This window comes from Bos indicus x Bos taurus, chromosome 10, assembly GCF_003369695.1.
Source record: "Bos indicus x Bos taurus breed Angus x Brahman F1 hybrid chromosome 10, Bos_hybrid_MaternalHap_v2.0, whole genome shotgun sequence".
Lineage (NCBI taxonomy): Eukaryota > Metazoa > Chordata > Mammalia > Artiodactyla > Bovidae > Bos > Bos indicus x Bos taurus.
The window spans coordinates 99971480-100548195 of NC_040085.1; the positions used below are offsets into that span (position 1 = coordinate 99971480).

The 576716-nt window shown below is 42.5% G+C and overlaps 5 protein-coding genes and 1 long non-coding RNA gene across 28 annotated transcripts; 3 read left to right on the forward strand and 3 right to left on the reverse strand.

Annotated features, from left to right (window-relative positions):
- Positions 1-41736: 41736 nt before the first annotated feature.
- Positions 41737-77587, forward strand: SPATA7 (spermatogenesis associated 7). The gene is given in 13 exon segments (XM_027552667.1): positions 41737-41900; positions 47651-47725; positions 49793-49888; positions 52835-52882; positions 56225-56352; positions 66579-67048; positions 69475-69541; positions 71211-71326; positions 73360-73413; positions 75512-75589; positions 76590-76647; positions 76889-77078; positions 77081-77587. Coding segments are annotated over 13 exon segments (1767 nt in total). The 5' UTR covers positions 41737-41881; the 3' UTR covers positions 77449-77587.
- Positions 77588-90749: 13162 nt separating this feature from the next.
- On the reverse strand, positions 90750-169594 carry PTPN21 (protein tyrosine phosphatase, non-receptor type 21). Of its 5 annotated transcripts, XM_027552668.1 has the most exons (19): positions 169489-169594; positions 164661-165038; positions 133598-133767; positions 127704-127801; positions 126183-126250; positions 125100-125170; positions 123060-123147; positions 122571-122659; positions 120220-120307; positions 118997-119076; positions 109799-109859; positions 109104-109188; positions 103722-105025; positions 98311-98448; positions 96971-97192; positions 94651-94779; positions 93999-94233; positions 93448-93608; positions 93005-93221 (listed from the first exon to the last, which is right to left on the reverse strand). In XM_027552668.1, exons 2-19 carry the CDS (start codon positions 164838-164840, stop codon positions 93093-93095), a joined length of 3396 nt encoding a protein of 1131 aa, XP_027408469.1. In that variant the 5' UTR covers positions 164841-165038; positions 169489-169594; the 3' UTR covers positions 93005-93092. The 5 variants fall into 5 exon arrangements, with proteins under 5 accessions (XP_027408471.1, XP_027408470.1, XP_027408469.1 ...); XM_027552670.1 differs by lacking the exon at positions 93999-94233 and having other exon boundaries at positions 90750-93221; XM_027552669.1 differs by lacking the exon at positions 169489-169594 and having other exon boundaries at positions 90750-93221; positions 164661-164840.
- A 10675-nt stretch (positions 169595-180269) lies between these two features.
- On the forward strand, positions 180270-221952 carry ZC3H14 (zinc finger CCCH-type containing 14). Of its 10 annotated transcripts, none has more exons than XM_027552683.1 (17): positions 180270-180463; positions 180842-180884; positions 186082-186196; positions 188373-188413; positions 189124-189319; positions 189671-190100; positions 190817-190977; positions 191448-191548; positions 192896-193051; positions 207330-207404; positions 213556-213715; positions 214458-214690; positions 218847-218967; positions 219605-219741; positions 220004-220092; positions 221080-221186; positions 221675-221952. In XM_027552683.1, the coding sequence occupies exons 1-17, from the start codon at positions 180428-180430 to the stop codon at positions 221679-221681; spliced, it is 2208 nt and encodes a 735-aa protein (XP_027408484.1). In that variant the 5' UTR covers positions 180270-180427; the 3' UTR covers positions 221682-221952. The 10 variants fall into 10 exon arrangements, with proteins under 10 accessions (XP_027408484.1, XP_027408492.1, XP_027408493.1 ...); XM_027552685.1 differs by having other exon boundaries at positions 180318-180452; XM_027552684.1 differs by lacking the exon at positions 207330-207404 and having other exon boundaries at positions 180312-180463.
- Positions 221953-222335: 383 nt separating this feature from the next.
- On the reverse strand, positions 222336-382400 carry EML5 (EMAP like 5). Of its 10 annotated transcripts, none has more exons than XM_027552676.1 (44): positions 381962-382400; positions 358114-358273; positions 346171-346269; positions 344327-344395; positions 343241-343426; positions 337774-337909; positions 335856-336057; positions 323574-323711; positions 317914-318170; positions 316582-316794; positions 306825-306992; positions 306049-306155; positions 305427-305545; positions 303254-303440; positions 298000-298105; positions 295651-295744; positions 294598-294698; positions 289670-289872; positions 288955-289066; positions 287537-287664; positions 283697-283838; positions 271947-272099; positions 271119-271250; positions 268878-268966; positions 267905-268081; positions 265341-265542; positions 264507-264633; positions 261266-261280; positions 259571-259579; positions 257686-257764; positions 256271-256400; positions 252926-253024; positions 249359-249379; positions 240550-240723; positions 238914-239117; positions 233839-233977; positions 232259-232373; positions 229930-230118; positions 229598-229770; positions 227730-227892; positions 227330-227433; positions 226441-226594; positions 225877-225977; positions 222336-225602 (listed from the first exon to the last, which is right to left on the reverse strand). In XM_027552676.1, the coding sequence occupies exons 1-44, from the start codon at positions 382156-382158 to the stop codon at positions 225566-225568; spliced, it is 5910 nt and encodes a 1969-aa protein (XP_027408477.1). In that variant the 5' UTR covers positions 382159-382400; the 3' UTR covers positions 222336-225565. The 10 variants fall into 10 exon arrangements, with proteins under 10 accessions (XP_027408477.1, XP_027408482.1, XP_027408480.1 ...); XM_027552681.1 differs by having other exon boundaries at positions 230044-230118; positions 233839-233996; positions 238909-239117; XM_027552679.1 differs by having other exon boundaries at positions 227730-227802; positions 233839-233996; positions 238909-239117.
- A 554-nt stretch (positions 382401-382954) lies between these two features.
- On the forward strand, positions 382955-483766 carry TTC8 (tetratricopeptide repeat domain 8). The gene is made up of 19 exons (XM_027552887.1): positions 382955-383081; positions 416884-417051; positions 418040-418087; positions 423929-423996; positions 424228-424713; positions 434149-434178; positions 441479-441599; positions 442907-442970; positions 443091-443250; positions 443469-443558; positions 446030-446074; positions 451102-451187; positions 462582-462669; positions 465298-465408; positions 475775-475914; positions 477549-477723; positions 478039-478161; positions 480858-480941; positions 483139-483766. The coding sequence occupies exons 1-19, from the start codon at positions 382955-382957 to the stop codon at positions 483253-483255; spliced, it is 2331 nt and encodes a 776-aa protein (XP_027408688.1). The 3' UTR covers positions 483256-483766.
- Positions 483767-487773: 4007 nt separating this feature from the next.
- On the reverse strand, positions 487774-493458 carry LOC113899253. Its single transcript, XR_003512880.1, has 2 exons — positions 492639-493458; positions 487774-488230 (listed from the first exon to the last, which is right to left on the reverse strand). It is a non-coding gene; the product is annotated as an uncharacterized LOC113899253 (long non-coding RNA).
- Positions 493459-576716: the final 83258 nt, after the last annotated feature.

Consider the following 576716-nt stretch of genomic DNA (forward strand, 5'->3'; position numbering starts at 1 on the left):
GGCAGGGGCAGAAGATGAGATGGTTCGACAGCAACATCGACTCAGTGAACATGAACTTGAGCAAACTCAAGGAGAGCATAAAGGACGGGGAGCCTGGCACGCTGCAGTCCAGAGAGCTGCAAAGACTCGGACCCGACTGAGTGACTAGGCAGCAACAGGATTTCCAAATTTAGCTAGTGATAGAGATTCCAAATTCTGTATTGATAGGCTTCCCCCAAACTTGCCAACTTGGGGGAAGTCAAATCTTTTCTCGCTTCCAATCTAAATCTCTTCCTTCCTAAGTTTTCCAGTACTTAAGTGAAGATCAGCAAGACCCTCACAATAACTTTTATCTATTAGAGATTAAATTGTGCAACAACCTTGTCTTCATGTCAAGTGATTCTCTTTACCCCTTTACCAAGATGTTCAAGCATTAGGCCAGCTCATACTTTTCTTGAAAACATCTTTTTTCCCACAAGTGTCAGAAAAAAAAAATCAAAATCTCTCTAAGCCTTACTGAGTATCTCCATCTACAGAATAGGGATAAGTAATAAGTATTAATACAAACTATTTGGCCAACCGACACCAATCTTCTTCAATAGGAAGCACAACCAAGCAAGTGAACTGTGCCAAGTTTCATTCAGTCTCTTCATCTGTAAAATGGGACACTAAACATAGTTCCACCTGCTGCTGCTGCTAAGTCGCTTCAGTCGTGTCTGACCCTGCGACCCCACAGACGGCAGCCCACCAGGCTCCCCCATCCCTGGGATTCTCCAGGCAAGAACACTGGAGTGGGGTGCCATTTCCTTCTCCAGTGCATGAAAGTGAAAAGTGAAAGGGAAGTCGCTCAGTCGTGTCGGACTCTTAGCGACCCCATGGGCTGCAGCCTACCAGGTTCCTCTGTCCATGGGATTTTCCAGGCAGGAGTACTGGAGTGGGGTGCCATTGCCTTCTCCACCTACAGGGTGGCTAAAGGGGAAAATAGATAATAACAGTGCTTTGTGAAATGTGCAAGAATTCACAGACGTAAGGGATCATTATTACGATTACTGGATCCACAAAGTTTTTCTAACTCTATGCCAGGCACATAGCAAACACTTTTAAAGATCACTCCATTTATTTCTCATAACAATCCTAGAAAATCCTATTATCATCATGATTTCATTTAAAACAATGCCTGACATGCATTAGGTGCTTAAATAGTTGTCAAGGAGGAAGTTGGAGCTTGGAAAGGCTAGTGGCTTGTCCAAGTAAACGTGCCTTGTTAGAGATTGTAGAAATTGAACTAGGCTTCCACCCATCTCTAAGTCAAAGTATCATTCCTTATGCGGAACTAATTACATAAAGTTACTTTGATCTCCGGAGTCCAGTCGATTCTACTTGAAATCGCAGCTGAAACTGTCTCTACATGTTCCCGTCTCCTTGACATCTATCACCTTCTGGGTCTCTTACATTCTTCGCCCTACCAAAGCGTGCTCTCTTTCCTCTCTGAAAGAACTGATGGATGTTCTTCCCACCCCAGAAGTGTTTGCATTTCAACAGTAGGTGAACCTTCAAGCCAAAATAGTGAATATGAATCTTAGACCATTCAGTTCAGTTCAGTCGCCCAGTCATGTCCAACTCTTTGCAACCCCATGAATCGCAGCACACCAGGCCTCCCTGTCCATCACCAACTCCCGGAGTTTACCCAAACTCATGTCCATCGAGTCAGTGATGCCATCCAACCATCTCATCCTCTGTCATCCCCTTCTCCTCCTGCCCCCAATCCCTCCCAGCATCAGGGTCTTTTCCAATGAGTCAACTCTTTGCATGAGGTGGCCAAAGTACTGGAGTTTCAGCTTTAGCATCCGTTCTTCCAAAGAAATCCCAGGAATGATCTTCTTTAGGATGGACTGGTTGGATCTCCTTGCAGTCCAAGGGACTCTCAAGAGTCTTCTCCAACACCACAGTTCAAAAGCATCAGTTCTTTGGCGCTCAGCTTTCTTCACAGTCCAACTCTCACATCCATACTTGACCACTGGAAAAACCATAGCCTTGACTAAACCAACCTTTGTTGGCAAAGTAATGTCTCTGCTTTTGAATATGCTATCTAGGTTGGTCATAACTTTCCTTCCAAGGAGTAAGAGTCTTTTAATTTCATGGCTGCAATCACCATCTGCAGTGATTTTGGAGCCCAAAAAAATAAAGTCTGACACTGATTCCCCATCTATTTGCCATGAAGTGATGGGACCAGATGCCATGATCTTCGTTTTCTGAATGTTGAGCTTTAAGCCAACTTTTTCACTCTCCACTTTCACTTTCATCAAGAGGCTTTTGAGTTCCTCTTCACTTTCTGCCATAAGGGTGGTGTCATCTGCATGTCTGAGGTTATTGATATTTTTCCTGGCAATCTTGATTCCAGCTTGTGCTTCTTCCAGTCCAGCGTTTCTCATGATGTACTCTGCATAGAAGTTAAATAAGCAGGGTGACAATATACAGCCTTGATGTACTCCTTTTCCTACTTGGAACCAGTCTCTTGTCCCATGTCCAGTTCTAACTGTTGCTTCCTGACCTGCATATAAGTTTCTCAAGAGGCAGATCAGGTGGTCTGGTATTCCCATCTCTTTCAGAATTTTCCACAGTTTATTGTGATCCACACAGTCAAAGGTTTTGGCATAGTCAATAAAGCAGAAATAGATGTTTTTCTGGAACTCTCTTGCTTTTTCGATGATCCAGTGGATGTTGGCAATTTGATCTCTGGTCCTCTGCCTTTTCTAAAACCAGCTGGAACATCTGGAAGTTCACGGTTCACATATTGCTGAAGCCTGGCTTGGAGAATTTTGAGCATTACTTTACTAGCGTGTGAGATGAGTGGAATTGTGCGGTAGTTTGAGCATTCTTTGGCATTGCCTTTCTTTGGGATTGGAATGAAAACTGACCTTTTCCAGTCCTGTGGCCACTGCTGAGTTTTCCAAATTTGCTGGCATATTGAGTGCAGCACTTTCACAGCATCATCTTTCAGGATTTGTAATAGCTCAACTGGAATTCCATCACCTCCACTAGCTTTGTTCATAGTGATGCTTTCTAAGGCCCACTTGACTTCACATTCCAGGATGTCTGGCTCTAGGTCAGTGATCACACCATTGTGATTATCTGGGTCATGAAGATCTTTTTTGTACAGTTCTTCTGTGTATTCTTGCCACCTCTTCTTAATATCTTCTGCTTCTGTTAGGTCCATACCATTTCTGTCCTTTATCGAGCCAATCTTTGCATGAAATATTCTCTTGGTATCTCTAATTTTCTTGAAGAGATCTCTAGTCTTTCCCATTCTGTTGTTTTCCTCTATTTCTTTGCATTGATCGCTGAAGAAGGCTTTTTTATCTCTCCTTGCTATTCTTTGGAACTCTGCATTCAGACGCTTATATCTTGCCTTTTCTCCTTTGCCTTTCACTTCTCTTCTTTTCACAGCTATTTGTAAGGCCTCAGACAGCCATTTTGCTTTTTTGCATTTCTTTTCCATGGGCATGGTCTTGATCCCTGTCTCCTGTACAATGTCACGAACCTCCGTCCATCAGGCACTCTATCTATCAGATCTAGGCCCTTAAATCTATTTCTCACTTCCACTGTAATTTAATCATAAAGGATTTTATTTAGATCATACCTGAATGGTCTAGTGGTTTTCCCCAGTTTCTTCAATTTAAGTCTGAATTTGGCAATAAGGAGTTCATGATCTGAGCCACAGTCAGCTCCCAGTCTTGTTTTTGCTGACTATATAGAACTTCTCCATCTTTGGCTGCAAAGAATATAATCAGTCTGATTTCAGTGTTGACCATCTGGTGATGTCCATGTGTAGAGTCTTCTCTTGTGTTGTTGGAAGAGGGTGTTTGCTATGACCAGTGTGTTCTCTTGGCAAAGTTATGACCAACCTAGACAGCATATTCAAAAGCAGAGACATTACTTTGCCAACTATGGTCCATCTAGTCAAGACTATGGTTTTTCCTGTGGTCATGTATGGATGTGAGAGTTGGACTGTGAAGAAGGCTGAGCGCCGAAGAAGTGATGCTTTTGAACTGCGGTGTTGGAGAAGACTCTTGAGAGTCCCTTGGACTGTAAGGAGATCCAACAGTCCATTCTGAAGGAGATCAGTCCTGGGATTTCTTTGGAAGGAATGATGCTAAAGCTGAAACTCCAGTACTTTGGCCACCTCATGCGAAGAGTTGACTCATTGGAAAAGACTCTGATGCTGGGAGGGATTGGGGGCAGGAGGAGAAGGGAACAACAGAGGATGAGATGGCTGGATGGCATCACTGACTCAATGGATGTGAGTCTGAGTGAACTCTGGGAGTTGGTGATGGTCAGGGAGTCCTGGCATGCTGCAATTCATGGGGTCGCAAAGAGTCAGACACGACTGAGCAACTGAACTGAACTGAACTGAACTCTCTTGGCAAAACTCTATTAGCATTTGCCCTGCTGCATTCCATATTCCAAGACCAAATTTGCCTGTTACCCCAGGTGTTTCTTGACTTCCTACTTTTGCATTCCAGTCCCCTATAATGAAAAGGACATCTTTTGGGGGTGTTAGTTCTAAAAGGTCTTGTAGGTCTTCATAGAACCATTCAACTTCAGCTTCTTCAGCATTACTGGTTGGGGCATAGACATGGATTACTGTGATATTGAATGGTTTGCCTCAGAAACGATCAGAGATCATTCTATTGTTTTTGAGATTACATCCAAGTACTGCATTTCAGACTCTTTTGTCGACCATGATGGCTACTCCATTTCTTCTAAGGGATTCCTGCCCGCAGTAGTAGATATAATGGTCATCTGAGTTAAATTCACCCATTCCAGTCCGTTTTAGTTTGCTGATTCCTAGAATGTCTATATTCGCTCTTGCCATCTCCTGTTTGACCACTTCCAATTTGCCTTGATTCACGGACCTGACATTCCAGGTTCCTATGCAATATTGCTCTTTACAGCATCGGACCTTGCTTCTATCACCAGTCACATCCACAGCTGGGTATTGTTTTTGCTTTGGCTCCATCCCTTCTTTCTTTCTGGAGTTATTTCTCCACTGATCTCCAGTAGCATATTGGGCACCTACTGACCTGGGGAGTTCCTCTTTCAGTATCCTATCATTTTGCCTTTTCATACTATTAGGCCATTAGCATCATAAAATAAATGAACTGTTGGGGAAGAGGTGAACAAGGAAAGTGAAAGTAGCAGTCGCTCAGTCGTGTCCGACTCTGCGACCCCGTGGACTGTAGCCCACCAGGCTCCTCTGTCCATGGGATTCTCCAGGCAAGAGTCCTGGAGTGGGTTGCCATTTCCTTCTCCAGGGGATCTTCCCAACCCAGGATCAAACCTGGGTCTCCTGCATTGTCTGAGCCACCAGGGAAGCCAGTGAGCAGGGAAGGAGGTGGCTGCTGCTGCTGCTGCTAAGTCGCTTCAGTCGTGTCTGACTTGTGCCACCCCATAGAAGGCAGCCCACCAGGCTCCCCCGTCCCTGGGATTCTCCAGGCAAGAACACTGGAGTGGGTTGCCATTTCCTTCTCCAATGCATGAAAGTGAAAAGTGAAAGTGAAGTCACTCAGTCGTGTCCGACTCATATCGACCCCATGGACTGCAGCCCACCAAACTCCTCCATCCGTGGGATTTTCCAGGCAAGAGTACTGGAGTGGGGTGCCATTGCCTTCTCCAGAAGGAGATGGGAAAGTGTTTATTTTCACTCTGAAACCACACCCAATCACAGCAGGTACATGTCCATCTTGAAGAATTCAGTCAGATAAGCAGTCTTGTTGGTATCACTTTGACTTTGCTAGGTCTTACCCAGTTCTCCACGACCACATGATATTGCTGGGCCATTCTTCTCTTCCAGTGGTCGATTAATAATGCTGGTTATAGAAAGAGGATCTCTTTCCAGTTCATGCCGTACTCCTATATTTAGATTCTGATGATATGCTGTTTAAAATAGCCGTCTAATGTTACTGACACAAGTTGAAATATGGACCCACTTGGATCTGTGAAATAATTAATGATCTACACCACTCTCTTCATCAGGAATCAAAGTTAAGCTGACAACTATTTCTAGAAGTCTTATTGTATCTTTTATGGAAGATCATTCTTTTTCATTTCTCTCCAAATATGGGGTATCATTTTTTCAGTAAGGGAGTCCAGACAGCTGTATTACCAGGTTTCAAAATGTTGATCATAACCTTTAGTTAGAATTCAGCATTTTTAGAAAACCTCCATCAATTATTACCCCATTATTCATCATAACAGGCTTCCCAGGTAGCTCAGTGGTAAAGAATCTGCCAGCCAATGCAGGAGACACAAGAGATGTGGGTTCAGTCTCTGAGTCAGGAAGATCCCCTGGAGTAGGAAATAGCAACCTGCTCCAGTATTCTTGCCTGGAAAATTCCGTGAATAGAGGAGCCTGGCGGGCTACAGTTCACACGATTGCAAAAAGTTGAACATGACTGAGTGACTGAGGACTGAGCACCACTAACCAGGCTTCCCTGTCCTTCACCATCTCCTGGAGTTTGCCCAAACTCATGAGTCGGTGATGCCAACCAAGCATCTCATCTTCTGTTGTCCCCTTCTCCTCCTGCCCTCAGTCTTTCCCAGCATCAGGGTCTTTTCTAGTGAGTTGACTCTTCACATCAGGTGGCCAAAGTACTGGAGTTTCAGCTTCAACATCAGTGCTTCCAATGAATATTCAGGATTGATTTCCTTTAGGATGGACAGGTTGGATCTCCTTGCAGTCCAAGGGACTCTCAAGAGTCTTCTCCAACACCACAATTCAAAAGCATTCATTCTTCAGTGCTCAGCTTTCTTTATGGTCCAGCTCTCCCATCCATACTTGACATTAGAAAAACCATAGCCTTGACTAGACGGACCTTTGTCAACAAAGTAATGTCTCTGTTTTTCAATATGCTGTCTAGGTCTGTCATAGCTCTTCTTCCAAGGAGCAAGCCTCTTGAATTTCATGGCTGCAGTCACCATCTGCAGTGATATGGCAACTAAAGGGAAGTTACTCCCTCCAGTGGAAAAAGCACCATGTCACAGGCTTGATTTGCAGACAGTGCCTTTGTTCAAGCCAGAAGGCACTCCCTGGGGTGGAGGGTGGAGGCTGGGGAGGACTCACCGGCACCAGGAGCCCAGTACGTCCAGAACCTGGAATAGGTTTCCATCCCCACTCGCCCACCAGCCGGGTGCCCACGTGCGGTGCACAAACCACACAACCGCACGCTCCTGCTCTTTACAGAAGATAAAAGACGGATAAATGAGCAGGAGTAGGTGATGGGTTCTGCTGATTCCAGATCTGTTCGGGGGAAATTAAGTACTTTGTCATTTATGAATTAAAATTAGTTTTAGATTTGTTTTGTAGGATAAAATGTATTATTATGTTTGTCGTTGAACATTTCCCACTTCTCTCGTTTCCCTTGTTTTTCTCAGAGAAAGACCAAAACATCATGGCTTTGCAACATCACAACCATGTTCTTCCTTGAAATCGATAAAATTAAGTTTGAACTTAATATTACAGTGATGCCTCCGCTGCTTTTGAGCCATGAGTGACGGAAATAATAAATTTAATTCTAAAATATTAGGAAGAAAAATCCATGCTCCACCTCTGACCAGCTGGGTGACTTATTCTTTTATTGGGAAAGCTCCTGGGATGATATGAAGCTCATACGTTTACAGGGATGTTTTGTTTTCCTCTACTCTGCTCTCTCCTTAGAAGATAGCATCATCTATTATTTTCCTCTTTGGTGCCAGGACTTTTATTTGTAATACAAACACATTGACTATTTTTCTGGCAAATAGAATTTTAAAAGCTGACATCAGAGAGCTCATCTATTAAATTTTACATTTAAGAGAGTAACCTGGAGTTAGTGCATTTATCCATTCTCCAGCTCTTTTTCCATGGAAAGCTACAGATCCTTGTCTTGTATATGATATTTACAGTAACTCCCAGTCCATCAAACAGAGATGCAGTTGCTTTAGAAATTTTGAGCTTATTCCCATGAGAAAGCTGAATTGTAGAATGTAATCAGTAGTAGAAGGATTTTATAGAGATCATATGGTGAAAGCCTCCCAACTTTCCAGATGACATGAAGCAGACTCCAAGGACCAACTGCTGCTTCTTGAGACCTTGTTTCAGTAGGCCTAAGGCCACGGGATTTCTTTCTTTACTAAGAGCCCCTGGTGATTCTTTCATGAAAAGTCTGGGAATCTTTGATGTCCTGGAACCCTTTGTTTTACAGACATGGTGATCAGGCCCCGAGAGGTGAGGTGAATCTCCAGATGCCGAACAGCTGGTCCATGACAGAGTCAGGACAGGATCAGAAACATCCTGAGCGGGCCTCAAGGGGCCCATGAAACGGACTAACAGATCTGAGAAACACTTCAACCCGGGGGAGGCTGGACACTGTGGGAAAACAAACACACGGTCACGTGTCAGAAATGTCGGTTATCCGAAGCTCCTCATTTCAGAAGCGTTCTGGTTAATCCAGCACTCGTGAGACCTGCTGAACACCTTCAGCAAACCTTCTCTCCGACTGGCCCCAGATGCTTGCGTGTGGTCAGCCGGGCTTCCTTCATACAGCTAACTGGAGCTATCATTACCTGTCTCCTTCGTGCCTTTGGTCAGTTGTCTTTTCTCCTTAAAACATATCAAACCAGGCGTGTGTCTCCTGACTCACAGTTCCTCCCCATACCATTCACTTTATCATCCTTTCATGTATTTACTGCCCAATTTCTCTACTTTTCCGTGTCTAACTCTAGCACATGCTCCTTTACATAAACACTGTTTTCTGTATGAGACAGCAGTCACAGAGTGGAAGGGCCATCGTGACAGAGAACAGAACCCCTGATGTGTACTCCCAGCTCCATCACTAGTGAATTGCATGACCCTGAGCAAGTCACTAGCCTTTCTGAGCTTCTGTTGTTCAATGAAAGTACTGAACTCTGAGCTTTCTTTCTATATGTACTCGCCCTCTCTTTAATAAAGGAGGGAACCATCTTTTCTCATTTTATTTTTCTGCCTACACGGAGCCTATTTCATGAAGCTACCTAGAGTACTCAGTCATTCAATAGATACTGACCCTTCCCCTCTTGGTCTGGCTTGACTTTCCCCCTCCCATCACAGATGTACATGAGCCATATATCTGACCACGGCTGACCTTTGTTTAGGGTAAAGATTAGATTTTTTTTTAAAAGTGCAAACTGAGTGTCTTTCCAGTATCACCATTCCTTCCCATGAAATGGCTCATCCTGTAGATTGGCCCTTCATATTTGCCATGAGAACATTATTTCCATGTGTCTCTTGTATCTTACAGATTTTTGAGATAAGTATAGCATTTCTGATTTTTTAATGCATTTTGTCGTACTATGTATATTATATACTATATAATATAATTATACTATATTATATATACATATTGTATTCATAATCTTGATGATCTGATCTGATCACCTCTTTCTTTAGAATTTCCATTTGCAATTAGGTCTCTAAGGGATTGACTGATGGTTCAGCAGGTAAAGAACCTACCTGCCAATGAAGGAGACACGGGTTCAATCCCTGGGTTGGGAAGATCCCCTGGAGGAGGGCATGGCCTCCCACTCCAGTATCCTTGCCTGCAGAATCCCATGGACTAAGGGCCTGGTATGCTACAGTCCAAATGGTCACAAAGAGTCACTGTGGTTTGGATCATATTGGTTGATGGTTTTGGGGGCGGGTTTTCTGGACTTTATTTATTTTTAGCCAAGCCACGCAGCAGGCAGAATCTTGGTTCCCTGACCAGGAATCGAACCTATGCCCCCCTGAAGTGGAAACACAGAGTCTTAGCAACTGGACTGCCAGGGAAGTTCCTCATTTATGCTTTCGGGTTTGTCTAGAAGTTACTTGGTCTCACAGTCACAACCATAAGCATGTTGGTTTGCTCTGATGATTTGTCTATTTATTTTTAGAAGAGCAGCTTTGAAAACATACGGCATTCTATAGCATATAAAAATGCTCTGTTCAGTCCATTGACCCACATTCAAATGCACTAACTTTAAACATACATGGGAGAGGATATGGTGTTGTTTTTCAGTCGCTAAGTTGTGTCCGACTCTTCGTGATCCCATGCACTGCACCATGCCAGGCTTCCCTGTCCTTCACCATCTCCTGGAACTTGCTCAAAGAGAGCATAACAATAAGGAAATGATGTCTGGTCACTTGGAGTTCAAAATAACAAACAAGATTGTAGAAAAAAAACATGTAAGATTTCAGGACCTTGGACAGTCAGAAGTACTGTTGCTGTAATGCCTGGTGCGTGTGTACGGACGAAGTCGTTTCAGTTGTGTCCAACTCTGTGCAACCCTATGGACTGTAGCCCACCAGGCTCCTCTGTCCATGGGATTCCCCAGGCAAAAATACTGGAGTGGGTTGCCATGCCCTCCTCCAGGGATCTTCCCAACCCAGGTATCAAACCCACGTCTCCTGTGTCTCCTGCACTGCAGGTGGATTCTTTACCCCTGAGCCACTGGGGAAGCTGTAATGCCTGGTATCACCCCATAAACAAGCTTGTGGTACATTTGAACATTTAGAGGGCCCTATCAGACAAGGTGCCTTGAAATACTGAGCTCGTCCTTGTTTCAGAGATGCAACAGCAAAGAGCCTGTACAAAAATAATGCAGAGAATGGGTGGCAATGTCAGATACTGTTTCCCTATGCTTTCCTCTGACTTTTTCTCTAAAATTAACATAACAGGGAAAATAACTATTGGATATTCTGATGCATAAAGTTATTTGAACTCCAATCTGAAACCTAAGGGTGATCAAAACCCCAGACACTGACAAGTGTAAATTACTGGACCACAGTCTGAAACTTAGATACTAAATGTGAACTTCCCTCTTTATTTCCCCATATGTATTTCAGAAAATACAAGCAACAAGCTTTAAAACTGATCATGGGTGATTTTCTATGACTCATATCTTACAAAAAGAAAATAAAGACTCCTCTGATGAGAGCTATAAAGTCTAGGCTCTATTCTCAGATAATACAAAAGAGTGAACATTCTTATCAAGACATTGATAGAACTCTAACCACGGCATGATAATAGAGCTGTTACAGTGCATGCTGAAAGACTGACACAACTCTTCCTTAGAAAATTTGCCTTTTCTGTTTAAAACATAAGCAAACACTTTGAACTGCACAATTATGAAGAACTATAGGTAAGGAGTATCAGAAGCAAAAAAGCTCAACTTCACTGCCATCCAAGAAATGTAAATTGAAACAATGGTATGCTGTTTTCCATCCCTCAGGTTGGCAGAGATTAAAAAGATTTCGAAGGATGTGGGGAAATGAGCACATTCATTTCAGTTCAGTTCAGTCACTCAGTCATGTCCGACTCTTTGCAACCCCATGAACTGCAGCACGCCAGGCCTCCCTGTTCATCACCAACTCCTGGAGTTTTCCCAAACTCATGTCCATTGAGTCAGTGACACCATCCAACTATCTCATCCTCTGTCATCCCCTTCTCCTCCCGCCCTCAATCTTTCCCAGCATCAGGGTCTTTTCCAATGAGTCAGCTCTTCGCATCAGGTGGCCAAAGTACTGGAGTTTCATCTTCAACATCAGTCCTTCCAATGAACACCCAGGACTGATCTCCTTTAGGAGGGACTGGTTGGATCTCCTTGCAGCCCAGGGCCTCTCAGGAGCACATTCATTGTTGGTAAATTGGTACCAGTCTTGATAGAGTGATTTGGAAATATGGATCAAAAGCCTAAAAATGATGACGAAGCTGTGTACTTAATAATAGTAAAACTGATTCTCAATTCATTTTTATCTAGGAAAAGCAGGTTACCAAGTTACATAAGCATTTATTATATATAAGCGTGGCATCCAGTCCCATCACTTTGTGTCAAATAGATGGGAAAACAATGGAAACAGTGAGAGCCTTTATTTTGGGTGGCTCCAAAATCACTGCAGATGGTGAACGCAGTCATGAAATTAAAAGACGCATGCTCCTTGGAAGAAAAGCTATGACCATCCTAGGCAGCATATTAAAAAGCCAAGACATTATCTTGCCAACAAAGGTCCACGTAGTTAAAGCTATGGTTTTTCCAGTGGTCATGTATTGATGTGAGAGTTGGACCACAAAGAAGGCTGAGCACCAAAGAAGTTATAATTTTGAACTGTGGTGTTGGAGAAGACTCCTGAGAGTCTCCTGGATGCTAGGAGATCAAACCAGTCCATCCTAAAGGAAATCAATCCTGAATATTCTTTGGAAAGACTGATGCTGAAGCTTAAGTTCCAATACTTTGGCCACCTGATGTGAAGAGCCAACTCATTGGAAAAGACCCTGATGCTGGGAAAGACTGAGGGCAGGAGGAGGAGGGGACGACAGAGGATGAGATGGTTGGATGGCATCACTGACTTGATGGACATGAGTCTGAGCAAGCTCTGGGAGATGGTGAAGGTCAGGGCAGCCTGGCGTGCTGCCATCCACAGGTCACAAAGAGCCAGACGTGACTGAGCAACTGAACAACAGAAGCACATATTGAATAATGACATGCTGGCTTGTGTCCTCTCCTTTTTCTAAAAGGACACAACCAACATGTCATAATTCCATACAATAAGGTAGTTGGGAAGATAGGGAGAGAGTTTGAAAGTGAAAGAGGAGAGTGAAAAACTTGGCTTAAAGCTCAACATTCAGAAAACGAAGATCATGGCATCCTGTCCCAACACTTCATGGGAAATAGATGGGGAAACAGTGTCAGACTTTTTTGGGGGGCTCCAAAATCACTGCAGATGGTGACTGCAGCCATGAAATTAAAAGACGCTTACTCCTTGAAAGGAAAGTTATGACCAACCTAGATAGCATATTCAAAAGCAGAGACATTACTTTGCCAACAAAGGTCTGTCTACTCAAGGCTATGGTTTTTCCTGTGGTCATGTATGGATGTGAGAGTTGGACTGTGAAGAAGGCTGAGTGCCGAAGAATTGATGCTTTTGAGCTGTGGTGTTGGAGAAGACTCTTGAGAGTCCCTTGGACTGCAAGGAGATCCAACCAGTCCATTCTGAAGATCAGCCCTGGGATTTCTTTGGAAGGAATGATGCTAAATCTGAAACCCCAATACTTTGGCCACCTCATGCGAAGAGTTGACTCATTGGAGAAGACCCTGATGTTGGGAGGGATTGGGGGCAGGAGGAGAAGGGGATGACAGAGGATGAGATGGCTGGATGGCATCACTGACTCGATGGACGTGAGTCTCAGTGAACTTCGGGAGTTGGTGATGGACAGGGAGGCCTGGCGTGCTGCGATTCATGGGGTCGCAAAGAGTTGGACACAACTGAGCGACTGAAATGAACTGAATGTTGTTGTTCAGTCGCTCAGTTGTGTCTGACGCTTTGTAACCCCATGGACTGCAGCACACCAGACTTGGCCTTCACTACTTCCCGGAGCTTGCTCAAACTCGTATCCATTGAGTCGGAGATGCCATCCAACCATCTCATCCTCTGTTGTCCCCTTCTCCTCCTTCCCTCAATCTTTCCCAGCATCAGAGTTTTTTCCAATGAGTCAGTTCTTCTCATCACGTGGCCAAAGTATTTTGGAGCTTCAGCTTCAGCGTCAGTCCTTGCAATGAATATTCAGGATTGATTTCCTTTAGGATGGACTGGTTTGGTCTCTTTGCAGTCCAAAGGACTCTCAAGAGTCTTCCTGCTGGAGAAGACTCAGTTCAAAGGCATCAATTTTTCGGTGCTCAGCCTTTTATAATGTAACTATATTCAAAATCAGTTACTGCTTCTTTGTGTGTGGGAGCAGGGGCATGGGGCGGTGGCGGGGTGGCGGGGGCGGGGGGGGGGTGGGGGGGTGGGCGGTGGGCGTGGGGCAAAAGAGTGAATGGCCCCAGGCAAGTGTAGACAAACGATTGGGGTCTGAATTACTCCCAGCTTTGAAGCCTGGGTGAAGACTTTGGATTTTACCCTGAAAGCAAAGGACCACTTTTCAGAGACAGAGCAAAGAAGGGGCAATGATTAGATTTGTGAAGTTTTTGTTTTCTTTTGTTGTAATTACTCTGGTTTCTCTGTAAAGAATGAAATGAGTCAAGATTAGAAACCTTGAAGATCAGAAAGGAGACTGCTGTAGAATAGATGAGATTAAGTCATTGAGAGTTGCTGTAAACAAACAGAAAGATTTGATTTACATTCTGGAAGTAGATCAGCAAGACTTACCAGTGTGGTAAGGTAGAAGGGAAGAAATCAAGGGTGTCTCATACATTTGAAATTAGGAATAACTCTGACAGTTATTCTTTAATATCAAATTTAGAAAGACTAAATCGCCTTTTTTGGTTATTAGTTTTCAAACGTTTGTATTGAAGTATGTCACCGAAGTGGGTTGAATGGTGACTCCTAAAAAGATATGCTCACGTCCCAATATTAGGAATTGTGAATGCTACCTTGTTTGGGAAAAGGGTATTTGCCAATGTAATTAAATTAAGGATCTTGAGATGTCATCATCCAAGGTTATCTGGGAGGGTCCTAAATCCAAAGACAATTGTCCTTTTAAGAGTGAGGCAGAGAGAATTCCATGGACAGAGAAGCCTGATGGCTGTAGTCTCTGGAGTCACAGAGAGTCGGATGTGACTGAGCGAATCACACACAGAGGGAGATGACAGACAGAGGGGAAGACAGCATGACAGTGCCCGCAGACACCGGAGTGATGCAGCCACCGAGTGAGCACGGCTGTGCCTGTCAGTCCCCCAGTCATGTCCAGCTCTTTGCGACCGCATGGACTGTAGCCCACCAGGCTCCTCTGTCCATGGGATTCTCCAGGCAAGAATCCTGGAGTGGGTTGCCATTTCCTTCTCCAGGGGATCTTCCTGACCCAGAGATCGAACCCAGGTCTCCTGCATTGCAAGTGGATTCTCTGCCATATGAACCACTAGGGAAGCAAGGCTACCAGCTGCCAGAAGCTGGACAAAGGATAGATTCTCCACTAGCGTTGCCGGAGAGAGCTCAGCCCTGCAGGATTTCAGACTTCTGGACTCCAGAACTGTGAGAAGACGTTTCTCTTGCTGCAACCCAGCTTGTGGTAATTCGTTAGGAGAGCAACAAGAAACTAATTTTAAAAACACAGATAGAAATCATAAGCATACTGTTTCATCAATTAGGTCAGTGTTCATTCAGTTCAGTTCAGTTCAGTCGCTCAGTCATGTCTGACTCTTTGCAACCCCATTAATCTCAGCACGCCAGGCCTCCCTGTCCATCACCAACTCCCGAAGTTCACTGAGACTCACGTCCATCGAGTCAGTGATGCCATCCAGCCATCTCATCCTCTGTCATCCCCTTCTCCTCCTGCCCCCAATCCCTCCCAGCATCAGGGTCTTCAATGAGTCAACTCTTTGCATGAGGTGGCCAAAGTACTGGAGTTTCAGATTTAGCATCATTCCTTCCAAAGAACACCCAGGGCTGATCTCCTTTAGAATGGACTGGTTGGATCTCCTTGCAGTCCAAGGGACTCTCAAGAGTCTTCTCCAACACCACAGTTCAAAAGCATCAATTCTTCGGCACTCAGCCTTCTTCACAGTCCAACTCTCACATCCATACATGACCACAGGAAAAACCATAGCCTTGAGTAGACAGACCTTTGTTGGCAAAGTAATGTCTCTGCTTTTGAATATGCTATCTAGGTTGGTCATAACTTTCCTTCCAAGGAGTAAGCGTCTTTTAATTTCATGGCTGCAGTCACCATCTGCAGTGATTTTGGAGCCCCCCAAAATAAAGTCTGACACTGTTTCCACTGTTTCCCCATCTATTTGCCATGAAGTGATGGGACCAAATGCCATGATCTTCGTTTTCTGAATGTTGAGCTTTAAGCCAACTTTTTCACTTTCACTTTCATCAAGAGGCTTTTGAGTTCCTCTTCACTTTCTGCCATAAGGGTGGTGTCATCTGCATATCTGAGGTTATTGATATTTCTCCTGGCAATCTTGATTCCAGCTTGTGTTTCTTCCAGCCCAGTGTTTCTCATGATGTACTCTGCATAGAAGTTAAATAAGCAGGGTGACAATATACAGCGTTGACGTACTCCTTTTCCTATTTGGAACCAGTCTGTTGTTCCATGTCCAGTTCTAACTGTTGCTTCCTGAGCTGCATACAGATTTCTCAAGAGGCAGATCAGGTGATCTGGTATTCCCATCTCTTGAAGAATTTTCCACAGTTTCTTGTGATCCACACAGTCAAAGGCTTTGGCATAGTCAACAAAACAGAAATAGATGTTTTTCTGGAACTCTCTTGCTTTTTCCATGATCCAATGGATTACTCTTCCCCATTTAGAAAAAACGTTTAATCATGGAAATGTTCAAAGATAACACAAAAGCAGGGAGAGTAATGCAATGCAACTTCACGTTCCCCAAACCCATTTCAATACTCGTCAACACACGGCCAATCCAGTTTCACATGTACTTGCACACACCCCTCTGCAGCGGAACTGTTTGGAAGCAAATCCCAGTCATTGTATTATTCCAACTAAAAATACTTCCTGGGGCTTCCCTGGTGAACCAGTGGTTAAGAAGAGTCTGCGTTGCAATTCATGGGTCAGGGTTTCAGTCCCTGATCTGGGAAGATCCCACGAGCGGAGGAGTAGCTAGGCCTGGCGCCGCAACCACTGAGCATGCGCTCCGGAGCGCACAAGCCACTCGACCACTGATCCCAGTGCAGCAAAGAAAGCCTGCTCGCCCATAGAGCGTGCGGTCAACAAGAAAAGCCACGCAGTGAGACGCCTCTGGGCCACAACTCGAGAAAACCCACACAAAGCAACATAGACTCAGCACACCCAGAAATAGTTAACTAATTAAACAAAATTATTTTTAAAATTAAAATAAACATACTTCCTAATAAACCTCTCAGATAAGGCAATGGCACCCCACTCCAGTACTCTTGCCTGGAAAATCCCATGGATGGAGGAGCCTGGAAGACTGCAGTCCATGGGGTCGCTAAGAGTCGGGCACGACAGAGCGACTTCACTTTCACTTTTCACTTTCATGCACTGGAGAAAGAAATGGCAACCCACTCCAGTGTTCTTGCCTGGAGAATCCCAGGGACGGGGGGAGCCTGGTGGGCTGCCATCTATGGGGTCGCACAGAGTCGGACACAACTGAAGTGACTTAGCAGCAGCAGCTGAAACTATTATATAAAAAAGATAATTTCCTCATAAAGTATTTAATTACCTTCAGGTATGGAGACTTCCACGGACAGAGGAGGTTGGTGGGCTCAATGGGGTCACAAAGAGTTGGAGTGACTAACGCTTTCAGACCTTCAGATGGTCCAAGCAGGAGAGGACCTCCTCCGAAAAAAATGTTCAATATTTTCTCTTTATGAACCAGTTTTCAGAATAAGGAATTGCTCTCTATCATACTCCAAGATAACTAATGAAGTTTGTTTTGTTTTGTCTTCTGTCATTAAAAGTGATGAATTTTGTTTTAGTTATTGTTTTATTTCTTTTGTGTGTGGGGGAGGGGGGAAGAGGCTGGGGGAAGAGGCTAGCGGAAGATACAAGTGTACTGTTTCCTTGTCTATGTCTCCTGGGAGCCAGTGTCTATGAGTGAATCCTAGACCCATTCACTCCTAAATCTATAGATTCATCACTGATTTCAGCGCCCTTTATAATAAGGGAGGAGACAGAGGGCCAGAGCGGCCTGGCATTTGCCAGAATAACTCACTTGGCTAGTAGCAGGCTCCAGGTGAGATTCCAAGTCCATGCTACAAATGCACATTTTGGGACTCCACCCCTCGAGTAAGGCTACTTCTTCTAGCCAAGTGTCATTAGAAGATTTTCAGGTCTTAATAAACATCAGTCTAAGATTCATAGTAAATAGAATACCTGAAAACAAAGAAATCCCTAGCATAAATATGAACACTAAAAAATCAGATTGTACTAAAGAAAATCAAGAAATCATCCAGTAGATGTAAGGAACTCCTACAAATAAATAAGAAAAGATAGACATCCAACTGGAAATTGGGCAAAAGCCCTGGACTGACATTTCACAAAAGCAGCTATCAAGATGACCCATACACATGTGAAAGAGTGCTCAACACGGTAGTCATCAAGTAAACGCAGATTCAAAGCATAATGTGATACCACTACTCACACACCAGAAGTAACAAGTAACAAAAATAGCAAGACAGCCACCAGGATTCTCATCAGTTACTGTTCAGAAGATCCCCCGAGAAGGGCATGGCAACCCACTCCAGTATTCTTGCCTGGAGAATCCCATGGACAGAAGAGCCTGGCAGGCTGCTGTCAGTGGGGTCACAAAGAGTCAGACAAGACTGAAATGGCTTAACACATACACACACACAACTGAGAGTGTAAACTGGTACAACCATTTGGAAAACTAGTTAGCAGTACCTATTATGTGCTTGTCCTCAGTTCAGCTCAGTCACTCAGTCGTGTCCGATTCTTTGTGACCCCATGAATTGCAGCACACCAGGCCGACCTGTCCATTACCAACTCCTGGAGTTCACTCAGACTCACGTCCATCGAGTCAGTGATGCCATCCAGCCATCTCATCCTCTGTCATCCCCTTCTCCTCCTGCCCCCAATCCCTCCCAGCATTAGAGTCTTTTCCAATGAGTCAACTCTTCGCATGAGGTGGCCAAAGTACTGGAGTTTCAGCTTTAGCATCATTCCTTCCAAAGAAATCCCAGGACTGATCTCCTTCAGAATGGACTGGTTGGATCTCCTTGCAGTCCAAGGGACTCTTAAGAGTCTTCTCCAACACCACAGTTCAAAAGCATCAATTCTTCGGTGCTCAGCTTTCTTCACAGTCCAACTCTCGCATCCATACACCACCACTGGAAAAACCATAGCCTTGACTAGATGGACCTTTGTTGGCAAAGTAATGTCTCTGCTTTTGAATATGTTATCTAGGTTGGTCATAACTTTCCTTCCAAGGAGTAAGTGTCTTTTAATTTCATGGCTGCAGTCACCATCTGCAGTGATTTTGGAGCCCCCCAAAATAAAGTCTGACACTGTTTCCACTGTTTCCCCACCTATTTGCCATGAAGTGATGGGACCAGATACCATGATCTTAGTTTTCTGAATGTTGAGCCTTAAGCCAAGTTTTTCACTCTCCTCTTTCACTTTCCTCAAGAGGCTTTTGAGTTCCTCTTCACTTTCTGCCATAAGGGTGGTGTCATCTGCATATCTGAGGTTATTGATATTTCTCCCGGCAATCTTGATTCCAGCTTGTGCTTCTTCCAGTCCAGCGTTTCTCATGATGTACTCTGCATAGAAGTTAAATAAGCAGGGTGACAATATACAGCCTTGACGTACTCCTTTCCTATGACATAGCAATTTCACTCTTAAATGAATACTCAAAAGATGTGGTCAAGAATGTTCATTAGGGGCTTCCCTGGTGGCTCAGTGGTAAATAATTCACCTGAAAATCTAGGAGACATGGGTTTGATCTGGGAGATCCCACAGGCATTGGAGCAAGTAAGCCTGTGCAGCACATGGGACCCACAGCTCTTGAAACCCAGGCGCCCGAGGGCCTGCGTTCCACAGCAAGAGAAGCCAGCACAGTGAGAAGCCTGCGCACTGCAACTGGAGAAGAGCCCTTGCTTGCCACAACTAGAGAAAAAGCTCTAGCAGCAGTGAAGATCCGGCATGCTGCTGCTGCTGCTGAGTCACTTCAGTCGTGTCCGACTCTGTGGGACCCCATGGACTGCAGCCTACCAGGCTTCTCCGTCCATGGGATTCTCCAGGCAAGAACACTGGAGTGGGTTGCCATTTCCTTCTCCAGAAGATCTGGCATAGTCAAAAATAAATACATAAAATTACATATCTATATAAAAGGAATGTTCATTAGAAGCAGGGTTGATAGTAGTCAAAACCCAAAAATGATCAAAATGCCCACCAACAATGGGATGGATCAACACATTGTACAGCTTCACTATTTAGTACTCTATAGCGGAGTGAACACGGACTGAGTGTCAGAAACATAAAGTTAAATGAAAGACCCCAGCCACAAAAGAGCGCACGTTGTATCATTTCATTTACAGACAAGTCAAGACCACCCTAAACTAATCTACGTTAGAAGACAAGATAACAGCTTTTTCAAATTCTAAAAAATGAGGCTGTTAAAGACCTGGAAGAAAGGCAGTGACTTGAAGAGTTGGGGGTTTTCAGGACTATTCTGTTTCCTTCTGAGTAGTAGTTACACAAGCATGTTCCGTTTGTGAACATGCAGCTAGGTGACATTTATGTGCGTTTCTCTGGATACATGTTACACCTTAAAGGTTAAAAATTAAAAAGTGAAAGTCAGCTAAGTCTCCAGCCTGTCATTTCCAGCCTATTTCCTTCCATTACCAATCCCCTTGATGTTTTATAAGTCGACTTTCAGTGTTAAAATACTTGCTCTGTTTTTCCAAGTGGTGGGTGGTTGATGTGGTTTCTCTATAAATAGTTTGTAGAGTGGTTTTGGAAATACAGTGCAAATGTTAGTTTTAAGCACAATGTATTTTTCTCGTAGAGATCACACTATAAATCACAGTGCTTTTACTCAGCTTTACTTCATCTCTGTAGCCGAGCACCTGGAAGCACCCAGGCTTTCAGCTGCAGATCATGCCACAGTTGATTCCCAGGCAGATTACAGCTATTAAGAGACATTAGGGCAAGAATCAGGTAAAGTCTTCGTTGTTGACCCTGAAATCTTGTCTGAAATACTGAAATTCTGAGATCTGCTGTCCTTTTTCATACTATTTCCCAGTCGTGGTCTATGTTTAGTTGAAATGGGATAAAAATCATTTTTATCAGGTTTTAATACAAATCATTCTGGAGTCCAAACTCCACCTTCTTCCACAGGAGCCCTCAAGTCTTTCCTCCGACCAGCATTGCAACTTCCTCTCTAAATAAAAGCAAAAGAGTTCTGCATAAATACAGACAGAGGTTGGATTAACACTGAGAATAATCACATTACCCCTAAAAGCTGCATTCTGTTGTTCAGAATAATGGAGTTGGTGGGTATGCAAAGCCATAAAAAAATCTAAAAGAATATAAAAACTTTTAAATTATGAAACGATGAGTTAATGGCTAGATATTTACCCATCAAAATAAACACACACATAGCAAAGGGAATGCATCAAGCAGCTGATCGCTTTATTGTAAGTTAAGAATTGCACTTGTTTCGCATTCAGTAAGCTTATGCTCAAAATCCTTCAGGTTAGGCTTCAGCAGTATGTGAACAGATAACTTCCAGATGTACAGCTGGGTTTAGAAAAGGCAGAGGAACCAGAGGTCAAATTACCAACAGTCACTGGATCATAGAGAAAGCAAGGGAATTCCACAAAAACATCTACTGTGAGCCAGACATCTTGGAGTGCAAAGTCAGGTCCATCTTAGGAAGAATCACTGTGAACAAAGCTGTTGGAGGTGATGGAATTCCAGCTAAGCTATTTCAAATCCTAAAAAATGATGCTGTTAAAATACTGCACTCAATATGCCAGCAAATTTGGAAAACTCAGCAGTGGCCACAGGACTGGAAGAGGTCAGTTTTCATTCCAATCCCAAAGAAAGGCAATGCCAAACAATGCTCAAACTACCACAAAATTGCACTCATTTCTCAAGTTAGTAATGTTCAAAATTCTCCAAGCCAGGCTTCAGCAGTACATGAACCATGAACTTTCCGATGTTCAAGCTGGATGTAGAAAAGGCAGAGGACCCAGAGATCAAATCACCAACATCCAGTTGGATCACAGAAAAAGCAAGAGAATTCCAGAAGAACATCTACTTCTGCTTCATTGACTATGCTAAAGCCTTTGACTGTGTGGATCACATCTAACTGTAGAAAATTCTTAGAGATGGCAATATCAGACCACCTTACCTGTCTCCTGAGAAACCTGTATGCAAGACAAGAAGCAACAGTTAGAACCAGACACGAAACAACTGATGGTTGAAAATTGGGAAAAGAGTATGACAAGGATGCATATTGTCATCCTGCTTATCTAACTTATATACAGAGTATATCATGGGAAATGCTGGACTAGATGAAGCGATGAATCACAAACTAGAATCAAGATTGCTGGGAGAAATATTCAACAACCTCAAGTATGCAGACGATACCATTCTAATGGCAGAAAGTGAAGAAGAACTAAAGAGCCTCTTGACGAGGGTAAAAGAGGAGAGTGAAAAAGCTGGCCTGAAACAACATTAAAAAACTAAGATCATGGCATCCAGTCCCATCACTTCCTGGCAAATAGATGGGGGGAAATGGAAGCAGTGACAGATTTTCTTTCCTTGGGTTCAAAAATGACTGCAGATGGTGAGTGCAGTCATGGAATTGATAAGACACTAGCTCCTTGTACTCTTGCCTGGAGAATCCCATGGACAGAAGAGCCTGGTGGGCTGCAGTCCTTGGAGTCGCTGGGAGTCGGACACGACTGAGCGACTTCACTTTGACTTTTCACTTTCATGCATTGGAGAAGGAAATGGCAACCCACTCCAGTGTTCTTGCCTGGAGAATCCCAGGGACAGGGGAGCCTGGTGGGCTGCCGTCTCTGGGGTCACACAGAGTCGGACACGACTGAAGCGAGTTAGCAGCAGCAGCACCAGCTCCTTGGAAGGAAAGCTATGACAAACCTAGACAACGTATTAAAAAGCATAGACATCAATTTGCTGATAAAAGTCCGTATAATCAAAGCTATGGCTTTTCCAGTAGTCATATACAGATGTGAGAGTTGGTTCATAAAGAAGGCTGAGCATCAAAGAATTGATGCTTTCAAATTGTGGTGCTGGAGAAGACTCTTGAGAGCCCCTTGGATTGCAAGGAGTTCAAGTCAGTCCATCTTAAAGGAAATCAACCGTGAATATTCATTGAAAGGGCCGATGCTGAAGCTGAAACTCCAATACTCTGGCCACCTGATGCAAAGAGCTGACTCACTGGAAAAGACCCTCACGCTGGGAAAGATTGAAGGCAAAAGGAGAAGGGAGTAGCAGAGGATGAGATGGTTGGATGGCGTCACCAACTCAGTGGCCATGAATCTGAGCAAACTCTGGGAAACAGACAAGGACTGGGGAGTCTGGCACGCCGCAGTCCACAGGGCCGCAGGGCTGGACATGACCTGGAGACTGAGCAGCAACAAAATAACAAATAAACCTTGGGGAGAGGACTCACATCCGTGTCCCCGAAGGTCAAGTATCAGGAAAATCAAGACCATGGTGCTTATAACCCATAATACTAAAACTCATAATTCCTGCCTTTTGGAAGTTGCTAGGCTTTGTTTTTGTTGATGTAGGATGGAGAGTATAACCTTCTAAAAATTTATGACATTATTTTTTGAGATTTCTCAGAACCTTAGCCTGACTTTTAAAACTGAATAAGATATGAAAGTTTATCTTTAATATATCTTTGATATGCAGATCAGTGGTTCTCAAATGGTGCTCTAGGAAGCCCTAGGGGCCTGGGGCTGCTACTTAATATGTAAAGGGCAGGACCAGCATTAACAAGTAACAACTAACCCCACTTCCCTGGTTTTCACAATCAGCTTCCACATGGGTTTTATTTAAAGAAACCATAAAGTTATTATTTAAAAAGAAAAAAAATTTTAAGTAGACAACTCATCTGACTGAAGTATCCTCAAAAGGAGAGAGTTGACGGTTAAGGAAACTGAGGCCCAGGCAGATTAAATGACTGATTTGCCCCAAATTCCAGAGCCAGCCAGGGGCAGGATTGGAACAGGAACTTCTGTTTTCTGATTCTGATCTGGATGGACTTTCCAAACTACCAGGTGCCCATAAAGAGCCTCTGCGGTTTCCAAAAAGAGGGGTTGGAACTCTTGAGTTGAAATTAGTACATGCCTTTATAGATCCCTTTAATTTCAGTGTTAAAACCCTTGATACATTTTTTAATAACACATAGCATGCTACATGAAATTATATGGGTAACAGAACCAAGGATGAACTATTAAGGCTCCACTGCCTGTTTGCTCCCAAGTGCTATTTGCAAACAGAAAAAGAAATTAGTTGCTAAAAATGTTTAATTGGTTACAGTCTAGAATCCTTCAAGAGTAAAAGTGTCATGGGAACCGATTAGCTCATTTTTAAGCTTAAAACAGGCCTTTTAAGTAAAGGTTTTTTTTTTTTTTTAATATCAGAGTGTTAGTTCAAAAATACTACATATTTAAACGTTGGCCTTCTCTCTGTCATGCCAGCTTTATTTTCTGAAGAAAATTCAATTTATTTCTTTTTTCCAGTTTGGTAGCCAAAGGGTTAAAGATGGGGACCACTTTTTTAGCCTTTACTATAGTCGGGCTCCCATTCAATCTAAATATAGCCACCCCTTTGCACCATTTTTAACCCTACAAAGCTAAGATTCCTGTCTACCCAAATTAAGGATAAGCTTAAATAGCCTACCCTCAGTTGAAACCATGGCAACCAGTACACAGCACACATCCCGCATCTTACCCGGTAGTCCTGAAAATTCTTTAATCACAAGACAGGAAATCTGTTTTGTTTGGTTGTCACTTGACAGATTTACACTATAGGAGGGTCAACCATCTGCTTTTATTTAGGGGGATAAAAGGATTTATGATAGGATAAGCTTTAAAATTAGGGAGAGACAGAGTGGTTTTTATTTACTCATTTATTTACTTACTGCCTTATTTCAAAAAAAAGGATCTACGGGAAGTCCCAGAACTTCCAGAATGGGACATGGAGAAACTGAGAGGAAAGATTGGAGTGTGGGCTTTCTACACTTTTGGCCATGTAAACGAGTGGTCTGGCAGTTAGCTAAATAATAAAAACAAAATTCCTTTCTGTCCAGTGGCACTACCAAGCAGCATGATTAACTTGTGCAACATGAAGGTATGTTTGTTTATTTTTCTGACTTTCGTTTCAAACTGAAAATAGCTTTATGATTTTTCTCTGATTGCAAAGTCAAAACACATGCTCAAGTAGACAATCCACGCATTTTAGAAAGGAAGAAAGTAAAAAGTAGCCCAAATCTCCCAGAGGGAACTGTTTAAAACTGTGCTGACCCTCCCCAACACCCCTCTGTGCCCGGATACGTGCATGCCTTAATAAATGTATGTAAATAAAGAGCATCCTGATGATGTTTTGTGACCTGCTTCCCCACTCAATTCATCATGAAGATCTCTCCATTCCGATTAGTATAGATTTGTTACATATTCTACCACATAGATATACCCAGATTAATTTAACTAATACCCTAGTTAGGAGTATTTAGTGTGTCCAGCATTTCTCTATTATGAGCAACACTACAATGAAAACTTTTTACATAAATCTTTGTGCTACTGATCAATTGTCTCCACAGGATAAATTTCTAGATGTGAAATTGCTAAGTCAAAGGGTATATGTACATGTTTAAATATTTGGTCCATATCATGGGGACTGCACCCTGGAAATTGTGTACGTAAACAAAGCATGTGTGTAAAGCTTCTCTACACCCTCACCAATATTGGATATCTCATTCTTTATCTTTTTCTATCTAGTAGGCGAGATGTTATTACATTTTGATAACAGCTCTTCTCTTGTCAATTCATAAATCAAAGAAAAGGAAAAATATAATTAAAATCTAGATGCCTAGATGATTTTGAAAGGTTCTTCCAGTTTAAACACCCTATAATTCTACAGAATGTCTTCAATTGATTTCTCTATTAAGAATCTATTATAAGCAAGAACCCAGGGGAAGAGAAGCTAACCGTGAGGGCCTAATGTCTATGAAAACAACCCTTTGAGATGCTTGTTTCAGTGCTCATTTTATAGAGTAAAAACATGGAGGTTCAGAAAAAGTTAAATAACGTAGAATCAGAGCAAGTAATCTGACTAGAAAGCTGAAGGTTTTATCATGCTGTGTATTATTGGGGTTCCTGTCCTTCAGGAATATACAGTCTATGCTGAGGCAGGGGTGGGAAGTGTAGGAGAGACCATTTTCTCATAAAAAGAATTTTAAGTCACATCTCCTGATAACTCAGGTCAAGCCCTTTTCCTCCTCCACCCATCCCGATCACCACCTTGCATCATTCCCTTAGGACTCAAAGTGGTGCTTTATGGATCACAGATGCTCAACAAATAAAGTCCCTGCCCCTCCTCATTTGCCTGCCTATTTGTCCAGGAGGGTTAAAGCGTTCTCACTGTAGACAGGGAGGTTCTACCATATGACAGTTGCCTGACAGCTTCAGTTGTGTCCGACTCTGTGCGACCCCACAGACGGCAGCCCACCAGGCTCCCCCGTCCCTGGGATTCTCCAGGCAAGAACACTGGAGTGGGTTGCCATTTCCTTCTCCAATGCATGAAAGTGAAAAGTGAAAGTGAAGTCACTCAGTCGTGCCCGACTCCTAGCGACCCCATGGACTGCAGCTTACCAGGCTCCTCCATCCATGGGATTCTCCAGGCAAAAGTACTGGAGTGGGGTGCCATCGCCTTCTCTGATAATTACCACCAGCCATGGGTAACTCACATTTTCTGTCACATTTTCTACAGCTCAATGTTAATTTAGAATGGCACATCTCAGCCACCATTACTCTAGCTTAGTTACTAGTTCTGAGAGCTAACAAAGAATATGAGCAACAGCTGAGGACCAAAAAATTACTGAATTCTGACTGCTTACGTTCACTTGTGGTCAACAGGTCCAAAAGTCAGTGACTGATACACTCATGATGGTCTGGGATCTTGACTCTTCATAACCATTCTTGCACAGAAATAATATTTCACATAGTGCAAAATAGCTTTTCAATTTGTGTAAATATAGGACAAGCTGCAATTCAACTGTTTCTTCAGATTAAATATCCTCAAGCAACAGCTGGAAAGAGATATACATTTCCATTGCAAAGTTCACAGAAACCTCACCTAGTGTATAAAGCTGGGCTATATTTCCAGACAGTGACTAAGTGTTCCATGTGCCTTGGATAAGCTGCAGAAATGTTGATTTTAATCAATTCCTATGGTTTTTCTAGGTTCTTGGAGATGACACGTTTCGTTGGTGAGTGGTCTACCCCCTCTAAGACTAGCCTTTCTATGTGAGCGAGAGCACCACGGCCTAAGGATACACAGTGATAGCCGATCCCAGGAAAAAAAGTAGGCCTATATTTGCTGCAATAGACACATGCTCTCCTTTCTAATTTGCCATCTTTTTGCCCCAAACAAAAGTGTTATTATTCAACAACAAAGGGTCTGACAAAATGCCACAGAACTCATACTGCAGAGCGACATAAAAGCCGGAGATGATGGGGTATTAGAGATGTGTCTTGACAGCTGGGATTTGTCGGAACATGGGTGGCTTTGTTCTCTTTTATGTCTGCTTATGCCCACGTGTTTGTTGTCAGTCACCGCTCGGGGGGAGGGCAAAGCGAAAGATGACACAAGAGGGCAGCGGCTGCGGTGAGACCTCCTCTGTGGCTCGTGCGGAGGAGGGCGGACTGGCTGCCCAACGTCCTGTTTTTAGTAGTTGCTGCTATGATCATTTCAGCCAGTCCAACCTGTCCCTACAAATGACTTCCTGTTTGGGCACTGATATGCAAGTGTAGGTCTTCCCTGGTGGTCCAAAAGTTAAGAATCCCTCTGCTAATGCAGGGGATACAGGTTTGATCCCCAGTTCAGGAAGAGTCCACGTGCCTCGGGGCAACCGAGCCCGAGCGCCACAACTACTGAAGCACATACGCCCTGAAGCCCATGTTCCGCAACAGGAGAAGCCACCTTAACGGAAGCTGGCTCACCGCAATTAGAGAAAGCCCAGGTGCAGCAGCAAAGACCCAGCGCAACCCAAAGAAGTAAATATTAAAAAATATATATCCAAGTGTACACCCAAACCCATAACTCTTCCTCCTGTACACAGAGGTAGACTCAGCTTCTTAGCCTCCCTTGAGAACCGGATGGAATGTGAACGGAAGCGATGAGGGCCACTTCCGGTCCTGGCCCATAAAATGTTCCATGGATAATCCTCCTCTCTCTTCTCTCATCTGCCAGCTGGAGAGCCATGCCCAAGTGACCATGAAGTCATGTGGGAAAAATGGTGACACCCCCCTCCAGAAGCCAGAGCCTTGAATGATTGTTTGAAGATCAGCTGGCTAACACCAAGACCCCTGTCAACTGGAATTTACAAAAAGGAAATATAAACATGTATAATATCAGTTCAGTTCAGTCACTCAGTCATGTCCGACTCTGTGACCCCATGGACTGCAGCATGCCAGGCCTCCCTGTCCATCTCCAAATCCTGGAGTTTACCCAAACTCATGTCCATCGAATCAGTGATGCCATCCAACCATCTCATCCTCTGTCGTCCCCTTCTCCCACCTTCAATCTTTCAGGTTTCAATTATCAGGGTCTTTTCAAATGAGTCGGTTCTTCACATCAGGTGGCCAAAGTATTGGAGTTTCAGCTTCAACATCAGTCCTTCCAATGAATATTCAGGACTGATTTCTTTTAGGGTGGACTGGTTGGATCTCCATGCAGTCCAAGGGACTCTCAAGAGTCTTCTCCAACACCACAGTTCAAAAACATCAATTCATAGGCACTCAGTTTTCTTCACAGTCCAACTCTCGAATCCATACATGACCACTGGAAAAACCATAGCCTTGACTAGACGGACCTTTGTTGAAAAAGTAATGCCTCTGCTTTTTAACATGCTGTCTAGGTTGGTCATAACTTTCCTTCCAAGAGGCAAGCATCTTTGAATTTCATGGCTACAGTCACCATGTGCAGTAATTTGGGAGCCCCAAAAATAAAGTCTGCCACTGTTTCCACTGTTTCTCCACCTATTTGCCAGGGCTCCTGAAATGTGGTGGGAAGGGGATGATGGTTTTTTTTTTATAGTAGTTATCCTACCCTGACTACTACAGCATGGAGGAGCCCAGAGAAAGAGTAAGTCATGCTCACTCTGAATGGGCCTGTTCTGACCTCCTTTCTGGTCATCTTTTCTTTGACCTCCCTGTCTGTTTGCTTTCTAATAACTGACCCTGAGCATGATGGGGAGAAACATCGGAAAAGACATTATGAAGATGGAGAAGAACACGCATTGTTGCGAAAAGAAATGCTATCCTAACCAACAAATGAATGTTGGACATGTTCCCTAAAGGAGTCATTCTGCCAGGTGCTGGGAATACAAAGGCATCAAACCTCGTCTCTACCTTGGAATTAAGACAAATGTAAAAGGTACAGTCTTGTCCCTCAATAGGCTTACAAATTATTTGGGAAAACACAACTTCAAAGATAAATTGCCTAATGAGAGAAGAATGCATTTGAGTCGAGCAGAACTGATTTGCCATGCCAGAGATGCCCATTATTTGATTTATTAGAAAATGAATAATCTGTGCCTCAGATCTTCATCTTCAAACTCAGAAGATACCTGAGAAACATGGTTAAGGGTTTTTTGTTTTTTTTTTTTTGGCCACACTGCATAGCCTGCAGGACGTTCGTTTCCTGACCAGGGATCAACTGAACCCAGGCCCCTGCAGTGGAAGCTTAGAGTCCTAACCGCCAGTGAAACCCCTTAATTTTTTTTAATTGGAGTAGAGTTGCTTTACAATGTTGTGTTAATTCCTGCTGTACAGCAAAGTGAATCAGCTATATGTTTATACATGTTCCCTCTTTTTCGGATTCCCTTCCCATTTAGGTCACTACAGAGTGCTGAGTATTAGACACAGTAGGTTCTCATTAGTTAACTATTTTATACTTAGTAGTGTATATATGTCAATTCCAGTCGCCCAACTCATCCAGTCCCCACCATGTATTTTTAAAAAGTAGCTTTTTCCTAGCGTTTTAACAAAGACCAGTGTCTAAAATTTTGGAGCTTTTTATCAACGTCCAAGCTCAACCCTAATTGAATTAAATTAGAATTGCTATGAGGGAGGCCTAGGTATTAGTATTTTTCAAAAGCTCCCCAGGAGATTGTTAATGAGCAGCCAGGTTTGGCCTCCAACACCTAAAGCTCATGACTTACCGACTGGTACTTTCTTTCTTTTTTTTTTTTCAACTGGTACTTTCGAATTGTGGTGCTGGAGAAGACTTGAGAGTCCCTTGGGCTGCAAGGAGATCAAACCAAGTAATCCTAAAGGAAATTAACCCTGAATATTCATTGGAAGGACTGACGCTGAAGCTCCAATACTTTGGCCGCCAGATGTGAAGAACTGATTCACTGGAAAAGACCCTGATGCTGAGAAAGACTGAAGGCAAAAGAAGAGGGTGGCAGAGGTTGAGATGATTAGATACTATCACCGACTCAATGGACATGAATTTGAGCAAACTCTGGGAGACTGTGAAGGACAGAAGAGTCTGGCACTGTGCACCCCAAGGATTTCCATCTCATAAATCTTCAACCTATAATATTTTCATGCTATCGTAAGCGAAATTTTTAGAATTGTTAGAACAGTTATTCGGCATAATGCCAAGAACAGACAGTACAGTGGGGAAAGGCAAACTTTACATAAAATTTGAATATGAGTTTGATTTATTTCAAGTTAGTTCTCAAGTTGCTTTTATTATAAATAATGAAAATACCCATATAGAACAGTAAAAATAAAATCTATTGTAATTTCTAATTTGGGGAGACATTTTGAATTGTCTATTTCAAGTGGCCAAAAAAGTTACTTTCTAGAAGAATCCATTTCCATAGTGTAGTTTGAAGTCTACAAAAATTCTAACTATGTTGGGTTAGGATTATGTATAATAGTGAGGAATAGAAAATGCAGGCACTTCCCTGGCAGCCAATTGCATGCTTCCAGTGCAAGGACCACAAGTTGAATCCCTGGAACTAAGACCCCACATGCTACACAGCATAGCCAAAAAAAAAAAAAATTTGCAAAAGTTTAGTTTTTACTTTTATGAAAGTCTGACCCCAGGGTTGGACTCTACTAGGGTTGGACTCTACTCCAGGTTTGAGATGAAGCTCCACAGTGTCAAGGTCTCAGGCTCCTTCTAACATGTTACTATGCTGAGCACTGCCTTCATCCCCAGGGCCACTTCACGGTCTGAGATGGCTGCTCCATGTCCTGCCATCACATCCACTTTCCAGCCCGGAGGAAGGAGGAAAGAGAAAAAGAAAGACATAGTTCTAGCTTTAAGGACACATCCCTAGTGTTGCATACCTCTCTTCTCTTTTACACTTTAACCAAAATTTTGTCATATGCATTGCACTTCCCAGGTGGCTCAGCAGTAAAGAATCCACTTGACAATGCAGGAGACACAGGAGACATGGGTTAGATCCCTGGGTGGGGAAGATCCCCTGGGAGAGGAAATGGAAACCCACTCCAGTATTCTTGCTGGAACATTCCATGGACAGAGGAGCCTGGTGGGCTCCAGTCCAAGGGGTCACAAAGAGTCAGACATGGCTGAACACACACACACACACACACACACACACACACACACACACACCTTGTTGCAGAGCATCAGGCTTCAGGGGTTGTGGCGCATGGGCTTAGTCACCTCCCAGCACGTGTGACCTTCCAAGACCAGCGATTGAACCCATGTCCCCTGCATTGGTAGATGGATTCCTAACCACTGGATCACCAGGGAAGTCCAGAGAAGCTGCTCCTTCTGAGGGGTTAATTCTCCAATGAAAAATGCTCCAAAACTCAATGTGAATGACAGATCATCTCTGGATTATGGTATAGTGATCATCTCTCAGTTCAGTTCAGTTTAGCAGCTCAGTCGTGTCCAAACCTTGCAACCCCATGGACTGCAGCATCCCAGGCCTCCCTGTCCATCACCAAATCCCCGAGCTTACTCAAGCTCATGTCCATCGAGTCGGTGATGCCATCCAACCATCTTATCCTCTCTTGTCCCCTTCTCCTCCTGCCTTCAATCTTTCCCAGCATCTGGGTCTTTTTAAATGAGTCAGTTCTTTGCATCAGGTGGCCAAAGTATTGGAGTTTCAGCTTCAGCATCAGTCTTTCTAATGAATATTCAGGACTCATTTCCTTTAGGATTGACTGGTTGGGTCTCCTTGCTGTCCAACAGACTTGCAAGAGTCTTCTCCAACACCACAGTTCAAAAGCATCCATTCTTTGGAGCTCAGCTTTCCTTATAGTCCAACTCTCACATCCATACATGACTACTGGAAAAACCATAGCCTTGACTAGATGGACCTTTGTTGACAAAGTAATGTCTCTGCTTTTTAATATGTTGTTTAGGTTGGTCATAGCTTTTCTTCCAAGGAGCAAAAATCTTTGAATTTCATGGCTGCAGTCACCATCTGCAGTGATTTTGGAGCCCAAGAAAATAAAGTCTATCACTGTTTCCATTTTTTTCCCCATCTATTTGCCATGAAGTGATGGGACCAGATGCCATGATCTTAGTTTTCTGAATGTTGAGTTTTAAGCCACCTTTTTCAGTCTCTCTTTCATTTTCATCATAAAGATCTTTAGTTCTTCTTCACTTTCTGCCATAAGGGTGGTATCATCTGAGTATCTGGGGTTATTGGTATTTCTCCCAGCAATCTTGATTCCAGCTTGTGCTTCATCCAGCCCGGCATTTCTCATGATGTACTCTGCATAGAAGTTAAATAAGCAGGGTGACAATATACAGCCTTGACGTACTCCTTTCTGGATTTGGAACCAGTCTGTTGTTCCATGTCCAGTTCTAACTGTTGCTTCTTGACTGAATATAGATTTCTCAAGAGGCAGGTCAGGTGGCCTGGTATTCCCAACTCTTTCAGAATTCCTACAGTGTGTTGTGATTCACATAGTCAAAGGCTTTGGTGTAGTCAATAAAGCAGAAAGTAGATGCTTTTCTGGAACTCTCTTGCTTTTTCGATAATCCAACACATGTTGGCAGTTTGATCCCTGGTTCCTCTGCCTTTTCTAAATCCAGCTTGAACATCTGGAAGTTCATGGTTTAGGTATTACTGAAGTCTGGCTTGGAGAATTTTGAGCATTACTTTGCTAGTGTGTGAGATGAGTGCAATTGTGCGGTAGTTTGAACATTCTTTTGCATTACTCTTCTTTGGGATTGGAATGAAAACTGACCTTTTCCAGTCCTGTGGTCACTGTTGAGTTTTCCAAACTTGCTGGCATATTGAGTGCAGCACTTTCACAGTATCATCTTTTAGGATTTGAAATAGCTCAACTGGAATTCCTTCACTTCCACTAGCTTTGTTCACAGTGATGCTTCCTAAGACCCACTTGACTTCACGTTCCGGGACGTCTGGCTCTAGGTGAGCGATCACACCTTGGTGGTTATCTGGGTTGTGAAGATCTTTTTTGTACAGTTCTTCTGTGTATTCTTGCCACCTCTTCTTAATATCTTCTGCTTCCGTTAGGTCCATACCATTTCTGTCCTTTATTAAGCCTATCTTTGCATGAAATGTTCCCTTGGTATCTCTAATTTTCTTGAAGAGATCTCTAGTCTTTCCCATTCTATTATTTTCCTCTATTTCTTTGCATTGATCACTAAGGAAGGTTTTCTTATCTCTCCTTGCTATTCTTTGGAACTCTGCATTCAAATGGGTATATCTTTCCTTTTCTCCTTTGCCTTTCACTTCTCTTCTTTTCACAGCTATCTGTAAGGTCTCCTCAGACAACAGTTTTGCCTTTTTGCATTCCTTTTTCTTGGGGATGGTTTTGATCACTGCCTCTTGTAAAGTATCACGAACTTCTGTCCATAGTTCTTCAGGCACTCTATCAGATCTAATCCCTTGAATCTATTTGCCACTTCCATAAGGGATTTGATTTAGGTCATATCTGAATTTGCCACTTCCATATTTGCCACTTCCATAAGGGATTTGATTTAGGTCATACCTGAATGGTCTCGTGATTTTCCCCACTTTATTCAATTGAAGTCTGAATTTGGCAATAAGGAGCTCATGATCTGAGCCACAGCCAGCTCCTGGTCTTGTTTTTGCTGACTGTATAGAGCTTCTCCATCTTTGGCTGCAAAGAATGTAATCAATCTGATTTTGGTATTGACCATCTGGTGATGTCTATGTGTAGAGTCTTCTCTTGTGTTGTTGGAAGAGGGTGTTTGCTACGACCAGTGCATTCTCTTGGCAAAACTCTGTTAGCCTTTGCCCTGCTTCATTTGGTACTCCAAGGCCAAATTTGCCTGTTACTCCAGGTATCTCTTGACTTCCTACTTTTGCATTCCAGTCCCCTATAATGAAAAGGATATCTTTTTTGTGTGCTAGTTCTAGGAGGTCTTGTAAGTCTTCATAGAACCATTCAACTTCAGCTTCTTCAGCATTACTGGTTGGGGCAGAGACTCGGATTACCATGATATTGAATGGTTTGCCTTGGCAACAAACAGAGATCATTCTGTTATTTTTGAGATTGCAACCAAGTACTGCATTTCGGACTCTTTTGTTGACCATGATGGCCACTCCATTTCTTCTGAGGGATTCCTGCCCACAGCAGTAGATATAATGGTCATCTGAGTTAAATTCACCCACTCCAGTCCATTTGAGTTCACTGATTCCTAAAATGTTGATGTTCACGCTTGCCATCTCCTATTTGACCACGTCCAAATGGCAACTCACTCCAGTACTCTAGCCTGGAAAATACCATGGACGGAGGACCCTAGGAGGCTGCAGTCCCTGGGGTCGCAAAGAGTCGGACATGACTGAGCGACTTCACTTTAACTTGCCTTGATTCATGGACCTAACATTCCAGGTTCCTATGCAATATTGCTCTTTACAGCATTGGACTTTGCTTCCATCACCAGTCACATCCACAACTGGGTGTTGTTTTTGCTTTGGCTCCATCTCTTCATTCTTTCTGGAGTTATTTCTCCACTGATCTCCCATAGCATATTGGGCACCTACCGACCTGGGGAGTTCATCTTTCAGTGTTCTATCTTTTGCCTTTTCATGCTCATCTCTAGGGCAGGAGAAAAACTGGGCTCAACCGGGCTTGCTCTCATTTTGAAAGAATCATATAACTTGGTCTTTTAGAAAAATGTATGACTTTATACATATTTCATTTCTCTCAGAGAGCTTAAATGCAGGTTTGCCTATGACAAAGGACTTAAGCAAATTCTCATTTACCTTTTCCATTTTATGTGTCCATGATTGCACAATAAAATAAAATTTCTGCTTTTGGGGGGTGGTACATGCATAAGACACTAAACATACATAATGAAATGTCACTGAGATTATTGTCTCACTGCCTGTTTCCTGACTTAGTGGAACGAGCACTAAATCAGGAGTCAGAAAGCTGAGTTGTGTGGGCTGAGGGTGTGCTCTGGGCTCCAGCAGTCTTTTCTGCAAGATGAAGGTTTTGGCTTGGTGATTACTGGCATCCTTCTAGCCCCTACATTTTCTGATGTACAAGGGAAAGTATTTGTTTACTGTTACCCTTGTTTAGAAAGTAAATTAATAAGGCTCAGAGCGTCACTGTTTTTTTAGCTTATTTGTCCAGTTATCTTATATAAGGATCTACTCTGCATGTTATAAATGACACAGAGGAAATCATTCTGTGCCCAGACCATGACCACAGTTTCTAGACTGTGCCTCCACTGTAGGCTGTGTCTCCTGTACACATTTTTAAACTCACAATGCTTTTTTTTAATTTGAAGTTTCCTATGGGTACACATTTCAGTGGACACTTAATATTAGGTAACAAGAGCTGTTTTCATTATGTGTTTTCATACTGTTGGAAATGTTAGATTTAAAAAAAAACCATGAAATAGTGAACACTGAAAAATTGTTGCAGACAAGGAAATGAAAGGACTCAGAGAAGGTTCAGTTCAGTTCAGTTCAGTTCAGTCGCTCAGTCGTGTCCAACTCTTTGCAACCCCATGAATCACAGCACGCCAGGCTGACCTGTCCATCACCAACTCCCGGAGTTCACTCGACTCACATCCATCAAGTCAGTGATGCCATCCAGCCATCTCATCCTCTGTCGTCCCCTTCTCCTCCTGCCCCCAATCCCTCCCAGCATCAGTCTTTTCCAATGGGTCAACTCTTCTCATGAGGTGGCCAAAGTACTGGAGTTTCAGATTTAGCATCATTCCTTCCAAAGAAATCCCAGGGCTGATCTCCTTCAGAATGGACTGGTTGGATCTCCTTGCAGTCCAAGGGACTCTCAAGAGTCTTCTCCAACACCACAGTTCAAAAGCATCAATTCTTCGGCGCTCAGCCTTCTTCACAGTCCAACTCTCACATCCATACATGACCACTGGAAAAACCATAGCCTTGACTAGATGAACCTTTGTTGGCAAAGTAATGTCTCTGCTTTTGAATATGCTATCTAGGTTGGTCATGACTTTCCTTCCAAGGAGTAAGTGTCTTTTAATTTCATGGCTGCAGTCACCATCTGCAGAGAAGGTTAGAGAAACCCATATTTCAGTCAATAAAGGCAGAGACTGACTGTGTCTGAGGGAGTCAGTAACCCAGTCTCATCTCCAGCATCTGAGCTTCGTCGTTGCTCAGTCGCTAAGTCGTTGTCTGACGCTGCGACGCTGTGGACTGCAGCATACTAGGTTCCTCTGTCCTCTGCTGTCTCCCAGAGGTTTGCTTACTTGCTCAAATAGTATAAAGAAGTAATTAATGCATCTAAATTTAAATAGTCCTGAATGTCCTTCATTTCTGTCCTTAATTTTGTTTAGAGTGGAGATTAGATCCCTTAGGGCATTGAAAAGGGATGGTTGTCACTGGTGGCTTACAAACTCAGGGTTTTTTACTTGATTGCATGTGGCTATTCAGGATTCCTAGGTACACCTAGAGGAGCTTTATTGCAACTTCCCAGAAATCCACTAATCATTGAAACTTCAGACTCTATTTTTTAAGTGAAAAAAATAATATCAGGGTAAAGTAACACATCAGTTATGCTTTTTGCTTTGCTTTCTTTTTAATGGTGAAGACACTTAGAGAATGTATTAAGTGGAGATAACCAAACCTTTAGGTCAAGCATCACCTTTGATGTATTGTGGCAACTGATTGGCAGTGGAAAAAGAGATAAAATGCTCTTCTTAAGCTATAGGGACAAGCTACCTAGTAACCACAGAATGATTCAGTTCTGTTCATGGAGACTTCCTCTCTTAATTGGATGAAAAGATTTAAGGAACACACCTGGGGAGCCATGGAGACGTATGATAGTTACTAGTGGGCTTAATACATGCAATTCTACAAGTGATTCTTTTCTTAGTAGCAAGAAATCAGCTAAGCTCCCCCCAGAGTCATAATCCTGTGCTCTTTTACACTGTAGGAAGGGACTTCCTTGGTGTCCAGTGGTTAAGAATCCACCCGCCAGTGCAGGTTCAACCCCTGGTTTAGGAAGATCCCACATGCCACATCCCACATCCCACACAGCAACTAAGTCCATGCCCTGAACTACTGAGTCCAAGTTCTCGAGCCCATGAGCTGCAACTGCTGAAGCCCACACGCCTAGAGCCCATTTGCTGCGACAAGAGAAGGCACCGCAAGGAGACGTCAGCGCACCGCAGCCAGAGAGCAGCCCCCCTGCCCCCCACCACTAGAGAAAGGCTGCCCGCGGCAAGAAAGACCTAGTACACCCAGCAATAAAATAAATAAATCATCTTAAAAAAAACCTTTTTAAAAATAAATAAACTGTAAGAAAAAAAACCTAAAGTGTGGAATGGAGCATAATAAAAAGTGCAGTGACCTCTGTGTAGTGTTACACAATTGAGAATAATTTTCTATGGACAAGATGATATTTGTGTTCGGATATCAGAGTTCTTTTTCCCATGGGAACTCAAAATGGTCTTTTGGGATCAGCTTATCCTATTATCACCCTTTCTTGTCTTTTTTTTTTCCCTGTTAGGATCATGTTGCTTTATTGAGAATTATGGTCATCACTGTTCTCTCTAGCTTTAACAATTAAATTAAGAAAAATCAAGTTATAGGTTGACAATGATGACATTTTTTATTCATGAAGGGCCTTTAGATAATCCAATGACTTCTTTCTGTGCTCAGGAACGAATTCGGTATACATGCCACTACTGTTGGAGAAGTTCTACCTCGGAGTCACGTTTCAAAATGCTTTTCACCCCTTACACTCCTTGAGTAAGATTTGTAGGTTAATATTGTCTCCTGTGGGTTGGCTGTCTTCCTCACAGAGACACAGTTTAAAACTTTCCTAAAGCCCCCTCTAGTGACAAACAGCAAATTAATCCATTACTTCATAATATTTAATACCACCAAGCTCTAAAGTTCCATTTTCTCATCTATTTATTAGATAAATGAATAAGCTACAGTATTTTGATTGGAGAATGGTTAAGATATAGTCAATAGCTCGAATTTCCAAGGTTCCCACCAAAACCTAGGGGATTTTCTTTTGAAATAAAAACCAACATCATTTAATTCCATTTCTTTTCTCTGCCCTGAAGCGTACACCTTAAAAAAATCCCCTAAAAAATGTCCTTCATTTTTATCCTTCAGGAACATTAAAGATGAAAACATGTTTATAATGAGCCACTGAATGGGAAAAGATTATCTTAGCCTTTAGCTCTTGGTGTCTCCATTACATTCACTGCATAATTTTCATTCATAAAGCTAAGCATGGCCAAACAGAGAAACATAAATTCTCTAAATTATGAAATCAATGGTAATCTATAAAGATATAGATTAAATGTAAATGTAATAATACAATGTTTTAAAATAATAAGTAATAAAATACAATAAACTATACAGTATATGTATTGAGCTATATATTATGGTGTGTAATAAATATTATGGTATGTAATAATATATTATGGTATGTAATGATACATAGCTTATTTCATTTGTATCTCTTTTTCCAAAGAGCTTCAAACTCATCTAATTAAAAATAGGCTTGATTAAACCATTAAATAAGAGAAGAATAAAAGCCTTGAGTCGTATCTGACTCTCTGTGACCCTATGGACTGTAGCACACCAGGCTCCTCTGTCCAGGGGACTCTCCAGGCAAGAGGTCTAGAGTTGGTTGCCATTTCCTTCTCCAGGGGATCTTCCTGACCCAGAGATCGAACCCGCATCTCTTATGTCTCCTGCATTGGCAGGTGGGTTCTGTAACTGCTAGCTCCACCTGGGAAGCCCATATAGAGTATATGTATTAGGCTATATATTATGGTATATAATAATATATAGCTTATTTCATTTGTGTATTTCCAAAGAGCTTCAAACTCATCTAGTTAAAAACAGGCTTGATTAAACCATTAAATAAAAGTAGAAGAATAAAAGCCACCTGCATAATATAGGGAATTAAAGAGATGAATAGAAAAATAGGCTATGAATAGTTATTGCAGCAAAGCATAAGTCTTAGTTTTGAGCTGACAAGCTAAGACAAAAAGAAGAAAGTCAGAAAAGTAAACATACCAGTGCATTAAGAGAGCAAAGTGCTTTCCTTCTGAAATACAGATAGACAAGCCTCTAGATAGCAGTAACGAAAATGTATCATTGGAATCATTCCTTAACAATGAGAAATTCATGTTTTAATATTCAACAAAAAGTCTCAGGAACGTCTGTGCTCCAAGGACATTGCAGTTGGTGGTGACTCCCCATTGGAAGCGTGTTCCTGGGAGCGAACTCGACAATAAACCCAGGCCAGCTGCACACATTTACCCATGATCAGGGTTATCTCTGGGGATAGCAACCAGAAAGGATCTTCTCTCTCTTTTTTATACAGAGTGAAGACAAAGGATAATTAAATTAACTATCATAAAGGGACTTATGATAATATGTTCTCTGCTATGGTTGGAAAGAAGAGGACTCTCTCATGCACTTCTTGAAAGAACTGGAACAAAATACTTAGAAATCATGAAATGAGGATGGTTTCAGTTGAAGTTGGCTACCAAGCAATGTAGTCTTCACAAGCCTCATTTTGTTGTCTTTCAATCGTGGAGCCCCTTTCCTTTTGGAAGCCAAAATTTACTTTTGATACCCAAAGGCTACTTTCACAAGAGAAACTGGCATCACCCTTGAGTGAGTCAGGTCACTGTGTTGCCTCTCCCAGGGGTGTTTGCCCTTTATGCTTCAGTTCTAATCCAATTTAACAAATGCTTACTGGAGGTCTAGTATATGCAAGATATTTTCCAGATGCTAGTAATGGAATAAAGGGCTTCCTGTTCTTAGCGATTTCAAGCATTAATGAGTAGGTAGGCAAGAGTGTCATTGTTCTCTAGGTAACACCTGACTCTCTGCCCCTCACTTCAGTCGCTCAGTCGTGTCCGACTCTGCGACTGCAGCGAAGCCCATGGACTGCAGCACGCCCTGTAGCCCTGGGTGTCCTGCCCCTGTACCCTTCTAAATGACTTTTCGTTGTTGGGGCCACAGAACCGTCACACACTTCCACATTTCTCAATTCTGAATCTAATTTTCTCCTTTCCCTGGAGTCGTAGAAAATCAGGAGTCCAGGTGAATTTCTGGCTATAGATACACCTTTCCTTTTCATAATGTTCCTAATTTACTCCTCTGTGCCTGAATTCCCCTTCTGAGACAAAAGTCTTAAAAGAGAGAAAACTGTTATTTGCTGAACACCTCGTTCTGCCAGGCACTGCATGTGTTAATCCTTACAACTACAAAGTTGGTACCATCTCTTACATCTTAGACAAGGGGCTTCAGGCTTGGAGAGGTTTACAAAGCAACTCAAGAGATGTAGGAACTCATTGCAGCAGAAAACTCACCATCAGACGTTCCACATGTCTGCCTTCAAAGACAGTACTTTTGCCATTACAGAAGAGATGGTGGGGGGTGGGGTGCAATTTTGCGTCTCAGAGGACCTTTGGCAACAGCTGGGGACCTTTCCTGGCACAACCAGGAGTGGAATGGGTGGGCTGCTACTGCCATGCAGTGTGCAGAGGTCAAGGCTCGCTGCTGAACACCCCGCACTGCACAGGACAGCCCAACAATCATGCATCCAGCCCGGAATGTCCGTAGACCTGCTGCGGACAAGGACACGTTACAGAACGCTGCCCGGCCCCAGTCTGTCCTCACGTCCAAGGATTCAAAAGTAACTCCTTCGAAATTAAACAAATTGTGGAAAGCCACGGATAATTCAACACCTTGTTTACGCTACAACTCGCTTCCATCATAAAGGAAAACTGATGACTTAAGATTTTATTATTATTTTTAATATAAATTTATTTATTTTCATTGGAGGCTAATTACTTTACAATATTGTATTGGTTTTGCCATACATCGACATGAATCCGCCACGGGTGTACACAAAAAGGCGGAAGGTGGTGGTGAAAGAGGAGGGGGTGGGGGGAAGCTCAGGAAGCAGAAAGGAAATGTAAAGTGATTACTGGGATTAAGAATTAAGATAATATGTAGATGCTTTTCATCCCCAGGATTTTCACCAATCCAAATGTTCAAGTACTGCTGCTGCTTGTAAATTTATTTTGGGCTTCCTTGGTGGCTCAGATGGTAAAGCGTCTGCCTGCAATGCGGGAGACCCGAGTTCGATCATTGCGTCGAGAAGAAATGCAAACTGATTATTGGGGTTAAGACTTAAAATAATACGTAGATGCTTTTCATACCCAGGATGTTCACTTATCCAAATGTTCAAGTACTGCTTGGAAATCTAATTATCTAGACCGGTTAAATGTGACCCTTAGCTCAACCAACAATTCTTTCCGGGACCCAGGGGACACACGGACGCCCGATGAGGCCGGCATGTCTTCCCGCTCGTCCCGCAGCGACAAGGCCTGCCGGGTGCTGGGGGCGGAGTCCCGACGGGCAGCAGAGCCGCAGGGCCGCCGGCCGGCGCTGCACCCCAGCGTCCCAACTTCCTCCGCTCCCCTCTCGAGACCGGGGGGACAGGGCCGCGGGGGCGCGTCCCTGCGCGGTGACGTCACAATCCGGCGCCTCGGGGCCCTCCCTCAGCCGCCCGCCGCGCGTCAGTCTCCGGCCGCCTCCGCCACTGCGCCGCGCCGCCCCGCCCTCCGGCTGCCTCTCGCCGAACCTCTGCCGCGGGGAGCCGGCCCGGCCCCTGGAAGGGCCGAAGGGGACGCCGCAAGTCCCCGCGGTGTGGCCGCAGGAGAGCCCGAGCATGGACGCCAGCCGGAGAGGTAAAGGGCCGCCGTCGCGGGCGCCCGCCGGCTGCCCGGCCCCCTCAGGTGTGGGGTCGGCGTCGCTGCCGCGCGCGCGCGCTCCCGGGCCCCTGCTTGGTCGTCAGCGTTGCCTCCGAGCCCTCCACAAGCTGTCTAGGCCTCTCGCCGCTGAGGAAGCCTTGCGTGCGGGCTCCCCAGGTGCGCTTGTTGGCTCAGAGTTTGTTACTCCGGCCTCGGGAGGCCCTGTCCCCCTGAAGTCGGGCGGAGGCAGACCTCCCTGAGCCCCGAATCAAGTCCTCCCCTCGCCCCCTGCACTTAGGGGTGAGCTTCGGTCTCTTCATCTCGATCGTGGTTGTAAAAACACCCATGTCTTGGAGCTCTTGAGGATTAAATGCAGATAATACCTACAAAGCTCTTGGCACACTGTTAACAGTGTGTACTTAAGCAATACAAAATCCTCCGTACGGTAACCCCGCCCCCAGCCCCGCCCCCAAACTACACGGTAACCCAGGAATTCTCCAACCTCACAGTGAATATTGATTGCCTAGGAATCGTGTTAAAAATGCAGGTCTTGACGGAGGGGCTGAGATTACTCATTCCGAATAAGCTTCCAAATGATGTAGTGTTACTGACTACAGTTTCAGTAGCAAAGAACTAAGCCATTTTCACTATGTGTACTTGCACTTGACTGAATGCTCTGGGTTAAAATGGGCATCACTGGAACAGTTGGAACCATGTAACTAACTCTCGAGGAGTCAGCCGGACCCACATAGTTTCCATCTTCACACTTCGTGAGCAGGGCAGATAAGGCAGTCTTCAGGCTTCTCCCAATTCAGTGTTCGCATCTATTTTAAATTATACCTTTAAACCAAGCTGCCAGATGGTTCCTAGCAATGTCTTGCTTTGCATACAAGTGTACCTTTATTATGTAGTCATCGATCAAAATAAGTGCTGTTCTGAATGTAGGAGATAATTATTCATTGATCAGCAAGCTGTATTTTCTGACAGTTTACCATCTAAGTTCCAGAAAAAGCAAACAAAAATACGTTTATGGCTTTCAAAAGTTTTACCACAGAAGCTAACATGACTCTTGCTGTATACTGGAAACTATTCCGAAATTATCTCGAGTTTTAATGCACAAAACATCTTGTACATTGATTTCATGGTGAATAAATGAAAAAAATCATAAATAACTTCCCAAGGTCCCAGTAAGTGACACAACAGACTTTCAATCCAGGTATGATAAAGCAAAACCTTAGAGCAACTTAACTATCTCACGGTAGAAATGGGAGCATGGGAAAGGATATATGTAAAAAGTAGAGTATCATAGACTTAGTAAGTCTATTTGTTAATTAGGTTGTTTTTAAAATGAGGTTCATGTAAAAAAAGTAAAAAGGTTTCTGTTTTTATAACTTACCCAATTTAACTAGCTCCATTTTTAGGACATTATATAATGTTTGATACATATAGTATCAAACATTGCTTTTTATTGAGCTTTTAAGAAAAATGTAATACTCAACAGAGATCTGAGGTAATTGTTAATAGAAAACCATAAATAAATTTAGCTAGAGCTAAAATACCTAAGAAGACATCGAACAATGGACTGGCTTAAAATTGAAAAGGAGTGTGACAAGGCTGTATATTGTCACCCTGCTTATTTAACTTATATGCAGGGTTTTTGAAGTCCAAACCCCTTCCCTCGGAATAGGACCCTTAAAGAGCTAATTAAGTTAAAATGAGGTGGTTAGAGTTGCCCTAATCCCACCTGGGGGCTTCCCAGGCAGTGCTGAAAGTGAGAGTGTTAGTCACTCAGTCTTGTCCGACTCTTTGGAGCCCCATGGACTATAGCCCACCAGGGTCCTCTGACCATGAAGTACATACAGAGTACATTATGTGAAATGCCAGGCTGGATGAATCACAAGCTGGAATCAAGATTGCTGGGAGAAATATCAACAACCTCAGATATGCAGATGATACCACTCTAATGGCAGAAACTGAAGAGAAACTAAAGACTTGCCTCTTGATTAGGGTGAAAGAGGAGAGTGAAAACTCAAGATTCAAAAAACTAATATCATGGCATCTGGTCCCTTCACTTCAGAACAAAAAGAAAGGCAGGAAAGTAGAAGCAGTGACAGGTTTTCTTTTCTTGGGCTCCAAAATCACTGTGAACAGTGACTGCAGCCATGAAGTTAAAAGATGCTTGCTCTTTGGAAGAAAAGTCATGACAAACCTAGACGGTACATTAAAAAGCAGAGACATCATTTTGTCGACAAAGGTACATATAGTCAAAGCTATGTAGTCATGTATGGATGTGAGAATTGGACCATAAAGATGGTTGAGTGCTGAAGAATTCATGCTTTCAAACTGTGGTGCTGGAGAAGACTTGAGAGTTCGGTGGTCTGCAAGGAGATCAAACCAGTCAATCCTAAAGGAAATCAACCCTGAATATTATTGGAAGGACTGATGCTGAAGTTCTAATACTTTGGCCACCTGATGCAAAGAGCCAGCTCAGTGGAAAAGACCCTGATGCTGGGAAGGAAGGAAAGCAAAAGGAGAAGCGGGCAACAGAGGATGAGATGGTTGGATGGCATCACCGACTCCATGGACATGCGTTTGAGCAAGCTCCAGGAGATGGTGAGGGACAGGGAAGCCTAACGTGCTGCAGTCCTTGGGGATCACAAAGAGTTGGACATAATTTAGCGACTGAACAACAAAATGCACCTTTTAAATTGATTAGATTTCATTACCTCTGATGATTTTAAGAGCACAGGGTACTAAGACATCTAAAGTTATTTCTCTTTTATTGTTTATGGCCTCTGACATTGTGCTCTCTCACTTCTCTGTATATACCTGCTTTTTCTTTTTCTGTCAACTGTAGGGAAACACATCCATTAGGAAGGAACTTGGAAGGAACAAACTGCATACTTCTTAGCCTGTTTCATATGGCATAGTAGTAGCATGGAGCATGGTGTGAGTGCTAGGCAATTCATATTGATCAGGACAGTGTGATGGTTAAGACTCAGGGGCCAGACTGCTGAGGTCTTGCTGCTGAGGTCTTGGGCAAATGACATGTCTTACCTCTTTGTGCTTCACCTATACAGTGTGAGTAATGATAGTACCAATCTCATAGGATTGTTTTAAGGATTAAGTGAGTTTCTAGCTACAAAGTGGTTAAAAGGTTGCCAGGTACACTTAACAGTATTCAGTAAGTGAATACAAGTGAAGAAATTCAACTCAAATTGGTTTAAGCAAAAGTGGGAATTTTTGAGTTCCTGTGGAGAAGAGTCTAGGGAGGGTAGAGCTTCACACATGGTTATATCTCAGTGCTCAAGCAGTGCTATCAGTGATCTTCTTTGGTCCTGGTTCCACTTACCTCTGTGTAAGTTTCCTTCTCAGGTTCCCATTGCATGGGGCAAGATGGCCACCAGTAGTGTCAGGCCTGTTTACGTTCTAGGGATTTCCTAATAGTTCCAGTAAAAGTCCCAGGACTGTGTCTCATTGTCTGGACTAGGGTCACATAGTCTTTGCTGATTTAGTCACCATAACTGGCCAGTTTGGGATGATACGCGCACCTCCGACAGTGGGATCCTCTTGAACCAGCTAGGCTAAGCGAAGGGAGGAGTGGTTCCTCAAGCAGGTTGAGGTCGTGTTTTCCTCAAAGGGGCACTGGATTCTGGGTAGGCAAAAAGTCAGCAATTTTTTCCTCTGGAGAAATAAGATTTGTTTGAGAGTTTGGTGGTTAGTTTTCTCCTTTTATATTTCTATATGCTCCTTCATGACTGTCTTTACTACCAACTCAAGTGTTACCACCTTGACTTCTCTTGTCCTAAGTAAGTTAATGCTTTTCCTTCTTGCTCTCTGACTTACAGTGTAGATGGAGCTTCTTGGATATTCTTATCTCAGGTGGTTTTTTTGTTTGTTTCACTGTCTTCCAGCAGGATTTGTTCTCTCATCCTGGATTTTAGTTCTGCTGACTTGATACCTCTTTTTCTGTTTTCAAACATCCATATTTCTTTCAGACTTTGACTGTGTCTTCCCCACACCTTTATAGCTTATAAAGCAGAATGACCATTTACCCATTTAAAACATGGCTTGGAATACACTATATTTGCTTGTTGAATTCCATTAAACTCTGTGACTCAGCTTTCCTATCTTGGAGGTTACCCTTCAAAACACAATCACTTTTGGGGGACAGAAGTTGTTTTGTGATGAAGTATATATCTAGTTTTCTGATAGCCCATCTTGTCTGAAAGGTGAGACACTGATGTTAGGGGAGATACTAGTTTTCTGTACCCCAGTGTTCATTACAGCACTATTTGCAATAGCTAGGACATGGAAGCCACCTAGATGTCCATTGACAGATGAATGGATAAAGAAGCTGTGGTACATATATATACAATGGAATATTATTCGGCCATAAAAAGAAACACATTTGAGTCAGTTCTAATGAGGTGGATGAAACTAGAGCTTGTTACACAGAGTGCAGGAAATCAGAGAAACAAATTTTGTGTACTGACGCATATGTATGGAATCTAGAAAGATGGTGCTGATGAAATTATGTGCAGGGCAGCAGTGGAGACGCAGACACAGAGAACAGGCTTGGCATGGCTGGTGGGGGAGGAGGGGAGAGCAGGGTGTGTGGAGAGTGACGTGGAGACACGCATTACCATAGGTGAGATAGACAGCCAACGGGAGTTTGCTGTATGACGCAGGGAACTCATCCAGAGCTCTGTAACAACCTGCTGCTGCTGCTGAGTCGCTTCAGTCGTGTCCGACTCTGTGCGACCCCATAGACGGCAGCCCACCAGGCTCCCCCGACCCTGGGATTCTCCAGGCAAGAACACTGGAGTGGGTTGCCATTTCCTTCTCCAATTCGTGAAAGTGAAAGTGAAGTTGCTCAGTCGTGTCCGACTCTTCTCGACCCCATGGACTGCAGCCCACCAGGCTGCTCCGTCCATGGGATTTTCCAGGCAAGAGTCCTGGAGTGGGTCGCCATTGCCTTCTCCACTGTAACAACCTAGAGGGGTGGAATGGGGAGGTTCACAAGTGTATGCCTGTGGCTGATTCATGTTAATGTTTGGCAGTTTACAATTGCATAAAACAATTGTATGATTCATGTTAATGTTTAACAATTTATAATTCTGTACAGCAATTATCCTTCAATTTAAAAATATAAATAAAACATATAAATATATATAAAAAATTAAATATAGGATGTTTAGATAGAATCCAAGCAGGAGGGTAAGTGGATTGGACTAGATGAAGCTTAAGACATCTTTAATCATTAAGTTCTGATATTTTTATGTACTTTTATATAATAATTTTATAAGTTACTAAATTATTCTGTGAGAAGATCACTTTTTTTAAGGACAGACCAGCCTATGATTAACTAAAATAGTTAATATATATATATTAACTCAAAATCTTATTGATTGTATCTCAAAATCATTTAAAAACCAACAGGTCAGTGATTTACGGAATAAAGTCAGTACATTCTCAAGTAACATAATTGATGTGTTTGTTATTTTATCGAGTGAAACTTAAGTCTCAAGGGAGAACTTTTTAAAAAATATTTTCTTAAAAAGAAAGCCTTTTATCTATGGCAGCAGGATTTTTATGTGATATATTATTGCTGGTTAGTAATTGAATTGATTGAATAAATTTTAAACAATTTTGGTAAAGATAAGCTTATGATTTTTTATGTGTTCAGTAGTGTCTTTGTCAAAGTTGTGTTTCATTTGTCCTAATTCATGTTTTTTTGTTAAAAGTCAGAGCAACCTCTGTCCTTCCCACATTTGATGCATCATGCCTATTTAAAGGACACTTGAGCACCAAAAGTAATGGTAAGTGAGGTACTTAAAATGGTAAAAGATGGTTAAAAGATTACCAGTTGTGTTTCCTTTATTTGTAAATTATATAGCATGATGAAAAAATACTTCATTTAATCCGTATTTGAACTTCATACTACTGCTGTGCTGCGCCCAGTCGTGTGCTGCTCCGTACGACCCCATGGACTGTAGCCCGCCAGGCTCCTCTGTCTGTGGGATTTTGCAGGCAAGAGTACTGGAGTGGGCTGCCATTTCCTCCTCCTCCATACTACTACTTAGAATTAAATATTGCAAGAATTCCTGAGACTAGAGAGTGTAGGAGTTCATCCTGCCCTGGATGTGGCCCTGGTCGCCTCCTGCCCACTGTGGCAGCTCCAGCCCAGCTCTTCTGTTGCTGGCAGACTGCCCTGGCTGAAGGTTTGCCTTCCTTGTTAAAATGGTGATTAGCAGGTGGTTAAAGACACAGCACTGAAGAGGAAAAGCCAGGCAGAGAAAAAGAGCACTTGAAAAGTCCATTTTGTATCAGGAACAAACACTTGTCCAGTTGGGGCTCTTTATGCAGTTGGAATTTCTAGATCCTCTAAAAGGAAAATCAACATTCTCTAAGATGTTCTCTAAATCTATATTCTGTAAGATCAAACATCTTAATGTTTTCACATTTTAAGGACTTTAAATTTTAATGTACATTTTAAATATTTTATAATTGTAGCTTAAAATTTTTAAGCCTGGGTTTTTGGTCAAAATAATTGAAAGTCTTTTTTTCCTTATTTACATGAAAAATCTTTGCTGCCGCTCCTCCAAATGTAAAAGAAGAATCATTTTCAATTACTCACTTATTTCTTGGTAATAAAGCACATATATACACATGGAACTAGAATCATAAACTTCGAAAAATAATTTTTAAATAAAAATTTTGAACTAGTTTTAAAAGATACATAGAAAAACAGACTGAAGAGCAGTATGTCATTTACTAAGTTTTTTTTTAAGAATATGTTGCAGAGCTGGTATAGAAACAGTGATTGTAAGTATGAGATTGCTTTGGTTCGCATCCAAACTATGTCCTTTATCAGCTGTGTGACCTTGAAGACGTCACATTCCTGTGCCTCAGTTTTCACATCTATTAAATGGTGATGATAATGACTAAATAAGTCACTGCATGTAAAGAGCTTCGAACAATACATGCATAGTGCCTTTTCAGTAAATGTTTTTAGTAGTAGTTGTAGTATCAGTGTCAAGGGTATCATTATTGCATATACTTTTATTATGCATAGAATTTCCGTAGAAGGATACACTAAAAAAGTAGCAAAGTTTACTTCTGGGAGAGAACACTTAGGGTCAGGGCAGGAAGTTCACTGCTTTTCAGTGTATATGCCGTTTTAGCTGCATTTTGTTTAACTACGTGTATGTATTATTCTCAAAAACTGTTTGATATTTTTAAAAGTTATGCCTGTGTTTATGTTTATATATGTTTATACTTGTATATGCATGCTTAATTCTAAGATTTCTTTTAACAGTTCAGATGAGGTCAAGAAGTTTAATGTCATCTAATTTCTTTGTGATTGTGCTTGTCTTAAGGTTGTCCTAATACTTCCAAAAGAATGCAGTGAACCGATTCGTAGGTCTTGTTTTCAGGTATAAAATTAGAAATTTTCGTCTCAGAATAGAATCTTCATCTGTAGGACTTGTTTGATTTCCCAGACCAGTGTATTCAAATGTTAAGCATGATAACAGTATTTTATCATCAGGCAAGCAGCTAAATATTTTTAGTTACGAGATTGAGAGCTGTCAATAAGAAATAGTTTTGTAAATGTAATGGTAGATATCTTCCAAAATCTCGTCCCAAAACTCTCAGGCTTGTAAAACTTAGAAAGGTTTGATTGAACCCAGAGTAGTCAGTAGCTCGTCAGTTGTCATTGCAGGATGACAGCCAGGACACAGGATCACAGATACAATGCCAGTGTCTCCATGGTAAAGTTCAGAACATTTGATAAAAATGTACTTAATGCTGAGTAACTTGTTTATCTCATGATGGATTTTAATTAACTTTAAATATATAATGATTAAGTGTGTTTTAATTTTTAGCTTTGTGCACTGACTCCTCCTCTCTCAGACTAAGTACCCTCCAACTGGTCAAGAATCACATGGCTGTTCACTATAATAAAATCCTTTCAGCCAAAGGTAAACATGTGCAAATGTTACTTTCTGTACCCAGTTTAAACCCTTCTCAGCTTCACTTCTAATTTGTGTTAATCAAAATTTGTGTTAATTCAAAAATGAATACATTATATACCTGTGGGTTTGTGCTTGGTGTAGTAAAGTACCAGCTACAGATTCTATGCACCTAGCAAATTCAGAATGCCATTTATTAATTGTTTGAATCTAATGTCTCTGTTTCATTTTACCTGTTATTCCTAATATATTTTTGTGATTGGATGCTGATCTTAATACTGTGATTAGACAGTAATTTATAATCTGTTCTTTTTAACACATTCATTCTTTTACATATTGTCTATGGTGGCTTTTATACTAAAAGGCAGAGTTGACTGGTTGTGATGAGGTTCTGTGATCCTGCAAAGCCTGAGAAATGTACTGTCTGTTTTTTCACAGAGCGTGTTCACTGACTTCTGGTACAGACCATTTCAGCATTTCAGCAAAAACTTCTCCCTAGTCCTTTGCAGTCACTCTCTTCCCTCCAGTTCCTGGCAACCACTGATCTTTCTTCACTATAGTTTTGCCTTTTCTAGAATTTCATATAAGTGCAATTATACAATATATATCATTTTGGATCTAACTTATTTCAATTAGTTAACACTCCTGAAACTAATCCATGGTCAGCATTTCTTTCTTTTTTTTGCTAAGTATTTAGCAAAAATATTTAGTGAATATACCATAGTTTGTTTATCGACGTTCACCAGTTGGTGGACATTTGGGTTATCTTGACTCATTTTTGGCTATTAGGAATAAACCTGCTGTAAACGTTCATTTAGAATATTTGACCGTATGCTTCCATTTCACCTGGATAAATTTATTTACTAGGAGTGGAACTGTGGGGTAATATAGTAAGTGTATGTTTCAGTTTATAAGAAACTGCCAGACTGTTTTCCAAAGTGGCTGTCGTTTTCGTTGCCGTCACTTCCACATCCTCACCAGCACTTCCCATTGGCGGTCCTTTTTTAGCCACTCTCTGGATATGTAATGGTATCTCATAGCATTTTAGTTTGTATTTCCCTCATGCCTGATGATAAGAAGCTCTTTTTTCCTTTTTTTTAAATTGAAGTATAGCTGACATACAGTATTACGTTAGTTTCAGATGTACTACATGGTCATTTGACATTTGCTTATGCTCTGAGATGATCGGAAAGGTGAGTCTACTAACCATCTGTCCCCATAAAAAGTTAATTCCTGTGTTTTTGATTCTTTCCCTTAGGCCATGTATTACTTATTTGTGGCTTATTTCATAAAAGGAGGCTTGTACCTTTTAATCCCCGTCATTTTATTTTGCCCCACATTCTCAGCTTCCTCTTTTTTGCCAACAGCATTTACTCTCTGTATCTGAATCTTTTCATTTTGTTTGTTTTGTTTTTCAGATTCCATATATAAATGAGATCATACTGTATTTGTCTTTTTTGTCCAACTTATTTCACTTCCAATAATACCCTCTAGATCCGGTAATATTATAGCAAAACACAAGATTTCATTTTTTGTAGCCAAGTAATGTTCCACTGTGTATATATATCACGCCTTGTTTTTCTATTCATCTATCAAAAGATACTTAGATTGCTTCTATATCTTGGCTATTGCAAACAATGCTGCAGTGAACATACAGCATATAGCTTTTCAAATTAGTGTTTAATTTCCTTCAGGTAAATTCGCAGAAGTGGAATTACTGACCCATACGGTAGTTCTATTTGTAACTCTTTGAGGAGCCTCCATACTGTTTTCCATACTGATTGTACCAGTTTAGAATCCCACCAGCAGTGCATGAGGGGGTGCCTTTTCGTTGAGCAACTTTTCTTATTCTTATTTTCCATCTATGTATCTTCTTTGGTGAAATATCTATTTAAATCTTTTGCCCATTTTTTAGAAAATGGGTTGTTTGTCTTCTTAGTGTTAAGTTGTGAGAGTCCTCTTTATATAAATACAGTCCTATGTCAGATACATGTTTTGCAAATATTTTCTCCCAGTCTGTGATTTGTCAATTCATTTTCTTTATTTAAGTTTTTATTATGAAATAACTTTAAACTTAACAGAAAAGTTGCAAAAATAGTACAGAATGTCACAGAAACCCTGCATCTAGCTTTCTCTGATATTAAGATTTTATATAGCTATAGTACAATTATTAAAACCAGAAAATTAATATTGACAGTATACTATTAACTACAGACCTTGTTTGAATCTCAGCAGTTTTTCACCAATGTCTTTTACAAAATTTTTTATTTTACCATTTGAATAAAGTTTTTAAAATTTTGGTTAAGTTTTAGCTTCTACACTGTTTCTAATCCATTTTGAATTAGTTTCTGCATAGGGTGTTACATAAGGATCAATTTTTTTGCCTAAAAATGTCCCAAGTACCATTTGTTGAAGAGATTGTCCTTTCCTCATGGAACCGCCTTGGCACTTTTTAAAAGATAATTGACTATATGCAAGGGTCTGATTCTAAACTTACTCTTCAGTTCTGTTGATCATATGTCTGTTACGACATCACACTGCCACAATCACTGTAGCATTACAGTGAGTTTTGAAATCAGATAATGTCACTGCTCTCATTTTTTTCTTTTTTCTCAACTTGTTTTGGGACTCCAGTTACTATATTGAGTGAGTGACACAGGTAGGTTAAGTCAGTGACACTCAGTACATTCGTTTTCCAGTGTTCACTGTTTCACTTTGAATAGTTTGCATTGCTGTGTTCAGATCCACCTGTGTTTCCTTCTGCAGTATCCAGTGAGCTGTTAATTCTAACCAGTGTGTTTTTTATCAAGGATATTTTTCATCTCTAGAAGTAGCATACATATCAAAACAAGGAACTTCCAAGTTCTGGAACCTCTTGTGATTTTGACTTTTGATAGTTATTGTCGTTTATAAATATTAAGAATAGTATTAAAGCAAGTGATTATTCTCTTTCAGCTGCAGTAGACTGCTCAGTTCCACTAAGCATGAGTGCCAGCATCAAATGTAAGTAATTTTTAACATACTGCCTTTTTAAAAAAAAATACGGTAAACTGCACACACAACTTAAAATGTACCTTCTTCACCATTTTTAAGTCTACAATTCAGTGACATTAAGCACATTCTTCTTGTGGTGCAGCCATAACCACTGTCCATTTCCAGAATTCTTTTCATCTTGGCAGAACTGAAACTCTGCCGGGTTTGTTGGGATCAGTGTATCCAGGGCAACAGGAAGAAGAGCTGCATAGCTGGTGTGAAATGAACCAGCTGAAGAGTGACAGGTGCTGAGGTCATTGAGAAAGGTCAGAGAGGTGCAGACCACGCGGGGTTTGGCCACGTGCAGGCACTGGGGCTTTCACTCTAAATGACACTGGAAGACATTAGAAGGCCTTGAGTAGAGGAAGAGGAATAGCCAGTTTCACTTTAAAAGTGTTTCTCCCGCTGCTAAGTTGAGAATAGTCTACAAGGGGCAATGGTAAAAGCAGAGTGACTAGTTGGGAAACTAATTCAAGTGAGAAATACTGGTGGCTTGGATCAGAGTGCTTGTGAGTAGAGGGTGTGTGTGTGCACATGCTCAGTCACTCAGTCCTGTCGAACTTTTTGCGACCCCCATGGTCTGTAACCCACTAGGCTTCTCTGTCCATAGGATACTAATTGTGCTTGTAAGCAGAGAGAGTATGAAATGGATTGATTCTGAAAACTTTTCAGATGTCTGTCAACAGTATTTCCTGATGAACTGGATGTAGATAGAATATGAGAGAAAAAGAGGAGTGAGTCAAAGATGACTCCCAATGCTAAAAAGACAAGAGTTATAATTCACTGACGTTGGAAATATAATAGGAAGGTATTTAGGGGAGGAAGTGAATCAAGTGAATCGAGAATTCAATCTTGGTCATTATAAGTTAAAAATAAATACCTATTAGAAATCCAAGTGGAGATGCTGAGGAGGCAGTTGGAATGCAAAGCCTGGAGCTCAGGAGGAGGCTCCAGGCTGGAGATAAACACTCAGGAGTTGGCAGCATACATGGTATACTTACAGAGGTTTTGTTTTTAGAATTGAGACTTAGTGCTTATTTATCCCATGATACTTTCTGCCTGCAGTCAGTTGAGACAGTTTTCTTTATGATCACGTAAATGAAAAAAATTGTGATGTCTAGAAGAACCGCAAAGATTGTCATCACCACATTGAAGTATAGTTGATAATCATTCCTTTGTGTGTAACATAGCTGATGTGCATTCTCATCAGTACAAACTGACTTAGAAATAGGCTTTATAGTAGACGTATTTTCAGAAAGAAATGTCTCTGGTCTTGAGTCATGTCTGTTTTTATAGTCTTCTGTCAAAGCAGACAACTGAATTGATAGTTTCAGTCGGTGTCTGAATTAGGATGTCTCTATACTTTGTTGAATTGTTTAAGTAATTCCATATTCTAATGCATTAGAAAGGCTTTCCTTTTTATGTGTTTAGTTTTTGGCTGTGCGTGGGCTTTCTCCAGGTGCGGTGAGCAGGCGCTGCTCTCAGCGGGGCGCTCGGGCTTCCCTTTGCTGTGGAGCACAGGCTCCGTCGTTGTGGCACGTGGGCTGAGTTGCCCTGCTGCATGTGGAATCTTCCTGGCCGGAGACTGAACCCGTGTCGTCTGTCTTGGCGGCAGATTCTTAACCATTGGGCCACCAGGGAAGTTCCAAGAAAGGCTTTACCTTTTATGGCAGTTTTATTGACAAAGAATTTTCACACCATAGAATTTATGGATTTTTACTAAGTTTACAAAATTGTGCAGTCATCACTACAAACCAGTTTTAGAATATTTTCATCATCTTAAGAAGATCCCCAAAATGGTAGCTTTGCAGCTGCTTCCTCATCCCACTCCGAGACTTGAAAGCTGTTAATCTGTTTTCTTTCCCTGTACATCTGTTTATCAGTCGATTGACACTTTCGCTGTTTGTTCTTTGACCATAATAAATAGTGCTTCTGTGAACATGCATGTACAAGTCTTGTGTATGAATGTAAAGTTTCATTCCTCTTGAGTATACACCTGAGAATGGCCTTAAAAGTACAGTTAACTTTTTAAGAGACTCCCGAACTGTTTTCTGAAGTGACCATAACCATTTTACATTCTTGCCCCCGACATATTAGGATTTCAGTTACTCCGTATCCTTGCTAACACATTATTGACTCCTTTTTTGATTAATAACCATTTTAGAGTATGAAGTACTGTCTCGTGATTTTAATTTGCATTTTCCTCATGATTAATGATGTAGAACATTTTTATATGCTTATTGGCCATTTGTATTAAATGTATCTTTAGTAAAGGTCTTTTCAAATGTTTTGTCCCATTTTCCCCCCAAATCAGGGTGATTTGAAACTTGAAATTATCTTGTCTATCAAGTTGAGATACATTCCAATTAAAAAGCATATGTTAAATTTAAAATTTTACATGAAAATACAAGTCATTTAATTTATGGTTAGACTCTTTAAATCTTTTATTTTTGGCTGTACTGGGTCCTCATTGCTTTGTGCAGACGTTAGTTGCCGCGAACAGAGGCTACTCTTCGTTGCTGAGCGCAGGCTTCTCCTTGCGACGGCTTCTCTTGTAGAGCCTAGGCTCTACGCCCTTGGGCTTCAGTGGGTGTTGCTCACGGGCTCAGTAGGTACAGCTCGCGGGCTCTAGATACAGGCTCAGTAGCCGTGATGCACAGGCTTAGTTGTTCTGTGATGGAATCCTCCCGGACCAGCTCGAACCCATGTCCCCTGTATTGGCAGGCTGATCGTTAGCCACGGGGCCACCAAGAAAGTCCCTCACCTTCTTTTAAACTCTGAAACTGGACTAGCTTTCATTTTGCTGTTTTTCAGTCTTTGAAAATGACTCAGTACCTGACTTAAAGCTCACTACAATGTGAAACCACTTTTTTGGTTTGTATTTGCAAATGAATAGCAGTTAAGAAAAATGGAAGTCAGTTATCCTAATTAAAAATAATATTTTAAAATTTAATGTCATTTTTGGTCATATAAAACTTAAATTTTTATAACATGATGATATTGTCAATAGTATTTCATTTGTAGGGGAGTATATGAATGAATTCAAGCTCTGCATTTCTAACCTTTGTGTATCTATATCTGCTAGCAGTTGTTCCCTTGAGCCCTTAGGCTTAATCAGTTTGTCATATCTTGTTTGTGCTCTTTGAATAGTTAATCCATTTGAAGTTTCAGAAAACCATATGGATTTTTATTTACATATCAGTAGTGTAAACATTTTTAGCAAGAAAAAAAGTACTCTTTCTTGGTCTTCAATCATCAAAAAATTATTTTTTCTATTTTACTCTGTACTTCAAAAGAATTTTTTCCCCTCAGATGCAGACCAACAGCGAAGAGAGAAACTCAAAAAGGAATTAGCAAGGTGTGGGAGGGGGCTGAAATTTACTAAGACTACAGTGCATCCTAAAAGTCATTCCAGGTCATTACTTAACGCTCTACAAAAGGTAAGACAGCATTTTTACCTTTTCACAGTAAATGTTTCTAAGGTACTTCATTGATGATGCAACCTGTTTTTGATAGTGTTTGCTATAGGTCAGAATTGGTAGCCTTTCCTGTAAACAGTCAAATGGTAAATGTTTTAGGCTTTCCAGGCCACGCAGCATCTGTTGCAACTGTGGCGCCACTGGAAAGTGCTGCAGACAGTATTTAGATGAATGGGCATCGCTTTGTCCCAGTCAGCCATTATTAACAGAAAAAGGGGGTGGGCCAGATTTGATCTGTAGGGGGTATAGTTTGCTGTCCACTGCTTTAGGTTTTTTGTGATACCCTTTATCATCTGATTAAGCAAGCTCTTTTCAATTCCTCATTGCTTAGAGAATTTTCTTCCTTTTTCATGAATATATGTTAATTTTATCAGCTGCTTTTTCTGCATTTTTTGAAATGGTGGTGCAGTTTTTCTTTTTAATCTATTTCAAATATAGTGAATTCAAATTGAGTTTCTAATGTTAAATCAATTTTGCATCCCTAGTATAAATATAGCTTTGTCATGATATATTACCTTTTTTTTACACATTACTAAATACAGTTGCTAACATGTTGTTTAGGATTTTAGCATCTGTGTCCATGATTGATATTGACCTGTCATTTTCCCTTTTTCTACTACGTCAGGTTTTGCTAGCCTCCTAAAATAAACTGGGTGCTACTTCCTCTTTTTCCATGCTCTAGAGTGGTTTATGTAAGTTTGTAACTATTTGTTCCTTGAATTTGATGGATTTCAACATTAAAATTATTTGAGCCTAGAGTTTTCTTTGTGAGATTTTTGACTGATTCAATTTTTGAAATCGTTATAGAACTATTTTCATAATTTGTACATATGTAGAAAGTTGTCCATTTCATCTAAATTTTCAAATTCTTGGTATAGACTTGCTCATAATCTCTTAAATCATATCATAATCTCTCTTGAATATGTATTATTTCTTCTTCTTATTTTAATATTGCTTATTTTTGCCTTCTTTCTTCTTTTCTTTATTATTCTCACCAGAGATTTGTCAGTATTATTCATCTTTTTAAGGACATATTTTTACTCTGTTGATCCTTTGATAATTTGCTTTCTAGTTCAGTAATGTTTATGCTTATCTTTACTCTCCTCTTTTGGCTTTCATTGAGTTTGTGTTGCAGTATTTTTTCTGCATTTGTTTAGCTTATTTTCAGCCTCACTTCTTTTGCATGAACATTTAAGGCTGTGTATTTTTCTCCAGGTACTACTTTAGCTGCATTCCTCAAGTTTTGATATGTGGTATTTTTATTGCAGTTTAATTCAAAGTATTTTATAGTTTCCATTATAATTTTTTCTTTAACTCATTGTCTTTTAGAAGTGTTCCTTAATCTCTATGTCTGTTTTTTCTCCTGGTTTTCTGTTTGCTACAGATTGCTAGCCTAATTGTATTTTGATCAGGGCACATCTTTTTGATACTCATTTCTTGAAATCTGTTGAGATTTGTTTTATGTCCCAGCAGGTGGACAATTTTTTTAATGCACTGGCGTTATGTGTTTGAAAAGCAAATATGTTTTATAGCTCTGTGCAGCGTTGAATAGATAGTGTATCCATTAGATTAAGGTTTATATACTTTAGATGTTCAAATCCTATTGTTTTTTTGTCTGATTAGTCTGTCGTAATTACATATTTAGGTATTTCTCAAAAAATTAGCACTATCAATTTTTGTTTTATATATTTCAGTCTGTATAATTACATACAGACAGACTTGTTCTTATTTAGTTGCTGCCATGTCAGACTCTCTTGCAACACCATGGACTGTAGCCCAGCAGGCTCATTCTGTCCTTAGGATTTCCCAGGCAAGAATACTAGAGCAGGTTGCCATTTCCCTATCCAGGGGATCTTCCCAACCCAGGGATCAAACCCACATATTCTGCATTGGCAGGCAGGTTCTGGACCACTGAGCCACCAGGACCACTGAGCCCGCATAGACCTAGACTTGGAGATGATATATTTTCTTGGTGAATCAGACCTGTTGTCACTGTGCTTTGAATTTCTTTACCTTGATGCTTTTAATGTTAATATTGAAGTGTTTTCTGATAGTAATATGGTTAAATTAGCCTTCATTTCGTTGGTATTCCTTTGGTATATCTTCCTCCATTTTTTAATCCTAGTAGTTTAGGTGGGTCAGATTATTCACTGATAATTTTTATTCTTTAAAGTGAAGCGCCTTGTATATTTTTATTTCTTCCTTCTTGTGTACTTTCTGTTTGACCCACGGTAGTAGGCAGACTTCTGAGCCCCACAGTGACGCCTGTGTTTAAACAATCCCCTCCTCTTGCATGTAGGCAGGACCTGTAACTTGCTTCTAACCCATGGCGTGTGGCAGAGGTGATGGGATATCACTTCCATAGTTGTTAATGGCAAAGTGGAGGGAACTTCCCCCTGTGACTGAGAGAAAGAGAAACAGGTCAGGGAGTAATTTCTGTAGTGGTTGCTGTTCCCCTCTCCTAGCCATGTCAAAGAAACAAGAGGAAGGGGCTCTTTGTGCTCCTCCCCGAGAGCTTTTGGTGTGGTTTCTAGAGGAAAAGGCTTGCAAGCAGGTCCAGACTCCCCAGGTCTCAGGCTTCGTGCACCTGCACTGGTCTGCACTCAGTCTCAGCAGTTAGCTGAAGCCGCCTAGCGCAGTCTTCTTACCAGCGTGTGTGCCCTTCAGCAGCTTCCGTCGCGGACACGCACGTGCTCTGGCCCTGTTTCCCCCTGCAGAGGCCTGTCTCACTGTGGATTTCAGATTAGTTGTTTGCTCTGTGACCCTTTTTCTTGTTGAAACTGAGAGCTATGTTTTTACCGTTTCTTAGCTGAAACTGCAAGTCTTTGTGCGTATGGGATGGTCTCTTTAAACTTTTTAATTTTGAAGATTTTTAGCATCTGTAAAGACAGCGGTATAATGAACCCACATGTTCTTGTCCCCCAAGTGCAGCCATGATCAGTTCAGGGCCAGACTTACTTCACATATAGCCTCATTCACTGCCTCCTTCCCAGATTATTTTGATGCAAATACCAGATATATATTTTTTATCTGTAAATATTTCTAAATGTATCTGAAAAACCACCATACCATTATTGTGCCTTTAATTAATAATTCCTTGATATCATCAAATATCTACTGTTCAGATTTCCCCATTGTCTCTTTCTTTTTAGTTTGTTAGAATTGGCATCTAAATAATTTCAACTAATTGATAAATTTCTTTTAATCTCTCTTCCTCTCGTCTTTTTATCCCACTGCAATTTAGGTGTTGGGAAAAACCGAGTCATTTGTCTTGGTTTAGGGTTTCTGTGGACCATCTGGGTAATGCAGATTTAGACTGCAATCTTGTATGGAAGCAGCATATGATTTCAGATTCTCAAAGGCCAGTGTTCCCTCACTGCCGGTGCTAAGAGAAGCAGGTTTCCTTGCAGGTCACTCCCTGGGGTGTAGCTGTGGAGAGGACCCAGATTTGTGAGCATAGTCCCCTAGGCTGTCTGGATGAGGCCCTGGGCTTTGTTTCCTGGCCCTAGCAATAACATCGCCTGTTGCTAAAAGCCGCTGCCACAGCTGCCCTTCCTAGGCACCGAGCAGCGTCTTTTAACTCCAGCTCTTGAAGGCATTGTGCATGAGGGTGTGACATGTCAGCAGGCAGGGGGCGTGAGTAAGAGCATTTGTAAGTTAGCAGTGAACCTGGGTCCTTTTTATGTGAGGAGTGTGGGGGAATCAGAGACCACCTCTTAGTTGGGAAGTTATGTCGTCATATTGACTCATTATGTGACAGTTTACAGTATGGGGAGGGCTTCCCTAGTGGCTCAAATAGTAAAGAATCTGCCTGCAACGCAGGAAACCCAGGTTCAGTCCCTGGGTTGGGAAGATTGCCTGGAGAATCCCATGGATAGAGGAGTCTGGAGGGCTGCAAAGAGTTGGACATGACTGCGACTTTCACTCACTGCAGTGTGGGGAAGAGATGATTAAGACATGGTACATAAGACAGCAGAAGGAGCCCAAGGAATGTAAAGTAGAATCCCCAGGACTTGGTGACTGACTCAATGAAAAGCAAGAGGCAGGAATTACAGAATTCTCAGGTTTCTGGTTGGGGCAACGAAGAGGATGGTGCTCATTCACTGAAAGAATAACAGGACGAAGTGCAGGGTTTTTTTTTTTGGGGGGGGGGGGTTGGGGGAGGCAGATAATATAAAGTATGAGTTTACTTGTTTGGACCTGCTTGATTTGAGATACCTTTGGAACATTTAATATATTCGGTAGAGAGTTGGATAGAAGTATCTGTGTCATGAAAGAGGTGTGGGCTGAAAATAGATTTGGGAGTCATCAGGAGAGCTGTAACTACGTTGAAGAGCCCCCAAGGCTGTCACACTGATTAAAAAGGACTAGAAAAAGAGCCTCTTCCTTTAGAGTAAACCGACTGTACACTGCACCATCTGGGAATATGTTCATCAACATTTGACTCATGTATGTATTTTCATATTTAGTGACTGTATTTTTAAACTGAAAATTTTAAATCCATTTCTATTATCTAGCATTTTGAATATCAATTAATAATTATATTTTGAGGTAAGAGTGGGACTTGTTGAAAACAAAACATATAATTAAGTCTATAAATATAGGACTTTTTCATTAATTTTTCCTTTAGTCATTGTAACCCTGTAACTTTTTTTCTCTAAAAAGTTAGTTCATTATTCTTTTATATAGGTATATTTTTTTACTCCATTTAGACTTCATAGTAATTTGCAATTCACTTACATTTTTATAAAACTTGATAAATATTTCAGTTCAGTTCAGTTCAGTTGCTCAGTTGTATCCGAGTCTTTGCGACCCCATGAATCGCAGCACGCCAGGCCTCCCTGTCCATCACCAACTCCCGGAGTTCACCCAAACCCACGTCCATCGAGTCGGTGATGCCATCCAGCCATGTCATCCTCTGTTATCCCCTTCTCCTCCTGCCCCCAATCCCTCCCAGCATCAGAGTCTTTTCCAATGAGTCAACTCTTCGCATGAGGTGGCCAAAGTACTGGAGTTTCAGCTTCAGCATCATTCCTTCCAAAGAACACCCAGGGCTGATCTCCTTCAGAATGGACTGGTTGGATCTCCTTGCAGCCCAAGGGACTCTCAAGAGTCTCCTCCAACACCACAGTTCAAAAGCATCAATTCTTCGGCACTCAGCTTTCTTCACAGTCCAACTCTCACATCCATACATGACCACAGGAAAAACCATAGCCTTGACTAGACGGACCTTTGTTGGCAAAGTAATGTCTCTGCTTTTGAATATGCTATCTATGTTGGTCATAACTTTCCTTCCAAGGAGCAAGCGTCTTTTAATTTCATGGCTGCAATCACAATCTGCAGTGATTTTGATAAATATTTAGGTGCATTTAAATTAAAATTATCATCTGAGGCATAATATTTTTTAGATGGGTTTTATGGGTAATAGATGCCTGTGGTTATAATCTGCATTTACTGAAAAGTTTGCTACAATTAAAAAGAAAGTGGTAACTTTAGCCTGTGGACATACTAGCTATTTATATACATGAGATCAAGTAATCAAAAACCTTTTCTTTAATTTCCCACACTCTTAATATGGGTAACTTTTTTTCTCGCACATGTTGACTCAAATGCTGTCACCTCAGATACTTAAGTCTGCACCCTGTGCTCCACACACAGATGTTCACATTCACTCACACCACTGGTGTAGCACGTACTGTGTGCTCTTAAGATTAGTTGAATATATGAATGTGATTATGTTCTTAAATAAATGTACTTTAAAAGCACTGTAAAACAACAAAAATGAGCTGTTGGTTTGTCTTATAAAATACAATTTGAAGCTTTTTGCAAAACAAGTGTAATCAAATTTTTAAATTGCACCCATCCTGTTCCACACTTGAATTGGTTCCTTAACTGTTTTAAAACCTGACAGTTGGCAAATGTCTGTGTACTGTTTTTTCTGACATTATCCCTGAAAAAGATTGATTTAATACTCAGTTGTTCTGTGATTATAAAATTGACATAAAAACGTGTTTCTGTAAACTTTCAATAATTATCACTTTGTATAAATTCTTAAATCACAGAAACAGTTTATAACAAATTGCACTAAACTAGAAAGTGACAGTGGTCAGATTATCACCAGAATTTTTTCCCATTGACATATAATTGATGAGTCCTTTTCTGATTTTAGAACTTTACAGTGATTTGCTATTTTAATTTCGGTGAATTTACCAGTGTGTTACACATTTTCTGTGAAAATTGTATCCAAGCTTTCTGATATTCACAGCTAAAAATTATATAATCTGAAAAAAAGTAGATGGATATAGTTGATTTTACACTGTGTTCTACTGGTTTCCAAGAAAAGACAAGCTAGGATACATGGTAGAGATTATAAGATATACAGATACAGAAAAGTTTCATGCCTTCAGCTGATTCAAGAGCAATTTTCCCAGCCCATTTCAGGCACATGAGAGTATATTCCTGTCTTTAAAGACTTCAGTGCTTCATTTTGTTTATTAAATAGCCATTACTGATAAGAATTTTCTTACAGGCTGTCTGATGCTTTATGCATCTCTGCCTGCTATGATCTCAGTTTGTACTGTTCCCCAAGTACATAATAATTCCTGTGATTATTATTTAATAGCCCTAGAAGACTTTTCAGATCGAACTAGAAATTGCTTTCCAGGGATTCAGACTCCTCTGATATGTAAGCTGCAGTGTGAACCTAGTTTGGTAACACTTTTTACAACTAACATATTGAAGTCATTAACTAAGTAGTACCCTAGTAACTCACAGTTTAATGCCAGAATACTTAGTTGCTTTGAGTCATTTTGCCTTATGTTTGGACAGAGTTAGAAAGCACTTGGAAAGGGAATAGGTAGATTTGCCCTATTTTAGGTGTAATCACAATATCCAGTTATCTGCAGTTTCCTTACGAGGCAGATCAGTACTTGAGTTAGCTGACTTGTTCACTACTACGAAAGGAGTGGAAATCCGTTTAAGGTCCCTGGAGGTATAAAAAATGAATAATTTGCAAACGAGTCTGTAAAATAGCATGACACAGTGGGACGAGTTCAAAGCTGTGAGACCCTGCACCTTGGTTTCTTCATCTGTGAAGCAGAGGAATGATTGTGCCATCACCCAGAAGTTGATGCAGTGATTAAATGAGCTGTGTGTGTACATGAACTGGAACAGAACCTTGCACAGGGTATTTACTCCATGCCTAGTAGTGAAGTGACGGAAGTTACTACTCCTCGTACTTCTGCTCACGGGCAGTAACAGTGTCTTTTGTGCATTGAAAGCACTCAGCTCCTCCTCATTCACCGTATCTTCCTCTTATTTTCCTCCTCATGAGCTTGTAGGACAGATACAACTGGCTAAATCCTAGTCTTTTTCACCTCAGTTTAACTTGCATGTAACTTCCCCTGTACCATTTAATGAAGTGTCTCAGTGTTCTGTTAAGGGTACACAGGTGTCCATAAAGTCTGGAATTATTGACAAGATTTCTTGGGCATCTTGTCTGTAAAAGAATAAAATATTACCAATACTCTTAAGCCTTATGAATCCACAGTAGAACTAGTTCTTCCAAAGTTAAAGCATACATATATACAACATAATATGACTGAGCCTTAAAAAATGAAATAATGCCATTTGCAGCAACAAAGATGCAGTGAGAAGTAAGTCAGAAAGAGAAAGACAAATACCATCAGTTCAGTTCAGTCACTCAGTCATGTCCAACTCTTTGCAACCCCATGGACTGTAGCACGCCAGGCTTCCCTGTCCGTCACCAACTCCCAGAGCTTGCTCGAACTCATGTCCATCGAATCGGTGATGCCATCCAGCCATCTCATCCTCTGTCGTCCCCTTCTCCCACCTTCAATCTTTCCCAGCATCAGGGTCTTTTCCAATGAGTCAGTTCTTTGCATCAGGTGGTCAAAGTACTGGAGTTTCAGCTTCAGCATCAGTCCTTCCAGTGAACACCCAGGACTGATCTCCTTTAGGATGGACTGGTTGGATCTCCTTGCAGTCCAAGGGACTCTCAAGAATCTTCTCCAACACCACCGTTCAAAAGCATCAATTCTTATGCTCTTAGCTTTCTTTATAATCCAACTCTCACATCCATACATAACTACTGGAAAAACCACAGCCTTGACTAGACAGACCTTTGTTGGCAAAGTAATGTCTCTGCTTTTTAATATGCTGTCTAGGTTGGTCATAGCTTTTCTTCCAAGGAACAGGCGTTTTTTTAATTTCATGGCTGTAGTCACCATCTGCAGTGATTTTGGAGCCCAAGAAAAGAAAGTCGCTCACTGTTTCCATTGTTTTCCTGTCTATTTGCCATGAAGTGATGGGACCAGATGTCATGATCTTAGTTGTTGAGTTTTTAAGCGAACTTCTTCACTCTCCTCTTTCACTTTCATCAAGAGGCTCTTTAATTCTTCTTCGCTTTTCTGCCATAAGGTTGGTGTCATCCGAGTATCTGAGGTTATTGATATTTCTCCTGGCAGTCATGATTCCACCTTGTGCTTCATCCAGCCCAGCCTGGCATTTCTCATGATGTACTCTGCATGTAGGTTAAATAAGCAGGGTGACAATATACAGTACATCAGCCTTGATGTACTCCTTTCCCTTTTTGGAACCAGTCTGTTGTTCCATGTCCAGTTCTAACTGTTGCTTCTTGACCTGCATACAGATTTCTCAGGAGGCAGGTCAGGTGGTCTGGTATTCCCATCTCTTTAAGAATTTCCCACAGTCTGCTGTGATCCACACAAAGGCTTTGACGTAATCAGTAAAGCAGAAGTAGATGCTTTTCTGGAACTCCCTTGCTTTTTTGATGATCCAACAGATGTTGGCAATTTGATCTCTGGTTCCTCTGCCTTTTCTGAGTCCAGCTTGAACATCTGGAAGTTCTCGATTCGCATACTGTTAAAGCCTGGCTTGGAGTAATTTTGAATTACTTTGGTAGCGTGTGAGATGAGAGCAATTGTGTGGTAGTCTGAATGTTCTTTGGCATTGCCTTTGTTTGGGATTGGAATGAAAACTGACCTTTTCCAGTCCAGTGGCCACTGCTGAGTTGTCCAAATGTGCTGGCATGTTGAGCGCAGCACTTTGACAGCATCCTCTTTTAGGATTTAAACCCCACATGATATCACTCACACGTGGGATCTAAAATATGGCACAAATGAACCCATCCACGAAACAGAAACGAGACTCACAGACAGAGCGCAGACAGGTGGTCCCCAGGCGGAGGGCGGGTTGGGGGGATGAACTTGGACTTTGGGGTGAGCAGATGGGAACTGTTCCATACGGAATGAATAAACAAAAGGGTCTGCTGTATCGGGGGAGGGAAGTATACTCACTATCCTGTGATAAACTGTCATGGAAAAGAATATTAAAAAATGTGTGTGTATAGCCGAGCCACTTGCTGTACGTCAGAAATTAACACAACATTGTGAGTCAACTCTACTTCAGTTAAAAAATTTTTTGTTAAACCAGAAAAATAAAGCAGGTCAAATGCCTCCCCTTTCAAAGCTTTCCCCCCTCATGGGAAGTTGAGAAAGAAACACATATGAACTTTTTCTGGCATAAATCTTTCTTAATTGTGTTTAAAATATCAATCACTTAACTAGAGCTCCATACATCGTGAGAAGTACCTTTTCATTCCTTCAAAGCTTTTAAGTCACAGTGGAACTGCTGGCACTGAAGCTGACCATGACGACAAGGCAGGGAGGGGCAGATGCTGCGGTTGAGAGGGCCAGTGCTCAGAGTTGATTTAGAAACTCAGATAAAACTGAGGAGAGGGCAGCAGAGGCTGAGACAGTTGGATCAACCCAATGGACATGAGTTTAAGTGAAGGACGGGAGCCAGGCGTGCTGCAGTCCATGGGGTCACAAAGAGTCGGACACAACTTAGTAACTGAACAACCACCTCAGGAAACCAGTTCAAGAGCACAAATATTGGTATGTGTTATTAATCACTTTTGGTTTCAGAAAGAAAAATGATTGCTATCACTTAGGTTTAGAATGATATTTTTATATATAAATAATTAAAAAATGAGTATAACTTCATATACGAGTTTCCAGGAACATAGATGTTATATTTGCAGGAGGTAGCCCTAAGGCTCTACATTTTTTAATGTGTAATCAGGAGATCCCCAATTATCTGAATTTGCAAGTATGATTGATCACTGTTAAACCAAATGTTCTTAGCCTTCAGGAGAACCACAGGATGAAAACAGTTTATTAATCGAAGAAGTGAATGAATTTCCATCTTTTACACAGTCACCAGTAATTTCTTCTGAGAGACTAAGTCTACCTAAGTCTCAGAACGTCCTCACGAATTGTACTGAGAAGAACTCCAGCTGCTCCATGTCCAGCATGGATTACACTGCCTCTGGGTCCAAGAAACCATCCTCTGGAACCTCCTACGGCAGAGGGCCCAGGGGCACATTCCCCGGTTCCCAGAAGTTTCAGTTAGTTATTTCAAAAGCACCCAGTGGGGACCTTTTGGACAAACATTCTGAACACTTTTCTAACAGACATTTGCCATTCACCCCACGCACTTTAAAAACAGAAGCCAAATCTTTCCTGTCACAGTATCGATATTATACACCTGCCAAAAGAAAAAAGAATTTTACAAATCGGCGGATAGAAGCTGAAACTCAGACTGAATTAAGCAGGTATCACACTAACTTACAGTAGATGCTTTAAGATGCGGTAGAAATTAGGTGCTGTCCCTTGCGTTTCACCGTGTGCCTGCTGTGCCAGGCTCCACGTCTGCTGGTGTCCTTTGATTGCAGTGAGACTAACGTAACTTCTCCTTCTGCATGAATCATTATTAGAACTATCAGAGTAATTGTTAAAAAAGAGAAATAGCTATTAAACTTGTCAAGCTCTTTATAAACATGAATGTTATATATTTTAATTTATTGTTTCAGACGTGGTACTAGAACTTTTGTGTGGTTTTAAATATACTTCCAGAAAATCCTTAAAATACGTTATCAAACAGCATTTGTATAAATATGTTCATTGATTTATGTTAGAAATGGCAAAACAGTGGACTGTGTGCAGGGAGAAAAAGCAGTTGTCTAACTACCCCTGTGCTCCCTTGCCTGCCGGTACTCAGCAACAAGTCCTCAGGTGTAATGTAGACAATTGGGATAATTTCTGGAAATTAAATATAATTTGCCTCAGTAATATTTTCATATACAGTAGTACCTGGCACACAATATTCATTAAAGGTTGCCAAATGATTAAAGAAAGAAGCAAATCTTGTTAAGTATTGAGTGTCAGCAGATTTGTAATTGTTTTTCCTAGTGTTATATAAATGAATACTTATTTGGTACTAGGTTTTAATTATTTTTAAAAGTAAAAAACAGTTTGTGACTAGTATCTTTTTCTCTGGTTAAATATAAGAAGTATAACAACATCAGTCTGTATACATTTAAAGAATTAAGAAATTAAACCTAATGGTAGGATCTTCAAGTGAAGAGGAGATGATGAAAGCAAATGTTAGGTTGCTGCCAAAGTAATTGAGGTTTCACACCTTGAATTTTAAATCATTATAACTCGGCTCACACACATCTTTATTCATCAAAATAGAAACCATTACAGTCAACACGTTTTTGCCAATGAAAATTAGTTTGTTTATTCCTATAGCCTAAAAATCCATGCCTCAGGATTCAGTGACCTCTTGGAACACATTTTCTGCCTCGGGCTGGCTGTGGAAGATTTTTCCTTGCGAAAAGTCGTCGGGTTGCTTAAAGAAGTGGTAGTTGGCGAGAGGTTAGGTGAACATGGCAACCGAGGCAGAACTTTGTGGCCTGATCTGTTCAACTGTTGAAGCGTGGGCTACGCAGCGTGCAGTTGGGCGCTGTCGTGGACTGCAGGCGCTGCGGTCTTCGTGCAGCTCGTTGATTTGCTGAGCATACTTCTTGGATGAAATGTTTTTGCCGGGACTCAGAAAGCTGTAGTGGATCAGACCGGCAGCAGACCACCAAACGGTGACCATGATGTTTTTTTGGTGCAAATTTGGCTTTGGGAAATGCTTTGGAGCTTCTTCTCTGTCCAACCACTGAGCTGGTCATCGCTGGTTGTTATATAAAATCGACTTTTCATCGTACGTCACAGTCCGATTGAGAAATGGCTCGCTGCTGTTGTGTAGAATAAGAGAAGACGACGTGTCAAAATGATGTTTTTGATTTGCAGTCAGTTCATGAGGCACCCACTTATCAAGCTTTTTCATCTTTCTAATTTGCTTCAAATGCTGAACAGCCATAGAATGGTCAACATTGAGTTCTTCGGCAACTTCTCAAGTAGTTGTAAGAGGGTCATATTCGATGATGGCTCCCAGTTGGTCATTGTTAACTTCCGATGGCCGCCACTACGCTCCTCATCCTCAAGGCTCGGTCTCCTTTGCAGAACTTCCTGAGCCACCACTGCACTTTACAGCCGTTAGCAGTTCCTGGGCCAAGTGCGTTGTTGATGTTGTGAGCTATCTCCACTGCTTTACAACCCATTTTGAACTCGAATAAGAAAATCACTCAAATTTGCTTTTTTGTCCAACATCATTTCCATAGAGTACGTATAAAATAAATAGCAAGTAAAAGTCATAGGCAAAAAAACATAAAGCAAGGTGTGCACACTAAAAGGATGTGTAACATAGCCACATTTATTTAAGAATGCATTCCAGTATCAAATGGCAAATCTCAACAATGCAAAAACTGAAATTACTTTTGTACCAACCTACTATATTGGGTAGCTAATATATTGGGTTGGCCAAAAGGTTCATTCAAGTTTTCCATACTGTCTTACAGAAAAACCTGAACGAACTTCTTGGCCAACCCAATAACATACTTTTCTGATTATGTTTTTGACAGCTCTTTCAACATAATAGTTCCCATTTCCCTAGCCCCATTCTATCCAACTGAAATCTAGCTGCTATTTGAAAAAGGAACAAGAAGCATATGTGATCCAAACCATATCTATTTCCCAGTTGTATCATTAGAAATCTCTCAAGTTTTTTTTTTCCCCTAGATAGTAAAGCTTGTTTTCACAGTGTTTGTGTCTTGAAGGTTTAACAATAATTTCTTTTAAAATATTACAGCTTTAAATCTGATTTTGAGACAGTTGAGATCAAGAACGCCACAGATTCAGAAATGAACGTAACGCAGGTAATAAAAATGAGACCTCTTTGTGTTACACGTTAGGATTATAGCTGCCTTAATTGAATATGTGTAGCTCTTTGAACTGTGAAGAATAATCTCTTGGTGACATTTTTTGCATGTGATATAACCAGTATACAGAAGTATTGCCTATTTACAAATGGTTATAGCTCTCCATGAGTGGCCAGATGGATCCTGCCCAATCTGCTAAGTCATTTGTTGTTAATGTGTTTTCTAGATGGTTGCCTGGCTGAATGGATGGATGGATGAATAAAATATCTTAAATTCTTTTTTTTTAATACCTTAAATTCTTTTCAAAGATGGAGACTCAAATCACTAAAGGAGCCAGAAAAAATTATACAGAAGTTTAGTTTCTATGCCTATTTTCTTTTTTTTTTTTTAAGAGTTGCCACTGATATATATAAAAATAGATGGATATTATTCTCCTGTGCTTGCTCTTTTTACTAGATCGTAAAAATCTTTTTTAGTGTTTGTATTTTGAATATTTAGCAATCATTTCTTTTAAACTGTTACAGCTTTAAGTCTGACTTTGAGATAAACTTTTTATTAATCATGCACTTGCTAATCATACAATTTTCAAGTTATTGTTGAAATTTTCAACAATATCCTAATTTTCAAGTTGTTTGTGAAAATGCTTTGTCTATTAAAATCACAAACAGACTCAGGGATAGAAGAATAAAATATAAGCACACTCAGCTTTTCTCCTTCCTTCTGAAAGTGGGTAGAGGATTGTGGGTTTGCATCTCGGCCATTAATAGCTGTGTGACATCGGGTTCTGCCACTTAAGGCCCAAGGACAGATGAGTTCCTCTGAGAGCTGAGTTACCACATCTAGAAAATTGTGCTTTTAATGCTCAGGATCATTGGAAGGAACAGGTGTTGGAGGTAAAACACCTAGTCTGACCTGGGCTCAGTGAGTGACGGCTGTGCTAGCTTGAGATGCAGGAAGAGGGCTACCTCCACAGGTGACTAAGTAGACTAAGCAGAAGGCCATTTTTATGACCTTGTACTCCGAAGGTGTATCTGTAACCCTGTAAGAAAATGGCATGTCCCTTCCTCTATAGTCAGTACCACCAGCATCTACTTGAGTATCAGCTGCAGTAGACAGACCAACATTCAAAAGCACTTTTAACACTGTCAAGCACTACACATAAATTAGCATTATCAAGGTTAAATCTGATCATTATATGCTCGGCACAGTACGTGGTCCCCAGTCAGGGTTCTGTAAAAGTAGAAGTTTGTTAGTGTTGTTCAGAGTGCCAGAGCTGCCACCGCTTTTACACGTTCGGTAACATTGGAAACAGATGGCTGTTTTGAGTTTCTGAATAACAGGATATTTACTCTCAAGTTAACTTAAAACTTGCATTTCATTTTCTCTTTATATATATGTATGGTACTTAATACCATTTAAAATATTCCTCATTAAAGTATAAGAAATTGATTTATCTTTAAATAAATTTAAGAAAAAAGTCTTGATTGTATGAAAAATGAATTCTAAAATATCCTTTGTCCTAAAGGCATCAGTCACTTTTTTCTGCTGGATATCTCTACTCTCTTTCATCAAATATTTTTGGAAATTTGATGTTTTGCTTTAGCTCTTCTTTCATCGTATATGTTTGAAGCAAAATAAAGACTTATTCTTCTCGTTGTGTCTCCAGGCATCTGGTTGTGTGTCATATGGTACCAAAGGAAGAACAACCCCTTCACCTTCACCAGGGCGTGAGTTACCGTGGGGCAAGGTTAGAGACAGTGCCCTCCAGTGCTCCTCGGCAAGGTACCCACCTGTCTGCATCTAACCACTTTCCCGTGCAGCAGACGTAGGGCAGCGTGAGTCCTGGTTCATCTACATGCACTCCAGTCTAGTTTGGTATTATGCAATTCAGTTTACTAAGGAAATATTACAAAGTAGGTAGTCACTAGAAAAGTGTAGATGGATTCATTCTGCTAATTCCTCACTAAAGGGAGAGGGGACCCTGGCTTGAACTCTTTCCCGTCACTATTCATCCAGGAAAGAATTTTCCCCAAGACAGATCCTGCAGCGCTGGTGCTCGCCAGTTCACATGGCGTAGATAGGGCTGGAGGACCTTACCACTCGAGGACTTGTCATGTGTGATCTGAACACTCATCATATGCTTTGTAGAGGAGGCACTGTTTTTTCAAATGATTCATCGTGTTTAACAATTACGAAACACTGCCTGTAAATAAAAATGATAGGTGGTTGGTCGTATAGAGCCTAAAAAATGCCTCTGATAGCTTTAACTGTCAAATGCATTTCCAGTGTCAGAGTTTGGATATGAGATGAAGGTGGTAGAAGGGAAAAAAGGACTCACAGATCAAGAATGACCTCCTAGAGGAGGTCTCCTTCCCTCGTGGAGCATTGGTAAAGAACGTGCCTGCCAGTGCAGGAGACACGGGTTCCACCCCTGGTCCGGGAGGACCCCACTGCCAGGGAGCAGCTAGGCCCGAGTGGAACAACCATTGAGCCTGTGCTCTGGAGCCGGGAGCCACAGCTCCTGAGGCCCGCAGGCCCAGACCCACACTCCGCAGCAGGAGAGGCCACCGCTGCGAGAGGCCTGCACACTGCAGCTGGGGTAGCCCTCACTCTAGGCAACTAGAGACAAGCCAGAAACTAGGAAGATAATAAATAAAAAGTAAATGGTTTAAGAAAAAAAGAATCAAAGACATCCTACAGCAAACTGGAAGCAAGCACATGCAATCCCTCGGGCCCGGGTCTTTCCTTAGGCCTTTCCTTGGGGAGAGCTCACCTGTCAAGGCTTTGTGGGGATTTGGGGGGAGAGGAAAGGGGTTATTGCTAACTGCTCTGTCTAGAAATTGCTGATGCTTTAGCTCTCATCAGTTGAGCCCAGTCTGCAGTGAATATAAAGAATGACTTCAAGAAAGCGATAGTCATCTTTCCTAGTCAGTCAGTTTAGTCACTCAGTCGTGTTCGACTCTTTGCAACCCCATGGACTGCAGCATACCAGGCCTCCCTATCCATTACCAACTCCTGGAATTTACTCAGACTCACATCCATTGAGTCAGTGATGCCATCCAGCCATTTCATCCTCTGTCGTCCCCTTCTCCTCCCGCCTCAGTCTTTCCCAGCATCAGGGTCTTTCCCAGTGAGTCAGTTCTTTGCATCAGGTGGCTGAAGTATTGAAGTTTCAGCTTTAGCATCAGTCCTTCCAATGAACACCCAGGACTGATCTCCTTTAGGATAGACTGGTTGGATCTTGCAGTCCAAGGGACTCTCAAGAGTCTTCTCCAACACCACAGTTCAAAAGCATCAATTCTTTGGCTCTTAGCTTTCTTTAAAAGAAGTAAAATATTATAATTGAATATACCTGTGAATAGAAAGCTTGGAATTAACTAATGATGATATAACTGAATAACACACGGAATTTATCATAATGGCCAGCTTACAGTTTTTTTCCATAGGAAAATATGTTTCCAAATGTTTCCAACATCATTTATATTTTACCCTTATTCAAATTGATTATCCTTTTTACATGATAAGTTTCGTAGTACAATTTTTAAAAGGATTACGAATTTGTAATTAGAAGACTAGTTTAAAAAATCTGTCTTTGCTACTTACTAACACATGACCTTAGCAGGTTACTTAGCCTTTCTGCCCTTTGGTGATTTGTTTAGAACAGTAATATCTTCCCAATATACTTGACAGGGTTATCCTAAAGATTAGATAATGAATGTGACAAGTGCTTTGAAATTCTGAAACCTGTTTATTACTAATGTATTACTGTATGCCAATCATTGCTTTGTTCAGATATTCTAATTTTCTTTTTCCAGGGCAGTATGTCAATATTCACTGCAGCCTCCTTCAGGGAGAAAAATATATTCTGAGTAAGAGCTCTTTGACTGCCTCATTTTGCTTAGTGGAAATGAAGAATTAAGGCTCACAAATTTTTATTAAATAAGTCAAGATTGAACATGAATTTTTCTTTACAACCAGCTTTGGGGTTTGGTCGTACGCTATGCTATGCTAAGTCACTTCAGTCGTGTCCGACTCTGTGCGACCCTATAAACGGCAGCCCACCAGGCTCCCCGTCCCTGGGATTCTCCAGGCAAGAACACTGGAGTGGCTTGCCATTTCCTTCTCCAGTGCATGAAAGTGAAAAGTGAAAGTGAAGTCGCTCTGTCATGTCCAACTCCTAGCGACCCCATGGACTGCAGCCTACCAGGCTCCTGCGTCCATGGGATTTTCCAGGCAAGAGTACTGGAGTGGGGTGCCATTGCATATAGTACACACTAAATTTTAGAGACGGAGAAGGTGATGGCACCCCACTCCAGTACTCTTGCCTGGAAAATCCCATGGACGGAGGAGCCTGGTAGGCTGCAGTCCATGGGGTCACGAAGGGTTGGTTGGACACGACTGAGTGACTTCACTTTCATTTTTCACTTTCATGCATTGGAGAAGGAAATGGCAACCCACTCCAGTATTCTTGCCTGGAGAATCCCAGGGATGGGGGAGCCTGGTGGGCTGCCGTCTATGGGGTCGCACAGAGTCAGACATGACTGAAGCGACTTAGCAGCAAATTTGAGAGAATTATTAATGATTCTTGTTAATATTATTGATAATATTATCCTGAAATATCTGAAATAATTATTAATCACTTCATTTTTATGTCTAATGAAAATTGGCCCCTAGATTAATAATACTTGCTAATTTTTTATAATCAGTACCCATAATTTTTATAAGTAATAATAAGATGAGATTTAGAGAAGTGCAGCCTTTTGGTAGCTCAGGATACCGTTCTTGGGCTTTTTTTAACCTCACCAGTTTTTTTTTTTTTACAGATAATATACTTCTGAGCTTGAAAGTTGTTTTAGTTGGGACTGCATTTTTTTCAGGGAAAGCAATCTATTTTTATAGCGTTTCATTTGTTCTCAAAATTTGCTGCCTGTGAATTGGTTTCAAAGCATAATTTTTATGCAGTACTCTTCTGCTTGGTGTGCTAGTTAACTCTTCCCCTTAACGTTGACTTATTCCGTAACTGAAGTGATTTTAGGCATCCCTGGGGGCTCAGCGGTAAAGAACCCAGCTGCCAATGCAGGGACGTGGGTTCCATCCCTGGGACGGGAAGATCCCCTAGAAAAGGAAATGGCAACCCACTCCAGGATTCCTGCCTGGAGAATCCCATGGACAGAGGATCCTGGTGGGCTACTTGCTATTTACATTTTCTGTCAATTCACTGATTTTTAGCTAATTAAGATCAAACTTGTAATAGTACCCTACTTTTTGTGTAATAGCTACTAAAATATATAACTCATAAGAGTATAACAGAGAAATGTACCCAAGTAATTAAAAATTACCACTATATGTATGTACACAGATTTTTTCTACTCAAATATTTTTCCTTATCTACAGATTTGTCAAGAAAAAAAAATATTTTTTTCTGCTCAATAAATTTCTCCACCTTGAAACCAGATGCTCTCCTCGGAGCAGGAGAGGATTTTGTCGTTGAGGTTCCTGCTTCTCTGGATGACCTTCCTCTTTCCCTTCTGCCTCACAGAGGGACTCACGCCTCTGTGGCCCGACCTGGCCAGGAGCCTGAGGACATTTAAAATGCTTGTCAGGAACATGGCCAGCCCCCACAGGGTCACCCCTAAGTCGCCCTCTTGCCCCTTTGCCTGGTTGCTTTGTTTTACTTAATCCCTGCTGCTTTTTTATTGCCTGATCAGCGTTGCAGACATCTATGAAATATTACTCTATCAGGGAATACTTTCTCATCTTTAGTAAATATCCTTGCATAATTTGAGAAAGTAAACATATATTTGTTTTATAATGTTCCTCTTGATAATGTGAGATGGAAGTGCGTTTGTAATAGTACAGATATTTCAGTATAGGTAGTTACGCATCCTCTAATTTTCAGCATAAATAAGCAGTAATTTTTTTTAATAAGCAGTAACTTTTATGCTGTATATCACTTTGCCTTCACAGTGAAGAAGAACTGTTGTATCTGAGTTTCATTGAAGATGTAACAGATGAAATTTTGAAACTAGGTTTATTTTCAAACAGGTTAGATTTTTTTAATTGTATTGTGATCATTGAACTGTACATTAAAAACTCTTTGGTGTTAATTTTATTTATTTTCACATATTAGGAAATGAAAATTATATTGCTTTCTTAGGGGACCGTATTCTTATAATTGATATAAATTATAAAGAACATTTAATTCATACTCTTCCAGGGGATCCCTGGTGGCTCAGATGGTAAAGAATCCACCTGCACTGCAGGAGACCTGGGTCTGATCCCTGAGTTGAAAAGATCCCCTGGAGGAGGGCATGGCAACCCACTCCAGTCTTCTGGCCTGGAGAATCCCATGGACAGAGGAGCCTGGTGGGCTACAGTCCACGGGGTCACAGAGAGTCGGACACGACTGAGGCGGCTGAGTACACATCTGTTGGTCGTGATTAGAGATATAATGATTATCACGTGTCCAGCACAAACGGACCGAACCCGGGTCTCCCGCATTGTAGACAGACGCTTTACCATCTGAGCCACCATGGAAGTCCACAGTAAGTGGTAACTTTAACTTACTATGTCAGTTTGCCCTGAGTGGAATATCTTTTCAAGTATAATTTAGGAAACATTGTAAAGTAACGCTTTATAAGAGAATTTTCTTTAGAGTTTGCTTTTGGAGGATGAGTGTATGTGACAGAGAAAGGGAGGAGGGAAGGCTTTTGGTGTTTGTGAGAGAAAAAGGATACAGAGCTCTTTAGTGGGGGGGGCGTTACAACCTCATGTCAAACAGTTTATTTCACAGAAATGTAAGCAGCGTGCAGTCTCTCAGAAGAGACATTGGCATCTGTTAACTTAAACATAGTAGAAGTCATACTAGCTTCCACACTGGAGAGCCTGATAGAACAGACAGGATTATAGCGTGTATCTTTGGAAAGAAAAAGGGTCATCTAAAACAGACTTTCCAGCCTTCAGTACTTTAGTTATGGCATGACTCTCTGTATTTAGTTGGTTTTCTGATTTTGAGACCATTAACATTTTTATTTATCATTTGTAGGTTTCTGGAACGACTGTTTGAGAGACATATAAAACAAAATAAACATCATTTGGAGGAGGTTTGTCTTAACTTTAGAACAAAAGTCCTAATGTAGAAAGAATTTGCAAGTTTACCTTTCTCTCAAAGAATGCATTAAAAGCAGACACTTTTTTTCTCTTGCCCTTTCTGTGTATGTGGGGAGAGGGGAGATACAGGCAGAATGAGGAGGAAGCAGTATTAACCCCACGGAGGTGAGCAGCGCTGCAGCAGCCTTGAGTCGCCTAATTAATATAATTACTCTTGTATTTTTTTAATTCCAGGAAAAAATGCGCCAGCTGCTACATGTCTTAAAGGTGGACTTAGGCTGCATGTCCAAGGAAAACTCAGGAAAGCTAGACAGCGTGGATACATTGCATTTATGTGATGTTGAAAAGGCTGAGAATTTAGAACAAAATGAAAATAAAAGTGAACAAGATTTAATCATTCAACAGGAACGTCAGGAATACCAAAAGCTTTGAATATGTTATTGACTATACCAAAGGAAGAGAATGAGATAGTCTCTTCAAATGAATTTTTCCTCCCCATCCATAAATCAAAGTATTCAGAAGAGGTTATCATTCAACAGGTGAATGAGGAAACAAATCTTGAAACTTCAGTTTGGGATGAGAAAAATGGAAGCGTGTCAGACAGTTTGCTAGACCAGGAGACCTCCGTGAGCGTCATTGAGGGCGACAGTGACACGGAGAGGGCGGAGGCCTCCACGGAGCTGTGTTGCCTCAGCACGGCGCTCGTGCCTGCTGTTCAGCTGTGCAGAGTCAAAGACAGTCAGGAGGTGGAAGGACCAACGCTGAGAATCATGGAAATGAGCATTGAGGACTGATCTTGGATGTCTGATCTTCACCAATAAATATCCCAAATGGCCAATCATTCAATATTCTTTTTTTTTTACTTTTATATGTTAAGAGTTCTGTATTTGTCTATGTTGTATAATAAATTACTATGAATTTAGCAGCTTAAAACAACACACATGTATTATTTATCGCACAGTTTCTGTGGATCAAGAGTCCAGGCACACCTTAGGCGGGTCCTCTCTGCCTTTGGTCTCACACACCTACCAGCCAGGGCTCGGCTGGGGCCATGGGGGTAGCTTCTGCTTCCAGACTCTCCCAGGTGGTTGGCAGGGCGTCTTTCCTTGAAGCTTTCGGTTTGAAGGCTTCCGTTTTCTGCTGACCGTGCCCACTGGAGGCTGTTCCCATTCCCTGCCGCGTGGCCCTCTCCACAGACCACTCACAGCATGGCTGCCTGCCTCTCTAAGGCTCAGGGGAGAATGAGGGAGGCGCTTCTAGCCAGACGGAGTCTCAGAAAACATAATCCTGACGTGGTGCGTCACAGGAGTGACCTCCATCCCCTTTGCCATATTCTTTTGTTTAAAAACAAGTCACAGAGGAGCGCACATGTGTATTACACAGTACTCTATTTTCTCACTTGATAATATAATGATGAGAATCAGAAAAGTAAAAATTATCTGAATCAGGGTTTTCTAAATTAACAGGAGAAAGGATCTATTTTTAATTCTTCTGAAATGAATGCCTTTTTTGCTGATGCTAAATATACATAGATATTTGTAAAGCTAAATTTGCTATTGGAAAAAATGATTCACGCTTACCTGTTTGAACTGAAGCTAAATGCAATGCTTACCTTTATAGATAGAGTTAAAAGAAAAAAGCGAGACCTTTTTTGTTTTGGCAATTAGGCAGTTTACATTTATTTGGAACAGAGGCTAACCACAGTCTGTAATATATTCTTTGTCATAAAAAAATAGTGCTTTAAATAGAAAATATTCTTTACCCTTGGGATCAGCTTATTCCCCATGTCACTTCTTAATTAAACCTTTCTGTCTGCCACTGGAGGAGTTTGGTATGACAAGCAAAATCATATCTGTCCATAGAATTCCTTAAAATTTTCTACCTCTTTTCCTGTATTTTGTGATTATTAAAAAAAAAATGGGAGCATTGTAAAATCAGAAATTTATGATTGGGTATTACTGATGCTATAAAATAAAGATGTTCTAAAAAAAAAAAAAAAAGTCACAGGTCTTGCCCACATTAAGAGGCAGGATACAAGGGTGTGAATGCGAGAAAGTGAGAATCACCCAGCTCCCCTTAGGGCCTGTGAACCACAATTTCTGAAGTCCCTTTATAGGGGAACAGATTTTACCTAGACATAAGTGATTTTGCAGGCACTGGGGGAAGGGCCTATAATCTGGAGTAGCTTCTAAAACATTAAGCATCGTCTGCTGTCATCTTGGGGCTTCCCTGGTGGCTCAGATAGTAAAGAATCTGCCTGCCAAGGCAGGAGACCTGGGTTCAATCCCTGGGGTGGGAAGATACCCTGGAGGAGGAAACAGCAACCCACTCCAGGATTCTTGCCTGGAGAATCCCATGGACAGAGGAGCCTGGCGGGCTAGTCCATGGGGTCACAAGAGAGTCGGACACAACTTAGTGACTAAACAACAGTATCTTTAATTTCTTTCCTCTCTTTCCTACAGTATCTAAAGCGTCAAGGCCTTTCTAGTAATCAGTGAGCTTGGATGGCCTATTGACTGAAACGCCATCCCTTGTGCAGATGAACATTCTACCAGGCCCAGTCTGATCCTTAACTGAACTCAGATATGTCTCGGAAGACTCATCTCTCCTGAGGTCTTTTCAACCACTCACAGTAATGGAAATATGTGAGTAACTTAGATAACGGTTTCATGCCTGGGCACCATGGAGGATAAAAAGATGAATCAGAATGTGGGTGATAACCCAAACGTTCTAGAAATTCAGCAATTCCCTCCAAGTATCTCATTCTGTAATTCAGGCTTTTAGCATTCTTTTGCCCACACAAGCGTTTCCCAAAAGGTGGTGCGTATCACTGGAGGTATTAGAACTGGTTTCTGGTGGTAGGTGGATGACAGTCTCAAGTACGGGAAACTGTTCAGAACCCAGGCTCGGGGACACCCTGCAGTACGGTCGGGCTGGGTGCCCAGTGTCAGGCCCCAGATCATCCTGCACATTCTTTCCTTGGCCCTGCCAACCCCTGGCTCTCACCGTGGAGTTGTCATCTTACCCCCAACAGCAAAAGATGCAAAGTACACATTAGGCAACTGTGGAAAATCTAAACTGCCAAGATCTGTCAAAAGTCCAAAATAGGGATTTACTTGGCTTTCGGACTTCTAAATATACTGTTTTATCCAAGAAATTAGCCATTTTCTAAATTGTGTAGAGAATAAATTTCAATATTACAAGTCTAAAAGACTGCATTTGCATAATTATTAATATCTATTGAAATAATTACGTAAAAGCCATTCTTTGAAATACTTATAAATATATGTTACGCAAAGTAGGCATATGGGCTTCCCTGGTGGCTCCGCTGGTAAAGAATCCGCCGCGCAATGTGGGAGACCCCGGTTCGATCCCTGGGTCGGGAAGATCCCCTGCAGAAGGGATAGGCTGCCCAGCATGGTGTTCTGGCCTGGAGAACTCCATGGACGGCGTAGTCCGTGGGGTCGCAAAGAGTGGGACACGACTGAGCGCCTTTCACTCCGCTCCGCACCCCGCAGTCCTCTCTCACCCTCTGTGACCTTTCCTGGCGCCCGCCCGGGTCTCCCGTCACTCAGACGTGCCCCGCTCCGTCCCGTCTGGGGCTCCCCCGCTCCTCCAGCCCCCAGGGCTCCTGCCTTCCGCCCCAGCCTCACCACCACGAAGCCCGCACCCCCTTTCCCCCTCCGCTGGAGCTTACCGCCTTCCTGCTGCGCCTCCCCACCTGGAGCCCTGCCCCAGACTCCCTGCCTGCTCCGACAAGTCCGTCTTCTCTGCCTTCCAACTCTGGGTACAGCCTCTTGTCTCTGAGCCCATGACCCATCCTGACTATATGTTTTAGGGTATTCTGTTGTTGTTATCCTCAGGATTCCCTGTAAAATGTAAAGAGATGAGCTGGTTTAAAGAAATTTTTTTTTTTTTTTTTTTGGTTTAAAGAAACATTAAAAGTGGTTCTCAGATGCCCAAGGTTCTGTAAAGGTGAAGTAAATGGTTAAGTCTGGGAAACACTGGCTTAGTCTCAGATCAGATATTAATTTCTTTCCCTCCGCTTCTCCTACAGCTCATTCTCTGACTTGCAGAGTCATTGATGAGTGTTTTGAGCCCAGTCGCTCAGGTTTGATCCTTATGAGCTGTGACTTTAAGCTGGTTACTAACCTTCCTCCTGCTTTTCATGTGTTGAACCGGGTAGTTACAGAGCCTTCATTGCAGGGTTGTAAGAAGTTAAACAGGTTCTTAGAGAAAGACTCACAGGCTGCTACTGTTATTGTCAAACAGACCAATAGACCATGTCACACTCCCTTCTTTAAAACACAAGCCAAACTGAGTTTCCTCTTGCTAACCAGAAAAGGTACAGGCGCCTTTGCATTTGTTTATAAAGTCATGCTTTCCTCCCAATTCATCTCTCGCCAGGCTCGCCCAAGCATCCTCGGCGTCTTAATTGCTTCTTCCCAAATAGGTCCCTCCCCTCTCTGCCCCTGCACCTGCCCTCCGCTCCAAACACCATCTCCCCTCTGGGGCCCCTGGGGCCTGCACTGACAGCCCAGAGGGAAAGTAACACGGGGACCCTGAGCGGCTGTTCCGACAGATGTCCCCTGCTCTGGGTGAGACCTTCCACATCTGCCGTGCGAATTATCATACTGTTTAGAATGCACTTGGGTCTCCCGTCCTGGCGCTGGGCTTCTCAAGAGAAAGAACCTGTTTCTCTTTGGATCCTCAAAGAACGGATGCATTTGTTCATGCACTGAGACAGTTTGACCTGGAGGGGATGTTTAGCTCTAGACAAGGTTATAGGGAAACAGGACAGATATTTCCTCCTCTCTTTACACTCAGAGGGCAAATTCCCCATTTAGAAGGAGCAATGTAGCAAATTGCTCAATTACATGAAAATGTCATTTGCTCACATTTCAAATGGTTTAAAATATAAATTAGCATTCTCCTAAGAAGCTTTAAAAAGTCACATTTTTTTCCCCCAGTGAAAACAATTAGAAAAGATCAGAATAGCTTTTATGGGGCAAGATGACAATTCCTCAAGTGGTTGAATTAGCTGTGTGGTCACCAACAAATTACTTTATTCTGGGCCTTTGTTTAAAAAGAGTTCAGATTACATGATCCAAAGATTTCTCTTAGTTTTAATATGCCAAAGTTAACATTAGTTTAATTCTTAGGCTCTTTAGAAATTACAAGTTAAATAATCTACACCTAGAAGTGGGGACCCCTCATCACCCTTCATGTGCTAGTATAGTCTTGGAAAGCCGTCTGCTAAACTCACACTCTGGTGATAGGAGATGCTCACAAGCATGATGCCTTGCCCAGACTCTTAAAAGCAGCAGGGGCATCCGGTAATGGCACATCCCCACCAAAACAAAGCCGTGTGTTGAATTCCAAGGCCAGGGAGAAGACACTTTGAATTGGGGTAAAGAAAGCTTTGCTCCAAAAGCCACCCTTATTCCCTTGAGAACTGTCCTGTACCAACATTCAAGTTTTGAGGCAAAAATGCCTAGCAGTCCTGGATGCTAGGGTTCCACACTCACCTTCCAAGATTTTAGAACAGGTGGGTTGAGGTGGGCCAAGATGGCAAAGTAGAAAGACCCCGAGCTCACCTTCTCTCATGGGCATACCAAAATTACAACTATTTACAGAACACCTATGAAAAATATGAGCACCTACAAAAAAAGATCTTCTCCACCTAAAGGTATAAAGAGTATAAAGAAGGACTCACAGATGGGTAGGAGGGGGGAGCTGCATATAATCAAATCGCATACCCCCCAGGTGGGCAACCTACCAATGAGAGTTACAATTTCAGAGGCTCTCCCCGAGGAGCAAGGGGTCTGAGCCTCACACTGGGTTCCCCAGCCCAGGGGTCCTGCACCTGGAAGATGGATGCCCAGAATGTCTGGGCTTTGAAGGCCAGCATAGCTGGCTCCCAGGAGTCTCAAACTCAGTCCTAAATAGAACCCCATTCTTAAAGGGCTCACACAAAATCTCATATTCCAGAACCTAGGGTGGAAGCAATAATCGGAATGAAGTCTGGGTTGGACATTCCTGTCAGTCTGGAGAGTCTCCTGGAGAGGCAGGGGGCCGCGGGAGCCTGCCCTGGTGACTCAGGCATTGGCAGCAGCATGCGGGGAGCTTGTTCTACCACGTGGGCGCTGGTGCCGGCCAGCACCATTTTGGAATCCACCCTCTAGCTTATTTGGAGGCGGGCATGGCAACCCACTCCAGTGTTCGTGCCTGGGGAATCCCGTGGACAGAGGAGCCTGGCGGGCTAGTCCATGCAGCCTCAAAGAGTCGGAAACGACTGAGCGACTTTATCTATCTATCTGTCTCTAGCTTATTAGCCTTAGGACCCAACTCTGCCCCTGCCCACAAGCCTGTAGGCACCAATACTGGGGCACTTCAGCCAAACGGCCAGCAGGGCAGGGGCACAGCCCCACTGACCTGCAGACTGTTGTCTGGTCGCTGAGTCCTGTCCGACTCTTTGTGAGCCCATGGACTGTAGCCCACCAGGCTCCAGTGTCCAGGGGATTCTCCGGCAAGAATCCTGGAGTGGGTAGCCATGCCCTCCTCAGGGGACCTTAGACAGGCTGCCTAAAGATCCCCCTGAGCCCACAGCTGCCCTGGAGCCCAGTGCTGCCCCGCAGTGGGCCCAGTCCTGGCCCCTCACCCCAGCGCACAGCAGTGGACTGGAGCCCCACGCCTTCAGCCAGAGGACACGGGACTGAGCCCCTGCCACCAGCCGGGGCCCCGCCCCCGCCCCCAGGCTTCTGCTCAGGCCCCAGGGCCGGCCTCACCCGTCAGCGGGCACCAAGGGACAGCCACTGTGCGAGCTCTTTGAGTCCCACGGACCAACACGTGGATGGCCTGACACCAGCCTCTGGACCCAGCCCCTGGAACAGACCAGCATCTCACATCTGTCGCAATGGCCGTCTTCTCAAAGACCACAGATGACATGTGCTGGCAAGAATGTGGAGAAAAGGGAATCCTCGAACACTTGGCAGGAGTGGGAATTGGCACAGTCACTGCGGAGAACAGTACGGAGGCTCTGGAGGACGAAAAGCAGAACCACCACAGGACACAGCAGGTCCACTGCGGACGGTATATCCAAAGAAAAGGAGTCACGCAGTGAAAGATACATGTGCGCCAACGTTCGTAGGGTCATTTACATGCGTGAAAGATACATGTACGCCAACGTTCGTAGGGTCATTTACATGCGTGAAAGATACATGTGCGCCAACGTTCATAGCGTCATTTACAATAGCTGAGACGCGGAATGGACGAAGAGTCCATCAACAGATGCATGGATAAAGCAGATGTGTTGTGAGTATATATATGTAATATGTCTTTGTGTGTGTGTGTGTGTGTGTGTGTGATGGAATACTGCTGCTGCTGCTGCTGCTGCTGCTAAGTCCCTTCAGTCGTGTCTGACCCTGTGCGACCCCATAGACGGGAGCCCACCAGGCTGCCCCGTCCCTGGGATTCTCCAGGCAAGAACACTGGAGTGGGTTGCCATTTCCTTCTCCAATGCGTGAAGTGAAAAGTGAAAGTGAAGTCGCTCAGTCGTGTCCGACTCTTATCGACCCCATGGACTGCAGCCTAGCAGGCTCCTCCGTCCATGGGGTTTTCCAGGCAAGAGTACTGGAGTGGGGTGCCACTGCCTTCTCTGGATGGAATACGACTGTCATAAAAAAGAATGAAAAATTTCCATTTCATCAACATAGATAGACTTGGAGGTTTTATGCTTAGTGAAATAAATCAGAGAAAGCCCATACTGTGTTATCACTTACACTTGGAATCTAAAAAATACAACAGACTAGGGAATATAACAAAAAAGAAACATATATAAAAAGCTAGTGCTTACCAGCCAGGAGAGGGGTGGGGGAGGGTTACGCAGGTGCAGGGGGCTAAGAGGCACGAAGTGCTGGGTGTGAAATAGATGAGCAACGAGGGTTTATTATACAGCACAGGGACACAGCCGGTGTTTCCTAGTAACCATAACTGGAGTGTAACCTTTAAAATTGGGAATCACTGTGTTATACACCTAAACACATATACTGTAAGTCAAGTATACCTCAAGTTTTTAAAAAATGGAAACAATTTTTTAAAAGGTGAGTTGTCCATTGTTTTTCCTGTGAAGAATATTATTTTATAAGTTTTCTGTTGCTGCTGTAACAAGTTCCACCGATGCAATGGCTTAAAATAAAACCTCCCAACTGACAGTTCTGGAAGCAGAAGTCATAAAGCCAAGGTGTTGGCCAGGGCTGCGTTCTTCTTGGAGGCTCTGGGGATGTGTTTTTCGCCTTTTCCAGTTTTCAGCGGCTGCCTGCATCCGTTCACCTGTGGCCCGTGCCTCCATCGTCAAGGCCAGCAGCGTGGCATCCTCAAATCTCTCACCTCTGCTTCTCTCATCACGCCTCTGCTCACTGTGACCCTCCCGCCTCCCTCTGAGAAAGACCCCGTGGTTCCTCTGGGCCCACCTGGATAATCCCGGACAATCTCATCTCAAAAACCTTGATGTAATCGCATTTGCAGAGTCCCTTTTGCCATGTAAAACATCCATAACTTCAGGGGACTAGATCACGGATATCTTTGGGGGCGCATCAGTAGACCATGATTGTAAATATCATTAACCTAATAAAAATGGTCTAAATAAAGACATAGTCAACCTATTGACTGTAGCTTGGCTATGTCATGAATCCCAAGTTGTGGTCTATATTGAACATTTATGACTTTTTCATACTGTTTCTGATTCAGAATTTTTAGACATGGGATATACTTCCAGAATCTGGATTTCAACACATTTTCAATGTTGCTGTTGCTGATCCAAAAACAAGCCCGTTAATAAGTGAAGTGGACATTCAGCTAATGACACATCGCACTACCTTGTCAATCCTAATGGGAATCAGCCCTGAATGTTCACTGGAAGGGCTGACGATGAAGCTGAGGCTCCAGTGCTTTAGCCACCTGATGTGAAGAGCTGACTCATTGGAAAAGACCCTGATGCTGGGAGGGATTGGGGGCAGGAGGAGAAAGAGACGACAGAGGATGAGATGGCTGGATGGCATCACCCACTCGATGGACGTGAGTTTGAGTGAACTCTGGGAGTTGGTGATGGACAGGGAGCCTGGCGTGCTGCGATTCATGGGGTCACAAAGAGTCGGACACGACTGAGCAACTGAACAACAAAATAAGTGAAGTGGACACTCAACTAACAACAAGTTGCACTACAGGCATGATTGTGTGAGGAGCTCTGCCAACCTGCAGGGAAGTACATAAATATTTATTCTTCAAATATATTAATTGTTCCACGAATGTGCTGATTAACAAAGTTGGCTATTTTGACGAGGCATTCTAACTCATAAGTGATTGATGATGGTGGAAATGTGTGATGCCTGTAAACGACTAAAAGAAACATCTATTGTCTGGCACATAATTTAAAATAACCCATTGGAGAACTGGGACTAATTACATACCTTTGCAATAAGAACTAAAATGAAAAAAAAATAGACAAAACAGCTGTAATTGTACTATTCACACACAAATAATATCTTGCTACAATATTTATTTTATGGCAAAAAATAGACTATAATATATTCACTTCACATATATCACATTCATTCAAACTCTTTTGCCTATTAAATGTACACACTTTTACAAACCAATGGCAGCTCAGATTTAAGCTCTTCTGATTATACATTATATACTGTTTTTACATTGTTGATCACCAGACAGTACCACATAAAATTGCTTTTTAAACTAGAAAATACGCAACAACTACATATACCATGTGATTTTGAAAAGGCAGAATTCCCAATGCATTGCTTGAATTATAGGGAACTTTCTGAGAAAATGTATTTCATAAAAATTGTCTCTAAATATTTAAGTTTCTGTGGACATTTGAGTCATATTAACAGCAGCTGGAATTTTTAAATACATTATTATCCAGATATTCATTTTTAAACTATGCTTTGCTTAATTTGCTATGGGTGGGGTTTGGACTGCTTCAGTTTGTAACAAAGAAATATACAACAACATCCTGTCTCGTTGCAGCAATCTTCACCTGAACCAAGTAGGACTGTTGGAACATCCCCCTCGAGCACAGCCAAGGGAGACACTGACGTGGCTTCACAGGAAAACATTTAATGTCCGCGTGATAAAAGCTGTTTTATATTTTAATGTAAAAAATTACTTGAGAATACAGTAAAAAGCAGCAAATATATTCTAAAGGCCCAGTGCCAACCTTCGGAGTAAGGTTTAACTGTTCAAGTTTTTTAAGGCTTAATACTTTAAAAAATATTTTTATTTTCTCCCCTCATTTTCAATGTGTTTAGAAATTGAATACACTGATAACTGTGTAATAGCTCAATTCTACAATAAGAAATTAAGCTGCTTACTTTTAATACAGAATTGAAAAAAAATCTAATATGGAAAGCCTAAACGCACACTAACAGAAAAATCTTCAAAAACGTTAAGAATCATCTCTGTACAACTACTTCTACTTCTCTATTGAGCCACAAAACCAAACTATGCAAATAAAACCCACCAAAGCACTACTAATCTACAAGTTTCACAAGTTATAGCATTTTTTTCCTTGTTTTTTCTTTCACCTTTTTGTTTTGTGGGCTTAAGATTTTGGTTTCTTTTTAATATCGTTTTTATTAAGCCTGTTCTGAAAATGTTCGTCACCTGTAGAGAACATTTACTTTTTTTCAGGCATTTGTTAGGCTAACAGCACAGTGTGTGCGTGTCCAGTGGTGTCCGATTCTCGCGACCACAGGGACTGCAGCCCGCCAGGCTCCTCTGTCCATGGGATTCTCCAGGCAAGAATCCTGGAGTGGGTTGCCATTTCCTTCTCCAGGGAATCCTTCCGAACCCAGGGATGGAACCTGCTCTTTTTCGAATCTCCTGCATTGACAGATGGATTCCACTACCTGGGATTCCTAGACTGGGAAGACTGAACTTAGATTCCAGTCTGGTCCAGACTGAGCCAGTATGGTAATTATTCCAGTAAAAGTACAAGCCCATTAGATCCCTTCAGGACAGTTAACTCTAAGATTAAATCCCTTGTCAATAAATATTTCTCATTCAATGGCCCATTAATTTCATGTGATTTCTAATAAATTTCTAGAAAAAGATGTTTGGAGACTCTCGTAGCATCTATGACAGAGCAGTTGGACCTGTGATATTTGCAACTCTTATGAAAGATGAGTGACCTCGTTTATTTGTTCAGTTCTCCTCAGCTGATAAAGGAGCGTATGGAGATGGAAGGCCATCACCATTACATCAGTCTACCCCAAAACGTGAGGGCCAACAGACACACGTCCGGGATAACCCAGATAATCCAACCGTCTGAACTTCCCTGGTCGGTAAAGACCTGCTCCTGAGAATGAATACATCTTTTCTTCACTAAGCTTTCAGAGCTTGAATTTAAAATACACATGAGCACTCAAAATGTTGGTGGTGACAACCGAAATAAAGGACTGGGCTTTATATAGTTTTAAAACCCCTACCAGTCAGTTTAAAATTGCAGATTCATTACACTGGCATCATGAACAGCTATAGCCAGTGTGGGGGCACTATAGATTCAAAGCCAAGGCATCTTTGAGATTTTTAAATGGTCCTTTTATATGACACACCACAAAGTCATGTTTAATGGACAGAATCATGTTCAAAAGATCCACCTAGTAAGTAATTTTTGAAACCTTCCCAACAGCACGTTAGCCACACTGTTAGGTCCATGCACATGCTTGTGTGCTAAGTTGCTTCAGTCATTTCTGACTCTGCGACCCCATGGACTGTGGCCCATCAGGATCTCTGTTCATGGGATTCTCCAGGCAAGAACACTGGACTGGGTTGCCATGTCCTAATCCAGCGGACCTTCTCAAGCCAGGGATCGAACCTGCATCTCTTATGTCTACAGGTAGTCCAATTATTCCCTTGTCACTCATTTGTATTTATTTGTGTTATTAAAAGCATAATTTAAAATAAGTATATGGTTACTCATTGGAAAGGACCCTGATGCTGGGAAAGACTGAAGGCGGGAGCAGAAGAGGACGACAGAGGATGAGATGGTTGGATGGCATCACCGACTCGATGGACTGGAGTTTGGTGGACTCCGGGAGTTGGTGGTGGACAGGGAGGCCTGGTGTGCTGCAGTCCATGGGGTCGCAGAGTCAGACACGACTAAGCAACTGAACAATAGCAACATATGCTTACTATCTCTTTGTGAGCCCAGCAACATATTGGATAAAGTTCAGATTTACTCCAGTTTTTAGAAAATGAGTATTTTACATATTTCTAGAAATACGCCACCAACCAGGCCCACTTCACACACGTGTGACCTAGAGACACTCCAGCTGTGGGGACACTCGCCGTGGGACTCCCGTGTCCTCAGCTGGGGGCCGCGGACCTCCCGCCACCTCCCTGGCCCAGGACCAGGGTCCCCTCCTCCTCCAGGCCAGGACCACCCAAAGGCAGACACGCAGCAGAAGCAGACAAGGCGGGGACATGCTGCCAGCTCACCCGCCTCCGCCCAGCGCCCTCACGGGGTTCTCAGCACCCCGCTCACCCACCCCTGTCCCTGACCTTCACACGCCACTCGAGTTTCTCAGACAAACGATGGGACACTCGTGACGTGGAACTCCCTCACGAAACACTCATCAATCTGACTTCAGTCGCGTGCTGAGGCCCAGGCCCCACTGCCGGGCAAACCAGAACTGGTCCTGTGCTCTGGCCTGCAGGGTGCAGCGGGGAGGAGGTTGCCCTGCGTGAGTACTGATGATGAGGGTGTGACTACCTTTTCAGACCCCTGTAGTTTCTACAAGCTTTGGGAGAACAAACCAGAGTTAGGGCCCACCTACAGTAATATTTCCCTTTGTAGACAATACTGTCAATACTTTCACATACATCGGAACTTTTAGAGCATAATTTTTATTTGGGAACTACCTGTACTATGCCAGTTTAACCACCCAAGGACCCTTTCAATTATTTTCTAAAATCCTCTGTCCACACACCCTAACACATGAAAACCTTAAACCACCAAACTTTCTGATTTTTTTTTTTAATTATAGATATTTAGGGTAAATGAAGCTCTTATTGCAGGACTTTGAAAAACTCATGTTCTTTCAAGAATTGTTTTCCCAAATTCCTAATGGACCTAGCCCTCTTTTTGAAGTGTCTGTCCCTCAGTTAAAAAAAAGGGTCCCCTCTAATTTAGACCATTTAAAAAAACTTTAAACTGGAAAGAGATAGTTTAGCTTCTTCTACCTGAAATGCTGATATAAAGCAAATTCCCTAAATGTCTATCCAAAAGAATTCCCTTTAAAAGTGTGATTTTTTAAATGATTTACAATAAACTGTAGTTCTTTATATTTTAATAAGACCACTGGAGTGGGTTCGACCCTGGGTCTCCTGCATTGCAGGCAGATTCTTTACCATCTGAGCCACCAAGGAAGCCCAATATAGTTTTATATTACATGTAGTGAGAACATTTATATTCCCTTAATATTGTGAACAGTAAGTTACCGACCCACTTGAAAGGACTATTGTCTTTTCCCGACGAAGCAGCAGAAAGGCTGCCCGTGCCGTGCTGCCGTCAGCCCATCCTCACTCCTCCTTGGGGCTTCGGTCCTGGCCTTGGTCTTCCTGGGAGCTTCAGGGCAAGCACAGCTGCTGTCTCAATCCTGCCAACATGGTTTGAAGGCTACATTCTAGGGTTTTCTGAATGTTTCACAATGGATGTTCCAGAAGAAAATAAGTAATGAAGATTGCAATTCCAAATGAGGTTCTAAAACAAACACTTTCCGTGTTCAAAACTATCCACTAGCGCGTTTCATCTGAAGAGCCCACTGCTCAGGAGAGCTGATGCCAGAGAGGCAGCACTCGTCAGCGGAAACACTGGCTTGTAAGCTACTCTGTGCGAAAATGCACGTTTTGCTAATTTTGATATGAAACTAAGAATATCAACAAACAAACAAAAGACACTAAAATACTGAAGCACTGTGTAAGTTTGGCAGACAGAAAATCCTCAACTCAGACATGCTGAGCCGATGAAACCACGATGTTCTACAGTTTGACCTTGAAAATCATATTACTCCAGAAGTCCAGAAATGTAGATTTATTTTTATTCAGAAATACTTTCATATTCTCTAACTGTTCATCGAAAGTTTAAAAATTCAAAAGGGACACAAAAAAATTACATGGGTCTTAGAAGCTATGTCAAACATGCGAGTTTTAAGACTGACATTTTATGCAGTGTAATTTAGCCCTCATAATTTTCTTAAAATCAAATTATAACAGGAACACAAACATACCATATATTACTCTTTAAAATTTTTGTTTTACAATATGTTCTTGTCAATGGGACACTTCAAAATGTTTAAACCTGATAGAAAAGCATTAAAAAAAAAAAGTACCAATGGAAGAAAAAAGTGTCAGAAACACACCTGTCCATTACCTGGTGTGAAGATGGGAACCACTGCAATAAAAAAACTCTGAATCCATTCTCCTGGGGAGCACGCTCTGAACATCCACACTTGGGTCTATTGTTCTTTAAAATCATTTCAGACTTAAAATCAATTCTTTGTTACCAAGTGAGAAAGAGGCCCACTTTCAATATTCACTTTCATTGATGCCATCTGCATTTCCTCTTAAGCGGCTGGTTTCTGGGACAGAGTCAGGCAGGGACACGATGTTTGAAGGAAACCCAGTCTCCCAGCTAACCACAGACTCAGTGGCGACAACAGTGAGCAGAACCGCTTTAGGAGTGAACCCGGGCATCGGAACCGTCCCTCGGATACTGTTCACTGGGGGAAGTAACCCTGGGTTTGAGGTTTGGGAAGCTTGACGTGTTGGAGAAGCGGCCTCCGGAAGCTAAGAGAGGGCTCCTCAGCTGAACGTGCGGGCAGTCCTCCATCATCTCCTCGGCCCTGAGGGACGAGCCCTTCGCAATCCCCCTGCCCATGGGGAGGGGCCTAAAAGGGGTCTGGGGGGCTCGGAGGAGGGGGAACCCGAGACGCCTGCAGGGGTGAAGCTAGAGGAGTGAGGCGAGGGAACCCCGGGACATCCTGGACACCACGGTCATCTCCCATGGCCCCACAGGTCTGGGCTGTGGTTTGGGAAGAAGAGGTGAGACTATTAACAAACTTTTCCCTTCTTTCAGCCAAAAGAAAACAAAGCCTCTTCACAGCTTCTTTTAATAATAATATAAACCTGATTTGTTTTTTTTTTTTAAAGAAAGAGTTGTAGGTGGAAGAACTTCAAGGAAACAGAGGGAGCTGTTACCCGTGACAGGCCCTGAGTTTCCCGGGGGGTGTCTACGGTGGGGGGGGGTCACCCACTCTTCCCGAACCCCGCTCCGCCCGGCAGCTCAGTCTGAGTGCAGGTGACACTGCGTGCTTTGTAAAGAGCAAGGCAACTTGCATTTACCGTCCTGTGCTTCCTCTGCATGTGATCTCCTCCTACTCATCCTCTGTACTCTTACCCCCGATCCCTTCCAAAACACTTTCAATATGTCTGCTGTTATGTACTGTTTCATCTATAAAGCAACATATATATTAAAAACAGATTTGTTTGCAACCAAAAAAAGTGCTTAAAACCATCTTATGCAACTGTTTTCACTTCATTTTCAACCAAAAAAAAAAAAATCAAACACATTTGGGTTTATGAATAATACTGAAAAAAAAACAGTGAATCTGATTATTCTCATACATGTATTAAAAAAATGTGCCTTTATGCCCCATGTTAACTTACAGTAACTGACTCATTTCCGTACCTTAATGAGTTGAACTCTTGCTTGGAAAATACAGAAAGTACAAATATATAGAACTTTTAGGATTAAAAAATTTTCTGAATATAAAAATGCTTTCTATATTTCAAAAATAACACTTTTGGATTCTTGTTGTAGTTTTGGGTTTGGTAACTTAACTGTTAAGTACCCAAGGGTTTTTTTGAAAAATAACATGGTTTTAAATACAAAGTTTTCCAAGAACCACTCACATCTGTGGATCAGCCCCATGAAAAGTTTAGTTTCTCAACAAGAAAACCCCAAATATTCTCGTCATAAAATAAAATTCCATTATCAAAAACTAGCTTAAGATAGAAAACTATACGCCTTAGTGATTGCCAGAATTGCCCAGCACAGCTTTAGTAAAATAGAGAGAACTGATCGAGAAAATACAATCTCCACATGTGTGCAAGTGCTGCAAGTCACACAGGGGCGCCGGGAAGCCGCGGCCTTGCCCTCGGGCACCGTCCGCCCCGGCGCGGCCCCTCCACCTCGGCCGGCCCGGCTCCTCCTGCGGCTCATCCGACGCAGCGCCCCGCGCTCCTCCCGCCACCTACGCCCGACGCGGCACCTGTGAAAGCGAAAGCGCGAGTCGGCCAGCACGTCTCCGTCCCTTCCGAGCTGTGAACGCCTCCGTGACCATCCCGGCGAGCGCAGGGCCTAGATGAGCCGGGAGCTCCTGAGGAACTGGATGAGCACGCGGTACACGAACGTGTACTGGCACAGCGTCTGCACCATCAGCATCCGCTGCCGCCGCAGCATGTCCAGCACCCGCGGGACGTCCAGCGCCTGGCGAGGGAAGTGGGGTGAGGGCGCGGCTCCCCGAGACCCCGGGGCGGGGGCGGTCCTGGGGGCCCTGGCTGCAGGCAGGCAGCCTCTTGGCTACTCGGAGTCTCCCGCAGAGAAGCCCGAGGACGTTTGTGCAGAAAGCCCTGGCAGGCCACGGGGGGCGGGGGTCCCTCTCTGCCCGCCCTGCGCCCGGCCCCCCTCCCCGCGCCCACAGAGGAGCAAGCACCTCGTTGTGCTCCAGGCAGGCGATCATGATCTCCGACAGAATGACGACGCCTGTGCGTCCCACGCCGGCACTGCAGTGGACCAGCAGCGGGGGGTTGGGGCTTTGGGGTTCACTCGCGCTGTTCGTATGGCGTCGAACAGACTGGATCTCTTCGAGGTATGCTGTGAAACACGGATGACACACACAGACACAATGCACTGAGGCCGATCAGGCCGACTGAGAAGGCGGCCCCACGCGCAGGGCAGCGGGAGCCGGTGCACCAGCCCAGCTACTGGCCGACAGTGCGGTCTCGGCGAGCCCCTGCCTCTACCGGGGCTCTCGTTTATTCTCACCCGCAAAATGCAAAACTCTTCAGGGACCAGGAACTGCCTGCTGCTGACCATCCAAGTTATACTCTAAAACCTCTGCACTAAGCTTTCCCCTGAACGCTTGCAATTTTCAGTTTATAATAAGCCCAGCCTCGCATGCAACAATACAGAGGCAGGAAAGGAGAGGCTCTGTAGGTCTGCCTCTGTGGCGGCCTTCGCGGCGCCGGGAGCGCAGACGCTTACACAGAAAGCCCTTGAGGTCCTCGGGACAGCCGTGCTCGGGCCAGTCGGTGTACTGCAGGTGCCAGATGGTCCGCTCCTGCCCGCTCAGCAGGTGCTTCATCTTCAGGCCCGTGGTGGCGTAGCAGCCGGAGTCCGTGCGGAAGCGGGTGGTGATCTTGAACCGCCCGTAGGTGACGGTGTTGTGCCTCGAGCCGAGGCGTGGCCAGTACCTGAAGCTCTTTTCCCTTCCGCCCTCCTGTCAGAGACAGAGCGCTCAGAACCGCGGCCCGGGCCGGCCGAGGGCGCCCCTTCCGGGGATCCGTCTCAGAAACGCGCTGGGCCGGCCGAGGACGCCCCTTCCGGGGATCCGTCTCAGAAACGCGCTGGGCCGGCCGAGGGCGCCCCTTCACGGGGATCCGTCTCAGAACCGCGGCCCGGGCCGGCCGAGGGCGCCCCTTCCGGGGATCCGTCTCAGAACCGCGGCCCGGGCCGGCCGAGGGCGCCCCTTCCGGGGATCCGTCTCAGAACCGCGGCCCGGGCCGGCCGAGGGCGCCCCTTCACCGGGACTCGGAACTGCGCCCCCGCCCCCTTCTCTGAAGTCAGGACGCACAGCGTCACCGTCACTGTCCGTCTGAGGCCGCGAGAAGGTCAAGGAAGAGAAGTGAGTCCTCACCTCCTCCGCCGTCACCATGGCTATAATCGCAATTCCCTGTTCCCACACCATCTGCCAAAAGTCCGGGCAGGTATTTTGCAGTGGTCCCTGAGTGGCAATATAGTCCCATTCAATTCCACTGACAGAGACCTGAAATTAGGGATTTAAAAAAATGAGTATGTGTGTGTATAACACATGCATATACATTTGTTCATGGTAATTAATACTTAAAAAGCGAACTGAACTATTTAGATAAAGACTTTCATCTTATTCTTTTTCCTTATTAGTGTAATTTGCATCACTGACACTCCTATAAGCACAAGCATTATGAGTTTATATATCATCTATATGTGACCTGGGACAATGTCCTTAATCTCTCCAAATCTCAGTTCTCATCTGCACAATAAAAATACTCCCTGCCCTCATGTTGCTGGGATTACTCAAGTCAGTATACTCAATGCCCTGCACATGACAGGGTCTCGGCAAGTGGCTGTTACTCCTGCCGTTAGTGCTGGTTCTTATAAAAATAACACCAGCATCAGCACACCCCAAAGTTCAAACACAACCTTCCCTCGTGAAGCACCATACATACTAGGATCAAGTACAAGCAGTTAAGTCAAAAACCTAAGTCAAGTGTCAAACTTCTGGGGGCGGGGGCGGGGAATCTCTTACTACATAAGGAGTTCACCTCTGAACTTCTGAGTCAGGATCACCCCATATAATGATACTAAATTTCCACTTAAGATTGAAAACCTCCTTGAAAACATTCTAATAATTATGAGAGCTGTAGTCAGGAAATGGGGTTAGATCTCGGCTCTCCCACTACTGAGTGATGGCCGTAACGGCTTCCTGAGTGTCCTGGGTAAACCCTGGGACAAAGACCGCAGCCCGAGTCACGCCGCCGCATCCCACGGGCCCCAGGCCCCACAGCAAACAAGGACCAGGGGGAGGGCTGGGGGCAGGAGGGGCGACGCCCTTCCCGACTCGGAGGTCAGCACAGCGGCCCACACGGCGCGCTACGGGGTGATCTGCGAATTCCTCCTGCTGTTGCTGAAGATCTCGAAATACCACCGCAGAGCCTCAGCGTTCAACTCTCACCCATCCAGTCACAGGAGACAGGATACGCTATTCCAAAGAAATGCTCCGTTTTTAAATACGTCACCCCAGTCACGTCCGACTCCGCACAACCCCATGGACTGCAGCCCTCCAGGCTCCTCGTCCATGGGATTCCCCAGGCAAGGATACTGGAGTGGGGGGCCGTGCCCACCTCCAGGGGATCTTTTCAACCCAGGGATGGAACCCAGGCCTCTTATGGCCCCTGCACTGGCGCGTGGGTTCTTTACCACTAGCGCCGCCTACAGAACAAAGCTTGCCCGTGGAACTCTGCTCAGAGCTATGTGGCCGCCTGCAGGGAAGGGGTTTGGGGGAGAATGGTTGCCTGTGTATGTCTGGCTGAGTCGCCTCACTGAGCCCCTGAAACTATCCCAGCGTGGCTAATCGGCTACACCTCAATACAAAATAAAAAGCTTTTTAGAAATAAAAGCTTATGCACAGATTCCCAAAGCCTGTCAAAGGCAGACTGCTGGGTCTCCGGGAAGTCTCACTGCGAAATGGCTCTCATCCAACGTCACCTGCAAGCTGAATAAAATGTGGGAAAGAAGAGAGATAACACCCGATCATGGACACCTTCTCATTCACTCACTAGAAGGAAACATCTTCTGTCCAGAGTAAGGAACTGACTGTGCAGCCAGTGTGAACAGAGGCTGCGGGGACGGAGAAGACAGAGCCTCTGGCTTTTCTCACCATCCTCGTATGGACCATCCCTTTTTTCACTTTATTGGGCGTAACGCTACCTCAGGTACATGGCATCACCCTGCTTCGGGGCCGGGGCGGCGTGGGGAGCAGCACCACTCGCCCACAGAACAAAACGGTGTTTAAAAAGCAAAGAGTGGGCAAGGAGCGCAGACAGCTCCAGTGTCAGGGACGGCATTGGTGACACCATCCGACACACACGTGTGTCACATCAAAATGCACGGAGGTGCATGACAAGGAAAAAGGAGCCATTCAGCTGCTCCTGAGAGAACCTGTGAGCTAGAGAGAGGGCTTCAGATTCAGAAGCACCAAGGGCTCCAGGCAGACACATGAGCGGCCCTGAAGTCCTGGGGACGATGCTGGGGGCAGAGGGACCAAACACCGTCCCCCCAGGGGTACGGATTTCCCAGCCTGCAAAACAGTGTCAAAATGGTTCAAAACAAGGGTGTTTTTTGAAAACAAGTCTCGCCACTCTTGTGTTAATGATTTAACTGAGGACTCTGCCCCACCATCCTAACACTCCCCTCACCTTGATGTGGGAGGCGTTGATATAGCCGGTGTTGTTCTCCTTGGTCGGGACCAGCTCCACCCTGGCGTCGTCGTAGGGAAGCACGTCCTGGAACCGATTTCTTTCTGCGTTTTCAGGGAGGCGTGCTGTTGAGCACTCGCCATCAACTAGCCGTTTTTTAAGAATTCTTTCATATTCTGTGAATACCATTCCCTGTTCTAACCGCTGTTCCAGAATTTTACACTGGAAAACACAGAGCGAGAAATAATATGACTGCAGTCCCATGCCACACACAGCTGCATCTTGACTGCACGTCTGAAAACTCGCCTCTTGCCTCAAGTCTAGTGTTACCCAATACTGAAAATTCTAGATGAAACCAAAGTTAAATTTAACAAGTCATTACACAGAAAGGACAAATGAAATAATCTTCTTGGTGAGAGATAGAATGCAAAGTTCTGTTTAAACTTGTTCTAGAATAATTCACTGAATTCGTTTTCTCTAAATCTACTTTGACCCCCTTAGGAAGTTTGGGACTGCCTTGTATACACTGCTATAATTAAAATGGATAATCGACAAGGACCTGCCGCATAGCACGGGGAGCTCTGCTCAATGTCAGGTGGCAGCCTGGATGGGACAGGGGTTTGGGGAAGAATGGATACATGTACGTGGATGGCTGAGTCCCTGTGCTGTCCACCTGAAAAGATCACAACATTGTTAACTGGCTACACTTTAATATAAAAAAATTTTTTTTAATTACCTGACCCCCTAAGAACAGAACGTTCTCCTGGAGAACAGTAAATCCTAGAGTAGGATAATGAATTCCAACTTCTATGAACAAGGGCTCCCACTTGGTAATATGACACATAAAACACTAACAATAGTCCATGTTGGAAATTATCTCCAGGATCCAGGTGTAAGCAAAGTAATTTTTGCTAGCATAATTCATGCCTGCCTAATTTTGACAGGATAGAACCTCACAGCAAATACGTCTCAGTCACAAAGAAAGTTCTGAGAAACTCAGTAGCTGTTCACTGTTAAAAGCCTTCGATGTCAGGACAGCGGTCCTTGTCTTTCTCTCCTGTGAGTGCTCACACGCAATTGCTGGTTTCCTCTCCCTTTACAGCCACAAGAAGGTAAAGAATGACAGCCAAAAGCCAACAGACAAAAATCAACGTTTAGCCCGAAACTATCTATTGAGGCATTAGCTATAAGCTTGCCCCAGTTTTGCAGTCCAGATTACAAAGTTGTTAACACTGCTTTATGATTATCAAATGGCTTAGAAAATCCAGCAGATCCTCAGGAAGGCAGCTCTGCAGCCTCGGCCGTCCCCGAGAAGGCGGGCGGCTGGGTCCCGTACGTACCCGCTCATCGTTAGTGGCTCTGGCCGGCACGTCCTTCTCCTCATCGGGCAGCGGCAGTCGAGACAGGGAGAGTCCATTTAGAGCAGCCAATTTGAGAGGACCGATTTTTTTTGCATCTCCTCGGCTCTTTTTCATTCCCTACAAAAATAGTTATAGGCGTGTATATCAAACATACACACATACAATCCCTTTGAGAGGAGACTTCAGTGGACTGAAGATGAAACAAACAGAGGGAGGGAGGTTCTCCTAAATCAACAACCGTAGGAGAGATGACGCTCCTACACACACACACACTCGTTTCACAAATATGAGGAGGAAGACATTCCATTCAAGGCCAAAGCCCTGATAAGTCTTCCAGATAGAAGGTTTTGAAATGCAGCTGGTTTCAGGGCTCTGTTGTAATGGAAGGTGAGGTTCCGAGCAGACAGCATTCCTTCACAGGACTCACTGGACTCCTGAATGTCAAACTGTGACACGCATGAAAATCAGCTGTAGTCCACGATAAGGGTTTAAATGTAGTGGCCTGACTGTAGTGAGCTTTCATACATCGAACAAACTAACAAACAAAAATGGTTTCGTTTTTAGTGTTTTCTGTGGTGGCTCTACTGTCTTCTACATTCTGCGGCAGACTTGTGTGACAGGGATGAGACTACCACACTTCTGGTAAACGCCGCATTTTCAAGTGAAGAAAACAGCAGGGCTGAAATCTCCATCATTACACCAGGAGAGGGTATGAGAGAGGGCAACCGTGGAATTCTGTCTGCTGAAAACTGGTGTTTCTTCAAGCCAGCAATTTTGCTCTCGAAGGCAAACAAGCCCAAGAATGCCAAATCCTCTTTAATAGCCTATACTGAGAGGGTAACAGGCAGGAAGGCCAGGGGTCTCCAAATGGAGGAAATAGCCTGCAAGTGTCAGACATTTTTCTCTCTCTTAAGCGGCAGGAGGAAACAAACTAGCAATATTTTTTCCTTCTCTATACAAATTTAAAGGGAGGTTTCTCTTAAAATTCTGTGTGGCCATAATGACACCTGGTTTCGCCTGAAATTAGCTATTCTCGAGCCTAGAGATAACCAATGCCTTTTTCTCATGGAAATGTTTGTCTTAAGCTATGCTAATGTGCTATGCCTTTACCCCAAACTCTGTCTCCAAGTCCGTTCCGCCTCTTGGCCCAGAACCTACTTGACAAACCAGTATGTTATACTCAGATATTGTTCCCCTAATCTATGTAAATGAAGCTATTTGTATGGTGGTCTGCCCTTCTTCAAGATTCATGTTAATCATTTTATGGCCCAGGATAAACCATTTGGCGCCAAGATTATCCCAAAATGCATCTTATGGGTGAGGGGCCTGGTGCCATTCTGAATTTTAAGACATTCCTTTCTTTCATTAACAGACTGCTAGTGACTATATAACATCCAGCTGAAGACTAGCAGGGGGGTACTCTTTCTGCCCCCTTCTGATGCCTATGTCAGAAGCTTTCTCTATCTCCTTTATACTTTAATAAAACTTTATTACACAAAAGCTCTGAGCGATCAAGCCTCGTCTCTGGCCCCGGATTGAATTCTTCTCCTCCGGGGGCCAAGAATCCCGGTGTATTTGCGTGATTCAACAACCTTTCAATACCTCCTGGGAAGCCAGGGGATATAATCGTAATGACAGCAGCCCTACTCTGACAGCAACGGTTTCCTCAGTTCTGTCTCATAAATGAGATCGCCTTTGCCCCAGCTGTCAGCCTTGGAGGGAGACCGAGAGGGAGGCACACAGACCACAAGGTTCCTGCCTGGGTGACAACGTCAGGATCCTCGGCTGTGCAGGAGACGGGTGAGCGGCTGACAGTGAGCTGTCGGGGGCGTGGGGGCCGTTCTGACGGGTGGCGTCTGCCAGGTTCCAGGGGCCAATTCTCCCACCTCGGCTAACGTCAATCTGCCTCACAAGAGCCTGAAAATGGAAAACTCAGCTCCCGACAGCCAGGAGAAGTGGCCCCGGCACCATGCGCTGGGTGATTGGTAAGGCCAGCTCTAAAGCAAGTATTTGAAGAAAGGGGCTCACAGTCAACGCTCACCCCAAACACCCTTCACTTAGCCCTCAGAGGATGTGCTTTTAAGTGTACCGGCCGAATGGTGGCTTCTCGTGTGAGAACCACCACGCGAGACTGAGGGTGAGACAGAAACTCTTCCTGTAAACACACCCGTCCACGTCTGCCGGATAGCAATCAAGTCCCTGCAGGTGGAGACGGGGGAGAACTCCGGAATGTTCCTGCTTATCTGCCATTCATTCCACTGTTTTTAGTACTAAACCCCCAGAACCATAATTCACATTGTATGTTCATTCGCCTGTGGTCACCATTAAAACCACCAAGGCGTCGGGAGTTACTACGGGGGGTCAGAGGGGTAGCAGGGGGCTGGACTCCAGCTCTTTGGAAGTCAGTCAGTCAAACGTATGATGCAACCTCACAGTAATACGTTAAACTTGACCAAGCACTTTCTATGAACCAGGACCTCACTTTTTTTCCTCCAACAACTCTCTGGGGTTGTCTCAGTTACAAATGAAAAACAAGAGTCAGAGAGATTAAGTTCTTGGCCCAAGGTCTCACCAGCTAGCTGGCTCCTTGTATATGGTAATCAGGGTCAAAACAATAGAAACCCTGCATTCAAGTCAGTCGGGCTGCACGACAAAATTCAGGAAACACTTTCGGAGCCGAGGCTTCAGTGGGACCTGACGCCACACCACAGAAGACAGAGGAGGGGTGCCCGTCCCGGGTCTCGGATGGAGGAGCCGAGGGGCTGGGTGTGAAGGGCCCGGCCCCCTGGGAGAGAACCAGCGAACGGCAAGGTCCGGACTCACAGCCGAGTCTTCCACTCTTAGGTCCTGTACCTATTCCCAGGCCACGGCTGCCATTCCCGTTCTTCAAGTAAGAACGTCCTTTTTTGAAAAGACCGGGGCGGGGGGTGGGGGGAGGCTTCCCTGGTGGTTCAGTGGTCGGGAGTCTGTCGGCCGATGCAGGGGACGCAGGTTCGATCCCTGGTCTGGGAGGATTCCACCTGCCGCAGGGCACTTAAGTGCATGGGCCGCAAGCGAGGGGAGCGAACGCAGGACCCAGTCACACGGTCGGCACCGGGGCCTCCCAGCCAAGGAGGGGGCGTGCGTACCTTTGGGGAACCCAAATCAAGGTCCTCAGATTCAGCAGAACTCCCTGGGCCTGTTCAAAAACCACCGGGACAACAGGCTTGAATACTGGGCTCTACTCATCTGGGGCCAGACTCAGGCCCTGCGTTAAGACTGGGCACAGTTCTTGATGTAATCAGCGAAGAGTGTCAACTACGAGAGGGCCGGACCAGCTGGCGAGGACTCGGTTATTTCACCCCGCAGACACATCCACACCCTGTCCCGCCCCGAATCACCAACGCTGGGCCATCCCCTCCACTTCAGCCAACCTGAGACAATGGCCTTTACTGTTAGGCAGTTGAGTAAGGATGTACTCCCAGGAAAAATTAAAAATCAATTTAGAGGAGAATCCACCTGCCAAGGCAGGAAACATGGGGGGGTTCAGCCCCTGGTCCAGGAAGATCCCACGTGCCTCGAAACAACTAAGCTGCAGTGTCTGAACCTGGGCCACAGCCACTGAAACCCACACACCCAGAGCCCCGAGGAGCCCCTGCGGTGAGCAGCCTGCCCGCCACTACAGAGCGGCTCCTGCCAGCCGCCCCTGGAGAAAGTCCATGCGCAGTAACAGAGATCCCGCACAGCCAAAAGTGAAGTAACTGATTTTTCAAGACAAACTTACAGTTCAAAACCATTCAGAGAAAATATATTTAAATCCACAGTACTAACTGTTAGTCATTCGAGTCTGTGTACACTCGTGCACTTCATAACCACTGCAGTACTGTGCTAATTGTCCTCCTGCCTGTGAAGATGTTTGTGACATCTCAGAGGATCTAATAATACACTAGGCCAGGACCACAAGTTCGATGCGCCCTCAGGTCTGAGCATGCTGACTGGCAGAAATTGGAGGCAGAGGCCCCAGCTGCCAGGACACAGGGGCACCTGGGAGACGGAGACCTGAGCAGAGCGGAGCCTGAGCCAGGCAGCCAGATGACCCAGAGTGGACACGCAGACACGAAAATGGCACCAATGCCTGGGCAACGCTGAGGGCCTCACAGTGAAAAGGTTTCAGTGGGAAGACAGAGAACAGCAAGGCTGAGACAAGCAATTGTTACTTAATAAAAAAGTTGTGTGTGTGTGTGTTAGTTGCTCAGCTGTGTCCAACTCTGCGACCCTGTGGACTGTAGCCTGCAAGGCTCCTCAGTCCATGGGATTCTCCAGGCTAGAATACTGGAGTGGGTTGCCATGTCCTTTTCCAGGAGATCTTCCCGACCCAGGGATCGAACCCGGGTCTGTACACAGTATTTTAAAATATACAGTACAACCTCTATGCAGAACAGTGTAGAAGAGAGGAGAACCAGCTACAGAGACAAACATGGGTTTAAAATCCGGTCCCTCACTAGCTGTGTGACCTTGGGAAAGTTACTCAGCATCGCAGAGTCCACTTTCTCATCTGTAGAGACAATAGGCCTGTTGTAAGTAAGCTGGACACAGTGAAGCAGCCTGCTCCGCCCCCGGGAATGCTCTGGGAATGGCCTTCACCAGCTAGAAATGATGTTATGCTGTTTCCTAGTTTGCCTCAAGTGGATAACAAACTGCTTAAACCAGCGTGCTTTATCACACCGAGTATGAAGGAGCTGCATTTTTCTACCAGGGGCCTTCCTTGGGCTCTCAGCTGACTCAGTCTCTCTTTTAAAGACATCTGGGGTGCTCGGGTTTTTGGTCTCGGTGAAGCAGCCCAAAATCACCCTCCAGTCCCCAGAGGTCACAGCACAGCAGTTTAAGCCGCACCCACACAGACAGGGACACACAGAACCCACTAAGGACACCTCAGGGGAGCCTCGCTGACCCCACAGGAGCCCACTGAGCTGCAGGCTGTTTTTACCGGTGGCTCCCAAGGCAGTCTTGGCCCAAGTCGTGAAATCCTCACTCCTCTCCCCTGGCACCACCTTCTGGAGACGCCCATCCACTGCTCCTATCCTACTCCACAGAGCCCCCTACGTTCACCTTTCCCTGGGTCTAAGCCTTATCTCTAGCAATGTCACCAAGATTCTAGTCAATCCCCATCATTTCCAAAGATAACCAAACTCAAGAGTGTTCCATAATAAAGCCAAAATAGAGTAAAATGTATGTGTCTACTGGGCTACGGGTCTGTTTGAAAGGAGTTCAAAAGAAAAAGCTTTAAGAACTCGCGGAAGTCAAAGACAAGACGGACAAAGGGCAGACGGTGCAGAGAAGGGCAGGTTTGCAGGGGGCACCACGCTGTGGGGTGAGGCCCCCGCGCCCACCCCGCACGGCCCACGGCTCACCCCCAGAGGCGGAAGCCCTTCCACTGCATTCTTCTTCGCGGAGAGGAGATCGGACGCTGGCCTCTTCTGCAGGGAGTCCCTCCGGGCGCGGTACCTCCCCGACGTGGTAAGGTCCGACTCGGACGCCGATGGCGACAAGAGCCCGTCCCGCCGGGGCCGCGGGCCCTCCCCAGGCGCGGCGCCTGGGGCCTGGGGCTCCAGGATGTGCAGGGGCCCAGGGGCCAGGGGCGCGGCGTGGGAGGCGTCTGGGGGGCGGCCGCCCCGGGAGCCGAGTGGCGGCGCGGGCCCCTCCTCGGGGTCCTCGTCCTCATCCTCATCGCTGCTGTGGATCAGCACGGTGGCGTCCGACAGGGACTTCCCGTGCCCACCTCGCAGGCTGCCCCGCAGCCCAGCGGCGCAGTCTTCCGCCCGCAGCGCCCGCTCCCCCGCCGCCAGGGCCGGTGCAGCCCTCTCCTGCAGCCGCAGGCCCTCGAGGCCGTGCGCCAGGCCGGCCAGCTCGACGCTGTTGCGCTTCTGCAGCCGCGCGCGCCGGGCAGCCGTCAGCGGCTCGCTCACCTCCTGCAGCGAGTGCGCCACCGGCAAGCTGTCCTCCTGGAAGGTCTGCACCGAGTGGTGCACGCGGCGCGTGATGAGGTCGGGGTTGCTGCTGCTGATGGGCGGCTGGCGGGACAGGTCCGGGGTGCTGTTGGCTGGCCGCGGGTGCGGGTAGGGGGGCGGCGGGCGGTACACCTGCGTCCTCAGGATGCTGGGCGCCGGGCAGTCGCGCGCCTGCAGCTGCGCGTTGGTCAGCTCGGGCACGCTCACGGCACCCAACCCCGGGCGCCGCCCCGCCGCTGAGGCATAGGGGTAGGGGGCCGGGCTGTGGAAGCTGTGGCTAAGGCTGAAGGCGCAGGGGGCCATGGGTGGAGATCCCGGGCGCGCGTGCTCGCGGATCTCGGGCTGGCTGTACACCAGGCTGAGGTTCCGCAGAGAGCGGCTCTGCCGCTCGGCCGGCGCCAGGCCACGCTGCAGCTGCTTCATGACTGTCTCGTAGTCCGGGGTCGGGCGGTAGGACGGCGGGATCAGGGCGCTGTGCCGGTGCGAGGGCACGTAGTCGGGCCTCAGGACGTCGCTGCCCGTGATGCTGGGGTTCGAGGACCCGGGCGAGGGCTGCAGGTAGGGCTGCGGGCTATTCAAGGAGCTGGTGCTGTGCGCGCTGTACACGCTGCCGTTGCGGACGCGCCCGCCGAGCTCCACCTGCGCGCGATCCAGGCTGGTCTGAGAGTGACCGTAGAAGCCGTTCTGGTTGGTCACGAAGAGGTTATCTGGGGGCGGGCGGGGCAAGACAGCGTGCATTTTATAATGAGGCTTTTTTCTGAATGTACTGAACTGAACCAATTACTCAAGACAAACACTGAGACGGCCCGAATGCTGATGGCGTTTATGAAACTCCAGGCTGAAGGGACCCGGCGGCTCTACTCACACCGCCGGACCCTGGACGCGCGGTTTCTGGGCGCCTCGCCTCCTCACCTCCAGAATGGGGTGGTTCTGCCTGCTCCAAGAGTGGGATTCAGGACCTCACACCCAGTAAAGAACAGCCAAATCAATGCTCAGCATTAAGAGTACAACTACACCCCCACAAAATGGGCTGTGCTGTGCTTGGGCACAGACTCAAACTCCCATGGCTTCTGCGGGAAAGCGCACTCCTCCTTGGGTTACCCGCCCCCCTGCCCTGGCAGGAGGGCTCTGGGCCAGAGCCCCTTCCCTCTGGAAGGTTGGCCAGGGTGGCTGGAGGAGGAGGCAGGGGACTCTGTATCCTCTGTATCCTCTGCTCACATTCCCTTGACTCTGATTCCACAGGGAGGAGGGTGCCCCGAGAGCAGTCAGAGCCAGGGGGCCCGACTGCTGGTGAAACTGTTTTACTAGAGACAAAGCAGGCTTTCCAGAAATCGGGGGAGCTAAGAGCAGAAATACCCCTAGGTGTGTGGCCCTGCTGATGCTGAGCAAGTTCAAGCACCGGCTGTCTGTAAACATTTCCTGAAATGAAACTCAAGGCGGACTGTGTAGATTCCTCCAGAATGAAGATAACAGGGCAAGGAGTTCAGCAGGATCTAAGCCTCACGAGGTCCTCGAGTGTCACCGGTAGCTGCACACCTCAGCAGGGGCGGGAAGCCAAGGAGACCCCCGCAAAGACAGCCGCCCCTGCCCGAGTAAGACGGGTCACAGTGAGCACCTCACGTGTCCACGGACGCTGCGTGTGCGCCTGCTTGGGCTGGAAGGAGGCCTGCTTCTTCAGTCCAGCCTGCAGTTCACCTGAAAACTACCCAGGGTGACTTCTAACACGTCAATGGAAAGAACACCAGAGAATAGTTGCCACTGATAAAAACATTCTTTTTCTGACTCAAAAGCCTCATGACGGTTTTGTCCAAGGGAACAGTGGCCAGCGTCTCAGGCGTGGCTTCTATTCCGGCGGCACACACAGCCATGGAGACAAGGGCCTCAGAGGCAGCTCGTGCTCTCCCTGCGATCGCACCGAGCTTCTCCCGTCTTGCGAGCACCCCGAGGTCTGCATCTGTGGAGCCCCCTTTCCTCACAGCTGCCAGCGCTCGCTCAGCCTCACCCCCGCCCGTCTAGACCAGCATGATACCTGCTGGTCCTGCTCTGCGCACCCCCAAACCATCCAATGATGAGTCGGATGTGTAGAAGACTCTGCTAAGAACTAACAGGGCAGTCGGGGGGCGGGGGGAGGGAATGATTAGGATCCAAAGAAAAAGGGAAAGGTAAGCACAAAAATCACGGGAACCCAAGGAAGTGTTGCAACTGAAGGAGGGAAGTGTAGCGAGTGAAGGAGCCCAGTGTCACAGGAGCTGGGGGAGGGAAGGAGCGCTTCCGGCTGGGGCTGAGCGATGGGGTCAGGGACACCTCCAGGACACACGGCACTCGGGACCTGGAGAGCCGGCAGGTGCAGTTTCACCAGCAGTCGGGCCCCCTGGCTCTGACTGCTCTCGGGGCACCCTCCTCCCTGTGGAATCAGAGTCAAGGGAATGTGAGCAGAGGATACAGAGGATACAGAGTCCCCTGCCTCCTCCTCCAGCCACCCTGGCCAACCTTCCAGAGGGAAGGGGCTCTGGCCCAGAGCCCTCCTGCCAGGGCAGGGGGGCGGGTAACCCAAGGAGGAGTGCGCTTTCCCGAAGAAGCCATGGGAGTTTGAGTCTGTGCCCAAGCACAGCACAGCCCATCCGGCGGAAGCGTGTGGGCAGGGGGTAGGCAGGGAAAGGGCGCCGAGGGTGACAGAGCGGGGCGGGCAGCCGGGAGACTTGGCAGACATGGAGTGGCTGGAGGAGCCTGTGGCTGGAGAGAGCTCAGAGCGGGCGCAGGAGGTGAGACCTGGAACAGGAGCACAGAGGGGCATCTCAGAGGATGCTGAACACTAGACACGGACGATCGTCAGGGAAATGGGATGAGCCCGGCCACTGAGTGTCAGATGAACCGGGGAGGGTGGGAACTGAGGACGTCAGTGCCTGTGATGCAGCGACTCACGAGAGGTCTCAAAAAAAAAAAAAAAAAAAAGACTGCATTGGCAGGAGCAGAGGGATAGGGAGGAGGAGATACGGAACAGATGCTCCATGAAGTTAATCAGAGGCAAGAGGATTTGCAACTGTCTGGGTACTGAAGGCAAAAAAAGAAAAGAAACATTATAAACAGTTTGGAATCCCAGGAACCAGTGGGTGACTTCACCGTAAAGGAGTACGGAACCTGGCAAAGGGCCTTATGGAGCAGGGTGATAAGCTCAACTCCAGGATGCCACTGCAGCAAGCGGTGGCAGCGGATAATGTTAGGAGTGCTCCCACTCAGCCCGCGGTCCTGCTGGCCCCCTGAATGGCCCCCAGGCCGTTGGACAGGGGACACGTGGGGCCGGAGCTCAGGAATAAAGGTGGGCTGGGGAACGCAGACAGTCCTCCTCCTTGCTGAGACCCCAACTGCGGATGAGAGGAGATCAACCGGATGCCTGTGGAGGGAGCGGGCCCTCGGCAGACCTCCGGGGCAGGGAGCACCGAGGGGGCAGGAGCGGAGAGCATCCAGCGCGCTGAAGAGGCTGGAACGCTGGGGTCCGATGGGAAGGAGGGTGCGTGGGACCTGCGCGAGGGCAGCTTGGCGGAGCAGCACAGACGGGAGGGGAAGGGGAACCAGTAAGCAGAAGGGGCACACAGTAGCGCTCTCAGAAGTGGGGAGAAAATGAAAGAAGAGACAGTTCACACCGCAGTCTGGAGGGAGAGGAAGACATTAGGAGGCTCGCAGAGAGAGGAAAAGAGAGGACCGGGGAGGAAACACACTGAAGAGAAGAGAGATTTTTCGGGCGTGGGGGGCGGGTGTCAAAGCCACAGGAGGGCAGAGGGGAAGGAGGAGAAGCCAGTGAGGAAGGTAAAAGCAACCCCCCGAGGCGCACACTCTGGGACTCCACAGTCGAATCCGTCCCCCTGCCCCTCCACCCCCCGCCCGGAGAACCTCACCCAACACACAAGGCGCAGCGCCAACAACGCGCCACCGCCCGCCTCCTGGTCCCTCACGCCGCCCTCCAGTCCCCTGCGGGCCTGAGTCCAAGCGCCCGCTTCGCCGTCTGTGCCGGCGCAGTCACCCCCCGCACAAAAGCAGGGGCAGCGGCCCCACCCGGGAGCTCGCCACTCCCGCCTTTCGAAGTCACCCCTCTTTCCAGGAAGCCTTTCTCAGACTGCCCAGCTCACGCTCGTCACAACATGCCTGTTCCCTTTGTGCCTAAGTCATCTGTGTGCTTGTGTTATCCTCCTCTATTAGCTTCCACATCTAAGCTTCTTAAGATGTGGAATTACCTCTCTGCATCCATCTCCCCGCCTTTACAGCAGAGCCTTGTGGACAGAGTAAAGTAATAATGCTTGTAAAATGAATGCTGGAGATACAGCTTCAGAGGCCCTGTCTTCACATAACTCAATATGCCCATCATTTGAAAGATAAACATAAATAGAGGAAAATAATCGTTTACAATGGGAAGGTCTCAGGCAGGAAAAAACACAGAACAAGCCTGGGACCTCCCGGGCCAGAAATCACAGAAGCGCTCAGAGCCCATGGGGCACACGTTAACAGGACTTGGGAGCCAGTTTGAAGGAGTGCCCATGGGCCAAATTCAGGATCAGATCTGAGCATCAGAATCTGATACTACATGTTTGCTACCCATATCCCCCAAAAAACTGACTCTAATGAATACAGGTTGGCTATCATCGTGACAATAATTCTGTGAAGTTAAATTTTTAAGTTATTTGTGTAATAACTTCAGGCAAAAAACTATCCTGGCTTCAAGGTCTCCAAGCCTTCATGATTTATTCAAATTATAGTAATTTTGTAAGGCATTTCAGAAATGGTGTACTTTACCTAGGGAAGAGGTGTACGGTTCTGTGTAATGTCCGTTATAGTGCAGCTGGGGTGGGGCGGCCATGGCATAGGGCTGCGGCTTGGGCTAAGAATCGGAAAGTTGGAAACAGGGTTAAAACACATCGTCTATGGAATATGTGTAAACAGTTCTTTTCTGGCTTCTTTCTTTTCACTGAGAAACTTCTGAAGGAGCCTGACGTATCATATATGAAAAATAAATATCAAGACCCTATAGCTCTTACCCTATCTATCCTTTGCAGGGTTTTCCAGAAAGGCAATGCTAAGCGCTATGCTCTGTTATCAGGCAGCAGACAGCACAAGAAAGCAGGAACAGACACAGATTTCCTGAATTCTTATATAAACAATCAATTAGAAAAAACTTATATGTACTATCTTTAATCTTATTAGCTAAACCATCTAGTATTTTAAATATCTACTAACTTCTGATTACTCTTGGCTAATAGTCAATATCTTTAGTATTAGGTTGGACCTAATATTTTAAAATATATAACACAATAAATGTTACATATATAAATATTAGGCTTAAGTTGTAGAAAATCACCATTTCTTTGGTCAAATGTCAGCATACTTTAACAGTTCGAACTAAAAACGAACACTGCTAAAAGCGTATTTTATTAAGGAAAGCAACGGCACTAAAACAAAAAAAGGCAATTGTAATTTTCCTTCTTTCTTACCAGAGACATCCTCGAAGAAGACCTCCTCCTAACTGGGTTCACTATGACGGTCTGAGTTTGCCTGTAAAAATAAGACATGTCTTTGAGAAACACATATACACGTGCTCATATGCACACACTCTTCCTAGACATGCTAATAAGAAAGTAAAGGATAAATCTTCCCAAGCGACAAACTCATCCAGTCATCAATCAGAAAAAAGGCAGGTGGTCTCCCGGCTGCACTCCAGGGTCTGAGCCTCGCGGAGCAGCCGTCGGTCGCCTGGCCGAGCCCAGGGCCAGGCAGGAAGAGCTGTCCCCGGTCCATGCAGGCAGGCCCTCCGGAGCGACCAGCAGCAGAGCGGAGGGGGCGCCAGGCCAGAGGGCCACAGACTCAACCCCAGGGAAGAGACGGCGCAAACGCGCTTCTCCTGCGGGCTGGGCTCAGCGCTGACCACCTCCGTTCTCAGCGCTCAGGACGGACCGCCAGCTGCCAGCCTCACAGCCAGAAGCAATGGAGTGCCTTTGATGGAGAGCCTGTGAGCCTCGGACCACACACATGATCAAGAGACAAGCTGGGAACTTGGGAAACTTAGGAGTATGTGTGTTAGCTGCTCAGTTGTGTCCGACTCTGTGACTCCCTGGACCGTCGCCCACCAGGCTTCTCCATCGATGGGATTCTCCAGGCAAGAATACTGGAGTGGGTTGCCATGCCCTTCTCCATAAGAATATATATTTCCTCTAAGAAACTAAGGTAGGGAGAGCAAAAGAGTAGGAACGTTGGTTCAGTGGGCTGGTGGTAACTCCATTTACTTTCCTTTGCAAGAAACTTCTCTCTGGTTCTAAGTGTACTTTTAAAAAAGAAATGAAAAGTATTCAGGAGTCCTGGCTAACATTTATCAGATAATTTGAGATTTTAAGCTTTTCAGAGCAAGCTCCATCTTTGAATAAACATAGGTCACAAATAAGAAAAAGAAAATTCCTTTTGTCAGAATCTATCTTTTAAAGATAAAGGCAGGCATTTTTGTTGTTGTTCTTGTGTGTGGTCAGTTTTATTGCAAGTAAGATCTAGGAACCTATACACGTAGGATTCTTGGGTTTGGATCATGATGCAATTTTGTCAAAGCTCTTTTTGAAAAACCTTTGAGCATCTATTCCTGGCCCAGAAGCTTATGTGACATGTAATAACAGATTACAAAAAATGTCATCCTTGGTTACAGTGTTCCTAAGGACTAATTATTAGAAAATCCATAATCACAAAATGAACATGAATTCCATTTAATCAGTAAATTTACCATCTCAAGCCTCAAGTCTCGTCTCAAAAATTTTCAGCACTGTAATTAATTTCTTCTATTAAATCCCTTAATATTAGCTAATTTTTATATGATTTTTGCTGCTAAGTCGCTTCAGTCGTGTCCGACTCTGTGCAACCCCATAGACGGCAGCCCACCAGGCTCCCCCATCCCTGGGATTCTCCAGGCAAGAACACTGGAGTGGGTTGCCATTGCCTTCTCCAGTGCATGAAAGTGAAAAATGAAAGTGAAGTCAGTCAGTCATGCCCGACTCTTAGCGACCCCATGGACTGCAGCCTACCAAGCTCCTCTGTCCATGGGATTTTCCAGGCAAGAGTACTGGAGTAGGGTGCCATTGCCTTCTCCAAGATTTTTGAGGTAAAAGAAAATTACTCCTAATAGAACTATCAAGTAGCTGCAACTGCTTTTATGAGTTGACTTTTTTTGATTAAACATTTTTAAAAGTAACTTCCTTTTATTATCATTCGAATGAATTAAGATTGTTGATGAAGAATAGATGTCTCTATTCCAAAGGATGCTCCCATTCTGCCAGTAATTATTATGCAACAAAAATAAAATGGATGTCAATTCCATTAGATTGCAAAAATACCCACATCAGTTGGTAAAACATTAGTAAAGTCAGGAGGGTGTATCTGAGCCTTTTTTCCCCTCTTATTTTTAATTGAAAGGTAATTACAATATTGTGATGGTTTCCGCCATACATCAACATGGATCAGACACAGGTATACACACGTCCCCTTGCTCGAGCCTCCCTCCCCCTCCCACCCCTCTAGTTGTCACAGAGGTCACAGTTGTCATCATGATCAAACCCAATTGCATCATGATCAAACCCCGGTCTGAGTTCCTGAGTCACAGAGGATTCCCACCATCTATTGCACACGTGTTAGTGCGTGTCAGTTCTCTTTTAAAACGCTCCTTAACTGCACACTGCTGTTGCTCAGTTGCTGGGTCGTGTCTGACACTTTGCCCCGTGGACTGCAGCCCTCCAGGGACAGAGACCAAGCCCTTCTGCACTGGCAGGCTGGATTCTTTACCATCAGGCCACCAGGGATGATCCTTAACTGCACGTTAATACATTCTTCAATTTAGCATTCAGGACTTGAAGACACTGCATTCTGCAGCCTCGAGGTTTATTTTTCCTTTACTCTCCATCATCAGGGCTAGATTTAGGCCATCCTAGTTGGCCTCTGAAGTTTATATTTAGTCCAGAGACTCACTAAATTGACTAAACCTTAAAAGGACTACAAATTCAAAACACAGAGATGAGGAAAATGGCCGTTGATAGGATCTTCCAATGAGGTGTCCAGAGTTGCCCAGCCGGACACAAAAACAAAGTCTGTTAAACACGAAGCCCAAGGATGTGAGCTTCGGAGCAGAGGCGGCACTCCGCATGGGGGTCTATCCTGGCGCCTGCTGGCAGCCCCCAGGGTGGAGGCGGCACCCCACACGGGGGTCTATCCTGGCGCCTGCTGGCGGCCCCCAGGGTGGAGGCGGCACTGCAGAGGCCACTTCTGCTAAAAACAAACCAGCACGTCTTCCTGCTGCCCAGCTGACGTAGGCAGCCTCTCCATCGGGTCTACATGTTCTAACCTCCTTTTTCTTCTTGCCAAAATCCTCGTCAAAGCAGTTTTCTAGGAGACCAGCTAAACTGAGTACACAAGAGAGAACGGTGAACAGTTGGTAGTGTTTAGGGGCAGTTACTATGCTGGTGGGTGCTTCTAAAAATGAGACAGCTAAAGATTTCGGGGGGGCTGGAAATCACTGGAATGTGTGTATTGGAGAAGACACAAGAAGAAAAGGTTGCTAGCCCAAGTAAAACAAATGACATTACTTATTGAAACAGTGCGAAAGGCTATACACGATTACCTCGGGGAATCCAAACACCAACCCTGAGAAGGAAGCTGGTGGTATCTTTCCTTACAGATAAGGAAATGGATATTTAGATTAAGTAAATTGTTCCTGGTCACATGGCAAATAAGCAGAACTGGCATCAGAACCGGGCGGGTCTGTCAGATTCCTGAGCACACGCTCCTAATAGCTGATTACCTGACGCCCCCTCCCCACCCCAACAGACACATGGGCTCCACCGAGGCAAAGGACACACCATTGTGCCACTGGTGCCTGGCACACAAGGAAGCTGCCAAATGTGTGCTGAACAAGTGAAGGAGACAGTGAGTGAGGACTGCAATGGATGCTTACGGCTAAGCACTTACAATCTGGGCTTCCCTGACGCTCAGCTGGGAAAGAACCCGCCTGCAATGCAGGAGACCCCGGCTCAACCCCTGGGTCAGGAAGATCCACTGGAGAAAGGAAAGGCTACCCACTCCAGTATTCTTGGGCTTCCCTTGTGACTCAGCTGGTAAAGAATCCACCTGCAATGCAGGAGACCCCAGCTCAATTCCTGGGTCAAGAAGATCCACTGGAGAAGGGAATGGCTACCCACTCCAGTATTCTGGCCTGGAGAATTCCATGGGCTGTATAGACCATGGGGTCACAAAGAGTCGGACATGACTGAGCGACTTTCACTTGGGCTTCCCTAGTGATTCAGTTGGTAAAGAATCTACCTGTAATGCAGAAGACCCAGGTTCAATCCACAAGTCAGGAAGATCCCATGGAGAAGGAAATGGCAACCCACTCCAGTACTCTTGCCTGGAAAATTCCATGGACAGAAGAGCAGGACAGGCTGCAGTCCATGGACTCCCAGCGTTGGACATGATTGTGCAAGTAACTTTCACTTACAACTTACACTTGAGCTATAAAGACAGTAAATTTCCAAGAGCTGACTTTTGCTTTGTGAGCTTTGTTTCTTGTATATTTCAAGCTATAGAGGAGTGAAATTTTGATGCACAAAAAATATGTTGGCTAGTGGAAATACCCAGAAAATATTGACCTCAGTGATCTTCCTTTAATGGGACAGGGGCTTTCTCTTCTTCCAGGCTTCTCACAGTGTCTTCAAAAACCCTGCAGTAGGCCAAGAAGGGGGACAGCCCCAGCTCCCTCCGGGCAGGGCCAGTGCATCTCCTGATCACAGAAGTCTCCAGAACAGACTGGCTGCTATATTTGCCAGTAGCCTTAAACTGCAGGAACACTCGCCAATGCTGACAAGGCTGAGCAAGGAGCCCACTGGCGACAGGAATTCAACCTCCTCCTCTAGAGAAAGTCTGTGGAAACTTCTGCCACTCGGCTTTGCAGGTTTGGGGACACTAGACTCCCCTTCCCCCGCTCTCCCCAGAGAGGAGAGAAAGAGCCTCCCACACACCAAGCACCCTCTCAAGATTCCTTTTCCCTCTGATTCTTCTCATGCAAATTCAACAGGTCAATGATAGCATGAATGGGTCTGGGGCTTGGGGTGGCAGAGAAGGGGAGAGAAGTCATTTGACCTAAGAAACTGTCACTACCTCATTTAATTCCTATTCCAACTCTAAAGAAATGCTAAATAAAACTCACATTATCCTCACACTATAAATTAAAAAAGCAAAGAGAGGGATTCCCCTGGTGGTCCAGGGGCTGGCTCTGCATGCAGGAGGGCCAGTTCAAGCCCTGGTCGGGGAACTAAGAGCCCACATGTCACAGGCCAACTAAATCCAAGTGCTGCAACGAAGGCCAAGCACAACCAAAAAAAGAATTCATTTCTCTTCACCTGGGGATCGAGTGCTACATTCACTTCCTGTAGAATGAAGAGCGTATCTTCCATCGTAAATTATTTCATAGCAATAGTTCATGAAAATGGACTTCCATGATTTAACACGTATGGAAATTAAAAGCAAAATGTAGAAAATAGACCTTTACATATAATTATTTCATTTTAAAAATACTCATTTTCCTTATACAAATGTAACATATTCAAATGAGGATCTAATATAAATGTGGTTTTATTTATATTTGGGAATAAATAGTAATATTATTTTTAAAAAATGAGCTAAGACTGAGTCATTTACCCCCCACACACACATAAATTATTTATTTTCCTTCTGAACTTTAAAACTGTTACCAAGGGGTGATTTGCCAAAAAACTCTTTTAAAAAGGTATTAACCACCAACCAACAGGGATGCCTACTGGAAAAAGATTCTATCTTATGGTTTATTTCAAATGACTGATGCTCCATCAATTTCCAGGGCAGGGGGGAGAAGTGAACTGAGGGAATGATGGCTCATTATTACGAATACTCTTAAACTTATGAAAGGCTTTACATCTACGAAAGGGCTGTGGCCCAGGAGACTGCACACATACTGCTCTGAGCGTAGCACACGTATACACACAAAGCATTGCCACCCACGCCGGTAACAGCCCGGTGCGGAGGAGCCCCAGATGCCACCGCCCGGGACCCCGGCGCAGCGAAGCCCGCCGCAAGGGGGCGCCCTCCTCACACAAAGGTGCGGGAGCCCCGAGCCCCGCAGCAGGCAGAGGTGGCGGCGGCCACGGGGAAGGAGGCCGGTGCCCCTGGGGGTTCGCGTTTTCCGCGGCCCCGGCGGCAGAAGCAGCGGGACTCATCTCATATGAAAGGACGGTGGAGGGAACGGGGATGCAGGGAACCCGGGGCCTCAGGGCTAATTAATTGCTGGATGGTCCTCCCCAGCGGACGTCCTTCCCGGCCCCAAGCCGGGCCTGCCTATTTCTCTTCGCACCGCTGCTCCTTCACACTGGGGCCCATGAACCGGGGAGCGCCTCTCCTTAACGGGCCCTAAGGTACAAGCCGTCCTTCCGTCAGGAATGAAAGGACGGCGGCGGGGAGCAGGACGGCTCGTCCCCCGGACTTCCCGAGCCTGCTTCAGGCTCGTCACTCGGAAGCCGGCCCCGGCCCCGCCGGACGCCCGGGCCTGAAGACTCGAGGGAGGAGCCCTGCGCCCCGAGCCCCGGCGGACGGACGCGCCGGGCCCGCGAGGCTCGGCCCGGGCAGGGCCCACGGCCCGGACTCCCGACCCTGCTCCCAGCTGCCAGCCGCGTGGCAGGGCGCGAGTCCGCGCTTGTCTATCTCCACAGCGTCCCTGTGAATGGGCACCTGGACAGTGCAGACGGGCTGCTGTGAAGCCAGAGGAGACGAAGGCGGGCCACATGGCGCCTGACACAGGAAGCGCCGACTGAACCACGTGATAAGCGCTAGGAAAAGCAGCACTGAGCGCGGTACGCGACAGGCACCGCGCGGCGGCCGGGCAGCAGCGCTCACTCTGGATCTGCAGGAATGAGGGTGAGCCCGCCTGAGAACAGGAGGGCGGGCGCCCGGCGAAGGCCTGGGGCCGTGAGGGGCACCGGCAGGGCAGGGACCGAGGGCCCTAGGAGCCAGGACGGAGGCTCGGCGGGGCACTAGGCCCGGAGGAGGCGGGCTAGAGGCGAGGACAGCACAGACGTGGGCCTGAGCGATGACTGGAAGCAAAGCTGCACGTTTGGCTCATCGGTTAAGGAGACTGCCCAGAGCAGGCGCAACAGGGCCAGCAGGCCAACTGGGGGCCAGCTGGTGAGCTGGAGCAGAGGGCAGGGCTTCAAGAACAGGGGTGGGGAAGGAGCGGAACCGCTCTGCTTCACGTGGCCTTCTGCCGGGAAGCCTCTCCGAGCCTGTGCATCCGGTTAGGTACCCTTCTCCCAAGGGCTCTGACAGCACCACACACATCCCAGGGCAGGGCGCGTAACACTCGCTTCCCCGCGTTCACTCGGCAAATCCGTCAAGGCCCCCGGGGAGCAAGGCCCTTGCTCAGCACCGGGAATACAGGGGTTAACAAGAGGGGCGCGGTCTGGGCTCTACAGACAGGCCGAGGGCGGATGGCTGGGAGGGGATGCAGACCACAGAGAGGGGTTACCCAGATCAGGGGGCTGCGGGCCATGAAGGGGAAACAGGTAGCAGATGGAGACGGGTGCCGGGGTGGTCAAGAAGCGCCTCTCTGGGCCTTGCCTGGGGGCCCCTGGCTAAGACCCTGCACTTACAATGCAGGGAGCTTGAGTTCGATCCCCGGTCAGAACTAGATCCCACATGCCACAACTAAGACCCGGCACAGCCAGATAAATATTTAAAACAAACAAAAAAACCGCTGATGAAGGGCACCTCTTAAGAGACCCTGATGCAATGAGGGGCCAGTACGTGAAGACTGGGGAGGGGAGGGGGTCGGACGGACAGAGGGCACGCTCACAGACCAGAAAGGATAGTAGTGTGGCTGGAGTGGGTGAGCAAGGAGGGCAGAGGGAACAGTGGAACCAGGCAAGCACAGCGCACACGCGGCTTTGCGCTTCCAAGGACGAGGGCGAGTCAGTGCAGGGCCTTAGGCAGAGTGAGAGGATTCCGGCTGACGATGCAGAGTCGGCTACAGGCAGGGAGGCCCAGAAACAGCCAGAGAGCTGCAGCAGTATTCCAGGTGAGAGCCAGGGCAGCCGGCACCAAGTTACCTGCTGAAGGAGCGTCAAGATGGCCCGATTGAGAGACATTTTGAAGGTACAGAGTTCGCGGAGCGCAGGGACGAACTCCGCGTGGCAGGGAAGGGAAGCAGGAATGAGGAGGAGTTCTAGCTCCCGGGCTGGCGGTGCCTGTGCTCTGCCGCCGCCTGAGCAAACAGGCAGGAGCAGGAGCAGCAAACTCGGGCAGGAAGGCGAGCCGTGGGCAGAGAGTCTGGCTTTAGGCACTTTACCAAATCGGACAAGCCTGTGAGGCACCCAAGTGGAGATGCCAAGGAGGCAGCCGGGGGTGCGAGTGGAGAGCTCTCGGGAAGACAGGCTAGCGACAAAGTCAGGTGCACTGTAGGTACAGATGCTGCTACGAACCAGGTCAGGCCGAATCCCCTACAGGGTGAGTGTAGACGAGAAGAGGTCCGGGGGTGAAAGCAGCCAAGGTGACGGAGAAGAAACAGCCTCAGAAAGAGAAAAGGCAGGAGAAGAGGGTCCTGGCAGCCAAGGAGGAGCACGGAGAAGAAACAGCCCCAGAAAGAGAAAAGGCAGGAGAAGGGGGTCCTGGCAGCCAAGGAGGAGCACGGAGAAGAAACAGCCCCAGAAAGAGAAAAGGCAGGAGAAGGGGGTCCTGGCAGCCAAGGAGGAGCACGGAGAAGAAACAGCCTCAGAAAGAGAAAAGGCAGGAGAAGAGGGTCCTGGCAGCCAAGGAGGAGCACGGAGAAGAAACAGCCTCAGAAAGAGAAAAGGCAGGAGAAGGGGGTCCTGGCAGCCAAGGAGGAGCACGGAGAAGAAACAGCCTCAGAAAGAGAAAAAGCAGAAGAGGGTCCTGGCAGCCAAGGAGGAGCACCGATCGGGGTGCAGGGAGGAAGGCGCAGGCAGGGGTTTGGTGCCGCCCAGCACTCAAGTGAAGAGCTCATCAAATGGCCACTGGGTGAAAGTCTCCGTTACTCTGACAGGGGCGTCAGTGAGGAGGTGGCTTAAGAGAAACGGTGGGAGGGAGGGGAGAGAGAAAGATGATGCAACTCTTTCCAAGAGAAAAGAAGAAAGATACAGCACTGGGGCTACAGGGATGTGGAAACGGAGAAGATGTGTTTAGAGGTAAAATGTGACAGCATGTTTGCGTCCTGACAGGAATGACCCAGCAGAAAGGGGCAGACCCATGGGGCTAGGAAAAATGTACATTAAGAAGAGGTGTAAATTCTTCAAATGGCTGGAAGAGCTGAATGAGCTTTTATGACTCAAAGTGTTGATTAAAAAAATTTTTTTTCCTTTTAGCTTTCAAGAATTAGAATAATTGTGTTACTAGTTGAAAGAAATCTTAGAGGCCTATTTGTAGATACTAGAGGTTGGTCCAAAGCTAAAATGAAAAATAACTGAGAAATAAAATTTTAACATACAAAAGCAAAGAGATTATTATAAAAATGTCATTCAAAAGTTATCTTCTTAAAAAAAATTGCCCTTATAGATGATACCCTATAGCTCAGGATGAAAACTTTTAAGGGCATCATTTTCCAGTATCCACGGGCAGGGTATACTTACAGGCTGCACTGATTTAGTCTGTAAAATTTATGTCGCGCAACACAGAGTCTCCAGACGTATTTTGCTGTTTCCATGTCTTCCTAGCAAACAAAAGACGCACGAAGTAAAGCAAAGGACATCTACAACTTGATACAGACCTCATCTGAGAACAAGACAGACACGGGTGACATGGTATACCAAAGTCACTTCTAACACACGGTGATTCTTGCATTTTCTACCACTGCACTCCTCATATGAATGTTGTAATTAGGATTCAAACTATGAAGACCACCTGGAGAAGGAAATGGCAACCCACTCCAGTATTCTTGCCTGGAAAATCCCATGGACACAGGAGCCTGGTAGGCTACAGACCACTGGGTCGCAAAGAGTCAGACACGACTGAGTGACTTCACTTTCACACTTTTGGGGGAAGTGTACATAGGGTGCTTGGCTCAAAGTGTGGTGTCTAACAAGGGTTTAATAAAAGTTTCAGTACCTTAAAAAAAAATTATGAAGACCAACAAAAAGCTCTCAATAGTATGATTCTTATAGTAACAGTTTCTGGATGACTTAGAAATATTTAAATTATGAAAATGTCATCTTTTATTATTACTCAAAGATGTGACTAAACAAAACATTTTATTATTGACAAACAGATACTCAAAGACATTTTTAAAAGAAGTAACTCAGACTCATGGCTTTTGTCAAGAGAGTAAAGGTAACTGTGAAACAGTATTTCTACAGAGCTATTCGTATCAGTGGGAGCCAAGATGCCAGTGTTTCCTTTCTTCCCTACTTGTGCTCCTGTGTGCTTAGTCGCTCAGTCGTGTCCGACTCTGTGCGACCCCACAGACCATACAGGCTCCTCTGTCCATGGGGTTCTCCAGGCAAGAATACTGGAGTGGGTCGCTATGCCCTCCTCCAGGGGATCATTCCGACCCAGGGATCGAACCCCGTATCCTGCACTGCAGGCAGATTCTTTATAGCTGAGCCTATGTATGTAATTTAAAGGTCATCCTAATCATACTGAATAAACTGAGTATTTATCCAAAGACTCAATTCATTCAACAGTATTTACTGAGCAACTTTGCTAAATGCGATTACGCAAAATGTTACAAAGAATAAAATTTTATTTTTCATAAACTATGAAAAACTATCATTTTAAAGCTACTCCCCCAAACATACACACAGAAATGTTAACTTTTAGGAAAAACAGTCCATGCAGATTCTTAATGTTTACTCACAGTTTGAAACTGGATGGTCTCCTCTTTATTTGCCAGCTCTAATGCAAAAAAGGACTTATTGTGGGACATGTTAGCAATATCATGCCACCTGAAGAACAACAAGCAGAAAATGGTCATATAAGTACTCAGATTTTTACTAAGAGACAGAAGATAAGATTTTTTTTCCTTTTTGAGCTTAATGTATAACCTATTATTTTTTATCATTTTAGGAAGAAAACAGGGCTTTAACTGGCTAGCATGCATTTTATAATTGAAGTGACAACACAGAGGTACAAAAAGTAACACATGTATACTAAAACAGAGGCAGAGTATTCAGAAGTGTAAGCTCAGGACTTCCCTGGGGGTCCAGTGGTTGAGACCCCACGCTTCCAATGCAGGGGGCAAGGGTTTGATCCCCAGTCAGGAAACTAAGATCCCACATGCTGCACGGCTAGGCCAAAATAAATACATAAAAATGTAAACTCTACTCATCCTCGTTTGCTGGACTAGTTTGATCAAATATCCCACTCTCAGCTGCCTTCGTTCATTCAACAAATGCTTTAGCGGGCACCCGCTGTGACGATACCGGGCACCCTGTGTTCGGTCCTGGGGCACGAAGATGGGCGAGGGGCAGCGCCGCCCTCAGAGGGGCTCTGGCGGGTGGAGAGCACAGACCTAACAAGCATTATTACCTTCTGGTACACAGGGCAAAATAAGACCCCGAAGTGGAGCAGAGATGCTCTACAAAGCTGGTGAAGCAGGGCCAACAGAAAGTTCAGATGCTGGGAGCCCGAAGAGTGAACTATTCTGGGGGTGTTCACCAGGATTCAAACTCCAATTCTGACCTTTCTAACTGTATTTTAGCATGTTAAGGTTTTATATATTAATATCTTATTACACACTGCATAATTTTTACAAAGGGAAAACAGGTCTGGAAGAAAAAATTTTACCCCTTTATCCTTCTCTGTCTTATTAGATTTAAGTTTATTGAAATAAATAAAATTCATTCACAATAACTTGGTACTTCATTGCTTTTGTGTTTTAATTTTCTGGATGCACTGCGTACAGAGCATGTGGGATCTTAGTTCCCTGACCAGGGGTCAAACCCAAGCCCCACGCGTTGGAAGTGCAGAGTCTTGACCACTGGACCTTCAGGGAAGCCTCTAATTGCTAAACCGAAAGATTATGAGTGTCATATTAAAGAAGGCATTTTAGAACTTCCTATCCAGTGAGGTAAAGGAAGCCCAGGGGGATGTCTCCCATGTTCCTGTGACCTTTCGAGCAATGTCAGGGTCCTTCCCTTCGGTGCCAGCCAGATCCATCTCTGCCCCCTGCCCTGCAACTGAGCGTGCTGGGCGGACAGTGAGCAGCCTGGGGACCTGAGAGCAACTGCCCTCGGGAGCCACCTGAGCCAGGGCAGGACGGTCCAAGAGCGAGGACCTGTTCCCCAAGCTGGGCACACGCTCCATGGTCACAATCACCAGGGAGAATCGTTCAGACCCCCAAAGGCAGGAGAGCAAAGGAAGTGAAGGGACACAGAATACTGCAAAGGGAACTGCCTTCGCCTGAAATCTCGCTGCTGCAAGCCAGCCACGCTTAGCACACTGCCATCTGTCCTCTGTCCTCCTGACTAGACTACATTCTAAGATTTCCACAAATGAAGAGTACCACTCTTTTTATAATCAAGAGAAGAAAAATCTACATTACAAAAAGTAATTTAAATGTTGGTATTTTAGGAATTTTGGTTCCAACTAGAATCAGGGAAAGCCTAGATTTCCCATGAGAAATAGCCGGGGAAACCAGAGCTCAAATGAAAAATGCGCTGCTCATTTACATGAGTGCGTGTGCGTTTGTTCAGCCCCACAGTGGTGAATTTTGTTTCTTTCCCCTAAGGCTGGGGTACAGTGGGCACCAGGGACTTTATGCTGAACCTGATGAAACGTGTTTCTAAGGGCACAGAGCCCTTCAGCCTCCAGGAACTCATCCTAACATGCAAGCCTCAGCTACTGAGGAGAGAAATCGGATTTTGTTTTTGAAATCGACTGGGATCTAAACCCTGAAATAAATACTCATACTTCACATAGAAAAAAAAAGAAAAGAAAAGAAAAATTCACACACAAAGAATGGCCTCCATATGGTAAGAAAAGGGTCACATGTCTTTAAACATTTCCTAAGCAGGCCACCATTATAAACAGTTTTCTGCAATTTAGTTTTGAATTAAGTATCTTATAACTATTGTGGTCAGGTGCAATTTTATTCTAAGAAGGGCATGTTTCCATTGGGAGACACTTACTTGTGAGCAGTACAATTAGCACAGGGATCAAAACCCAATCACCTACAGGAGCCACAAAAGTGCACAGAAAGAAAAGTACCTGAATACCACAGGGGGCCTCCCGCTCTTGTGCTTCACAAAGACGCCTTCGAGACACGCTCCGATGGATATGTCGCTGCCTTGGCTGTCCTAGGGAGGAGAAAGCGGACAAGGAAACACTGGGGGCGGCAGAGACACGGGGCCCCAGGGGCCCACCTACCCCCACTCTTGTGTCCCATGTGGAAAAGGCTTGGGAGACCTCCCCTGAGGGGGAAAGTCTGCAAGGTATAAATGTGTCACCCTGGAAACACATATGAAAAACAGTTGGGCTCCTTAAGGAATTCTATTCCAAGAGTAATTCCAAGAACAAACGACAAAACAGGAATATCTCTTTTGCGAGAAAACTTCGGCCACGAGGACCTCAGCTTTCACATTTCCAAATGTCTGCACATCTCGGGCTTCGGGCAGCGCAGCGTCCCTGGCCTCCCTGCTAACCTGCTGGGACGACTCAGGCGCGCTTCGGAGGGCCCCGTCTTCGGGCCTCGCTTACCTTGGCAGGGTAGCTCTCTTCCCCATAGCCATCCATTCTCTCTACCTCCTGCATGTAGAGCATTTCCGCGTCAGGAGCTGTGAGGCCCCTGCAACCCGAGAGATCTGTCAGACAGACTGTTCACAGACTAAAAAAATTTCAGAAGAGCTTGTTTGCGAAAAACTACGTCTCAATCGGGCATAAAGCGTTAGAAACGTTTCCAGTTTCTAAGCGTCTGTGATTAGTTACGTCAACCCACCAATTTTTACTGAGAATCAACTACACGCAAGAGCACTGTGCTGAATGCTGAGGGCTGGGTGTCAGGGCCGACCCCGTGGCCTGGGGGCAGGCCAGGGGGAATGCAGGAAGTAAAACAACCTCCCAAGAAGACTTCAGGGAGAGCCAGACTTCTCTCCAAACCACCACAGTGTCAGAGAGTACTCAGCACTGTGTGCTGAGCGCCACACCGTGAGTGGGGCGAGGAAGGGTTAGCAGCCGGCTTCGGTGACAGCGTGACGAGGGTGGGCAGGTAGGCGGGAAGGCAGTGTGGGCAGAGAAGGCGCCCAATGCATGGACACCTCCTCTCCAACCTCACCTTCTGCTGCTCCACACACCCACAAGGTACCCCCACCACGACCACCCCAGACTCTCTGTGTCTTTGAACATGCCACGCTCCCCTGCACCTCCGAGCCTTTGCACGTGCTAATCGTGCCTCCTGGTCCAACTATCACCCACGTGTGCGCCTGGCCAACCCCTGAAGCCATCAAGACTCAGCCTGCGCACCCTCTTGGTCACCTTGTGGGACTGCCCTGCGCTACACAGACCCACCACCTTCTGTGCACGCCTCTCCCCCACACTCACGATGAGAACTGTGAACTGCCATGACACTGGGCTGCACTGCCTACCCCTGAAGACTCTGGCAGGTCACGGTTCTAGTCATCTTTGTGCCACAGCATTGAGCACTCGCCTCATAACAGAATAGCAGCACTAAATTATCTTTGAAGGAGATGCACAGATGAATGAATGAAAATAACAAAAGATAGAGCAAGGTGTGCCCGAAGGATTAATTATGCTGAAAAAAATGGGTTCATTTGGACAGCAGAAGATAGAGCTGGAACGGCAGGATTGAACCAACTTGTGAGAAGCCTTTAATCTCAGGGGTGATGAACTCAGGCTGGTGGAAAGCGAGAAGATTCACGAACACTCGAGGAGAGGAGGGGAGACAAGTAGAAAGAGCTATTTTAGGAGAATTAATCTTTTGTGAGTGACTGTCTGGATTTGAGTGGGGACAGACTAAAGGCAAAAGGTTATTTTTAACAGGAAGGGGTGAACAATAGGTTATAATTAGACAGACCTGGGTTCACATCCCACCTCTACCACATGTAACTTTGGGCAAGTTATTTATAGTCTTTGTGAACTTGATTTTCCCAATCTGTAAGGAGATAATAACATTTACCTTAAAGAGTCGTTATTAAGAATTTGATGATACATAAAGTACTTGGAGCTGAGTGGCACTTGGTTTAGCGTAAAACCTAGCGTTCTCCAGGACAGGGTTTTCAGAAAACACATCCAGCTTCACTCTCAAAGACCAGGATCTGCCCAGAAGCAGGGGCCAGAGCAACAAGCCCGCTGCTCTCAGCACAGCTTGCCTAGAGGACAGGGAGACGGCTTCCAAGGCGGCGGTGAGGCTGGGGGCAGACCCAGAACACCACATCTGCCACAAAGGAAAACAAATCTCTCTAATCTTGGTTAACCTGCACAGGGCCGGGCCACCGCCCAAACCTTCAGTGCGTGGGAGGAAGGACGGGCAGCCTTCAGGGGCTGGCCGCTCTCAGCTTTCTCAGCTTCATCAGTGACACAACGTGAATAACAGATGGGTTAATATGGGGAAGTGCTCGGAAGAGCGCTGGGCAGGCGGTGAGAGCTCTGCCCAGGTGGGGAGAGCTGGGTAACTAGAGTAGGCGCAGCAGCAGCAGTAAAGGTCCACATTTAATGCTGTCAACCCAGGGTTCAAATTGAAACAGGCACGAGTCCTAATCTGTCCCCACTTCTCAGCGTTACCTGTATTTCTGATGCAGTAAGGCCACTTTTTGGGTTGCTTCTTCCAACACTTTTTCATCCTGTAACCACTCCTGGAAAAACACACGACAGTAGTATGGAAACAAATCACTCAAATTTCTTAGGAGGAATCTGTGCTACTGTTATTGACTCTTGTCCCCAGCAGGCAAAACTAGGGCTAGAATCAGTATCTGAGAGCTTCACTAAAGGACATAATCATGACCTTTCTGAGAATTAAGTGGCTTCTGCTCAAAAGCCAAAACACTTGCCCTGCCTTCTCAATTCATCCCAGAGAAACTTGCTGCTGACTAGTTGCGAAGTTGTGTCCAACTCTTTCCGACCCCATGGAATGTAGCCCATCAGGCTCCGCTGTCCATGGGTTTTCCAGGCAAGAACACTGGAGTGGGTTGCCATTTCCTTCTCCAGGGGATCTTCCCAATCCAGAGATCAAGCCCACGTCTCCTGCTTGGCAGGTGGATTCTTTACCACTGGGCCACCTGAGAAGCCCCCAGAGAGTTACAGATGGGTTATTTCAGGTTGTTAACATTCATCAGCCAGTTCCAAGCCCAGCACGTAATGGCACCTCCTGCATTCCCTGGCTGGCTGTGTGACAGTCAGAGCAGCGCACCACTTCCTACAGGTGTTGCAACACCTGTCAATCCCACCAGTATTGACTTTAAAAAGTAGAAAGCAGGGTCTTTTTGTCATCTACTCTAAATTGCTGATGAGAAACGATATTCACTTCAACATAATTCTGTGAGGTCTCAAGTTTTCAGTTAAAATCAAAACCTCTGTAGTTCCTCAGAAGCTGGAAATGAGTGCCTCTCTTTAGACTCACATTCAAACTCAAAATGAATTTCGCTGGCTGCAGCCCAGAGGCCACAGACTCTTCTGTTTCTGTGCTTTTACAAGGACTAGAAGTCTATAACAGGGAAAGCAACAACTTAAGTTGTTTACAAGAAGGAGCTGATTTTTTTTAACTCTATCCCTACCTAGTAAGTCTAATATATGGGCTTCATTTCAGGGATTATTAAGGGTCTAGAAATCACTGTTGATAAAAATGTCCAATGTCAAAAGAATTCTTACCACAGGAAGCAAGGCAAATTTCTGAAGAAAATCCTGGGATTCATACTGATCAAAGTCACCAAAATCAGCTATATAAAATCACAAGTATTCACATGTCAATTATGTTTAATTGGAAGCAAAGCATATACACAACTAAATTCAATATGAAGTATACAGATGGTGTGCTTATGATTTAGAAGTCAAATCTGCCTTATAGCTTATAAAATGTATATTTTAAAAATTCCTTTTAAAATGTCCAACTCTTTGTAACCCTATGGACTGTAGCCTACCAGGCTCCTCAGTCCATGGGGATTCTCCAGGCAAGAATACTGGAGTGGGTTGCCATTTCCTTCTCTAGGGGATCTTCCCAACCCAGGGATCGAACCCGGGTCTCCCATGTTGCAGGCAGACTCTTTACCCAGACAGATTCATGTGTCTGGACTTGGAAAAAATGCCTCTTAATAAAGTGGAAAAAAAAAAAACACACATTACAAATTGTATACAAATCATCTCATTTTTTTTGTCATTAGAAAACAAACAAAAATCTACCCTATAATCATATATGCCTACTTATGTACAGAAAAAATGTTAAGAACAAACCAAAGCATTCATAGTAGTGATTACCTCTAGGGAATGGAATTAGATCATCTGAATATGTTACAGTGAGATGTATTTGTTTAGAAATTTTTAATTGTAAAAGAAACTGATAGTTCAGCAAAAAGCTTATGAAAAACTAACTCTTAAAGCCAAAGATAACACTTAAGAAGATTCAAAGTACTTTGAAAAGGAATATGGCTTCCTGAGTACAGGGCATTTTTTTCATCTAGGAAGGATATATATTATATCTCCATGTCTGCTAACATCTGAAGGAATTTTATTAATCATTCCTTCACATTAAATTTCAATTTCCAAGATTAAATGCCAGTTATCATTTGAAATAAAATCCCATTAGAAGTCTTTCCAAAGTACATTACACATGTAAACACATATGGATTAAACATACGACAAACAACTCAAAAATACTTGTGAAATACAAAACTAATAATATTACGGTTGGCAATGTTCTATAATCTAGGGCAACTATTTAAGAAACCAAACCAATGACATACGCTTGAAGTGTAAGCGAATGTGACCTTTTCAACCCCACTGTTTGGCTGATCTTTCTTCTGAAAATACGAGCTAGCAGCAGATCAAGTCCCTGCACTAGAGGAATACATGGCATATTAAATGTTGTGTGTGTGTGTGTGTGCACGTGTGTGCGTGCGTATGTGTGTATTTCCTCTCTACTGTTGGTCTGTGCTGTGCTGACGTAATAACATGCTTAGCCTTCCAGAAGTCTCATATTTCATTCAAGTAATTCAAACCCATTCCTCCTCCACAAGGAAGCCCCTTAGATAACAGAAATAATATTCCACTAACACAGAAAACTACTCTATAGTAGTTACTTTCTATAGTCAGTTACTTTAAGAATTCCTTGCTGTTTTTGTTCAACATGTATTTTAATCTGATTGATCTATTACATTATCAATTGCCATTCTTTACCTTGAACAGCTAAGCCTGCAAGCTGAATTGCTTGTTCTAATGTACAAGGAATGTTTCCTTCCAAGATATCTTTCTTCAGCTGCAGATAATACTGATACCTATTAAAAAAAAAAAAAGGTCAGTTTTTAAAAGTCAGTGTCGGTATTACCTCCAATCGGACACAATGCATTTTATCATTATTTGGTAGAGAAGCATCAACTAGTCAAAACTAAGCTCAGACGATTTCAAAGAATGACAGGAATGTTCCTTGATCATTTCTATACTGACAAATACACAGACAGACACAACAATTTATTGAGTCACCTATCCTTAACTGTAGTTATTTGAAAGCTACAAACTATAGCCACCTAGGAAACAGCTGGTCATCTATCTTGTACCCTGTAAAACAGTCTCGGTAAGTTTTGTTGTTTTAGTTGGAGAAACAGAGAATCAGTGGCCAATCCATACTTTAAAAACCCTTTGGGGGAACTTGGTGATGTAAGACTTTCCTAGCCCTGGACAGTAAAGTCAAAAGAAAAAATGGTTCCTGACATTTCAGACCAGGCGCATAATAAAATATTCTTTATTGAAATACCAAAAAGGATAGTTGCTAAAATCCTTTATAACAGTCTTTTAATGTGGGCTTACTTCTGTTTATGTTTTCAGTATATAGGGTATTAGTTACCAGCACAACCTTTAGTCAAGCAAACTTCAGTTAAACTTCAGATCTCCAATTTAGCATTTTGAAGGAACTTGGGAAAGTCATAATCTGTGGGTTTAAATTAACTCCAGTAAACGGTGCGTACTATCACCCCTTCACAAGGCTGAACAAGGAATGTATGTAAAGCTCTTAGCATAAAACTACAGCGTAGCTGGCACTTAATAAACAGCTGCTCTCATGGCTAGCAGCAGTCACCCACTTGCAGCCAGGCGGCAGTATTTCACCTGGCTGACTTCTCCGTTCTGATAAAGCTCTACAGTGAAGATCTGTTCTGCCTTCCTTTCATTTATTCACTAAGGTAATTACTGGGGCCTTCTATGCATCAAGCACTGTTCTAGATGCTGGGGATACAGTGCTGAACGAAGATCTGCCAACCCTCTGCCAATACAGGCTACAGGACTGTCTTGGACCCAGAATCTCTTCTGGGTTTGATGTCTGCAAAGCTCACAATGTGAGCTGTTCCCAGGCGCAGTTCACAATGGCGTTTCCTGGAGAGCCCCCCGCTTTAATCATTGCATATGAGTCCTTACATCATCCTACTTTATTTACCTTCGACATTTCTGTTCTTCGTTACCAAAAGTCTTGAGCAAAACACCATCTACTTCAATAAGAATTTAGATCCAACTTAAACCCTCTACCTGCTAGTGGCAGAACCCATAGATTTCCCTCCATCAGCAAAGAGAATGCTGGCAGCACTGGGTCTTGTCAATGAGGAAACCTTGCAACTTTCTCCCAGGAAGCTCCTTTCAAGCATCTAAAGTACTCTATATAGCCAGGACATGGAAGCAACCTAGATGCCCATCAGCAGATGAATGGATAAGAAAGCTGTGGTACATATACACAATGGAGTATTACTCAGCCATTAAAAAGAATTCATTTGAATCAGTTCTAATGAGGTGGATGAAACTGGAACCTATTATACAGAGTGAAGTAAGCCAGAAAGAAAAACACCAATACAGTATACTAACACATATATATGGGATTTAGAAAGATGGTAACAATAACCCTGTGTACAAGACAGCAAAAGAGACACTGATCTGATGTATAGATCAGTCTTATGCACTCTGTGGGAGAGGGAGAGGGTGGGGAGATTTGGGAGAATGGCATTGAAACATGTATAATATCATGTATGAAACAAGTCGCCAGTCCAGGTTCGATGCACGATACTGGATGCTTGTGGCTGGTGCACTGGGATGACCCAGAGGGAGGGTATGGGGAGGGAGGAGGGAGGAGGGTTCAGGATGGGGAGCACGGGTATACCTGTGGCAGATTCATTTTGATGTTTGGCAAAAGTAATACAATATTGTAAAGTTTAAAAATAAAATTAAGAATAAAAAAAAAAAAGTACTCTATATAGAATATGCTGTCCACATATTCCACTCTAAGTATTCTTGGTCTTTTTCTTAATCAAATCACGGGAAAACAGGTGCACAGTCTAGACTGAAGCCTAGATTATGGCACATACTTTCCTAACTGGTCTCCTGCCTGTAGTCTTGTAACCTCTAATCTACCTTCCATGATGGGTGATCTCGGTAGAGTACACATTTCATCATTCCCTTCCATTAACACTCAAAAATGCCTGTTCCTATTGGTCTATGACTTCATGACTTGGGCATTTCTTTTTCCAAGCCTCTGTTCTCCTCTCGAGGTAGTATCTGAAATTCCCTAAATAATCAGTTGCTTTTATTATCCCCTTACTTTGCACAAGCTGCTCCCTCTAACTAGAACACTCCTTGTAAAGTCAAGTGAAAAGTCACCGTCTTTGCCTTCCCTATTCACATTTCGTGCAACCCACTCCTCAGAATCCAGCGCTGTAATTCAGTTCAGTTCAGTCACTCACTCGTTTCCAACTCTTTGAGACCCCATGGACTGCAGCACGCCAGGCTTCCCTGTCCATCTCCAATTCCTGAAGCCTGCTCAAATTCATGTCCACTGAGTCAGTGATGCCATCCAACCATCTCATCTGTCATTCCCTTCTCCTGACTTCAGTCTTTCCCAGAATCAGGGTCTTTTCTAATGAGTAAGTTCTGCACATCAGGTAACCAAAGTATTGGAGTTTCAGCTTCAGCATCATCCTTCCAATGAATATTCAGGACTGATTTCCTTTAGGATTGACTGGTTGGATTGCCTTGCAGTCCAAGGGACTCTAAAGAGTCTTCTCCAACACCACACTTCAAAAGCATCAATTCTTCGGCACTCAGTTTTCTTCACAGTCCAACTCTCACATCCATACATGACCACTGGAAAACCACAGCTTTGACTAGATGGACCTTTGTTGGCAGAGTACTGTCTCTGCTTTTTAATATGCTGTCTAGGTTGGTCATAGCTTTTCTTCCAAGGAGCAAGCATCTTTTAATGTCATGGCCACAGTCACCATCTGCAGTGATTTTGGAGCCTCCCAAAATAAAGTCTTTCACTGTTTCCATTGTTTCCCCATCTATTTGCCGTGAAGTGATGGGACTGCATGCCATGATCTTAGTTTTTTGAATGTTGAGTTTCAAGCCAGCTTTTTCATTCTCCTCTTTCACTTTCATCAAGAGGCTCTTTAGTTCCTCTTTGCTTTCTGCCCTAAGCGTGGTGTCATCTGCAAATCTGAAGTTACTGATATTTCTCCCAGCAACCTTGATTTCAGCCTGTGCTTCACCCAGTCTGGCATTTCACACGATGTACTCTGCATATAAATTAAATAAGCAAGGCAACAATATACAGCCTTGATGTATTCCTTCCCCAATTTAAAACCAGTCCATTGTTCCATGTCCAGTTCTAACTGCTGCTCCCTGACCTGAGGCAGGTCACGTGGTCTGGTATTCCCATCTCTTTAAGGATTTCCCCCAGTTTGCTGTGATCCACACAAAGGCTTTGGCATGGTCAATGAGCAGAAATAGATGTTTTTCTGGAACTCTCTTGCTTTTTCCATGATCCAGCGGATGTTGGCAATTTGATCTCTGGTTCCTCTGCCTTTTCTAAAACCAGCTTGAACATCAGGAAGTTCAGGGTTCACATATTGCTGAAGCCTGGCTTGGAGAATTTTGAGCATTACTTTACTAGCATGTGAGATGAGTACAATTGTGCGGTAGTTTGAGCATTCTTTGGCATTGCCTTTCTTTGGGATTGGAATGAAAACTGACCTTTTCCAGTCCTGTGGCCACTGCTGAGTTTTCCAAATTTGCTGGCATATTGAGTGCAGCACTTTCACAGCATCATCTTTTAGGATTTGAAATAGCTCAACCGGAATTCCATCACCTCCACTAGCTTTGCTCGTAGTGATGCTTCCTAAGGCCCACTTGACTTGGCATTCCACTTGACTTCGCCTTTCCCTCCTCGAGCAGATCTTCCCAACCCAGGGACTGAACCCAGGTCTCCCGCACTGCAGGTGGATTCTTTACCAGCTGAGCCACAAGGGAAGGCCGTGCTATAATTAAAGCATGTATTATGATAATACACTGCAATTATTCATGTACACGGACCACCACCAGACTGTGACAACTCCTCCAGTGTAAGAATAAAGCATATCTACTTGTATATTCATCTCCCACCGTAACCAGCATAATTCTTACAGACCATATTATATCTTCAATAAATGTTCAAAGAAATGAGACAAAGTAATAAGTTACTGTTTTCTCCTCCTCGCTTCTACTCTGAAATCTTTATAGCTCAGATCTGCTCTGTAGTCAGTTCATGCCAATCCCTAGAACCTGATTCTAGCTCCTTTGGTTATCCATCTTATTTCAATAATTAACTGCAAACTCAGTACTTAGAATACTCCACAAACACAGGGCAGTATCAGGATTTTACTATCTGCAAGCCATTGCGTTAGAAATGATTTGAAAGGCAAAGTTAAAGAAAACATGGATTTAAAATCTAAGAAAAAGATCTGTACACAAATAACTGTAGTGAGAGGCTATGACGGCTGCCATCTTAACATAAGTACAAGCAAATTCTAGAGTAGTCTGGAGAAGGAAAAGCTCACTGCAGCCTCAGGGGTCACAGAAGCTTTATGGAGGAGGTGCCTTTGGAACTAAAATCAGATGAACAGGATTCCGGTTACGTGTATCTGAAAGAAAGGTCTCAGACACAAAGGTGAAACTGCATGCAGCATGCTCAGGACACTGAAGTAATCCAGCTTGGCTCGAAAGTAAGGTTAAACGGTTAAAAAGTGCTGGATTCTGGAGAATGTAAAAGGCAGGCTCAAGAATCCAAATTTGGGATAAGCAACAAGGTCCTATTGTTCAGCACAGAAAACTATATGTAACATCCCGTGAAAAACCATAATGGAAAATAATATTCTAAAAGGAATGTGTGTGTGTATCTATATGTATGAATCACTAAGCTGTACAGTAGCAATTAACACAACACCGTGAGTCAACTATGTGAAAGTGTTAGTCACTCAATCCTGTCCAACTCTCTGTGACCCCATGGACTCTGGCTTGCCAGGCTCCTCTGTCCATGGGATTCTCCCGGCAAGAATACTGGACTGGGTTGCCATTTCCTTCTCCAAGGGATCTTCCTGACTCAGAGATTGAACCTGAGTCTCCCACATTGTAGGCAGATTCTTTACCATCTGAACCATCAACTATACTTCAATTTTTTTAAAAAAAGAACGCAAACTTGATTCCTTGTTTCTTTGTTTTCTTATCTCCAAGGAAAAAAAAAAAAATTAGTTCCTCTATCCCACCCCTTAATACATTCTATGCTTTCTGCATGTGTTCCTTTTAAGCGCATTTACTGGCCAATATTTTCTGATCTCAAACCCTTCCCCCATGTCTTTCTCCTTTCCACACCTATGTACAGAACATGGCCACTGGGGTCAGAACTTCTACACATTTTCTTGAGGAGTAAACACATATTTTGTGGCTATTTTTGAAAAATCTCCTCTCTCATTTCATTGTTACTAAGGTCAGAAACAAATCCATAAATACATTAGGGGTGACATCACTTCAAGAGGAGTTCACAGCCAGGGTAAAAACGTCATTTTTCCTTGTAATCGTTCCTTCGTGCCCAGTGAACCCATACGTCAGGCAACATGCCACAAAGCACTCTGACACACCACATACCAGAAGCTCCAGGCAATGCTGTGGCTAAAAACGCGTGGTGAGAGGGCAAAGGTCAGTTTTACCTCCCGACTCCTCCAACCTTAGTCTCACTTTTCAGTCTCACTGGAATCCCTGAAAGCACACAGCACCTTCTTCCTTACCTGGTGATCTCCTGCTGCAGCTGTGAGACTGAAGGCACATAAAACACCACTCCAAAATAGACGGTAGGCTCCAACGCGTGCTTATCCAGCTGCTTCTTCAGAGGTTTCTCCAGATCCACCCACCGGCGCTGATTCTGCTTGTTGTAATACCAGAGGCTGAAGTAAGTAATCTGGAAAGAGAGAGAGTCACTGAAGGAAGCAGAGACAGACAGAAGACTTTGCCTGCTCTAGTCCGTGACCATTTCATACTGTTCATGGGGCGGGGGGGGCGGGCAGAGGGTGAGGCGGTTAGATGGCACCATCAACCCCATGGACATGGACTCGAGCCAACTGCCGGAGACAGTGGAGGACAGAGGAGCCTGGCGTGCTGCGGGGCCATGGGGTCACAAAGAGCTGGACACAACCCAGTGGCTGAACAACAACACACCCATGATCTGAGACCAAGAGACCACAGTTTCCCATTGCTTCTCTGCTCAGAAAGGGACCACGGCAAAACCTAAAGGGGGTAAAAACCAAACAAGAGGCAAGCTCTGTCTCTGTACAGACACTCATTCAGGAGACAGAGGCGCGGACCTCCTTGGTGGTCCAGTGGTTAAGACTCCGTGCTTCCCTGCAGTGGCCATGGGTTCAATCCCCGGCTGAGGAAGTAAGATCCCACGTGCCACACAGTCGGGGAAAAAAAAATAGAGGCAAAGGTCAATTACACTTGCACACTATTTCTTGAACCCTGCACAAAAAATGTCTAGATATCAGAATTCAGCAGATACTACACAATTTTACGTAAGTTCAACAACAAAACAAAAATACTGAAAATATATGTCGTTTTCAGTGAGTTCCCTGGTGGTCTAGTGGTTACGATTCAGTGCTTTCACTGTTGTGGCCTGGGTTCAACGTCTGATCAGGGAACTGAGATCCTGCATTGCACAGCCAAGAAAAAAAAAGGTTAGCTTTTAAAAATAAAAATATTAAATGTATCATAATTAATATTTTATAATAAGCATAACTGGGGTTCTTCCTAAATTTTGACCAGATAGTATTAATTCAACTTGTCACTATATTCAAATTTGGCATCTATAAATAAATGCTGCTGCTGTTGCTGCTAAGTCACTCCAGTCGTGTCCGACTCTGTGCGACCCCAGAGACAGCAGCCCACCAGGCTCCCCTGTCCCTGGGATTCTGCAGGCAAGAACACTGGAGTGGGTTGCCATTTCCTTCTCCAATGCATGAAAGTGAAAAGTGAAAGTGAAGTCGCTCAGTCGTGTCCGACTCCTAGCAACCCCATGGACTGCAGCCGACCAGGCTCCTCCGTCCATGGGATTTTCCAGGCAAGAGTACTGGAGTGGGATGCTGTTGCCTTCTCTGCTATAAATAAATAATTTCATGTAAATACTGTAGATTCTAGTGGTAAAGATGCAATTGCAATAGCCAAAGCAATCTTGATCAAGAAAAACAGAGCTGGAGAAATCAGATTCCCTGACTTCATGCTGTACTACAAAAGCTACACTCATCAAAACTGTTTGGTACTGGCACAGAAGCAGAAATAAAAGCCCAGAGATAAACCCATGCACCTATGGTCAACTAATCTATGACCAAGAGGGCAAGAGTACACGGTGGAGGAGAGACAGTCTCCCCAGTGATGCTGGGAACACTGAACAGTTACACGTAGAAGAATGAAATTTAAACACTCTCTAATACCATACATAAAAATAAACTCAAATGGACTAGACGCCTAAATCTAAGGCTGGACACTGTAAGTCTTGGCTGAAAACATGGGCAGAACACTCTCTGCCGTGAATAGCAGCAATATCTTTTTTGATCCGCCTCCCAGCAAAAATAGATGGTACCTACTGAAACGTAAAAGCTTTTGCACAACAAAAGAAACCAGAAGCAAAGAGGAAAGACTCAGGATGGGAGCAAGTATCTGGAACTACCATATGACCCAGCAACCCCATTCCTGGGCATGTATCCAGGCACTGAAACATGTACAATATCATGTATGAAACAAGTCGCCAGTCCAGGTTCGATGCACGATACTGGATGCTTGGGGCTGGTGCACTGAGACGACCCAGAGGGAGGGTATGCGGAGGGAGGAGGGAGGAGGGTTCAGGATGGGGAACACGGGTATACCTGTGGCGGATTCATTTCGATATTTGGCAAAACTAATACAATATTGTAAAGTTTAAAAAAAAAATTCAACGTGACACATGCACCCCCAAGTTCACTGCAGCACTATTTACAATAGACAAGACAGGGAGGAAACCTGAACGTCCACGGACAGGAGCAGATAAAAAAGATGCGGTACATATGCACTGTGGAACATTACTCAGCCGTAACAAAGAAGCAACGCCACACGCAGCGACGCCAACGGACCTAGAAATCGCCACACTAAGGAACCGCATCAGAGAAAGACAGAGTGTTGTATGATGCTGCTAACACACGGAATCTAAAAACACAAAGAACAGTAAAATGAACTTACTTACAAAACAGAAACAGAGTCACAGATGTAGAAAACCTTACAATTAATGGGGGGAAGGCGGAGGGACAAACTGGGAGATTGGGATTGATATATACACAATTATATCTATTTTATATATAATGCTACGGAGATAAATATACACAGACAAGAAGAAGCTATAGCTACGGCAGTAGTATTACTTACGTGTCCTACTCAGAGGCTTAAGAAAAACGCCCAGATGTCAGCATTTAAATCTCAGTTGCCATGTAACAAACCGTTTAAGTAAACCAATCCTAGCCCTTGACTGGTCAACCTGAAAAGGCGCTAATGCACGTAAGGACTGAGATGACAGCTTCCGGCCACTGCTAATATTTACCTCAAAAGTCAGTTGACAGATCAAGGCAACTGGAAAAATCACTGCTTTGTTCTAGACTCTAAAGTCACACTGTCAAACGGAGCTTCTCTGATGGTTGAGCTGCGGTATCTGCATTCTCTGGGGATGCGAAGTGCGGCCAGTGCAGCTGAGGAACCTAATTTCCAATGTCACTGAGCCCTAACGGACTGAAATAGCTGGAAACATCCAGTGGCCACTGCATTGGTTCATACAGCTTTAGAGCAACAATAATACAGTCAATAACAACACACGGCTATTTCTTTAACCGTAACCCTCAAAAAGTGAGTCATCAATTTACAGAGGGGGAAATAAAAACCAATATTAAAACATGTCCTCAATATTAATAAATTTACCTTACAATTTTTTTTTTTTTTTAAACAAACGAAGACCCATACCTTTCAAATGAGTCTACTAGGGGCTTCTCTGGTGGCTCAGCTGTAAAGAATCCGCCTGCCAAAACAGGAGACACGGATTTGATCCCTGATTTGGGAAGATCCCACATGCCGCGGAGCAACTACGCCCGGGCGCCGTAACTACCGAGCCTGAGCTCCAGAGGCTGGGAGCCGCAACTCCTGGGCCCACGCGCTACAACTCCCCAATAGGAGAAGCCTGCAGGCCGCAATCAGAGGGGAGGCCCCTCACCCCGCTCACGACAACTCCAGAAAGGCCCGCAGGGCAATGAAGATCCAGCACAGCCACAAATAAACAAGTTTTTAAAAAATGAGTCTATTAATCATATAAACTCAACAAGAGTCAAAAATGTATGTATCTGTTTTCCCTTTATATCCAAATAGCTAGAGCAGTGCAGGAATTCAGTAAACTTTGAATAAAAGAACGAATATTCTCCTGCTTCTCAGCTGTCACCCAAATTATCACACACAACTGGAATATTCTGAATATTTACTATGTTGGACCAAGTTCTGTTCTAAGAACTAGAGCAATATTACAGATTAAATCGCCACTATTACCTTCCCCAATAGATGTTTGTGTGTGTGTTAAACTCTAAAACCAGTGTTTCTCCAAATGCCGTCGCTGGACCGCCTCTGCTGGAACTACCTGGAGCGCAATGAGGCCAACAGAGATATTAAACTCTCGTAATTCTCGTACCCACTCAAGTCTGGAAGTCACTGCACGTGGCGCCCCGCCTCTCTCGATGTTATGCAGGAGACAGTCAAATCAACAGCCTACCCTTGAAAAGCTGCATGGAAATCAAATTTTTGAAACCAAACACACTTTTAATACAGCAGAAAGTTGAGTCCTTCTGCTGTTAATTATTGCCTGAAGTTGTGATTATATTTGTAAAATAAAATATGTTATCTGTACGAAAAGAGTAGTATCATATTTTTGGAAAACAGGTACTATTCCTATTCCTTCTTCCATCTGAACTGCAACTTACAGAAAACAAAAATTAGTAATAGGAGGAAGCTGCTGCTAAAGTCCAAAGTCCTGGGTTTAATTTCTAACGCTTGCTGTGAAGTGGAAAAGTCAATTAGTCCAATTCCGTTTTCTCAACTGTATTAAGGCAATAATACCTCCCTCATAACTCCACCGTGAGATCTAAATGCAAAACATGTATGACTGCATTTTGCCACTAGAAAACCACTATGTTTTAAAAAGATTAGCTTTACCCACTCTGCCAAACATCAACAAAATCAACTGAAGATCTTGCCAAAAAAAACCCAAGAAACCTTTCTAATTACATTTATTTGGTAATTACAACACAGTGCACTTCTGTTCATTGTATGTACGTTCGTGCTCTATTTTAGATTTAGATTGCATGTACCATGTTTGGTCTATAACACATACCACTGCTATGCACTAAGTTCTACAAATAATTTTTTTTTGCCATAAATCCAGAAGCCTGGGCATTCTTTAGGATCTAAAACTATTTTGGTCATAAAAATTAAAAGGTCTTTAAAATACTCTGTAAACATTACTCTTCCCTTTAAATCTAGTTGGACTTGAATACTCTGAACACAAAAATTTACATAGAAGTATAAAACCAAAAGTTTATTATATAATTTATGAATATGAACAGACATTATTATATAAAAATATATGAATAATCTGTTAGCATTCTTAAAAAGCACATTGTAGAAGAAATAAACTCTTAATATGTGCTAAGCTTATTTACTTTAGCAATGCATTTATTACTTATGTCACATATATGGATAGAAAGCCAAAAAGAAATGCATTTGTGAAATTGCATCATAATTAGTTTTTTTACAAATGATATACCTTATAAAGAAGTAGTAAGAACCTTGTGCAAACAGCTGGATATAGATTTAGTAAATTATTAGTTGATTAGCTATTTTACACACAGGAGAGTCTACGACTTTGGAACATGAACCCCTTTTATAGTGCAGTAAGTATTTGCCTTGGGACTTATCCCTGTTTTCAAGTGCTATCTTAAGTAGTAAAGGCTAGCCAAAATTTGATAAATTAGCCTAAATACAAATTTGATAAAATTTGTATCATGTAAAATTAGCCTAAATACAAATTTGATACAATTTGTATCATGTATTATATTTCTAAAGTTGCTACTAGAAATGTTCATATACATATGGGTAACTAAAACCCTGTAACATTATAATCCTTGTATTCAATGCTTTCTTAGAATTTCTACACATAAAGAATGAAATAACAACATCTGATTTCAGAGGTTTTATAATATGGTTTGCTTCTAAGATGAGTAGGTAGAATTTGAGCAATAAAATGCTGTGATTAAATCTTCATCAGGCAAAGAATTTTCTGCATAAGTCCATTTGGGAGGATTTCAAAGATAAGTACAGAACATTTCCTTCCTCACTCTACAGGCCAGCATTATCCTGATACCAAAGTCAGACAATAGACACCACCTGAAAAGAAAACTACGGACCAATATCCCGTATAATTATAGACGCAAAAATTCTCAACAAAATACTAGAAAACTGAACCCAAAAGCATACTAAAAAGATTATACACCATGACCAAGCAGGACTCAACCCAGAAGTGCAAGAGTGGTTCAACATACAAAAAACAATCAACGTGATATATCAGAATTACGGATGTGAGGGGAAAAAAACAGTCCTCTCAATTGACATAGAAAAAGCAATTGGCAAAACCCAACACCTCATGATAAAAAATAAAAAAACTAGAAAAACCAGAGAACTCTCCAAAAGCATTTATGAAAAACCCACAGTTACCATCATATTGAATGGTAAAAGACTGAAAATTTTTTGATCAGAAACAAGACCAGTATGCCCACGTTCATCACTGCTAGTCAGCACTGCAATTGGAAATCCTAGCCAAAGCAATTAGGTAAGAAAATGAAAGGCATCCAAAATGGAAAGGAGCAAGTAAAAGTGTGTCCATCCACAGACGACATAATCTTATATATATTTTTTAAATCTCCAAGATGTCTCTACCAAAAATATCAAACAGAAAATAAGCAAACAAACACAAGTACTAGAGAATAAAGTCAGCAAAGCTGCAGGGTTCAAGGTCAATATGCAAAACCAGTATGGTTCCATACACCCCCAAAGGGAAATTCAAAAGGGAAAGTAAGAAAACAATGCCATTTATAATAGCATCCAAACAAATAAAATACTAAGAAATAAAGTTAAACAAGGAAGTAAGAAGATGTGTATACTGAACAATACAAAACAGTGCTGAAAGAAGTTGAAAGGTTGCTGTTGAATCACACGAAGACACCGGGATTCTTGGCCCCCAGCGGAGAAGAATTCAATCTGGGGCCAGAGACGAGGCTTGATGGCTCAGAGCTTTTGTGTAATAAAGTTTTATTAAAGTATAAAGGAGATACAGAAAGCTTCTGACATAGGCATCAGAAGGGGGTAGAAAGAGTCCCCGCTTGCTAGTGTTAACAATGAAGTTATATAATCCAAAGAATGTCTGGAGGTTGTAAAGACCTCATCAGACCTACTCCCATAATTTACATTTTAAGATAACATTGTCCTCAGGCAGGATACATCCTTGTAAAGACCAGGTCTACTCCCATAATTTACATTTTAAGATAACAGAAGGTTTAATCCAAAGACTGTCCTTAGGCAGGATACATTATTGTTATATAATCCTAAGGAATGTGGAGAAAGAAAAAAAGTTTGTCCTTTCTTCCTCCTTGAGAATTCCAGACCCCTCTCTCCTCGGGGACCCCTAGACTCCTTATCAACCTGCCTAGGAACTGACTCTCTCAAAGTTAAATGGAAATACATCCTGTGTTCATCGGTTGGAACACTTAATGTCATTAAGACAGTAAGACTACCCAAAGAGATTCAAATGCAACCCCTATCAAACTTTCAAGAGACTTTTTCACAGAGATGGAAAAGCCAATCCTCAAATTCACGTGAATTTTAAGTGGCCCCGAACAGGCAAAACAATATCAAAAAAGAACAAAGTTGGGAGACTCACGTTTTATCATTTTAAAACTTACTACTAAAGCTACTCTTGAGAGTCCCTTGGACTGCAAGGAGATCCAACCAGTCCATTCTGAAGATCAGCCCTGGGATTTCTTTGGAGGGAATGATGCTAAAGCTGAAACTCCAGAACTTTGGCCACCTCATGCAAAGAGTTGACTCATTGGAAAAGAGTCTGATGCTGGGAGGGATTGGGGGCAAGAGGAGAAGGGGACGACAGAGGATGAGATGGCTGGATGGCATCACTGACTCGATGGACGTGAGTCTGGGTGAACTCCGAGAGTTGGTGATGGACAGGGAGGCCTGGCGTGCTGCGATTCATGGGGTCGCAAAGAGTCGGACACGACTGAGTGACTGAACTCACTGAACTGAACTAAAGCTACCATAATCAAAACAGTGAGCTACCAGTATAAGGAGAGATGCTTAGACCAATGGTATAAAATTAAGTCCAGAGATAAACTCATGCATTTATGGTAAACTGATTCTCAATAACAGTGTCAAGAGTATTTAGGGGAGAAAAACAGTTTCTCCAACAAATGGTCCTGGGAGAACTGAAGATCCTTAAGAATGAGGTTAGAACCTGACCTCACACCAAATACAAAAACTAACTCAAACTGGATCAGTGACCTCAATGTTAAGAACTATAAACCACAGAGGTTCCCTGGTGGTCCAGTGGTTAAGACTCCACACTTTCAATGCAGGGGGCACTGGTTCAATCCCTGGTCAGGGAACTAAGATCCCACATACCTCATGGCACAGCCAAAAAATAAAACATAAAAAAAGAACTAAATCATACAACTCCCTAGAAGTAAACACAGGAGTAAATCTTCATGACCATGAATTTGGAAATAAGATTCTTAGACATGATACCAGAAGTATGAGTAACAAACGAAAAAAAAGATGCATTTGACTTCATCAAAATTTAAAACTACATGTATCAAAAAACCAAAATCAAGAGAGCAAAAAGACAGCCTATAGAATGGGAGACAATGTTTGCAAATCATGTATTTTCTAAGGGTCTAGAATCTAGAATACATTAAGAATTCACGCAACAATGAGAAGACAAACAATCCAATTTTTTTAAAAGGCAAAGGACTTGAATAAATACTTCTCCAAAGAACATATACAAATGGCCAAGAAACACATGAAAAAAAATGCTCAGTCACCACTAGTTCAATCCAACTTAGAACCACAGTGAGACACTACTCCACACCCATTAGGACGGCTATAACCTGAAACAGAAAATGAGTGATGCTGAGCAAGCGGGGAAATTAAAACCCTTGTACGTTGCCGGTAAGAATGCAGAATGGTTCCGCCGCCACGGAAAACTGTTTGGCAGTTCCTCAAAAAGTTAAACACACAATTCCCATGGGACACAGCAGTTCCACTCCTATTTGTTTTCCTGCAAGAACTAAAAATAGGTACTCAAACAAGGATTTAATACATGTATACACATGTCTATAGCAGAACTATTGGCAATAGCCAAAAAGGTGGAAACAACTCAAGTGTCTATCGGGAGAGGAAAAGAAAAATTAGTTATACATATAATGGAAGATTATTCGGTCATTTTTATAAAAGATAGATACGTGCTACAACGTGGATGGGCCTCAAACACATTACAGTAAGTGAAAGGAGGAGAAGGGGGCGACAGAGGATGAGATGGTTGGATGGCATCACCGACTCGATGGACGAGTTTGAGTAAACTCCAGGAGTTGGTGATGGACAGGGAGCCTGGCGTACCGCAGTCCACGGGATCACAAAGAGTCAAACACGACTGAGTGACGGAAGTGAGAGAAGACAGACACAAAAGGTCACATATTGTGTAATTCCATTTAAAGGAAATATCCATGAAGACAGAAAGTAGAGGTGGAAGTAGGGAGGAATGGGGAGAAACCACTTACTAGGGAGAGGATGCCTATTTCGAGTAATAACAATGTTTTGGAACTAGATAGAGGTAAGATTGTGAGTGGAATAAATGCCATCAAATTGTTTACTTTGAAATGGTTAACTTTCTGTTGTATAAGTTTCATCTCAAAAAAAGTTATTTTTGAAGAATCAAAACCACTCATACTTAAAATCAAAATACAGAATTTTTAAACTTTATTTTCAGGGGAATTCCCTGGCTGTCCAGTGGTTAAGACTCCATACTTCCATTGCAATGGGTCCCGGTTCGATCCCTGGTCAGGGAACTAAATTTCACAAGCCGTGTGGTGCAACCAAAGAGGGGAGAAAATGGTTTTTAAATGTTTGCTGCTGCTGCTGCTGCTGCTGTTACTAAGTTGCTTCAGTCGTGTCCGACTCTGTGCGACCCCAGAGACGGCAGCCCACCAGGCTGCCCCGTCCCTGGGATTCCCCAAGCAAGAACACTGGAGTGGGTTGCCATTTCCTTCTCCAATGCATGAAAGTGAAAAATGAAAGTGAAGTCGCTCAGTCGTGTCCGACCCTCAGCAACCCCATGGTTGCTTCCCACCTTCCAGGCACCTCCATCCATGGGATTTTCCAGGCAAGAGTACTGGAGTGGGGTGCCATTGCCTTCTCCATTTAAATGTTTATATACATCAAATTCAGTTTATCTGACAAAGTCTAAGGGAAAAGAATGAACCAGAAATAGATGAACCTAGCTATGAGTTAACTATATTTTTATCTTCTAACATCTATACTTAGGTAAAAATTTTGGTGCAGTTTGACAGGTACCTGACAGACGCAATTATCTGAACAGAAATGAAAAACACTGAATAGGCAAAAATGTGACTGAATAATGAAAGACCTGCCAAAATGGAAGTAATAAAGTACATACCCTTGACATAGAAGAAAAATATCTTTCTCTTTTATGGAATTTTTTAAAACTTTATTTTACACATACTTCTAATGAATTTAGTAACTTGGTTTCCCAATTAAAAGTAGATTAAAAGTGGACACATGAAAGGGAAAAGACTTAAATAGCATGTTGGCAGGAGCAGGAAGTGATAGGTAACACTCTTTTACCAACAGAGAACACAGACAAACAAAAGTCCTTTCAAAGTACATTATAAAGAATGACAAAGACAAAGTAGTCTGGAGTTATTTTTCAAAGGAACAAATTAACTCTAAACATTAATTAGTCATGTATTTAATAACAACCACTGTTGATAATAATTAGTCAGTGTCCTTTTGTTTAAGATGGGTAGGGAAGTTCATAAACCTTTCTTAAGATTGGCACTGGTCTTTGGACCAAGGAGTTCTCCTTGATTATAGGCAAAGTGAGTTATTTCATTTCCCAAATATAGATAGAAAATGAATATATTTTATATACAGTTTTCAGTACTTAAGCCAACTGTGGTTTCACTTCTTCACTTGAAAGTTCAACCGTATTCTCCAAAGCCATGAAAGACACTTCCGTTCTTGGTATTTGAGGGAACTGGTGTTGTGTCTATTTCCTCCAGGGGCCACGCTTGCGATTCCCATAGCTGCCACCAGCGGGGGCAGTGCCCAGAGCACAGACCCATGGTCCAAAGGCAGGGTTCTGAGTCCTGGCTCCACCACTCATCTGCTCCTGAGCAAGTCACTTCCTCACTGAGTCTCCGCTTAACCTCAGGGAAAATAACACAACATACCCTGCCTTTCTCAAAAAGTTGTACAGAAGTATTTTGTAAGTTATAACTGGGCTGAAAAGACCTGGGTGTTGTTTTGTTGTTGAGTCGCTAAGTCGTATCTGATTCTTTTGAGACCCCATGAACTGTAGCCCACCAGGCTCCTCTGTCCATGGGATTTCCCGAGGCAAGAATACTGGAGTGAGTTGCCACTTCCTTCTCCAGAGTATCTTCCCGAATCGCCATCTCCTCTAGGGACCAAACCCGTCTCCTGCATTGCAAGTGGATTTTCACCACTGAGCCACGAGGAAAAGGCCATACGTAAACTTAGCAGGTAGGATCTCTTTAGGTGTGTCTGAGAGCAAAGAACAAAACCTGTGTCAAGAATGCTTCTTCCTGGAAAACAAAACTGCTTTGTTACCAGGACTTTAAAAAAAAAAAGTACAAAACTTTGCTTCCGGCAGGCTCCCTGTAGGCCTTAAATTTCAATGACTACCGGTCATTACTTGGTCTAGGCATTTCTTAGAGTCATGTGTCTTCTCTTTCTTGACTCCAGATTTTGGGCTATGCATGTCCTGTATTGTCTATGGGCTTGGTCCAATTGTAGTAATTCCCCATAAACCAGCCTTTAATAATTGGCTTTTGGTTCACGCCTCCCACCACTCCTTATCTAATTAACCACCCAGCACCTTTCCCCGTAAGAAACTGCACCTCCACTTGGCTGCTTCTTCTCCATAGCTCTGTCTCTCCCACTGTGACCAAAGCAAGCTGATCTGACCTGTGGGAAACTCATTCCAATAGAAACCTCTGAACATCTGAACTTCCAGGATCCTCTGGATCAGTTCTCAATTATTGGGATTTTCTTGGTGGCCCAGTGGCTCAGACTCCACACTCCAATTCCCGGGGCCCGGGTTCAGTGATGCTCGGGGAACTAGATCCCACACGCCACACTGAGAGTTTGAACGTCGCCACTAAAAAAGATGTCGTGTGAAGCGACGAAGATGGAAGACCCCCGTGCCGCAACTGTAAGACCCAGTGCAGTCAAGTAAACTTTTTTTTCAATTCTCAATTCTCACTGAACAATTTTTGTGAAACTTCTTCATTGCCTATGTATATATTCACCCTGTCCTATTTTGTTCCGAACAAACATATCAGTAGCTTTCATAAAGTTATTCAGTGATTTCTTCAGAGCGATCTAAATGTTTCACAGCGATTCCCTAAAAGTGTACAGATACCTGTGCCTGCTGTGTGAGCTACAATAAAAACAAGCTACACAGTTACAAACTGGCTTCTTTCCAGACACAACTGGTTGACTTACTTTAAACAAACTAAACATTTACTCTGAGAACAAGGTGATTTTGATAACCCAGCTTTCTGCTACCAGATGAAAAGAGAGTTTACAAACCTTAGAGCTTGCATAAAAGGTGCGGGGCCCCCAAATCGCAGTTGTTTAAAGAGATACCAGCTATTATAAGCAGGTCCAAATCCTGTCAGAATGTAAACCCCTTCCAAATCCAAGTCACTTCTTGTCTAATTATTTTAAGAGTCTCTTAGTTGTACTATTTTTAAAGCAGAGGGACATACAAATTAGCCAGAGGGTTTTTTAAGCCACTGATGCACTGAGTTTGATAAAAGTTAATCCCATATAAAATTGCAACTATAATTTTATCCTGATGCTTTTCTTAGACCAGGCAGGAGTCAGAAGGCTTTTCATCAGGAGAGAGATGAGAGGAGATAGCACTAGATAAAGCCTGTCCCTAGCAGAGATCATCTAACCAGGGTAGTTAACGAGTATTAACCTAATTCAGGCTAGAGACCTACCTCTACACCCTGTGTGCCATAAATAATGAAGCACAGCACGTCTTCCTTTTGACAGATAGTGTGGTGGTCACAGCGCCTCAGAGCAGACAGTATTCTTTTCTTTTCTGTTTAATTTCAATCGAGTTTCTTCTGTCATTGGTCAGGTAATATACTATCCATTTCACAGTCAAAGTTATAATATATGACATCACTGCACTCTACATACATGAGGACTCAAGAAGCTAACAAACAAAAGTACATCTTAGCCCTGAAATCATACTGAAACGTATTCAACTGAAGCCCAAGTGACTGAGGTCCTCAAATGATCAGTGCTGGAGCATTTAATTTTCAGGCAAAGAGGAAAATGGTAAACCACTTTCTTGAAAGAAAGTCCAGGGCATAAACTGTCTACATATTATCTATATAGAGGACTGCTCATATCTTTTCTGTTTACCATCCTGGATAAAAAGATGCTATGAAGGAATTATGATCCTGAAACGCAATAAGATCACTCTTCAAAAAATATACTGTACTTTCTAAGAAAAATGGACCAATGTCTTAGAAAGATTCATCTATTCCTTCAGTGAATACTGACTGAGTATCTCCTGGGTGTCAAACACTGTCCCGGGTGGGAGGGAGATACAGCACTGAACAGAGCAACACACTTTCTACCCTCAAGTAACTTACACGACGAGAGTTACATGGGAGGAGAAAAGACAAGCACAATTATCTGAAAAGTTAGATCAGGATGAGTGCTACAAAGACATTCAATTATAAGATTAAACTGTCAAACATTTCTAAAGAGCAAGCTAGAATTAAACGGGAAATTTCGGTTCATATAACAATTCACCATGCAAAAGAGAGAGAAACGACTGAGATGTTACTGCACACACTTTCGACATCCAGGGCTGAGGTTCTCTACGTGTACTACCACGTACAAGGTCACCTTGTTTCAGGCCCATTTAGTTAACTAGTTTGTTCTATTGCGGAATCCTTACTTATATCCCATGCTAAGAAGTGAATTCACTTTAGTTCAGTCATTCAGTCATGTCCGACTCTTTCTGACCCTATGGACTGCAGCACGCCAGGCCTCCCTGTCCATCACCAATTCCGGGAGTTTACTCAAACTCATGTCCATTGAGTCAGTGATGCCACCCAACTATCTCATCCCCTTTTCCTCCTGCCTTCAATCCTTCCCAGCATCAGGCTCTTTTCCAGTGAGTCAGCTCTTCGCATCAGGTGGCCAAAGTACTGGAGTTTCAGCTTCAATATCAGTCCTTCCAATGAACACCAAGGACTGATCTCCTTTAGGATGGACTGGTTGGATCTCCTTGCAGTCTAAGGGACTTGCAAGAGACTTCTCCAACACCACAGTTCGAAAGCATCCATTCTTCGGCGCTCAGCTTTCTTCACAGTCCAACTCTCACATCCATACATGACCACTGGAAAAACCATAGCCTTGACTAGACGGACCTTTGTCAGCAAAGTAATGTCTCTGTTTTTTAATATGCTGTCTAGGTTGGTCATACATAGTTTTTCTTCCAAGAAGCAAGCGTCTTTTAATTTCATGAGTGCAATCACCATCTGCAGTGATTGTGGAGCCCCCCAAAATAAAGTCTCTCACTGTTTCCATTGTTTCCCCATCTATTTGCATGAAGTGACTAGACAAGATGCCATGATCTTAGTTTTTTTGAATGCTGAGTTTTAAGCCAGCTTTTTCACTCTCCTCTTTCACTTTTCATCAATAAGCTCTTCAGTTCCTCTTCGCTTTCTGCCATAAGGGGTGATGTCATCTGCATATCTGAGATTATTGATATTTCTCCCGGCACTCTTGATTCCAGCTTGTGCTTCTTCCAGCCCAGTGTTTCTCATGATGTACTCTGCATAGAAGTTAAATAAGCAGGGCGACAATATACAGCCTTGACGTACTCCTTTTCCTATTTGGAACCAGTCTGTTGTTCCATGTCCAGTTTTAACTGTTGCTTCCTGACCTGTATATAGGTTTCTCAAAGGGCAGGGCAGGTGGTCTGGTATTCCCATCTCTTTCAGAATTTTCCACAGTTTATTGTGATCCACACAGTCAAAGGCTTTGGCACAGTCAATAAAGCAGAAATAGATGTTTTTCTGGAACTCTCTTGCTTTTTCCATGATCCAGTGGATGTTGGTAATTTGATCTCTGGTTCCTCTGCCTTTTCTAAACCCAGCCTGAACATCTGGGAGTTCTCAGTTCACATGCTGTTGAAGCCTCGTTTGGAGAATTTTGAGCATTACTTTGCTAGCGTGTGAGATGAGTGCAATTGTGTGGTAGTTTGAACATTCTCTTTGTTCAAATCTCCGAAATTTGGGCCTTTTGGGGCTTGCTTATTAGCTTAATTAACAAATGCCTGTGTTTTAGGGCAATGGTAGCTGTACTCTTTTTCTTGAGAGGACAGTAAAAAAGACAGATAACCTTGGTCTAATTTGGCCATATTATAGTCTTTATATTTCAACTGAGTCACAGGAGAAAAATTTTTCATGTTTTTTGAAGTATTAGTTATTCCTTCTATCTTGTGTCACCATGAGCAATACTTTTAGTTGTAACCACATGATGTAAAAATGAAAAGAAGGGCTGAAATGGGTTTATTTAGGAACAGCTGCTTGTTTTTCTGACATTCACTTTTGTCAGGTTATATTATAGCTGTTTCACTTAGAGAACAAACTTACGGTTACTGGAGCGGGGGCAAAAGCGGGGAGAGGGAGAGTTAGGGAGTTTGGGATGGTCACGTACACACTATTTTAAATATAGCAGTGTGTACAGGCTGTATTTACAGGACCTACCGTGTGGCACAGGGAGCTCTGCTCAACAGTCATGCGGCAGCCTGCATGGGAGGGGAGTTTGTGGGAGAATGGAAACAAGTATATGTATGGCTGAATGCCTTCGCTATTCAGCTGAAACTATCACCATGCTGCTTGTTAACTGGCTACAACCTAATACAAAATAAAAAGTTTTTTTAAAGTTACAGCTGTTTCATGTTATACTGAGAGGGTTATGGGGACTTCCCTGGTGGTCAAGTGGTCAGGACCGGGGCCCCCACTGCAGGAGGCATGTGTTCAGTCCCTGACCGGGGAATTAAGGTCCCACATCCCAGGCGACCGTGGCCAAAAGACAAAGAAATGATGATGATGTGGGGCAAGGCCACAGAAAGAGAAAGGGAATGAGAACGAGGACTTTCAAACTATCCACGAATATGGTCACGGTTAACATCTGTTGTCTAAAAGAACGTTACCCCACGTATTTTCCACTGTCTTAAAACAAGAAACACAACAGCCCCACTGCCATGAAACTAGTCTTACCACGAAAGATCTGAAGATTAAAAAAAAAAAATCAGGGGAATCACTTTCCTGGTTAAAATCCTAACTATACATGTGAAGAGTCTCAGACTTCTGTTACAACAAGCTATGTTTGCTTCTTCATTAATCGAGGGAGTTTGAAAACCATGGTTTCATCATACAAGAACTGATCTTTTTACCTTGCGTATGTATTAGGGGGTTTTCTACTTTTAACAAATACTTCTTCCATATACACAAATACTCCAAGAAAAGAATAAAAGTATATCCCTTTCTAATGGAAAAAAGCTATTTTCCCTTTTTTATCAATAATATAAAGTTCCATGTAATAAAGGCCACCTTAAGGGTCTAATGGATTTCCTTTTAATCGAAGCTGTTCATTGAGGATCAAGGAATGGGGTGGGGGATGGGGAGTACTTAACTCAGACACACACACTCAATATTTTAATGCCAGTTATATTTTATTCCAAGAAGTGCTACTTAACAATACATACAAGGGATTTCCCTGGTGATCCAGCAGCTAAGACTCAGCTCCCAATGCAGGGGCCCAGGGTCACTCCCTGATCAAGGATCGCAACATGCTGCAACTAAGACCTGGTAAAGTCAAATAAATAAATATAAATGAATAGATTTTTTTAAATATATACAATATTTTCATTTTACTCAGAAGCAGAAGAGAATGAATGAGCCACTAGTGCGTATGTGCACTAAGGATAGCAGGAATTGTTCTCTGTTCCTATATCCAACTACCGTATATTCAAGGAGTGTAATGGTTAAAAAAGGGAATATAATGATAAAAGTCTCAGTTAACAACAACAACAAAAAACAAACAGGGACTTCCCTGGTGGTCCAGTGGTTAGGATTCTGCTCTTCCAGTGCAGGGGACTCAGGTTTGATCCCAGACCAGGGAACTAAGGCCCCACACGCCACGTGATGTGGCCAAAAACCAAAGTTTAAACGATAGAAACATGACTTGCAGAAGAAGGAAATGGCAACCCACTCCAGTATTCTTGCCTAGAGAATCCTGTGGACAGAGGAGCCTGGTGGGCTGCTGTTCATAGGGTCGCATAGAATCGGACACAACGGAAGCGACTTAGCATGCATGCCTTGGAGAAGGTAATAGCAACCCACTCCAGTGTTCTTGCCTGGAGAATCCCAGGGACAGAGGAGCCTGGTGGGCTGCCGTCTCTGGGGTCGCACAGAGTCGGACACGACTGAAGCGGCTTAGCTGCAGCAGCAGCAGTGCCACAAAGTGAAAATACAGGTCACTATATTTTCCAAACGGTTCCATTTCCACTTAAACCAAGGTCATACACTTTATGTCTGAACTTTTTTTATTTTTTGTCTTCATTCATATCTTGGTAGTTTTCCCTGCTTTCCAATAAAGTTTTTCTATGAGGGCTATTAAAAAAAAAAAAAAGAAACATGACTTGCAGAATTAAAGATGGAATAACAGTGTACGGTGGCGCTGTCCCCATGCCCGTAATTCACAGATGGCAGAATGGTTACACTTGGGTGGTGGGAGGAACTGCTGTAACAGATTGAAAGACACCTGTGTGCAGAGCAGCTGAATCTCAGTGACCCGGCTTCCACAATAAAGGCAGCAAGAACTTCAGCAGGCTCCCTAGTGCCACCACTTTTTCTTGCCTGCGTGCAGCCTCTGACTCTAGAAGCCTCCAAGTCCATCCAACAGCACTGCAACCAGATCTTGCTTTGGAAAATCTCTCAACAGGCAACTCTCCTGGGCTGTATTTCAGCAGACTGCAGCTTCCAACTCTGCCAGGGAACGAGCTCGCAAGAGGCCTCCTATCAAACGGTTCTACGCTCAGCACTTCAGACGTTCCGAACCATGCCTAGAGGCCTGATCGTGATTCATGCTCCTTCTCAGGCTTTATCTTTCCTTGCCTGATGCAACTTCCAACATCATACTTTAAGCAAAATAGATTGTAGTAATTAAATAAAAGATAACAAATTTCAAAAGTACTTAAAACAATCTCCATCAGATTTGGGAGGCTGCAACTCTGACAAATGGCCCTTAAGGGCATGAGCTCGGTCGTCACTGGCCCCAGGCTGCCTACCGGTGGGGGGGGGCGGGGGACGGGGGGGGGTGGGCGGGGGGGGGGGGCGGCGGGGGGAGGTCCCGATCAGGGAGCCGGAAGCACTAGTCCTGTTGTGGTTTCCTAACCGTGAGCAAGTTACTCAACACCTTTTGGCCTCAGCTCTCCCCACCAACAAAATGGGTATGAGATTGCCTCTCTCATAGGCCTGGTAGGAACTGAAATAAACAGAAACATTTAAAGCGCTTAGAACATGCAAGAGTAAGTCCTCAAGTAACATTACCTCTGGTTATCAGAGTTTAAGTCCCCTGAAATAGTATAAAATTTCTCATTACGTCTTCTGTAGCACAGAAAATTCTACACTTAAATGCTAGCCCTTCAGTAACAGGGCTTTCTCTCTGGCAACTTTTCCTTGTCTTTCTCTTTCTTTCCTTTTAAAATAAATTATTTAAAAAAATGTAACGACTGGATTGCTTTTCTTTAGGAAAATGGCAATGGCTCAAAGAAAAAGCAGTGCGCTGCTGAGGGAAAAGCGCTGAGCCTGCCGCGGGAAGGCCTCAGCTGTAGCCGGGGGTGCCGCCTGCTGGCTGCCCAGGCAGCACTGTGGTGGATAGTGAGGTCTGCACTCCAGCCACGGGGACAGATTCTGTACACACACTGATTCGTCCTCCAGCAACGGGGACAGATTCTGTACACACACTGATTCGCCCTCTTAGACATATGTTTCATTATCAAACATGCTAAGTCACCATTCAGACGTAAATCTGACTTCAAAACGAATGCCAATTAACAAAAATACAAACAAATAAGCATTTGCAAAATATGGGTGAGAATTAAGGTTATTTTCTAGATAATCCACTCCAAACTCTAGAAGGAAGAGAAAGGATATCACTTGGAATATTTTCATTCTCAGTGGTATAGTTCTTGAGCTTAACTGGCTGACTTAAGGACAACATCTTGAGTCACTTTTCTCTGTAAATTATGCTAACCAATGAACACATTTACATGATGAAAAGAGAAAACGGAAATGGCTAAAGAAAGACAACTCTACACTAAACAAGTAGTGGCTTCCCCGGCGGCCCAGTGGTAAAGAGCCCGCCTGCTCCGGTGGGAGCCGCGGGTCTGAGCTCAGGGTTGACCCCTAGGTTGGGAAGATCCCCTAGAGAAGGAAACGGTAACCCGTTTCAGTATTTTTTGCCTGGAAAAATCCCATGGACAGAGGAGCCTGGGGGACTACAGTCCATAGGGTCTCAAAGAGTCAGGCACAACTGAGCAACTGAACACACACACAACACGCGTGTCCCCTGCATCAGGCCCCCCGTGGTGTGCACGCTGCCCATCTCTGGTCCCCTCCACTTCTCTCCCCGTGGTGTGCACGCTGCCCATCTCTGGTCCACTCCATTTCTGAGACGGCGGGAGGAGGAAGGAACTCAGTTACGCTCAGGATGAGACTGAGTGTGTGTGACGCGTCTAGTGCAGTGCTAGGCGCGTTGTCAGCGTCCAGTAGAAGGCTGCTGCTATTACCACACGCAACAATCACGCATGAAAGACACAAGACGCAGACGAGCTGTGCTCCTTCGGCCACACAGGGAGTGCTCACGTGTGTCTAGCACCGGACCCCGCCTGGTCGCCCATAAAGCTTGAATCTGATGTCTGCTAAAAATTCACTTGACATGGAAATTAATTTCTCAAGTCAAAGACTGAGCCATCTAAATAATTATAACATGACTGAGCAAAGACAAGCTGTTTTTCGATTCACAGAGAAATGAGCTGCCACCACCCAGCATGGAATTACTTGTATATTTTCCTAGCCTGCTCAGTTAAAACTTGTTCAAAATAACACAATTACAGTGTCCTGTCATAAATAAAAACCCTGCACACCTTTTAGTGACTTCATTTGGATAATCTAGATGAAGCGGCACAAACCCTTGACAAGAGTTATTTCTACAACAAGCCACTCCTTCTCATATAGGATTTGGGTCATGCATGTTTATTCTAGTGAGATGAACATCTTAAGATGATTCTTAGGAATTTAAATTGCCTTTGGATATCCTGTCAGTTCACTGAAAGATAAATCTAAGTGACATTTATGTATGAACAAACTGCTTAGAGGACCAAATAGAAAAATATTTGCTAAAGCAACATATTGTTTAAAACAGTGATATGAGCAAAAGCTTTGTTAACAGAAAAGAAAAAGCCAAGTTCAGACAGGGTGTGTATTCTGACAAGAAGAATGAAGTGGACTGCTCAACAACCGGCCGCGGGGCTGGGGAGTAGAGGGGGGTTGGTTAATGCATGAAGGAAATATGAGTAACCCATCCCGTCAGGGGAGAAGGGCCACACGCCTACTGCCTGGGTGGGCACAAAGGCGCTGCCTGGTGGGAGAAGGACGAGGATCCACCGTCAGAGGCGCAATGAAGGCGCTACCATTCACAACCTGCTCCCTTTCCTCCTTGAAAGGAGATTTCCTTTTTTTGGTAACAGTAAGTTATCCAAGAGAGGAAATGAATACCTCCAATGCCCTTTCCTAAAATCTAAAGGCCATTCAAAACAGGCATTGGTTGGGGAAAGGGGTAAGGAGTGATACTTCAGAGGCAAAGTATTTTCTTAAAAATATGAAGGTCTTGAATTTTTCACAAATGTTCACTACTACCACCTTCCCTCTGGAAAAAGAAAGAGTAGGGAAGAAAGAGACCCTGTTTAGCCCAGAGAAGGGGAAAGACTGCCTCATCCAAGAGGCTTCGAGGTCCACCACCTGAGCTCATCAATGAATGGAAAGAGGGGTGGATCCTAGACTCGCCTGAAATTGTGTGCAAGATTCTGCATTTTGATCAGATTCTCCAAAGGGTCCATGATACTTAAGATTTTAAAACTCATTAAAAAAAAAACAACTTTAAGGGTCAAAGTTCAAGCAGAAGAAGTCTGACACATACAAACTTAAATTCTGGCTCCTCTGCGTATTACCTGTACGGTTGCCCAGGTTAGCACTGCAAAATCACCCTATTTTACACAACTTCAGTTTCCTCCTTTTAAAATGGAAGAGATAATGCCCAACTCACTGTGAGCATTAAATAAGAGATGCTAAGCTTCCAGCAACAACGTTCATCCACCCACAAGGAGGATGGCAGAAAGCTGTTAACGGCATCTAGTGTCACAAGGAATGAGATCTGAAGCCGTAAGCACCAAGGATAGTGAAGAGCTTGGAGGGCTCCCCTAAAACTGCATCAGTTCCCCTGTCTGCCATTTTGTTACCAACTCACAAACCTCTGTATACGAGCAAATTCGCTCTCGATTCCATATGGTCACGAGACCACACTGCTGGGACAGACCACTGGTGAGAGACATTCAAGGACATCGCCAATGTCTCTTAGGTGAAAAATCCAGCACTGGCAGAACATCTCAGACCGTGAACCCCTAAATTTATTAGAAATTCAGTGAAGATTGAACACTCCGTTTCTTTGAGTAAACAGGTGTCCAAAGTCTGTAATAACTTGCGTGATACTTTATTGTAAAGTGCATAATATCTCCATGTTTGTACATAAAACCCCTCTACTTACTTATATGACTAGTTTTAATTATTTAGACCAAGTAAGAGAAGTAACAGAAAAATCTAAGAATCAAGAAAAATCCTTGCTCATTTATAATCAAGTTTGGACTTTGGAAAGCTTTCTTTACTTAGATAGAGAGGCCAATCTAAGATTTAAATTTGCTTCAGATGATCCAATAGGTCAAACTAATTTACTGACCCTTGTCTGTAACTCAGCCTTAACTGTTTTATCACTTACATACCTGAATGAGTAAATGCTCAGCCCAAAGGCTAAAAAGTTTGCAGGTACTCTACAATACCTTACACATATTTCAGCTATTTTTAGAGTCCAAATGAAAATAGCTAGTACAGACGGAAATGCGCATGAAATTCTTGAGGCCTACTCAGATAACAGTCAAGATAAGGTCAGTGGATATTTGGAATACCTAAGATGCTAATTTAAAATAAAACACTCTGATGGCCAAGAACACTTTCTAAAGTAGTGCTTGAGAGCAATGGTTTGTATTAAATGCTCCATTCCTCTTTGATTCCAACAAATCCCACAGCCAAAAAATGTCCCCATTTGCCAGAAAACACTGTGAGAAGAATCGGTTTAAAGTTCAGCAAAGAAGCTGCCATTCCCCCGACAGAGCAATCTCATCCCAGACAGCCTCTGAAACACACGCTCTAAGTATTTCAGAAGAATCTCAAAATGAAAAAGAAAAAAGTCTAAAGAAAAGAGGTTCTCTGCTACCTCTGCTCAAAGTCTGTAAATGTTCAACTCTCTCCAGGAAGTAAAATCATACAGCAAATAAAGGCTGACTTGACTGAACTGTGGTCTCTGCTTATCAGTCTAAATTCAAAGCAAGAACCTTAACTTTTAAACTAAGCAGACACTGATTCAGCAACCACGCACTGTGGGGTGGTGGTGGTGGTGTTCCCTCGGTCACGTCTGACTCTCTGCGACCCCACTGAGTGTAGCCCACCAAGCCCCTCCGTCCATGGGGTTTCCCAGGCAACAATTCTAGAATGGGTTGCCGTCCCCTTCTCCAGGGGATGTTTCCAACCCAGGGATGGAACCTGCTGTCTCCTGCGCTGCAGGTGGGTCCTCTACTGCTGAACCCCTGGGGAAGCCCACAGTAGGAGGCCCAGGCACCACTTCAGACGCTGGTGATACAACAGTCCTACTATGACGGAGGTTACATACCAAGGAGAAAAACCTGGCTCGTGTGTGATGCATTTCAAATACAATTTTCTGAATATCTGTGATAAATCAGAACAAAGTAACCAAATATCAAATTATAATTTTAAAATGAGAGGCCATAGTGAGAACTTCTAAGTTTTGCTAGACTTTAACTTTTTCAATAAAGTGCTTCAGAGATAACCTTAGGGGTGCTTAGTAGCCATTTGAAAACTGTTATTTGGAAAAGTTATGTATATATGCTCTACATGCAGAAAACAATGGGGATCCTTGTTCCCTCTACACAAAATATTCACAAACAGCTGAAAGAAAACTGCCCTCTAAAACTTAAGCTATAAAACTAACACATTATGTATCATAGCAGAAGCATGAAAACGTTATCTTCAAAAGCTTTCCAGGTTTGTTTTTTTTCTCTTTTGGCCGTGCCACGGGGCTTGTGGGATCCCAGTTCCCTGACCAGGATCCAACCCAGACCTAGCAATGAGTCTTAACCACTGGACCACCGGGGAAGTCCCCAGAAGGCTTCCAGGATTTTTAAAATGTCCTGTTTTCCTAACTGGAGATCTAAAAACTTAAAAACTCCAACCAAATGCAAATTTAAACTGAATAAGAACATTAAGATAAAGACAGACATGCTATAAAAGAAATTACATTTCCCCTGCTCTGCCGTGTGAGGACACAGTGAGATACCAGGAAGCCTCCAGCCAAAGAGGAGGGCTCTCAGTGGAGCCTGACCAGGCGACAGCTTGACCTTTGATCCCCAGCCTCCAGAAGGGTGAGAGATCACTCTCTGTGGTTATGGGCCACGCCATGTGTGATATTTCGTTAGAGCAGCCTCAGTGGACTAAGACATACACCAAGAAGGAAAGTAGCTGGATCATATGAATGTGAGGTACCGTGAGGGGGGTGGGAGGTAGAAACCAGTTCTGCTGGGTCCTCCGAAGCTCCATAAACTGCGACCCCAGGCACAGGCCCCGGACACAGGGTGCCTAGTGAGTTTCGATGAATGTGTATCAACGAATGAAGACACACACACACACACAACGATTAAAAGCATATGGAGCAAGGGCAGTCTGCTGAGCAAGAAGCTGCAGACAGGGAGCGTCCCCGGTGGCTCGGCGATCGAGAATCTGCCTGCAGGTGCAGGAAACACGGGAGGACAGCTGAGCCGGGAGGACGCCACATACCAGAGCGGCTGAGCCGCGCCACAGCCCTCGGGCCTGAGCTCCAGAGCCCAGGAGCCGCAACCACCGGGCCCGCACGCCCGGGCCCGCGCTCCGCAGCAGGAGAAGCCACCGCAAGCGGGGAGAAGCCTGGACCAGCGGGAGGGGGGGGCCCTACGCGCCACACTAGAGGAAAAAACAAACCCACATGCAGGAACGAAGACCCAGCATAGCCGAGATAATAAATGAATTAAAATTTTTAAGAAAATAAATAATATTTTGCAATGAATCTAATTAAAACCCAGGAGAGCACAATTAAAATGTGATTATCAAATGTAATATAAGCTTTTAAAGAATTCCTGAAGAAAGACATGCCTTAGAGAAAAAATATAAACCTTAAGTCAAAATTTCATTTTTGTTTGCTTGTTTGTTTAAATCCTAGAGGTTAGTTTGAGAGCAAGAGGGAAGAAACAGAGAAGTAAAGACCTACTGAAGCTCTGTTTGTGGGCAGTGACGCTGTACAAATTAATTACCCCTGGCAGGAAAACAGAGGTTCCAATATACCTGCTAAATTACAGTGCTTTACTAAACTTCTGTTTAGTAAGGTAAGAAGTGCCATTACCAGTGGCCACTTTCCTTATTTGTACTATCGATATAAGAACATTTTATAAACAAACATGTATTCTCTTAGTAAAAGGAAGAAGCAAAGACACTTATAAAAGAAAGAAAGGAGTTCGTTTGAAGAGGTCGGTCAGCATAGCGTGGAAATGGGAGTCACAACACCGACAACGGTGCCACAGAGCAACACTTGGAGTCTCCTAAACACCAGGGGCTCTGCTGAGTTTTCTAGCTCAGACTGTATCCTCACAACCCGTCACAGAGGCAACAGTATCAGCCCCAGCTCACAGATGCAAAGCCACTGGGCTTGGGAATTAAGAAACTGGCCCAAGAGCGCACATCTGGTAGGTGGCAACACTGGGACCAAACCCAGGCGTTTCCAAGCAGCTGGCCAATGTCTCACCAGTCGCTGACCAGGCCGGCCTTCTCAAGAGGCCAACAGAGGCAGCGCCGGCCCGGACGGCCCAGACAGGACGCCGCGACTGTCCCGGGGGCACGGCTGCTCCCCGTGGGAAGACACACGTGAGGCTTTCCGCGCAACTTCCCCTGATTCCACGCTCACCAAGCCATGTCCGGTTTGCTCTGACTCCCAGCGGCCTGCCTACGGGGGCACACACACTCAGAGCCCTCATCATAATTCACGATCAGATACCGGAATTCTGTATCTCATCGTACATGACTGCACTTGCATCCTGGTTTTACAAATTCCCAATGAGCTGGGGTGACACAGGGCTTACTCTCTGAAGCACGTCTAGGTCTGACCATCTCACTCTAGACTGCAACATCCTTTCAGACACACTGCCCCGTGGGTGACACACTCTTGTCTCACACCTCCATCAAACCTTGGTAACACACACTTTCACAATTCCCCTTAAATTCTGTAAAAACTTTGACAGCCTCTCTTTAAACAGTGTTATGAAACTCAACAACATGCAAGGAATTTCAACAGCTCTGAGAGGCTGTTGCTATCCCGAACAGCAATGTTTTCCTGCAGCAATCCGCCCCCCACCTCATTTTAAAAAGCCACTTTTCACACCTCAAATACAGTGGGTTCAGAAAAAAGTTGACAACGCACGTTAACTATATTGGATATAAATATACTAACCTTTTAGGTTTTAGTTCCTTAATGTACTATCAAATATCTCACATGGTCAAAAAAAAAAAAACTATGAAGACTGACAAACATCATTTAATCACACATTCAGCTTAAGAAATAAAATACTACCCTACAGTTGAAGCTGCCAGGTATAGCGTTATAATGGTATTACTGTATAGCCCTTGTAACTGTCATAATAGAAAAAAAGAAAAGTGAAAGTCACGTCCAGCTCTTTGCGACCCCATGGAATAGTCCATGGAATTCTCCAGGCCAGAATACTGGAGTGGGTAGCCATTCCCTTCTCCCGGGGATCTTCCCAACCCAGGGAACAAACTCAGGTCTCCCACACTGCAGGTGGATTCTTTACCAGCTGAGCTACCAGGGAAGCCCAAGGATACTGGAGTGGGTAGCCTATCCCTTCTCCAGCAGATATTCCTGACCCAGGAATCGAACCGGGTCTCCTACATTGCAGGTGGATTCACAATAGAAATGAAATGATATTCAACTATCAAAGAAAGTAAAGATTTATGCTACCAGCTTAAATTTGGGCAGTAGCAAAATCTTATCAGCCAAATCTACATGCTATGATTCTAGCTTTCTTGACGGGAGACTAGTGCAAGATAACAAACCATTATCTCTTGACTGAATCTCATGAGTGATGTATGGACACAAAATAAGAACAGCCGCTGCCCTGACTCAGATGATTTCTCAACAGTCATTGGGTAGGATTAGGCTTGGGCCTAAGCCACCTGTTTATATCCTACAGAGCACAGCTTCTGAAGCTTTGAAAAGTTTGCTATACAAACTAACTTTCTGACCATGACTGTACTAAAATGTTGGAAATGGTGGGACAGCCCATCCGGGGGCAAGACATTTTCTAGGGGTCACACCTGTTCCCACCTAGAGCACTCTTCCTTTCTGTTAAAAAATCACTCTCATCATATACCCACAGCTGGATGAAGCTGCTCGTTTCTGAGTCTGATAATCGCAAATAAGGGATGGCAACTTCTCTGGGCTTCCTGACTAACAGAGAAGCAAAGCAATGCCTGTGGGTTCAGTTCAACCTGTGCTTATAAGGACTTTTCAGGTCTTAACATATTAACCAGAGTTAATTTATTGTAACTAATAAATTAACCACAGTTCTTCAAGAAATTGACTCTACTGGTTATAGGCAGACCAGGTGCATGAGAAAGAAACCACAGGGAAAAAAAAACAAACAAAATAGGAAAAATGGGTGAAGGGAACAAAAGAGACGGGACTAAATAAACGCAAGCAGGCAGGACCAGTCACTGAGGCGGGCTCTTCTGGATCACTTTCCCCTTCTTGGGCCGCTGCACTTCCTTTCCTTCTAAGGTTCCTCTCACCTGAGCTCCGGACCCGCGTATGCTCTGCCTGTTCAGCATCTCCAACTGGGGCCGGAAGCTCAGCACGTCGGAGGTGAGCGGCCCACACGCCTCCGCCAACTCCCCTCCAGCCTACTCTTCCTTCTGCGTTTCTTCCCTTGGCGGGGGATCCCCACCATTTACCAGAAACCTTAGGATCCACCTAGACCCTGGCCAGTCCCTCCGCACCTGACAGGTAGATCCCCAAGATCTCCAGACTCGGCTCACTCCTCCTCAGCCCCATCCAGATCCAAGTGACTGCTATCTGCACCACAACTGCCCTTTTCAAATCATTTTCTCCAGATGCGGCACGGCTTCGTAAAAACAATCACGCCACGTGCGTGTTTAAAAAACTCTTCACTGGGACATCCCTGGCAGTCCAGGGGTGAAGACTCTATGCTTCTACTGCAGGGGGGCACGGGTTTGATTCCTGCTCTGGGAACTAAGATCCTGCATGCCTCGCAGTGTGGCCAAAAAAAAAAAAATCAATTTTTTTTAATAAAGTTAAAAAACTCTTCACTAACTTCCTAATTTGCAGGACAAGCCCCAAACCATAAGAACCCCGCACTGGGGGGGCCCTGGTCTGCAGCGTTACCTCTGCCTCCCCAGGTGCCAGGCAGATTACCTGCCTCGTATCTCTGGCCATGTGGGGCCAGTCTTTTCCAGCCCCTGACTGACCACCCCACCCCATCTTTCGGGGCCCAGCTCAGACATCACTCGCCCCAGGAAGCCCTCCCTCCGCTGCCTCTCCCTAACGTCCACAGCGCCTCCTGCTTCCTTCATCATCGCGTGCCTCATGCCTGTCTCTTACCGGTACTAACGCCAGGCTGAGCTCCTGGTACCTATATGTGCTGCTCAGTCGCTCAGTCGTGTCCGACTCTTTGTGACCCCATGGACTGCAGCAGGCCAGGTTTCCCTGTCCTTCACCACCTCCCAGAGTTTGCTCAGACTCATGTCCATTGGAATTCCCCGGTGGTTCAGCTGGTCAAGAATCTGCCTGCAATGCAGGAGACCTGGGTTCAATCCCTGGGTTGGGAAGATCCCCTGGAGAATGGAACGCTACCCACTCTGGCATTTTGGCTTGGAGAATTCCATGGACAGAGGAGCCTGGAGGGCTACAGTCCATGGGGTCACAAAGAGTTAGACATGACTAAGCGACTTTCCCCTGCCTTTCGTGTCCATCGAGTAGATGATGCCATCCAACCACCTCATCCTCTGTTGTCCCCTTCTTCTTCTGCCCTCCATCTTTCCCAGCATCAGGGTCTTTTTCAATGTGCCTGGCCCTTAATAATTGTCTTTAATACTGACTGATGCAATGATGGGATGCTCACCAGGGGCACAGTTTATCCATTCTTGACTTTTCATAAACTATAGATCAGCAGGATTTCCCAGTCAAGACTATAACATAGGCATTTAAGTGAAATAACTAGCTTTTCCATCTTTCTCTTACCCTAGAAACAGGCAGCCAAAGACCAGAAGAGACCTGGGTTTAATTAGAGCCCTTTTCTTCACAGGCCTTACATAGCATTTTAAATGCAAGACATTATGTGGATGCTTGAGGATGCCACAACTTCCTTCAGACTGGGTTTAGGGCTTTTCCAGGAAAATCCTATGATTGCTGTAACAGACTATAGTTATCGGAGCTATCGCTTTACATGCACATTAAATCACACAGTCATTCCGAGCGTTAGCATCACTGTTACCCCGTGGTTCAGATGAGGAAACCAGAGCTCAGACAGGTCACATTCCTCACCTAAGGTTAAACAACTAAAATGATGCAGAAACCACAAATGCAAACCGAAACATGTCTCTCAAAATCTGGCTTGACCTGTGGAAAACAAAGGGCTTCCCTTGGTGGCTCAGATGGTAAAGAACCTGTCTGCCAATGCAGGAGACGTAAGAGACTAGGGCTCGATCCCTGGGTTGGGAAGATCCCCTAGAGGAGGGCATGGCAACCCGCTCCAGTCTTCTTGCCTGGAGAATCTCATGGACAGAGGAACCTAGCTGGCTACAGTCCAAAAGGTCGAGGTCACAAAGAGTTGGACACTATTTAAGTGACTAAGCACGCAGGAATGCACGAGCAGAAGAGTCACTGAATGCTGAACAAATGAACGAACGTGGCTACTAAATCAGGATGACCCATGTGGGGTCAATACTAGAAGGTCAGAACTACCTGGACACTCCAAAATGCATTCCTTTTTTCTTTTTTTTTTTTAAGTGGCTTAAAACAACTATTTTATCTTGCTCACAGTTCTGTGGGTCAAGAATTTGGGCAGGACTTGCCTAGGTGTCTGCCAGATGCCTGGGGGCTGAAAGGACCCATTTCCAAGATGGCTTCTTCACGCAGATGCCAACATGCATTCCTGTTTCATTCTGGTTTACATTTTGGGAGAACATATATACATTTTCAAAACTCAGGCATTGTGGGGATATCCCTGGTGGTCCAGTGGCTAAGACTCCACACTCCCAACCCAGGGGTCCAGAGTTCCATCCCTGGTCAGGGAACTAGATCCCACACACGGCAGCTAGAAGATCGTGCATGCCGCAACTAGGACCTACTGCTGCTGCTGCGTCGCTCAGTCGTGTCCAACTGTGCGACCCCACAGACGGCAGCCCGCCAGGCTCCCCCGTCCCTGGGATTCTCCAGGCAAGCACACTGGAGTGGGTTGCCATTTCCTTCTCCAATGCGTGAAAGTGAAAAGTGAAAGTGAAGTCGCTCAGTCGTGTCCGACTCTTCTCGACCCCATGGACTGCAGCCCACCAGGCTCCCCTGTCCCTGGGATTCTCCAGGCAAGCACACTGGAGTGGGTTGCCATTTCCTTCTCCAATGCGTGAAAGTGAAAAGTGAAAGTGAAGTCGCTCAGTCGTGTCCGACTCTTCTCGACCCCATGGACTGCAGCCCACCAGGCTCCCCCGTCCCTGGGATTCTCCAGGCAAGAACACTGGAGTGGGTTGCCATTTCCTTCTCCGATGCATGAAAATCAAAAGTGAAAGTGAAGTCGCTCAGTCATGTCTGATTCTTAGCGACCCCATGGACTGTAGCCCACCAGGCTCCCCCGTCCGCGGGATTTTCCAGGCAAGAGTACTGGAGTGGGGTGCCATCGCCTTCTCCGCAACTAGGACCTGGCACAGCCAAATAAATAAATAAATGTGTAAGTATAAAAAAACAAACCTCATCTCAGTTCAGTTCAGTCGCTCAGCCATGTCCAACCCTTTGCGACCCCATGAACTGCAGCACGTCAGGCCTCCCTGTCCATCACGAACTCCCGGAGCTACTCAAACTCATGTCCACTGAGTCAGTGATGCCATCCAACCCTCTCCAGTTCTTTTAAGGGGCATCCCCAAGAAAAGCGCTCTTTGCTCTGTTTCATTCCCTCCTCACAGGGAGAGGGGCTCACAAGCTCAACTCAGGTTATCCTAGCGCCTGTGTGGCAAACCACTTCAGCGGTGTCTGACTCTTTTCAACCCATGGACTGTAGCCCTCCAGCCTCCTCTCTCCATGAGATTCTCCAGGCAAGAACGCTGAAGTGGGTTGCCATGCCCTCCTCCAGGGGATCTTCCCCACCCAAGGCTGGAATCTGGGTCTCCTGCATTGCAGGAAGATTCTTTACCATCTGAGCCAGCAGGGAAGCCCCAGATTATCCTGGCCAGGGAGGTACTCTGAGAAGATACAGCCAGCGAGCATTTATAGTAGCTTGGAAGGAAGGAGCAAAATTCGGCTGGAGAAGGCAATGGCACCCCACTCCAGTACTCTTGCCTGGTAAATCCCATGGATGGAGAAGCCTGGTAGGCTGCAGTCCATGGGGTCGCTAAGAGTCGGACACGACTGAGTGACTTCACTTTCACTTTTCACTTTCATGCATTGGAGAAGGAAATGGCAACCCACTCCAGTGTTCTTGCCTGGAGAATCCCAGGGACGGGGGAGCCTGGTGGGCTGCCGTCTATGGGGTTGCACAGAGTCGGACACGACTGAAGCGACTTAGCAGCAGTAGCAGCAGCGGCCTGCAGTTTTATTTTTTTTGCGGGGGGCGGGGGGCGGGGGGGGGGGGGAGGGGTGGCTTACCTCCCGCAGCTCCAGTCTTTGGGCCACAGCCTCCAGGCTCTCCTGGCCAGTGCTCTCCACAGACAGCGTGAACTCTACAAACTCATTGTTGAGCAGCTGGATCCGGGCAACTAGGCAGCTCTTGCTGGATACGGTGTAACGCCGCGTGCGTTTCAGTTTCAGTCCAAATGGTAGTGGCATCTTCTTCTCTCTTCAAGAGCTGGAGGGGTAAAAAGCGAACAGCACCGCCAGCAGTCCAAGGGTGGTGATGGCCAGAGAAGCGATCCCGTCCCGACAGGAAGAGCACTGCGGAGTCTCGGACTGCTCACCCAGAAGCTGCTGCCATCAAAAAGCAACCGAGTCTCCAAAGACCAGGTGATGGGAGCTCCCACGCCAGTGCTGGGGAGAGAGGGACGCTGGTTACAGGGGCGACAGCAACTCCGGCTTTGTTTTTAAAAATAAAAATCAATAAAAGCTGTATCTAAGGAATAAGCTTTATCTTCCCTCTGGGAAAAAAAAAGGCCTTAGAAGGATCTGGGAGGGGCTGGAGAAGTTTCACAGCAGAGGTGTGTTAGGCCCCGGGTCAGACTCCACCCCTCATTCAATTCCACAAATAGTAGCCACCACGTGCGGCTACCTTCAGGATGAAACGAGACAAGGGCTGGCACTATAGCCCCAAATTTAGTAGCGATAATCAGTGGTCCTCTTTCCTAAAATTTTGGGGTTTTTTTCATAGTTAACTCTTTTTGGCTCCCCGATACTCCAACTGTATCTTTAGCCCTTAAGTGAGTTAATTGCCAAAAAAAAAAAAACCTCCAAAAGAGCTGTGTTCAAGTCCCAATTAGGCAAATTAATGCCGAACCCGAATGGAATCATCCCGTCACATGTGGCAGCTGTGAGGTTCAAATGAGGTGAACACTTAACAGGCATGTGCAGAAGGTTTACAGATGTTTACGTCACCATTTCGATTTATTTATAAACAAACTGTAAAAGACTCTACACGCGCTGCTGACCGGATTACCAAGCAGAAGCCTGTCAGCTCTGAGAAGCCCGGCCCTCGCCCGTCTCCGGGTGGGGACGCCTAGAGGCGGTGAGCCTTCCCCGAGGCGGCGCCACAGCCCTGAAGAGGAGCGGGACGAGGTTTAAAACTCCAACCCTAGATAAAGACGCGAGCACGGCGTTCAACGAGCCCGTGCGGCTAACTGCGCCGAGGGCTCCGACTCCTCGCTCCCGGAAGAGCGGGCGGCGTTGCCCGGGCAACCGGCGGCCCCGGAGGCGCCGGAACCCTCCGTCTGCCGCCGCGTTTCCGAACGGACGCTCCCGGAGGGAGGACAGGCTCGGGCTGACGCCGGAGGGAACGCTTAAAGGACCCGCCTAGAGCCCCCGCAGACAAGCGTGCGGTTTGAGCCGGGTCCCTTTACCTCAGAACTGCCCCCCCACACACACACACCCCAAACACGTGACGTAAAACTTTTTTAAGCACGCCAGTTGGTGCGTTAATTCCTGGGCGGAAGCAAAACGGCCTTGAGCGGCAGCTTGGAACTTTGACACCGACAGGATTTTTTTTTTAATTCCCCCCCCGCAACAAGTCGACAAAATCGCAGATATGGCCAGAATCCCGGGACAGCCCCCGCCCTCCGTCGTCTTCTGAACAGAGGCTGCCTCCGAGGACGCAGCCTTGGACTCGGTCGCAGCTGGTTACCCTGCGCCGGGGCCGGGAACCGCCGCGCGGAGGGCCAGCGTCAGCCCCCCGCGGACACGGAAGCCGGTCCTCGGGAGAAGCGGCGCTCTCTCGGCCTCACAGCGGGGCGGGCTGAGCCGGGGGCGACCCCAGACTCGCCCTCCTCGGTCTCGCCTCCCCCACTGCGCCTCAGCCCCAGAGGTGATGGGCTCTCAGGGCTGGGCCGGGGTTGGGGCGGGGGTGAGGAGAACCAGCGTTTAGCTCTTACGCTAGGCTGTGGCAGACCTCACACTTTGTAATTCCATCTCACTGAAGTGTACTGCGCCTCTGAGGACAAGGCCCTGGAGCGGGCCTTTAGGCGTGTGTGCTAAGTCGCTGCAGTCCAACAGTCCTGTTGGACCCTGCGACCCCAGGCACTGTAGCCTACCAGGCTCCTCTGTCCATGGGATGCTCCAGGCAAGAACACTGGAGTGGGTTGCCATTCCTTCTCCAGGGGAATCTTCCCGACCCAGGGATCGACCCCCCCTGTCTCTTAGTTCTGCCTGCATTAGTCAGGCGGGTTCTTTACCTCTAGCGCCACCGGGGAAGCCCCCAGTGGGCCTTGTGGAGACGTCTAGTGAAAGTCTCTCAGTCGTGTCCGACTCTTTGCGACCCCGTGGACTGTACATGGATTCTCCAGGCCACAGTACTGGAGTGGGTGGCCGTTCCTTCTCCCAGGGACTGAACCCAGGTCTCCCGCCTTGCAGGCGGATTCTTTACCAGCTGAGCCAGCAGGGAAGCCCTGCTGCTGCTGCTGCTGCTGCTGCTGCTGCTGCGTCGCTTCAGTCATGTCCGACTCTGCGACCCCATAGACGGCAGCCCACCAGGCTCCCCCGTCCCTGGGATTCTCCAGGCAAGAACACTGGAGTGGGTTGCCATTTCCTTCTCCAATGCAGAAAAGTGAAAGTGAAGTCGCTCAGACTCTCGCGACCCCATGGACTGCAGCCCACCAGGCTCCTCCGTCCAAGGGATTTTCCAGGCAAGAGTACTGGAGTGGGATGCCATTGCCTTCTCCGAGGGAAGCCCTACAGAAAGTCTAAAAGGAATCAATTGCTAAGCCGTCCTTGCTCTTAAGCAGATTACAAGCATGCTATAATTACATACATGGCTGTATCTCTAATAAGGACCCAACCACGACTTTCTGCTCTTGTTGTCTGGGTTTGGGTTTTGTTTGTTTGAGCTCTCCACAGATAGCCAGAAAAATAAAAGTTAAAAACAGGAAATAGAGGGAAAAGGCCAGAAGAAGAAAGAAAACTAGAAGTGCATAAGCCACTGTGTTAATTTAACAGCATTTGCTGTGTACCTCTGGAAGGTAAAAGAACCTTATTAAGAAGGGAATAGAAAATAGATATTATGAAAAGACATGGGCTCCACCTGCAGTTTTCAGTGCTGTTGTTTGTGTCAGGGTATAAACCAAATAGCTCGTTGAGACAAAATGAAAAGTAAAAAAAAAAAAAAAAAATCAAGAAGTGAGAACTTGAAATAATAAGCTTTCAGCTAGAAAAATGCCTATGAGCCATGCATGTATAAATTTTAAAAGATTATAGATACCCTTATAGATAGATATGCTAAATACCCTATCAAGAGATAAGGTAATGAATTTAAATTTTACATACAAATTATGGTAACTGGAAACAGAACAGTTAAGTTGTACAGAGGAAAGATGAAAATTTGTGTTGGGGATGTTCAAACATAGTATTCACTTCACTGCAAATATAGAATTACGCCTTGAAGGCAATAGATATTACATTATATAATTATCAATTTAAGCTCTGATGAAGCAGAGTAAAACTTTGCTGTCCCTGAGTTTGAAATATTTTATTGCATCAAGGATAAAGACAAGCCAACGTTTTCTCTTTTTTATTTTGGTAGATGTTATATAAAAAGTAATTGAAAAAGTGGAAGGGTATGTGTGTGTGAAACAATTTACACAATTTTCAGTTATGTACAGTATTTGCTACCAAATATTGTCATAAAGTTACAAATGTTTGAATAGAGGAGTAGAAATTGAAGATGCTTTGGGGGGGTGTCTGTTTCAGGTGTAAAATAATATGAAATAATTTGAAAGGTAGCTGCGTCTGGAAGTCTTAACTGATTACTAAATAGACATTCATAATTAGCTTTTGCAGGAAAATACACTAAGATCTTTTGTTTCTCTACAAGATCACTTTGTTTTGAAATTTAAAAAATAGGTATATATTAATCATGTTCAAGTATTCAAAAGGTAGACTGAGGTATTTATTCATTTTAATGTTTTTACATCCCCTCTCAGAGGCTTCTCAAATACACTTTTAAATTCTGAATCCTGTAGTTTTCTGCTTTGTTGCTAGAGTCCTCATTACGTGTAATTTTACTAATGATGCTTTCAAATAAAATAATCTCTAAAAGTGTATTATTCTTAGAATAATGAATAGATATATAGCATTAAATCCAACGCATATTTGTCCTGAACACATTTATGCGTAAAACTCGAGAATAAAATGGGCTGGAAACAACAGACAACTACTTTCAGAATAAAATTCCTATCATATCCCAAAGTTAAAAAAAAAAAAATCTGTCAGCAACCCTTAGGCATACAGCGGTTGTCACCTGGCGCACACGGAGTATTTTGAACCCGTTTGCGAGCATACGCTATTATAAGGCTTTCTCAGCAAAAAAGAAAATAAGACGGGCATGCCAAAAGCGGCCAGTCTAATCAGGATTTGCAGAAATCACAAGTCGGAATTTGCAGACCCAAGAATTCTTCCTTCCAGAGTAAACACTCTTTACTCCAAAAGCAAAACAAGCCATCACCACGAAACAGTCCTTCGTTCCTCTCCTTCTCGCCAAAGTTATCTGGCAAATCTCGCACTTAATATTCCGAGAGGCACAAACATACCTAAGACTTTTAAAGCCCCGATGCAGAATTAAGCCGCTCACAATCAACCGAGGAGCTCCGAATACAAGTTCAAGACCCCTCTGCAAATGCCTCAAGTGGAAGAGAGCCTGGAAGAGTTTTCTCTTTGTTACGCTCGTCCGTGCCTCGGGTCTGGGCAGCCGGGACGCGTCCTCCCCGGACTCGGGGGTGCCGGCTGGCGGACACAGCCCCGCGCTCAGCCCCCGTCTCTCCCCCGCGCCCCGCGCCCTCACCTGCTCCCGCCGCCGCATCCTCGGGGCCGTGCGACCCGCTCAGCGGCCCGTCCCGCGGGGCCCCGCCGCGCTGCCGCCGCAGCCGCTCCCGCACTCCAGCCCGCGCCGCGGCGCGCTCACGGGCCCCGCGCGCCTCGCTCCTGTCTCCCCGGCCCCGGCCCGCCGCGCATTCCCCCGCGCCGAGGGCGGAGGCCCGCAGCTGGGGCCAGCGGCGCCGCACGCAGAGGCCCGGCGCGGGCCGGGCAGCCGGAGGACGCGCGGCCGGAGCAGCGGGGCGGCCGGGCCCGGGCGTCCCTCCCCCGGGCCGGGCGGGCGGGCGGATCCGGAGAGGCGGCGGCGGCCCGTGACCTCAGAGGGCTGGAATGCGAGCGGGGGAGGCGCGGACAGCTGCGCCCGGCCGCGGGGAGGGGGCGCGCCGCTGCTTGTTTGAATCATATGACCGCTTATTTTAAGAGTTTCCAAATAAAGCGAGGCCTTAATAAAAATGAGAGGAGGGGGTAACATTTCGGTGCCAGGTAAAGGGTGTTATTCCCGCGTTACTAGGTGATCGGTAAAAGGGTATTATCGCCGGAGTTATTCGTTTACTCGTCTACATGTCTGAAAACTGTTCAAATAGTCTATTTCTTCTCCCTTGCTTTCGTCTAAGGGCATACTCCATAAAAAAAGGATTGATAACAGGGTGGGAAGGATTGGTATACGGGGTGGCAAAGTCCCCTTCCCCTAAAAAAGACTGTGTGAAAGTCGTTCAGTCGTGTCCAACTCCTTGCGACCCCATGGGCTGTAGCCCACCAGGCTCCTATCCATGGGGTTCTCCAAGCAAAAATAGTGGAGTGGACTGCCATGCCTTTCTCCAAGGGGTCTTCCCAACCCAGGGACTGCGCCCCGGTTTCCCGCACTGCAGGCAGATTCTTTACAGTCTGAGTCACCGGGGAAGCCTCTAGAAAGATTGATATGCCTCAAATAACCTTTCGGTCTTCAGCAGAGCTGTATGTTCATGCGTCCAAAGTGGCGCTTTAAGGATAGGCGAACTCCAGAGTCTAGTTGTCTGGGTTCGAATCTCAGCTGCCAACGCTAACTAGCTGGAGGACCTTTGCAAATTTCTTAACCTTCTGTGCCTGCTCATGTCCTGTGAAATAATGAAAATAATCACTATTCAGCAACTTGTGTAAAACATACTGAAGTGCTTCATTCTGACCCCTAATAGCAACTTTTATTATTATATGGTATTATTACACTGCATCATCATTATTATTATTATTACTATTATTGCAGTCTACACTTAAGCCAAGGAATAACCGTGTGGTCCTAACACCATCATAATAGGTGTTTCGCTCTTACTTGGCCAGTGGTTTGAGAGATTGGAGCAGAGAAACTTCTGTTATGTAAATTTAATGTAAATTATTTTTAAAATAGCTTTGTTTCTGGAAAGCTTTGTCTTCCTTCCGGCCTGTGGACTTTTTTTCTAGTTGCAGCAGCCATCTGCAAGGCAGGGCTGTGGGATCCTGCAGCCAGGGATCTAACCCTGATGCACAGATTCATAACCACTGGACCACCAGGGAAGCCCCTGGAAAGCTTTCTTATGTTAAATTTCATTTAGATTTCATTTCTTCAACAGTTAACTGACACTTATTGAGTACTTACTCATGGTCCCTGCTCTCAAAGGACTTCTGGTTCAGTGGGTGAGGACTAACAAGGCCTAAGGGGAAAGCTTCATCCTAGAAGTGCTATGGGAGAACAAACCCCAGGCAAGACTCAGATTGGGTAATGGAGCTCAAAGCAAATAAGATTGCACGTTTCCAACTGGGAAAAAAATCGATTCTGCTTATAACTGAATTTCAGCTGGATGCCATGAGGGGGTCAATGTGTGTGCAAGGGAAGAAAAGAGAAAATGAGTCACTTTTGGGTCTCATAAACTAGAAAGACTGACATTATGTGTGAGCGGTCTCTCTCTCCATCCCCAGCCTATCCTCAAGACCTGCTTGCTACTTCCTCCTTTGAAATGTCTCAGGAATGCTTTCTTTGCTCTTTGTCCCTGAATGCCACCTCCCCGCCATCATTCTAGTCCAAACCTTCACCCCTCATCATTTTACATCTAGATTATTGCAACAAGGGTGGTCTCCACGCCTCTGGTTTCTGCTCTCTCTTCTTTCCATTGTTAATGCTAGGCTGACCTCTCCCTGGGGTTTATCACTCCCAGTGGATCCTCACAGCTAAGCTGCTCTGCTTGACCTTGGGCCTTAATTATAAACCAGCCTCAGCTTCTTTGACCATCCGCATTTCTCTCCTCTCCCCTAAGGCCCCCTGATGAGCCGAGTCTCCTGGCTCAGAGCACCTCCTGCCCGCCTTCCGCTTGTCTAAGCCTTCCGTTGCTCTCCATGCTTCAATACAAGGCTCGGCTTCCAAGACAACTTGCTCACCACTCCATTCCACAGTGATCCCCACACTTGGCAAGAACGTTAAAAATTGTTTCATGTAGGCTTCTTTCATATCTCCTAGAATTCCTAGGACACTACTGGGCAGAGAGTAGGCACTAAATAAAAACTTGTTAATTGAATCGGGAAGAAAATGAAAGAATTTTAAAAATAGAAAATGATGGTAAAACCCAAGCAATGTTGGACACAGCTGAACCTCCTCCCTCACAATCCGCAAGTGCCACTGCTGACCAAGTGCTTCAGCTTTGTTTTCCCACAACCACGGTGATTAGACAGCAATGGCCCCCGACACGGCAAGCCGTTGGAACAATGCCTTCAAAGCCAGTGGCATGAAATTATTACCTGGCTTATGTTTGCATGGAAGGAACTGACCCATTGGAAAAGACCCTGATGCTGGGAAAGATTGAAGCGGGGAGGAGAAGGGGATGATAGAGGATGAGATGGTTGGATGGCATCACCGACTCAATGGACATGAGTTTGGGTAAACTCCGGGAGTTGGTGATGGACAGGGAGGCCTGGCGTGCTGCAGTCCCTGGGTCGCAAACAGTCAGACGCGACTGAATTGAAGTGAACTGAACTGATGGGTACCAAGATACAAGAATATTAAAAAATAGGGAATTAAACGTTTAATTATAATCTGCCTTGATAGCTTGGTGGGTACCAACTATCCCTCACTATATGAATTACCATCCTCGGAAAACAATTTAAAAGGAAAAATATTACCATCCTTTGCAAGAATCTAAGTTGAAAGAATGCTCCATTCCCATAGAGATGATGGTGCCTGGGAGGAGGAGTGAGGTGAAATCTTCAGTCTCCAAATCTTGACTGTGTGCTCTCCGTACCACACTCAACACCACCCCAGGGGCAGCACCTTTTCCACTGCAAAAGAATGAGAATTTAGGGACTTCTCTGGTTAAATAGCTAAGACTCTTTTCTCCCAAAGCAGGGGGCCTGGGTTTGACCAAAGTTCCCCAGGTCAGGGAACTAGATCCCACATGCTGCAACTAAGACCCAGGACAGCCAAATAAATAAATTTTTTTTTAATGAAAATTTAGGGGCTAGATACCCCTGGAATCAGAGAAATGATGATGTTGGCAATATATCTGTTCAACTGGACAAGACATTGAAGACAAATATGTCAATATCAATAGCAAAAACAAGTGCTGTGACTGGAGTTCCCAACACTTAAGGACTTTTGATCCAAGGGTGGACAGGCCACATAATATTTACTAATGAAAACACTTGTTCATTCAAACTGCTTTTCTTAGAACCCAAATGCTGCAAAGAGAAAGGTGAATAAGATGCATGGCCCTGTTCCCAAAGACTCACGGTGTGAGGAACACTCAAGTCAGTTCAATCGCTCAGTCCTGTCCGACTCTTTGCAGCCCCATGGCCTGCAGCACGCCAGGCCTCCCTGTCCATCAGCAACTCCCGGAGTCTACTCAAACTCATGTCCATAGAGTTGGTGATGGCATCCAACCATCTCATCCTCTGTCGTCCCCTTCTCCTGCCTTCCATCTTTCCAGCATCAGGGTCTTTTCCAATGAGTCAGTTCTTGCATCAGGTGGCGAAAGTGAGGAACAGGGGAATATATAATTCTAGCAGGCAGGTATACTCAATAGGTAGATATTTTAAGTCAGGGTTCCCCAACCTCCGGCATCTAATGCCTGATGATCTGAGGTGCAGCTGATGGAATACTAACTGAAATAAAGCGCACAGTAACTGTACTTGCTTGAATCTTCTCAGTACTATCCCCGCCCCTTCCACCCCTCCACCGCCCCAGGTTGTGGGAAAACTTTCTTCCATGAGAGCGGTGCCTGGTGCCAAAAAGTTTGGGGACCACTGTTCTAAGTGGAGTGGGAATATCTGGTTTATCGCTATGATCAGCTTCTGGCTGAGTCTGGAAGGACAAATGTAAGTTCACCAGGCTTCCCTGGTGGTTCACATGATAAAGAATCTGCCTGCAATGCAAGAGGCTCAGGTTCAATCCCTGGGTTGGGGAAGATCCCCTGGAGAAGGAAATGGCCACCCACTCCAGTATTCTTGCCTGGAGAATTCCATGGACAGAGGAGCCTGGTGGGCTCCACTCCACGGGGTTGCAAAGAGTTGGTCATGACTGAGTGACTAACACTTTCAGTTTCTTTCAGGCATTCCGAAAAAACAGAGAAAAGCATTTCAAGCTGAAGGACACCCCTCTTCTAACCTCCTCTCCCATCGTGTGCAAAAAGGCGGGCGGTACCCAGTTGGAATTCTGCCCTGATCAGAGGCCAGAGATGCTAGGGGACCAGTGTGAAAGGACAAAGGGTTCCATGAAGCTGAGGTTGGTACTCAGGCCTCTTTGACTTCAAAACCAATGCTCTTGTTAGTCATCTTCTCTCAGACAGCCCTCAACTGTGACTGATCGAAATCTAGTCCTCATCCTATCTCCTAGAGCAAATACAGGTTTTTCCTCCTGAACCAGAGAGCTCTTCCATGCTGGAAAATAATTCTCATTGTCCTGCTTAGTCTTTCTCAAGCTGAATACCTACTCCTAGTTCCTCTAATGGTTTTTCTCAAGCATTGTTACGATAGTCTTCCTCTGGATGCAGTGTGTTTTATGAAGACGTGTCTTAGGCACCAGACCACTGAACCCCATCAGCTCAGTGGGGTTGTCCCCTCTGTAATCCAGACAGACTCTTGAGGTCTAAATATGCAAGTTCTTAAGCAGCTTGCAAGTTTCTTTCTGCAATTTTAAATAGATTGTCTTGAAAGTTAACTCTTTCTTGAACACACTTCAATACAAGTTTTCCCTATCCTGAATAAGTTTTAGTGAAAACATTCTCTGTCTTTCAAAAAGAACAATTCAAAAATGGTCTTTCAATATTATCTACATATTGACTAAGGATTTTATGCCCAGTAATGGCAGAACCTGTGTTTTCATTCTGAGTACTGAAATGGCAGGTAAAGAGAGAGAAATAACATGCCTGTCTTCTGGATCGCGTGTGTCTTGGTTACAGGGACTCCGTCTCACTCATCCTTGTGCTCTGGTGCTTCGCACAGCATCTGACTCAGGGGAGGCATTTAATTTTTAATCAACAGCCATAGTACTGCCAGTGAGCCAGGCACAGTTCAAAATACTTCATGATTATTAACTTCATTCTGATAAGAACTCTATGAAAAGGAAACTGGTATCATACTTAGGTCACAGATGGGGAAACTAAGGCAGAGACGGGATAAGCAACTTGCCTAAAGCCTCAGAGCGAGTAACAGATCCGGGATTCAGCCCAGACAGTCTGGCTCCAGCATTCCTGTTCTTAGACACTCCACTCTGTGCCTCTCATCCATTTTGAATGAGTGCATGATCATTGGATTTATCCATGAAGAATGCTTTTGTTATTCAGGTCATTATTTTATCCTGCAAACACTTCATAAGTGCTTCCTATATGTCCAGCATCCTGAAAGAAATATGGGAGAAGTACAGACCTACCAGGAGTTTATAATATTATTAGAGAGGACAAATGCGCTTACATACACACATATACCCACAGATGAACATTGCAGAAAGGACCTTGTGTCATATTAGCAGTTCCCATGTATGCTACAGTAATTCAGTAGAAGAAAAGGATTCTGTGAGGTGAAGGACCATGTGGCCAACAGACCTCAGGTGGCCTCAAGATTCCTGCCCCTGCTGTTTACACCCTTGAGGGTAAGACAGCACCTGTGACTTGCCTGCAGCTAATGAATAGGAGTAGCCATCATGGTCAACAGAAGAGTCCGAAATGCAGTACTTGGACGCAATCTCAAAAACCAAAAAATGATCTCTGTTTGTTTCCAAGGCAAACCATTCAATATCACAGTAATCCAAGTCTATGCCTCAACCAGTAACGCTGAAGAAGCTGAAGTTGAACAGTTCTGTGAAGACCTACAAGACCTTTTAGAACTAACACCCAAAAAAGATGTCCTTTTCATTATAGGGGACTGGAATGCAAAAGTAGGAAGTCAAGAAACACCTGGGGTAACAGGCAAATTTGGCCTTGGAATACGGAATGAAGCAGGGCAAAGGCTAGTAGAGAGAGAGAGAGAGAACACACTGGTCATAGCAAACACCCTCTTCCAACAACACAAGAGAAGACTCTACACCTGGACATCACCAGATGGTCAACACTGAAATCAGATTGATTATATTCTTTGCAGCCGAAGATGGAGAAGCTCTATACAGTCCGCAAAAACAAGACTGGGAGCTGACTCTGCCTCAGATCATGAACTCCTTATTGCCAAATTCAGACTGAAATTGAAGAAAGTAGGGAAAACCATTAGACCATTCAGGTATGACCTAAATCAAATTCCTTATGATTATACAGTGGAAGTGCAAAATAGATTTAAGGGCCTAGATGTTATAGATTGAGTGCCTGATGAACTATGGACAGAGGTTCGTGACATTGTACAGGAGACAGGGATCAAGACCATCCCCATGGAAAAGAAATGCAAAAAAGCAAAATGGCTGTCTGAGGAGGCCTTACAAATAGCTGTGAAAAGAAGAGAAGCGAAAAGCAAAGGAGAGAAAAGGAAAGATATAAGCATCTGAATGCAGAGTTCCAAAAAATAGCAAGGAGAGGTAAGAAAGTCTTCCTCAGCAATCAATGTAAAGAAATAGAGGAAAACAACAGAATGGGAAAGACGAGATCTCTTCAAGAAAATTAGAGATACCAAGGGAACATTTCATGCAAAGATGGGCTTGATAAAGGACAGAAATGGTATGGACCTAACAAAAGCAGAGGATATTAAGAAGAGGTGGCAAGAACACACAGAAGAACTGTACAAAAAAGATCTTTATGACCCAGATAATCATGATGGTGTGATCACTCATGTAGAGCCAGACATCCTGGAATGTGAAGTCAAGTGGGCCTTAGGAAGCATCACTACAAACAAAGCTAGTGGAGGTGATGGAATTCCAGTTGAGCTATTTCAAATCCTGAAAGATGATGCTATGAAAGTGCTGCACTCAATATGCCAGCAAATTTGGAAAACTCAGCAGTGGCCACAGGACTGGGAAAGGTCAGTTTTCATTCCAATCCCAAAGAAACGCAATGCCAAAGAATGCTCAAACTACCACACAATTGCACTCATCTCACACGCTAGTAAAGTAATGCTCAAAATTCTCCAAGCCAGGCTTCAGCAGTACGTGAACTGTGAACTTCCTGATGTTCAAGCTGGTTTTAGAAAAGGCAGAGGAACCAGAGATCAAATTGCCAACATCTGCTGGATCACGGAAAAAGGAAGAGAGTTCCAGAAAAACATCTATTTCTGCTTTATTGACTATGCCAAAGCCTTTGACTGTGTGGATCACAATCAACTGTGGAAAATTCTGAAAGAGTTGGGAATACCAGACCACTTGACCTGCCTCTTGAGAAACCTATATGCAGGTCAGGAAGCAACAGTTAGAACTGGACATGGAACAACAGACTGGTTCCAAATAGGAAAAGGAGTTCATCAAGGCTGTATATTGTCACCCTGCTTATTTAACTTCTATGCAGAGTACATCATGAGAAACACTGGGCTGGAAGAAGCACAAGCTGGAATCAAGATTGCTGAGAGAAATATCAATAACCTCAGATATGCAGATGACACCACCCTTATGGCAGAAAGTGAAGAGGAACTCAAAAGCCTCTTGATGAAAGTGAAAGAGGAGAGTGAAAAAGTTGGCTTAAAGCTCAACATTCAGAAAACGAAGATCATGGCATCTGGTCCCATCACTTCATGGGAAATAGATGGGGAAACAGTGGAAACCGTGTCAGACTTTATTTCTGGGGGCTCCAAAATCACTGCAGATGGTGACTGCAGCCATGAAATTAAAAGACGCTTACTCCTTGGAAGGAAAGTTATGACCAACCTTGATAGCATATTGAAAAGCAGAGACATTACTTTGCCAACAAAGGTCCGTCTAGTCAAGGCTATGGTTTTTCCAGTGATCATGTATGGATGTGAGAGTTGGACTGTCAAGAAAGTTGAGCGCCGAAAAATTGATGCTTTTAAATTGTGATGCTGGAGAAGACTCGTGAGAGTCCCTTGGACTGCAAGGAGATCCAACCAGTCCATCCTAAAGGAGATCAGTCCTGGGTGTTCATTGGAAGGACTGATGCTAAAGCTGAAACTCCAATACTTTGGCCACGTTATGTGAAGAGTTAACTCATTGGAAAAGACTCTGATGCTGGGAGAGATTGGGGGCAGAAGGAAAAGGGGATGACAGAGGATGAGATGGCTGGATGGCATCACCGACTCGATGCACATGAGTTGGGATGAACTCCGGGAGTTGGTGATGGACAGGGAGGCCTGGCGTGCTGCAGTTCATGGGGTGGCAAAGAGTCGAACACGACTAAGCGACTGAACTGAACTGAACTGAATGAATAGGAACAGATAAAGGATTTTCTTTTTCTTTCTTTTTTGAAAGTGCTTGGTCTTCCTTTCAGCTTCTCTAGTTGCTCCGTGGTAAGTGAGATCTTAGTTCCCTGACCAGAAATAGAATCTGCATCCCCTGTTTTGAAGGGATTCTTAACCATTGTACCACCAGGGAAGTCCTCTGGATGATGGATTTTGCAAATGGAATTAAGACCCTAAATCACGATTTGGGTGTCAGGCCCTTGGATATTGAATACTGTGTGTGTGCTCTGACTGACTGACTCTTTGTGACCCCATGGACTGTAGCCCACCAGGCTCCTCTGTCCATGGGATTCTCCAAGCAAGAATCCTTGAGTGGGCTGCTATGTCCTCCTCCAGGGGATCTTCCTGACACAGGGACTCAACTCATGTCTCTCGTTCTCTCCTGCATTGGCGGGCAAATTCTTTCCACTGAGTCACCTGGGAAACCCTGATTTAATCAAATAAAAGCCCTTAAAAGAAGGACTGGGCCTTCCCTGAGCTCAGAGTCTCTCTCTCCGAGCTTGATTTAGGGAGCAGCCATGTTGGAGAAGGCCATGGTAAGGAAGTGTGGGCACATCCGTGACCTGAGGGTAGTATCCAGACAACAGCTGGGAAAAAGCTGAGACCCTCACTCAATAAGCTTCAGTAATTCTGCTTACAATCTAATCAAGCTTGAAAGTGGCTTCTTCCTCAGTCGAACCTCCAGATAAGAGCACAGCCTTCCATATGGGCAGGAGAGAGACTGCTTTCTATGCTTATATGATCAAGGACAGGGAATATTAAACTGCTATTAATAGAAACAGTAATGTCAGGCACAGAAACCAATCTGAGTGGAGGAAGGGGAAGAAGAGGAAGATTTCAGTTTTGATGTGCTGGCTTTGGAGCAAACACAAATGCCTGTATTTATCTGGAATTTGGGACTAGGGTTTAGGTGAGAACTCGAGGCTGATGGATATGAGAGTTGGACCATAGAGAAGGCTGAGAGCTGAATAATTCATGTTTTTGAACTGTTTTGCTGGAGAAGACTCCCTTGAGACTCCCTTGGACTGCAAGGAGATCCAACCAGTCAATCCTAAAGGAACTCAATCCTGAATATTCATTGGAAGGACTGATGTTGAAGCTGAAGCTCCAATACTTTCGCCACAGGATGCGAAGAGCTGAGTCATTGGAAAAGACCCTCTTGCTGGGAAAGATTAAGGGCAAGAAGAGAAGGAGGCAACAGATGAGACGGTTGGATGAGATCACTGAGTCAATGGACATGAGTTTGAGTAAACTCCAGGAGCTAGTAAAGGACAGAGAAGCCTGGCATACTGTAGTCCATGGGGTCTCAAGGAGTCAGTCACGACTCAGCAAGTGAATAACAAGGCTGATGGAATATTCAACTATGATCATTACAAAGGTGAGAGTAGAAGTCCTGACAATTAAATACTTCTCCAAAGAAAGGGATTTCAGAGAGAGGAGCAGCAAGATTAAGATTTAATTTGGGGAAAAGGCCACGGAGGGATGAGGGAGCAGAGAGGCAGAACCAGACCTAGGAGAACCAGGGTAGTTGTGGCATCAAAGAAACGACTGTGATGAATTGGCTGTGAGGCACTGGGTATTCCATTTTTCCCTCCAAGTGTGATTATAATGCAACCGCTGGGAGGCAGCCTCTATATCACACGTAGGAAAATTGACTGGAGACCGAATATCCAAATCACTATCACACGAAACCGCAAGTGAAGGCTGGATTCAAATTCAGATCTCACACCAAAGCCAGAGATCCTTCCCTGGCACGTTTAAACGTACTTAAATTCCAACGGGGAGTGCGGGCGAGGAGAGGGAAGGTCGGAAAGTCACCCACGTGCCGGGAGAGGTGGGGGGGAAAACCCGGGCCGCCGCTCTCCGCGCCGCCAGCAGAGGGCGCCAGGGCGCACGCCCCGCGGGCTCCAGTGCGCAGGCGCAGGCGCAGGCGCAGGCGCGCGCGGCGGGGCTCGAGCCTGTGGGGGCGGGTCACGCAGGGCGCGCGGCCGGGAGCGGCGGTGGCGGTCTGGCTGCGGGCGAGGAAGCCGGCGCCGGGCCCGTGGTCCGCGGGACGCCGCGCAGTGCCCGCCGCTTGCCGCCGCGGAGCCATGGAGATCGGCACGGAGATCAGCCGTAAGATCCGGGTGAGGCCCGCGGCGGCGGGTGAGGGCCCGAGGCGGGAGGCCGGGCGGCGGCGGGCGGCGGGCGCGCGGTCGTCAGGAGTAACGGGGGCGGTGGGCCCGGCGCGGGCGCCGCGGCCTGCTCGGCGCTGGAGGCGCTCCTGCGGGGCCGCCGCGGGCCTGGGCGCAGCCGCGGCCTCGGAGAGCGCGGCCGCCGTGAGGCGGGAGCCCCCGGGGGGCGCGGGGAGGCGCGGGGGGCCGGCGGGAGCCGGGGGCGGGGGCCCGGGCGGGGCGGCCGGGGCGCCTGCGGGGCGCGCTCCGCCGAGTCGGCTCCGGGCCGCGGCCGGGCTCTTGCCCGGGGCCGCCGGCCTCTCACTGGCTTGTCTGTCTTTTCGCCCGCAGAGTGCCATTAAGGGGAAATTGCAAGAATTAGGAGCTTACGTGGGTAAGTTGCTCTTAGCCTACCAGACTGTGAGCGTTCGGCGAGTTTCATTTCGAGTGACCGCCTTTTTCCTGTCATACCTCTGATTTTGGACAGCCGCCCTTTTTACCTTCCGATCTCACCCTGCTGGGTGCTTTTGCTTTCCTGAGTCTTGTCATTGGAGGCTCTCCGTGCGGCGTGTTTTGTGTGTGTTTTGTACCGTCCGCCACATCCCTTTCTAGGACGGTGTTTTGAAATTGTTATCTTCTTCTGTTGAGGCTCTGTCATGTTTTCCTTCATGTTTGCGTTTTATTTTTCTGGGTTACTGTTTTGCATGTGAACGTTTGATGCTTTTCGGTATTTGCCTCTGTCATGGTTCGTTGCCATTTACTTTCGGGTCTCTATTTTTCCTGTCGGTTTTTTTCTTAACCTCCCCACAGTAAGCTCTTTTCTTTTTCTTTCTTTTTTTTTTAATGTTTTATAATTTGAGTGTTGACTCTGGGCCAGGCACTGTGCTTAAAATTGTTTTATATGCATTAGGTCACCGTAATCCCCAGGAGAACGGTGAAAGGTAAGTGGTAATATCCTGAATTAAACAAGCAAGGAAACTGAGGCTTTGAGTGCTTGATTTGAGCAGGGTTTTATACTTTGAGACCTGGGTCTGTTTGGCTCCAAAGCTGGTGCCTCCTGTAAAAATACTTGACTTCCCTGATGGCGCGGACGGTAAAGCGTCTGCCTACAATGCAGGAGACCCGGGTTCGCTCCCTGGGTCGGGAAGATCCTCTGGAGAAGGAAATGGCGACCCACTCCAGAACTCTTGCCTGGAAAACCCCACGGACGGAGGAGCCTGGTAGGCTACAGTCCATGGGGTCGCAAACAGTCGGACACGGCTGAGCGACTTCACATCACATAAAAATAATAGCTTACACTCATGATAGTGATCTTCGAGGTGTGGGAGACCCTAAGAGTCTCTGAAGTCAAAATTATTTTCATATTAGTACTGACAAGATATTCGCTGTGCTGGCATTTGGATTGTGCGAAAGTGGTGAGTAAAACTACAGGTACCTTAGCCTGAGTCAGCATCTCAGACCAGACTTCACAAGAAATCCTAGTATTCACCACCCTTCCACTTGCAATTACAAAGAGAAAAAAGGCTAGTTTCACTTAAGAAGATAAGTGATAAAATAGTCTTTTAAACCTTGTCTTTGATTACATCTTTTTAATACGCAGTGTTAGGACATAGGGAGTACTCAAAAGTGGTTCTGCCATACAGAAGCGTGATGGATTGTCTTGGAACAGATTTGTGTGATTGGGTTGAGAACTGAACCAGCCATTTTTTTTTCATGGAATTTTTTTTTTTCTTTTTTTTTTTTTGGAACTTTATTTTTTTAAGTTCAGTTGATTTACAATATTGTGTTAGCTTTAAGCATACAGCGCAGTGATTCAATTATGTACTTTTTTCAGATTATTTTCCATTGGACACTTACAAAATTTTAGAGTTCCCTGGGCTCTACAGAAAATCCTTCTTGCTTATTTATTTTATATATTGTAGTTGGTTTGTGTTAATCACATACTTAAAATTTATCTATCTCCTCCCCCCACTTTACCCTTTAGAACATCATTTTTAACTTCTAAGAAGGACTGACATGCTAGTTCCATACATTGGGGTATTTGGCAGTCATTTTTCTTGAAAGTGAGCAAAGATAAAGAATTAATAGACTTTGTTGCCAGTGACAAAGGGTTGAGCTTTCAAATGAAAATTGGAATTTCGGGAAATTTGTGTCTTCCTCTGCAAATTTGACAGTGTGATAATATCAGCAAGTGATTCTTTTACGTTGAATAATGAAAGGTATCCACCACGGCAGTGGTTTGTATAGCTCATGGACCATTATTTTTTCAAATGACCAATGCGAGATGTTTTAAAATTGCATAGGAAAAAAAAAATTGCATAGGGAAAAAAAAATTCATTGAAAGTACAGAATGGATCAATGGATTTTCATGTAACAAAATACAAAAAGACAGTGATAAAGTTTTGTTTCGGTGTAGTGTCACAGAAAAATATCCACATTCTCTGAAAAGGCTACCAAAATACTCATTTTTCAATTGCATATCTTGTGAGATCAGATTTTCTTCACATTCTTCATGTAGGACATACAAGAGATTAAATGCAAAAGTAGAAATTAGAATTCTTTTAAACCAGATGTTTAAGAAATTTATAAAAATAACTTACTTTTTGCATCTTCTTTTGGAAAATTTAGTTATTGATAAATATACTATTAATATAAATAGTTTTATTGTTAATGGGATAGGTATGTTATTTTAAATGGATTAATAAAAAATTCTCAGTTTTAGTTTCTAGTATGATAAATATTAGTAGATACATGCACATGAGTAGAAACTGTTAGGGATCATCAATAATTTTCAGTGGTATAAAGGGGGCCCTGAGACCAGATGGTTGGCCACATACTAATTATTTGTTGTCAAGATTGTTATTAGACTTTAACAGATAAGAAAATTGAGACTTAGAGGTTAAAGATGAAGCTGAACCAGCATTGATTTATTCTTTTATTCATTCAGTATTTAATGGATGCCAGCTTTGTGCCAGGAACTTGATTTAAGTCAAAAAGAAATCCACAGAAAACCTGCAGTGAGAACCTTCTTCATTGTGGCACATGAAAGCATAAAGACATGTTAATTGGGTTGACCTTCAATCATAGTGGTGATTCTGATCATTTATAAAAAATCTCAACAAGAATTTTAAGCCTCTTAAAAAGCTGATTACAAACTTGCTGTAGTCCAATGTGAAATGTAGTGAAGATACCATATATTTTATAGTTTTGAAAGTATTTTCATACATTTCTGTTACCTGAACACAATGCTGAAGTGGGGATGGCAAGTAATTTACTTCTTTTTATAAATAATGAAATTAAATATTCTGGGAGAGCTAAATAAGCTTGGTCAGCAGCAGATACAAGACCCAAGAACTCAAGTCTTCCTGGTCCCTGATGTTTCTGTTATTACTTATAATAGAAACTTGATGAGCTAACAGAAGAACAGGAGTCACTGCTGTATGCTTCTGTAGAACTGATCTGTGCCAGCTGTTAACAGGTCAGCACAGCTTCTCAGCTTGTTTGCCTCTGCTTCTTAACTGGATGTTTCCTGAGGGCGGAGACATCATATTGGTTGTGTCCCAGTGGCCTAGCTGAGTGCCTAGTTTTTTTCATAAATGTTGATTAAGTGGGTAAACAGGGATCACCATTAGATATTTTAAATAAAAAGATATTTAAATAAAAAATTTAAATAAAAAGACCCTGATGTGGGAAGATTTAGGGCAGGAGGAGAAGGGGATGACAGAGGATGAGATGGTCGGATGGCATCACTGACTCAATGGACATGGGTTTGGGTAAATTCCAGGAGTTGGTGATGGACTGGGAGGCCTGGTGTGCTGCAGTCCATGGGGTCACAGAGTCGGACACGACTGAGCGACTGAACTGAACTGATATATTATTCATTTACAATTAGCTATTTAATTATTTGTATGTATATGCATAATTGTCCTGAAAAGAGTAACTTTCTAATCCCTTTCTTTGTGTTAGAATCTTAAAACCTTTAAGGTTATGGAAATGATCCTTTAATAAATATTTGAGTATCTATTTTCAAACCATTGGGTGGGATACAAAAGTGAACAACTTTTTGTTAAGAGTTGATAAGGTTTCATTCATGTGTTTGTCCAAAATGGAATGCTTCAGGGAGGTGGCAGTTACAGCTCAGAGCAGCCTTCAGTTTATAATTTAGATGCATAAGCTTGCAGAAACCTTCAGCATTTTGCAGTTTTTCAGTACATAGATTTCAGATGATGCTATTAGAATTTTGTAGGAATGTATCATGAACACATTTACTTTTCATTATCTTATTTTTCATATTATGAATTTCTAACATTTTTGTTAAAATATAACTGTATACCATAACCACCCATTTAAAGTGTAGTTTGCTGTGTCTTGATATGTATACATCATAATCAAGCTAATGAACATATCCATCACTCCCAAAGTTTCCTTTTGGATTTTCTTGGAGCTCCTTTGTATCCCTCCCTCCCATCTTTCCATGTCCCCACCATTTGCCAGAGCAGTCACTGATCTCATTTATATAAAATTTTATATAGTGTCAGAAAACAGCTTATTTGTTTTCATTAGTGACTTTATGAGGGAGAAAAAGTGTCAAGACTGCCGCGGCACTGCGGCTTGTTTCCCTTTTTCGGGTCACCAGTGGCAGCCTGTGGTGGGGACACTGCGTAAATAAGGGAGGAGGCTTTTTGACTGAAGTTGCCAGAAAGCAGTCGAGCCTTTCGATACTTTACAAAGAAATAATAAATGAATGGCTGCTTGTTCTTGCTTTTATCCTCAGGTTGACTTGCATGCTTCCAGCAAGTATTCTGATTTCTGTTTCCATTTGTAGATCGATCTTCACATTATATTTGTGCTTTTCTTGAACTAGATTTTTTGATGTTTCTTCTTGAAACAAATGTCTGATAGTACTTCTGAAATGAACCTTCCTACCTACATAAAAATGTTATGAATATTTAAGGTATTAAAGAATCTAAAAGAATTGTTTTTGGGATCAGAGTTCCTGATAAATGGCTTTTGCTTTGTTTTTACTGTGGTGGTTTTTTGTTTTGTTTTTGGTCTGTTAGGGTGTAAGAATGAAACAGTGAGTTGAGTAGAAATTATTTAATCTTTTTAAGATATGATTTTTTAAATGATGTAGAATTTTGGGGTCATTTTAGTTTACTTGATGTTTCTGCCAGTTTGTTACCCTAACTGAAATGTGCCTTTACCAAGGATAAAGCTGTTCCTTGAAAAATGAGTGTCATTTTGAAATACAGAACTAAACAGAACTCAATATTATTCTTGAGAAATGTCCACTATGCTTTCTGGAAGCTTGTCTGAAATTAATGAGCATTACTAAAAAGGTTAAAAGAAGTGAATGCTCTCTCAAGCTTGATACTGTGATTCAGAATATTTAGTTGTATAAGTGTTCATTAGTTATTCCTAATTCCTGTTCTTCTAGTAATTCAAAAACCTGTGGAATAAAGAGAAAGCTATAATTTAAACCATCGTAATTCCAGTAGAGCTGAGGTGTTCTTTCAAGCACGTCAACTTCAAGTAGAAGAAAATATTAAGGAAAGCGTAAAAAGTCTTTATATACTTTTCCTTTTAAATAGATGAAGAACTTCCTGATTACATTATGGTGATGGTGGCCAACAAGAAAAGTCAGGACCAAATGACAGAGGACCTGTCCCTGTTTCTAGGGAACAACACAATTCGATTCACCGTATGGTATGTTTCTGAATATTTACCCTCAGAACAAAGTTTGGCACGAGCCAAGAGCAGGTATTCTGTCTGCAACGTGGTTCTTGACAGGAAAGTCAGATTTAGCCTTGTGAGGTAGGTTGTGAGCATTGACAGCACAGCCTCTGGAGCCAGACTGCCAAGGTTGAATCCTGAATCTGCCTGTTTCCTTGGTTTTTCCATCCACGAAATGGGAATAGTAAATCACCTTTATGGGGTGGTTGTGAAAATTAAATGAGCTAATACATGTGCTTACAGCTGTGCCTGGCCCATAGCAAGTCCTCAGTATGTGTTGACTGTAGTTACTGTTTCTTTTTAAACTTCAGCGTTTTATCATTCCTTTTCCTCCACCAAAACCAGTTATAGATGTTTTTTGGACTCGGTTGACTTCCTAAATTGCTTTCTCCAATGAGCTAATAATCTAGGGGGCAAAGTTTTTTTACAAAGTTACAAATCATTTTTTTAAAGTTTGAAATTTTGAAATTGGCTTTGTGTTCAAATATAAATTAATACTATAATTTTTCAACGTTCTTTTTCAAACCACACGTTCATTCCTTTAGTTGAGCATACTGATTGAAAGCATGAGGTCCAGCTTAAGAAGGGAGACCAGGTTCTTGTGTAAGGTTTGATTGAGGTAGAGTGAGAGCTGGGGAGGGTAACGATGTGGCTGAGAACAGAGCAGGAAGGACTCTGGTAAACTGGAAACCGCCAGTTCAGCAGAGTGAGTGACGATGGAACAAAGTTGCCTGAGCAGAGTGGCCGGCTTAATTTGAATAGCAAGAGACTGGGAGATGAGAGAGGCGAGGAGGGACGGGAAACTGATTGACTTGCCATTAAACCACAGTTCCTCTTAAAGGCGTTTTTGCCCCAGCAGGCAGCTGTGTCCTTTAAAACTATCATGAAGCTTTCTTGAAATTCCACACAGAATTGTCTGGGTTTATGTTACACATTTTCGAAGAACATTGAGTGCAGTGTACATTCCATGGCTACATTCAAGGCGCGTTTTGGTCCGTGCACTCCTGCAGTGTGGGTGGCTTACCCCACTTACTACAGTTTGTCCTCAGAGTTCACCAAAAGCCTGAGGGAGGTTGTGGTGCTTTTGACTGGGGAAATTAACATTATAATGAGTATTGCTTTTTTTTTTTTTTTTGATTAAAGCCTTAAGCAGTTCAGGTCCTTGTTTTGTTTCATGCACATTTTTTATGACTGGACTTTGGTTCAACATTCGGATCCCTTTGAGTCCCAGTAATACGGGAGATTGACCTAGTAGATCCTTTCTCAGATAACTCGAGGGAGTTAGACAGATTTCTTACGTAAACAAACTGAACTGAGTTTGAATTTAAAATCAGTTCCACTCTTTCATTTTACCGTAAATTTAGTTCTTTAACATGTTCCGATAAAAGTAATGGTGTCCCTCTTCTGACCCTTTTGCTTTCTTAAGCGTCCACCAGCACCAACCACAGACAGACTGTTCTCATTCTTTGGAGCCCTGCAATAACTGTGATCTTAGGGGACAGTGGCACTTGACTGGGTTCTGGGTGAAACATTATTGTAATATTTTCAGAAGGCACTGCCTCCTAGAAGGATTGTTAGGCAAATTTGCCTTGTACATAACTACTAAAATAGATTATGTTATAGGTAAGATGGTGGTTTGTTTACAGCATTAGTTTTGAAAATAATACAGTAAAATGATGATGTAGTAATTTTGAAATTAAGTTTTTCACCTTGCAGAATTAGGTTCTTCTAGACGCCATCTAAGTAGATAAAAAATAAACGGTGCTTTCAACAATTTTAGCAATGTTCTATTACATATTTATGGTATTTTGTCTTATTTTACCATAAACTGCCTTGAATCTTTTGTCCTTTTGAAACAAAATACTATGCTTTGTGGATCAAGACTGTGTGGTCAGATGATATATTTGCCCTTATTTTTGCAGAGGCTAGATGACAAAAATAGTGATGAAAAAAATAAGACTTTTTTTATTATCCTACAGTGTTTATATAAAGCCTTTTTTAGAAAAAATGTAAAACTTTCTTTTAATACCATTTATCAGTATTTAACTGAAGAATTGACCTGTAATGTCAGATTTAGAGTGACAGTTGAAATCCAGTCTTTCATGATAAAAGAAAGCTTTAACATTTTGGGTTTGTTTTTTTCTTTTAGGCTTCACGGTGTATTAGATAAACTTCGTTCTGTAACAACCGGTAAGGTTCATAAAAATCATGTTTGGGATTTTCTGGAATTTGCTGTAATGTGATTGTTTTTCAAAAGTTATTTATACTGCTTTGGGAAAAAAATCCATGAATTTGAAAACAGTTCATTTGAACTTTTTAAGGAAGCAAATGTTTTTATGAATTTAAGAGCAATAAATTTAGTATAATTTGAAGACAGTTTAAGTAAAGAACGAAGAAGGCAATGGCACCCCACTCCAGTACCTCTTGCTTGAAAAATCCCATGGACGGAGGAGCCTGTTAGGCTGCAATCTATGGGGTCGCTAAGAGTCGGACACCACTGAGCAACTTCACTTTCACTTTTCACTTTCATGCATTGGAAAAGGAAATGGCAACCCACTCCAGTGTTCTTGCCTGGAGAATCCCAGGGACGGGGGAGCCTGGTGGGCTTCCGTCTCTGGGGTCGCACAGAGTCGGAAACGACTGAAGTGACTTAGCATAAGTAAAGAAAGTGAAACTAGGCAGTTTATCCTAAGGAAATAATTATAGATGTGCGCAATGATTTAGCTTCAATGATTTAGTCTCAGCGTTGAAAATTACTTAAAAGTGCAGTAATAATGAATTGGATAAATTTATATCACTATGGGATAATGTTCAGCCGTTAAATATGTTGTCAAGCACACATATTTATTGCCTTTAAGTAATTGATATAGCTTAAAGGGACCATGTGTTTTTCTTTCTAGACCCCGCTAGTCTGAAGTCTTCTGATACCAACCTCTTTGATGGTAACGTACCTTCAAACAAGAGCAGTTTCAGTCGAGGAGATGAGAGAAGGCACGAAGCTGCAGTGCCACCTCTTGCAGTTTCTAGCACTAGACCTGAAAAAAGAGAGTCTAGAGTTTCTACAAGTTCACAGGAACAGAAAGCCACTAATGTCAGGTAAGAGTCCTGTGTAGACCTATGGGCAGATGGGTGTGTGTGACATTTACATTAGTTAATATGTCTTTTAAGTTGCTGTTTTCAGACATTTTGAAAATAATGAAGTCGTTGGGAGCAGTTTTTTGGAATAAAATAAAGATAAGACCAAAGAATGATTATATTTTGCATAAAATGTAGTAAATCAAAGTAAAAAAAAAAAGAATGCAATTTCATAGTAGTTTTTAATAGAATACATAAAGTTATTATCTATACTTTTTCGTTAAGATGTATCTGACTAGTCTTTGAATAGTGGAAGATGCTGCCTTAAACTAGTAACACACCATTTTTGGTTTTGTTTTCATTTTTTAACAGACAGACTTACGATGATGGAGCTGCAACCCGACTAATGTCCACAGTGAAACCTTTGAGGGAGCTAGCACCCTCTGAAGATGTGATTGATATTAAGCCAGAACCAGATGATCTCATTGATGAAGACCTCAATTTTGTGCAGGAGAATCCCTTATCTCAGAAAAAAACCACAGTGACACTTACATACGGTTCTTCTCGCCCTTCTATTGAAATTTATCGGCCACCTGCAACTCGAAACACAGACAGTGGTGCTCATTTAAACAGGTTGCAGTTTCAACAGCAGCAAAACAGTATCCATGCTGCCAAGCAACTTGATATTCAGAGCAGCCGGGTGTATGAAACAGGACGCTTGTGTGAACCAGAAGTGCTTAACAGCTTAGAAGAGACTTACAGTCCCTTCTTCAGAAGCAACGCAGAAAAGATGAGTATTGAGGTTTGTATATACTTTTGAATTCTGCGCTGTTCTGCTGCAAATTGTCCGTTCTTAGTTGTAAGTTGTATATGAAATAGCATCACATATTGCAAGTTTGTTTTAAACTGATTTCTGAGCTGCTCAACATAATACACCAGTCTCATTTTCCTCTCCACAACTGGCTTCTACAGATATTTTGCATCTTGTTTAAACTTTTCCTAGGATGCTAACATTTGAGATAGCTTTAACCTTACGGTATAATTTTGGGAGGATTTTAGGTCATGAGATCCTTCATGGCTATGGTAAACAGTTGAGGAGCTCCACTTCACAGGCTTCCTCAACAGTACTGTACGCTGCCATGTATGAATGACAGTAAAGCGCTTTTTGCTTTAGCTTAAGATTGACTATTAGAGATATTACTTTTATAAGAAAGCAGGGAAATAGCCCATGAACTTAATTTTAATATTGCTTAAGATTTAGCTTAAGATTGATTATTAGAGATATTACTATTATTACTTTTATAAGAAAGGGAAATAGCCCATGAACTTAATTCTTAATATTGCTTAAGATTTAGCTTAAGATTGATTATTAGAGATATTACTATTATTACTTTTATAAGAAAGGGAAATAGCCCATGAACTTAATTCTTAATATTGCTTGGCTTTTTCTTTATTAAGTATTCTGTAGTAGAACTTTATCTTCTGAGACTAGGTAAGTGGAAATTTATATGATTGCAGGAAGAAAACTTTCGGAAGAGAAAGTTGCCTGTGGTAAGTTCAGTTGTTAAAGTAAAAAAATTCAGTCACGACGGAGAAGAGGAGGAGGAAGACGATGATTGTGGGTCCCGTACAGGAAGCATCTCCAGCAGTGTGTCAGTGCCAGCAAAGCCTGAACGGAGGTATCTGAGCATGTCTGTAAATTAACCTTTCATTGCCTGATAGAGTCTTCTGGGTTTCTTGAAGAGGACATCATGAAAGTACAAATTTAATCCCATGTAAGACTTCTATCCCTGGGTCAGGAAGATCCCCTGGAGGAGGGCATGGCAACCCACTCCAGTATTCTTGCCTGGAGAATGCCATGGACAGAGGAGCCATGGGGTCACAGAGTCGGACGTGACTGAGTGACCAACACACACACATGACTTTTCCATTGGTAATCTTTTTCCGTTAAAAACCGTAACATGGGTGGGAGGAAAGCTGATCCAAATCTGTTGTTTGAAAAGTTATAAGGTTCCAGTCCAGTTGGTATTTCCTAAAGACTACAGCTAGTCTGTTCCAGACCAGAGAAGGCTGTAGTAAAGATACAGTGGATGGCTAGCATGTAAAGAACTCCAATCTAAAGTTCAATTAAAATACCCTTCTTTTTCAGACCGTCACTTCCACCTTCTAAACAAGCTAACAAGAATCTAATTTTGAAGGCTATATCTGAAGCTCAAGAATCTGTAACAAAAACAACTAACTATTCTACAGGTAATTTGAATGTTTATAATTCCTGAGTAAGCTGTAGATGATTGCTCCTCAAGTGGTGATAAAAATGCCTGCTAAACATTAGGGCCAAGGCGAGAATGATTAAAAGGAGATGTGACCACTGTGAGAAACTTTCTCAACCATCAGTAGAACTTAGTTCTTTGAGCAACTGTAATGCCTTTTATTCCCTTTTTCTAATAAGGGTAAAATATATAATGGAAATCTTAAAAGGAGTTTTGGTAAATAAGAGATTTTCACGTTTATAGCATTATAGCCAACGTTAGATATACATTTATGTTGTATGAAAGGGAGCAAAATCCAGAATCGGTGGGAATTAGAAAAATTTGTATAGCATATGAACACGTTGGTTTCTTTCCTTTCAATAAAACCTGTTAATGGAATGTGAGGCAGAGAATTGACTCATGTTCTTGCCCCAGTCCTAGTGGAAGTACTAAATGGTTTTATGAAAGATTATAAAGTATTAACACATTTTTAAAACAGAGGAGAAGAATGAGCTATAATATCTTACACGAAACCCGTCCTAAAGTGTAACCAAATGACGGGCCTCACATTGCTCTCAGGCTCGGTGCTCTGTGCCCTGCGTGCTGTGTCTAATATGCAGATTTTCTGCTAGTAAGCTGTAATGGTTATGCACTCTAAATTTTTTAATTTTAATTTTGCTACGGATTTGGTGACTGTCCTTTTAGCATTTTTCTGCTTTTCTTTTCTCTTGCATCTCTGTGTGTGACCCTTTCTTAAAATGAAGTAAACTGTAAGCTAGCAACTTTGAAGCCTGGTAGTCATCTGTACCCTTACTTCTTGTCATCCCTGATTTAACCCTGAACATAAACAGCGTTTGAATTATTAGGTAAAGGCCAACTTGACGTAACAATTCCTCTATTTACATTTTCTTTTTTGGTCTGTCAGCAATATTGAGTGTTTAGAAGGGTGAGAAATTTAGATATCACTGTGAACTTGAAATTTCCTACTTTTGTAATTGGAGAGAGTCTCAAAAGATTTTTGAGACATAGCATTGAAATTCTTTATCCAGGCTATCTAGATTATAATTTGAAATTATTGCACAACCATGAAGCGGAACCCAAACCGCATGTGGTAAGAGCACGTGCGCTGCAGCGCGTTTACTCACGCAGCGCACGGTGTGCAGACGCTTTTACACAGGCGTGGGTGACTCGGTGCTGAAGGGAGACGCGCGCTGTCTGTGGACTGTGCCTAACAGCTCACATACTCTAAACCCAAGGAGGCATTTATCGTTTAATGTGATACTCACTGTTGAGTTTTGACACATCACTTCATTTGAATGTCCTTCTTTTTTTGCTTTTTATGTAAAAGTCTCACAGAAACAGACACTTCCAGTTGCTCCCAGAACGAGAACTTCTCAGGAAGACTTGCTGGCAGAAGTGGCCCAGGGACATGGCAGAGTCCCTAGGATAAGCTCTCCTGTTAAAGAAGAGGAGGCGCAAGGAGGCAGTGTAGACGAAAGGCAAGGTAATAGTGTCAATGGGGTTTCGTTTTGTTAAAGAAGAGGAGGCGCAAGGAGGCAGTGTAGACGAAAGGCAAGGTAATAGTGTAAATGGGGTTTCGTTTCCTACTAGACTTTTTTCACATCACATATTTTCCAGTGAGGATTTATGAAATCTTGGTTATGCTGTGAGAAAAGGGCCCAGTAGGCCCATGAATAGGAAAAGGGACCATGAGGGGAGTCTACACACTTTTCAGAATTTAAAAAAGCATATTACTGGGGAAATTTTTAGTGTTCTCAAAAGTGGAAAGAATAGTACAGTGAATTCCCATGAATCCAGTCACCCAGTTTTTTCAGTATTTTGCCAGTCTTTAGTTATGTGGATGCCTGCACTCTTCCTTCCTTTTTGGTAATCCTAGCCCTGTTCCCTTGAACTTGAAGTCTTGCCTTTAAATCTGCCCTTTCTGAGCATCACTGTCAGAGCTGCCTCATTGTCCCGGTACTACTAGTTTATCCCCTTGGGTCTGACATACTTCCAGCTAATCTTTCTGCTTGCTTTCTCTCAGCCCCTCACCCCCGACTCTTGGACAGACTCTCCTGTCTAAGTGTGACTCTGATGCTGTGACTGCTTTGTGATAGCATTTCTGGCTCCTCTTCCCACTCTGCGTCGTCCAGGAGTGATGCCAGCAGCTTGGCCTTTCGGCAGCTTCATTCATTATCTGCCCCTGGGCCTGCCCAGCCCTTCTCCACTGCTTTCTACCCCGTTTCTTCTGTTCCCATTAGGAAAGACTCTAGTTTGTTCTTTCCCTCTTCTATAAAAAACTCCACCAAAGCTGCGTGCTAATTGTGACTTAATACTTCTACAATGCTGGAGTATATTTTTTCATTCCTCCTCAGCTGGGTCCTTTAAATTGTTCCATGGTCCTCCCAGATTTATTTGTTTCATGAAACCTTACGCTTCCATCTTACATTTGTCCCTCTCTCTCCTTTTATTTTTTAAAAAGTCCTTAACCTAGGGTGTGCAGTTTGCTGCGTCCATATGTGCGGTTCCAATAAATGATGGTCCTGAAAATGGGAAAACCCCAAAATAGCCAGTAGGTCCTGATTCAAAGAATAAATGGGCCAATTTGTTTCAAGCAGTGGAAACTGGGATTTGAGCTTTAGTTAAGGATTTGCAGTGAATTGGCGTCTGTTAAACAGGTTTGAATGTGTGATTTCATGATGGTCCCCCCACCCCCATGGTGGTGTTTTTAAGTAAACCCTTGCTGGTGGTGGTGTAGTTGCTAAGTCGTGTCCGACTCTTTGGACCCCGGGGACTGTGGCCTGCCAGGCTCCTTTCTCCTTGGGATTCAACCAGGCAAGCATACTGGAGTGGGTTGCCATTTCCTTCTCCAAGTAAACCCTTAATTGGTCCTTTTGGAGGATAATAGATACTAATTCATTGCTGTGAGAACCAGAAAAGTAAAGTTGAGCATTTATGCTTTCCTTCCTTTAAGGGTGGTACCACAGGGTGACAGAGGCGCACAGGAGCTAGTGCTTGTGTCTGTAAGCGGCGTTTTATCAGACTGAGCTCTGTCCGCGTATTTATGTATGGTCTCTGGCTCTCATACTACAGCCACAGAGTTGAACAGTTGCAACAGACCATGAAATCCACAAACTTAAAATTGGAAGTATTTGCTATCCCTTTTGATATAGTAGATGAAGGGAGCATCTTTTAAAATTATTTCAGCTTTTAGTGAAACAAAAGGATAGAATTATAGTAGTTTCCCCCCAACTTACAGTGAATTAGTGAATCTAGGCACTGATAATGGCTACTAAAACTTTTAAAAGTGAAAATCCACTATTTTGTGCTTCCTGATGAAAGAATAAAAGACGACCCTAGTCTTGCCAGAGGATGTGAACCTGAGTGATCAAGCCTCTGGTGCAGCAGTCAGCTGGCAGGAGATACTGAGGCGATGAGTGTGCAACAGGCAAAATGTAGTTTTGGGGGCATTATATACATCAGTAGACTTACAAAATGCAAAGGACAGGGTAGGGTGTCGTGTCTGTGTATGTACACTTGTATGATAAAATCACAAACTAGGTATTACTCCGGAGAAGGCCATGGCACCCCACTCTAGGACTCTTGCTAGAAAATCCCATGGACGGAGGAGCCTGGTGGGCTGCAGTCCATGGGGTCACTATGAGTCGGACGCGACTGAGCAACTTCACTTTCAGTTTTCACTTTCACGCAATGGAGAAGGAAATGGCAACCCACTCCAGTGTTCTTGGCTGGAGAATCCCAGGGATGGCAGAGCCTGGTGGGCTGCTGTCTATGGGTCGCACAGAGTTGGACACGACTGAAGTGACTTAGCAGCAGCAGCAGCAGCAGGTATTACTCTAAAAAGCATCTGTGACTCCTTGTGGATAGGAGTACACAGAGGGAGGCTAGTGCGGTGGCTTCTTGTTCGGTTGCCAAGTTGTGGCTGCCTCTTTGCGACCCGATGGACTGCAGCATACCAGGCCTCCCGGTCCCTCACCATCTCCCGGGGTTTACTCAAACTCATGTCCATTGGATCCAACGATCTCATTCTCTGTCTCACTCTTCTCCTGCCTTCAGTCTTTCCCAGCATCAGGTCTTTCCCATGAGTTGACTCTTCACATCAGGTGGCCACAGTATTGGAGCTTCAGCCTCAGCATCAGTCCTTCCCATGAACACCCAGGACTGGTCTCTTTAGGATGGACTGGTTGGGTCTCCTTGCAGTCCAAGGGACTCTCAGGAGTCTCCTCCAACACCACAGTTTAAAAGCATCAATTCTTTGGCGCTCAGCTTTCTTTATGGTCCGACTCTCACATCCGTATATGACTACTGGAAAGACCATGGTTTTGACTATATGGCCGTTGGTTGGCAAAATAATGTCTTTGCTCTTTAATACACTGGTTTGTCAGTAGCTTTCTTTCCAAGAAGCAAGCATCTTTTAATTTCATGGCTGAAGTCACCATCCGCAGTGATTTTAGAACCAGAGGGGAGATCTATCACTGCTTCTACCTTTTTCCCTTCTGTTTGCCGTGAAATGGTGTGATCTTAGCTTTTTTAATACTGAGTTTTAAGCCAGAGTTTTCATTCTCCTCTTTCACCTTCATCAAGAGGCTGTTTCATTCCTCTTTGTTTTCTGCCCTAAATTTAGAGTGGTGTCATCTGCATCTCTGAGGTTGTTGATATTTCTCTCTGCGATCTTGGTTGTAACTCATCCAGCCCAGAATTTCACATGTTGTGGGGTGGCTTACTTAGTTCTATTTTCTAGCTGAATAAGATTATAATGGTGTTTTGCCTTACAAGAACTCATTAGGTGTTTTTGTGAGGCTTTCTGTATCGTTTTATTTTAAAGTAAAAGGTTAAGAAACTGAAAAGGGGTGAAGTGCCTCTGCTACTGAAGACTAGTACTGCTAGTACTGGTATCATTTGTTCACAAGCGCAGAGCCACACTTCGAAATTCATTAGTGTGCTTAGTCACTGTTGGTAGCTTTGTCTCCGACAGGTTTTTAAAAATCTAAATATGCACATACAATGGCTGGAGCTGTGGGTAGTGTTCGCCCATCCTTCTGACCTCTGTATTTTAATGAGCCTAGCCACCTCACAGTGCTTTGCTTTTGTCTTGGGTTAATCTGTCGCTCAGAGTGTATTTGGCCAGTCTTGAAACATTTATCAGAGCAGCAGCTCTTGCTTTACTGATTCTCTTCTGGTGTGTGTTCCCTTTCATTGATTTTTGCTCTTACTTTTAATATATATGTCTATATTTTCTCTTACTAACTTGTGTTAGCCTGATTTTCGCAAATGTAAGCATCTAAACCCTGGGTTTCTCTCGACGCGCCATTTTTGCTGCACATCACAAAGTTTTAGTTATTCAAGTGCATTTAACATATAGAATATGGGAGTTTTGCTTTGTCTTTTAATCGTTTTAACTATATACTATGGACTTACTTGCATTGTGATCAGATAATGTGATTTGTATAATTTTTTTTAAAGTAGTTTAAGACTTAACATAGTCCATTATGTACATCTTCTATGTACATTTTGAAAGAAAGTGGATTCTAACTGTTGAATTGAAATTTCTGCATTTAGTAGTTAAAACTCTATAGCTAGTATTATTCAAGTCCTGACCTTGCTGAGTTTTTGGTCTGCTTATCAGTGATTGAGAGGGTTTTGAAATTGCTTGTCAGGATGACAGATCTGTCTTAATTTCTCTGTACTTCTGGTAGATTTTGCTTCTTGTACTTTGAGGCTATTGAACTAGGCGCATATATATTTAAAATTGTCCTGATGAATTGAATTAGGAAGGTACCTCTTCCTGATGAATTTAAACTTTTATCCTTATCTGTAACCCTCCATGTATTAAATGATGCTTTCATCTAAAACTCAGTTTTTTCCGATTTTAATGTAGCTAGTTAGTATTTGCCTCATACATCTTGTGTTCCATGCATTTGTTTTTAGTCTTCTTTGTCCTTGTTAGGTGTATGTCTTTTAATATTGTAAAGCTGCATTATTGTTTTAAAATTCCGTCTGAGCTTGCTTTTTATATGAGTTTAAACCCTTCACATTTATGACGATTATTGATGGAGTTGGACTAGTTTCTGTCACTTTTTTGGGGGGGTTTTGTGTTTGCCTGCTTTTATTTTTTGACCTTTTTTAAAGATTTATTAATTACATTACATTGTAATTGTTGTTGATTGCCCAGCTTTATTTGTGTTTTTTTTAAATGGTTTTTGTTCTTTTACTGGTTACCACTGACATTTTACCATACAAATTTAGTATTCTAAAAGTCTATTCTGACCCCATCTGCAAACAGTAAATGGATCTTAGAATATCTTCGCTGCAGTCTTTACCTTCTCAGAATTTACATTGTGTTTCCAGTGCCTCATCTTGGTCCTTTTCTTTTTTTTTTTTTTTTTACTGCATAAATTGGGTACCATTATTATTTAACCCAGGCTGTGTTTGTTCAGATTTACCAAACATGTTTATTTTTTTTCTCAAATCTCTTGAATGTTACTTCAGTTCAGTTCAGTCTCTCAGTCGTGTCCAACTCTTTGCAACCCCATGAATCGCAGCACGCCAGGCCTCCCTGTCTATCACCAACTCCCGGAGTTCACTCAAACTCAAGCCCATTGAGTCAGTGATGCCATCCAGCCATCTCATCCTCTGTCGTCCCCTTCTCCTCCTGCCCCCAATCCCTCCCAGCATCAGAGTGTTTTCCAATGAGTCAACTCTTTGCGTGAGGTGGCCCAAGTACTGGAGTTTCAGCTTCAGCATCATTCTTTCCAAAGAACACCCAGGACTGATCTCCTTTAGGATGGACTGGTTGGATCTCCTTGCAGTCCAAGGGACTCTCAAGAGTCTTCTCCAACACCACAGTTCAAAAGCATCAATTCTTTGGCGCTCAGCTTTCTTCACAGTCCAACTCTCACATCCATACATGACCACTGGAAAAACCATAGCCTTGACTAGACGGACCCTTGTTGGCAAAGTAATGTCTCTGCTTTTGAATATGCTATCTAGGTTGGTCATAACTTTTCTTCCAAACAATAAGCGTCTGTTAATTTCATGGCTGCAATCACCATCTGCAGTGATTTTGGACCATCATTTTACAGTATTTAGAAATATTTTTTGATGTGTATTCTTTGGAAGTTTCTTTAGAACGGGTCTGTTGGTGGTAAATTTCCCAAGAATCTGTTTACCTACAAGCGTGTTCAGTTCCTCTTGTTCTTGTGCAGTGGCTTTGCTGCGTATCTAAATCTGGGTTAGCAGCAGTCATTTGTTCTCACCACCTTGTTTATGTTACTCCACTGTCTTCTGGCTTCCATTGTTGTTGAGTGGACTTCTGTTATTCTAATTGTCTGTCGTTCCTTTGTAGGTGATCTGTCCCTTTTCTGGCTGCTTTCAAGATCTTCTCTTTGTCTTTGGTGTTCTGCAGTTTCACTATGATGTGTCTAGGCATGGGTTCCGTTTATTCTTCTATTTGGTATATGTTGAATAAAATTTTACATCTAAAGTAAAATACATTACAAAATACATGCTCACCCTGGAAAATTTGGAAAAAGAAATTGTAATACTTGCTGATAGATTAGAAGATAAATAGTACAGAGCAATTTAAAATAACAAGTGACGTATTTTGCTTCTTTATTTTCCACGCTGGTTCTCCTGGAGGCCACCTCTTATAAATGCTCCTGTTTCTTTCCTTTTCTCCATGTAATAATATGCTTGTACCACTGTTTCCTAAGTCAGCTATATGGTATGTTTTGATCTCTTGCTTCAATATATTAGAATCTAACCCGCAGTTTTCCTTGCCTCCATGCCTATATAGTAAATTAACTGTTTTTAGTTCATCGATTGATTACTTTTTATAATTTTAAGTAATATACCTATTTCTTGTGTAATTAACTGTGTGTATCAGTGTATTTTGACTCCTGAAAGATAAAGATATTTATGTCCTTAAATTCTTACGTGTCTTTTCTCATCCCCTTACTTTTTAAATTCTGTCATCTCTGCTTCTGTGTTGCTGAAGAAGATCGGATGCACAGGATGTTCTGATTTTTGTTTTGTTCTTTTGTTGTTGTTCTGCTTGTCTTGTTATTACTCTGCTTTGTAGGTTGGCTCTAAAAGTTGAGAACCAATAAGCAGCATTTAAATCTTTAAGATACAAAACACTTCTCAGGCCCAACTTTAGATCGTCTCGTCCAGTTCTTGGTCTAGGATTTCCCTGGAGTCGTTTCTTTTCTTTTCCTTGTGTTCAATGTTTTGATTTTTTTAGGTTCTTCCCCCCTTCTTTCCTTGCCCTCCTGTATTATAGTTGGTGTTTTTGGGTTTCCCTTCTTTCCTTAAGTGCCTTCCTCCTAGAACCTCTGTCCTTGTCTTCTCATCCCCCTGGTCGCTCTCTGGTCTGCTTCAAGGTTCCGTTCCAGGATTTACTCCTCCCCTGAGTTCACGTTGCATTTCCTAGATCCCCTTTGTCTTCCATTTTTGTCACCAGATCATGAAAAAACTTAGGAGAAAGTATGGGAAATAAATTTTCTTGGCCTTTAGAAATCTAGTGTTTAATTGATACTAATTGATTCAGTACAGAAGTTTAATCCTCAAAAGTTGGAAGACGTGACTTCTTTGTCTTGAGGTTTCTTTGTTTATGCTGAGAAGTTGATTGCCCATCTGATTCTTAGTCCATTATTAATACTAGGGCTTTTCCTCTGGAAATATTTAGGATTTTCTCTTTTTCTTAATGGAAGAATAGTTGATTTCTATTTCAGGTGTACAGCAAAATGATTCATCTATACATACATATATACATACACATACATACATACATATGAATTTTTTCCTTCAGATTCTTTTCCATTGTGGCTTGTTACCCTGTGTCCCTGATGTCTAACATTTACTGTGATGAGTCTAGGTACAGTTAGTTACTGTCTCTTTTGGGTCCTCAATTGTGACTTGATCATGTTCCACTCTGAAATATTTTCTTTTTTTTTTTTTGAAATATTTTCTTGACTTTCTCTTCACTTCCCCTATTTTTTCTTTTTTTTCCAAAACGGGCAGATTTTTTAAAATTTCCACAAGTTCTCTCTTGTTTTGTTTTTCATATTATCTTGTGAATACAGGATCATTTCAAATTGTCTGAGGAACGTAGAGGGTTTGAAGGATTTTTGTTTAAGAATTCTTTTTTGTTCCCCCCAAAATAGTTTCCTATCAGTTTTCATTTGCTCTTTTTGCTATTTCATTTGTAGGCTCTTTTCAACAAGTCTGATCCTAATTTAAGAAAGTGTTAGTCACTCAGTCCTGTCAGACTGCGATCCCATGGACTGTAGCCCGCCAGGCTCCTCTGTCCATGGAATTCTCCAGGCAAGAATACTGGAGTGGTAGCCATTGCCTTCTCCAGGGGATCTTGCCAGCCCAGGGTCTAACCCAGATCTGCATTGCAGGCAGATAAATTCTCTACCATCTGAGCCACCAGCAAAGCCCCCAGTTTAAGAAAAGGCAGTACAAAGACTTAGCTAGAGTTGGGCATGGGCTGGAAGCTTTATCGTTGGCAGGTTTTATTTTAAATAAAGCAGGCAAGGAGCTGCTTTATCAGCCTTGAAATTGCAGAGGAATTTCCCTGGGGGCGCCTTATACTCCCACTAGCTGCCTGGATTTTCCCCAGATCATTTGCTGAGTTTCTTTGGAAAAGAGTATTTTTTTTAATTAAAAATTTTATCATTTAAATGTTGTGTGCCTATACCATTCGGAAAACCTAGTTTTTTGTTTCATATCCTTCGAAATCTTTGCTGATTGCTCCAGCCTCTCATCAGGTGCCCCTGTGTTCATTTCATCTGGCTCAGCACTGCCAACTCTCAGCTTTGTGTTTGGACCTTGGACCTGAATTCCTATCCAACTGTTTTATATATCTCCTTGGATATATAGTGAACCCTCCTAAACTTGTCTAAAACCAAACTGCTAACATCTTCCTAGCCAATCTGTTCTTCCTCCAGCCCTCCTTGTTTTAGTTAATGGTAGCCATTCTTTCCAGTTGCTCAGGCCAGAAACCTGTGCTGTTCTTTCTTTCACACTTTCTGCCTTTCTTCCTTTCTTCAGTCTCCTTTCCTTCCTTCCCTCCTTTTCCCTCCTCGTCATCATCTACCTTCAGAATATATTAAAGTTCACCCACCCCTTATATCTCTGCGTCTTTTGCCCTCGTGAAAGCCATCGTCCACGACTTGCCTTGATGACGGCGGCGATGTCCTTCCTGATCTGTCCCTCGCAAACTTCCCTGTTGCTGTCTGTTCGCACAGCAGAGAGGGACCCTTTTAAACTGTGAGTTGGATCCCAGCACACCCTTGCTCAGAACCCTCTGCTGACTCCCTGTTACGCTCCCAAGGACAAAAGCCCTCCCCGGTCTCATCACCTACCCTGCCAGGCCCCCCATTCTGTCCTCTTGCTCTTCCCCAGACCTGCTTGGTGTGTTTCTCTTTCGGAGCATTCAGAGAAGAGCATGTGTGAGCTGCTTTTGCCCTCTTCTGGGAATGTGTGCTTCCTGTCGTCTGTAAGCTTGCTCATCTCTGAGGCCTTCCTTAGGCTCCCAGCCCCATTCTCCCTAATCCACTTTCCTAAAACTTTTTTCCTCTGTAGCACTTAACTGCCATCTTTTTTTAATCCAGATTTGGGACTTTAAATATCAGGAACATAAAATATATTTGTTTTTGAGGCTCATCTTCCCCTCACCACCTCAGTGGAAGCTCTTTGGCAAGGGCCGGGGGAGGGGTGTGTGTGTGTGTGTGTGTGTGTGTGTGTGTGTGTGTGGTTTGTTGGGGGGGTGTGTGTGTGTGTGTGGTTTGTTGGGGGGGGGTGTGTGTGTGTGTGGTTTGTTGCTCTGTGTGTGTGTGTGTGTGGTTTGTTGCTGTTACTGAGCACCCAGAACACGGCTGGCATGAGGTAGCAGCTGAGTAGACGTTTGTTGCCTTCGTGGGTGTGTCGCTGCTGCCGCGCTTGCAGCTCTCCCAGTGCCTTGTCTATGGCTCTTCTGCTGGGCCTCAGCCAGTATTCATGTGTGTGTGTTCTGTTTTCCAGAAGTGGTTGAAATCTCACCTGCTATAATCTGCTCCCTAACCACACAATGCTAAAGTCATTTTTCAGTCTGTACACTCAATGTATGTATTTCGTTTATATACACACACTCAAATGCTATTATTGATATGTAGGAACATGTAAAAACAGAGTTCTAAGGAGTATCGAGATAAAAAATATTTTTAATATAATAGAATTTCTGATTTCCTTTCTCCACCTTCGTGGAGGAAGTGGATTATTGTCTTGGAAACCCAATTTGAAATCTACTGCTATATGTTGGTAAGAATTTGCGCCATTTTCACGTTCTTTACTTCATTTTTATGGACTCTCCAGAAGGAGAGGCTATAAATGTATATACTTAATGTATATCATGTTGAACTGGAATCACTGTGAAGACTCCTGGTAAAAAGGAGTTTTCGTATTCAGAGAAAACAGGGAAAGTCCCCCCTCCGTCCTGCCCACCTCCTTCTGCAGAGTAAGCGCCACACTTGCAGCAGGTGTGCGTCTGCAGTCTTAGTGTTTTTAAAAATCTGTTTGTACATATCCATCCTTTCTGGGCAGAGCAGAACTCTAAGTGTATTTCTGTACACACATACACGTATGTATAAAAAGAGTTATACCACATGGGTTTTCTTTGTAATGCGTTTTGTTCCATTTACTGTATCATAGAAGTGTCATAATACAGAGGTTATGAGTAGGGGCTCAGGGAGATAGACTGCTAGGGTGTTAAACCAGGCTCTGCCACTCACTCGCTGACCTTAACCTTTCTTGAGTTCTGATTTCCCAAGAATATGTGAACTTTCTCTGTTGATGAATATTTACATTGGAGTCTGTGGAAGGATCGTTGCTTACTTTGCATTCTGAAGTTGAGCTGGGCACGCATGGGTGAGCAGGAAGCCTCCAGGGGGCTCCTTTTGGGCACCTGTTTCTTTGTGACCCATCCCCTGACACCCCCCTGCTTCTCTCACTGCAGCAATGTCTGCTGCCCTCCAGTGGCCCCTGACGTGCAGGCGGTGCCGGGCCCAGGGGGTGCCACGCCACCACCGTTAGCTGGCGCTCCTGAGGAATTCCATGTGGCTCCAAAGCCTTGTTAACTTTGAAAATTATTTTCTGTATAAAGATTTTGAAGATTTAGGTTAGTTTACAGGTAAGAATGAAGAAGTAAATAAAGATTCTTATATAAATGTCAGTACTTTTTCTTTATTCTGTTACAGGGAAGCCAAAGGCTGCAGTTCTTTATACAAATTCTTTTGGAGGGGCTGTGGGGAGTCGTGTTCACCATCTTGCATCATCATATTTTGCACAGCTTATTTGTTGGCTTAGTGAGTAAAACAAAGTAAAAACCTTTCTCAAACTATAGCCATGGAGAGATATACTCTGATGCATTCTCTGAATGCAGCAGACATTCTCTTGGATCGGAGGGCTTTAATTTTGTTAAGATGATGATACTCCCCAAATAGATCTTGGATTCAACTCAGTCTTTGTTAAAAATTTCTGCTGGCTTTTTTCCAGAAGATGCAGGCTGATTCTGAAATTTACATAGAAGGGGAAAGGACTTGGAATAGCCATAACTATTGAAAAATAATAAAATTAGAGGACTTACATTTTCCATTTTCAAAACTTACTGCAGAGCTGCAGCTATGCCATCTCCTGGCACTGGCATAAGGGTGTACATATAAATCGGTCGAATCGGGGTGAGAATCCAGAAATGAACCGGTGTGCTTGTGATCTGTTGTATTTTGACAAGGACGTAAAGACTGTTTATTGGGGAAAGAAGTCTTTTCAACAAATGATGCTCGAGAACTGGATAGCCACATGCGAAAGAATAAAGTTGGATCCTTACCCTGCACCATATATGAAAATTAACTCAAAATGGATCAGATGCATAAGTGTAAGAACTAAAATGACAACACTCTTAGGAGAAAGAGTTTGGTATAACTAAGTGAAGTCGGACTAGACAGTGGTTTCTTGTATGTGGCACCAGCAGCACATACAGCTAAAGAAAAAATAGGTGAAGTTGGGCTTTATCGAAGTTCAAAGCGTCTGTGCTTCAAAAGATAACTATCAAGAAAAAGGCAACCCACAGAATGGCGAAAAGTCACCTATGTAATAATTATGTAGCAGCAAACCAAGGCCAAATCCTCATTGTCTCTGTCTTTAAATTTCCACCAGGTCTCATATCAGTACAGTTGAATTCCATCATCACCACCATTTTTAATGAGGTTTGTGTCTCATTAGAGACACATGGGTGTGATCAAAGGTCCAGTTAGCTTCCAAATAGTGTCCTATTACTATTTTCAAGGGGAAATGAAATTCAAAATACTAGATAAAACAATTTAAAAATAATGCGAAGCTTGACAGTTACAGGTACATTGATGAGCAAAAGTACATTAAGTTCACGTCATATTCAGGTATAAAGTACTTTATGTTATATTGCTTATTTATGCCTCAGGTCTTCAGTGGCCCTTTTCATATGAGGTAAATAATAGAAAATTCTTGGTGTGTCGTGTGTCTGCTTCCAGCCAATCACAAGCCAGAGTTGTTTCCTGTGTAATAATAGGGTCTGTTGTTTGGAGAGGAGCTGTAAGTAAGACTTACAGGATACAGGGGGCTGTGTGTTAAGGCTTCTCGGTTGAAGCAGAGAGAAAATTGGGTCTGGTTTGTTGAGTATTTTCAGATTTACTTTGAGTTCTGACTCCAGAAATGTACAATCCTGTCTTTTCAATTACAGGTTTTAAAAGGTTACTGATGGTTTAATACTTCTTAAAGTCACAGCCTTAATGATTGCTTTTACTTTTGATGAAAGCTTAGTGAGCTGTGAAAGAAAAATTACCAAATATTAAGGAGAGAGAATTTTATGAAAATGTCATCAAGGTTTCCATCACCATCTTTACCAATTTTCTTTTCACCTGGGCCAGTTGACTTAGGTTCAGTAACAAGTTCCTCTTGTTCACTGAATGAGCTAGACAGTATTTCCCATCTTTTAAGGAAAATATCAACTGATATCAATGAAATTAAAGGGATGAAAGCAGCAATTTTGACAGTGGAAGCAAATCTGTTTGATCTTAATGTTAGAGTGTCACAGAATGAAGCAAAAATTTCATCTTTGGAGGTTAAAATGAATGAGTATTCAACGTCTGAAGGCAGCAGACAGTTTGAAGATCTGCAGGAGGAAGTAGATTTTGCATCACAGTCAAGGACTACTGATGTAAAAATAATTGGTTTCCTTAGAAACATTGAGAAAGGTAAATTTTTAGAATGTGGTATTGGGTAACTTGACTGTCGCTTTCATATGGAGGCAGCAGGTCACAGAGAACTTGAATTTTTCGTGGACCTTTAATGACAAAATCTTGTACATGATTTGTCTTAGAAACCTAGACTTTAGAATTCCATCCTTTTTCGTGGATCTCTAAAAATGATGTTTTGAAAAGGTTAGAGAGGTGAAACAAAACTTGAAATGTGAGAGAATGGTGGTCTTTCATCTATCTATTTGGTGAAATTACTTTAAAATGTATAATTCTGTCACTGTTCACTGTTTATGCTAAAGAGACCTGTTAGTATTTGAATTGGAAGAGCATACTCCCTGTAACCTAATCACATGTCAGTTTCCCAGGCAGCCCTTCAGGAATACAACTTGGCTAAGTATCTGTTTCGGGTCAGCTCCTGAGGATTTACTGGATTTTCAACCATGGTAATTTTGGAAGAAATTAACTTATTCTGGGGAGTAGGGCACATCATTAGGGAGTAATGTAGTGTAACTCATATTTAAAAGAAAATAGCGGATAACAATTTGGCAAATTTTAAACTTTTTTAAAAACCTCTTAATGAAACATGATAGTTGGTAAGCAGCTGCCAACTTAACATGCTTGCACTGAGTGAGTAAACTGTCCTTGTGAAACTGATGCAGTAGGTTTACTAAGCAGCAGCATGCACGCTCTCACTGATACTTCAGTAGTGTTTAGAACCCTGTCAACTGCGTCCCTTCCTACACCGTACTGTTGGGCTTCTAAATCAACAAGTGAGGACCGAGTATCTGCTAGGCTGGGGTGTTCGGAGAAGTATGACGCCCTCGCAAACCTCAACTTGAAGATAGAAAAATCAGTTCTATATCTCTGTTTTGTTTTGCAGTGTAACTGAGAAAATTGTGAATCCATTTAAGAAATAATGCTCGAGCTGTGTGTCTTTCTTGCAGGATCGCTAAGTGCTTGTCCCGCGTTCTGTGGTAGAGGGCCTGGGCTGCAGCGCTCTGAGTGTCTCCTTCCCTGTGTGCTGCTCTCTGCCCGTCCGAGCCTCAGTGTGTCCTTTGGGAACTCTGTTCTGCGGTGGGGGCTGCCTTACCCGCTGAGAGCCCAGCAGCAGAGGGAGACCTCCTCGCGGGGATCTTGCCGCCGGCTGTCGCCCGTCTCCCCGGGAGCCAGCCGAGGGCCCAGGCAGCTGCCCCACTGGCTTCTGCAGCCCTTTGCCTTCATCACTGTGCTTCTCTCCAGTCCAAGGAAACCAGCTTCCAGACAGGGAGAACCGTGGTCATTTTTGGTTTAACCTGAGTACAGGTTTTTGTCTTACAGACGTTTGGTCTAGGATTATTATTAAATTGTATTGTGGAAGCTTTAAGTTATTTTAAAGACTTTCAATTAGGAACCCAGAAAGATTATTTTGGTCTTAATTCCTGGGAAGCACATGAGCTGCTATTGTTCGTTTTTTTTAAGCATAGTGAAGTTTTAAAATTTATGTTCTAGGAACTCAACAGAGGCAGTTGTTATCCCGATTGCAAATTGACCCCGTAATGGCAGAAACTCTGCAGATCAGTCAAGGTTGGTGCTAATATTAAATTTCCATTTGTAATCTAGCATTTTTCAGTTGCTATTTCCATTCCTTACACCTCATTTAATGTATCCTGTGTCTCTTAGACCGTGCCCTAAGATGCTACATTAAGATCTGTGAAAATATTTTAGGGCCAGGAGTCGGGACCTGCGTTTTCTTCATGCTGAGTGGTGTTTACATTGTTCACCTCACACAGAAACTTGCTTCCTCTGACACCATCTCACCCCGGTCCCTGGAAACCGTTGGCTGTTCATGCCTCTGCTTTAGGGACCTCTTGAATCCTTACCCTGCTTTCCATTGAACTTTCTCCATTGCTCTGAGCTGCTTTAGTGTCCTCTGGCCTGTTAAACCTTATTCTCACTTTGATTTCGTGTTAGAAATGTTGTGGCCAGGTGTTTACCCAGAGCTTATCATTCTGAGAGCTGCTGTAACTTGTTTGCCTGTCTCCCTGACCCCCAGCACACATAGGCACATCCCACGGGCTACCGCAGGACCGTGGTGAGCACCTGATTTATGTCTGGTGGGACCGTTGTTGGAAGCTCTGGTTCCTCGACTACTCCGTGTCGACTCCTACTGAATTTTCCTCACCTGTGTTCAGGACTCCACAGTCAACAACGATATTCCCTTACCCTTCCTGGCCTGCTCAGAAAGGTGTGCTTATTCTCTCCAAGGATTACCTTCTACCCAGATGCCACATCATACCCAGTTGGCAAATACTTTGGTGTTGACACCCTTCTGTGACTTTGATCTCTCCCTCTCTCTGGTTTCTCCCTTCTGTCCGTCAGAGTGTTGAGATACACTGCATCCTTGATTTTGCCCTCATTTCCCAGCATTCCATCCTGCTTCTGCGTAAGTACTTTCATTCACAATGTGTGGTAGCTGCGGTCGGTGTGTTATTGGCACCGTCGGCACTTGCGCATCTCGTGTCTCCTTCGCTTACTTCCGTCCACAGTGCGTATTCTGTCTGCATCAAGCCGCTCTCCAAGGCTTACGTGTGAGCACAGCCGTTGCCTGCCTCCCGCTTTCTGTTGTTTCTGAGAGCCCTTTTGTTTCTGCGTATCCCTTTGTTTTATTAACACCCTGGCTTTATTTCATGTCCTCGGTGCCTTCTTACTTCTCTGAAGATACGAAAGGTGGTTTTGGACATTTTCTCCCCGCCCTTCTTGGTCTTGTTTTCTCCAGGTGGTTTGTTTTGATCACTGTCTTTCACGATAGAGGTTCTCAGGTGTCTGAGGATCCTTGCTTAACTTGTAATTTAAGAGCAGGGTGCTTAAGCTGATTGGCCTTTTGGGTTCATTAATTAGAGGATGAGGTAAGGGACTTTTGACTTCTGAATGCAGGTCCTGCAGTAAAAGAGTGGCTTGTCCAGCCTGTCTGCTTTGGCGGTGCTGTGATGTCTGTGTCTTTGAGTCTTTTAGGTTGGTCAGCTTTTCCAGAGAAAGATGGTTCAAGAAGTGGATTGGGTGCCAGGGTTCTGGGAGCTCAGTGGGGACGGAACTGAGGTAGGCACCTCAACATTAACTTCTGTGTAATGTTTACTACACACACACACACACACACACACACACACACACAAACACACAGTTTTCAGAACAGTACTTCTTTCAACATGGCTGGCATTCATTAGTCTAGAAACCCTCTGTTTTTACCTTTTCAGGAGTCTAAAGCTCCACTTTGCTCCAGGGGAGAAGTGGTCAAAGATTATCAGGAAATCTAACTGCTTTTTACAGTTTTAATAGTATGCATTGAGTTAATTTTGCACCTTTTCTGTCAGACCATGATGCTTCATCCATAAGCCTCTTGAGCAATGATCAACAGGAAAGCATATTTCCAGTAATTCCAAGTGTCTTCAAGGGTCGCAGTAGGGGAATAGCTGTGGTAAGGATCACAGAAAAGAAAACGGATACATAGAGTTTAGGGAGAGCTACCTGCTTCTGGATGGACCCTTGAACCTGCTTCTGCTGTGCCCTGCCTTCTCCCAGCCCCTGCCCAGGCCCCCTGTGCTGCCCACTTCTTGGCCTCGGAAGAAGCTTGGGATCCATATTATTCATTGTTAGTTGAAGACTCAGCTTTTAGAGATCTACTAAGTTTTCCCCTTTTAAAATGTGCTTATTGCCCCCGACATACCATGTACCCACTGCAGTTGACGTGTAGACTCTTAACCACTGGAACATCAGGACAGTCCCTGGTTATCTCTTCTTTTACAATTATTTTCTTTGTGAGGTGTTTTTTGTTTTTTAATTTAACCCTTTACTGACATTTTATTAGAGTTTCAGTTCAGTTCAGTCGCTCAGTCATGTCCGACTCTTTGCGATCCCATGAATTGTAGCACACCAGGCCTCCCTGTCCATCACCAACTCCCAGAGTTCACTCAAACTCATGTCCATCGAGTTGGTGATGCCATCCAACCATTTCATCCTCTGTCATCCCCTTCTCCTCCTGCCTCCAATCCCTCCCAGAATCAGGGTCTTTTCCAATGAGTCAACTCTTCGCATGAGGTGGCCAAAGTATTGGAGTTTCAGCTTCAGTATCAGTCCTTCCAATGAATAACCAGGACTGATCTCCTTTAGAATGGACTGGTTGGATCTCCTTGCAGTCCAAGGGACTCTCAAGAGGCTTCTCCAACACCACAGTTCAAAAGCATCAGCTCTTCGGCGCTCAGCTGTCTTCACAGTCCAACTCTCACATTCATACATGACCACTGGAAAAACCATAGCCTTGACTAGATGGACCTTTGTTGGCAGAGTAATGTCTCTGCTTTTGAATAGGCTGTCTAGGTTGGTCATAACTTTCCTTCCAAGGATTAAGCGTCTTTTAATTTCATGGCTGCAATCACCATCTGCAATGATTTTGGAGCCCCCCAAAATAGTGTCTGACACTGTTTCCACTGTTTCCCATCTATCTGCCATGAAGTGATGGGACCAGGTGCCATGATCTTCGTTTTCTGAATGTTGAGCTTTAAGCCAACTTTTTCACTCTCCACTTTCACTTTCATCAAGAGGCTTTTTAGTTCCTCTTCACTTTTTGCCATAAGGGTGGTGTCATCTGCATATCTGAGGTTATTGATATTTCTCTTGGCAATCTTGATTCCAGCTTGTGCTTCTTCCAGCCCAGCGTTTCTCATGATGTACTCTGCATAGCAGTTAAATAAGCAGGGTGACAATATACAGCCTTGACGTACTCCTTTTCCTATTTGGAACCAGTCTGTTGTTCCATGTCCAGTTCTAACTGTTGCTCCCTGACCTGCATATAGGTTTCTCAAAGGGCAGGTCAGGTGGTCTGGTATTCCCATCTCTTTCAGAATTTTCCACAGTTGATTGTGATCCACACAGTCAAAGGCTTTGGCACAGTCAATAAAGCAGAAATAGATGTTTTTCTGGAACTCTCTTGCTTTTTCCATGATCCAGTGGATGCTGGCAATTTGATCTCTGGTTCCTCTGCCTTTTCTAAAACCAGCTGGAACATCTGGAAGTTCACGGTTTCACGTACTGCTGAAGCCTGGCTTGGAGAATTTTGAGCATTACTTTACTAGCGTGTGAGATGTGTGCAATTGTGTGGTAGTTTGAGCATTCTTTGGCATTGCCTTTCTTTGGGATTGGAATGAAAACTGACCTTTCCCAGTCCTGTGGCCACTGCTGAGTTTTCCAAATTTGCTGGCATATTGAGTGCAGTACTTTCATAGCATCATCTTTCAGGATTTGAAATAGCTCAACTGGAATTCCATCACCTCCACTAGCTTTGTTTGTAGTGATGCTTTCTAAGGCCCACTTGACTTCAGATTCCAGGATGTCTGGCTCTAGGTGAGTGATCACACCATTGTGATTATCTGGGTCGTAAAGCTCTTTTTTGTACAGTTCTGTGTATTCTTGCCACCTCTTCTTAATATCTTGTGCTTCTGTTAGGTCCATACCATTTCTGTCCTTTATTGAGCCCATCTTTGCATGAAATGTTCCCTTGGTATCTCTAGTTTTCATGAAGAGATCTCTAAGTCTTCCTCATTCTCTTGTTTTCCTCTATTTGCATTGGTCACTGAGGAAGGCTTTCTTACCTCTCCTTGCTATTCTTTGGAACTCTGCATTCAGATGCTTCTATCTTTCCTTTTTTCCTTTGCTTTTCACTCCTCTTCTTTTCACAGCTATTTGTAAGGCCTTAGAGTTTCAGGAGGATGCAAATGTGTGGATTCAGCCTGTGGTCCTCACCCAGGAGGTGTCACTAACTCTGCCATCTGTCTGCTCTGCCTGACCCAGGCCGTGCTCAGGAGTGTTGATGGGGTGACGAGAGGCTCGTGTCGAGAATAAAGCTGTTTTCTGTGCACACTTGTCTGCACTCTGTGATGTGTGGCCCTGATGTTCCCATGTTTTCTTCCATCTTCTGTCTTTTGTCTTCTGGGACTTCACTGTCTGTTCTTCCACTAGTTCCTTTTCCTTCTCCTTCAGTTCCCTTCCTCTCCTGCCCCTTAAAATGTTACCTTTATCCTGTATCCTGCCCTGAGCATTATTTTCATCTCATCCGTATTCTCCCAAGATGCAGACTAGTAGAACTGCTGTGCCTCAAAGAGGGAGAAGAGGGGGGTGAGGAGCCGCAGCCCACAGACTGCACCCTGGCCCCTCCGTCTGCTAGCTGTGCGGACACGGTGAACCAGAGCAGAACTCAGTGCAAACCAGGCGTCTGCAACCCAGGAGGGATCTGCTTCCTGGGCTGTCTGTGAGGGCTCAGGGAGAAGATAGCCATGCTGAATATGTACAGTTGACCACACGTTGTCATCTCACCATCAGCAGAGACTCTGTTTCTTTCTTCTTTCCCGCTCGTAATAATAAAATCTGAATTTTCAACTTCTTTCTGAACACCTGAGAGTCCTGCAAAGACCTCAAACTGAAGAAGCCTGAACTGGAAACGTGTCTTTGCCCTCTGTTGAGTCTGCTCTCTGCCCTGTCCTGATCGTGCTCCTCCCCCTCCTCCTACACTCATCTGCGTCTCTCCTGCCCTTGCAGGGGGAGGCAGGTTGCCTCTTCCTGGGACAGTCGTTTAAAACGCACCTGCTGTCACTGCTAGTGCCGCGTGAGTGTAGAACGTGTCTCCCCTCCTCTAGGTGTGCGAGAGGAAGGCGGCGTGGGCAGGAGCCCCGTGGCTGAGACCTGGGGCTCCAGTCCATTCCTCCCACTTTCTGTTTTTCTAAAAAAACGTGCTCATGTCACTTCACTACTTAGAAACCCTGGTTTACTTCTTACTTCTTGACCAGAATCCAGGCTCATCGGCACGGGGGCACATAGAAGACCCTTTAGGCCTCAAGCCTTCTTGCTATTCAGTCTGTTCAGCCTGCCACTGGGGTCCCTCTCTTTCTCTGCTTTTTCTTGGCGTAGCTCGCGCAGTGCTCTTAGGTTTCCGTTTTACTTAACGAGTGGCCCTGAATCCGCGTGCTCTGAGCTTTGGTCTCTGTTGCCTGTTGAGGAGCAGAGCTGCTCCTGACGTTGGTCGTGACACCTGCTGGTGTGCCGGCGGTCTGTGTCCCGGGCCTCGGGTCTTGGTGTATTTTATAAAGTACTTGAGCTTGAAAATTGTATTGTCGGTGATGTGATCTGTGGCTGCTCGCATTAAAGTTCAGTGTTATCCTTGCTGTATTTTTATCGATGTCTATTCATCTTAAAATTCTTTTTCAAAGTAGTCTGTCTTCAACCAGGCAGAAACTATGCCACTTTTATTGTTTTCATTCGGGTGTGCTCTGTTCCATAAGTGTGCAAAATGAGCAAAACAGATTTTAAAGAGTTTTTTAAAAATAGCCTTTGTATCATGATTCTAGGGCACATTAGGAGTCTGTATTCTTTGTTTATAGAAAATATTGTTGTACTTTATATTGTTACTAATATCCCATTAGGTACCTCATGGAAGAACCTTTCTTCTATCTGTAGGCAGGAAGTTCATTAGAATGCCTTGGTAATACGCTGTATGAGCAAAGGAATGCTTGACTTCTTTGAAAAGATGTTTGGCATAGAATTGCAGCCTTATTCCTAAGTTGAACCATTGTAATTTTCCTTTAAAATAATTACAAATATATAAAGGATTGACATTCTTCTCACGTGTGTGATGTTGGGAATGCAAGATAAATTCAGAAGTAAACATTTGTGGCCAATTTCTTTGGCTCAGATTACTATGACATGGAATCCATGGTCCATGCAGACACAAGATCATTTATTCTGAAGAAGCCAAAGCTGTGTGAGGAGCTCGTAGTGGCAGCGAGCCAGGCGTCGGGGATGGAGACTGCAGACGCCCTTCGGGCCCGCTCGGGACACCTTGTGCAGACACGGTAGATGGACTCTTTGCTTTGTAGCTCACGTGTGTTGATAGACAGTGGAAGTTAACCGCCAGCGCCCAGCCCCCTCCTGCCCGTCCTGGCCCCAGTGTAGATGCTGTGTTGACTGAGAAGTTAGGCCGTGTGTCATAAGGCACACCCAGTTCTCAAAAATTTCAGTTCATCTTTCTTATTCAGAAATCTGTTACCATACAAGTAAGTCAGTATATGATTTAGCTCTTTTAATAAGATTATTTTCTTTATGCACATCCAGGAAATGAAATTTTAAAAGCCAGATGATAAGAATTAGGACATCTCAGTCAGAGAGTTAGCAGATTGGGTTGGGGTGATTATCGCCATAGATAATGGACTGAATGTTCTGTAAGGAAACAAACGTAGAGTTAATAAACTTAGTGTGTACAGAACGGCTGGCTCTTGTGTTCTGAGCATAGATGCTGACTTCTCCATTTGTTTCCACATGACCCTGTGAAGGTCCAGTGGGTGCCGGGGTCAGGGCTGAGGGAGAGCGCCCTGAGGGCAGCCTGAAGGGCTGGTGCCGACGCCACAGAGATTGGCCCTAGTCATCGTGCGTGAGCAGGAATCTGCTAGCCGTCCCTGGGAGTCCTGTCAAGGCTTGTTTGTTAGTGAAGAAACTGCAGACCAGTCAGGGCAGTGGTAGTTTTTTGAAGAGCGCTGTAGGAGGCTCGGCTTTTTGTGCGTTTCCCTAATTCTGTGGTATTTTCTATCTGTCTGGCAGAGATCTTGTACAACCAGATAAACCTGCGAGTCCCAAGTTTATAGTGACGCTGGACGGTGTCCCCAGCCCCCCAGGATACATGTCAGATCAAGAGGAGGACATGTGCTCTGAAGGAATGAGACCCGCACAGCACCCTGCAGCCTCACACGGGGGCCTCGCGGGCCTCCTCCACCCGCAGCGGTCGCGCGTGCTGAGCAGGCAGCTTGAGGACCCAGATGGTAGCTTTGCAAACGGTGTGTGGGGGCTCAGCCCGCCCTCTCAGGGTGCCGGCGTCACGAAGGACGTCTTTGCCATGTGTCTCTACCTCGAATGAATGTTGGTTGGAGGTCTTTTAATCGTAACTTGGTGGTGGCCTGTATACTTCTTCAGACTAAATGGCCAATTGAATTTGAAACTGTTTGTCCTCTGTATGCCAAAGCGGAGTTCCACCGTGGAGGCCGACAAACGCCTCTCCACGATGCTTGTTAAAGGATGGATTCTTGCTTGGTGCCTTGTTTATCCTTTTTTCCCATTTAGAAACTGTATTTGTTATGTTCCTCTTGAACCAGCAGCAGTTGGTTACTCTTGTAATTAGTAATTAACTGGACAGAAAACTCTATTTGGATTTTGATGTTATTTCTACTTCAGTGAAATTCCCTTGAAAGGAGTTTCTTATCTGATACTTCAAAGTACTTCTTGGAGGTTTAGGAAAAAACCTTGTTTAAATTAATATAGAAACATTGTAGTAGAGATGAACTCAGTTCAAATGGTGACATGATTTTAGGCAGATGGACACTTCTTAGCAGTGCTTCTCTCACTGGAATCAGTGGCCAGTGCAGTGCCTTGAGCATTTTCATTCTTGATAGTGAATACCAGTCATATTCCTCACAGCTTACAAAGATTTTAGGAACACCTTCATTGGTAAACCAGAGAGACAATTACTGAATATTAAATATGAAGAGCCTCAAAGAAAAAGCAATAATGGGTTCTGAAATTTTCCCACAGTAATCCTCTTCTTGTTAGAGATACGAAAATGTATTAAATACCTTTTTTAGTCACTAAAAATAGCCTTTAGGGGGAGATCGTCAGTGAGCAAAGGACATATTGCTGCTATCTTGAACAAAGTGGAGTGCTGTGAATCAGTTCTGATTGGTGGAGTGAGTTATAAAATCTTGACTTTTCTTTCAAAGGAAGAAAAATTGTACGTGTTAATAACAGAGGTGATAACTGCAGTAGTCAGGCAGTTCAGATTTCTTGACCCCGTATATTTTGTTTAAAATATGAGAAGATTTCAGTGTTTTAGTACTTTGGATTTCAGTTTGGTAGTTTAATTTTTGGTACCTTAGGGTCTTGTTTAGTTGCCAAGTCGCATCTGACTCTTTGTGACCCCACGGACTGTAGCCCCCCTGGCTCCTCTGTCCATGGGATTCTCTAGGCAAGAATACTGGAGTGGGTTGCCATGCCCTCCTCCAGGGGATCTTCCCGACCCAGGGATGGAACTGGCGTCTCCTGCACTGGCACGTGGATTCTTTACCCCTGAGCCACGCGAGAAACGCAGTTTCAGGTCTAATTTGGTTTAAACGTAGACATGCGTGTGCAGCTTTATTGGTGTATGCGCCACAGCAGTGACCCTCTGGGTAGCGGAAGCTGTTCCTCAGGCTGCGCGGTGCTGTGGCCGTCACGGAGACGCCTGTGATGGGGCGCTGCCTTCACGGCTTTGACCCGGGCCTCTCAGTTTCTCGCTCCTGCTCAAAGGCAGAGCTCTGTGGCGGAGGACGCAGGGAGGCCGAGAAGGCCCCATCAGGAGGCTCTCGTCCGGCCTGCTCTGCCCGCCCGGGTGGGGGTTTGACACTCGGTAGTTGCTTTCCTGTCCAGTGTTTCAAGGATGCCACCAATCGCAGCGGCTGTTTTAAGCCACCCTGGCTGGCCTTTCACGGCAGCCCAGATTTTATACTTTGCGATAAAAAGTGAATTTGCCTCTTAAAACTTAAACAGGAAGAGTGTTCATAGCTTATGAAGTAAACGTTAGAGAAAACCAGAGTTGTGAACTTTGTGGCGTTTCCTCACTGTGGGTGGGGTTGTACGGGTGGCTTGTCAAGGTTTCCTGGTTAGGGAAGCTTGTGTGGGTGTTCTGGTGGGTGGAGCTGGATTTCTTCCCTCTGGAGTGCAATGAAGTGTCCAGTAATGAGTTATGAGATGTCAGTGGGTTTGGAGTCCCTTTGGGCAGCCTGTATATTGAAGCTCAGGGCTGTGTTCCTGTGTTGCTGGAGAAATTTGCGTGGTATGTCTTGCTCTGGAACTTGTTGGCCCTTGGGTGGTGCTTGGTTTCAGTGTAGGTGTGGAGGCGTTTGATGAGCTCCTGTTGATTCATGTTCCCTGGAGTCAGGAGTTCTCTGGTGTTCTCAGGATTTGGACTTAAGCCTCCTGCTTCTGGTTTTAAGTCTTATTTTTACAGTAGTTTCAAGACTTCTCCATCTGCACAGCACCGTTGATAAAACATCTCCTTTCGAAGACACTGGGCTGCCTTTCTGGGTGCATACTGTCCTCTGCCGGCATTCAGAAGTTGTTTTATGGATTTGCTCAGCATTTAAATGTTATTTTGACAAATCTGTGGGGGAGAAAGTGGTCTCCCCGTCCTCTTCCTCCGCCATCTTCTGAACTTTGTGTATGTATGACATTTTTTTGTCAGAAAGATACTGTCCTTGTCCAGTGTCTAACTTCTTAGTGTTGCTCCTGAGAGCTGTCAGGAGCTACTTTACTCCGTTTCCAGAACACCCTGCTCTTGGGTATTCTCTTAATGTCTGGGTTCTCATGTATATGCCAGAGTTTAAAGCATGTTCTTTAGGAGGGGAAGGTGAAACACATTTTCTCTGCAGGAATTACACATCAAAAAAAAAAATTAATAATTGGAGAAAACCCTTCCTTCCAGACTATCGTAATTTGAGACTAAGGATACTTTTCTATCCTGGAGCTAGATAATGACCTTCACTGAGTTTAAAGGCACGTGGACGCAGTCTTGGCAGTCTGGGGGTGCTCGTGGTAGGCTTCAGGGCCAGGCTCTGTGCCGTGTTCTCGTTCTTGAAGATGGAGGTGGGCGCGCTGGAGCAGGAAGTACTCCTTAAACTGGCTGTGGAACTGCCTTTGATCGATTGCCTGTGCTACGTTCTTGTTTCCATGGAATCACAAAGCTCTAAGGAAGACAGTTTCTCTTGGTTTAGATGAGGAAACAGGAGTTCGGAGATGTTGGAGCACACGCCCAGGGTGTCTAGCTCAGCCGGTCAGCGACAGAGCCAGGTTTGAGCTGCAGGAGGACTCGGTGGTGTGGTTGAAGTGCTGTTTGCTCTCATAAACATGAATGAGAAATTTGTTAGTAAGACCCTTGGGTTTTTTTCCTAGGGTGTCGGATCAGTAGCTGGCATCTCATTATGGTCTTCAGGTGTTACTTGGTTTATTCTGTGTTTTAAGTTTCAGTTAGTTGCTGTCATTTAAAAATTAGATGGCATAGGGGACTTCACTGACCGTCCAGTCGTTAGGACTCCCAGCTCCCACTGCAGGGGCCTGGGTTCCCTCCCTGATCGGGGAGTGGAGATCCTACATGCCGCACAGCTCAGCCCAAAAACAGAGTAGAGTTTAGATCCCAGACGAAAAGGTGTTTGCTTCCTGAGTCGGGCGCAGTCTGGTGGCACGAGTACCGTTTGCTGACATCAGCGTCGTTGAGGGTGTCGTTTGACGCGCCCGGGAGGGGTGGTGCTGAGCAGCACCTCGGGGTCACACGTGTGCTCTCCCCACCGCTCTTCTGAGCAGGTTTCCTCCGTGAGGCTTTCTTCCATCGTCACCTCACATCTGGACAGCCTCACGCTGATCTGTTAAGTGATCCTCTGGGCCCCTCTAGGTCCTAGGACATTTGTGACGCTTTGGGCAGAATCTTTGCCTTCCTTTGTCCATTGATGTGAATTTATCACCTGTACCTAGAAAACTGCGCATGCCTCGGCGAGTGGGGACACTTGTTTGTAGACACTGACTGTCCTGACCTGAACATGAGAATTCGTGCACGCTTTTATCTCCTCGTGTTTCCAGTTCCCATTTCATTTTATTGGTTCCCTAGTTGACACTCTTTTCTCTTTTAATCTTCATTCAGCTGAAATAATTCTGAGAATTGGAGTTCTTCAGGGAGAACTGACTCTTGTTGAGCGTCCCTGTCCGCTTTCCTCTTCCCGTTGAGAATACTAGTCTACATCCTAGTAATCTTTCTAAGATTCTAGTTGTATTATTTGGACTCATTTGTTTTGTGTTACTGTAGACATGGAACGTAAGGCTCTAAGACTGGGTGTTGAGGGAAGTTTACTAAAGGGGTCACGTCCTGAGTTGGTTATAATAAGTGAAAGACTTTTGGTTCGTTCCCCTCTGTAGCTGAGATGAGCGAGCTGAGCGTGGCGCAGAAGCCGGAGAAGCTGCTGGAGCGCTGCAAGTACTGGCCTGCCTGCAAGAACGGGGACGAGTGCGCTTACCATCACCCCGTGTCGCCTTGCAAGTGAGTCGCAGCAGCTCGCGCCTGGCTTTCAGGTCCCTTCCTCGGGAGAGCCTCCTGGCGCTCCTGTGACCAGGCGTGGGCTTTGTAACTGCGTGCAGCGGAGGCACTTGTGAGCCCTCCAGGACAGCGCACACTGGTGTCGTCTGAGCGCGAGGCGGCAGGGGTCGCCTCTGTGCCTCTTGAGGTGCTTAAACTTCTGGGTTTGAGGATTCTGTACATTGAAGGAGTAACAGACAGGTTTGGCCTTGGGAGTTTAAGATGAAGCAGGGCAAAAGCTAACAAGAGTTTTGCCAGGACGCACTGGTGGTAGCAAACGCCCTGCTGCATAAAGTGTTAGAGAGACCTCAGTTACAGAGTAGACGGTGTCTCTTCTTGTCCCAAGAAACACTTCTGTCTCTCATGGTGACTTGGCTTGAGATGAAAGTCTGTGATTCCCCCAGGCCTTGAAGTAGGCATTTGTGCCCTGTTTTGATGTCTGGCGTCATTTAGAAATGGGAGTTTGCTTTTTTTTTCTTGTTACTTCAGTGTTTCTCAAAACAAGTAGTGATGGAATTAAGAGCACAATGGACCATCTCTACAAAAAAACCATGTATTTGGGAGATTAAATGTGAATAATACGTTTTATTTTGTTTTATAGAGCCTTTCCCAATTGTAAATTTGCTGAGAAGTGTCTGTTTGTTCATCCAAATTGTAAATACGATGCAAAATGTACTAAACCAGACTGTCCCTTCACTCACATGAGCCGAAGAACCCCAGGACTGCCTCCAAAACCAGGTCAGTGACTGCACTTCTGCATTTGAGTGAAGAGGGGAAAGTTTTGTGACTGTGAACTGAATTAAAAAGAAATAGTTTGAGGTCATTGTGTAAGAATCAGTTAACTAGTTTTACAGAACAGGTGTGTCCATTCTGTAGCATTCTAAAGTGTTGGATCTTGAGTAGTGAATATTATAAATGTCCATTTTTTAAAGTAGTTCCCATAAAAACATCCACAAACTGCACTGAAAATTATTTTGCCAAATCTCATCTCTGTCCGCAGTCACAGCACCAGCACCGCCTTCCAGTAGTCAGCTGTGCCGCTACTTCCCAGCGTGTAAGAAAATGGAGTGTCCCTTCTATCATCCCAAAGTAAGAACTTTCACCTTCCCAAAAAGGAATTTAGTGGCAGCTTGTTCACTAGCAAACTATATGTTGTCTTCCTTTTTTTTTCTTTCCCAGTTTAACTTTTTTGTTAAAAGTTAACGTCATGGTTTTTAAGACCTTTAAGTTATTCCCTAGTTGTCCCTGAGCCTGTGTGTGGCCCGTTAGGCCCAGTTGTCTGAACTGGTTTAATGTTAGTAGACTAACCTCCCGTGGGCTCAGACGGTAAAGACCCACTTGCCAAGCAGGAGACCCGGGTTCCATCCCTGTGTCAGGAAGACCCCCTGGAGGAGGGCATGGCAACCTACTGCGGTATTCTTGCCCGGAGACTCCCACGGACAGAAGAGCCTGTGGGCTGCAGTCAGTGGGGTCGCAGGGACTCGGACGCGACTGAGCGGCCCAGCGCAGCAGCCTCCCGTCCCGGGAGAGGGGCGCTCCCTGCTGCTCGTCGGGTTCCGCTCTTCTTTGCCCCAAACGTGTGTCCCCCTCCCCACCCTCATGCCAGACGGGAGGCGCTGAGGCGCAGCGGTGCTCAGTGACGCCATCTGTAGTCCACACGGGTACCCACAGTTGGTCGATGCGTCTCCAGCTGTCTGGCTGCTCGGCATGAATCACCTTCTCTTTGAAAGGCAGCCTAGTGGCCACGTGAGAGGCCTTCAGTTCCCCAGCTGCAGTGGGACGCAGATGAGGGTGAAGATGGGGGGTGCTGGGCAGGATGGGCAAGTGGTTATTACAGGAGTGAGAGGAACTCTGTTATACGCTCAGCGTCCTTTTGAAGTTTACCTTGTTATTCTTCGATTAGGATTTTGTCTTGGTGGGCGTGCCTGTTTGAGGGCTTCAGTAGTAGTAAAGGAAATGTGAACAGTCTGTGTCTGCTGCCCCGTTGCCCTTCCAGGCTGGCTCCTGTCACCCCAGGGGGCTGTGGGTTTCTGCGTTAGCTTTGCAGGTGTTGTTGAAACTGCTCTCTGTCTTCAGCACTGTAGATTTAACACTCAGTGTACGCGGCCTGACTGTGCGTTCTACCATCCCACCATCACCGTACCACCACGGCATGCCTTGAAATGGATTCGACCTCAGACCAGGTAAAGGTTAGAAGTAGTTTTCCTAATGTCATTTCAAATGCTTTTCTAGTATATGTAGTACTTTCTTACATTTGTAAGCATACAAATTTGGGGGGAGCATCACTTTTTGTCTGCTGTTCACTTAAGGGTCTTTGGCAAAATAATTTACTACATAAACCAAATTTTGTTTGATTCAGCAATTGCTTGTTTGCCTCAGACTTTAACTTCTGAACACACTCTGTGAGCTCAAGGCCTTCAGATCACAAACTTTCACATCAGTTTTCTTAGACATTGTTAAACGTTGAAATTAAGTTTCAAAATGTTTTACTGTGACCCTTACATTTAAATGCATATATTAGTATCTTTTATGTACCTTATATAATTTATTCTTTTACAAACTTTATCTTTACATTGTAATCTGTAGAGCAAATGTCTGAAAATACTCAACTTCTATTAACTGACGTTAATTAAAGCAGCTAATTGAAAAACTTTTGGTTTTGTTTATTCAGTGACTGACACCCAGTCCTGCCTGACAGAAGAGTGTGGCGTTTGAGAGTTTCCACCTGCTGATGAAAGACATTCTACAGAATTTGTCAAATCTTTGAAACTTGGAATATATTGCTTTCATAATATGAAGTTTATTGCCTATCTGAAGTGTCTAATTTTTCAAGTTTGTAAGTTTATTAAGTGATTTTAACATTGGGTCTTTTTTTGTTGTTTTGTTTTGACTGCAAAGACAGTTTAAGGAGAAGCTGAAATCTATTAAAACACTTGAGGCGCGTTTGTACTCTGTGTTCAGGTATCAGAATTTACAACGTGGTGCCTTCACTGTTGCTACTGCTGATCCAGCCGAGGCCCAGCAGTGCAGTGTGGAGAGTGCTGTGTGAGGGGAGGGTCCTTATTCCAGAAGTTGGATGGCTGCTCTCACGTTCCGACTCCCCAGAAGACAAGAGTGGCCCAAAGTGCTGAGGTGGCATAAAACAGTTATTCAGTCCTGCTCTTTAAAGTGACTTTAGCCTGAAAAGCATGACTATGAAGGCTTTTTGAGTTGAGTGCTGCTTTGGTGAACGGCTCCCAAATACCTGCTCCCTTGCTTCTGAGAAAGGGTGAGTGAGGGGGGTGTGCAGGATGAACGTGGTTGGAATGGCAAAGGCAAAAAATAGGAACAGCTCCTTAAAATGCTTGCATTTACTGTTAACGTATGCTTTTTAAATAAGTATTTTGGGGATCTACATTATCACAAAATTATACAAAAATTTTTTACAAGTATATACATAAGGTTATCAGAACAAACTTTAACTCACAAGATGACAGCTATACATACATATTCTCACGTTCTGAAAAATAACATTCTCAAATAACTCCACAGAAAATATAATTACTGAAGATAGTTTTTAAATGTAAAAATTAGATTTAAATAGTGTATTTGAAATGACAGTCTATAATTACAGAGATCAGATGGGTCAGCTGCAAAACAGGACTAGGCTTTTGGGAACTGAGTGAAAATGCAGAGTTTTGTGTGTGTGGTTTTAGAATTGTTAAGGCAAGAAGTGTCGAATGCTTTAGAATTAAATAACAGCTCACTGATTTTTAAAGACAATGTAACTTTTCAAAAAGTAAAACTAAAAGTTGGTTAGAAAAAAAGAGTTAATGCAGAAAGGATAGTAAAGATCAAAATATTCTAAGGACCAAATTAAACTATATAAAAAAAAGTTGTTTGACATGCTTATTAGTCATACATCCAAGAGATAAAGGGATAATAAAACTACATGTGTGTAAAAGTCCATGTTTCAGATGCTAAAACCTGCAGCCTTGTGGCCAACTCTTTGCTGTTGGAAGAAGAAAGAATTAACCAGTTATTAAACCATCTTCTAAGTTGCAATTTGCTGAGCTTATAAGACTTGAAACATCAGAACAAGCAAGAGAGTACACAAGGGCGTACGTAAGGCTCTCGTGTTGGTAGCCTTGGCTGAAATGCAATTCCACTTCATTCTAAAAAGTTTACTCCACCGAATCTAAGGTATTTGTTCATTCGAGTGTTGACTTGAGATGCTTTATTTCTGCAGAAGAAATTTGTTTTAAATTGTATTTACAGAAATTTAAACAGACTTTTTAGTATCAGTGCTCATAAATGGAGTATATTTGTATTCTCATAATTTCACTGTAAAGAATGTAAGCGGGAGACAAGAGCTCAAGTGATTTAGTTCAACCGTTTTGTGAGGAAATAACGTGCTGAAATCAGATTTTTTTCTGTTTAAGGAGACACATTAAGAGTTGCATCTTTCAGGGGCTATGCTTTATGGGCAGGCAGAGGTTCACTATAACTTGGTCCAAAATGAACCACCATCAAAAAAGTTCACAGAAAAAGAAGGGAGCAGAGGTGGCCGTGAGTGGCACCAGGATGTCTGGGCATGCGTTTCCCTACAGAGAGGCAGCCAGCGGTGCCAGGGGAGGGCTCAGTCAGTACTGCACACGGGAACAACCCTTTGGGTTAAAAATAAACGGTGTAATGCACGCGGCCTGTCCCGGCTGTTCACCTGGCCTCAGTTGATGGTTGGTGTGAGGACGGCAGTTGTGGGCTGACGACTGAACTCCGTGGGACCATGTCAGGACTCGGACAGCAGGGATTGAGGCCGCCGCCCGCGGGGAGAAGGACGGCGCAGGGGAAGCAGGTCATCTTCCTGCTTGCTTAAAGCAGGTCATCTGTGTGGTTCCACGATTACGGCTGGAGTTTCTGCCTGCGCTGTAATGAGACTGAAATTTCTCTTCAGGCAAAAGCAGGTAAACTTGACCCAAGGAACATTTGAAGCTGCACCCGCCTCAAATAGAGGGGGGAGTGTGCTTCAGGGGAATTTTTAGCTTTAACTTATTGACTGCTCCTATAGAAGCTTTAAATATTAGTGTTTCATCAAATTGGGCTTAATTTAAGAGAATCCATTGACACGAAAATGAGAGAGAATGATCTTAGGGTTTCAAGCTTCTTAAACGAACACCCCAGTCAGTCCTTCAGACGCAGCTGTTCAGAGCTCTAAAACCGACCAGGTTCAGTCACTGGTTGGGCTTCCATGATGTAACTCGGCCTTTTCTGGTTTTAATATTTACAGGGTATTGCACATAGGAGACAGATGACCAGAACCCGAAAGGCTCTATTGCACACAAAGATAATCACACGTGAAAATAAAAATCCACAGGACCAATAGCGCATCTTAAACTTCTTCATACTTAGAAAAATATATTTTTAAATAGCAGTCTGCATAATTTCCAGTCCTCAGGAAACTAGAGAGAAGCTAAATAGGAAGTTCCTGAATGGCAAGTACTGATCTTTGGCAGCATTTAAAGGGAACAGGAGTAAAGACCTAAGGTTCAGCCCCAGTCCACCAAGGAAGAATTGTAGACGAGTTATATAAGTGGACTGATACTCACTGGAAGTCCGCCTATGGGGTGGCATACATTAAACAAAATTTTTCCATAGAAAAAAAGGCTATAAAAATTTTATTTCAATAGTTACTAAATTGTGTAACTTTGTAAATGTGAATTTAATGCTTTAGTTTCCATGTTAAATGTTTCTATTAGATTGCATCTTTAAATACTCAGCATTCTCTCCCAGTTAAATAGTACTACTGTCTAAAACCTTAAACTGTACATCACTGGAAATGATGTTTATCATACTTTTTCATTAATGAGGCTATAATCACGTTCTACTGTTTGAGTTACAGAGATGAATTCTGGATGTTAAGAGTGACAGCTCAGAAATGAAAATGTAGTGATCGTATACTACTGCCTTGGGATTTGTTCTTGAATTTAAAACTTGCAGGAGAAAAATGTTCTTTATTAACGCTTAGGAAGCATTATATTCTCCAGTAGACCTCCTGTATGTTTTCTTAGGGAAAATAATGTTTGCCTTTTAGAAACATCCTTTTTAGGGTGATGGTATATTTCCTTATGTAAACCAAGGATAAAATACTAAACAGTTGAATCTTGAAAATAAAAATTCAAAAAAATTTTTGCTAAAAAAGAGGATGAAAATTATCCAAGTTGGGTTTTTAAGGTTTTGGTTCGTTTTTTTGAGGAGCTCTGCCTCCCAAACCTCCCCAGCAGGGCTGCCAGATCTGCATACTCCCCAGAATGGAGGCTGGCTGTCACCATCGGTTCATTTAATCCTTTCTTGACATGGGATTACCTGGCAGTGTGTGGATTATGGACAGTTACCTTGTGCATATTACAAATATTTTGAACCGATCAGTCTTCATTTTGACAAGTTTGGGCATTTATCCCTGTTTCAGTCTTAAGTTAGCACCACTTGACTGCGCAGGGCTTGGTTCTGATTATTTTTTCCGCTTGTGTAGTCCTGCTTTTCTCAAGGCTGTTAATTTACAGAATCTTCTCAGCATCCGTATCTTTCAGTGAGGCATATGTACACATTTCCAGACAAATAAACTGCAATCAGAAAAAACAGCAGTGAGTTCATGATATTTCTAGATTCTCAGAACAGTTTTTCAATTAAGCTTTCAAATCATACATGCATAAAATCTTTCCTTTTAAAGTCCTTTTATTCTCTATTTACACAGTATACAAACTCCAAAGAGCCATCTGGTTTTGCTACCTTAATGATGTTGACTAGCTGAGTCCATACAATGAACCTGTCAGAAGAAGTGACATTAAATCTCTTAACTAGTAAGCTGGCGTATCTTGGGCTGAGAATGTCACCAACCTGCAGTCATCACCGCCAGCACTAACAACGTGTCGATCACCGCTGGTGAATCGGATGTTCGCCACGTGGGGTGAGTGCCCCAGGAACCTTTTGTGTTTTGCCTAAAAAACAATAAAGACCAAGGCTCAGCGTGTGTGACAGACACAGAAGTCAAAGTTCTTTCTATCAGGAACCACCATCTCCATCACAAAGACTGGAGAGGAAGCAGTTTGGACCGCAGCTATTGATTAAATGTTTTTTTCAGAATGATGGGTCTGCATTGAAAAGCACTTGCAGTTTGGTAACAGGTGGATTAAAGCTGGTAAAAGGCTGAGTGCAGCTTTGTTAGGGTTGTCTGAGAGACGGCGTGACTTGAGGGAAGGGGAGATGATTTCTAACCGCTTTTATTTCAGATTAATGGATTTAGGAAGCTTGGAACAAAGTTTAGAATCACAAATTTCAAAATATTTTCAAATCATGAGAGGACAATATATTTTAGCACATAGTATGTGGGAAAATGTACTAATGATTAAAAGTAAATTGGGGGTAAAGTTACATAAAATACTAAACCCAAGATAAACTTACAAATTTTTCAGGACATGGGAAGTCAAATAACTTAACCATGCCAAAGTCATCTCCCGTTACCAGGCTGATTCCTGAACGAGAGACACAGGCACAGCTGACATCTGCTTTCTCAGCGTGTCTGGACCAGATTCCCATAACTTCATCTCCTAGAATACTACAGAGAAGGAATAAAAAAAAACCCACCATAGCAAACACAGGTTTACCATACTGAAAAAGTTTCATGGTAATTAATCTCTACCTAATTACATTATGTAGATATAAGAATAAATTATGAAAAGGCATTACCTGGAAGCCTGAATTTCTCCTGGGATGTGAGTCCCCCACACATACACCTTTTCTTTTTGAAATTTTACAGTTTTAAGGGTTTATAGACTAAACAATCTTTCAAAAATTCAATTAATACTTTACAGTAGCTGACAGAACTATTTTAAAAATCAAGTGTTTATGCTATAGGAATTTGATGGCATCTTTCATTTTCACTGATGGTTACTGATGGTTAACTTCCACAGCCAGCAACTTTGAACCCATTCATAAGGTTTCATTTCTAACAGCTGCTATCAATAACATTCCTATAGAAAGAGAAATAATACTATTGCCTAACAATACATGTTTCTGTTTGTTATTAAACCTACTTAAGGAAATATCATGGTATCTTTAAAGTCACAACTTTGATTTCCTTTAATTAAATGAACTGACATAGAAATATACTTGATCAAGAGGGGTCCCACCCTGAGTATATCATTTTCTTAGGAAGAATTCAAGATGGTAACAAAAACTTAAAACTCAGTTACTTTCCCTCGGCGAATGGCTCTAGCTGTTCAGAAATAGGATTTTCTAACTTTCCTGACTTTCAGTTAGTTCTTCCCTTCTGAAGACACGAAATATTTACCTAGTCCATGTAGCCCAAGTGATTCTGTCAATGGCAGCCTGATCCATAAGGTGTTTTCCTGAAGGCACTTCATAGACATGCCGTTTATAGCAACCAGTGGAGACCTTTCATAATATTAAAATGGAACAAGAATCCCATCATGTGAGAAGTAAAAATCCAGAAATAGTTCATAGTATACTGGCAAAATGCTACTTGATTTACACTTCTAATGTAATTAAGACTAAAAGATGACTATAAAAATCTGAGCAAAAGGACTCAGAAGAACAGATTGGTAAGGAATTATGCAGAAACTGCGCAGTGGTAGTGAATGAAAGGCAAGAGCTGAGCTGGGAGCAGGAGTCTCAGAAGCACTAACCGTGGAAAAGCGGAACTACTCAGAAGTGCAGTGTGCGTGCTGTACCTGGAGGTGTCTGCCGTCTGCAGAGAAGTCCATCTGAATGACGAAGCTTGGGATGTCTTTGCAGTAGCTGATTCTGTTAAGGGTGGGGCCCAGTGTTAGGTCATAAAAATCCACTGAATTCTCACTGGAACCCACTGCTAGAAACCGGGAATCTGGACTAAATCTGAACATACAACAAGAGATGACATGCAAAGACGCATTAGACCACATGGAGTACAGCAGTGTAAACATTGACGGGGCCTCCCTGGTAGCCCAGGGGCCGAGAATCCACCTCCCAGTGCAGGGGACGCAGCTCAGATCCCTGGTCTGGACACGAATCCCACATGCCTCGGGGCAGCTCAGCCCGGGCGCCACAGCTTGGGCCCCTCGAAGCCGCATTAACTAAAACCAGCTTAGACCAGTGGCTTCCTGCTTAGTCCTTAGTAAGTATTCAAGACGAGAGTGTGTGATTCGGCCTCAGATTTACCTGATAGGCAAAAGAGATTTTGTAGACTGATACCATATTTGTTTTATATGAACAGGTTTATATTTTACGTCAGTGTTAAGTGGTTCCTGATTTTTCATCTGATTTCATCTTTAAAAATATCTCAGCTTTTAAAAAACCACTAACAATTTACATATATTACTAAGTTACATAATTCAGTAAGATAGGATTCTTTTATCTGCGAAGACTGTATCTTAACAGCAAGGGACACAGACCAGCTTAACTCATGTCGGGCTATTAGATGAAGGGATGCAACTTGGAGCTTGGAAGAAGTTATTTTTAAATAAAATACTATCTGCCACATAAATACAGAAAGTACTATTTGCCTAGTGATCACGTGAAGCCATATGGTTTGGTGTTTTGAAAGTGCTCCATGGTCTTGCTGACATACCTTCGGAACACTGGAGGGCTTAGAGAAGCCATAATTACTGTTTTATATACTGACATCCTGAGGAAGGTGTCAACTGTAAAAACGGTCTTACTGGTAAAAAGAGTGCAAGTTCTGACAGACCTGGGTCCAGTGTTCTGTGTTGATCACACAAGTGCTCAGTAAACAGTGTGCACGCGTGCTAAGGTCACTTCAGTCGTGTCCGACTCTGCGACCCCGTGGACTGTAGCCCACCAGGCCCCTCTGTCCATGGGATTCTCCAGGCAAGAAGACTGGAGTGGGTGGCCATGCCCTCCTCCAGGGGATCTTCCCAACCCAGGACCGAGCCCAGGTCTACACTTCGGGCACTTACCACTAGCGCCACCTGGGAAGTCCCGGGTTCAGTAAACAGTAACCACCGGTAACAAAAGCTTAAGCACTGAAAAAGGCTCCAGAAAAATTTTAATGCAGATTCTGGAGCACAGATGTTCAGTGACAATGGATTAAAGGAATGAACTATATATTCAGTAGAGATTAAGAGAAGTAAAAGGTGTTTGCGGTTTAAAGTTTTAATTTTCTAGTCTTTGTAAGAGATGTTAGGGGTTTTCATTTTCCAGGTTTTTTTCACTGTGCCATGCTGCTTGAGGTACCCTAATTCCCCGACCAGGGACTGAACCCAGGCCGTGGCAGTGAAAGTGCCCAATCTTGACCACTGGGCTGCCAGGGAATTCCCGAACTTTGCAGGCTTTCAAAGGGCAGGTGAAAGGTAAGGCTTGGGGAGATGAGCTTGCTGGACACGTGTTCATCGAGCATCCCCGAGGACTTGCTGCCACAAGGTGCTGTGGCCCAGCAGACCCGTGACTCAGAACGGAGAAGCAGGCACGCACATGAGCAGCCAGGTCTCAGCGCCCAGTTTCTGGGGGGTGAGATGCTACAGGCACTAAGGACCTTTTCTCCAAGTTCAAGCTGGACCAGTTAGAGAACACCCTAGACACCCCATTCCGCTGGCTGACTGACCTGATGTCATGGATCGCACACCGTCTGTCTCTCTTCTTTCCCCATATCTTTAGGGAGCTCACAAGTAAAATGATAAATTCTCCGTTTTTCATCCCAATGGCCACCATGTCCCCTTCCGGACTGTAGCATACGGTACGAGCGGCGTGTCCCAGATTCACTTTGTTCAGCATCTTCTGCATCAGAACCAGGGGGGTCAGAGAGAATGACATTAAGTAGAGAGCTTACAAAGTAAACAGTCTCCCCCAAATTCTCCACACAGTTGTGAACTTGCTAAGTGCAATTTAGGACTCTGCTGCTTAGAAACCATAACATCTTTGAAAAGCTGCACGCACTCTGTCGGCAATGTCCCAGAGCCTCACTGTCCCGTCTTCCGCAGCGGACAGGAAGAAGTCCCTGGAGGGGTGGGTGGCGAGTCCCCACACAGGGCCGTCCACGTGCCCGCTCACCAGCACACTGCACGCCGCGTTCTTCTCTCCAACTTCAATGATTTCAGCGCTCCTTGTCCCTACCAGTATCTTGCCCTGAAACACAAGTGGGGCCAAAACAGTTACTGGACCACCACAGCGGCCGCTCTCAGCAACCCCAGGATGGCCTGCCGACCTCTGCGATGCTGCGACCTGCAGCAGGAAATGCACACACCCTCCTCAAGCTGCAGCGGGGCTGCCTCTGATAAGCCCGTCGCAAGGTGAAAATGTCAGAAGTGCACTTCACACACCTAACCTACCAAGCGCGACAGCCCGGCCTGCCTCACACACGCAGGACGCTTAGCTAAGCCCATTCTGTAGCAACATGCTGGACGCCTCGCGTTGCTCACTGAGTCCTGTCCTCAAAGTGAAGAACAGTGTGACTGCCTTGGCACAGACAGTCGCTGTAGGGGAACTGCTGATCCCGGGACTGCGTGCTGACTGGGAGCTGTGGCTGTGCTGCCCTGCGTCACGAGAAGACTGCACCAGAGGTCGCTGGCTGGGGAGAGCAAAACCAAACATCCGAAGCATGCTTTCCACTGAATGTGTATCACTTGCATTACCTTAAAATCGAAAAACCTCAACTTGCAGACACTCAGTATGTCTGGTCTTGTTCCCAGTTACTGGCATAAAGCTCCTGAAAGTGAAAGTCTGACTCTGCGACCCCGTGGACTACAGCCCGCCAGGCTCCTCTGTCCATGGGATTCTCCAGGCAAGAAGACAGGAGTGGGTTGCCGTGCCCTCCTCCAGGAGACCTTCCTGAACCAGGAATCAAACCCAGGTCTCCTGCATTGCAGGTGGATTCTTTATCAGCTGAGCCACTGGGGAAGCTTCTACAACCCTTAGAATTCCCTGGGTGATGAATAAGATAGGTATCTTTTATGCTAATCAGGTGACACCTGGACCTCACGTAAGGGGGTGGTTGACGGCAGACCCGTGTGCTTAGAGACAGCCTGGCACTTTCACTCTCTCTTTCCCACACCTCGGCGATGGGAGAGGGGCTGATGTTGACCGATAGTGAAAGAGTTAATCAGTCAAGACTGCGTAAGAAGCCTCCACAAAGGCCAGGGTTTGGAGCGCTTTCGGGCTGGTGAACAAGGGGAGATGCAGGCTGCGGGTCTGAAGCTCCACACCGCTCCATGTACGTCACGCCGGGCAGCTCCACGTCTGGCTGTGCCCGAGCTACACCCTTTACAGTAAACTGGCGACCCAGTAAGGAACACGTCTCTGAGTTCAGTGAGCCGCTCAAGCAAGTTAACTGAACCCGAGGAGGGGCCGTACAACTCTCTCATTTATAGCCCGTGGGTCAGGGCACAGGTGACTGACTGGTGTCTTAAGTCCAAGAAGAATTGTGGGAACCTCCAAACGACAGCTGACCAGAGGTACAGGCAGTAACAGCTTGGCATCTGAAGGGCTGTGGGGCGGGCCAGTCTGGCAGGACTGAGCCTCCAATCTCCTGTGGAACCTGAGGCTTTCTCTGGTAGATACTTTCAGGATATAGTTGAATTATGGACGCTGGAGAATTCCTTGGTGCTGTGTGGGAAGCACTCCTGAACTCAGCACCCACACACTGGATCTGCATCCAAGCCAAAACCACCTGCTCTCAGAGAAGTCGTCGCCTGGACTGATCTAGCAGCAAGCCAGGCATCAGCTCACGCAAAGCTTTCTATGGCCAGACGCGCGCCCCAGGGGCACTCGGCCAGGCGCTAGGCCACGCTGACCGCCGCAGGCCTCGCTTCTCCAGTCCTCCAAGTTTTGACGTTGACTGTGTATCGCAGTCTAAAAATCTCCAGGAGGAGTAAGTGCATTGGGATATGGGAAGAAAGTACTGAATTTTAGTTAAAAGTAACTGTAAATGAAAGTAAGCATACCTAATATTTAATAGACTAAGGATAACACATATATGCATTTCATAAACACACTGTGAGTGCATGTGTAGTCAAAGGGTTTTAGAGCAATGTGTGGTTTTTCATCAAATGGAGACAGCTGCCTTAATCAAAACGAGTCAACTGGCAAAGAAATTCAACCGTCTACCAGAGTGGATTCAAGAAAACGAGGCGCTATATAGATACAGAGCTTAGGGGAGCAGCAGCTTGTCTTTCTGCAAACCAAGTAGCAGAGAAGAGGCAGGGAAGCTGGACGGCGCATCTTTGCAGCGCTGTCCCGCGAGCTGCGGGGCGAGAGGCGCGGGGCGCACCTTGCCTCTGCACACGGAGCGCACGCAGTCGCTGGCCTGGCCCGTCTCCAGCCGGAAGGCACGACACCGCCTCAGCTCCTGGTCCCACAGCTTGACGGCTCCTCCCTCCTTTGACCTGAGAAAAGAACCGCCCAGACCAGAAGACACACTTACTGTTGGCGCTTACAGATACTTTTCATTATAAACAGACTACAAGCAGAACGCTAAAAGACACTCCAGTCTTTACATTACTCTAACTTTCTATGGCAATTTTAAAACACACTGGGTCTCAAGCATTCAGTTCAAGCAAATTCTATGGAAATTAATGTTTCCGATGTCAGCATAAGCCTGCTTAGTCTGTCCTCGCCATTTGTACCTTTTACTCTCATAATACTTTTTACCAAGGAAATGCGCGAAATGATTCTTTTTTTCTGGCCATGCCACGTGGCTTGCGGGATCTTAGTTCGCCCACTAGGGATTGAACCCAGGCCACAGAAGTGAAAGCATCAAGTCCTAACCACTGGATCTCCAGGGAAGTCCCCAAAATGACTCAATGGTAGGAGGAAAATGGAAATGTAAGGTTAGATAACAGGATTAGCACTGCTATGCTACAGAATATATTTTCAGGGCCAAAAGGGCACATTTCTTTCCGCCTATTATTATTAGATATGCTACAGTTTAATAGGTTACTAGTGAGTAGGAGTGTGTGAGGTTAGTTAAGGTATGGAAACACCAGTGTCACGGTAATATATGCACAAGATTAAATACAGCCTATTTACGGTTTTTCTTTTGGAAGAGGTGGAAAATATATTCCTTTATTTTCTTCTAGACGAACTGTCTTAGGACAAAACCGTGCTCCCACAGCACTGTCACACGGTCCTCCTCTGTGTGACAGGCAGACGCTGCGCGTTTGTGGGCTCTTTCAATGCTGTGTAGGAACGCACTTATGTCCTGGTCCCATATACATTCCACTTTAACGAGGATATGAAGGTATCAGTAGAAAATCAATGGTAAGTATCTTGTTTCCACTGGGAGATTTAAGTCACTGAGCAAAAGGCCTTTCTTCAGACTTAATTTTGAGGTCTTGCCCTAACTTTATCTGACAAGTCTGCCTTGAGCACAAGCAAACAAGGTACAGTCTATTTCTGACAACCCCTCGTCCTTTTCTAGTCCAGCAGTACGCATCTTATCCCTTAGTATCCAGTCTGAACAAAACAGAAAGCAGTCAAAATGCATCCCAAACCCAACGGCAAGGATCCCCGCAAAGGTCACCAGCAGAATTCTACTCAGCAAATATTTACACAGGCAGAGAGACATGAAGAAAATTAATTCCTAACCTGCAGGATAGCTACCCATGAATATTTCTGAAAAATGATCACCCCAGTTGCTGGACCTTAGATCTACCTACAGTGTCAAAAAAACTGGGAGCGATTTAAGGCCAGAAATAAGAATCATCACGAAGGCACTTTTATAAAAGGCAATAAAGGAGAAGCACTTGAGGAAGGTCAGAGAGGCTAATCCCCGTGACCCTGACGTAACTGCGAAGCACAGCATCCTGACGCAGGGTGTGCGGTGAGGCTGCGAAAAGAAAGGGGACTCACGGTTTCTCCTTGCCCCCGGTGACGATCAGCCCGTCTCGAAGGGTGGTGTACATGGCAAACACAGGCCCGTTGTGAGCTCTGGCCACGATTCTACACAATATGTGGTCTTTCCACACACAGACATCTCCACTGATGGTACCTGTAAACGTCAAGTTATTCTGAAAAGGAGTGGGGAAGGGGAGATAAACTCATCAAAGGTTCAGGCAGAGTCAAACAGCAATTCTCTACGTAAGCGTGAGCTGCGGTCACCCTTTTGATACAAGGAGCACGGATGGCAGGAGGAACAGTGGGGTCAGGTGTCAGAAAACCTGAACTCAAGGCTGTTAGGGCCACTTCCTTTTCCATGTCTGTTGCCTATTACCTGGAATAACCTTGGTCAAGACTTCTAACCCCCACCAATATCAACTTTTTCATGTGTAAACTGAGAACATTCACACTCTCTGAGTTCCCTTTGAATTAACAATGCTGTGATCCTGGTTTATTTCACCCCTTTGAATCGCTTCCCTCTAGTTCCCCAAGGAGTAACTTCAAAGTCACTAGTAACCCAGAGTGAAAAAAAGAACAGGAAGTGAAAATAACTTTCATAATAGTTTTGATAGGTTTGATAAAATATTTTGTCATGAAGGTGAAACTTATCTGTAGCAAAATAGTAGTCTTGCAGTTGTATATGAAAATTAACATTTCCCATGATTTCTTAAAATATAAAAGTCAATGCATTTCTGCAATGAATCCAAAAATAAGATAAATCTGTTAAGGTACCAAAAGTTTAAGAACGCTTTAGGTGATCTCAAGAATTTCGGTCTTGATATAATTCATTTACACAAAAACAAGAGAAATCAAATCCTGCATTATGTGCTATTCTGTCTCCATTTAACTTCCTTTTTAGAGCTACTTGTATAAGATCCTGCACCGAAAACAATATGGAAAGAACCAATCAGAAAATAAGATTTGAATTATACCAAAAAACAGACTTTCTTTAATCTTTCTGAGAATACTAGTTTGTATGTTTAATTTCCCTGCAACAATTTAATACTATTTCAAATTCCTCATATTTATGCTTAATCTCTATAACTCACATTTAGAAAACAATGATGATACTTTTCATACAGGAGCATCTTTAGTTTATGCCTTATCTGCGACTGGAATGTAAACACTAGCATTTTACTTGCCCTGCTCTTCGCATAGCCCCTAGCGTAGCGGTGGTTTAGTGGTTAGGTGGTTTCCAACTCCTGCGACCCCTTGAACTGTAGCCTTCCAGGCTTCTCTGTCCAAGGGGTTTTCCAGGCAAGAACACTGGAGTGGGTTGCCATTTCCTTTTCCAAGGGATCTTCCCGACCCAGGGATCAAAACCTGGGTCTCCTGCATTGTAGGTGGATTCTATACTGACTGAGCCACCAGGGAAGATTAGAGCATATTCAAAAAGGCTTAAACTGAGTCAGTCCAGTTCAGTTGTTCAGTCGTGTCTGGCTCTTTGTGACCCTATGGACTGCAGCACGCCAGGCCTCCCTGTCCATCACCAACTCCCAGAGCTTGCTCAAACTCATGTCCATCGAGTCAGTGATGCCATCCAACCATCTCAGCCTCTGTTGTCCCCTTCTCCTCCTGCCCTCAATCTTTCCCAGCATCAGGGTCTTTTCCAATGAGTCAGCTCTTCGTATCAGGTGGCCAAAGTATTGGAGCTTCAGCTTCAGCATCAGTCCTTCCAGTGAATATTCAGGACTGATTTCCTTTAAGATGGACTGGTTGGATCTTCTTGCAGTCCAAAGGACTCTCAACAGCCTTCTCCAACACCACAGTTCAAAAGCATCAATTCTTCAGCGTTCAGATTTCTTTATAGTCCAACTCTCACATCCATACATGACTGCTGGAAAAACCATAGCTTTGACTGGACGGATCTTATTTGGCAATGTCTCTGCTTTTTAATATACTATCTAGGTTGGTCATAGCTTTTTTTCCAAGGAGCAAAAATCTTTGAATTTCATGGCTGCAGTCATCATCTGCAGTGATTTTGAAGCCCAATAAAGTCTGTCACTGTTTCCATTGTTTCCCCATCTATTTGCCATGAAGCAATGGGACCGCATGCCATGATCTTGGTTTTTTGAATGTTGAGTTTCAAGCCAGCTTATTCACTCTCCTCTTTCACTTTCATCAAGAGGCTCTTTAGTTCCGCTTCGCTTTCTGCCCTAAGGCTGGTGTCATCTGCATATCTGAGGTTATTGATATTTCTTCCAGCAACCTTGATTTCAGCTTGTGCTTCATCCAGTCCGGCATTTCACACAATGTACTCTGCATATAAGTTAAACAAGAAGGTGACAATATACAGCCTTGATGTACTCCTTTCCCAATTTGGAACCAATCCATTGTTCCATGTCTGGTTCTAACTGTTGCTTCTTGACCTCCATACAGATTTCTTAGGAGGCAAGTAAGGTGGTCTGGTATTTCCCATCTCTTTAAGGATTTCCCACAGTTTTCTGTGATCCACATAAAGGCTACAGCATAGTCAATGAAGCAGAAGTAGATGTTTTTCTGGAATTCTCTTGCTTTTTCTCTGATCCAACAGATGTTGGCAATTTGACCTCTGGTTCCTCTGAGATCTAAATCCAGCTTGAACATCTGGAAGTTCTTGGTTCACATACTGTTGAAGCCTGGCTTGGAGAATTTTGAGTATTACTTTGCTAGCGTGTGAGATGAGTGCAATTATGAGGTAGTTTGAACATTCTTTGGCATTGCCCTTCTTTGGGATTGGAATGAAAATTGACCTTTTCCAGTCCTGTGGCCACTGCTGAGTTTTCCAAATTTGCTGGCAGATTGAGTGCAGCACTTTTGCAGCATCATCTTTTAGGATTTGAAAGAGCTCAGCTGGAATTCCATCACCTCCACTAGCTTTGCTCGTAGTGATGCTTCCTAAGGCCCACTGGACTTGGCATTCCAGGATGTCTGGCTCTAGGTCGTGGTTATCTGGGTCATGAAGATCTTTTTTGTACAGTTCTTCTGTGTATCTTGCCACCTCTTCTTAATATCCTGTGCTTCTGTTAGGTCCATACCATTTCTGTCCTTTATCGAGCCCATCTTTGCATGCAATGTCCCCTTGGGATCTCTGATTTTCTTGAAGAGATCCCTAGTCTTTCCCATTCTGTTGTTTCCCTCTATTTCTTTGCACTGCTCACTGAGGAAGGCTCACCTCTCCCTGCTGCTCTTCAGCACTCTGCATGCGATGGGCGTCTCTTTCCCTGCCTCTGTCTTCTCTGCCTCCTCTTTTCTCGGCTGTCTGTGGGGCCTCCTTTGTGCCTTGCTTTGTCTTGGGGGTTGTTTTCATCATCGCCTCCAGTACAACGTCACGGATCTCCATCCACAGTCCTGCAGGCACTCTGTCTATCAGATCTAATCCCTGGAATCCATTTGTCACTTCCCCTGTATAATCATAAGGGATTTGATTTAGGTCATACTTGAATGGTCTAGTGGTTTTCCCTACTTTATTCCGTTTAAGTCTGAATTTGGCAATAAGGAACTCATGGTCTGAGCCACAGTCAGCTCCTGGTCATTTTTTTTTTGCTGACTGTATACAGTTTCTCCATCTTCGGCTGCAAAGGATATAATCAAACTCATTTCAGCATTGACCATGTGATGACGTCCATATGTGGAGTCATCTCTTTTGTTGGAAGAGAGTTTTGCTATGACCAGTGCATTCTCTTGGTAAAACTCTGTCAGCCTTTGTCCCGCTTCATTCCATACTCCAAGGCCAAACTTGCGTGTTACTCCAGGTGTCTCTTGACTTCCTACTTCTGCATTCCAGTCCCCTGCGATGAAAAGGACATCTTTCATGGGTGTTAGCTCTAAAAGGTCTTGTGGGTCTTCATAGAACCGTTCAACTTCAGATTGTTCAGTATTAATAGTTGGGGCATGGAGTTGGATTACCGTGATACTGAATGATTTGCCTTGGAATCGAACAGAGATCATTCTGTCGTTTTTGAGATTGCATCCAAGTACTGCATTTCAGACTCTTGTTGACTATGAGGGCTCCTCGTTTCTTCTGAGGGACTCCCGCCCACAGCAGCAGATGCAATGAACACCACCCATTTTGTAACAAAACATTTGTGCTGATTTGCACTGTTGCTTCAAACATAAAAAAGTCAATTAGGACTAAAATGCTTATCTTCAAGTTTATTTTCCATTAGGAATGGGCAATTGATTAAATAAGGAATTTTGTATGTGAAGAAAGTTAATGTATATGGGCATAATAATGTCAAGCATTTGAGTGTGTACATTTTCATCCAGAAAGGAAATTACTGGTCTTGTATTAAGAAACTCCATGATATTTAGCTGAAGTTTGACATGGCATACGAGCATTTTCAGTGGTGGTTTTCCTCAAAAATGTAAGTTTTAAAATTTCAGAATTATACTTTTCTTCCTTCAAGTATTACACACCCAACATAAATACGTAAAGAAAACCAACTTAGGTTTTTGATGCACCAAAGGATTGAAAAAGCCTGGCCAGGACAAGATATTAAAGGAAAGACAAGTGTCTTGTAAACCTGAAGTCCAAGTGGCATGGGGGGTGGGGAAGAGACGGCCCTGGAGCACCCTTCCTAGGAAGCCAGGGCAGGGCTGTGCTCGCGCTGGTGAGACACGGGTCCCGAGCACTTCCAACCTCAGGATAAGCAGTGAGTTAAGATGACAGGAAGCACAGGAAATCCTAAACCAAGCACCCTCTTAAACACTGGAAAGTCATATGTCACAATATGTCTTTTATTCTGACAAATTATTAGGGCCTCGGAAACGTAGGGTGACAGGAAGTTAAGGCCAGCTTTTGGGAATGGCCACGGCCCAAGGACTCAAGTCTCCATTGTAACCTTTCTCCCTCGTTCACTTTCTTTCCCACTCCCTGACTCCTCAAAGTATCAGAACTGGAAAGATGAAATACAGGCAGGACCGGGACACAGGCTAGAATTAGTGGACTACAGTGCCATACACCCCACGTTCGTGTGGCTCATCTATCTAAGGCGAAAATCCCCAACAGTCCAGTCTGGGTAATTCACAGCTACACGACCACGGGCAATTGAAGAGACATACTGCACCAAACGCAACAGCAAGCATGGTCTGCATCCGCGCATCCTCCAGAGTGCTCAGGAGCCCCTTCTTGCTAAGAAGAGCTCTTCCTGCCAGGGTCCAGAACTTGACGTGCTTTACTCCCACAGAGACAAACTGGGAGTCTGAATCTGGTCGGAATTCAGCCACAAAAATACGCTGGTTGTGACCAGCTCTGCTGGCAATTTTGGCACCTAAGAAAAAAGATACAACAGAATTTTCCAGGTGAGTATAAGAACTAAGTTGATTTTTTTTATAGGATTAAGCAGTTATTGAAAACATACAGTTCAAAAAACAAATGCTTATGGAAAGAAAGTGCAGGGAATTCCCCAGCAGTCCAGCAGTTAGGACTCGGTGCATTCATTGCCAAGGGCCCAGGTTCAGTCTCTGGTGGGAGAGCTAAGATTCCACAAGCCTCGTGGTGCAGCATCCACCCCCTGCCCCCTACACACACACACACACACGGGGCCTGTCCCTTGCACTGCTATCTAGCAATCCTGCGCAGACGATTACTAGTGCCCAGGGTCCTTTTTACACACTTTGCAAGTGATGTAGGATTCAAGGAGAGCTTCATTATAATTGAAGGGGCGTTTTAGATTGTAGGAACCATTCTCTCTTTTCTTTTCTACGCAACTCCATGACTTTCACTTTTTATTTTTTCACAGTTTGGGTCTTTGTTCTCTCTGCGCCCATCAGGTCATGAATTCACAGGGAATGGGCTCCCGCAGCTCAGGCTCCTTTCCACTGGTTCTCAGGAAGTGTGCTTCTCTGGGTGGACCAGCTGGAGCTTTGGCTGAACCCAAGTCCCTTTCTCTCTGGCTTCCTTCTTCTGATCATTTTCCTTCAGGCATTTCGGGAAGCTGTCTTGGCTGCCAGTGTGTTTAAAATGCTCAATGCACACATTAACTCCCTTGGCAGGGATCCTGCCCCTGTTTGTTCACAATAAAGCCAGACAGCATGCTGGGTTACACTGCAGCCTCTCCCATTGTGCCATGGTGTCATTTGTGGGGCGTTCCATTTTAAACAGTATCTGTTCCCTTGATGTCTACACTATCACCTTTATCCTGGATTTGCAAGTATGTGGCCAAAGGACCAATGCAGGGCCATGCTTTCTGAGAGCCAGAGAACACGCATTAGGGGCTGCTCCTCTTGCCCTTCGTGCTGGTCACTCTGGCGAACTACTGGAAGATGGCAGTTCTGGCTGAAAGGTGAATTTCACTTTTTTTTAACAGCTCTGTAACAGCAAAGTTTTGTCTGCAGTGTATTAAAGTAGCATTACTTTATTGCTCTTCCATTATCACTTACAACATAATTCATTTCCATTCTTCAGTAAGATACTTTATAACCAACCAAATAATAACTACAAGACCCTTTTATGCACAATTTCTTACTGAAAGGAGAGAGCAGTGAATCATTTTTAATATTAGTAACTCATTAATTTATGCTTTGTTTACAATTTCACTGGGTTTTTAAAGTGGAACCCACCTACAACAGCTCTGTATGTGTGCTGAGTAGGGCTGTAATGAATAATGGTTTCAATCAAGAAGTTAATACAAATATGAAATAGAAAATTCATTTCACCCTATATTTATTTATTTATTTAAATTACAAAGAGAAAAATCCTACCTTCTTGCCATCTCCAAATGGTAACTGTATGCTCTGGGTCTAGCCCCACAGAGAGCAGGAGTTTCCCAGTAGCACTGAAACTCACTGAACACACCCCCTTTGAATGGTAGCATCTTAGGATGGACAAAGTCTGCTTGTTCACGGCATCCCAGATGTGAATAGATGGAGCTGTGGCTAAACAAAGACAGCATCCAACAGCTGTGATACACCTGTTACAGACGTTTCCATTGCTAAGGCTGACGCATACTTATGTCTGAAACATGGAAAAAATACATACCAAAGGACTATATACTTAATAAAAAATAACTCAAAACTAAGACTAAATTTAAAAAAAAGGATAGGAAAGAGAAAGGAGAGACAGGGAGAAAAATACAGACTACTTCCTCAGGCTATAGTCCAACTGCACTTTTGAGAAAATAGATTTTAGACAACAATTAGGCAATCACAACTCTAAACAACTTTTCAAAAAAAAGCGTGTTCTAGACACATGTTAAGTCTTTGTATAATTATGTATATTATGGAGAAATATACAAACATTACACAATAATTAAATACCAAGATATATTTAGTACTTATGTTATATGAAGAAGAGAATGAAAGTGAATACAAATTGAGAAAGGCAATAGGTAGGAAATCACATGACTAGATCACAAAGGAAATTTTCAACCGAATAGACATACATCTGGTAAAAGCTAAGTACATATCACTCTATAAGACGGTATTTTTTTTAAAAAAAACAGGATTTTATGGGAGAAATACTACTGCTTATCCTTTTAAAATTATACTTTTTTTTTCTTTGTAGCCATTTTTACTGGCTAAATATAAATTAATTTATATTTAATATATAAACATATATATTTATAATATATAAATAACTGGCTAATATAAAAAGATTTTGAATTTTCTAAGTTAAAAAACCATAGTTTTGAACTGTTCTTTTTTCATGTATTGCACCCTATAAAAAGAAACAGATTTATGTTCAGTTTCAGAACACAAGTACTTTTAGTAAAATAATTAATACATGAAAGTGCATTTGCTTCAAATTATAAATCTGCTACAAATATTGCAAAAATAGAGAAACAGTACATCTTGACAAGCTGTCTTAAAATCACTTGATGCAGAAAGAAATTCTAGTCTCTAAAGAAAACAGTCTGATAAATTTAGACTATATTTTACACCATCTACAATTTATAGTATACAATGACAAATTAAAGCTGACAGTTATTCAAACAAGGTTATAATATATTAACCCAGGGAGTTAAATTTTAGTATCATTAAGTAAAAATTATTCAAAGATTTATGCAACTGTAAAAAAATAAAACCAACATGGAAATAGACATAAAAATTTACCACATAATAGAGCATTTATGTGTGAAAAATTGATCACAATAATTTAAGCACTGGACTAAAATTAGTACATTCCTCATTCAATAAAAGTGAAAGGATATGAGGAATTGGTAAACTTAATTCAGTAAGAAATGCTAGATGATTTATACATGCACACACACACACACATATACTGGAGATCATTCTATAATTTTTTGCCAGTGACAAATATTAAACAGGTCTTCTGTAATACAGAAATGCTTTTATATCTATAAAAAGAAACTCTGGGCAATCCATACACTGTATTTGTCTAAATGTGATGATGTAGCTAATGGATTTTTAAGAAAGAACACTCAATATTCTCCAAATTTAATATTTCATAAATTACAAAGCAAGTAACTTTCAGTAAACTGAATTCCCGAACTTTTCAAAGTTGTATTAAAAAAATCAAATGAGATGGTAAGAACTTATACCAAGAATTCACGTCTTAAAACATATAGGTCTGACTATGTTATGAGACTGTTACACACTTAGAGTGCTCTAAACGTACATCAGTAGCAATATTTAGGACTTAAATTACTGGACATTCTCAAGGTCTACCTTACAAAAGGTTAAATTGTGTCGTTTGACTTTCTCCTGTAATTTGAAAGTGGTCATGCCTGAAGCTGGAGTAGCTGAGATCCTACTCCTGCTTCTGCCCTTCCTGAGGTCACCAGAGAGGCACGTCTCATGGATTTGGCGTGTGACCAGGGACATCTCGTCCTTTCCAATCCCTGCCTCTGGGCGGTTCTGTGTTCCTGTGGACTCAGGCTCAAGAGAAGTTAAGTGCCTTGCCCTGGGTCCCACACCGCAGTGTGGCAGAGCCAGCCTCTAGAGGCGCGTGCTGTCAGCGTCTAGCTGCCACATTGACTTTCTCCGGAGAATCAACCCTACCAACGATTAGTAACCATTCTTCACTCTCCAACTCCAGGACACAGATGCCACAGGGTCCCTCTCTCTCTTAAGTAACTTATTAGTTTATTTACGGCTGTGCTGGGTCCTCGTGGCTGCACAGCGCCTCTCTAGCTGCGGAGCACGGGCTCTTTGCTGCGGGGGCCTCTCTAGCTGCGGAGCACGGTCTCTAGGCTGCGCAGAGCTCCAGGCCCTTCAGCAGCGGAGGCACATGGGCTCAGGAGTTGCGGCTCCTGGGCTCCAGGGCACAGGCTCAGGAGTTGTGGCGCCTGGGTTTACTTGCTCCATGGCCTGTGGGATCTTCCCGGACCAGGAGTCGAACCTGTGTCTCTTGCATCAGCAGGTGGATTCTTTACTATGGAGCCACCAAGGGAGCCCATAAGGGTCTCTTAAAATTACAAATGGATTTCATAAGAATCAACGTTTTAAAGGATTTTTTTTTCATCCCCTAGTTTGCCTTGATGCAGCATAGTAAACAGTGCATTTTAAAAACAAGATTTTAATATGGACCATTAAGTGTACCAATGGCTGAGATGGTAAAAAGCATCTGCCTACAATGCAGGAGACCTGGGTTCGATCCCTGGGTTGGGAAGATCCCCTGGAGGAGGAAATGGCAACCCACTCCAGTATTCTTGCCTGGAGAATCCCATGGATGGAGGAGCCTGGTGGGCTACAGTCCACGGCGTTGCAAAGAGTCGGACACGACTGAGCAACTTCACTTCTTCTATACTGGACAACATCACCACTGACGTTGGACCCAGCACTCCTTCCTCCCTTCTTAATAAAGCTCTGATTTTATTCAGGAATCCATGCCTCCCTCATGCAAATACAAGCAATTCAGGGCAAAGACACTGCGTAGTCAACTTAATAGTCTACGCCCATTGTGGTAAGACCTCCACACATCCTACAATCCTTCTCGTCCCATCCCCTCACCCCCTGACATCAGTGATTCAGTTCAAGTCTTTGCTCACATCTTAAAATGACTCACTCAGGCTAAAAGGCAGTACTAATTTTATTATTATTTTTTAAAATATTCATTTATTTGGCTGCACTGGGTCTTAGTTGCAACATGTGGGATCTAGTTCCTTAACCAGGGCTCAATCCTGGGCTCCCTGCATTGGGAGTGAGCGGTCTTAGCCACTGGGCCACCCAGGGAAGACCCAGGGAGCACTGATTTTAGGTCGTGGTTTTGAAAATGGATTTTATTCTCTTTCCCACTTGATGAAAAGGCAAGGAAACATATAACTCCAACCCTTCTATAACACAAACACAGCCTCGTGGGTGAAGCCAATGCTGTGGATGGCAGAGGGGAAGGGCCGGGAAGCACACTGGGGCTCCTGAATCAGCAAAGGCAGGTGGGCGCCCTCCCTCTGCACTCCAGGGCAATGATCAGTTTCCTTCTTTTCGGTCATGAGAGGGTCCGTGGAAGACCACTAAGTCACGTAATGAACTGCCTATAGGGACAAACAGGGACCTATTCCAGACAGAGCTCTCTCTCCTTGCCTTAAGGATCACAAGTGTCAGATTCTTACCTCCTTACACAGTCTTAGGTGGGCTGAAAACACTCTGCCAGAGACAAAAGATGTTCCCTTAGGGTCTACTCAAAACACAACTATTGTACTCAGATGGTAATTAGACCATACCCTCTCTAATACACACGTTTATTCTCCCACATTCCAAAGTGAGACTTTTGAAACTTCTCCCACTACCTCAGCACCGCCTCACCCTCAGATGATGAAATATCAACAGAAGCATCAGAGAGGATCTTCCTTATTTTCCCACCTCCAAACCTACCAGTTTTCCTGCATTTGAACCTACACTCCCTTCATTCCTAATGACTGCAGATAATTTCTTCCTGCCCAACTCTCTCTCCCAAAGTATTGCGCTATCTCATTTAGCCAGCTGCTCAAGCAAGAAATTAAGTTACTCTCTATTCCTTGCTTTCCATCATGCCCTCAATCCACTCTATCAGAAAGACTGCTGGATCTACCGCTAAAATCTAAGCCATCTTTGCCTAGTTCTATTTTCACTCCTACCACCCTGGTTTAAAATGTCTTTTGCTTGAACTACTGCAAGAGCCTCCCAATTTTCTGGAGGCTCTTTCCTCTCTGTATTCTTAGTAGTGCAGAGAGTGATGTACTCAGAGTATAAATTAGATCACATAAACTCCCTTGCCTACAACTCTCTGGTGATGGACTCTGTACTTAGTAGGAATGCAAACTCCTCTCTATGACCTGCAAAGCCCCACGTGACTGACCCAACCTCTTTCAAAGTTCATCTCAGAGGCCTTACTCCAGTCACACTAACTTTCCTGTTTCTTGATTCAGCTTTAGGGCCTCCACAGCAAAAAGTTAACACAAGCAGGACTGAACTCACCATCACTAGAATGGCCTGCTTGCCAGCGTGTAAGAACCTGACTTGTGAAATGTTTCCTGTGTTGATAAGGCCATTCTGTCCATCTGGGGCACCGAGCACCCGCCTTCTGCTGGGAGCATGCTGTTTCAGTCGTTGCGGCTCTATGTCTATGCGATCAGCCCCCAATAACGAATGTTGGTCTCTGAGTCTTCAGGGGGCTGCCCTGGGCCGAAGCTGGTAGAAGCAGGTTGTGTGTGACCCCCGGAGCAGTGCTTTGAAAGAGACACAGACCCAGGACCACCATGCCTTGATCCTCTAGGACCTCTGAAGGTGTGGGTGGTCTAGGAGTCTGAAACCAGGCCTGAGTCTGGAGCCCCCAGACCGCCCTGTGGCCGTCACTGTTTAGTACCATTTTTGGCCTAGCTAGGTCTTACCACTTCTGAAAAACCACTGCTTTGTTGCTATCACCCTGTTGTTTTTTTATCATGTTGATCACCGTCTTAGATCATGCTGTTTTTAAAAATGTACTTATTTATTGCCTGTCTCCCTCTAGAGTAGGACTCAGCAAACTGTTACTGTAAAAGAGACAAAATTAAAGATATTATGCAGGTTCTTATGTAATATAAGAAAACAATTTTCTTTTGTGGAAAACAAATTTCCACAAAATTTTTATTGATGAAATTCACTGAGTGAAAGTTTTTATAATATTGATCTACTAATGCGAATTCATTTTCTGAGGGGGAATATTAATTCACTTAAGTGGGGTTCAAAGTCAATGTTCTTTATTTTTTAAAAAAAATTATAAATGTTCATCTGTTAATGATGACCTATAATGATTTTCAATTCTGACAATGTCTCACAGATAGGTACTGTCAAATACGAATATCAATCCATAAGCAAATGATTTTAACTGAATATGTTAATCACTTGGAAGGCATTCAGAAAACTGTATTAGAGTTCTGGCCTGATGTTTGTCTTTTTAGCATGTATTATATTGCAGAATAATAACTATAAATTGAACATTAGGTGGAAGTTCCTCAACTGTACAGTTAAACAGATTTTTTAAATATGGCAATTTTCTTTACACTTGTATCAAGATCTAAAAAAAATGCTGCTGGAACTGAAATTTGAGCCCAGAAAATATATTTGCTGCAAATTTGTGTGGGAAAGGAATCTGGTGTCTTGTCTTAATCTCTGACGGATGAGACACACACAGCGCAGTTTGGCATGACTCGTGGCTCAGAGGTCAGTTGTCTCCACGTGCCCTTCCTGCAGCGTGAGTCTCACGTATAAGCACTGTAATTTCAACGTATGTGACTGTGATTGTAGTTTCCTGGTAACTTCAGGTTGAATCATTAAGAAACATTAACAAATCTGCAGCAAAAACTAATTTCCAAAGCCATTCAGTTTTCCATAATAGAGACTGAGGGCAGTTAGTCTCAGAAAAATTTCAGTCCTGGCTCTGAGTGACGGAAATTGCAAAGAACAACAACAACAAAATGTTACGACTGCTAAACCACTAAACTGCTGTGGTAGGGCAAGTCCAGACATTCACCTTCTGTTTCTGACAGAAATTAATAACTGATGATGGTTAAGGCTATGAGAGCAAATAAAGTTAACTGCTGACTCTCAAAAACAAAATACGGAGGTTCAATTATACATGATAGATTGAAATATTTTTCACAAAGCAGCTGCTGAGGAATAACACAGTGAATAAACCATAGGCTTCAAGTGCCTTTAAAGTTTATAAGCCTTGTAAATTTTACAAACTATCCTCTTTTCTGCTCTAGCTCCACACATATTTTTACCACCCTCAGTTCTAGTACATCTTCACAGATTCTACTTCAGGTTGTACTGAATTGATGTTTTCTTAAGTTATTTGAAAATATTATCTTTTCAAGTTGTTCCATGGAGACCATTTATAGAGGCAAACTGTCACTTAAAAGTCAGCACTGATTCCTCCAGTAAACAACTGGCAACACCTGTCAACCTATCAAGAACCAAGGGAAACCACTCAGAATCACCCGCCCCCTTTTTTGCCTGTTTTTAGTGACTACTGATGTTCGCAAAACCCTCAACTGTTTTAGCAATGGTTCTTGGCAAAAGATCTTAAACAAGTTTACTTTCTCTGGACACTCATTCATTGTAGTCAAACATGACTTAATTAAGCCAGCAATAAACAGCCTGTCTTAATTAGCTAACAAATGAGTCATTCAGAACCTTACTTAGGTTTTAGCCACATTTTATTTTTATTTTTTGAAGAAACTCTGTTGTGATGAGATATTGTGTTTTTTAAATAATTTTTAAAATTTTATCTATTTATTTTTGGCCACACCACACTGCATGCGGGATCCCAGCTCCCTGACCCGGGACTGAACCCAAGCCGCCTGTGGTGGAAGCCTGGAGTCCCAGGCACTGGGCCACCAGGGAAGTCTCAAGATACTGTTTTAAAGTTCCTAATTTTTCTGATTTTTGCTTTCCTGTGACCTGGGGATATTGCAACAAAGTCAGTATGGAAATGTTGACATATACTGTATTCTTTCAGCACAGCTACAGTATCACTGCATAAAAAGTACAATGTTTTACCATCTCATTTGACAACAAAATCCACACTTAACTGTGCCTTTATAGTTTGACATTCAGTCTATTTTTCCTTTCCCCTCTCTTGTTTTGCCATGATAGATATGCCATGGTTAAAAAAACCAAATGGCAGCAATGTGGATACACCTCGAGAATGTTGTATTCAGTGAGATAAGTCAGATAAGACAAATACTGTGCGATATCACTCATATGTAGACTCTAAAACACAACCCACATGAACGCATATGCAAACCAGAAACAGACGCACGGATGCAGAAAACGAACTAGTGGCGACCTAAGGAGAGAGGGAAGCGGCTGGGGCAGATGAGGGGTAGGAGATTAAGAGATACAAACTGTTTTGTACAAAGTAGGTAAGGACATATTGTATAGCGCAGGGGAATTGTAGCCATTATCTTATAGTAGCTTTTAGTGGTATGTAAGCTATAGAAATTGAATCACAATGTTGTATACCTGAAAGTTACATGATGCTGTACACCAACTAGACTTCAACAACAACAAAATGTTGTGGAATACAGCAATACATGTAGCACTCAAAACCTGTCAAGCTTTAAAACAGAACCACTGCGATCTGTAGTGTGCCAAGCTGCACGGGAAAGCAACGAGTGTTAAAACAGTCTCTGCTGCAACCCTGCCATGAGGGCACCATAGGTGCCGTGGCCAGTACGTGACTGAACAGGCAGGGCCGTGCCAGAAACCTTATCTGTGGACACTGAAATCTGAATTCCATACACTTCTCATGTTTTCTGAAATTTTACTCCTTCTTTGATATTTTCCAACTATTTTAATGACTAAAAACTATACTCAGGCGGTGAGCAGATCTGGCCCATGGGTTCTAAGTCTGCTAACCTCTGCTCTTGGGTGTAGCCTAAGAGAGCAAGGCCATTGTCTGCTGTGCTGAATACATTTGTGGTTAAATAGTCAAATCACAAAATCATGCTTTATCCTGGAGGAGAAGGAAATGGATACAAATCACTGGGAAATGTTTTTTTATCAGACTGTTAATACTTACTACATTATATGAACTGAAATTGAGTTGAAAAAGCCTAGCTATTATAATATCTAAAAACAACTGACATGCATTTGTTCATCTAAGAGCTTTGTAACTTCACAAAGTCATGGTCAAATTCAATAATAAAAAGTTATTTTCAAATCTTTAAATGTTCTGTTGATCTAACATATGCAATAATTTTGATGATTATATAAAAATAGTAATTGAAAAATTTTTATTTCTAGGCAATAAAATGTACTGATTCATACTTAAGATCAAATTTTAGCCCCACCATTATTCCTACCAGATATATGATTATGGCAAGTTAATACCTACTATGGAGAATTCTTGTGACGACTAAATAGGTAATACAAGTAAAGTGCTTACAACAATTCTGAGCATACTAAGAAAGTCAAAATTCAGTTAAAAAAAATTACTGTAGATTGGGCTCAGTATCATGACATTATAATGATGTATTCTTGACTTTTAAAAAACCCAAAATAGTTCAGCTATCTTATTACTCTGTAAAAATGTAGGCTATCACTACTTAAGAGTATGAGTAAAGTAGAAAGTGATAGGTTTCCTTACCTGACATGTCTGCCGAGTCACCTACAATGGAAAAGCAGCAGAGAAACAATGATCCAGAAACAGCATCAACACCATACGCAAAACTTAAAAAACCCAACCACCAGAAGGTAATTTTAAATGGTTTAAATAGTTGTGTCATATATAAAATTACGTAAAATTGAGTTATACTGTAAGTGAAGCCACTAATTTCAATTATATATGCATATTAGTATTATATGCATATGACCTTTCAATCTTTAGATCAGTATTTTCTTTAGTGAGTTACATGAAATTATAAAAACACTTAAAATAGTACTGATATGGTTTAAAATTGATATGAGTTTATTTTGGTTTACAAATGCCCTGCTAATAGATCCTTCGGGCTTTCATGTAGCACTACTTGAAGGGAAGAATCAGATCTAAATCACCTGAAAGAAATGATGGTAAAAGCTGGCATGTAACTCAAGGAAAGGAAGGCTCTTAATTCAGGCCACAAACTAACCCCTTTCTTATTTTTTTAACTAAACATTTTCTGAGTAAAAGACTGCCAAAAAAGAAAATATGAAATTCATTGTATTTACAGTAGAAATATTTATTAATCAAAATTTTAGAGTCAATAATCTTTAGCAAGAAAGAAAGCAGAAAAATTTAGAAACCTTTTTTAGATAGACGATTGTTCTCTGCTTTATTAGAACTTTATGTCCCTGTGTGCTTCAGTTGTGTCCAACTCTGTATGACCCCATGGACTACTGCAGCCTGCCAGGCTCCTCTGTCCATGAGATTTTCCAGGCAAGGATACTGGAGTGGGTTGCCATTTCCTTCTGCAGGGGATCTTCCCAACCCAGGGACTGAACCCACGTCTCTTACGTCTCCTGCATTGGCAGGCGGGTTCTTTACCACTAGCGCCACCTGGGAAGCCTATGAAATTATTGTTTCAAGGACATATTGATAATGTAGATGTAGTGTCCTGACCTGGAATATGAGAGAAAAGGCAATAATGTACTTGACTTTGCTGAGAAGACCAGTCAGGATATACCACTTTTAGATTTGAACATGCTCTGATGACAACTAAATGATGACAGTACTTGAAACTATGTCACATGAAGAATGGTTTAAAACTGAGGGTTTTGGTTTTGGAAAACAGGCTTATCCTGGAATGTCTGTGGGCCTGGGGCAAAATAAAGAGTACAGATAAAGACCTAACCATCACAGGTCTAAATATCTAGGTGCCCCCAAATGAGGACCGGTGAACTACAATGAAAGAGAAACAGATTTCTGTTCTATATGAGGAAGCATTTTACAACAGAGCTTCCTAAGGAGAGGTTAGGAACACTTACATATAATAACATTCCTTCAGGCCCATAATAGATAATTGTTTTTCCTAAAGTCATAAAGTCAGAGAAACATTAATTGATAAAAGTAAAATTACGCAAAGGACACATTCTCCAATGGTTTCTTAGGTCAATTTACAAAGGCAATAGAAATAAAAAGCAAAAATAAACAAATGGGATCTAAGGAAATTTAGAAGCTTCTGCACAGCAAAGGAAACCATAAATAAAATGAAAAGACAACCTACAGATTGGAAGAAAATATCTGCAAATAATTTGACCAACAGGGCTTAATTTCCAAAATATACGAACAGCTCATAGAACTGAATAACAAAAAACAAACAACCCAATCAAAAATTGGAAGAAAACCTAAACAGACATTTCTCCAAAGAAGACATACTATTCAATATCACAAATTATTAGAGAAATGCAAACCAATCACTTGATACAGGTCAGAATGGCTATCATCAGAAAGCCTACAATTTTTTGCGAGGGTGTGGAGAAAAGCGAACCTTTCTACACTGTTAGTACGTATGCACGTGTTAGTCCCTCAGTCGTGTCTGACTCTGCGACCCCATGGACTGGAGCCCGCAAGACTCCTCTGTCCATGGATTCTCCAGGCAAGAATACTGGGGTGGGCTGCCATTTCCTCCTCCAGGGGACACTGTTGCTAGGAATGTGAATTGGTGTAGCCACTATGGCAAACCATGCAATTCCTCAAGAAACTAAGAACAGAGCTGCCATATGCTCTGGCAACCCCACTTCTGGGCATATATCCAGAGAAACTCGACTTTGAAAGGACACGTGCATCCTAACGCTCACAGCAGCACTGTTTACAAGAGCCAAGCCATGGAAGCAACCTAGACGTCCATCAGCAGGAAGCGGTTAGAGAAGATGTGGTACATATGCACACGATGGAATAGTACTCAGCCATAAGAAAGAATGCAACAATGCCATCTGCAGCAACACGGACGGATCTGGAGATGAGCATACTAAGCGAAGCAAGTCAAAAAGAGAAAGCAAATCCCGTATGACATCACATACAGTGCAATCTAAAACAGGACACAAAGCAGCTCACTAATAAACAGAAGTAGACTCACAGACAAGGGAAAGGACACGGCGAGGGAGAGACCGAAGCTTGGGGTTAGCGGATACAAACTACCATATATAAAACAGATGAACACCACGGTCTCACTACATACCGCAGGGAACTCTATTCAATTTTCTGTGATGACCCGTAACAGAAAAGAACTGAACTACCTGCTGTACATCAGCACCTAACACATCACGTATCAACTGTACATCAACAGGATGTAAATAACTAATAAATCCGAAGCTTAGAATATTGTGTGTGTAACAGGCTAAGAACTGACCTACTTTCTTTTTAAAAGGAGAAAATTTTTACAGAACGGAAGAAAGGTCTTTGTGGCATAACTCTAGAACTAATAGATAACAGAGAACAAGTTTCTAACTGATCATATTAAAGCATAAATTATCTTATTCAAGAAGGAAAAAATGCCTGGAAAGTTGCCTTAGCCATTGAGGCTCACTGAAATCCAATAAACCCAATGATTTTGATCATTTTTACAAACTATACAAGGGTTGTGAAGATCTCACTGATCAGGTAGGTCTGTACGTAGCAGTCACAGTGATCAATTACTGGTAGATTTGTCCTAAAGAGACTTGCCACCTGCTCATCATTTTGCTTGTGGAGTTACGACTTTTGTCAAAGTTTTCTAGAGAGTTGAAAGAAAATAGCAAGACAGGGGATTTCAAAACCAGGTGGCAAATACGATCACCGCCAGAGGAAAGGGCAGAAGGGCTCACCGGCAGCACAGGCTCGGCTTCTCCGCTTTCCAGGGTGTCCCCTGCTGAGGCAGAGGCTCTGCCCGCTCACCAGTCACTTCTCAGCTCCTCTTACTTACCACTCCCGCCTCAGACTCTTCCTTCCTGCTTTACGTGCTATTAAATACAAACTTTCTGCTGCTCATAAATTTCTGCTAAAGGATTAAATCCAACTATTTCAACCACTATAAAATACAATGCTCTTCATTCTGAACTGTCTGAACCAATACAGATAAACAAAGTGAAAAAAAAATGCCTGGAAGCAAATAATATGGTAAAACTGGACGTGCGCTTCATGTATAAATGCGTTTCAAACAATACACAAAAATGTTTTAGTCTTTTCCCCTAGGATACTGAATTAATTTAAAGAAGACAATTACTTAATACTATTTCTTTTTAAAATACAGAAACATACCTACTTGGCCAGTTGCCACTATGTTGATAAATTTGGGGTGCTGATTTACAGTGAGGCACAGAATATCATCATTATGTTCCTGATAAAAACTCTGAGTCCCTATAAAAAAAGAATTTGAAAATTAAATTTGAAAACGTAAAACGTGAAATAGTCAAATGCACTTTACTCGGAGTAATAAACTGCTGTGTTCAACTTCCTTGCTTATTTAACATATATTTTTTGAGCATAGTATATATCCTGCATCCTAAGGATGTAAACGTGACTGACAAATCCTTAAAGTAGCGAACCCTGAGAGGCATAACCATGTAAAACCAGGCTGGAGACATCAAGTGCCACAAGAGAGTTAAAGATCAAAGCGCTGTGCAAATACGCAGTGATCCGTTCTTCTTACGCACAGATGGCACTCCTGAACTGACAACAGACTCTGGAAACGTGAATGTGGCTGGGGCACATGTTTCAGGAAGAGGAATGCTTGAAGCAAAGATACAAAGTCAGGGAAGCCGTGGGTATGCACACAGATGGCTCGTTTGGCTGAAATACAGGGTAACAAAAAAGAAAAGTGAGAAATACCGTTGGACAGGCAAGTTTGAACTAGAATTACAGAGGATTTTGAAAACAAGCCTATTATTAAATTTTATATTTATTCTGTAGTCAGTGGGAGGGTACTGAAAAAATTCTGATCAAAGAAGTAATCTGGTTCATCTTGTGGCAGCGACAGTGGAGAGGCCCTGGCAGACCGTGGCTGTGCAGGAGGCAAGGAAGGGAGGCTCCTGCAAGCCAAACAGAGAGGCGGGGACGAGGCCAGGCTGGCAGACTGGGCCCAGGCTACGGAGCACTGTCGACACTAGGTCCTCCCAAGAGCAAAACGAAACCAAAGGAAAACATTTTAAAATAACGTTTAATATATCTAACATTGCTTTTGAACTTCTTCTCAAAGTAAAATGTGCTTCATATTTCCCAGGGCTGAGTTCAGTTAAAGGAACAAACAAATAATTATATATGCTACTGACTAAATCAATAGATTAATTAACACATCAGGACTTCTTGGACTATACACACAGCAATGTACCCGCAGAACGGAGAGAAGCCACTGGGGCAGGGGCTTGGTCATCTCTCTACCCCGGCTCTCTGCTGCTGCTGCTAAGTCACTTCAGTCATGTCCGACTCTGTGCGACCCCATAGATGGCAGCCCACCAGGCTCCGCTGTCCCTGGGATTCTCCAGGCAAGAACACTGGAGTGGGTTGCCATTGCCTTCTCCAATGCATGAAAGTGAAAAGTGAAAGTGAAGTCGCTCAGTCGTGTCCGCTCTTAGTGACCCCATGGACTGCAGCCTACCAGGCTCCTCCATCCATGGGATTTTTCCAGGCAAGAGTACTGGAGTGGGGTGCCATTGCCTTCTCCGATCCCGGCTCTCTAGATCCCATCATTAGGAAGCTGAGTAACTAAAAACCAGGAAACTGAAGCAAACTACAGGTATAAATATGCAAGTGTGTTTACTCTCCCATCCTTATGTAGTGTGTCTTTTCTTATCTTCTATATTCTCTGTGAAGGATAAATGAAGCCTCAAAGAGGATTTTCTATTAATAAGAGATATTTTGTAATGACCTAAAGTATTGAATAGAAAATTACCATTGATTTGTATAATCTTGATGAATCTTTTTCTTAAGGAAACTAAAACAGATATACCATATTAATGATTAATACTGACCAGGGGTAGGGGATTATGACTCACATAATCCATTCTATCTAATTAGAGTGAAGCTACCAGAGGGAAAAAAAAGCCAGAAATGTTTGTACTAGATAAACTGTATCTTCAATGCAAACAGTGACAGACTATTTTGTTGGGCTCAAAATCACTGCAAATGGCGACTACAGCCATGAAATTAAAAGATGCTTCCTCCTTGGAAAAAAAGCTATGACAAACCTAGATACTGTATTTAAAAGCAGATACATCACTTTGCTGACAAAGGTCTGTCTAGTCAAGGCTATGGTTTTTCCAGTAGTCACGTATGGATATAAGAGTTGGAACATAAAGAAAGCTGAGCGCCAAAGAATTGATGCTTTTGAACTGTGGTGTTGCAGACGACTCTTGAGAGTCCTTTGGACTGCAAGGAGGTCAAACCAGTCCATCCTAAGGGAGATCAGTCCTGAAAATTGACTGGGAGGACCGATGCTGAGGGTGAAACTCCAATACTTTGGCCACCGATGCAAAGAGCTGACTCATTTGAAAAGACTCTGATGCTGGGAAAGATTGAAGGCGGGAGGAGAAGGGGACGACAGAGGATGAGATGGTTGGATGGCATCACTGACTCAATGGACATGGGTTTGAGCAAGCCCCAGGAGATGGTGAAGGACAGGGAAGCCTGGCGTGCTGCAGTCCGTGGGGGTCACAAAGAGTCGGACACGACTGAGCAACTGAACAACATTCTGACTTTATGAAGTTTATAACTTTACGTAATAAAGCAATTCAAAATTAATAAAGAGTATTACTAGTAGGATTATCACATCCTCGGTCATCAAATGATGCTTAGAGAACTTTTTCAACAATACAATCAGTTAAATAGACGTCAAGAAATATTTTCCCATCTCTTGGATCTAACAGACATCATCAGTCAAGTCACAGGCAAGCAGCTTTCTTAGTTAACCTTTTTGGCTTTCCAAGCCCTCAGCAGGAACACTGCCACTCCATCGCCAGTCCCTAGCTATCACTCACCCAACATGTTCCTTTCAATCACTAACTGTCAGAGACAACCACTTGCGAGGAAACAGAATAAAGTTATCAATGTTTCTGCTGTGAAACATGCTTTCAACACACAGTCATCCTTCACTTCTAATCGAGATCTATAAGCACTTTGCATTATGAAGTCCTTTTCTGCTGTGCTATACTCTCAAGATTGTAAATTCCTTAAAATATTACTAGGAAGTTCTACAGTATGAAATATTCATATTCAAGATTCATGTATTTTAATTATTTATATTTTTAACAGAGTTTTAAGATGCTAAGTCAGAGAAGGCAATGGCAACCCACTCCAGTACTCTTGCCTGGAAAATCCCATGGACGGAGGAGCCTGCTAGGCTGCAGTCCATGGAGTCACTAAGAGTCAGGCACGACAGAGCGACTTCACTTTCCCTTTTCACTTTCATGCATTGGAGAAGCAAACGGCAACCCACTCCAGTGTTCTTGCCTGGAGAATCCCAGGGACGGGGGAGCCTGGTGGGCTGCCGTCTATGGGGTCGCACAGAATCGGACACGACTGAAGCGACTTAGCAACAGCACCAGCAAGATGCTAAATAAAAAATATTCAATTATAAAAAGAGGGGAATGGAGAATTAGGGTTTCCTACCTGTAGCAACATTGTGAAGAATTCCAACAGATGCGGTGTGATAAATTATATCATCACCATCATTTAAATAGTGAACATTATTCCTGCAGTCTCTGCCTCGATAGCCAAAAACAAGCTCCAACACAAGGTCCTAAAACAACGATAAAACCATTACACATTTGCTCATGTCTAAATGTTCACCATTATTTTGTTGCATATAGTACTGGTGGTCTTCAAACTGGAGGATGCATTTTTGATTTATAAATTTCAAACACAAAACTAAGCTAGATGCGCCTCTCGAAGCTTTTTTGAGCAGCTGAAACACACATTCCATACTTTTCTACATAAATCTATAAAAATGAAAAGGGAAGCATACTGTCATCTGACTCCAAGAATTTTAGTTCTTAAGATTTTGTGTGTTAAACACCGAAATACTTTGTGTCCAAAAGAAAAATATATCGATTTGTGTTAACTGTTAGTCAAAAATATTTGATCTGTATATATAACTGAAGATAAATTAGGTCCAAGTGATATGCTTCCAAGGATCCAAAGAGTTTATCAGCTTCATGTACTAAGCATGCCGTCTCTGATAACTCAGGCTAAAGATACTTCTGTGACTCCAAGTGCCCATTTTCACTGACCCTGTGAGGCTGAGTGGGGCAGGAGGTACAACAATCACCCTCCCACAGCCTTACACCTTGCTTTTGACCTCACAGAGCAGTCTGCTTAAGGACTTCCCTGTAGCTCAAATAGTAAAGAATCTGCCTGCGATGCAGGAGACCAGGGTTTGATCCTTGGGTCGGGAAGATCCTAAGAATTCCAAGAACAGAGAAGTCTGGCAGGCTACAGTTCGTGGGGTTGCAGAGTCAAACACGACTGAGTGACTAACACACACCCAGCAGTCTGTTTGTTATTGCTGATACTGGGATTATGAAATTATGAAATGTGGAAGAACTTTTCTCTTTTGCTCAATTATTGTGGAAAGTTTCTTTGCTTGGAAGCAGGGCTGTTATTAAACTCTACAGTGAATATATCATGGGGTAAAAGCTCCTGATTTAGTATAAATATTAAATCCTTAACTTATAAGTTCAAACCACTAAGTACAGGACACTCTAAGGTGACTATTCTTCTTTAAGCCATAGATCATTCCATACATTTACATTTAGAAGTTCTCTGAGATATGGTTCAATTCAGTGTATTATTCATAGAAAACTAAAATACTAAAAAAAAAAAAAAAAGGGAACAGAGGATGTCAATCCAAGCTCAGACTTGACAGTTAGGCAATCAATTTTTACAACTGAACAAAAAAGAACACTCAACACACTTATTTGCATAAAGAATAATGGTAAGATCTGGGTGTTCTACAAACAGGAAACAGAATAAGCCCTGGACACATTCTAAGGTGCAAGTTAACACCGGGGGTGGATTTTCCTCACCTCTATGGGCCTCTTTTTCTTGCCAACGTTGTTGGTCTGGAGTTTTTCTGGTTGTGGCGGGGCCCTGCTCACCGGAGGCCTGAAACAGAGAAGCGGGAGAGAGGAGGGGAAGCATCACCCGGCGTCCTCACCCAGCTCCTCTCAGCCCTCCAGAGAGCAATGTCTCTGACACTCCACCCCAAGAGTGAACCCCATCTGTGTTTCTCACTAGACTCCATCCTCTATATCTTGGCATCTTCTAAGGCAACAAGGTAGAAAGAAAATGTCAGAACTTCTGTTCACTTTTCTTTTAATTTCTTTGATGTATGTTCCATAAATGCAACTAATACAACAGCATAAGAACAGATTGGTGATAAAAATATACAAATGTTAGTTTTACAAACTCAAAAGCTTCTTGACGGGGTGCGTTACCAACAACAGCCTAGATTACTGCTCTAACGTAGCTATCTCAGTATCTTGCACATGGCAAGTACTCAATATATTCTTCTTGAATTTTGAAAATATTTCTATAAACTTTCCATACTGTTGGCGATGTAAATCACATCTGAGTTCAAAAGTGTGCTCATCACTGGGTCCTCTGTGCCCTTTATCTTCTCCTCTGAAGTTCCTAGTGTGTTTATGGCAACACAGTCAGTTAGGCACACAAGACATTTTACGGCGACTCTGTAAAAGGTTATTACTATTGCCTCCAATTCCTCTTCCCTCGTTTTCACTATTTGCTTCATATTTTGCAAACTTACACAGTAGCTCTCAAATCTATTCCTCTCCCTCTGTTTCCACCACTAAGTTCAGAATCTATTTATAATGTGTCATTAGGTATATGGAGCTCCCATTCTCAGCTATTTAAATGTGGCAACTCTTCCATAAAGAAAGCCTTTTGTTTATTGTTTTTTTTAAACCCACATCATTTAGTTTAAACTCAGATAGTCATTATTCAAATGTTTAATAAGCTGAACAGTGAATCTTAATCAGTCATATATCAACTCACCCTTCAAATTTTAATATTAATTGAGTAACAACTAAATCAGAAAATGATACAACTTTCCAGTCAAGAAAACTCTAACATTTCTGAATAAATTCATAAAATGAAAGGCATAACAATATATTTGCATCTTCAAAGTGATTTTCAAGGTACACACCTATAAAAAGTAAATAAAGTGTTATGTCTTGAACATGTGATATAAATGTGTATTTTCATACACATGTGAAGCAGTATGTAGAAGTATATAACCATGACTGATGACGTACAAGTTTTGCACTTGCAACACTATATGAAGGGCTCTTCACATTATCACAAAGATTTTTGATTCCAAACCTTTTTCATATACTTTTAAAATGTCTATACGTAATAAATATAATTAACTTTATATTATATAGTATTTTAAAATCTTTCTGCTAAAATCATTTTAAAGAATGGGAGCAGCCTTGCCTTCTCCTCCAAGTTCTTGACCTTTATTCAGTGTTATTGTCTGACAGCTTTAATAAGTATGTAATTTTTATCTCTAAATCCTGTATAACAATTAAGCATATTTTAATTTTTGTAAAGATAATTTATATAGGATATATTATTGCTTAAAATTATACAACTTGGAAAATTACACAAGTCAAATGGATTAAGTTTTAGTAAGGCAGTTACTTATATGTTATGAATCCAATTATTAAAGTGAAAAAGTCACGTCCGACTTTTGTGACTCCATGGACTGTAACCCACCAGGTATGACTCCAATTACTAAGATATAGTCATTTCAGGGATAGTAATTTCAAAGGAGAAAAACATGGAAAGCTGTGAACAGAGGTAAAGAACATAGCTCATTAATGGTAAATATCAAAGATAATAAAAAGACAACATCAGGCCTCATGGACTAGAGCAAAGAGAGAGGGTTACCTGGAGCCTCTTTCCAGCAGCAGATAAAAAAGGGAAAAGATTACAACACAAATCTGAATTTAAAATAGTAGTAAAATATGTCCTGTAATAAAATACTTTTACACATTTAACCCAGATAAACTATATGGTATATAGTAAAGGCCTATTGTTTTTATTTATTGCTGTATATAAAAAAAAGGCTTAAATTATTCCATTAATGGCAGGGAAATCAGAAGAAAAAAGATGAAATGGAAAAGAATTCAACATGTTCTATGTTGTATATAGCTTGCCACTCTTATTTTCCACAGTGCAAACTGAATTTCAAATAAAATATGGAAGCTTATTTAATGTTTATTAACGTAAAAGGCTGGTAGCACTGCACTGCTATTAAGGACTGTCTAAGGAACTGAACCTCCCCCTCCTCTGACCCCAGAGGGATTCCCAGTCAGCCAATGTAACCAAGCATGCAGAGGGAGTCTTGAGACCATGTGGTATTTGGGACTGTTCCAACAAAGGAGGTAACTATAAAAAAATTCCCCACAGCAACATAATGGCTGAACAGAACTGGAAGGATCATAGCTGTTAATCTCATCCCCCCTCCCAATGAAACCAGAATTCTCTTACATGTCTAGAACATCCCTTCACAACCCTGATGACAAGTGGGCATTTACTAAACCCTGCATGAACAACTGCTTGTAAGACGGCAATTATCTCTCCACTTAGTTTTCTTTTTTTTTGGAAATGCAGTGATTCCAAAAACGATGAATTATCCTTTATGTGAAGCGGCCACCCAACTTTCCTTTACCCTGTGTTTCTTTTTTTTTTTTTTTTTTAACCCTGTGTTTCTTTCTAGTTCACTGTAAATTGTCAAGGTCCCTTTAAAATGCAGAGCTCAGTCCTGAAGAAGCTATTCCAGGTCTGATGCTAGGTCTGAATGTTTTACTTCCGATAAAATAGTGTAAGATTATGCAGGCCTTTTCAAGAAGTCACATCACACTCCAGACTCATATCTTTGCACACATCACCTCCTACTTAAAACAGAGTGAATTCCTGCTGCCTGCCAAATTAACTAAGGAGTACCTAACATTTGAAGTTCTGCACAATCTTTCTCAATTACTTGTTCATCTTATCTGTCAGCATTTTCCTGCTGGCGCCTTTTTTAACTTCCAAAACAGATGAGGCTTTCCCATACTGTCCTGTTTCAGAAACTGTCTGAAGACACTTTTATTTGACTAAAGGCAGCTATCAAACGACCCCAAACAGTCCTTTCTGGCACATATAATTTTATTAAATGTGTAAATATCACTATTGCCCTATGTTAATGTTTTGAAATTAATGAATATATTAAACAAGTATGACATGAAACTAACAGCTTTGCTATCAACTGGAAAAGTTTTCACAGATAAATATGTGTGATTACTGTTTTTACAAGTCTTGAAATTTAAGGAAAAACTAAAACTATTAGAGTACAGGCGTTTCTGAAAAGTCATCTGTAAAAACACTGATTATAAGGAAGACCCTTACAACAACACTTACATATTGTATCTTCAAATGCAACTCTTTTGTAGGATTTGTGCTCTTTCATTTTCTAATTCTTTCTCAGCAAAACTAGTGCAGTGTTTTATAAGGAAAAAAATCAGTACCTTAAAATACCACAAAGACCAAACAGAAGAATAAATTTTTGAGTAAAATATTCTCTTAAATAAAATAACTTACCTTACTACTCCCTGCCTTCAAAAGAAGCAAGAGAAAAAAGTAAGGAGATGAACAGATATGAAAATTGATTATGAATAAAATATATCAGTTTAGTAGACAGAATAAAGGTAACATGTCAATAAAATTCTAAGGAAATACAATAATGCCTAAATTTTATGTCATGTTCTGATTTATTAAAAAAATTGGAAATTTGATTGACAAGTAACTACTTTAAATACATTAAGACTTGTCATAAAAATACTTAAACAGAAAAAGAAAAACATAAAATTATTAATGTCATTTAGGAAAAAAGAATCCACAAAAAAATCAACTAAATAAAGTCAAATTGTCATCAGAAATATTTTCCTTTTAAGTAGATATTTGACAAACATTTGTTTTGTTTATAAAATGTTTTGTATTTGATGATGATGTATTTTATTTAAAACGGAAGACAATTATGTATACAGACCATTTAACCTCTTCACAAAAGTTCAAAGTTGATGAAAAAAAAAACTTCATTTTCATCTCCTTTGATTCTTGCATTTGATGAAAATGAAGACTCATAACTGTGAATCACACTAACGACTTTTCTGCCTTGGCATTTTCAGGAGAATTTAGTAGAACTAAATTATAAAATAATTTGAGAACAAAATGTAAAATAAATAAAAAATAATTTTGAGAATACAAGTTAACAGCAAAGATTACAATTATGACAGTGTCAACCATTCTTTGTGAGCAGTAAAATATTTCTGTCAGAACTTGGGTCACTTCCACAATGAAGGAGGAAATTTAAGTGTTTTACCATGAGGGATGGTCTACAGATTAAAATTAGGTCATATTTTCTGACATACTCCATTTATCTGCTAAATGATAATATTTTCTTTAAAAATCAATATAATAAATGAAAAATAATAATGAGAATATCTAGAGTTTCTTCTTCCCTATATTACATTTTTTATTATGTGAGATATAATTTCTTTTAGGGAATATTAAGTACTATACTGAAAATATTCTAATTATGAACATCCACATTTGCATACTGAGTACATCATGAGAAACGCTGGACTGGAAGAAACACAATTTGGAATCAAGATTGCCGGGAGAAATATCAATAACCTCAGATATGCAGATGACACCACCCTTATGGCAGAAAGTGAAGAGGAACTTAAAAGCCTCTTGATGAAAGTGAAAGAGGAGAGTGAAAAAGTGGGCTTAAAGCTCAACATTCAGAAAACTAAGATCATGGCATCCGGTCCCATCACTTTATGGGAAATAAATGGGGAAACAGTGGAAACAGTGTTAGACTTTATTTTTGGGGGCTCCAAAAATCACTGCAGATGGTGACTGCAGCCATGAAATTAAAAGACGCTTACTCCTTGGAAGGAAAGTTATGACCAACCTAGATAGCATGTTCAAAAGCAGAGACATCACTTTGCCAACAAAGGTTTGTCTAGTCAAGGCTATGGTTTTTCCTGCGGTCATGTGTGGATGTGAGAGTTGGACTGTGAAGAAGGCTGAGCGCCAAAGAATTGATGCTTTTGAAGTGTGGCAAAACTGAACTGATGGCTCTAATTAATAAATATACAGGTAGTATTTATTACTCTGTGGATATTTAATTTCAGTACTAAAAGAAAAAGCTCTTAGGGAGTTCCCTGGAGTCCAGTCGTTAGGACTCAGCACCTTTACTGCTGTGGTCCTGGGTTCAATTCCTGGTTGGGGAACAAAGGTCTCGCAAGTAGTGTGACATGGCCTAAACTACAGTAAAAAAAAAAAATTTTTAAAGGAAGTCTGTCAGTATTAACCAGATATCTCCTTAGGTTACTTTGTATTTTAGTCCAAGAAAGGGGTAGTGGAGAATTACTACCTAAATTCTTTATATACATTACTTCATTTCATGAAATACTCCATAAACTGTGGATTATAATATTTATTTTACCTCTGAGGAAATTGAGGCTCAGAGAGAATGAAAAGTTTCTCAAGGTCAACAACTGGCAAATAATAAAAATGAGTATTTTAACCCATTTGCATGCTAAGTTGCTTCAGTTGTATCCAACTCCGTGTGACCCCATGGACTGCAGCCTACCATCTCCTCTGTCCATGGGATTCTCCAGGCCAGAATACTGGAGTGGTTGCCACGCCTTCCTCCAGGCAATCTTCCTGACCCAGGGACTGACCCTGTGTCTGCCTGCATTGGCAGGTGGGTTCTTTACCATTGGCACCACGTGGGATCTTATTCCAAAAACTATGCCCTTTGACCTGTCTTCAGAGTCGTCACCTCAACCTTGAATACCGTACAAGTATTTAGATCATGGTATGTTCAGCATTAAAAAAAAAAACATACCTCTAGTTTAATATTCTGCCCCTTCTTATGCCTTTATGGCTTCCCTGATAGCTCAGTCGGTAAAGAATCCACCTGCAATGCAGGAGACCAGGGTTCAATCCCTGGGTCAGGAAGATCCCCTGGAGAAGGAAATGGCAACCCACTGCAGTAATCCTGCCTGGAAAATCCCATGGACAGAGGATCCTGATGGGCTACAGTCCATGGGGCCACAAAGAGTCAGATACAACTTACACCACAAACAGATCATCACTGTTCACCCCCGTTTTAAGTGACTCTATGCAGTTTACTGATCCATATGCCTCTTCACTGTTTTCTATCTTCTCTAATGATTTTAAAAGCATCAGGCTCACAATTTTTCTCTTGATCTGTCATTACACTAAGATACTTTATTAAATGAAGTTCTCTTTCCTCATAAGACTGCAGTGCACATAGCCTTATTTTGATTTGCCAATTCTTGACAAAGACCAATAATTCCCAGAGACAAGCTATACCTCAACTTGCCTTTTTGGAAAAAATTTAAAATAATGACTTTCTATCCTTGATCAAATGCACATGGATAAAAAGGCCTTTTCAAAACGTAAGCATCTCTCTGGTTCATGTGCGTCCTAAAACATACTAGGTATTAGATTCAGTTTGTATTATTTCTTGAAACCCTACCACATATATTTATAAAAGTTAGCAAGTAAGATTCCTTTAATCATACAGACTTTATATATAGCATCATTCCCTAAGCTACTTGCAAAGGACAGCGTCATTACCAAAAAGTATTTCAGGACAAACATGCTTTCTAAGAGAAGCTGGGGCTGTAACATGCAAGAGCACCACCAATACTTATTTTCTACAAAAAATTCATTCAGTTAAACAATTCAATTTCTAATACTGATAACTTTTTCTTCATCTAGTTTTAAACTTGATTGTTACCTCTCATCAGTTGAGGGTTCTTTTTGTTGTAAATGAGGCTTGATTCCAAACATTGGGCGAATATTTGTTGATAAGGCTCTGATGGTGTAACTGATTTCATTCTCCCTTGTGACATCACTGTCATAGCCTAACATCAAAATATAAGAATTATTCTCTACGTTATAGCTGAGGATCTCAATTATGATCTTAAAAATCAGATACAAGGACATTAAACAATATGAAATAAGTTAAATACATCGTGTTATAGTCAAATTATGAAATAACAAACAGCCAGTAAAAATGATGTAGAAGAATATTTAGTGATAAAGAATGCTGATTAAGTGATAATAGCAAGCTACAAAAAAAAAACCCTCAATATGATGCCATTTTTGTAAAAAAAAAAAAAAAAGATAATTTATATAAATACACATACCCCTATGGGTAACATCCCAAATGTTAACAGAAGTTACCTCTCTGAGTGTTCAAATTATGGATGCTGTGTTCATTTTTTTATTGCAAAATGTACTTTCTAACTTTTCTACAATGAGTGGGTATTACTAGTATAATAGGAAAAACACAGAATTATTTTAAAGGATGAGGTTCAATACTATAAATTTATTTTAGTAGTGCTTCTTTAAAGTATGATTATCACACACTGCTAAATGAAGAATAAGTCATCAGTATATGCCAACCTGTTATTTTAGAGTCGCAAAAAAAATTCTGGTGTTAAACAGACCAAAAAGACTGAAACGATAATTATTCAAGCATTATTATTACTTATTAAACTTCTGCAGTTTAAATCAGTTGTGCTAAATTTTTTCTATGTTTTTGTTAAAATACCTTAAAATGACATACCCCCATCTTCTTCAGAATCTATATCAGATTCTTCGCTATCACAAGGTCTTTTTTCTCGATAGCCCTCCATTTCATTTGTCCAAACCATTAAAGACATATCTGCGCCTCCTAAGGTAACCAACATGCTGTCATCGTAAGTCCAGCGAACATTTGTGACATGTGTACTATGGGCCACGTACCTCTTAAACTTTCCAAATTTTCCCTAAAAATTAAAAAAAATTCAAATTTCTGAGAAATTTTATTACTTGAAAAGTTTTTATAATTTTGAACTTCTTTCTTAATCTCTGATTGGAAATTAATCATTGCAAAGGCACTTTGTTAAAAAAAAAAAAAAAGAGAGAGAAAATACTGAAACTCACTAAAATAAAAAGTAACCGCTCCCAAACTTAGTGAAGATAGGATAAACTAGTATTTTTGCACTCTGCTGTGCTATGGGCATAACTCTTTTGGAAATCAACTTGGTATTCTACATTGAAAAGTATGAAAATGCTGACCTTTGTCTCACCATCCCTTTTTAAGAGTATATGCTAAGGAGACCTTATCTATACAAAAAACATTCGCCATAGTACTGACTTACAGCAGTGAAACATTTTATTATTTTTTTTTTTGAAACATTTTAAATACTGTAAATATTCAACATAGTAATAGTTAATTATGGTGGATATCTTTAAAAAAACAATGGCTATGCAGACATATTATTGTCAGAAAGAAACACAATAACTGGGAAAATCAGGATACGATGCCTATGTACATACAGCACGGCCATATTAACAAAAAGTAATTAGCAAACATTTCACTATACACTCATGTACATATCTTTCATTGTAATTCACTAGTGTGTTTGATTATAAGCAGATGTTACACACAGTAGTGTATTTTTCTTTTAAATATAAGGACAAACCCAAGATACTGATAACTTTTAAATCTAGAACACTAGCACTTCTGGATTACATAGGTGAATTTCAGATCAACACGGTGATCTGAAATTTTATATGGACATCTTCTCAAGGGTGTTAAAATAAGACATGTCTTAAATAAACAAAACGTGTTCAGTCGCTCAGTCGTGTCCAACTTTGCAACCCCATGCATTGTGGCCTGCCAGGCAAGTATACTGGAGTGGGCTGCCATTTCCTTCTCTAGGGAAACAAAACATAGTAATAGTTAAATCAGTGGATTCTTTGGAAACGAGGAGTCAATAAAATCAGCTGAAATCGAAGAGAAATCTGTCATGAAAACACCAGAAGAAGATCATTTCCCTACGATTTTCTGGTTCTTGCTAGTAAGGAGAAGAAGAAATCTGTGGACCAGCATTCTAGAACATACTCTTAGGGCTTCTACACCATCTAGAACACTAAGAGTGAAGCCTTTATTAATAAATGTCTTGTTGGAACATTCGTGTCAAGTAAGGTTCTACAACTTCAATGTATCTAAAACAAGGACTTGTGAAGTATTTTCTTGGGTACCTGAGTTCTCTATGGGAATTTTTAAAACTTACAGTTTCATTTCAATGCTGAAATGAATTAATTAAGACCATCATGCACCGAATATCATGATTTCAGTGCCATATTTCAAACTTATATATATGTTCATGTTGGTGCTAGATTATAACATACATCTGAATTTGTGACAAGGAAATGCGTATCTATACTTGATGTCATGAATTTTATTTTTGTGCTAAGTGAAAGCCTAATGTTTCCCAGTAGTTTGAACAGAAGAAAGCAGTAAAAGGATTCAGTCATCACATAGCACACAGTTAATGTGGGCACGTACACTTCAAAGAATCTCTACAGTTTGGTTTTATAAAAATAGCATTATTCATCACATTAAACCAATGTTGTTTACTTTGATTTTAGAGGTATTATAATTTATAGTGTTTTACATTTAATCAGCGGAGAAGGCAATGGCACCCCACTCCAGAACTCTTGCCTGGAAAATCCCATGGGTGGAGGAGCCTGGTAGGCTGCAGTCTATGGGGTTGCTAAGAGTCGGACACCACTGAGCAACTTCACTTTCACTTCTCACTTTAGTGCATTGGAGAAGGAAATGGCAACCCACTCCAGTGTTCTTGCCAGGAGAATCCCAGGGATGGGGGAGCCTGGTGGGCTGCCGTCTATGGGGTCACACAGAGTCAGACACGACTGAAGTGACTTAGCAATAGCAGTAGCAGTATATTTAATCAGAACATTTTAAATGTTAAAGTTGTAAATATCAAGAGTTTGTATTTAGTGTTAATGATATATATTTTATCATACGAATACTAAAATTATTTAATATTAGGACTAAAAGAAGGATTCTTCTAAAAGGAATATTTATACTACTCAATACTCAGAAACCATACAATATAATATGTAACTTAAGATATGGGATCATAAATTATAATACTACTTCTAGATAAAAGCTATAAACATGATGTCAAGAACAGGAAATAAATTATGAACCTTTCATATTACAACATTATGTATTCCACATGTGATATTCATATTACAACAGTGAAACGCTATGAAAGGGCATTACCTTAACCATTTTTATAGTTATGATCATTAGAATTAAAGAAAAACACATACTTTAGCAGGATATCTAAATAACTTCACAAATCCCAAATCGTCCCCAGTAGCTAGGACTGTTTTGTCACTGGTGAGGCAAGAGGCAGTTACGTCCGTGACCTCTCCAATTACTGGCCAAATTGCCTCACAGCAGAAACCAAGCACACTTGTCCATGATGCCCAACCAATTTTTTCTGCCTAAAAAATAAAAAAAGACTGCTCTAAGTTTATAATATCTCACTCTAAAACATTAACAACAAAAAACTGAATATTCTTCTTTGTAATTAATTATAGATCTCACAAGTAAAATTAAAAGTTTAATAAAAACAGTGAAACAAATTATTAGTTGCTCTGGTTCTGTACCTTGCCAAGTCCACTAGTTCCTGCAGAAAAATTTTAACATAACTTCATTCAAGATTTATTTATCCACTGTGTATTCTAGATGCTGAACATACAGTGACAATATAATAAATAGGACTTTTTCTGCTCTTAGAATATCAGAAACGGATTCTTTCATTTCATGTCTAAACTTCTACTAGTACTTTTATAAGCATGTTTTCCAATTAATCATTATTGGAAATTAAGAATCTGACTTACAATCCCTCTCCTTACTAAGCCACTTTCAAATTAAATTTAGTTTCTCTTCCTTGGCCGTGTCAAAAAGTTTTGCTAATAATGTCAGTCACAAAACCACACACACATTTTTTTTTCTTTTTCTTTTTTCCTTAAATAGAAATTTGCCAATAAGCATCTTAGGTACATGGGTTCCAAAAGATTCGACAGAGATGCAGTAATCCAGTCTTAGACGGCATGTCTTTTACGTGCTATTGTATGCTTCTTGTCTTTTAAGTAAAGTAATTAGAGAAGAGCCAGCCATACAAGTAAGCAATTTATTCCTTTTCTTAACATAGCATATTTTCCTGTACCCAGACAGGCATCTGCTTGCTAACCACTATTAGTCATATCAACATTACAAGCACTACTATCTTCCTACCTCTCCACTGGGAATGGTTTGTTTTTTCCCTCTGGGAGCTTCAAAGAATAACTGTTCTTTAGCACCAGTGTTGACCTGTAAAAGCTTTCCTTAAAAAAATTAAAAAATATACACATATATAAAATATAAATACATACACAGTTAGTATGATGTTTAACTTTTTTGGGAAAAATTTAGCCTTAACATAAAACCATTTTCCTTTGCATCAACCATAATAAAGTAATTAATATGTAATAAAGTAATTAAATTCCTAAATGGCTTAATGTGTGTGTGTGTGTGTGTGTGTGTGTGTGTGTGTGTGTGAGCACGCGCTTCCCAGGTGGCTCAGCAGTAAAGAATCTGCCAGCCAATGCAGGAGACGTAAAGAGATATGGGTTCAATCCCTGGGTGGGGAAGATCCCCTGGAGGAGGAAATGGCAACCCACTGTAGTATTCTTGCCTGGAAAATCCCACGGACAGAGGCTCCTGGTAGGCTGCAATCCATGGGGTTGCAAAAAGTCTGACACAACTGAGTGACTGAGCATGCACGTGTGTGTGAATAAGTTATTTCTGTCATCATGCATATAAAAATCCTAGAAATAAAATTTGAAGTATCATTTAAAATAGGAAAAGGAGTACATCAAGGCTGTATATTGTCATCCTGCTTAGTTAACTTATATGCAGAGTACATCATGAGAAACGCTGGGCTGAAGGAAGCACAAGCTGGAATCAAGACTGCCGGGAGAAATATCAGTAACCTCAGATATGCAGATGACACCACTCTTATGGCAGAAAATGAAGAGGAACTCAAAAGCCTCTTGATGAAAGTGAAAGTGGAGAGTGAAAAAGTTGGCTTAAAGCTCAACATTCAGAAAACTAAGATCATGGCATCCAGTCCCATCACTTTATGGGAAATAAATGGGCAAACAGTGGAAACAGTGTTAGACTTTATTTTTGGGGGCTCCAAAATCACTGCAGATGGTGATTGCAGCCATGAAATTAAAAGATGCTTACTCCTTGGAAGGAAAGTTATGACCAACCTAGACAGTGTATTGAAAAGCAGAGACATTACTTTGTCAACAAAGGTCCATCTACTCAAGGCTGTGAGGGGTTGGACTATAAAGAAAGCTGAGCACAGAAGAATTGATGCTTTTGAACTCTGGTGTTGGAGAAGACTCTTGAGAGTCCCTTGGACCACAAGGAGATCCAACCAGTCCATCCTTAAGGAAATCAGTCCTGAATATTCATTGGAAGGACTGATGCTGAAGCTGAAATTCCTATACTTTGGCCATCTGATGCAAAGAGCCGACTCATTTGAAAAGACTCTGATGCTGGGAAAGATTGAGGGCAGGAGGAAAAGGGGACAACAGAGGATGAGATGGTTGGATGGCATCACTGATTCAATGGACATGGGTTTGGGTGGACTCCGGGAGTTGGTGATGGACAGGGAGGCCTGGCGTGCTGTGGTTCATGGGGTCGCAGAGTCGGACACGACTGAGTGACTGAACTGAACTTTTAAAATATACATTTTAACTGTATTTGGAAAAACTAATTTACAATACCATATTTACAGAGGTGACTATCTGAAACAACAACCCCTCAAAATGGAGCATTTAAAATATTAACCTTTATTCAAATTATTAACACTGACATATGCCACACATTCTGCTAAAAAACAAAGATATTCATTAAATCCTGTATGTTAAACAACTATGATAATTTTAGGGAATGTATTTTATTGAATGCTGGGGAAATTACATTAAAATTAGGAATTCCCTAGTGGTCTACCGGTTAGGACTCCGGGCTTTCACGGCTGTGGCCTGGGTTGAGTCCCTGATCAGGGAACTGACAGCCTGCAAGCTGCAGAGCACAGCCAAAAAAACAAAGAAAAAGGTCAAACACTGCTCTTAAAAAAACCCTAATTAACAGAACTCTTTTCTAAAATTTCAGTGACTATTTATATCAAACTTATCCGGCAAAAACTAGGACAAATGACTAAAAAAGAATAATATTTAAATTACTTTACAAATTAAGAATCTATCACTTACTGTACTATCATTTGAATTATATTAGACGAGGTATTGAAAAGTCTAAACTCCCAGCATTCATCTTTAGATATGAAATAAAGTAGTGAAAATCATTTTGAGAATAATGTTTCTTTTTCACAGTGCTTTTGAACTCATCTGTCGAATTATTTGTCTCTAAAGTAGCTGTACTAAATCAATGAAACTTTATCAAACAGTAAGTTACTGAAATTCTTACCTCTAATATCCCAGTCGACATGGGTTATGTAACTGGTAGCGCCTTTGCATATTCCTACTCGTTTACTGCTCATGACATTGTATATATCTATAAAGCTATCATGCGATGCTACAGCAAGATATTTCCCAGAACCTATAATAGAAACATAATTGCTTGAAATTTTCTACAGTTAGAAATATTTTTTATACTGTACAACTAGAGTTAATTTTCTTAATTTTTTTGGAGGAACTTTAGGTGTTTTGTATTTTATAAAAAGACATATGAGTCAAGCAAATAATGGTAATATTTTTCATATATAATTAACACAATGAAATAAAATTTTAATGTAGTGAGGTAGTGTGATGGAAAGAAAATGTCAAAAATTATACACAAAGTAATTTTGATATTCTTTGCATTTAACAAAACTTTAAATTTAGGAAAAAATATAAGTAAGCTAACATAAATAAAATTTGCCTTAACATTAGTAATTCCATAGTAGGTTTTGTCATTAGTAATGAATACATGGAAACTGATAAAGCAAAATTAATGTAATTTCAAAAGCATTAGGAATACAATGAAAAGTTATCTAATCCCTCATGTTACAAATGAGGAAAAGGAAGCTCAAAGAAATGCCTTGGCCCAAGTCACACAGAAACTTTAGTGACAGAACTGGCCCTAAACCAGATATTTTGCCACTGATCTACAGTGCTTTCACCTCTCACTATACTGCCTCTTCTAGTAAAAAACTAAAATTCCGAGATAAAATAACAGTAAATAAAAAATCACACATTGAGATATTCACTGTCATACTCAAATTAATAATCAAATATGATTTCAATGAGATCTTACCTGGTGAAAATCGAATATCTGAAATAACATCTTTTCTGTGGTGAAAAGAGACAAGATCTTCTAGAGTATCTGCATTTGCCATTAAGAAACTTCCATCATTGAGACCTACAGCTAAAGCTTTACCATCAGGAGAAAAACAGCAACACCTTCCACCTAAAAAACAAAGAAAGCATGTATCAGGGGATTTTCCTCTATTAAAAAAAGTATATGCTTAAGAAAACTTTGATTTCACAGAGGAGGATTCCTATGTTTATTATAGCTTCAAATCAATATTAGAAATAAAGACGCAGATAATAAAGTTTTTTATTGAGAACAATGGTACAGAATTCCAAGCATTAATTAAGACAAACCATTCCTTTTCTGAATGTAGGAAAAGTGAGTACTGATAGTGACCTTGAAAGAAACTAAGCTGATGAAAAGAATGAGAGATTTTTAACTACATAAAAAGCCAATAATATAATATATGTGGAAATTTTGTTGTTTCTGTTAGGGGAGTTTGCTACCTTTGCAGTTTCTATCCAACAAACAAGACATTTAAGAAATAAGGTCATCTTTATAAAAATGATTTCAAATTTAAAAAAACCTGAAAATAGGCAATTATTAGTTTAAGCCAGGAAGATTTATACACATTTTAAAACTATACATGAAGAAATCATAATATTAATATTATTAACTAAAAAAAATAAGGGTTAATGCCGAACTGGCAAACACAAAAAATGGGCTTAACCCAACAACAAAGGATGTAGCAGGCAAACTCATAGCCCTAAGGCTTTTGATATCTTGCATAAACTCTGGAGTGGGACAGATAAGGTACAGCTGTTACAGAATGAAAAGTTGTAGAATGAACTGAGAATAAGCAGTCACTTTAATCAAGCATACATTAGAAATCTAGGATGTGATTTCTGATATTTAAGAGTCAAGAGATGATGGTGACCTGAAGCAGAGTAGCAGCAGTGGAAGTAGTGAGAAATGGTAGGATTTGTATACCTTTTGAAGAAAGAGATGGCAGGACCTTGACCAACTGGGAGTAAAGCAGGAAACAAGAGAGAAAAGTAGAGGCTATGTTTTTTGTTTGAATCATGATGTTATTTACTGAGATAGGAAAAACTAGGGGAGGTGTGAGTGTTTGTGGTTTTGTGCCCTTAAGAATGCCTGTGAGAAATTCAAATGAAGACATCAAGGAGGCATTTTGTAATATTAATACTTCTCTGGAGCTCAAGGGAGAATATAGGGCAGGGATATATTATACATAAAGGAGGTAGCGGTTATAGCCATGAGACTGGAGAAGGACTGTTATTCATTTACTGCCTCTCAACTCCAAATCCGCCCTTATTTTTCCTGCTCTCTGATTACTGGGGGCTTCTCAGGTGGCTCAGTGGGTAAACAATCTGCCTGCAATGTAGGAAACACAGGAGATATGGGTTCGATCCCTGGGTTGAGAAGCTCCCCAGGAGGAAAGGGCATGGCAACCCCCCCCCCCCGCCCCGGCCCCAGCACTCTTGCCTGGAGAACCCCGTGGACAAGAGTAGGTTGGTGGACTACAGCCCACGGGGGCGCAGAGACACAACTGAAGCGACTGAGCGTGCACGCACTGACTGGGGCTGGACCCTACAGATGTTTTTCCTTTGCCAGCAGAGGGTGCTGGAGGGAAGGCCAAAGAAGAAGGAAGACCCTTATCTTCCTTCCGATATGCTGTAACCAGAGGGTTAATGAGGGGACAGGAGCTGGGGGTAGGGGGGTTTCTCTGCCTTCCTAGCAGAAGATCTAGATCAGCCCGAGGGCAAGTTTCTTTTCTACTGGCAGGCAGTATGTTCCTGAGGCACCTATACCTTTTCCAAAGAGATCTGAATCTCTGCCCCAGGGAAGAGGGGAGGGTTCACCCTTTAAGTTTATTCCTTGATCACTGTCCATAGCCCTATGGGTGGCAGCTGCTTTCTGCAGCTGCTACTTCCCCTTAGAATCCTCTTTCACATCTTTTAGTAGTTAAATCACCTTTCATTAGCTAACAATCCATATTAAAATTTCCCTGTTCAAATTACTGGGGTGGTTTCTGTCTGTGATTGATACACAATAGTACTGAAGTGGCCAAAGGAGGCATATTGTTAGAGATAGGATTTGCGGAATTGGTTCAGTCACGCCTTTGGGCTTCAGCGTAGTGCTGGGTCCCTGCCAATGGGAAATGGGGTACAAGCCATCCAGGGTGTGCACTGGCATAGCAACAAACTAAGCTGTGCCCTGTGGGTGACTGAAGTACCCACTGCAGAAAGTGCCTGGGGAGTCCGAGAAGCTGCTGCCCTTCACCACGACAACAATGATGATGACCACGAGCTCGGCACTGTACAGAAGATTACACTGAACGCAGAGTTAACAGAATGAAATAACAAGCCCAGGTCCTTTAAACTCTCAGCGTGAGTCATGGTCTGAAGAGAGAGCTTCCGTGACAAACCTAAATGAATTTCTGACGGGGCCGATACTGCCAAAAACCTAAATGAATTTCTGACGGGGCCGATACTGCCAAAAACTTACAATGGTAATTGAATTCACAGACTCGCCAAGTTTTCTTGTGTGAAAGTGAGGGCACTGGTTGGGAAAAGAACTCTTCACCATGGACTGGGAGCTCCTGGCCGGACTTCGACAAAACTGAGTCTTGATCTTCTAAGTTGTTTGGGGTTTCACTGGCAGAGCAGAGAGCTTCCTCTCCTGGAAGACTCACCTTCTGCAACAGATGCTTGCAGAGGATGTCTAACCTCCTGAAAAACCATCACCATCATTCCTTTGCCGTCACTAGACCCCTAACTTGGATCAAATCTCAGCGTGCTCTAAGGCAGAGGTTGGCAAACGTCTTAAAGGACCAGAGAATAAATATTTTCAGCTTTGCAGACCACATCAGCTCTGTCACAACTACTGAACTCTGCTCCTGCAGTGCAACAGCACACGGAGACAACACGTGAAAAAACGGGCATGGCTGGGTTCTGACAGAGCCTGACTTACAAACTCAGGAGGTGGAGTGGACTGGATGCATGGGCTCACCTCTGACACAGAGGAAGGGATCCTAAACCTCAGGGAGGTAAGGATACTGGAGAAGATCTTTCACATGCATCCTGCATACCCTCCCATCAATTACAGATCCCCTGAAGAAGTCCAGAAAATAGTCCCTTCACAAAAGCATTGAGAGATACATTCATTAAGGGCAGCATCTGCGTCACTGAAAAGCTCTGTGTCCCCCACTTAGAGGTCAGGAAGTGGAAATGTCACCACAGGCTCCCTGATGAAAAAGACACTCCTGGAGAAGCAGACGCCAAGCAGCAGTGCTTAATCAACAAAAACAAGGTATGTTCTTTCACCAGAAAGGGCAGGAGGGATGTACTACTAATCACAATATTTTGGCTTGTGGAGATTTCTGTTGGTGGTTAATTAATCACAGGGTCCCCAGGAATGAAATAAGTAAGTTACTAGATTAGTGTTTGATCTACATAATAGGAAAAACTCCAGACCTGGTGGCTAAAACACCCGACTTAAATCATCACAGTGGAGAGTCATAGACTCCCAGCAACTTTTCAGACCTAAGCAAATCCATATACTCAGAGCCCCCTGACTGAAGGGAAGGCCAAGTCCCAGTGAGGAAGAACTATGAAGCACTGCTGCAGGTATGTCGGTATGTAGCAAAAATCTTCCTCCAAGGTTTGGGGGCCACTTAGTAGAATGACTATGAACTGAAGAAAAGGAAAGACCCAAACTTCTAGGAATTACTAGACATGGGCTCAGCAGTGACACTAGTTCTTAAGAACACAAAATGCTGCTGTTGTACAAGCAGTAAAAGTGGGGCCTTAAGGTGATCATGTGATAGACGGATTCTAAGTCCAATTTCAAATCACAGTGGACCCCATCCAATTCCTGAAGTGGAACAGATACACTTGGCAACTTGTAGAATGCTCTACGCTGGCTCTGTGGATCCAAGGGTAAGGAAGAACTAAATGAAAACCCGTGGAAATTTCTCTGCTACTAAGACAATAAACGGAAACAAAACCGCAAGCCTGAGAACTGCAAAAATCAGTGATATTACCTAGGACATGAAATACACAGGAATAATAATTCCTATCATATTGTCATTGCTTGTTTGGCCTGTACTGAAGTAAGATGGAGTTAGCTAATAACTCTGGATAATAAATTTAATCAGGAGATGATTCCAATTGAAGCTACTCTTCCAGATCTTTACTAGAACAAATTACCATAGTCCCTAGCATTTTACAGCATTTTACAAGCAGCTACGGCCCTGGCCAATATGCCCTTTTATCTCCATACCAATTGTAAAGACCACTAGAAGCAGTTTGCTTTTACCTGGCTTGCATCTGTGGACACCTTCAAATCCTTGCCTCAGGGCTATTTCAACTCTCCTGTTCTCTGCCATTGGAGAAGAAAATGGCAACCCACTCCAGTGTTCTTGCCTGGAGAATCCCAGGGACGTGGGAGCCTGGTGGGCTGCTGTCTATGGGGTTGCACAGAGTCAGACACGACTGAAGCGACTTAGCAGCAGCAGCAGCAGCAGCAGCAGTTCTTTGCCATAACAGAGTCCCCAGAGATCCTTATCATCTTGACACTCCATAAAACATCTCAGTGCTCTACTACACTGATGACATTATGCGGAGCGGATCTGGGGAGCAGGAAGCAACAAGTACTTCAGATGTCTTAGTAGGACACAAGTGAATTAGGACAGTGGCAGATAATTTCCACAAAGACATAGGAACCCTGTCACCTCAGTGATGTTTCTGGGGATCCAATGATCTTGGAATATGTCAAGCCATTCCCTCCACCATGAAAGACAAATTGCTACACCTCCCATCACCTACCACAAACACAAGGAGCAAAATGCTTGCTAGGCCTTTCGGGAAGCAACACAGCACATCTGAGTGAGCTGCTCTACCCATGTATCAAGGTGCTTATAAGCTTCCGGTGGGGGCCAGGACAAGAAAAGGCAAGCTGACCTTCCGCTCTGATCTTAGGATCAAGCAGATTTAATGACCTTCAAAGCATCTGCGGCGCCTCTGGAAAGGTCCCAAAGGAACATACCTCAGATGGGAGAAAGGCCACATCCTTCACAGGTAACTATTTTCCTTTTGAGACGCAGCTTCTGGATTGCTACCAGGTCTCACTAGACAGCAAGTAAATGCCTAACTATGGGATATCGGGTAACTGTGTCCCGAGCGTCCTTTCATAAACTGAAAATGACATGACCAGGCAAGTTACTGACTGGGTGTTCAGAAGAGCAATCTGTCATCAACTAGACACAGAATAGAAAAGACCAGGCTTGGCGAGATCTGGAAGTTACAAGTAATTTGTATGAACAGGGGGCTCAGAATCCTTCAGCAATAAATCCTACTGCAATGTCTCTTCTCTCTCTCAATCTGTACTGATGGCCTCAGAGGGGTTCATTATGATCAACTGAGTGAAGAAGAAAAACACTGAGCCAGATTTTCAGATGTTCCTACATGGTATGTTAGTCTTGATGAAACTGAAAGAGGAGAGTGAAAAAGTTGGCTTAAAGCTCAACATTCAGAAAACGAAGATCATGGCATCTGGTCCCATCAGTTCATGGCAAATAGATGGGGAAACAGTGGAAACAGTGGCTGACTTTATTTTTTGAGCTCCAAAATCACTGCAGATGGTGACTGCAGCCATGAAATTAAAAGACACTTAATCCTTGAAGGAAAGTTATGACCAACCTGGATAGCATATTCAAAAGCAGAGACATTCCTTTGCCAACAAAGGTCCGTCTAGTCAAGGCTATGGTTTTTCCAGTGGTCATGTATGGATGTGTGAGTTGGACTATGAAGAAAGCTGAGTGCCGAAGAATTGATGTTTTTGAACTGTGGTGTTGGAAAAGACTCTTGAGAGTCCCTTGGACTGCAAGGACATCCAACCAGTCCATCCTAAAGGAGATCAGTCATGGGTGTTCATTGGAAGGACTGATGCTGAAGCTGAAACTCCAATACTTTGGCCACCTCATGCGAAGAGTTGACTCATTGGAAAAGACCCTGATGATGGGAGAGATAGGGGGCAGGAGGAGACAGGGACAACAGAGGATGAGATGGCTGGATGGCATCACCGACTCGATGGACATGAGTTTGAATGAACTCTGGGAGTTAGAGATGGACAGGGAGGCCTGGTGTGCTGCAGTCCATGGGGTCGCAAAGAGTTGGGCACAACTGAGCGACTGAACTAAACTGAACTAAAGCATCACAGCCACACTAGGGGTAACCCGGAGGGACTGTAGTAAAACTCCCCAGTGGGCAGGTCTTCAAGCAGTGCACCTGGTTTATCACTTCTGTAGTGCGAGATGACTACACAGACAGATTTATACTGATTCATTAGCAACTGTTCACTATTTGAATAGATAGAAACTGGAAGAAACAGGATGGGACGATGAGAGGAAAGGAAATCTAGAAGATAAACGTGTGGGTAAAACTCTCAGAAAGGGCATACATAGGCTGTGAAGATTTTTGTGTCCAAAATAAAGTCCAATACGTGTACCTATTGCAGAGGAAGCTCTCAATAATCAGATGGACAAAACAATATGTTTTATGGACAACAGGCAGCCTCTTTTCCTAGCCAGCTAGCACTTGCTTAGTGGGTCAAAGGTGGCAAGGGCAAAGTCTCTGCTTGGGTTCAAAACCACAGACTTTTCTTTACCACAGCTGGTCTTGGTACTGCTCAATCTGCTAACAGTAGAGACCTACTGAACCTCTGATAAGGAACCAGTCCTCAGGGAAAATAGCCCAGCATCTGGTGGCAAGCTGATTACACTGAGCCTCTTTCATTACAGAGAGGACAGAGTCATCCTCAGTGGGACAGACAGGACTTTTGGATTCACCTTCCCTGTCCACAGAGCTTCTGCTAGCACCACTATCCATGGCCAGGATACCTAATCCACCATCACCAAATTCCAAGGTTCTGATCAAGGAACTCTTTCATAGTGAAGGATGTGCAGCGTCTGGCTCATACCTACGGAATTAGCTAGTTTTATCACATACCCTCATCTTCCACAGAGGGCTACTAACAAAATGATGGAATGGCTTACTGAAAACTGATGTATAGAATCTTTTGCAAGCAATATCCTGAAAGACCAGGGTTTTGTGTTACAGGATGCAGTATATGCGTTAAAGCACAGATCATTATATGGTGCCGTCTACCTCAAAGTCAGAATCCATGGGTCTAGAAATCAAGAAGTGGAGGTGGGAGTCCCTCTTCTCACTATTATATCTAATTGTGTCAAATATTTTTGCTGTAAGCTACTTTGTCATAGACACTCTGCCACAAACATATTCACCACATAACTAACTGATTATGAGGCAATTTTGCTATAAGAGATAAAATAACTAGTTGACAGTCTGGTTTGACATATGCAAAACAAAAATATGAATGATGATGAATTCTTATTTTGAAACAAACTACACCAGATGAGAAAGAGGCTGAGGGCCTACAAGGCACAGAGTTGAACCCACAGATCCCATGGAACTTTAGAATGTTTATCAACAGACATGGGACAATCCATGTTCATTAGTAAAAATGTCCACCAAAGCAATCTAAAGATTCAACACAGTCCCTATAAAAATTCCACTGGCATTTGTCAGATACAGAACTAATCATCTTAAAATTTGGATGGTACTACAAAATACTCCAAAGCCAAAGCAATCTTGAGAAAGAGCAACAAAAGTGAAGACCTCACTCTCTCTGACTTCAAACTATATTACAGAGCTACAGTGATCAAAACAGCATGATGTTCGCATAAAAACAGACACACACAATAATGGAAAAGAACAGAGCCCAGAAATAAACCCATGTACATATGGTCAGTTAATTTACCAAAGAAGTCAAGAATGTACAATGGAGAAAGGAGAGCCTCTTCAATAAATTGTGCTGGGAAACTAGAATGGCCACATGCAAAAGAATGAAACTGGATCACTATCTTACACACAAACAAAAATGAACTCTATAAGGACTGAAGACTTGAAATGTAAGATGTGAAACCAAAGAATTCCTAGAGGAAAACTTAGGTGGTAAGCTCCTTGACATAGATCTGGGAAATAATTTTTTGATCCTGACAACAAAAGCAAAAACAACAACAACAAAATAAACGAGTGAGATGATATCAAACTATAAAGCTTCTGCACAGGAAAGAAAATCAGCAACGAAAACAAAGCAACCTACATCATGGGAAAAAGAACTGCAAATCATATATCAGATAGGGGGTTATACATCCAAAATGAATAAAGAACTCATAAAACTCAATAGCAAAAAATCCACATTGGTTTAAAAATGAACAAATACTGAAATGATATTTTTCTAAAGAAGATATACAAATGGCCAAAAGGTACATGAAATGATACAGAGAACAGACAGCAGCTACAAAGGGGTGGTGGGATGGGCTGGGGGTAGTGGAAAAACATTCAGGTTTGATTATAATTAAAAGCTAAAGTCACAGATACAAGTTTTAAACAGGACATTCCCAATATATCCCTATACAGAAAATTGCAAAGGCTGGCAAATATTTATTTTACAGATATTAAGAATACAGACATTAACTCATGTTGCATATTAATACTTCTGGTTATTTTTATAACTAGTTACCATAAAACTGAATTATTTGGCAAAATTCTAGTTTATATTAACTATAATGTTAAGCCCCAGGATCATAATATTTGCATATTCATTTTCTGAAGAAAACTGTATTTGCTTACTGAATGTTTAAAAGAAATAACTGTGTTTTACAATATTTAAACCATTATGATATCAGTATTTTGTTATAATTAAGTCAATCAGCATAAAACCACATGCCTCTTTAAAGTTATGAAAATCCACTTGTTTTTCTCTTGAATTAATGAAGAAGTAAAAATAAAAGTTATTACAGAAGAATATTTAAGAACAAAAATACAGTATTATGACTCTTCTAAACAACCTAATACAAAGATCTACTTCTAGAAGGAGCCAGTAATACCGGTAGACAATTTTTCTGGTCTAATACATGACATAAATCCAAAGATTCAGAAAAGACAACAAATCCTAAATAACAGACCACATACATGCACAATGTTATTAAACCTCGAAACTATAGAAAAATGTAAAAGAGAACAATGAAAACCACTGAAATAATAACTCTGAGTTAAGGACTCTAGAAGCAGTTAAATTAGCATTCAAGAATGAGAGTTACAAAACAAACAAAACACGTTCAGACTGCAGCACACCAAGGGCAGGGCAGCGGCAACAGCTCACCCCGAGTGACACTCTAACGCCAATCAAAGGTTTAAAAACAACAACGAGAAGCTGCATGAAACAGATCTGCTTTTAAAGAACTGCAGTATCAGTGATAGAATATTTCTGTTAGAATAGGCCATTCCCACCACCCTGTTCTTATATACTACTGGTTCATTCAGAAGACGATGAGAGCACTTCCAACCAATCTTCATTATGGAAATTCTAAAACTCTATTTCAGAAGAAAATGACAGAAGAAAATGTTTGAGATACAAGAAAAAAAGGTGAACAAACAAATGCATATGCATAGATAAATCTAAGTAACACTGACTGCATGAAATGACAATAATGTCCACTTGAAGGGAGGTTTAAAAAAACAGAGATCCTCAAAAAAATTAAAAGTAGAACATCATATGATCCAGTAATTACATTCGTGGGTATTTATCTAAAGAAAACAAAAACACTAACTCAAAAGATACATAAACCCCTATGTTCACTGCAGCATTGTTTACAATAACCAAGACACAGAAACAGCTTGGTTGTCCATGAACGCATTAAAGTGAAAGAAGTGAAGCTGTGTGACCCCATGGACTGTACAGCCTACCAGGCTCCTCCATCCATGGAATTTTCCAGGCAAGAATACTGGAGTGGGTTGCCATTTCCTTCTCCAGGAGATCTTCCCAACCCAGGGATCGAACCTGGGTCTCCCGCACTGCAGGCAGACACTTCACCATCTGAGCCACCAGTGATTAAAGGATAAAGGAAATGTGGAAATGTGGTATAGATGTGTCTGTATGTATGTACATATACATGTGTACATATACATGCACACTAACATATTCAGCCAGTAAGAAGAACAAAGCCTTGCCATTTGCAACAACATGGATGGACCTGGAGGGCATTATGCTAGGTGAAATAAATCAGACACAGAAAGACAAGACTATATCCCACTTACACGTACAATCAAAGGAAAAAGCTCCAAGATACAGAGAAGAGACTAGGCTGCCAGTGGTGGGGGTGGGGGGGGGACTGGGTAAAACAGGTAAAGGGAGTCGAAGGGTGTCAACTTCCAGCTACAAAGAAAGTAAGTCATGGAAGCGTCATGGACAGCATGGCAACTACAGTTAGTAATACTGCACTGCGTATCTGGAAGTTTCCGAGAAAACAGGTCTTAAAAGTGCTCATCATAATACGAAAATTTTTAAGTATGTGTAGTGATGTTATGGTGATTATTTCACAATATTTGCAAATACTGGATCAATATGTTGTATACCTGAAACCAAGGTAAAGTTCTGTGTCAGTTATATATCAATGTAAAAAAAGAAAGAAAATCTGATGGCAAGTGTGTTCTGAATTTGACTGGTCAGGACAGCCAATGGACTTGGGAAGGAAAGAATTTTTTGACACTGGTTTTCTATGCACAAAGATGAGATTGTGGTTTTAGACTCTAACTATAACTGTTCACATTGAAAGTTCATGTATAAAACCACTGGCAATTCTCACTAGTTTCTGAGAAAAAATAAAGAAATACAGTATGTGCAGGCACATGCATACACACACGCCAGAGAATGAAAATGCGAGAGATCAGTAATTAGCAGAAACGGGTGTGGGGGAAGGACAGCGCCTGGCACTCTGGTGCTCCACAGACTGTGAGTAACTTCAGGTGTTCAGTTAGGCATATAGGACAGCAGCACGAGAAAAAGAGAACTGACTCTTTTAAGTCAACAGAAGGAGGGAAAATAAATCAGCTGAATGAACTATAACAAGTTACCTAATTTCAACTTGGTTCTCATATTGCCAGGTAATTCCTTCCTTGATCTGTGTACTCTATCATATTTCTTAGTCACAATTCCCAACTTTTTCAGCTAGAGCTCCTCCTAAAATATATCCATGCTACAAATAATATTCTCTACCACTTTCCCAAGAAATCTGAAGCTCATCTAGCCTAATAGTAAAAATTTTGCTCCAACAATTGAACTCTTTGTTGTTCTGTATTGACAGGATATCCTACAAATGTTCCCTGGCAGTCCAACTGTTCAGAGTCCATGTTTCCTACGCAGAAGTTCCAGGCTTGATCCCTGGTCAGGGAATCCCTGCCCACATGCTGTGCAACATAGCCAAACAATAACAATAAAACAAAATAAAATTAAATATCCTCCTCTCAACTCTGCTACCCCCTTTTAAGCTAAGGCTTTCTTAGTTTCTGATTCTAAACTACATATAATCTACAGTCATAAAGGGTAGAAAGCTTAGTTTCTGTTTCCTTCCTATATTCTTTTTTCCAAAATGATATGGAAAACTGACTCAGGATAGGCATGAGCAGAGAAGGTCCCATAAAGCAAAGACTGAATATAACTCATTTTATTTATATACCATTATGAGCAAGCAGATACAGAATAAATACTTAAAGTATTTTTTATATATTTAGTATAGCTTTCTTACATTTGTGAGGGTTAGAAAACTGTGACAGTTTAATCTATGCTCAAGTCAGTGAGGCACTTACCTTTTTTAAGTTTCCGGACGGCCAGCATACAATGACTAGGAGAAAGATCCCATATTCTCAAGGTCTTATCATCACTTACAGTAGCACAGATGGGCAGATAAGGGTGTGTAGCCAAACCCCACACCTCTCCTTCCATGTGTCCCTGTAAAGAAAACATATTTAAGATCATTTCAACCTAAAGATATTTGTGTTTAGAAGAAAAATAAAAACATTCAATAATATATGATAATGAATAATAGATAACTCTAGTAAAACTTCTCTTTCTTTGGAATATACCTTAAAATATCTTTGTAACAACTTTATCTTCAAAGTTACAATTTAATCCAGTTACTACTGAAACTAGCTTCAAAATCTTATAACATGTATGGTGGTGGTTTAGTTGCTAAGTCATGTCCGACTCTTGCAACCCCATGGACTGTAGCCTGCCAGGCTCCTCTGTCCATGGGATTCTCCAGGCAAGAATACTGGAGTGAGCTGCCATTTCCTGTTCCATATAACGTGTACAGGGTAGAGAAAATAGGAACTGGCTGCCCAGGAATGCTAATGATTGCCGTAGGTGAGGGACTTCCTGCATGACAGAGTAAATAGTACTGTAGACTGGTGCACCAGTGAAACTGATAGAAATTGTTTTTTAAAAATTAAGTCTCTGGAAATGGTTTCAAGAAGATAAAACAAAGGAAGAAACATTTACCTAAGAAAATCTGCTAAAATTCAGTAAGAACAGTGAGAGTTTGCTGTATCTGAACTGAGACGCACTCTTGTCCTCCCTGCTCAGTGACACGGACACTCCATACCAGATGGAACCAAGAACAAGGGTGTGCTCTCTCCCCAGCCACGAGCTGGGAGCCTCCTCCCACACAGGGCAGGTGTCCGTGTCCTCCACCTGCTCCCGGCTCCCTGTTACTCAGGCTAAACTCCGGCGATCGCTGCTGAGAGGTGCGAGCTCCCCCCTCACTCCCGGTTCTGAGATGCAGGCTCTACCTCAGGTGCAGTGGCCGGTGAGAACACAGGGCCTCAAAGGCAACCCAAGAAGGGCTGAGGTGACCGCCTCCTCCACACGAGTGGGCACTCACATCTAAAGCAAAGGACACTCAGAAAAACAGAAGCATTCCACTATTTTCACCCTCAACTCCAGACCCCTGGATCAGAAATTTTTCCTGAAGAGAGAAGCAAGTCATAACACAGCATCCAGCTTCTGCTTCATTCACTACAGTGTGGAAAAGCTGAAGACTGAGGGTGCTCTCAAAAACAACAGAGGTTGTGATGAAAGGAAACTGGGAAACAACCGAGACTCCCTGGACATGGCTAAACTGAAGTCGAGGAGAAACAGGAAAATCTCATAGATGGGAAGAGACTGATTAAATTCAGAACAGATCTGGATGCTTCTTCCCTAAAATCAGAAACAAGACAAGGATGTTTACTCTCATTACTTTTGTTCAACACAGTACTGGCAGATCCAGGCAGGATAATTAGGTAAGAAAAATAAATAACAGGCATCTAGATTGGAAAGGGAGAAATAAAACTATCTCTATTTGCACATGACATAATCTTATACAGTATGCAGAAAATCCTAAAAAAATTACCAAAAAAACTCTTAGAATATATGAAGTTATTTAAACAAAATACATACATGTACACTAAAAACTAAAAAACATTGTTGAAAAAGTTTAAAAAGATCTAAATAAATGGAGAGATCCATGTTCACGGATCAGAAGATTTAATATTATTAAGAGGTGCTAGCAACCCACTCCAGTACTCTTGCCTGGAAAATCCCATGGATGGAGGAGCCTGGTGGGCTGCAGTCCACGGGGTCGCTAAGAGTCAGACACGACTGAGCGACTTCACTTTCACTTTTCACTTTCATGCATTGGAGAAGGAAATGGCAACCCACTCCAGTACTCTTGCCTAGAGAATCCCAGGGATGGCGGAGCCTGGTAGGCTGCCGTCTATGGGGTTGCATGGGGTCGCACAGTCGGACATGACTGAAGCGACTTAGCAGCAGCAGCAGCAGCCCACAAACTGATTCACAGAACACTGCCGCCACAAACACGGTTGAACGTGGTTTTTTGGTACATACAGGAATGCACTTGTGTGGTATACGTATATTCCCGCACTTTAAATTACTATAGTTTTATATTATCTTTATTTCTAGCATGGAAAGTTTCCCAAAAAGACTTTTTGACTACTTTTAAATAGTTTCTCTTCTAGATGATTAAAAAAAATCTTTCCAGCATTTGTGAAAAATCTCATTAGGATATGGATTAGGATCATACTGAATTATTTACTTGTAACTCTCTTACGTCTTTAGTAAAATAGTATAGCTTTCTTAATACAGGTCCTGCATTTTTTAACCATCTTTACTTCTGGTTACTATGCAGTTCTCTTTGTGAGTACCGTTTTTGTGCCATTTGTTTTAGCTGGTCATTGCTAGACCAGCTAGACCACGTAGAAATACGACTGACTTCTACATGCTGATTTTGCATAAATGCTTAAGGACTTAATTAGTTATAGTAATTTTTCAGTTTATTCTCTTGTTCAAGGCATAAGGTTATAACATCTTACAATACTGACATCCATCCAGTGTCACCCATTTGTTTCTAATACATATACCTTTTATGTTTTGTTTTACTGGATTGGCTCAGACCTCACACACAGCGTTGGAAAATAATGGTGAGACCTGGTATCCTTGTCTTGTTTCTGACATTTAGGAGACAGTAGATATTTGAAATCTTTAACTCTATAATAAATATTAGAAAACAATAAGATGTCATTTATTACTTCTAAAAATCTTTTCTTACAATTATGAAACCATCTGTATTTTTTAACAAGCCCATATATGGATTCATCTGTAAAAGTGTATCTGTGTAACTATTTTCCAGGAGATCATAAATATTTAAACACCATGACTCCAACATCTTTTTACTTTAAAGGAATATCATGTGACTGAAATTAAAGAGTAAGACAAGAAGGTTTCACAGGTAATCTACCATACACTGTTTTGCTCTTTGCTCACAAATTCTCCTTGTTACAGAAGGACAGCCTGTTAACGTTAAAGCACAGTGTTTTCATCTACACGTGCTCTTTGGTGACTTAACAGGAACGAAGTAGGGGTTGGAAGAAATCAGTCTGCATTAAGAAAGAAAACAATTCTTTTTCAGGGTAGAAGACAAAACTCAAAGGGTGTTACTATACACAGTTGCATGAGGGCAATTTTCCATTAGGATAGATCCTACCTCACCTGCTATGCCTTATAGGATCAATACCCATAACATACATAGGAAATGTAAACTGAAAAATTAATATAGCATTCCTGATAGAAATATCAAGGATTAGCTAATTCTGCTATTTCATTTATATTTCTACCACACAAAGTTTGTACTTCTGGATTTTCAAAATTATTAACATATTTTCACTCATAAATGTTTTCAGGAGTAAAATTTTGGCACACATTCAGTTTTTGCTTTTCTAAGTTAGAAATTTGAGAAAGAATGAACTAAAGAGTTTCATAGGAAAAAAACTGCCTTAGGTTCAACAAATATATTTCAAAGAAATAAAGTATAAAATAAATGGACTGGGTTAAATTAACTACAACTAGCTTTTCTTTCTACTGGTTTGTTCTGTAATAAATTACTGAAAATATTGGTAATTATTCCACATGATAATGTACCTATTATTTACTGATACTACTTATTTAGCTATAATTAAATTTTTTTTGCAAATATTAACAAGTATTTCCCTAAATAATTTAACAGTATTTTTCACCACTGTCAGCTTTTGGTTTTTATGTATTAAACTCATTATATACAAAGGGGGAAAAAACACATTAACATTTAAAATTACCTGGACCAGAAGTGTTATTGGGCCACTTTTATCCACTTCTAGTATTTCACCATTCTTTGTGCCAACTAAAATATGACCATGTCCTAATGATATGGCACGTATAGATGGGTTATCTTCCAAGAGAAGACCTAAAATGTTAAATGGAGATGTTCTTCTAGGTATGAAGTTAATATAATACAAGGATGTATATACTGCCAATGATGCTATTTTGACAATGCAAATCATGTTACGAAATTGCTTTCTCCTATATCTTAAATATTCTAATAAATGTATCATATTTTTCTCAATCATTCAATTTACTAATCTCAAAAGTGAGAACCACTTACATACTACAATCCCATTATTATATATTATCCCAGATCCCCTACTACCGGTCTGACAACTGTTTCTTTTCCTTTTATATTTGCTCCTCACCCACCTCCTGCCCCTCTTAGAGCATGTACAATATTCTGGTTCGTAATTTTAATTCAATTTGACTTAAGATTAATTCATTTATGTTTATTGTGCCCTAGGCAGGCTTCAGAGATATACTGGTAAATGTGACACAGCCGAGTGCCTGCCCTCACAGAGCATACAGTGAGGAAAACAGATCCTGTGTGAGGAACATATTGAAAAGGGAAAAAAGGGAATTAACCCTTTTTTGAGGTGGGAGCGGGTGGGAGTGTAAGGAATCATTCTAGAAGAAACAGTGTTTGAGATCTGAACAATGAGTGTGCATGTGTGTGCGCTGTCATCTCCGACTCTTTGCAACCCCATGGACTCCTCTGGACCACAGGCTCCTCTGTCCATGGGACTCCGCAGGCAAGAACACTGGAGTGGGTTGCCATTTCCTTCTCCAGGGGCCTTCCTGACCCAGAGACTGAACCCGGGTCTCTTGTGTCTCCTGCACTGGCAGGTGCATGCTTTGCCACTGTGCCGCCTGGAAAGCCCCAAAAATGGTACATGGCCAGGTAACTGGAGGCAGTGGGAGGTGGGGAAAGGGGAAATTCTAGGACAAATGATAGCAGACAGACAGGCCTGGAGGTCAGAGACAGAACGCTGCAGTGCCTCGATGCAGGAAGGGTGAGAGAGGGAGGGTCAACAAAACTCTACGGCAAAACAAAAGGCCAAGTCTGAAAACACATCCCTGACTGGCGGTAAATGTGACATCCACATGGCGACTTTCTTTGAAAAATTACAAATGTTAAAAACAACCGCCTTGTATTTGTTTACATTTTACTATGTGTATCACTGAGAATAGATTTTGAAAGGACAGCCATGATTCTGGGATCCAGATAAGTAGTTTCTCTTTTTAATATTGAATGCTGACGCATGTTTAGTAAAGAAAGAAAACTGTACCCCATGTGCTCCACCTCAGTGATCACCATGTTAATGAGCAATTAATCTTTTTTCCTACAAACCGGCAAATCTCAAATCACCTTTAGATCCTGGGGCCAAAGCAGCTCTTTTTATAGCGTAGGTCTTGAGACATCTTTCAAAGGAGTCATCCCAAAGAGCAACTACCCCATCTTTCCCTCCAGTTACAAACCCCTATGAAAGTGAAAGGTTTAATTATGTTAATAGAAGTCTAAGTATTTTTAGAATAATCATCTTCCTTTATAATGAAAAACTCTAGAGGAAACAAAATTTACAGCCAAAAATTATAGCATGTGAAAAACAAACATAGAATCCATTACATTTTTTAAACATCAACATGGAACCTGCAAAAACATTTACAGTGACACAAAACATTCCAGTTTCAGATGAGGACTTTAAAAGCAGTTTCCAGTCTGGAACCATAACGTAGCTCTACCACCTTCACCTGGAGGCTTCATAATTCCATCCTTTAAAAAGAAGGGACAGTAATAGTAGCTACCTCACAGGATACGGTGACAACATATAAAACACTTAATTTTCGACACATAGTAAGTGATTAATAAATACTATTAATAAGTTAAAATTTTTCTAACAGCAGACATATTCTATTCTGGGTTCAGGAGTTTGAACTCAGACCTTTTTTAGGTCAGGAAGACTCCAGCTCACCTATCATTACTGGGTAGCTCAGCTAAGGAGAAAGGTAGTGCTCTTGTACTTGTGAAAATGTTTTACATTCCATAGTCAAACTATGTGTAATTCAGAATTTAAGTGACTTACTTTTTCCAGTGCATGCATACTGAACACTGGTCCATCATGTGCTTTAACTGTCTTTACAAGAAAGATGTCTCGCCAGATACACACGTCTCCTGTGGACGTTCCAGAAAAAGCCATGTCCTCGGTCCGTCCGTATACTGCACACATCATGGTGTCACTTTTCCCCAGGGTGCCCACGTAGCCTTTTCTTCCAATCAGTCCTCCCCCTGGTTCACAAAAAATATTATGGAAGTGCAACTTTCAAAACGTGTAAAATACAAAGCCATAACATTTCTTCTCTGCTATTTTTCTTATTTAAAGAGAAAGACATGTAACAGTAAGGGGAGTTAAAAAAAAAAAATACAGGTCTCTCAATCGGTGACCTGGACAACATCTTGCTTGGCTGAGGCAGCCATACCCACGGGTGCATGAGGTCATAGCTTTTGGATAAACAAAAATATATACTAAAAGTCAGTTCAAATCCATCTCTCGATTAATTTTTAAGAAAACTATATATCACAGAGTTGATACAAAAAGTCATAAAAAATACAACAAACTCGTCTATATCCATTATCAACTTACACAAAATTACTACAACAACCAAAATGGGTGCTGACTGCATCTCCTTTTTTCTCCTCCTATTCTGGATGTGATGATGATTATTCTCACACATTCCCTTACACATATTTTACTACTTATTTATGCATCCTTAGGTAATAGATCTTTTTTCATGTTTAAAACTTTCCATAAATATCATCCTATATGCCTTCTTTTGAAACCTACTCTTTTTACCAATGATTTGCTATGGAGTTTTACCCCTAGAAACCTCATTTTCATAACTATATAGCATTCTATCATAACATTTTATATTCCATATAACATTTTCCTATAAATGGGGACTGAATAAAGTCGTTTCCAAGATTTGGCTATTGAAAACAATGCTGCTCTAAACATTCTTGCAAGGGCCTTTTCTATAGAAGTGCAAGAAGTAAGCCAGAAGGAAAAACACCAATACAGTATACTAACGCATATATATGGAATTTAGAAAGATGGTAACAATAACCCTGTGTATGAGACAGCAAAAGAGACACTGATGTATAGATCAGTCTTATGGACTCTGTGGGAGAGGGAGAGGGTGGGGAGATTTGGGAGAATGGCATTGAAACATGTATAATATCATATATGAAACGAGTCGCCAGTCCAGGTTTGATGCACGATACTGGATGCTTGGGGCTGGTGACCCAGAGGGAGGGTATGGGGAGGGAGGAGGGAGGAGGGTTCAGGATGGGGAACACAGGTATACTTGTGGCAGATTCATTTCGATATTTGGCAAAACTAACACAATATTGTAAAGTTTAAAAATAATATAAAATTTTTAAAAAAGTGCAAGAGATTGTCTAGGATCGCTTAGGAATGGTCAGAGAATATCTGCAAAAAAATAGCGCAGAGATGAGAGCTATCATCTCTGTCGCCAAACTGTCCTCTAAAGTTGATATAACAATGTATAGTCCCATTAATGGTGAAAAGAGTTCCTCTGCCTTCTCACCTTTCAAGAACACTTGGTCCTTATTGGTCATTCATTACCTATTGATATGTTTTGCCCATTTTTCCAAATGAACTCATTATTTAATCACTTATTCAAGTAATACATATGGGCTTCCCTAGTAGGTCAGTCAGTAGAGAATCTGCCTGCAGTGCAGGAGACCTAGGTTCAATCCCTGGGTCAGGAAGATCCCCTGGAGAAGGAAATAGCAACCCACTCCAGTACTTTTGCCTGGAAAAGCCTATGGACAAAGGAGCTTGGTGGGCTACAGTCCATGAGATCACAAGAATTGGACATGACTTCACAACTAATCCACCACCACAATATATATATAAAATGACTTCATTTGGAAAAACGGGCAGAACATATCAATAGGTAATAAATGACCAATAAAAGCTCATTAACAATTAGAGAAATATGAATTAAAGCCACCATAAGGTTTAATCGATATTTTACACCCCCAGTTTGGCACAGGAGAAGCCCAGGACTCTCCTCGTCATTACTGGACTCTACGCTGTTGTCTCAACTGCAGAGGACAGTGTGGCAACAGCAGTGCTGTGAGCATTTTAAGGATTTAACTTTTACTCTAAATGAGATAAAAAACATTTGGGTAGCGGCATGGCAAAACTCTGCATATCACTTACTACCAGGTTCATTTGGATTTCTGTGTTAAGGGTAATTTGAATAGTGGCAAGGATGAAAAGAGTTAGGCTATATGGATCATCTGGGCAAATGATAACAGTGGTATGGGCCTGGTGGCAGCACAGAAAAAGACGAAAAGCAATCATATTTCAAATGTATTTGAAAGATTGTCTTTTCTTAACATAGCAGCCAGAATTTTGAGCGCACTTGCAAGGGCAGTTAAAGTCAAGTGGTGAGGGGGAGAAAACAGATTACACTTCTCTCAAAAGAAGGAGAAGATAAAGAGTAAAGTTAAAGTGTAAATAGGGGCTTCCCTGGTGGCCCAGTGGTTAAGACTCTGCACTCCCAATGCAGGCAGCCCGGGTATGATTCCTGGTCAGGGAACTAGAGCCCGCAAGCTGCAACTAAGATCTGGTGCAGCCACATAAATTAAAAAACAAACAAACAAAAACAGTGTATGAAGTGTAAATAACTATTGGACATGTTTTAGTAGGTAGATTAGAAGAGAAATCGATTAGCAACTGGAGGGTAGAGCTGAAAGAGGGTTCCTGATTTACTTATTTAAGATGGAGCAATCACACCCAAGTGTATGCTGAAGGGAAAGAGCAGAGAGGGAAACTGATGGTCCGGGAGAGACAGCGAAGGAGAGCTGGAGCGATGTCCTTGAACGGATGAGAGACACGTTCTAGTGCGCAAGCGGAAGGGACTGGCTTTCACTAGAGCACACTTGTCCATTCAGGGCAGGGCCAGCAAACTATGGGCTGTAGGGCAAATCCTGCCACCACCTGCTTTTGAATGGTGCCCAGAGGAGCACAGCTGCAGGGACGATGTCTGTCCTGCTCTGTTCCCCAAGACTGCCTCCCTAACCTTTGGCTGCCAACTATTGACTGCCGTGGCCCTGAGCGGGTCACCATGTGTGAGCTGAGAACTTGACTACGGCAACCGCTGGGCCCTTCCTTAGCAGAGAAATCACAGTCCCAGAACTGCCTTGCCTCTGGCCATCTGCCCAACTGAGAGGGCAGTGCTTTCCAGAAGAAGACGCACGAGAATCACTGTCGCCAGGGCAGGGTGAGGCTGGCCATGGTCCCTCCAGCCCAACCTGCCAGTCCTGTTCACCACTGGTCTTACAGGGAATGTCTCTAGGTGACAGCAACTGGGTAGAAACTAGGGAAGAAAACCCACCTGGGTAGGAGTTTTCTCTCTTGTCCTGTAAGTTCCTACATCATATTCTTGATTTTTGTCTCTGGGTCTGAAAAGCCTAAAATATTTACTAATTTGGCCAGTTACGGTGCTTTCCACCTCCGCTTTAGATGATCATTATTGAGTTTCCTGACACACACAGCATAGAATGTCCATACTGTACAAGTTCATGTCATTGCTGCATTTAAAAACTTCCAGTGGCTCCCGGCCCCACCAGCCATGGAAGACAGTGCAAGCTCCGTAGAGTAAACTTCTCTAAGATTGTGTCTGGGACAGGAGGTAAGACGCCTTTTCAGTCTCAGTCCTAAGTCATCTTTAACTTCATGTACATAAAGCTATGCATGTAGAAGATAGTCAGATGGCATTTATTCAGATTAATAAAGTGGCTACTTGTTTCCCAGTTGGCTAGTGAACTCTGAATCAGAACTGCAAAAGTGAGAAATGCTGAAATGCACCAAAATCTTAACATCGATCCTTTCCTGGTGCAGTTTCAGGTCTACTTTATGTCTATTCAAAATTAAGGAAAAAACATATTCAATGGCAAGTCTTTTCAGTTTAAATATATGCTTTCTTTAAGTCTCTTATTTCCAACAAATTTACAATTTAATTTTTTTCAATATTGCAATAATAAGCATTACTTGCCTTGCTGGGTATTTGCAATTCCAAGTTACTAAGATACTTAAAAGTTTTGTCTAAACATATGGGAATGAAAATTACAAATGTGAAACTACTTTTCACTTTGCAAATGTATTAGTAGAACACTATGATACAGTGAATTTGTGACAAAGTATTAAATTCGAATCTGAAAATCGACTCACGTTCAAAGCAGTTAACAATCTGAAAGCTAGTTCACCCTGGGAAGTACCGTCACCAACCCTCTTCTCTCCTAACCTGCGCTTCATCCTCTCTGTAACTTCACATCATGTCCAAAAAGTTTAAGTGTACTGAGACTTTGTCAAACTGCTGGAACTTCTAAGTATACTATATGATTTGGAAAAGAGACTTTTTAATTTTAAAATGTGAACTTCTACTATCAGTAATTTACTAAATTATTAAGGTAATAAAACATTCTATTTCTATATCATTTTATAGCACATAAACAATTTTGAGAAAAATTTTCATTTTTAGTTAGGACTACAAAACATGTCTTTAATAGAAGAAGGAAGTCTGGACATCACTTGATTAATTTCATAAATTACATTTTTTTTGCAAATATGAACACTATCAGTGCAGCCAATAAATGATGATAAAATATTTGTTTAAAATGTATCAAGAAAACTGTGGATTGTTTTTTAAAATAAACTTTATTTTGGATAATTTTAGATTTTCATAGGAGATGCAAAGATAACACAGAGTGTCCTATATACTTCTCACCCACCCAGCTTCCTGTAACATTAACATCTTAATATACTGTAGCTACTTGTCAAAACTGAAAAACCAACATGTTTGATACATTACTACTGACTGAATTCCACATTTCAATACCACATTGCACTTTATCAAATCACTTTCAAAAGTAACACTTACTTAAAATTTCAAAGGGAACAAAACAGAAGCACTTCCTTACCTGCTCTACGCCAAAATTTCATGTGTTTAATTCCAGCTGTAATTAATTTATCAGGCATGTACGGGTTCATTTTTACAACAAAAATCTTATCTTTACTTCCTCTGAAATAAATACAGAAATGCTTTAACACTAAAGATAAATTTCTCCTGTAATAACCTTTTGCCTAGTCCATACCCTATCTTGATTACTCCATTACTAAATGCTTGGTCCACCTGGGCTATGTGATCATGCTTTTGTACATCTGCTATTCTGTCATTATTTTAATCTATTAACTCTTCCCAACAGACTCTTAAAAGGAACAGTAAGAACTGAACTTGTTTTGGGTAGCATCTACTATAGTACTGTGCAAAGAGAATGTCATTTGTGGCATAAATGAGTTAAAGAAAAAATTTTTAATAGTACTCAGTTATAGCTTAATATAATCTTTACAAAGTCCTCTTAAACTATCTTTTATCTGGGTACTGTTTACATAGTATGAGAAAAGTATTTATCTATATTTTAAAAATGCTTTATGTATCTCTTTAGGGAACTCAAAGTTAAAAAATAGTCTCTGACACTGCTGACTATTTCCTCCTTTAAAGCAATTGTTAATATTTTTACTATTACAGAAATAATAATGCTCACTGTAGAAATTTAGGAAATGAAAACTACAACAGAAAATAATCTATAGCTTCTTTGTGATATGCATATATGTATCTCCTTTCACTCAAATACATAAGCATTTTATCATGTTTTCAAATGACTACAGATTAGCTTATCTTACAGTGAAATTCACTCTATCTACCTATAAGTGGACATTTTAGATAATAGGTACTTCCAATATATTATAGTTACATGAATAAGTGTGTTCATAAAGGATAAACCTACAAATGAATTCTGAAATCATCTGTCTTTTTACCACAATTACACTATTTATTCAATGGTAATAAAGGCAGCAGCAACTAAAGATGTAACATGTTTACTTCATTTCAAAAGTGTTATAATTTAAAAAAAATTTAAGTCCAAAGGAATTTCAGTCTTTTGCCAATGTGATAATCAAGTTTCTTTCCCTACCTTGCTACTGAAAGTTTCTCTCCTTTCTTCCAGTCCCACAGCACAATAGTGTGGCTATCATCTATTCCAACTGAAGCCAAACGTTTCCCATCCGCTTTGAAAATTAATCAGAGAAACAAACTGACCATTAACATTCAGAAGATAAAAACAGTATGTATGCTGTCACCACAGTGCCATATTTAAAATTTTATAAAATAATGTTAAATGGTAGGCATGCATATAGCTGGGCTTTCCTGGTGGTTCAATAGTAAAGAATCCACCTCCTAATGCAGGAGACTTGGATTTAATCCCTAGGTTGGGAAGACCCCCCTGGAGGAGGAAATGGCAACCTCCTCCAACATTCTTGCCTGGGAAATCCCGTGGACAGAGGAGACTGGTGGGCTGCAGTCCATGGGGTCTCAAAAGAGCTGGTCATGACTTAGTGACTAAACAACAATGCACATAGCTCGGAAAAAAGCAGGATTCATAAGGGGGAAGGGTAGTTTCTCAGTGCATTTATCTGCTGACTTTTCCTCTGATCTCATTTACCTCATCTATCTATCAGCCTGGGATAGGGGAAAGGAGGAAGATAAGGAAAGTGGGAAAAAGGTATTTAAAAGATGAGAAGGAAAGAGAAAACTAAGAAAGAAGGAAGAAGCGATACACACCAATGAAATTCACCAGAGGAACTCTACTGTGATGAAAGAAGTCATAGGAATTATAAAACGTAAGTCAAGTGAAAAAGATACAGGTTATAACTTCTCATATAGCTCAGTCAGTTAAGAATCTGCCTGTGATGCAGGAGACCCGGGTTTGATCCCTGGGTTGGGAAGATCCCCTGGAGAAGAAAATGGCAACCCACTCCAGTATTCTTGTCCAGCGAATCCCACGGACGGAGGAGCCTGGCAGGCTATAGTCCATGGGGTTTCAAGAGTTGGACATGACTTAGTGACTAAACCACCACAACTACATATTGCCATTAATATGATTGTTGTGAAAAAAAAAATGACTTAGTGAAGATCAATTACGTTAGTTGTTACTACTGTCAAGTAACAAGTAACGGATATTAGACAAGTGATTGAGCTAAGTCAGCCACTCTGGCAAGTGTGCATGTGTTTAGAAGTTGGAAAGATTCAATCTGTAACAAAATGTTTGCCACTCTGCCATACTTTCTGCAAACCTTAATTGGTTTGTTATTGCTACCAGTTGTAATTTTCCCGTTGACTCTGCTATAATTCCGTTTCCTAACTTTTGGCAGATATGTGTACGTGTAAATACATTCCTTCCCAAACTCTACTATGAATAATTCACCATCTCTTCAGACAGAGCTGCAGAAAGCACAACTTTACTGTTTCTTAATATAAAATTCTCTATTAAAGGTATTTCACCCCTCTTTCCCTACTGGCGAGCTGCAGTCCATGCAGTTGCAAAGAGTTGGACACGATGCAGGGACTGAACTGACCCCTCTTTCCAATCAACACCCTAGCCTTCACTGTAGATCCAGGTGTAGTTGTTCAACTTTTATATGTGTAGCAAAGACTTAACTTTGAGACCTAAAGTTATTCCTGTAGGACAGATTAGAACTGTCACTTCAAAGAAATGTTATAAAACAAGTATTTTAGTTTTCATCTCTTTCTTTCTTAGCTTTCACCCTGGTGGTGGTGGTGGTCTAGTCACTAAGTTATGTCCGACTCCTGTGACCCCGAAGACTGTAGCCCACCAGGCTCCTCTGTCCATGGGATTCTCCAGGCAAGAATACTGGAGTGGGTTGCCATTCCCTTCTGCAGGGGATGTTCCCAACCTAGGAATCATCGAAGGCACACTCTTAAGTGACTGAGTTATGAGGGAAGCCCTGCTTTCACCCTGAACATTTTCAAAGTTTACTCTGTGACTGAAAAACATTAAGGGAGATCAGGGTTTGCCCAAGTGGGACACATATACCACTAGAAGTATCTGAGACGTCTCCAGAGTTTATATAGACAAACATCTTTTATTTTAATAAAAACATCTTTATAATAATGGGTATTAAAATTACACTCATTACATTATAATTATAAACCAGCTGGCAAACCCACACTTTCATAGTCTTGATAGGCTACGATCACAGTATACACACTTGATAATTGGTCTTTTTTTTAAAAATGCCAATCAGATAACCTTATTCCCTTCTTTAAAGCTCCAGTGACCTCTCATACATTTAGAATGAAATTCACATCCTAGGTCTTTTACAATGTGATCCATCTGCCTTCTTGATAGTCTCTCATGAAAGTCATTTTTAAATGACAAGTTTAGGCAACACTGATTAAGACAAAAATACTGTATACTGCCTCTGAATTTTGATCATTCTTATTGAGACAGAAATTCCCTTACCTGAGAAATCAACAGCACAGACACCATATTGGTGGTAGCCCTTTAATATCGACAATGGTTTAATGGTTTCCGTGTCCCATATGTGAATTGAGGGATCCCTACCTACCTAAAATAGAAAGAATGATAAAAGTCATTTTATGCAATTAAACCATTTATTTTCATACCTACAAAACAAAATAAAACAAGATATTTTGCAACTTTTGTCATATTTGCTACAGATTTCAAGTAAAAAATATAAAGATTATGTGATCAACATTTTTCCCATACGTTTGTTGAAAAGCTAATGAGACTAGGTTCAGGGTTTATAGGAATGTTCTAGAACTATATAGCTCCTAAACCTTATACTCTACTTCATCAATAGAGATAATGCTTCCTGAGCACCTACTACTGGCAGTGTTAGCAACCTAATGTATGCTAGTGTGCACTAAGACAATTAGATAAATTCTGCAAACTCACTGGGAAAATAAAAACATCTGGTATGTGCTTAATGAGGATGAAAGGCTGTAGAGAAAATCTTCATGGATATTATGTTACTTGTCCTGGGCCTTCAAAAAGTGTAAGTCTTGGACAAAAAGAGAAGCAAGCAAGTACATTACAGGCTAAGATAATGGTACAAACAAAGATGCAGAGAGGTTAAAGCACCAAGCAGGTTCAGTTCAGTTCAGTAGAGTTCAGTCACACAGTCATGTCCGACGCTTCGTGACCCCATGAAGTGCAGCACGCCAGGCCTCCGTGTCCATCACCAACTCCCGGAATTCACCCAAACTCATGTCCATTAAGTCGGTGATGCCATCCAGCCATCTGATCCTCTGTCGTCCCCTTCTCCTCCTGCCCCCAATCCCTCCCAGCATCAGAGTCTTTTGCAATGAGTTAACTCTTCGCATGAGGTGGCCAAGTACTGCAGTTTCAGCTTTAGCAACATTCCTTCCAAAGAACACCCAAGACTGATCTCCTTTAGGATGGACTGGTTGGATCTCCCTGCAGTCCAAGGGACTCTCAAGAGTCTTCTCCAATACCACAGTTCAAAAGCATCAATTCTTCAGCATTCAGCTTTCTTCACAGTCCAACTCTCAAATCCATACATGACCACTGGAAAAACCATAGCCTTGACTAGACGGACCTTTGTTGGCAAAGTAACGTCTCTGCTTTTCAATATGCTGTCTAGGTTGGTCATAACTTTCCTTCCAAGGATTAAGCGTCTTTTAATTTCATGGCTGAAATCACCATCTGCAATGATTTTGGAGCCCCCAAAAATAAAGTCTGACACTGTTTCCACTGTTTCCCCATCTACTTCCCATGAAGTGATGGGACCAGATGTCATGATCTTCGTTTTCTCAATGTTAAGCTTTAAGCCAACTTTTTCACTCTCCACTTTCACTTTCATCAAGAGGCTTTTGAGTTCCTCTTCACTTTCTGCCATAAGGGTGGTATCATCTGCATATCTGAAGTTATTGATATTTCTCCAGGCAATCTTGATTCTAGCTTGTGCTTCTTCCAGACCAGTGTTTCTCATGATGTACTCTGCATAGAAATTAAATAAACAGGGTGACAATATACAGCCTTGACGTACTCCTTTTCCTATCTGGAACCAGTCTGTTGTTCCATGTCCAGTTCTAACTGTTGCTTCCTGACCTGCATATAGGTTTCTCAAAAGGCAGGTCAGGTGGTCTGGTATTCCCATCTCTTGAAGAATTTTCCACAGTTTATTGTGATCCACACAGTCAAAGGCTTTGGTATAGTCAATAAAGCAGAAATAGATGTTTTTCTGGAACTCTCTTGCTTTTTCCATGATCCAGTGGATGCTGGCAATTTGATCTCTGATTCCTCTGCCTTTTCTAAAACCAGCTTGAACATCTGGAAGTTCACGGTTCATGTATTGCTGAAGCCTGGCTTGGAGAATTTTGAGCATTACTTTACTAGCATGTGAGATGAGTGCAACTGTGTGGTCGTTTGAGCATTCTTTGGCATTGCCTTTCTTTGGGATTGGAATGAAAACTGACCTTTTCCAGTCCTGTGGCCACTGCTGAGTTTTCCAAATTTGCTGGCATATCGAGTGTAGCACTTTCACAGCATAATCTTTCAGGATTTGAAATAGCTCCACTGGAATTCCATCACCTCCACTAGCTTTGTTTATAGTGATGCTTTCTAAGGCCCACTTGACTTCACATTCCAGGATGTCTGGCTCTAGGTCAGTGATCACACCATTGTGATTATCTGGGTCGTAAAGCTCTTTTTTGTACAGTTCTTCTGTGTATTCTTGCCATCTCTTCTTAATATCTTCTGCTTCTGTTAGGTCCATACCATTTCTGTCCTTTATTGAGCCCATCTTTGCATGAAATGTTCCCTTGGTATCTCTAATTTTCTTGAAGAGATCTCTAGTCTTTCCCATTCTGTTGTTTTCCTCTATTTCTTTGCATTGATTGCTGAAGAAGGGTTTCTTATCTCTTCTCGCTTTTGGAACTCTGCATTCAGATGCTTATATCTTCCTTTTCTCCTTTGCTTTTCGCTTCTCTTCTTTTCACAGCTTTCACCAAGCAGGTCAACAGGACTTAAACTTTAATTATTCCTTTGGACTCAAGTAATCACTTTCTCTATACAGATTAAGCTATATTACATAATAACTTTGTCTATAAAGGCAACTCCTGAAATAATAGGGCTGCCAATTAGCATTGATTTTGAGGTTCGTTTTCTATAAATATATAACAAAAAACAACACTGTGATCAGTCAACGTTTCACTAAGTTATTAAACACTTTCCTCTGTCCTGACGTTTCTCTTCAGATCTACTATTTTCTATATAAGCTGGAATTCTAAATCACCATTTTGAGTTACTTCTGGTTTAGGTTTCTTCCAGGTGATATGAATTGCTCCTGTTAATGGCATAGGTTGCCATTCCCTTCTCCAGGGGAATCTTCCCAACCCAGGGATCAAACCCAGGTCTCCTGCACTACAGGCAGGTTCTTTACCATCGGAGCCACCAGGGAAACCTGGTCTTTTTGTCAGAATCCCAGCTAAAAGTCTAGGATAGGAAGAGGTAAGGTTTTCCTCCCCTACACTGGTTATCCAGGGATATCCTGTGGGCATCCTGACTTTTAATTTAATTTGGCCCACATTCCCTAAAATGCCAGAATCATGGTAGTAAATGACCAGTTTTTACAGTCTTATTCCAGGAGTATCAGAATAATGTCCAAACTCCTTCCTACAGCACTGCAGGTGATCCTTGCTACACACAATAGGCACATAACTGTGTGTTAAGAGGAACCTTGACATAAACTAGCAGTGAAGGTAAATGGTACCCCTGAGGCCCCCGCTAACCCACTTAATTAGTTCTCCCACTAAAGTCCACCAATAACTCTAAGATTTGTACTTTAGGTTGCTCACAGTTATTTAAAGAAGCTATGTTTTATTTCAGTTTTTTTTTTCTTTTTTTTCTTTTGCTCCACTGTTATACAATAAAACAGAAAACCTTCCCCAACCTCCCCTCTGTCAGGTAAACTATTGAGTTCAAATGGCACCATCTCTATGAGGGTTTCCCATTCCATTAGGCATGATTAATCAGTCCTATATTATATTTCAAGAGGGCTTTATACACACCTAATAGTGGGTCTCAGCAGGGGTGACTTTTGCCTTCCAAACGCTGTCTGGAGATGTTTTTGTTTGTCACAAGTCGGGGGCAGTGTGATTGGCATCTACTGCACAGAGGTCAGATACTCTGCTAACACTGTGCAATGCACAGGATTCCACTGTGCACAAAAACCCAATTATTTTTACAACAAAAAATTATCTGGCCCCAAGTGTCAACACTTCCAAGGTAAGAAGCCCCGATCTATACTTCTGACCTTGTATCACAATTTTCTTGCATGTTTGCCTTCCCTCACAGATTATTAATGTTTTACCATGGCAAGAAGATGTTTTATTTATATTCCCAGAGATTTTCCTGGCACACAGCACATGCTCTATGAGTGTTTTTGAATGAATGGAAGAAAAGGGGAAGAAAAGGAGGAAGGGATGGGAAGGGGAGAAAAAAACAATGAGGGGAGATGCAAACCCAGGGAGGGGAGATGGGAGAGAGAAAGAGTTTTCTCACTTTTCAAGGAAGCTACCTGGGATGATGCAAGCTGCCTGCCCCTGCCCTCAATATATCCCCGAAGGTATCCTTAACCCAGTGTTCAAAGCCAGACAGACTGAGGATGTTGGGTTTTTACTACGTATTAGCTGAGAGATTCAGAGAAGGCAATGGCACCCCACTCCAGTACTCTTGCCTGGAAAATGGGGTCGCTAAGAGTCGGGCACGTCTGAGCGACTTCACTTTCACTTTTCACTTTCATGCATTGGAGAAGGAAATGGCAACCCACTCCAGTGTTCTTGCCTGGAGAATCCCAGGGACGGGGGAGCCTGGTGGGCTGCCGTCTATGGGGCAGCACAGAGTCGGACACGACTGAAGCAACTTAGCAGCAGCAGGAGCAGCTGAGAGATTGGAGAAGGAAATGGCAACCCATTCCAGTGTTCTTGCTTGGAGAATCCCAGGGACGGGGGAGCCTGGTGGGCTGCCATCTATGGGGTCGCACAGAGTCGGACACGACTGAAGCGACTTAGCAGCAGCTGAGAGATCTTTGAGAAAATCATGTATTTTCCTTAAACCTAAAATTCCTCATTTATAAGCTGGGGGCAAATGGTTTCACTCTCATATAGGTGAGGTGAGAATAAAGCAAATATACATTAAGAAATTAGTAACATGCTTACACAGAGTAAAGTGCTTAAACACAGTGAGAATTTATAGGTACACCCCTTCCTTTCCTTCTCTAAGAATAAGAATATAAAGAGGTGTATCAGTTATGACTTTTCTGTGTTTTCTCCCTTGGTAAACCTGAACATGTTACTATCATGATAGAAAAATAGAAACACAGTCGTCCTATTTGTTACAGAACATTTCTTAGATAATTTATTTTAGATAATGAAAAAATCAGACTTCTTACCTTAATGTTACTCACAGATTAAAAAAAAAATATTATTCTGACAGAAAGAAGTGAACCCTGAGCTCACCGTTCAAAATTCAAATTATAATAATAAGTAAAACAATAAAACTCTAAGGAAAACTATAATAAAGAATTTTCATTTGTAATATGAAAATAAAATCCCATTCTAAAGAATTCATTTCCAAGAACACAAAAGGAAAAAAAATGGACTAATCTAACTTTAAACCCGAAGGTCTAGCCTGTCTAACCTGTTATCACATGGTCTTTCAAAGGACCTACCTGGCCTGTTGCCACGTAGTCTTTCAAAGGATGAAGAGCCAGGCAGAGAATGTCATCATCGTGACCCAGGTAAAAACGCTGTGTGTTCTGCTGGCGATTATAAATGACACCCACTGCTGCCACATGGTATACAATTTCACCAATTTGAGTATAAAACAGATTACTTCGACAGTCATAACCTCTGTAACTAAATATAGAAAATATATCATATAACATTAACTTTGGTCTTTCACTGGTAAATACGGACTATACAGAGGATGTTTAATTTCCAGTTTTACAAGATATTAAATAATTTTAAAAAATACAAATATCTCAGATCCCAAAACTTTTGTGAACTGCTCTGATTACAGACACCTAAATCTAAGGTACAATACTCAGTGAAATAAAGTACAGAAAAGTGTATATTGTACATTACTATTTGCATAAATATAAATACTAAATTTAAATATTATAAAGCAAAAAGTTGCTTTTTTACAAGTGAAAGGGTATAGAAAAGAATGTACATTTTTATTATATATAAATACATATACATAAAATGTACACTTGTATTATACATAAATATTTCTGAAATTAAGTAAAAGTAATTCCCTTTGGGTAAGATGGAATGATAGCTGGGAGGGCAGATGTAGGGAGAAGATCTTCAGAGTGTATCCTTTTACACACATTGTTGAACAATGAAAATATTATATATATATATAAACAAAAATAAGTTTAAACTACGATTTAAAAATAATATATACGTCCAGAAAAAAGTAGCTAGGTCCTCTAAAAATGACCAATATAATTCCATTTATAGGAACCTGATTTGCACTTCAAAGAAACCCAATTCATAAAACCTAAGTGCAGAGAAATATTGCCATTTGAGTCATCTGCAGTAACATGGACGGACCTAGAGACTGCCACACTGAGTGAAGCAAGTCAGAGAGAGAAAGACAAATATCATGTACTGTCACTTACATGTGGAACCTTAAAACATGGTACCAGTGAACTTACTTACAAGACAGAACAGAGTCACAGATGTAGAAAACAAACAGGTTACCGGGGGGAAACTGAGGGGAGGGATAAACTGAGAGATGGGGACTGACATACACACACTGTACGTAAAGCAGGTAACTAATAAGGACATACCGCATGACACAGGGGACACCACCCAATACTCTATCATGGTCTACAGGGGAAAAGAGTCTAAAAAAGGGTAGACACATGTGTATGTGCAACTGATTCCGTTTGCTGCACACCTGAAACTAACACATAGTGAATCAACCACACTCCAACAAAAATAAACAAAAACCCCCAAATGCTTCCACTGGAGGTAAAAAAGCTTTTACTAAATAAATCTGTTTTCAAATTCTTAAAAACATTATAAGCCAGGTAAGAGGATTACAAGGTGAAGGGAAGGAAAGAGCTGGATTGGAGACTCTGGTGTCCCAGGATGAAATGTGAGCCCAGGATTGCCAGGTGTTCTAAGAGAACCCAGAGACAGTATTTTATTGAAATTAAGACATGAAGGCCAAATTGCTTAGGCTAAAACAAGCCACAATATCATTCCAAATTAGACATATTTAGGGGAGCAGAGAAGGCAATGGCACCCCACTCCAGTACTCTTGCCTGGAAAATCCCATGGATGGAGGAGCCTGGTGGGCCGCAGTCCATGGGGTCGCTAAGAGTCGGACACGACTGAGCGACTTCGCTTTCACTTTTCACTTTCATGCATTGGAGAAGGCAATGGCAACCCACTCCAGTGTTCTTGCCTGGAGAATCCCAGGGACGGGGGAGCCTGCTGGGCTGCCGTCTATGGGGTCGCACAGAGTCGGACACTACCGAAGCGACTTAGCAGCAGCAGCAGCAGGAGAGATGATAATCTCTTATATTTCACTTATTTTTTCTTGTTTTAAGATAGATCAATTTCTTATAAATACTAAATTTTCACAAGACAATTTTTTATTTAACAAATACTTATATAGTGCTTATTATGTGCCAGATAATGCTCTAAGTCACTACAAGTATTTACTTATTTACTCCTCACCAGAACCCTATGAAGTAAAGCACTGTTATCTCCATTTTACAGATGGTGAAACAGAGACAGAGAAGTTAAGTGACTTGCTCAAAGTCACACAGCTGGTAAATGTGAACCAAAATTCAAACACATAAATGAAAAGTAGTTGTTTTGTACCCGTGAACAAAGTGTAACCGAATACTATTTCCTGGAGCCCGCTCTCTTCTTTTAGAAGTACCACTTTTTTGTTTCTCTTTGTATTGTTCTTTAAGCTGAGGTAGATCTTCTTTGTAAACCTTTAAATAATGTACATAAGTAGAAATATTCTTAGAATATAAATTAATAAAGGTGTTGTAGATTCCTAATGTAACTTCAGACATTGCGTAACTATGATCACTAAACTTTTAATAACTAAAATAGGAAGGTTCTTTTTGAAATTTACTTCCTTGGAAAGACAAACTAATTTACATTGTCTAAGTATCAAACTGACAGATACATATTCAGTTTCCGTGAATTTTTTATACTTCGTAAGAGAACATTTTAAAGGAAATCAATGTAAGTGTACTGTGACAAAAAGCACATATATTATATAATAAAACACAATACAGGCACAGTTAGTATATCAAGCACTTAATATAAATAACATTTTATACAACTATACTTTAACTCTGAAAGAGGGAAACAGCCATACATTTCTTGGAAACTTACAAACCACGAAAGATAACAATAGATGAGTAAACAAGGAGCAAGATAAAGAAGAAATTTTTTCAGGAAAAGCTCATGTGGTAATAAAAATTACCTGCCGACGGTAAGTGAGCTGGGTCTCTTGCTCAATTTCAGAATCCAGTTCTGGAACATCAGACAGGTCTGAATCTGATTCATCACTATTAGAGTCTGCAAGACTTTCTGTAATTTATAAAAATGCATCATTACTTGTTTAAGTAAGATTCACTTTCAAAACAGCACAATAAAATTAAGGATTGCGAGCTGACTGTGCCAACTGACATGGAGACAGGCTATGAAACAATCAAATGAAATGACCTATTCAAGTGACACAGATGTCAGTAAACTGTACTACATATTCTCTTCCTCTCCACTCACTGCAAACTCAATAGTTCCTTTAAATCCCTTCACTGGCTCCCCAATGACCGCTACATCATATTTAAATCTCTGTGCAAATATAAGTAAATATAACCTATAATTAACATGAAAAACAGCTAGAAAAAATGACACGTAAGAGAGGAACTGACATTAGATCATTTTTCTTGTCAAAAAAAAAACCAAAAACAAATATAAAACCCATCTCCCAGAGACTATATTAAATACTTGCTTTATTAATGGATGTTTTTCACTCATCAGCTAGATTAAAGTGTAACCAAAGTACTTTGTCGTCCATGCTCTGTGACATTTGACTTTAAACATATAGACTTAATATTTTAATTTAAAATTTCCACTAATAATAATCTGTACTGTTAACATAAGGCTAGTGTACATTTCAGTGGTAAAATCATTATTTGGGAGTTACATGAAGAGTTATTTGCCAGAAAAATTGTTCAGGCAGTATGTACTACTCACCTTGGGGTGCTATGTGAAGAGCATCCTTTAGTTTTCTTTCAGGAATAAATTTCCACTGAAAGACAGAGTGATCTGCTCCACCAATAGAAATAACCCACTGATAATCATGTGACCATCTCACATTCGTTACATGAGCTGAATGGCCAATATATTTTTTAAACTTGGCCCCTATAACAAAAATATACCTTTAAATTGATAAACAAATGCCAATACACACAAAAGCCAATATAAACAATAATTTCTCTACCTGAACCAATGCCTCCTACTTCTATTACCTTAGTTATGATCAAAGGGGAAAAATATTAATTCAAAAACTCAGTGAACAAATGAATGAGTGTACATGAAGGGTAGAACTCTTTGCTCTACTGATTCACAATATAATTTGGTAAGAATCACAAGGGTTGTGAGGCATTATCTTACTGCTTTAAGAAATGCCTGCAGCAACTAGAGTTTTCATTTCACAATGTTTTCATATTAGGATATTTGAATGTTTTGGCCTGAGGCCTTCAGTCTTAAGTGACATTGACCAATCTAATCTTGCCCCACTATTCTCAGCCCTAGCTGAGGAATATCCTGTTAAAGCTTAAGTCATCAATAAAATACACATAAAAAGGACTACACACCAAAACTAAATGGGATTTATGCCAGGAATGCAAGGTTGGTATAGTATACAAAAATCAATGTAATATACCATATAACCAAAATAAAAAATGTTCAGTTGTCCTAACAACTGTCTTTTACAGTCATTTTTAAACCTATGTATTCTGTATAATGTCTTTCAACGTGGGTTTGCCCACTGTTTTAATGACTAGATTCAGATGTGATTTCTGCACAGACAGTGACGTGTCCTTTTGGATACATCACTCCCAGGGCACAGTTCTATCGTTAGTGATATTAAGTAGCAGCATTCGGAAACGGATTTCTCCAATTGTAAACGAGTTGTTTAACTTTCTGGCTAATTTTTAACAAAATCCGTGTGATGATGGGAACCATTTTTGTGATTCTAAAGTTCAGAATACATTTTCTATATTCTGCTTAGATAAACCTGATATTTGGCAACATGCCCATGTCCCTGTGAGAGTACAGTAAACAGAATAATGTTTGACTTCATTTTGACAATGTTTTAAAAGCTTTATATGAAGTTATATAAGGCCTGTATTTCAGTATGACAAAGATCCATCAATTATAAACTTCAGAAAAACTTTCACCTTGGCCATGAAATTAGGGATAGCCATCTTAATCAAAGAATAAATGTTTTAACCAAAACTATAAGAATTACAATTTACTTCTACCCAAGAGAAATGCTATTATTTCAGGAATCAATTTTTTATGTAGCTTAATAGAAGTCAGTAACCTTCTAGATGGGTAACTTGCCACAATTCACTCCACAAAGTCTGGTAAGTTAAGACTGAGTCCCATCCTTCTTATATGAGAATGCATTATTTGCCTGTCAAGAGGACTTTGGTTATTACTTCCTTTGATGGGGCCCTTCACATACTCTTGGGCACCAGAGCGTTCTAAACATTAAAGCCAGAAATTTTAGCAAATAAATTCCAAGTTTTTTAAATGTACTAATTTTGTTATGTTTAGAGCAAATGAAGAAGAGTTATTCGAGCACCTATTCTATTTAACTGTATTGGGTTAACAGCTCCAAGAAAGGTACAGATAATCCTGTAAGGTTTTCCAAGTTATTTTCTCTGTGACTTTTCTAAGATAAATTGCTCTGGAAGAACCAAGGCAATTCAACAAGGAAGCTATGGAATAAGTTTAAGAGAAGCCAGCTATTTCTAATCAAAGTATTAGAAATACTTTGACTGTATTAATGACTATTCAATAACCAATACTGTTTAACTATGATAAACAGTTTATCTTAAAAGTATACCTTAGATATCCTATCTTTTAAGAAGTGACCCTGACTCACCAAGACCAACGACATCCTCTTACATGCTTCCAGAATTCCCAGTGATTACCCCATGTGACTATGACACTGAAATACAATAGTCTATTTACTTGGTAACCCTTCTAATAAACTATAAGCTCTTTGAGGATAGGATGGTATCTAATTTATCATACACCTCTAACGCCTGACACATAGAAATGTTCATTAGGTATTTGAAAAAGAGAAAGAAAGGAAAAGAAAAAAAAAAGATTCTATTTCCCCTCACTCTTGCCTATACACTTGAACTGAAACTCTAGATTTAGAGGAGGCAAGAAGAGTACTGAGAGGGCATGAACTCCAACCCTTATTATGAGTCATTAAAGGGGACAAAAAGTCTGATGTAAAGAATATTAGAGTTGAAATCAAAAGACTAGAGTTTGAGCATTATCTTGATGACTTAAAAGGACAGGAGCTTGAGTACATCATTTAACCTCTCTTAGACTACATTTCTATTTTAGTATAAATTGGATTATAAGCTCTCAAAGGCCCTTCATTATTAATACTGACCTATGATAAGAAATGATTAAAAAAAACAGGTAAGACCTAAACAGTATGTCCTCAAATAGGACTAATATCTCAGAGAAAAGATTTACCAAGAAAAGCTAGTATGGTTACAGAAGCTTTCATAATTTAAATGAAAAGAGAATGACAATTCTTGGTGAGGATAAAGCAATATACTGCAATATTTATGTTTCAGTGATCTCATTTCTTTTCTCATTTATTTTGGGGTGTATTTTAACACAAAGTTAACACAAGCTAAATCTCTTCATTAAATTGTAGTAATGTGACAAAAGATTTTTCCCATTTAACAGTGTTTTGAGTGTTTGAGTGTTTTGAGTATCTTGAGAAATCTGTATGCAGGTCAGGAAGCAACAGTTAGAACTGGACACGGAACAACAGACTGGTTCCAAATAGGAAAAGGAGTACGTCAAGACGGTATATTGTCACCCTGCTTATTTAACTTATATGCAGAGTACATCATGAGAAACGCTGGGCTGGAAGAAGCATAAGCTGGAATCAAGATTGCCTGGAGAAATACCAATAACCTCAGATATGCAGATGACACCACCCTTATGGCAGAAAGTGAAGAGGAACTAAAAAGCCTCTTGATGAAAGTGAAAGTGGAGAGTGAAAAAGTTGGCTTAAAGCTCAACATTCAGAAAACGAAGATCATGGCATCTGGTCCCATCACTTCATGGGAAATAGATGGGGAAACAGTGGAAACTGTGTCAGACTTTATTTGTTTGGGCTCCAAAATCACTGCAGATGGTGACTGCAGCCATGAAATTAAAAAACGCTTACTCCTTGGAAGGAAAGTTATGAGCAACCTAGATAGCATATTGAAAAGCAGAGACATTACTTTGCCAACAAAGGTCCGTCTAGTCAAGGCTATGGTTTTTCCTGTGGTCATGTATGGATGCGAGAGCTGGACTGTGAGGAAGGCTGAGCGCTGAAGAATTGATGCTTTTGAACTGTGGTGCTGGAAAAGACTCTTGAGAGTCCCTTGGACTGCAAGGAGATCCAACTAGTCCATTCTGAAGGAGATCAGTCCTGGGATTTCTTTGGAAGGAATGATGCTAAAGCTGAAACTCCAGTACTTTGGCCACCTCATGCGAAGAGTTGACTCATTGGAAAAGACTGATGCTGGGAGGGATTGGGGGTAGGAGGAGAAGGGGACGACAGAGGATGAGATGGCTGGATGGCATCACTGACTTGATGGATGTGAGTCTGAGTGAACTCCGGGAGTTGGTGATGGACAGGGAGGCCTGGTGTGCTGCGATTCATGGGGTGGCAAAGAGTCGGACACGACTGAGCGACTGAACTAAACTGAACTGAATAGTGTTTTGATGACCTTAAAACTTCTAGATGTAAAATATAGGAGAATATCTTTTTTAGCTCTAGTAAAAAGGCAGAGGAACCAGAGATTAAATTGCCAACATCTGCTGGATCATCAAAAAAGTAAAAGAGTTCCAGAAAAACATCTATTTCTGCTTTACTGACTATGCCAAAGCCTTTGACTGTGTGAATCACAATAAACTGTGGAAAATTCTTCAAGAGATGGGAATACCAGACCACCTAACCAGCCTCTTGAGAAACCTGTATGCAGGTCAGGAAGCAACAGTTAGAAATGGACATGGGACAAGAGACTGGTTCCAAATAGGAAAAGGAGTACATCAAGGCTGTATATTGTCACCCCGCTTATTTAACTTCTATGCAGAGAACATCATGAGAAACGCTGGGCTGGAAGAAGCACAAGCTGGAATTAAGATTGCCAGCTGCTGCTGCTGCTAAGTCGCTTTAGTTGTGTCCGATTCTGTGCGACCCCATAGATGGCAGCCCACCAGGCTCCACCGTCCCTGGGATTCTGCAAGCAAGAACACTGGAGTGGGTTGCCATTTCCTTCTCCAATGCATGAAAGTGAAAAGTGAAAGTAAACTCGCTTAGTCATGTCCGACTCTTAGCAACCCCGTGGACTGCAGCCCACCAGGCTTCTTCATCCATGGGATTTTCCAGGCAAGAGTACTGGAGTGGGGTGCCATTGCCAGGAGAAATATCAATAACCGCAGATATGCAGATGACACCACCCTTAGGGCAGAAAGTGAAGAACTAAAGAGCCTCTTGATGAAAGTGAAAGAGGAGAGTGAAACAGTTGGTTTAAAGGTCAACATTCAGAAAACTAAGATCATGGCATCTGGTCCCATCACTTCATGCCAGATAGATGGGGAAACAGTGGAAAGAGTGGCTGACTTTATTTATCTGGGCTCCAAAATCACTGCAGATGGTGACTGCAGTCATGAAATTAAAAGACGCTTACTCATTGGAAGGAAAGTTATGAGCAACCTAGATAGCATACTGAAAGCAGAGACATTACTTTGCCAACAAAGGTCCATCTAGTCAAGGCTATAGTTTTTCCAGTGGTCATGTATTGATGTGAGAGTTGGACTGTGAAGAAGGCTGAGTGCCGAAGGTGCTTTTGAACTGTGGTGTTGGAGAAGACTCTTGAGAGTCCCTTGGACTGCAAGGAGATCCAACCAGTCCATCCTAAAGGAGATCAGTCCTGCGTGTTCATTGAAAAGACTGATGTTGAAGCTGAAACTCCAATACTTTGGCCACCTGATGCAAAGAGCTGACTCATCTGAAAAGACCCTGATGCTGGGAAAGATTGAGGGCAGGAGGAGAAGGGGACGACAGAAAATGAGATGGTTGGATGGCATCACCGACTCAATGGACATGAGTCTGGGTAAACTCTGGGAGTTGGTGATGGACAGGGAGGCCTGGCGTGCTGCGGTCCATGGGGTAGCAAAGAGTCAGACATGACTGAGTGACTGAACTGAACTGAAAAAGTAGAATTCCTTATACACAAAACAGGATTGTTCAGAAAAAAAGGAGAAACTGCCTTGAGTACACTGAAAGGAAAACTAGTCAACCAAAGATATCATTAAGAAAATAAAACGACAAGTCACAAACTCAGAAAAGACATTTGTAATCCATAAAAATTACAGATCATTTGTACCTAGAGTATATAAAATTATTTCCATTAAACAATAAAACAAACACCTCTAAAAATAGGCAAAAGATATGAACTTGTGTTTGATAGACAAGGAAGTGCAGAAAATTAAAAAATATTGGCAAAGATGGTCAACCTTATTATAAGTAGTAGAGAAATGTAAATTAAGACAATGTGACATCATTTACACCAACTAGATTTACAAGTAAAAACTATGGTGGCCAAGTGTGGAAGAAGATGTATTCAACAGGGTTGTGTAAAATGGTATAACTATTTTGGAAAACAGTTTGGCATCTTCTTATAAACTCTCTATGACTCAGCAATTTCACTCCTAAGTATACATCTCTGAAAAACTTGTAGTTATAACAAAAGACTGCAGAGAACCCACATGTCCACACAGGAGAATAAACACGGGAACTGTAGCTTGTCTCACAGCAGTTTTTACAGCAATGAGAGACAAACACGTAGCACGCTGCGCAGCAGCCTCTCAGAATCTGAGGCAAGCAAGTGGTGTTTGGGAAGTCTCTGTCACAGAGCTGTTTTATTGTTCGATATTTGTTTTTCCAAAGAAGTTTCTCCTGGAATCTAAAAAATTTTTTTTCCCCAATATAAATTTTCATTTGTCAGTAAGTATGGAAAGAGTCTTGGCAAGTATTAACGGTGATGAAGGGGTCAGACTAAATCACCCTGCCTGCACCTCTCCACCCGTCGCCACCCTGGCCTCCTCGCCCTCTACCACAGCCTCAGCGCTGCCGCCTGGGAAATGCCTGATCATTTGAGAGGGATTATGGTCAAGAGCAGAAGAATCCAGAGAGAAGGGGATAATAATAGACAGAAAGAAAGAAAGAAAAAAAGAAGAGTAATGCTTTGGACTGGGATTTGAGGGGGCTGGGCTTCCCTGGCAGCTCAGACAGTAAAGAATCCGCCTGCAGTGTGGGAGACCTGGGTTTGATCCCTGCATTGGGAAGATCCACTGGAGAAGGAAATGGAAAACCACTCCAGTGTTCTTGCCTGGAAAATCTGGACAGAGGAGCTTGGCAGGTTATAGTACATGGGATCGCAAGAGTTAGACACAACTTAGTGACTAAACCACCACCAAATTCTGGGTTAACTTCATTTTATGTTTCAATTACAATGATTCTATAACATAAGCAACTTCTATTAGTTAACTTCTTTCCACATTTTGTAAAAGCTTTACTCCTTAGATTATAATGGATATTACCTAAGTGGTTAGCTAAAATACATTAATACATCAGACACAGTCTTTCCCAAACTTAAGTTGGATCAATGGTACAACTTACCACAATGAAGTAATGTACAACTGCCTAACTAATCTAAAAAAAAGATCCTGCCAGCTGTTTCATCTTGCCCATTTCTTATATAAAAAATTTCTTTTTTCTATAGTGATACTACTAGCTTTATGCTAGTTTGTAAATTCAATAAATACACAATCTTAAAATACTTCTACTAATCTTTTAAATGTGCAGTTGTTATGTTTTGTCTTCTCTCCCAATTACCTACCCACAGTCTCAAGCTGACTCACAAATGCCTAGAAATAAAAACTCTTATCATAAAACAAATGTCTAACAAAAATCTAAAAAAAGAGAAAATAAGAAAAACAATTTATACTTATATTCTTGAAGTAGTAACTGAAAAGACTAACTTTTCTTAAAGACTTTGATAAAATATTCCTACAGCAATTCAGAAAACTACTACATATTTTATAAATGAAACAAAATTATCAAGCAATAAAAATACTATCTTCTCTGTTGCAAAAGATAAAACTTGAGAGTAAATCACATCCATTTGATTAGGAAAATTCAGAAAATTAAAGTACTATTTTTTCCTGCATAGAGGTCACTATATGAAACAATGAGTTGAAGCAATGTCTAAGACGAATATTATCATGATTAATCTTACTAAATCTCATATCTTCTAAATAGGCAAGTATCATTTGCATCACAATAAAACTTGTGCCCGGTGACTCTCATGTCCTGGCTATGTGGTAGAATCCAGAAATAGGTTACTTCAATTGCTAGAGATTTAGCTAGCCTTTAACATCCTCAGCATTATTCATGGAGGCACTTTCACAGGCATCTGGGAAGCTGACACTGGCAGGCAGAAATGGGCAAGATGAAACAGCTGGCAAGATCTGGAGCTCACACTTGACTGCAGAGGCACAACAAATACCGATCTAGACTTCTGGGAAATGTGGGCCCTTAACCTTAACATCAGTGGACTACCTAAACTATTTGAATAAAACTATTTCTGCTGTTTCCAAAATTACCTTTTACTAAATTCCATTTTAACATTTTTCCAACCACTTTTATTAACATCCAGGTGAAAATTATGACTGCATCTGCTATAGATGTTGATACTCTTAAGAATATATTCAACTGTACCTAATATAAGGCCCCATACTATAGGAGAGAGGTCTTAGAAAACTAAATCTGAGAAGAAACTTGGCTTTCTCTGAGTAGCATGGTTTTATTTTTTTTTAAATAGCTACAGTGAAAATTATTCTGTGCTTTACTTTATTTTTGGTTTCAGGAAGCTCAGATTCAGTTTTGATGTTTGACTACTGTCAATTTCTTTATCTGACTTTAACATGGTATTTCTATTTCCCTTGGTATGAATTCTTTACTTACATAATTATTTTAGTGCTGAGAGACTTGCCATAAGCTGACTCAAATACTTTCTGGAACAAGGCATGGAACAAATGAATAACAGAGTATTTCATGTAATTATCCTCATGTCTATTAACAGATCGATTAATATCATTTTAAAAGACACCCAAGAAAAAGAGGTCATACATAAAATATGTAGAAAATAACCAGTGATAAGACCCCTTAATTTTCTTCCACTGCCAGTTATGAAAAATAAATATCAGAACAATATATGTTAAGGGTTTAAGCAAAAACACTTTCTCAAAAACCAACAAACAAACCAATAGACTCCAAACTGTAACTTAAGCTTAGACAGCTGGCTACTTCATCAGAATTCTTAAGAAAATGTCAGAAAAATGTCTCATAAGAGATATACGTTCAGCAAGTTAAATGAGTAAAGATAACAAGTCATAAGAAAAGTATAACTATCATTGTATATTCTGACTATATGAAATAATTCTGGAAGTAGAAAGAAAAAATAACTTTAAGAAGAAAGAGGTAAAGTATTAGCCCATTTATAATATATGAATTCAAAAATAACTTTCTAGTACAGCCACTATGGAGAACAGTGTGGAGATTCCTTAAAAAACTGGAAATAGAACTGCCTTATGACCCAGCAATCCCACTGCTGGGCATACACACCGAGGAAATCAGAATTGAAAGAGACACATGTACCCCAATGTTCATCGCAGCACTGTTTATAATAGCCAGGACATGGAAGTAACCTAGACGTCCATCAGCAGATGAATGGATAAGAAAGCTGTGGTACATATACACAATGGAGTATTACCCAGCCATTAAAAAGAATACATTTGAATCAGTTCTAATGAGGTGGATGAAACTGGAGCCTACTATACAGAGTGAAGTAAGCCAGAAAGAAAAACACCAAGACAGTACACTAACGCATATATATGGAATTTAGAAAGATGGTAACAATAACCCTGTATGTGAGACAGCAAAAGAGACACAGATGTATAGAACAGTTGTTTGGACTCTGTGGGAGAGGGAGAGGGTCGGATGATTCGGGGGAATGGCATGGAAACATGTATAATATCATATAAGAAAAGAATCACCAGTCCAGGTTCGATGCAGGATACAGGATGCTTGGGGCTGGTGCACTGGGATGACCTGGAGGGATGATACAGGGAGGGAGGTGGGAAGAGGGTTCAGGATGGGGAATACATGTATGCCCGTGGCGGATTCATGTTGATGTATGGCAGAACCAATACAATATTGTAAAGTAACTAGCCTCCAGTTACAATAAATAAATTTAAATTAAAAAAAAAACAACAAAAAAAACTTTCTAATAAAAACTTCATATCCAAAGATAAAAGTAATAACATGACAATAATTTCTTAATTGCCAAAATATTGTAGCTATTTCTGTTCACTTTCATGATATCTTTCACCAGAGAGTCACCACACATATTTTAAAGAGTATAAACCCTCTTATTTATCTCAAGACTAATTTTCTGTAAGAACCTAAAGGTCACAGGTATACAGGATTCATTTTGATATTTGGCAAAACTAATACAATTTTGTAAAGTTTAAAAATAAAATAAAATTGTAGTTGAAAAAAAAAAAAGAACATAAAGGTCTTTTGTAAGAGAGAGGTGAATTAATACTATTTTGAAAGAAAAGATACCTTTTCTTAAGCAAGGATATCGAAATAATTTTACAATTCCATAGTCATCAGCTGTAACTAAAACTTGGCCAATATAATTCCCATCTACTGAGTTTATATCATTAATATCTGAATACTTGGGCCAAATTCCATTTACTTCAAGGCCTGAAACGCATGTCCATGAAGCCCAATGAACACCTTTTATTTCTTCTTTACTTGCCACTTCTTTTCCTCCTAAAAATAAATTAATTTAATTAATTAGTATTAATTTAAGAAGTTACTTCCTTTAATTTTTACTCAAGCATAAGTTATACTGATAACATGGTAAATTCCAAAATTTAAGGATCTTTCCAATCCAGTTAAAGGAGAATACATGAATAGGTAAGTGACTACAGTAAGGAAAAGAGAAAATTAAGTGCAAGGATAAAATTAAAAAAAAAAAAAGCCACTACCAATATTATACTGATTCAAAGAAATATAGCTCTGATGATGATGTAGCTTAGCAGGGTCACCCATGTGGACAATAAAACTGAACTATATTAAAGTCATGCTATAGATTAGTCACAATGGGGTAACTTCGAAGGAAAAGTAAAAGTTATAAGAAAGTAGCAAATCATGTATTAAAAAAGAAACCTAAGAAGATACATAGTTGAGGAAAAAAAAGATAATTGAAAGGATCATAAAAGAAGGATGAATGACAAGTAATACATTTACATTAGGCAACATGACTTCAGGATTGGTCAGTCTTCGTAAGATACAGACTGTTAACAAAAACTGAGTGATATATTAATTATGCAGCTAGTCTTATTAAATAAAGTACTGCAATATAGTTACTAATTCATTAAGCATCATACTAAAGTACTGAGAGATATTTTGATGATTCTGTCTTTATTCTTCTCTTTTTAAAGCTTTCATGAAAAGTCTGTTTTTCAAAATTAGTTTGTTAGCTACATTATTAATATTTGCAAAGTTTGAGATGATAACAGAAGACAAAACAATTTATAGTCAGACATTTATACCCATTATATTTAGTTAATTAGCTGCATCCATTAAAAGTGACATTTTGACTTTCTAATACATACTAGGACTTCACCATATGCTACTCGTACGGCATGGGATTCAACATAAAATAAGTATGTCTTAGATCCTCCAAACAAAGTTTTAATTAAGAACCAAAGGATTTCAAATGATAAGGCAGACTTGTAGAAGAGATCACAATGCCTCCAATATTAGCTCAGATTTTCTTTGATGTCCTATACTCAAATGTAACTGACACTCTGCCTCCAGCAAAATCTAAGATATTTTAAAGGAACTAAAAATCTACAAATTGTATAAAATTTGCAGGGTTTTTACCTGGCATCCTGTAGAGAAGTCTTTTACCGTTCCCATCATTCGTCTGTAAATACCTACTGTCTGAGGACCAGTCTAGGTGAGTGATGAAACTAAGTGACCCAACACACTCCCCGAGCTTCTTGTAGCGCTGAGCAACCCCATAAACATCGACTGAGCTGTCGTTGCAGCCGACGGCAAGGTAAGCTCCGTCTGGTGAGTACTTTAACTCATGAATTGCCTCCTTCCGATCTTTAATATGCACAACTTCTGTCATATCTCTATAAAGAAAAACAAGAGAGACCATGGGGGAAAACGTCACTACAGAATTAGTTCAGTTTTCCAATGTGTCTAAAATGACTGTATCAAGTATTTATAAACCATAAAATAAATATAAATGATACAAGTAGTGTTAATTCAGGAATAATTTTGCTGAACAGAAATATATGAGGACAATACATGCTAGAAGTAGAGAAAAATGCTAAAGTTCAGTTCCTAAATTACTTAATTTTAAGTAGTTCAGAGATTCATATTAAATTTCCAAAGTAATACAAAAATAGAAATCAAGCCATGGGATTTTTATGATGAAGCTTCTTACAAGTACTGAGCTTATAAAAAAAATACTTAATTATAAACACCATGATATTCAAATTAAATTTTTGTAATGAACCAAATGTACAAAATTATACCCAGGAAATAAAGGAGACATTGATTTCAGTAATATACTTGAATATATATCTGTATATAGCTACCATGTTATTTTTAGTTCAACCTCTCTGACCTCTTTGAATAGAACACAATTCTTCCCAATTAGCGATCATTTCAGTCAGCAGTGTTAAACATTTTTTTTAATGATGCCTTATAACTGACTCTCCAGAATAATACAGGTATTGGTAGTGGCCATAAAAATGGATCAGCAGCTGAATACTGCTGAGTTTGAAAGCACATGGAGGTGGTGGAGAGGCAGAGAAGAGGGGGAGGCAAGGGAGGGGCAGGGGGAGGCGAGGGTCTTATTTCCAACTGTTGCCACAGAGTTTTTTCCAAATAAATTTTGCATTACCCATCTGAAATGCTCCCAATAGATAATTCCAAGAATAGAAGTTTAAATGGCTATTTCCCAATTTTTACAGTTCCCAAATAGACAATTCAAAGTAATAAAATTCATATTTCTTTCAGAAACACTAAGTATTTAACTTTGTTTTAGACTCATGGGGTATGAATATGAACTCATCTTCTGTGAGAGATGGAGACAAAGTAATTATACTTCATAGCTAAGAAAATGCAGTGAGTGCTCGGAAGGTTATGCATGAAGTTCTGTAAGAAACACTGAAAAAGGGTTCAGACTACAGGCAGGAAGGGAGTAAGGAAGAGTGATACCTATTTGAGCCTAAAGCCTGAGGGGCTGGCTAATTAAAAAAGAGGAGTGAAGGTTTTCCAGAAAGAGCACACAGCACGAGCAATGCCAAGTACACGGCACACATGAAGAACAGAGCTGCCCAGGTAGCGCTAGTGGCAAAGAACCCCCTGCCAATGCAGGAGATGTAAGAGACGCGGGTTTGATCCCTGGGTTGGGAAGATCTCCTGGAGGAGGGCATTGCCACCTATTTCAGTATTCTTGCCTGCAGAATCCCATAGAGAGAAGAGCCTGGCAGGCTACAGTCCACACAGGGTTGCAAAGAGTAGGACAAAACAGAAAGCAACTTAGCATAGCACAGATAATACAATGTGGAAACAAGGTAAGTGGGAAAAGTAACGACCTGATGGGGTTAAAGAGACACACTGAAGACAGTGTGTAACGGGTCTAATATGTTACCAAGGAACCTGGGCTTCATCCTGGTGTTAATCGTATAAAACAAGAGATTAAAATCATCTTCTTAACTATAAAAGGGAGTAAGAACAAAACAAAACAAATGAAGTGAAAAAAAAAAACTTTTTAAAAAAAGCTTTCCTTGTCAACATCACTCTTGCCTTACACTCTGCAACTTGCAAGGCCCTCTTCCTAAGCATAAATGAATGTATTTTTAGCTACCTGTACCTTTCCAGTGACTTCTTCCTTTAAGTTCTAATTAAATTCTTACATCTTATCTCCCTTTCTCCATACCCATTCATCCATCTATCCACCCAGTTCAGTTCAGTCACTCAGTCATGTCTGACCCTTTGTGACCCCATAGACTGCAGCATGCTGGGGTCCCTGTCCGTCACCAACTCCTAGAGTCTACTCAAACTCATTTCCATTGAGTTGGTGATGCCATCCAACCATCTCATCCTCTGTCATCCCCTTCTCCTCCTGCCTTCAGTCTTTCCCAGCATCAGGATCTTTTCAAATGAGTCAGTTCTTCGCATCAGGTGGCCAAAGTATTGGAGTTTCAGCTTCAGCATCAGTCCTTCCAATGAATATTCAGGACTGATTTCCTTTAGGACGGACTGGTTGGATCTCCCTGCAGTCCAAGGGAATCTCAAGAGTCTTCTCCAACACCACAGTTCGTGGCTCAGCTGGTAAAGAATCCACCTGCAATGCAGGAGACCTGGGTTCGATCCCTGGGTTGGGAAGATCCCGTGGAAGAGGGAAAGGCTACCCACTCCAGTATTCTGGCCTGGAGAATTCCATGGACTGTATAGACCATGGGGTCACAAAGAGTCAGACACAACTGAGCAACTTTCACTTCCATCCACCCATCCACCCACTAATCCATTCATCTAAATCTGTATGGAGTAAGATTTTTAAGAAAACATCTAAAGCACAATTTGATAGCTTCTATTTTTTGTATATTATTTATTAAAGATACGATCATTCCAATATCAACCACAAACATTAGTTAAATTGCTCATGGAAAGTTCTTCAGAGTTATTTTGTCTTTTTTTAAAGCTTTTGTTCGAGAGATTTATCTTGCCCAGTTAATGAGAGAAATGTGTGGATATCTCAGGTTGTCTCCTGCTCTCTACCACTACGCCCCTGCCAACCTGCCAACCAACCAACACTCAAGCACACGCGCATGCACACACACACACACACACACACACACACAAAACCAACAGTGATGAAAAAAGAGATTCTGATTGGTTTTATAGTATGTATTATGTTACTGTGCTAAGTCACTTCAGTCATGTCTGACTCTTTGTGACCCATGGACTGGAACCTGCCAGGCTCCTCTGTCCATGGGATTCTCTACACAAGAATACTAGAGTGGGTGGCCAAGCCCTTCTCCCACAATCTTCCCAACTCAGGGACTGAACCCTCATCTCTTGTGTGTCCCGCATTGGCAGGTGGGTTCTTTACCACTACTTAACGTGATTACATAAATCACAGATGGTGACTGCAGCCACAAAATTAAAAGACGACTGCTCCTTGGAAGAAAGTTACGAAAAACCTTGATAGCACATTAAAAAGCTGAGACATCATTTTGCCAACAAAGGCCCATAAAGTCAAAGCTAAGTTTTCTCCAATAGTCATGTATGGATGGAAATTAGACCGTAAAGAAGGCTGAGCACTGAAGAATTGATGCTTTCTAACTGTGGTGCTGGAGAAGATTCTTGAGAGTCCTTTGGACTGCAAGGAGATCAAACCAGTCCATCCTAAAGGAGATCAACCCTGAATATTCATTGGAAGGACTGACGATGAAGCTGAAGCTCTAATACTCTGGCCACCTGATGTGAAGAGCTGACTCATTGGAAAAGACCTTGATGCTGGAAAAGGCTGAAGACAAAAGGAAAAGGGCAGAAGAGAATGAGATGGTTAGATAGCACCACCAACTTAATGGATATGAATCTGAGCAAACTCCAGGAGACAGTGGAGGACAGAGGAGCCTTGACATGCTGCAGTCCATGGGGTCACAAAGAGTTGGACACGATTTAGCGACTGAACAGTACAAACAGCAGGATTAAGACCAATTAGAAGTCTACTATAGATGGTGGTGGCTCAGAGTTCAGAAAGAAGTGAAATGATTTGAAACATACAATAGTAATCCTTACTGGTATATATATAATATATAGTATATATTAAAGATATTATAATTCTAACCTTATTCACAAACCTTTATCAAAATGCTCCTAGAAAACTCATAAGGTAAGAAAAATCAACAAGATATGGTTACTGGATTAGAAATGATAGTTAGAGAGGTATCAATGATAAAGCCTAGTTTTTTGACTTATTCAAGAACATGGACTATAGAGGCTTTTGCCAGAATAGTTCCCTGGTGGCCCAGTGGTTAGGATTCTAGGCTTTCACTGCCATGGCCAGGAGTTCCATCCCTGGTTGGAGAACTGAAAGTGCACAAGCCATGAGGCATGTATTTTTGAGTTGCTAAAATACTTATTAGAGATAAGAAATTATTCACCTAGTTTCTTTCAGACAATAATGAAAGGGTAAGTAAATGTATAAATGAAAAAATAACCATCACTATTTTTAATGCATAGCAGCTTTTTGATAGAAATTCTTAGGTGTTTTACATGCATTTTAAATTCCTGGTTGGGAAACAATGCAAATGTACTTAATGAAACTAAATTTTACTCATAAAAATGTTTAAATGGCAAATTATATATTATGTATATTTTATCATAATAAAAAAAACTAAGAGAAAAATCTCAGCATATCTCATTATAGAAACCCACCTCAGAATAGTCATATCTATAGAAGCTCAGAAGTATAAAAGCTTGATGAATTAGTATCTGAGGAAGTGAAAGATATTTTATACATGTTAAAAGAAAGACACTGAAGTAGAAATAAACAGGCTGGAGAGATGGGCACAATAGGCTTTGTCAAGAATTATAAACATCATCTTAGGGATAGTGCAGTGCTTTTATCATCCTTTAGAGAGAGGAGGAATGCAAACAAACATGTTTGAAAAGGCGTCACTCTAAATGGAGAGTGGGAAAGGAGCCTGAGGAAGCAGGAGATAGGGAGACCAGATGAGATGCTATTTCACCAATCCACCAGAAAGAAGTTAGGAAGTAGCAGAGGTCAGTACAAGAGTACAATGGTGAAAATGAAAGGAAGCAGATTAATTTGAGAGCTACTTAAGGAGGTAGGTTAGTCAGAATTCTGTGATTAATTAGACATGAGAGACAAAAGAGAATGGTTTCTGGACTGGGCAACTGGGTGGACGGTCCCATTATTCAGTAAACTAGATATGAAAAATATCATAAATACTTACTCTCATGAACACGTGTGGCTCAACAGCAAATTTTTAAATGACTGTATAGAAGTCAACTGACTGCACCATATCTATAGATACTCAACACAAGATGTTAACTGCTTTAACAATTTCTTTAAACTTTCTGACTATCCAAGTGAAGGAGGAGATGCAGGCACTTTTTCCCAAAGCATAAAGCTGCAAAGAGCAACAAAACTATTCACTCATCTTTAACTGTTTCAAGGTCTCCTTCTCCCTATTCTATGGCAGAAGATCATTACTGAAAAGCAATACTACCAAGAAACAGAAATCAAGACCCAAACTTGTCTCAAAATTTTATTCATTAATTTACTAAGCAGTCTTAATCTTCAAAACCAAAGTTTGAGTTAATTTTCTGACAAAGCCATTTTTATAAACATATTTTTTTATATTTCATGAAACTAGTATCTGAAAAATATATTAATAAGGGAGAGGGAAAAGTGGGTAAATGTAGGCATTACAGACTCCATCTCACTTAACAGAAGCTTGTGTTCCTATTTCTTCCCTAACACGTACCTTACTCTCAGCACAGTGAACGAGCCGTCCTTCATTCCAAGGGCAAGGTGGATCCCGTCTGCGTTCACAGCTGCACAACGAACTGGCTCCTCCATGTTACACCTTGCTATTAGTGCATGGTCAACCAGGCTCCATATTCTGTAACATTTAATTAAAAGAAAAGAGGAGTTAGCCAATGTGTGCTTTAAAATGTTAGAATATATGAAAAAATGTTGGTTAAAATAATAATTTCATTTTAAGGAAGAAAGATAAATATAGGTTTATAACTGTATGCTCTGTAGCAAAGAATTCTTATCTACAAACTAGAAATACTGTTAATACTTAAAATGACAAGTGTTAATAGAATCCTTTATTTTTAAGACAATGTAATGACATTAATTTTTTCTAATCAGTTATTTTAGATAGATGATTTCTACCCTGATAAAAGGGGACATCTATCTATCTATCTATCTATATATATATATAGTATACTGACATATGTATACACCATATTTATAGTCTTTTAACTTAAGAGTGACACTTCAGATTATGCAAATTCAGTCTTTTCCAGACTCTAATGTTAAAAAACTGCAACAAGTAGTAAAAAATACCCACTGTTTGAAAGTTAAGAATTATACTTCCAAATAACCTGAACAAAGACCAAAATTACCAATGAAAATTAGTAACATTTTGAATTAAACTATAACAAACTTTTACAGATTATATCTCACTTCTAGTGATTGGTCTGTTCAAGTTTTGTTTCTTCTTGACTCAATTATCACAGTTATGCCACTAGAAATCTATCCATTTCTTCTATGTTGTCCAGTTTGTTGGCATATAGATGTTCACAGTATGCTGTAACAACATTTTTTTGTATTTCTGTGGTATCAGTTATTTTTTCCTGTTTTTCATTTCTTGTTTGGTTGGGTCCTTTCTCTTTTCTTCTTGGTGAGTCTGACCAGAGGTTTGTCAATTTGTTCATCTTTTCAAAATATCAGCTCTTGGTTTTATTGATCTTTTCTCTTAAAAAATATTCTCTATTTATTTCCTATTTGGTCTTTATTGTTTCCTTCCTTCTGCTTACTCTGGGTTTTGCTTGTTCTTCTCTTTCTAATTCTTGTAGGTGGTAGGTTAGGTTGCTTGAAATTTTTCTTGTTTCTGGAGGAAGGCCTCTATCACTATAAATCTCCCTACTAAAACTGTTTCTGCTACATCCATAGATTTGTAAAGTTGTATTTTCACTTTTACATGTGTCTACCTAACTCTATGATTTCTTCTTTGATTTCATCATCAACCCATCTATTTTTTAATAGCATGCTATTTAGTCTCGGGATCTACCAGCCTGGGGCTGCCCTGCTGGCTCACTCAGCTGATAAAGAATCCACCTGCAACGTGGGAGACCTGGGTTCGATCCCTGGGTTGGGAGGATCCCCTGGAGAAGGGAAAGGCTACCCACTCCAGTATTCTGGCCTGGGGAACTAACGCCATGGACCGTAGAGTCCATGGGGTCATAAAGAGTCAGACACTACTGAACGACTTTCACTCACTCACACTATTTAGTCTCCAAGTGGTTGTTCTTTTCCAGTTTTTTGTTCTATGGCTTATTCCCAGTTTTATACTGTTGTGGTCAGAAAGGATGCTTGAAATAATTTCTAGTATCTTAAAATTGCTAAGGCTTGTTTTTTGACCTAGTATGTGATCCATCCCAGATAATGTTTCAAGTGCAATTGGAATGAAAGGGTATTCCAGCCTTTTTTTTTCCTTAATTGGATATCAATTAAGTCCAACTAATCTATTGTGTAATTCAGAACTTCTGTTGCCTTGGTAGTTTTTGTCTGGATGATTTGTCCACTGATGTCAGTGGAGTGTTAAAGCCTACTATTATTGCATTACTGTAAATGTCTCCCTTCATGTCTGTATTTGTTCTATATATGTAGATGTTCCTATATTGGGTACTAGTGGTAAAGAACCCACCTATGTGGGGTCTATTTCTAGGTTGGGAGAATCCCCTGGAGGAGGGCATGGCAACCCACTCCAGTGTTCTTGTGTGGAGAAATCCCATGGACAGAGGAACCTGGCAGGTTACAGTCCATAGGGTTGCAAAGGGTCAGACACATCTGAAGCTTACCATACATGCACATGTGCACATGTTGGGTACGTATATGCTAACAAATGCAATATTCTCCTCTTATATTGATTTATTACTATATGGTGTCCTTCTTTTTCTTTATGGCCTTTGTTTTCAAGTTTATTTTGTCTGATATGAGTATTGCTATCTCCACTTTCTTGCTGTTTCCAATTTGCATGAAATATCTTTTTCCTTCCCTTCACATTTTCCACTCTTTGTGTTTTTTGCCCTGAAGTGAGTCTTCTGTAGGCAGTATATTGGAGATTTTTTTTTTTTTTAATTCAATCTGCCACTCTGTCTTTTAACCAGAGTATTTAGTCCACTGACATTATGCAAAAATACGGAATGCTGGCTGGATGAAGCACAAGCGGGAATCAAGATTGCTGGGAGAAACATCAATAACCTCAGATATGCAGATGATACCACCCTTGTAGTGCAAAGTGAAGAACTAAATAGCCTCTTGATGAAAGTGAAAGAGGAGAGTGAAAAAGTTGGCTTAAAATTCAACAGTCAAAAAATGAAGATCATGGCATCCAGTCCCAAAACTTCATGGCAAATAGATGGGGAAACAATGGAAACAGTGAGAGACTTTATTTTGGGGGGCTCCAAAAGCACTGCAGATGGTGACTACAGCCATGAAATTAAAAGATGCTTGCCCCTTGTAAGAAAAGTTATGACCAACCTAAACAGCATGTTAAAAAACAGAGATATCACTTTGCTGACAAAGGTCCATCTAGTCAAAGCTATGGTTTTTCTAGTGGTCATGTATGGATGTGAGAGTTGGACTACCAAGAAAACTGAGCACTGAAGAATGGATGCTTCTGAACCGTGGTGTTGGAAAAGACTCTTGAGAGTCCCCTGGACTGCAAGGAGAGCCAACCAGTCCATCCTAAAGGAAATCAGTCCTGAATATTCACTGGAAGGACTGATGCTGAAGCTCCAATATTTTGGCCACCTGATGTAAAGAACTAACTGCTTAGAAAAGACCCTGATGCTGGGAAAGACTGAAGGCTGGAGAAGGGGATGAGATGGTTGGATGGCATCACTGACCGGATGGACATGAGTTTGAGCAAGCTCTGGGAGTTGGTGATGGACAGGGAGGCCTGATGCGCTGCAGTCCATGGAGTCACAAAGAGTCAGACACGACTGAACTGAACTGACATTAAAAGTAATTATTGATAAGTATGTACTTATTGCCATGTTAATAAATTTTCCAGTGATTTATGCAGTTCTTCATTTCTTCCCTTTTTGTTTTTCCTTTTGTGGCTTTATGATTTTCTTTTGTAGTACCTTGAGTTCCTTTCTCTTTGGTTTTTATGAACCTACTGTATATTTTTGACTTTTCATTACCATAGAGTTCAAGTATATTAACTCATAACTATATCAGCAATATTCAAGTTCAAACACATTCTATAAGATTTACATTTTTATAACTCCCTCTCCAACATTTTGAGATTTTGATATCTGATGTCTTATTTTACATCTTCATACTTATCCTTTTACTGTTTATTATAATCATAATCACTTCTACAATTTTTTTGCACACTTCTACAATTTTAAACTGTTTTTAAATTTATATGTGGTTTATTGAAGTGACCGTCAATCCTTACTATATATTTGCCTTTCTTATTGTGATTTTTCCCTTTCATACAGATTCTTGATTCTTTTCTGTTTACAGAATATCCTTCAATATTTCTTTCAGGATAGGTGGAGTACTGCCCAAGTCTTCTTTGTCTTAAAAATTCTTTATCTCTCCTATTCTAAATGATAATCTTGCTGGACAGAGTATCCTAGGTTGCAGGGTTTTTTTCCCTTTCAGGATTTTGAATACATGTCATTCCATTCTGGCCTGAAAAGAGTTCACAGAGAAATCAGCTGTTAGCTTTATGGAAGTTCCCTTGTAATGGACTCTTTTTTCTCTTGCTCTATTTAGAATCCTCTTTAACTTTTGTCATTTTAATTATATGTCTAGGTGTGGGTTTGTTTGAATTCATTTCATTTGGGACCCTCTGTTCTTCCTGTATCTGTATACCTGTTTCTTTCTTTAGGTTTGAGAAGTTTTTAGCTCTAACATCTTCAAATACATTTTTTATCTCCTTCTCTCTCATTTCTCCTTCTGGAACTCCTATTATACATAGGCTGGCACATTTTTCGTTATCCTATAGGTCTCATATATTGCTCTTTTTTCCATTTTGTCTTTCTGTCTGCTGTTCTGATTGGATGATGTCCATTATTCTTTCAGATCACTTCTTCATCCTTCTGTGTCGTTTAGTCAGCTATTGTTGCTTCTAGATTGCTTTTTGCAGAGAAGGCAATGGCACCCCACTCCAGTACTCTTGCCTGGAAACTCCAATGGACAGAGGAGCCTGGTGGGCTGCAGTCTATGGGGTTGCTAAGAGTCAGACACGACTGAGCGACTTCACTTTCACTTTTCACTTTCATGCATTGGAGAAGGAAATGGCAACCGACTCCAGTGTTCTTGCCTGGACAATCCCAGAGATGGGGGAGCTTGGTGGGCTGCCATCTGTGGGGTCGCACAGAGTTGGACACGACTGACGTGACTTAGCAGCAGCAGCAGCAGATTGCTTTTTATCTCAGTAACTGACTTATCTATTTTCTGTGTTGTCTATTTTTGACTGGTTCATCTTTATGGTTTTTAATTCCTTGTTACAGTGATCTGCATTCCTATCAATAATCTTTCCTAATTAATTTAGCATTTTTATTTCACCTTTTTGTACTTGGGGTCTGGTAGACTGGTGACCTCTGTTTCATTATTTGTAATCTTTCAGGGAATTTCTCTTGTTCTTTTAATTGGGAGTAGTTCATCTGCCTTTTCATTTTACTTTCTTTTTTAAATTTATTTTTAATTGGAGGGTAATTGCTTTACAATACTGTGCTGGTTTCTGCTGTACAACGTGGATCAGTCATAACTATACATATATATCTCTCCTCCCCCTAGAGCCTCCCTCCCACTCTGTCTCTATAAATTTAGAAGAAACTGTTTTATACTATAATCTTATAGAGCTGTTTTTAAGATGATTGTATGTGTGAGTGTCCCTGTGTAGACTATGTGTGTCCAATGCCTTTGGTGCGAGGGTTGGCTTTGGGATGAATGCCAGTCACATCTTTTCCCAGGGTATGCTAGCCATTATCCCCTTGACAGGCAGGCAGAGGTGCTGGAGGATGTAAAGCCTGTTCAGGGAGTATAGCAGGACTTCCTCTCTGCTCCATGGCTATTGCCACTCTGTCAAGGACAAGACTGCCTTCTCAGCTGTTGCAGTAGAAGCCCTGATGATTGGGTTTGACGAGGCTCTGTTGCCGTTGAACATGTGCCCTGCCCCAAAGGAAGCGAGTGCTGAAGCAAGTGATGCTTGTGCACTCACAGAGGACCTACATGCAACCTGTGCAGGCGTCCATGGCTCTGTTTAGAAGCAGGCTGAGATTACATCCCTTCCTCTGTTATCTTCAGCCCAGATCTGTTACAAGGCTGTGGTGTGGAACAGGCTGAGGCTGGGCATCAGGGTGTTGTGGCTGTAGGAACTGAGGGGCTGCACTGCTGCCAGAGATCTGGGCTGCCTCAGTGGCAGTCTTTGCCCAGGATCTGTCTGCCCCAGGTCGAGCACGAATCTGCAGTGTGCAGTGGGTGGGACCAGGGAACACTGCTGGGAGGCCAACTGCTGCATGCTCCTGTGTGTGATGACAATGGTTGCTACCACCCTGAGCCCCGTGGTCTGTCTCTGTGTCATTTCCCAGGGCCTGGTTGGCCTAAATCTTGTGCCAGGCTGTGGTGGAGTGAGCAGGGCCAGGACGTTTGCTCCACTCAGACTGAAGAGTGTGGGTGTGGTAGCAGCCACCAGCACAAGGCTCTCTCCATCTTGGCTACTGGCAAGTCAACGTGTGCCCACTCCTTCAAAATGGAGTCTAGACTTGAGGCCTCTGTCTGTCCCAGTGGCTGTCCCAGAAAGCAAGGGGGCTTATCTCCTCTGCACTGGACCCTAGAACTGGTTCGGCCAGATTGTGGCTCAGCCTGCTCGCTCTCCAGGGCTAGGTCCTCCCATGCAGACTGACTCCTTTCAAATCCCTCCCAGGGGTGCAGGTTCCAACCTGATACTTTCATTTCCATCCTACCAAGTCACATGAAGATCTTTCTTGCAGCTCTGGTTGTATAGGAGTTCTGCCAGTTTCCAATTAGTTTTCTGTGAGAATGCTTCCATATGTAGACATATTTTTGATGTATTTGTGGAGGGGAGGTGAGCTCCACATCTTCCTACTGTGCATTCTTGATCCCCCTCATTTTTACATTTGTAAATGTTTGAAAAAAATTATCAAAGAATAACATTTTGAGTCATGAGAAAATTATATGAAATTCAAACTCAGATTCCAGTGTCTACAGATCAAGTTTTATGGGAACACAGCCACCCTGCCCTGTTTTCATACTGTCTGTGGCTGCTTTCACACTGCAGAGGCAGAGTTGAATGCTTACAGAACAGAGGCAGATGGTGGCACTCATCACTTCGTTCGGCTCCTCTGATGCACTACAAATTACACTGACACTATTATAACCCGACAGAATCTCAACTGCTACGTGTATTGTCACATCATGGCGTTTTATTATTTTTTATCTCCAATACATACCCATCACATCATAACAAGAAAGAAAAAAGAGAAAACTGAATGAATGTTGTGTTTTAAGGCACAGTAGAGTGTGGATTACGCAACTACTGAATTAGATGATAAAGCACTATGTTTATTATTCAATGATATTATAGCTATCCTAAAAGAGTACAAAGGTACATTAACATTACCAGACTAAGCACTTATCATGATATTTTCAACTCACAGGAAAGCAATAGTCAGAAAAATTAGAAAATTTAAAATCTCATTGTAGCAGAATTTCTTTACACATTCAAAAATTAAAATGAGGTTTTACTTTAAAAAACCTACGAAGAAAGTAAAAAAACCAAGTGGCTCATTTTTTAGACAAGCAAAGAAAGTTGCTTATTGGTAATGGATTAACTAAATCATTTTGGATTGCTGCAGCTGAAGAACTCTCTCCAGAAAAAATAAATTTGTTTAAGACAATTAGCCATTGGGTGAGAACAGTTGCTTACAGAGTTGAGGGTTTGGGAATAACACCAACAGTTAATTAAAAACAAGGCAAATACTTTTTTAATTGGAGGCTAATTACTTTACAATATTGTATTGGTTTTGCCATACATCAACATGAATCCACCACAGGTGTAAACGTGTTCCCACTCCTGAACCCCCCTCCCACCTCCCTCCCCATACCATCCCTCTGGGTCATCCCAGTGCACCAGCCCCAAGCATCCTGTATCCTGTGTTGAACCTGGACTGGCGATTCATTTCTTATATGATATTATACATGTTTCAATGCCATTCTCCCAAATCATACCCCCACCCCCACCCCAGAGTCCAAAAGACTGTTCTATACATCTGTGTCTCTTTTGCTGTCTCGCATACAGGGTTATCGTTACCATCTTTCTAAATTCCATATATATGCGTTAGTATACTGTATTAGTGTTTTTCTTTCTGGCTTACTTCACTCTGTATAATAGGCTCCAGTTTCACCCACCTCAATAGAACTGATTCAAATGTATTCTTTTTAATGGCTGGGTAATACTCCATTGTGTATATGTACCACTGCTTTCTTATCCATTCGTCTGCTGATGGACATCTAGGTTGCTTCCATGTCCTGGCTATTATAAACAGTGCTGCGATGAACACTGGGGTACATGTGTCTCTTTCAATTCTGGTTTCCTCGGTGTGTATGCCCAGCAGTGGGATTGCTGGGTCGTATGGCAGTTCTATTGCCAGTTTTTTAAGGAATCTCCATACTGTTCTCCATAGTGGCTGTATTAGTTTGCATTCCCACCAACAGTGTAAGAGGGTTCCCTTTGCTCCACATCCTCTCCAGCATTTACTGTTTGTAGACTTTTGGATTGCAGCCATTCTGACTGGCATGAAATGGTACCTCACTGTGGTTTTGATTTGCATTTCTCTGATAATGAGTGATGTTGAGCATCTTTTCATATGTTTGTTAGACATCTGTATGTCTTCTTTGAATTGTCTATTTAGTTCTTTGGCCATTTTTTGATTGGGTTGTTTATTTTTCTGGAATTGAGCTGCAGGAGTTGCTTGTATATTTTTGAGATTAGTTGTCTGTCAGTTGCTTCATTTGCTATTATTTTCTCCCATTCTGAAGGCTGTCTTTTCACCTTGTTTATAGTTTCTTTTGTTGTGCAGAAGCTTTTAATTTTAATTAGATCCCATTTGTTTATTTTTGCTTTTATTTCCAATATTCTGGGAGGTGGGTCATAGAGGATCCTGCTGCGATTTATGTCGGAGAGTGTTTTGCCTATGTTCTCCTCTAAGAGTTTTATAGTTTCCAGTCTTATGTTTAGACCTTTAATCCATTTGGAGTTTATTTTTGTGTATGGTGTTAGAAAGTGATCTAGTTTCATTCTTTTACAAGTGGTTGACCAGTTTTCCCAGCACTACTTGTTAAAGAGATTGTCTTTTCTCCATTGTATATTCTTGCTTCCTCTGTCAAAGATCAGGTGTCCACAGGTGTGTGGGTTTATCTCTGGGCTCTCTATTTTGTTCTATTAGTCTATATTTCTGTCTTTGTGCCAGTACCATACTGTCTTGATGACTGTGGCTTTGTAGTAGAGCCTGAAGTCAGGCAGGTTGATTCCTCCAGTTCCATTCTTCTTCCTCAAGACTGCTTTGGCTATTCGAGGTTTTTTGTATTTCCATATAAATTGTGAGATTATTTGTTCTAGCTCTGTAAAAAATACCGTTGGTAGCTTGATAGGGATTGCATTGAATCTATAGATTGCTTTGAGTAGTATACTCATTTTCACTATATTGATTCTTCCGATCCACGAACATAGTAAAACAAGGCAAATACTTTTGAGTGGTTTTCCTAGAGTCTTGATAAGTCAACAAATGTTATTGTTACTACTAAGTGGTTTATTTGAGGAGTCAATGCCAAGTTTGAAGTGATAAATAATTAGCTTTTATGAATAGTTTGCATGGAATAACTACAGGCTAGAATATTTTCAAAGACACTAGTGAGAAAGCAGTCATCCAGCACAACATCAAGTGGACTCAGACTGGGGTAAAAAATATGTAGGGGGGATTGGCTTATAGACAAATTATAAAGCCTATAAAAGTTAAGGTGTTTAAAGCCTTACAATTATTCACCATATTATTTCTTCACAATTTTGCACACATACACACACAATCTTGAATCATGTCTTTTAGAACCAATAATGTTAACAGTGAACTTCATTTTCTCCAGTGGATTTAACCATTGTTGGTTCTGAGTTTTTGTTAGGAACAGAAGCTAAAAATCCTGACTTGCCCTATAACACTTTCCAATTAAAACTTCCCCACTTTTGCTATTTGGGGAGATGCTAGTTTGGGAAAGATCCTGGTGTTCTTACGTGTTGCAGGTAGTAATACATCCTTTCTTCTCTTGATCTTTGCTTTGACTGTGTCTTTTGGTTTGACACCCACCAAGAGGTGAACCCAGTTTTCAGGCAACACAATTACTTTTTAAAGGACCAGCTGCCCTTTTTATGAAAGCAGCCAGTACCAGCTGTCCTCCTAAAATGGAAGAAACTCCTAGCAAATCATGTGAGTCAAGTGTAGCCCCACACCAAGTTTCCATGTGGACAGTGCTATGGCATCTTGTATCTACATAAAACCAAGTAGCACAAATATAGTAAGTGGCATGATTGATTAACATACCACTTAAAATATCAGTAGTTACCTGGAAAGAATCAGGTTGCATCCCTATCTCACTTCTTACACTGAAGTAAATTTTACAAAGATTAGGAGTTAAACATAAAAAATAAACCCACTAATACACTAGAAGAATATACTAGAAAACTTTTTAACCTTAGGGAGGATTTCTCTATGCTAGAAAACTCAGAAGTCATAAAAGAAAATGTTGATAAATTCAGATGCATAAAACAAAATAACAACAAAAACTTTTTCATGACAAAAGATCTAAGCATAATAAAGAAGCAAGTAACAAGGTGGTGAAAAGTATTTGCAACTTACATTCCAAAGGTTTAATATCCATAATATGTAAGGAGCTGCTAAAAATAAAGGAGAAAGATATCTACAATGCACAAAAAAATGGCAAGAAATGTGAAGAGGCCATAGAAAGGATTCTATGGAACCAAGTATTTTTTACTTGTAAATATTAAAGAATTATGCACTTTTCTGCTTTTCCTGTGCAAATTTTATCTAGGATAATCAAACAGTTAATGAGGAGAAATTCTTTTTATACAAACATGGTAGCTAAAAAATGAATCATAAATGAAAGAGTTAGAATACAACTACTTGAAACTCAATAACATAACAGATTTAGGTCACATATTCTCGACAGGGGTAATATTGCCCCTCAAAAGCTAAAAATTAGTTCTTAGGGGTGAAAATCTTAAATATTACAGTAGTTTGTGGCTCTCTTAAGTGCCACAGTACAAATACATATATGTATATATACATACACACATTCATATTAATACATTCATACATACAATTTTTTGTGGTGCTAAAATTTCACAGGGAAGGAGTGCAATTAGGGGGAGCAATGTCTTAGTCTCATTAGGAGAGCAACAATTTTTAAAAAGTTTGAGAAGTACTGATCTAGATAACAACCATCAATGGCTGCAAATATGGCAAAAAGGAGACTACATATTACCATCAAACAAGGATACACATTACTACCTAGGAAATATTCTAAGTGAAAATTCCTAACTGACTGCATCTCATCAAACTCTAGATCTAACTATCAGTTTACAGAATACAGGGAAGAGGGAATGCATTAAAATATACTATAGGTATTCAAATCCAGAATGTGGAGAACTCTAAAGGGCAAATATTAAGTTTCTTCAACAAATAAACTGTAAAGAGAAAAATCAGAAAGCGAAGAAGGGAAGCTATAGAATAAAAGAGATTCAAAGGACATATTAACAATTGCAATAAATGGACCTTATTATAAGTCTAATTCTAAGAAGCAAAAGGAATACAGTGATAACAGTGTTGTGGTGGTGTTTAGAGTTATCTTTTAGAGATACAAATGGAAATATTAATACAGATGAAATGGGGACAAAAGACAGTATCAAAGTGGGAAAAGTATCTCAACTGATATCACTGATCAGTGCTTCTCAAACTTTAGTGTCTAGAAAATCCTAAATTGGTGGATTCCTTATACAAGGTCCTGTATAAGGCGTGATAAATTTGCATTGCTTACTAGTTCCCTTGTAATGTTGATGAGGCTGGTCTAGGAATCACACTTTAAAAACCAGTCATAGACAAAAGGCTAATTGCTGCTTGCATATATAGACAGGTATAGGATCCTATATTAACATAATTAGAAAAAGACCAATGAACTAAGAGAAAATATGCAAAGAGCTTGAACAAACAAGTCAAAGAAAAGGAAATATAAATGTCCTCTAAACATATGAAAACATACGTTTTTTGATTTGTATGTTGATCATACATTTGATCATACAATTGATCAACATATTGATCCCTCAATATGAGAGAAAAGCATATTTTAAAATATAACAAGGTATCATTTTTCACAGTTTGGGGTGATTAGTGCTGGCAAGAGTGTGGGAGAAAAGGCTCTGTCACACATTGCTGACAGGTGTGTAAATTGTTATTGCCTCTGTGTAAGGCACTATCTATTAAAATTTAAAATGCATGTATCTTTTGAACACTAATAAGAATTTATCACAGAAATATTCTTATTTACACATGGACTAAACAGCAAAGGTACAATGATATTCACTGCAAGCACTGCATTTAGAAGTACAAAACTGGAAGAACCTAAACTTTCACCAAATGATAGTTTAACTGAATAAACTATAGTACATAGGGGACTATTACACAGCTGTTAAAAGAGGAGGTAGTTCTGTATATTTTTATATGAAACAAACTCCAACTTAGGCTTTTAAGAGAAAAACCCAAATCTTATAAATAGTTGTTAATGCTATACACTGTTGGCATCTGTTATGTTCATTTGTTATATCAAAGCTGATAAAATTTAAAACTAAGGTGTTTTTTTTTAAGTTTTTCTTCCGTTGCTCTAAGGACAAATTCCAGCCTATGCAATTACTCTGTGATTTGCTTACCTGACTGAACGGTCATCGCTTCCAGTCACGGCCAAAGGTTTAGTAGGATGGACAGCAAGTGCCCACAGCTCGCCTTCACAATGCCCTTGCATAATTAGGAAAGGCTTGTTTCTTTCATGAACCACAATTTCAAAAATTTCGCCATCCTGTGTTCCAACTAGAATGTGGTCTCCTCGCCAACACACACTCCTCACAGACAAACCTAGTCAAAATGGAATTGTACTTAAGATCAGTACTGTAATAACAGAATGCTAATCTGCCTAAACCCCTATTAATTTTTGTATCTTTTATGCCTGAGGTGTAAGATAGAAGGAACACATTTTCTTCATTTATCCATGCTGTTTTCTATGTGAAATATTTCTTTTTATATACCCAGTTTCTACCCATCCTTCAAGACATACACTCCTCTTCCTCATTAGTCAACATCAGTCGTAGTCTGATCATTTCCTCAGTCAACGTCTTGTAACACAGTGCATGTCATCCAGAGTAATTATTCAGGGGCTACCCTCATGTGCTTAGTCACTCAGTTGTGTTTGACTCTGCAGCCCAATGGGCTGTAGTGCGTCAGGCTCCTTTGTCCATGGGGATTCTCCAGGTAAGAATAATGCAGAAGGTTGTCATGCCCTCCTCCAGAGGATCTTCCCAACCCAGGTCTCCTACATTGCAGGTGGATTCTTTACCATTTGAGCCACTAGGGAAGCCCATAACTACCACCATGCTGCTGCTACTGCTGCTAAGTCACTTCAGTCGTGTCTGACTCTGTGCAACCCCATAGACGGCAACCCACCAGGCTCCCCTGTCCCTGGGATTCTCCAGGCAAGAACATTGGAGTGGGGTGCCATTGCCTTCTCAAACTACCACCATAGAACTGTTTTATTTTTCTCTTAGAATAATCTGATTTTTATGTGTCTATATTTCACCTCTTCAATGCGCTCATAAAATCATTAAGAAGAAAGATTTCTACTTTTTCTGTATACAATCCCTTTTGCAACCTCAGGAAAGCTGGTGTCTCCCTCAGTTTCCTCATTTATATAGTATGGTCAGCAATGAGGTACTGTGTAACTTACAGTGTTATGAGAATCAAATAAGAAGTGTCAAATTATTTTATAAACTTTACAGTACAAAAATGCTCAGCAAAACTCTTGAAAACAGTATAACAGCTAACATTTACTGGATGATCATTATGTACCAGGCACTCTCCTAAAATTTTTACATATATTAGCCCATTTAATCCTCTGAGATATTTCTTTTTCTCATTTTACAGATGATGGTATGCAGCCCAAGGTCACATGTCTAGTAAGTGACTACAATATGGCATAAACATAGGCCTGTGTAACTCCCAATCCTACTCCTACAATACAACACTAGTGGGTAATACGTTTACTTTTGTAGTGAAAGACTGTTTTATTACATCAAATTTTTAAAAATCCTCCAAAGAAAAAATTATATCTTGGTTGCTGACAAATTTGGATGGAGGAAAAACTCACATATACTTAAACAATCTTAAATTAAGTTAAAATAAGTTAAGATTGCACTTAAACTATCTTAAACAAAAGTTCCTCTAACTCTCAACACATTATTTTCAACAGTTTATTTGCTAAAGTTACATTTAGCATTCAAATAGTAAAATGTTTCCAAAATTTAAGGTTACCAAAGTAAGTACTTATCACATCTCTCTGTGGGTCCCATTATAGCTGGCATTAGACAAGAAAAGGAACTTTGTCATAACAGTAAACCTACACAGTCTTCAGGCAAAATTCCTCATCAGCAGAAGGATTTTAATTAAATGTATCCAGTATGCAGGAGTGAACGTAAGCCTCATTTACATTTATAAACACACTTTGAATCTGCGGAGAGAAGGAGGCCGCCCTTGACACACTGACTCTGCCTGGTGACGAGGCACCTGCTGTGTCATTACCTTTGTACCCCTGGTCTGTTTCCCTGAGGTCAATCACAGTAATTGGTTTAAAAGTTAAATCCCAAAGACGAATGCAGCCATCTCTGCCGCCAGTAGCAAAGCCTTCTTCACAAGCATTCATGCTAAAAATTCCTGCCTAGAAGAGGGAAAAAAATAATTTAACAATATATGCTTTTTAAGAAAATACACTACATGTGAGACTAGAACTCCACATAAAGATTTTTTGATATGGCAAAAGAACAGTGAAATGATCAGAAAATACAGATGATGATCCAGAAATAAATCTATGTATATATAGGAACTCATATATGACCAAAATGGTAATTAATGATATAAGAGAAAATGAAGTTAAAACTATAACATATACAAAAATGAATCAGACAAAAGCAAAACATACAGACAAAATTCTAACTATAAAAAAAAAAAAACAAATATGTTAGAAAAGAGTCAGAAGAACACTTATGTAACTTTCGGCTGTGAAAGAACTTTATATAGTACGGAAGTTATCCACAAGCCATAAAGGAAGATTTTTAAATTTTTCATATGAGAAAAGATATAAGTAAAAACAAACAGACTGAGGAAATATTTGCAATGTGTTCAGTTCAGTTCAGTCGCTCAGTCGTGTCCGATTCTTTGCGACCCCATGAATTGCAGCACACCAGGCCTTCAGTCCATCACCAACTCCCAGAGTTCACTCAGACTCACATCCATCGAGTCAGTGATGCCATCTAGCCATCTCATCCTCTGTCGTCCCCTTCTCCTCCTGCCCCCAATCCCTCCCAGCATCAGAGTCTTTTCCAATGAGTCAACTCTTCACATGAGGTGGCCAAAGTATTGGAGTTTCAGCTTTAACATCATTCCTTCCAAAGAAATCCCAAAGCTGATCTCCTTTAGAATGGACTGGTTGGATCTCCTTGCAGTCCAAGGGACTCTCAAGAGTCTTCTCCAACACCACACTTCAAAAGCATCAATTCTTCGGCGCTCAGTTTTCTTCACAGTCCAACTCTCACATCCATACATGACCACAGAAAAACCATAGCCTTGACTAGACGGACCTTTGTTGGCAAAGTAACGTCTCTGCTTTACAACATGCTATCTAGGTTGGTCATAACTTTCCTTCCAAGGAGTAAGCGTCTTTTAATTTCATGGCTGCAATCACCATCTGCAGTGATTTTGGAGCCCCCAAAAACAAAGTCTGACACTGTTTCCACTGTATCCCCATCTACTTCCCATGAAGTGATGGGACCGGATGCCATGATCTTCGTTTTCTGAATGTTGAGCTTTAAGCCAACTTTTTCACTCTCCACTTTCACTTTCAACAAGAGGCTTTTGAGTTCCTCTTCACTTTCTGCCATAAGGGTGGTGTCATCTGCATATCTGAGGTTATTGATATTTCTTCTGGCAATCTTGATTCCAGCCTGTGCTTCTTCCAGTCCAGCGTTTCTTATGATGTACTCTGCATAGAAGTTAAATAAGCAGGGTGACAATATACAGCCTTGACGTACTCCTTTTCCTATCTGGAACCAGTCTCTTGTCCCATGTCCAGTTCTAACTGTTGCTTCCTGACCTGCATATAGGTTTCTCAAAAGGCAGATCAGGTGGTCTGGTATTCCCATCTCTTTCAGAATTTTCCACAGTTTATTGTGATCCACATATTCAAAGGCTTTGGTATAGTCAATAAAGCAGAAATAGATGTTTTTCTGGAACTCTCTTGCTTTTTCCATGATCCAGCAGATGTTGGCAATTTGATCTCTGGTTCCTCTGCCTTTTCTAAAACCAGCTTGAACATCAGGAAGTTCACAGTTCACATACTGCTGAAGCCTGGCTTGGAGAATTTTGAGCATTACTTTACTAGCGTGTGAGATGAGTGCAATTGTGCGGTAGTTTGAGCATTCTTTGGCATTGCCTTTCTTTGGGATTGGAATGAAAACTGACCTTTTCCAGTCCTGTGGCCACTGCTGAGTTTTTCAAATTTGCTGGCATATTGAGTGCATCATCTTTCAGGATTTGAAATAGCTCAACTGGAATTCCATCACCTCTACTAGCTTTGTTCGTAGTGATGCTTTCTAAGGCCCACTTGACTTCACATTCCAGGATGTCTGGCTCTAGGTGAGTGATCACACCATTGTGATTATCTTCGTCGTGAAGATCTTTTTTGTACAGTTCTTCTGTGTATTCTTGCCACCTCTTCTTAATATCTTCTGCTTCGTTAGGTCCATACCATTTCTGTCCTTTATCGAGCCCATCTTTGCATGAAATGTTCCCTTGGTATCTCTAATTTTCTTGAAGAGATCTCTAGTCTTTCCCATTCTGTTGTTTTCCTCTATTTCTTCGCATTGATTGCCGAGGAAGGCTTTCTTATCTCTTCTTGCTATTCTTTGGAACTCTGCATTCAGATGCTTGTATCTTCCTTTTCTCCTTTGCTTTTTGCTTCTCTTCTTTTCACAGCTATTTGTAAGGCCTCCTCAGACAGCCATTTTGCTTTTTTGCATTTCTTTTCCATGGGGATGGTCTTGATCCCTGTCTCCGGTACAATGTCACGAACCTCAGTCCATAGTTCATCAGGCACTCTATCTATCAGATCTAGGCCCTTAAATCTATTTCTCACTTCCACTGTATAATCACAAGGGATTTGATTTAGGTCATATGTGAATGGTATAGTGGTTTTCCCTACTTTATTCAATTTAAGTCTGAATTTGGCTATAAGGAGTTCATGATCTGAGCCACAGTCAGCTCCTGGTCTTGTTTTTGTTGACTGTATAGAGCTTCTCCATCTTTGGCTGCAAAGAATATAATCAATCTGATTTTGGTGTTGACCATCTGGTGATGTCCATGTGTAGAGTCTTCTCTTGTGTTGTTGGAAGAGGGTGTTTGCTGTGACCAGTACATTTTCTTGGCAAAACTCTATTAGTCTTTGCCTTGCTTCATTCTGTATTCCAAGGCCAAATATGCCTGTTACTCCAGGTGTTTCTTGACTTCCTACTTTTGCATTCCAGTCCCCTATAATGAAAAGGACATCTTTTTTGGGTGTTAGTTCTAAAAGGTCTTGAGGTCTTCATAGAACCATTCAACTTCAGCTTCTTCAGCGTTACTGGCTGGAGCATAGACTTGGATTACTGTGATATTGAATAGTTTGCCTTGGAAACGAACAGAGATCATTCTGTCGTTTTTGAGATTGCATCCAAGTACTGCATTTCGGACTCTTTTGTTGACCATAATGGCTATTCCATTTCTTCTTGCAATGTGTATGACTGTCAAAATGTGTATGTATATGTCAATGTGTATGACTAACACACAAATAAAATAAAATCCAACAACAACAATAACAAAAAAAAGAGCAAAGGATAAGTAAAGTCGATTAATAGAAAAGGAAATTCAAGTACAGTTGACCCTTGAACAATGCAGGAGTTTTGTGGAGTCAAAAATTCTACTGGAGTCAAAAATTCTAGTATAACTTAGAAGTGAACCTCCACATCCAAGATTTCTCCATATCTGAAGTTCCACAGTAGCAGTGAATTTAACCAACCACAAACTGTGTAGTACTACAAAGCTATGGTTTTTCCAGTAGTCATGCGTGGATGTGAGAGTTGGACCATAAAGAAAGCTGAGAGCCAAAGAATTGATGCTTTCGAACTGTAGTGCTGGAGAAGACTCTTCACAGTCCTTTGGACTACAAGGAGATCAAACCAGTCAACCCTAAAGGAAATCAATCCTGAATATTCACTGGAAGGACTGATGCTAAAGCTGAAACTCTAACACTTTGGTCACCTATGCAAAGAGCCGACTCACTGGAAAAGGCCCTGATGCTGGGAGAGACTGAAGGCAGGAGAAGAGGGTGACAGAGGATGTGATAGTTGGATGGCATCATCAACTCAATAGATATGGGTTTGAGCAAACTCTGGGAGATAACACACAACTGAGCATAAGCGTGCATGCACGCGCACACACACATGCAGTATTTACTACTGAAAATAATCCCCATACAAGTGGACCCTTGAGGTTCAAACCTATGTTGTTTAAGGGTCAACTGTAGTCAGTAAATATAAGAAATTTCACAAATAGATGGGAAAGAAAATTAAAACAAATAGTTAATATTTTTTACCCAGAAGATAAGCAAAAATTTACAATAGTGATCACATCCTGGGCTAATGACTATGAGGAACAAACTGGTATTTTTATACTGATGGTACAAAATGTGAAATGCCACAACTTTAGCTAGAATCTGCTATTTCTGGTCTTCAGACATTTTGCTGAAAGCAACACCTGCTCTAAGCAGTTCTTAAATATAAGTAACACGAAATGTATTATATATTTAATAGTGATTCATATTAATATGTGTGTGTGTGCTCAGTCAGACATGACTGACTGACTCTTTGCAACCCTATATGGACTGTAGTCCACCAGACTCTTCTGTCCATGGGATTTCCCAGGCAAGAATACTGGAGCAGCTTGCCATTTCTTTCTCCAGGGGATCTTCCTGACCCTGCGACTGAACCCACGTCTCTAGTACATCCTGCACTGGCAGGTGGATTCTTTACCACTATGCCACCTGGGAAGCTCTCATGTTTATATGTTTAATAGCTTTTCTACTTGAGATGTTCCTGATAACAATATGGTGGCTCTATGTTCTCTAGTTCCCTTCACTATGTGAGGGACCCAACTGCTAAAAGGACCAAGTCAAAAAACACTAAAAGGTTTTCTTTTAAAAAAATTTGATCTTGTATTAGAGTATAGCTGATTAACAATGCTGTAATAGTTTCAGGTGAAGAGCAAAGGGACACGCATCCATTCTCCCCCAGACTCCCCTCCCATCCAGGTTGCCAAAGAGCATTAAGCAGAGTTCCATGTGCCATACAGTAGGTCCTGTTGGTTACCCATTTTAAACACATCAGTGTGTACATGTCCTTCCCAAACTCCCTATCTCCTCTCTCATTCTTCCCGCCGTGACTTCACTCTCTATGTCTGTGAGATTCTTTCTGAAAAAACACTGAAAGGTTTTAACAACAGATCTTTTTTCCTGGTTTGGTAACTTATTATATGAAAATCTCATGAAGTACAAAAATTTGTCACTCACTCAATCAATGATATTAAAATTAAAAAGTTAATATTATTCTAGTACTATCCCCAAATTTCCCACTGGTAAATTAGCCACAAAAGCACTAGTTTTATTCTAATGTGGTTAATCTAGAATTCTTCTAGGTTAAATTTAACAAGCTTTTTCCAATAATGAAAAAGACACCATACTAAAACAATGGTTTGAACAAAATACTAATTATACTAGTTTAATTGCATAATGTTTGTTCATTGAAATCTTGAAAACAAATAGACAAATTAATTCAATTGTAATAGCAGTTTTCAAGTAACTGAATTGATTAGAATGTCTGCTATATTATGGAACTTTTCATTCTAAGACAAGGAAGTAAGTAATTAATACCTAAAAGTACTCAAAATACTTAAATATACTTACAGTATGAGCTCCTTGTATTGTTCGTATAAGATTGATTCCTTTCCAAACATATATATCCCCATTGAGTGCGCCAGAATATGTTAGTTCATCCCTTGCACAGGCCAGGCACAAGATGGTCTGAAGGTCACCAGTCTTCCCAAAGACCCCTCGTTTTGGGGTCAGAGCATTTCCACATAAACTCCAGAACTAAAAAGTACACAGTATAATCAAATGACCATAGAAGGCTCCTAATATAAATACCTCCAGTACTCTGTGCTATATTAGAGCAGGAGACGAGAAGCTACCCGTGAAGCCCCCTTATGATTCCACAGCACTCAACGTCCACCTCCTCATCCTAGTGCTGCCATTAGCCTCAATGTCACAGCAGACAGACACTGGCTTCAATCCTCACTGTAAGAACAAAGGGGGCTGAACTGGAATATTTTTAAAAATATGCTATTTCCCTTAGTTTTCTGGGAGAAAAAAACTACATAAACTTAGATTAAAAAGTTGGGAATAGGTTAGCAATGAAAGCGAAGCTAATATTCATTTCCTCAGTCACCTTGGTATTTCAAATGCTCAAGAGCCACATTTGTCCAGTGGTCACTCTATAGCAGAGCACCGAGGTGGATTCTAGAACAACAGTTCTTAACTCCTGCTGAGCATCAGAATCATTTGAATATCTGGGCTTCACTCTCCAGAGATTCTCTCTCAGTACATCTCAGTGGGGATTTGGGTATACTATGCTTTAATTTCCCCCAGGTGATTTTAATATGCAGCCGAAGTTGATAATCACTGATTTAGAAGAAAATAACAGACTGAAACTGGGACTTACTGAAAGGAAAAGAACAAGCTATATTTATGCACAGAAATCATGAAGCTTTTAAATTTAAATATCATTAAGTTTCATTGATGAGAGCATTCATTAGCTATTTGAATGGGTAAGTCACAATTTTTTGTCCTTTGAGGCTTCTGATTTTAAACATATGCGTGTGTGTGTGTGTGTGTGTGTGTGTGTGTGTGTGTGTGTATAAATTGCAGTGTGATGTGTGCTTAGTAGCAGAGAATAAGTAATCATGACTATTATAAGTAAGACTCTTCTAGTACCTTGATATGTTTTACACCACAGCTGACAAGTTTATTTGGCTGGTACAAATCCCAAGAAATATCAAATATCTGTAAAAAATATATATATCAGATTCATTGTTAAGACACTTATTTTGAGAACCATTTAAGAATCCTGTCCAAAAGCCCAAGTAGCCCAAAAGTCTACATATCAGAAAATTATATTCCTCAATAAATAAAAATTAGAATTTTACATTTCTATCAGAAATAAAAAAAATCCTATCAGAAATAAAGTAGCAAAACGAAACAAAACCATTTCTTAGTTTCTATGAACCATATGAAACAACTACTAGAGTGAAAATTAACACCTCTATTTTTAATTTAAAAAAAATTTTTGGTCTATAAATAACAAGAATGATTCAACAGAACTAGGGCATGAGGCAGGTACCTGCATAAATTCTACAGAGGAAAGATAATGAACAGAACATACACTTAACACTTTTGCAGCTAGAAATAAAAATGAGAACATTTTTGCAGCTTTCTATAACATAGAACTACTTACATAAAGGATCCAAATATTTATTTCACAGTAAAAATTCTGTTTCCAGTTTTCTACATTGTTTAAATTTTTGTTATTGTATAAATTTTGGAAATCCCCAGACTTAATTTCTAAGACTCCATAAGTTATAAACAAATAAATCTTTGTTACAAAATCAAACAAGAAAAAACCCAGATGAAATAAAATATGCATTAGAAATATGAACTTTAACAATAAATAACACTTAATATTTGAAAAAAAATTTTATAGCAGAAAAAACAATTCTGCTCTATGGTAGTCTTCACCATGTTTCTTTGACAACTGCCTGCATAATCACCTAACATGCTTACTACCTCTAAAAATTTACAAAGCGATAGTTTTTAGTGACAATGAAGAAAGAACACATCTTAAAAATAAACATTTAGCAACTCACCATAATATAGATTAAATGAAAAACATACTGATGAACCTTTAAAAGTACTTTTAATCAGTCTATTTACTAAGTCCAAAGTACTAATGTGTGAAATGCTTTGATCTAAGTAAGTCAGAATACATAACTGTATAATAAAATGCACCTAACACTTTATTATCTAAATTGTTTGTGTATAACAGACCCCTCTGAGAATATGCCAAAACCAAGTTTATCTTCCAAAATACAAATGCATACAAAAATTTTTATACAACTTTTACCAATTCATAGACTATCCCCAAATAGAATCAATGACTATAGCTCCTATGCTAGTTCAGGTTAGGACTTTACTATACACCAAAAAAATTAGGACATTTTTAAGAGTTTATGACAAAATTTTTGATGTATTTTTATAAAAGTAGTATAATATTTAATTAAAAAGCTGACTACAATATATTCATTATGTTAATCTCATACAACATGGAATAAGGAATACATTTTTAACATGTTTCCAAAGTGAAAAATGTTAGGTCTCTAACATAATTTCAAATTTACACACACAATATTATTTACCCTAACTATAATACTTTTATAACAAATCAATGATAAACGAAACTAAATAATAAATAGAGCCTAGGCATGAGCCATTCAATTTTTTAATTTAGGTCTGGACAACTTAAAACTCATCATTTTTGCCAAAGCAAACACTGGATTAAAGGTTTTGCGCTAAAACTACATATCAAGTTATGTTTTTGAGTATTACAACACATTTATGCCTTCTAAAATCTTATAAGCACTTTCAATTACACTTTAAATTTTTAATTACATACAAACAACTGACAGTAACAATAACAAAACACAGAAACATAAAATCCCCTGACTCTCTTCTGGCTTCTTCCCACCCAATACCCTTTAGAAACTCCAAGGCAGAATACTTACTCTATCTGTGTGACCTGGAGCCATAGATAACATTTTCCCTCTTTTCCAGTCCCAAACGCAAACTGCATTCTTTGAATCAAGTCCAACTGAAACCAAGCGCTGAGTTATGGTCAAGAAGTCCAAGGGCAAGGGAAATAAAAAAGCAAACGAATACAAAATGAACCAAATTATAAATGGCAAACAAACACTACTCATGGCTATTACAAACATAAAAACACACACATATTTTATAGACCTCATAGAAAGGCCGGATGCATTTCATCTTATTAATATTTTCATATATGTGTAGCTTTTCCCATTAAGAAACAGAAGAAAGACCTCCATTTCTGACGGTAATGGTGGTGGTTTAGTCGCTAAGTCATGTCCGACTATTGCAACCCCATGGACTGTAGCCTGCCAGCAGGATTGACAAAACACCCTATTATACATCTCTTGCTAAAAACTAAAAATGCTAGATAAAATGTAAAAACATCTTTTTTAAATGCACTTTTGAGTTGTCAAGGAATTTAGAGAGAACCAAAATCACCAAAGTGATTTTCTATGGGAATCCTAGAAGTAGGAGAGCTCCTATACCCACTCAATTCTAAAGTTATCAGCTAACTCTGGGAAGCCTGATTTTTGTTCTGCAGACTGAAGATGAATAGAAGATAAACCTTAGGGCCTGCCCAAGGTAGGGAATTGAATTGCAGGCCTTTGGCTAAAGCAGTGAACTCCTCAGAGTAAGGGAGAACAAGAAACCATCCCTTTTCAAAGAGCGGGGCAGCAATGCACAATGGAGGAGAAAACCCCCTTGAAAGTGTGCAGCCACGGTGACCTTCACATAGTCGTAGGGTCTACAGCCACGCTAATCGTGAGTCCTTCAAATGAAAACTTTCATTCAGAGTAGTCCTAAAGACCGCAGAGTTTTTAAGCATTTTCAACAATGGGGCACAGGCAAATACAAATTCTATGTGGAGGACTGATCCTGTAATCCATCCCTCAAAGAATACCTACAATTAGTAATTCAATAAAAATAAAACAAACAACGTCATACCGAACAACCAGAGGAAATAAGGGACCATGAGTGAGAATCAGCAAGCTACTAAAAACAGCAAAATCAACCTTGAAAAGCATCAGACATTGGAGTTCTTAATTATGTTTATTTTTCATTTCTAGAAATTCTGTTTCCTTCCTTACATTTGCTGGGATGCTTTTTGTAATCTCCCATTCTTTCCCCATATGAAGATATTTTGAAGTCTTAAATTTTATTTCTCTACTCATGTGCACAGAGTAGGTATTTGGGAACTAGAGAGTATCTCTACTCATGTGAGCAGAGAAATAAAATTTAAGGCTTCAAAATATCTTAATATGGTGAAAGAATGGAAGATTACAAAAAGCATCGCAGCAAATTTAAGGAAACAAACAGAATTTCTAGAAATGAAAAATAAATAAAATTAAAAATTCAGTGGAAGTTACATAGGCGATGAGAAGGAGATGAAGAGATAAAGAGTTGAAAAGGGGATGGTAAGATGGGAAGTATAACAGAGGTTAAGAAACATGAGAGATGACATTTCAGTCATGAAAGAGTATCAGGGTCTGAACTTGCCCCCTGCCATAAATGACTAGAAAACCATACAAAATATATAAAACAAGTGCTTTTGGACATTTTTAATAGGAAGTGAAGCAGTATAAACCCTGAATGAGGGGGAAGCAAACAAGGTATATTCTGCAGTTGCCCTAGCCTTCATCTAGGAGGCAATTTACAGACTTCAGCACAGAAAGGTGGAATCCAAATACAGCCCAGAAGATTTGCTGATTTGAGAATATGGAGCCTGGAGTTCAGAGAGGCCAAGACTGCTACAGTTTGCGGGCAGAGAAAGAACTCTAGAAAACCTGTTTACAGGTGCCCGGAGAACACCAATCTTTGTGTGCATAGGGTGAAATTCATGAGGCCATGCAAAGAACACTTCTGAAAAAAGAACAATTACTGGGGAGCTAAAGCTAAACAATTACCAGAGATCACAAAGGGTCAGGATTTTTCAGACTTCCAACAGCAAGAATGGAGATATATCTTCGAATTCAGTGTGTATTCAGCAGAGATTCCAGGAGCATCACATCAGAGTACTGAAGTTTAACTAGTAGTCCTAGAGAAAAGCTGCTCTAGCCTTGACCAAAAAAGCTCAAAAGCAAGCTTTTCTAAAGAACCAGACTGATTCACAAGGAACTTAACCACCTATAAGAACAATGTCCAAAATGCTTTAAAGAGATACGACAAAGTCCAGCATTGAGCATATAATACACACAATGTCCAGCATCCAATTAAAAAATTACTGGACATGTTAAAAAAGAGGAAAATGGGACCAATAACCAGGAGAAAAATCAGTTATTACAAACAGACCCAGGTATCACACATATGATTAAAATTAGGAGACATTGGTAGTTAAGATGGAAATGTTCAAGATGCTCAAGAATTATTTTAAAACAAGCATATAAAGAATAAAAAGCGAAATGGAAGATATAAAAGAAAAAAAATGTTGAACTTGTAAATATAAATGTTAAATTATCAGAAATGAAAATTCACTCCAAAGGATTACCAGCATCTTATACAATGAAGAAAAGATAAATGAACTTGAAGACATAGCAACAGAAACTATCAAAAATAAAGCACAGAAAGACAAAGGAAAAAAATTAACAGAGCCTCATCATCTTTAGAAAATTTCAAGTGGTATAATATACAGGTAATTATGACAACAAAAGAAGAAAAAAAGATGAAAGAAAACAAAAACAAAAATGAAGAAATAATGGCCAAAACATCCTGCTGCTGCTAAGTCGCTTCAGTCGTGTCCAACTCTGTGCGACCCCATAGACGGCAGCCCACCAGGCTCCCCCGTCCCTGGGATTCTCCAGGCAAGAACACTGGAGTGGGTTGCCATTGCCTTCTCCGCAAAACATCCTACATTTGATTAAAAAAAATACAAATCCACAAATCTGAGATACTCAAGATTCAAGCAGAATAATCTCACGCACAGAAAAAACACATTAACACACACAGTCATCAAACTGTTGAACCAGTGGCCAAAAAAGACAGACAATTTTGGTGTGTAGAAACAAAGATTTAAAAATTACCCTAGGCTTCTCATCTGATGTTATGCACATCAAATCACAATTAATAGCCTCGCTAAAGTGCTGAAGGGGAAAAAACATCAACACAGACTTATATACCTACCAAAAATATTCAAAACTTGGGTCAAAATAAAGTATTTTTTGACTTTATTTTGAAAAAATCCATCATCAACAAAGTTGCACTATAAGATATGATAATGGAAGTTTCTTCAGGCAGAAAGAAAATGATACCAAAGAGAGACTTAATTTACATATATGAATGAAGAGTACCCAAATGGTAAATAAAAAAGACTTTTCTTATTTTTAATTTTCTTTGAAAACTGTTTAAGGCAAACATAATAACAGTTATTATAGAGTTTACAGAGCATGTAAAATGAATGAAAATGAAAGCTATAAAATAAATGACAACAATAGCACAACAAACAGAAGGAAAAAAAGAAACAGCAGAATACATACTTTTAAAGTGCACAGGAAACCACATGAAAGTAACAAAATTTTGAATTACAAAATAAGCCTAAATAAATTTAAAAAAATTAAAATACACAGTATGTTCTCTGACATAATTCAAAGACAAAATTCAATCAGAATGACAGAAAGTTACACAGAAAATACTCCAAATATCTGGTAACCATCAATACAATTCTAAGTAACTGAAGGGTTAAAGGAAAAAAATCACAGGGACAAAGCCACAACACATACTTTGAAAAACACTGGTTTAAAAGCAGGGGTAGGAATATTACAATCCTCAGACCTGCACCCTGTTTTAATAAACAAAGTTTTACTGGAACACAGCCACACCTATTCCTTTATAAGCTGTCTATGACGGCTTTCATTCTAACGCGGAGCTGGAGTAGCTGTGAGAGAGACCGTAGGCTCACAAGCTTAAAATATTTACTGACTTGTTCTAGACAGCTTTGCCGGTCCCAGGTTTAGAGCACAGAGTCTGCCCAGGTTTAAACGCCAGTTCCACCTCTGTCCCTGACTGGATTCCCAATAGCAAGTAATCTGAGCAATTACTTAGCCTCTCTGTACCTTAGGTTCCTCTTAAGTGAGGAGAATAGAATAAAACCTTAGGGTTAATATGAGAATTAACACATATAGATGAGTTAGAAGAGTGCTTGGCATATGCTTAATGTTATATAAATGTTTGCTATCATCATCATTATTTTTACCATAACCATAATTAACTTTAAGAACCCATGCCTTCTACCCATCTGAATGAGACATGCCATTGAGTACCTAGTTAGAAAGTTTCTGCAAAGCAGGATTATTATTTAAGTCCCTAAATGGAGAGAATGAATGTCTTTCATAAAAAGATAACAGAGTACAGTTTGTATCTGGCTCTCCATCAAGTCACAGTAGCAGAAATTTCAAGTGACTAGAAGAGACAACTTGCTCCTCTTAAGAGTCCTTAGTATTTGGGAACTAGAGAGTACCTGCATATGTTGAGCTAAAACAAAAATATCTACCTCTTGCTATGGCACACTGTGCAAAGATTAAAATTTTACAAGACAAGTATAAAGCGAGGAACAGTCAGCAGGGCAGTGGGCATCTGATCAGTGCCTCTTCTCTCTGGCCAAGCTGATCACACACAGTGAACCACAACTGTTAACTTTAAAATTCCAGGCTTCCCAAGTGGCTCAGTGGTAAAGAATCCACCTGCCAACTCAGGAGATGCCAGAGATTTGGGTTCGATCTCTGGGTTGGGACAATGCCCTGGAGAAGGAAGGACGTGGCAGCCCACCCCACTACTCTTGCCTGGAAAATCCCATGGACAGAGGAGCCTGGCGGGCTACAGTCCATGGGGTCGAAAAGAGTCAGACACGACTGGTGACTGAGCACGCACGTACCTCTCAGCAGGGCCCCAGAGCATCTAGCTCTGTCCAGGCAGTGACAAAGTAGACCTGGGAGCACTTCCTCTGTGGCCCTGATAAACACTGCATGGCCCAAATCAACCTCCCTAACCACAGATGGCACCCCACTCCAGTACTCTTGCCTGGAAAATGCCATGGATGGAGAAGCCTGGTGGGCCGCAGTTCATGGGGTTGCAAAGAATTGGACATGACTGAGTGACTTCACTTTCACTTTTCACTCTCATACATTGGAGAAGGAAATGGCAACCCACACCAGTGTTCTTGCCTGGAGAATCCCAGGGACAGAGGAGCCTGGTGGGCTGCCGTCTGTGGGGTCGCACAGAGTCAGACATGACTGAAGCGACTTAGCAGCAGCAGCAACAGCAACCACAGATTAAGCAACAGCAGAGAGGAAAAGGCAGAAACAACCAAGCAAATACTGCCGTCTTAGATTTCTATAATTTTGTACCTTATCATCCTTTCTCACAGGTGTGGATAAAGTTTTCCAGTGAAAGTAATGCTTCAACCATATTTTAGGAGACAGTTGGGCACAAAAGTAAAACAAAACGTATTTCAGACCAAAGTATACCAAGATGAGATAGATAATGGTGCTTTCAGGAAAGAGCTAGTACTTTGACGTGGCTGAGGGGAAGAGCTGCCTGCTGCGAAGTAGCAGGAGACAAGACTAGAGAGGTAGCCAGAACAGGAGAAAGAATAAGTTTTGTTTCTTTATGAGTTAGAATAAAGAGAATTCAGTTTTAAACATGTAATAAATGGTATATCTATATGACATTCAAGGAGGCTATATGGAGTTGGAGAAGGAAATGGCAACCCACTCCAGTACTCTTGCCTGGAAAATCCCAAAGACAGAGGTGCCTGGCAGGCTACAGTCCATAGGGTCACAAGAATCGGACATGACTTAAGTGACTAAATCACTGCATCATATGGAGTTGTGGAGAGAAGCTGGGGCCACTGTTAATTGATACAGGAGTTAAAGTCATAGATGTCGTAATCCCGAAAGAGAATAACTAAAGTGAGGGGATGAAGGGAAAGAAAGCTATATGAGCAGGAACACTGATATTTAAGAAGCAGACAGAAGGAACAGCTCCTTTCAAGATAACTAAGAACAAGGGTGAGCATCGACATTTTAGGAATCAGTGAACTAAATGAACTGGAATGGGCAAATTTAATTCAGATGACCATTATACCTACTTGAAGAAAGAATACCACTCCAGTATTCTTGCCTGGAGAATCCCATGGACAGGGGAGCCAGGCGGGCAGCCATCCATGGGATCACCAAGAGTCAGACACAACTGAAGTGATTTAGCATTATATCTACTACTGCAGACAAGAATCCCTTAGAAGAAATGGAGTAGCCCTCATAGTCAACAAAGAGTCCAAAATGCAGTACTTGGGTGCAATCAAAAAAATGACAAGGCCAACCATTCAATATCACAGTAATCCAAGTCTATGCCTCAACCACTAACACTGAAGAAACTGAAGTTAAACGGTTCTATGAAGACCTACCTACGAGACCTTCCAGAACTAACACCAAAAAAAAGATGTTCTTTTCATCATAGGGGACTAGAATGCAAAAGTAGGAAGTCAAGAGATACCTGGAGTAACAGGCAAGGTTGGCCTTGGAGTACAATATGAAGCAGGGCAAAGGCTAACAGAGTTTTGCCAAGAGAATGCACTGGTGTGCAAACACCCTTTTCCAACAACACAAGAGATGACTCTAAACATGGACATCACCAGATGGTCAACATCAAAATCATACTGATTATATTCTTTGCAGTCGAAGATGGAGAAGCTCTATATAGTCAGCAAAACAAGACCAGGAGCTGACTGTGGCTCAGATCATAAATTCCTTATTGCGAAATTCAGACTAAATTGAAGAAAGCAGGGAAAACCACTAGGCCATTCATAAATCAAATCCCTTATGATTATACAGTGGAAGTGACAAATAGATTCAAGGAATCAGATCTGATAAGAGTACCTGAAGAACTATGGACAGAGGTTCATAACACTGTATAGGAGGTGGTGATCAAAACCATCCCCAAGAAAAAGCAATGCAAAAAAGGCAAAATGGCTGTCTGAGGAGGTCTTACATATAGCTGAGAAAGGAAGAGAAGTGAAAGGCAAAGGAGAAAAGGAAAGATATACTGCCTGAATGCAGAGTTCCAAAGAATAGCAAGGAGAGATAGAAAGCCTTCCAAAGTGATCAAGGGAAGAAATAGAGGAAAACAATAGAATGGGAAAGACTAGAGATCTCTACAAGAAAATTAGAGATACCAAGGGAACATTTCATGCAAAGATGGGCACAGTAAAGGACAGAAATGGTGTGGACCTAACAGAAGTAGAAGATATTAAGAGGTTACACAAGAATACACAGAAGAACTATACAAAAAAGATCTTCATGACTCAGATAATCATGATGGTGTGATCACTCACCTAGAGCCAGACATCCTGGAATGTGAAGTCAAGTGGGCCTTAGGAAGCATCACTATGCACAAAGCTAGTGGAGGTGATGGAATTCCAGATGAGCTATTTCAAATCCTAAAAGACGATGCTGTGAAAGTGCTGCACTCAATATGCTAGCAAATTTGGAAAACTCAGCTGTGGTCACAGGACAGGAAAAGGTCAGTTTTCATTCCAATTCCAAAGGCAGTGCCAAAGAATATTCAAACTACCACACAATTGCAATCATTTCACATGCTAGCAAAGTAATGCTCAAAATTCTCCAAGTTAGGCTTCAACAGTATGTGAACTGAGAGCTTCCAGATGTTCAAGCTGGATTTAGAAAAGGCAGAGGAATCAAATTGCCAACATCTGCTGGATCACAGAAAAAGCAAGAGAATTCCAGAAAAACATCTACTTCTGCTTTACTGACTACACTAAAGCCTTTGACTGTGTGGATCACAACAAGCTGGAAAATTCTTAGAGATGGGAATACCAGACCACCGTACCCACCTCCTGAGAAATCTGTATGCAGGTCAAGAAGTGGACAGGGAACAATGCACTGGTCCCAAATTGGGAAAGGAGTACATCAAGGCTGTATATTGTCACCCTGCTTATTTAACTCCTATGCAGAGTACATCATGCGAAATGCCAGGCTGGATGAGGAACAAGCTGGAATCAAGATTGCCGGGAGAAATACCAATAACCTCAGATATGCAGATGACATGACCCTTATGGCAGAAAGCGAAGAGGAACTAAATAGCCTCTTGATGAAAGTGAAAGAGGAGAGTGAAAAATTTGGCTTAAAACTCAACATTCAAAAAGCTAAGATCATAGCATCTGGTCCCATCACTTCATGGCAAATAGACAGGGAAACAACGGAAACAGTGACAGACTTTATTTTTTGGGGCTCCAAAATCACTGCAGATGGTGACTGCAGCCATGAAATTCAAAGACACTTGCAACGTGGAAGAACAGCCATGACAAATCTAGACAGCATGTTAAAAAGCAGAGACATTACTTTGCCAACAAAGATATGTCTAGTCAAAGCTATGGTTTTTCCATTAGTCATTTATGGATGTGAGAGTTGGCTGAGTGCCGAAGAATTGATGCTTTGAACTGTGATGTTGGAGAAGACTTTGAGAGTCCCTTGGACTGCAAGGAGGTCAAACCAGTCAATCCTAAAGGAAATCAGTCCTGAATATTCATTGGAAGGACTGATGCTGAAGCTGAAGCTCCAATACTTTGGCCATGTGATGTGAAGAGCTGACTCACTGGTAAAGACCCTGATGCTGGGAAAGATTGAAGGCAAACGGAGAAGGGGATGACAGAGGATGAGATGGTTGGATGGCATCACCAACTCAATAGATACAAGTCTGAGCAAGTTCCGGTAGATGGTGATGGACAGGGAGGCCTGGCGTGCTGCAGTCCATGGGTTCTCAGAGAGTCGGACACGACTGAGCAACAGAACAACAAAGAAGTAACAGGGAGGAAAAAACAGATAAAGAAGCCTCTATCCAGCTTCCCAAATTCCTTCCTGATCCTATTTCCAAAGAAAGTCTTGGTTGTGTCTTTAGTTAACCCAGAAGTAAAGCTTTGAAGTTGCTGGCTTCACTTACCCTCGGGTGCTCTTCAACAGTGAACCCTGCAGCACTGCGCGTCTGCAGCTGGCTGAGTCCACAGAGGCAGAGGCACCGTGTACACAGAGGGCCAACCACAAGTTTTATGTATGTTAAGCCCTGCATCGTTCAGTGGTCGGCTGTATTCATTAAAAAGTTCTAGCACACTAAATACTCAGATGAGAAAAACATCGCAATAGGCACAACTAGATGCATTCCACAAGCTTCTGCAAGTGTGAAACACACTCACACAGTAGGTAATTAAACTTAAAAGAGTCTAGTATTGGGTGGGGGGTCCTTGTGATTTCAATATTGAGTGAGGACTAGTTGTTACAGATGTCACAAAGTAAAAATCACAAATTGTGCAAAATATGTAGGACTCAACAGAGTAAACATTGGTCAAATCATATAGAAAGCCGCAAGAAATCAGGATCTGGCAAGCAACAGAAGAGATGAAAACTCAAAAACAATACAATAGGCACTTCAGATATGGCTAGATGTTAAGAGACTACTAAAAGGTCCTAGGAATAAAATCATTGAATTCCTTTAATATTTTTGCAAAAAGACTCTCTTCATAGTCATGTGTCAAAAATCAAAGGTAAAAGGCAAAGTAAAACATTTTACTTTATATCAGCATAAAACTGACAAAGTCAGGTTAAAAATTAACATTTTATTCTTAGTTCATACTATAAATTGGCAGAGTTTTAACTATAACTTAGATTTTGTTAATTATGTGAATGGCTTTTATAGATTATGGTTTCCTCATATCTCCTCTCTCTCATTTACTATGAAATTTTAATCTCTGTTTGATGTGAATTTATATAGCCTTCTCATGCCCTGATTATTCCCAATAAGACAGACTTCCAGTATTAGCATGGATAGTCAATCCATTTAGGAAAAAACAGCTAGGAAAAAAAGAAAATTCAGCATACTACTAACAGGAAGACTCATTCACTGGATAAATCTTAATTGGTCACTTACAGTTTCAAATCTAGTAAAAAATTCAAAAATTAGTATTTCCTAATTGGTATTTCACAAACAGTTACAGATATTAGTGGATAATATGTTCTCAAATTTCTTAACTAAAGCATCTTCTGATTAGCATAATTTCAGAAATACTCTTAATTTTCAATTGATCACAGTTCCTTACGAGTTTCTACTGTACTTAAAATGAATGAATTCCTCCTGAAATATAAATAATCACCTCCTTGGTTCCATGTTTGGGAGGCAGTAGGGTACTGGGGTTAAAAACATGAGCTTTGGAGTATGACTGACCTGGGTTCCCGCTCTGGCTCCATTTACTAGCTGTGTAACCTGGGGCAAGTTATTTAACCTCTCTAAGTCTCAGTTTCTTTATCTGTAAAATAGAGATAATAATAATATCTATTTCATAGGATTGTTGTGAGGATTAAATGAGATAATGTAAGCTTAGCACAATGCCTGGCAATTAGTATGTGCTCAATAACTTTTAGCTATGATTTTATAAGCTTACATTTTTAAGTAACATGTTCTTATGAAGATCTGTGATAATCAAATGCATGTACCCAAGATGTTTCTTATAAATTACTTAAAACAAGCAAAATTAAATAAAGCTTTCAGTTAGTAAAAGCTCCTGGCATCATTTCTCATTTCATATAAGAGAAATTCCTCAGCACCGCAATACATTTAGAAAGGGTAATTTTAAAATTAAGAAAAAAAAATCTATATTTGAAGTATACAAGTATAGTTAAACCATCTTAGATATCATAATACTTCTGGAAAATGATTTAAAAAACAACTTTTGTTGGTTTGTTTCATAAGACAATCTCTTGCAAAGTAAGGAGAGAATATTATTTTCTTCCTTTCAAGAAGGAAAATGAAATTCTGATATGAGGACATTAAGGGAACTGACAATAATAGCAAAATAGGACATGAATTAAGGTTCTGGAATTGCCAGTCACTGCTACCCAGTGATTCTAAACCTAGAAGCACATTTTTCTGCAAATGAGAAGTTCAAGTTACATCTTCATAGATTTTATAGATCTCTTACCAGACTCTTATCAGAAAGTCATATTAATCTATGCTACTCAAAGAAGCTATTCCTCAGAGTTATATATTAAAATACCTACTGGCTACCAAGTGACTCAAGCAAAATGTAATGTGTTTCTGTGAAATACAGATGTAAAAAATTAATTTTAAGAATTAAAAAGCAGACAACTAAAATTCTTCTAAAAGTTAAAATGATTTTTAAAGTTTAATTTCACTGTAAAACTTTTAAAGATTATAAATTAACTAAATCTGCAAAAACTAACTTCTTACCACTTCTTAACTAAGTGTTAGGTATAACAAGTTCCATGAAAGTACCACAAAACAGCTGTTGGCTTAGTGTTTTAAAAATCACTGACTAGAAGTAAACAGTAATTTTGGAACTGATTAGTAAGTAGAATGATGATTACATCTTTTGCTATGAACCTTGACTTTATATAAAATAGCTCATATAAGAACTACCTCATTGTTTTCAACTAAAAATATAATTTTAATAGAAATATATAAATAACTAAAAATTAAAATGGTTATAGCTCTTAGAGAAACATAAATTTTTCTAAGATACCTTCTTATCTTTTAATACCTGGAAAAGAGTCATATGTAAAATTTTCTAGAACAACCAGGTAATGTTCCCCTGACTCAGAATCACTTAGGCCTTTATAGTACAAATTAATTCAGCTGAAAAGTTCTTCATACAGTGAAATAAAAACTCATTATTCTTATTTTTCTTATATATATCTACCACCCACCCCATCTACCCACATCCACCTTGAACAAATGCTTTTTGTCAATTGCTTTCCAATTTAATACCTACAGGTTTACAATAATTTATAATACACATTTTAAAAACACAGCTTAGAAAAAGAGAAAAAATTTTAACATACCTGCCCATCTAAGTCGAATGCTAAGCAAGCTATACCATGTGTATGAACGTCCTTCAGAACTGACACGGTCTGCACAGTGTATGAATCCCAGACACAGATATAAGGCTCTTTCCCAACTTGTCCTGTTGCTACCAGTGCTCGTTCAGGGTGCAATGCAAGGCTGCAAAATCAATCATAAATAAACAGATTTAAAACTGCTTATGGAGCTGTTATATCAATGTAAAAATTAAGACTTTCATTATTTATCTACTTAAAATAATTTGGATTTAAAATAACTTCCATAAAAACCCATGCTAAGAGTTACTTCAATGGTACATGTGATAAGCAGTTACGACAGGCTTTATAATCCTGTTATATGACGCAGTGTGTGTAAACTTATCAAAAAAAAAAAAAAAAAGAATTCTCACAAGTACTCGACTGAACCACAGAAATGAATTAGTATCAACCCTACCACTTGCCATTTTCTTTTTTGGTATTAACCTTCTTTTAAGCTCTCTCTCCCATTTACTCTTTCACTGTATAAAAGTTAGACAAATTCTTAGTGTTCAAGCAACTCCTATGATAACATAAAATTACAAATCCCATTTAAAAAAAACAGAAAAGTCACTGATAATTCACAGAAAGTAGTCTATAAGTCTTTAAAGATAAGACAAGGGCCAAACAGTTGATAGTGCTTTACACACATCAGCAGAAGGCAGAGAATGAATATAAATTTCTACTTCATAAATTTTTCTACAAGTGTATTTAGATGATTAGCTTCCTCTTTGGGAGAAACAAAATCACTCCTGGCATCAGGGTGGAAGATGAACTTCCAAGAGGGAAGTTAGGAGGGAAGAGGGAAAAGTTAGGAGGCCAAAAACAGAATCAACAGATTTGACGTACTGAGTAGGGGAAAGGGAACAGTCTAAGACAACGCTTGGTTTCTGGTGGGCAGCTGGATGGTCAGGGACGGTATCATCGAGTCAAGGAGCACTAAGTGAGAAACTACTGAGAGGAAAGATAAGCGGGAATGGAAGCTTCTTTCAACAAGTTTTGTTCAAATTAAAACCAATATAGTACATCAATAAATAAAAATCAATAAATCAATAAATAAAGGACACCCAAACTCCCATACACATTCATTTCATTAGATGCAGAAAAAACATTTGACAAAAATCCAACCTCTTCTGGGACTTCCCTGGTGGCCCAGTGGTTAAGCATCCGCCTGCCAGTGCAGAGGACATGGGCTTGATCTCTGGTGGGGGGACTAAGATCCCCCATGCTAGCACCACAACCGTTAAACCTGGGCGCGTCACAAGAGCCTGCGCGCCGCAAACCACGCCGGGGCGCTGTGGAGCCTGCGCGGCACAACCAGAGAGAAGCCTGCACGCTGCAGTGAAAGGTCTCACGTGCCACAGCTAAGACCCGACACAATCATAAATACATACACAAATGTTTTTTAAAAAGAATAAAGAACCCAGGAATAAATGTATACAAAGAGACAAAAGACCTGTGCTCCAAAAACTATAAGACTCTGACAGAAAAAAAAAATGATGACACAGAAAGACAGCATGTTCTTAGATTTGAATACTAAATGTTAAAAATGACTATACTACACATGGCAATCTACAGATTCAATGCAATCCCTATCAAATTACCAATGATATTTTTCACAGAACTAGAACTAAAAAAATTAAACTTTATATGGAGACATAAAAGACCCCAAAGAGCCAAAACAATCTTGAGAAAGAGAAACAGAGCTGGAGGAATCAAGCTCCCTGACTTCAGACTTGACTACAAAGTTACAGTCATCAACAGTGTGGTACTGGCACAAAAACAGAAACACAGGTGAATGGAACAGGGTTGAAAGCCCAGAAGTAAACCTACATATCTCTGGTAAATTAATCAACACAGGAGGCGAGACTGTACAATGATGGAGAGTCTCTTCAATAAATGGTCTGGCAAAACTGGACAGCTACCTTTTAAAAAAATGAAATTAGAACATTCTTTAACATCATCACAAAAATAAGTTCAAAATGGATTAACAACCTAAATGTAAGACTGGACACTGTAACACTCATAGAGGGAAAACACAGACAGAACACTCTTTGCCATAAATCACAGCACTATCTTTGTCAATCCATCTCCCAGAGTAACGGAAATAAAAACAAATAAACAAATGGGACCTAAATAAACTCAAAAGCTTTTGTACAGCAAAGTAAACCATAAAGAAAACAAAAAGACAACCCACAAAATAGGAGAAAATATTTGCAAATGATGTGACCAACAGTGGACTAGTCTCCAAAATTTACAAACAGCTCATGTGGCTTAATATCATCAAAACAAACAACCCAATCTAAAACAAAGGGCCGAAGACCTACACAGACATTTCTCCAAGCAGACATACAGATGGCCAAGAGGTGCGTGAAAAGATGTTCAACATCTCTAATTATTAGAGAAATGAAAATCAAAAATTTTATACAATATCACCTAACACTAGTCAAAATGGCCATCATTAAAAAATCTACAAACAATAAACACTAGAGAGGGCGTGGAGAGAAGAGAATCCTCTTATACTGTTAGTGAAAATGTTAACTGGTACAGCTACTGCGAAGAACAGTACTACGGTTGAAAAAAACTAAAAAAATAGAGCCACCAAATGATCCTGCAATCCCACTCACAGGCATATATCCAGAGAAGGACATGGTCTGAGAGGATACACGCACCCACATGTGCACTGCAGCACTGTTTACGACAGCCAAGTCATGCAAGCAACCTAAATGTCCACTGACAGAGAAATGGATAAAGAAGATATGCTAACGCTTAAGTCGCTTCAGTCGTGTCTGACGCTGTGTGACCCCATAGATGGCAGCCCACCAGCAGGCTCCTCCACCCATGGGATCTTCCAGGCAAGAGTACTGGAGTGGGGTGCCATTGCCTTCTCCAAAAGAAGATATGGTATCTATCTATATTTATATATACTGAGTCAGCCACCCATTCCAGTATGCTGGCCTGGAGAATTCCATGGACTGTATAGTCCATGGGGTCACAAAGAGTTGGACACAACTGAAGTGACTTAGCCCACACGCACGCACTGGATGGACCTGGAGATACTAAGTGAAGTAAGTCCGACAAAGAAAGGTCATACAATATCACTTATAATGCAGAATCTAAAAAGAAATTATACAAATGAACTTATTTACAGAAAAGAAACAGAGTCAGAGACTTAGAGAATGAACTCATGGTAACCAGGGGGAAGGGTGGAAGGAAAGGATAGGTAGGGAGTTTGGGATTGTACACATATTTTAAATGGATAACCAGCAAGGCCCTACACAGGGAACTCTGCTCAATATTTGTAACAACCTAAATGGGAAAAGAATTTTTGAAAAAGAATGGATACACACGTATGTATATATTGGGTTGGCCAAAAAGCTGTCTGGGGTTTCCTATGCATTGAACTTTTTGGCCAACCCATCAACTGAGTCACTTCACTGTACACCTGAGACTAACACAACACTGTTCATCAACTACACTCCAAAAAAAAAGTTAAAAACACCCACAAATTGCCCAGAAAGCACCTTTGCTGCCGCTAAGTCGCTTCAGTCGTGTCCGACTCTGTGCGACCCCACAGACAGCAGCCCACCAGGCTCCCCCGTCCCTGGGATTCTCCAGGCAAGAGCACTGGAGTGGGTTGCCATTTCCTTCTCCAATGCATGAAAGTGAAAAGTCAAAGTGAAGTCACTCAGTCGTGCCCGACTCTTAGCGACCCCATGGACTGCAGCCTACCAGGCTCCTCCATCCATGGGATTTTCCAGGCAAGAGTACTGGAGTGGGGTGCCATTGCCTTCTCCGGAAAGCACCTTTAGATAAACATAAAAAGAAATTAGAACATTTCAAAATGTGTAAATAATACATGTGTATGAGATTGAAAATATGTAGAAAATACTCCATCCTTCTGTGATGGGTGTATGCAAGGCAAATATTTGGGTTCATCCAAATAAGATGCACGATTCAAATCTATTATACATCATGCCCTCTCTGACTGAAAACTAGTGTGTCAAGTAAATGGTGTTCTGCTGATGCCATAATGTTGAAGTATTATCTCTGTTAGTCCATTTATGACAAAAGTGGTATAATATTTGAAGGGCCATCTCGGAGAAGGCGATGGCACCCCACTCCAGTGCTCTTGCCTGGAAAATCCCATGGATGGAGGAACCTGGTGGGCCACAGTCCATGGTGTCACTAAGAGTCGGACACGACTGAGCGACTTCACTTTCACTTTTCACTTTCATGCACTGGAGAAGGAAATGGCAACCCACTCCAGTATTCTTGCCTGGAGAATCCCAGGGACAGAGGAGCCTAGTGGGCTGCCGTCTATGGGGACACACAGAGTCGGACACAACTGAAGTGACTTAGCAGCAGCAGTAGCAGCATGGTTAAGTCGTTGACTGAAGAGATACTGAGAGGGAATACTGTTTTCACTCATGTCTTTAATCCATCAGGAATTTATTTTTATATGTGGCATAAGAAAGAATTCAATTCAGTTTTATCCCAATTTTATTCTAGTTGAGCTAGCATCATTTGTTAAGTATATGATTTCTTTTAGATATTAAATATATATTAAATTTCTATGTCATACCTGTATCTGTATTCTCAATTATGTCCCACAGAACTTTTTGTCTATTCCCATGAAAAATCATATTCTATTTATTAGAGTGATTCTTTTAGTATGTTCTAGTACGGCAACCCACTCCAGTGTTCTTGTCTGGAGAATCCCGGGGACGGGGGAGCCTGGTGGGCTGCCGTCTATGGGGTCACACTGAGTCGGACACGACTGAAGTGACTTAGCAGCAGCAGCAGCAGTATCTATTAACACTCCTCCCCCTCACTATTCTTTTATTATATCTTTTTTATTTTTTAACTCAGCTTGTTTATTCTTATAGATTTATTCTTTCATATAAAATTTTAAATAACTTTATATCTAATTCTGATACCTCACAGAAAATCTGCTACAATGTTTAGTGGAGTTGCATTAAATGTATATATCAATTTTGTGAGCATCAGAATTCATAACATTAAATTTTTCCAACCAAGTTTTAAAATCACATATACTGTGATTGACACCCAAATTGTATCTCCAGCCAGGAGGAAAAGATGTGTTGTGGGCAACTCACATTTAACACACCCAGAACTTTTCCCTCCTTAATTCCCCACCCTAGTATACGACATCACTGGCCACTCAGTTGCTCAGACCAAGAAGCTAAATTTAACCCTCACCCCTTTCCCTTTCAAATTTATCACACACATTCTGTTAGCCTATCCAATGACCCTATCATCACCCCCATCTTCTCTGCCTCAACCTGAATCTGAGCCACCTGCCCTTCTTCCTCCATTGCATCCCTTCAGGGTTTTCTTAACATAACCAGAGTGATCTTTTAAAACAATATAAATTTCACCTAGTTAAAATCCCCCAACAGCTTCCTATTACAATCAGAATAAAATCCAAACTATTTATTACGGCACTTACAAGGCTCTACAATACATACCTTCACCTACTTCTCAAACCTCAACTTCTACAATTCTCCCTTTTGTTCACCACATTTCAGACACACTGGCCTTTCTGTCTGTTGAAAAGGCCAAACTTATTATGCCCTCAAAGGTCTTTGTCTCTAGAATGATCTTCCAAATCTTGCTTCATTCAAATAATTCATGCTTCAGGTCAAATGTAACTTGCTTAGCAAATCAAATCTAAAGGAGTATAAAAAGAATTATACACCACAACTATGTGGAATACTATCTGAGGTATTAATATTAAAAAATCAACTGATGGGTCCACCATGCCAATGGACTAAAAAAGCAAAATCATATGACCATATCAATAGATGCAGAAAAGGCATAGACAAACACTATTCCTTATAAAACCTTATACTGTAAGCATACTTACACTATAAGTATACTTATTCATGATAAAAACTCTCAGGAAACTAGGAATACAGAAGAACTTTGTGTCAACCTTATAAAGAGTATCTACAAAAACTCACAGCTAACATCATATTTCATGGTGAGAAATTCTAAGCTTTCCCACAAAGATCAGGTCCAAGTCATCAATGTCCCCCTTCACCACTCCTTTTCAAATAATATACTGGAAGGCCTTGCTAATGCAATAATACAAGAAAAGGAAATAAAAGGTATATAGATTGGGAAGGAAGACATAAAACTGTCTTTGTTCATAGATGACACAATCACCTATGTAGAAAATTTTTAAAAAAATCAGCCAAAAAAAAAAAAAAATTCCTGGAACTAATACATGACTATAGTAAGGCTGCAGGATACAAAGTTAACATACAAAATTAATTGTTATCCTAATACTGACAGTAAACAAGTGGAATCTGAAATTGAAAATGCAATACCATTATATTAACACCCCAAACAGAAATATTTAGGCATATATCTAACAAAATAGATACAAAATCCATATGAGGAAACCCACAAAACTCTGATGAATGAAATCAAGAACTATAAAAAATAGATATTCTATATTCATGGATAGGAAGACTCAGTACTATCAAGATGACAGTTATTAGGGTAAAAAAAGATGTCAGTTCTTCCCAACTTATCTGAATGTTGGAGGAGGTTACTGAGAAGACATGACCACCAACTGACCTAAGAACTGAACGCAGGCAACTAGAGACTCCATACCCTGTTAAGGTCGCTATATAAATGCTTGAGATTCTAGCGGGCAGGTGTACAGAGATCTCCTTGTCACGCAGCTGCCCAAGACATGCCTCGTATGTAAATTTCCCTCCCCACTACCAGTGAGGAGAAACACCAACTCTGGGACCCCCAGCTCTGCCCAGGAGGGAACAAGCATTAGCCCTAGAATCCCTTAGGCCTCTGCCTCACCCACCAGCAGGCAAACACCAGCTCTGGAACCCCCTGGCCTTGCAGCTAGAGACCCCAGGACCCAACCCTGCCTGCTAGCTGGCTGATAACAACTCCAACACACCCTGGGCCGCTTAGCCAGATGCCCCGGGATCTAGCCAGTCTCACTATTGGCCAACACCACTTTGGGGACACCCCAGACTCTAGCTATGCTGGAACTGGCCCCACCCACCTGCAGGCCAGTATATCTGGAACACCCCAGCACCACAACCACCCACTCCAGAAACCAGCGCAAACCACCAATGGGCCAGCACTAGCTCCAGGACAGTCAGCAGCCTTGCTGTTCAACCCTGCCCACCAGTAGCCAGCATCCTCCACGCAAGTCAGTGCCTGGCAACTGACTGGAACGTGGGCCAGCCATATCTATCAGATGCTCATAACGGTAGGACCCACACAGCCCATGTAGCGGGCACCCCCAGAGTTCTGATGACCGAGTGGGGCTGTGCTGTTGGGACAAAGAAGAACTGAGTGAAGGGAAATAGGCAAGCTACGCTATAGAGAGTTCTAGGTAACGACTGTAGAAGTGTTCAGAGAATTTGGGAGAAGATTGGATGAACAGAAGTTTCTCATAGAAAGTTTAGAAAGATAAAGAAAAACCAAACAGAGATGAAGAACACAGGAACTGAAATGGAAAATACACTACAAGGAATCAACAGTATATTAAATGGTACAGAGGAACAGATTAGTGAACTGGAAGACAAGTAATAGAAATCACTCAAGCTGAACAAAAGAAAGAATAAAAAAAAAATGAGGACAGCTTAAGAGACCTGTGATACAACATCAAGCATATTAACATTCAAATTATAGGGGTCCCAGAAAAAGACAGAGAGAGAGAGAGAGCAGAGAACATATTTGAAGACACAACAGCTGGAAACCTCCCTAACCTGAGGAAGGATATAGACATCCAGGTCCAGGAAGCACAGGAAGTCCCCAACAGGATCAACCCAAAGAGGACCACACCAAGACATAAAAATTAGAGAGAGAGAATGTTAAATGCAGCAAGGGAAAGTAGCAAGTTATGTACAAGGGAACTCCCACAAAGGACCTTTCAGTAGAAACTGCAGGCCAGGAGGGAGTGGCATGATACATTTTAAGTGATGAAAGGGATAAACCTATAACCAAGTAGGTAAAGCTTTATGATCTGGTAAAGCTTGTGTTCAGATTTTATGTAGAGATCAAAAGTTTTAAAGACAAGCAAAAACTAAAAGAGTTTAGCACCACTAAACCAGCTTTATAAGAAACGCTAAAGGGACATTTCTAAGTGAAAAAGAAAAGGCCAGAAATAGAAACATGAAAATTATGAAAGGGAAAAATCTCACTAGTGAAGACAAACATACAGTAAAAGTAGTAAAGGCGCCACAGCGAGGAGGTTGGTGGGCAAAAGTCACGGGATCATGTATGTCCACAATACGCAGTTAAGGGACACACGAAACACAAAGATGTAAAACACGATGCTAAAAACAGTAAACGTGGTGCGGGTGCTGAAGGATTGGTAAAGAGAGTTTGAACTTAAGAGATCAGTAACTTAAATACACACTCACACACACAGAGAAGGCTATGTACAGTGTGGAGAACACAGTCCCTAACTACGTAGCATCTTGTATGGTGACATATCTTAACTAGACTTACCACGGCGATCGTTTTGAAATGTTTAGAAATACTGAATCACTACGTTGTGTAACAACACTAACATAGTGTTGTAGGTCAATTATACTTCAAATATCAAACTCACAGAAAAAGAGGTCAGGTATCAGAGGCAGGGGATGGAATGGGGAATTGGATTAAGATGATCAAAAGGTACAAACTTACACTTATGAGATAAATAAAACTCAATAAAATTGGAAGAGAAAAAAAGACAATATGGCATTCGCAAAAGAGTAGACAAATATACCAATGGAAGAGAACAGAGACCCAGAAACAGACCCCCATAAATATACTCAACTGACTTTTGACAACGAGTAAAGGCACTACACCGGAGCACAGACAGACGCCCTGAACAAACAGTGCTGGGACAACCGGGCGTCTACACGTGAAAGAGAGTCTAGACACGTTAACTCAAAGTGAATCACAGACCCAGATGTAAAACTACAAAATTCCTGGAAGACAACATAGGAGAAAATCTAGATGACCTTGGGCATGGTGATGCCTTTTTAGATACAACATTAAACACAGGATCCATGAAAGAAAGAAAGCTGGACTTCATTAAAATAGAAATAAAAAATTCTGCCCTGTGGAAGACAATAGCAAGAGCACTAGAAGACAAGCCACAGACTGGGAGAAAATGGGACGAAATATTTGTAAAAGAATTCCAGAAAAACATCTATTTCTGCTTCACTGACTATGCTAAAGCCTTTTTGACTGTGTGGATCACAACAAACTGGAAAATTCTTAAAGAGATGGGAACATCAGACCACCTTACCTGCCTCCTGAGAAATCTGTATGCAGGTCAAGAAGCAACAGTTAGAACTGGACATGGAACAACAGACTGATTCCAAATTGGGAAAGGAGTACATCAAGAACGTATATTGTCACCCTGCTTATTTAACTTCTATGCAGAGTACATCATGCAAAATGCCGGGCTGGATGAAGCCCAAGCTGGAATCAAGACTGCCAAGAGAAATATCAATAACTTCAGATATGCAGATGATACCACCCTATGGCAGAAAGCAAAGAGGAACTAAAGAGCGTCTTGATTAAAGAGGAGAGTGAAAAGGCTGGCTTAAAACTCAACATTCAAAAAATGAAGGTCATGGCATCTGGTCCCATCACTTCACAGAAAATAGATGGAGAAACAATGACAGATTTTATTTTGGGGGGCTCCAAAATCACTGCTGAAGAATTGATGCTTTTGAGCTGTGGTGTTGGAGAAGACTCTTGAGAGTCCTTTGGACTGCAAGGAGATCCAACTAGTCTGCCCTAAAGGAAATCAGTCCAGAATATTCATTGGAAGGATTAATGCTGAAGTTGAAACTCCAATACTTTGGCCACCTGCTGCGAATAATGGACTCATTGGAAAAGACCCTGATGCTGGGATAGACTGAAGGCAGGAGAAGGGGATGACAGAGGATAAGATGGTTGGATGGCATCACCAACTCAATGGACATGAGTTTGAGCAAGCTTTAGGAGTTGGTGATGGACAGGGAAGCCTGGTGTGCTGCAGTCCATGGGGTCACAAAGAGTCAGGCATGACTGAGTGACTGAACTGAATTGAAAATCACTGCAGATGGTGACTGCAGCCATGAAATTCAAAGACGCTTGCTCCTTGGAAGAAAAGCTATGACAAACCTAGACAGCATATTAAAAAGCAGAGACATTACTTTGCCAACAAAGGTCCGTCTAGTCAAATCTATGGTTTTTCCAGTAGTCATGTATGGATGTGGGAGTTGGACCATAAAGAAGGCTGAGCACCAAAGAATCAATGTTTTTGAACTGTGGTGCTGGAGAAGACTCTTGAGAGTCTCCTGGACTGCAAGGATATCAAACCAGTCAATCCTAAAGGAAATCAACCATGAATATTCATTGGAAGGACTGATGCTGAAGCTCCATTACTTTGGCCACCTGATGTGAAAAGTTGATTCACTGGAGAAGACCCTGATGCTGCGAAAGAGTGAGGGCAGGAAGAGAAGGGTGCAACAGAGGATGAGATGGTTGGATGGCATCACTGACTCGACAGACATGAGTTTGAGCAAGCTCTGGAGTTGGTGATGGACAGGGGAGGCCTGGCGTGCTGCCGTCCACGAGGTCGCAAAGAATCGGACACGACTGAGCGACTGGACAACAACATTCAAAATATACAAGGAACTGAAAACTCAGCCATAAGAACACCCAATTAAAAAGTAGGGCAAAAACCTTAACACACTCCTCATCAAAGAAGATACACAGCTTATGAAAACTTGCTCCACATCATACGTCACTAGGAAAATGCAAATCAAAACTCTAAGACTCCACTACATGCCTATCAGAATGGCCAAATCAGGAACACCGACACCTCCAAATGCTGACAAGGGTGTCGAGTGACAGGGGCTCTCACACACTGCTGGTGAGAGAGCAAAAACAGAACAGTCACTTGGAGGAGAGTTTGGCAGTTTCTTACAAAACTAAACATCACCTTCCCAAACAATGCAGCAACTGTACTCCTTGGGATTTATCCAAAGGAGTGAAAACTTACGTCCACACAGAAACCTGCACATGGATGTTTACAGCTTTACTCATTATCGCCAAAACGTGGATGTAACCAGGAAGTCCTTCAATAGGTAAATGGGTAAATAAACGGTACAACCAGATAATACAATATTTGTCACTGATCAGCCACTCAGTGTCCAACTCTTTGTGACCCTGTGGACTGGGGAGGAGCCCACCAGGCTCCTCTGTCCATGGGATTCTCCAGGCAAGAATCCTGGAGTGGGTACTCATTCCCTTCTGCGGGAGATCTTCCCGGCCCAGGAACTGAAGTCAGGTCTCCTGCATTGCAGGCAGATTCTTTACCATCTGAGCCACCAAGGAACCCCCCAAATAAATAAAATTATTTTTAAAAAATAGATAAATAGTGAAGTCTTAAAGTCTTATGTTACATACCTTATAAAGACTTCAAAGGAAATAATCTAAAACACAATAGTAGGATCTTCCCTGGTGACTCAGTGGTAAAGGATCCTCCTGCCAATGCAGGAGACATGAGTTCGATCCCTGATCTGGAAAAATCTCACATGCTGCCGAGCAACTAATAGTTGTGTGCCACAACTACTGAGCCTGTGCTCTAGAGCCCAGGAGCTGCGACTACTGAAGCCCGAGCACCCTAGAGCCTGCGCTCTGCAGCAAGAGAAGCCACTGCAGAGAGGAGCCTGCACAGTGCAGTCAGAGGGCAGCCCCTGCTTGCCACACTAGAGAAAAAGCCCATACAGCAACGACAACTCAGCACAGCCATAAATTAAAAACAATAAAAATAAATGAAACAAAGTAGTAATATCTCTAGATATAAGATTGTGGGTAAATATTTTTCTTTTTCCATACTTTTCAATGTTCTTTTATAAATAGGTATTAACAATTTTTAAAACATAATGATCTGCCTCTTGAGAAATTTGTATGCAGGTCAGGAAGCAACAGTAAGAACTGGACATGGAACAACAGACTGGTTCCAAATAGGAAAAGGAGTTCATCAAGGCTGTACATTGTCACCCTGTTTATTTAACTTATATGCAGAGTACATCACGAGAAACGCTGGACTGGAAGAAACACAAACTGGAATCAAGATTGCCGGGAGAAATATTAATAACCTCAGATATGCAGATGACACCACCCTTATGGCAGAAAGTGAAGAGGAACTCAAAAGCCTCTTGATGAAAGTGAAAGTGGAGAGTGAAAAAGTTGGCTTAAAGCTCAACATTCAGAAAACGAAGATCATGGCATCCGGTCCCATCACTTCATGGGAAATAGATGGGGAAACAGTGGAAACAGTGTCAGACTTTATTTTGGGGGGCTCCAAAATCACTGCGGATGGTGACTGCAGCCACGAAATTAAAAGATGCTTACTCCTTGGAAGGAAAGTTATGACCAGCCTAGATAGCATGTTCAAAAGCAGAGACACTACTTTGCCAACAAAGGTCCACCTAGTCAAGGCTATGGTTTTTCCTGTGGTCATGTATGGATGTGAGAGTTGGACTGTGAAGAAAGCTGAGCGCCAAAGAATTGATGCTTTTGAACTGTGGTGTTAGAGAAGACTCTTGAGAGTCCCTTGGACTGCAAGGAGATCCAATCAGTCCATCCTAAAGGAGATCAGCCCTGGGTGTTCTTTGGAAGGAATGATGATAAAGCTGAAACTCCAGTACTCTGGCCACCTCACGCGAAGAGTTGACTCATTGGAAAAGACTCTGATGCTGGGAAGGATTGCGGGCAGGAGGAGAAGGGGACGACAGAGGATGAGATGGCTGGATGGCATCACCAACTCAATGGACGTGAGTTTGGGTGAACTCCGGGAGTTGGTGATGGACAGGGAGGCCTGGCGTGCTGCAGTTCATGGGGTCGCAAAGAGTCGGATATGACTGAGCAACTGAACTGAACTGAACTAATAATTATTATTAGAAAAGTCACAGGGCAACCAAGTAATGATGACCAGTCTATGGATTCTGTAATTAGTTATCACCTATCTTTTAACACTTAACATAGCCTTCCACTTTCCACCCCCAGTTGTCAATTGTGCCCTGCCCCCAATCAATCTTAGTATCTGTAAAGATAGGGCCATCATCTTGTGGCTAATTTAAACAATACCACAAGCAATATCATACTATTAGGTTGGTGCAAACATAATTGTGGTTTCGGAATTATAATCATTATAATTAGGCTCAAACACATCTTAATCAAAATAGGAACCATTAAAATCAACATATTTTTTGCCAATGAGAAATAAGTTTATTCCTACGGTGTAAAAACTCATGCTTCAGGATTCAACGAACTCTTGGAAAGCATTTTCTGCCTCCTGCTGGTGGTGGAAGTGTTTTCCCTGCAAAAAGTTGTCCAGGTGCTTGAAGAAATGGTAGTTGGTTGGCAAGAGATCAGGTGAATACAGTGGATAAGGCAAAATTTCGTAGCCCAATTCATTCCATTTTTGAAGCGCTGGCTGGGCAGTGTGTGGTGGGGTGTTGCTGTGGAGAAGAACTGGCCTCTCCTGTTGACCAAGGCCAGCTTTAGGCACCGTGGTTTTCAGTGCATCTCAGTGATTTGCTGAGCATACTTCTCAGATGTTACGGTTTCACCGGGATTCAGAAAGCTTTAGTGGATCAGTTGGGCAACAGACCACCAAACAGTGACCATGACCTTTTTTTGGCACAAGTTTGGCTTTGGGAAATGCTTTGGAGCCTCCTCTTGGTCCAACCACTAAGCTGGTTATCACCAGTTGTCATATAAAATCCACTTTTCATCGCATGTCACAATCTGATTGAGAAATAGTTCACTGTTGTTGCATAGAATAAGAGAGGACGATACTTTAAAATGCTGATTTTTTTAATTTTTGGTCAATTCATGAGGCACCCACTTACAGAGCTTTATCACCTTTCCAATTTGCTTCAAATGCTGAACGACCGTTGAATGGTCAATGTTGAGTTCTTGGGGCAACTTGTGGGGTAGTTGTAAGGGGAGCAGCTTCGATGATGGCTCTCAGTTGGTCACTGTCAACTTCTGATGGCCAGCCACTACACTCTTCATCTTCAAGGTTCTCATCCCATTTGCAAAACTTCTTGAACCACCACTTCTTGAATGTTCATTAGGAGTTCCTGAGACAAATGCACTGTTAATGTTACAAGTTGTCTCTACTACTTTACAACCCATTTTGAACTCAAATAAGAAAATCACCTGAATTTGCTTTTTGTCTAATATCATTTCCATAGTCTAAAATATATATAAAATAAACAGCAAGTAATAAGTCAGTAGCAAAAAAAATTTAAATGAGAAATTCACATTAAAATGATGTATACCACAACCGCATTTAAGAACATATTCCAATAACAAGTAGCAAATTCCAACAATGCAAAACTGCAATTACTTTTACACTAACCTAACAAAAGTAAAAACTGCAACATTCTTAGGTGTAACTGCCTGTGGCAATTGTCATTACATGCCATAAACTGAAATGAATACGTAATTCATTCACAGCAAAGGCAGTGTCTTGTACTGTATTCCTGACCAAGAAAGAAAGTCCTTTCAAAGTAATGAAAAAAAAGAGAATTAATGTCCTCTTTGGTTGGAAGGTAAAATAGGTACATGATTCCCGGCAACAGAAAGAGTGGCAGGATTCCTCAACAAGAGGATCAACGGCAACTGTGTATCCCAGCTCTTCTAACTGATCTGGGGAATAGGCTATGTACACTTCTCATACCAAAAATTTATTTCTGGCCCTTTAAGTTCAATTAGGTGCTCCTATTCTGCCACACATTCCATGATTCCAGGATCCATGACCATGACCTCTTCCTTGTTTGGGCTCCAATAAGAGGCTGAATACCATCCATAATTTGGCAACGATATAATCCAGAATTCTCACCTCACATCCAACCACTTTGCTTTATCGGTGTGCTCCCCAAGCTGGGTATTAAAGTAAACTCCGTTATCTCTCCTTGATTGTGAAGAACAAGATACTCTTAGAGTGAAATCTGAGTTAACACCTCCTACAATCACAACTACTTATTTCCCAATCCAGCATTATGAGCCACCCATCCCAAAAGAAAAAATATACACAATTTAGTGGTGTTATGATGAATTCAGCCTGTCTGTGGCCTCAAGAACAGCTAGATCCAAGGTGCAGTGTCTAGCTTCAGTCCCATTGCCTCTCCTCTCATTCCAAGAACTTTTTAGTATTTTTTTGCCAAGCTTACTAATTTAGATGGATATAAGCATACCGGTATTTTAAGGTGGGCACTATATTTCACTTGATCTTTTAACAATCCAATCCATTTTTACATTACATTAGCCAACAGAGGGTGATACCGCAGACAGGAAATCCAGGAGCTGTTAAGGCTTTCATATAAGTTCTTGCAGTCTTTGGCCAATATAGTGAAACCATGTGCCACCTTATAATTAGAATAGATACCACTGCAGCAAGGCAGCTTGTTTACACTGGCCCGGTCTAGCTCCTTCCAGCCCTCTGCTGTCGAAGAACACTGATCCACAAAGGCAGACACTTGGCCTGCACAGCAGTCAGTCAGCTGTCAGTGGCTGCTTCATGCTTGGTTTGTGGCAATCTGTGGTCTCAAGCTTTACAAAACACAGTGTCCTAGCTACTGTGCCCTCTCCCGGAGTGAATCTAGGGTGCTGCAGCAACTATCCTTGTGAATTTTGTCCACTTTAGAATTTCACAGGGTGAGGGTGAGATCATTTATATGCCTCTTCAATACTAGCATATTGGATATTTGGTCTATTTCTGACTGGCAGACTCTGGCTCCAAATTGGAAATTTATTTACAGACACTCTTGGGCTTTTCATGGTCCAAACCACTGAGCCAAACTGACTGCAGCTGATCCGCCAGTCTGTTGAAATCAACTACTGGGTCACACCTCACTTGGTGCTGTCCAGGATGCACGTGATTTTGCCCATTAAGTGAACCTTCCGGGTCCCCAGTTTGTTAGCATTTTTCTGGACTGACAATGCAAGATATCTGTCTTTTCATGTTTTCAGCCACTGATGACACCGGGCAGATCCATTAATGGAAAACCCTACTACTAATCACTGCTTTTCTTGATGGGAAAAAAAAAAACAACTCCAAATATGCCTTGGGCAATAGGCCCAGACTTTTTAAAGAGGTCTTAATACTTGGCAAATGATCAATACTGTGATATAATTTGTTGTTATTGTTTAGTTGCTAAGTCGTGTCCAACACTTTGCAACCCCTTGGGCTGGCTCCTCTGTCCATGGGATTTCCCAGACAAGAATACTGGAGTGGGCTGCCATTTCCTCACCCAATGGATCTTGTATAATAGTAAATGAATAAATTCGGGTGGGCCTGGAGTTTTTTGAGTTTGACTTCCCAGCCCACCACCATGGATTACTTCTATATCTAGAGCAGTGGTTTTCAACCCTGGCTGCTTACTGGAATCATCTAGGAAGCTTAAAGACAGACGCAAACAGCAACAAAGAAATTATACCTGAGACCCATCATAAATAAATTAAACTGGAATTTCTAGGGATGAGACTCAGGCACTGGTGGTTTTACTTTGCTTTAAGTCTCCAAGTGATTCTAGTACACAGCCAGGATTGAAAATCAAGAATCTAGAGCAATGTTTTTCAAACTTCAGAATACATCAGTATCACATGGAGGTAACTCAAGTGGACTGTTGGGTCCCACATCTAGAGTTTCTGATCAGGTCTGGGATGAAGTTTGACAATCTGCATTTCTAACAGGCTTCCAGGTAATGCTAATGTGTTGGTTAAAGGCTAGCACTGAAAACCACTGGTCTAGAGTATGCTTTTCAAACTTTAATATCAAAACCCACAATTTTAATATTTCAAACCCATAACACTACGTGAGAATGCTGTTAAAATTCAGAGTCTAATTCAGCAGGCCTGGGGTTTGAGATCTGCTTTTCTAATGAGCTCCTAGGTAATGCTGAAACTGATGGTCTAAGGACTACATCTTTGAACAGCAAGTATCTAGAGCTACCAGCCATGTGCCATTTTAAAAATAATCAACCAAACCAGAAGCTGCTGGAAAGACGCTGAAGGAGGCCAGTTCTGTACACCTGTGATGACATGACTCATTCTGATGACTTCTTTCTGCTCCCTCTGTTCCCCTCATCATATAAACATCCGTACACAGTCTCCTCGACAGTCATGATCACAATGTGATTATTGCAAAACAGCTAACATCTCCACTAAGGTGAAGTGCTACTCATCTGACTTGATACAGCTGGTCACTTCCTTCTCCCTGAAACACTATTTTTAACTTGATTTCCATGACTCTACACTCTCTTGGTTTTTCTCCTGTCTCTCTGGCCACTGTTTTGTCAGTTCTTTTTCATCTTCTGAATATTTAAATGTTGGAGGGCCACAGGAATTCATTGTTCAGATTCTTTATATTCACTCCCTCGGTGATCTTATCCAGGGTTATGGCTTTAAATACTACCTACATGCTGATAACACTCAAATTTAACCCACCGCAGACTGCTTCCCTGGATTATAGATATGTATGCTCCATTGGCCTAATGTACAAGCCCACTTGGTTGGTTGTCTATTAGTATCTAAAACAGCTCATGATCGTCCGTTTCTCCCAAAGCAGAAAGTCTGCCCTCCCCACAGCTTTTGCTAATTCACTAACTGGCAACTCCATTCTCAGGTGTTCTGGCCCCAAGCTGCAACCATCTTGTGACATCTTTTCTGTCACAATTTACACCTGGTCCACCAGTAAATCACGCTGCCTCTGTCTTCAAAGTCTATCCAGTGGTTTCTCAGCGCTCCTGTCATGACCGCTTTGGCCCAAGCCACAAACATCTCTTCTAAGTCTCCTAAGTGGTCTGTCTGCTTCCATCTTTCACCTCTCCCTCCGTCTGTCATCAACACAGGATCCAGAGTGACTTTGTCAAACCATTAACTCAAAGTAGGTCACTAATTTGATTAAATTGTTCCAATGGCTTCTAATCTCCCTCAGATAGGAAGGCAAAAAAATCTTCTCAATAGCCCACAAAGTCCTAAACAATCTGCCCCACCACTTCTTCACCAGACCTCATCTCTGTGCTCATCTCTGTGGGAATTCACTGCACTCCAGCCACTGTAACTTTCCTACTGCCCCTCAAACACACGAGGCATTCCACTTCAGGCCTTTAAACGTGACGTCCCTTTGCCTGCAACGCCATTCCCTCCAGACAGCCAGCCGGCACAGTCCCTCACCTCCACGGCTCCACTCAAGCGTTACACTTATATTTTAAGGAGGCCTTCCTGGCTCCCCTACCCAAACTTCTACCTAAACTCTTTCCAAGAGTCTGGGTCTCACTTTCCTGCTTTTTTCCCCTAGCCCTTACATATTATATATATACACACACACACACACACACCACTATATATACAAAATAATATATATGTACATACCAAATACATAATTCAATGTGCATAAATGTGAAATTTACCTTGGTTATTATCTCCCCCCAGTACATAAAGTGTCAATGAAGGTTGGGAATTTCACTTGTTTGGTTCACTGCTGTAATTCTAGTGCTAAAAACAGCCACTGGCAAATACGAATAGGTGCTCAATAAATATCTGCTGAAAGACTAAGTAAAGTAAGAAATACCTATTTTTACACCAATATGTGTCCCAGACACCACTTAAGAAAGTGTCTTTAGAACATGGGTATAACCAACTGTGGCAAATGACGATGATAAATCAAAAACGATGAGAAGAGAGAACTGACCTCTGGATGAGCACTGTGGAGGTCACTGGTGACCTTGACAAGAGCTGCAATGATGAAATAAAATAGAGCCAACACTGAATGGGAGAAAAAGAGCTGAAGACAGTGAGGACAGATGACTTTTTCAGTTATTTTCTCTTAACATGAACCACTGCATATGACGCCACCTCTTTTCAGAATGCTATGCCTTCGCTCACTTCCCCTGATGACTCTGCCTCTCTGTTGTCCTTCAAGACCCAGCCTGCTTAGGTGTTCCACTCACTGGGACACATCCCTGGAACTGTTATACGCCTGCATATACCATATCCCAGATACACTAATGCTATCTCTGGTACACACAGGAATCTTACACTTGACTGACAGGGTTTAACTCCTAAGACCTTCAGGCTGAGACCCTTGCACAAAGAAGGAGTTCAATAAATATTTCTTGGATGAGTGAAAAGCCTTGAAGGAACAGTAAGCTGATAGTTTCTAAGGAACTATTCTTATTTCTTAATAGTTTCTAAGGATTTATTTACCATATGTTTTCCTTAATTTATATCCAAAATATATTTTATTAGTTATCTATATATTAGACATCATAAAATAAAAAGGGAAACAATTATAATACAAATCTAAAATTTCTCTTTTACCCTAATAATATACACTTAAGGTACATTTATGATAGTTTGAATTATTATTCTATATAATTCCAACCTTTGCCTGAAAACATGCTAATTTTACCTCTTAAACTATGCAGCATTTGAAAAACAACCATAAATATTTTGATATCCAAACACACAAAATGAAATCTTACAGAAAAAAATTATTATATAGTCTGTGAAAGTTAAGACCACCAATTCTAGTTACTTAAACATGGGGACATTTTACTAAATCTGTATGTTGCTTAATACTTTCTGAAGTACAGCTTCTGAATATTACACAATGCTTAAGAAAATTCTGAAATCAAGTTTGAAGGAAGGAGTTCTACCCATTTTTCAAACTGCTTATTTACTACTTCTACACATGCACGTTTTGGGATACAGACTGGCAATGTGCTTCCTAAACAGAATCATCTGGGGGCACTGTGTGAAAAACAAATTTCTGGGATCCAGCTCTAGAGGATTCTGCTGCTGCTGCTAAGTCGCTTCAGTCGTGTCCGACTCTGTGAGACCCCATAGACGGCAGCCCAGCAGGCCCTGCTGTCCCTGGGATTCTCCAGACAAGAACACTGGAGTGGGGTGCCATTTCCTTCTGCAATGCATGAAAGTGAAAAGTGAAAGTGAAGTCACTCAGTCGTGTCTGACTCTTAGCGACCCCATGGACTGCAGCCCACCAGGCTCCTCCATCCATGGGATTTTCCAAGCAAGAGTACTGGAGTGGGGTGCCTTAGTACATGTCATGAAAAGGCTAAAAAATGGCAAAAAGCTCCTTAAATGGTTCTGCTGATCAGTCAGGTTTGGGAAATACTGACCATATATCTGGAAACATTAAGTAGACAACAAGTAGGCTTGTGGTAATTCCCGCCAGACCTTAGAAAGTTGGTACCCTCAACCCATAAACACAAAAAACACTGATCCACCATGGAAACATCACACATTCCAAAACACTTTTCCAACAATAATTCTGACTTGTGTTGAATAAATGAAATTTTCATACTATGAGTACAGAGTGGTTAGAAACCACTTTCACTAGACTATGGTGAAGCCTGATCAGTACTTTTTCCTAAGAGCACCACCTGCCACAATTCACCAGCTGCTCTACCTTTCATTTTGTCTAAAGAAAAAAGAAAGTAGTACCAAAATGCACCGAGTTAACTACATTCCATTAATGGTCTTCAGTGGTGATACATGTTTTGAGAACTATCAGTAACATCCACTACTTCAAATACAAACTTGTCAAAAATGTGTTGATGGGTGGTATCTGGAAAAACTAATTTAAAAAGCTATTGTATCCTTTGGGAAGACAGCTGGCAAAAGCTTCAAAATATAGACCAGGCTACAGATGTGCATTTTATATTAAAACTGCCAGTAGTCTATAACTTACTCTTAAACCTGTAACAAACATTTAATAACTAGATAATTTTATCAATATAACTTGGGACACAGAAAAAAAAAGCAAATTAAGAAAAAAAAGTGACTAAAATTCTGACAATGAAACAAATTTCTATATAAATTAGTAATACTGAAATAAATATAACTGAAGGACAGAACACTATATACATACATATCTAATAAAAAGAAGTAAGATAACTACACGTTAACACAGACAAAATGATAAAGTCACGTGGCACCACCGCTGGCAATGCTAGATGTAGTAAGATGACAGAACTGGAAAGCAAATAATCATTACCTTTGTCTTTCCAACCAATACGGCACTTACATTTTTAAAACCTAAAGACAATGACTTGCTCATTCTGGTACAGTCTTACATTCAGACTAAGTTATATTTAATAAGTTTACCTAAGTTTCAAGCAAATATGGAAACAACACAGATGATCAATACAGCAATGACGTTTTATTAATAAGGTAACATTACAGCAACATTGTTTTCCACCATGGTACCATTTATAAAAATTTCATTTTCTGCTGTGACATAATTGAAAAATTACAGTAGTAACTATACCTGTATTTCAGACACTGAATTGAAACAAATTTGAAAACGTTGAACTTTCACAAACAAGAATGATTTCTATCATTAATTGCTTGAAACGAAATTTCCAAAACTCTTTGATTGCTAAGTACAGTCTTGCTACTGCTGCTGCTAAGTCACTTCAGTTGTGTCCGACTCTGTGCGACCCCAAAGACAGCAGCCCACCAGGCTCCCCCATCCCTGGGATTCTCCAGGCAAGAACACTGGAGTGGGTTGCCATTTCCTTCTCCAATGCATGAAAGTGAAAAGCGAAAGTGAGGTCGCTCAGTCGTGTCCGACCCCCAGCGACCCCATGGACTGCAGCCCACCAGGCTCCTCCGTCCATGGATTTTCCAGGCAAGCGTACCACTATTGCTTGAAACAAAATTTCCGGAACTCTTTGATTGCTAAGTTATAGTCTTAGTACTGTATTAAATTTGTGCCACAATTTCAGGATGCAATTGCCATGGCAATTTTCAAGCAAACTTTTTACTGTTATAAATTATTCTGAGGGTGAATCATTTACATAAAGTCACAAGCAAGTATCCAATTAAGGCAAAAATTAGACTAATCTGTCATTTTGAAACATTTTGAGACACTACATGTATGGTTATGCAACTATGTACACCAAAGGAAAGCAAAAGCATCTCTTCCTTGCAGTTTACTGAAACACAATTTTAAAAATTCAAGCCATGTGACATATAGGTTCAAATTACTGCTGGAAGAATAAACAAAGCATCATTTACCCCATCAAAAAAAATTGTATCTAGTTTCAGAAGATCTTCATACCATATTACTCTCAACTACCAAGGAGTAAAAACAACAGAAGTGCACCTCAACACCCTTCACCCCTACCTACCCCACCTACTAAAGGAACCTAACAGACTGAATATCTGGAGGAGGGCTCCAGTCAAGGCTGTTTCAACTAGATAAACTTAACTATCCCCTGAACTGTCGGAGACCTAATACATGGAAAAGAAGAGAGAAACTGGAAAGGATCAGGGAAAAAGACAAAGAACTGGGGTAAATTCTACTCTTGGGGTGAGTAACACACAAGATGGTAAAGAATCTGCCTGCAGTGCAGGAGACCGGGGTTCGATCCCTGCATGGGGGAATATCCCCTGGAGAAGGAAATGGCAACCCACTCGGGTACTCTTACCTGGAGAATTCCACGGACAGTGGAGCCTGGCAGGCTACAGTCCATGGGGTCTCAAAGAGTCTGACTAAGCACACACACACACTGAACCCCAAACACTGCCTCATTTCCTATTCCACAACCGGTTTCTGCTCTTTATTCTATCTTGCCCTACCTTTTGTTTGTCCTAGGCCTCCCTCCCTCTCGCATAAATGTGCAGACATGCAAAACAGATCTTTATTTATGGTATTTAAGTACCAGAGTGTTTTGCCTACAAAACATCAAACCATGATACCAAATGGGTTTTAATTGCACAGTTTAAGTCCTGTGGAACACAGATATGGGGATAAAACTGAGTAATCAAACCCAATCATAGGATCTCTTAAAAACACACACACACAGTCTCAAATGTTTTAAAACACATCTCTATTTATCAACGACAAATATGCTGTGCTTGAGACAATAATCAACAGTCTAAAATAATCTCTGCTGCTCTTAACTTCATTTGCCACAAAAGTTCTGCTGAGACACTGATGGAAAATACTATTTCAAATACACCGCTCACTAAAGAAATGGAAACAAGCACTGGGACCAACTTTAAGATGTCGGTCAAAGAAGAATTAAAATGTAGACAAAATTGTGATTTAAGTAAAAAAAAAAAAGTAAACTTATTTAGGAGTGCTTTACCAAAAAGGAAACAAGAGAAATGGACATCAGAATTAGTTTAGCACCTAAAATGATTGCGGGGGGGGTGGGGTGTGGATGGGTTGAATCAATCCTTACCCTCAAACTGCCTTCAGGTGTGCAAATTTTAAAGTCCGATGAATTGCGGGAAGGTTGCCGGTATTTCTATCTGCTTATAACAACAGGCGCTGAAACCTCAACTAGTTATTATGGCCAAGAGCCGAATGCCCTCTAGGATGCCACCCGCGGCGCGCTCCCCGGGACCAGCCTAGCGCTTACGGGACTCTTCTGCGTTCTCTACTAGGTAAAGGACTTCCCTCTGGCAGTGTAAGAATTCGTTTAATAAGCAGTCTCCGACGAGATTTCAAGGGGTAAAAATGCAACCTAGGGCAGCTTTCGGTACACTGCACCCATCTGAGGAAGGGAGAAGGGAGGACCCCCGATTTGGGGCCATCGCAGCGACCCGAGGGGGAGACTCGGGGTACGAAGACGGGAAAGGGGGCCGGTTTCCCGGTGCCCAGAGGGCAGGGTCGGGACTAGACGGCCCCGGGCCTCCCCTGTGGGGCGCGGCGCCCTGCCCGAGCGGGCCGCGGGGGGCCGCCGGCCGCCCCCGGGCCGCGTACCTGATGATGTCGTCGCTGTGGCCCCGGTAGAACTTCTGCCGGTGCTCGCGCGGGCTGTACACCACGCCGACGCCCGCCACGAAGTACACGATCTCCTTGGCCGCCGTGTAGTAGAGGTTGTTGCGGCACTGGTGGCCCCGGTAGCCGTACACCCACTCGAGCCGCAGGTGGCAGCTCGGGGCGCTCCTGGCCGCCATGTCGGGGCGCCCAGCCCGCCGCGCCGCTCCGCTCGGGCGCCCGGCGGCGGGAGGCGGCGGCGGCCGGGCGAAGCGAGCCCTCCCCCGGCGGCCGGCACTCGCCGCCTGCCGCGTTCTCTACGCCGCGCCCGGCAGCCGCATGCCGCCTCTCCCTGCCGCCGCCGGCGCCGCCTCAGCCCACGGGCGGGAGGGGAGCCCTCGCCTCGCGGTGCATGCTGAGGGCCGCGGGCGCCGCCGGCCGTCAGGTGAGGTGGGGGATTGCCGCGCGCCCTCCCTTCGCCGCCTCGGCCGCCTGGTCTCCTCAGCCCGCAGCGCCCAAGCCGTGAGCCGAGCGAGCGAGGACCCGCCTCCCGTCTCCACTCCTCAGCCACCGCCGCCCCGGTCCCCCTGCGGCGTTCGCGTCCCGCCGCGGCCTCGTCCCACAGCTCGGCGGGCCCGCGCCGCGCGCGCCCCCGAGCCCAGACCCGCGGAGTGCGCGCGCTCTCCGAGCTCAGACCGGCGCCGCGCGTTCCCCCACCCGCGAGCCCAGACACGCGCCGCGCGCGCCCCGAGCCCAGACACGCGCCGCACGCCCCCGGACCCCCGAGCCCAGACCCGCGGCGTGCGCGCCCCGACCCCCGACCCGCGGCGTGCGCGCGCCCCCGAGCCCAGACCCGCGGCCCCGGCCCCCGCCGCCCGCGCGCGCCTCGCCCCGCCCCTCCCAGCGGGGGCGCTCCCGGGACAGTCTCTGGGCCCTGGTTCTCCTGCTCTCCCTCTAGCTGCACGTTTCTAGCTCGGCTATCTTCGGCCAGGACCAATGACCTCGGCTGCCCTGATCGCATCCCGCTCCGGCTCCGGGCGGACTCTCGGTCGCCCTTGTCCCCTGCTGCCGCAGAGCTCCTGTAGGTCTCACCAGGGCCTCGTCCTCGGCCAGGACTACGCTTGTGCGTGGAAGAATCAACACCAGGATCTTAACCTCCCTGTTTAATTGTTCCTCTTACCTGGTGCGTGTGTACGCTTTTCTGGCCGCTTCATAGTGCTCGCTGTAGCAGACGTTGCGTGGGACTAAAACCTGACTTCCTGAATACACGTTTTCTTATTTGTATACGTGACCTCAAAGCTAAAAGTAGAATTTAACTCGTAAAATCACACGCCAGATCCTATTTCTTGATAAATAGCAATGGTACGGGAGAGGGAAATGGCAACCCAAACCAGTGTTCTTGCCTGGAGAATCCCGTGGACAGGGGAGCCTGGTGGGCTGCCGTCGTCCATGGGGTCGCACAGAGTCAGACACTACTGAAGCGACTTAGCAGCAGCAGCAGCAGCAGCAATAGCAGCAATAGTACCTGATTTTGTTTTTTTAGAGAACTGTTTTGAACTGCAACTGTTTTGATACTTCTCGAATGGTGGTGATGATGAAGATGTCTTCAGTCTTAATGACACTGGAGAATGAGCCTGTAAGCACAAATACTGGAAGCAATGAGTTCTAGGTCAGTTCCTCTCCTACTGAGTTTTCTTAAGATTTACAACAAGAAAAAATAATTTATAAAACACAAGTATGAGTCTTCTGTGTCTGGGAAAAAAATCAGTGTTTTATTTCCTTGGGAAATACCAAAACTTGGAAATCTTAAAAAAAAAAAAAAAAGCTAGAATAAACTAGCATCTTTTTAAGAAAGAGGTGATGATTCCTAGATGGCATCCATACCTTGGACTAAATGTTACCCTATTTCTGCTTCCTCAAAGATGCAAATTACCAATTTAAGACAAGAGGAAACCTTTTCAGTTTTGGCTATGACTTCTAGTCGACATACAGGAAAGGAGGGCTATTTCAGAGGAAAGAATTTCAACCAGTGTCATGGAAAGTAAACTATGAACGTGTAAGCAGATTTGGTGAACTCCACCAGGCAGGTTGAAAGTAGAAATGGAATCCAATTAGTTCACGATAATCATCTAACAAAACAGTGAGGAACTACAATGCAGGAAAAACTGTCAGCACTTCATAAAATTTCCCAGCTTTTAAATTCTTCTTATTCTATTCCCAGGTGATTAGCTATAAAACTGTCAATGAAAATAATCAATATACCAATCTATACCTGGAGAAGGAAATGGCAACCCACTCCAGTGTTCTTGCCTGGAAAATCCCATGGACAGAGGAGCCTGATGGGCTACAGTCTATGGGGTCTCAGGGATCAGACACGACTTAGCCACTAAACCAATCTGTAATAGAAATAGAAAAGTTTTGAGCCAAACTGAGGACGATAGCCTGGGATACACAGATCCAATAAGCACTTGTATTGTACTCCCCTGGACTACAAAATAGGGCTTCCCTGGTGGCTTAGCGGTAAGGAATCCGCTTGCAGTACAGAAGATGCAGGTTCAATCCCTGGGTTGGGAAGATCCCCTGGAGAAGAAGATGGCTACCCACTCCAGTAGTTTTGCCAGGATAATCCCATGGACAGAGGATGTAAGTGGGCTACAGTCTTTGGGGTTGCAAAGGGTCAGAATGACTTCAGTTCAGTTCAATTCAGTCGCTCAGTCGTGTCCGACTCTTTGCGACCCCATGAATTGCAGCATGCCAGGCCTCCCTGTCCATCACCATCGACTGAATAACAACAACAAAAGTCTACAAAATGGAGAAGGGTTATACGGGCAAAAACTAAAATTACATAAATTGTTTGTCAAGTACTAGGATTGGCCCTGGAAAGGAGTAAGGGTTCTTGGCAAGCATGGATTGATTGGGTTCACAGTGGTTGCTTGGTTACAAGGGGAGACCTTGGGAACATAAGGTTCTGGCTGACAGTAGCTAGCAGATATTGTTTTGAGACTGATTGGTGGTGTCCTTGAAACTGATACAGTTCAGAAAATTCAAGTTCTCAGGGATGGAGAAACATACAGGAAACCACATCCACAATAGCCACCCAGCTCCACTTTGGATGCTTGAACCACAATTATTTGTTTTTATTTTTAAACATTTTAATTGTGATAGAAGTCACATAACATAAACAATTTTAATCACAGTTAACTGTGCTTCAGTGGCACCAAGTACACTCACATTGTGCAACTCCCAACATCATCCATCTCTGGAGTTTTTTACTCTCCTGAACTGAAACTTTGTTCCCATTTAAAACTAAGTCCCCATCCCCTCTCCCCACCCCTGCCTCTGGCATCTATGAATGTACTTTCTGACTCTATGAATATGACTCTTCTCAGTTCAGTTCAGTTGCTCAGTCGTGTCCGACTCTCTGCAACCCCACGGACCGAAGCACGCCAGGCCTCCCTGTCCATCACCAACTCCCGGAGTTCAGCCAGACTCACGTCCACCAAGTCAGTGATGCCATCCAGCCATCTCATCCTCTGTCGTCCCCTTCTCCTCCTGCCCCCAATCCCTCCCAGCATCAGAGTCTTTTCCAATGAGTCAACTCTTCGAGTGAGGTGGCCAAAGTACTGGAGTTTCAGCTTTAGCATCAGTCCTTCCAAAGAACACCCAGGACTGATCTCCTTTAGAATGGACTGGTTGGATCTCCTTGCAAACCAGGGGACTCTCAAGAGTCTTCTCCAACACCACAGTTTAAAAGCATCAATTCTTCGGTGCTCAGCCTTCTTCACAGTCCAACTCTCACATCCATACATGACTACTGGAAAAACCATAGGCTTGACTAGATGGACCTTTGTTGGCAAAGTAATGTCTCTGCTTTTCAATATACTATCTAGGTTGGTCATAACTTTCCTTCCAAGGAGTAAGTGTCTTTTAATTTCATGGCTGCAGTCACCATCCGCAGTGATTTTGGAGCCCCCAAAAATAAAGTCTGACACTGTTTCCACTGTTTCCCCATCTATTTCCCATGAAGTGATGAGACCAGATGGCATGATCTTAGTTTTCTGAATGTTGAGCTTTAAGCCAACTTTTTCACTCTCCTCTTTCACTTTCATCAAGAGGCTATTTAGTTCCTCTTCACTTTCTGCCATAAGACTATTCTAGTTACCTCATATAAGTGGAGTCAAATGGTGTTTGTATGCACCTACTGTATACTGAAGGGGCTCCCCTGGTGGCTCCGTGGTAAAGAATCTGCCTGCAGTGCAGAAGACCGCCTGCAATGCAGGAGACACAAAGTCAATCCCTGGGTCAGGAAGAACCCCTAGAGAGGAAAGGGCAACCCACTCCAGGTTCTTGCCTGGGAAATCCCATGGACAGAGGAGCCTTGCGGGCTACAGTTTGTGGTTGCAAGAGAGTTGGCCAAGACTTAGAGATGACTAAACTGCCACCACTGTATATTGAAATGTGTTCTTAAGGTTAACTTAATATATGCCCTAAAAACAGATTGTACCTTTTTTCCCCATGCCACACAGTAGGTTCTCATTAGTCACCCATCTCGTACATAGTAGTGTATATACGTCAATCCCAATCTCCCAGTTCATCCCCCCACTTTTCTCTTGGTGTCCATAAGTTTGTTCTCTACATCTCTGTCTGTTTCTGCTTTGCACATAGGTTCGGCTGTACTATTTTTCTAGATTCCACACATATGCATTATGTAAAATATTTGTTTTTATTTCTTTCTGACATACCTTATATGACAGTCTCTATGTCCATCCACATCCCTGCAAATCCTTTTTATGGCTGAGTAATATTTCACTGCATATGTATTGTTGTCCAATCATGTCTGACTCTTTGTGACTCCACGGGCTGCAGCATGCCAGGCTTCCCTGTTCTTCACCATGTCCAGGAGTTTGCCCAACCTCATGTCCATTGATTCGGTGGCGCCACCCAACCATCTCATCCTCTGTCGTTCCCTTCTTCTCCTGCCATCAAACTTGTTGTATATGTATACCACATCTTCTTTATCCATTCCTTTGTTGATGGACATTTAGGTGACTTCCATGTCCTGGCTATTGTACATAGTGCTGCAATGAACAATGGGGTGAATGTATCTTTTTGAATTATGGTTTTCTCCAGATACGTGCCTAGGAGCGGGGTTACTGGGTCATATGATCATTCTGGGCTTTCCAAGTTGTGCTAGTGGTAAAGAACATACTTGCAAATACAGGAGACATAAGAGACATGGATTCGACCCTGGGGTCAGGAAGATCTCCTGGAGGAGGGCATGACAATCCATTCCAGTATTCTTGCCGGGAGAATCCCATGGACAGAGGAGCCCGGTGAGCCACAGTCCATAGGGTCGCCAAGAGTCAGACGTGACTCAGGCAACTCAGCAGGCAAGCACGCATGGTTGTTCTATTTTTAGTCTTTGAAAGAACCTCCATTTTATTCTCCATAAAAAGTTCTTTCCTTTAATGGTTAAAGCAGATATACAATGCGTGTTGCAGTTCAGTTCAGTCACTAAGTCATGTCCAACTTTTTGTGACCCCATGGACTGCAGTATACCAGGCTTCCCTGTCCATCACCAACTCCTGGAGCCTACCCAAACTCATGTCCACTGAGTCGGTGATGCTCAAAGCAGACTGTTCTAGTTAGCATAAGGTTTAAGTTAAATCATATATAAGCCAGAATGATTTTGCCATACTTCAGTATGTGAAAAATATCTTCCATCAAAACTCTTGTAATGAGGGCAGCCAAAAATTAGAAAGGGAAGGTGAGCAAGCATGGGGGATACGTGCCACACTCAACAGCTTGTCCTTGGCTTGGGATGACAAGAATAAAGAGAAGAGGACTGCAGGGTAGGCTCTGACACCTGCTAAGAAGAAGGAATTCAGGCTTGAGAAGTCGCTCTGAAGACATAAAACCACCTGTGTAGAGTTCCCTGGACAAGGGCATACACAATTTCTCTTTGTCACAAGTATTTGCTTTTTTTTAAATAAGAATATTTTGCTAACTCACTACTGAGTTCCCTGAAAATCCCTGGTGGGAAAAAGGAAATGTTGTTGGTTATTTAAATTTAAGCAGTGAACTTAGAAAAGATGGAATATTTTGTTACTGTATAATTGTGGCACATTCATTGCTGGCTATGTGTAGTTTTTATGATATGTAGGATGGTGAGGAATAAATATTTTTTTCCATGTTTCAGATTTTTTCAGTACACTCTCATGGATCACATGATATATATTTAAGTATCATATTAATAACAGATCGAAATAATCTTTCCATTATTATATTTTCCATTGCACTCTTTAATGACCCAAGGGTGGAGTGTGAAGCGAAAACATTCTTAATTAAACAATCCTCAATTGACAACTCAAGGCCAAAAGAGACAGCTGAGGCAGAAGGGTGGCTAAAGAGTAAAACATTCCTGAACAACAGAGAGAAAAAGTCCTGATTGTTCTTACCCTTACTTTTTATGTAATGTTTTCACTAGTGTCACATCAGAAAGCTTAATCAACCTTTTATTGCTAGGTGTGTTTTCACATCTGTACATTTTGAAAGAATGTAAATAAGGATGCAGGAGAAAGACCCCTAAATTCTACACGTCAACAGGTGCACATTTGTTAGGCATTTTAAATATAAACTACACCACATTTTGGTAATCTATATCTTGAAACTTGGGTTCCTAGTGTGGTATATTCCAAACATTTGAAATATTAAAATGCAAGCAAATAAATTTTTTTTTTTTTTGCTGCCTACCAATTTTAGTTACCCTCAGGTCTTTACAAAAAGAAATAAAAGACAAAGTATATAAAGCTTGGAAGGCAAAATTCACGCTACTAATTCTAACTAGCTCATTCAGCCAACTTATGGATTGTAACGATTTGATTTTTAATATGCTGTGCATAAAGTGTTTCTGTAACCATAGCTTTAACATATTTTATGTACAGAGCCTAACATAGTGCCTGGCACTATGATAGATGTTTCATATGTATTTGTCAACCATTAAATATTAAAAAGAATACTTGTGTAGTCACAATAGAATTCCTTTTAGTTTTATCTTTAATAGTTGAAACTCTTGAAAACTTGAACCTTCTTCTGATCTCCAATACTGTATTAGTAAGAACTTTTTCAGTTATATGTGACAGAAACCTACTCAAAATGGCTTTAGATAAAAATGGAATTTTAATGTCAAAAAGGACTGAAACTAGAACTGGCATCAAAGCACTTGGATCTTAGGGGCTCAAGATGCCATCAGAACCAGGTCATCAGAATAAACCCAGTCTGAATTTCTTTTGAGTTGACGCCATTGCCAGAAAGCAAGAGAGGGGCCAGCAGCTGCAGTTCTACTATCTTCTCTCAGAAATCCCTGTGGGAGTTCATGCAGCTCAATCCCACACAAACAACCCCATCAAAAAGTGGACCAAGGAACCAAATGGACATTTCTTCAAAGAAGACATGCAGATGGCTGATACACTCATTAAAAATGCTCAAGGTCACTCATTATTAGAGAAATGCAAATCAAAACCACAATAAGGTAATCATCTCACGCTGGTCAGAATGGCTGCCATCAAAAAGTCTACAAACAATAAATGCTGGAGAAGGTGTGGAGAAAAGGGAACCCTCTTACACTGTTGGTGGGAATGCAAACTGGTATAGCCACTATGGAGAACAGTATGGAGATTCCTTAAAAAAAACTGGAAATAGAACTGCCACATGACCCAGCAATCCCACTGCTGGGCATACACACTGAGGAAACCAGAATTGAAAGAGATACATGTACCCCAATGTTCATCGCAGCACTGTTTACAATAGCTGGGACATGGAAGCAACCTAGATGCCCATCAGCAGATGAATGGATAAGAAAGCTGTGGTACATATACACAATGGAGTATTACTCAGCCATTAAAAAGAATACATTTGAATCAGTTCTAATGAGGTGGATGAAACTAGAGCCTATTATAACAGAGTGAAGTAAGCCAGAACGAAAAACACCAATACAGTATACTAACACATATATATGGAATTTATTTTTTATTTTTATTTTTTTGGGGGGGGAGAGTTTATTTATTTATTTATTTACTTTAATTTTGTTTTGCCAAATATCAAAATGAATCCACCACAGGTATACATGTGTTCCCCATCCTGAACCCTCCTCCCTCCTCCCTCCCCATACCATCCCTCTGGGTCATCCCAGTGCACCAGCCCCAAGCATCCAGTATCGTGCATTGAACCTGGACTGGCATCTCGTTTCATACATGATATTTTACATGTTTCAATGCCATTCTCCCAAATCTTCCCACCCTCTCCCTCTCCCACAGAGTCCATAAGACTGTTCTATACATCAGTGTCTCTTTTGCTGTCTCGTATACAGGGTTATCGTTGCCATCTTTCTAAATTCCATATATATGCGTTAGTATACTGTATTGGTGTTTTTCCTTCTGGCTTACTTCACTCTGTATAATAGGCTCCAGTTTCATCCACCTCATTAGAACTGATTCAAATGTATTCTTCTTAATGGCTGAGTAATACTCCATTGTGTATATGTACCATAGCTTTCTTATCCATTCATCCATGGAATTTAGAAAGACAGTAACGATGATCCTTTATGCAAGGCAACAAGAGAGACACAGATGTAAAGAATAGACTCTTGGACTCTGTGGGAGAAGGCAAGGGTGGGAAGATTTGAGAGCATAGCGTTGAAACATGTGTATTACCATCTGTAAAATAGATGACCAGTGCAAGTTCAATGCATGAAGCAGGGCGCTCAAAGTCTGTGTTTGGGGAGAACCCAGAGGGATGGGGTGGGGAGGGAGTTGGGAGGGGGGTTCAGGATGGGGGGACACATGATTCATGTTGGTGTATGGCAAAAACCATCGCAATATTGTAAACTAATTATCCTCCAAGTAAATTTCATTTTTTGAAAAAAGAAATCCTTGTGGAAAGAGTTTTTCATCAGTTCTCCTGGAAACTCCTTGACTTTAACACCATTGACACTGATTGGCTGCCCACCCTTGGCATGACGGAGTAGGGCCAGGTGCGCTAAAACCACAGGAAGGGAGAGTGGAAGAGGGGTGATTCTTCCAAGGAAAACTGGAGTTATATCACTAGAATGAGAAGGAATGGATGCCAGCAGTAGCTATCCAGGGCTGACTTGGAATCTTTCAGATCAGATCAGATCAGTCGCTCAGTCGTGTCCGACTCTTTGCGACCCCATGAATCACAGCACGCCAGGCCTCCCTGTCCATCACCAACTCCCGGAGTTCACTCAGACTCACGTCCATCGGGTCAGTGATGCCATCCAGCCATCTCATCCTCTGCCGTCCTCTTCTCCTCCTACCCCCAATCCCTCCCAGCATCAGTCTTTTCCAATGAGTCAACTCTTCACATGTGGTGGCCAAAGTACTGGAGTTTCAGCTTTAGCATCATTCCTTCCAAAGAAATCCCATGGCTGATCTCCTTTAGGATGGACTGGTTGGATCTCCTTGCAGTCCAAGGGACTCTCAAGAGTCTTCTCCAACACCACAGTTCAAAAGCATCAATTCTTTGGCGCTCAGCTTTCTTCACAGTCCAACTCTCACATCCATACATGACCACATGAAAAACCATAGCCTTGACTAGACGAACCTTTGTTGGTAAAGTAATGTCTCTGCTTTTGAATAGTCTATCTAGGTTGGTCATAACTTTCCTTCCAAGGAGTAAGCGTCTTTTAATTTCATGGCTGCAGTCACCATCTGCAGTGATTTTGGAGCCCCAAAAAATAAAGTCTGACACTGTTTCCATTGTTTCCCCACCTAATCTTTAGTATTCTCCAATCTCCATTTACATAACTAAATCTGCATGCAATCTAAATTAAAGCAAAAACAAAAACAGGTGTTTACTTTAAAAAAAATGCAGCTTTAAGACAAGACTTCTTCTAACCAGGTTGCCACCCCAATGCTCTTCTTTTATAAGAATTATAAAGCTAGCTGCATATTTTGGACAAGAAAAATTACAGATTTTTCCCCCCACCAATAAACATCATCCCAAATGTCTGTTAGAATCCACTGAAAGCCATTAGAAATGAGTATATTATTCAAACAAAAAAAGCTGCAAGCCAAATTATCCTCTTCTACATATCTACACACCTTGTTATATAGTCTTTTTCTGTATTAGAAACATCAATATACTCCCTGGCAGTATTCTACTCTGTCAAGTTGGAAAGCTAGGTGGTTTTCTTTGGTTCTTCAACTGTTTCCCTTTTCCCATAAGCAGTTAGCAAATCCTTTTGACTATTTTTAGAAATATCCCTAAACTGCCTCCCCATCTCTCTAGCCACATCCTCCTGAACTCCATTTGCCATAGTTAAGTCAGCTTCTGCTTGTCTTCTCCCTAGATTCTGCAGCACGAGTAATGATCTGTAAAGAGCATGATCTGTAAAGATCATGTCTGAGCATGCTACTTTCCTGTGTCAAGAAATTTTCCAGAAACAATGGAGGCCTCTTGAGGCTTAATATATTCTTATCATTTGACTCAATAACTTCTCATTCAGTTATCTGTCATACTGTAATAATTTAAAAGGTACATCAAGATTTATGCGCCAAAACATTTACTATGGCTTAATTGAGAACAATAAAAATCCGGAAACCTAACTGTTCCACCTCAGGGAAACTTTAAGTAAATTGATTCGGCTCATATGAAAATATAAAACCATGAAAATTAGGTTTCAAAATTCATTTTGGCAACATTGGAAATTTCCCTTGATGTAATATCAAAAAATTTTTAATCTAGTTACAAAAAAGTGTATATACAGAATGAGCCCAGTTATGAAATATATTAAAGACTGGAACAAAAGATACCAAATATTAGCAGTTTATAATACGATGGGTGATTTTTACACTTTTATTGGTGTATTCATATGCATACATTTATTTGTGATACAACTCCAATATTCTAAGTTCTTTTTTAAAATATGTGAGAGAATTTTACCTCTCAATTCCTCATGGAAAGAGAATGATATTTGTTTGGGAAAAAAATACTCAAATGGGTGCTTGACACAGACAATGAGATACCAGAGGAGCTGAATGTCGCAGAACTCTTCCGCATGAGGAGCCAGAAATGATTTCTTGCTCCAGGAAGACGAGGAAGGGGTGGAGTCGGAGGGATGGGGAGCTGCGAGTTTTGCCATGCCGCCCTCTCCAAAGCCTCTCAGATCTTAAAAGTTTCCAAATACAGGAAGTGTTAGTTTTTTTCTTAATGGAAGCTAGAGAAACAGGGCTTCTTATCTAGGCTGATGTCGTAGGAAGCAGCACTCCATGAAGAGAATTATAGTTTCTGGCAGGGAGCAGGGGAAGCCCAGGATACCCACAAATGGTGGGCGTGGGGCTCCAGCCCTCTAAAAGCCTCCAAGTGGTAGGCAAGTCCCAGCTGATATGACAATTACACACACCAATTGCTACTGTAATTAGGAAGAAGTAACGAAAGTCAGTTCAACAAACACTGGGTAGTTTCCAGTGGGCTCCAGAATAAAGGACCACCTCCTCCCTGGGACACACGAAGCCTCTAGCCTGCTTACCACAGCCATCTTCAGTCACTTCCTCCCTTGACCTAGCTCTACCATCCTGCCAAACTAGATTCCAGTCTTTCCCAAAATTAACCAGACAGTTCCCAAACTCCACGCACCCATGTGTCATTCATGATGTATGTAATCTCAGCTCTCGTCGGCTTGGCAAACTCCTGAACATTTGAGGTCCAGCTCAAATGTACCATCTTCTTATGGGTTGAACTGTGTCCCCCAAATTATACACTGAAGTCCTAATCCCCAGTACCTAAGAATGTGATCTCATTTGGAAATAGAATCATTGCAGATGGAATTAGTTAACATGAAGTCATATTGGAATAGGGTGGGATGCTAGTCCAGTATGACTGGTGTCTTTATTTTAAAAAGGACATTTAAAGAAAGACAAATACCACATGAGTGAGTGAGTGAGTGAAGTCGCTCAGTTGTGTCCGACTCTTTGTGACCCTGTGGACTGTAGCCCACTAGGCTCCTCCATCCATGGGATTCTCCAGGCAAGAATACTAGAGTGGGTTGCCATTTCCTTCTCCAGGGGATCTTCCCAACCCAGGGATCAAACCCAGGTCTCCCGCATTGCAGGCAGACACTTTAACCTCTGAGCCACCAGGGAAGCCCAAAGGAAAGAGTAATCTGTCCAAATACCAAAGTTTCAGGACCCTGAATCCTCTGAGCAACAACTTAAATAACCGAAGCCATCTATGCTTAACAAGTCCAATTAGGAGGCACAAAATATTCAAGGCAGACCTTTCCAGCACAATTCTAATGTAAAATTCACCAATGTGGTTATAAACTAAAAAAAAAGTTGCTTTACCTCAGCACCGATTCATGTCTTAATTCTGTATTTTAGAGCCATATAAGACAAGTCAAACTCTTTGCTACTCTATTAAAACCTTTCAAAATTTTTGAGGACATTTAGAATGGGCTACCTTTTGCCCATTTCTTTGCCTTTTATCTTTTCTGTCCTTTTACCAACAACTGTGGAATCTAATAGAAATGATGCAAATGAACTTATTTGTAAAACAGAAACTGATTCACAGATCTCAAAATCAAACTTATGGTTGCCAAAGAGGAAATGTGGGAGGACGTGATAAACGAGGAGGTTGAGATTAACACATATACACTGCTGTAAATAAAGATCTACTGTACAGCACAGGGAACTCTACTCCATGTTCTGTAATGACTTATTAGGGAAAAGAGTCTGAAAAAGAAGAGAGATATATAGCTATAGATAGATACAGTGGATCGGCCAAAAGTTTGTTGGTTAACACAAAATAAATAGGTTAAAAAAAAAAAGTTTGTTCGGGTTTTTCTGTAACATCTTACAGAAAACCCACATGAACTTTTTGCGCCAGTGTACGTATCTGATTCACTTTGCTGTGTGCCTGAAGCTAACACAACTTTGTGAGTCGACTATAGTCCAATAAAAATTAGAAAGGGGGGATCCCGACCCAGGCACTCACGCAGGGAAAACGCCACGTAAAGATGAAAGCAGAGGGTTACACGCCAAGGAAGGGTCCCTACAACCGCCGGAAGCTTGGAGAAAGGTGCAGCACGCACCCTCCCGCATGGCCCTCAGAGAGAGCCAGGGACAGAAGCACTCTGATCTTGAACTTCTTGCCTTCAGAACTGTGAGACAATAAGTTGCTATTGTTTAAGCCACTCAGTTTGCCTAACTTTGTTTCAGCGAACCAGACAAACTAATACATACCACTTCCCTATGGTTTGCTGTGACATCCCCACCCACGCTTCAGAAGTAATCAGCTTTCATTCATGTCCCTAGTACATTTCATAAAATCATACATATTTCTAGAGTAGCACTTATCATATTGAATTTGGGGGATCGTTTATTTATACTTCTAGAATATATGTCCTTGAGAGCATATTTTTTGCCTATTTAACCTTTGACAGTCTATAGTCCTTCCCCTTTACTTAGCCACCACCTTAGCCTGGATTCTCAAAAACAAGCTGAGGCAAAGACTAAGGCATGGCTGTTTGAGCTGGGAAGGCAAAGCCAGGGCAGTGAGGGAGAGGAAAAGAAAGTGAGGCGAGAGAAACCGAAACCATGTGTGGTACGTGAGTGCCAGGCTGCAGCCACACTGCAGATGCACCCACCGGGCACACAGAGTTCCCCTTAATGGGCTGCAAGGACAAACGTGGACGGAGTGGCCCCTGGGAAGGCGAAAGCGGGGGGATTTACGTGTCCAGGCCCCCTCCCGCCTCCTCCTTTGCGCTGGTGAAAGGCAGCCCACGGGGGGCTGGAGTTTATGCCACACTTCCGGAGTGCATCACCCACTGTCTCTGTGATCTCTGAGCCACTGGCTCCTGGAGCCTCGATTCCTGCAGGCTCATACAAAGAGGGCCACGTAGTAACCACACACACACACTCACACACACATACATAGTAAGCTGCATCACAGGAGAAGAATCTCCGCACAAGTCAGGGAACCTACATCTTTTATAACAGGCAATAAGCCTGTTTGACTTTTGCCCTGAAGGGTGATATCATGGTTATTATACTGGACAGTAAATAGACTTCTGCTCCAAAGGGAGACACTTTATCTTCCAAGCTTTTCACTACACAAACATCCTTGAGAAGACAATCTGGAACAAAGGCTGTCAGTGCCTCTGTAAACAAGATGTGTGGAAACACAGGAGACCCTGGAGCATTGTTTCCAAACACAGATCAAACAGGCAGCTGCCCGATGCTTATTTCCTGAGTGGAAATGCTGCCAAACTGGGATCAACATGTAAAATACATTCCCGCAGCAACTGCAGGCAATGCAATATCACAATACAATACAATATTGTCAAAGACAAAGCTGTGCAGTAGTCCAAGCTGTGAGGACAGATTACATTTAGCAGTATTATTGCAATAGGGTGAGTGTCTGCTGTAAGCTGAACTCAACTTCCCTGAAACAAAGGGCTGGAGACTTTTAAAAGGCTGGGTGTGTTCAGGGAAAGGCACTGCAGGAGGATTGAGGGGCTTTTCTGTGACTGAGACACCTGCAGTTGTTCAAGGGAGTTAATCTGGAGTAGAAATAAACTCTCCTATCCTCATGACAGGAGGCAGTGGTGCAAGTTGAAGTAAGTTAGGTCTTTATCCACTTAGCTCTTATTGTATTCAATTTTTGAAAATTGTTTACTTGTGCATATGCAGGGACTGAGGGTGAGAGGCTTATCTCCCTGGATGTTTGAAATTCAAAGAGACAGCTCTCAAGTTCTTGATGAAACAGTTTTGGATGGTAGATTTACATCTCAAAGGGCAAAGAAAGGATTTATCACCGCAAGCATTCTCGAGTAAACTCTAAGAGGGAGTTCAGGAGTCTACCACCAGTTTTGGGCTGGAACAAACAGTAAATTTTCCTGGAAGCATGGAACTTTCTCAGGCAAGCATTTTAAGAGGGGCTGGGCTCCTTTTCAGGTGGTGCTCAGTTCAGTTCAGTTCAGTCGCTCAGTTGTGTCCGACTCTTTGCGACCCCATGGGCTGCAGCACACCAGGCCTCCCTGTCCATCACCAACTCCTGAAGCTTGCTCAAACTCACGTCCATCAAGTCAGTGATGCCATCCAACCATCTCATCCTCTGTCGTCCCCTTCTCCTCCCACCTTCAATCTTTCCAAGCATCAGGGTCTTTACTAGTGAGTTAGTTCTTCGCATCAGGTGGCCAAAGTATTGGAGTTTCAGCCTCAGCATCAGTTCTTCCAATGAATATTCAGAACTGATTTGCTTTAGGATGGACTGGTTTGACTTCCTTGCAGTCCAAGGGACTCTCAAGAGTCTTCTCCAGCACCTCAGCTCAAAAGCATCAATTCTTCGGCACACAGCTTTCTTTATGGTCCACTCTCACATCCATACATGACCACTGGAAAAACCATAGCCTTGACTAGAAGGACCTTTGTGGGCAAAGTAGTGTCTCTGCTTATTAATATGCTGTCTAAGTTGGTCATAAGTTTTCTTCCAAGGAGGAAGCGTCTTCGAATTTCATGGCTGCAGTCACCATCTGCAGTGATTTTGGAGCCCCAAAAAACAGTCTGACACTGTTTCCACTGTTTCCCATCTATCTGCCATGAAGTGATGGGACCGGATGTCATGATCTTAGTTTTCTGAATGTTGAGCTTTAAACCAACTGTTTCACTTTCCTCTTCCACTTTCATCAAGAGGCTCTTTAGTTCCTCTTCACTTTCTGCCCTAAGGGTGGTGTCATCTGCATATCTGAGGTTATTGATATTTCTCCTGGCAATGTTAATTCCAGCTTGTGCTTCTTCCAGCCCAGCGTTTCTCATGATGTACTCTGCATAGAAGTTAAATAAGCAGGGTGACAGTATACAGCCTTGACGTACTCCTTTTCCTATTTGGAACCAGTCTCTTGTTCCATGTCCAGTTCTAACTGTTGCTTCTTGACCTGCATACAGACTTCTCAGGAGGCAGGTCAGGTGGTCTGGTATTCCCAATTCTTTAAGAATTTCCCACAGTTTGTTATGATCCACACAGTCAAAGGCTTTGGCATAGTCAATAAAGTGGAAATAGATGTTTTTCCGAAACTCTCTTGCTTTCTCTATGATCCAACAGAGGTTGGCAATTTGATCTCTGGTTTCTCTGCCTTTTCTAAATCCAGCTTGAACATCTGGACGTTTGTGGTTCACATACTGTTGAAGCCTGGCTTAGAGAATTTTGAGCATTACTTTGCTAGCGTGTGAGATGAGTGTAATTGTTTGGTACTTTGAACATTCTTTGGCATTGCCTTTCTTTGGGATTGGAATGAAAACTGACCTTTTCCAGTCCTGTGGCCACTGCTGAGTTTTCCAAATTTGCTGGCATATTGAGTGCAGCACATTCACAGCATCATCTTTTAGGATTTGACATAGCTCAACTGGATTCCATCACCTCCACTAGCTTTGTTCGTAGTGAGGCTTCCTAAGTACCGCTTGACTTAGCATTCCAGGATGTCTGGCTCTAGGTGGGTGATCACACCATTGTGATTATCTGGGTCGTGAAGATCTTTTTTGTATAGTTCTTCTGTGTATTCTTGCCACTTGTAATATCTTCTGCTTCTGTTAGGTCCATTTCTATTATTGTGACCATCTTTGCATGAAATGTTCCTTTGGTATCTCTAATTTTCTTGTAGAGATCTCTAGTCTTTCCCATTCTATTGTTTGCCTCAATTTCTTTGCATTGATCACTGAGGAAGGCTTTCTTATCTCTCCTTGCTATTTAGAACTCTGCATTCAGATGGGTATATCTTTCCTTTTCTCCTTTGCCTTTAGCTTCTCTTCTTTTGTCAGCTATTTGTAAGGTCTCCTCAGACAACCATTAAACCTTTTTGCATTTTTTTTCTTGGGGATGGTCTTAATTCCTGTCTCCTGTAGAATTTCATGAACCTTGTCTCTAGTTCTTCAGGCACTCTGTCTATCAGATTTAATCCCTTGAATTTGTCACTTTCATTGTATAATGGTAAGGGATTTAATTTAGATCACACCGGAATGGTCTGGTGGTATGCCCTACTTTCTTCATTTTAAGTCTGAATTTGGCAATAAGGAGTTCATGATCTAAGCCACAGTCAGCTCCCAGTCTTGTTTCTGCAGACTGTATAGAGCTTCTCCATCTTTGGCTGCAAGAATATAATCAATCAATTTGATTTCGGTGTTGACCATCTGGTGATGTCCATGTGTAGAGTCTTCTCTTGTGTTGTTGGAAGAGGGTGTTTGCTATGACCGGTGTGTCTCTTGGCAGAACTCTGTTAGCTTTTGCCCTGCTTCATTCTGTACTCCAAGGCCAAATTTGCCTGTTATTCCAGGTATCTCTTGACTTCCTACTCTTGCATTCCAGTCCCCTATAATGAAAAGGACATCTTTTTGAGGTGTTAGTTCTAGAAGGTCTTCATAGAACCATTCAACTTCAGCTTCTTCAGCATTACTGGTTGGGACATAGACGTGGATTACTGTGATACTGAATGGTTTGCCTTGGACTTGAACAGAGATCATTCTGTGGTTTTTGAGATTACATCCAAGTACTGCATTCCAGACTCTTTTGTTGACTATGAGGACTACTCCACTTCTTCTAAGGGATTCTTGCCCACACTAGTAGATATAATGGTCATCTGAGTTAAATTCATCCATTCCAGTCCATTTTAGTTCACTGATTCCTAAAATGTCAATGTTTACTCTTGCCATCTCCTGTTTGACCACTTCCAATTTGCCTTGATTCATGGACCTAACATTCCAGGTTCCTATGCAATATTGTTCTTTACAGCATTGGACTTTAATTCCATCACCAGTCACATCCACCACTGGACGTTGTTTTCGCTTTGGCTTCATTCTTTCTGGAGCTATTTCTCTGCTCTTCTCTAGTCGCATATTGGGCACCCACTGACCTGGGGAGTTCATCTTCCAGTGTCCTATCTTTTTGCCTTTTCACACTGTTCATGGGGTTCTCAGGGCAAGAATACTGAAGTGCTTTGCCATTCCCTTCTCCAGTGGACCACGTTCTGTCAGAAGTCTCCACTAGGACCTGTCCATCTTGGGTGGCCCTACGTGGCATGGCTCATGGTTTCATTAAGTTAGACGAGGCTGTGGTCCATGTGATCAGTTTGATTAGTTTTCTGTGATTGTGGTTTTCATTCTGCCTGCCGCTGCCACTAAGTAGCTTCAGTCGTGTCTGACTCTGTGCGACCCCATAGACGGCAGCCCACAAGGCTCCCCCGTGCCTGGGATTCTCCAGGCAAGAACACTGGAGTGGGTTGCCATTTCCTTCTCCAATGCAGGAAAGTGAAAAGTGAAAGTGAAGTCGCTCAGTCATGTCTGACTCCTAGCGACCCCATGGACTGCAGCCTACCAGGCTCCTCCATCCATGGGATTCTCCAAGCAAGAGTACTGGAGTGGGGTGCCATCGCATTCTGCCTGCCCTCTGACAGATAAGGATAAAAGGCTAATGGAAGCTCCCTGATGGGAGAGACTGACTGATGGGAAACTGGGTCTTCTTCTGATGGGTGGGGCCATGCTCAGTAAATCTTTAATCCAACTTTCTGTTGATGAGTGGGGCTGTGTTCCCTCCCTGTTGTTTGACCAGAGACCAAACTATGGTGGAGGTGATGGAGATAATGGCACCTCCTTTAAGAGGTCACGTGCACACACTGCCACACTCAGTGCCCCCGACCCTGCAGCAGGCCTCCACCGACCCACGCCTAACAACAGTCTAACAACAGAAAACACGAGAATTTTTTGTTTGATGAACTTTTAACAAAACACTTCCAGGACGATAAATAATTCTATTCGGAGAGGTAACTATAAATGCTAGCACAGATACGGAAGACCTTCTTACATACTGTAGTAGCAATTACTCTGTAATTATTGTTGACTTGTCTCAAGTTGCTTCATGTTCCTAATGCCTTCTAATACATCATCAAAAATTCTACTATTCCAAAGCATGCCAAAGAAAGAAAAAGGTTAGGAACCACCACCACATCTCATCTCAAACATAAATAGAGCACCCACATGTGAATACTGGGCTTGGTTATATGAAAGAATTATCAAGGAAAATGAACTCACAGTCTGTGCTTTGAAGAATTTACGTTCAAGAGAAGAAAACAAGATAAAGCCATAAGGACCTTTAACAACAAATAAAAAGTGGAACTTCCTCGGTAGTCCAGTGGTTAGGATTTTCTGCTTTTAATACCAGAGGGTTTGATTCCTGCTTGGGGAGCTACCATGCCACACAGCACAGCCAAAAAATAAAATATAAAATAGCAATAAGAATAACAAAATAATTTTTAAAAGAAATATTTTAAAAAATAAAAACAAGTGAATTATAGGTACATATTTTAATATAATTAAGGGCCATATCTAAAAAATTACAAAAGAATTACAGAATAAACATACTTATCAAATGAGGCTTTATTAAATTCTACCCTTCATTAACAACTACTACATTTAACAGATGGATGTAAGCAAGATAAAGAAAAGTAGATTTATCATAGGTTGTTCAAAAAAGCAAACTTAGGTGCAAAGTATTAAGTCTTAAGCTAATTTTAATATAGGAGGACATTTCTTAGGTAAATATAGCCAGTTATAGACACATCAGTTTTAGAAAAAGTAGATATGATAATTGAAGCTAAGAGAAGATAAAACTGGGACATATAAAAGACAGGACAGTAATAAAATGCCATATATATTTTAAAGTTAGAAACTTTACTATACTGGGAAAGTCTTTTGGTCAACAAATGGACACCATGTATAAGTAATGTCTTAACTCTGCACCTCCACTTCAAGGATTAGAGATCTTGAAACTGAACCATTAGAAAGTGTCCAAAATGAAGCATAAAGAGAAGACAGTAAAGAAAACGGAGCATGTAAGAGCTGTGAGGTGATGTCAAATTGTCAAGCACACGTGAGATTGGAGTCTCATAAGTAAGAAAAGAGCGAAAACAGGGATGAAGACACATTTGAAGAAACAATGTTCATAATTAATGAAAAATTACAAACCGTTGATCCAAGAAACTCAGAGAATCTCAAGAAGGGTATTAGAACTTACACACACGTACTCCTGGACAGATCACAGACAAACGACTGAAAAGAGAAAAGACAAAGAGAAAATTTCTGGAAAAAAAATGACATTCAGAAGAACAAAGATCCTAAAGAGTCTACCCCCCAAAAACTACCAGAGCTAATAAGTGAATTTAGAAGGGTTACATAAACAAGGTCAATATCTCAGCATTCTTTTTTACTAATGGCTATTGTAATTTAAAAATGGTTTGTTAAACTTCTTTGATGAAACATTAAAAGCAATGTGCAAGTAAATAGTCAACTTTGCAGAGGCATAATTCCTCTAAGACACTATAAAAGTTTTATGTACTCTAATCTGGATGACAATAATAAATGATTTAAAGCAGTATTTCTCATTCTGGGGCCTTTGGATCATGAGAAGCCTGTGAAAGTAATACAATTTCAATTATAGAAAGGCCATTGTCTACTTTCCAGCACAAGCTAAAGTATCAACTCGTTTTGAACTAGACCTCACTTTGGATACAATGGTTACTTAATTTGAATATGAAGTCTTTGTGTTCTTCTCATTTTTAATTTTAACCTTGACATAGTTTTAGATGGTTAGAAATGATAAAAGAATTTCTCTATATTTTAATCTTTATCCATATTCCTGATGCCCTGAATATTAGCACTTACATTTTCCTTACCATTCTCTCTCCCCGTATGTGTGTATGGAAATATGTATATACACATACAGGTATATATATATGCATATGTGTGTGTGTAAACTCTCTCAGAGTAATTTGCAGACATAACTCCCTTTTTTAGTGTGTATTATTTTCCAAAATGACATTCTCTTCCATAATTATAGGATAATTATTAAAATCACCAAATAAACATTGATACAATACTATTGTTTAAACTATGAATATTATTTGAATTTTGCTTATTGTCCAGTTAATAGCCTTTATAGGAAAACTTTTAAAATCTGACCCAGGATTCTATTTACATGCTGTATTAAATTTTCAAGTCTCTTTAAATCTGGAAAAAGTTTCTGAATATTTTTCCATCATCTTGACACTGTGAAGAACACAGATGATTTATTTTGCTCAGTTGGTTTTATCTGATGTTTTCTCTTTACTAGATTCAGGTTATACATTCTTGGGAGTAACACAGAAAGCAGTGTTGTATCCATCTCAGTGCATCGTATGCAGAGGAAAAATGCTAACTCTGCATTCCATTTCTGGTTGACTTTGATGGCTTGGTTAAGGTGGTGGCTGCTGGGTTTCTCCTCTTTAAAGTAACAATTAATTAATTCCCAAGATATTAGTATCTTTGGAATAATAAAGAAATTTTAATATAAAATGTTTATTCATAAGCATTGACAAATAGAAAAATAATAACTATAGTTTGGTACACATAATTTCTCAAGGCATGCCTTGGATGAGGGGTGATTGAGGGGGTAATAAAAAGATTATACACTATTGCCTTATAATGTTATTTTAATCTCTGATTAACAAAAGCTTGTGGCAGCATCTTTAGTCTGTTTATGATGTTTATTAAATTCTGTAGACCATTCTCTATGAATGCACAGAATAAAAATCTCATTCATAGTAATCAACTTTGTTCAAAGGACAATCAGCTAATCGGTTACAGGTTGAAATTTTTTTTAAAAGGTCACAATGAAGTATTTTGAATACTCGCACATCTTAAAACACATTCATTCCTGCAAATTAATTTTTGCTGCTGAGAGGTTTTTTTTTTAATCCTTTTGTATTAATTTTTAAAGATCGGGCAATATGCAGGACTGTAAATAAAAATTTGGTTATAAAAAGTAACCATTAAGAATGTCTGATTGTTTCTGTTGACAAATATTTCAACAGGGTTCACACAGTGGAAGCTGTAGAGTCAGGGAGTTTTAGAAGCTGACAGGGTAAACAGGCTCCTTGAATTCATCATTCAGTGAGTCCTTTTTTTGTTTTTCCCTTTCTTTCCTGAGCAGGTCTGTGAAGAGGAAACTTTTTCATGTTGCTTTTTCTAATTGGAGGATAACAGCTTTACTGTGCTGTGTTGGTTTCTGCCATCCATCACCACGAATCCGCGGTGAATGTGTACACACGTGTACACACCCCCACCTCCCTGGGCCTCCGTCCCACCCTACACCTCTAGGTCATCACAGAGCACGCGGCTGAGCTCCCTGCTACAAGGCTGTGAAGAAATTTCAAGTTACAACGTGAACAAGGTTGAACAGTTACTCGGAGCATTAGCCTAAAAGCGGGGCTTCCCGGGCAGCTCAGCTGTAAAGAACCCCACACACCAGCAGCAGCCTAAAGAAATGGGCCCAGACTAGATCCTAGGGTGTGCAACAGTGTTAAAGCTGTTGTTGTTCAGCTGCTCAGTCGTGTCTGTTTTTTGACCCCACAGACTGAAGCCCGCCGAGCTGCTCTGCCCACGGGATTCTCCAGGCAAGAAGACTGGAGCGAGCTGCCATGCCCTTCTCCCAGGGATCTTCCGGACCCAGGGATCAAACCCATGGCTCCTGCATTGCAGGCGGATTCTTTATCACAGAGCCATCTGGGAAGCCCAGGGTTAAATTTGGGATATAAAAAATGCTGTGTAAGGTAGGACGGCAAGTAACCTCTAGAGGAATGTTAAGATTTAGTGAATAGACACAGTTTAAGCTGGGCCTAAATTTTGGTATGTAGATAACTGGTAAAGGAGAAGGAGGACATTCCTGGAATGTGTGAGGCTATTAAAAAGAATGGAGATGCACACGGGGTGGATGGAGACCAGAAGGCTGATACTAAATTTTAAAATTTACATTGTAAAAGTAGTACATTGATTTTCACTATAAAAATTGAAGATATATTAAAGGCATGCTCTTTTTCTCCTTGAAAGCTAAGTTTCTAAAAGTGAGATTAAAAAAATAAACATATAAGTAAAAGTGAGATCAAAGGTTTTCTGTATTTCAATCTTTAGATTATTTTCTAAAGAAACTGTCAGAATCTCCAGTAATTCTATAGGGCATGAAAGGGTTTCTTTGTATTCTAACCGACACAGTTTTTTATCTTTCTAACTTTTCCTAATCTACTGAGTGAAAAAGAAGTGCTGCTTTCGTTTTTATTTCTCTGATTAATAGGGAGGTGGATCAACTCCAAATATGTTTATACTTTATCTCCTACAGTTTTTTAGGAAAATGTTATTCTTAGTTTCTTTTGTTTTATAGGAGTTTAAAATGGGTTTTATAGTCAAATAAACCTATCATTTCAATGGAAATTTTTGGGTTTTGGGGCCTGTTTGGTAAAGATTCCGTCTACCCAAGATTTAAAAAAAAAAAAAAATCTTCCTAACTTTTTTTCTTTTACTTTTGGAGTTTGTTTTAACCAAGAGATCTTTATTTTTGTACACTGGTGAGTTGACTCATTTTTTTTCCCCAAACGGAAAGCTAACTATCCCCTACACAATCTGCCGGAAAGGCTATCTTTTCCTTACTGTTTTGAAATACCATGTTTGTCATATGTTAAGCTGTCACATATCTGTAACCATATCTGGCTTCTCTATTTTGTTCCATTGATCTCTTTGTGAACCTGTTCAGATACATCCTTGCTGTAATTACTATAGCTTTACTGTAGGTTTTTGGGGTCTTGTAACGCAAATCCCCCTTATAATTATTCTTTCTCACTTTTGGGGGTGGGAAGATACTCTTCCTGATGATTGTCAGATTCAACTATTCTAGTTATTAAAAAAACACAGAATTTACAGGGTAATTTGAAGAGAACTGAAACATCAGTATCTGATCTTTCAATCTAGGACCAGGGTATTTATTTATGTTTCTTTTTTATATGACTTTCAGTAAAATTTAGTAGTGTCATTCATGTGGGAGTTAGTGATATCTTGCTAATTAGTATAAGTAGATGTCCAAAATCCAATTATGGGAGACAAAGAAATGAGGATGAAGGTATCAGTGTTCGTCAGCTTTGCTGCTGTAACAAATGATCCAAACGTCTCAGTAACTTTCAACAATCACCTTTCTTTCTGGTTCACATCGCACATTGGCAGTTGTACAGAGCTGTGGCTTGGCTGCGCTTGGCTCCATCCGTCTTTTCACCCTAAAACTCAGGCTGAAGAAGTAGAGGAGAAAGAGTAAGAGACAACCATAAAGGCTCTAGAAGATTCTGATAGAACACAGAGTGTGTTTTTTTCTTCTCATAATCCATTGACCGCAGCAAGTCACGTGGCCAACCCCAATGTCAATGGGGCCAGGGCAGTCACGTGGCGGTGCTGGGTGGATGTTTAGCCTGCCTGCAGAGGAGGGGGTACATGGATAACCGGGGACAATAATACAATCTGCCGCAGTATCCTCAGGAAAAGGAATTATGTAAGGGAATTCAACACTCTATAAATGCTTAAAACTTTGGAACGTCCAGAGTAAAGTGGAAAATTTTTCAGAATATGAGGGAGGGAAAAGGGGAATGCCAGGAAGTATAAATATGAGACTTTCACGAGAAGACAAAAATATGTTCCACCGTGCAGGAAAAGTTAACTCACTGCTCGACCTTCTCAGGTTCCAGCAGAGACTCAGGGATGGGCGGTCAGGCTGGGAACGAGAGTGGGTGTGCTGGGCAGATGACTCCTCTGGATTCCCTCTCATCGCCTTTCTCTCTGAATTCCATCTGGGAAGGACGCCATAGGGTAGCACTCTGTTACTGACTCAGGGCCAAGGCCAGGCATTGTGAAGAGATTGGCATAAAGGTGCAGAAATTCTTGAGATGACTGTTTTATGTTTGGTTTGATGATAAGGTATTATGTTCAGTTAAATAATCTATACTACCAAGTCTTAACGTTTATCAAGATGCTAATTAATAGTTAGATCTTAAAACTTAAGTAGTAAACCAGAACTTGTATTACTTAGTATAATATTATAGGAAGGAAAGCTATTTATTCAGAAATTTGGGTTTTTTTTTGAGCACGTATTATGTCCAAACACTATTCTAGGCACTGAGGATGCAGTCAACTTTCTACTTTAGGTGCTTGCTTTCTGGGGAAGAGTGCGTAAGGGTAGAGAGAGAGGTAAATATATACATGCATACATGTAAAATATATCAGGTGGTTACAGATGCTACAAAGAAAAAAGTGGCAGGGAGATGAAATGGGAATGGTTTTCAGGGAGGACCTCTTTAATAAAGTGATATATCAGTGGGGAGTTTTATGAACGGACAGCGTGATGTAGATGGCTACCTCGAGGCAAATATACAGTGGCTGTCAGCAAACACTACCCTAAGCCCAGACAAGCACCAGCAAGGAGGCCAGTGAACCGAGTAAGCAAGTCAGAGGGGCTGAGATACGGCCAGAGAAGCAGGCAGGAGCTAGGACCTGCAGGACCTTCAGATCTTGGTAGAGAGTTTGGATGGTGGTGTTAGAGCCTTTTAGAACTTGTTTTTTTTTTAAAAAGAGCAGTACTCTGGCCAAATCAAAGATACTGCCTTACTCACTGCCCTTCTGTCATAAGTGTATATAAGTGTCCTTGTGGTAGACCAAAGTAGCGAGCAGGGACGTCAGAATATAGTGCATATTGCACTTTAAAAACCAGTACTTTCAGTTTGCATTTAAACTTTTTATACCAGGATTCCCTGTAGATTTTGGTTTGATCAAAATGCCATTATTTTAGCTAAAAAAAAAACTAGGTTTATTTTTCTTTTTAAAAATAATTTAAAAAGGATCCTCATGACCCCTTCCCAATGAGTAGAAATAAGGCACTCTTTCAGATCATGTTCAATTGAATGAGGATGAGATGGAGCCAGAAGTGGTTGTCACATAAATAGAATTTATACCAACAGAGTTGTAAGCTTACTTCAATTGTTTAAATTAATTTGTTTTCAGACTTCAGAATCTGATTTTTGGAGTACAAGAAGCTTGATGGAAAAAGCAATTGAATGCAATCAGCCTGTCTTTATGTGCTTAGTTTAAAACTGTTTAGGCTGTCGTGTGTGATATGAATCAGAGAGACTCGGTAAACGTTCCTAAGAACACCTAGATGCTCACCTTCAGGGATGTGTAACTGCCTGCAAAATTCAGACTGAAACAAGCAAATTTAGAATAAAAGGGAACACTGAATCGTTGCATTTTCACGTTTCTGAGGCTTTGGCCAAGTGATGGCTTCACTGGAGAGTCACGAGAGAGAAGAAAACAGGTCTTGGCAGATGGTCAGTTATTTGAGGTCAATGTAAGGTCGCTCATGTACAGGAATCGAGAAGCATTTTATTTATTTTCAGGGAAGTCACTAGTTTTACAGTGTTTTTCAACTTGGACATTATAATGGCAGTAACAGAGTGAAGAGAATACATCCCATCAGTTTATGAAAAATTATCATTCAAGTATTTGAAATGCCAGTAATATTTGATTGTGACTAACTTCATGGTATAAAATAGCTTTTCTGCAAATAAAGGCTAAAATAGGCTTGAAGACGTGAGAAAATGTGAAGATTTATAAAGAGAGCTTTAGTAATTAAAGCTGTGATACACTTTCTTAAATATTGACCTTCATATCACTAGCCTTAAATAGACAATCCAGAAACAGCATTCATTCTATGCTATAATTTGCAATATAATTAAGGTAGCATTCAAAAATCACCGAATCAGTGTCTAGTAAACTATGGAATACAAAATACACATAAAAAAAAAAAAAAACAAAACACCAAGAGCTTTCCTACATAACAACATTTCCTAGAAAGGCAATTATCTGCATTTGGCAAACAATAACTTTGGCTCTGCCCTTCCAATAGCCAAATGTATTATTATGTTCATGGCATTGACTATAATTTTCTGCACAATCTTAAATAATAGTGGTGCTAGCCTGTCTTGTCCCATCTTCTAATGGAGATGTATCTAAGGTTGTTCTGTGGAGTGTGGTTTAAGATAGGATACTCTAACAAGCCAAGGGGACTTCCTGGTGGCTCAGATGGTAAAAAACTGCCTGGAGATGCAGGAGACCTGGGATCTCTGAGTTGGGAAGATCCCCTGGAGAAGGGAACACCAACTCATTCCAGTATTCTTGACTGGACAAGACCATGGACAGAGGAGCCTGGCAAGCTGTAGTCCATGGGACTCCAAAGAGTCGGCCATGACTGAGCAACTAACACTTCCACTTTGACAACATGCCAAGGGAAAATCCTTATATTCCTGGTTTGTGGTGGTGGTTTAGTTTCTTAGTCATGTCGAACCTCATCACCTTATGGTGGGCAGACCGCCAGGCTCCTCTATCCAAGTTTACCAACAGCTATAATTTTCTCTCCCTTCCATGAGAGAGGAGAGTCTTTGCTACATCCCCATAGTTTAGAAAGTGTCTGGTACAGGTGGGCACTCAATAAATGCTTGGTGAGTAAATGAGAAGTTATTAAGAGGATTGAGTCAAGAAGACATGTGATGTGTCTATAAAATTATCTGGAAAAAGTTTGAGATCTTAAGAATAATTTATCTAACAATATTGGAATTATACCTATATCAAAGTTGTATTAGAAAAAATATATCCATTTTCTTAAAAGTAAGTGAATATTTTGATAGTTTGTACAATTAAGTTGCCTTTAAAATGCATAAAGATCTTTAAACTGTTTTTTTTGGCTGTTCTGGGTCTTCATTGCTGCGCGGGGACTACTCTTTCCTGCTGTGTGTGGGCGTCTCGTTGTGGTGGCTTTTCTTGCTGCGAAGCACAGGCTCTAGGGCATGTGGGCTTCGGTCCTTGTAGCATTTGGGCCCAGCACTGGTTCTGTGCAGACCCTAGCGTATGCAGGCTTTAGTCCCTGTAGCATGCGGGCCCAGCACTGGCTCTGTGCAGGCTCTGGGGCGTGCAGGCTTCAGTAGCTGTGGTGCACCGGCTTAGTTGCTCCATGGCGTGTGGTATCTCCCCAAACCAGGGATAGAACCCACGTCTCCTTAATTGGCAGGCAGATTCCCATCCACTGTAACCCCTGAGAAGTCCTAAACTGATCATTTTGAAAAATAAAGACAAAAAACCAACTTGTCTGATTTTTATCCCCTTCAAGAGAAAAATAACTTTCAAATTGCCTTAGGAAAACTATACTTACATAGACTAATCTTCAAAGGCTTTGGTATTTTAATGAAAAAAGTTATATAGCACTAAGTTTTTGAAATGGTTAAAATGAGCTCCTTAAATTGGAGAAGGCAATGGCACCCCACTCCAGTACTCTTGCCTGGAAAATCCCACGGACGGAAGAGCCTGGTAGGCTGCAGTCCATGGGGTCGCTGGGAGTCAGACACGACTGAGCGACTTGACTTTCACTTTTCACTTTCATGCATTGGAGAAGGAAATGGCAACCCACTCCAGTGTTCTTGCCTGGAGAATCCCAGGGACGGGGGAGCCTGATAGGCTGCAGTCTATGGGGTCGCACAGAGTTGGACACGACTGAAGTGACTTAGCAGCAGTAGCAGCAAACATTTAAATAGATGCCAAAGTGCATATTAAAGCATTAAATTATTTATTTCAAAATGTAACTCTTAGTTTTGCATTTAGTAAGAAAAGTATAGCATCTATTGAACTTAGCTAGTCATTCAACAAACATCTATGAGATTTTGTAAGGTTGAATAATATGAAAGTCTACTAGGAAAACACAAGCATTACAATGTAGCACAATAAGTTTTATAGGAAGAGTACTGAGAATATTTGCAGAGAGGTCTTTGGAGAATTGGAGTTCAAATAAAGTTGACATTTGGCTTGGATCTATACCAACCAGACAACAGGCATGGGGAAAGGACATAAAGACATCGCAGGTACAGACTAACAAGTGCAAAGGCACTAAATCCTGAAAGTGCATGAAGAGTACAGACGGTGCTATGTGCCAGAGTATCTTCTGCTTCCAAAAGTACACGTTGCACATTTGGTTGAGGGTGTAGGATCTTGGGGCCTCCCTGGTGGCTCAGATGGTGAAGAATCTGCCTGCAATGCAGGAGACCTGGGTTCAATGACTTGAATTCAAATTTGATTCTGCCACTTATGAGCTGAGCAAACAACAAAGTCTAATTCTCAGTTCTTTTCCCTGTAAGATTGAGATAATACCAAACTTGCAGGGTTAGTTAGAAGATTTAAGGGCAGATGTAGAACCTAATTCACCTACAGTAAGACTGAGTAACTGTTAGTGATCATTATATTGGTATATAGATAAATGTCAGTGACTTCTTATTAAAGTAATACCAAGTGGTGATTTGCTTATAGATTGCTGAGAATTATTTATCTCGTGGCTTTTGTTTTAGCTTAAAAAGCAGAGTAAGTCCTATGCTAGTGCTAATAATGAGCCACCTTTTCCATATAGAGTCCCAGGGTATCACAGTATCACTTCTTCCTGAACAACAGGAAAAAAAACTGTATACCTGTTACCTCAGATAATATCCATGTTAGAAAAAGATTTCTACCCCAGAATCAGTGGTTTATGCAACTGCCAGTAATAGAACTCTATAACTTTAAAATTCCAAAAGAACATCTTTTGTTGTTCAGTTGCTAAATCCTGTCTGACTTCCTGTGACTCCATGGACTGCAGCACACCAGGCTTCCCTGTCCTTCACAGTCTCCCAGAGCTTGTTCAAACTCACGTCCATCGAGTCAGTGATGCCACCCAACCATCTCATCCTCTGTCGTCCCCTTCTCCTCCTGCCCTCACTCTTTCCCAGCATCAGGGTCTTTTCCAATGAGTCAGCTTGTTAGGAAGCATAGTACAAAATAGCCGTATTAGGAGAAAGTCCGTTGGAAAATGGCGAAGGGCCAGAAGTACCCCAGCTTTGTGTACTGCGGACAGAAAAACATCTCCTGCCTTTGGTTATGCTCGGTGCCAAGATTTAATAATAAATAGGGATGTTACTTGAGAAAACAGGTTATGGGATAAGCACAGGAGTCACTTAGAACACACTGTCCTTGAAATGTTTTTACTGATTGTGTTAACCCCATATGCGCTCTGCTGGCCGTATACTCTAAGCTCTTTGTTCCTGCTTCTGTAAAAAGGCTTGACTGCAGAAATAAACCGGTCAGTCCTTGCAAGAGACTGTCCTAGTGTCATTCTTTCAGGTTCATCGCTTCCAAGTCCCGGGGAAAATTCCCAACAAGTGGCGCCCGAACAGCGACTTGAAAGGAAGGCTGAACAAAGCGACGAGCCCTGCAGAAAGAGGCAAGCAGGATGGGACAACATAGCAGTAAGATTCCTTTCATTTCTATAATGCATCATTTTTTGAAACAAAATGGTATGTTTCAAGAGATCAATTGAACGACTGCTATCATATTTTACTGGAACAATTTATGGTTCCCAGAAGAGGGGACACTCAATCTAGACATATAGAAAAGGGTTAAAAATAATGTTTTGCGAGCATATCGGCAAGGGTTACATGGTCACTCATATGGGCTGTCATAGAACAAATCAAAGGATATGACATTGATTTGGAAGTAAAAACTATTCAATCTTTACATAAACATGAGCTTAAAGAACAAGATATGCAAGGTGCTTTGAAATATAAGAATGTTATGCTCAATCAGACACAATCCTTAGAAAAACAACTTAGAGACATATATATACAGGATGTGTCAAAACTGAAGCCACTTAGAACGGAGATCATTTCATTCAACAGACAGCCCAAATCTGAGGCTTTTCCTTCTGCTCTGCCTGTAACAGCAGTTGCTAACCTTGCTCGTACTAACCACTTCACTCCTCCTCCAGAGATGCCTGCTTGTGCTTTCGCTTTCCCAATACAATTTGATCAACCCATCCAAGGTCAAAATTCTTGGGACGGTGTAGATTTTTGGCATGCTGTCTAACTTTAAGAAAGCCTGTACTCTGTATGGACCTACTTCTCCTTACTGTATGGAATTTCTCAGAGGATGGGCTGACCATTGGACGCCATATTTTTTTCAAGTAGCAAAGATGGCTTTAAATCCTCAACAGTTACTGCAATGGCAAATATGGGTTAATGATGAGGCCCAACAGCTGATGATTGACCAGCAACCTCATGGTAACCCTGCCAATTTAACTTATGGTATACTGACTGGAACAAAGACTATGGCCGATGTAATGGCGCAATTAGCTGAGATATTACATTTCATTAAAGAAACTGCCTGCAAGGCATGGGCAAAGGTTGATAGTGCTAACTCTGATGGTTCATTTGTTAAGATTATTCAAGGACATGAGGAGGAATATTCTCAATTTATAGGAAAATTAAATGATGCAATTGAAAAATCTATTAAGGATGTAACTTTACAAAATATTATTTTAAAACAACTTGTTTTTGAAAACGCTAATGAGGAATATCAATCCATGCTTAGACCAATTCAAGAGACTAACTCTCTTATGGAATATTCGAAAGCTTATAAGGATATCAGATCTAATTCCCATAGAGCAAAATTGGCGACATTGGAAACCTTTGATGTACAAAAAACTGCTAATGCCAAATGTTTTAACTGTGGGAAGACCAACCATATGAAAAAACAATGCCACATACCAACACAGGCCAGAAAAAATAATACTACTTCTAATAAGAAGAAACCCCCAAGAGTATATCCAAGATGTAAAAAGGGGTACCACTGGCTGAATGAATGTCATTCTAAATTTGATAAGGATGGAAACACCTCGACCCCCGGTGCACAACAAAAACAACAGGGAAACTAATAAAGGGGCCGTCCTCTAGCCCCGCTACAAAAGGAGGACCTAGCGTTATGACGCTACAAGCAGCTACATCTAAGAGTGCTTGCATTGATATACCTAGTCCTTATAATATGGAACTAATAGAATTATACAACCCCCACAAAATTCCCACTGGATATTATGGCCCGATTCCACCCAGGACAATGGGACTAATTTTGGGACATAATAGCTGCACAATGAGAGGTTTAATGGTATTGATCGGTGTTATGGACAAAGATTATGAAGGGGAAATACATATTATGGTAAATGTTATGAAAATGGGAAATATATACTTACAAAAAGGGGAACATTTCGCACAATTATTACTTTTACCATATGTCAAACCAATGAAGGCATCTAATAAATTTCGGCAGGGAGGCTTTGGCAGTACCAACCTTACTGCTGCACTATCCACCTTATTAAAGGAACATCAGAAACCCATGCTTACTTTATGCATACAGAGAAAAAATTTCACAGGCATGTTAGATACCGGAGCTAACATTTCAATCATTAGAGCTACAGAATGGCCCCTTGATTGGGGTAAGGTTATGGCTCCTTCTAGACTATTAGGAATAAATAAAGCTAATGCCACACAAACTTTTGTCAACACACCCTATTTACAAATGTATGGCCCTAATCAAATTGTAGCTTATCTTAAACCATATATTACTAATATCCCAATCAATTTATGGGGACAGAATTTTCTCGAACAAACGAAAGCCACAATTTCTTTAAATGAACCTTTTTAATGGGGGCCATTGAGTTAACACTGCTACCCCTCGACTGGGAATCTAATATCCCAATATGGACACCTCAGTGGCCCCTAACTAAAGAAAAATTGGCAACTCTTATGCAATTAGTTAATGAACAATTACAAAAAGTTCATATAGAACCTTCATTTTCCCCATGGAATTCCCCTGTTTTTATAATAAAAAAGAAATCAAGAAAATGGTGAATGTTGGTAGATTTAAGAAATGTTAATAATACCATGTTACCTCTGGGGCCCTTACAACCCGGATTGCCCTCCCCTTCTATGGTACCAAAAGGATGGTCTGTAATTATTATTGACTTACAAGACTGCTTTTTTACTATACCTCTGCACCCTAAAGATAGAAAACGTTTTGCCTTTTCAGTTCCTTCTTTCTATAAATCACATGGCTCCTGTTAAAAGATTTCAATGGAAGATGCTACCTCCGGGAATGATGAACTCTCCTACCATTTGCCAATATCTCATATCTGTTTTATTACAACCCATTAGAGATAAATATCCTACTACATTTATAATTCATTACATGGATGATATACTTCTGTCTATGGAATCTGAACTCTATTTGCAACAATTATACAATGAAATTACTACTACTCTTCAAAATCATGGCCTGCTTGTTGCGCCAGATAAAATTCAATGGAAAGCACCCTTTAATTATTTAGGACATGTTATGGAAGAATCTAAAATCAAACCTCAAAAAAATCAAATTGCTATGCAGTCTCTACACACGTTAAATCATTTTCAAAAATTGCTAGGAGGTATTAATTGGCTACAGCCATCTGTCAGCATCCCCACCTATGCCTTACAAAATCTATTTAAAATTTTAGAGGGATCCCCTGACCGTAATAGCCCTAGGCAACTAAAAAAAGAGGCCAAAGAAGAACTGGCCTTAATGGAAACACATTCAACAATCGTCTTCAACTCAGCTAGATTATGATCAACCAGTTTCTTTATATATATTCCCCACTGAACATTCGCCTGCTGCAATTATAGCTCAGCATAGCCCAATAGAATGGGTATATTTACACACTAAACAGTCTAAAAAAATTGTATCATATATTGAAAAAATAGGGCAATTAATTATGTCAGGAAAAAGCCATATACAAACTTTGACTGGCTTTAATCCATATGCAATACACGTCCCCTTGACAAAAAAGGTTGCAAATTGCCTTACAATATAACTTGACCATGCAAATGGCATTAAATGATTTTCAAAATGTTATCTCATTTCATTTGCCGAAAGGAAAATTATGGGACTTTCTACAATGTACTAAATTCATTATAACTAATATCATTGTATCCCAGCCTATTTCCAATGCACCCACCTATTTCATTGATGGCAACAAAAAAGGCCTGACAGGGATTGTCAGCCCTGATATCAAAGAGAAATTACCCACTACCTATTCTTCAGTACAAAGAGTTGAGTTGTATGCTTTATATGCTCTTTTATCACTTCAACCATTATCCTTCAACGTATATACTGATTCCAAATACCTTGCTTCCCTTTTTCCTGATTTTGTTACTGCCTTTTTATACAACCTAGATGAAGAATTATATACTCTCTTTTCACAGACTCAAGCTTTAATTCGCTCACGTACGGAACCTTTCTTTATTGCACATATACGTGCTCACTCAGGTTTACCTGGCCCTCTGGTCGCAGGAAATGATGCCCTTGACGGGCTCATAGCTCCCATTTTTACGTCTGCCAATGATGAACATGCTAATCTTCATACCAATGCCAACAGATTGCACTCTAAATACCATATTCCTCTCACTAAAACACGGCATATTATTAAAACCTATGATGTCTACACCCCTCTGCATTTACGGACTACAATTTAAAGAATTAATCCCTGGGGGCAACAACCTAATTCCCTTTGGCAATCTGACTTCACTCACTGCTCCTTAGGAAAATTTTGTTTACTTTTTGTCTCAATAGATACATTTTCCAACTTTATCTGGACAGTACCTGTCTCTTCAGAATCCAGTAAACACACCATTTTCGCAGTCTTACTCACCTTCCCCATTATGGGGATTCCTTCTGTCTTGAAAACAGACAATGGACCTACATTCACCTCGCATTCGTTTCGTTCATTTTTATCAGAATGGAACATAACACACATTACAGGAATACCCTATAATCCTCAGGATCAAGCCATTATTGAAAGAGCCCACCGCACCCTAAAAACTCATTTATTAAAACAGAAAGGGGGAATATGGAAGAGGAGATACACTTCTTATCCCATGAACCCTGAATTACTATTATCTTTAACTCTTTATTCCCTAAATTTTTTAAACTTAACAAAAAATAATTCTAATACTCGTGCAGATAGACATTTTGCAGAAGACAAAAACAGCAAATTAGAAATCAATACACCAATATGATATAAGCAATTTAATCAATGGCTACCAGGAATCTTACGACTCCTAGGCAAGGGTTATGGTCTTGTCATTGCAGATGGAGAGGAAATCTGGGTTCCCCTTCGCCATGTCCGTTACCAAGAGGGGCCCCAAGACCGGACTCCCTTGGGAAGTGACGAAGTTGACGAAAAGGGTCTCGTCAATGACCTTGGAGGAGCCAATGAGGAAACGCCACCGTCTGAATCCTTACCCAACATGGGCTCAAGTGAAAAACATGACTCGTCAGGCTGAGCAGACACTGAAGAACACTGGAACTCCTATGACTCCAGAGAAGCTGTTTCTGGCAATGTTAGCTGTTCTTTCCTGTTCCTCTGGGGTAAATGCAAAATATGTTTATTGGGCATACATACCCAACCCACCACTTCTCCCCATAGTGGATTGGGTAGATGAAGCCCCTGTGATCTTTACCAATGATAGCATGCATTTTCCAAGTCCCTCGTCCATAAAGCGACCAATCCGTGAAGAAGGTGAGGGAAAGCCAATCGATATTTCTGTGGGATTCAAAACCTTGCCTATCTGTTTTGGATCTCATCCCCTTTGCATGACTATCTTCCCACAGTGGTGGGCATACTCTGCCAACAATGGGACTACTTTACGTCTGGGAATGTTTGCTGTGGCATCTTTGTTACTTAATGGCTCCAAGCGACATTATCCAGGCCAGATAGCCAACTATTCGAACTCACTTTTTCAACCAGAGGAACCTACATGTCATACTGTATCTTGGAAAAGAAAACAGGAGATACAACCGTTACATTGGTCTGATTGTTGAGGCCAATTTGGGAAAGTTTCTATAATTCAGCAAAATCATACTAATCATACACTTATATTTGTTGACTGAGGACCTCACGGGTTGTTTGTGAACTGTTCTCAAGAGCAGGAGGAACATCATAACTGCTCCTGGTTTAATAGATCAAGCATTGGAGGCTTTCATAAATCTAAGACAAGTTTCTGGACTGATAAGGACATATTGCTGAACTGGTATAATGGGGGCTTATCACCCTCATGACCCAGGATTGTCATCCCCATTGTAGGGCCAGAACAATGGCACATTTGGAAAATTCCAGTAGCTTTAGAGCACTTTGTTAATGTTTATGGGACTATGGGTGTGTTTCGTCCTTCTAATTATACCTTCCTATACAATAGTACTGGCTATATTCAATCATGTATTCACCTTCCGTACTTATTTATTGTAGGGCATTTTGATATCGACTTATCGGCCAAGATTGTCAATCGTACTGCATGTGCGTTGTATACCTGCCTTAATCACACCATTTCATATCACAATGCTAGCATTGCACTAGTTAAACAAAAATCTGAGTTATGGCTTCCCGTAAACTTAACTGAACCTTGGACTGATTCTGTATTTCTTTCTGTATTGTTGAAAACTGGGCTTAGGCGATCTAAGCACATCATTGGGTGGATTATTGCAGGCATCTTAAGCCTTATCTCCATTGTGACTGTAGGAACTTTGTCTGTATGGCTTTACATAATTCTATACAAAATCATGATTTTATCACTGCTTGGCACAAAGACTCTCATGATCTGTGGACTCGACAAGCTCAAATTACAAACACGAATTAATGAGTTACAAACTATGTTTATCCACTTAGGAGATCAAGTGCAGCAACTGACTTTCCAAACACGTATACGCTGTCACTGGAATTTTACTTCTTTTTGTCTGACTAACATGCCCTATAATAGCACTGAATATCCTTGGGATAAAGTTAAAGCGCATTTGCAGGATCTCACAGATGACTCAAGTTTAGACATCAATTTGTTGAAACAACAAGTTGCTAATTTTCAAGTTAGGGTACCTGAAGAATTATATAGCACTCAATTCTATGATACCTTAACCAAAACCCTATCATCTCTAGACCCTAGAGCTTGGTTTTCAGGAAGCAATATTTTTATATATGTATTAATCACCCTGCTCTTTTTGTCATTGCTTGTAGGATACAGAAGTCTCTACTTAAGACTCCATGCTTCCCACAATGGAGTCCAACTAGCAGCCGCTATGCTTAAATTAAAAACAGAAGGAGGATATGTTAGGAAGCATAGTACAAAATAGCCATATTAGGAGAAAGTCCTTGGGAAAATGGTGATGGGCTAGAAGTACCCTGGCTTTGTGTACTGTGGACAGAAAAACATCTCCTGCCTTTGGTTATGCTCGGTGCCAAGATTTAATAATAAATAGGGATGTTACTTGAGAAAACAGGTTATGGGATAAGCACATGAATCACTTAGAACACACTGTCCTTGAAATGTTTTTACTGACTAGGTGTTAACCCCATATGTGCTCTGCTGGCCATATACTCTAAGCTCTTTGTTCCTGCTTCTATAAAAAGGCTTGACTGCAGAAATAAACTTGTCAGTCCTTGCAAGAGACTGTCCTAGTGTCATTCTTTCAGGTTCATCGCTTCCAAGTCCCAGGGAGAAAATCCCCAACACACCTCTTTGCATCAGATGGCCAAAGTATTGGAGTTTCAGCTTCAGTCCTTCCAATGAATATTCAGGACTGATTTCCTTTAGGATGGACTGGTTGAATCTTCTTGCAGACCAAGGGACTCTCAAGAATGTTCTCCAGCACCACAGTTCAAAGGCATCAATTCTTTGGTGCTCAGCCTTCTTTATGGCCCAACTCTCACATCTGTACATGACTACTGGAAAACCATAGCTTTAACTAAATGGACCTTTGTTGGCAAAGTGGTGTCTCTGCTTTTCAATATGCTATGTAGGTTTGTCATAGCTTTTCTTTCAAGGAGCAAGTATCTTTTAATTTCATGACTATCTATTATGTGGTAAATTGCCATAAAGTATAACACATCTTTGAATTCATGCATGTGCCTGTGGATTTACAAGTATTTTAAAATCATGTGCACAACTGTCCCTTGAAAGAGTAAATTGTATTTATATATCTATTTCTTTAGGTCTGTGTTTTGCTTGACTTTCTGGGACAGCCAGGTAGAGATGTTCTGCTGATAACTGGAGACAGATACATGTCAGAAACCATAGAAAGAGATCAAGGAAAGATAAAATTTGAGACTCATCTCATCATATATCTGCTCATTGAAGGCAATGGATGAGACCCCATGGAGAGTCTGTGGAATGAGAAGAGAAGAAAGCCAAAGAGAGAACCCTGCAGGCCTGTGATATCCAGGGGCAGGTAATTAAAAGACGAAGGATGAAACATATCAAGGAGAAACAGATGCAAGAGAGCAGATGTTGATCGAAACGGTATCTCATTTTACACTTTGCTTTTGTTTTGGGTTAAGTTTAAATGGCCTGCTGCTGCCGCTGCTGCTAAGTCACTTCAGTTGTGTCCAACTCTGTGTGACCCCATAGACGGCAGCCCACCAGGCTCCCCCATCCCTGGGATTCTCCAGGCAAGAACACTGGAGTGGGTTGCCATTTCCTTCTCCAATGCATGAAAGTAAAAAGTGAAAGTGAAGTCGCTCAGTCGTGTCTGACTCTTAGCGACCCCATGGACTGCAGCCTACCAGGCTCCTCCGTCCATGGGATTTTCCAGGCAAGAGTGCTGGAATACGATGCCATTGCCTTCTATGTTAAATGGCCTGAGTGATTTCAATTTAACATTTAAGAAAATTTAACCTTTCACATTTAAAGTTACACTGACCTCGGTATCTGATTAAACTGAATTAACCTAAAGAGATACCCAGTTGCTAGAGAGCAAAAAATAAGGATCCCTGAACTGAAATCTAGCTCTCATTGTGAAACTGACCTTTCAAAAGAGATTAAGTTTTTTCTCCAGATTTAGGTCCAGGAATGGGGTCGCAGGATCATATGGAAGCTCTATTTTTAGTTTTTTAAGGAACCTCCACCTGGGTTCGATCCCTGGGTTGGGAAGATCCCCTGGAGAAGGGCAAAGATACCCACTCCAGTATTCTGGCCTGGAGAACTCCATGGGCTATACACTCCATGTGGTCGCAAAGAGTGGGACACAACTGAGAGACTTTCACTTTCACACTGTCCTTCATAATGACTGTGCCAATTTCCATTCCTGCCAACAGAGTAGGAGGGGTCCCTCCTCCTCCACCCTTTCCAGCACTTCTTGTGGATTTTTGATAGCTATTTCTTGTTGTGGATTTTTGATAGCTATTTTGACTGGTGTGAGGTGATATCTCGTTGTAGTTTTGACTTGCAGTTGTCTAATAACTAGCGATGTTGAAAATCTTTTCACGTGCCTCTTGCCCATCAGTATGTCTTTCTTGGAGAAATGTCTATTTAGGTCCTCTGACCATTTTTTGATTGGGTTGTTTTGTTTTGATGATATTAAGCTGCATGAGCTGTTTGTTAATTTTGGAGACTAATCCCTTGTTAGTCACATCATTTGCAAATATTTTCTCCCATTCTGTGGGTTGTCTTTTCATTTTGTTTATAGTTTCTTTGCTGCGCAAAAGCTTTTGAGTTTAATTAGGTTCCATTTGTTTTTATTTCCCCTTCTCTGGGAGACTGATGGGAAAAGATATTGCTGTGATTCATGTCAGAGAGAGTTCTGCCAAAGTTCTCCTCTGAGAATTTTATAGTGTCTGGTCTCACATTTAGGTCTCTTTAACCTGTTTGGGTTTATTTTTGTGTGGTCCAAAAGGATATATACAACCTCAGTGTTCAGTGCAGCACTGTGTACAAGAGCCAAGACATGGAAGCAACCTAAATGTCCACAGAGGAATGGATAAAAAAGACGTGGTACATATACACAAGGGAATATTACCCAGCCATTAAAAAGAATGAAATAATGCCATTTACATCAATATGGATGGACCTAAAATGAGAGTAGGAGGATGAGGTGGTTGGATGCCATCACTGAGTCAACAGACATGAGTTTGAGCAAATGCCAGGAGATAGTGAAGGACAAGGAAGTCTGGCATGCTGCAGTCCATGGGGTCACAAAGAGTGACTGTGACTGAGTAATTGAAGAACAACTGAAATCTGAATAAATTGTGGAGTTAATAGTAATATTCTAATATAGGTTCCTTCTTTGTGTCATATGAGCCATCCGTTCAGTTTAGTCGCTCAGCTGTGACCGACTCTTTGTGACCCCATGGACTGCAGCATGCCAGGCTTCCCTGTCTATCACCAACTCCTGGAGCTTGCTCAAACTCATGTCCATTGAGTTTGTGATGCTATCTAACCATTTCATCCTCTGTCGTCCCCTTCTCCTCCTGCCTTCAATCTTTCCCAGCATCAGGGTATTTTCCAATGAGTCAGTTCTTCGCATCAGGTGGCCAAAGTATTAGAGTTTCAGCTTCAGTATAAGTCCCTCCAATGACTATTCAGGACTGATTTCTTTTAGGATTGACTGGTTTGATCTTGCAATCCAAGGGATCTAGTTTCCCCACCAGCTATTGAACCAGGGTGCCCTGCATTAGGAGTATGCAATCTTAGCCACTGGACTGCCAGGGAAGTTCCCATATGAGCCATAGTAACGTCATTAACAGCAGGGGAACCTGAGTGAAGAGGATACAGGAACTCTCTGTATTATCTTTGTAACTTTTCCATGAATCTGAATATATCCTAAGGAAAGACTGAAGGTGAGAGGAGAAGGAGATGACAGAGGATGAGATGGTTGGATGGCATCACCAACTCAATGGACATGAGTTTGAGTAAACTCTGGGAGTTGGTGATGGACAGGGAGGCCTGGTGCGCAGCAGTCCATGGGGTCACAAAGAATCAGACATGACTGAGTGACTGAACTGAACTGAGTGTTTAGAAAATCTGTCTAAAGTGGAACAAGGGTTGAGAATCAGTTATAGAGAAACCACTTACATTGCACCAGAAAAAAAAAAAAGTGCCCCATGAAATACTGAGTCCAACTGCCAATTCCAGCATACACAGTCCTAAAAACCTGAACCCTAGAAGCAATGGGCTTCTGCTTTGGAACAGGTTACATTTCTAGAGGCACTTCCAGGGAAACAAAAATGGAGTAATTGCAATAAACATAACTGGAATAATCACAGTTCTGATAATTAATTGCCTCTAAGATACAGAAATTCAAGAAACACTGCTTAGTAAAGGAGAAAAAAACTACCCACAACCCATTCCTGAGTTTAGAAAGGTGTCATTTTGATATATATGAAAGGTATATATATCTGGATTCAATATAATGTCATTGTGGTACCCTCATGCTTTGAGAAAATTATCATTTATCTTTGCTAAAAGCTGTTGTCAGTTTGCTTTTGATCTCTAAAGGAGATTTAGATCTGGTCAGAAAGTTCTTCAATATTGAGTTACCATTTCTTCTCCTGCCTCACCCATTGTGGTAGGAAGAAGGCAAGGAAAAAAGATCCCCTGGCCCTACATAATGAAGTTAACCTGGATTTAGCTTGGTCTCACGCCTCTTTTCCTAATCATTAAAGATATTTGTCATCTGTGTAAATCTCTAGAGGAAAGTTAGAACTGTATAAAGAAATCATTGTGCACAAGTAAACATTTGACAAACAAGTGCTTGGAGATGGCATTTCTAAAAGCTCCTTAAAAAATTTATTTTTTGCATACATTATTTTGTTTAGTAAAAATATCTGATTTATAAATCCAGAACCCCAAGGCATCTTCAAATTAACAAATGGTATTAGCAGTTTGTAATGATCCAGATAACAATCCAGCTCCTTAACTCCATGTGACAGCACATTAATAATTTCTCTGAGCCCATCTCAGTTTCTCATCTGTAAAATGAAAGATTTGAGAATACATTGAGAATAAGCAGTTCTTCTCCTTTTCGGAGAAGGCAACGGCACCCCACTCCAGTACTCTTGCCTGGAAAATCCCACGGACGGAGGAGCCTTGTAGGCTGCAGTCCATGGGGTCGCGAAGAGTCGGACACGACTGCGCGACTTCACTTTCACTTTTCGCTTTCATGCACTGAAGGAAATGGCAACCCACTCCAGTGTTCTTGCCTGGAGAATCCCAGGGACGGGGGAGCCTGGTGGGCTGCCGTCTATGGGGTCGCACAGAGTCGGACACGACTGAAGCGACTTAGCAGCAGCAGCAGCAATGTACCTTTTCATTGGGACACAAGAGACTCGGCGAGGACTTAAAGAAACAGACTGGAGTGTTTGCGGATTTAGGGCTTAGAGTTCTGGTGGGCGGGATAGTGCTGAAGAAAGGTGTTCCCTGTGTTTCTGAAGTCGGAGGGGTAAGTGACAGAGGTATAGGAATTACTGAAGTGGAAGAGCAGGACAGCTACTGCTGGAGGATCAGTTCCCGGGACGTTTCTGGCACGGGCGGAGGACGCGCGTTAGGTTGCTAAGCAACCGGGGGTCCTCGGGGCGGGTGGAGGACCCCAGTAGAGGTGTCTCAGTCAATGCCTGCCCGTTTGGGCGCGGTACCGGCCTCGAAACTAACGAAGTAGGTCGTCTTTTCAAAGGTGCACGGTTTCTGGAGCCAAGACTTGGCAAGCCCCAGGGCCGAGTTCCGCCCGCGGCGCGTTCCTCTGACCCCGTCCTCGGGCGCGAGGCGGGGCGCCGCTCGGGCGAGGTCCCCGCCGCCGAGCGTTGCTGGGCGGGACCCGACGCCGCCGCCCGCGCCCTCCGCCCGCCCGGGTCCCGGCCCGAGCCCTGCGCCTCCCCGGCCGCCCCGGTCCCGGCCCCCGCGCCCCCCGCGTCTCCCGCCGGCCCGAGCACCCCGCTCGCCGGCCCGTCCCCCACCAGCCCCCCGCCCACCGGCCCCGCGCCCCGCACCCGCCCTGGCCCCTGGCCCAGGCCCCGGCCCCGGCCCCGCGCCCCCGCCCGCGGGCGCGCCGGCCTCGGACATGGAGCCGCTGCTCCTGGCCTGGAGCTACTTCAGGCGCAGGAGGTTCCAGCTCTGCGCTGATCTGTGCACGCAGATGCTGGAGAAGTCCCCTTGTGACCAGGTACCGGCCGGACCCCGCCGGGCCTGCGGGTCTTGGCAAGAGGGCTCCCGGGGCTCCCCGGGACCCCATCGGGAGGGGGCTGCAGGGAGGAGGACGCAGGGCGAGGGTGACCCTGTGGTCAGCACGGACGCGTGGAGCCCAGATCCTCTGGGACCGCGGCCGCTGGGTCCTGACTGCGGTGGCCGCGCCCTCTGCTAACTTCGGCCGTTGAAAGATGCTGAAAGACAGCAGCTAGGAGACCAGCCTCAGATGTCGCTGAAAAGATGATGAACTCTGTTAGGTCCTGTATTCTTGCGTATCAGTTCAGTCCAGTCGCTCAGTCGTGTCCGACTCTTTGCGACCCCATGGACTGCAGCACGCCAGGCCTCCCTGAACATCAACTCCCGGCCATCGAGTCGGTGATGGGTATATTCTTGCGCAGGGGTGGGCTTTTAAGCTCGCTGCCTGTTACCTCTTAATTTCCAAAAGAGTTATGTATAAACTTAAAAATCTGTAACTCCCCGCTCCCCGCCCCTCCCCCCATTGAAATAGCTGCCTTTTTTTCTTTTGGATCAAACGTATAACCCTTCCAGTTCATCTTAAGACGGTTGTCCAAAAGTGGGGAGCTTTGGATTCTGAGCCTTGAGTGCAGCTTGAGGCAAACAATTCAAGTTAGAGGAATGAGAACCTAGGAAGGGAAAAGATACATTTATTATTGGGAGGGAAGGGTGAGAAAAATAATCCCCCTAAAAGAAGGCAATGATGGCATTGATTGTAGCTTACTAATGCTCTCTTAAATAAAGTACAGTGTTAAATAAGTGAGTGAAAACAGTAATATGCTGCTCGTGAGAGGGGCACCACTGCGGTGGTCAGGTAGTTCTGGAGGAGACCTAAAAAGGAGAAAAGTGCCTCTAGTAAATGCAAAATGTACTCGTGGAGTTCGAGTTCCCCAGCTTTTCCTCTAGTGCTGTTGGCTTGCGGGTGTTAGAGAGAAAAGGAAAATTGATGCGAGTTACATTCACGGAGCTGTGACAGTTGTTGCTCCGCTCTGCCTTAGCTCCCAGCAAGCTTAGCACATCTCCCTCAGAACAGTCTACCTTAGTGAGAATGCTAAACTAGGTTCTGTTTGGGTTAGTTCCTATTGGTTAATAAGACTCTCATTTCCATAGGCAAGCATTTTTCCAAGTGTGTTTCTTAGCACAGTCGTCCCGCAAATGCTGCTAAAAAAAAAAGATTCCACCCTCAGGTTTGTTTGGGAACCATGACAAAATATGGACCCCTTTACAGTTTGTACAACCAGAGTTTGTTACACACCAGTGGTGTACCAGACATTGTTTTTCCGTTGAGTCAGGGTAGTTTCCATTCCACAGAACAACAGTCCCCGGAGGAAGAAAATTTCCTCATTAAATGCATTTGGGAAACGTGTATTCCCTACTTAGAGATTCATTCTAAAGGCTCTGAGAATTTCTGCAGAAAGAGACTTAACTTTGCCTGATTCTGATGAATACAATATTTATGAAATTTAATTGACCACCGATTCCTTTTGTGGCTGTGGGCAAGGGTCAGATCACCCTAGAGAGATGTCGCATTGGGAAATGTGTTATAGGCAAAGCAGCGGTGTTTTCTATTAATAGTTAAGACATTGTAATCTTATAAAAACCATTTTTGTGTTAGTTTCAGATGTTAGAGTGAAGTGATTCATATGTATATATTTTTCAGCTTCTTTCCTATTGTATAGTTTGTTACAAGATATTGAATATAGTTCCCTGTGCTATATAGAAGGTCTTTGTTGGTTATTTATGTATAGCAGTGGGTATATGCTACTGCCTAAATCCTAACTTATCCAACTCCCAGCCCACTTCCCCTTTGGTAACCATAGTTTGCTTTCTGTGTCTCTCGTCTTAATGACATAGTCACAGTGAGGTTCAGTATTGCAATTCAGGTTTCGTTTGTGCTGGGCACTGTGGTTGGGTCTTTACAGTGTTCAGTGACCTTTTGTAGAGTGCTTACTACTTGCCAGGGATAAATTCTATAAATCATGTTTATTTCTTTGCTGAGAATAGCCTTGCAAAGTAGGTAACAAATCGCTAAAGTTTATTGAGTATTCATTGAGCCTCTGTCAGGCTTGATTCAGAGGGTTTTCTGTTATCTCATTTAATCCTCAGCTAGTTTAGGAAGTTGGCGCTTTTTGCACCATTTTGCAGGTTGAGCCCAGTGAAGCACAAGGCCTTGGGCCAGCCTTTCAGTGCTGTGCTATCTCCCTCTGCGCTTTCCTTAGCACCGATTTGTGCATGTTGTATCCAATTGTTATTTCGTTTTGGAAATATCTTCCAGTATGATTTTCCCCACGCTTAAAGAAAACGTGCTTTTTTTTCTTAATTCATTAAAAAGAATTTAAATATTTATGTTAGAGTGCTGATGGAATTAATGAAGAGCCTTAGGAAGCTTAAGGAGGTTTTCCTATGATTAAAAGCCCCCAGAATTCTTCCTTCCTCTTAGCATGAGTCCAGGATGGCAGGTCTGCGTGTGGAATGGCAAGGAGTCTGGCACACGGGTGCCCTCATTACTTGATATTTGCTGAACGAGCGCAGCAGTCGTACTCATACGTGCATTTGGTGCATGCGTTTGGTGTGTGCCAGCTTCCGCTGTGTTTACCAAGATCACCCTAGTTGCCTGATGGCCTCTGCCTCTCTCTCTCTGCCCCCATCTTAATTCTCAGCACCATAGGCCCCCCTTTTTTTTTTCTCTTAATACTTATTTTTACTTATTTAATTATTTGGCTGCACCGAGTCTCAGTTTGCGGCACGTGGGATCTAGTTCCCTGACCAGGGATCAAACCCAGGCCCCCTACATCAGGAGCTTGGAGCCTTAGCTTGGACCACCAGGGAAGTCCCACTGGAGTTTCTTAAATGCATTCACCTTTTCAAATAAGTGTGATTGCATTATGGGGCATTCTTACTTCATTTCTTGTTTCAAGGATGAATTTTTTTTTTTTTAAACCAGTTGAGCAGTTTCTTCCTGGGTCCTTACAGGAGAGTATTTCTGGTAGTAATTATCACTGGTATTTCTTACGACTCTCTCGTTGTTCCACTGGAGGAAGTTCAGAGACTGGCAGTCAGTGAAGGGCTAATAGAAATACATGATCAGAGCAGAAGCAGATGGTCCTCAGCCCGAAGTTAGTGGGTTTATCTTCGCCTGTCGCTTTAGCCTCATGGGCTTTGTTTTTGTTTTTTGAGGCATCTATATTTTAGACTATTTTTCCTGTGCAGCTCCTTGAAGTACCATTTCTATGCCACCCAACTGATTTTAGTACAAACGAGTGACTCTGAAGCAGTGCTTGGACACATGGAAGAGAAAGGAAATTAAAATATTTCTCCTGAGTGCCAAATGGATTCATTTTTGCTCTTGCTTTTATTTTTTTCCTCCCAGAACAAAAATAGCTTTTGTTTTTTATGTTAATTTTCACTTTTTAGCTTTGCTTATTTTTCTCCCGGATGAGGAAAACCTCTCTAAAGTGATTTTCTCTTTGTTAATCTTTTTATAAGCTGGTCCAGGGAGCTTCATGAAGATAACATTTCAGTCGTGATACATTATTAATCTTTGGAGATGAAGCCCACCTCTAAGACTATTTCTTCTACATTTAGTTGTCCTTTAAGAGATAACATTTTGGTGTCATCTCAGAAATAATGAGTACTTTGTACTTTTTGTTAGGGCTTTCCAGGTACTCAGTGGTAAAGATTCCACCTGCCAATGCAGGAGGCATGGGTTCCATCCCTGGTTCAGGAAGATCCCCTGGAGGAGGAAATGGCCACCCATTCCAGTATTCTTGCCTGGGAAATCCCATGGACAGAGGAGCCTAGTGGGCTACAGCTCATGGGGTCACAGCGAGTTGGACACAACTGAGCGGCTGAGCATGCACACATACTTTCTATTAGCATGTATGTATTTAGTTTTGATTCTTGCTAACGTCAGAGTAGTCAGGTTGGCTGGAGAGGTATGATATGCTATGGACTAGCTTGTTTCCTTAGAGTAAAACGTTTGTATTTGGATACAGAAGGCCTGAAGGGTAGGTTGAAGATGATAACGTGATGTTTGGCAGTGTGGAAGGGCTCCTGAAAAAGATGGATTCTGAACTGCTTTTCCAGATGCAGAGTGGTGAGGGATAGAGGATAGGGTCCGTAAGCACGAAGGACTAAGGTGCTGACCAGTTAAGAATAAAAAAGGACAACCGATGAATTCATCAGACTTTTCCCATTTGACAAAAGACAGTAAGAACAATCAGTTCATAGGGAAGTGTTGTCTTTTTTCAGAGTTTTTTTCTAAATCATAACTGGGAAAGTGGTTAAAAGTCGTAAGATATAAAAAAGAGAAATGCAAAATGGCCTTCCATGCAGCAACATGACCTAGAGGGAATGCTTGCATTTACAGCTCATGTCGGTCATCCTGATTAGTTGCTTAATCTGATTACTGTTCTTTGTGTTCCATATGTCAGATTCATGGCTTTTAAAAAGGCAGCCCCGATTTTAGCTCCAGTATAATTCAGCAGTTATGAAACATACAGGTTTTTCAGGTAGTGGTTTTGTTTTTTTTTAAAGATAATATACTTTTCTTAATGGGGTAGATTTCCAATAAAGTTTTAAAGTATTAGAATCAGTGATTCTGGGAGTGGGCGGGTGAGCTGTGATCAGAATGGGGGTAAGTCACATTTTCCTTCCCCACCACCAATCTCTGCTTATAATGAGAGATGTTGCAGCGGAGAGTTATGACTGTAAATGGTCCGAATGTGGAGAAAAGGCCGAAAGCCGCTGGCTTAGATGAACGGGAGGGAAGGAGGGGTCCCCAGTGAGATGTATGTGAGTAGTTGGTTGAGACAAGGATCTGGTGCTCCAAGCCAAATAAACATCTTTCTGTGTGATTACCTAATTTACTTCCTCACTGGGGCCATGGAGACTTACAGCCAGACAATCTTTTGATTCGAGACACTGCAGAGCAGTTCACTTTGCTGAGTTTTACAGATTACACTCGCACTTGGCTCCCTGGTCACTAAATCTCGCTAAACCTTCTGAAATCCGTTCATTTCTCTCTTACATTCTTTCCCTTCCTGTTATTGCTAAATTCTGAATGATGACCCCGTGGTTTATGAGTAGAGCTGGTTAGACTCATTAGCCAGAGTAGGTATTGATGGCAATTAGGAAGTCACATTCAGAACTAGCTGGAGATTTTAATTCCCTAAAGTAATAGCAACAACCTAGGGAAAGCTGTACCCTCGGGAGGAAGGAAGCCGCTGCTGTGAGTTGAGGTTTATGCTCATGAGTTTGCCCAGGTTCTAGGCAGAGCCCCTCCATTCTCCGTCTTCTTACTCACTCACTTCGAAGGAGATTCAAAGGGAAGCTTTGATTTGATGCGCCATAAATTGGGAGTCAGTTCTGAGTTCTGAAGAAGGAAGTAATAGAGAGCTGGCTGCTTTCCTGCTCATTAGATACATGTTTTTATAAGGAAATTCTGTGTGGTTGATACTTGTTGAAAGTGCTACCACCTTATACCTCATGAACTAAGATAGTATATGTAAAAGAACTCTGAAAACTATGAAATGGTCTTTAAGATGCCAGGTTTTATTTTTCAAGCTCTCCTATAAAGTAGGCGCTAGGGCTCTTGAGAGGGGTCTGAGTCATGGAAGTCGCCCGACTTGTTCAAGGTCCTGTAGCTGAGTGGCTCCCTGGGGGTCAAGCTGAGGTCTTCTGACGCTGGTGCTGCTGCTTTCTACTCAGCTGTGCTGACACCCCTGGGAATAATCCGCTAGACCAAGTGAACCTAACTTGTGGTTCCTTATGTGAGTGGGTTAACTTAAACCATAAAACTATAATTGACAGAGACCCAAAGATCAAGGTCTCAGTGATTTACAAAGAGTTTTGCCCTATCTCTAAATTAAAATATCCTGACTCTTTTCCTGCATTGTCCTGCCATTCCTGATGGGTCTGCAGACTAGCCTTTGTCTTCCACACCCTACAGTAGTCTGCTTTCCAGCCTTGCTATGATCTCAATACAAAGCTAAGTGCATGCTCTTGACTGACAGTGTCTAGGCTCATTGGAGAAGGGAATGGCAATCCACTCCAGTATTCTTGCCTGGAGAATTCCATGGACAGAGAAGCCTGGCGGGCTACAGTCTGGGGTCGCAAAGAGTCGGACACGACTGAGTGACTAACACAACAACACAGGCTCAAATATTCCCTGTACACTTTGACCTCTGAGTTTTCTCATCCATCAAATGGCCATGTTAATATGCCTGTCTCAAAGGACTGTTGTGTGGGCTAAGTTCATCAACACGTGTAAGTGAGCTCTTATTCTCTCTATACAGCTAGAGATAGGGAGAAGGAAATGGCAGTCCACTCCAGTATTCTTGCCTAGAGACTTCCATGGACAGAGGAGCCTGGTGGGCTGCTGTCCACAGGGTCGCACAGAGTCGGATGCAACTGAAGCAACTTAGCATGCGTGCATGCATTGGAGAAGGCATTGGCAACCCACTCCAGTGTTCTTGCCTGGAGAATCCTAGGGATGGAGGAGCCTAGTGGGCTGCCGTCTATGGGGTTGCACGGAGTCGGACACGACTGAAGCGACTTAGCAGCAGCTAGAAATATTTGCAGGCAGGATTCTGCCATTTGTATTTGTCTTAAAGGATTGTTGGTAATCTGGAAACCATCTGTGAGGAAAGTGCTCAGTGAAATGGTGATAAAATGATGAATATAGCTCATAGATCATTGGCACTCAGTAAACTTCCAGAATCATCTCTCTCTTCTCTGATCTCCTTGTCTCTCTTGTCGTGCTTTTCTCTCATCCTTCTAAGGCATCAACAGTTGGTTCAGGGTTGAGTATAGCATTTACCACATTGTACTGTAGTCTATTTAATTGTGTGCCTTCCCCCATAGGAAGTTTTCAGCGCCTGTCCAGGGAAGCCAGGAGAATGTGGAATCAATGTTTTCTCTGCCTCCCTTGTGGTTCAGCCTCGTCTCCATCTTCAGCCACGTCACCTGGACCAGCTCTGCGCCTTTCCAGCCTCCAGGCCTCTGATTTTCTTCTCCTTTCGCGTCGTTTCCCTAATGTCCTTTACTCGCACAGGAAATCGTCCTTGTGATCCCCAGAGACAGAGAGGCCCCGGAGGCCTTCATCAGTGAGCAGAGCGCTCAGGCTGGGCTGCTGGCGCCAGTTTGGGCTGCTGGAGGAATCTTCGTGCCCTTGGCTGAATAGCAGGCATCCCGCATTTACTTCCTCTCCATGGTCCTTTTTCCTTTAACTTTTCTTTTCCTTGTCAGACGTTGTCTGCAATCACCTCTAGCGAACATTTTTACCCCTTTCTATACGGAACTTATCTTGTACCTCTCCTTCACTTTACCTTTCAATCCTGCCTGGTTATATCCAGCTCATTTTTTATCTCTAAGGTGGACTGGCAATTATGAGCTCTGGCTTCTTTGTGAGACCTTGAGCAAATTACATGACATCTCTGAATTTGTTTCCTTATCTGTAAAATGGATAGTAACACTTACCCGCCTCCCTGAGATGGTGGTGGGACTCATGAGAGAATGGGTCATTTAGCCATGTACACCAATAAATAAAAGGAAGAATAGAGGGGTTATTTCTTCTGTCATCTCATTGCTTGTATTGGTATCTTTCTCTAAATACGGACTGTGAGATCTAGGAAATCTGTTCTTTTTCCAGTTCTTTCTTATGCACACTGGCATTCAGTTCAGTCGCTCAGTCGTGTCCGACTCTTTGCGACCCCGTGGACTGCAGCACGTCAGGCTTCCCTGTCCTTCACTGTCTCCCGGTGTCTGCTCAAACCCATGCCCATCGAGTCGGTGATGCCATCCAACCATCTCATCCTCTCTCGTCCCCGTCTCCTCCCGCCTTCAGTCTTCCCCAGCATCGGGGTCTTTTCCAGTGAGTCAGTTCTTCACATCAGGTGGCCAAAGTGTTAGAGTATGAAAGAGTATGAAAGGCACTGGCATTGAAAAGCTGCAGTTGCTGTGTCTTATAAGTTGCTGTTTTGTGTTTGGTTCAGCTAATTGCCAGTGTTAGTCGCTCAGTCGTGCCCGACTCTGCGACCCCATGGACTGTAGCCCACCAGGCTCCTCTGTCCATGGAATTCTCCAGGCAAGAATACTGGAGTGGGTTGTCATTTCCTTCTCCAGGGGATCTTCCTGACCCAAGGGTCGAACCGAGGTCTCCTGCATCGCAGGTAGATTCTTTACCGTCTGAACCACCAGGGCCTCACTGGACTCTCCCTTTCTGGCCTAGTTTAGCCTTTTCCTCTCATGTTGCTGTTGCGTGTCATCCTAAGGAAATTGCTTATCCTTGCCTGGTGACCAGATGGTTTACACATTGCTTCCACACATATTCTTAAATATTTTAGGGTATTCTTTTTGGATTTTAGAGCTGTCGAAAGCAAGGTTCTTTTTTTTCCTTTCTTTCCTTTTTCTGTTTCTTAGTAACTTTCCTGGTAAAACATGCTGCAGATTGAGTGTTCAGAGGTTGCTGACTATAAACATGTGAGTGTAGATCTTTTATAAATAAATTTGTAATGAATCTGTTTTTTTTTTTTTTAAACCAGTGGACTTCTATTTAATTTGGGATAGAAAAAACCCCGAGTTTTTCAGCACCTGGCACCAATATATATTACATAGTCTATTTACAAACATTTCTCAGAGGACATTACAGTCAGAATTAATTTCTTATCTTCAGCCACTAATCCTATTATGTTTATGCAGAGCAGAAGGGTTTATAGTATGTGGATTTTCCTCCTCCCCAAGTGATTAAAATCTGAATGTTTTAACCACCATCAACTATTTTTGAATATAAAAAAATATTTACTTGGTATAGTTGTAAAATTATTTTTAATTCCTAAGATACTGAGACTTCATTAAATACATAGATATCTTCTCTGTGCTCTAAGTGAGGTTAATTAGAATTTTCTGATAATAGAAAATTTAGCACTCCTCCCTGGATATTAGTTATACGGAACTCTTGAGTGCACTTTTGGGGAAGGATTAGAGTTAATGTTTGGGTTTTTATTGAATGATTTTTTTTGTTTTTACATTTTTTTTAACTTTTTTTAATTTTAATTTTTAATTTATTTATTTTTTCACTTTACAATATTGTATTGGTTTTGCCACACATCAACATGCATCTGCCACGGGTGTGCACGTGTTCCCCATCCTGAACCCCCCTCCCACCTCCCTCCCCATACCATCCCTCTGGGTCATCCCAGTGCACCAGCCCCAAGCTTCCTGTATCCTGCATCAAACCTGGACTGGCGATTTGTTTCTTATATGATATTATACATGTTTTAATGCCATATTGAATGATTTTTAGTCTACCTACAAATACTTGGTTAATCATTAAGACTTTTTATTTTAGAAACTGTATTATCCTAAAGATGTTTACTACCTTCTTAATGCTTTCCAGGAACCAGATCCTGCATTGCCAGTATCTCAGGTAAAGGTTTAGCTGCAATATTTAGTTCAGAGCATAGTTTAATCGCTATTACTTAGTTGTTGCTATAGATTAGTAAGTTTGCTGCCTATCTATTGTGCTGTTATAAAATTAGCTAAATCTACCAGGCATTCTGTACCTTTGTACATAAATATAAACTTGTATTTCCAATACTTTTGTGTCTATAGGTGTAAAACTAGGGCACTCTACTCGTGAAGACTTGGAGCTTAAATAGAAATGACCAGTACTGACCCAGAGGATGAGATGCACAAGAGGAGGCAAGGGGAGCCAGGGGCTTAGAAAGGGAGCCAGAACATCCGCAGAGCCAGGAGTGTCCGGAAAGACTGATGGATGGGATTGTCGGTCCTGAGTAAGGACGAGGCTGACTCTGCTTGGAAAGATCTTGTCTTTTAGAGAGAGGTGCCTGCCACCATGAGGAGGAAAGGAAGACTTGGCCAGACAGCCGCATCTCCTGAATCAGCTTTGTTAGAAGTGGAGAGGCAGCTAGAAAGAGCTGCTGACTGGGTGGGACGGTGGGTGGGTCGGAAGGGAACCGAGGAAGAGGAGGTCTGGGTCGGGGGCTCCTGGCCAGTGAAGTTTTTAGCCCAAGAGTGTTTCTAGTAAGTCTGGGAATAGGAGAGGGGATGAGAGAGCTGTAAATCAGAGAACTTAAACATTACCAGGTGTTTGCCCTGCCAAGCGAGAGAAAACTCTGTCTTTTAGGTAAATAAACAGTTTGAATCTCATGGGGTTCAAATGTGTAATCATCAGACCTTTTTAGAAGAAAGTGGTATACAAAATACTCTGCAGGAGGCCTGTGTGGTATCAAACAAAGACGGTAAATAGGTTAAAATGTTGTACTCTCTTCTTTAAAAGAATGACATTTGTCATTGACTATTCATTATAGTTTCTGTATTGATAGATGTGCAAAACTATTTTTTTGCATAATATATGTACAAGTCATAAGAGGTACCTAAAGTATAATAAGCAGAGTAAGTAATGTGCCTTTTGTTTTCAGTAATTTTGCAAGATTTTGATTAAAATTAAGATTAAATTAAAACATCAACCGTTTGCATTGTTGGTCTGGTTTTAAAACTTTACGTGGGATTTGAAAGTTTCAAAACCAGCACAAGGACTTGGTGAAGGACCTGCATTTGGTATGTCCTGTCCTGTTCCTGTTGACTTAATTGGACCGTGATCTAAAAGAATCAGAAGGGAGCAGGGCTGACTGGATTCTTTTGAGCTCACTATTCAGACTTTGCGCCTTTGCGCTCTCTCAGGTTTTAACCAGTTCAAAGTGAATGAGGCTTTACAATAACAACTCAACATTTTGTGCCTGAGTTTTCATTCTCATAGAGTAGGCAGAGTGTCAGTTGTTACTGATTGTCGTGATGTCTAAGTGAGGTTAGACAGACCGTTCTTTTGGTGGCTTTATCCTAAGAATAACTTAGGAGAATTGTTTGTCACCAGCCTTAGGCCTTACACGGCTTTGCGTTCTGTATGAAGAGGAACAGAACAATTTAAACATGTTTTACTCAGTCAGTAGAGTTTTAACCTTTTCATTTGTCTATTTTTATCACTAAAATTGGGTTAACCTCCCAGAATGCAGTACAAGTAAGTCAATATTTTCCTGATGTTAGCAGGCAGATATTTGCCTCTAGAGTAATGTCCTGTAGACTAACTCAGTAGGTGAATGAGTTGGGATTATGTTTCACAGATAAAAAGGGAAATAATTGATGTGATAATTACTCATTTATCAAGGAGAATCTCTGTTTTTCTATGAAAAAACTCCTAAGCATCTGTTATTTTATCAATTTCACAGTACTTCCAATTTATCATCAGTATTCAAATTTATTTGCATAAACCACACAACCCTATCATTTATTAACGAGTTAAGTGTATCTGATAAAAACAATTTGCAATTTTATTTAGATTCTAGTGGTAGTGTAGGATTACCAATTTGCTTTGTTATGCATTTTATTTCACCAGTTAGTTTTGAACTTAAAAATTTAAACAGGCAGAGGAATTCAGAGTTGTAAAACGTACGTGGCTTTCCTCCAAAATAAGATGTTTTCATTAAAATTGCATGAATTGTTCCTATTGCCCAGAGCAGTTCCTTGAATACAATCTGATGTTTAATCAAGCAGTGATATATATGATTTTCAAGGGCATTTTTTGTCAGGATAGAAGTAAAGTTAGGAATATTAATATTCTCAAATACTGATAAAATTTAAAATTAATTGTTTAAGATTTTATTGCAGATATTTAAATATCAAGAATTCACATGATTATTTCTACTTAAGAATGAGATTTAGGAAAATGAAACAAATATAAATCTATTTACTTTTTGGAAAAAATGAATTCTTATGGAATAAAAATTTAAAAAATAAATCTTCCTATTTGGCTTCTGAAGCATATATTCATTTGGTGAGGGGGGAATAGTGGATTTACTTTCCTATCCTTATATAAAAAAAGCTGCCCTTAATATTTGAGAGTTTAGTAGGAGGATGGAGGTCAAGAAGCCTGATGGATTGGACTCTGAGGTGACAGTATGCGTATGAAAATGGTTTTACAAAATATGTGTATTGATAATTAATATCCAACTGTCTCAATGATACTACACTAATAAAAACTTGACTTTTAGAAAGTTAATTTAACTCGGGTTCCAAATCATATGTTATGCCCCCTACACACGAGCCTTTGGGTTGTGAACCTGCAGACGTGCCATCGGGCGCATGTGTGTTCAGTTGCGTCAGTGTGAGTGACGCTGCGTGAGCGTGACGCTGCGTGAGCGTGACGCTGCGTGAGCGTGAGTGACGTCAGCATAGGTGATGCTGCGCCGCCGCAGCTCCCGCCCTGACGAGCCTTTCAGCTCCGCCCTCTTCCGCTTCGTCTACCTCCTCCGGGTGGTAACTCCACTTGCCTGTTGACTCGCTGCCGGCCCTTGAGTGCCAGCTGCTGTACTACTGTCCTTTTCAAGGTCCTGTACTGTAAGATTAAAGCTGCTTTGTTTTTTTACGTGTTATTTGTGTGAACAGCATCATAAAGCTACGTAACAGCACAGTACTTTATAGCCGGTTGTGTTCGCTGGGTACCTAGGCTAACTTGTGGGACGTAGGAACAGATTGGACCTCTGTGCTCTTGGGACTAAACTCCTTCGTACGTAGGGGACTCCCTGTCCTCCTGAAATTTTACTAGCCCCTCCTCAGGGGGGAAGTCCGCACCCCTCTCCGCGCACACAGGGTCCCGCGTTTGCCCTTGACTCTCCCTCCAGCTTCTTGCCAAGCAGCTTCTCCTCAGCTGAGCCCGGCCCTTTACTTTGTCCAGATCAGCTCCAAAGTGGGGCTTCCTCCTCTTCCTCACCTGTGTCGCCTGGCACTCGCTCTCGTGTCTTGGCCTGGGTGCCGAACTCTTCACCTTTCCCCCCACCCCAAAGCATCCGGTCCCATCACTTCATGGCAAATAGATGGGGAAACAGTGGCAGACTTCATTTTTTGGACTCCAAAATCACTGCAGATGGTGACTACAGCCATGACATTAAAAGACGCTTGCTCCTTGAAAGAAAAGTTATGACCAACCTAGACACCATATTAAAAACCAGAGACATTACTTTGCTAACAAAGGTCCGTCTAGTCAATGCTATGGTTTTTCCAATAGTCATGTATGGATGTGAGAGTTGGACTATAAAGAAAGCTGAGTGCAGAAGAATTGATGCTTTTGAACTGTGGTGTTGGAGAAGACTCTTGAGAATCCCTTGGACTGCAAGGAGATCAAACCAGTCCATCCTAAAGGAAATCAAGCCTGGGTGTTCATTGGAAGGACTGATACTGAAGCTGAAGCGCCAATACTTGGGCCACCTGATGCGAAGAACAGACTCATTTGAAAAGACCCTGATGCTGGGAAAGACTGAAGGCGGGAGGAGAAGGGGACAACAGAGGATGAGATGGTTGGATGGCATCACCAACTCAATGGACATGAGTTTGAGTAAACTCCGGGAATTGGTGATGGACAGGGAGGCTTGTTGTGCTGCACTCCATGAGGTTGCAAAGAGTTGGACGTGACTGAACGACTGAACTGAACTGACAAGGCATTTGGGTGCCTTTCTCTGCCATGTTCCAGATTTTTGTTTTTATACCCTGCCTGTAACACTGATATCAATAACCTCAGATATGCAGATGATACCACCCTTATAGTAGAAAGTGAAGAGGAACTAAAAAGCCTCTTGATGAAAGTAAAAGAGAGTGAAAAAGTGGGCTTAAAGCTCAACATTTAGAAAACTAAGATCATGGCATCTGGTCCCATCACTTCCTGGGAAATAGATGTGGAAATAGTGGCAGACTTTATTTTTGGGGGGGCTCCAAAGTCACTGCAGATGGTGATTGCAGCCATGAAATTAAAAGATGCTTACTCCTTGGAAGGAAAGTTATGACCAACCTAGATAGCATATTCAAAAGCAGAGACATTACTTTGCCCACAAAGGTCCGTCTAGTCAAGGCTATGGTTTTTCCAGTGGTCATGTACGGATGTGAGAGATGGACTATAAAGAAAGCTGAGTGCAGAAGAATTGATGCTTTTGAACTGTGGTGTTGGAGAAGACTCTTGAGAGTCCCTTGGACTGCAAGGAGATCCAACCAGTCCACCCTGAAGGACATCAGCCCTGGGTGTTCATTGGAAGGACTCATGATGAAGCTGAAACTCCAGTACTTTGGCCACCTGATGTGAAGAGTTGACTCACTGGAAAAGACCTTGATGCTGGGAGGGATTGGGGGCAGGAGGAGAAGGGGATGACAGAGGATGAGATGGCTGGATGGCATCACCGACTTGATGGACATGAGTTTGGGTAAACTCCCGGAGTTGGTGATGGACAGGGAGGCCTGGCGTGCTGTGATTCATGGGGTCGCAAAGAGTCGGACACAACTGAGTGACTGAACTGAACTGAACTGTAACACTGAAATTCTTAGAAGCTAGAACCTGGGCTGTGGCCTACCCAGCTCAGTTCTTAGGACCTTGGGTGCAGTGTGTGCCCCCTGGGAATGTGAGAAGGAACCAGTGAGGCCCGTGTCTTGCTTTCCTGTGTGAAGAGAAAGTGCCGCAGTCCTTCCCGTCCGCCAGAGGGTGCTGAGCGAAGAATACCCTTTTGAAAAAAAGCCTTCCGATACTTGGAGAGCAGCATAAACTGTGAGGACTTAAAGATAAATCAGGATTACTTTCTTTCATCCTCAAAGTTAAACCATAAGTCCAAGCCATCAACAACTTCTGTGACCCCTGCGGACAGCTGTATAGATCTGGCAACTTTCCTCATCTTTTTTGTGTGTGAAAATCTCAGGTTTCTACCCTTTGGTGGCTCTCACAGTTAGATGCAGTTCCAACTGAAACTGACTTTTTCTAACAAACAAATCAGTTCTTTGGGCCCATGTTTTGCCCATTTAATTGTGCTGAATTTATGCATAACATTTGAAATATTTTATTCTAAGTTATCTGATAAGAATCCAGTAAACCTCAGCCAGAAAAGTACGAGCCCCAAATCCCACAATCTAGTTACATGTAATTTCACTCAAGGAGCCTAAATATGTTGTGAAGTCAGCCTTCTTTGTTCCCATTAAAATGAAAGCCTGAGGAGTTTCTTTTATTCTTTAAAAATTGAAAAAAAAAAAAAAAATTCCAGTTCCTTCAGCCCACAAGAGCAGCTCTGCTTTCTAATTCTTGTAAAACTATTTTCCATGTCGCACATTCGTCACATGTCATGCGCTCCTTGGCCCTGTTGTTTAATCCAGTAGGTGATACCTTCAGGGAAATTAGGATCCATGTTTGAAGGTGCTTGTGTTTCCTTCTCGGAACCTGTAGCACAATGCTATGTAATGAGGCGCTCCATCAGTACACGCTGATGACTGAGCACATCTCGAGGTCTTGATAAGGGCCCTTTGGACATCTCATTGCCTCTGTCTGTTCCTCTCTCTGTCCCTTTGTCCGCCTGCAGCATGCTTCACAGCCCGGTTCCTAGGGTGATGAGGAGTAACCCCTCTCCTTGCTGCTACCTCCTCTCCACTTTATTTTTTCTTTTTTTTAATTTTTCCTTTCCACTTGAGAGTCTGTCCTGTACTGCTGCTTCAAGGGTGCCCTTCTCCCCACAGCTTCCACAGGGTACCAAGCTTTACTGCTCTCTGCTTCTATTGAGGCAGAAAGGCAAACTTTTCTGCTGAAGCAGTTTTAAGTGTTTAATAAATGTTTGGGCTTCCCTGGTGGCTCAGACGGTAAAGAATCTGCTCTCAATGCAGGAGACCCGGGTTCAATCCCTGGGTCAGGAAGATCCCTGGAGGAGGGCATGGCAACCCACTCCAGTACTCTTGCCTGGAGAATCCCATGGACAGAGGAGCCTGGTGGGCTACAGTCTATGGGGGTCCCAAAGAGTCATGATTGAGTGACTTTCACTTTCACTTTTCTATTGAGGCAGAAAGATAAACTTTTGTGTTCAGGCAGTTTTAAATGTTTAGTAAGGTATTCAGTTGTGCACAGCTTTACGTCTGATTTCTCAAGGTAAAGCAAAGCTGGTAAGATATTTTCTAAACTCCTTAATTATCTTTTCAATTTTTTTTTCTTCCACTCTCTAGCAGGGTTTCTACTGACTAGATCACAAAACAACTGAGATTGTGTTGATTAGTTACTAAAAAGTGGCAAAAATTGATCTTAGTTCAAGTCAACAGTTTTGAAACACCTATTATATACAAAAACCATAGGTGTTACGGAAAATTCAAAGTGAACAAGGTAAAAAAGCTTGTGTTCTGGGGAAAGGGAGGGCAAACAGATGCCCAGGGAATTAGAGTGTTTGTCAAATACGGTACATACATAATAATATAAGTATCAAGAGACTGCTTTATGAGAAAGGTAAGAGGGAAGTAGGTTTAGAGTTCAACCATCAGGAAAGTTTTCGTGAAGGGTGTAGCTCTGGAGGGGGAAGACAGGACCCTGTGGTTGTAGCTTTATTCATTTGTTCTGAAGTTACTATTCTAGTAAAGCTTTCTATAAAGCTCTTCTTTCACTTCTAAAAAGGCGTGTTAGAAGAGCGCCAGGCAGTCGCCTCCCTGCCGTGTATTAGGTAGTTGATACATACAGGTTGTTTCTTGGTGAATAATGACCCTGTCTTCTTGTGTTAGCCTCTCGACATCGCCCTTTAAATCAGTATTATGCACTGTGTGGTAAATATGCTTGGTAAAATTAGACAATGATGAAGGGTGGTTAGCTTCCCAGGCTTTGCACTACTTCCAGTGCGAGTTAAGATATGCTCTGTCTTATCCATGCTTATTAGGCAGCCTGGATTTTGAAAGCACGAGCACTGACTGAAATGGTGTACGTGGATGAAATCGACGTAGATGAGGAAGGAATCGCAGAAATGATACTGGATGAGAATGCTATTGCTCAAGTTCCCCGTAAGTATTGATTTTTCAGTTAAGTAAATGAAATGCCATTAGGAGGCGCAGAATGCTCTGTATATGCTTTTGTTTTTGGTAATAAAAATAAGACATTATATACATGAAGTGTGTATATGTGAAAAAATACTACCTCAAGTAAATGGCCTCTATTCTGCCTAAACAGTACAAAAGCACAATTCAATTGTATTATCTCAAAGTATGAGACTGATGTTTAACTATTTTTCAATAGAAATTATACGTTTTAAAAATGTTTTATAAAAATGCATTCAGTCTGATCTAATATAATGAAAGATTGTTTATCCAAGAGTCTGTAAACACAGGAAAGCATCCAAACAACAGCAGTGTTCTAAAAGGATTTTTAAACATTGACCATATGAAAGCATCACTTCCTTGTAGTAACTGAAGATGCTTTGCTGTGATGCATGATGTGAGGTGGTGGAGTGATTGATTGGCTTGGCAGAGAATGCCCATCACGACTGTCACAGTGGCCTAGTCCCAGCCCGCAGGTGTGCTGCTGTGAATGGCATTGGGTGATTACCATGACATCTGGGGGTCTTGCTAGGAATTTCTTAGTTGTGACAGTGGTCAGTCATTTATACATGTTTGGAAGGTAATAGCTGTTTTAAAGTGTCTCTTTTCCCTATCATTTGGTCTTTTGGAGTTAAAATATCTAAATTCTAGATATTGGGGGTAAATGATCTTTTCCTGGGAGAAGAAGTTTGCATGAAAAATAAACAATGAGTATGCTGCTGCTAAGTCGCTTCAGTCGTGTCCGGCTCCATGTGACCCTGTGGACTTCAGCCTGCTAGACTTCTCTGTCCATGGGCTTCTCCAGGCAAGAATATTGGAGTAGGTTGCTGTTTCCTTCTCCAGGGGATCTTCCCAACCCAGGGATTGAAGCAGGGTCTCTTATGTCTTACCTTCTTTGGCAGGCAGGATCTTTACCATGAGCACCACCTGGGAGTATAGAACTCTCTTTTTAATGCGTCAGAGCTTTGGACCCCGTCTTATCTTGAGTGTGAATGCTGGCTCTGCTAACAGGTTGACCTGTTTACCTAAGTCTCTAAGCCTTTGCTAAATGGGTTAGTACTATGTACCCTACAGAATTAGTGTGAAGATTAAATGTGATAACAAAAGTAACATAGGTACTCAGTAAATATGAACCAAACACATCTTACTAGGTTCAGTTCTTGTTGTTAAGGTCTTTTCCGTCAGGCCAGCGCACTCGTGAAAATTGCATTAGCGGACAGTTTTTACCGATTTATAAATAATACGTGAATTGAACTTGCCGTCTGATCTCCTAGGCCCTGGAACGTCTCTGAAACTCCCCGGGACTAATCAGACAGGAGGGCCGAGCCCGGCTGTCAGGTACGGCAGTGCACTCCTGTTTCATCCACCCCCGCCGCCACCGCCAAATACCGGCCAGACTGTGTGAGAGCCTTCCTCTCTAGATCTTCGTCGGACACTAACGATTTACAATCTTCGCAGGCCAGTCACTCAAGCTGGAAGACCCATTACAGGTTTCCTGAGGCCCAGCACGCAAAGCGGAAGGCCAGGCACTATAGAGCAGGCCATCAAAACGCCGAGGACCGCCTACACCGCCCGCCCCATCGCCAGCTCGTCCGGGAGGTTTGTCAGGCTGGGAACGGTAAGTTCCGGCAGCTGCACCGTAGCCTTGGATGACCAAAGTAATTTATGTAATGTTGCATCATTTTCCACTCTTTTTATAGTAGGGAATTATATGGAAGATTTTTGAAGGTGATTCTTTTTTACCTGTGTTGGATTTATAATTTTATGAATGTTAAATTCAATTTTTGTTTCAAGAGAAAGTTTCAGTTTTTCTTGTTCTGTCATTTCTCCCCACAGGCTTCCATGCTTACAAGTCCTGATGGACCTTTCATAAATTTATCTAGACTGAATTTAGCAAAATATGCCCAGAAACCTAAATTGGCAAAGGTATGTACTTAAAGTTATTTTATGTTATGAAGTGATGTTCAAAGTGAAAGTTAAAGTCGCTTCACTCAGTCGTGTCCGACTCTTTGCAACCCCATGGACTATACAGTCCATAATTCTCCAGGCCAGAATACTGGAGTGGGTAACCTTTCCCTTCTCCAAGGGATCTTCCCAACCCAGAGATTGAAACCAGGTCTCCTGCATTGCAGGTGGATTCTTTACCAGTTGAGCCACAGGGGCACCCCAAGAATACTGGAGTGGGTATAGCCTATCCCTTCTCCAGCTGATCTTCCTGGCCCAGGAATAGAACCAGGGTCTCCTGCATTGCAGGTGGATTCTTTACCAACTGAACTATGAGGGACTTATCATAATAGCATTGCAGGAAATGGATAAAAATTTGTGAAGAAAAAAGACTTTGCCTTGATTGAAATGGAAATGTTTAATTAATATCTGAACTTTCTTTTAGTATTAAGGAAAGTCAATCAGAAATAAAGCATATATACTATCATAATAGGAAGTTCATTTTCTCCTAATAAAGAATAGCAATTCGTAACAAAGCAGATACACAGCACCATCTTTGGGTAATGACGTTTAGGGTGTCATCTGTATGTGTGTGTATTTTTCTTTTTTAGCTTGGACTATTCTCAGAAAAATAATTTTCTATCCTTGTAGGATTTTAGAACTGTCAAAAAGAAGATAGAAAAATGTTCTCTTTCTAATTAGTAATTAATCTGACATCTCAATAAAGATTACTTAAGCCAGACAATGGCAAGCCAACTAACTATTAAATTCTTTTCTAAATTAAAGACAAAGAGTAATAGAAAGAAAGGGGAGGGGGAGGAATATAAAGAAGGATGTTCCTGACCTTTCCAGTAGAAAAGAATTTGAAGGTGAGCATAGAATAATTCAGAGCCAGGAGCAGTTAGTTTCCAGAAACTGGTATAAGCCTAGCTCAGGTTTTTAGCTGTAATTCTGTGAATTCTGTGCATGAGTGCTGAGCTTGTTCCTATTATTAGTTCTACTGGCGTTTAACATTTACTAAATGTTAAACATTCTAGGGACTTTCCTTGTGGCTGGTAAAGAATCCGCCTGCAAGGCAGGAGACCTGGGTTTGATCCCTGGGTTGGGAAGATCCCCTGGAGAAGGGAAAGGCTACCCACTCCAGTGTTCTGGCCTGGAGAATTCCATGGACTGAGTAGTCCATGGGCTCACAAAGAGTTGGACACGACTGAGCGACTTTCACACACAAACATTCTAGGGAAGGCGAAAAAGAACTCTAGCCATACAGACTTGAAACTTAAGTCAGAAAAAAGAATGCTAGCTGGTAAACAGGAAATCAGATGGTAACAATGCCAATGATATTTTTCTTCATTTCTTATTTGATAGTGGTCTAGTCAACTTGATTTAGTAGTCATAAAGTTTTACTTATTTCTTTTACCTTTATGAGGAATATCTGATTGCTTATCTTTTCAGGCCATTTATTAGAGGTGGCTCATTGGCTACTTGATACCATTGCTGTTTTCTAACCAGGGATTGTAGTCAATGGAGGCATTTCCCTCAATTAAATTAGGATGCTTCCAGGACAGACCTGGTTTATGTTATGAAATTCAAACTGAACTAGATTTTGCACTTATTTAATGTGTTGTGGAAATAATGCCAAGTTTCTCTGTCTTTGGTCTCCAACTTGCCTTGACTTAACTTATCAGGACGCAAGCTGTACTCATAACCTTTTAAAAAATAATTGAACAAATGGAGAATTAGGAATAGATTTTTTAAAGAGGGCTTTATCTTGATTTATTTATTCTTTTTTTGGTTGCTTTCAAGTGATCTCTCTTAATAACCTTGATATTTTCCGGGGGTAGAAGTGTACGCTTTGCAAGTGTAAAATAATGGTATTTATGGATAAATATAGTACCACCAAGAGGCAGTCCGGTAGATGCTTATTTATCCAGATGAGTTGGGGGCAGTATTAGGATAATGGTTCTCAGCCTTGCTGCACATAGAGACATCTGCATATCAGGAAAAACATCTTACTTTGCAGTTAAACTCTGCTTTGTTTCAGAAAGAGCTTCCAGATTTTCCCATGTCTGAGGTGTCATTATTAATATCACAATGACTGTATAATACATGCAGTTTTATGACACTCCTAAGGTTGGTCTTTTCATTTGTCTGTTTCTGATAAAATAGCATGTGTAATATGAAAAAAACTGGTGAGCTGTCCAGTTCGTATTCTTGAACTTTCCAGTTCCTATTTTTAAAAACAGGCATCAGTTGTAAGTAGCCTTGTTTTAAAATGAGTGATTGTAACAAATGTATGGATATACCCTTTACTTATAAATTCCAGGCACTTTAGAGGACTTTGTTATTTTGGTTCAATCCAGCTGCTATCAAAATAGCCTTTGGGTTTTGCTATAACAATAGAGCACCTTCATTAAAATAAAATGTAATGTATTTTTTTTATTCTTTCTTCACAGGCTCTGTTTGAATATATCTTTCATCATGAAAATGATGTTAAGACTGTAAGTTTTGAATTTGCACTATTTTTTAATGTAATTTTTCTGATTTGGGGGATTTAGATTTGGAAATGTCCTATTTATTACCGTATAAACAGCTGGAATTATTAAAGATTGGAGAATTACTCATACTTTCAAATCCGTTGTTCGTTTCAGCAGGAAAGTTTGTATAACTATAGAAGTAGTAAGACTTATGCCTGATCGGTGGAGCAATCGATCTCCATTAAAGGGCAAGGTATGGGTAATCGAGAACGCTGCATAATATGTTTTCGTTAAAGTTTATTTTTACCCTAATAGCATGGTGGGTCCCTTTTCCTCTTCGGTGTGAATAGTGATTATAGTTTCCTGACACCTGTATTGGACGTCCTGGCGGCGTAGTGGTAAAGAATCTGCCTATTGATGCTGTGTTTCTGGGTTTTTTTGGTAATGTTCCCATCTCTCCTGTTTAACACTTTGTGATAGAAAATTTCAAACATGTGCAGGTAGAATGTATAATGCGAGTGTAATGAACTCGCATCAATCATCACCCAAATTCAACAGTAATCAATAATCAGTCATCTTGGTAGCCTTTGAACAGAGAATTTCAAGGTTATGTGCATATGACTTCTCCATTTGTGGTAATTTTTACATGCTAATATGCAAACGAGTAGTAACTGCACAGATTTTGTGAGATCAAATGTAGTTAATTCTATACTGTCTAATGATAGTGTTTTTTGTCATTCTTTATTCACAGAAAAAGCTTTATACCTATGTATTTAGTATGCAGGGAGACAAAAGCGTTTTTCTCAGTTGTGTTTTCTATGTGTCAACCATTATGCTATATAAAAATACGTTTTTTCCTGCCTCTTCTAAGCCATGTAATCTAGCTGAGGAAATAAAATTGACACAATGAAACAGTTAGAAAGGTAATTGTGAGGTTCTGATATTATTACCAGATATCAAGGGGAAAAATCAGGGGATGATATTAGTAAAAATCCAGTAAGATTTTTTTGGAAAGGGAGGGAGAAAATGTAAAAGAAGGGTAAAAACATGAAGAGGATATGGAATGAGAAATAAATAAGCCATATCCTAAATAGTGGGAGCATTTTGAGGCATTGTCAGAAAGAAGTGACAGAATGTGATGCTGGATTTGGTGTGGAAGATGCTGTGAGAGCGATTGTTTTACTAACAGACATGGGATTGTTAGGGAAGGAGGTTAGATTGTAAAGAAGCTGAAAGGCATTTTCAGTTTGAAATTGTGAAAGCCGATCCAAGTGGAGATGCCACTGCATGTATCAGAAGCTGTGCCCCTAAAATGTAGGTGAGAGCCCGGGCCAGATATACTGAGTGTGGTGGTTATCTGTAAGGGAGTGATGGTGGATGTGGTCACATAGAGAAAAGAGAAACTAAGGCTGGAATGACTGAGAAACTGGGCACGTTGCTGTAAATAAAAGTAAGTACAGTTCATGCCATTTTCACTCAGTATAAAGCTGGTCAGAGCATTATAGAGTGATATATGAAATCACATAGTTACATTGTCAGTAAAAAGAAACATTCACATACCATCCCCTTTTATAAATGAGTAAATGTTTGTAATTACTAGATCATAAGTTTCTTGACTTGTTGAAGATTGATTCATTTATTGCAGAGATGTTTATTTTTTCTTCCTGCACATTCTCAGCCGCCACAGTGTGCCAGGCACTGTTCCAGGCCCTGAGACCACAGGGTGAAGCGAACAGACAAAATCTCTGCTCTTTTGGAAATTACGTTCCGGTTGGGCAAGGAACGGAGACAGTTAGCAAATTTTAAAAATATATAAAATGTCATGGGATAAGTAATATAAAAATAAAGCAGGGAAACCAGGGAAGGGAATAGATGATGACATTGAGGATGATATTATTTTAGATGAGGTAGAAGGCGGCTGCTTTCCTGGTGGGTCAGATGGTAAAGCATCTGCCTGCAATGTGGGAGACCTGGGTTCGATCCCTGGGTTGGGAAGACCCCCCTGAAGAAGGAAATGGCAACCCACTCCAGTATTATTGCCTGGAAAATCCCAGAGACAGAGGAGCCTGCTGCGCTACAGTCCACGGGGTCGCAAAGAGTTGGACACAACTGAGTGACTTCACTTTCACTTAGAAGGCGGTTGATAAAGTTCACTTTGAAAAGATGTTTAAACAGAGGCCTAAAGGAAGGAAGACGAACCACGTGGTTCGGTGGAAGAAGAGCACGTTAAGTCAGAAAGACTGACCGCAGAGGCCCTGGGTATCAGCATTCTTGGGTCGTTTAAGGAACGTTGAGGAGGCCAGTGTGGCTGGAGTGAAGTCTGAGAGGGGAGAAGTTGTAGGCGGTGGGTTCAGAAAACTGATAGATCATATGCCAGTTATGGGTCATGATGATGATATCCTCATGAATAGCTTCATCTTGAAGATGTTCTACATCTTGACATTTACATAATAGTGAGAAAAGGAGGTACATTGAAAAAAACGATTTGTTTTATGGAAAAATGTCTTTTTGCTTTTGGGTTCTTAATAAGTCTTTCCCTTCCTCTCCCTTTTTGGGGCAGTGTTGGCAATATTGACAGAACTGAAGTGGCATGTGGATTGGGGATTCTGAGATCTTTATCTCCATAAGCTGTTGAATTTCATCATGCTGACGTTGTCACAGCTCTCACAGTAGTGAATGGAAGACTGTTTGTTTAAACTTCGGTGGTTGGGGGCACTGTGTCCAGCTATCACTAGGAGCGTCTCTGGGACACCTAGTTGGACGTATTCACAGGTGTTTTGTTGTCTGGATCTGCCAAGGCTCCCTGTTCATAGGGACTTTTATGAACTTATTTATAACCTTGCAGGTCTTTATTAAAAACCAGATATTGGATTGATTAGTTTATTCAAAGATCCTAAGATATAAGTATCTAGTCATTTATTTTAAAAAGCTGGCAAAGACTTTAAAAAAATACAGCTCTTCGGTCACCTCTTTAAAATTTAAAAATGTTAACAGCCTTTAATTGTGCATCTTATTACGATGGCAGTTGTGTTTGATTCCTAAGCTATTTTCAGCATAAATCAGAAGTAAAGAATGAAATTAATTCCTGAGGGACTCAACAACACGGCACCATTCGCGAACAGCAAAGCCGCTTAAGAAGCGGGCGCCTGTTCCCAGGGGATGCAGGGTCCATTTCGAATCATAATGGTGGTTTTGCCTAGTGCAGCCTCAGTCATCGAATGAAGAGTGATCATTAACATGTAATTTTTGCCATTTTTATTCTATATCTGTAATTCATATTAATTTCCTTGATTGGCTTAGACAAATATGTGGGCATGTGAGTCATATACGGGAACCATATCTGAAAGCAAAATCAACAGCCTGTAGTCAGCACTAAATCTAATCTTGGAAAAATTAGAATATGTAAAAAAAATTCAGAATGACATATTTTTATGAAAAATAGAATGTTATATTAAGTCTGAAAGTGAATCTGATCTGTTTGCTTTAACAGGTCTAAAAGATTAAGTTAAAAGGAATATGACTCAGATATTTACAATGTACTCCTGAACTGAGCTGATTGAAATATGGTTTTCTGGTATTTCTAGAGATAATTGAAATGATGCCTTTTTTCCCCCTCATTTTTCACTTCCACTTTTATCTCTGGATTCTTTTTAATTTCCATAGCTTTCAAGTAGAGATGTTGATTTTTCAAGTCCATTAGAACCTCAGCATGTGACACCATTCCTTTATAAATAGTTTGCATATTTAGAAGTCTCCCCTGGAGTGAGGGAAGATGGGAAACACAAGGAAAGTTATTAATTTTGCAGCAGGAGCTTCAAGGAACTCTTTTGGCGTTCATTTCAGATAAGAGTTAATATGAAGAAATGAACAATGATATGGGATACATTCTGAGATTATGGGCGTCCCTGGTGGCTCAGACGGTAAAGAATCTGCCTGCAATGCGGGAAACCTGGGTTTGATCCCTGGGTTGGGAAGATCCCCTGGAGAAGGGAACAGCTACGCACTCCAGTATTCTGGCCTGGAGAATTCCATGGACAGAGGAGCCTGGCGGGCTACAGTCCATGGGGTCACAAAGAGTCGGATATGACTGAGGGACTTTCATTTCACTTCTGAGATTATAGAACTGAAAATCTAAGAGTTACTGTAACTGAGCTATTGGATATTGTGATAATGTTAACACTGACTAAAGCATAAAAGGTTTTCAGCCTTAATAGAAAGGATAGTAAGTATTATAAAAAATCAGAATTCTTTTAAAACTAATAACCAAATCTTTACATGAGTTTCAGATTCCTGTGAACTTTACATTTGTATAAAGATTGATTTGCTTCCTCTCTGTCCAAATGGTTTCTGCTTTTTGAGTATAGAATCCTAATTGTTAATTAGGTATTTTTGTCTAATCTTGAATAATCACTAGAAGGAACAAACTAGAAGACAGAGGGAAAGGGATAAGCACACATAAAATATGAAAGCAGTTAGCTCTTTTTCAGTCCATCGCAAGCAAAGCCTGACCTTTAGGATTACTGGAACGTAAGGTGACATCAGAATAACTTAACAGTGGTTGTTAAAGATGGCAGTCACCCAAGCAATCAGTTCTTCTTCATGACCCTGTTTTTAAACCTTTTTCTGCCTCCATACTTGATCTTTCCCTGTTTCTCGACCTCTGTCTTTAAAGTGGGGCCTGAGCTTGGGCCTACTTTACACAGTAAAGGCTGGACTGCCACTAAGTTTGGAAGCATTTTGGTGGGGTAAAAACTTACAAATTTTTAATACCAGTTTTGTACTTTGTATATTAAAGCTGTATTCAGATAGACTGTACATCTGCTTCCCTTTGATCAGTGTTTGCTTCTCATCTGCTGTCAGCCCTCTGGTCTGGAACTGATTATTTAGGGAAAATTGGTGGGGCCATCTGGAGACATGAGCAACTCGAGTTTCTATCTGATTTCTAATGCATGTTTTGATTGATGCTAATTATATGGTTTATTTCATTATTTATTGTTTCTGCTTATTGTCAGAAGAGAAAATCCTAATTGAAGATGAATTGTTTTTCAAAGGCTTTGGATTTGGCTGCCCTTTCCACGGAACATTCGCAGTACAAGGACTGGTGGTGGAAAGTGCAGATTGGAAAATGTTACTACAGGTAAAATTCAGATTCTTTTCAAAGGCTGAGAAACGGCAATGTATTTTAGGGCCTCAAATCCAGTAACTTTTTCTGGGGGATGGATTTCCTCATGAAGAAGAGAGCAAGGTATCGCTGGCTTACTTGAGAGAGCATTTGCTTAGCAATCACGTGATGGCTTCCTGCGAGTGGTAAAGAATCAGCCTGCCAGTGCAGGAGACTCAAGAGACACGTGTTCGATCCCTGGGTTGGGAAGATCCCCTGGAGTAGGAATGGCAACTCATTCCAGTATTCTTGCCTGGAAAATTCCATAGACAGAGGAGCTTGGAGGGCTACAGTCCATGGGGCCACAGAGAGTTGGACATGACTGAGTGACTGACTACACACATACACGATGGCAGTAAGACACCTTTACAATAGTGAAATTTTAGATGTGGGAAGGGGAAGCTTTGAGACCATCACACCCTTCTCAGATGAAGAAGCTGAGGCCAGAGAAACTGATTTGTATCAGGAACCAGTTAGTAACAGACCTGGGATTAGAATCGGGTCTGTTGGTTCTCTGCTCCTCTTGACTCACATCTTTATTTCTTCTTCTGCCTCACATCTGCAAAGTGCTTTACAGTTAAGCGAGAACTGGTCCACACATCACCTTACCTCAGTTAAATCTTACGGCATTTTGGAGGTAGTTGCTATTAGTAGCCCTTTGTCCAGATGAGAAAATGTGAGCCTCAGAAGGATAAAGTGACTTTCCCAACTTCATGGAGCCTGTAAGCGGCAGAACTAGCCTTTGAGCTCAGCTTTCTGATGCCAGTTCTTTTACTGTTTGCACAATCTCCTACTGTTTCCCTAGGATCTGAACATTCTTACACAGTTCACTTAACCTTTAAACACATTTTTAAGCCAATTGAGAGATTAAAAAAGTTATAATGAATATTATGAATATTATACAACAACTGGTAAACAGGATCTGAAATGATTGCTTAATATGGAAATGCACTTGGGGCATTTGAAAAATAGAAACAAATGAATAGTTATATTTTATAAAGATAAATGTATTTTATTATTCAAAAACAAGGTAGACTAGTCACTGTGAACATCATTCTGTAGTTAACTAACTTTAGTTATTGAACACTGAGGAAAAGGAAATATATAAATAGAATAAAAAGGATGCTTATTTTTCTACTGTTGAAATTAAGACTATTTTCCATTTAGATATTTCACATAGAACTCTAAAGTATTTTTTCCTACTGTTAGATTGAGGAAGTATTTTCTGATAAAAGGTAGTTCTGGATCATTATAACATTAAGGTTTTATGAATGTAATTTCTGAGGACAAGCTTGGAATCTTGAGGTTCTAAGCAAAACTCTCAGAAATCTGTAATAATGAAAGAAAAGCATAACTTGATTCCTTGTTTCCTTCATGTAAGATGGTATTTAAATGAATGTATTTTGTTATATCAATTATTATTCTCCTCTGTTTCCTTGGTCGCTTCTCATCTTTGTGTATTGAGCATTCATTCATTTGTCCACTCACTCACAGTAAAATGTTTAATGAGAAGCTCCTTTAAACGGTTGACAACTGAATGGAAGAGAGCGGACAGGAATCATTTGCAAATGTGGGTCCCGTTTTGATAGAAGCAAGTGCAGGGCTCAGGGGGAGCCCAGAGAAAGAGCCCCTTCCTCTCGGTGATGAGGTCAGGGATGGGTACCAGAGGGAGCACCCAGGGCAACTTCACTCTCTCTGCTCCTGACAGTTAAGGCCTCATGGTTCTTCCTGGGCAGTGGCTTTTACAGTTGCTCCCTTACTAGCCATCCCCACTCCAGTGCCCTGTTCCTGGCTTTTCGTGTCATTTGTTTGAATTGCTACGTTAGTTTCTTACCGAGGTTTTCTGCCTCCATTTTCTTGCCTGATCAATCCTTCCTGTGTACTACTGTCAGAGGGACTGTTGCAAATATTCTTTGGTTGATCTCCATTACCTCTAAAGTGAAATCTGTATTTTACATGTGGCATCCATGAGCCTGTCCAAGTCTGTAGCTTTGCCCATGTGTCTCACTTCTCCCATTCTGTCTCGTGTTTTCCTTTTTGGTTAAACCTAACTACTCGGCATCCCCCTAACATGCTGTGGACTTTCCTTCTTGTGTGCTTGTGCACCCCAGCCCACCCTACCTCACTGTCGAAATCTTGCCCATTCCTTCCTCGCTGGAACTTAGTTCGTTCCTCCTTTGTGCTCTCAAAGTACGTTTTTTCCTCATTGGCCATAATGCAATTAGATTTATTTTAAAATATGTTTTGTTTCAGTCTTAATTGGTGCCTTCAGTACATGGTTGTTATCTTCATTTTTGCAACTCCTTAACATCATTAAATGTGCATGCGGTTGGTCCTTGACAATGTTTATTGAATTAAATTGGAGAGAAAAACTTGGCAGTTGGTGGAAATTATCTCTGGACTCTGACTCTTTGATATTGTCCTATGTTTATGAACTTGACTGATGTTTTCATTATCCCTAGACGTTCTTTATACATGGCGCCCACTCCATTTCCTTTGCACAAGAACCCATGTGGTGAATTCCTTTTTGATAGGATTAGAGGAAATGATCTCTTAAGGATATAGTAATAAAACACATATGACTCATCCTTCTTTCCTTTCTTTGGTTTCCAGGTACTTCAGTAGCTCTGATTGCTTGTTTTTTAATTTCTTTATTCTTCATTGTTTTTTCTAAAATCTAGTTCTGTTTTCATATTCTTTTTTTATATGTATCTTTTTATTGTAATCCCTATAAAATTATTTTTTGCAAGAGACAACTTATTAGTTAAAAATATGCAAACTAAATAGGTGTTTATGGAATTCAGTGATTGAACTTCAGCCATGTATTTAAGACTTAAATGTTCAGTTGAAACTCTGTATAAATATGCTGTTCTTCAGAACTTCAGAGTTCTCTGATAACATTTTATGAACATTCCTTGTAAAAGTTGCAGGGCTTTTTAAGCAATAGGGGCTTGTACCACATCATACATCTGCTAACTTTAGGCCAGACTGTAGGGTCAGTTTAACTTCTTTGTCCCACATTGTCCAACATCTCTTTGGGTATAGTTATACCAGTGCTTAAGGTTTAGGTTAGGAAAAAAGAACACAGCTATTCTTTCAAGCCTTTAAATGAAAGTAACATAATAGACCATATTGTATACTGTTTTGTCTTTATTTCATAAATAAAAGCATTATCATAAAGTGCCTAAGTAGCTCCCACATGTCTGGGATGAGTAGTTATGAGAAAGCCCAACAGATCTATTAAGGACAGGCTGAAGTGTGCTTTAGCAATTGATTTCATGGTAATAAAATGTTCCCTGGGCAGAAGTGGGTGTTGACATCAGGACAGTTGTATTTAAGCAAGGAACAAATCTCAGATTCATAGACTAGGACAATCAGTATCAGAGACAAAAAAAGGGAAAGAAAATGTTGTGGAATAATAAAATGGTATAGCTATATTACTCAAGTGGAAGTTAACTGATTACCTCAAAATTGTTTAGAGTTTAAAAATGGGCTTATGCAGAGTCAAAAAAGGTAACTTGAAACAAGTGAAAACTGAAATTATAACACATCAAAACTTATGGAATGCAGCAAAAACTGCATCCTAAGAGAGAAGTACCGAGCAATAAATGCCTACTCAGGAAACAAGAAAATTCTCAAATAAGCAACCTAACTTTGCATCTCAAGTAACTAGAAAAAGAAGAACAGATAAAGCTCAAAGTTAGTAGAAGGAAGGAAATAACAAAGATCAGAATGGAAATAAATGAAATAGGACCATGAGAAGGATCATGATTATGAGTAAGTGGGATTATTCCAGGTCTGTAAGGATGGTTCAGCATATGCAAATCAATGTAATATATCACATTAACAAAAACGTATAAAAATCATACAATTATCTCAATGGATGCAGAGAGAGCATTTGACAAAGTCCAGCATCAGTTATGATAAAAACTCCTAACAAAGTGGGTGTAGAAGGAATGTACCTCCACACAGTAAAGGCCGTGAATGACAAGCCTGTAGCTGAAGTCGCACTCACTGGCATTGAAAGCTTTTGCTCTGTAAGATGAAGGGTAAGATAAGGATGCCCACTGGCTCTGTTTTTACTGAACATACTATTGGAAGTCCTAGACAGAGGAGTTAGGCAAGAAGAAGAAATAAAAGGCATCCACATCGGAAAAGAAGTAAAACTGTCTGTTTATAGCAAGTGTGATGCCATATATAGAATATCCTAAAGACTCCACCAAAAAACTGTTGGAAATAATAAGTAAATTCAGTAAACTTGTAGGATACAAAATCTGTTGCTTTCTATACCTTAATAACAATGAAATTAAGAAAATAGGCCCATTTACAATTCCATCAAAAAATAAAACACCTAGGAATAAATTTAACCAAAGAGATGAAAATACTTGTACACCAAAAACTAAAATATTAATGAAAGAAATTGATGAAGCCGTAAGTAAATTGAAAGATATTTCACATTCTTGGATTAGAAGAATTATTATTATTAAAATGCCCATAGTGCATGAAGCAATCTACAGATTCAGTGCAATCATTATCAAAATTATAGTGGCATTTTTCACAGAAGTAGAGCAAGCAGTTCTAAAACTTGTATGGAACCACAGCAGACCCTGAAGAGCCAAAACAATCTTGAGAAAGAAAAACAAAGCTGGAGGCATTACATTCCCTGATTTCAAACCAATTACAGAGCTATAGGGACCAAAACATCACTACGAACAAAGTTAGTGGAGGTGATGGAATTCCAGTTGAGCTATTTCATATCCTAACAGATGATGCTATGAAAGTGCTGCACTCAATATGCCACCAAATTTGGAAAACTCAGCAGTGGCCATAGGACTGGAAAATGTCAGTTTTCATTCCAGTCCCAAAGAAAGGCAATGCCAACGAATGTTCAAATTACTGCAAAATTGCACTCATCTCACATGCTAGCAAAGTAATGCTCAAAATTCTCCAAGCCAGGCCTCAGCAATACATGAACCATGAACTTCCAGATGTTCAAGCTGGTTTTAGAAAAGGCAGAGGAACCAGAGATCAAATGGCCAACATCCGCTGGATCACTGAAAAGGCAAGAGAGTTCCAGAAAAACATCTATTTCTGCTTTATTGACTATGCCAAAGCCTTTGACTGTGTGGATCATAATAAACTGGAAAATTCTGAAAGAGATTGGAATTCCAGACCACCTGACCTGCCTCCTGAGGAATCTGTATGCAGGTCAGGAAGCAACAGTTAGAACTGGGCATGGAGCAACAGACTGGTTCCAAATAGGAAAAGCAGTATGTCAAGGCTGTATATTGTTACCCTGCTTATTTAACTTATATGCAGAGTACATCAGGAGAAACGCTGGGCTGGAAGAAGCACAAGCTGGAATCAAGATTGCCAGGAGAAATATCAATAACCTCAGATACGCAGATGATACCACCCTTATGGCAGAAAGTGAAGAAAAACTAAAAAGCCTCTTGATGAAAGTGAAAGAGGAGAGTGAAAAAGTTGGCTTAAGACTCAACATTCAGAAAACGAAGATCATGGCATCCAGTCCCATCACTTAATGCAAATAGATGGGGAAACAATGGAAACAGTGAGAGACTTTATTTTGGGGGGCTCCAAAATCACTGCAGATGATGACTACAGCCATGAAATTAAAAGACTCTTGCTCCTTGAAAGAAAAGCTATCATCAACCTAGAAACCATGTTAAAAAGCAAAGACATTACTTTGCCAGCAAAGGTCCATCCAGTCAAAGCTATGGTTTTTCCAGTAGTCATGTATGGATGTGAGAGTTGGGCTATAAAGAAAGCTGAGCACCAAAGAATTGATGCTTTTGAAATGTGCAAGGAGATCCAGCCAGTCTATCCTAAGGGAGATCAGTCCTGGGTGTTCATTGGAAGGACTGATATTGAAGCTGAAACTCCGATACTTTGGCCACCTCATGCGAAGAGTTGACTCATTGGAAAAGACTCTGATGCTGGGAGGGATTGGGGGCAGGAGTAGAAGGGGCCGACAGAGGATGAGATGGCTGGATGGCATCACCAACTTGATGGACATGAGTTTGGGTAAACTCTGGCAGTTAGTGAGGGACAGGGAGGCCTGGCGTGCTGTGATTCATGGGGTCGCAAAGAGTTGGACACAACTGAGTGACAACTGAACTGAACATATACAAAAAGTGTTAACATACACAAAACATATATCACGAACTCACGAAAATTAATAGAAAAAAAAAACAAAACTAGAGCACTGTCATTAAAAAATGGGCAGAGGCTCTGAAAAGACTTTTTTTCTAAAAAAGACAAGAGGCCCAACAGGTACATGAAAAGGTGCTCCACAACTAATCCTCGGAGAAACGCAAGTCAAAACCACAGTGAGATTGTCATCTCACATCGGTTAGAATGACTGTTACTGAAAAGACTAGAAATCACAAGTGTTGGCAGGATGTGAGGGAAAGAGAACCCTCATGAGCTGGTGGTGGAAGTGTGAATGAGTGCAGCCACAAGGAACACAGTATGGAGGTTCCCGAAAACATGAAAAATGTGCTTGAAATTAACATTTTAAATTAATTAAATTTTAAAATTAATTTTAAGTTAATTAAAAATTGCTGTACCATGTGCTTCAGCAGTTCTCATTCTGAATATCTGTCTGAATAAATGAAAACACTGACTTGAAGAAAAGATACCCGCATCACCATGTTCATTGCAGCATTAATAGCCAAGATATGGAAACAATCTAGTGCCCATGAAATCTTGCTGTTCGAGATGGCATGGATGGGTTTGGAGGGCATTATGCTAAGTAAACTAAGTCTCGTAGAGAAAGACAAATACCCTATGATCTCCCTTATATGAGGAACCAAAAATAATTAACAAAGTTTATAGATACAGAGGACAGATTGGTAGTTGCCTGCGGTTGAGACTAGAGGTGGTCAGATTGGTAGCAGAAGTCAAAAGGTTCAAACATCAATTATAAAATAAATAAGTTGTGGGAATGTCACATAGAGCATGGCAGCCTTGTTAATAATGCTGTATTGTGTGTGCAAAATTTTCTAACCAAGTAAAACTTAAACGTTCTTATCACAAGAAAAAAAATTCTGTAACTGTGTGTGGTGATGGATGTTAATTAGACTTATTGTGATCATCTTGCAATATGTACAAATATCAGATTATTATGTTACATGCCTGAAAAGTTGATATAATGTTATATGGCAATTATATTGAGTTGGCCAAAAAGTTCCTTCTGTTTTTTAAATTAAAAATAAAAGACACATTTTTCAAGACCAAAATAAATGGAAATCCGAAGGTGGAATGTCTGGTCAATATGGCAGAGAAATCAGAACTACTCAGCCACGCTGTAACAATTTTTGCCTGGTCATCAAACAAACGTGGTCTTGCACGATCTTGATGAAAGACTGCATTTTCTGTTGACTAATTCTGCACGCTTTTTGTCGAGTGCTGCTTTTAGTTGGTCTAATTGGGAGCAGTACTTGTTGGAATTAATCATTAGGTTTTCCAGAAACAGCTCATAATACAGGACTCCTTTCCAATCCCAGCATATACACAACATCAGCTTCTTTGGATGAAGACTGGCTTTTGGTGTGGTTGGTGGTGGTACATTTCACTTGCCCCACAATCTCTATCATCCCACACGATTGTACAGTATCCACTTTTCATCACCTGCCACAATTTGTTTTAAAAATGGAGCATTTTCCTTATGTGTAAGTAGAGAAGCACATCAGAAATCCAGTCAAGATTTTTTTCTGCTCAACTTATTTGGAACCCAAACATCAAAATGATTAACATACCACACTGGTATAAATGATTTTCAGCACTTGGTTTCAGCATGTCCTGTGAGAAATCTCCAGCACGTAACTTCAGAAACCACTTTTGACTCATTTGATCAGTCACAGCACCTTCTCTACATGCTGCTTTTTTTTTTTCTGCATTTCAGTTGCATTTTTTTTATCTTTCTTGAAATAATAAAGCATAGTATTCTGAAAATGTTGCTTTTTTTCTTCTATCTTTAGTATTAAAATGACTGTACAAAAATTCACCAGTTTTGATTTTTTTTTTTTAATGCACACAGATATGACAGCTGTCACAACCTAACAAAATTGTTTTGAATGAAGTTAAAGGATGAGATGGCTGGATGACATCACTGACTCCAGGGACATGAGTCTGGGTGAACTCTGGGAGTTGGTGATGGACAGGGAGGCCTGGCGTGCTGCGATTCATGGGGTCGCAAAGAGTCGGACACGACTGAGCGACTGATCTGATCTGATCTGAAAGACAATTAAGCAAATGGCACTCCATTCCAGTACTCTTTCCTGGAAAATCCCACGGACGGAGGAGCCTGGTGGGCTGCAGTCCATGGGGTCACTAAGAGTCGGACCCGACTGAGCGACTTCACTTTCACTTTTCACTTTCAGGCATTGGAGAAGGAAATGGCACCCCACTCCAGTGTTCTTGCCTGGAGAATCCAGGGACGGGGGAGCCTGGTGGGCTGCCATCTATGGGGTCGCACAGAGTCGGACACAACTGAAGCTACTTAGCAGCAGCAGCAGCAGAGCCATCTTAACGAAAAAAACCGAATGAACCTTTTGGCCAACCCAGTACCTCAGTTTTTAAAAATGGGCTTTTATTCTGGGAGGTGGGTCATAGAGGATCCTGCTGTGATGTATGTCAGAGAGTGTTTTGCCTATGTTCTCCTCTAGGAGTTTTATAGTTTCTGGTCTTATGTTTAGACCTTTAATCCATTTTGAGTTTATTTTTGTGTATGGTGTTAGAAAGTGTTCTAGTTTCATTCTTTTACAAGTGGTTGACCAGTTTTCCCAGCACCACTTGTTAAAGAGATTGTCTTTAATCCATTGTATATTCTTGCCTCCTTTTCAAAGATAAGGTGTCCATACGTGCGTGGATTTATCTCTGGGCTTTCTATTTTGTTCCATTGATCTATATTTCTGTCTTTGTGCCAGTACCATACTGTCTTGATAACTGTGGCTTTGTAGTAGAGCCTGAAGTCAGGTAGGTTGATTCCTCCAGTTCCATTCTTCTTTCTCAAGATCGCTTTGGCTATTCGAGGTTTTTTGTATTTCCATACAAATTGTGAAATTATTTGTTCTAGCTCTGTGAAGAATACTGTTGGTAGCTTGATAGGGATTGCATTGAATCTATAAATTGCTTTGGGTAGTATACTCATTTTCACTATATTGATTCTTCCAATCCATGAACATGGTATATTTCTCCATCTATTAGTGTCCTCTTTGATTTCTTTCACCAGTGTTTTATAGTTTTCTATATATAGGTCTTTAGTTTCTTTAGGTAGATATATTCCTAAGTATTTTATTCTTTCCGTTGCAATGGTGAATGGAATTGTTTCCTTAATTTCTCTTTCTGTTTTCTCATTATTAGTGTATAGGAATGCAAGGGATTTCTGTGTGTTGATTTTATATCCTGCAACTTTACTATAGTCATTGATTAGTTCTAGTAATTTTCTAGTGGAGTCTTTAGGGTTTTCTATGTAGAGGATCATGTCATCTGCAAATAGTGAGAGTTTTACTTCTTCTTTTCCAATTTGGATTCCTTTTATTTCTTTTTCTGCTCTGATTGCTGTGGCCAAAACTTCCAAAACTATGTTGAATAGTAATGGTGAAAGTGGGCACCCTTGTCTTGTTCCTGACTTTAGAGGAAATGCTTTCAATTTTTCACCATTGAGGATAATGTTTGCTGTGGGTTTGTCATATATAGCTTTTATTATGTTGAGGTATGTTCCTTCTATTCCTGCTTTCTGGAGAGTTTGGAAATAAAAGCAAAAATAAACAAATGGGACCTAATTAACCTTAAAAGCTTCTGCACATCAAAGGAAACTATCAGCAAGGTGAAAAGACAGCCTTCAGAATGGGAGAAAATAATAGCAAATGAAGCAACTGACAAACAACTAATCTCAAAAATATACAAGCAACTCCTACAGCTCAACTCCAGAAAAATAAATGACCCAATTAAAAAATGGGCCAAAGAACTAAATAGACATTTCTCTAAAGAAGACATACAGATGGCTAACAAACACATGAAAAGATGCTCAACATCACTCATTATCAGAGAAATGCAAATCAAGACCACTATGAGGTACCATTTCACACCAGTCAGAATGGCTGCGATCCAAAAGTCTACAAATAATAAATGTTGGAGAGGGTGTGGAGAAAAGGGAACCCTCTTACACTGTTGGTGGGAATGCAAACTAGTACAGCCACTATGGAGGACAGTGTGGAGATTCCTTAAAAAACTGGAAATAGAACTGCCTTATGATCCAGCAATCCCACTGCTGGGCATACACACTGAGGAAACCAGAAGGGAAAGAGACACGTGTACCCCAATGTTCATTGCAGCACTGTTTATAATAGCCAGGACATGGAAGCAACCTAGATGTCCATCAGCAGATGAATGGATAAGAAAGCTGTGGTACATATACACAATGGAGTATTACTCAGCCATTAAAAAGAATACATTTGAATCAGTTCTAATGAGGTGGATGAAACTGGAGCCTATTATACAGAGTGAAGTAAGCCAGAAGGAAAAACACCAATACAGTATACTAACGCATATATATGGAATTTAGAAAGATGATAACAATAACCCTGTGTACGAGACAGCAAAAGAGACACTGATGTATGGAACAATCTTATGAACTCTGTGGGAGAGGGAGAGGGTGGGAAGATTTGGGAGAATGGCATTGAAACATGTAGAATATCATGTATGAAACGAGAAACCAGTCCAGGTTCAACGCACGATACTGGATGCTTGGGGCTAGTGCACGGGGACGACCCAGAGGGATGGTATGGGGAGGGAGGAGGGAGGAGGGTTCAGGATGGGGAGCACATGTATACCTGTGATGGATTCATTTTGATATTTGGCAAAACTAATACAATTATGTAAAGTTTAAAAATAAAATTAAAAAATAAATAAATAAAAATGGGCTTTTATCTCAAAGTAGATGTTTTTCAAAAAAATGTCATCTTCAGTTCTTCCAATAAAATGGAGGCTCTGAGCATTTCTTTTTTTTTTTTTTAATTTTATTTTATTTTTAAACTTTACATAATCGTGTGACATGTCAGCTGACACAAGCAATTTGGTTGGTGACTCACTGGCATCCTGCTCTGATTAGGCTTCAGACAGACTCTACACCCCATTTAAGTGTTCAGACAGTGAATATGGGAATGCCGGCATCTTTTGTCTAACCTGTATAAACATGCATGTGTGCATATAACATTGCCTTCATGGTACATGCTTACTCTTAACACGATGTACTTTGTCTCTAATTCATATCCTCGGTATGAATGAATGCTGGTAGTATTTGTTTTAAATTGATTGTCTAATTTTTAAAATGGTTGTTCTTAGGTTAGGATTGTATCGGGAAGCAGAGAAACAGTTTAAATCAGCCCTGAAGCAGCAAGAAATGGTAGATACATTTCTCTACTTGGCAAAAGTAAGTATTCTTAAATTGAGTGGAATTTGTCTTCTCTGGATAAATGTTTAAATTCCAACCAGCACATGGGGAGAGTTGCCAGTTTCTGTAAGAACAGTTGGCAAGTTAATGTGTTCGGACTTAACTTTTTTTTTTTTTTAATGGTAAGGGAAAAGGTGAGAACATTCGGAGGATAACCATCTCAGGAAGAATCGGTTGCCAGGGAAAGTAAGACAGCCTCTTTGAAATATTACCCGTTCGATTGGGAGAACATACTACAGGCCTACTATCCCCAGGGGTCACAAGCCCTAGAGAGGTGTTTTTCTACAACACATTTGTTTCCCGTGTCAGCAGACTATAGAGAACAGGATTGTTTTTATGTAGGTCTTTCACTTTTTGGCTCTGTCATTATAACAAAAACAGTATTTCCCCTTTATTGAGCACCTACTCAGTGTAAGGTATTTTATCAAGTCTTTTCCACATGTAATTTAATTAAACTTTCTTAGCAACACTGCTTTAACATTTCCTTTGTACTGTTGAGGAAAAGGAGACTTAAGAGGATAAGTGAAGATTTTCAGTCTCACTTGCCTGTTAAGAGCCAGCATTCAAACCCAGGGGGCTTCCCCAGTGGCTCAGCAGTAAAGAGTCTGCCTTTCATTGCCGGAGACTCGGGAGATGGGAGTTCAGTCCCTGAGTCGGGAAGATCCCCTGGAGATGGAAATGGCAACCCACTCCAGTATTCTTGCCAGGAAAATCCCATGGACAGAGGAGCCTGGCGGGCTACAGTCCACAGAGTCACAGAAGAGTCAGACACGACTGAGAGACTAAACAACAACAATTCAAACCCAGGACTTTCTGATTCTAGAGCCTGAGTGCCACCCACAGCCACAATAGAAGTGAAGGACCACCTGGAATTTTCAGTATTGGAATAAGTGACTACTTTACCCTCACCAAGGCTACTTTAGAAGAAGCATTTGATGAAGTGGTGGTTAGGACATCATCTTGTATTAATATATCTTTAAGAATTTCTTAAATTTAAAAAGTGTTGTAAAGGAGGTTGAAAAGAAGGCAGAAAAGGAAGTGCATCTGCTGCTGCTGCTGCTAAGTCACTTCAGTCCATGGGATTTTCCAGGCAAGAGCACTGGAGTGGGGTGCCATTGCCTTCTCCAAAGGAAGTGCTACTATTTTCCAAATATGGTATTAATGTTAGCATACTAACAGAATCAAAGGGAAGTTCTGCCATATAAACTTACTGTGCTGGCTTAGTATGTTTATAGTAGTTTTTAAAAAATGTTTGAAACTCTAATATCTAAGTGTCTTTATACATTATATGTTAAATTCTAAAAAGGTTTCTAAACATCACAGTAAAGTTTTCTGACAGCTTGAAATTATAATTCAGGTTACAGTATTTGACTATTATCTTCTTAATTGATAATTACTTGCCATGTGGTTAAAAATGTACTTTTTATTTTAACTATTGTTAAATACATGGTTTGATTATTTTTTCATAAATTGATTTGCTTAACTCTGTTGTTGCCTATGTGACTATATAGGGTTACAATTTACTTGTTTTTTTTAATATGTGAAGGAATTATTGCTAAGTAATTGGAGACCAAGCAGATTTTAGGAACCACGTTATTTCTTATAATTTAAGCTTGTTAATTTAAGAATTATTAAATATTTTATATTACTTCACATATGGAATTATATTACTTATTATATTTTAAAAAGCAATTCAGAAGCATGTAAGGTAAAAATTGAAAAGTTTTCATCCATACCCTTTCCTCTAGTCTCATTGTTTATCAGTAAACACTGCAGGCAGTTTTGTGTGTCTCCATTTGGGCTTCTTCAAAGCACAGTCTAAATGTTTAGGAAGAAATGGAGGATCCAAGATCATGAAGAAAATAAAATGTCATCATCTTATGTTTCTATACACAGAACTGTAGTTCTCCTTTTAGAAGTTCCTAATAGGTTGTGGTTTATCCACGCTGAATATCTCATTGCTAATTAAGTGGTGGAAACTGTTAAACGGGAGTATCGAGTGCTAACCCTCTCAACTCCCTGCCCCTCTACCCTGCACATGTGTTTCCTTCTACTTCTCAGGGTCCTTCTCCCCAACTCCTCCAGAGGCTTCCCCAGCTGCTGCTCCTCAGACTTTCCCCTGGGGCATGCCCTCTTTCTCCAGCATCTTCAAAATCAGCCTCACAATTGGCCCTTCGTGCCTGCCTGTAGACACACTTAGGTCTGTCCTATCCTAAAAAAGATTTTCCCCTGATCCTCTCTTTTTTAAAAATCAATGTATTTTAATTGCAGGATAATTGTTTTACAGCATGTGATAGTATTGGGCGTACATCAGCATCCTTTTCTAGTTACTCTCTAGTCTGTGTGACGGTAGTAAGCCCACAGTAAGTGTTTGCTGAAGGAATAAATGAATAAATGTGTCACACACAGCATGAGGAGATATAACTATACATCATTATTGGAAATTAATCCTACGCATTTCTGAAAAATGTTTACTGTAATATCTAGGAGATAATTTGTTACTAAGCAATAATTTTAAGTTTGTCATAATGAAAAAAATAATAATAAATTTGTCATAATGAATACTGTTATTTTAAGTCCTTTTGTTGAAGTGTATCCTGGTTTTAGGTTTACATCTCATTGGATCAGCCCTTGACTGCTTTAAATCTTTTCAAACAAGGCTTAGACAAGTTTCCAGGAGAGGTAACCCTACTTTGTGGAATTGCCAGGATCTATGAGGTAAGGTTCCTATCTTTCAAAAAGTTGACATACAATTGAGGTTATATGCTACTTAAGTAAGTTCATAGTCCCTTGGGGTCTTATAAAATGTAACATTTTGTAAAATTATGATTGTTGGCCAGTGATTTACGAACAGAATAAGAGATTTTAGTGTATACATTAAACAAACTTAACTTTTTATGATGAAGTATTTCAAACACACAGAGGGTATAGAGAATGGTATGAGATAGGAATTTGAATTAGTGCCTCCCTCTGCATAGTTGGTTGTCCCAGCACATTAACTGATCCTCCTCTCAGGTCTGTACTGTCAAGCAGCAGGGTTTTTTTCTGTGTATGTGGTAGATATGTTTTGGGTTTTCTATTCTGTTCTGTTGGTCTGCTCGTCTATCCTTACACCAATATTATACCATCTTAACTCCTGTAGCTTTATTATACTTACTCTTTGGGAGGGCTTTGTTCATCTTCATTAGGAATGTCTTGGCTATTTTGGACTTTTGTTTATTCTGGTAAATTTTAGAGCCATTTTTGTCAAATTTCATGAAAAGCCCCATTGAGTTGTTCTCGCTGCTGCCTAATTAAGGTAGCTTCATAATAATTCTTGATGTCAGGTGGGGAAATTCTACCACCTGTTGTTCCCAGTTGGTTATGCTTGGCCCTTTGCTCTTCCATATTAAAAAACCCTGTTGGCATGTGGATTGGAATTGCATTGAATGTAAGAATGATGGGGGTGGAGGGTCTGCTTTTCTTCCCAAGGGGGATCATGATATAACTTTCCATTTACTTTAGGCCTTTTGTTGTTGTTGTTGTCTTTCAATGAATATCTTGTAATTATCTTCATAAATGTTTTGTTGAGAGTCCCCAAAACCACTGTGAGGTTCAGTGATTTATTAGGTCTCGGGACTCGGCACACAGTTGTACTCATAGCCATGATTTTTTGTAGCAAAAGGATACAAAGCAAAATCAGTAAAGGGAAAAGGCATGTGGGGCAAAGTTCAGAGGAAACCAGACACAGGCTTTCAAGAGTTCCCCTCTCACCCACCCCGACCCCTGGTGGTTAGGGTTACAGAGGACACATTTGATCTTCCTGCAAGTTGTGGCAACATGTGTGAAGCACTGTCTGCCAGAGAAGCTCATCAGAGACCTGGGATCCATCACATAAAGAAGGCTGAGCGCTGATGCTTTCGAACTGTGGTGCTGCAGAAGACTTGAGAGTCCCTTGGACCGCAAGGAGAGCAAACCAGTCCATCCTAAAGGAAGTCAGTCCTGAATATTCACTAGAAGGGCTGATACTGAAGCTCCACCTGATGGGAAGACCCGACTCATTGGAAAAGACCCTGATGCTGGGAAAGATTGAAGGCAGGAGGAGAAAGGGATGACAGAAGATGAGATGGTAGGATGGCATCACCACCTCAATGGACATGAGTTTGAGCAAACTCCAGGAGATAGTGAAGAACAGGGAAGCCTGGTGTGCTGCAGTTCTTGGGGTCTCAGAGAGTCGGACACGACTTAGCGACTGAACAACAACAATCTGTTACTGGGGGCTGGCCATAGAGGGAGGCACCGTCTGCCTATCACGTACCAGGACCCCAGACTCCAAGAAGTGAAGCAGGTGTTTGTACACCACATGCAGGTGTAGTGAGCCACACTATCATTTGGGGAAAGTTATATAAGCATAGGGCACTAGCTGGGCTTCCCAGGTGGCGCCAACGGTAAAGAATCCGTGTGCCAGTGCAGGAGATGTAAGAGACACAGGTTCAGGCCCTGGGTTGGGAGGATCCCATGGAGGAAGGCGTGACGACCCAGTCCAGCGTTCTTGCCTGGAGGATCCCAAGGACTGAGGGGCCTGGTGGGCTGTAGTCCATAGGGTGGCAAAGAGTCAGACACGATTGAAGCGACTTAGCACTCACGCACGCACACACGCACAGGGCGCTAGCCAGGTTCTAAGTTACTGACCAGGGGCCAGCCTTTCAAGCAGGCCTTTCTAAGAGTAGCAGTCCCAGGCTTACTGTGTTAACTCTTTTCTGCACAGATGTATTTGTGGGAAAATTGTGAATGAACTGCTCTTTTTTTCTCTTGTGTTTTCTATGGTCATTTCTGGTGAGTGGTAATGTAGTAATTTAAGTTGATTTGATACTAAAACTTGGCTAAATAGTCTTTTTAATAACATCATAGATTCTCTTAGATTTTCTAAGTAAATAAAACAATCATCTGCAAATGTACATAGTTTTATCTCTTAATTTCAGTTATTTTACTTAAAAAAACTTAATTTAACAGAAGCATCTTTGTTCTCTTTTAAATTTCTTGAAATGCTGGGTATGATCTTTTAAAATTATTTTGTTAGAAAAAAGAATGGAAAGTATTAATAGTTTCCATACCTGGGTAGTAGTGTGTGAATGGTTTTTATTTTATTTTCCAGATTTTCTGTAATTAACATGTATTACTTGTAATATGAAAACAACAAATATTTTCCTTAAATTGTTTAGAAATAGCTTTTCCTTGTGAAATGTAATTTTGATAAGCATATAAATAGAAACGTTTGACCATTCTCTAAAAAAGCAATATCAGTATCTCTGTATCTTTAGTTGTGTAACCTTAAATTGAACATGAACAAGATTTTGACCAAGAAGCTTAGGAAGGAAATAGAGTCCATTCTGAAAGCTGCAAAATTCATGGTGGTGACTGTCTTGATGCAGTTGGAATTGTTTGTGCCTTTTGTTCCTTCTGCCCTTCTCAGGTGGAAGCTGCTGTTAGAAGGAACTGGTGGGAAGGATTCCTTCCACGCTCCCATTACAGTGATCGTTGCTATGGCTGGGACAGGGAGCGGGTCTGGAGTGGATTCTTTAACCGGCTACCTTCTTCCTTCCCCTGCTCTGGGTCTGGCCGGGACTTGGAGGAGCACATTCTTTTATAAGGGTGACAGGGGAAGGCTTTGTGAGAAAAAGTAGAATCTGAATTTTTACTCAAAAGAAGAAAGAAGTGAAAAGAGAGCATCCTAGTTTTGAGGATGACATCGTGTACAAATAGGGTGTCCGAGGACTGAGCACAGACTTGGAACAGCTGGACGCAGCACTTCCCCTTGAATTTACATGGTTAATTTCACTTATGGCAAAGTTTGCCTTACAAAGATTTCCATTGTGTTCCTTTTCTCCTTATGTAACAGTGGATTGAGGGTTAATTAGTAAAGTTTGGTTCTTAGCCTTGGAGCTTACACAGCATATGCCTTTAGGGATTTTTGTATATCATACTTTTCTCTGGAGGGAGTTTTTTCCTTTATGTTCTTTTTATTTTTTATCACTTTCATTTTGATCTTGTTTTTTTTAAATGAGCATGTTGTGCTGCCTATTATTTATTGATTGTTCTGTACAGAATCTTGTTTTAAATGATTTATCCTTGCTAAATTTATTTGGTTGTGGTTTTACTTTTTCTTGGGGCCTTTTGTTTATTCATTTGAAAGGCAGGCCTTTATTTGAACTATTCTGTGTTAAAAGGTTCAAATAAAGGCCTGTCTTGCTTCCCTGGTGGCTCAGACGGTAAAGAATCCGCCTGCAATGCGGGAGAGCTGGTTTGATCCCTGGGTTGGGAAGATCCCCTGGAGGAGGGCATGGCAACCCACTCCAGTATTCTTGCCTGGAGAATTCAATGGACAGAGGAGCCTGGCAGGTTACAGTTCAAGGAGTCGCAAAGAGTTGGACACGACTGAGTGGCTAAGCACAGCACGCTGCAAATGTTAAAAAGTGTTTGAAACTGAATAATTACCCTAGGAAATATTGTTCTCATGGTCCTTGAACTTTACTGTATATAGAAATGACTTTGGGAGTGTTTGAGAGTGAGGCCCATCTTCCTCCTCCTGACTCACACGTCCTGGAAAGTGGGATACAGGCTTTTGTCTGCTGAGCAAGCTCACAAGGTGATTCTGATATATAACAGAGTTTGAGAATCATAGCAAAATTCACTTCCCTAAGTTATTTACAGTTTTGTTTTAAATAACTAAAACCCAGTGTTGATATTCTGTTCAGTTCAGTCACTCAGTCATGTCCAACTCTTTGCAACCCCATGGACTGCAGCATGCTAGGCCTCCCTGTCCATCACCAATTCCCAGAGTTGACTCAAACTCATGTCCATCAAGTTGGTGATGCCATCCAACCATCTCATCCTCTGTTGTCCCCTTCTCCTCCCGCCTTCAATCTTTCCCAGCATCAGGGTCTTTTCAGATGAGTCAGTTCTTTAATTTAACTCAGATGATATTCTGTGGATTAGTTTGAAAAATAACCACTAATAACTACTGTAATAATCACTTAAATGATAGTTGAAGTGATATTTGTATGTTTGAAAATATTATTTTAAATCTACATTTATAAAATTTATTCTTAAGCTACTATAAACAGTTCTAATGCTGGAATAGATTAAAGAAAGGACAGAAATAGAATCTGTGTGTATTCATACATATGAAAATTTATGTGATAAAGACTGTCAATTAAACCAACTGGATTATTGGATTGTTTAATAACTTCAGAATAGAGCTGGATGAGTAATGAGTTCTTATCCTGAAAGAACACATTGCTGGGACTTCCCTGGTGATCCACACTCCAAATGCAGGGGGACTGTGTTTGATCCCTGGTCAGGGAACTAGATCTCACCTGCCTCAACTGAAGAGTTCAGGTGCCGCAACCAAAGACTCTGCATGCCACTATGAAGACCTGGGGCAGCCAAATAAATAAATACTTTAAAAAAAAAAAAAAAAAAGAACCCATTGCTACCAGGTGACTAGAAGATTTAAAACCATGAATGTTTCAGAAGAAATACAGATGAATTATTTATATAAACTTGAATTGGGGAAGACCTTTCTAAACATGATACTAATTCAGAAAGCCATAATAGAAAAAATTTATCAATATGAGAACATAAAGGTTAAATTTTCTATGCTGTAAAAACGAAAATACAAATAAAAGCAAACCCTAACAAAACAGGTAAAAATATCAAACAGGGAACATATTTGCCATACCTGGGACAGGGAAGAAAAGGGTACTTTTACTCTCTTCACTTTATATGTTGCTCAACAATTGCTGGGTTTCAGGTGGTTTATAGATTGATGGGAGAATTACACACCGACACATAAGTGTGCACATCCACGCTTATAAATTCTCATTTTGGTCAAGAACATAAGCATGGAAACCAGAACAGGTATTTCCTCAGAGCACTGGTGGGGGTGAGACCATGGTGTGGCCCTTGTCTTTGCAGCCCACACGGTGACCTGGCCCCTCTCCATGCACGTGGTCGCTCCAGAGCTGAGACAGCAGCCAGACTCCGGCCGCAGTTCAGCTACACCAGCGCCCTTTCGTCCTGGTGTTGACTGACACACGCCTGGAAGGACTCAAGCAAACCACCTGTGCTTTCCCTGTGAAGGGAATGTTCACGAACACGTGGCCTTCCTGGGTTGTGAGCGCAAGTCCGCGTCAGCACGCGTTCATCGTCAGGGAGGAGAAAGCAGGCAGTGCCCAGTGACCCTGGAGCCACAGCTGTGTCTCCAGCTCTCCTGAGCCCCAAGGGCAGTTTCCCACCCGAGCCCCTCACACAAACCAACAATGAGAAGACAAGAGCTGGGACCGCAAAGCTGACAAAAGGCGTGAATCCGCAGTTCGCAGGGAACAAGATGTGTGGTGTGTCGAGTGCTAACCTCAGTGATAATTAAGGAAATGAAAGCTGAAACAACAGTGTCACTTTTTACTTAAGGATGACTAAGTTTCATGGCATTTAAGGTTGTCGAGGGCGTAGAGGAACAGATGTCACATATGAACATTATTGCTGGGCGCGTACACTGGTACAACCCATTTGGAGGCTATTTGCAGTTACTTATGAGATTTTTAAATGTGCATTTAAGTTTATTTAATATCAGCACATATTTTATAACAACTTTGAGAAATTTCATATAAGGTTGTCAAAGACATGTGTGTCTGTTCAGTCGCTAAGTCGTGTCCAGCACTTTTGCAGCCCCTTTGAATGTAGCCCGCCAGGCTCTTCTGTCCGTGGGATTCTCCAGGCCAGAATAGTGGAGTGGGTTGCCATGTCCTTCTCCAGGACATCTTCCCGACCCAGGGATCGAACCCTCATCTCCTGCACTGGCAGGCAGATGTTCTTCACCACTAAGCTGGTGGGGAAGCCCCAAAGACATGTTAGTTTCAGTCTAAAATTCCTAGAGATTACATAAGTTAAGTCCATGACCATCAATCAAGCATGCAGACATTCTAAGGCATTTTTTAAAAACTGAAGTATAATTGTTTATAGAAGTGTCTTAATTTCAGGTATGCAAAGTGGAAACAGACTTACAGACATAGGAGACAAACTTAATGGTTACCAGAGGGAAGAGGGGGTGGTGTGGGTGGCAGATATAGACTTCTGAGGTAGTTTTATTGAACCAAAGCCTTGAAACGGCTGACCACTAGGGCTGGAGTCTTTTTTGAATTGGGTGTTACCACCTGTGGCAGACTGAATTTTCTGCCTCCCTACCCACGCACAGTCTTAGGTTGAAGCCCCAGCCCCCTGTGGAGGGTGTCTAGAGACAGGGCCTTGGGGAGATAATTAGGGTTAGATGAGCTCATGAGGGTGGGTCCTCATGATGGGATTAGTGCCCCTATATGGCCAGACACCATTCCTTCCCCACAAATGGGTCTGGATTCCATATATATGCGTTAATATATGAGATTTGTTTTTCTGACTTATTTCACTCTGTATAACGGGCTCTAGGTTTATCCACCTCACTAGAAGTGACTCAAACTTGTTGTTTTTTATGCTAAGTAATTCTCCATTGTGTATACATACCCACACGCACGTATCGCAGATGTAGAGAATGGACTGTGAACACAGTGGGGAGGGAGAGCGTGGGACAAACGGGGAAGTGGTGTCAACATTTATACAGTACCATGTGTAAAAGGGGTAGCTGGTGAGAGGCTGCTGTATGACACAGGAAGCCCAGCCTGAGGCTCTGTGATGACCTCGAGGGCTGGGATGAGGGGAGGGGTGGAAGGTTTGGGAGGGAGGGGATAGATATATAATTATGGCTGATTTGTGTTTTATGCAGAAACAAAAACACAACATTGTAAAGATATTTTTTAAAAGACCCCAGAAAGCAGTTGAGTGCTCTCTCTCTCTCACACAAGGACACAGTGAGAAGGTGGCCCTCTGAGCCAGGAAGAAAGTCCTCACTAAAACGCTATGACGTCAGCTCTGTGACCTTGGACTTCAAGCCTCCAGAACTGTGAGGACAGAAATTCCTGTTGTTTAAGCCACTCCGTCTATGGTAGTTTGTTACGGCAGCCTGAGTAGACGAGCACACCAAGTTCGGCACCTCTGACACTGAATGAAGCCTTGCGCTGTGGAGTGCTGTTGCTGTCTGAATGTCCTCTTTGGAAAAAAAACCTATTCAGGTCTTCTGTCTGCTTTTTAATTGGGTTATTTGTTTTTTGATATTGCGTTGTATGAGCTGTTTATATGTTTTGGATACTAACCACTCATCAGTCATCTAATTCGCATATATTTTCACCCATTCATTAGGTTGTTTCTATTCTGTCAATGGTTTTCTTTGCTGTGCAGAAGCTTTTAAGTCTATTTAGGTCCCATTTGGTTATTTTTGCTTTTTCTTCCTTTGCTTTAGGAGACAGATCCAGAAAAAGTAGTGCTATGATATATGTCAGAGACTATTCTGCCTGTGTTTTCTTCTAGGAGTTTTATGGTTTCTGGTCTTACGTTTTGGTCTTTAGTCCATTTTGAGTTGCAGCCAGCAGGGGCTGCTCATCCTCACCGTGTACAGGCTCCTCAAGTGGTGGCTTCTCTTGTCGTGGAGCAAGGGCTCCAGGCACGCGGGCACAGGAGCTGTGGGACGTGGGCTCAGGAGCTGTGGCGCGCGGGCTCAGTAATGGTGACACACGGGCTTAGTTGCCCTGAAGCATATGGAATCTTCCCAGACCAGGGATCGACCCCCTGTCCTCTGTATAAGTAGGCAGATTCTTAACCGCTGGACCACCAGTGGTTAAATCCTTGACTTTATTTTTGAATATAGTGTGAGAGAATTTTCCAACTTCATTCTTTTACATGTAGTGCACCAGTTATTGAAGACACTGTCTTTTCTCCACTGTATATTCTTGCCTCCTTTGTGGTAGATTAATTGACCATAATAAGTACGTGGTTTTACTTCTGGGCTCTCTGTTCCAATGATCTATTAATATACGTCTCTTTTTGTGCCAGCACCATACTGTTTTGATTATTGTAGCTTTGTAGTGCAGTCTCAAATCAGGAAGCATGATTCCTCCAGCTTCTTCTTCTTCTTTCTTCATATTGTTTTGACTATTCAGGGTCTTTCTTGTCTCCATACAAATTTTAAAATTATTTGTTCCAGTTCTGTGAAAAATGCCATTGCTAGTTTGATAGAGCGGAGAAGGCAATGGCACCCCACTCCAGTACTCTTGCCTGGAAAATCCCATGGACGGAGGAGCCTGGTAGGCTGCAGTCCATGGAGTCGCTAAGAGTCAGACACGACTGAGCGACTTCACTTTCACTTTTCACTTTCATGCATTGGAGAAGGAAATGGCAACCCACTTCAGTGTTCTTGCCTGGAGAATCCCAGGGACGGGGGAGCCTGGTGGGCTGCCGTCTATGGCGTCACACAGAGTGAGACAGGACTGAAGCAACAGCAGCAGCAGCAGTTTGATAGAGATTGAATTGAATCTGTAGATTGCCTTGGGTGGTATAGTCATTTTAACTGTATTGATTCTTCAAATCTAAGAATATGCTGTATCTTTCCATCTGTTTGTTTTGTCTTCAGTTTCTTTCATTAGTGTCTTAAAGTTTTCCAAGTATAGGTCTTTTACCTCCTTAAGGTAGGTTTGTTCCTAGTATTTTGTTCTTTTTTATGTGATGGTAAATAGGATGTTTCCTTAATTTCTCTTTCTGATAGTTTGTTGTTAATGCATAGAAATGCAATAGATTTCTATATATATGTTTGTATCCTGAAGTGTTACCAACTTCATTGATGAGCTCCAGTAGTTTTCTGGTGGTATCTTTAGGAATTTCTATGTATAATATCATGTCATCTGTAAATAGTGATAGTTTTATTTCTTCCTTTCCAATTTGGATTCCTTTTATTTCTTTTTCTTCTCTGGTTGCTGTGGCTAGGACTTCCAATACTAAGTTGAATAAAAGTGGTGAGAGTGGGCCTCCTCGTCTTATTCCTGATCTTAGAAAAAATGCAGAAATCCTCAACAAAATATTAACTGAATCTGACAATACGTTAAAAGGATCATACACCATCATCAAGCAGGATTTATCTCAGGGATGCAAGGATTTTTCAATATTTGCAAATCAATCAATGTGATATCCATCTTTACAAATTGAAGAATAAAAACCATATCTTAATAGATGCAGAAAAGCTTTTGAGAAAATTCAACATCCATTTATGATAAGAATTCTCCAGAAAGAGGTCATAGAGGAATCATACCTCATCATAATAAAGTCCACGTATGACAGATCCACAGCTGACATCAGACTTAATGATGAAAAGCTGAAAGGCCTTCTTCTAAGACAGCAAGTGTTCACGTGCTTGTCTTCCTACCAGATGTAACCTCCTTGAGGACAGTGCCGCTGTCTTTCTGTGTCCAAGGGGGATTGGTCCCAGGATACCCCTGGGTTGTCAAGATCTGTGGATGCTCCAGTCCCTTATATAATGTGGCAGAGTATTTGCATATAACCTGCCCACATCTATCTGTATACTTCATTTATTTAAAAATTTTTATCTGTCTGTGTTGGGTGTTAGTTACTTCACATGGGATCTTTCACTGTGGTGCGTGGGTTCTCTCGTTGCAGCACATGGCCGTTGTTGCTGCACAGCCTGTGGGGTCTCCCTGCATTCCCTGCATTGCAAGGAGGATTCGTAACCCCTGGGCCTCCGGGAAGTCCCCATGTGTATACTTTAAATCACCTCTAGATCGCTTATGATGCCTAATGCAATACAAATGCTATGTAAATAGCTGGAGATGCAAAGTAAATGGTATATAAATAATTTCCAGTGCAGCAAACTCAAGTTTTGCTTTTTGGAACTTTCTGGAATTTTTTTCTAAATATTTTTGATCTGTGGCTCACCGAACTCATGAAAGCGAAACTACAGATGCGGGGCGGGGGTGGGTGGTGACTGTAATTTTATCCTTTTGTTCACATTGTGTCCCCAGGGCCTAGAACAGAGTCTGGCTGTGGTAGGCTCTTACTGAATATTGAATTGGAAAAAATACTGAATTGAATAAAATAATGTAAGCCAGTCATCACTAACAATTTCTTGTTGAATATTAATACAGTATTGCTCTTCCCTCTTGATGGAGAATAGGAGATGAACAATATTTCATCAGCTACTGAATACTACAAAGAGGTTTTGAAACAAGACAATACTCATGTGGAAGCCATTGCGTGCATTGGAAGCAACCACTTCTACACTGATCAGCCAGAAGTAGCGCTCCGGTTTTACAGGTGCACTCTACGTTCAGTTTGTAAAACTGCTTTCCTGTGAAATAGTGATGCAAAAAGTGATACAGATGGACGAAGATGCAGGGAAATAATGTGTGGGCCATGTTTATATGAGACTAAGAAGTGATACAGATGAACGAAGACGCAGGGAAATAATGTGTGGGCCATGCTTATATGAGACTAAAAAGTGATACAGATGAACGAAGACGCAGGGAAGTAATGTGTGGGCCATGTTTATATGAGACTAAAAATTCAGGCACCCAGATGGGAAATAATGTGTGGGCCATGTTTATATGAGACTAAAAAGTGATACAGATGAACGAAGATGCAGGGAAATAACGTGTGGGCCATGCTTATATGAGACTAAAAAGTGATACAGATGAACGAAGACGCAGGGAAATAATGTGTGGGCCATGCTTATATGAGACTAAACATTCAGGCACCCAGGTGTTTTATGACTACTGAACCTATTTCTAAATAATTTGGAAATGCAGAAGTATTTAGCATCTTGCAGAAACACACCTGGATAAATGCCTACGTTTAACACCATGTCCGTGTATGTGAATTGGCCATTTTGTCATCAACCAATAGCAACAGTTACCAGAAGCTTCCACGTCACTGCCTCCACTGATATCACTGTTCAGTTCAGTTCAGTTCAGTACCACTGTCCATAGTGTCAAAACCTCAAAGGTGAAATAATAATGTGATTTGTGAAGAGTAGTGGACCCCAGGCTCTAAAGTTGTGATGAGCACCTTAAAACAGAATCCCACAAATACGTTTGCAAAATCTAAATAAGTTATGTTCACTGGTTCTTTGAGCACATACTTATTTTATCCTATAGATGGTTTCTGAGATTAATTTTTAAATTATGACTTCCTCTTCAGCCCTTGGGTAATAAACAGGGAGGTAACTGGCAGCTGACAGGAGTTCTTTCTAAGTATATGTTGGAGCACAAAAGAGAATAATGTGAATCCCAGCCTGTGCCCACACAGCCGTCTCTACTCCCCTACCCCCGGAGCGGGTCACGGGTTCCTCAGGGCAGCTGGGATGATTTTGACATGCTTGTCGGAACTCTCTCATCCTTCGGGATTAATGATGAATAGAAGCAAAATAGGGTTCTTGAGCTGCAGCGTGAAAGCTAAACGGGGAACATCGGGATCCCCCGACAGTCTTGTCTTCCTGAGTGGGAGCTCACTGGAGGTCACTGGATGTAGCTGAACCACACAACACAACCAGAATCCAACTCAGCCGAAAACTCGGGAGGCTAAACAGAGGCCTCGAGCTTGGTTAGAAGGTCTTAGAAATTTCCCTTCCGAGCCTGAGGACAGAGTGTGCAGGGGTTTTACTTTATGTGACTATTTATTTATTATTTTGATACTCTAGCAAAGCTTTTGGGGGGGAAAAAAAAGTCAGTTATTTCTGACTTTGCCTCTCGATACATTTCTCATGACTGGAACCATTACAAAAGACATGCTTTTGAATTTGCTTTAAACTCTTTTTCATTTACTATAATACTTTTTGTTCTTTGGAGGCTATTAAAAACGTATAAAATGAATTCATTTCTAACTTTGTAAAAAATATGTCAATATCTGTAAAGTTGATCTGACGCCAGAGAGTGTGTGTTCTTTTCAAAAAGGCGACTCCTCCAGATGGGTGTTTACAACTGCCAGCTTTTTAACAACCTGGGGCTGTGTTGCTTCTACGCCCAGCAGTACGATATGACTCTGACCTCGTTTGAACGTGCCCTTTCTCTGGCTGAAAATGAAGAAGAGGTAGCTGACGTCTGGTACAACTTGGGACACGTCGCTGTGGTACGTTGTTTCCCTGATATAGTTTCTGTTCTAGAAAAGGTAGCCACACGTTAGTCTTGAAGACATTTTCGTGTACTGGAAATCCAGGTTTGGTTACAGTCCTTATACCAATTTATAGAGATTTCTGGGAGTCACCCAAAGTCGTTTTACATCCCCAGGTTAATCCCCTTACGTACAAGTCACAGCCGACTCCTGTGCCGGGATGTGTCGTTTTCTCTGCGGTGGCAGGAGAGATGTGTGTGGGGTGAGGAGGTCGGAGGCGGCGGGAGCAAGTGGCCGGATTTGTGTGTGCGAGTTTGCGCTCTTCTCTTACAGGGAACAGGGGACACGAACCTGGCCCACCAGTGCTTCCGGCTGGCTCTGGTGAGCAACAACCAGCACGCAGAGGCCTACAACAACCTGGCCGTGCTGGAGATGCGGAGGGGCCACGTGGAGCAGGTCAGCCAGCCCTGTGGGCTGCACACAGCCTGCTTGCTCCCCAGAGCAGCAGCCGCGTGCAGCCGTCTTCACACGTGACAGTTTCAAATGAGCTCTGGGGTCTGACTGCCCAGGGTTTGAGTCCCAGTATGGGCAGCGTGACCTTGGACAAGTCACTTAACCTTTCAGTGTCCAAAACAGAACGCTCGAGTTTACTGGGGCAAAACTGCACCTCCCTAGCCTGTCCTGTGGTCGTGAACCGCTGCACCGTCCACAGCCCCCCGACCGCCACCCCGCTGCTCAGGCCCGCGTCCTAGGACCACCCCCTACATATCCTAGGACCCCCTCCCACCCCCCACCCAGAAACTTCTCTTTTCCAACTGCCCCTTCCCCACCACCCGCTGCCTCTAGTGAACCCCGTCCGTGCCACGCACACATCCTCCACTCTCTGCCCCTCGCCCCCTCCTCCAGGCCGCTGTCATTTCCTGCCCGGGTAAGTACGAGTCTCCTAGGCATGGTCTTTGTTTCCGCTTCCATCAGCAAGGAAGTGCACCCTGTAATGTGTTTTCCTCAGGACAGCCTTAAGGGTATGTTTTTAAAACAGGATTATTTCATCACTGCTTTGCTTAGCATCCTCCAAAGGCTCCTCCCTGCAACTCAGAATATGTGAATAGTTTGAGCTTCAAACCTTAGCCTTCAGGGCCCCACATGGTCTGGCCTCGGGGCCCCCCTCAGACCAGGCTTTGCCACCAATCCTTCCCCCACCCCACCCCGGCCATCAGACGCGTGAGCTGCTGGCTGCTGGGCGGGCCCGTTCCTACTGTGGGGCCTTTGGACTCCTTTCAGATCCGACAGGACCCTTTTCTTTTTATCGTTCGGGTCTTCACTTAATTACCACCTCTTCAGAAAGACCCACTGGACTGTCAGTCTAAAGGAGCCCTCAGTATTGTCTCCTGGTGTTGTCTCCTTCACAGTACTTGCCATTTTATCAGATACTTTCAGTCTGTGTGTAGAATGCAGAATGCTAGCTGTGTGAAAGCAGGGACCTTCTCTGCCTTCTGACTGCTGTATTTTCAACATCAGAACCATTGCCCGACCCTGGGGAGGTGCTTAGTGTGGGTAGACTGAGCAGATGATAAACAAAATAGAGTCATCACAGCAGCTGACCTGAAGGGGTTCTTGTGAAGGTGAGCCGCTTGTGCGTGTAAAGCACTTGGAATAGTAAAGTCACATGATAGATGCTTAATACATTATATTTTGCTGTTATCATTTACCTAACAGGAAGTTTAAAAGCTAAATACACGCATACCATATTAAATGACAATCAAGACAAATAGCTGTTCCATTCCCTGTGTTAGAGATGAGGAAACAGACTAGAGGAGGGTAAGTAGCTAACCAAGGTCACAGACCCTGTGCGCACACGCCAGGACGGTGACCTCCAGCCTGGCCTCCGAAGCGCGTTGCTGAACCTGAGAAAACAAGCAGAGAGGCCTCAGTGGGTGCTGCTCTCGCTGCACAACATTTTCCCAACGAAATAAAGTGGCTGTGTGTTTGTAAACAAAAGCTAACTGCTCTAAAGTGGGAACTTGTTCTGTCCTGGAACTTTGTATCCATTTGAAGCAAGTGCTTTTTATGATTTTCTCTGTTTGCATGTTGGTGATTTTCTTTCCCTCCTACTTATTGTCCTTTCTATAGTATGCAGTTGATTTGAAATGTTTTGGTGAAAGGTCTCACTGTTATTAAAAATTATACTTCAATTTCCCTGGAGAAGGACATGGCAACCCACTCCAGTATTCTTGCCTGGAAAATCCCATGGACAGAGGAGCCTGGCGGGCTGTGGTCCACGGGGTCACAAAGAGTCGGACACGACTGAGCACACACACACACATACTTCAATTAAAAGAAACTAGCAAATCATAACATTAATATCTACCATCTTATATAAACTGTTGTTTTCCTTTAAAAAAAAGATTTAAGAATTTGTCCTCGGGGTCATACGTAGAAGTTTAGCTACACGTTGAAAGGCTGTTTTGGCAGCTTAGGAATGCTGAGTTTGTGGTCTTAACAGTGAGTGTACAGGCTACTCATGTCTCTCTGTGGTCTCTGCAACGAGTGATCCTGTGAGCCTGCAGGCGACAAAGCATGATGTGAGTTTTGTCTTTTGAGTGCTTTAGAGAGCGGAAAGCTTGTCATTTTCAGTTGCCTTCAGCTGTCATTTTCAGGTCAGCAGTATACTAAGTGCTTGCTCATTGTCGTCCAGCACAGAACATGGCGATCTGAATTTGCAGTGGTTTTTTGATGGCTTTGGTTGTTGCATTACAGAAGGTAGTTGAAAGCCTACTAAATCAATCAACACCAACAGAAACTGGATTGATAAAACTTTTCTCTTTAGCATTGAGAGGACTATGTTTTGAGTTGTACATCATATTGAAATATAAACGATAAGAACAGTGGTTCTCACATAACTTTCAATTCTATTCTTTTCTCCATATTTTGAAGCATTTTATTTTTAATATAATTTTGACAAGATATAAGTAGTTAATTGTATATCTGTAAATTGTATTTCACAGAAATTCATCCATGTTTATCACAGAGTCATGTTTTTTAAAGTCCTTTCCTGGGTAAAGTATTCTTCTACCAAAAAAAAAATCACCAGTATAATGCTAATATATGCTCATATGCCTTTGGTCTCTCTCCTTTTTTTCTTTTCTAAACAGGCAAAAGCACTGTTACAAACCGCATCATCTTTAGCACCCCATATGTACGAGCCACATTTTAATTTCGCAACAATTTCTGATAAGGTATCCTCTTTCTTTCTCAGTTTACCATCTGACCTGTTTGTTTTCTTCTTTTGTGTGTGTGTGTTCTTCCTTGGTTTTAAAAATTGTACAGATAAATAAGGACGTTCTAACCATAACTTGCTGAGAGAAATGATTTTTTAAACACTTGATTATTTACACCTATGTCTTCATTTTAAGGGAACGTTTAATATACTTTAAGTGTATGTATCACTGAATATTAGCTAAGCTTAATACCGTTATGGATTGCAGAAGAATTATTTTATGTTTTAAAAGACATTTAATCATTGAAAAACTGCTCATTAACTCCTGGTTTGGGGAGGATTTAGTAATCAGTGTTTTTTTACAGGGAAATCCTGTATATCATTTATAGATCATATAGTCACCAAGTCTAGCATGATGCTATAAAATTGGGGATATTAGTGAAAGCCATTTCAGCAATGAGCAATATAGGAAAGAAGCAACTGTTAATACTGTGTTACAAGTCAATTAACATCCAAGAGCTAAAAGAAATTGTGTGTCCTTTTACAATAAGAAGAAAGAAAGAAAAGTCATCTAATAACTTTTACTTGCAAAACTTCCTTTAACATGGAAGATGAGTTTTGAGGATAAGGAAATGGCTAAAAATCTTTGCTGATGTAAAGACTCTTTCTTTGTAGACCCAAAAAGTTATAAAAATCATTTTTCATAACATGAATGTGAGCTTCTCTCTCTTGGGTTTTGAAAATAAAATATGCTGTTTTTTATAAATTGTCATTTTTGAGAGCTTTTTAAGTGCTAGTCACTGTTCCGGGTACTCTCCACACCTCTAATTCGCTCAACACCCCTGCAATGTAGGTAACCCTTACCTTCCCTATGCGTTTTTTCATACAACTGATGTTCCGTTTGTTGAACTTGTATGAACAGCTGCTACATACCAGGCACTGCTGTAGGCACAGAAGATGTTAGTAGTGAATAAATCAGGCAGAAACTTCTGCCTCATGCAGCTTACATTCTAATGGAAGCCAAGGCTTTGGAACTTGAAAGCCTTGTCTGGAGCTCCATGGCAGTGGCCGATTCAGATCCATGCCCGGCTCCCACGTGTTTCCCCATGCGCTGTGCTGCCACCGGGCGTCCCTGGCGGCTCAGACGGTAAAGGACCTGCCTGCAGGCAGGAGACCCTGGTCCAGTCCTGGGTCAGGAAGACCCCCTGGAGGAGGGGATGGCTACCCACTCCAGTATTCTTGCCTGGAAAATTCCATGGACAGAGGAGCCTGGCGGGTTACAGTCCATGGGGTTACAAAGACTCGGACACAACCGAGGAGCTAAGCATGCAGGCACATGCTGCCAGTTAGTTAAACCACAGAGGAGCCTTGATTACTTTCTTTCAGGAGTGTTACTAAATTTTAATAATATTTAATGCAAATGGAATATTTCTGTTAGCAAAAGTCTACACTTCCATAAAAGAAAATACTATGTTAAAAAGAAATGCTATGATTTAAAAAATAAAAGTTTTCAGTTCATATGTGTGTTACAAAAAAACTACCAGAAGTGAATGATCTGTATTTGTGTGTGTGTGTGTGTGTGTGTGTGTGCACTGCAAAGCTCTCTCCTTTTAGAAGTGTATACATGAATCAAGGTACATTCAGATGGATTCAGATACTGTATGTGTTTTTCTTTGGGACTGGATTTTAACAAAAAGTTTATTGAAAATCAAAGATACCCTCAATGAATTTTAAAAACTGGATATCTTCCCAACATTACTATGTTAGCAACCTTTTAAAAGCTCCCAGAGCATGTTATTATATCTTAAATACAATAGTTTTTACTTGTTTCCTGTCTTAAGAGATATTACCATAACCAAAACATCATTGTCTGTGGTAAATTACAGACTGAACTGAGTTGGCTGTTTTAGCATGTAGATGTCAATTTATTTTTATGAGACTATCAGTGACAGGAAAAGAAAGCAGGTTTCTGAGTTCATAACTAGACAACCATAATGGAGCAGAAATTATTTACATGACTGGTTATTTTTCTCATACTTTTTCATGACTGAATTGTAATCTAGGTGAAAAAAATTTTTATATCAAAGTAACACAGTCAAGTAATTTACCTTGGGTTTTTATGTTTTGCAGATACTATGTTTTTTTTTTTTTTAATTCATTTCTTATTTTTTATGGTCCTCATTCTGTGGTCTTATTCTGGTCTGCTTTCCTTACAGATTGGAGATCTACAGAGGAGTTATGCTGCTGCTAAGAAGTCTGAAGCAGCATTTCCAGATCACGTGGACACTCAACACTTAATTAAGCAGTTAGAGCAGCATTTTGCTATGCTCTGATTTTTCCTCAGTTAAATATATGTGTGTGTGTATTTAGGGAAAAAGTAGTATTATATATGTATATATTTGTAATACAAACCTGTGCCTGCTATTAGTGAAAGTGACGTAGCGGGATTTAAACCAGAATGTTTAAAACTGTATAATAATAACTTTATAAGACAATATCATAAAAGACAAGATTTAATCTCTTGTAAGCAGATCATGAACTCTCCCACAGTATATGGTAGATGTTTGTTTACAATGTTTACAAAAAATTTTCATGAATTTCTTCAAATTCTTAAAAATACACATTGTTAATGTCCTTTAGTTGGCCATTAGCTAGCATGTAGCTTAAGAGGTGTGAAATCTGCCTTTAAAGTTGCACTTTTATGGCTAAAAATTATATACTTACCCTTGGTACAGACTTTAGAAATTAAAGGTTGTATTTCAAACTATTTTTTATGAAATGCTTTGTGAGACATTCTACATTTTCTTATATATTATGCTTTAAATAAATGTGTATGAAACACCATCCTTCTGTTGCTTTTCATGAGTCTTTGTTTCAATCATCTCAGATGAAACAAGTTTTCCAGAAATGAAGTCTTAGAAATCAAGTCATTATCCTAATTTTATTTTAAATGATGTACCATCAATTTTGCTTTTTCCTGAGAAGCTATTTATGGGATATCACGTTGTCAGCCTAAGAATATCAGGATTAGGAGTGGAGTCATAAGCCACAAGTCCCTCGTGGTCAGCCCCAAGAAGGTTAGGGGGCATCCGGTACCGTGAGTGGTAACATCCTAGGAAGGTCTGCTCCAGTGTTTCCTGGACCGCTCACTGACAGCTTCTCACAAGGAAGTGCGTTCACGGGCCTGCTTTGGAATCTGTCCACGGTACTTCTCAGCGTTTTAACTTTGAGAAAACCGTTTCACGGGTATTTTGTTCTGTTCCATGCATATAAATTGTACTGCTGAGCTGATGGAACACAAAAGGTGTGGATGCAGAGAATAAGATTGGTAGAGGCTGGAAGTAACTTCAGAGAATGTGTCAATGAATCTCCTCGCGGGGAGGAGGCCAGGCCCTGCCCTTCAGGCTGGAACCTCCCCTGGTTCTCCATGAGAGGCTACCACTTGTTGGGCTTGCGAGAAATTGCTCAAGTACTGTCAAACTTCCTAACACTATTCAGTATTTAGGTTCAAATTTTATATTGGGAATTGTTTTCTTAGTTAATTTAAAATAAGCACTGGTAACAGAGGCTAGCATTTACCAAGGATGTTGTGTGTACTGAGCACTGCTCAGACCCTGGGTGAGGAGTGACATTTCATCCCCGTTGCAGTCCTGTGAAACGCTGTTATTCCCATTTTTCTTGTGAGAAAAATGAAGTGCAGAGCAATCAAATAGCTTGCCCACGTTGTCAGGCTCAGCAAGTGGCAGAGCTGGGATTCAAATGCACATTTACTCTAGTGGTTAAGAGCACATACCCGGGAGCCAGGTGCACAGTATTGGTAAAGAAATGGGCATAAGGCAGACCACAGACTTGCATGTGGCCTCTGAGTATGTGTTTTTAACTACTGTGTCAAATCTCTTAGTGTCTCTTCTGTAAATAAAGCTATCATTTAAAATGAATGGTATATGCATTAGTAAAATTGAATAAGGGGATATTAACCACTGTGATGAACAGTATTGCATAGGAACCTGGAATGTTAGGTCCATGAATCAACATAAATTGGACGTTATCAAGCAGGAGATGGTGAGAATAAACATTGACATCTTAGGAAGCAGTGAACTAAAATGGACAGGAATGGGCGAATTTAATTCAGATGACCATTATACCTACTACTGTGGGCAAGAATCCTATAGAAGAAATGGAGTAGCCCTCATAATCAGCAGAAGAGTCCAAAATGCGGTAGTTGGGTGCAACCTCAAAGATGACAGAATGATCCTGGTTCATTTCCAAGGCAGGTCATTCAGCATCACAGCAACCCAAGTCTACGTCCCTACCACCGATGCCGAAGAAACTGGAGTTGATCAGTTCTGTGAAGACCTAGAAGACCTCCTGGAACTAACACCAAAAACAGATGTTCTATTCATCACTGGGGGCTGGAATGCAAAAGTAGGAAGTCAAGAGATACCTGGAGTAACAAGCAAGTTTGGCCTTGGAGAATAAAATAAAGCGGAGCAAAGGCTAACTGAATCTTCCAAGAGAATGCTTTGGTCATAGAAAATACCCTTTCTTAACAGCATAAGAGAAGACTTTACACAAAGACATCACCAAATGGCCAATACCGAAATCAGTTTGACTACATTCTTTGTAGCCAAAGATGGAGAAGCTGTTTACAGTCAGCAAAAACAAGATCTGGAACTGACTATGGCTCGGATCATCAGCCTCTCATAGCAAAATTCAGGCTTAAACTAAAGAAACAGGGAAAAACCACTAGGCCAGCCAGATACGACTTTAATCTCCTATGAATATGCAGTGAAGGTAATGAATAGATTCAAGGAATTAGACCTTGTAAACAGTGTGCCTGAAGATCTATGGAGGGGGGACTGTAATATTGTACAGGAGGCAGCAAACACAACCATCCCAGAGAAAAGCAAGAAGGTAATGTGGTTATCAGAGGAGGCCTTACAAACAGCTAAAGAAAAAAGAGAACCAAAAAAAAAAAAAGCAAGGGAGAAAGGGAAAGATATATCCAACTAAATGCAGATTTCCAAAGGACAGCAGGGAGATACAAGAAGGTCTTCTTCAATGACCAGTGTGTAAAACTAGAAGAAGACAACAGAAGGGGAAAGACTAGAGATGTCTTCAGGAAAATTGGAGACACCAAGGCAACATTTTGCCCAAAGATGGGCACAATAAAGGACATAAAAGGTAGAGACCTAGTAGACACTGAAGAGATCAAGAAGAGATGGAAAGAATACATGGAAGAACTGTATGAAAACGTCCAGATGAACTGATGACTATGAAGGTGTGGTCAGCCACCCAGAGCCAGACATTCTGGAGGGCGAAGTCTACTGGGCCCTAGGAAGCACTGCTGTTAAAGCTAGTGGATGTGGTGGAACTCCAGTAGAACTATTCAAAATCTTAAAAGATGATGCCATCAAGGTGTTGCATTCAATGTGTGAGCAAATTTGGAAGACCCAGTAGTGGCCTCAGGACTGGAAAAGGTCAATCCTCATCCAGTTCCCAAGAACAGTAGTACTAAAGAATGTGCTAACCATCGGACAGTTGCACTCATCTCCCATGCTAGTAAGGTCATGCTTAAAATCTTGCATGCTAGACTTTAGCATTATGTGAACCAAGAACTTCCAGATGTCCAAGCTGGAGTTAGAAAAGGAAGAGGAACCAGAGATCGAATCGCCAGCATTCACTGGATCATAGAGAAAGCTAGGGAATTCTAGAAAAACATCTACTTCTGTTTCATCGACTACGTCAAAGCCTTTGAGTGTGTGGATCATAATAAACTGTGAAAAGCTGTTAAAGAGCTGGGAATACCAGACCATCTACATGTCTCTTGAGAAACCCATATGCAGGTCAAGAAGCAACAGTTAGAACCCCGTATAGAACAACTGATTGGTTCAAGATTGAGAAAGGAGCATGACAGGCTATCTGCTGTCACCCCGTTTGTTTAACCTATACACCGAGCACGTCATGAGAAGTGCCAGGCTGGATGAGCGACAGGCTGGAATCAAGACTGCTGGGAGAAACATCGACAGCCTCAGATATGCGGATGATACCACTCTAATGGCAGAAAGTGAAGAGGAACTAAAGAGTCTCCTGATAAGTGTGAAGGAGGAGAGTGAAAGAGCAGGCTTAAAACTAAGTATTAAAAAACCTAAGATCACAGCATCCGGCACCACTACCGCATGGCAAACAGAGGGGGCAGATGTGGAAGTTGTGACAGATTCCCTCTTCTCCGGCTCCAAAATCACTGCAGATGCTGACTGCAGCCCTGAAATCGAAGATGACTGCTTCTTGGCAGGAAAGATAGCTTGTCATAGGACAAACCTAGACAGTGTGTTGAAAAGCAGAGACATTGCTCTGGTGACAAAAGTCTGCATAGTCAAGGCATGGTCTTCCCGGTGGTCACATACAGTTGTGAGAGCTGGACTGTAAAGAAGGCAGAGCACCAGAGAATTGATGCCTTCGGTTTGTGGTGCTGGAGAAGACTCCTGAGAGCCCCTTGGGCAGCAAGGAGATAAAACCAGTCAATCTTAAGGGAGATCAACCCTGAATACTCATTGGAAGGATGGATGCTGAAGCTGAAACTCCAGTATTTTGGTTTTTGGATGCGAACAGCTGACTCGTTGGAAAAGTCCCTGATGCTGGAAAAAACAGAGGGCAGAAGAAGAAGGCATCAGAGGATGAGATGGCTGGATTCAATGGACATGATGCAATGGACATGAACTTAGGCAAACTTTGGGAGATGGTGAGGGAGGGGAGGCCTGGTGTGCTGCAGTCCATGGGGTCACAAAGAGACACGACTGGGTGACTGAACAGCAAATTAACACAGCAAAAAATGAATGCGTCAGTATTCCTGAAGTGATACGGAGAGATTTTTTTGTCTTGAATTTATGTTAATTCAATGTGAACACCAGTGCAAAGAATGACTCAGGACGGCTAAGGGCAGAATGATGACATAACACTGCATCAGGGGTTACATACATCTTTGTAACAAAATTACCTCAGGGATGCATAACTTCTGGCTTCCATGCCAACACTGCTATATAAGGAAGGTTAACAACTGTCCTCTACCGTGATTAAAAACATGTCCAATCCATGTATAAATTGTTCAGCCAAAATTAACATGATTGAGCTTCCAGCTGATGAAAATGAGATATGGCAAGAAGACTGCCTGCACCAAAGGATGGCTGAAGTTACAAGTCCTTCCTTCTCGGTGGGTCCCGTCTGAACCAGCCCCTGTGGCTCTGCGGCTCTGTTACGTTTCTGACGTGTTCGCCAGGATCGGAGCCCCATCAGGATATAACTTATGGCCTAGACATAGGAAAATTAATAAAGATAGCTCATTACTTTTATTTTATTTTCTGGCAATAGTGACAATGTTTTTATTTATTTATTCATTTTTCTATTTGCACTGGTGATTTCTCCTGGGAATTTTCCTTTTTTTTTAATTTTATTTTATTTTTAAACTTTACAATATTGTATTAGTTTTGCCAAATATCGAAATGAATCTGCCACAGGTATACCTGTGTTCCCCATCCTGAACCCTCCTCCCTCCTCCCTCCCCATACCCTCCCTCTGGGTCGTCCCAGTGCACCAGCCCCTAGCATCCAGTACCGTGCATCGAACCTAGACTGGCATCTCGTTTCATACATGATATTACACATGTTTTAATGCCATTCTCCCAAATCTCCCCACCCTCTCCCTCTCCCACAGAGTCCATAACACTCATCTATACATCAGTGTCTCTTTTGCCGTCTCATACACAGGGTTATTGTTACCATCTTTCTAAATTCCATATATATGCGTTAGTATACTGTATTGGTGTTTTTCTTTCTGGCTTACTTCACTCTGTATAATAGGCTCCAGTTTCATCCACCTCATTAGAACTGATTCAAATGTATTCTTTTTAATGGCTGTGGTACATATACACAATGGAGTATTACTCAGCCATTAAAAAGATAGCTCATTACTTTTAATGTACCACCAACTCTTTATTAAAATGAGGGATTTCTATTAAGAGCTTTCAACTGGGATTGATTTTAAGCATTCAGAAAAACAGCAAAGATTTTAGAACTGATGCAAGAGGACTCAACCTTGGAAAAAAATGAATGCAGAAATTAGGGAAAATGCCACTCCTGGATGGTTTCAAATTCTAGGGAGCAGGCGGATTGAAATGGTCCATGGAGATGTTCCAGAGTTCCAGAATAGTTACCTAGGCTCAGATATCAGGGGGAAAGTTTATCAGTTTGAAAATAACTGCAGTTTTACATCCTTCCATGTTGATGGCATTAGTCCTATTTTTGGCTGACTAAAAATTTGACATTTTTGACAGATGCTGCCTTTTCACATCCTTGATATTAAAGCCCAACTCTTGAGATTAAAGAATAAGGATTAAAGATGAAATCGTAATCCTTAAGGACTCAGTTGATAAAGAATCTGCCTGCAATGCAGGAGACCTCGGTTCAATTCCTGGGTAGGGAAGATCCACTGGAAAGGGATAGGCTGCCCACTCCAGTGTTCCTGGGCTTCCCTGGTGACTTAACTGGGCTCTGTTTCTTACAGTGGACTCTATTCCTTACAGCGTGATAAAACGTGAATAGAGGACTGTATTTCTTATAACGTGACCCTTTCCCTTACCCGAATCCTGACTGATAAGGAGGAGGTGATTGGTGTCATGTCAACAGCGCTAGTGATAAAGAACCTGCCGCCCAGGCGGGAGACAGAAGAGACTCGGGTTCCATTCCTGGGTCAGAAGATCCCCTGGAGGAGGCATGGCAACCCACTCCAGTGTTCTTGCCTGGAGAACCCCATGGACAGAGGAGCTTGGTGGACTTCGGTCCACGGGGTCATAAACAGCTGGACACAACTGAAGTGACTCAGCACAGAACACAGCACAGATGACAGGAACTCTTGCAGAAAGCAGCCATGCTATCTTAGTGAAGAAAAAGTCACACTTAGATACTGGGAAGAACAATCTTTCCTGCTTTAAATCAGAGAAGATAGACCCTCTTCCAGTGTTTGAAACTCAAGTTTCAAATGCCGGGCACCAGCATTTTCTCTCTACTGAAGTGTGTCTCTCATTCCCCGTTTAAAACAAGCAAAACCAGCGCCTTTAAGCCCGCCCCTTTATAGCACTGCCTTCCTCCCTTTGTCGGAACAGCGTCACAGGGCAGATGATGCTTGTTGCCTGCTTCCTCATCGTCCCTGTGTTTCCTGACCCTCTTCAGTCTGGCTTCAACTCCCACCCCTACTAAGCAGCTCTTGCTGAGGTCACTAACGACTCTCATTAGCAAATCCAGAGTTGTGTTTTTTTTACAGTTATTTATTTTTTATTGGAGTGTAATTGCTTTACAATGTCGTGTCCATTTCTGCTTTGCAGAGTGAATCAGCTACATGGATATATATATGCCCTCCCTCCTGCATTTCCCTCCCACCTCACCACCCCCATCCCACCCACCGAAGTCATCACAGAGCAACTAGCTGAGCTCCCTGTGCTCTACAGCGGCTCCCCACCAGCTTTCGATTTTACACACTGTTGCTGCTGTTGTTCAGTCACTTACGTCGTGTCTGAACCTCTGAGACCCTATGGACTGCAGCACGACAGGCCTCCCTGTCTTTCACTATCTCCCGGAGTTTTCTCAAATGCATGTCCATTGAGTTGGTGATGCTAACCATCTCATCCTCTGCCACCCTCATCTCCTTTTGCCTTCAATCTTTCCCAGCGTCAGGGTCTTTTCCAACGAGTCAGCTCTTCACATCAGGCGGCCAAAGTATTGGTACTTCACCTTCCGCAACAGTCCTTCCAATGGATATTCTGGGTTGATTTCCTTTAGGATGGACTGGTTGGATCTCCTTGGGGATTCTTGTGGCTTGTGAAGTTGCTCAGTCGTGTCCAACTCTTTGTAACCCATGGACTGTAGCCCACCAGACTCCTCTGTCCATGGAATTTTCCAGGCAAGAGTACTGGAGTGGGTTGCCATTTCCTTCTCCAGAGGATCTTCCCAACCCAGAGATCTAACCTGGGTATCCCACATTGCAGGCAGACGCTTTACCATCTGAGCCACCAGGGAAGCTCTGGGGATTCTGACGTCCCCTAAATTTTGACTGGTTTGATCTCATTTTGCACATGGTGGTATATATATGTCAATCCTAGACAAGGACTGAGAGCGAATGGAAAAAATCCCTGCATGAAGGGTCAGTAGGATTTTGAGAGCCAGAGAGGAGAGAGAGGCTGTGGCAAGACATCCCAGGCCGGGCCTTGGGGGCCATGAGAACGTGAACTTGGCTGGATGGGAGCTGGGCAGTAGCATGCTGGTCATGAGAGCTGGGTTTGGAGGCTCAGGAAGGACCAGCATGTAGAAAGCTCTGAATCGCAAGTTAAGGAGTGTAAGTTTCACCTGAGGGTTGCCAAGCAAGCAGGTGTTTTGTAGGAATTGATTTGGAGACAATGTTTAGGATCAGTTGGAGAACACAGAGTTGGATGTAGATTTTATTTATTTATTTTGGATATAGATTTTAAATCAAGTTTTCTAGGAAGAGTGTGAAAATGAATATATTGACACTAGATAATAGATACAACTTTCTCGGCTGCACCACATATGCAACCGATCAGATAGTTCACGCCACACTTCTGCTTGGTTTCACCCTTTCCTCTTTCCCATCTGTCCCCCAAAGCAGAAAAAATGGCCTAGTCACAGCTCGTGCAAAGAACACTGAATGTCACAGATGGTGCTTTATTAATTACACATTTCAACAAATAGTTTTCTTAACAAGATTTCTGTCTTTTCACCAAAGTGGGTCTATGAGTTAAGTGACATTTTTATACTTCATGAAATAGGAATTTGGAGGAAAGAAAAATATTAATACTGTGTACAATTTTCTCCACTATAATCTTTGTTTCAACAGTGTCTGTGGCTAGGCTATGGGGATTCTGATGTCCCCTAAATTTTGAGAACCATTTTGCTACATGTTTTCTAAGAGTATTTTCACCACTAAATTCCTCAAGAAGAAATGTGTGTGTTACTCGCCCAGTCGTGTCCGATTCTTTGTGACCCCATGGACTGTAGCCCACCAGGCTCCTCTGTCCATGGGATTCTCCAGGCCAGAATACTGGAGTGGGTTGCCATGCCCTCCTCCAGAGGACCTTTCCGACCCAGAGATCAAACCCACGTGTCTCTTGCATTACAGGCAGATTCTTTACCACTGAGCCACTGGGGAAGCCCTCAAGATGAAACAGATAACCTGAATAGTCCTGTATCTATGAAAGAGTCTGCCTGTTAATACCATTTGAATACAGTGCCAATGGGAGGTGTCCCAGATCCCTTGAGAGAGGGCTTTAAATTGCAGGATTCAGGCCATCTTTTGAGACCCTCATGAAATACCTGTGAACAGAGGTGGAGAGAAAGGGCATCCAAATAATAAGTAATTATGTTACTATTGTTATTATATATTAAGTGCCTGCTGCTTGTCATCTTTGCAACTCTACACTATTATGATTCCCATTTTCCTGGTGACAACCTCAGAAAGGTTACATCATGGTCCAAGGTTGCTAGATAGTAAAAAGCATAGCTGGGAGTCACAGCGTCTGGACATGCTATCTTCCTTCAACCAGTTAAGAATAGGCAAGCTAGCGAAAGTAGGAGACGAAGCGGTAGCTCTCAACGAGTTTGGGAAATGAGATGGGATGGAAACACGTGGGTCACAAACAATGAGGTCTCACCTATCAGAATGGGTCCTGATGTTCCCACGGGTTCTGTGGGTCATGATCTCGTCTGATCCTTTTAGCAGCCCTATGGGACTAGTGACCCAGCAGTTCGTATCCCCATCCTCTAAATGAGAAAAACAAAATTCCGAGAGAGAATCCGATCCATTTACAGTCACCATTTACAGCTGCCAAGAGACACATTAAGGGACTTAACAACAGGTCTTCTAACCCCTTCTACACCATGTATTTCCACTTTCCCAACCACGAAGCCTTTGAATAGCAGAAAGAGGAACTGAAAGACAAAATTGCATGCGTTAAACTTTCCAGGCAAAGGAGAGCTGTGTTTAGAAACAGTTAGCTCAAATACTTCTGAGCACGTCTTTAGATACGTTATACTGAGTAAGCATGGACGATGTCCAGCACTTCCGAAAGAAGAAGCGGAAGATTCCAAACGGCTCTGACAGAGGTGGGTTGTGTTCCAAGCCCCGCATTCAGACCTGTGCGAGCTCACAGTGGGCTTCCTGTGGTTTTATAATCCCTGCTAAGGTTTCGATCAGAAAAAAACGTCTGAAGAGCTTCGATCGAAAAGCACCTGTGTTAGCACTGAGCTGTGTTCTGATCCTGATTTCCCAACACAAGGCTTCTTGGTTTCCTATCCATGAAGCTCACCGGCAAGCAGCTTTTCCAGGTGTTACAGTGACTCGCAATAGGAGGAGAGGAGGTGACCGAGCTGAGAAAATCCGAGTCCAGGTCACCACCCAGGAGGCCCATCGCAAGCAGAACATTTGCAATTGGAGTCTCCCTTTGAAATAGTGGATGCAGAGATGATGATACTGCTGCTGCTACTGCTGCTGCTGCTGCTGCTAAGTCGCTTCAGTTGTGTCCGACTCCGTGCGACCCCATAGACGGCAGCCCACCAGGCTCCCCCGTCCCTGGGATTCTCCAGGCAAGAACACTGGAGTGGGTTGCCATTGCCTTCTCCAATGCATGAAAGTGAAAAGTGAAAGTAAAGTCACTCAGTCGTGTCCAACTCTTCATGACCCCATGGACTGCAGCCTACCAGGCTCCTCGGTCCATGGGACTTTCCAGGCAAGAGTACTGGAGTGGGGTGCCATTGTCGTCTACTACACACAAAATAGACAAACAGGCTGAGAGGCCAGCAGCAAGGCTGTCTGTGGAATTCAGAAGGTGGTTCCAGGGAACGTGGCTCAGCAGGTATCATATACTGCAAATGATCACGTCTGTGCCCTGGGAACCGTTTTTCAGGGGTGGGGACCGGAGTTTGAAGGGTGTCTGTTGGAAGACATTCCCCAACTTACTGTCAACAAGTGTCACATCCTCACCCCCGTCCACCTTCAGATTACAGTTTGAATTGTTGCGCTGTATATAAAGGGGAAGGGTGCTGAGAGCGAGGGGGGTAGTGTGTGCAGGGGGGCAGGATGCTGAGAGCGAGGGGGGCAGGAGGAACAAGCGAGGTCTCTATGCTGCCTTTCTCTCAAGTTTGCTGCAAACATAAAACTGCTTTAAAAAGTAAAGTCTTGAAAAAATAAACAGGGACCTCCTGCATATTCAATATCTTATCATGACCTATAATGTAAAAGGAATTGAAAAAATATATATTTATAGGTACAAGTGTAGCTAATATCTGGGCTTCCCTGGTGGCTCAGACCATAAAGAATCTGCCTGCAATGCAGAAAACCTAGGTTCAATCCCTGGGTCCGGAAGATCCCCTGGAGAAGGGCGTGGCCACCCACTCCAGTATTCTTGCCTGGAGAATCCCCATGGACAGAGGAGCCTGGTGGGCTACAGTCCATGGGGTCGCAAAGAGTCGGACACGACTGAGTGACTAAGTACAGCACAGCATAGCTTATATCTATACATCCACACTTGAGTATATAGATAAATAACTGAATCAGTGTGCTGTACTCCCGAGACATTGTAAATCAACCATATTTCAATAAAAAAAAGTCACCTGGATTTTGCCATTAACCCCAAAGCAAATCTGTATTTGTTTTAAGATAAAAATAATACAATCCTCACTTCTTCACATAAAGCAGCTGTTTAGGGCAAAGGTTTGTAATTTGGCCCGCATTCTCCCCAGCATTTGCCATTGTTACTCTATCCTTCCATTCTAGTTTTGTGTAGAAGAACCAAGTGACTGAAGTCTGCCTTGTTTAACGCCTCGCCCTCCCCACCTCTCCCTCTGGCTCGCCCAGCCTCCTTCCCATTCTCAGGGCTTGGGTTCTGTACTGTCCTGCTCAGCTGCATCTCCTGTTCTGGACCTTTATGTCCCTTCACCCAAATTTGCCCAGTTCTCTGTTGCCAACAGGAGAAGGCGATGGCACCCCACTCCAGTACTCTTGCCTGGAAAACCCCATGGATGGAGGAGCCTGGTGGGCCATGGCCCATGGGGTCACTAAGAGTCGGACACGACTGAGCGACTTCACTTTCACTTTTCACTTTCATGCATTGGAGAAGGAAATGGCAACCCACTCTAGTGTTCTTGCCTGGAGAATCCCAGGGACGGCGGAGCCTGGTGGGCTGCTGTCTATGGGGTCACACAGAGTCGGACATGACTGAAGTGACTTAGCAGCAGCAGCATGTTGCCAACAAAGCTCCATCTAGTCAAGGCTATGGTTTTTCCAGTAGTCATGTATGGATGTGAGAGTTGGACTATAAAGAAAGCTGAGTGCCAAAGAATTGATGCTTTTGAACTGAGGTGTTGGAGAAGACTCTTGAGAGTCCCTTGGACTGCAAGGAGATCCAACCAGCCCATCCTAAAGGACATCAGTCCTGGGTGTTCATTGGAAAGACTGATGCGAAGCTGAAACTCCAATACTTTGGCCACTTGATGAGAAGAGCTGACTCATTAGAAAAGACCCTGATGCTAGGATAGATTGAAGGCAGGAGGAGAAGGGGACGACAGAGGATGAGATGGTTGGATGGCATCACTGACATGATGGACATGAGTTTGGGTGGACTCTGGGAGTTGGTGATGGACAGGGAGGTCTGGCGTGCTGCGGTCCATGGGGCACAGAGTTGGACATGACTGAGCGACCAAACTGAACTGAACTGAACTGATGTTGCTGTCTAATGTGAACACTTTTATGTGTTGCCCCCTCCTAAGGAAAAACTATGGCTTCCCATGGGATTTCAGGCATCATGGCAGACTTACATGAGCTATCTGGGGCCAAGAAGAGCTCCATGGCGTCCCTCAGCTCACAGGCTGAAAGCAGCTGTAACAGTGACGAGCAAACATGACTCCATATTGGATGCTTCTTTTACTTTAACCTTTGTATTCTGTTGCTTTTGCTACAAGTTCATCACTAAAAGGATGTTGCCTATAGCTTAAGGTACAAGTAATGGCCCAACTCTGGGAACGCTGCCTCCCATGTGTGAGAGTTAAGCTAAAATACCTTTGTTTAGCTCACAAGAAAATCCTGACCAGGGTGTTTGAATGGCTGTGAAGAGCCGCAAGAAAGAAGAAGCTAACACATCCCCTCTGGAGTCCAGCCAGAACCAGGAAGTATTTGCAACAGCTTATCATCCTTTGTAGTTACCTCCTCACCCCACGCCTTCTTTGCTCTAGAACAGAAGCTAGCCTCCCAACCTGGGCAAGATGGTTCTTTGGGACACTAGTCCAGCATCTTCTCCATCTGCTTGCTCCTTCTTGCCCCAGCAACCCATCTCCCATTCAGTGAGCATTACAAGCCTGGATAACTAAGCATAGCCAACTCAGCGGGATACTGCTCTTCTAAATCCCAAAACCGTGAGAGTGGCTGGTGAAGTTTGAGCAGAAAGCCAGAAAGCATTAGAATCTAGGCATTTACATAGACTTCTGGGGTTTCACCATGGTATTGCTTAGAGCTATCCTCTGTGGGGTTTAATTTTCAAATCTGACGGAGGGGTATGACAACAGGACAGCAGAAGTCAAAGGACGAGCCCACACCACGCCGGGCTCCAGAATCCCAGGAGAACAGGAAGTGGTGGCCGCACTTGGTCTATCCTTTGGGCAAAGCATGGCTCACTGGGGTTGGAATCTGTTTCTAGCACGTCCTGTGAAAATGCTCAGGACCTACTCTCCCCTGAGTAACAGTGTTAATTACAGTTTCAAAGCTGTGAACGCAGCACAGTGTTTTTGGAACGCAGTGGGAGGGTGAGTAAGTGTTTGGAGACACCTTCTGTGCTGGCTTCGCTCACACACCCATTTCTGCCCACATGGTGCCATACAGATTATACCTTTGGGGTGCTGTGGGGTGGTTTCTTTGTGCATTCGTGTGTGTGTGTGTGTGTGTGTGTAGGTGTATATAGTGGAGGACATCATATTCTTTTTTTTTTTTTTATTGCAAGTTAATCTCATCCTGAGAGTTATGCTGTAGGTGCCATTTGGGAAATCAGAATTCTCTATTTGCTTTTAATACAGAGATAATCTTTGCGGTCATGGGACCTCTCAGTAGTGGCATCAGTCAGCCACATGAAAGAGGTGCGCCTGTTCTGAATCCAAAGACACTGTTAAAACAGCATGACCTTGCCCCCACCCCCACTGCCTCAGCTGGGGGACCAGGAGTAGCAGATTCCCTGGCTGGCTCTCTCAAGTGGTGGTGTGAGCTGCAAAGGCAGAGGAGAGTCAGGGTTGCCCTTGAGGAGAGTCAGAGAATATTCCCTTCAGCTTCTCTCTACTGGTCTGGAAGTCTCATAATCTCTTTCTGTGTCTTTAGTAGTTATTCTTAATATTGAGACACACGCAATTTAAGTCTATTTAAAATTTAATATTTCCACCCTTTCCCTGCATAATTTAAAATCCTTTTATCTTACATGGCCACATATTACAAGTACTCAGTTCAGTTCAGTTCAGTCGCTCAGTCGTGTCCGACTCTTTGCGACCCCATGAATCACAGCACGCCAGGCCTCCCTGTCCGTCACCGACTGCCGGAGTTCACTCAAACTCGTGTCCATCAAGTCAGTGATGCCATCCAGCCATCTCATCCTCTGTCGTCCCCTTCTCCTCCTGCCCCCAATCCCTCCCAGCATCAGAGTCTTTTCTAATGAGTCAACTCTTCGCATGAGGTGGCCAAAGTACTGGAGTTTCAGCTTTAGCATCATTCCTTCCAAAGAAATCCCAGGGCTGATCTCCTTCAGAATGGACTGGTTAGATCTCCTTGCAGTCCAAGGGACTCTCAAGAGTCTTCTCCAACACCACACTTCAAAAGCATCAATTCTTCGGCGCTCAGTCTTCTTCACAGTCCAACTCTCGCATCCATACATGACCACTGGGAAAACCATAGGTTGCCCAAAAAGCTCACTGGGGATTTTCCAAAGCTGTAATGGAAAAACCCGAATGAACTTTTTGGAACCCCCTATCAAATTTGAGTCTCACTTTATATCTCTATCTCTTAAAAGAGTCATTTGTTACTATTGTTGTTAATGCTTGCCCAGATATACCTATGTGATGACCAGTTTCTTTGTTCACAGTTCTTGTGATTCATGGCGTATAAATTTTCAGAGAGACTTACCTTACAGTTGGTATATGTTTCCATGAACAGAAAAATATCTATTCTCTAGATATGAGAAAATCAGACTTTTTCTCTTTCTCTAATATACAAATCATTTTTTCTATTAAACATTTATCTTACTTTATTCAATGTATCTGTGTTCTCACTGCCTTTTTTATCTATTAAATTTGTCAGATTTTTAAAAAATTATTTTAATTGGAGGATATTTACAATATTGTGGGCTTTACAATATGGAGGACTTTATAATATTGTGATGGTTTTTGCCATCCACCAACATGAATTGGCCACAGGTATACCCGCGTCTCCTGCATCCTGAACACCCCTCCCCTGCCCCTCCCCACCCCATCCCTCTGGGTTGTCCCAGAGCCCTGGCTTTGGGTACCCTGCTTCATGCATCAAACTTGTGCTGGTCATCTGTTCTACATACGGTAATATACATGTTTCAGTGCTAGTCTCTCAAATCATCCCACCCTCGCCTTCTCCCACTCAGTCTGAAAGTCTGTTCTTCACATCTGCGTCTCCTTTGCAGCCCTGCACATAGGCTCGTTGGTACCATCTTTCTAAATCCCATATATATATATATATATATATATATATACACACACACATACATATACAGTATTTGTCTTTCTGTTTCTGACTTACTTCACTCTGTATAATAGGCTCCAGGTTCATCCACCTCATTAGAACTGACTCAAATGTGCTCCTTTTTATAGCTGAATAATATTCCCTGTGTATATGTACCATAATTTCCTTATCCATTCATCTGCCGATGGACATCTAGGTTGCTTCCATGTCCTAGCTATTGTAAACTGTGCTGCAGTGAACATTGAGGTACACGTGTCTCTTTCAATTCTGGTTTCCTTGGGGAGTATGCCCAGCAGTGGGCTTCCCCGGAGGCTCAGAGGGTAAAACATCTGCCTGCAATGTGGGAGACCCAGGTTCGATCCCTGGGTTGGGAAGATCCCCTGGAGGAGGAAATGGAAACCCACTCCAGTATTCTTGCCTGGAGAATCTCATGGACGGAGAAGCCCGGTAGGCTACAGCCCATGGGGTTGCAAAGAGTCAGACATGACTGAGCGACTTCCCTTTTCTATGCCCAGCAGTGGGATTGCCGGGTTGTATGACAGTTCTGTTCCCAGATTTTTAAGGAATCTCCACACTGTTCTCCACAGTTTGCATTCCCACCAACAGCATAAGAGGGTCCCCTGTTCTGCACCCTCTCCAGCATTTGCTGTTTGTAGACTTTTTGATGAGGGCCGTTCTGACGGGGGTGAGAAGACGCCTCACTGTGGCTTTGATTCGCATTTTCTCTCACAGTGAGTGATGGTGAGCATCTTTCCATGTGCTCATTATTTGTCAGATTCTTGACAGCATAGTATCTGATAGGCTGTCTCACGTGGTTTAGATCTGGGTCTTCAATAAGATTATATCTGTTTACATCCCAGGTATCTAGCTCAGTGCTCATCTGTTGAGCCAGGGTGGGCTTGATCTCTTTCCTTCTCTTTCTTCTCTCACAGTGATCTAAGATTTTGATGGCCTATGGTATCATGTACAAGATGAAGAACAATATTGTCTCACCTTAATATAATTTTATTTGGGGAATCCCACAGTGCTGGAAGCGAGAAGTCCCAAGCCCAGTTCTCAGCAGGGCCATGCTCTCTCTGATGGCCTCGTCCTGGGTTGTTAGCCGCTCTTGGCATTCCTTGGCTTGTACCCGCATCATCCTAGTCTCTGCCTTTATCATCACCTCCTTCCCTAGGAGGAGTAGCCTCCTTCCCTAGGTGTCTATGTGCCCTCTCCTCTTACAAGGACACCTGTTATTGGATTTAGGGCCTACTCTGATACAATATCGGAGAAGGCAATGGCAACCCACTCCAGTACTCTTGCCTGGAAAATCCCCTGGATGGAGGGGCCTGGTAGGCTGCAGTCCATGGGGTCACTAGGAGTCGGACACGACTGAACGACTTCACTTTCACTTTTCACTTTCATGCATTGGAGAAGGAAATGGCAACCCACTCCAGTGTTCTTGCCTGGAGAATCCCAGGGACGGAGAGCCTGGTGGGCTGCCGTCTATGGAGTCACACAGAGTCGGATATGACTGAAGCGACTTAGCATCAGCAGCAGCTGATACAATATGACCTTGTCTTAACTTATTGCACCTGTAAAGACCCTATTTCCAAATTTCTGAGGTTCTGGGTGGACATAAATATTTGGAGGACACTATTTAACCATCAGAAGGAAGGTCTTCTGAACCTCAAGTGCTATGGGAAATAAATGTCTGTTCTTTATGTCACCTGGTGTATGGTATGTTATTATAGCAGCTCAAGATGACTAAGACAGCCTTGTAAGCCCAGTCACTCAATCATGTCCAGCTCTTTGCAACCTCATGGACTGTAGCCCACCATGCTCCTCTGTCCATGAGATTCTCCAGGCAAGAATACTGGAGTGGGTAGCCATTCCCTTCCAGGGGATCTTCCAAACCCAGGGATGAAGCCCAGGTCTCCCACATTGTAGGCTGATTCTTTACCATCTGAGCCACCAGGGAAGCCTGAGACAGCCTTCTTATCCCTAAAAAATATATACATTTTGCCAGAGTTTTGTTATAAACTTTTTTTCTATTATTTCAAACAACTTTCTTCATTTGACTTCATTCTCTAAGGCAAAACAAAAGGAAAAAAACCAAAATGGAATTTGAAAAATAAAAGTCAAGTCCAAATACTAAAAAGCAAAGAAATGACAAACAAATAAAACCTGAATGACAAAGATAATTGAACCCTAGTGACCCTGTTTCCTTATAATTGGCATAGTAAAGCTCTAGTAAATTTAATGTGGGTACTTCTGAACATCTGTGGATGTAAATAACAGGAACAGAGACTCTCTTAGATCTTTTCAACAGAAAATTTCATGATTTTTTAAAATTAATTTTTTGGATGGTAATTGCTTAACAATGTTGTCTTGCTTTCTGCTGTACAACAGCATGCATCAGCCATAAGTATAGATATATCCCCTCACTCTTGAGCCTTCTTCCCACCCCTATCCTATCCCTCTGGGTCATACGGAGCCCCAAGCTGAGCTCCCCGCACTATATACAACTCTTGCTGCTGCTGCTGCTGCTAAGTCGCTTCAGTCGTGTCCGACTCTGTGCGACCCCAGAGACGGCAGCCCGCCAGGCTCCCCCATCCCTGGGATTCTCCAGGCAAGAACGCTGGAGTGGGGTGCCATTGCCTTCTCCAATGTACTTCACATTAGCTATTAATTTTTCACGTGGAAATGTATGTATGCCAGTGCTCAGCTCATCCCACCCTGCCCTTCCCACCTGTCTGTTCCCCACACCTGTATCTCTATTCCTGCCCGGCAAATAGGTTTATCAGTACCATTAAAATTCCAAGATTTTTTTTTTTTTTTTTTTTTTACTGTTTGAAATCCTTAATTTTATCTACAAACTATAACTGACCCATCAGATCAGATCAGATCAGATGAGTCGCTCAGTCCTGTGGGACTCTTTGCGACCCCACGAATCGCAGCACGCCAGGCCTCCCTGTCCATCACCAACTCCCGGAGTTCACTGAAACTCACGTCCACCGAGTCGGTGATGCCATCCAGCCATCTCATCCTCTGTCGTCCCCTTCTCCTCTTGCCCCCAATCCCTCCCAGCATCAGAGTCTTTTCCAATGAGTCAACTCTTCGCATGAGGTGGCCAAAGTACTGGAGTTTCAGCTTTAGCATCATTCCTTCCAAAGAAATCCCAGAGGGTTATTCTTTTTCAGGGGATAATTAGCCACAGATTTAGTTCCGTTCCAACAATTAATTCAATTCCATCCATTTCTCTGTAGCCCAATATAACCATACATGTAAAGATTTTATATCTTCCACAGAAAAATGTATAGGCGTATCCCCGTAAGGCAAAGTAGCAAAAGTTTTCATAAAATCTATATTACTTCTTATTACAGCTGCCCTGGAGACTTGGAGATATAAAAACCCATTTCTTATGCAATCTCAACATCAAGTTAGGAGATTGAACTTTCAAATGAGAATGCATGTCTTTGCCCAAAAATCATTATTGCAAGGTTTCTGAAAAAATTATGTCTATTTTCATATGAACCAGACTGGAATTAACTTTTTTTTGCCTGCTTGAGCATATGTTTGATATTCAGGGGTTAGTGGTTTCATATTAGTTATTTGTGCATAAGTATTCTAACCATCCCTGCATGAAGAAGATGTATATGAGGAAACTGCGGTTCTGTAACTAACCCAAGGGCACAGCCTTGAATGGCAGACCCCACTGCAGCCGCTCAGGGGTAAAGAATCTGCCTGCCAAGCAGAAGATGCGAGTTCTATCCCTGGGTCAGGAAAATGCCCTGGAGAAGGAAATGGCAACCCACTCCAGGATTCCTGCCTGGAGAATCCCATGGACAGAGGAGCTGTGTCCACAAGGTCATCAAGAGTTGGACACGAGTTGGTGACTAACAACGATGACTACCGAAGCCACACTTTGCTGCCCTCGGATCAGCGGGCACTCACTGGCATGTCACGTGTGCTGACGGAGGCAGCCCTGCTCACAGGGCAGCTTTTGGAAGTACTGTGCCTCTCCCAGTGTGCTGCAAAGACTATAGGAAAGAAAATCCGTTTGGGGAGAGGGTGATTTTTAAAAACACAGATTCCTGGGCCCTATATCCATCTTTCCTGAATCAGATTCTGGGGAATAAACGGTCCTAGGAATAAACATTTTAGACATGCTCTGTAGCTGATGTTTAGATTTACAAAGCGGTAGGACTGTTTTTAGAAGGGACATTGACTCACAGCTGAGTTATCACCATAGCAACCGAAGAACCTATGACCTGAGCTACATTCCACACGCTTTCGTGTTTACTGTCTTCTACGCTAAATGATAGACCAGAGAGAAAGGAAGCCACCAAGATCTGGTCAGCAAGGCATCATTTACTCATTAACAGAGCTCCAAGTCCAGAAAGCTGCCTGACATGACAACTTCTCTCTCTTGGTTATGCTCCCCTCCAGACAGTAGAGTGACAGGGTCATGGATCCCCTTCAACAGAGTGAGATGTGCTTGCCCCAGGGTGCCCTCTTCAGAGACACCCCGTCATTCTGCCAGCCTTGCCAACATGTGACATGGGGGGTCACTCCCAAGGGAGCCGCTCTGTGCTAATTCTATCCCAATCCGTCACCTCACAAGCACTCATGAATCAGACGGCACGTCAGAGAGAGAAGTAAAAGGCACTCAGAATAGTTTAGGAGGAGAAGGGATGGGCCTTTTAGAACTCCAGAATCAAAGCATGAGAAAGGAGGGGGGGAAAAGAGAGAGAGAGAGAATATGAATGTTCCAACTTGCATTTTCTGAGGTTGTCTGCAGCTCACTCCTGAGAAAGCAGCTTGGAATAGAGCTCAGGTGATGGGCCTCTGGTTGCCATGGCAATTCCTCAGCTGCGTGCAGCGCCTGACGCGTCGCTGATTTCCCTGCAGAAGTGCACACGAGGTCAGCAGAGGATGGCGCGGAGTGCCTGCCCCGGACTCCTGGGGACAGAATTGGTCTCTGCCTGTCACATGATCCCACTGTCTTTAAAATTCACTCCATGCCTTAAAATGTTAGTGCTTGCTTTGACATGAAGTAAAACGAGGCAGTCTGGAGCTTCGGCATGTAGAAATACAGTTTTATTTAGACATAACTCAACTTAGTTATGATTATCCTTTATCCCAGTGCGGTGGTGGGAAAACTTAATGTCTTGTGGGACCACTTCACTTTCTTAGGCTTGTATGGAGGTTAGGGGTGGGGGGCTCGGCTCCTTGTTGTCGGGCGTGGGGAGGGGGCGTCTGGGCAGGTGGTCACTGAGACCGGGTTCCTTTCTGTCCTGCTTCTGTCTGCTGCTCTGCTGACTCTTGAGTGGCTGACTCTCTGAAAGGCCCTCTGTGGTCCTTTCTGCATGGATGCAGCACCCAGGCATCCCGCTCAGGGGCCTGTAAAAGGCAAGACACAGACTTCACTCTTCAGAGCTCACCAGACCCTTCGGTCTCATCACTCTTTCAGTCCCCTCAGATATTTGTCTAGTACATGAGCGGGAGATCTCCTTCTCCCTTTTGAGTAATTTCCAAACATTTTGGCTACACCGTACCCTTTCTGTTGCCAAAGGCTTAGAGTTTTAGAAACTCAGGAAGACTTCCTCTATTTTCTGCCCAGCTGTATTTCTCCCTTGAGACCTTTATTCATTTATTGAGCACCTCTTCTGCTCAATTCGTGTCTGACTCTTTGCCACCCCATGGACCACAGCCCGCCAGGCTCCTCTGTCCATGGGATTCTCCAGGCAAGAATACTGGAGTGGGTTGCCATTTCCTCCTCCAGGGGATCTTCCTGACCCAGGGGTGGAACCCTCGTCTCCTGCATTGGCAGGCAGATTCTCTATCACTGAACCACCTCATTGAGCATCCACTACTCTACATTAAATACTGTTCTAGGCTATGAGGATATAGTGGGAAAAAATATGCAAACTGCTTGTGAGTGTGGGGCTTATTGTGTTCAAGAAGGGGAGACAGACAATAATAAACAAATGTGGACTTTCCTGGTGGCCCAGTGGTAAAGAATCTGCCTGCCAACGCAGAGGACACCAGTTCCATCCCTGGTCCGGGAAGATCTCACATGCCCCAGGGCGCTAAGCCCGTACACCAGAGCTACTGAGCCTGAACACTCTAGAGCCCATGCTCCGAAAGTAGAGACTACTCCCTGCTTGCCGCACCTAGAGCATGCCCTCGTGCAGCCGTGAAGATCCCAACACGGCCAAAACTGAGTTAAAAAAAAAAACAAATGACCTCACTTGGGTTTAAAAAGAATCTCTCTGGCTGCTGTGATGAGGAGACCACAGAGGATAAGACTGCAAACAAGGAGATGTTAAAAAACCATTACAGGACCCAAGGTGTGAGAGGGACCAGCAGGTGACAAGGAATGGTCAGAAAGGGGGTGAACAGTTACCTCTTTCACCTCCACCTTCACCGTGTTCACTAAATTTCTCCGTTTCCCCCACTGCTCGAAGCAGCTGCCAAACCCATTTTTACGTACAACATGTGATTGGTTTTCCAGGAGCTCTTCTTCTTGACAAGCAGAACCCCCTTCAGGGATAGTGCGGGCCAGCATTTGTTGCCGGGGTCCAGCCCCGGTGGATCCAGGGAAATTCGAAGGGAGACGGCTTCGGTGATCAGGATACGATAGCTTTAATCAAATATTAATTAGAGATATAAAGAGTAATAGAATGAGGACAGCTCAGTAGGAAAATTCAGTGGAGAAAAGAGGCTGAATAACTTGGTTTACGTGGAAAGCTAATAAAATTCCAAGGCAAGGAATTTGCGTCACCTACGTAGGCCACAGGCGTCCTCCCGTTCTCCCGAAGGAGAGGAGACACTAAGGCCTCCCCGCTCAGATCTTAGAAGCCCAGGCATAATTACTAGGCTTGACGAGCCTCCACGTTCCAGATGGGGATTCAGCCAGAAGGTGAGAGAAAGAACAACATGGGGAGACCAGTCTTTCGAGGAACTGATCCCATTTTTTATTTTTCCAGGGTCTGTTTTTATACACTGAGATGTTATACAAAAGTCACACAGGGACAGCAGTCCTGACTTTTATTAAAGTCAGGGGCTTTATACAAATGTATACAGAGGTCTTAGGGGTGTTACATCATCTTCTGGCCAGGGGGCCTGCTGACAATTTATGACCCTCTCCTTGTGACAGTGGTCAGTCAACCAGAACACTTATTTCTCCAGGGGTGATTATTCTTAAGACGCCACCTTCCAAAGGTACCAGATAAAGTTACATTCCTATAGGGTGGGGGTGTAGTGGGTTTTAATTAAGGAAAGAATTTGCTTAGCCTAAAATATCAAAGGTTAATACTTATTTCTTCTATATATTCATTAATGTGTGTAAGGGCAGGGAATGTGGAGACTTAGCAACAAACATTGGCTCAATAAATGAAAAACCCTTCACCAATACAATTTCTAATCAGCCCACTATACTATACTAATAGTTTTCTAACTTCTCTAAAGAACCTGTTTTTAGAAGGTTTAAAGCATCTCATGCCTCTCACAGTTGGGAGGCTGTGAACAATCACATGTGGCCAGACAAGCCTGTCAGGCAGGCTAGAGAACCTTCAGAGGAGTTTGTAGGTTGAAACACTCCTGCCCAGGAATTATTATTAACTGGAGCTGTAAGTTAACTCCTTCTCCGAAAGAGGTGGTGGGGGACAGCCCCCTGTAAAGTCAGAGGTGTAGGTGAGAGCACAAAGTAGTAAAGTAGGCAGGCTCTGGTTTTGGGGGTAGATGCTCGAGGATTTCCAGGGGGACTCCTGAGGCTCGGTCCTGCCTTTACGTATGTCGAGCCTCCTTGCTCATGACCTTTGCCACGGGCGGAGCTCCTCACACCGGCCCCCAGCAATTTGTGCCACAGTCCCTCCTGGTAACGTGAGTCGTTGCGAAAGACGCTGTCTGGTAACTTGATGTGGCCAATGGCCTCACACCTTTATACACATAATCTAAAGTTTTTTAAATCCTGAAAGAATGTTTACCAATCAAGTCCCCCCAACCTGTCTTTTTAAAAAAAAAAAGAAAAAGGAATTCAATTTATATATTCGGTAGCAGTTCATGTCTTCTAACAGCTATATCCCACGGGCGGAGGAGCCTGGTGGGCCGCAGTCCATGGGGTCGCTGGGGGTCGGACACGACTGAGCGACTTCACTTTCCCTTTTCACTTTCATGCACTGGAGAAGGAAATGGCAACCCACTCCAGTGTTCTTGCCTGGAGAATCCCAGGGACGGCGGAGCCTGGTGGGCTGCCGTCTGTGGGGTCGCACAGAGTCGCACACGACTGACGCGACTGAGCAGCGGCAGCAGCAGCAGCAGCAGCATTATAACAGCCCAGCTTTTTATCTCTGGGGGCCTTCTATGACTTTAAAAAAAATTTATTCTATTTATTATTTTTGGCTGCCCTGGGTCTTCATTGCTTGCACGGGTTTTCTCTAGTCACAGCCGGCGGGGCTGCCCTCTAGCTGTAGGCTGCAGGCTCCTCACTCCGGCGGCGTCTCTTGCTGCCGAGCATGCGCTCTTGAACCCGGGCACAGTAGTTACGATGGACAGGCTCCGTCGCCCCGCAGCATATGGGATCTCGCCAGACCCTGGATTGAACATGTGTCTCCTGGGTTGGCAGGCAGATTCCTAACCACTGGCCCACCTCGGAAGTCCCACCTATGACCTCTGAATTACATCTGAGCTATTTCTTGTGCTCCTACCAGTATCCGTTGCCTGCAACTATTAATACTTGGATATTATTGCTCTGGTTTAATCTACAGGAATATAGGCAGTGTCGGAGAAGGATGGGCTGGCATCTGACTACCATTTCAGGGGCTGCTTTTTGTTAACATTCATTCTGAATAGAGGAATTCCTGCTCAGGAGCCTTTTAAAGTATAGCTGCAAATCATATATCCTTGGAAGAAAGCTTACCTGCTTACTGCCACTGCTTCGAGTTCTTCAGGTAACAGTCAAATATCTTGGGTTTTTTTTTTTTTTTTTTGTCTTATTTTGTGAATCTCTTTATTAGGTGCTAGAACAGCCAGGGTTCCTGGCTGTGTGGAATTGAAATGGTGGTTTGGTCGCCAAGTCATATCCAACTCTTTGTGACCCTGTGGACTGTGGCCCACCAGGCTCCTCTGTCCATGGGATTCTCCAGGGAATATAATTGAAATAACACACGTTAACTTGAGTGGACAGTGAATGTATCAGAAGGAGGTGAGATAGATCACAGAAATGGAGAGAAGGCCAGAGAACCAGGCTCCACGGGCAGGCGGGAGCCTGGAGAGAAAAGGGAGGGTGAAGGCCAGTGCAATGGACAGAAAGTTTGACCACTGGACCACCAGGGAAGGCCCCAGTGGGTCTTTAAGCGCTGCAACTTGATCCTCAGTGACCGTGACACTGCACAGGCTTAGCTTGTCACCCGCACTGCCATCTCAACTTCCCTTGTGGCTTTTTGGCCACTGTTCCCCATGTTCTTAGAAAATGAAACAAACCCGGTTTCTTTGTTGAAAATGGCAGCAGACTAAGGAGAAAATAGAAATGAAAAGTCAATGAGGATCTGCCCAGGAAACCTGTGGTTCTCAGTGAACACATTATCCATATTTCCAAATTTGAGAAGGCCAAAGATCTGCAGATACTGTCTTGCTGACTGTCAAAGGCCTACTCCACTGTGACTTATCATCCTTAGTATCGTCCGATTGGCTATTTGTTCAGCTAAGTAATTAGGTCCTTTAGGCTTCCCAGGTGGCTCAGTGGTAAAGAATCCACCTGCTAATGCAGGAGCCCCAGGAGGTGGGGGTTTGATCCTTGAGTTGGGAAGATCCCCTGGAGGAGAGCATGGCAACCCACTCCAGTATTCTTGCCTGGAGAATCCCACGGACAGAGGAGCCTGGCCGGCTACAGTCCATGGGGTCGCAAAGAGTCAGACAGGAGCTACCAACTCACATATACTATACACACACACACACACACACACACACACTTGACCATCCATATTGTGGGAGGAATATATCATGATATAAATCCCTCCCCACCAATTTCCACAGAAGCCAGCCTGTCTTTCTCAGCCTCCCTTGAAGCTAGGGTACAGCCTGTGGTCCTGACTTCTACAATCATTCACCCACATAACACTTGAAATTGGAAGAAAGCAATGTGAGTAATCAGTTGCTTCCCAGAATCCAGTTTTCAGAGAACAAGGTGGGCGAGGTGTCCACCTATTTAAAGCAGAGGAAGACGGTCGTCCCTGGTGGTCCAGTGGTTAAGACTTGATGCTTTCATTGCAAGGGCTTGATCCCTGGTCAGGAACTAAGATCCTGAGTGCTATGGGGTATGACCATAAAATAAAATTAAAAACAAAAAGCAAAACAACCAGAGGGAGAGGGCTGGCACCCAGAACCTGGGCTTAGCAGAGGACCGTGGATCTGTATCCCCTGACCGTCTTTGCCGGAGCTGCCCTGCAGCATGACTCACACATTCATGAACTTTCAGTCTGACTCTGGCCCTCCAGGAATTTCTGTGACCTCATATCCTTTAATGCATTCCTTTTTCTATGTAAACTGATAGAATGCCTTCTATTTTTCTCAACTGAGAACTCTGATTGATTGAGGCAGGGTAGAGGAAGCAGGGACATGTTCAGTGAAGTGTTAGGGTTGCAAATGAATTAGGAATTAAAAACAAAACCTCTGTAAGTTATGATTTAAGTCAATGGGGGGGATGATGGCTGATTTATCAAAATCCAATTTGCTCACACACTCTTGGAGAGCAGAGCTATTGAAATAACATTGCTGTTAAGCAGAAGGCAGGTATTTGGCAACTAGAAGCTTGTAAAGACATTTGGGCTGTAAAATACCCCAGCAGGATGCTGCATAAGCATGCACAATAAAGCTCTTAATCCCTCTCACTTACACGAGCACGCTGCTCGATGGTATTATATTCTGTCCCAGTGTGAGCCGTCTCCTTTTCACCCTCAGAGCCCCAAGCGTGTGTAATGCCACGGGACTGTTTCTACATTGAGTTCCTGGCGACTGAAGGGGACGTTTTGAAACACTTGGCAGAAATGGTATTCTTGTATAGTAAGTCTCCTACATATGAGTGAGTTCTGTTCTGAGAGCATGTTTGTGAGTCCTAAAACACACAAACTTCACCATTCTTTGGAAAACAGCAAAATCTAGACACGACGATGTAGCATGCACCAAGTTCAGCATCCAATTAAAAATTGGTCAACGATATTGTAGAGCCTCCCTTATATGTGGACTCCAAAAAGGAACGATGCAAATGAACTTACAAAACAGAAAGGGACTCACAGACGTAGAAAACGGACTGAAGGTTGCCAAGGGGAGGGACCGTCAGGGAGTCTGGGAAGGTCACGCACACGCTGCTGTGTTCAAAATGGATAACCAGCAAGGGCCTCCTGTGCAGCACGTGGAGCTCCACTCAGTGTTATGTGCCAGCCTGGATGGGAGGGGGCTTGGAGGACAGTGGGCACATGTATATGCAAGGCTGAGTCCCTTCGATGTTCACCTGAAACTACCTTAATGTTGCTAATCAGCTATATCCTAATACAAAATAAAAAGTTTAAAGTTTGAAAAAAAGAAAAGCTAGTCAACACATTAACAACGAGGAAAAGGTGAGCGATACCCAGGAGAAAGATCAGTCAAGTGGAACAGACCCAAATGTGACAAAGGTAATAGAATTAGCAGATAAAGACTTTACAAAAGAACAATTATAAACACAAGACCCCTACACAGAAATGAGTTCTGGCCTGAGGTCATTTGTCAGTCCAATTTTGTTTGTTAAATCCAACAAGTCAGCCTAGGTACTGAACACAATCAGCATCTTCCCTGGTGGCTCAGAGTTTAAAGCGTCTGCCTGCAGTGCAGGAGACCTGGGCTCGATCCCTGGGTCAGGAAGATCCCCTGGAGGAGGAAATGATAACCCACTCCAGTATTCTTGCCTGGAGAATCCCATGGATGGAGAAGCCTGGTAGGCTACAGTCCACAGGGTCGCAAAGAGTCAGACACAACTGAGCGACTTCACTTACTCTCTTACTTACTTACTTACTGAACACAATCGGCTACAGAGTACTGGACTGTAATGGGTTAATAATACTTTCCACCTTTTAAAAAGTTTAACATACTTTTGTGTTGTTTTACATGCGTGGGTTCAGGAGGGCCTAGAGAAGCTATCCCACGTTGAAGATCAGGAAGGGCGGCAGTGAGGAGATACCCTTTGTCCAAGGTAAGGAGCAGCAGCTGCACTTTGCTGGAGTAGCCGTGAAGAGATACCCCACGCACAAGGTAAGAGAAACCCAAGTAAGAGGGTAGGTGTTGCAAGCGGGCATCAGAGGGCAGACACACTGAAACCATACTCACAGAAAACTAGTCAATCTAATCACACTAGGACCACAGCTTTGTCTAACTCCATGAAACTAAGCCATGCCCTGTGGGGCCACCCAAGACAGGCGGGTCATGGTGGAGAGATCTGACAGAATGTGGTCCACTGGAGAAGGGAATGGCAAACATTCTAGGAATCAGCGAACTAAAATGGACTGGAATGGGTGAATTTAACTCAGATGACCATTATGTCTACTACTGCGGGCAGGAATCCCTCAGAAGAAATGCAGTAGCCATCATGGTCAACAAAAGAGTCCAAAATGCAGTACTTGGATGCAATCTCAAAAATGACAGAATGATCTCTGTTCGTTTCCAAGGCAAACCATTCAATATCACAGTAATTCAAGTCTATGCCCCAACCAGTAACACTGAAGAAGCTGAAGTTGAACGGTTCTATGAAGACCTACTAGACCTTTTAGAACTAACACCCAAAAAAGATGTCCTTTTCATTATAGGGGACTGGAATGCAAAAGTAGGAAGTCAAGAAACACCTGGAGTAACAGGCAAATTTGGCCTTGGAATACGGAATGAAGCAGGGCAAAGACTAATAGAGTTTTGCCAAGAAAATGCACTGGTCATAACAAACACCCTCTTCCAACAACACAAGAGAAGACTCTATACATGGACGTCACCAGATGCTCGACACCGAAATCAGATTGATTATATTCTTTGCAGCCAAAGATGGAGAAGCTCTATACAGTCAGCAAAAACAAGACCAGGAGCTGACTGTGGCTCAGATCATGAACTCCTTATTGCGAAATTCAGACTTAAATTGAAGAAAGTAGGGAAAACCACTAGACCATTCAGGTATGACCTAAATCAAATCCCTTATGATTATACAGTGGAAGTGAGAAATAGATTTAAGGGCCTAGATCTGATAGATAGAGTGCCTGATGAACTATGGAATGAGGTTCGTGACATTGTACAGGAGACAGGGATCAAGACCATCCCCATGGAAAAGAAATGCAAAAAAGCAAAATGGCTGTCTGGGGAGGCCTTACAAATAGCTGTGGAAAGAAGAGAAGCGAAAAGCAAAGCAGAAAAGGAAAGATATAAACATCTGAATGCAGAGTTCCAAAGAATAGCAAGGAGAGATAAGAAAGCCTTCTTCAGCGATCAAGGCAAAGAAACAGAGGAAAACAACAGAATGGGAAAGACTCGAGATCTCGTCAAGAAAATTAGAGATACCAGGGGAACATTTCATGCAAAGATGGGCTTGATAAAGGACAGAAATGGTATGGACCTAACAGAAGCAGAAGATATTAAGAAGAGGTGGCAAGAATACACAGAAGAACTGTACAAAAAAGATCTTCACGACCCAGATAATCACGATGGTGTGATCACTGACCTAGAGCCAGACATCCTGGAATGTGAATTCAAGTGGGCCTTAGAAAGCATCACTATGAACAAAGCTAGTGGAGGTGATGGAATTCCAGTTGAGCTATTTCAAATCCTGAAAGATGATGCTGTGAAAGTGCTGCACTCAATATGCCAGCAAATTTGGAAAACTCAGCAGTGGCCACAGGACTGGAAAAGGTCAGTTTTCATTCCAATGCCAAAGAAAGGCAATGCCAAAGAATGCTCAAACTACCGCACAATTGCACTCATCTCACATGCTAGTAAAGTAATGCTCAAAATTCTCCAAGCCAGGCTTCAGGAATATGTGAACCGTGAACTTCCTGATGTTCAAGCTGGTTTTAGAAAAGGCAGAGGAACCAGACATCAAATTGCCAACATCTGCTGGATCATGGAAAAAGCAAGAGAGTTCCAGAAAAACATCTATTTCTGCTTTATTGACTATGCCAAAGCCTTTGACTGTGTGGATCACAATAAACTGTGGAAAATTCTGAAAGAGATGGGAATACCAGACCACCTGATCTGCCTCTTGAGAAACTTATATGCAGGTCAGGAAGCAACAGTTAGAACTGGACATGGAACAACAGACTGGTTCCAAGTAGGAAAAGGAGTATGTCAAGGCTGTATATTGTCACCCTGCTTATTTAACTTATATGCAGAGTACATCATGAGAAACGCTGGACTGGAAGAAGCACAAGGTGGAATCAAGATTGCCGGGAGAAATATCAATAACCTCAGATATGCATATGACACCACTCTTATGACAGAAAGTGAAGAGAAACTAAAAAACCTCTTGATGAAAGTGAAAGAGGAGAGTGAAAAAGTTGGCTTAAAGCTCAACATTCAGAAAATGAAGATCATGGCATCTGGTCCCATCACTTCATGGGAAGTAGATGGGGAAACAGTGGAAACAGTGTCAGACTTTATTTTTCTGGGCTGCAAAATCACTGCAGATGGTGATTGCAGCCATGAAATTAAAAGACGCTTACTCCTTGGAAGGAAAGTTATGACCAACCTAGACAGCATATTCAAAAGCAGAGACATTACTTTGCCAACAAAGGTCCGTCTAGTCAAGGCTATGGTTTTTCCTGTGGTCATGTATGGATGTGAGAGCTGGACTGTGAAAAAGGCTGAGTGCCGAAGAATTGATGCTTTTGAACTGTGGTGTTGGAGAAGACTCTTGAGAGTCCCTTGGACTGCAAGGAGATCCAACCAGTCCATTTGAAGGAGATCAGCCCTGGGATTTCTTTGGAAGGAATGATGCTAAAGCTGAAACTCCAGTACTTTGGCCACCTCATGTGAAGAGTTGACTCATTGGAAAAGACTCTGATGCTGGGAGGGATTGGGGGCAGGAGGAGAAGGGGACGACAGAGGATGAGATGGCTGGATGGCATCACTGACTCCATGGACATGAGTCTGGGTGAACTCTGGGAGTTGGTGATGGACAGGGAGGCCTGGCGTAATGCGATTCATGGGGTCGCAAAGAGTCGGACACGACTGAGCGACTGAACTGAACTGAACTGTGTTGTTTTACATAAAAAAACAAGGTCAAAAATAACCAGTTTTAATCTTACGGTACAGGACCTTGAAAAGGCCAGCAGCGCAGTACCGGGGCTGGCACACGGGCTGGCGTCCAGTGAAGAGGCAGGAAGAGTGACTGATTGGAGGAGGGGGGCGGGTGGGAGACGGCGGGGCTGGAGGGCGGTCCGAGACTGGGACGGGTGCGTGCAGCTCTCACGCCTGCGCGGATGACGCAAGTGCTGGTTCCTTGCTGGATTCAGTTCTGTCTACCCTCTCGAAAAAGATGACCCAGTGACGTCTGCGTAGTGGCTCTGTCTCGCCTGTCGTAGATGACACAGTAGCACCCGATCGCATTCTAAACTGCTGCTGCAGTCTTCGTTACTGTTCTACGTTCGGGTCCTGGGCCTCAAAAACTCTCATTGCCTCCTTGGAAGGCAAAGAACATCCCCTTGGAAACAGTTTCAGAAAGGCAGGTGTTAGCGCTTCTCCAAATATTTGATAGAATTCACCTTTGAAGCTGACTGAGCTGGACTTTTGTTTGCTGGGAGTTTTTAAACCAGTTTCCAGTTTAGCACTTGTGATGGGTCTGTTCGTGTTGTGTATCTCTTCCTGGTTCAGAGTTGGGAGCATATACCTTTCTAAGAATTTGTCCGTTTCTTCCAGGTTGTCTGTTTTATTGGCATAGAGTTGCGTGTAGCAGCCTTTTATGATCCTTTGTATTTCTGTGGTGTCAGTTGTAACTTCTCCTTTTTCATTTCTAATTTTATTGATTTAAGCCCTCTCCCTTTCTTTTTTGATGAGTCTGGCTAAAGGGCTATCAATTTTGTTTATCTTTTCAAAGAACCAGCTTTTGGTTTCATTGATTTTTCTATTGCTTCTTTAGACTCTAGTCCATTTATTTCTGCTCTGATCTTTGTGATTTCTTTCCTTCTATCAACTTATGCCTCTGCCTTTTCTTCTTTCCCTAGTTGTGTTAGGTGTGAGGTTACGTTGTTTATTTCAGATTTTTCTTGTTTGTAAGATTGTCACAATGATCCCTACCTTGTCAACCTTATGAATTGTAATAGGACTTAAACAAGATAATTAAAAGATTTAAAAAACCAAGAGCCATTAAAAAAATGGATGATATATATTTTTAAATACTATGTAGTTTATTTATTTTTTAAAAATTAGTTAATTTTAATTGGAAGATAATTACTTTACAATATAATGATGGTTTTCGCCATACATCGACCTGAATCAGCCACGGGTGCACATGTGTCCTCCCCTCCTGAAATGGACGATACATGTTTTTACCAGTCAGGGTTATCAGTCAGAAGACAGAAAACCCCTCTAGGTCTTTAGATAGAGAGAAATTTTACAGAGGAATTAGGTCACAAGATGTTTGGGAGGGCTGGGGGAGCAGAAAGCAGTAGGCATGATGCTCTCTCGAGTCCAAAAAATGCAGAAATCTGCTGCTGCCCCCGAAGGGGTGCCCGTGTTCCTGGCGCTTCCGCTGGGTAACCAGCAGCAGGGCCATTAAGGGATGGCGCGACCTCCCTCCCCCACCTTGGTGAGTCCTTCTTGCCAGTGGGAACAAAAGGAATTTTTCTGCTTTTGCTGAGGAGAGCTTACGAAGGTGGTTAAGGACCACAGATCATGTGTTTTTGCTTTAAATTAATTTTTATTGGAGTACCGCTGCTTTACAATGCTGTGCTAGTTTCTGCTGTCCAGCAGAGTGGATCGGCAACACGCATGCATCTTTTTTGGATTTCCGTCTGCTTTAGGTCACCACGGAGCACTGAGCAGGGTTCTGTGAGCGATACAGTAGGTCCTCGTTAGTTACCTATTTTATACATCGTAGCCCAATATGCCAACCCCAGTCTCCCAATTCATCCCACCCCTGCCGTTTCCCTCTTGATGTCCATACATTTGTTCTCTGCGTTGACCACAGATGATATTCAATCCAAGCGCAATGTTTAATCCAAGTTTTCTCCTCTGTACCAGGGCCCTATTACAAAAACAGTGTCTCTCTGGCTCCTGCTCCTTCCATAGTTATGGGTCTTTTACTCGCTCTAAAATACCCTCCTGGGTCTTCTGGAGTGTTTCCGAGTGCTGCTAAATATCATCTTTCAGCCGATGGGGTCTTCTCTGGGGCTCTGCTTCACAGTATCTGCCCTGGGGGCTTCTGAGGCTGGTCCTCCCGCGGCCTTCCTGTTGGCTCTGCTGCTTAAGGGTCTGGCACCCTTGAAAGCTCAAGAGCCTCCGTGCATGGCTGTGCCTGCCGCTCAGGCTGCTGCCGCCATTGACCACAGGAGCTCCAGTTCCACCATGACGCACCGCTGCAGGGGACAGCATCAGCTGCGGGAGCTCTGCCCTAGCAAGGTGCCACCGCCACCATCTGCTGAAGCTGGCACCAGGTCACCACCCAACACTGCTGGTCATCGGTTCCATCCTCCACACACGCTGTGGATGTCACCGCAGTAACCTCCCACCCACACCACACTCTGCTTCTTTATTCTGGAGGTAGCCGTGTTTGTTGTCCTGAACTTATTGCCACATGTGACCCTGTTCCCATATGACACAGAATTTTCTTGTTGGAAAATAGCACTCCTTTAGTATTCTGGGTTTTTAAAAATTAAATATAATCTCTCTTTTTATCGAAGTAGTCCATGAATACAGGTCTATTTATCTATTCATTTTATTTCCTGGTGGAGCAGCAGGGCGTGTGGGATCTTAGTTCCCCAACAAGGGATCGAACTTGTACCCCCTCCAGTGGAAGGGCAGAGTCTTAACCACTGAACCGCCAGGGAAGTCCCAGTACTCTTTGTTTCTGAAGTTCACTACTCATCTTTGCCTAAGGACCAGACCACAGCACAGAACATGATGCCCATTCACTCGCTCATTCCTTTGGGTAGCAAATGTTTATCGAGGCCTGACATTGCCAGCCCCATTCTAGGCTCTAGAGATAAAGCAGCCAACAAGACAAATAGAATTTTGGCCCTTGTTGAGCTCACAGTCAGGTTGGAAGTTGACAATAAAGGCAGACCTCAGACAATAATTTTATAATGTTATCGGGGGTGATGAATGTCATATCAGAATAGGGAAGACAGTGATGTGTGTGTGTGTGAGAGAGAGAGATATTTCAGCAGTGGTTAGGGAAGACCTTCATGTAAGGTGACTTTTGAGCTCTGCCTTTGCTATGGATTGACTGAATATCTGCGCCCCACACGCCCACCCAATTCATATGTTGAAGCCCTAGGCCCCAGTGAGAAGGTATTTGGAGGTGGGACATTTGGGAAGTGATTAGATCATGAGGACTGAGCCCTCATGAGTGGGATTAGTGCACTTATAAAGGAGATACCAGAGAGATAATCTCTCTCTCTCAGCCATATGTTGTTGATGTTCAGTTGTTAAGCCGTGTCCAACTCTCTGCGACCCCATGAACTGCAGCACTCCAGACTTTCCTGTCTTTCCCTGTCTCCCAGAGCTTGCTCAAACTCATTTCCATTGAGTCAGTGATGCCATCAAACAATCTCATCCTCTGTCGTCCCCTTCTCCTTTTGCCCTCGATCTTTCCAGCATCAGGGTCTTTTCTAGTGAGTCAGTTCTTCGCATCAGGTGGCCAAAATATTGGAGCTTCAGCTTCAGCATCAGTCCTTCCAATGAATATTCAGTGTTGATTTCCTTTAGGTTGGACTGGTTGGATCTCCTTGCAGTCCAAGGGACTCCCAAGAGTCTTCTCCAACTCCACAGTTCAAAAGCATCAGTTCTTTGGTGTTTCAGCCGTCTTTATGGTTCAACTCTCACATCTTCACATGACTACTGGAAAAGCCATAGCGTTGACTGTATGGACCTTTGTTGGCAAAGTGACATCCCTGCTTTTTAATGTGTCCTCAACCACATGAGGACACAGCAAAAACGGCAGCAGCCTGCAGTCCGGGAAGGACTGCATCAGCTGCTGAATCTGCGTCTTGATCTTGGACTTCCCAGACTCTGGAATTGTGGGAAATAAATGTCTGCTATTTCAGCCAGCCCGTCCATGCTGGTTTTATCACAGCTGCCCGAGCTGCCTGAGACAGCTATTAACTGACTGTTGCCACCAACGCTGTTTCTGTCCTCATGGAATCATCTCAGTGACCCTTCAGCAGCCGGTCCTCGGGATGCTGCTGACACAGTACCCCTTTGGTCAAATAGAATACTAGACAAGCACAACCACAGCTCCAATAATCAGCGTACTCTGATCATCTCCTGTGTGCCAGACGCTGTTCTCTGCTTTGCATACGTGATCTAATTTAATCCTTATCTTAGTTCTCTGTAGAGAGTACTATTATTTCTCTCTCATGATAGGAAAATGGAGACAGAGACGGAGTTCCTAGTTGACATGCCATGTCTGGATCAACTTTAAGTGGACCACCTTATAAAGACAGCTTCCCCGCCGTAGCACTAATACCTCCTTACAAGCACGCTGATGCACCTGAGTTGGCTGTCTTAGTTAATTAGGCTGTTAGAAGCCAAACTGCACTGGGAAAAAGTGCAGGCTCCACTTAGGTGCCAACTCGTTGAAAACTTGGCCCTTCTAGACTGTAATCATGAGAGAAAGAGCCCACAATTGATCCAAACAGAATAAAGGAGAAGGAGAATGATTCGAGGGCCAAGGGGCCTGGGAAGGGTCTTCTTATTTTTTAATTCTCTTGTACCCTTTTAATTTGCTTGTTTATTTTTGGCTGTGCTGAGTTTCCATTCCTGTGCACGGGCTTTCTCTAGTTGCGGCGAGCTGGGGCTACTCTTCGCTGCGGTGCACAGGATTTTCCGAGGCGCTTCTTTCCCTTGTCTCCTAACATCTCAGCCAGGGGCAGCCCCTAGTCCTCGGGAGCTGCCTCCAGCCTTGTGGTCCCTTCACTGAAGCCCCAGGGTGCAGGGGGTTAGGGAAGAACTCACATCCAGCGCTGGTGTGAGTGGGTGAGCCTGGGGCCCTGCTGAAACTGTAGGATGAATCACAGTGGGCGTTTCCCTACTCTCCGCCTCCGCATCCAGGACTTCAAGCCAAAGCAAAGGAGGCTGCCCTGAATGTCAAGGTCAGTCTTCAGAGGAAACAGCGAAGTGTAGAATAACAGGAGTGGAGGCGGCAGTCTGTTACGAGGCGTTTCCTGCTGCAGTCCTGTGGAGCTGGTAACCTCAGTCCCTGATGTACTTTCTCTAAAAGAAAGAAGATACAGCTGAAGCAAAGCTGGCCGGGTGCTGCGACACCCAGAGCTTCTGTCGAGGCCCCCAAATGACTTTCACATCACGCTCAATTCCCCCACCCAACCCCTAGTTCTGAGCAGAGGTGCCTGTCGCCTAGTTCTTGGTGTTCCCCACTTCCAGCGTGTTCTGTGATGGTTGCGGCCCACAGAGGACAGCTGTAAGACCCAAAAAGGAAGCCCAGTTTTCCTTTGTCTCCTCTTCCCATTTTTGATTTTCAGTTTAAGATGCAGAGAAGAAATGAACTCAACCGGCTTGATCACTAAACGCAAAAAACACTTGCAGGCAGGTGAGTGGCCAGTACCAGCTATCTGAAGGGTGGGGTGTGTGGGGGTGTTGGGTCACGTCTCACTGTCTCCCCGGTGTCTGTCCAGACTGGGATCACTCTGTCTTAAACCAGGAAGTGGTGTCTTTGAACCTCTTGGTGTCATCTGAACAAGTCGTCTTGGCTGCTTCTCCTATACATTGTAGGGAAGGGTCTCCCTCAGAGAAGCGGGGCAAGCTTCCCAGGTCAGATTCCACAGTAGGCAACACTGAGGAAGATGCATCTGGGCCTTCAAAATAAGACTCTTCCAAATAAGTCCTAAGTTATATTGGGAGCCAGGCGATCTCCTCACAATCTCCACACCCAGCCGTGAGCCAGGAAACGTTTAACAACTGGCTCTCTGGGGGCAGGGAGCCCTGATTTATTGCCTGTGCCAACGGCTGCAGTGTAGGTTGTCCACCACGGCCAGCTGCGAGCTTTCCAGTGTGAGGTCACTGAGTGTAAAGTCGAGAAAAGATGGTTGTTATTGGCTCCCGTGAGTCACCGTGACCTCAGCACACCATCAGTGTTCCGTGGTCAGTGACGGGAGGGCATGCGGACTTCAACTCTCAACTCTAATTAAAGCCGTGGTGAGACCCAGAGAAGTGGTATAGGGACACACAGCTTGACAAGATGGGCAGAGATCAGTTTCTCTGCAAGAAAAAAAAGAAAAAAAGCAAAGAGACATTGGGGAAGGTCTCTGTAGTGGGTGGCCAGGAAGAGAAAGACTTAAGAAGAAGTATATGGGATATTTGGGTGGTGTTCGGGGTGGGAGGCAGATAAAATCCTATTTGCCATTTATGACTTGTGTAATTGAAAAGTGAAAAAGGAAATTAATATTAAAGGTGCTCTTTGCTATGTAACATAAGCATCCCTTTACCATCCTTTAAGAAACCTTCAGTAAAATCTTCAGATGGATTCTTCACTTACGGTTATCTGAGTGGTTGTGCTTTGGGAAGACAGAATGAAGTGCTTGGCTCCTCTGTGATGCTGCCATAGAACAGATTGCCTATTTATGGGACAGCAGCCATGCCTGGAGAATCCCAGGGATGGGGGAGCCTGGTGGGCTGCCATCTATGGGGTCGCACAGAGTCGGACATGACTGAAGCAACTTAGCAGCAGCAGCAACCATGTCTAAGTCCATCTGATAAGGATCTCTTACATTTTCTCAAATAATCGGTAGACGGTAAGTTCCATGAGAGCAAGAATTTGGTCATTTGCTCACCTGCGTATCATTGTCTGGCCTGTGGTACATGACCACTATGTACTGAGTGTTGTGAACAGCTCTCTAGCATCGCAGTGATGCTCTAACACAGCGAAGTGCAATAGGACTCTCGGCGGTGACGGACATGTCCTCTGTGCTGTTCAATATGGGAGCCATCAGCCACGGGTGGCTACTGACCCCTTGAAATATTGCTGCTGCAATTAACTGGATTTGAAATTAATTTAAAGTCAAAATGGCCACACATGGCCAGTGGCTATCATAATGGGCAGCACAGCAAACAGCCCGCGACCCACATTGCCATCCACGGACCAGCGGCTTTGGCGTGACCGGGGAGCTTGTGGGAAATTCAGAACCTCAGGCTCCGCCCCTGAACTACGGAATCAGAATCTGTTTTCCATTCCTATGGATGTGTGGGTGCGTGCTAAGTCGTTTCAGACGTGTCTGACTCTGTGTGACGCTATGGACTGTAGCCCTCCAGGCTCCTCTGTCCGTGGGACTCTCCAGGCAAGAATATTGGAGTGGGTTGCCACGCCCTCCTCCAGGGGGTCTTCCTGACCCAGGGATAGAACTCGCGTCTCTTAGGTCTTCTGCACTGGCAGGCAGGTTCTTTACCACTAGCGCTACCTGAGAAGGGCTATGTCTGTGTAAATGCATCCTTGTCTGAGAAAGTGAAAGTCACTCAGTCATGTCTGACTCTTTGAGACACCATGACACCGTACAGTCCATGCAATTCTCTCGGCCAGAATACGGGAGTGGGTAGCCTTTCCCTTCTCCAGGAAGCTCTGCTCTAAAACAAGCATTTTCACAAGACTTGACTTCATTTGATTCTCACAGAAAGTCTGGATTGTGGTCATCACTCTCCCTGTTTTATAGATGACATATTCAAGCCTCTGAAAAGTTACATGATTTGCTCAAAACCACAAAATGGAACGGAGAGCCTGGGTTCCAAGCCCAGCATTTCTTCTCTTTTGTTCTCTGTACTGTTGGGATGGAAGCAGCAAGTGAGCTCCGGGCAAGCTTAGGACCACTGCTTCTTCCAGTACCGTTCTTAAGTGGTGTAAGATTGCAGCACTTTACTGCTGGAAACATGAGCTCAAGACTGGTGATAGTGGAGAGGGGCTGTGGAACGACATGGACTCAGAGGGGAGGGGAGGGAATTAGCTACCAGCTTCTAGTCTCTTCCTCTGGCCGGTTGAGTGAGAAGGAGCTAAGACATGGTGCGGTGCAACGCCAGGCTGGCTTTTAAGCAGAAAAAGTAGTCCTTTTGTTGTTCAGGATTTATTTCTATTCACAAAGCCAGCTGCAACTGTCTGTTTTTCTTTTGTTTGTTATTTCATCATGTGGAAAGGTTGGAGAGATTTTTTTTTTTAACAATCTGCAGATTAACTATTGATTGGTTTGTTTAAATTTCCCAAAGGAAATCTTTAAGAGTAAGGGCAAGGGGACTCCCTCCAGGATGGCTGAAGGTGAGATACAAAGATGGAGAGAATTTAACAGTGGTTTCAAATAGGAACCCTGAATCAAAAGAAGTTCACAAGGACCGAGATGCTAAATTATGACTTGTTTTGTTGTCTAGCAGGTGCTCATGGAAGCATCTCTCTGTAAGAAGCTTCAGGTTCATATTAAATAAACACACACATGTAATTAAAGGTGGTACCTGAGTGTTCTCAGTGAAGTTAAGAAGTCTGGTCTGCAGTCTGTACGTGCCGACTAGTCAGCGAATTGTCAGTGTGGTGACTTTCCTCTTCAGATCAATTCAGTTCCCATCCTACACTGTTTCATTGGCCTCATCTCTGTAGACCTCACAGCCTCAAGTGAGGGGCCATGTTACAAAAAGTGGCTAAAATTAAATGTGTGTACTCCTGGCTGGCTCACCAGTAGTGAGAAAGAATAAGAAAAGGAACAGATAAGTGAGCAAATGAACAAAAGTAAAACAATGATGGTTCAGGGTTGTCAACCATGCCTTGAAATGATAAGCATCACCTCCTCCTGGCCCACCCTCCCCATGACCTGATTCATCTCTGTTTCTTGGATTGGAGAATGGTTACTCCTTCACACAGACTCCTGAACCAGGAGCCCTGCCATCACTGTGGATTCCTTGACTCATCTCTCTCTCACCCTTCACATGTAATTGATCATCAATTCTCATGAACTCTAGCTTTGAAGTAACTCCATGATATCATTTCTATTCTTAGTCACACGTCACATCTTTATCATGTTACCTGGAATTCTGCCTCCTAACCACTCCCTCCCAACTCTGCCTTTAGAACAGCTACCCACTCCAGTATTCTTGCCTGGAGAATTCCATGGCCAGAGGGGCCTGGAGGGCTACAATCCATGGAGTTGCAAAGAGTCAGACACCGCCAACGGACTAACACTTTCACTTATCAATCTACTATTTCTGCAGAAAGAGAAAGCCAATTCCCAAGGATAATCCAACAGTAATCTCTATTTCCATCATCCGGAACTGTCATACGTGCAAGTCTTTTCTAAAATTATGTCGAAGTTCTAGATAACATTCCCTTTATTCACTGACTCCTGTTTGCATTCTTCTTTTCTGCTTGTCCAGAGGCAGTCACCCTAGTAAGTTTGGTGTATATGGTATATTGTATTATTTTTTCCACAATAATTTGTTGCCGCCTCATCTTGTGCTCTTCTTGGAGGTGGGACACAACCTATCACAGGCGAGCAGAGCCTGGCAGAGCTGAGCAGAGCCTGGCCAGCCTGCAGCCCTCGTGCAATGTCAGTAAGAGTAAACATCCGTTATTGTAACCCACTAGGATACTGGGGTTATTTGTTATGCATCAGAAAAATATGACATTCAAAATACTTTTGCCTGTGAAAGTTTACATATCTCGCTGTACATACACATGTACCCACAAGCCACGTGTGGCTCTGTTCGGTATGTGTTCCAAGTTTACACAGATGGCTGCATTCTAGATGTATTTTTCTATATCTCGCTTTTTACACTCAAGATCCGTTTTGGATAGCTCTCCATGTGGGTGTGTACCGATCTAGGTTATTCGCTTTAACAACTGTCAGAGAAATGTTTCTAAACCACAGAGGTGGAGCTGCCAATTCTTTGCCTTGAAGGGCGGACAGCTGACGGTAGTCACCGTAGCACGGGGAGCAGCTGGACCATAAACCCTCACGGAAAGCAAACAGGTGATGCAGCGCAGCGACGACCCGTGCAGTGGGGTCCACGCTTCATGCCTTCCGCAGCTCGGGGGCCTCTTTCCAGACAGAAACTTAGAGAGGAAGGTGAGGAAGGCAAGCCAGGGCCCCTGCTCTTGCATCTGGTCTTAGAACCACGACTGGCATCCATCATCTCTCTGCCATCCATTCCAGCTTCCTCTCGCCCTCCGCCACCACCCTGGCTGCTTTGATGGCTTGTCTGGTGGTTTGACTCAGATTTGCATCCCCGAGGGGTCTGTGTCCCTCACCTTGCCCTTTGTAGGCTGGGCTTGCTGCACTCAGGTGTCTACTGTCCAAATGGTACAGGTGCTAGAGGTGCTCCAGTGGGTCACCTTGGACCTCCTGGTCCCTGAGGCGTGGCAGCAACCCAAGTTGGTTTTGTACCGAAAAAGGAAGTGAAACCCAGGAGGCTAATTCTAAAACATTTCCTGACTCCACACTCAGATGACTAAGTCCATTGATTTGATTTCCTTTCCATTAATCAAACTAGGCTTATTTAAAATTTTGATTATTATTGCATTATCAGTTCAGTTCACTTCAATCACTCAGTTGTATCCAACTCTTTGTGACCCCATGGACTGCAGCACGCCAGGCCTCCTTTTCCATCACCAACTTCTGGAGTTCACTCAAACTCATGTCCATTGAGTTGGTGATGCCATCCAACCATCTCATCCTCTGTCGTCCCCTTCTCCTCCTGCCCTCAATCTTTCCCAGCATCAGGGTCTTTTCAGATGAGTCAACTCTTCACATGAGGTGGCCAAAGTGTTGCGGTTTCAGCTTCAGCATCAGTCCTTCCAATGAACACCCAGGACTGATCTCCTTTAGAATGGATTGGTTGGATCTCCTTGCAGCCCAAGGGACTCTCAAGAGTCTTCTCCAACAACGCAGTTCAAAAGCACCGGTTCTTTGGTGCTCGGCTGTCTTTATAGTCCAACTTTCACATCCATACATGACTACTGGAAACACCATCAGATCAGATCAGATCACATCAGTTGCTCAGTCGTGTCCGACTCTTTGTGACCCCATGAATCACAGCACGCCAGGCCTCCCTGTCCATCAACAACTCCCGGAATTCATCAGACACACGTCCATCGAGTCAGTGATGCCATCCAGCCATCTCATTCTCTGTCATCCCCTTCTCCTCCTGCGCCCAATCCCTCCCAGCATCAGAGTCTTCTCCAATGCGTCAACTCTTCGCATGAGGTGGCCAAAGTACCGGAGTTTCAGCTTTAGCATCATTCCTTCCAAAGAAATCCTAGGGCTGATCTCCTTTAGAATGGACTGGTTGGATCTCCTTGCAGTTCAAGGGACTCTCAAGAGGCTTCTTCAACACCATAGTTCAAAAGCATCAATTCTTCGGCGCTCAGCCTTCTTCACAGTCCAACTCTCACATCCATACATGACCACAGGAAAAACCATAGCCTTGACTAGACGAACCTTTGTTGGCAAAGGTTTTGCTTTTGAATATGCTATCTAGGTTGGTCATAACTTTCCTTCCAAGGAGTAAGTGTCTTTCAATTTCATGGCTGCAGTCACCATCTGCAGTGATTTTGGAGCCCAGAAAAATAAAGTCTGACACTGTTTCCACTGTTTCCCCATCTATTTCCCATGAAGTGATGGGACCAGAAGCCATGATCTTCATTTTCTGAATGTTGAGCTTTAAGCCAACTTTTTCAGTCTCCGCTTTCACCTTCATCAAGAGGCGCTTTAGTTCCTCTTCACTTTCTGCCATAAGGGTGGTGTCATCTGCATATCTGAGGTTATTGATATTTCTCCCAGCAATCTTGATTCCAGCTTGTGCTTCTTCCAGTCCAGCGTTTCTCATGATGTACTCTGCATATAAGTTAAATAAGCAGGGGGACAATATACAGCCTTAACATACTCCTTTTCCTATTTGGAACCAGTCTATTGTTCCATGTCAGGTTCTAACTGTTGCTTCCTGACCTGCATACACATTTCTCAAGAGGCAGATCAGGTGGTCTGGTATTCCCATCTCTTTCAGAATTTTCCACAGTTTATTGTGATCCACACAGTCAAAAGCTTTGGCATAGTCAATAAAGCAGAAATAGATGTTTTTCTGGAACTCTCTTGCTTTTTCCATGATCCAGCGGATGTTGGCAATTTGATCTCTGGTTCCTCTGCCTTTTCTAAAACTAGCTTGAACATCAGGAAATTCACAGTTCACGTATTGCTGAAGCCTGGCTTGGAGAATTTTGAGCATTACTTTACTAGCGTGTGAGATGAGTGCAGTTGTGCGGTAGTTTGAGCATTCTTTGGCATTGCCTTTCTTTGGGATTGGAATGAAAACTGCCCTTTTCCAGACCTGTGGCCACTGCTGAGTTTTCCAAATTTGCTGGCATATCGAGTGTAGCACTTTCACAGCATCATCTTTCAGGATTTGGAATAGCTTAACTGGAATTCCATCACCTCCACTAGCTTTGTTTGTAGTGATGCTTTCTAAGGCCCACTTGGCTTCACATTCCAGGATGTCTGGCTCTAGGTCAGTGATCACACCATCGTGGTTAACTGGGTCATGAAGATCTTTTTTGTACAGTTCTTCTGTGTATTCTTGCCACCTCTTCTTAACATCTTCTGCTTCTATTAGGTCCATACCATTTCTGTCCTTTATCAAGCCCATCTTTGCATGAAATGTTCCTTTGGTATCTCTGATTTTCTTGAAGAGATCTCTAGTCTTTCCCATTCTGTTGTTTTCCTCTATTTCTTTGCCTTGATCGCTGAAGAAGGCTTTCTTATCTCTTCTTGCTAGTCTTTGGAACTCTGCATTCAAATGCTTATATCTTTCCTTTTCTCCTTTGCTTTTCGCTTCTCTTCTTTCCACAGCTATTTGTAAGGCCTCCCCAGACAGCCATTTTGCTTTTTTGCATTTCTTTTCCATGGGGATGGTCTTGATCCCTGTCTCCTGTGCAATGTCATGAACCTCATTCCATAGCTCATTAGGCACTCTATCTATCAGATCTAGGCCCTTAAATCTATTTCTCACTTCCACTGTATAATCATAAGGGATTTGATTTAGGTCATACCTGAATGGTCTAGTGGTTTTCCCTACTTTCTTCAATTTAAGTCTGAATTTGACAATAAGGAGTTCATGATCTGAGCCACAGTCATCTCCTGATCTTGTTTTTGCTGACTGTATAGAGCTTCTCCATCTTTGGCTGCAAAGAATATAATCAATCTGATTTCGGTGTTGACCATCTGGTGATGTCCATGTGTAGAGTCTTCTCTTGTGTTGTTGGAAGAGGGTGTTTGTTATGACCAGTGCATTTTCTTGGCAAAACTCTATTAGTCTTTGCCCTGCTTCATTCTGTATTCCAAGGCCAAATTTGCCTGTCACTCCAGGTGTTTCTTGACTTCCTACTTTTGCATTCCAGTCCCCTATAATGAAAAAGACATCTTTTTTGGGTGTTAGTTCTAAAAGGTCTTGTAGGTCTTCATAGAACCATTCAACTTCAGCTTCTTCAGCGTTACTGGTTGGGGCATAGACTTGGATTACTGTGATATTGAATGGTTTGCCTTGGAAACGAACAGAGATCATTCTGTCGTTCTTGAGATTGCATCCAAGTATTGCATTTCAGACTCTTTTGTTGACCATGATGGCTACTCCATTTCTTCTGAGGGATTTCTGCCCGCAGTAGTAGATATAATGGTCATCTGAGTTAAGTTCACTCATTACAGTCCATTTCAGTTCGCTGATTCCTAGAATGTCGACATTCACTCTTGCCATCTCTTGTAGACCACTTCCAATTTGCCTTGATTCATGGACCTGACATTCCAGGTTCCTATGCAATATTGCTCTTTACAGCATCGGATCTTGCTTCTATCACCAGTCACATCCACAGCTGGGTATTGTTTTTACTTTGGCTCCATCCGTTCATTCTTTCTGGAGTTATTTCTCCCCTGATCTCCAGTAGCATCTTGGGGACCTACTGACCTGGGGAGTTTCTCTTTCAGTGTCCTATCATTTTGCCTTTTCATACTGTTCATGGGGTTCTCAAGGCAAGAATACCGAAGTGGTTTGCCATTCCCTTCTCCAGTGGACCACATTCTGTCAGATCTCTCCACCATGACCCGCCCATCTTGGGTTGCCCCATAGGCATGGCTTAGTTTCATTGAGTTAGACAAGGCTGTGGTCCTAGTGTGATTAGATTGACTAGTTTTCTGTGAGTATGGTTTCAGTGTGTCTGCCCTCTTATGCCCTCTTGCAACACCTACCCTTTTACTTGGGTTTCTCTTACCTTGGGTGTGGGGTATCTCTTCATGGCTGCTCCAGCAAAGCGCAGCCAATGCTCCTTACCTTGGATGAGGGGTATCTCCTCACTGCCACCCTTCCTGACCTTCAACGTGGGATGAAGCTATGGAAAAACCATAGCTTTGACTAGATGGACCTTTTTTTGGCAAAGTAATGTCTGTGCTTTTTAATATGCTGTCTAGGTTGGTCATAACCTTTCTTCCAAGGAGCAAGCATCTTTGAATTTCATGGCTGCAGTCACCATCTGCAGAGATTTTGGATCCCAGAAAAATAAAGTCTGCCACTCTTTCCACTGTTTCCCCATCTATATGCCATGAAGTGATGGGACTGGATGCCATGATCTTCGTTTTCTGAATGTTAAGCTCTAAGTCAACTTTTTCACTCTTTCCCTTTCACTGTCATCAAGAGGCTCTTTAGTTCTTCTTTGCTTTCTGCCATAAGGGTGGTGTCTTATATGTGTATAAAAATAAAAGTGTTTATATGCATATGCGCATCTATACACATCAAGGGCTATAGAAAAATAAAAAGGACACCACAGAAATCACCCACAATACCACCATCCAGGGGGCAATATTGCTCTCTTTTGATATCTTTCTTTGTAGTTTCTTTCTCTATATATTTCTTTGATTTTTCTAAAATGAAAACGATAGGTATGTATATATAAATTATTATCCTGCCTCTTTAAATAAATTGAATAGTATATCATGGCTATTTCCCAACCCTTCTGTCTTTACACTGTATTCAAAAAAGGGCAAAAGAATCAGACTGATTGTGATTACTCCTCAATAACATTCTCAAAGTAATTTTTATAAGAACTGGCTAGCTTTGAAGAATTAGAACAAAACAATTTCTCTTAGAAGGTAGAAAGCAGCATGCATAATATACAGCATATATAATAGTGACTGCCAAGATAATAAACGTATTATATTAGTTAACTCAACAGTCATATTATGAGCTCAGTATATATTTTTAAGGAATTTTTTTTTTTTTGATGTGGACCGTTTTTTAAGTCATTGAATTTGTTACACGATTGCTTCTGTTTTATCTTTTGGGGGTTTGGTCACGAGACCTGTGGGATCTCAGCTCCCTGACCAGGCATCAAACCCACGCCCCCTGCTTTGGGAGGCAAAGTCTGAACCCCCGGACCACCAGGGAAGTCCCTGAGCTCAGTGTGTGTTATGGGTCACACACCTAGAAACCTGAACCAAAGTTCGAATCTAGACATCCTGCCCTCAAATCCCACACTCATATCTATGAAAGGCGGTTAAGACAAATTTGTGCTGCTAAGTCACTTCAGTTGTGTCCGACTCTGTGTGACCCCATAGACGGCAGCCCACCAGGCTCCTCTGTCCCTGGGATTCTCCAGGCAAGAACACTGGGGTGGGTTGCCATTTCCTTCTCCAATGCATGAAAGTGAAAAGTGAAAGTGAAGTCGTTCAGTCGTGTCCCACCCTTAGCGACCCCATGGACTGCAGCCCACCAGGCTCCTGCATCCATGGGATTTTCCAGGCAAGAGTACTAGAGTGGGGTGCCACCCATTTTTGTGGGGGAGACAAAAACCCAGGAGGCAGGAGGAAGTCCAGCTGATCAGGGGAATTGTGAAGATGGGGCTGGGCCAGAGCGTCTGTCGGGCTGGGTGGCTGCCTCCAGAGGGCTCTGCTGAGGTCCCGGGACCTCTGACCTGCAGGTGAGTGGGAGAGGATGTTCAGCACCTCAGCCCAGGACCTGGAGCCCCAGGGAAACTCAGGGCGGAAGCCCTGGCTTGGGTAGGAGAGAGCCCCAGGTATAAGAGATGTGGAGGAGGGAGGTGGTTGGGGAAGGAGAAATGTGGGGGCTAGAAGTCAGGCAGTGGGGATCCCCTTTCCTTCTCCTCCTCACCCACCTCCCGCTCTGGGTTACCCTGCCTCACTGTAACCAGGGGTAGGAGGCTCGTTTTAAAAAAAAGGAGATTAAAAGCCATACACAACAGGAGCGACTAAACACACTCACCAAAAGACGTGTGCCAGAAAGTTCCTAGCAGTCCTGTTCAAATGGCCCCAAGCTGGAAACTACACATGTCCATGCAGCAGGATGCATGAATAAACCGTGGTATAATCGCGCTGTGGAATACTACACAGCAGGGAGAACGAACAACCAAATTGCACACAGCAGTCAGGCGGCCAAATCTTGCAAACCCGGTGTCGAAGGAAAAAAAGACACAGGACCATACATTCAGTAAGATTCCAATCATGCAAATTATCAAAACAGTCCAAGCTCTTCTGTGCCCCTAGAAGTAAGGTGGGGGTGGTGACCGGCAGGGTCACGACGGGGCTTCTAATCTTAATATTTTAATTTGGGGTGCACGTAGTGTTTGTGGATTCTGATTATTTCGTCTAAAACGCAAACACAGGCTTATTAGATTAAAAAAAAATAAGAAAAGAAGGAGGAAAAAATGACCAAGAGCAGCAATGGCAATAGGCTAACCCAAATCACTATGATGAAAACTTTTAATTTCACACAACTTCCATCTATAGGTAGAAAATAGTACACTTTTGGCAGGTATTTCTATACAGTTACCCCCACCCCCCACCCCCAAAGCATCCTAGCCCAGTGATCATAAGAGAATCAGCAAAGAAGTTTCAGGCTCTCAAATAATTCATGATTGTTCCAACCCACTTCGGAAGATTCACAGCTCTGGGCTGCAGGGCATGGTTCCAACGAGCTTTGAAGTCCTATTGCATTATTTCTATGTAATGCAAATTGACAAGGTCTCTAAATTAGGCAACTAAGTAGAAAATGAGGTCTGAAAGCCTGCTTTATTAGCAGCCAGGGACCTGGTCTAAAAGATTTATCTGTTTGTGGTCAGGGCAGGGGTGGAGAGAACATTTTCTACACAGGGACTCAGGGAGACAGGAGGAGGGAGGGAGGGAGAGCAAATGGAGAAGCCAGGGGGTAGGTCTGGAGGTTGCCCATTTTTCTAGGTTTTATTTGGCAAATATTTATAGAGCCCTTTCTTGGCGCCAAGCACTAACTACACACTCTGTGAACAAAGACTCGTTTAACCCCTACAACAAACGTGTGAGGTGTACGTCTTAGCACCATCCTGGTTTTTAAGTTGAGGAAGCCGAAGCACTGGGAGGTTAAATGATAATCGGGAGAGCACACAGCTGCCAGGCGGCAGAGCCAGAGTCCAAATCCAGCCACGCTGCTTATTCCGAGAACGGCGGCCCGACTCGAGGGTGATGACTCTGCTTTTCTCGCCGGCGTCCGCCTCAACAGACCTGCTGCTGGACCCACTGCCTGCGCGCTGTGCTTCCAAGATGGCTCAGCAGGCACATCCTCCCTTCATCCCCATCCAGCGCGTCCTTCACGTGCTGCAGTGTCGATGCCTAAACCTCCACCACTGGCATTTATCCTTCTGGGTACATGCTCTGTAAGCTGGGCTTCCCTGGTGGCTCAGATGGTAAGAAATCTGCCTGCAGTGCAGGAGCCCCGGGTTCAATCCCTGGGTCCGAAAGATCCCCTGGAGAAGGGAAATGGCAACCCACTCCAGTATTCTTGCCAAGAATGTCAAGGACAGAGGAGCCCGGCGGGCTGCAGTCCATGGGTCACAAAGAGTCAGACAGGACAGAGCAACGTTCGCTCCCTGCCTCCCGTGCTCCTTATAAAACGCAGATGCCCCTGCAGGACGTCTGTGAACCAGGTCTGACTGCAGCTTCCCCCAGTTTTCTGAGAAGGGGCGAGCTGAGAGTGCCGAGGGCTAGCGGGGTGAGAAGATACCCAAGCCAGGCGGGGTCTGAGTGCCAGATTCACCGAGCTCACTGTTCCGCCTCAGCACAGCAGGTCTGCAGCTGTCCAGGGCACATCCCTTTATCCATCCATCCCTTTCCCACGTTTGATCCTTGATCTAAGTGGCGTGCGGGGTATAATGGCTTTATAACCCTCAGTATCCCTTTAGGTGTTATTCATGTTTTAATTCACAAAACTCTTCTCATGTGATCCTATAGGGTCACTATTATTATCCCCAAGTATCACTGAAGAAAGTTGGGTTCAGAAAGTTTCTGTGAACTTCCCAGGGTCACTGTGTTTGTGTTTAGCAGGAATCAGGACCAGACCTTCAATTCATCGCAGTGGAGTAGCTGAGGAAAAAAAGGGGGAATTACTCAACAAGTACTCTTTTTTGTTTATTTATTTGTTTTTATTGTGAAAAAGTATGCATAACATACCTAACAACAGGCTGCTCAGGTGGTAAAGAATCTGCCTGCAATGCAGGAGACTTGGGTTCAATCCCTGGTTTGGGAAGATCCCCTGGAAAAGGGAATGGCGACCCACTGCAGTATTCTGGCCTGTGAATTCCATGGACAGAGGAGCCTGGCGGGCTACAGTCCATGGAGTGGCAGAGCTGGACACGACTGAGAGACTAACACACACAAAATTTACCATCTTAATAATTTCTTAAAAAACACTTACATATTGTTTATTCTGTTTTATATTTTATTTTATATATTTATTTTTTGGCCACACCTCACAGCACATGGAAATTTCTTGACCAGGAATTGAACTTGTACCCCCCAACCTTAACCCCCTCTCCTGCAGTGGAAGCCGGAGTCTTAACCACTGGACTGCCAGGGAATCCCTTAATCATTTGTGAGTTCCAGCTCAGTAGTGTTAGGTACCTTGACACTGCTGTGCAAGCCAACTCCAAATTCTTTTTAGCTTGAAAAATGGAAATTCTGTACCCACTAAGCAGCAACGCCCCATTCTCTTCCTCCCCATCCCCTGAAAGCCCCACGCCACTTTCTGTCTCTGTGGATTTGGAGCCTCTAGGACTTCGTGTAGGTGGGGTCACAGCGTTTGTGTCTCTGTCGCTGCTTTCTTTCACTCAGCACAATGTCCTTTCTCAGGGTTCATCCGTGTTGTAGCGTGGGACAGGACGTCTTTCCTTTTAAAGGCTGAATGGTGCTCTGTCGTGTGTAGGGATCATATTTTGCTTCTCCTTCTGTTTGGTGGTGAGCACTTGGGTTGCTTTCAGTTCAGTTCAGTCACTCAGTCATTCTGACTCTTTGTGACCCCATGAACTGCAGCACGCCAGGCCTCCCTGTCCATCACCAGCTCCCAGAGTTCACCCAAACTCATGTCCATCCAGTCGGTGATGCCATCCAGCCATCTCGTCCTCTGTCGTCCCCTTCTCCTTCTGCCCCCAATCCCTCCCAGCATCAGAGTCTTTTCCAATGAGTCAACTCTTCGCATGAGGTGGCCAAAATACTGGAGCTTCAGCTTTAGCATCATTCCTTCCAAAGAACACCCAGGACTGATCTCCTTTAGGATGGACTGGTTGGATCTCCTTGCAGACCAAGGGACTCTCAAGAGTCTTCTCCAACACCACAGTTCAAAGGCATCAATTCTTTGGCACTCAGCTTTCTTTATAGTCCAACTCTCACATCCATACCTGACCACTGGAAAAACCATAGCCTTGACTAGACGGACCTTTGTTGACAAAGTAATGTCCCTGCTTTTTTTTATTTATTTTTTTGTCTCTGGTTTTTAATATGTTATCTAGGTTGATCATAACTTTCCTTCCAAGGAGTAGCATCTTTTAATTTCATGGCTGCAATCACCATCTACAGTGATTTTGGAGCCCAAAAAAATAAAGTCTGACACTGTTTCCACTGTTTCCCCATCTATTTCCCATGAAGTGATGGGACCAGATGCCATGATCTTCGTTTTCTGAATGTTGAGCTTTAAGCCAACTTTTTCACTCTCCACTTTCACTTTCATCAAGAGGCTCTTTAGTTCCTCTTCACTTTCTGCCATAAGGGTGGTGTCATCTGCATATCTGAGGTTATTGATATTTCTCTTGGCAATCTTGATTCCAGCTTGTGCTTCCTCTAGCCCAGCATTTCTCATGATGTACTCTGCATATAAGTTAAATAAGCAGGGTGATGATATACAGCCTTGACGTACTCCTTTTCCTATTTGGAACCAGTCTGTTGTTCCATGTCCAGTTCTAACTGTTGCTTCCTGACCTGCATACAGATTTCTCAAGAGGCAGGTCAGGTGGTCTGGTATGCCCATCTCTTTCAGAATTTTCCACAGTTTATTGTGATCCACACAGTCAAAGGATTAGCTTTACCTGTTGGCAATTTCGAGTAGCGTTGCTATGAACTTGGGTGTAGAAATATCTGAGTCCCCGCTCTCTATTCTTTTGGATCAACAAAGTGTTTTTAAAATTACGTATGAACTTGAAGATTATTAAGCCTGCGATGAGACCTTAGAGAAAGTGTTGTGAAAGCCGAGGTCTGTTGATAAGAGTGTGATCGAGCGTTTGGGGATCAGGCTATGGGACCCAAGGGGGTGTGGTCAGAGCAAGGCTCCTTCCTTGTGTGTGTGCTGGTGATCCCACCCTCCACCAGGGCGAGTCCCCAGCCTGGGACTTTATCCTCCAGGACTGGGTAGTGCCTCTCTCACAGTTCAGCACCCTCTGCTCTGAGCAACTTGTCCATCTGAAGATCTAGTCAGGACCCCAGATGCCGCCCCGGACACCTTGGCTGCGGTCTAGTCCCGAGGACCAATCCTCGATCACCTGTTTCGAGTCCCAAGTGGCTGATCCATCGCGTCCAGCCTGGTCCCCAGCCATAGTCCACTGTTGGATGTGATGTTTACTGAGCTGGCAGTCCCTCAGTGAAACCACCACAGAGCTCAGGGTCCAGATTAGCGGTACCCAAGGGCCACCATCCAAGCTAATGTTATAGTAGGGCAGAATGCTGGAAAGGACTAGCACTTAAATGGCAAGAGGAAGAGAAAAAAAATAATGCTTTCACCTAGCCCTGTGTTATCTGTAACGGGCATGTTTTAAGACTCCCGTTAGGCCCATCTGATCTCAAACACAAACTGTCTCATGGTGTAAATGAGCCAGCATCACATTTCCCATTTCTATCTTGGCCACTTAGCCTGGCAGGGAGAAATTCGCCTTTTTCACCATCACAGACTTAATAGAAAGGCTTGGAGTCAAGGAGCAGGTTGGCGTGGTGGGGAGGGAGAGGGCTGAGCGTGGACGGCTCACCAGCATGTGCAGAAAACCCCAAGCGCCCATCCTCCCAAGAGCCAGGGATGCTGGGACTTTATAAACCCTCTACTCTTTCGCCTGGACGCATGAATGTGGTCTCATTTGGGTGTGGGCTCGTAGAAGTCAGGAATCACAGCCATTTGTCCTTTTCATCTTAGGCAGACTTTTTCATCTTATCTCATGACAAGAGCCAAGCTTTGTGGCATCTCTGTAGCACCTCAGCATGGCAAATGGCCCCAGAAAGGACAGTCTATAAGGGGTTTCCATTTTGGTTCAGAAGTCCCAAGCGATCAGTTTTGGTGGGCATTTTGATCAAGGGCTGGTCTTTGATGTACAAGGGCTGCAGAATTGAGGCTGACGTTCACACTTCCTTCCCGTGCAGCTCTTCTAACGCCTCAAAAGTGAATCATCAAGACCCCCCTCTGCAGGCAAAGGAGAGCCTGCAAGGAGGACAAGGAACCAAGGGAGAATTGTCTGGTTATGGATCAAAGGAGTGAAGGTCCGAGGCTCCATCCCTCATCAGAGGATCGGGCTTTGGGTCCTCAGCCCATCTCTTTGTCTGACTGTTCTTTTATGTAGTGGAAATACAGTTCTCTGGAAGCCGCAGCTGTAATAATGGGCTGGAGAAACGCTGCTCCGAGCGGCATCTGTGCCACATGGGTGACCATGACCGCGCCTCCATGAAATCATGGGGGTTGTTTCACAGGCTTCCCCCACCCCACCCCAGTGTCTGTAACTCTCATTAGTCTTCTAATGTAATACTCGGAGGTGGCTGATTTGTCATGTCCAGAATGCGTGTTTATCACCATCTTTTCTCGAGCAAAACAAAGAATAACACTCAGGTCAAAGGGAGACAGAACCTCTGTGGGAAGTGAGATTTAAATAAAAATCGGAAATAGATACTTTGAGAAAGGGCACTTTATTTTTAGGAAAGAAAAGGAATTAGGAGAAGATAATGGTTGCCATGGTGACGGCAGAGCACTGCATATATTCTATAGGCCTGGCTTTAGCCATGAAGTGGGGAACAAAACGGATTCCCTGGTGACTTTCTGAGAAAAATACAGACAGAAATAAAAAGGCTGCCCAGAAACAGTGTCTTACATTAGTTCAACTGCCATTTCGCTGCGATTTAATAGGCTCTTTACTCCAAAGCCCTGTATTAACGTCAAAACCCATTTTTAATGTTTGGCACAAAATCCATGTTAAAGGAGAGTCTTCATCTCATTTTCCTTCCCCATTTCTAATTGTGCTGTAAAAATTGAACTGAGAGGAGCAGGCTCAGGAGCATGGCTTGGAAACCCAGGATTCTTAACTCAAACAAGGAGGTGATGTTGGCAGCACTGGCAAGCCTTTGCACTCGACCTGGAAGGACAAGCGAGTTCATTGCTGACGTCTTACACCTGGAGGTTGCACGTAAAAATTAAGTGTTCTGTCTTCTCTTACAAACTTTGGCAAACTGACCCTCCCAGATCCTCTTTTTCACGTGGTAAAAACCAGCCACGGCTCTCTCGCATCTCCACCACATTCCCTTCCGCCAATGCCTTTTCTATCACTGCCTTGTCTCCCTGGACACTGGATGGAATCCCCACCTAGCCACAGTCAAAGTCCTTCCTCCAGATCAGTGCTTCTCAAGCTGTAGCACACTCAGAATTACCCAGCGGACTTGCTGAAACGCAATCTGCTGGATCCTACCCCCAGAGTTGCTGCTTCCAAGGATTCGAGGTGGGCCAAGAATCTACATTTCTGACAAATTCCCAGTTGATGGTCTTGCTCCTAGTCTAGGGACCACACTTTGAGAACAACTGCCCTAGTTGAACAGTTCCTACATTTTTGTTAGCCAAGACCCCTTTTCTTTTCTTTCTTTTTATTTAAAAGTTGAAATGTAGTTCATTTACAATGTTGAATTAGTGTCAGGTGTATAGTGAATGGTTCCGTTTTGCATATACATATAAATGTATTCTTTTCCATTGTAGGTTATCACATGATACTGAATACAGTTTCCTGTGCTATACAGTAGGTAATTTTTGTTTATTTACTTTATATATAGTACTATGGATCTGTTAATCCTGAACTAATTTACCCTGCCCCTCCATTCCCCTTTGGTAATCACAAGGTTGTTTTCTATGTTTATAAGTCTACTTCTACTTCGTAAATGTTGCATTGTTTTAGATCCCACAAATAAAGAACACCATATATTTGTCGGACTTACTTCACTAGGTATGACAGTTCTAGGCCCATCCGTGTTGCTGCAAATGGCATTATTTCATTCTTCTTATGGCTGAGTAATATTCCACTGTATATAAGCACATATCTTCTTTTTTAAAAAAACGGTTTTTTCTGTCTTTATTTTTTTTTAATTGGGGTGTAGGGCTTCTTTGGTGGCTCAGATGGTAAAGAATCTGCCTGCAGTGCAGGAGACCCAGGTTCAATCCCTGGCTCGAGAAGATCCCCTGAAGAAGAAAACAGTAACCCACGCCAGTATTCTTGACTGGAGAATCCCCATGGACAGAAGAGCCTGGTGGGCTACAGCCTGTGGGGTCACAAAGAGGTGGGCATGACTGAGCAACTGACACTTTCACGTTCTTTCTTACCTCACAACATCGTGTTGGTTTCTGCTGTACAGTTGAAGTGAATCAGCTGTATGTGTACATGGATCCCTTCTTTTTTGGATTTTCTTCCATTTAGGTCACCACAGAGCTCTAAGTAGAGTTCCTTGTGCTATAAAGCAGGTTCTCATTAGTAATCTATTTTATAAATGTTCAGCTCAGTTCACTTCAGTCGCTCAGTCATGTCTGACTCTCTGCGACCCCATGGACTGCAGCACGCCAGGCTTCCCTGTCCATCACCAACTCCCGGAGTTTATCCAAACTCATGTCCATTGAGTCGGTGATGCCATCCAACCATCTCATCCTCTGTTGTCCCCTTCTCCTCCCGCCTTCAATCTTCCCCAGCATCAGGGTCTTTTCAAATGAGTCATCTCTTCACATCAGGTGGTGCCGGGGTCCAGCCCCGGCTGATCCAGGGAGTTTGAAGCGGGGACAGCGTTGGCGAGGATCAGGATACAATAGCTTCAATTAGATATTAATTAGAGATATAAAGAGTAATAGAATAAGGATAGCTCAGCAGGAAAATTCAGTGGAGAAAAGAGGCTGAGTATCTTGGTTCACGCAGGAAACCAATAAAACTTCAAGACAAGAAGTTCGCACCACTTACGTAGGCCGCAGGCGTTCTTCCGTTCTCCCGAAGGAGAGGAGACACTGAGGCCTCCCCGGTCAGATCTTAGAAGCCCAGGCATAATTAGTAAGCATGGCGGGCTCCGCACTCCAGATGGAGACTCAGCCAGAGTTTGAGAGAGAGAGACATGGGGAGACCAGTCTTTCGAGGAACTGATCCCAATTCTTTATTTTCCATGGTCTACTTTTATACACTGAGATGTTATGCAAAAGTCACGTGGGGTCAGCAGTCCTGACTTTTATTAAAGTCAGGTGCTTTATACAAATGTATACAGAGGTCTTAGGGGTGTTACATCATCTTCTGACCAGGGGGCCTGCTGACAATTTATGACCCTCTCCTTGTGACAGCAGTCAGTCAACCAGGACACTTATTTCTCCAGGGGTGATTATTCTTAAAAAAGACTCCACCTTCTGAAGGTACCAGATAAAGTTACATTCCTATAGGGTGAGGGTGTAGTGGGTTTTAATTAAGGAAAGAATTTACTTAGCCTAAGGTCTAACGTGATTAATATCAAAGGTTAATACTTATTTCTTCTATATATTCATTAATGTGTGTAAGGGCAGGGAATGTGGAGACTTAGCAACAAACATTGGCTCAACAAATGAAAAACTCTTCACCAATACAATTTCTAATCAGCCCACTATACTTATACTAATGGTTTTCTAACTTTTCTAAGGAACCTGTTTTTAGACGGTTTAAAGCATCTCATGCCTCTCATGGTTGGAAGGCTGTGAGCAATCACATGTGGCCGGACAAGCCTGTCAGGCAGGCTAGAGAACCTTCAGTGGAGTTTGTAGGTTAAAACACTCTTGTCATGCCCAGGAGTTTTTATTAACTGGAGCTCTAAGTTAACTCCTTCTCTGAAAGAGGTGGTGGGGGACAGCCCCCCATAAAGTCAGAGGTGTAGGTGAGAGCACAAAGTAGTAAAGTAGGCAGGCTCTGGTTATGGGGGTAGATGCTCGAGAATTTCCAGGGGGACTCCTGAGGCTCGATCCTGCCTTTGCGTATGTCGAGCCTCCTTCCTCATGACCTTTGCCATGGGCAGAGTGCCTCACGCTGGCTCCCAACATCAAGTGGCCAAAGTATTGGAGTTTCAGCTTCAGCATCAGACCTTCCTCTGAATATTGATGTCCTTTAAGATGGACTGGTTGGATCTCCTTTCAGTCCAAGGGACTCTCAAGAGTCTTCTCCAACACCACAGTTCAAAAGCATCAATTCTTCGGCACTCAGCCTTCTTCACAATCCAACTCTCACATCCATACATGACCACTGGAAAAACCATAGCCTTGACTAGACGGACCTTTGTTGGCAAAGTAATGTCTCTGTTTTTGAATATGCTATCTAGGTTGGTCATAACTTTCCTTCCAAGGAGTAAGCATCTATTAATTTCATAGCTGAAATCACCATCTGCAGTGACTTTGGAGCCTAAGAAAATAAAGTCTGACACTGTTTCCACTGTTTCCCCATCTATTTCCCATGAAGTGATGGGACCAGATGCCATGATCTTAGTTTTCTGAATGTTGAGCTTTAAGCCAACTTTTTCACTCTCCTCTTTCACTTTCATCAAGAGGCTTTTTAATTCTTCTTCACTTTCTGCCATAAGGCTGGTGTCATCCACCCTTACATCTAGGGGAAGAAAGAAACAATGCTCTGACTATACAGGACGTGGCTCAACTTCTTGGCCGAGACCAGGTGAAAAATGAGAAAGGAACAAAGAAAAGAGGGAGACAGAGAAGAACGGGGACCTTAGTGTGAACTCAGTAGGAGGAGGTGTCCCTACCCATGACCCCCATCCCTGTGACCCCAAACCTTAGTGAAGTCAACTAAACCCACGCTATGCATGATGTGAGTGGACAAGTTGTGCATGGGTATGTGTGTATGTAAATGGCAACACGGCCTCAGAACGAAGTGGAGTTAAAGAAGAGGCAGTGTGGGAAACAGAGGGTGCGGTCACCATGGAAACCAAAGCCCCGAGGTCTGCAGATACCCCAGCGAAGGCTTTGGACTTTCTCACACTATGGTCTTAGGAGACCTGAGCTGGGTTTCCCCTAATCTCAGAGGAGCAGGGAGGCCCCAGCTGACCTCTGGCTGTCATAAATATGAAAAATGTCACCTGTGCTGTGGCTGGAAGGTTTGTATCCCCCCCAAATTTTTATGCTGAAATCCTATCCCCTAAGGTGATGATTCAAAATTGAGAAAGGAGTACGTCCAGGCTGCATATTTTCACCCAGCTTATTTAACTTCTATGCAGAGTACATCATGAGAAATGCCGGGCTGGATGAAGCACAAGCTGGAATCAAGATTGCTGGGAGAATATCAATTACCTCAGATATGCAGACGACACCACCCTTATGGCAGAAAGTGAAGAGGAACTAAAGAGCCTCTTGATGAAGGTGAAAGAGGAGAGTGAAAAAGTTGGCTTAAAACTCAGCATTCAGAAAACGAAGATCATGGCATCCGGTCCTATCACTTCATGGCAAATAGATGGGGAAACAATGGAAACAGTGAGAGACTTTATTTTTGGGGGCTCCAAAATCACTGCAGATGGTGACTGCAGCCATGAAATTAAAAGATGCTCACTCTTTGGAAGAAAAGTTATGACCAACCTAGACAGCATATTAAAAAGCAGAGATGTTACTTTGCTGACAAATGTCCGTCTGGTCAAGCCTATGGTTTTTCCAGTGGTCATGTATGGATGTGAGAGTTGGACTCTAAAGAAAGCTGAGCACCAAAGAAATGATGCTTTTAAACTGTGGTGTTGGAGAAGACTCTTGAGAGTCCCTTGGACTGCAAGGAGATCCAACCAGTCCATCCTAAAGGAAATCAGTCCTGGGTGTTCATTGGAAGGATTGATGCTGAAGCTGAAGCTCCAGTACTTTGATCAGCTGATGCAAAGAACCGATTCATTGGAAAAGACCCTGATGCTGGGAAAGATTGAAGGCAGGAGGAGAAGGGGACAACAGAGGATGAGATGGTTGGATGGCATCAGTGACTCCATGGACCTGAGTTTACACAAACTCTGGGAGACAGTGAAGGACAGGGAAGTCTGGTGTGCTGCGGTCCATGGGTCTGCAGTCTGTGCTGGGGTTGCCAAGAGTCAGGCATGACTTAGCGACTGATCAACAACAATGTGATGGTTTGAGAAGGTGGGGCTTTTGGAAGGTGACGAGGTCATGAAGGCAGAGCCCTCCTGAATGGAATTAGCACTCTCACAAAAGAGCCCCAGGGAGACTGCTTGGCCGTCCATGTGAAATTACAAGGGAAAAGATAGCTGTCTAGGGAGCAGGCTCTCACCAGACACAGACGTCTGCCCACACCGTGACCTTGGACGTCCCAGGCTCCGAAACTTGAGACACACCCGTTTGTTATTTATAAACCACCCAGTGTATGTCATTTTGTTACGGCATCTGAACATACTAAGACACGCTGAGTAAAAATGTGTAATTCATTTTGCCTATTTTAAAAAATTTATTTATTTTTAATTGGAGGATAATTGCTTTACAATATCGTGTTGGTTTCTGCCATACATCAGCATGAATCAGCCACAGGTACACATGTGTCCCTTCCCTCTCGAGCCTCCCTCCCACCTCCCACTCCATCCCATCCCTCCAGGTTGTTACACAGCCCAGTTTGAGTCCCCTGAGTCATGCAGCAAATTCCGATTCATTTTGCCCATTTTTAATCATCAAAGACACGAATGTGTCTGGCAAAGAATCCAAGGTCCTGTTCAGCATGAGTTAACACCGAGGCTGACTCAATTCCAGACAAAAGCAACAGCTCTTGACCTTTTGGATCGTCTGTGCAGGTTTTTACAGGGCCAACTCTTTGTTGGTCTTTTTTTTTTTGAAATACCAACGATAGCTCCTGGGACCTCATTATTTCCTTTGAAGGCCTTTGGAGATCTGGGGACTCCTGTGAATGCCTCCCGGGCTGGTGTGAGGTCTTACATGGAAGGGTCCTGTGACGATGGGTCCTTGGAGCCCCATGTAGGAGCCCTGGTGGAGGAACCATCAAAATGACCACTTTACTTGGTGGTTCTAATAAGTTTTGTTGTTACTGAGTGCACACAATTACACATATGAAAGGATTATGCAAGATGGTAAAATGTTGTTTAAATATCTTTTCAATGGGCACCTACTATGTGCCCAATGCTTATGGGCACTTTTTAGTTGAGTATTTTCAGCAACCCTGAATGAGAAGCATTTTATCCCTCTTTTACAGAAAGACACCAGGCTGAGAAAGATTTAATAAATTTCCAAAGACCATTCAGCTAATAAATGGTAGAGCCAGGTAGGATTTGAAGCCAGATCGGTCCAACTCCAAATTCCCTGTGGTTTTCTTATAATACAAAAATTAATTAATTAATTGGGCTGCATTGGGTCCCATGGCAGGGTGTAGACTCTGCAGCTGTGGCTTGTGGACTCCAGAGCGTGCAGGCTTAGCTGCTTGGATCTTACTTTCCCACCAGGAACGAATCCCCACCCGCACCTTGCGGGCGGATTCCTAACCACAGGACTGCCAAGGAAGTCCCCCTGCCATTTTCTTATAACCACCCTAGTGCTCCCTGATTTTCAGGCAAACGGGGATGTCTTTCTTATTTCTACACCATTTGAATGTGACAAGCAACAGTCTGATCCGCTTATGTTGTTCAGTGTTTGAAACCTGCTTCTCACCACCCGCCCCCCAAAGAAGCACAGAGAAAGAATTTGTGCTACAACTCCTTTGAATGGTACATAACATTCCCGAGCTTAAACTCTAAAAGAGGTCTTCTCTGAAATGCTGGTATTTGAAAATGGCTGTTTGCCCCAGGCCTCTGTAATTTTTTTCGGCAATCAGTTCCAACATCACTTTGAAAGTAAGAAAGCTCCACTTGGCTCCCAGTGAATTTAATCTCTCCATTTCCCTCTGGTTGTTTGGACACGCTAGAATGAAATTCAGATGAGATGCTAGGATAATACCCTTCTTCCGCGTGCCTTGCTCACAGCTGGGTTTCATTTATGTGCCCATAAACCAGCTCCTCTTGGGCCCACGGCAGTGACTAGGAATTGGGAAACCGAGCTAAACCAAAAATAGCAGCCAAACAGTCCCAGTTCTGCTGGGCTCTGAAGCTGGGAAAGCTTGAAGGCAAAAGGAAAAATGCGCGGCAGGGGATGAGATAATTAGAGAGCATCACCAACTCCATGCACAGAATATAAGGCAACTCCAGGAGGCAGTGGAGGACAGAGGGGCCTTTGGCCACAGGGTCGCAAAGAGTCGGACACGACAAAGTGACTGAAAACAATAACTAGTGTACAGATACTTAGACCTTGATCATGAGGCAGATTTGGAGATATTCCAATGGCCACTCACCTGGTTCCTTGCCAACAGCCTCCACCCACCACACTCTCCACTTCAGGGTCATTCTCCATGGCCGCCAAAGAGATCTTTCTAGAATGTGAATCTGAGCGAGTCTCGATAAGGGCTTTGAGGACCATATCCCTGCTGACTGTCCCATCTGTGCACCAACAGGTCTTCCTGCCCCCACGTGTTTTGGAGAGGCTGCACTGGGCCCTGTCACTCCCCTGCTTAGATTCTGCACCCCCGAGCATGCAGGCAGAATCCCAGCTCCTCACTCTGGCTGGTCCTGGAGAGTCTCTGTGACTCGCTCCTTGCTGTTTTCGAATGTCACCCCTCTCTCTTCTCTCTGTCCCTCATTCTACCAGCCAGCCTGGCTTCTGCGCTGCTCCAAGCCCACCTCAGGGCCTTTGCACTTCCTGTTCCCTGGACCTGGAGTACTCTTCGCCTGGATAGCGAAGTGGCTCCTTCCTTCAGCCCCTTCAGGCTATGGGCCCAGTGTCGGAAAGGCCTTCCCAGACCTCGCTTCAGAGACAGCAATGTTGGCTCTCTTACCTTTTTACCTTGATTTTGTGATTTTTTTCATTACACCTGAAATTGTACATATTTGTTGCTTCCTTTTTCTTATCGCTGTCTCCTGCATGAAAAAGCAGAGTCCGCGAGGGCAGTATCCCTTGACTGTAGACCGCTAGTGCCCCACAGAAGGCAGCACGCTACTAAGTGTAGAATGAATTCATCTCCTCCCAGGCTGCCCTCAGCATCACACGTTCTATTAGGTCCACAGCACTTATACCCCCCAAATTTGTCAGGAGATTTCACACCGTTGGACTTGAAAATGCTTTTCAGGGAATCCCCTGGTGGTCCAGTGGCTAGGACTCAGCACTCGCACTACCAACTCGTTTAGTCGCTCAGTTGTGACTTTGCAACCCCCTGGGCTGTAGCCCACCAGGCTCCCCTGGCCATGGAATGTCCCAGGCAAGAATGCTGGGGTGGGTTGCCATTTTCTTCTCCAGGGGATCTTTACAACCCAGGGACTGAGTCTGATTCTCTTGCATCTCCTGTGTTGGCAGGCAGACTCTTTACCACTATCGCCACCTGGGAAGCCTTATCTTTCTCTATCTGACATTTCATTTAGCCTAATGCCCTCAGGGTCCATCTGTTGCTGAAAAGGTTTCTATTTATAGCTGAATAATGTTTCACTGTGTATATATATGCGCACACACACACACACACATTTATATATGAGATGTTTTCTTTATCCATTGATGGGTACTTACGTTTTTTCCATATTGTGGCTATTGTAAATAAGCTGCAGTGAACATGAGAGTATAGATATCTTTCCATACAGTGACTTAGTTTCCTTGGATATAGACTATGCGTTAGTTCTTCCTTCTATCAGAGTCATACTTATCCTTAGCAGCTCTGAGTCACTAGATGGAATTTGGTAATTTATTCCTTAGGTGTCACTCTGCATCCAAGCTGACTGGCTGCTAAATATCTAACCAGCCCAGCCTTTAATCACTTTTTTCTCGGCCTTAATATCATTAGAACACATCTCTAAGGGTTTTAACTAAATTATATGGTGGCCGACCTCTGAAATAAAAATATTTCCCTAGTGGTAAACTGATCATTGTTTCTACTAAATTAGATGGTGTTTTATCCTGGAAGAAAACTGTTTTCTTTTCAAAGCTAGGCTATCAAGATAGTAACAGCAATTGCTGTGGACGTTCCCATCTGCCCCCTGGGCACCGTGAAGGAGGCCGCTGCAAATGAAGGGACCTTTAATGCCATTCTGGTTAGCACTTTACACCTAGCATTTTCAGAAGCATGAACTCTGTCTTCCTTCTCATTTTCTTGAATAACCTTATCACATCTCTGAAGAACACATATAAATCAATTATTTTCCAAGTGTCCTGCTTCTGCAGAGATGGGTCATATTTATGAAAGCACTTTTCATAGATAAAAGGCTTTCTCTATGATGTGCCAGGAAATGCCACAATACATGGCCGGGAGAGGCTTCCAGAAACCAACAGCACCTGAGTCCCATAAAAATCTTTGAGTCCAAGAATGAGGCTGGCACTTACACTTGGCCACTGTTTACAGCCCATGTTCTGTATTATTGCTCAAGAGGAATTATTTTGGTAATCTGAAACTCCTGAATGCTTCCTGCTTTAGCAAGATTCTCCAGTTGCTTTGAAAGTATGTGAAGCTTGCAAAAACCCAAATTTCACTAGTGTTGAGGCTTCGCATTGAGAACTTCTCCTCTAAATTCCATCCCATGAAAATTCTGTGAGTGTCACAGTCTGTATGTAAACCAGAGTCTAGAATTACATGAAGGCTTTAAGTAGAATAGACAGTCCAGAGAAGCAGCTCATGAAGACGGTGAGTAAATGGTGACACGCCTCTCCAAGAGCCACAGCCCTCTCCCCCGCCTTGTGGATTAGGCCCCTCCGTACAGGCAGAGGGTGGGCCTTGGTTAGATAAGGCCTGTCGGATAATTCCGTCCCCTCTACCAGTGCTTAGCTTAGGGACAAGCATGTCACTACTCAGTTGCAGCCACTAAAATATGAGGAGTTTCTCTTGATACTAAAAACGGAAGAGGCATTCTCCCTCATCTCAGATATTGTTGTGTGAGGAGCAGCTTGGAGCTGCTGCGGACACTTTGTGGCCAAGAAGAGACAAAGGTGAGATGAAAATCATTATGCTGAGGATGCCCTCCTTGGCAGAACAGAAAGACAGAGTGTATCCAGCTCCTTAAAAAAAATTTTTTTTTTAATTTATTTATTTACCTGCACTGGGTCTTGGTTGCAGCACATGAGATTTTGTAAAATTAGTTAATGTTTTGTTTTGGGGGGACACTAAAACAAAAGGTCTCTGCTGCTGTGCACAGGCTTTCTCTACGTACGGCGAGTCGGGGGCGACTCTCTCGTTGTGGTCCATGGGCTTTGCATTGTGGTAGCTTCTCTCATTGTTGAAGCCACAGGCTCTAGGTTCTTGGGTTTCAGTAGCTGTAGGCGTGCAGGCTCTGTAGTTGTAGCTCGTGGGCTCTAGAACACGGGCTCAGTAGCTATGAAACACCAGCTTAGCTTCTCCGTGGCATGTGGAATCTTCCCAGACCAGGGATCGAACCTGTGTCTCCTGCACTGGCAGATGGATTCTTATCCACTGCACCACCAGGCAAGTCCAGCTCCCGGGTTTTTTGACCTTTGTCGCAGCACACAAGATCTTTACTTACGGCGTGCAAATTCTCAGTTGCAGGATGTGGGATCCCGTTCTCTGATCAGGGATCGGATCCAGGCCCCCTCTGTTGGGAGCATCGAGTCTTAGCCACTGGACCACCAGGGAAGTCCCTGTACCCAGTTTCTTGGTGAGCCTTGTTGACTCACTAAACAAACCATTCCTCGTATTGTCTTCCCTCCAGACCTCTTATTATGTGAGCTAATAAATCCCTTTATTATTTTAGTGGCTGGTTCTCAACCTTGTTTTTATGTCAAGCAAAACTTTTTTTTTTTTTTAATGGCAAAACCAATACACTATTGTAAAGTAAGATGTCTTTTTAAAAGGTCTTCAGTTGATATGAATGGACAGCCAGGATTGAGTACCCTCTGTTTAAAATATTTTGAGTTGGGTCTTCTGTTACTTGTGGGCAATAAAATTCCAACCAGTGACCTGAGGCAGTCTGCCTGGGTCTTGAGGAGGATGGGTTCGCTGGGTGTGGCCGCTGCGGTCCTCGATAGGGAGGACTTTATCTCCTTCCCTGACAGCTCAGTTGGTAAAAAATCCACCTGCAATGCAGGAGACCCCAGCTCAACTCCTGGTTTGGGAAGATCCCCTGGAGAAGGGAAAGGCTACCCGCTCCAGTATTCTATCCTGGAGAATTCCATGGACTGTGTAGTTCACGGGATTGCAAAGAGTTGGATACAGCTGAGCGACCTTCACTTTCAGTTTTCACTCATCTCCTTCCAGAGCTCAGTCGATACAGAAGGTTTGGTTCACACACCGTCCTTTCTATCTTTGCAATGGGACAAGTCTCCACTCCTGAGAAGGGACAAGCTGTTGTGTAGTGGGGAAAGATGCTTTGTGAATAGCAGACAGATTGACAGACACACTGAGACTCCGGTCCTGGGAGTTCACACGGGGAGTGGCTGTGTGACACGAAGCCACACATCTGGCTGTAAGCCGCTGTGCCTGATTCCCTCTTCCTTGGTGTAGGTCAGTCTGTTTCTATTAAGGCTTTCAACTGATTGAATGCAGCCACCCACATTAAAGAGGGTAATCTACGGTAGTCAACGTCTATTGACTTAAATCGGAGAAGGCAATGGCACCCCACTCCAATACTCTTGCCTCGAAAATCCCATGGACGGAGGAGCCTGGTAGGCTGCAGCCCATGGGGTCGCTAAGAGTCGGACTCGACTGAGCAACTTCCCTTTCACTTTTCACTTTCAAGCATTGGAGAAGGCAATGGCAACCCACTCGTGTTCTTGCCTGGAGAATCCCAGGGACTGTGGGCTGCCGTCTCTGGGGTCGCACAGAGTCGGACACGACTGAAGCAACTTAGCAGCAGCAGCAGCATTGACTTAAATGTTAATTTATCTAAAAGAAAAATCTTCACAGAAACTTCTAGAGTACTATCCAACCAAGTATCTGGCCCAGCAAAATTGACACATAAAATTAACCTTCACGCTTTCCTCTCTGTTCGTCACCTGGAGTCACCCACACTGAGGTCTGACTGCTCTCCCAGCCCGCCTGTTGGATCCCTTCCCATTCTCCCTGATAGGATTCATTAGGATGGGTGTTCTAGTGAATTTCTTACACAGCTGATCCTGTTTTGGCATCTACTTCTCAAAATACGTTCATTACTCTATCCCCAGTGCCTGGCCTGTAGTACGTGCTCAATAAATATTTGCTAAGTGAATGAATGAATCCCATGAATGTGAGAGCAATTTGGCTGGGACATATAACACTCTGTGACCACTAGGTTGACTCATCAGATAAAAGGGCCAGAGGAGCCTGTCCCCTTCCTCCCTCTCATTTCTGTCACATCTTTTTCAAAGTCTTAAGATGGAAGGAAATGCTCTACCTAGACAGAAGAGACCCATGCGTCAGTCAAGGAAATAGGAATGACTATGCTTTCTTCCCCTAAGGTCTCTAAGCTTTCAAAGGCTCTTTTTTTCTTTGAAATCCCAGTGTAAGAATATGAACAGGGTGATTTATTGGTTGACCACCTGGCCATGGCCTGGGTCTGCTTGCATCCCTGACTCCTGGGTAGAGAGAGGGGATTTTTACACCCAGTTAGCAACTGTCTGTGCCTCCCAGGGTGGCACCGTGTCCAGGGAACCATCTGGCTGTGGCTAGGTGATCAACTGACAAATCACCGGGTTCATATTCTTACACTTGTATTTCAAAGAAAAAAAGAGTCTTTGAAAGTTTAGTCATTGTTCAGTCACTAAGAAGTGTCCAGCTCTTTGCGACCCCCTGGGCTGCAAGACGCCAGGCTTCCCTGTCCATCACTATCAATCGGAGTTTGCTAAACTCATGTCCACTGTGTCAATGACACCGCCCAACCACCTCATCCTCTGTTGCCCCCTTCTCTTCCTGCCCTCAATCTTTCCCAGCATCAGGGTCTGGAAAAGAGTCAGCTCTTCTCATCAGGTGGCCAAAGTATTAGAATTTCAGCTTCAGTATCAGTCCTTTCCAATGAATATTCAGGGTTGATTTCCTTTAGGATGAACTGGTTTGATCTCCTTGCAGTCCAAGGAGTCTTCTCCAGCATCACAATCTGAAAGCATCAACCCTTTGATGTTCAATCTTCTCTGAAAGCTTAGAGACCTAGGCAAAAAAAGCATAGTCATTCTGTGAGTGTGTGGCTGTGTCCCTCTCATCCAAGACCTCAGCTGTGGCTTAATTCACAGAGAAAGCTGATGAGATGGTAGAATCCTAGAAAATGTTACATATAGACTTTACACATTTTAGTTCCGACAAAAACAAAGATGTATATTCATTCACCAGTCTTTTGTGTTGAGCCCAGGGTTTTTCTCTGAGACTGCTGGCTAGTTCAACATAAATCACACCCAAGATGTGTCATCTGCATCTCTAGTTTCTACATCTTTAAAGTGAGGTGAGACACAGCCAAGCAATCCTGGGGCAAAATGCTCATAATTTTTCCCACTCATGTGTAAAGCTCTCACCCACATCTTGTTCCACAGCCATTGTTTAGGAACTACGATTTACGAAGTGTTTCCCAGGCTTTAAAGATAGTGTTACTGAAACTCAGGTCTGGCTGCTCACTGCTTGAAAACCAACACTTGTGAAGCAAGGTTGGTGAAATGGAAAGTATGCTTTATTCTGGAGGCTGGCGGCCAGGGGAGAGGGTGGACTCAGGTCCAGAGGCCAACTCCCCCCTGCCAGTGAGTGACCAAGAGCTTTGAAAGGCTGATTTCAAGGATGTATGGGGGCGAGGGGGCTGTATGCAGAACAGCACTTCGAGCTCTGACAGTCATCTTGAAGCTGGTCTTGTGGTGGTCTGATAGTATATCTTGATTAAGTACAGTCAATCTTCAGTTCCAGAGTCAGTTTGTTCCCATTTCTTTGAGGCCAGTTCTTGGAATTACCACAGCCTATGGTGATGGACAAGGAGGCCTGGTGTGCTGCAATTCATGGGGTCACAAAGAGTCAGACACGACTGAGCGACTGAACTGAACTGAACTGATGCATGGCTACAGTCTGCTCAGCTCAGTGCAGTTCAGTTCAGTCGTGTCCGACTCTGCGACCCCATGGGCTGCAGCACCTCCCTGTCCATCACCAACTCCCAGAGTTTACTCAAACTCATGTCCATTGAGTCAGTGATGCCATCCAACCATCTCATCTTCTGTCGTCCCCTTCTCCTCCTGCCCTCAATCTTCCCCAGCATCAGGGTCTTTTCAAATGAGTCAGCTCTTCACATCAGGTGGCCAAAGTATTGGAATTTCAGTTTCAACATCAGTCCTTCCAATGAACACACAGGACTGATCTCCTTTAGGATGGACTGGTTGGATCTCCTTGTAGTCCAAGGGACTCTTAAGAGTCTTCTCCAACACCACAGTTCAAAAGCATCAATTCTTCGGTGCTCAGCTTTCTTTATATACAGTCTGGTCATCCTGTAGTTAACTTCTTCACCTGTTGGGGGTTTCAGTATGTACAAAACAGCTCAAAGGAGATGAATATTATTTGAGGAGGAACTAAATGTTCTTGATTTATTTAATAACTAAACTATTATTATTTGATCTTGTTTGACTGTTTCTCTGCTCTTTTATTGTCTCACTTCTCTGATTAAATTTATTCTTTGACTAATGTTTTTCTGCAGACAAAGGCAGGTGGAGGACATGGAGTAGGGGAAGGCACCATGGGGTCAAGCTATGTTCAACTAGTTTTCATAGAAATGAAGCTTTTCTCTTTGCACCCATATTGGATGAGTTTACATAATATTTAAGTATATTTTGGAATGAAAATAGCAAGTACCACTGCCATAACCCTCTCTGGACAATCCCAGAGGCTCCCTCACCTGTGGGTATGGGGATTGAATGCACTCATCTGCAGAACCCACTGGGCCTCCAGAGGGACCATGGCCTTAGACAGCAGGGTTTTTAAAACATTTTTACTCATTTATTTATTGTATGTTTGGCTGCACTGAAGCTTTGTTGCTATGTTCAGGCTTTCTGTAGTTGCGAAAGCAGGGGCCCCTCTCCAGTGTGGCATGCGGGCCATTCATCGCAGTGACTTCTCCAGGTGTGGAGAAGGAGCTTGGGAGTGTGGCCCACGGGCTTAGCTGCTCTGCTGCATGTGGACACTTCCTGGACCAGGGGTGGAACCCAGGTCCCCTGCATTGAGAGGCAGATTCTTAACCACTGGACCATCAGGGGAGTCCTAGTCAGTGGGTTTTATGGAAGAAGATGGTTAGTTCAGTTAGGTCTGTTAAGAGAGTTTTCACTTTCCTAAGACTGATCCGATCCTGTGATCAGTTTGGAAGCTTCCTACTATATTTTTCCATTATAAACCATGGTCCTCAGAACATTCTTGTTCCTAACTCTTTGATTTAGTATCTAGTACAGATGGACTACTTAAGGTAAAGGTGTGGAAGTGGAGGTACCAGGTCCGACAGTCTGCGGGCTTTAAAGCTGCTGATAGGATTTGCTGAACTGTCCCGTGCAGGAAGACCATCAGCTGTAGATATGAGTGTTTTCCTGCCCCTTTCTGGGTAGCACGGGAGAGCTACATCATATGCATATTTAATGTTGGGGAATTCAGCTGTGTGTGCTCAGCAAACCCTCCCCAAATTAAAAAAAAAAAAGGCAAAGACTAACAGAGTTTTGCCAAGAAAATGCACTGGTCATAACAAACACCCTCTTCCAACAACACAAGAGAAGACTCTATACATGGACATCACCAGATGGTCAACACTGAAATCAGATTGATTATATTCTTTGCAGCCAAAGATGGATACAGTCAGCAAAAACAAGACCAGGAGCTGACTGTGGCTCAGACCATGAACTCCTTATTGCCAAATTCAGACTTAAATTGAAGAAAGTAGTGAAAACCACTAGACCATTCAGGTATGACCTAAATCAAATCCCTTATGATTATACAGTGGAAGTGAGAAATAGATTTAAGGGCCTAGATCTGATAGATAGAGTGCCTGATGAACTATGGAATGAGGTTCATGACATTGCACAGGAGACAGGGATCAAGATCATCCCCATGGAAAAGAAATGCAAAAAAGCAAAATGGCTTTCTGGGGAGGCCTTACAAATAGCTGTGGAAAGAAGAGAAGTGAAAAGCAAAGGAGAAAAGGAAAGATATAAGCATCTGAATGCAGAGTTCCAAAGACTAGCAAGAAGAGATAAGAAAGCCTTCTTCAGTGATCAATGCAAAGAAATAGAGGAAAACAACAGAATGGGAAAGACTAGAGATCTCTTCAAGAAAATTAGAGATACCAAGGGAACATTTCATGCAAAGATGGGCTCGATAAAGGACAGAAATGGTATGGACCTAACAGAAGCAGAAGATATTAAGAAGAGGTGGCAAGAATACACAGAAGAACTGTACAAAAAAGATCTTCACGACCCAGATAATCATGATGGTGTGATCACTGACCTAGAGCCAGACATCCTGGAATGTGAAGTCAAGTGGGCCTTAGAAGGCATCTCTATAAACAAAGCTAGTGGAGGTGATGGAATTCCAGTTGAGCTCTTTCAAATCCTGAAAGGTGATGCTGTGAAAGTGCTGCACTCAATATGCCAGCAAATTTGGAAAACTCAGCAGTGGCCACAGGACTGGAAAAGGTCAGTTTTCATTCCAATCCCAAAGAAAGGCAATGCCAAAGAATGCTCAAACTACCGCACAATTGCACTCATCTCACATGCTAGGAAAGTAATGCTCAAAATTCTCCAAGCCAGGCTTCAGCAATACGTGAACCGTGAACTTCCTGATGTTCAAGTTGGTTTTAGAAAAGGCAGAGGAACCAGAGATCAAATTGCCAACATCCGCTGGATCATCGAAAAAGCAAGAGAGTTCCAGAAAAACATCTGCTTCTGCTTTATTGACTATGCCAAAGCCTTTGACTGTGTGGATCATAATAAACTGGAAAATTCTGAAAGAGATGGGAATAGCAGACCACCTGATCTGCCTCTTGAGAAATGTGTATGCAGGTCAGGAAGCAACAGTTAGAACTGGACATGGAACAACAGACTGGTTCCAAATAGGAAAAGGAGTACGTCAAGGCTGTATATTGTCACCCTACTTATTTAACTTATATGCAGAGTACATTATGAGAAACGCTGGACTGGAAGAAGCACAAGCTGGAATCAAGATTGCTGGGAGAAATATCAATAACCTTAGATATGTAGATGACACCACCCTTATGGCAGAAAGTGAAGAGGAACTAAAAAGCCTCTTGATGAAAGTGAAAGTGGAGAGTGAAAAAGTTGGCTTAAAGCTCAACATTCAGAAAATGAAGATCATGGCATCTGGTCCCATCACTTCATGGGAAATAGATGGGGCAACAGTGGAAACAATGTCAGACTTTATTTTGGGGGGCTCCAAAATCACTGCAGATGGTGACTGCAGCCATGAAATTAAAAGACACTTACTCCTTGGAAGGAAAGTTATGAGCAACCTAGATAGCATATTCAAAAACAGAGACATTACTTTGCCAACAAAGGTCCGTCTAGTCAAGGCTATGGTTTTTCCAGTGGTCGTGTATGGATGTGAGATTTGGACTGTGAAGAAGGCTGAGCGCCGAAGAATTGATGCTTTTGAACTGTGGTGTTGGAGAAGACTCTTGAGAGTCCCTTGGACGACAAGGAGATCCAACCAGTCCATTCTGAAGGAGATCAGCCCTGGGTGTTGTTTGGAAGGAATGATGCTAAAGCTGAAGCTCCAGTACTTTGGCCACCTCATGCGAAGAGTTGACTCATTGGAAAAGACTCTGATGCTGGGAGGGATTGGGGGCAGGAGGAGAAGGGGATGACACAGGATGAGATGGCAGGATGGCATCACTGACTCAATGGACGTGAGTCTTGGTGAACTCCAGGAGTTGGTGATGGACAGGGAGGCTTGGTGTGCTGTGATTCATGGGGTCGCAGAGTCGGACACGACTGAGCGACTGAACTGAACTGAAGCAAACAATCACATTTAGTACCAGCCAATACTTCAGCTGAAACTCCCACTTCATTGGAAAGGCAATCTATGCAGGTTTATTGGGAGGAGCTACAGTGATCAATCGGAGAAGGCAATGGTGATCCACTCCAGTACTCTTGCCTGGAAAATCCCATGGATGGAGGAGCCTGGTGGGCTGCAGTCCATGGGGTCGCTAAGAGTTGGACACGACTGAGCAACTTCACTTTCACTCTTCACTTTCATGCATTGGAGAAGGAAATGGCAACCCACTCCAGTGTTCTTGCCTGGAGAATCCCAGGGACGGGGGAGCCTGGTGGGCTGCCGTCTATGGGGTCACACAGAGTCGGATATGACTGAAGCGACTTAGCAGCAGCAGCAGCACAGTGATCAGTCTGTGCAGGGTGTCACCAAGGTGCCCTGTTGGTGCCCACAGAGGTGTTTTGGGTCTGGGGGTTCTCCCACTATGTTGGGGGCACAGTCAGGTGCCTGTCTAGACTAACAAATCAGGTATCTCCTCTCTGGGGTCTTCTGGCTCCAGCAGGGAGCAGGCTGCAGCGGCCCCTGTTTAGGAATCTACTGGCCCCTGGGCCCTTGTCACTCCACTTCCATTTCCCCTCCACCACAGTCTAATGAACACTTGCTTAGTCTTCAGAGAAAACCTTCTTTCTGGCAAAAATTGGCTGAGCCCTTGTCTGTATTGTTTCAAGCTGCTACAACAAAAGTACCGTAGGCTGGGTGGCTTACAAGCAACATATATTTATTTTTCATAGTTCTGGAGGCTGGAAGTGCACGGTCAGGTGCCATCATGGCTGGGCCTTGTGACAATCCTCTCCTGCATTGCAGTCTGCAGATTTCCATTGTCTCCGAGTCGGCAAAAGAGCAAAGCGGGGAGGCAAGCTATCTCCCGACTCTGCAGATCAGATCAGATCAGATCAGTCGCTCAGTCGTGTCCGACTCTTTGTGACCCCATGAATCGCAGCACACCAAGCCTCCCTGTCCATCACCAACTCCTGGAGTTCACCGAGACTCACATCCATCGAGTCAGTGATGCCATCCAGCCATCTCATCCTCTGTCGTCCCCTTCTCCTCCTGCCCCCAATCCCTCCCAGCATCAGAGTCTTCCAATGAGTCAACTCTTCGCATGAGGTGGCCAAAGTACTGGAGCTTCAGCTTTAGCATCATTCCTTCCAAAGAAATCCCAGGGCTGATCTCCTTCAGAATGGACTGGTTGGATCTCCTTGCAGTCCAATAAGGCCGCTAATCCCACCACCAGGCGCTAATCCCACTCATAAGGGCGCTAATCGTGACCTCATTTAACCCTGTTTACCTCCCAAAAGTCCTCCCTCTGCCTACTGTCACACTGGGGCACACAGTTGCAATACATATGAATTTGGGAGTGTGTAGGATGGTAGGACATAAACATTCAGTTCATGATGGTTCTCTTCAACCACCCCCAAGCTAGTGCCTCAGACTTTTGGAAACCAAAGCTGGGAGAAGGCTCCTGGGTGGTTTTTCACAACCCTCTTGGGATCTTGGGATGAGAAGGGCAGCAAAAGAAAATATCAGTATCAAGAGAGTCATTATGAAAACAAAATTGCCCTGCGCCATATCTCTGGACTCACAGCAAGCTGTAAATTCACTGTACTCCTTTAGGGCACTCAGCCTTTTCATGGGAGGCCATAGTGTTAACTCTGTTATCACTTGGAAGCTATTATTTGAGTGACCTAAAACAAATTTAGGATATTAGGCAAAGCAATCTTTCATTCAGATAATAATTATACCAAGTTATCATCTACAGGCTTTACTGCTTTGAGCTTGTGATGAAATTGACAGAATTTGAATTCTTACTGGTTTACATCATTGAAAAGGGATAGTGAATAGGGCTCAGTTTTTTTTTTTTTTTTGAACATCAACTTATTTGTTGATTTTCATTTTAAAATATCCAATTTTATTTAAGTTAAATTTGATTTAAAATGTTTAAGCATGAAGACTCAGTGTTAGAGAAAGTGTATCGTGTTAATTGTGTCTGTGTTTGTATCCTTTGCATTTTTTCCTCCCAGTTTTATTGAGATATAATTGACATACAGAACTGTTTAAGGTGTACAGCGTAATGATTGGACTTACATATATCATGAAATGTTTACCACAATAAGTTTAATGAACAACCATCATATAATACAGATACAAAATAAAAGGAAGAGAAAAAAAAGTTTTTCTTTGTGATGAGAACTTTTAGGATTTACTCTCAAGAACTTTCATATACAAAATAGAGGAGAGTTAATTATATTGATCATGTTGTACATTATACGCTTAGTACTTATTTCTCTTACACCTGGAAGAAGCTCGTGCATTTTGACCACCTTTATTCAATTCCCCCTCCTTCCCCTCCCCACCTGTGGTAACCACAAATCTGATCGCTTTTACTGTGAGTTTGTTTGTTTTTGAGGCACAATTGACCTACGACGCTATGCTGGTTTCTGGCGTACCCCAGAGTGACTCAGTGTTTCTATACATCACACAGCGAGCGCCACGGTGTCTAGTCACCATCTGTCACCATGTGAAGGTATTACATTATCACTGACTGTTTCCCATGCCGTACATTCCATTCCCGGGACTCACTTATTTTATAACTGGAAGTTTGTAGCTCTTCATCCTCCTCATCTACTTCACTCATCCCCATACCCGCCTCTCCTCTAGCAACCACTTGTTTGTTTTCTGTGTCTCAGATTCTGTTTCACTATGCTCATTTATTCATTTTGGTTTTTAGTTTATACATGTAAGTGAAATGATATGATTTCTTCCTCCACTGGACTTGTTTCACTTAGCAATACCCTTAGGCCCATCCATGTTGTCAACAAAGGTGAGATTTCACTCTTTTTTATGACTAATATCTATTGTATACACATATAATAGAATATTATATATACATATTTATGTATATTATTGTTGTTCAGTTGCCCAGTCACGTCCAACTCTGCGACCCCATGGACTGCAGCATGCCAGGCCTCCTCGACCCTCACCATCTCCCGAAGTTTGTCCAAGTTCATGTCCATTGCATCATGATACCATTATATATATATATATATATATATATATATATATCTATATATCTATATCTCACATCTTCTTTACTCGTTCATCTAACAGTGGACTCGTAGGCTGCTTCCACACCTTGGCTATCGTGAATAATGCTATAATGAACCAAGGAGTACACATATATCTTTCCATATTAGTGATTTTGTTTTCCTTAGAAAAACACACAGAAAAGGAGTTGCTGGATGGTATGGAAGTTCTAAACCTAGAACTTTTTGAGGAATCTCAAACTTCATCCTAAAGAATATGCAAATTTATCTTACTAGTTATATTAATTAATTTAGAGAAGTTTAAACTACTAAATAGTAAAAGATTAAGTTTTTTTTAAGAGAAAATGTGTAACTAAAATACTTTTTAAAGGAAAATAAACAGAGTCTGACCATCTGATTGTCTGCTTCTCCCAACCTGGGAGACAGCAAACCAGCACCCAAGGACATCTGAAAAAGAACTAGAATATTTAGCTATTTCTTCTTCCATCTTCTGCATCCAGTTGAGACAGGTGATATTTCAGAGAAGGAGACCCAGACCAATGCTGCAGCCACCCCTCAAGGCAGTCTGGGTTCTAATTTGGACAAGCTCAGACCATCTGGGGTGCATACTTCCATCTCATTAATTTTGCCCTTGCACAAATGTCTTCCTGGAGAGGGTACGAGAAATGTTTTTGCAGTCAGACAGGCTGGGGCTCCCATTCCAGCTGTGTTGCCTACTGCTGTATAATTTTGGGTAAAGAACAGAGTACCTCTCTGTGGAAAAAAAACCATGAGTCCTGCCTCTGCTGGAAATGACTCATTCCCGCCTCTGTGATACTCCATGATGAAATGTCTATTGGTGCAATTTTTGTATCTTACTGTGCAGGGTTATTTGATCACCGGCTTGTCCTCTGCTAGCACCTTGGCAGCAGGAAATACGGTTGAATCGTGCCTGCACCCCTAAGGCACAGCACAGAGCCTGGCTCGTGGTGGCGATGTTTGGAGGCACACTGGAGCTAATGCTCCGCAGAAGCTGCCACACCTGCGGGGCAACACTGTTAGTGGCCCACCTGGCTCGGCGACACGGCCTCGGATAGTAACACTGGTGGTGTAGAGATCAGAATAATAGGAGCTAATGAAGCAGATGAGATGAGATGGTTAGACAGCACCACGACTCAATGGACATGAGCAAACTCCAGGAGATAGTGAAGGACAGGGAAGCGTGGTGTGCTGCAGTCCATGGTGTTCCAGAGTCGGACATGTCTTAGCAACTGAATGACAACAGCAAATGAAACAGAGCAAATTCTAGCCTCAATCCCACTATTCCAAGAGCTGCTTCCTACATACCTTTCTTTAGCTTAAACTGTGTGATGTGATTCTCAACACTGGTCCCTACTCAGTCTCTCCAAGGAGGAAGCAGTGCCAGTGAGGAGTCTATCTGGGTACCAGAGTATTGTGATAAGCAACAAATGCTTTTTAAATTGCCCTCTCTTATATCTTACCAGTGGAAGAATACTGAAGTTTGGAGACAGGGGCTCTGGACAGTTGGGTTTGTCTAAGGCTGAGTATGATCTATTGTTAAGATTCATAGGATCTAGCCTCATATTCTAAAAAGTAGGTGCTACCCTTCACACCCCACTCCACATGCAGTTTGTCTAGCCCCAAACCATTCTTTAAGTACTCTGGATCAAAACAAAACAATTCTGTAGTGAATTGAATGGTGACCTCCTCAAAAGATGCATTCGGGTCCTGATCTCCAGAATCTGATGTTATTTGGAAATTGAGTTTTTAGCTGCAATTAAATTAAGGATCAGGAAATGAGATCATCTTAGATGACCTGAATGGACTCTAAAGCCAATGACAAGTTTCCTCAGAAGACAGAAGACCCAGAGTAGAAGATGGTGTGCAGATGGAGGCAGAGGCTGGAAGGACACGGCCGCCCCAGAAGCTGGGAGGGACAAGGAGAATGTACTCTTCCCTAGGACATTGAGAGAGATCGAGGCCCAACCAACAGCTTAATTTTGGCCTCCAGAACCATAAAAATTACATTTCTGTTGTTTTAAGCCACCTAGTTTTTGGTAATTTGTCATTATAGCCTTAGGAAATGAATTCACTTCAGAAGTTTCAGTTTCTTTAATTGTGAGATGGAATAATAATATTTTCCACCAGATTTATTGCATAGATTTAAATAGAAACTGTAGGTAATACTCTGTAATGACCTACATGGGAACAGAATCTAAAAAAAAGTGGATATATGTATGACTGATTCATCCAGTCAAGGCTATGGTTTTTCCTGTGGTCATGTATGGATGTGAGAGGTGGACTTTGAAGAAAGCTGAGTGCTGAAGAACTGATGCTTTTGAACTGTGGTGTTGGAGAAGACTCTTGAGAGTCCCTTGGACTGCAAGGAGATCTAACCAGTCCATTCTAAAGGAGATCAGTCCTGGGTGTTCTTTGGAAGGAGTGATGCTGAAACTACAATATTTTGGCCACCTGATGCGAAGAGCCAGGGTCATTGGAAAAGACCCTGATGCTGGGAAAGATTGAGGGCAGGAGGAGAAGGGGACGACAGAGGATGAGATGGTTGGATGGCATCACCAACTCAATGGACATGAGTGTGAGTGAACTCTGGGAGTTGGTGATGGACAGGGAGGCCTGGTGTGCTGCAGTCCACGGGGTCGCAGAGAGTCAGACACGACTGAGCGACTGAACTGAACTGAACTGAACTGATAACTGATTCACTTTGCTATGCAGCAAAAATTAGCATAACATTATAAATTGACTATACTCCAATAAAAATTAATTAAAAAAATAGAAAGCCACACACACAGAAAAAAGAAACTGCAAGAAAAACTGCCTGTATCAGTGTTTGACATAATAAGCTCTCAATATATGTTCAGTTGTGTATGGCTCTTTGTGACCCCATGGATTGTAGCCCACCGGGTTCCTCTGTCCATGGAATTTCCCAGGCAAGAATACTGGAGTAGGTTACCATTTCCTACTTCAGGGGATCTTCCCGACCCAGGAATCGAACATGCATCTCTTTTGTCTCCTGCATTGGCAGGCGGGTTCTTTACCACCCTTGATATATGGTAGCCACTAAACTTTTATGCTTTTGACATTTGGGGAAGGTCATCTGAAGGCCTGTGCTGGGGATGTTAGTTCAGTGCCTTACAGGAATCTGGATGCCCTCTCAGAGTTAATCTTGGAAAGAAACATTTGATGAACAGCAAAGAAGTCAAAGGTCGCCCCCAAAAGACAAAAATCTTCTCAGTTAAGAAAGACATGAGCTATATTGATTAACTGATAGTAACTTCATTAAAGAATGCAATGACCGAAAGGGAGTTTGAGCAGCCACAGGGGCTTAAAAGAGAAGAGCAAAGCGACAAATGTTGATCGTGCATATTTAGACTCTGTCTAGGGGAGAGGGCTTTTGGCCAAAAGATTTCTATGCGTGCCGATCTCTAGGGAAAATGGTCATTTCTATGTGGTCCTGGGTGGCCTTGATGCCATTAAGCGTTTCGTCTCTCATTCAACGTCCCCGAATGCCTTGTTTTCCAAGCAGTCTTTGGATTTCCACGTGCATCTGCCCATGGCGGGAATGAACTAATTGTAGGGACTTTGAGTATTTCAGATCCATGAGACAGAGGTTTCTCATGACATATTCAAAGTGTGGCTCTGAAGTGGGAGGAAGGTGGGAGAGGGTTTTATTGGGAGTTTGGGATTAGTAGATGCAAACCGGTACACATAAAGTGGATAAACAGCATGGTCCTACCGTATAATAGCGCAGGAAACGCTATGTTCAATATCCTGGGATAAACCACCGTGGAAGTGAACGTGAAAAACGATGTGTGTGTGTGTGTGTGTGTGTAGAAATGAGTCACTTTACTGTAGAGCAACAACTAACACAACATTGTAACTCAGCTCTACTTCAGTAGAGAGTAAATTTGAAAAAAAAGCGTGGCTCTGGACGAAGATTCGGCTTCCCAAACATCTTAACTAAGAAAGCGCAGAGGATGCCAGTGAAGGCGCTCTCAGCCTCGGTGACAATCCTGCCACTTGTTGCTGGTCCCCGTCTCTGTCTCACACGTGTGTCAGTTGCTGCTGCTGCTAAGTCACTCAGTTGTGTCTGACTCTATGCGACCCCATGGACTGCAGCTCACCAGGCTCCTCCATCCATGGGATTTTCCAGGCAAGAATACTGGAGTGGGGTGCCAGGGCCTTCCCCAGTATGTCAGTTAGGCTGAGTCAGACTTCTAGGACTTGATCATGATGGCAATGACACTGCTCTGGTATTTCTGGTTCTTTCCTTCTACCGATTCCCACAAAATCCCTTTTCACGTTCTCTGCAAAACTTGCCAAGAATATTCAGTTATGTCTTTCACTCTTTCCGATACCCATGGTGACCATGTTTAAAAACAGAAATTGGACTTGCATGGGTGATTATCTGCATGGAAAACTGTGCGATAGAATAGTTAATAATGCGAATAATTTTTAAAATGCAGAACCTGTGGCTATTATGGTTTTATGTGGAGCCAGTGAGAGAAACATTATAGAATTCAGTTCTGGGATGCATTGCGCTTCTACTGAGCAACTGATACCTTTGCTTCTTTAGTAAAAATAATTGTTTCCTTATTTTACTGGCTATCAAGAAGCTCAGTGTTAAAGCTGCGATGGAATTACAGTAACTGCATCACTTCTACTTTTCTTCCTCCTCATTTTCTAGTTCTCCACCTCTGATTATACCGCAGTTAAGCTGCTTAGAAGGATGTCTGGCTATTCATGGCCGAGACTGGTTGGTTCAACTCCATATCCGTTCTCTTCCTTTTTTTTTCATTAACACAAGTTCCCTATTGGAGAGGTGTGGCCACGTGACTAAGTTTGGCCAATGAGGTGGAACGGTAAGTTTTGTGCGGGAATTGTAGGAAGGCTGCTTAAAGGTGCTGACCCACTGCAGGGGCTTCTCGTGCGTTTCCTCTCGTCATCTGTTGACCGAGTAGTTTTCCTGGCACAGCAGGATCTGCCTTAGATCGTTTGTTGTTCAGTCGCTCAGTCACGTCCAGCTCTTTGCGACCCCGTGGACTGCGGCACGCTAGACTACCTTGTCCTTTACCAGCTCCTTCACCCCAGCCTTAGGCCATGGAGCACCCCAAAGACAGCGTGGGGGTGAGGGAGCAGAAAGCCGGCCCGGATCCCTGCTGCCTGAAAGTCACCCACCCGGGCAGCAGGGCTCACGAAGGTCGGCTCCGACTGACCCAGCAAGAGGTTTCGCTTATGTGAATTAGAAATAAACGCGCTTCATTGAAGCACCCTTCTTTAAGAAAAAGTTGTTATTATTTATGCGTTATGGCTGCGCGGGGTCTCCGTCGCTGCACAGGCGCTCCCCTGGCCGCAGCGGGCAGGGTCTCACTGCAGTGACCCCTCGTGGTGCAGAACGTGGCCTCTAGAACCTTCGGGGCTTCAGTGGTTGCGGTGCATGGGCTTAGCTGCCCAGTGGCGTGTGGGATCTTAGTTCCCAGACCAGCACTGAACCCGTGTCGCCTGCACTGGCAGGCAGGTTCTTAGCCCCTGGGCTACCAGGGAAGCTCCTGTTGAAGCATTCTTATTTTGGGTTTTTAAATAAAATTGCTACACGATCTTTTTGCAGTGCTTCCCAGAACCCTTTAAAAATGAATTTCGGATTCACCTCATTTTAAGAGACAGATCCCCCTCAGTTTAGCAAAGATTAATCTAAAACCTTTGTGTGATGTAGTGATCAGACAAAAATTTAATTTTGCCTATAGAGACGTGTCCTTTATTGTGTGTGTGTGTGTGTGTGTGCGCGCGCTCAGTCGCTCAGTCACTCAGTCACGTCCAACTCTGTCCGTGGACTCGTCAGGCAAGAATACTGGAATGGGCTGCCATTTCCTCTCTAGGGCATCTTCCCAACTTGGGGATTGAACCAGCATTTCCCGAGTCTCTTGCACTGGCAGGTGGATTCTTTATCACTGAACCACCCGAGAAGCCCCGTCTTTTTTGTGGGCTGGTTCAAATTCTTGGAAGGGGATAGAGTATAAATAAATAAACAATAGGAGTAGTAAGCCAAGTGGAAAACTACTGCCGAGTAGTAGCCTCCATCCATCTTCTTTAATGAAAAAACTTGAAATTAGCATATAGTACTTATATGTAAAAGAAAGTGTCTAATGAATATTCTATCAAGAATATAGAATATCCCCATAGGATCTATTGATATCATTCACCTGCAGAGAAAAATTACTTTTTCATAGATTAAACCAAGGAAAAATACTAGCCGACTCTCTGTCCAAAGTGTCATAAATTTTGTATTAGTGAACTAATGAGATTTAATAAAATCCAAATTAAGTCTTACAGTACTTGGAAAGAATTTTTCTTTCCTCTCAACCCTAGGTCTTTCTACTCATCTTCAAAGGAAGCATTAATGAGAAGCAATAAATCCCAGCATGATCGTGATTAAATTTCATGAATTATACAGAGGTACTTTTGCAAAATGGTAAATTCAATCAGTAGAACAGATATTTTTCTTTCTCAGCCAAATTAAGGGCCAAATGTGTCTCTAGATCTTGGCATAAATAAAGACATTTTGATTTTCCTACAACTGAGTATGTTTTAAAGGATAAATACCTTCAAAATAATTTTGCAAAATTATAATTAATGTCTTTGAAAATAGGGCCTTGTGGAGATTTCCCTGGTGGTCCAGTGCGTGAGATGTCACCTTCCGATTCAGAAGGTGCAGTTTCGGTGTCTGATCAGGGAGTGGAACCCCACATGGCTCGTGGTGGAAAACCAAGGAGCAACACTCTAGCAAATTCAATAAAGACTTTAAAAAATGGCCACGTCAAAAAAATCTTTAAACATTAAAAAAAATAGGACCTTTCTCCCCTGCTTTTCTCTCTCCTGTTATTCCCATCCCTAACACCACGCATGTACACATTGGGGGACGGTGGTGGTGTTTGGGCAATATTGAAAGATAATCACAGCACTGAGTATAAAATGCAGCTTAGAAATTCTGGATTCTCTGTTTTAAATGAGAAGCACCAGCTTGGAAATAATGTCTCCCAGTCACTGAAGGCTTTCCAGCATGTTGGCGATGAGAAACAGCAGCTTGCTGACAGCGTTTGAGATGACCTGCATTTGTGCAGAGAGCCATGTGGTCCAGCCCAGCAGGATTAGAGACGGGAGAAGGGGCTCTGGCGCTGGCTGCCTGTCAGGACAAGCCGACTCCGGCTTGCTTTCCCCATCTCACCATCTGTGTGACTGCTGATTCATTAGGCAGGTGTCTCTCCTGCTGCTGGAAGGAACATTTGTTCCCTATAATTTGCCATTTTTCCAAACGGTTAAGGGAAATTGGACTCACTCCTGGATACAAGAGGCAGGCAAGCCTGGAAAGGAGGTGGGTGAGGTCCTGCCAGCTTTCCCTGTGTGAATGCCGTTTGTGGGGTCAAGGCTCCAGTGCTGACGGCTCTCCGGCTCACCTGCATGGACGCACAGGAGCTGCCAGCAGCCAGCGCGACATTTTGGGAACAGACCTAGTTTAGAGGTTGCGTCCTGTTGGCCCGTGTTTATCAGATTATGCATTTGAATGTTAATTTGGAGAATATTGTCGCTGTGTTCAAGGTTTCAATAGATTACCCAGAGCACATGTCTTATGTGCTTAGTCACTCAGTCGTGTCTGACTCTTTGCGACCCCGAGGACTGTAGCCCGCCAGGCTCCTCTGTCTGTGGGGACTCTCCAGGCAAGGATCCTGGAGTGGGTTGCCATGCCCTCCTCGTGTGTTATGATTATAACAAATCACTGAAACTCAGAAGCCAGGGAGTGGCAGGGGGCAAAGCCCACACGTTTCCAAGGAGAGCACTGGGTACAGAGCACCTGACCTGCAGCAGAGTCGGAGACTCCTGTGACATCTCAGTGTGGCCAGCGCTCTCCTCTTTGCTTGTAGCTCTCTTTCTGCCCCAGTTCTGGTCCTGTTACTCCTCTCAACAGCCAGACACGAGGGCATGACTCAAGATGAGCCAATTATAGTGCCCTGGACGCAGTGATTGGACTCAGAGGCGGCCACATTGAGACGGAGTCCTTGCCCATGGCCTGAAGGAGCCATTCACTCATCTATTAATTCACAATTTTTTTTTTTTTAACACCAAGTCCTCCATTCAGAGAGAGGCACTATTTTGGATGCTAGGAAAGTGCAGTGAGCAAGACAGATGTAATTCTCTCTTTGTGGAGTTTCCACGACTGCCAGGCGGGATAGGGAGGCAGGCAATAAACAAGTACACGAGTCAGATGATCGGTGAGCGTGTGAAGTGTTAGGAAGACTACAAACAGTGATGACAGTGAGCAAAGCTAACGCCAAGAGAAGCGGGAACCGGGCAGGTGCGGCAGGGACCCTCGGCAGCCTTGACTGCTGGCTCTAGCTGTCCCGTATAACCCCAGCCCCACCCCGGCTTTTCCTGGGTTTTTGTACCATGAGCCACCACCTTCCCCTTGGGGACAAAGCCAGCTCAAAGTCTCCACTCATACCTTCTCTACCCACTCTGACACCACCGAGATCTCAGCTGAAGAGTGGCTGTTCAGCCGGCAAGGGCTGACGTGGCTCTGGGCTGGGTGCTGTGGCGGTTCAAAGACAAGCACGTTATGCTCACTCCCTTCAAGGGCCTGAACTGCTGGGGGCTGGGGAACGGGCACAGAGGCACATGAACTGTCTCAGCGATTGTGTCCCCCACCAACCTGCTCCTTCCCAGGTTCCTGTTCAGTGAACAGTCCTACCACCCACCAGCTTGCTCAGGCCAGAAATAACACTTGGATCTTCCACTGTTTTGGATAACTTGTGATGAGATTTTCGCAGAGGTACGGGTAGGGGAGAGAATGCTTGAAATGTTAGCATTGGAAAATTCTTTGAGGTCACTCAGGCCAACCACTTCATGGTACCAGTGGGAAAACCTAGGTACAAAGGGATTAAATGCCTTATTGGAAATCACCATAATTAATTAATTCCATGTGATTCCTCATTCCAAATTGATTTAAGGTACCTTAACTGGAAGACTCAGCAGCGGCCACAGGACTGGAAAAGGTCAGTTTTCATTCCAATCCCAAAGAAAGGCAATGCCAAAGAATGCTCAAACTACCACACAATTGCACTCATCTCACACGCTAGTAAAGTAATGCTCAAAATTCTCCAAGCCAGGCTTCAGCAATATGTGAACCGTGAACTTCCTGATGTTCAAGCCGGTTTTAGAAAAGGCAGAGGAACCAGAGATCAAATTGCCAACATCCGCTGGATCATGGAAAAAGCAAGAGAGTTCCAGAAAAACATCTGGAACTGGAACATTTCTACTTTATTGACTATGCCAAAGCCTTTGACTGTGTGGATCACAATAAACTGTGGAAAATTCTGAAAGAGATGGGAATACCAGACCACCTGACCTGCCTCTTGAGAAATCTGTTATCAGGTCAGGAAGCAACAGTTAGAACTGGACATGGAACAACAGACTGGGTCCAAATAGGAAAAGGAATACGTCGAGGCTGTATATTGTCACCCTGCTTATTTAACTTATATGCAGAGTACATCATAAGAAACGCTGGCTGGAAGAAGCACAAGCTGGAATCAAGATTTCAGGGAGAAATATCAATAACCTCAGATATGCAGATGACACCACCCTTATGGCAGAAAGTGAAGAGGAACTAAAAAGCCTCCTGATGAAAGTGAAAGAGGAGAGTGAAAAAGTTGGCTTAAAGCTCAACATTCAGAAAATGAAGATCATGGCATCTGGTCCCATCACTTCATGGGAAACAGATGGGGAAACAGTGGAAACACTGTCAGACTTTATTTTTTTAAGCTCCCAAATCACTGCAGACGGTGACTGCAGCCACGAAATTAAAAGACGCTTACTCCTTGGAAGGGAAGTTATGACCAACCTAGATATCATATTCAAAAGCAGAGACATTACTTTGCCAACAAAGGTTCGTCTAGTCAGGCTATGGTTTTTCCAGTGGTCATGTATGGATGTGAAATTTGGACTATAAAGAAAGCTGAGCACCGAAGAATTGGTGCTTTTGAACTGTGGTGTTGGAGAAGACTCTTGAGAGTCCCTTAGACTGCAAGGAGATCCAACCAGTCCATTCTAAAGGAGATCAGTCCTGGGTGTTCTTTGGAAGGACTGATGCTAAAGCTGAAACTCTAATACTTTGGCCACCTCAGACTCACTGGAAAAGACTCTGATGCTGGGAGGGATTGGGGGCAGGAGGAGAAGGGGACGACAGAGGATGAGATGGCTGGATGGCATCACCGACTCGATGGCCATGAGTTTGGGTGAACTCCAGGAGTTGGTGATGGACAGGGAGGCCTGGCGTGCTGCGATTCACGGGGTCGCAAAGAGTCAGACACGACTGAGCGACTGAACTGAACTGAACTGCAATCTGAAAGACAATTGCACAGTACTTCTTTAAGACATCTTTTATCAATATTATTTACACAGACTAGGCTTTTGATATGAATCAGGCAGCAGGGAGTTTAAGGGTGTGCCTGATGAGCCCTGGCTGACGTATACTATGGGATGAGTTAAATGGCGAGCCCCACTCAGCCTCGTGGGGCAGACCTGGTGCCTTTGGTAAACGTGGAGCACTTCCACCTCCTCACATCCCCCTGTAAGTGGGTGCCCCTGGATAGGGACAAGACTTTGCATGGAAAACACCTTTGATTCCACACGACACTAGGAAAATGAGTAATTGAGGGTCTCTGTTTTCTGCTACAGAAAACAGCTATGGTCATTTTAGCTTAAGAATGTTCAAATTTGGACCCCCTCAGTCATAAAAAGGGCTTCCCTGATAGCTCAGTTGGTAGCCTGCAATGCAGGAGACCCCTGTTTGATTCCCAGGTCGGGAAGATCCCCTGGAGAAGGGATAGGCTACCCACTCCAGTATTTTGGCCTGGAGAATCCCATGGACAGTCCATGGGTTGCAGAATCAGACACGACTGAGTGACTTTCACTTCACTTCAGCCATAAAAAGGCTTCCCCTGTGGCTCAGAGGTAAAAAATCTGCCTGCAGTGCAGGAGCCCCAGGAGAGGTGGGAAGATCTCCTGGAGGAGGGTGTGGCAACCTACTCCAGTATTCTTGCCTGGAGAATCCCATGGACAGAGGAGCCTGGCGGGCTATAGCCCGTAGGGTCACAAAGACTGGGACACTACTGAAGTGACTTACCACACCATACAAACAAAACACTCATTAAATACATGATGAATACATAATTTTAGGCAGTTAAATTCTGCAGGATAAACTAATTGCAAGATATATGAGTATGCAAACAAATGAAATGACCTTCTCCTTTTTTTTTTTTGGCCTCACGGCACGGCTCAGGGGATCTTAGTTTCCTTGACCAGGGATCAAATCCAAACCCCCTGCAGTGGGAGTGCAGAGTCTTAACCACTGGACTTCCAGAGAAGTCCTTGAAATGACTTTCTATTTGGAGTGGAAAGCTATGAAGAAACTAAAGTTTGAGGGGATCTACTCAAAATCAGAATACTTATTTTAGAGTGGCTATCTTATGTCATTATTTTCCACTTATTTGTCCATAGGACAAATAATTGACCTCTAAGCTTCAGTTTACCCTTCTGTACAATGGGTCAGTAATATTACCTATGTTACAGGGCTGTTGGGAGGAATAGATGAGCTAATTCATGTAGAGAGTTTAGTATAGTCTCAACAAATATGAACGTTGTATTATAGAAGGATTGTCGTTGTTTAGTCGCTAAGTCGTGTCCGACTCTTTGTGACCCCACGGACGGCAGCACTCCAGGCTGCCCTGTCCATCACCAACTTGCTCAACCTCACGTCCGTTGAATCAGTGATGCCATCCAACCATCTCATCCTCTGTCGTCCCCTTTTCCTCTTGCCTTCAGTCCTTCCCAGCATCAGAGTCTTTTCCAATGATTCGGCTCTTGCATCAGGTGGCCAAAATATTGGAGCTTCAGCTTTAGCATCAGTCCTTCCAGTGAATATTCAGGGTTGATTTCCTTTAGGATGGACTGGCTTGATCTCCTTGCAGTCCCAGGAAGCTGTTTATTAAACTCACTCTTTACTCATGACAAAATCTGGTAATCAGAATACAGGAGTTTGGATTCTGGGACACAGGGATGGAAATGCATCTAACTTATGCTAAAAAAGTCTAGGCACTAAGCAAATTCTATATAAAGTCAAGAATAAAACTAACTGTCTGGATCTTCCGGGATGTTGTTATCAAATCAGCAACAATGGGCTGACAAAGTTGAGCTGGACACCATCTCTGCTTTGGTGTCCTCCCGTGTAGAAGGAAGGTAATAGATTAGGAATCAGAGGTCTTTCCCTACAGAGAGCGTTTTCATAATTGAACTGGATATTAACCAGAAGGTCAGTGAATTAAGCCACACAATTTGCATTACCCTGATTGCCGTTGATAGCAACAGGCTATTCGATGGGCATTAGTCCTTGACAAGTAGGGTGACAGGTGCCAGGAACTCAGTGCTGGGATACACAGCCAAGTGAGCCCCTTTTCCTTTGTACACCTGTTCATGCTTGGGTTCTTTTGTTTACCATGTGTTAGAATTTTGATGCCAGAAAAGTTGCAAGATCAAGGCCAAAATGATTGAAGTTGGGGAGACTCATGGGTGTGTGGCTTACAAGGCCAACGAGATGTTTGGAGTCATTCTTGTCTCTCTTGAGCAAGCAATTCGATATTTCAGCTTGCAATTCAATAGTCTGATAGCTATGGGTGTTGTGCTGTACTAAGTTGTATCCAACATGCTTCAGTCGTGTCTGACTCTTTGCAATCCCATGGACTGTAGCCCTGTCAGGCTCCTCTGTCCATGGGGATTCTCCAGACAAAAATATTGCAGTGGGTAACTGTTTCCTTCTCCAGGGGATCTTCCCAACCCAGGGACTGAACCCAGGTCTCCTGCATTGCAGGCAGTATTCTTTACCATCTGAGCCACCAGAGAAGCCCAATAGCCATAAAGCACGTAAAGGAAAGCAGTCCTGAATATTCATGGGAAGGACTGATGCTGAAGCTGAAACTCCAATACTTTGGCCACCTGCTGCGAAGAACTGACTGACTCATTGGAAAAGACCCTGATGCTGGGAAAGATTGGAGGCAGGAGAAGGGGACGCTAGAGAATGAGATGGTTGGATGGCATCACCGACTCAATGGACATAGGTTTGGGTGGACTCCGGGAGTTGGTGATGGACAGCGAGGCCTGGCGTGCTGCAGTCCACAGGGTCACCAAGAGTCAGACACGACTGAGCCACTGAACTGAACTGAACCCTCATTATTGAAAATCCTGCAGGAGCACTAACTTTGATATAGTGAGCCTTGAATATCCTAACCTCACTCCCTTTTATCTCTTACCCCATCAACGGGTTTTAAAATTCAGTTTTGATAAAATAAATTTTCTTTGGAACCCAATTATCTTTTTATGGCAAATCAGACTGTTGGAATACACAGCGCAGGAACTGCGGCAGCAGAGGACGGCGTGGAAGAGGGTGGTAACCCGAATACTTCTGCCTGGGGTGTGTGGGCGGGTAGAAGGCGTGTCAAGAGAAGTGAAAGAAAAGAGGCCACGTTTGAGTCGGAGGCTCAGAAACAAGCATCCGTTTCCCAAGCGAAGGGAGCGGGGAGGGCAGTTCCCGACAAGAGGGACGGCTTGGACGCATAAAGCCCGGGGAGGTGGAAACGAACGTCAGGGGCAGGGCCGGCGACGGGTCAGGCTAGTTAGCGTTCGCTGGACAAACGCAACCGCATGGATAATAGGCACTGTGCCCGGCAAGGGCAACTGGATGCGAACGACAGAGGCGATGGCTGATTCCTGTTGTACCGTGGAAATGAACGCGACATTCTAAAGCAATTACGCTCCAGTTTAAAGAAAGAGAGAAAGAGCAGGAGAGGCGGGCTGGACCAGGGCAGAGCGGGAGGGCCCGTGCAGCGTTGCTTGAAAGTCTGCGTTTTCTTCTGAAGACAGTGTGGCGTTCAGTGAGGCTTTTAAGCAGAGGAACAGCGTGATGAGGACCAAGTGCAGAGAGAGAACGCCAGCAGAGCTGTCGGGGACGGGTCACAGAGAGGGGTCACCGAGGGGACGCACGGTCCAGGCTGGAGGAGCCGGGGGCAGGACTGATGTGGGATTTGGCAGGACTCTTTCCTGGACCCATTTCCCCAGCTTCCTAACTCTTCTTGTTTTCATCTGCTCTAATTTGAAAGGAATAAAAAAAAAAAAACCGACAACCTAGAAAACTAAATTGTACTGTCTCTCTCAGAGCTGATATTCCTTTAGCAAAGATAATGGCTTCTTTTAGTTTACGAGGTCTTTCTTGTCTTTTTCCTTCCAAAGACTAAAAATAGAAAACAGATGAAAATCCTGAGTATGAATCCTAAAAAGGATTTCTCCTCCTTTGCCATGGTGTGATAGATTTAAAGGGCCATGGGCTCTAGAAACTGCCAAGGGTTCTGTCTTCGGCTGGAAGCCTTCTTTTTTTAGCTGAGCCCACTGGAAGAAGAGGTGGCCACGTGTTCCTTTACAGACCCGGCCGTTGTTGTGAAGCAGGCTTGCTCTGCTGTGCAGAGCAGACCTGTCCCTAATCGTTTCTTCTACTATTATTTCAGGTTAGGTGGGGGCGGGGTAGGGAGGAAAAAAGAGCCAAGTCTATTTTAGCCTTTGCTTCAGAAATTAACTTGGTTTCCAAGAAGATGTCTGTTCTATTAACTTCATCCCCTCGGGGCCCCCAGAACTGCAGCGTCTCCTTTCTGCCCCTTTCCAGGGCTCCTCTGCCCTAGAACTGCAACCCACTTCATGCGCTGGACTGCACCCTCCCAAAGGCGCCCCCTGGGACCACCACGTGGGGGCCCCTGGCCGGGGACTCTAAGAGGACCTGGACGCTCACATGGGGTTAACCAACTAATCCGGCCTGCAAATAACGCAACTCATCTGAAAATCTCTCGTAAGCCTTCTTAGCCCTGGACCTCGGGATATTAACTGCAGGATGGGGGTGGGGGAGAGGGCGTCAGAGGCTCTGGGCCATTGAGCCTTAGGAGGCATGTCGATTACACAGCCAGCCCCTTCGGACTCAAAAGCTGCTGGAGGGGATGTTCAGATGGTGTCAGTGGTTGGTAGCCCCGGCTCCTTGACACGGGAGGATGGCAAGACACACGTCAGCACGCGTCAAGCCTCCTTTCTCATCCTTCCCAAAACTACTGATAAAGCCACGAGTTATCATTATCTGTTATCGCAAGAAGGTGTTATTTTAAAAATAAGTTGCCATTGATCTTACTTCTAGAATTCCTTTGAGATGTTATTCTTATTATATCATTTTAGTTATGCTCCCTGGTACTCACCTGGTGCAGAATCCACCTGCAATGCAGGACACCTGGGTTCGATCTGTGGGTTCAGAAGATCCCCTGGAGGAGGAACTGGCAGCCCACTCCAGTATTCTGGCCTGGAGAATTCCACGGACAGAGGAGCCTGGTGGGCTACAGTCCGTGGGGTCACGAAGAGTAGGACATGACTGAGTGACTAAGCACAGCACATTTATACTCAGAGATAATTTTTTTTTAATGTATGCCCTTAAGAACAAAGACTTTTAGAGCCAGAAGTAGTGGATTAGGGATTGTAATAGCAATTGGGATAATTGCAATAAACAAGTGTAAGAAACAGATTGGGTCTGTTTTCCTCCACCTGGTACCCCTTCCTCCCGAAGAGGAAAAGTTAAAATTTTACATAATCTCCTGCTCTTTCAGCCTCTGTAACTCAGCTTGCTCCTTGAAAAGTCCGGATCACACAGGTCATGTAGTCTCAGAAAGCGGGGACTTGCAATACTAGGAACTGGAGCTTATCTCACTCACCTTGTCCTGCTCTTTGCAGCCGCCCAGCCCCTGCAAACCTGCTTAATCTTGCCTGTCCATGTGAAGGTCAGGCATCCCCCTCCCCGTCTTGACTGCTGTTCCTGAGAGCGTGAAACCCCTTAGTTTAAACCAGCCTATTCGTGTTGCCCACTAGAGTAGGTCTATTAAAACTCTGTAACCCCTTTGTTTAGGGCTCAGAGCCTGGACTGTTAACTCCTCTGGGCCTGCCGGCATAGTAAACCTGAGTTCAACTCTGCGAGTCTGGTGCTTGGTTTCTGCAACACCCCCTTTTGTCGTCATCGATCCCTAACTTCCTTTTTAAAAGCATTACCTTCCCTTATACCCCAGCTCTCAGTCCCCAAGGCAGCTTTCAGGCCTTTCTTGCTCCTAAATCTCAGATGTGCTTGGGGAACACAGGACAAAAGGGACTAGCTTTCACAACCTCCCTTCCACCCGGAAGGGACCGCGAGACACACTTCTGGCCAAAGAGATCTAAACGGAAGTTAGGAGGGCTTCTGGGAAGGCTTCTGCTTTTCATGACAGAAGGAGATGGATACACTGGAACAGCCCTTCCGCCTTCTTCCCTTGATGTAAGCGAGAGCTGCAGCACTCCGCCTGTGGAGAGAGGCCAAGGAATCACAGTTCATTGACCCTTGATTTAATCCTGGTGCCTGCTTGCCTCTAGAAGTATTATTGTGTGAGAAAAATAAGCACATGCTTGTTTAAGCCACTGTTAGCCAGGCATTCTGTTCCTTGCTGATGAGTGCATTTCTTATGAACACACTTACACCAACGGGAAACCAGCTACTAAAGAACTGCATTCCCAGCAGAGCAATTCACCCAAAGGTCCATCTCTCCTGTGTTTCTGGAGGGCATCAAGGAGATCAGAACCAAAGGCAGCTTCTGGTCAAGGAGTTCATCCCATTGCCAGAGCAGGAAGCTAGCTTTTCTATCCCCCTCCAACAGGATATGGTGAACGCCCAGGGTTAACGACCATTGTTTTTTCTTTCCCTTTTTCAAGTGAATGTTTTAGTAGCAATTTTTAGCTACTCCCATGGTTCAGTGGTAAAGAATCCACCTGTCAAGGCGGGAGATGCAGGTTTGATCCCTGGGTTGGGAAGATCCCCTACAGGAGGAAACGGCAACCAACTCCAGTATTCTTGCCTGGGAAATCCCATGGACAGCGGAGCCTGGCGGGCTACAGTCCAACACGACTGAGCACACATCCCATCTTTCATCCACTGGTGTCTATTGGGTATGTTGGTGGATGGTTAACCGTGTCATTTACTCAAAGGCTGCAGACCCTGAGGAGCCACGTGAGATCTAACGGAGAGGAATACACATCACCAAGAAAGCCTAGGATTGCCGTAGATACAGCAACTAGGACAGACTTTGGCTGTCTCTCTGGAGGATGAGGTGGCTGACTATCGCTGCACACGAGCTGTAGCACCCTGGAGGGCAGGGCACCTGTGAAGCTGGGTTTAGGGGCGAGTTGGGGTATGAGAGACGCAGCCAAGGGCTGGATTATGGTCGGTATTTATTACTTTTGCATTTTCAGAATGCCTTGCCTTCCTCTGTTGGTGGTACCCAGATTTTTCTTTAGAGAACTAACCCTCCACTGCATTTTGGTGGGGCTGGTAGAGATAAAACCAACACACAGGAAAAAGAGAGCAAGAGGTGGAGCCTAATCATTGATGATCGTCTGAGCGACTGGATCGAGTTGCCCTTGAACCTAACCTCGAGCTTTGCAGTCATATAATGCAACAAATTCCCTTTTTGGTATCAGATAATTTGAACAGCATTTTTGTCATTTGCAGCAGAAAGAACCCTAATTACCTAATTATCCAGTTTCACGGCCTCCTTTAACTGCCTTGACCATTAGCAGCAGAGTAAGTGATACTCTGCTAGTTTCCAGGCCTGAAGGGAGATGTCTTCCACTCTCCGTCTCTGGGAACACGTGCTTTTGGGGTCCTGAGCTGTGATGTCAGATGTCTGCCTCTTCTGCCGGAGACCACAGTTACAGAAAGATGAATCCACCTGTGCTCACCCAGGCCCCAGACACGCGAGCGAACACTTCCTGGATCTTCCAGGCCAAAGCGCGCGCCAGCGCAGTACCAGCTGGAGCAGGATCGCCCCCAGCACTCCTGCAGATCATGAGCACAGTGAAGTGATTGTTATTTTGAGTCCCTGTGTTTCAGGGTCTTGGTCCGTATCGACAGCAGTTGATGACCAGAACAGAGCGGTGCCAGGCAGTGAAGGTTCTTGTGGAGAGGAGGGCAGAGAGGGGAATCTTTGAGGAGTGAGGATGTCAACAACATTCCACTCCTCCTTGAAATAGTCACAGAACCAGAGACGGCAAGAAAGGTGTAATTAGAGGCTGCTCCCGCTCCCACGCTCGCTCGTTTGGGGAGGAGGCCCAGCAGCAGGTGTCCTGAGACGAGCAGAGTGAGCACGTGCGTTATGGGGCTGCCCAAACTTCATCTGTCATCGTGAAGCCAGCCAGATGAACCCCAACCCAAGGCTTCGGCCATCCTGGGAGCTGGGCTGGGGCAAGGGCTTTATCGGCCCCTCTGAAAAACAGGACGCATTTTCCCCAGGCGCCCTGCAACTTGTCGCAGTGATGCGTAGCAGTTGGCAAGAGAAGGCGTGGGGTGGGACCAGACTCAGCTTGGCATTCACAAGTAGGGACAGTCTGTGCTCAGAGGGGATGCGGATTTTGACACACAGAGTGCTTTGGGATTCAGGCAAAGATGAGAAACAATATATTTTTTCTACAAGACTATCAAAATGCCAAATTATTCATTCCTTCCACAGATATGAAGTGAGCGAGCACAGGGATTTATTAGCTCCCAGACGATTATGGGTTTTATTTTTTAAAGAATTCCTAACACAGCTGCAGCTACAGGTTGAAATAAACTGAGATGAAATGATAGGATACCTGGGATTTGCTTCAAATAATCCTGGGGTAGGGGATACAGAGGCTGTGGGAGGTGCCGTGAATTGATCAGTCATCACAGCCAGGAGTTGGATGCGTGGGCCTTCAGTGGACCCGTTTTTGTATGTGTCTGCAATCTTCCATATTCAAGTTAACGTGAAAGCTCCTGAGCAAGGCGTGTATGATTCACACATGCTACCTGGAAGGGTCAGGGCACTGGGGTGGTGGCGGAAGTGGCTCCCGTTCCCTCAGGCCTCCATAGGGCTCCCTGTGTCCATTATGGCCCCTCCAACCCAGGTTCCCCGGTGGAATCTTCAGGAGATCCATCTGATTGCATCCCCACATTGCTTTAAGGAAAGGCCAAAGTCCGAGTCCTCTCCAAGCCAGCAGAAGCCTG

Coding starts and splice junctions, on each gene's coding strand:
- EML5 (XM_027552673.1), bottom strand. CDS start 382,158: ATGGCGGCCAGGAGCGCCCCGAGCTGCCACCTGCGGCTCGAGTGGGTG. Junction 294,699..295,650: donor GAGAAACTTTCAGTAGCAAG/GTAGGGAAAGAA, acceptor TATTTATTTCAG/AGGAAGTAAAGATAAGATTT. Junction 232,374..233,838: donor ACCGGGGGCAAGGAGAAACC/GTGAGTCCCCTT, acceptor TTCTTTTCTCAG/GTCAAAGGAGGGAGGAGCCG.
- TTC8 (XM_027552887.1), top strand. CDS start 382,955: ATGACCTCGGCTGCCCTGATCGCATCCCGCTCCGGCTCCGGGCGGACT. Junction 443,251..443,468: donor GGTTTGTCAGGCTGGGAACG/GTAAGTTCCGGC, acceptor TTCTCCCCACAG/GCTTCCATGCTTACAAGTCC. Junction 446,075..451,101: donor ATGAAAATGATGTTAAGACT/GTAAGTTTTGAA, acceptor TGTTTTTCAAAG/GCTTTGGATTTGGCTGCCCT.
- ZC3H14 (XM_027552683.1), top strand. CDS start 180,428: ATGGAGATCGGCACGGAGATCAGCCGTAAGATCCGG. Junction 190,978..191,447: donor CCAGCAAAGCCTGAACGGAG/GTATCTGAGCAT, acceptor CTTCTTTTTCAG/ACCGTCACTTCCACCTTCTA. Junction 219,742..220,003: donor AGGACTGCCTCCAAAACCAG/GTCAGTGACTGC, acceptor CTCTGTCCGCAG/TCACAGCACCAGCACCGCCT.
- PTPN21 (XM_027552669.1), bottom strand. CDS start 164,840: ATGCCACTACCATTTGGACTGAAACTGAAACGCACGCGGCGTTACACC. Junction 119,077..120,219: donor AGACCATCCAGTTTCAAACT/GTGAGTAAACAT, acceptor TTTGTTTGCTAG/GAAGACATGGAAACAGCAAA. Junction 93,609..93,998: donor GGACCTCAAGGGCTTTCTGT/GTAAGCGTCTGC, acceptor CGTGTTTCACAG/CATACCTCGAAGAGATCCAG.